General features: G+C 44.0%; 3 protein-coding genes and 2 long non-coding RNA genes across 7 annotated transcripts; 3 read left to right on the top strand and 2 right to left on the bottom strand.

Moving 5' to 3' along the window:
• Positions 1 to 29,626: 29,626 nt before the first annotated feature.
• Positions 29,627 to 55,749, top strand: LOC116972189 (myosin regulatory light chain 2, smooth muscle minor isoform). Its single transcript, XM_033019591.1, has 4 exons — positions 29,627 to 29,788; positions 48,978 to 49,180; positions 53,639 to 53,800; positions 54,795 to 55,749. The coding sequence occupies exons 2-4, from the start codon at positions 48,997 to 48,999 to the stop codon at positions 54,965 to 54,967; spliced, it is 519 nt and encodes a 172-aa protein (XP_032875482.1). The 5' UTR covers positions 29,627 to 29,788; positions 48,978 to 48,996; the 3' UTR covers positions 54,968 to 55,749.
• A 41,589-nt stretch (positions 55,750 to 97,338) lies between these two features.
• On the top strand, positions 97,339 to 117,591 carry tgif1 (TGFB induced factor homeobox 1). Of its 3 annotated transcripts, none has more exons than XM_033019589.1 (3): positions 97,339 to 97,753; positions 99,710 to 99,927; positions 113,918 to 117,591. In XM_033019589.1, exons 1-3 carry the CDS (start codon positions 97,738 to 97,740, stop codon positions 114,485 to 114,487), a joined length of 804 nt encoding a protein of 267 aa, XP_032875480.1. In that variant the 5' UTR covers positions 97,339 to 97,737; the 3' UTR covers positions 114,488 to 117,591. The 3 variants fall into 3 exon arrangements, with proteins under 3 accessions (XP_032875480.1, XP_032875479.1, XP_032875481.1); XM_033019588.1 differs by lacking the exon at positions 97,339 to 97,753 and adding an exon at positions 98,003 to 98,328; XM_033019590.1 differs by lacking the exon at positions 97,339 to 97,753 and adding an exon at positions 98,879 to 99,446.
• Positions 117,592 to 124,121: 6,530 nt separating this feature from the next.
• Positions 124,122 to 126,744, bottom strand: LOC116972188. The gene is made up of 3 exons (XR_004411733.1): positions 126,734 to 126,744; positions 124,368 to 124,371; positions 124,122 to 124,157 (listed from the first exon to the last, which is right to left on the bottom strand). It is a non-coding gene; the product is annotated as an uncharacterized LOC116972188 (long non-coding RNA).
• A 13,457-nt stretch (positions 126,745 to 140,201) lies between these two features.
• On the bottom strand, positions 140,202 to 479,124 carry dlgap1 (DLG associated protein 1). The gene is made up of 12 exons (XM_033019586.1): positions 479,033 to 479,124; positions 377,224 to 377,318; positions 299,058 to 300,082; positions 284,909 to 285,123; positions 278,689 to 278,866; positions 278,353 to 278,593; positions 184,729 to 185,093; positions 176,148 to 176,233; positions 170,148 to 170,560; positions 154,000 to 154,091; positions 153,296 to 153,448; positions 140,202 to 142,976 (listed from the first exon to the last, which is right to left on the bottom strand). The coding sequence occupies exons 3-12, from the start codon at positions 300,012 to 300,014 to the stop codon at positions 142,761 to 142,763; spliced, it is 2,916 nt and encodes a 971-aa protein (XP_032875477.1). The 5' UTR covers positions 300,015 to 300,082; positions 377,224 to 377,318; positions 479,033 to 479,124; the 3' UTR covers positions 140,202 to 142,760.
• LOC116972187 lies at positions 384,275 to 398,546 on the top strand. The gene is made up of 3 exons (XR_004411732.1): positions 384,275 to 384,286; positions 393,987 to 393,989; positions 398,509 to 398,546. It is a non-coding gene; the product is annotated as an uncharacterized LOC116972187 (long non-coding RNA).
• Positions 479,125 to 576,716: the final 97,592 nt, after the last annotated feature.

Genomic DNA, 576,716 nt, shown 5'->3' with positions numbered 1-576,716 from the left:
TTACTTACTTTCTCCCTTGGGGCCTCCACATCTCTGTTACACCAAGACTCCAAGGTTCTTCCACAATCTCTTGTCCATTCCCTGACCACCTTCGACCTGCACCTCTCAACACTACCCCTCTTCCTAACAAAAGCTATTGTGCCTCTGACCCAGCATTCCATTTTGAAGCCAAAATCCCAGCTCAGCCCCACTTTGCTGTTTGTCTGACTCTCTTAACACCTTGCAATTCTTCTGCTTACTACCTCTCTCCACCACAGTGCTCCAAGCTACTGGTCCTCCTCACTCCTGATCCTAACCACCTACAAACATATTCTCTAGTGAACACATTCCCCATTCCCCCTCGGATCACACATTGTGGGACCACAGGTCCATATATGCAATGATCATTGGCACCACAGGTATGCATACGTTTATAAGACATGTGAGCAGAATTAGGCCATTTGGCCCATGGAGTCACTCTGTCATTCAATCTAGGATGACCCATCTTTCCCTCGCAACCCCAGTCTCCTGCCTTCTCTCTATAGCATTTGACACCCTTACCAATCAAGAAATGCACTATTGTATTGCAACTTTATGAAGGCACGGGAGCTTCTATGCCTTAATAACAATTTAAAATTTATGGCTCCTTGTACTTTACAAGAATAGACCAGGTTTTGCTATTCAATCTATGCAAATTTGTAACAAATTAGAAAAACTCCATCAAATCGGGTCTTTGTTTTGATGGAAATAGTTCCCATAACTACATGTACCATTCCTTTATACCATCCCAATGCATCTACACTGCAGGCTCAATATGCTTTTATTTTTACCTTCATTAGAGGTCCACCCAGTTACAAAAATAGGTTTAGCATTAAACTAATCTGCTCAGTTTCAGTTTCAGATCAGCTGTCAAATGCATGTTCACTAATTAATGGAAAGGAAGACTGTCAAACTGTAAAAATTGGACTGTTGATCAGATCCCATCAGTTTATTATACATTAAAGCTGCATTAAATTTACCTCATAGGAATTGTACCTTAACCATTTCTTTGTAGACATTTACTGTAACCTCTTTAGTCTACCATTTAGTTTCCTACTTGAGAGGACTTCATAAAACAAAAGATTAGTGCCCACCAAGATATTGATTCCCTTCCAGTTCACTTGCAACCTACTCCTCTTGCATCTACGCCTGAGAAGAGATCCCAATTGTCTAGAAATCTGAATCCCTGCCACCTGTACCAACTCTTCAGCCACACATTCATCTCTCCTATCCTCCTTTTCCTACTGTCAAGAGTACCTGGCACTCGTGTTAAAGTTTGTTTCCCGTTAACAGACAACAACACAATCTTGTTAGTAAAGCAAAGACTTCTTTATTATGCAGTGGGAATGGGCAGCAGCTCTGGGGATGATAGATCACATTCTCAGAATTTCCCACTCAAATAAACAATGTACAAGCATCGTAATTATAGCATTATCTTATCAGTACATTCCAGTATAAACTCCCACCATGTCCATATGTGGTAAAACTAAACCTCTACAGCCTCTTCCGATATCAGCAGCTATGTCCATATACGGCTTATCCAATAAGGAGTCATTCCTTATCTCTACAATTTTGCACTGTTTCTACAGTTTCTCACTGTTTTGCTTCTTCCATCCTTGAAGGAATCAGCATGCATTCTACAAGGTTTTCATTTTGTATACTACTTTAAAAACAACAGCAGGGAGTGACTGAACTGTGAGTTCACCAGCCGTGACTGAACTGAGTCCAATAATCCAGTCTGCCCACAATGTCCATACTAGCCCTCTGGAAACCAGTCCCTTCGGCCCACAACACACATAAAAGTGCTCCTGAAAGCCCCCCCCCCCTGGTGGTGAGATGGAATATTGCGTTGGGGGACCAGCTCTCCCGTGTGATAATGGGACCCAACACGTCCCACTTAGTCTAGCCTATATTACTAAAAGTAAGAACTTGACCACTTCCTGTTTTTCTGTTTCATGATTTTAGAAAAAAAAGCTGCCACTTACGGCTGTGATTTTTGGCCATCTTACACAGAGTCCCCCTCCGCTGCGCGGGACAAGAGGATTTTTCCCATCTATGAAAAATAAAAAAGTTATTAATGTTTTTAAAATGTTGTCATTCTCTCTGCTGACCTGCTGTTGGGAGGGGGGAGGGACTATAAAACCCGGAAGTGTTGTGCCTCACTCAGTCTGTGCAAGATGGAGGAAGCATGAGGGTCATGTCTCTCTGAGCTGTGAATAACACTGAACACATGTCTACTCAACTATGAGTGCTCTTAATGTGGTTTGAAAATGAAAATGTGGTTGCTTTGAAATGCTGCACTGCAAATGGTTGTTGGTGGTGGTAATAGCTTTGAAATGCTGCACTGCAAATGGCTGTTGGTGGTGGTAACTGCTTTGAAATGCTGCACTGCAAATGGCTGTTGGTGGTGGTAACTGCTTTGAAATGCTGCACTGCAAATGGCTGTTGGTGGTGGTAACTGCTTTGAAATGCTGCACTGCAAATGGCTGTTGGTGGTGGTAACTGCTTTGAAATGCTGCACTGCTAAAGGCTGTTGGTGGTGGTAACTGCTTTGAAATGCTGCACTGCAAATGGCTGTTGGTGGTGGTAACTGCACAACTTCCTGTTTGCACTGTATATTGATTTTAGATAAAACGCTACCACTCACGGCTGTGATTTTTGGCCTTCTTACTCTGTCCCCCTCCGCTCATCAGATGCAGAGGATTCTTCCCATCAATGAAAAATCAAAGTGTTATTAGTGTTTAAAAAATGTTGAGAATCTCTCTCCTGTCAATCACGCATGAAGGCCACGCCCCTTCCAGTGGGGGGGGGGGGGGGGGGTGGGGATTATAAAACCCGGAAGTGTGGGTGTGGCTCAGTCTCTGCAAGATGAGGAAGGGAGAGGTCACGACTCTGTCTGAGTTGTGAATCAACTGAACACACTGAATGTCTACTGAACTGTGAGTGTGGTTTTATGGTGGTTTCACCCTGCTTGAAATGGTATGAAACTGCATTTGAATGTGGTGGCCTTGCACCCTGCATGAAATGGTATGAAACTGCATTTGAAATTGGTGGCCTTGCATCCTGCATGAAATGGTATGAAACTGCACTTGAATTCGGTGGCCTTGCACCCTGCTTGAAGTGGTAGGAAACTGCACTTGAATTTGGTTGTCATACACCCTGCTTGGTGGTATGAAACTGCACTTGAACTTGGTGGCCTTGCACCCTGCTTGAAATGGCAATAAACAGCACTAGCATTTGGTGGACTTGCACCCTGCTTGAAATGGTATGAAACTGCATTTCAATTTGGTTGTCTTGCACCCTGCTTGAAATGGCATGAAACTGCACTTGAGTTTGGTGGCCCTGCACCCTGCTTGAAGTGGTACAAAACTGCACTTGAATTCAGTGGCCTTGCACCCTGCTTGAAGTGGTCGGAAACTGCACTTGAATTCGGTGGCCTTGCACCCTGCTTGAAGTGGTAGGAAACTGCATTTGAATTTGGTGGCCTTGCACCCTGCTTGAAATGGAATTTCAAGGAATAGCTATGAGTCAACTGCTCGCCTACCAGCCGTGAGTGAGCTGCCAGCACATCAGGCTTGAGTGACTGAGCTGTCACACCAAGAATCCATTTGCCCCACAATGTCCATCCTAGCCCTCTGGAAAACAGTCCCTTCAGCCCACAATACCCATACTAGCGCTCCAGAAAGGGTGGCAAGAAGTGTAGTCTAGGTAGCCATGGGAGTCAGTGGGTTTATAGTGGATGTCGGTCAGAAGTCTATCACCTGGGATGGAGATAGTGAGGTCAAGAAATGGTGGGGAAGTGTCAGAAATGGTCCAGGTGTATTTGAGTGCCGGATGGAAGTTAGTGGTGAAGCGGATGAAGTCAGTCAGTTGTGTGTGGGTGCAGGAGGTAGCACCAAAGCAATCGTCGATATAGCAGAGGTAGAGGTCGGGGATGGGGCCCTGGTACGCCTTGAACAAGGATTGTTCGACGTACCCTACAAAGACGCAGGCATAGCTGGGGCCCATGCGCGTGCCCATAGCTACGCCCATAGCTATGCCTTGTATTTGGAGGAAATGGGAGGAGTCAAATGAGAAGTTATTGAGGGTAAGGACCAACTACGCTAGGCGGAGGAGAGTATCAGTGGACGGGTATTGGTTGGTTCTCCGGTCGAGGAAGAACCGGAGGGCTTTGAGACCCTCCTGGTGGGGGATGGAGGTGTAGAGTGCCTGGACATCCATGATGAAGATGAGGGGATGAGGGCCTAGAGAATGGAATGCCTGGAGACGACGGAGAGTGTCTGAGGTGTCTTGAACATAGGTAGGGAGGGATTTAACTAGGGGGGATAGGATGGAGTCAAGGTATGTGGAAATAAGTTCGTTAGGGCACGAACAGGCAGAGACAATGGGTCTACCAGGACAGTCAGGTTCGTGGATTTTGGGGATAAGGTAAAATCGGGCCGTGCGGGGCTGGGGAACGATGAGGTTGGAGGCTCGGGGGGGCAGGGAGCCGGAGTGGATGAAGTCAGTGATGGTGCTAGAGATAGTGGCCTGGTGTTCGGCTGTGGGGTTATGGTCCAGGGGTAAGTAGGAGGAGGTGTCCGAGAGTTGGCGCGTGGCCTCAGCTTTGTAGAGATCGACGTGGCAGACTACCATGGCACCTCACTTGTCGGCGGGTTTGATAACCCAGTCTGGATTGTTGCAGAGTGAGTCGATGGCTGTACGTTCAGGGGGGGAGAGATTGGAGTGAGACAGGGGAGTGGAGAAGTTGAGGCAGTTGATGTCCCGCCGGCAGTTTTGAATAAAAAGGTCTAAAGCCGGAAGGCCATAAGGGGGGGTCCACGAGGAGGGGGTCGGTTCGAGACGGGAAAGGGATCATCAATAGGGGGCGAGGACTCCTTCCCATGGAAGAAAGCTGTGAGGCAGAGGCGACGGTAGAAGAAGCTCCAAGTCGTGGTGGGCGCGGAACTCATTGAGGTGGGGACGGAAGTGGACAAAGGTAAGGCCTCTGCTGAGGACCCAGCAGACACTAGACCCACTTGCCTGCGCTTGGTCCATATCCCTCCAAACCTGTCCTATCCATGTACCTGTCTAACTGTCTGTTAGACGATGGGATAGTCCCAGCCTCAACTACCTCCTCTAGCAGATTCTTCCATACACCCACCATCCTTTGTGTGAAAAAGTTACCCCTCGGATTCCTATTAAATCTTTCCCCCTTCACCTTGAACCTATGCCCTCTGGTCCTCGATTCCCCTACTCTGGGCAAGAGACTCTGTGCATCTACCCGATCTATTCCTCTCATGATTTTGTACACCTCTATAACATCCACCCTCATCCTCTTACGCTCCATGGAATAGAGACCCAGCGTCAACCTCTCCCTATAGCTCACACCCTTTAGTCCTGGCAACATCCTCGTAAATCTTTTCTGAACGCTTTCAAGCTTGACAATATCTTTCCTATAAAATGGTGCCGAAAACTGAACATAATATTCCAAATGTGGTCTCACCAACGTCTTATACAACTGCAACATGACCTCCCAACGTCTATACTCAACTGATGAAGGGCAAAATGGCAGAAGCCTTTTTGACCACTTTATCTACCTGCAACTCGACCTTCCTAAGTGATTAGGAGTACAATTAGGTAATCGTCTACTCCGCAATTCAATCATGGCTGATCTATCTCTCCTAACCCTACTCTCCTGCCTTCTCCCCATAACCTTTAACTTTCCGGTTGCTCAATACTTTAACTCCCCCTCCCATTCCCACATTGACCTTTCAGTTCTGGGCCATTGTCAGAGTGAGGCCCAGTGCAAATTGGAGGAACAGCATCTCATATTTCGTTGAGGCAGCTTACACCCCAGCGGTATGAATATTGACTTTTCTGACTTCAAGTAACCCTTGCTTTCACCCTCTCTCTCCATCCCCTCCTCATCTATACACTTCCTTATTTATGTACCGACCACAAACCTGACATCAGTCTGAAGAAGGGTCTCAACCCAAAACGTCACCCATTCCTTCTCCCTGGAGATGCTCAAGTCAAGTCAAGAGAGTTTATCGTCATGTGTCCCAGATAGGACAATGAAATTCTTGCTTGCTGCAGCACAACAGAATATTGTAGGCATAAATACAGAACAGATTACTGTGTCCATATGCCATATAATATATATATACACACATAAATAAACAGATAAAGTGCAATAGGCTGTTATAGTTCAGAGTTTGTTTGAAGTTGTGTTTAATAGTCTGATGGCTGTGGGGAAAAAGCTGTTCCTGAACCTGGATGTACCAGATTTCAGGCTCCTGTACCTTCTACCTGATGGCAGCGGAGAGATGAGTGTGTGGCCAGGATGGTGTGGGTCCTTGGTGATGTTGGCAGCCTTTTTGAGGCAGCACCTGCGATAGATCCGCTCGATGGTAGGAAGGTCAGAGCCGATGATGGACTGGGCAGTGTTTACAACTTTTTGCAGCCTTTACCACTCCTGGACGCTCAAGTTGCCGTACCAAGCCACGATGCAACCGGTCAGCATGCTCTCTACTGTGCACCTGTTGAAGTTCGAGAGAGTCCTCCTTGACATACCGACTCTCCGTAATCTTCTCAGGAAGTAGAGGCGCTGATGTGCTTTCTTTATAATTGCATCAGTGTTCTGGGACCAGGAGAGATCTTTGGAAATATGCACGCCCAGGAATTTGTTCTTGATCTTTTCCACCATCGACCCTTTGATATAAACGGGACTGTGGGTCCCCATCCTACTCCTTCCAAAGTCCACAATCAGTTCCTTGGTTTTGCTGGTGTTGAGAGGCAGGTTATTATGCTGGCACCATTTGGTCAATCGGTCGATCTCACTTCTATACTCGACTCGTCCCCATCAGTGATACGTCCCACAACAGTGGTGTTGTTGGCGAACTTGATGATGGAGTTCGCACTATGTGGAGCTACGCAGCCTTGAGGTGCTCCCGTGCTGAGTGTTATCGAGGATGACACATTTCCACCAATACGGACAAACTGTGTCTGTGAATGAGGAAGTCGAGGATCCAATTGCAGAGGGATGTGCAGAGACCCAGTTCTGAGAGCTTGGTAACCAGCTTGGAGGGGATAATGGTATTAAATGCCGAGCTGTAGTCAATGAATAACAGCCTGACATATGAGGTTTTGTTGTCCAAGTGGTCCAGAGCGTAGTGGAGAGCCAGTAAGATCACATCCACCATTGATCTGTTGTGGCGGTAAGTGAACTGCAGTGGGTCCAGGTTTTTGTCGAGGTAGGAGTTGATTTGCGCCATGATCAGCCTCCATGATCAAACTCTGCCTGTCCCGCTGAGTTACTCCAGCATTTTGTATCTTCCTCTGACAACCTGTTATGTTTGCGTCATCAGGAACTGAACTGCACTGATATCAATGGACAATAGACAAGAGAGAATAGACAGTAGGTGCAGGAGTAGGCAATTCGGCCCGGACCCAGCACAGTCATCACTGTATCATGGCAGGTCAGGCATAATCAGTACCCCATTCCTGCCCATATCCCTTCAGTTCTCTCTCTTTAAGATATCTATCTAACTCTCTCTTGAAAGCCTCCGCGAATTGGCCTCCACTGCCTTCTGAGGCAGAGAATCCCGCAGATTCACAACTTTTAATCTCCTTTCTAAATGGCTTACCCCTTATTCTTAAGCTGTGGCCCCTGGTTCTGGACTCTCCCAACATCGGGAACATATATCCTGCCTCTAGCGTGTCAAATCCCTTAATAGTCTTATGTTTCAATAAGATAACCTCTCATCCTTTTAAATTCTAGAGTATACAAACCCAGCCGCTCCATTCTATCAACATATGACAGTCCCGCCATCCTGCAAATTAACCTCGTGAACCTATGCTGCACTCCTTCAATAGCAAGAATGTCCTTCCTCAAATTTGGAGACCAAAACTGCACACAATACTCCAGGTGTGGTCTCACTAGGGCCCTGTACAACTGCAGAAGGACCTCTTTGCTCCTATACTCAACTTCTCTTGTTATGAAGGCCAACATGCCATTCGCTTTTTACATTACCTGCTATACCTGCATGCTTACTTTCAATGACTGATGAACAAGGACCCCCAGATCTCACTGTACTTCCCCTCTTCCCAAAGTGACACCATTCAAATAATAATCTGCCTTCCTGTTTTTGCCACCAAAGTGGATAACCTCACATTTATCCACATTAATCTGCATCCTCCATGCATCTGTCTTCTCACCCAACCTGTCCAAGTCACCCTGCATCCTCATAGCATCCTCCTCAATGTACACCCTGCAACCCAGCTTTGTGTCATCTGCAAATTTGCTAATGTTATTTTTAATCCCTTCATCTAAATCATTAGTGTATATTATAAATAGCTGCAATCCAGCACCAAGCCTTGCGGTGCCCCACTAGTCACTGCCTGTCATTCTGAAAGGGACCCGTTTATCCCTACTCTTTGTTTCCTGTCTGCCAACCAATTTCATGTCAGTACCCTACCCCCAATACCATGTGCTCTAATTTTGCCTACTTATCTCCTACGTGGGACCTTATCAAATGCTTTCTGAAAGTCCACGTACACGACATTCCCTGGCTCTCCCTTGTCCATTTTCCTAGTTACATCCTCAAAAAATTCCAGAAGATTAGTCAAGCATGATTTCCACTTCGTAAATCCATGCTGACTCGGACTGATCCTTCTACTGCTATCCAAAAATGGCACTATTTCATCTTTTATAATTAACTCCAGCATCTTCCCCACTACCGATATCAGGCCAACTGGTCTATAATTCCCTGTTTTCTCTCTCCCGCCTTTCTTAAAATGTGGGTTAACATTAGCTACCCTCCAATCCACAGGAACTGATCCTGAATATATAGAATATTGGAAAATGATCACCAATGCGTTCACGATTTCTAGAGCCACTTCCTTAAATACCCTGAGATGCAGACCATCAGGTCTGGGGTTTTATCAGCCTTCAGTCCCATCAGTATGCCCAACACCATTTCCTGCCTAATGTGAATTTCCTTCATCTGTCTTCACTAAGGAAGGCACAAACAATCTCCCTGATGTACTAGTGGCCAGAGGATCTGGCCACTAGTACATCAGGGAGATTGTTTGTGCCTTCCTTAGTGAAGACAGATCCAAAGTACCTGTTCAGCTCGTCTGCCATTTCCTTGTTCCACATAATAAATTCACCTTTTTCAGTCTTCAAGGGTCCAACTTTGGTCTTAACTAATTTTTTCCTCTTCACTTACCTAAAGAAGCTTTTACTATCCTCCTTTATATTCTTGGCTAGCTTACCTTCATACCTCATCTTTTCTCCCCGTATTGCCTTTTCAGTTATCTACTGTTGCTCTTTAAAAGTTACCCAATCCTCTGGTTTCCTGCTCATCTTTGCTTTGTTATACTTCTATTTTATTTTTACACTGTCCCTGACTTCCCTTGTCAGCCACGGTCGCCCCTTACTCCCCTTGGAATCTTTCTTCCTCTTTAGAATGAACTGATTCTGCACCTTCTGTATTATTCCCAGAAATACCTGCCATCGTTGTTCCACTGTCAACCCTGCTAGGGTATCTTTCCAGTCAACTTTGGCCAGTTCCTTCCTCATGGCTCCATTGTCCCCTTTGTTCAACTGTAATATTGACACTTCTGATTTTTCCTTCTCCATCTCAAATTGTAGATTAAAACTTATCATATTATGGTCACTACCTATAAGGCTCCTTTACCTCGAGTTCCCTTATCAAATCTGGTTCATTACACAACACTAAATCCAGAATTGCCTTCTCCCTGGTAGGCTCCAGTACAAGCTGCTCTAAGAATCCATCACGGAGGCACTCCACAAACTCTCTTTCTTGGGGTCTGGTACCAACCTGATTTTCCCAGTCTACCTGCATGTTGAAATCTCCCATAACAACAGTAGCATTACCTTTACGACATGCCAATTTTAACTTTTGATTCAACCTGCACCCTAAGTAAGTAAGTAAGTAAGTAAGTAAGCAAGTAAGTAAGTAAGTTTATTGGCCAAGTATTCACATACAAGGAATTTGCCTTGGTGCTCCGCCCACATGACATACAGTGACAGTTATGAATGACTCAGAAAACATTAAACATTAATAATAATAAAACATTAATGATAAAACACCATTATACACCATATATCCAGGTTACTGTTTGGGGACCTGTAGATAACTCCCAGTAGGGTCTTATTACCCTTACAATTCCTCAGTTCTATTCATACTGACTCCACATCTCCTGATTCCATGTCACCCCTCGCAAGGGACTGAATTTCATTCCTCACCAACAGAGCTACCCCACCCCTTTGCCCACCTGTCTGTCTTTTCAATAGGACGTATACCCTTGAATATTCAGTTCCCAGCCTTGGTCCTCTTGCAGCCATGTCTCTGTAATTCCCACAACATCATACTTGCCAATTTCTAACTGAGCCTCAAGCTCATCCACTTTATACTTCGCGCATTCATATACAACACTTTAACTTTGGTATTCACCTCCCCTCTTGCACCCTGACCTTACTCTCTTATCCCTTCTCGAACTTTCCTTCCCATTAATTCGGGAGTCTTTTGTAACTTTACCTGTACTCACTTCCCCTTTAACTCCATCTTTATAATCCCAAATTATCAATCCCTCCTCCCACTATTTAGTTTAAACGCACACAGGTAGCACTAGCAAACTTGCCTGTCAGAATGTTGGTCCCCTCCAGTTAAGAGGTAACCTGTCCCTTTTGTACAGGTCACCCCTACCCCAGAAGAGATCCCAGTGGTCTATCAATCTAAACCCTTGCTCCCTGCACCAGCCCTCCAGCCACACATTCAGATCCCCTATCTCCCTGTGCCTGCCCTCACTAGCACGAGGTACTGGAAGCTATCCAGAGATAACCACCCTAGAAGTCCTACTTTTCAGTCTTCTTCCTCACTCTATAAACTCGTGTTGCAGAACCTCCTTCCTCTTCTTCCCGATGTTGTTTGAGCCCACATGCACAACTACTGCCGGATGTTCACCTTCCCTCTCGAGGATGTTCTGAATTCGGTGTGTGATATCTTGAACGCTGGCACCAGGGAGGCAACAGACCATCCTTGAGTCTCACCTGCCTCCACAGAATCTCCAGTCCGCACCTCGGACAATGGAGTCACCCACCACTATAGCTATGATTGGCGTCAAATTTGCAAATAAAATCATGGTAAACACTTGTATCGGGCTTTGGCCGTGCTTTTTAAAACTTCTTTTCCTCTGACTCACTGACTTCCAGCCAATACTAGCTCTTGCTGCTTATCACCATTTAACTTGTTAACCATTTCACTGAAAATACCTTTGAGGCCCTTTAAAAATTAAAGCAACAAAGAGTTCTTATAGTTCCACATGTATCTGTATTTTTTTTTCAATTTAGCCAAATATGCAAGGATTATTTTATTAAGTTGTTCATCAATAACTACTCAGTTTTTAATACTGGGTATATAATGCATCCCCGGGTCTGTAATCTCCTCCAGCAGTATACCCATTTCCCCCCAGTTTTGGTTTCCAACCTCTGAATGTAACCATTCTACTGCAGTCAGATTTGTGTTGTTGTTATGTTTCATTTAAGGCCTTTGTGTTACTCTACTATCCCAAGAATGCTATATAAATAGGTCTCTCCATGCTGCAGCCTTCTCCTGCCTTCTCAGCCGTTGTGGTGCTCCACCTACAGGCCAGCCGCCATCCTCCCCCTATTCCATTGCTAAGGTTTTATCCTAGAGCAGGGCTTTGCCAGGAACCTCGCCCTCTATCTGCCTACCTTGAGTGACCCTGCCAAGAGCATAGCTCCAGATGGTTTAGCTCACAGGATCTTAGGCACACACACGCTTCTCCACCATAATATGGTGGTGACCCTCAGAGGCCGTTGAAGAGTTCATATCGTTCGATTCAGGTCGATCTCTGTCAAGGGCTATGTGGTGGCTGTCCGTGCACCAGTCTCTGCTTCTTAAAAGGTATCATGCACTGGCATCCATCTGGAAGAATATAAAATCTATGGCTCCGGCGTTGGCCTCTTCAGCCATCTCAAGACCAACAAGGAGCCACCAAAGAACTATCATACTCGACTTCAAGTGATCCTTGATGAAGTAGGTTTTGCTATTGTGTACCTCATCTAATCATGTATTTAATATTTTGGTTTAAATGTTTTTAGCAAATAGCAGGGGTTTTGGTTTCTGTTTGATGGGACTGGGCAAGCTTGTGCCACCTTGATTAAATCAAGACGCATGTGAATGCAGATGTGAAGCCTTGCTCAAAACTGCTCCTTAGGTTTAGGTGATATTTTGGATCAGGACTCTTCTTCAGACTCCTATTGCACCAACCCAAAAAGTCACTTGTACATTTTCTCCAGAGATGCTACCTGACTACAACAAATTGTGTCCTTTTTTGTAAACTGCACCTGCAGTTCCTTGCTTGTACTTTAGGTTCAGATTTGTTATTCTCAGTGTACGGTGAAAAGCATTATTTTGCATGCTATCCAATCAGATCAGCTAATACGATACAAAAATACAATCAAGCCCAACTCAAGTCCATCACGGGTACTGACCTCCCCACCATCAAAAGGGTCTACAGGAGTCACTGCCTCAGAAAGGCAGCTAGCATCATCAGAAATCTACACCAGCCAGGACACACTCTCGTTTCACTCCTGCCATCCAGAAGTAGGTATCAGAGCCAGAAAACTATAACATCTAGGTTCAGGAGCAGCTTCTTCCCAACAGTCATCAGACTATTATACACTACAACCTCCAAATAAGCTCGGAGCTACATAGAGTTGGGGGGCATTGTTTTAACTTTGCACTATTATTATTTGTTTGTTCTTTATATACAGTATACTTAACATTTTTGGTGTTTATTATGGTGTTTACATATCTGTTGTGCTACTGCAGGTAATGATTTCATTGTTCCATTTTAACAATAAAACACTCTAGACTCCAATAGGTAGAGTGAAGACGTAGAGTGCACAGTATAGTTCTCAGCATTGACAATAGACAATAGGTGTAGGAGTAGGCCATTCGGGCATTTGAGCCAGCACTGTGATCACATTCAGTACCCCATTCCTGCCTTCTCACCATATATCCTGACCGCTATCTTTTAGAGCTCTATCTAAGTCTCTCTTGAAAGCATCCAGAGAATTGGCCTCCACTGTCTTCTTAGGCAGAGAATTCCACAGATTCACAACTCTCTGGGTGAAAAAGTTTGTCTTCATCTCCGTTCTAAATGGCCTACCCCTTATTCTTAAACTGTGGCCCCTGGTTCTGGACTCCACCAACAACGGGAACATGTTTCCTGCCTCTAGCATGTTCAATCCCTTAATAATCTTATATGTTTCAATAAGATTCCCTCTCATCCTTCTAAATTCCAGTGTATACAAGCCCAGCCGCTCCATTCTATCATAATATGACAGTCCCGCCATCCCGTGAATTAACCTTGTGAACCTACGCTGCACTCCCTCAATAGCAAGAATGTCCTTCCTCAAATTTGGAGACCTAAACTGCACACAATACTCCAGATGTGGTCTCACTAGGGCCCTGTACGATTGCAGAAGGACCTCTTTGCTCCTATACTCAACTACTCTTGTTATGAAGGCCAACATGCAATTTGCTTTCTACACTGCCTGCTGTACCTGCAGGCTTACTTTCAGTGACTGATGAACGAGGACCCCAAGAACTCGCTGTAGTTCCCCTTTTCCCAACTTGACACCATTCAGATAATAATCTGCCATCCTGTTTTTGCCACCAAAGTAGATAACCTCACATTTATCCACATTAAACTGCATCTGCCATGATTCTGCACACTCACCCAACCTGTCCAAGTCACCCAGCCTCCTCCTCACAGTTTACACTGCCACCCAGCTTTGTGTCATCTGCAAATTTGCTAATGTTACTTTTAATCCCTTCATCCTTCGTCCCGCCATCCCAGGAATTAACCTGGTGAACCTACGCTGCACTCCCTCAATAGCAATAATGACCTTCCTCAAATTACACACAATTCGCAAAATTGCACACAATACTCCAGGTGCGGTCTCACCAGGGACCTGTAGAACTGCAGTAGAACCTCCTTGCTCCTAAACTCAAGTCCTCTCGCAATGACATGCCATCAGACAGATAGACGCAAAACAGTGCAGTAACTCAGCAGGACAGGCAGCAACTCTGGAGAGAAGGAATGGGTGACGTTTGGGTTGAGATCCTTCTTCAGAGTCAGGGGAGAGGGAGATACAGAGATAAGGAAGCGTAAAGGTGTGAAAATTAGACAAAGGGAGTGATCAAGGAAAATGGAGAATAGATCATTGTTAGCTAGGAGAAGGTAACAATAATGCAAACAAAGATAAAATGTAAATGAGGACAGTCAGATTGGTCAGAAAACTGAGGATGGGGAGTGCTTCCACACCTCAAAAAAAAAATTCCTGATATAGAATCCCAAATTTCCTGGAATTTGATGGTATTTCCTGAAATTTTCAAAAATGCTTCCTGCATGTTATTTGTTGTTTTCCTTTCGCGGGCAGGTTATCAACCCAAAACAGATCTATGTAACTACACCATATCTGCCTGCTTCTGTTACTCACTTGTAGTGTTATGCAAGGCATTATGCACTGTGCACATATATGATGTAACCTAGCCTGCATGGTATGCATATTGTGTGTTCAGTGCAGTGTGTGCCTGGAATACAGTGTCACAAAGAATACAACAAGGGTCATTGACTATGTTCACTTTAGTCTCTTTACTGGTCTTTGGTTCAGACACTTTATGCAACATGTAGGTACTGTACATGTACAGTGAAATTAACTTTGGATTGTATGAAACATGAACTGAAAAAAATAATACATTTCATAACAACAATTTACTTGCGGAACTCAGCCATGAATTTCCTGCGAAGTTCAGCTGCCTCTGCATCATCTGCATCTTGGCATGTAGTTTGAGCATGTCCTTGCAATGATCCAACTGTGCAGCCTGCTGTTGCCCTTTCTTCTGAAATGTTAGTTTTGTTAACAGAAGTATCCAAGCAAGCTCTCTTGTGTTAGATTTGTCCTTTATCAGTTTGAGTTGGCTGAAAACCATTTCAACAGCAGCATTTGGGGAAAGAAATGACCCTTTCAACAGCAGCATTTGGGGAAAGAAATGATTATTTTGCTCAAATTGAAGTGCACTTGGTTTCCACAGGCATCTTTCTGTGTGAATACTCCTCTACTGACAAACTGCCATTCAAAGTGGGGTGCATGGAGTGTGTCCTCCATTCAGTGTCAACATCTTGAACTGATGCAACTTCCTTCAGGTATGGCAGTTTTTGGTACAATGGTGCCAAGGATGGTATAGTTAGATTGTATGCTACTGCTGGGTCTTGATATCTCAGGAAATCCAGTTCCTGAAGATTGCTGAATCTGTGCTGGATCTGTTTCACACATTCCATAAGAAACTGCTTGCAGTGATTCTGGAACAATGTAATGTCATGGTGGTCTGCCCCAACATTGTCACTGCTACTTTGAATTGTGCTTGAAGCCTTTACCCCAGGGTACACTTTACATAGTGCTATGTGATGTTCTTCATCATTCACATTGAGTTTTAAGAGGTCACACATTCTTACATGTGACAGCTCCATATAATGTGATGAAAGACCTACCAACAACTGTGAAATCTCATGTTTGAGAACATGCAGAAGAGCAACCTCACACTGGAAGAGTTTATTGAATGAAGTGAGTCTGCCAAGGTTATATGACATAAGGTATGCCAATGTGACCATCTTGGTCAGGCTATTCAGGATTGAGTCATTTGTATGTGTAGGATCTTCAATTGCAACTCCTTGGAAATAGAGTTTTAGAAACATAGAAACATAGAAATTAGGTGCAGGAGTAGGCCATTCGGCCCTTCGAGCCTGCACCGCCATTCAATATGATCATGGCTGATCATCCAACTCAGTATCCCGTACCTGCCTTCTCTCCATACCCTCTGATCCCCTTAGCCACAAGGGCCACATCTAACTCCCTCTTAAATATAGCCAATGAACTGGCCTCGACTACCCTCTGTGGCAGGGAGTTCCAGAGATTCACCACTCTCTGTGTGAAAAAAGTTCTTCTCATCTCGGTTTTAAAGGATTTCCCCCTTATCCTTAAGCTGTGACCCCTTGTCCTGGACTTCCCCAACATCGGGAGCAATCTTCCTGCATCTAGCCTGTCCAACCCCTTAAGAACCCCTTAAGTTTCTATAAGATCCCCTCTCAATCTCCTAAATTCTAGAGAGTATAAACCAAGTCTATCCAGTCTTTCTTCATAAGACAGTCCTGACATCCCAGGAATCAGTCTGGTGAACCTTCTCTGCACTCCCTCTATGGCAATAATGTCCTTCCTCAGATTTGGAGACCAAAACTGTACGCAATACTCCAGGTGTGGTCTCACCAAGACCCTGTACAACTGCAGTAGAACCTCCCTGCTCCTATACTCAAATCCTTTTGCTATGAAAGCTAACATACCATTCGCTTTGTTCACTGCCTGCTGCACCTGCATGCCCACTTTCAATGACTGGTGTACCATGACACCCAGGTCTCGCTGCATCTCCCCTTTTCCTAGTCGGCCACCATTTAGATAATAGTCTGCTTTCCTGTTTTTGCCACAAAATGGATAACCTCACATTTATCCACATTATACTGCATCTGCCAAACATTTGCCCACTCACCCAGCCTATCCAAGTCACCTTGCAGTCTCCTAGCATCCTCCTCACAGCTAACACTGCCCCCCAGCTTAGTGTCATCCGCAAACTTGGAGATATTGCCTTCAATTCCCTCATCCAGATCATTAATATATATTGTAAATAGCTGGGGTCCCAGCACTGAGCCTTGCGGTACCCCACTAGTCACTGCCTGCCATTGTGAAAAGGACCCGTTTACTCCTACTCTTTGCTTCCTGTTTGCCAGCCAGTTCTCTATCCACATCAATACTGAACCCCCAATGCCGTGTGCTTTAAGTTTGTAAACTAATCTCTTATGTGGGACCTTGTCGAAAGCCTTCTGGAAGTCCAGATACACCACATCCACTGGTTCTCCCCTATCCACGCTACTAGTTACATCCTCGAAGAATTCTATAAGATTCGTCAGACATGATTTACCTTTTGTAAATCCATGCTGACTTTGTCCAATGATTTCACCACTTTCCAAATGTGCTGCTATCCCATCTTTAATAACTGACTCTAGCAGTTTCCCCACTACCGATGTTCAAGTTCAAGTTCAAGTTCAAGTTAGTTTATTGTCATGTGTCCCTGTATAGGACAATGAAATTCTTGCTTTGCTTAAGCACACAGAAAATAGTAGGCATTTACTACCAAACAGATAAATGTGTCCATATACCATGATATAAATATATACACACATGAATAAATAAACTGATAGTGCAAATAACAGAAAGTGGTTGGTAATAATCAGAGTTTTGTCCGAGCCAGGTTTAATAGCCTGATGGCTGAGGGGAAGTAACTATTCCTGAACCTGGTTGTTGCAGTCTTCAGGCTCCTGTACCTTCTACCTGAAGGTAGCAGGGAGATGAGTGTGTGGCCAGGATGGTGTGGGTCTTTCATGATACTGCCAGCCTTTTTGAGGCAGCGACTGCGATAGATCCCCTCGATGGAAGGAAGGTCAGAGCCGATGATGGACTGGGCAGTGTTTACTACTTTTTGTAGTCTTTTCCTTTCCAGGGCGCTCAAATTGCCGAACCAAGCCACGATGCAACCGGTCAGCATGCTCTCGACTGTGCACCTGTAGAAGTTAGAGAGAGTCTTCCTTGACAATCCGACTCTCCGTAATCTTCTCAGGAAGTAGAGGCGCTGATGTGCTTTTTGATGATTGCATTAGTGTTCTCGGACCAGGAAAGATCTTCAGAGATGTGCACGCCCAGGAATTTGAAGCTCTTGACCCTTTCAACCATCGACCCGTTGATATAAATGGGGCTGTGGGTCCCCCTCCTACTCCTTCCAAAGTCCACAATCAGTTCCTTGGTTTTGCTGGTGTTGAGGGCCAGGTTATTGCGCTGGCACCATATGGACAGTTGCTCGATCTCTCTTCTGTACTCTGACTCATCCCCATCAGTGATACGCCCCACAATAGTGGTGTCGTCAGCGAACTTGATGATGGAGTTCGCACTGTGGTTCGCTACGCAGTCATGGGTATAGAGTGAGTACAGCAGGGGGCTGAGCACGCAGCCTTGAGGTGCTCCCGTGCTGATTGTTATTGAGGCTGACACATTTCCACCAATACGAACAGACTGTGGTCTGTGGACGAGGAAGTCGAGGATCCAGTTGCAGAGGGATGCGCAGAGACCCAGTTCTGCGAGTTTGGTAACCAGTTTGGAGGGGATGATTGTGTTAAATGCCGAGCTGTAATCAATGAATAACAGCCTGACATATGAGTTTTTGTTGTCCAAGTGGTCCAGTGCGGAGTGGAGGGCCAGCGAGATCGCATCCACCGTTGATCTGTTGTGGCGGTACGCGAACTGCAGTGGGTCCAGGTTTTTGTCGATGTAGGAGTTGATTTGCTCCATGATCAACCTCTCAAAGCACTTCATCACCACCGGCGTTAGTGCCACTGGTCGATAGTCATTGAGGCATGTCACCTTACTCTTCTTGGGCACCGGTATAATTGATGCCCTTTTAAAGCAGGTGGGGACCTCAGACCTCAGAAGTGAGAGATTGAAAATGTCCGTAAAAACTCCCGCCAGTTGGTCCGCACAGGTTTTTAGAACACGGCCGGGTATACCATCAGGACCAGGTGCTTTTCGGGGGTTAACTGGTCTGTAATTCCCCGTTTTCTCTCTCCCTCCCTTCTTAAAAAGTGGGGTTACGTTTGCTACCCGCCAATCCTCAGGAACTACTCCAGAATCTAAAGAGTTTTGAAAGATTATTACTAATGCATCCACTATTTCTGGAGCTACTTCCTTAAGTACTCTGGGATGCAGCCTATCTGGCCCTGGGGATTTATCGGCCTTTAATCCATTCAATTTACCCAACACCACTTCCCGGCTAACCTGGATTTCACTCAATTCCTCCAACTCCTTTGACCCACGGTCCCCTGCTATTTCCGGCAGATTATTTATGTCTTCCTTAGTGAAGACGGAACCAAAGTAGTTATTCAATTGGTCCGCCATATCCTTGTTCCCCATGATCAACTCACCTGTTTCTGACTGCAAGGGACCTACATTTGTTTTAACTAATCTCTTTCTTTTCACATATCTATAAAAACTTTTGCAGTCAGTTTTTATGTTCCCTGCCAGTTTTCTTTCATAATCTATTTTTCCTTTCCTAATTAAGCCCTTTGTCCTCCTCTGCTGGACTCTGAATTTCTCCCAGTCCTCCGGTATGCTGCTTTTTCTGGCTAATTTGTACGCATCATCCTTCGCTTTGATACTATCCCTGATTTCCCTTGTTATCCACGGATGCACTACCTTCCCTGATTTATTCTTTTGCCAAACTGGGATGAACAATTTTTGTAGTTCATCCATGAAGTCTTTAAATGTCTTCCATTGCATATCCACCGTCAACCCTTTTAGAATTAATTGCCAGTCAATCTTGGCCAATTCACGTCTCATACCCTCAAAGTTACCTTTCTTTAAGTTCAGAACCATTGTTTCTGAATTAACAATGTCACTCTCCATCCTAATGAAGAACTCAACCATATTATGGTCACTCTTGCCCAAGGGGGCACGTACAACAAGACTGCTAACTAACCCTTCCTCATTACTCAATACCCAGTCTAAAATAGCCTGCTCTCTCGTTAGTTCCTCTACATGTTGATTTAGATAACTATCCCGCATACATTCCAAAAAATCCTCTTCCTCAGCACCCCTGCCAATTTGATTCACCCAATCTATATGTAGATTGAAGTCACCCATTATAACGGTTTTGCCTTTGTCGCACGCATTTCTAATTTCCTGTTTGATACCATCTCCAACTTCACTACTACAGTTAGGTGGCCTGTACACAACACCCACCAGCGTTTTTTGCCCCTTAGTGTTTCGCAGCTCTACCCATACCGATTCCACATCCTGCAAACTAATGTCCTTCCTTTCCATTGCGTTAATCTCCTCTCTAATCAGCAACGCTACCCCACCTCCTTTTCCTTTCTCTCTATCCCTCCTGAATATTGAATATCCCTGGATGTTCAGCTCCCAGCCTTGGTCACCCTGGAGCCATGTCTCCGTGATCCCAACTATATCATAGTCATTAATAGCTATCTGCACATTCAACTCATCCACCTTATTACGAATGCTCCTTGCATTGAGACACAAAGCCTTCAGGCTTGTTTTTACAACACTCTTACCCCTTATACAATTTTGTTGAAAAGTGGCCCTTTTTGATTTTTGCCCTGGATTTTCCGGCCTGCCACTTTTACTTTTCACCTTGCTACCTATTGCTTCTACCCTCATTTTACACCCCTCTGTCTCTACGCTCACACATTTAAGAAACCCTTTCCCTTTAACTCCATCCTCCACTAGCCCATTCGACACCCCACCCCCCTTATTCAGTTTAAAACCACCCGTGTAGCAGTGGCAAACCTGCCTGCCAGAATGCTGGTCCCACACCTGTTAAGATGCAATCCGTCCCTTTTGTACAGTTCCCCCTTACCCCAAAACAGATCCCAGTGATCTAAGAATCTAAATCCCTGCCCCGTGCACCAGTTCCTCAGCCACACGTTCAGGTCCCGTATCTCCCTGTTCCTGCTCTCGCCAGCACGAGGAGCTGGAAGCAAACCGGAGATAACAACCCTGGAGGTCCTGCTTTTCAGCATTTTTCCGAGCTCTCTAAAGTCACGCTGCAGAATATTCATCACCTTCTTTCCGACATCGTTTGTGCCGACATGCACTACCACTTCCAGGTGTTCACCTTCGCCCTTGAGGATTTTCTGCACTCTGTCCGTGACATCCTGGATCCTGGCACCAGGAAGGCAGCACACCATCCTCGCATCCCGTCTGTTGCCGCAGAAACCCCTGTCCGTACCTCTCACAATGGAGTCTCCCACTACAATGGCGTTGCCTGCCTTAGGCCTTTTTGGTTTTGGCTCAACAGCCCTATTCGCATCACAAGCCAGTCCGTCGCCCAGTGTAAACACCTCTTCTGTCCCGACAGCTTCTAAGTGGGTGAACCTGTTCACAAGAGGTACAACACCCGGGGAAGTTGGCATTCCATGCTTCCCTCCCGTTCTCACTGTCTCCCACCTTCTCTCTTCCAGTACCTTAGGTGTAACAATCGTACTGTAGGACTTGTCGAGGAACGACTCCGTTTCTCGGACGAACTGGAGGTCATCCACTTGCTTCTCAAGTTCCCCAACACGGCCCTTCAGGAGCTCTACCTGGATGCACTTCTCGCATTTGTAGCAGCCAGAGGCACCGGCGGTGTCCTTGACCTCCCACATACTGCAAGCATCGCACTGAATCAGCTTGCCTGACATCTCCTTCTTTCGTCTCCTCTCCGAAGACTCTCGAGCCAAAGACTCACACTTTTCTCACAGGGCACTTCCCTCACAAGGCCGCTCACTCACTGCCGCTCGCTAAGAGCAGTCTTGCTTAAATTGACTGATAAATTGCCTGATTTACCAATTTACAAACCAAATTCCTCAGTTTTCAACTGTTTTCCCAGCATACTGCTTCATACTGTTCTAGTATTCGGTCTACCCAAATTTTAATTGAAAGCCACCTGGTTTGTCCTGCCCTGAGGATATGATAGTCTATGTCAAGGAAATCCTGGAATTCTCTGAAAGCATCACACCTCTGTGAGGCCATGCGGAAATGAGAGTAAATGTTCCTGCACGTCCTCCAGGGACTTTAGTAGCTTCAACGAAGCACGAGACAGACACAGATGAATTAAATGACAAGAGCATTTGATTGGCATGATCCAGGAATGATGTATACGAAGCAGCCGAGAAACTGAATGATGGACTCCAAACATAACATTGCAGGTGTCAGCACAAAATTCAATGACACTCTCCATTGGAATATGTTTTTCCTGCAAACACTGAATAACTGCATTGCAGATGGTTTCTGCCTTTCCTTGGCAGATCGATGAGTTCAATAAATACAGTATTCATTTTGAAGCTTTCTGCATCGAAGTATGTCCCAATTACACCCATTTGACTCTTTGTTGACTATCCGTTGTCTCATCGATGGTTAATGAAAATTTGTGACCTTTCAGTTGCTCAACTACCTCTTTCATGTAATGAAAGCTTAGCACCTGTCAAATTGTGTTGGTTGCTTTCTGTTTACCTAAATTAACATGCTTGAGAGTTTCACCAAAGGGAAATAAACTCCTCAGCAGTGCAAGCAGATCTTCTGAGAGAGATATTGGAAGATTGTTTTTAACCAAGAAACCACACATCTTTATTTCCATTTTAGAAACCAAACTTGCCGAGGACTGAAAGAACGTCTGGATAGCCAGATCCTCATTCATTTTGGATGTCTCTTTGTGCCTCATAATTGCACTTTTCCCCATAGCGATGTCCACTTTATAAATGCTACAAAACGGTACAAATTTCCCAGCACTCTTTCTTCTTCTGTACCCACTGTGAAAAAAGTAGGTTATGAAGCCACCCATCTGAAAACTTGGTTTCATACTTAGCTTTCTTCTTGGCAGACGAACACGACGGTACTGCTTCTGGTGCATCAGACTGTTCCCCATCCTTGCTTGAATGTGTATCACCGCGAGGTCCATCATGAATATGATCGTCATTGGAACTTTCATTAGATCCAATCCCTGTTAAATCACTTTCATCCACGGTCTTACACTTTGTAAAGCGATCCATTCCGCAACTGCTTGTCACAAATTTACTGAACGTTCAATACAATAGACAATAGTTTACGTTTAAGCGAGAATATTCGATAAAAATATAATGCAAACAGTTAACTGACTTCGATCCAATGACATCCAGTCAAAAGTACATACGTAATGATCATACGATACGTATAATCGTATATTGTATGTAAGTACAACAGCGACTGATACTGCAATAACTGCCGGCAGCAGACCTGCTCACTGGACGCTAGGCTGACCGGCGGCGAGGCTCTGACGCCGCGGATGGAGGCCATGGACCAGACGGGCAGACACTGCAGCCCCGGGCCCGAAGAGGCGGGCAGTCAATTTTTTCCCCCAATGCAGATTGGACCCCTTTTTGACACCCGATATAAAAGAAGCGTGCAGCCGTTGGGTCTGACTCCCCTTCCCTAACGCAATATTCCAGGGCCCCACTCACCCAGATACGAGGCGATGTAGTGAAAATGGTGATCTGATCCCGTGCGGGGACACGGCGTAATTTTGCGTCCCTACTGCGTCACCGGAGCCATTTTCAATTGTGACGCGGCTGACGGGCCTCCCCCAACTGCACAGGCGCGGATGGTCATAAATATACTTTTTTCCCCCAAATCCGGATGTGGAAATTTCCCGAAATTATTTAATTTCACTAAAATGACCCGAAGACAACCAGAATTTCCCAAATTTCGGGTAATTTCCTTCGAAGTGGAAACACTGGAGGGTTGGGACAGATAGAGAGGGAAAGCAAGGGTTACTTGAAGTTAGATAAGTCAATGTTCACACCGCTGGGGTGTGAGCTGCCCAAGCAAAATATGAGGTGCTGTTCCTCCAATTTGCGCTGGGCCTCACTCTGACAATGGTGGAGGCCCAGGACAGAAAGGTCAGTGTGGGAACGGGAGGGGGAGTTAGAAAGTGTTGAACAACCGGGAGAACAGGTAGGATTATGCGGACTGAAGCAAAAGGTAGAAGAGGGATAAGATAAACAAACCTGAAAGCTTTGTGCCTTAATGCGAGGAGCATTCGTAATAAGGTGGATGAATTGAATGTGCAGGTAGCAGATAAGGAATATGATATAGTTGGAATTATGGAGACATGGCTCCAGGGTGACCAAGGCTGGGAGCTAAACATGCAGGTGTATTCAATATTTAGGAAGGATATACAGAAAGGAAGAGGAGGTGGGCTGGCATTGCTGGTTAAAGAGATTAATGCAATAGCAAGGAGAGACATTAGCTTGGATGCTGTAGAATTGGTATGGGTAGAACTGCGAAATAGCGAATGGCAGAAAACATTTGTTGGAGTTGTATACAGACCACCAAGCAACCGTAGGGAGGTTGGGGATAGCATTAAGCAGGAAATTAGGGATGCGTGTTGCAAAGGTACAGCAGTTATCATGGGTGATTTTAATCTACATATAGATTGAGCAAATTGGTAGCAGCGCTGAGGAGGATTTCCTGGAATGTGTATGGGACGGTTTTTTAAACCAATATGTAGAAGAACTGACAAGAGTTCAGGCCATCCTAGACCGGATATTGTGTAATGAGGAAGGATTAGTTAGCAATCTTGTTAAGCAAAGCCCCTTGGGCACCAGTGACCATAATGTGGTGGAATTTTGCATAAGAATGGAAAGTGACAGGGTTAATTCAGACTAGGGTCCTGAACTAAAAGAACTATAAAGGTATGAGATGGGAATTGGCTAGGATAGACTGGCAAATTATACTGAAAGGGTTGACAGTGGAAATGCAATGGTAAAGATTTAAAGACCGCATGGATGAACTCCAGAAATAGTTCATCCCTGTCTGGCGAAAAAATAAAACGGGGGAGGCGGCTCAACCGTGGCTTACAAGTGAAATCAAGGATAGTTTTAAATCCAAGGAAAAGGCATATAAATTGACCAGAGGAAGCAGCAAACCTGAGGACTGAGAGAAATTTAGAACTCAACAGAGGAGGACAAAGGGGGGGAGAAAAAGCATAAAAGAAAGCTTGCGGGGAATATAAAAACTGACTGTAAAAGCTTCTTTAGAGAGTTAGATAGAGCTCTAGGGGCTGGTGGAGTCAAGGGATATGGGGAGAAGGCAGCCACGAGTTATTGATAGGGGACGATCAGCCATGATCACAATGAATGGCTCGAAGGGCCTCCTCCTGCACCTATTTTCTATGTTTCTATGTTACTTTGTAAAAAGATTGGTAAAAAGGAAAAGATTAGTGAAGATAAGTGTAGGTCCCTTACAGAGACAGGTGAATTTATAATGCAAACAAGGAAATGGCAGAACAGTTAAACAAGTACTTTGGTTCTGTCTTCACTAAGACACAAACGATCTCCCAGAAATACTAGGGGACCGAGGATCTAATGGGAGGGAGGAACTGAAGGGAATCCACATTAGTCAGGAAATGGTGTTATGCAAATTGTTGGGATTGAAGGCAGATAAATCCCCAGGGCCTAATGGTCTGCATCCCAGAGTACTCAAGGAGGTGGCCCTAGAAATCGTGAATGCATTGGTGATTATTTTCCAATGTTCTCTCGATTCTGGATCAGTTCCTGTGGACTGGAGGGTAACCAATGTAACCCCACTTTTTAAGAAAGGAGGGAGAGAGCAAATGGGGAATTATAGCCTTACAGTTAGCCTTACATAGGTAGACAATAGACAATAGGTGCAGGAGTAGGCCATTCGGTCCATCGAGCCAGCACCGCCATTCAATGTGATCATGGCTGATCATCCCCAATCAGTACCCCGTTCCTGCCTTCTCCCCATATCCCCTGACTCCACTATCTTTAAGATCCCTATCTAGCTCTCTCTTGAAAGTATCCAAAGAACCGGCCTCCACCGCCCTCTGAGGTAGAGAATTCTCTCACAACTCTATGCGAGAAAAAGTGTTTCCTCGTGTCCGTTCTAAATGGCTTACCCCTTATTCTTAACACTAAACTGTTGTCTCCCAACATCGGGAACATGTTTCCTGCCTCTAGCATGTCCAAACCCTTAATAATCTTAAATGTTTCAATAGGATCCCCTCTCATCCTTCAAACTCCAGAGTATACAAGCCCAGCAGCTCCATTCTTTCAGCATATGACAGTCCCGCCATCCCGGGAATTAACCTTGTAAACCTACGCTGCACTCCCTCAATAGCAAGGATGCCATTCCTCAAATTAGGGGACCAAAACTGCTCACAATACTCCAGGTGTGGTCTCACTAGGGCCCTATACAACTGCAGGACCTCTTTGCTCCTATACTCAACTCCTCGTGTTATAAAGGCCAACATGCCATTTGCTTTCTTCACTGCCTGCTGTACCCGCATGCTTACTTTCATTGACAGATGAACAAGGACCCCCAGATCCCATTGTACTTCCCCTTTTCCCAACTTGGTAGTGGGGAAGTTGCTTGAATCGATTGTTAAAGATGTTATAGCAGTGCATTTGGAAAGCAGTGACAGGATCGGTCAAAGTCAGCATGGATTTATGAAGGGGAAATCATGCCTCACTAATCTTCTGGAATATTTTGAGGATGTAACAAGTAGAATGGATAAGGGAGAGCCAGTGGATGTGGTGTATCTGGACTTTCAAAAAGCATTTGACAAGGTCCCACACAAGAGATTTGTGTGCAAAATTAGAGCACATGGTATTGGGGGTAGGGTATTGACATGGATAGAGAACTGGTTGGCAGACAGGAAGCAAAGAGTGGGAATTAACGGGTGCTTCACAGAATGGCAGGCAGTGACTAGTGGGGTGCCATAAGGCTCGGTGCTTCTTATCGAATCCACATCACAAGATTAGAAATTGTTCAGCCAGAGCTGGACACACTTCTCGGCATCTGCATACAATGGTGCCTTGCGCTTCTTGTGCTTAGTGGTGAAAAGACTGGTGGAAATAGGACCGCGACGTGAACGCTCTTTCCTTGATCATGGCTCGGTGTTGGGACCCAAGTTATTACAATATACATTAACGATTTAGATGATAAATATGACATCTCCAAGTCACTGAAAGTAAGCTTGCAGGTACAGCACGCTGTGAAAAAAGCTAATCTCATGTTGGCCTTCACTGTGAGAGGATTTGAGTTTAGGAGCAAGGAGGTTGCAGTTTTACAGGGCCCCGGTGAGACCGCATCTGGAGCACTGTGTGCAATTTGGTCTCCTAATTCGAGGAAGGACATTATTGCTATTGAGGGAGTGCAACGTAGGTTCACCAGGTCAATTCCCGGAATGGTGGGACTAACATATGATGAAAGAATGGGTCGACTGGGCTTATATTCACTAGATGAGAGGGGATCTTATAGAAACATATAAAATTCTTAAAGGATTGGTCAGGGTAGATGTAGGATAAATGTTCCCGATGTTGGGTGAGTCCAGAACCAGGGGTCACAGTTTAAGAATAAGAGGTAGGCCATTTAGGACTGAGATGAGGAAAAACTTCTTCACCCAGAGAGTTGTGAATCTGTGGAATTCTCTGCCACAAAAGTAAGGAAGTAAGTAAGTTTATTTGGCCAAGTATTCACATACTCCGCCCACAAGTAACAACATGACATAGTGACAGTTACGAATGACTCAGAAAACACTAAACATTAATAATAATAAAACATTAATGATGAAATTGATCAGGCATGTGAACCAACAAAACAAAATACCAGATCAAAGGGAGGCTACAGATTTTTGCCTGTTGAGTAGAGGAACTACTCGTGGATAACTGTTTTTATGTCTGGCTGTAGCAGCTTTGACAATCCGGAGTCGCCTTCCAGAGGGAAGTGATTCAAAGAGTTTGTGGCCAGGGTGAGAGGGGTCAGAGATGATCTTGCCCGCTCGTTTCGTGGCCCTTGCAGTGTACAGTTCATCTATGGAGGGAATGTTGCAGCTAATAACCTTCTCTGCTGATCGGACGATTCGCTGCAGCTCCCAGGTGTCGTGCTTGGTGGCTGAGCCAAACCAGACCATGATGGAGAAGGTGAGAACAGACTCGACGATGGCCGTGTAGAATTGGACCATCATTGCCTGTGGCTGATTGTGCTTCCTCAGCTGCCGTAGGAAATACATCCTCTGTTGTGCCTTTTTGACTGTGGAGTCGATGGTCGCCCCCCACTTAAGGTCCTTGGAGACGATGGTTCCCAGGAACTTAAAAGACTCCACAGATGTGACTGTGGTGATGTTGATGGTGAGTGAGGTGAGGGGAGGGGGAGCTCTCCTAAAGTCTACAATCAATTCCACTGTCTTAAGAGCATTGAGCTCTAGGTTGTTGCTACGGCACCACTACACCAGCTGTGACACTTCCTGTCTGTAGGCAGATTCCTCCCCATCCTGGATCAGTCCAATCAGGGTTGTGTCGTCCGCAAACTTGAGAAGCTTCATAGAGGTGTCTGTGGAGGTGCAGTCGTTGGTGTAGAGAGAGTAGAGGAGAGGAGAGAGTACGCAGCCTTGCGGTGCTCCTATGCTGACGTTTGCGGGTCCGAGATGTGCTTTCCCAGCCTCACATGCTGCTTCCCGTCTGTCAGGAAGTTGGTGATCCACTGACAGGGGTACAGGTACAGTCCACCCGGAATGTTTGGAGTGTAGTAGCTCTGGCACAATGGTGTTGAATGCAGAGCTAAAATCAACAAACAGGATCCTCGTTTAGGTCCCCTGGCAGTCTAGGTGCTGTAGGATGAAGTGCAGGCCCAGGTTGACTGCATCATCCACAGATCTATTGGCCCGATATTCAAACTGCAGAGGGTCCAGCAGGGAGATGGTGATATTTTTCAGCTTGGCCAGCACAAGCCTTTCGAGTGTCTTCATGACTACATAGGTCAGTGCGACAGGCCTGTAGTCCTTAAGACAAGTAATCCTTGCCTTTTTGGGTACAGGGACAATAGTGGAGACTTTGAAGCAGGCAGGGACAGGACATGTTTGCAGGGACTGGTTAAAAATGTCTGTATAGACCGGTGCCAGCTGTTTGGCACAGAGCTTAAGAGTAGAGGGGGAAACATTGTCAGGTCCTGGAGATTTCCGTCTCTTTTGGCCTCTGAAAAAGCCTCTCCACCTCCTCTATTTTTATTGTTGATATTGGATAAGTTATGTTGTGCAGCACAGAGGGTGTGGGTGATTGGGTGTGAAGTGGTGATTGGAGGGAGGGTGGGTGTAGAAAGGCCCAGTCTTTGCAGACTGAGGTCAGGCAGTGGGTGGGTGTGGAGGTCAATTCACTGGATGTTTTCAAGAGTTGGATTTAGCTTTTCGGGCTAAAGGAATCAAGGGATATGGAGAGAAAAGCAGGAACGTGGTACAGATTTTAGATGATCATATTGACTGAAGGTGTCTGACACGAAAGGCCGAACCGCCTACTCCTGCACCTATTTTCTATGTTTCTCTGACTGAGCGGAAGTGTTCAGCGAAACGATCGCTTGGTCTCGCCGATATATAGGAGTCCACAGTTGGAACAGCGGATACAGTATATGTGTGTTGCTGCCTGCGTATGTTCTTTGCGTTGCAGGAGGCCGCGCAGTGAAGTGAAGCACCCGCCGACCGACCGACTGACGGACGAACTGTCGCCTGCGGTGGCGCGAGCGCGAGCAACGATCCGCCCGCTCGCTCACTGGCTGGTCTTTGGGCGCGAGCTCGCTCTCTAGCGCGGGCACGCGCACGATAACCGCCGCTCCATCGCCTAATAAGGGCACGTCTCGAGCTGCTCCGCGCGCCGCTCCTGACGCCATCGGAATGTGGGGACCGGGCGGACGCGTCATCGGAACGCACCACCTCTCTCTGCGAGAGCGGGGGGGGGGGGGAAGGACCGCTATTGTTGGTCCACGTTAGAAATCGAAACCAGCCATGGGGAAAACCTGAAAGAAGAGCGTTTGTGATTAAATATTTAAAAATGTGGATGCCATCTGGTAAAGAGAGGCGGATGATGCTGCAGTCAGAGAGATGTTGTGGAAGCGACCCCCCTCCCCCCCCCTTGCTGCGTGTGTACCGGAAGCGGCGGCGGGCGTTTCCGGTGGTTGGGCCGGATCTTGGTGATCGGCGGAAGTGGGGCGGTGGCGGCGCTGATCGGCAGAAGGTTCACGCTTCGTCAGGTAAGAGGGTCCCGTTAACCGCCAGCTCAGTGGAGGCTGCGGGGGTCGGGGTGAGAGACATAGCGATGCAATGGCATAGGCGGGAGGGGAGGGGAGGGGAGGGGAGGCCTCGGGAAAGGATTGGCTGCGGAAAACGACGGGGCTGTCGGCCGAGCGACCTCCGCCCATCGCTCAGTTGCGGCCGCCGCCCGAGTCCGTGTTCAGCACCACCCGCGGGTAAACTAATGCTCAAAAACATCCGCGTATAAAGTAACGTTGCAAAATATGCGAGAATAAACTAATGCTCAAAGCATCCGCGAATGAACTAATGATCAAAGCATTCAAACTAATGCTGCAACTAAATGGATTCTGGAAATCTAAAATGCACTTTAAAAAAAAAAATGGAAATACTGTCCAGGTCTGGCAGCATTCGAAGTGTTATAGTTCAAGTGGGTGACTTGCTGCTAGACCTAGGATAAAATAGGTTAAAATACCATCTGTCCATTTCCCTCGACAAACGCTTTCTAACCCAAAGTTACTCCAGCAAGTTTACTTTCTTGTTGAAGATTCCAGCATCTACAGATTCTCAACATTTCCAGAAGTTCAATTGTCAACACCCATGAGACCATTTTCCGGAAAGTTGTTAGTAAAATATTTTCAGCTGAAATCTAACCCAGTATCAATGGAGGAAAGGTATAAGTAAAATTTAACATAGACTACTACAAATAATCTATATAAACAACCATATGAATGTATTACATCGCACGTTTCTTCTAACTGCTAAAATGTGGGTGTTTTTTTGTTCACCTCTTGCCATAGGTCTGAATGGTAGGAGGCATATTGCTGAAAAGTGGCAAAATTAGATGATGAATTGTTTATAATGCTGTTTCTGTGTGGCTGGTTACTACAGATAGACACAAAAAGCTGGAGTAACAACGGGACAGGCAGCATCTTTGGAGAGAAAAAATGGGTGACGTTTCGGGTCGAGGCCCTTCAGTTACTGCAACCTATCGTAGACAACATTGAATTTTAACTCTTGGTTTTAGTCCAGTTTGATTTCAATTAAACAGTAATTTACTAACAACCCTCAGAAAAACTCACTTGAGTGTTGTATTGAGCTTCTGTAAATTCTAAGAATCTGCCTTTTGTGAGAAGAGTGCAAAAAGAAAACTATGATCTGTACTTAAGGAGACGAGAGGCTCCAGATGCTGGAATCTTGAGAAAGAAAACAAACTGGTCGAGGGTGGGCCATGAAGTCTGGAGTAATTCAGTGGGTCGGGCAGCATCTCTGGAGGTCATGAAACGTCTGTTTATTTGAAGAAGGATCTCGACCCAAAATGTCTCGGAAGGGATTGTAGATGCTGGTTTATACCAAAAATAGACACGAAACGCTGGAGTAATGAGTCGGGCAGCATTTCTGCAGAAAAAAAATAGGTGACATTTCAGGTCAGAACTCTTCTTCAGACTGGAGTCCAAAACGTTGTCTGCCCATTTTCCTTGCACAGGTGCTACATGATCCTCTTAGTAATTCCAGTAGCTTATTTTGTTAATTTTTGTTTTTAATTCTGCATTGGAGGTAATTGATGACTTGTAGATTTGGTAAGGGAAGGTTCAATTGCCTGATAACAGCTGGGAAGAAAGTGTCCCTGAATCTGGTGGCATGTGTTTTTGCACTTTTGCACCTCTTGCTTGATGGGAGAGGGGAGAAGAGGGAGTGACCGGGGTGAGACTTATCCTTGATTACGTTGGTGGCCTTGCTGAGGTATCGTGAAGAGTAGATGGACTCAATGGCAGGGTGGTTGGTTTATGTGATGTGATGATATGGGTTGCGTCCACAACCCTCTACAATTTCTTGCTGTCTGAGATGGAGCTGTTTCAAAACCATGCTGTGTTGCATCCCGATAAAATTGGTGAGAATTGTTGAGGACATGCTGAATTTCCTAACCCTTCTAAGGAAGTAGAGGCATTGTTGTGCTTTCTTGGCCATAATAGGAACTCATGGGGAAGGACAAAGTCTTTAAAAGAATGAAATATGGAAGGATGTCTTGAGCTTGTTCTACAATAGCAAAATTCAATTTTGAAGAAGTTAACTTAAACTGTCTAATCTGAATGTATCTTTTTGAGGCTAAATGCAAAGTTGTGTTTCTGCTGGTTTCCGTATTTTAGATTACGCTTGATTAACTAGTGTTAATATTAAATAGTGTGAATTAATGTTGGCCTTTGCAGTAGCCACAATAGACTAATACATAAGAGTTCCAATTTTGACAATCACCAAGACCAGAAAAAGAGTTAGATCTGCAAACTATTGACATTAAGCCTGAAAGTATACTGATTTGCTTCAGAATGAATCTCGTGTTAATCCGTGATTAATAAGACTCCTGAAGGTGCAGTGTGTTTTTTGGAAGGGACGTTGTAATACTTTTTATCGAGGGGCCTGCAATGGTTTAAAAAGGTTGGTTTCACAGAAAGTATTTGGTGGCAAAGTGAAAACAATGCATTAAAGAGCACTAACAGACTAGAGAATTGTGTAAGAAAGAACTGCCTGAAGACATGAACGGAAAGCAAGATAATTATTTTGTGGAAATAGGACATGCACAGTGGGCAACATGATTGCCATTGCAGCAATAGTTTGAAGTTGGAATCACACACCAATTTCCTGAACATGAATAGAAATTTTGATGAGTTCTCGACACCATGTTTAGTTTTAATCTGTGCTCGGATTGCAGTTATAAAAAGACCAAACTGGATGCATATTTGCATCATGAGTGCGCTACACACTCATTCAGCTGGAATGTGCTGACAAGCATGTAAGGGCAAACAACTGGAGTGCAGAAGTTACAACATGCAGGAGTTTAAATATTCATGCGTTTGATCTTTGTTTCACCCCTGGACTTGATGTCAGATTCGGGAAAAGATCTAAATTGTTTTAATTTTATATCTGTAATCTTTGGTTTTCATACCTACTGAAGAAAACCACTTAGAACTCTCCATTTCTTCCGACATCTCATTTTATACAGTTCCATCAAATATCTCCTTGGCCTTCTCTCAGGAAACGAAGCTGGTCTCCTTGATCTAGCTTCGTAATTGTCATCTCAATCCCAGGCATCATTCTCGTTAAAAAAGAAATTGGGCTCTCTGTCGTGACATCCTTCCTATAATGTTGTAACTAGAATGAATAGTTGAGACTGCACTAGCATTTTATAAAGGTTTATCTTAACTTCCCTGTTTTTTGTGGTCTATGCCACATATGAGTTGAATAGAGAAGGAAGGGAGTTGGTAAATGGAGAAGTTGAGTTTTTACCTGATCTAACAGTTGTGAAAATTGAAGCACTTGATGTTAGGCAAGGTTACATTTCTGATATATTTTATGCATATAATGCTTTGCTACCAGATATTCTGATGTAGGTTAGTCATTAGTAATCTTGTTTTGATCAGTATAAGGAGGGAAATCGGTAATCTGGTTGAGTTGTGCCAGAACAGCTGTCTTGCTCTCAATGTTCGCAAGACCCAAGAAGTTGATTGGTGATTTCAGGAAGGTAAAATTGAAGGACTGTGCAGCTGTCTTCGTTTGCAGAATGAGAGTGAAGTGAGACAACAGCTTCAAGTTCCTATGCATAGACATCTATTGTATCCTGCACCCAAGGCATTGATACAATCACAAAGATAGCTTATCAATGTCTCTCCTTCTTGAGGAGGTTTGGCATATTTAGTTTAGAAATACAGCACAGAAACAGTGCCTTCAGCCCACCGAGCCTGCACCGACCAGCGATCCCTGCACATTAACACTATCGTACACACACTAGGGAAAATTAATAATTTTACCAAGCCAATTAACCTACATGCCTGTACATCTTTGGAGTGTGGGAGGAAACCGGAAGTCTCGGGGAAAGCCCACGCAAGTCACGGGGAGCTCCATACAGACAGCACCCGTATTCAGGTTTGAACCTGGGTCTCTGAAGCTATAAGGCAGCAGCTCTACTGCTCCATGCCACTGAATACTCTTAACAAACTTTAACGTGTGTGCAGTAGAGAGCATACTGGTTGGTTGCATCATTGCATGTTTTGTAAATTTGAATGTTCAAGAACAAAAGGGGCGACAGAAAGTGGTGGATGTTGCCTGGTCCATCGTGAATACTGGCCTTCCCATTGTCGAATTAATCTACGTGAAGTGCTGTCTGAAGAAGCAGCTAATATCAAAGGCCCATGCTGTCTTCTAGTTCTCTCCCGTTTCAAGAGGAGTTATTTCCCCTCAACTATCAGGTTTTTGAACCATCCTGCACAATCCTAACCACAACCCTGCCAAACTACTTTGGATTATTCTCATTGCTCTACCTACTTTAGTTTTTGAACTAACGTGGCCTATGCTTAGAATGACATAAGTTTGTTGTGTCTAATGTGCATGTAACGCTGCAGCAAGTAAGAATTTAATTGTTCCAGTTTGCATTTGGTGCATATCACAAATAAACGCTCTACATTGAATTTGAGGACAACCTACGTGGAGTGCAAATGTTAGAGCATATTGTTGGAGTTGTTGTGTTTCAAATGTGTTATTAAACTAAGGCCAGGGCTGTCTTCAGATGGATTTAGAGATGCTACTATATAATTTTAAAGAGAGGTCTACTAATTGAAAAGCCAATTGTTATCCATTCCTTGGTCAGCAGCACACAAGTATATCCGATCATTCATACATTGTGTATGTCGGTTTGAGCACATATTCAATGATATTTCTAATGTTAAGACTTTGACCACATTTTAAAAATACTTAATTTGTTAGGACTCATTTTTCAAACTTCAGGCTATGAGCATTTCTACATAAATGCAGTGTTTCTTTTGTAATCTGATTTCTTCTCTGTAAAGCACTTTGGCTTCAACGTGATTTGATTTAAAAGTGCTATATAAATAAAAAATTACTCACTTACTTTTTCACTTGCATTAATGTCTATTTCTAATGTATGAAAGTGGGTTGTTTTTAAAATCTTGTTCTGTTTTGAATTCCTCATGGGTTTGGTTGAAATTCGCGTAACATGACGTACACGAAAGTTAGTGTGATTTTTATCGCTTGATTGCTTCAGTTTCCACCTCTCTGTTGCAAAGTGTCATGTTGTGTAACTTCCGCTAATCTGTTTGTCATATAATTTGAACAATAGCTATGCCAGAACCATTTTTTAAAAAGCACTTGAAGTCACATTCTGATGATTTAAACTTCACTACTTTATCAGTGCCCTGCAAAAAAATGTATACAGAATCGTTTTGGTACTGGTTTCTGTGCTTGTTGAAAGAGTTAATCATATGAACCAGATGGGAGAATTTTCAAACTATAAATCTTTCCTCGCACAGTACGTGCTGAAGCATGCCTCTATGTAAAAAGTAATGAGTCACAGTCCAGAACTTGTATTGGAAAATTATTCCTGTGTTCTGAAATTGGAAACAGTGGAGTCAGAGATGTTGTTGTGTCTTTTTTGATCTTTGCAAATCATTAAGTAATTTAATCTGTAATGATATCTGAGAAATGTGCAGTTGTTCATCCTTGGTTAAGTCTTTTCACCCACAGAACAGAAAGTAAAGCCAGCAACTATAGATAGTGTTTAAGAAGGAACTGAAGATGCTGGAAAATCAAAGGTAGAAAAAAATGCTGGAGAAACTCAGCGGGTGAGGCAGCATCTATGGAGCGAAGGAAATAGGCAACGTTTCGGGTCGAAACCCTTCTTCAGACTCAACTATAGATTAGTGATGTGCCTAAGGTTTTATTACTTGCACTATGCTTTGCAATGCCCTGAAGTGGTTGCTTGCAAACAAAGTGTTTCTATTGGAGATTGGACCATTGGAAAATGCAATAATGTCTATGAATTTAATATGGCAAGTTTATTCCAAACTTATTTCTCATCAATTATGACATCTCTTGGTTGAAATCTTGCTATTGGTACTTGACCTTACAAGTCGTTTGTGTGCTGCTCTTTCTGATACTAAATCCGGCCTACTATCAAGCAAATAAAGATTTAATGGTATTGATTCAAATATTGCTGTCCTCCCTGACGTCAAGACTCATTTTTATTCCTCAAGCAACGTCTTATAAGGAACATTTCTGGTCATAGTCTCTTTGCCATTTGTAGGCATATGTTTTAACACGAGTTGACAATGATATTTGCCACATTGCAACAACTTAATAGCACTATGATTGCTCTGATATTATAAAATATAGTTGGCTGAAGCATTGTGGGAGGTTTGTTCATAAAAGGAATACAAATGCATGTTTCTATGCTGCAAACATTCTGTACATTTTCATTAAAGAATGAGATGAGGTATACAAAGCAATGGAGCTTTATCAGTGGTTAACTAGATGTATGGAATGCATATTTTTCTCTGCTGGTGGGAAATCAACTGCCTCAACATCCACTCCCCTTACTTAATCTAACTTCTTTTCCAGGCCTCCACTCCCTCATCTTTACTATGGATATCCAGTCACTCTACACCATCCGCCACCAGGAAGGTCATAAAGCCCCCCATTTCTTCCTCGACCGCAGGCCAGCCAATTTCCGTCTACTAATACTCCTCCGCCTAGCAGAGCTGGTCCTTACCCTCAACAACTTCAACCTCCCATTTCCTCCAAATCCAAGGTGTAGCTATGGACCCCAGCTATGCCTGCCTCTTTGTAGGGCACGTTGAACAATCACTGTTCCAGGCGTACACTGGCCCTATCCCTGAACTCTACCTTCACTACATTGTCGACTGCATCCGTGCTACCGCCTGCAACCATGCAGAACCCTCTGACTTCATCAACTTCACGACCAATTTCCATCCTGCACTCAAATTCACTTGGACCATCTCCGACATTTCCCTACCGTTTCTAGATCTCACCATCTCCATAGACAAACTATTGACCGACATCTATTACAAACCCACTGACTCCCATAGCTGTCTAGACTACACTTCTTCTCACCCTGTTTCCTGTAAAGACTCTATCCCCTACTCCCAATTCCTCCGTCTATGCCACATCTGCGCCAAGGATGCGGTGTTCCATACCAGTTCATCGGCGATGTCCTAATTCTTTAGGAAACGGGGATTCCCGTCTTCTATTATAGACGAGGCTCTCACTAGGGACACCTCAGTCTCCCACAGCTCCTCTCCTGCTCCCCCTCCCCCATTCGTAACAAGGACAGTCCCCCTTGTCCTCGCCTTCCAGCCCATCAGCCATCGCATACAGCATATAGGCCTCCAACATTTTCACCACCTTCAATGGGATCCCACTACTGGCCACATCTTCCCATCTGCACCCCTTTCTGCTTTCCGCAGAGATCATTCCCTCTGCAACTCCCTGGTCAACTCGTCCCTTCCCACCCAAACCACCCCAACCCGAGGTACTTTCCCCTGCAACCGCAGGAGATGCAACACCTATTCCTTTACCTCTCCCCTCGACTCCATCCAAGGACCCCAACAGCCTTTCCAGGTGAGGCAGAGGTCCACTTGCACCTCCTCCAACCTCATCTACTGTATCTGCTGTTCCATTAACCTACTTGATCTCCCGGTTGCTCTGCACTTTAACTCCCATTCCCAATCTGACCTTTCTGTTCTAGGCCTTTTCCATTTTCAGAGTGAGGCCCAGCGCAAATTGGAGGAACAGCACCTCATATTTTGTTACTGCATTTTCACTGTAGGTGTGAGGATCTAAGCATCCATTCCTCTTAAACTATTTAAGTTTATTTTTCTAGAATGGGAAGCGCAGGCAACATCGCACTTAGTGGGTGTTTCTAATTTCCCTAAAATATGGTGATAGGCTGTAGTGTCGAAATTTGAAGATACAGATGGCGGTCAATGTAATGTCGGATTGAGAAACTTCAAAATGGTGCTCTGTATGTAGAAATACTGATCCATGTTAAGATAATATGACCTTTGAATGTAAAAATGCTGTTTCACAAATTAATTGGGAGAGGTTGTATACCTGGGAGATACAATGAAAGGAGGCTTAGTGAGTTGTTCCAGCAGCCAAATTGTGCCGAGGGTGAATTAATTTTGTGACGGGCACAGATCATCCAGATGATTTGTACATTGCTTTGGGATTGCATCTGACTACATCCAGACAACTGGTGCATGTGTTCTATTTCAATGTTCAAAGCCACTGATCGGTCGAATTGACTCATCGCCATCCATGAACTTTGTTTATTGGCCAGCTGTCAAAGCAATAGTTTAGAAATGGTGCGAATGAATAAATTAAGGTGATGAGCTGATCTTGTTCATTGCCTGGTATTTGAGTCTTTGGTATCTGCCTTTTGCCAACCAATCCTAGATCGTTTTGGTTTGACATTCAGGTTCACATTGCGAATTCAGCCAAAGAATATACATTGGCCTGTTACGTAGCGAGAAGGTCATTTGAACAGGATAGTGTCCATAAAACCTGTTCAGCTAAGCAAGGAGCACATTTGTCCAAGGTTGATCAAGTTCCCCGATAGTGACTCGCTCACAAATTTGAACACAGTTGAAGGCAACTGAGGGCTTTGATCTACTGTTGTTCGGTACTGCTGAGACTTGCTGGGTTTGTGAGTATAGATTTGTGATCTGAATGGAAACATTGTGACCCATATATTAACTTCAAATTGTGTCCTTGTTTGGGTGAAGTAATGCATATCTATTCTATTCCTAGATCCTTGTCTGTTTCTTCAAGTATTTGGTTTTTCTCAGCTGCTAAATTAAGTTATGTTTTGACCTGTTTATTAAAGTTGCAATTTATTTGAAAGATGCCATATTTACTGCTGAAATGTCAGAAGTCAAATTGACTTGGACTCTTGAGTCTCAGCTGACAGCATCTAGTGTTGGCTGCGTTCTGACGTCCGACCCAAAGAGTAGACTTGTAAATGGAAATAGTGTAATCGTGGGGAAGATGTAATGGGGGGGAAATCTTTTTGGAATGTAAAGGAGATCTGATTAGGAGCAAACTTCTGATTAAGTTTTGTTTATAGTTGTGGAAGAGAGAGGAGAAAGTGAGGTTGCCTATAGTGTCTCACATAAATGAGCTCATCTGAAACTGTGCATGGACAAATATAGATTATTTGTGGATAATATCTCATAATTGATAGTAATTTCATTTGGGTGAGGAATAAATATTGACCAGCAGCTTGCCTGCTGTAACACAAGTAACTTCTTTAATGAGTCAAAGATAGACACAAAGCTGGAGAAAGGCAGCATCTCTGGAGGGAAGGAATGGGTGATGTTTCATGTCGAGACCCTTCAGACCATTGAGGTCTCATCCAAGAATGCCATGTTTTCTTCAAGTAGGACTGAAGTCAGATCAGTTCTAGACACTAAAAAATATATTGCTTCCTTTTTTTAAACTTTTCCTCCTCCTTTGTACTTGGGGCATAAGGAATAGATTGACAGCTCTCAAGAAATCAAGCTTTTAACAAATTGTTCGATAATGAATTATAGTAATTGTGCATGAGAAATAGGTGCATAAAGTAAGTATTTCTAACTTGTTTGTTATCCTGGATGGCTAAAGTTTTGAAATACAACAACTTGCTATTTTACTTTAGAATCAGAAATCCACTAAGATGTCATCATTATTCTGAAGTTGTAAATGAAATCAGCTATCATTTTGGTCCTTAAACAAAATGAATATTTTTGAAAATAATGGCAACTTCTGATAGCTTTGCCCAACACCTCTGCTCAGTTCGCACTAACCAACCTGATCTCCTAATTGCTCATCACATCAACTCCCTCTCCCATTCTGAATCTGGCCTTTCTGTCCTGGGCCTCCTCCATTGCCAGAGTGAGGCCCAGCGCAAATTGGAGGAACAGCTCCTCATATTTTGCTTGCGTTGTTTACACCCCAGCGGTATGAACATTGACTTCTCCAATTTCAGATAGGCGTTCCTTTCTCCCTCCTTTCCTTTCCCCTTCCCAGCTCTCCCACAAGCCTATTGTCTCCCACTCTCCCTTTCTTTTTCCCGAGAAGGGTCTCGACCCGAAACGTTGCCTATTCCTTCTCTCCATAGATGCTGCCTCACCTGCTGAGTTTCTCCAGCATTTTTGTCTACCTGCAACTTCTGATATGATCATTTACGTGTATCAATAGGGGAGGTTGCACGTAAGGTAATCGGGTCAAAGGGCATGAAGCACGGAGCAGCTCAATCCATGTGGAGGACATGACAGCCTACTGCATACACTGTTAATACACAAAACATACTTTCTTACCTGTTTAAAAACCGCCAAAATGGTCAATTTTTGCTCTGTAAATAATTGTGGAAATCAGGGTAACCGTGAGAGGCATTTATCCTACTTCAGAATTCCAAAAGTGAGGAGAAATGATGGTAGAGAGGTGACAACTGAAGGGACAACAACAGCTAAAGTGGTTGGCAAACATTGGCTGTGCAGATATCAAGATTGAACATATTGAGAATTATTGTGTTTGCTCACTGCATTTCATCAAGCTAAATTTATCATTAAAAAATCTCCAGACTTACGAGTGGTGTGTGGAAAAGTAAGTTTTCTATCATTATGCTATTGAGATGTATATTTTGGCAAGTAATAAAATGTTCTGACAGCTCAAACACCCACTCCCTTTCAAATATATTGTCAATTTGCTGAGGTTGATTATGTCCAATTAACAACTAACAATGATGCCACTCCTTGGCTCGCATCTGAGTAAAATGTAATTCAAAACCCACGTATGGTTTGCGATTTAAAAAAAAAAAAAATTATGATAAATTTAGCTTCAGAAGCGTTTTCTTTTTGCATGTAAAAACCCACTTGAGAATCATGGGCGATTTAAAAATTTTACAGCCAGATTGATCACTTCTGAAACTTTTTAGATACCAAAGGAATCAAGAAAAAACGCAATTAATGCCTTGCTGTTGATGAAATGCATTGAGCAACCACAATAATTCTGAACCAAATGTTCTAGCATCTTTGCTCTGAACCCGAGCAAGGTGTAAGCGGCCGAAAGTGCGCATCCCCCGGGGTCAGCGCTGTCCGGCCACGTCCACCCTCCGCCCCGTATCCCTCTGTGCGGCCGCTTTGTCACGCGCTGTGTGTGACACACCGAACTGACCCCCCCAACCGCGGGGACAGACGGCCCGGGGTCCGCGAGTGTGAAGTCCGGATGCTGGGACAGAAAAAGGGCCGGCTGTGCTGGCAGCCATAGTAAATGCTTACCTGACATTCAATGCGTGTACTCCAGTTGGCGTTGCGCGGCAACAGTACGGGTCACGGGTCGTGACCTCGACTGCCGTGCAACCTCCGTATTGCAAACTTTCTCTTTTTGTCTAACTTTAATGGAAGAAATTTGAAAAGTATCAAAAGAACCTGCAATGTGGTTTTGTTTGTCTTGTATATTCTGTTTCCTGTCTGCAATCTGATAAAATTATTCCTGGAATTCAAGTCACTTAAAATACATTAACATAACCTTTAATTGAATGCAATTTAAGCAACATATAGATATAATCTAATGTGATTTGACTAGCTAATTTTATTTTGAATCTCTTAGTACGCAGGTTTTTGCATTGGAGACGTAAGAGACTGTAAATGCTGAAATCTTGAGCAAAATTCCTGTTCCCGTGCTGTACTGTTCTATGATTAGATATTAGACCAAGTTATCTGTTCCCCTCTGAGGCAGAAATATTATTAAAACTTCAAAAGCATAGAAACATAGAAAATAGGTGCAGGAGGAGGCCATTTTCCCCTTCGAGCCAGCACCATTCATTGTGATCATGGCTAATCACCCACAACCAGTAACCCGTGCCTGGCTTCTCCCCATATCCCTCAATACGTCGTCACGCCGTGACTTTTTCGGTAACCTGATACGTCGGTCAATGATGCCGACAGTCGTCGAACAAAATCGCCAGGTGGGATAGGCTCTTAAGTAGTCTTTAGTTTTCATTTTCCAAACACTTGTTCAGGGTCTTGTTCTTTATTGTTCAATGTTTTAAAATGTGTATTGATATCAATGAAGCAACTGGCTACACAGTTTAATGTTTGGGCAATAATTTCCAAGATCTCCAAAAGCCACTTTGTTTTTGTACAGATATGTTCAATCCTGTTTGGCAATAACCCATTAGGCAGTAATTATTTTCTCAAGTATTGTTGTGAGCATGATCTTAACCTTGATAGATTGTGTGCTCTGATTTATGCCATTTGTTACGGAGAACCTCAATTCCTACTTCTGGTTTGGGCTTTGAAGATTCACTGAACTTGCTGACATGTTTTGTTTAAATCACCTAGGTATCTTAATGCTTGAACTACTGTAACCAAATGCCCTTTGCCATAGTGCTCAATTCTTACAAATATCAATCCCCTTCCTTATCATTCACTGTCACAAAACTGATGAATTACTTCTGAAGTAGTAGGATTTTCAGGGTTTTTTTGTGGTCGAGGTGTGGTGGGAAAAAAAGAGAGGCGTGAGGGGATGTCATTAGTATGTTTAAAACTGCATTGCTGCTTGTAATGGTTACACGGTTTATTTGTTCTGCCACTTTTTTTAGATGGTTCAAAATCCAATCTTGTGGCTGATAGACACATTACATTTAAGGCTGACAAGACCAAAGCTGCTTGTGTGGAGTACTGCTATTGAGTAATTAAGAATGCTTCTATTTCACTACCGAAACAGAATCAAGTGCCAATTCTTCTGATAGATGCTATCTCTAGTGATGTCCCTACTCTATCACTCTTAATTTTACATTAGTGTTATTAACTTTATAAAGGCAATGCATGAGAAACTATTTAAGTACACCTATCTATCTTCTATCTATATTACTAAAAGTCTGTTCTTGACCGGATTTGGCCATCTGTGCTGCGATTTCCGAGAGAACGCCGTCACCTACGGCCATCATTTTTGGCCACCTTGCTCAGAGCCCCCCTCCGCTGTATGTGTGCCGAGGATTTTTCCCGTCGATGAAAAATGACAAAGATATTAATGATTTTACAAAATCCCCTCCTCCCCCCCCCTCTCTCCCCTCCTCCCCCCCCTCTCTCCCCTCCTCCCCCCCCTCTCTCCCCTCCTCCCCCCCCCTCTCTCCCCTCCTCCCCCCCCCTCTCTCCCCTCCTCCCCCCCCTCTCTCCCCCTCCTCCCCTCTCCTCTCTCCCCCTCTCTCCTCCCCTCCGTCCCCTCCCCCCTCTCTGTCCCCTCCCCCACCCTCCCTCCGTCCCCTAACCCCCCTCCCCTCCACACCCCCTACCCTCTTCCCTCCGACCTGCTCCCCACCTCACCACCCCCTCATTCTCACCCTCTCTCTCTCCTCCCCCACCTTTCCCCCCACACCCACCCTCCCTCTTATCCTCTTCTCCACCCCCCCCCCCCCCCGTTATCCCTCTTGCCCCTCTCTCTGTGTCTCTGCCTCTGCCCCTTCTCTCTCTGCCCTCACTCTCTACCCCTCCCCCATCTCTAGATGTGACTGCAAGTTGGGGGCTATGCGTCAGTAGATAGGGTGGTTATGGGGTAAAAGGAGAAAATTAATAATATCAATATAATATCAAGGGGGTAATTAGCGTGAGTGCGGGGGGAGGATAGTCAGTGTGTGTGACGCTGCGTGCCGCCTCCCCCCCCCCCCCCCCCCCCCCCCCCCCCCCCGCCCCACAACCGCACGTTGGGGGAACAGACCCAACGGGTCTGCACTTGGTCTAGTATATATTACTAAATCTCTGTTCTTGACCGCTTTTGGCCTTCTGTGCTGCGATTTCCGAGAGAACGCCGCCACCTTTGGCCGTCATTTTTGGCCACCTCGCTCAGAGCCCCCCTCCGCCGCATGTGTGCCGAGGATTTTTCCCGTCAATGAATAATGACAGAGATATTAATGTTTTTACAAAATTCCCCATTCTCTCTGCTGCCCCCGCTGGCGGCAGGGGGGAGGGAGATGGTGTGCCTCAATTAATCTCTGCAAGATGGAGCTCTGTCAATTAGTCTCTGTCACTCTGAGCTGGTTAGAGGTAAAAAAGCACTGCCTGCAAATGGTCGTTTGGGTTGAAGTAAAAGGGCTCCCTCTCTCTCTCCCTCTCCCTCTCGATTACGTTTTTTCTTTGTGTCGGACGTACAATGTCGGACTTACAGTACTGTCGTGTCGGGCATACATGTGTGCATGTCTATTTGTTGCAGACATTTTGTTGATAATTAAGCCCTTATTACATCACTAACCACTTGACTTTGTCTTGCATGACAAATGAAACACACCATGGGTAACATTACTTATTGATAATATTAATGACATTTACAAAGCACTTAATGCAACACCTTATGTTTCTAAGCGCTGTGAACAACCAAATATTACAAATATCACAAAACTCAACAAAACTATATCAAACTTAAAGAAAAGAAACCTCATAAAACACAAAATAAAGGAAATAACTATTAACCATATACTTGATAACACTTCAACATTAAAATGGGTTTAATGTATTTGACAAATGTATTTTCATGTACAGTGTGCATTGGGATCATGTTATTAGATCTGGAACATCTTTTCCCTTCAGAATTATTAAATTGAAAATAAAGCTGCTCATAAATTTGAGATCTGGTATATAATTCTATATATTGGAGTACAATTTGAATACTGTTAATGCAACTGTAAAAGTAACATTTAATCCAACAACTTTAGACTTACTGAATTGTGCATGCCTTCAAACAATGGCAGAACATTCTCGCAAATTGATTATTTCGTTCCTCTCGCACATTGTACAAGTGGATATTGTTTTTATTTTAATGACTCAAAATTAGAAACAAAAACACTAAGGAACATGTGAAAAGATTATAACCAAGGTATTTTAATACTTTTTGTTTAGCTATCCTGTACATGCATGTTCACACAGAAAGGGGTGGAGGACCTTGGGGGGAAAAGGGTTTAGAAAGTAAAAATGTACTGTCCCCTGCTGCCAGCGACCACTGGTGGAGATATTTTTTTGATAACATCTTTCCTGAAATAGAAAATTTGATCTGGGTGTTGTGGCCATCTCCAGTGCCCACCTGCTTGATGCATAACATTGACTTTGAGCTCAGTGTTATTGGGACCAAATTCAATGACTTCACCAGGGAAAGTTTCCCCTTGATAGGCAACCAACACCCAGTCCCCAATATGTTTTTGTAATTCATCACTTTCATCATCAGATGATTCATCCATGCTGTCAATGGGCTCATTTAGATCCTCAACCACCTCTCTGATGCGAACCTGCCGGTACTCGCTACTGTTGGACACGTCACTGACAAACAAATGATGTTGTCCAACTGGTAGCACACTATGAATTTTGTGTGTGTTTGGTACAGGTATTGTGGTTTGCCAGAATGCCTCCAAATTCTTTTCTCTGCAATTGTCACACATGTACATGGCCAAAAAGTGTGTTCTGCTAAAGCTTGAAACACTTTTGGGCAGTTGCTCAATTTTGGTGAAGCAGTTTTATAGAACTAGTGACCTACAGTGTAGAATCCAAGACATAAATATCTTCAGGTCGCCTTGAAAGCGACACATTTAGCAGCTGGATAGTTTCAGAATCTTGAGAAGCCTGGATCACATCATGAGGCATGAAGGTCTATATGAATGCTTACCTGTTTGAACACACCACAGTAGGCAAGAACACCTCTTTTCCATCAGCTTCACACTATTGAAATTATGATCTTAGTAAACTTGTGTTGGAAACAAAGCTTTATTAATAATAGTGCTGCACACATAATTAGAGCCAGGATGTTTAGGCACTATAAATCTCTGAAATAGGCAGGCAAAAAGGCATTTAAAAAATTCCACAAAGGCACAAAAGGCATTTATTGACAAAAAAGGCATGAAAAGGCAATTATTTCCACCACTAAAATATGGTTAAAAATGATAATATAAAGGTATACTACATTAAATTACCAAAGTTGCCTGGTGGCACATAACTACTAGCATTTTAATCAAATTATCGGGTGTTAAACTATGCCGTCTGTCAGACAGAATATGCTTCAGTTGTGAAAAACTTATTTCTACCCCAGCTACTGGTGCATTCCTGAAACAAGGTACAAACTCTACGTTCATGTTTATCTTGTGCATTACAACTGCCTTTGAGAACTTTAGCTATGTTTTGTATTTCTTCAAGATATTTGTTAGCTAAAAAAGCCCTCTCACATTTTCCTTGTATGTCTTTACCTACATCGCCAGGATCGTTAAGTACAAAGTACAGCAAATGAAGATGTAAACAACTGATCAATAGTTGTGCTCTTTGACTTCTCCAATACTTCCGATGTCAAAAAATACTCCTTTGATGGTTGACCTGCCTCCAGTGTATCGATGACCACATTGGCAACATTTCTCCCCACGGCATCGGTTGACTCGTCTATTGAGATCCATATTTTGTTGCGTGTAACTTCATCTCTAATTTTCTGCACAACAATGTTGAAGTTTCTGTCAACATAATTTTTCCGTAATGATGACTCGCTCGGTATATGTTCCTCTGTATTTCCCTAAAAACCTCTGAGAGATTTGTTTTCCAATTTCCACAGAGGAATTCCAGCATCAATGAATGCTTTGCCCAGATCACTCAAACTCAGATTTGCGACTGGAGCCAGCAGGAAATGTTGAAACGTTGTGAGGAGACAAGCTTGCGTATTTCCTACCTTCAGTTTCTCTGCCGCCGACTTGTGTTTAGATGTCTGTACATGCTGGGAGACGAAATATTTCTTCTCATGATTCACTGCTTTCTCACATGCTTAGCAAAACGGCACATAGTTGTCTGTAGAAAATATATCACTCTCGTACACTCTCACCAAATCGTTCAGTTTTTTACAAGGCGTTGACTAGACTTTAGGTATTTTTACGCTTGCAGGGGTAGGTCCTACAGGAGCGGGGATGCAGACCTCTACAGGCAGGCCAAGTATAAGCTGAGAAGAGGAATCAGAGCTGTCAAGGAAAGGTACTCTGAGAAGTTGAGGAGCAAGTTCTCAGTGAATGACTCTTCAGTGTGGAAGGGCTTGCAAGAAATCCCAAGCTACAAGAGGAAACCACCACCCCTGCTCCTTGGACAACCCCCACTCCTTGGACAATCGTCAGCTGACCAACGACCTGAACGAGTTCTACTGCAGGTTTGATAAACAGAAACTTAACCCTGATATCCCCCACACACCATCCCCAACCAACACTTTACACCTACTCGAAGGTAGACAAAAGTGCTGGAGAAACTCAGCGGGTGCGGCAGCATCTATGGAGCGAAGGAAAAGGCAACGTTTCGGACCAAAACCCTTCTTCAGACTGATGTAGGGTGGGGTGGGCGGGGGAAGAAAGGGGAAAGGAAGAGGAGGAGCCAGAGGATTGAGGGAAAGCTGAGAAGGGGAGGAGACAGCAAGGGCTACCGGAAATTGAAGAAGTCAATGTTCATGTCGCGAGGGTGAAAACTGCCCAAGCAGAATATGAGGTGCTGTTCCTCAAATTTACGGTGGTGCTCACTCTGGCCATGGAGGAGGCCCAGGACTAAAGGTCGGATTCGGAAGGGGAGGGTGAGTTGAAGTGACAAAAGTGCTGGAGAAACTCAGCGGGTGCGGCAGCATCTATGGAGCGAAGGAAAAAGGCAATGTTTCGGGCCAAAACCCTTCTTCAGACTGATGTAGGGGGGAGGGGGGGGGCCTCATATTCTGCTTGGGCAGTTTGCACTCCAGCACTTTTGTCTACCTTCGATTTTCCAGCATCTGCAGTTCCTTCTTAAACACTTCACACCTACTCACAGCTTGACTCCAGTTTGAAAAGACTAGATCCTCCCCCACCTACTCCTCCACAATCGCCACTTCACACCTACTTGAAGCATGACTCCACTCTGCAAAGACTGGACCCTTTCCCATGCACCCCTCTCCAATCGCCACTTCACACCCACTTTTTCGCCACCGGTGGTGTAAATTTTCTTGTAAGTTACATTAAAATGGCAAAAAAGGCTGATTTAGGCACTCAATCGTGAAAGGCATTATCTTCGTGAAATCATCAAAAAAGGCATGAAAATGCACATGGCATTTATGGCAAAATCCTGGCTCTACGTATAATGATGCAGAGATATTGTGCTGTAATTACAAGGCCTTAAGGCATATTAATATTGCAAAACTCATTCATTATAAATGCCGTGTCAGACGTACATAAATATATGATGTCGGACTTACAAAAAAAGCGTACGTCCGACTGCTTTTTATCCTTAATTAGAGATAATTAAATAAATCGAATGTACAGTCTTTGCAGAGGATCTAAAACTTGCTTTGCATTGAGATCCTGCAGTTAATTGGGTTCTTTGTCTTTTTGTAAAAAAAAAATTTAAAAATTGTGTCGGACGTACATGACCAAAGTACATATAATATAAGTGATAAATCATAACTTTAAAAAATTTAACATTTTCTAATGTATGAGCATGGATACATTGGTTATACTCTTTATATCTATCATAGTGAGTGACATAATTCACTTCATTTTCTTTTAGAAAAAACATGAAATTAATTAATACATGCAAGTGGCAATATATTGGCTGTCGTTGAATACCTCCGTTGGAGCAGTCTGGTGACCTTGAACTTGGTCCAGTGTATCTGTAACTTACATATTTTGATAGTTCACATCTTTACCTTTAAAATGATATAACATTTGAACCAATTTGATTATTTTGAAATTTTGGCCTACTGGTTGACATATTTATGGAACTGCCCCAAAGCAAAGAGTAAATTGTTTGTCTTTGTAACAATAATTGAATATCAAGCAGTTTGTTTTTAAAGACTCGTATAAATCCTTTCAACTTATGTTGAGAATTATTTGAATACTGCACAGGCGTAACATCTTGTGACTTAGTGACAGGTCTGAATAATATCTTAATCTGCATAGGAACCAAGGTTGTCCAACTTTATTACTATTTGTTTTTGGAGTCTGGTATTTTTGAACTCTTGCTCATTAGCTCAAGTTACTTTGCTGATAGTTGTGGTAGCTTAGCTTGTGTGTTTGGAAATTGAAAATTGCTTATCAGATAGGAAAGTAATGTACTCAAGAATTTTATAATGAACAAGGTGAAATGTCATGTTACCTTTGTCACTAACTGGATTTGATTTGGGAATTTCTTGCACATATTATGTGAATCCCATGTTGAACTTAAAATACAAACCTACTGGTCAAAAATAAATCTAGATCGAATTGTTCGAAAAGAATCCATGTCTGAAATTTTACGGTTCTTGGAAATATTGGGGTTGTGCATTATCTTTGGAGAGATTTGTCGATGACCTTCAGAACTGTCTAATCTCAACTCCTTGTTCCCCCAGATAACAATATCTAGTCACCATGTCGAGCAAAAAAGCCAAGGGGAAGACCACCAAGAAGCGCCCTCAGCGCGCAACTTCCAATGTATTTGCGATGTTTGATCAGTCGCAGATCCAAGAATTTAAAGAGGCCTTCAACATGATTGATCAGAATCGTGATGGTTTTATCGATAAGGAGGATTTGCATGACATGTTGGCTTCACTTGGTGATTATCACATTTTCCTTTTACTTGTAATTGCTTTCTCTTTTCATGGTTACGGCTCACTTGAGATGCTGAATAATTGCTTCCAGCTTTGTTTTCTCATTAAAATTGTAATTGCCAAACTTTATCACATTATTCCACATCAAGAAGGGTGGCACAGTTGGGAGAGCTGCTGCTTCATTGCCAGAGACCCGTGTTCAATCCTGACCTCGAGTGCTGCCTTTGCGGAGTTTGCATGTTCTCCTTGCAACGCGTGGGTTTCCTCCCACATCCCAAAGATATGCGGGTGCGTAGATTATTGATCTATGTAAATTGCCCCTAATGCATGGGTGAGTGAATGACAAAGTGGGATGACAACTAGTGTAAATAGGTGATCAATGGTCGGCATGGACTCGGTGAGATGAAGGCCTATTTCCAAGCTGTTTCCTTCAATCAATTAATTTAAATAATTATTCCACATCATTCTTGTTTTGTAATTTATTTTGTTCTCACTCCTAACCACTTGTTAAGGTGTTACATCCAGTTTGTGCCCTGAACATTCATATAATCCAAAGCAGTACAGCACAGGAAGAGACCATTCGGCCTTCAATGCTTGTGCCGAATATGATTTCAAATTAAACTAATCCCCTCTGAATGCCTGTGATTCATATCCTTTCATTCTCTGCATATCCATGTAGACCATGGGCCGAGGTGATTTTTCGTTTCATTTCTTGACCCAAATCACGTAAATACCCGTATTTATAACATATTGTGTAAAAATATTATAGAAATCATACCCGAAACTCGTCAAGAACAAAACCTGCACATATTTTTAAAATATGAGAAAAACCTCCAATTTTCCTAGTAGTAATTGTCCAATCAAAGCACGTTTGACATTGAGTCGGACGCCAATTGACCAATCACGTGCTTTGTTTCATGCTGGCGAGGCAGCAAGCACCCTGGGATCATGGCTGCCTCCTAATAACATCAAAACAATAGCATGGTTTTGAATGAATAAAGGTAATGCTAACTTCGCTGATAATTTTGTTTTACAACTTATTTATCTTTGTGAAGTTATGATGTGGACTGTTAAATAAATATGACATCCAATTTACGGTCTCACCGATGTAGTGCAGCTGAGACCAAGCATAGGCTTGGCGATTGCTTCGTCCAACACCTCCGCTCGGTTCGCAATAACCAACCTGATCTCCCGGTGGCTCAGCACTTCAACTCCACCTCCCATTCCGAATCTGACCTTTCGGTCCTGGGCCTCCATGTCCAGAGTGAGGCCCACCGTAAATTGGAGGAACAGAACCTCATATTTCGCTTGGGTAGTTTACATCCCAGCGGTATGAACATTGACTTCTCCAATTTCAGGCAGTCCTTGCTTTCTCCTTCTTTCCCCCTTCCCAGCTCTCCCACAGCCCACTGTCTCCGCCTCTTCCTTTCTTCTTCCCGCCCCCAGCCCCACATCAGTTTGAAAAAGGGTCTCTGCCGAAAACGTCGCCTAATTCTTTCGCTCCATAGATGCTGCCTCACCCGCTGAGTTTCTCCGGAATTTTTGTCTACATTTGATTTTCCAGCATCTGCAGTTCCTTCTTAAACATTTCATTAAAAAATTCCTTCTTAGTTATATTTTATCTAGATCTGTGCCAAATTTCAAGTAGATATCACAAATGAATCACGAAAGTTAAATTCTAGACATTTTCGATGCTCGGCCCACGGCCTGATGTACCTATCTAAAAGTAATTTAAACACCACTTAGTTGGGTGCCACCACCACCCACCCTGGCAGTGCATTCCAGGTGCTCTACTGCCCTGCACATTTCCTCTCTGACTTTAAAGCTATTCTCGCAAGTTTTCAACATTTCCAATTTTTCCACTGTATCTTGGTACACATGACAATAATATACCAATACCCAGGATAAAAGTTTGGATAATCGACCGCATCTCTGCACATTATAATTTTAATAATAACACTTCTCTTGGGCCTCTTCTCAACCTCTGATGCCCAAGAGAAAACAATCCAAGTTTTTCCAGGCTCTCCTTGTATCTAGTGCCCACTAATCCAGCCAGTAATCTCTTCTACATTCTCCACAAAGCCTCCATATTTGTGTAATGGGGCAACCAGAACTGCACGTAATACTTCAAATGCGGCCTAACTAAAGTTTTATAAAGCTGCCATATGATTTGTCAACCCTTGTACTCAATGCCCCAATCAATGAAGGCAAGCATTCTCGTATGCATTCTTTACCACTCTTATCTATTTTTGTTACTGTATTCGGGGAGTTGTGGTCATAGACTCTTAAATCCCTCTGTACATCAACGCTGTTAAGGGTTTAGCTATTGACTCTATATTTTCCCCTTAAATTTGATATCTGAAAGTGCAACATTTCACATTTGCTTGGATTAAACTTGTCTGCTATTTTTGCTATCCCCATAAAAGCCTTCATCTGCTATTCTGTGACTTGCATGAGTAATCCAGTTCTAAATTCAAACAAAGTCGCTGCGGATCCCATGCAACAAGATGCCTAGCATGGGGGACTTTATTGACTGCTTTACAGAAATCCATGTAGACAACATCATTGCTCTACCCGCCAATCACCTTTATCACCTCCTCGGAAAACTCAGTCAAGTTATTAAAACATGACCTGCCTCAGATAAAGCCATTTGTATTTAAGAAGGAACTGCAGATGCTGGAAAATCGAAGGTACACAAAGGTCTGAATAAGGGCTTCGGCCCGAAACGTTGCCTATCTCCTTCGCTCCATAGATGCTGCTGCAACCGCTGAGTTTCTCCAGCATTTTTGTGTACCTCAGATAAAGCCATGCTGGCTGGCCCTAATTATCCTATTCCCTTTGAGAGATGGGTAAATCATATTGCAAAGAAGCCCCTCCAATAACTTTGCTCACACTAAAGTGAAGCTCACTAGCCTATAATGTCCTGAATAATCTCCACTCACAAACAGAGGAACAACAATGGTTACTCTCTGGAGCCTCACCTGTGTGGAGAGAGATGCAGAGATCTTCTTCAAGGCCCTTGCGATTTCCTCGTTAGACTCTCAATAACCTGGGTTAAATCCTATTAGAACTTATCCACTTTAATGCATTTCAAGAGATCCTTTTTGTTGAATCGCAAGATCTTAAATTCAATGCAGAAAGCTCAATTTTAATAGTTCCAGGAGTTTTAAGTTTAATCAGTCATTTACTGAGACGGGCTGTGGATTGATTCCATGTCTTCAGGTGTGATTCCAGGTGAAGAGCTGATAGCAAAACAATCTCTTTGCCAAATAAGTCTTTAGCAACATTACCTGAAAGGTCAATGCATCTGGTCTTGTTATACTCGCCTGTGATACAAAATCATTGATTTATATTAATGTGTCCTTATTGTAGCAATGTTACAAAATTTTGAGATTTATAAAATCAAGTCTGCAATTTATCCCATCAGATAAAGCATAAAAAGAAGTTTAATTTGACACCTAATTCACTTTCATATCTCAAGTATTAAAAAAGTTATGGCCATTTTCATACTCGGAAATTAGCATCTTGTTCCCTATTGATTTTCTATGGACATAACAAAAAAGCTGTGATCGTGGACAGTCAAAAGCCCAGAACTTTCTTAAAAATTAAGAGAACTGAATGAAATTTTCAGTTATCATAGATTGAAGCATTCTGAAACAAATATTAAATAATCTTACTTGGATGACTTGAAATTAAAGCATATAGTTAGTTAGTTAGTTACCCAATTGTAGCTAATTCCAAACTTCAATTACTAGATCTAAACATCTATCCATTTCTTAAGAAAAGATTAACATTTTTAAATAGCCTAAGTGTCCAAATAATATTCACAAAGAATTCACAATAAAACATGATTTTTAAATCTCATTTACATTAATTTATAGGCCAAATGGAAGGAATTTAGTGTTCAATTGCTGTAAATTAATGGCATTTGAATCCGCTTTCCCTGTGGAACGCACTGGTTTAGAACGTTCACATTGCGGTAGATTTGTGCCCCAAATGCCCAGAAAAATACTGCGGGATATAATGGGCCCCAAATTAGCTACTCGCAACATAAAATTTTGTATAAAGGGATCTTAAGCCCTTTTTAACGTAAAAATAAACAACCTACCTTCCGTTGTCCCCTGTTTGAGATCCGGCCCGTTGTCGCCGGTCGCGGGTTTAGAGGTTAATTTTTAACCTACTATAACAAGTAAATAAACCCCTTAAAACTAAAAATAGCTCAAGTGACGGAATCTTCCAGCAATTTTTCATTAATAATTAACTAGGCTGAACATCCTCGATTTGAACAGCCTAGGGAAAATCGCGTTTTAAACCCGCCCCCCTCTAAACGGCGCCAAAATCACGCACACAGGCTAGGACAGATTTTCAGCGATGCTTCAGGTACGTTTTACAACATACCTACTTATTGATGAGTTGCTATTTGTATTTCTAATTTAACTGTTGATTATCTGAATTTTTTGCAGGGAAGAACCCAACAGAAGACTACCTAGAGGCAATGATGAATGAAGCCCCGGGGCCCATTAACTTCACCATGTTCTTGACAATGTTTGGTGAAAAGTTGAATGGTACAGATCCTGAAGATGTAATCAGAAATGCCTTTGCATGCTTTGATGAAGAAGGAACAGGTAATGTCGTAATATCATAGAGGACTGTTACCATTGACTATTTGTATTCCTTTTTATAAATAGCAGAATTGTTGGTTCCCTATTGCTTCGCAGTTGGAAGTTCCCTTTGAAGTAGGAATATGCCAGAAACATCTGACCCCTATTTACAGCGGGTAGTAGATGGCCAGGTCTAAGAAAATGGTCCTTCACATCCCTGAACCATTTCCAGGCCTTTCCGGCATATAACTTTAATTGCTTGTCTCCTGATGCGTCAACTTTCAATGTTGGATGTGATTTGAGGCTTTTCATTCGGAACCAGATACAAGGGTAAATTTTAAAATATGCTTGCACTAGTAATTTAGTGCTTGCACTAGAAAATCTTCTCAATTCTTGCCACAGAAGGTGGCTTGATCCTGTTTAAAGACTGTCAGAGACAGTGCTATCTCCACTGAGTACAGAACTGTCAAAATATAATGCAGAGGTCAGAATTTTGATGTGATTTCAAACGTCACCAGCTGACTTTGTATTCAGAATAACCCATTGGAGCAAGTATGGGAAAAAATGTTGTTCTTGGAACAATACAGGCAAAACGGATTTTGCTTTGGTGGAAGGTGAGGGAGATGTCTAAAATATGGGAAGGTTACGAATGTCATAGTAAATACGAGGTAAACTTTTGTATTTTCCTTTCATAATTTCCTCGGACACTAGATATTATTTTGCGCCACCCCTTTTTAATATCTACATAGGGAAGAAGAAATGGGTGTAGATTTAGTGCAGTTTCCTATATCCAAACTTTACAAAGTTCAATGGTTTTATAATGTACAATCCAAAACAATTTGAATGCAGTCAGGTTTTTTACTTTCTCCTTTTTGAAGATCCTGATCCTTTATGTACTCAACGTTGCATCTGAGGTTAGTAGCTTTTGGGCACCGTTTGCAAGTTATTCTGCTAATGGTGTTCTGAGGGGTAAAAAGAAACTAATTTGATTTTTATTTCTGCAACTTTCTTTTTACAGGCTATATCCAGGAAGACTACTTGCGAGATCTGCTGACAACAATGGGGGATCGGTTTACTGAAGACGAAGTTGATGAACTTTTCCGTGAAGCACCAATAGATAGCAAGAGCAACTTCAACTATATTGAGTTTACCCGCATACTTAAACATGGTGCGAAGGACAAAGATGACTAAAGAAATGTAATCCTCCTTTTCTTTCTTTTACTTGGCAAAATGTACAACTATTGGAACATATTGCATGCTTTCCAAAATACTGCTTTTTTCATATTTATATTTTTCCAGTCATGTTGGCACACTTTGCACATATTTGGAGTAAGTGCAAAATAAGTGGCAGGGAACAAAGTATAGAAATAGATCACAAATGTAATGCCTTGTCTGAATTCCTGATACAGTTTGTTTTTTAAACTAAAATCTTTTTAAATTGCCATCTTAATGTGTGGCTTGCAGTACAATAGGAAGGAAAAATGTACCACACTCAGTATATAATCTGATCCAAATGTTCAGTTTAAAAATAATTACTCTTGGGCTAACGTAATAAGAGGACTGCTTTTGTACTGGAGATCGTGGTGATAGCACTCAATATGCAAGTTTGAATACGAATTGTCTTTTTGTTTGGATGTTTATTCTTGAAGCTAAATTTGCTGAAAAATATTCATCTAATCAGTCTGGTATTTTGCAATTGTTAATTACTGTAAAGGGTATAAAGAGTGGTAACTATATCTCTTGGTATTATGAAAAATTTATCCAAAGGACAATACTTCAATTGAATGTTTAGATTGTATTCATTTTTTTCTGTTCATTTTTTCTGTTCTATCTTAAGTAGCACCAAGTGTCCTGAGTGACTGCAGATTGGTGTGGAACTGTTCTGCCTTATTCTTGATTGTACTTCCAGTTCAGTTTTGAGTGTCCTTGTTGTTGAAAGTCTGACTTGAAAATAAAAGAGAAAAAGTACTAAATGTGAGTTTAAATTATTTAATTTGTGATAGCCTTAAAAGTTGGAGTCTGCCTTTAAACAAAATACCATCCAGGTGAAAGAAGGCATGGGCATATATTTGGTGTATTTCTGCTTTTCTCCGAACATTGACGTCTTTGGTGTAAATGTATGTGATGAGCCAACACAGTTAACACTCACATTTCTAAATTATGTGGGATTGGCTTGACCTCAGCCAGGATGTGATAAATGTCACAATTGATTCCACTGGCAAGCACTGGTAATGCAAAGCCACAAGTCCTTGCACGGTAATTATGACCGGGAACTGATTGCCTCTAAACATGGTTTTCAAGGAGGAATTGGAGAGGTGCCGAAAAAAATAATTTGAAAGCATAAGACTGATGAGGTTGCTCATTGCTAATCTTGGAACATGACAGGAGCCTGAATTGACACAAATTGACTACTGCTTTCTCATACGTTTTTATTTTAATTTTAAGCCATTGAATCATTTTTGAATTATGTCACCAATTCATGTGACTGCACTTTTTATATTTTCACCAAGTACAACACAATGATTTATCAGGAAAGGTGTGTAAATAGTGATGGAATAGCAGAATCACATTCCATTTGTATTTTATGCTGTCTAAGTGGACATCAGCAAAACAATTGTACATTTTTGATTTGATCTGTAGCTATGCTCCTGCAGAAATGTGACATTCTGGAGAGCAAAACTAAGATGCTTCCGAAAGCTTACAAATATGCCAAGCAATGCCCACGTGCAGATTATATAAAAAATAAAGGCTGGAGGGTTGAAAAGAGTCTGAAAAATATAAATCGGGTAATTCTGATGATAATTCTCAATCTGAAAAGTTAAGAAGATTTTGGTTGTAGATCATTTTAAAATTCTGACGTTTGATGTTAGAATTAAAATAATCACAAACTAAATTTGTTTGCTCTATTTTAGAACAGAGTTGGGGTGCAATAAATATTAAAATGACGTACAAAATGTGGGCGTGGCCTTTTAATATTTGCAGCAATATTTATGCCGCAAGCTATTTCATTGGACAGTGAAAAATTAGGGGGATAACAGCTTTTTGCAGTATCTTAGTTTGTAGGTTATAAAAACAGTGCATTCAAGTTTTTCTGCTAGCAATTCTCAAACCTATTAGTTCTACTGCGATGAAGCATGGAAGCAGTATTACTTGCAAACTTTCCAACAAACTGGATATTATGCTGTTGTAATGAAAAGGCTAGATTTCATTTGCTGGATTGAAGTGCTGTTGTGCAGGGCTGGGATTACATTCTCTGCCATGATTTCACCAGCTAGAAGATGACTCACTGCCACCGTCATGCATTATATGTTGATTCAGAGGGTGGGTGGGTGGGGGGGACCACACTGGTGAGAAATTGGTTTTAGTTCCTCTAGTTCATTCTGATGAAAACCAAGGAAGTACAACGCTGAAGGCTATTTGACACCCCCCTGCCCCGCCCACCCTCCCTCAGTTCATCAGAGGTGCAAAGGACTAGTGAGAGCACCATATAAAATAACCAAGTGCAGGGATTGTACAAAGTGGCTACACTGTATGTCAAGACCAGCAGAGCATACTTGAATGGCACAGTGATGGAGCTGCAGACCTTAACATTTGCATGGTTGACAAGAAACTGCTGTAATAGATGCCCTGTTTCAAGCTCTATTGCACTGAGAATGCAAGTGGAAGGAGAGATTCAAGGGTGTTCTCAGCACTGCCTTTCAGGGAAGGGGTGGGGGGAGTGCTTCATTTCTATGAACTACTGGGAATTTGTGGAGCATGACTACTCTTAAGAAGCGAAGCAACGTTTGGGATGGGGATTACATAAATTGTGAGAGGAATGAAACCCAAAGGTAAATAGTAATTGGAGCACAACACCACCCAAGCTACTTGGCCACCTGACCTTTCAGTTCTTTTTTGCCCTAAATGTGGGGGTAATGTGCCAGTTCCACGTTGGCTTCATCGATCGTCTCAAATCCCATAGAACCAGAGTAGAGGCGAATTCCAAGGATTGCCTGAGAAGGTGGGCAACGTTTTATTAAATTCCTATTTTATGCTATAAATGCAATTTAGTTTAGAGATACAGCAAAAAAAAAACAGGCCCTTTGGCCCACCGGGTCTGCGCCGACCAGCCATCCCCGCATATTAATATTATCCTACACCCACTAGGGACAATTTTTACATTTACCAAGCCAATTAACTTACAAACCTGTACGTCTTTGGAATGTGGGAGGAAACCGCAGATCTCGGAGAAACCCCACGCAGGTCACGGAGAGAACGTACAAACTCCGTACAGACAGCACCCGTAATCGGGATCGAGCACGAGTCTCTGGCGTTGCTTTCGCTGTAAGGCAGCAACTCTTACCGGTGCGCCACCGAGACTGCCCACTTTTACACAGTTTTTCAGGTAGATGAATGTGCAAAGATGTAGCCTGATGTTGCAATCTATGTTTGATTCCAATAATGCAAAATTAATTTATCTAAATCAAATTAGCTTGTTGGGGTGCTACAAAATAGGTTAACAAGGTGCGTGCAGTCTGCCGGGTTTACAGATGGAACAAGAAGTGGTTTACATTGTTGATTGCTGGCTTGGGAGATGGGATACCATTTCTGCTATTTATCCTGGGCTTCTGTGCATCTCCCAACATATGTGCTTAATTCTCTGTACCATCCCGAAAGCAACTGCTCCTTCTTGGGCAGTACTTGAAAATTGTGTCCATGAAAACGGGATCATGAACATTAGTGTCTCGGGTTAAATAGGCTATGAGCGTTCACTAGGCAGATTCATGCTCTAAATGTACACAGGGTACCAGTAGGATCAACTGTCCAAAGATAGAATTTTACACAAATGCGAATTAATTTGTTTTGATGGGTGTTTGAGATAAAGAACTGGAAAAATCGAAGGTAGAAAAAAATGCTGGAGAAACTCAGCGGGTGAGGCAGCATCTATGGAGCGAAGGAATATGTGAAGTTTTGGGTCGAGACCCTTCTTCAGACTGATGTGGGGGTAGGGGGGGACGGGAAGAAGAAAGGAAGAGGCTGTGAATGAATGAATGAATGAATGAATACGTTTATTGTCATTGCACAATACTGTGCAACGAAATTCCATTGCATCTCCTCCGGTTAAAAAATACAAACACGACAACCATTGACATATGTACACTTATTAGTAAAAATAATAAATAAGTATTTAAAAATAATTTTAAAAGAATGTTGCATTTCTTGGAATTACATTTTGCTTCCCCAGTATTCTCTGTTGGAATTAAGCTCTTTTATCGCACATGGGTAGAAACTATTTTTTAGTCTGCGAGCCTTCAGAGACCTGAATCGCCTCCCAGAGGGTAGCAGAGTGAAAAGGTGGTTGGCAGGGTGGGATGTGTCCTTGATGTTTGTGGCCCGGAGGAGGGCAGTTGAGCGTTTGTAATGCTCTGTGCAGTTTTTATAACTCTCTGCAGTGCCCTCCTCTCAGCCACAGTGCAGCTAGCAAACCACACCAGGATGCCATAGGAGAGGATACTTTCCACGGCGCATCGATAGCAGGACAGCAGCAGCGGCTGTGAGACGTTTGCTCTCCGCAGAGACCTCAGGAAATACAGCCGCTGCTGTGACTTCTTCATGAGAGTGACGGTGTTCATTTGCCATTTGAGGTCCTGGGAGATGTTTATTCCCAGGAACTTAAAACCAGTGACTCTCTCCACCATGTCTCCTTTGATGTATAAAGGAGCAGGTTCCTCTCTCCTCTTCCTCCTGAAGTCAACGACCAGTTCTTTTGTCTTTGATGGGTTGAGTACCAGGTTGTTTTTGGTACACCAGACAGTCAGTTTTTGGACTTCATCTCTGTAGGCAGACTCGTCGTTGTTGTTTATCAGTCCCACCACAGTCGTGTCGTCCGCAAACTTGATGATCCTGTTTGTACTGTGTGTTGGTGTACAATCATAAGTGTATATTGTATACAAGATGGGACTCAGCACACAACCTTGTGGCGCACCTGGGCTGAGCGTCAGGACTGGGGAGTAATTGGACCCCATCCTGACAGTCTGTGAGCGGTCTGTTAAAAAGTCCTTAATCCATCCGCATGTGCTTGCATTAACACCCAGATCAGACAGTTTGTCCACCATTCTGCTGGGGATGATGATATTAAATGCAGAACTAAAATCTACAAATAACATCCTCACATATGAGCCAGGGCGCTCCAGATGTGTCAGTGCAGAATGTAGAGCTATGTTGATGGCATCCTCCGTTGACCTATTAGCTCTATATGCAAACTGATGCTGATCCAGGGTGGATGGGAGTGAGGACTTAATGTGGGCCAGGACCAGCCGTTCAAAACACTTCATCACCGTTGAAGTGAGAGCAACAGGTCTATAGTCATTCAAGCTGGTAATAGATGTTTTTTTGGGTACAGGCACGATGGTAGCAGTCTTGAAGCATTTAGGGACAGTGCACGTTGACAGAGAGAGGTTAAAGATGTCGCTAAAAACCTCCGCTAACTGGTCTGCACAGTCCCGCAATACTCTCCCTGGGATGCCATCTGGGCCAGCAGCCTTCCTGGGGTTAACCCTGCAGAGTGCCCTTCTGACGTCCTCCGTACTGGGGAGCTGGGGAGGGGAAAGAGGGAGAAAGCAAGGACTACCTGAAATTGGAGAAGTCAATGTTCATACCGCTGGGGTGTAAACTACCCAAGTGAAATATGAGGTGCTGCTCCTCCAATTTGCGGTGGGACTCACTCTGGCCATGGAGGAGGCCCAGGACAGAAAGGTCGGATTCGGAATATGAGGGGGAGTTGAAGTGCTGAGCCACCGGGAGATCAGGTTGGTTACTGCGAAATGAGCGAGGTGTTGGACGAAGCGATCGCCAAGCCTACGCTTGGTCTCACCAATGTAGAGCAGCTGACACCGAGAGCAGTGGATGCAATAGATGAGGTTGGAGGATGTGCAGGTGAACCTCTGCCGCACCTGGAAAAACTGCTTAGGTCCTTGGATGGAGTCAAGGGGGGAGGTAAAGTGACAAGTGTAGCATTTCCTGCGGTTGCAAGGGAAAGTACCAGGGGAGGGGGTGGTTTGGGTGGGAAGGGACAAATTGATCAGGGAGTTACGGAAGGAGCGATCTCTGCGGAAAGTCGAAAGGGGAGGAGATGGGAAGATGTGTCCAGTGGTGGGATCTCATTGGAGGTGGCGAAAATGTCGGAGGTTATCTGTTGTATGTGACAGCTGGTAGGGTGGAAGGTGAGGACAAGGGGGACTCTGCCCTTGATACGAGTGGGGGGATGGGGAGTGAGAGCAGAGCTACGGGATATAGAAGAGACCCTGGTGAGAGCCTCATCTATAGTCGAAGAGGGGAACCCTTGTTTCCTAAAGAATGAGGACATTTCCGATGCCCTGGTTTGGAACACCTCATCCTGGGAGCAGATGCGACGTAGACAGAGGAATTGGGAGATGGGGATAGAGTCCTTACAGGAAACAGGGTAGGAAGAAGTGTAGTCCAGATAGCCATGGGAGTCAGTGGGTTTGTAGTTGATGTCGGTCAGTAGTCTATCCCCTGCGATGGAGATAGTGAGGTCTAGAAACGGTAGGGAGATGTTGGAAATGGTCCAGGTGAATTTGTGTGCCAGATGGAAATTAGTGGAGAAATGGATGAAGTTAGTGAGTCCTGCATGAGTGCAGGAGGTAGCACCAATACTGTCGTTGATGTAGCGGAGGTAGAGTTCGGGGATAGGGTCACGGTACGACTCGAACAAGGATTGTTCGACATACCTTACAAAGAGGCAGGCATAGCTTTGTAGTGTCGCGAAGATGGCTGAGCTTTATTGCCTTCCATCACAGTGAGAGATGTTGATTCCGCTGTGGAGGATGTTTATGTTAAACTTTATTTTATGTGCTGTGTGTATTTTTGCTTTTTTACTTAGTATGGTGTAACTCAAATTTCACTGTACCTTAATTGGCCCTTGTGATAATTAATTTGAATCGTGATATGAGGGCAGGTTGTACAGTGCGGGATTTGGTTGGTAGGTTTGTGAATGTTTTTGAAAGTATTTCGTAACCGTTCCAGCTCAGATTTGCATTTAGGTTTATTATTGTCATATGTACCAAGGTACAGTGAAAAGCTTTTATTTTGCATGCTATCCAATCAGATCAGGTAATACTGTACATAAATACAATCAAATACTGCACAGGGGAAGGTACTGAGTGCAGAATCTACTTCTCAGCATCGAAGTGCATCAGTTCCTTAGACAAAGTCCAATATCCGCAATGATGTAGAGGTTGATCAGACAGTACCCTAGCATATGGAAGGGCTGTTCAGAAGCCTGATAATGGGAAGTTTTTCATGAGATATTAATAATATCCAGTAATAATATGGAGACCCTTACTATAACTTGTACGTCATATTTCTGGCACTAGATGGCACTAAAGAAAGTAAATTAGCATCTTGTTCCTTGTTGCTTTTCCATTGACTTAAACCAAAAGCTGTGATCGAGGACAGTCAAATCCCATAACTTTCTTAAAAATTAAGAGAACTGAATGAAATTTTCAGTGATTGTAGATTGAAGCATTCTGAAACAAATATGAAACAATCTTACTTGGATGACCTGAAATTAAAGCATATAATTAGTTAATTACCTAATTGTAGCTAATTACAAAATTCAATTACTAGATCTAAACATCTATCCATTTCTTAAGAAAAGGTTAACATTTTTAAATAGCCTAAGTGTCCAAATAACATTCACACAAGAATTCACAATATAACATGATTTTTAGATCTCATTGTCATGAATTTATAGGCCAAATGGAAGGAATTTAGTGTTTAATTCCCGTAAATTAATGGCCATTTAAATCATCTTACGAGTGGGATTTTGTGGAACGCGATCATTTGGAACGTTGCGGTTTGCGGTGAATTTAAACCCCATATCGGCAGAAAAAACACTGCCGGTTCGTATGGGGCCTAAATCAACTTTTCGCAACGTAAAATTTGGATTAAAGTAGTCCTAAGAAGCAAGTTTATATGTAAAATGAACGGCTTACCTTTATTTGTCCCGTACGGGAGATCCGTCCCGTTGTCGGCGTTGACGGCATTAGAAGTCGATTTTTATTTTACTCCAGCCCTTAAATTGTCCAGCGATGTTTTTAAAAAACTTCAGAGAACGGATGTCGGAGCGATTTTTCTGCAGCAACTGAACAGGCTGAGAAAGATCGACTCCGACAGGCAGGGGAAAACGGCATTTTAATCCCGCCCCCCTCTCAAAGGCGCCAAAGTCGCGCACATGGCCAGTGGCAGAACTGCAGGGCCACTGAAGGTAAGTTTTGTAACATACCTACATAATTTTCCGTACCTTTCATCCACAGCACTTGTAACTCTTGAAGGTCTGTGCAGCCCACGTGCCGTCAGCGCTGCTTCGAGCCGTCAATTTCAAGCGGGGCTGAAGGCAGCTGAAATTCTGCCTTTGCAGCACTGCGCATGCGCAGCAGCCTACTACGCATGCGCAGCGCTGGTTTCTTGGCGGGGGGTTTCAAATATGGATTTGAAATATCAAATATGGCAGCTCTCCGTCTAAAAATCTCTCTCCTGCCGCTCGCTGGCCTCACTCATGTCAGCTGCTTCCCACAAATCCTTCAATTCCGACAGCGCGATTGAGTTTACTCGGCTGTGGGAATTTAAAGGTTTGCGGGAAGTGGCTGACATGAGCGAGGTCGGCGAGCGGCAGGTGAGAGATGTTCAGACGGAGAACACTGCCAGAGGTGAGCGGGCCGGCAGAAGGCGCTGAAGTGGCGGCCAGTTCTGTAGGTCGGGTCCCGGCGGCCGCTCGCAGCTACCCGAGCTGCTTCTATCCCTGGCTACAATGCGGTAGCGCCCGGAGCGCTGCGGCATCGGTGAGTAAGTTATTGGCATTATTCCCGACCCCATCCTTCTCAACACTCCTGCCCTCCCCGCAACTTTACCCCTGGCACAGACTCTCCACACGCTGTGAAAGGAACTCTCCCCCCAATTGGTCCCTTGAACAAGTGTTGTCATTCAATTAGATGACAACTGATTCAACTTTTCCCTGTACTCCCGTTTTTCCCACCGTCTCTCCACCTACCATCACCCTTCACCCCACCCATTCAGTAATTCGGAATAAAGGAGACTTGGAAGCCTTGGGCAAATTGAATTGTTACACTCTTTTTAATTTTTAATTTTACAGAGAGAACAATCTGTGCATGCGCAGTTTGACTTTTTTTTTAAGCCGACTGACTGCCTACCTTGAGTAATTACTCACGGCACGTGCCTGAGGTGAAGAGAGTCTTTTGATCGGCAGATGGTTGGACAAAGACCAGAGATGGAAGACGGATGCTACAGAAAGGAGTGTCAGTAGAAGGGGAGCGAGAGGGGAGAAATAGGTGCAACTCCAGGTGGGGCACTGGGGGGGAGGGCAAGGGGGGGGGTTATGTAGTTACCTAAAATTTGAGAATTCAATGGTCATATCGTTGGGATGTAAGCTGCCCAAGCGGAATATAAGGCGGTGTTCCTCCTGCCAATGGAGGAGGCCCAGGTCAGTAAGAGAATTGGAGGAGGAGTTAGCTACCGGGGACCCAGCAGGCAAGTGTTCAGCAAAACAGTTGCCAAGACTACGCATGGTCTCCAATTACATCTCCTCCCTAATACAAAGGAGGCCACATCAGGAACACTGGATGCAGTAGATGAGGTTAGAGGAGGTGCACGTGAACCTCTGTCGCATCTGGAAGGACTGCTGGGGTCTTTGGATGGAGATGGGGGAGGAGGTAAAGGCACCCTAGTAAGCAATAAGCATGCACCAAGTGCAGGTACTTGCTGAGGTTAAACATGTCTGATATTGCAAAGGATGCATCTAACCCTTTTACCATTCAGTATACCAGTCAGACGGACCTTGCCGCACCATCTATTATTTGTGGAAAAGTTCTTCAAAACATCATTGACCAAGTTCAAGTTCAAGTGAGTTTATTTTCATGTGTCCCTGATAGGACAATGAAATTCTTGCTTTGCTTCAGCACACAGAACATAGTAGGCATTTACTACAAAACAGATAAGTGTGTCCATATACCATAATATAAATATATACACACATGAATAAATAAACTGATAAAGTGCAAATAACAGATAATGGGTTATTAATAATCAGAGTTTTGTCCGAGCCAGGTTTAATAGCCTGATGGCTGTGGGGAAGTAGCTATTCCTGAACCTGGTTGTTGCAGTCTTCAGGCTCCTTCACCTTCGACCTGAAGGTAGCAGGGAGATGAGTGTGTGGCCAGGATGGTGTGGGTCTTTGATGATACTGCCAGCCTTTTTGAGGCAGTGACTGCGATAAATCCCCTCGATGGAAGGAAGGTCGGAGCCGATGATGGACTGGGCAGTGTTTACTACTTTTTGTAGTCTTTTCCTCTCCAGGGCGCTCAAATTGCCGAACCAAGCCACGATGCAACCGGTCAGCATGCTCCCTACTGTGCCCCTGTAGAAGTTAGAGAGCGTCCTCCTTGACAAACCGACTCTCCGTAATCTTCTCAGGAAGTAGAGGCGCTGATGAGCTTTCTTGATAATTGCATTAGTGTTCTCGGACCAGGAAAGATCTTCAGAGATGTGCACGCCCAGGAGTTTGAAGCTCTTGATCCTTTCAACCATCGATCCGTTGATATAAATGGGGCTGTGGGTCCCCCTCCTACTCCTTCCAAAGTCCACAATCAGTTCCTTGGTTTTGCTGGTGTTGAGGGCCAGGTTATTGCGCTGGCACCATATGGACAGTTGCTCGATCTCTCTTCTATACTCTGACTCATCCCCATCAGTGATACGTCCCACAACAGTGGTGTCGTCAGCGAACTTGATGTTGGAGTTCGCACTGTGACTGGCTACGCAGTCATGAGTATAGAGTGAGTACAGCAGGGAAGAGAGATCGACCAGAGATCCAACAGTGCAGAACATAGACTTGATGGATACCGCAGGGTTAGTTCCCTGAGCAACCATTGCAAATCATGTATCAGAATTTACCAACAACTACCAAGACCGTATTTGACCGTATATCACTCCCAAAACACATTGTCCTTGAAATAACTGTGATGGAGTGAAGATGGTCACCTATTTCTTTGCAGACTGTGGATTTGCCTAAACGGTCTGCAGAAGGATGCAATGGTCTGTGTCCTGATTCATCCCGAGCATCAGCGTAACAAAGGGCTATGAAATACGGACTGTACCCAATTATACCTGTAGAGATGGACATCGGCGAGTCATGTTGGAAGATAACCAACACGGTGAAGGACACGCTTGGGTCTGTCCGAAACCTGTTGGCTTGTCAGCACAGCGAGATGCTCATAAGGGAATGCTTTGCAGACTGCTAGAATATGTGCTGAGGGATGAATTAAAGGTCCTGTCCCACCAGCATGCGATTGCATGCGTCTAGTGCGACCAAACGTGGTAGCTTGAGGCGTAGGGCCGCGCGGGGCCGGTCCCAATTCGAACCGCGGAGGCGTATGGAGTATGGAGTTGTGCGGGGCTGGTCCCGACATCATACTCACCAATCAGCTGGGCCGGAGGTGGGCCGACTGAATTTGGACGTCGCACGGTGTCGGGCGGTGACGTCATCACGCAACAGCACGCCGGGCGGTGACATCATCGCGCAACACCACGCGCTAGTCGTACGCCGTCAAGATGCTGCGTACGCCCTCAATGCGCCTGTGGGCCGACAGGCCGTTGGCGCGCGGAATTTTCGGACTGCAGGATTTTCGGAGCCCCGCGCGATGTCGGGACCAACCCCGCACAACTCCATACGCCTCCGCGCTTTGAAGTGGGACCGGCCCCGCGCTGCCGTACGCCTCAAGCGACCACGTTTGGTCGCGCTAGACGCATGCAATCGCATGCTGGTGGGACAGGCCCTTAAGGCTTGGTTCAGCCAATGTAAATGCTCTGTGGGGAAGGAGCATTCTGGGGTCCTCATTCTACTGGGCATTGAGGAGCTGCTGTTCAAACAACGAAAGGATATATCACCAGGGTGCCTCATGAGTGGCTATGGCGCTATGTACTAAAATAGAGGTGCTAACACTATGTGTAGAACGAGCAACACTAAATGTTTAGACTGATCTACATAATGTAAACAGCTTTGCACTCTGATTGTTTTATTATGAATAGAGTTTATTTTTGATTTTTTTTTTAAACAGCTAAATGAGTGATTTAAAATAAAATAATGTTTAATTCTCAAGGCCAAGAATGAAAGATTGCTCTATAATGCTCAGCAAGAAATTATTTATTGTGTAATATAATATTGTGTAATAATTATACTCTGGTGATGTACTTTAAGATGTATCATAATGTTAATGATGTAATGTAAATGCAATTTTTTGTTTGCTGAATGACTCAGAAATTACAACATAGAAACAGGAAGTTCACCTCAACAAAGTCTGTGCTGCTGTTTATCCTTCATATCGGTAGTGATCCTAATCCCATGCAACAATATCCTTTTATCCTTCAGCTCCTATCTAATCTATTCTTAAATGTTGACAATCTGCTGCAATCACTAACTGCAGTTATGCATTCCACATCCTTTTGGGTAAAAAATGTTCCCCTTGCTTCCTGACTCACATTTAATCATATCTATGTTCTCTTACTTTAAATCCCTAAACATATCTGGAGCGAGCTGCCAGAAGAAGCTGTAAAAGGGATGACAAGAGTCACCAAGAATATATACTTGGAAGAAAATTGTGAAGAATAGAATAATGCAGTTAATTTTCTAAAGATGATTGTGGTCTTTTGTAGAGCTGATGAGGAAATAAGAATTTAAAGAGACACCACAATCTTTACAAAATGTGGTAACATTTTGAACATTCCTAATAAATGCCATATGTGCTTACAATATCATACATACAATTACATCATACTGTCACATGTATAATAACTTTTACAAATTTGTATACGAACATAATGTTCTACTTTTTCCGTAAGCTTTTTTTTTGCACTTTTAATTTCAAGTTTTATATGCCTTGTGTGTTGTGAATGTTGGCAGACCAACTTCCATCCGGGGATGAATAAAGTTTAATAGTATCGTATCATTTCACATGTGTGCAACAATTATAGGTTCAGTTTGTTGACTGTCATTTTCTGAAGTTTGACCATCTTAATTGTGTTTGGGTTTCCGGCTTCGTAGATGTTGATTTTTTTCTTGATCTGAAGAATGTGTGACATCCTGACTTAATTCACCACTGTGTAGGAAGGAACTGCAGATGCTGATTTAAACCAAAGATAGACACAAAAATCTGGAGTAACTCAGCGATAGGCAGCATCTCTGGAGAGAAGGAATGGGTGACGTTTCGGGTCGAGTCTGAAGAAGGGTCTCAATTTGAAACGTCACCCATTCCTTCTCTCCAGAGATGCTGCCTGAGTCGCTGAGTTACTCCAGCTCTTTGTGTCTAACTTTAATTCACCACTGACTGTGTTTCCTCTTCAATGATTGGTCTACTGTATGTCTACTTCTGGAATAAATTCATTATATATTTTTCCAATATTTTCTCGTTCGTTTCTAACTGCAAGCACATGGACAGCACGGATATTTCTGTCCTTTCCTCCGATTTGAACGTTGATATTTATGTGGTAAACATGCAATATCTCGAAATATGAGCGGCACGGTGGCGCAGCGGTAGAACTGCTGCCTCACATCGCCAAAGACCCAAGTTCAATCCTGATTACAGGTGCTGTCTATGCAGAGTTTACACATTCTCCCTGTGATTTTCTCCCGGTGCTTCGGTTTCCTCCAACATTGCACAGTAGGGTTGTAGGTAAATTGGCTTCTGTAAATTGCCGCCAGTGTGTAATATGCAAAAATGGGATAATCTGGAACTAGTCTACGGGTGTTTAATGGTCGGCATGGACTCGGGCTGAAGGGCCTGTTTCCTTGCCATCTCAGCTAAATATCTCACCGATATCCCACTTCAGCACATTGTGCTTGTTGCTCTTAATGATCTCACTTCCTTATATTGCTCCAACTACTTCCCTTTGCCTATTTCCAATGAGTTGCATTGATTTAGCTTTTAGACACATTATATATATATATTGACAGTAAATCCAATATACCTGTCCAGCAAACTAAGCTCTGACAATAACTTCCATACGTACAGTACATTGTCAGTATGTTGTACATGTAATTCACTATATTGTTTTCTCTGGTCTGGAGGTATTCATTGTATATCCTCTCTTGAGACATTATAAATCAAATGACAATTTAAATCTTCAATTATAAAATTGTTGCATTATCCACATTTCAATACTTACTGTATCTTAATCAATGCAATCTTTGAGAGTTTGCTCACAGAAGAGTTTCAGAAGAGCAATCTTTGGTGTTCAGTTTGACTGAAAAGTTGTCGTCCATAAATTCAAGCTAAAAAGTGCATTCTTGATATGTACTGTACGTCAGAATCATCATATTGCAGATTGTCCAGCATTTATGTTTGGAAGACTAAAAGCCAATTACATAGTTATATTCCAGAGCAGCCATAGAAGGATCACTTTATGGTTGCCATATGATTTACCTGCATTATGAGCTTTGTGTGATACAATGACTGGAATTTAGAGATACAGCATGGAAACAGGCCGTACACTAACACTATCCTACACACTATGGACAATTTGCCATATTTTACAGAAGCCAATTAACCTACAAACCTGTAGGTCATTGGAGTGTGGGAGGAAACAGGAGCACCCAGATAAAACTCACACAATCACAAGGAGAATGTATAAACTCTGTATAGACAGCACCTGTAGTCAGGATTGAACCCGGTCTCTAGCGCTGTAAGGCAGTAATCCCAATGAGCTGTCTCATTTTCGCTAGGACCCCATTCGTCATTATTTCATAGTTTACAGGAACAGAATTAGGCCATTCGGCCCAACAGGTCTACTTTGCCATTCAGTCATGGCTGATCTATCTTTCCCTCTCAATCTCATTCTGCTGCCTTCCCCCTATAACCCCTGATATCTGTACAGATCGTTCTTCTCCATCTTGTGCCTAATTCCTCTTACACCTGATTTTTTTGCAAATATTGCACCAGCTTAGATTGTACTGGATCGACACCAGACTTGTTAAAAATATGCTTTGATAGTCAGTAATTACAATATCTTTAAAGCATCTTTTTGTTTGCAAGTGCGGCCTTGCAGAATAAGGACATAAACTCTGAATATCTCTCCAAATGATCTCGTTTCCTTATTCAACCCTCCCCAAATAGCATTAGTTACTGAAGGTCTGAAGAGGGGTGTCGACCCAAAACGTCACCCACTCCTTCTCTCCAGAGATGCTGCCTGGTCCGCTGAGTTACTCCAGCATTTAGTATCTATCCTCAGCATTAGTTACTCTGTACATTTAGCTTGACTGTTCAATTCTAACCATTGACTATTATAAAAAGCAATACATTTTATTTGACATCAAGAACCTTCACTATATATGAGTATATTTCAACACAGTAATTGTTGTCAAAGTCATTTGGCTATATGTAAATTGTAGATATCTCTACCCTAAACAAAATCCTCTGCTCTTTCCATGTTCATCTCTATTTAAACTATGACATTTTACTGCTTCCTGCCATTAGCAAGACTGGGATAAATGCTGTGCAAATGTTGTTCTGCTACTAAATCAACTTCCAGGACTAATGTAAGATTCTGCATGCACAATACAATCTATTCCACAACGCATTATTTATTAATTCACTAGAGTATTAATACCCAGATGAATCATCTAATGTAGAGGTTCCCATCCTTTTTCGTCCCATTTACTCCCTGGCAACTTTTCAAAAGTAAATTTACCCCAAACCCTGTTTTGTTCAGTAATTTGAGTTGCCACTTCTACCATAATAAAGCAACCGACAAAGGGGACATTTAAAAATACTGTTTTTAACAAATCCAGAATCAACAAATTTACCCCCTGGGTAGGCGAAATTTGCCCCCTGGGGATAAATTCCCCCCTAGGGAAATATATTTGCCCCCTGGGGGTAAATTTAGCACAGGTTGGGAACCCTTGATCTAATGCAAAATTGTATTCACTATTTGTAACTTTCTGCTGCTTCAAATAATTATGAATATATGTTATCCTTCAATTTCTACACTATTTCGGTGTATAAATCAGCTTCAGCTTTTGGTGGGACTATCAGATTAATAAACAAACAATAGGTTTCAGAGCCAATGTCTGTCAATAGCAACAACTTTATGGTGCTCTCTTTAGTTTTTCGTCTTTAGCGATACAGAGCGGAAACAAGTCCTTCGACCCACCCAGTCCACGGCGACTAGCGATCACCCTTACACTACCACTATCCTACACTCTTGGGACAAGTTTTTTACCGAAGACAATTATCCTACAAACCTGTATGTCTTTGGAGTGTGGGTCCTGGAGTGTGGGTCCACCGGAGCACCCAGAGAAAACTCATGTGGTCACAGGGAGAATGTACAAATTTTGTACAAACAACACCCGTTGTCAGGATCGAACTCTGGTCTGGTGCTGTAAGGCAGCAACTCTACTGCTGCGCAACTGTGCCACCCCTCTTATGGCAATATTCTTTGTGATGCATTTTGAATAAGACCCTGTATCTCTGAAACATGATTAGTAATAAAGACCATTTAAACTTTCTCCATATATACTGTGAAATATATTGTCAGTTCTTCACTACTAGATTGCTCATATATCCTGCTACACTCAAGCAGCCATTTTGAACCTTTTCCTGTATAAAAAGGGAACAAGGCAACATTATAATTTGTTCAATTTCCTTGTGTTTAATTCTTTCATATCAATGACTCGGCCTCTCACGGGATAACTAACTATCATTGCTTTTGTTAATTGCCACTGCCCTGCATACAGGATTACTGACTTATCATGCTGCAATGAAACCTTCAATGTCTTGACTGTTTCTACTTCCCCCTTCTGAAAAGAATTGTCAGCTTTTGTCTTCAGTGCCATCAAACCACCAATGCTCAGCAGGTTTTATAAAGAGCTTCTTCAAAGATCATCATTTTTTTTTCTGGGTCCAATATGCATCAGTTGTTTTGCCTTTCCTTATCACCAGCTGAATTGGCAAGTGGTCTGTCAGCCATTCTTCTTGAGCGATTGATAACTAATTAATTCAATTCAAGGAAACATCAAGAACTGCAAAATATGTTAACTCTTTACAGAAGGCAAATACTGTACATCTACTTATATTGCACAGGCAGTTACATCACACTCAAATGTGACTTATTTACTTAGATATATACTGTATGGCTATGCTTATTACCAGCCCGAGGCTACACATATTTAGCTTCTTGAGAGAGCTTTATATTGGAGCAAAAAAGTGCAAAAACCAGCCATGTTTGGAGAGCTGATCATGTTATCAACATTTTTTTTGATTTGTGAATGTATTTTTGGGTTAAGACTGCTGGTACTAGTGAAGTAAACACAGGTACCACACCTCACATTGCTCAAAGGAATACATTGTGACAACCGAAGATAGACACAAATGCTGGAGTAACTCAGTGGGACAGGCAACATTTCTGGAGAGAAGGAATGGGTGTCGTTTCGGGTTGAGACCCTTCTTCAGACTCGACCCGAAAGGTCTCCCATTCCTTCTCTCCAGAAATGCTGCCTGTCCCACTGAGTTACTCCAGCATTTGGGGTCTATCTTTGGTTTAAACCAGCATCAGTTCCTAAATACGTTGTGACAGCCATCCAGGGCATGGGACAGAGAATTGAAATTGGAGACAACCAGAAGCTCATGGTTACACTTGCAGTGTGAACTAAGATCTTCAGCAAAGCAATCACCCAATCTGTAACCAGACAAAGAGACAGCATTAGGAACAGGGCACATTATGCAATATATTACATTGAATGAAGTAGAATTTAAAGAGGTTTTAACAAGGTGTGTTGAACCCTGCATGTAAGGAACAGAGAAAGTAAAAGGATCCCCTCTCTCTCAGTCCCTCCCATCCCTAGTCGTCATACTAGTTTCATTGATGGTATAACTCGTTATCACCCAGCTGCTGTGAAACTAGAAACAGGCATTGGAACAAAGTAATAAGGAAAGAAAGAAATGTATCTGACTTCAAATTCAGATAAAGAATTTACAGGCTTTTGCCTGTATAGCACATTTCTTTTGCCTACCTACCAATTGACCATCTGGTTACCTGGTCAAATTACATGCATTAAGCTTAAGTAATTCTATTCCAAAGGTTTGAATGCCCTCTGTAAGAATTACATGGAATCATAGAGTTATACAGCATGGAAACAGGCCCTCTGGCCCAACTTGCCCACAACAACATGTCCAATCTACACTAGTCTCACCTGCCTGTGTTTGGCTCATATCCTTCTAAACCTATCCTATCCATGTACCTGTCGAAATGTTTCTTAAATGCTGCGATAGTACCTAATACATCAGAACCATTTACTTAGTCTTCCTCTTTCAATCTACGTTCTCATGTTCATTATAAACAACACATAAACAAAAATGTTTTTAGTTTTTTAGTTTAGATACAGCGCGGAAACAGACCCTTCGTCCTCTCCGAGTCCACGCCAACTAGCGAACCCCGCACTTACCTGGCTGCAGAACAATGTCTCGGACATGGTGGTGATCAAAACAGGGGCCCCACAGGGACAGTCCTCGCTGCCTTCATGTTTACCATCTATATCTCGGACTTCATAAAAAACTCCTGCAACCGGCAGAAGTTTTCAGATGACTCTGCAACTGTTGGCTGCATCAGTGAGGGGAAGGAAGTTGAGTACAGAGGTGTAGTCAACGACTTTGTTGAGTGGTGTGGGCTGAATCACCTGCAGCTCAACATTTACAAGGCTATAGAGTTGGTGGTGGACTTTAGGAGAAGAGGAACACCCCTGTCCCCTGTCTCCATCAATGGTGTGGATGTGCAGTTTACAAGTACCTTGGAGTGTACCTGGACAGTAAACTGGACCGGTCCAGGAAAGCTGAAGCCCTGTACAAGAAGGGGCAGAGCCAGCTGTACATGTTGAGAAGGCTCCGCTCCTTCAACGTCTGCAGTAAGATGCTGCAGATGTTCTATCAATCTGTGGTAGCCAGTTCCATCTTCTTTGCTGCCATGTGCTGGGGCAGCAGGGCGAAGGATATCCAATAGGATCAACTAGCTCATCTGGGAGGCTGGATCCGTCCTAGGGGTGGAGTTGGATTCATGGGAGGTGGTCTTGGAGGGGAGGATGCTCCTCAAACTGCAGAGCATCCTGGACAATACAGCTCACCCCCTCCACGACACACTGGTCAACCTGAGGAGCATCTTCAGCAACAGACTGGTTCCACCAAGATGCAGCACAGAACGCCACCGGAGATCATTCTTCCTTGTGGCTATCAAACTGTACAACTCCTCCCCCTTCTGTCATGGCGTAGACTGAGACTGACTCCCCTCCCCCCAGATCATCCCCAATCAGTACCTCGTTCCTGCCTTCTCCCCATAACCCCAGACTCCGCTATCTTTAAGAGCCCTATCTATCTCTCTCTTGAAAGTATCCAGAGAACCAGCCTCCAGCACCCTCTGAGGCAGAGAATTCCACAGACTCACCACTCTCTGTGTGAAAAACTGTTTCCTCATCTCCATTCTAAATGGCTTACTCCTTATTCTTAAACTGTGGCCCCTGGTTCTGGACTCTCCCAACTAGCGTGTCCAAACCCTTAATAATCTTATATGTTTCAATAAGATACCCTCTCATCCTTCTAAACTCCAGAATATACAAGCCCAGCCGCTCAAGGGTGTCTTAAGGAAGATAAATATTTCCTGAGCCAGGAATCCAGTGGATTAAGGTTTCTGGATGTAACTTCTCCAACTGTAGAGTGGAATTGCACATTTTTGATATCTGCATCTTAGTTTAGTTTAGTTTAGTTTAGTTTAGAGATACAGCTCGGAAACACGCCCTTTGGCCCACTGAGTCCACGCCGACCAGCGATCACCTCGTACACTAGCACTGTCCTACATACTAGGGACAAGTTATAATCTTTATCGAAGCCAAACAACCTACAAACCTGTATGTCTTTGGAGTGTGAGAGGAAATCAGAGCACCCTGAGAAAACTTCCACCAAGGGAGAATATGCAAACTCCACACAGACAACACCCGAGGTCAGGATCGAACCCGAGTCTCTGGTGCTGTAAGGCAGCAACTCTACCACTGCACCACCGTGCCACCCATCTCAACCGGGAAAAAGAAAACTGAAGCATGTATGGAGTCTAAGTAATAGCCTGATAACCGCAAGGCCTGTAATCCCACAATATTTACACGTTCTATTTTGGTGTCCCTCCGTCCTATGCTGATTGACATTTCATCAGGTCCTAATTTGATAAGTCTGTTATTTTAAATATTTTACAGTTTACAGTCCTTCACCTTGTGCCAGTCGAGATGTGGTGTCTCGTTATTTGATGATTTTCAATCAGAAGGTCATGAATAAAAAAGCGTGTCTCATATACGAGAACAAGATATCCTGGCGCTTTGAAAACATTTTACGGGATGTGAGCAACAACACTTGTTTTCTGTTTGATAATTCCTTCAAAATGTGAACCGATTTGTAATCTGAAATGTGCTTATATTGATGTAGTCTGTTACTGAGTGGACACTGTCCTTTGGCCCACCGAGTCCACATCGAACACCCGTTCACACTAGTTCTATGTTATCCCATTTTCTCAGCCTCTTCCTGCACACTAGGGGCGATTTACATGGGGGTCAATTAACCTGTAAACCCACACGTCTTTAGGAAGTGGGAGGAAACCAGAGCACCTGAAGGAAACCCACGCAGTCACCGGGGAGAACATGCAAACTCCACGTAAAACAAAACCTGATGTCAGGATCAAATCCAGCGTCTCCGGCACTCTGAGGCAGTAGGGTCTACCAGTTGCGCCACTGTGCCTGTACATGAATTGTGAGACTAGAACTGGCAGTCTAACAATGTATTGTGTTGAACTGCAGCAAAATTCCAATACACGAGACAGTGTTCTTAGCCTGAATTGATTAATCATTAACTTTTCTTTCAAGAGCAATTTCAATGGAACAGACCATTGATGACAGAATCTTCAGCGATAGAATTGTTAACGTTATACTTCAGCAACAAACAGTTGTATTTTCTACAGAATTTTTGTCCAGTACTTGCATTCCATCTGAGCTGTAAACAATCTCTTCTCTGTAGCAGCCAACCATTTCAAGGGCAGCCTTCCATGTTTTGTAGGGGAGGTTCTTGGCTGTAAATAAATGATCGGACTTGAAGGGTACTCCTCGCCACGATGCCTTTTGTCCCGGCAGATGGCCAGACCTTTTGTCAGATTAGATGCCAGGTAATATTTGCCCTCCCTTTTCATGTGTGAGCCCAAAGTGCAAGAAAGTTGACAAGTATGTCAAGGAGGACTCTCTCGACCTTCTACAGTGCACAGTAGAGAGCATACTGACTGGTTGCATCGTGGCCTGGGACGGCAGCTTGAACGTCCAGGAGCGGAAAAGACTGCAGAAAGTTGTGACCACTGCCCAGTCCATCACCGGCTCTGACCTACCCACCATCGAAGGGATCTATTGCAGTCGCTGCCTCAAAAAGGCTGCCAACATCATCAAAGACTCACACCATCCTGGTCGCACACTCATCTCACCGTTGCCATCGGGAAGAAGGTACAGGAGCCTGAAAAGTGTAACGTCCAGGTTCAGGAACAGCTACTTCCCCACAGCCATCAGGCTATTAAACACAACATCAAATAAGCTCTGAACAATAACAGTCTGTTATTATTATTGCACTATATCTGTTTTTTATTTTTGTGTATATATGGTCGAAAGACACACTGAACTTTTATCTTCCGTTTTGTATTATGTTTACATATTCTGTTGTGCTGCAGCAAGTAAGAATTTCATTGCCCCATCTGGGACACATGACAATACAACTCTCTGGACAACCGTGTATGACATTTTAATTAAGATATTAATGATTTTTTGCTTTTTACTTCTAATTCATTCTGGGTGCGTTTTGCAGTTATTACATTTTTAAAGCAAATTCTGTTTTTTTCATTATTTAAAATAAAGGAAGTACGTCAACTTTTTTGGCTTCTATAATCAATTAGATCCAAATTGATAATGAGAAGGAGAGTCTCAAGAGTCAAGAGTGTTATATGCCCTGCAATCCTTACTTGCAGCATTGCAACAGATATGTAAACATTTTGTGAGACTCAAGAAGGGTCTGGACCCAAAACGTAATCTATCCCTTTTCTCCAGAGATGTTGCCTGACCTGTTGAGTTACTCCAGCATTTTGTGTCTATCTTCGGTGTAAACCAGCATCTGCAGTTCCTTTCTACACATAGTATTCTGTAAACACCATATACATCTTCCCATCTCCTCCCCTTTCAGCTTTCCGCAGAGACCGCTACCTCTGTAACTCCCTGGTCAATTCGTCCCTTCACACCCAAACCACACCCTCTCCTGGCACTTACCCTTGCAACCACAGAAATGCTCCACTTGACGCTTTGACTCCATCCAAGGACCCAAGCAGTCTTTCCAGGTGTGGCAGAGGTTCACCGGCACCTCCTCCAACCTCATCTATTGCATCCGCTGCTCTTGGTGTCAGCTGCTCTACATCGGTGAGACCAAGCGTAGGCTTGGCGATCGCTTCGCCCAATACCTCCGCTCGGTTCACAATGACCAACCAGATCTCCTGGTGGCTCAGCACTTCAACTCCCCCTCCCTTTCCGAATCCGACCTTTCTGTCCCGGGCCTCCTCCATGGCCAGAGTGAGGCCCACCGTAAATCGGAGGAGCAACACCTCATATTTTGCTTGGGTAGTTTACACCCCAGCGGTATGAACATTGACTTCTCCAATTTCAGGTAGTCCCTGCTTTCTCCCTCTTTCCCCTCCCCTTCCCAGCTCTCCCACAGCCCACTATCTTCGCCTCTTCCTTTCTTCTTCCCACCCCCCCTACCCCCACATCAGTCTGAAGAAGGGTCTCGACCCGAAACTTCGCCTATTTCCTTCGCTCCATAGATGCTGCCTCATCCGCTGAGTTTCTCCAGCATTTTAGTCTACCTATAATAAACAACAAAATCAGTTTATAAAATACAAATCAAACAATAATAGTGCAAAGACAAAAATAATGCCTCAAAATCTATGTAGTTCAGAGCTTATTTGGAGGTTGTAGTGTTCAATAGCCTGATGGTTGTAGGGATGAAGCTACTCCTGAACCTGGACGTAGCAGTTTTCAGGCTCCTACGCCTTCTTCCTGATGGCAGGAATGAAATGATAGGATGGCCAGCATTGTGTGGGTTTTTATTGAAGCAGGCTGCCTTTTTGAGGCAGCGACCTTTGTAGATCCCTCTCGATGGTGGGGAGGTCAGTATCTGTGATGGACCGGAGCATGTTCACCACTTTTTTGCAATCGTTTTCATTCCTGGGCATTCAAGTTGCCGAACCAGACCATGATGCAGCCCTTTTTATTCCAATTTTTTTTCCCTATGAATGACCCTAGTCAGGCCACTTCCGAGTATATTCTATTACGACATTGCAAAATATATTGCCAACACAGAGTTTAATCAGTGTGAAATATCTTAAATTTCTCAACTGATCTGCAGTGTGTCTTTTTCTGTCATTCCTGACCTCCAATACCAGCCAATCCACTGAGCAAGATATTGAAGATAGACACAAAAAGCTGCAGTCTCAGCGGATCAGACAGCATCTCAAGAGAAAAGGTGAAGTTTCGGGCTAAGACCCTTTTTCCTTAGAATAGTAATGATGAGGGTGGGGGTCCGGAAATCAGGTTATTAAAGCGATGAAGGGCATGTGAGGTATCTTGGACATAGGTCGGGAGGGATTGGACCAGGGGGGATAGGATGGAGTCAAGGTATGTGAACCTGAAACCATTATATTCTGCATAATATCTATCTATACTATCTATCTAAAACTCTGATCTTGTTATCTTCCGCCTTGCCCGTTTTTTCTATTTGCGCAAAAACGGTACGCGATAGCGCTACGATTTTTCGCCAGCTCACTCACAGTTCTCCTGTGCTGCTAAGTACAAGTTTCGTTCCGATTGATGGCATATTGTAAAAGTTAACAAGGTTTAAAAAATCTTTAAAAACACATGTGCGCAGATCGATCTCCTCTCCTGCCAGTCAGCACCGCGTGGATTATTCTCTTCTCCTGTCACCCTTTCCTGCGCCATCGCATCTTTACTGGAGCTAAGGGACGCTCTGGATGGCCAGCCGAGGTCTCCAACCAGACACAATTTTCGAAGGGACTGGAAGCAGCCCGGCCCAGGGCGGAGTCGGAGATGTCGCCGATGTCGCCAAACGGAAAGCGGAGACTCTGATCCCGGCGGAGGAGAACGACCAGCAAACAATGCCCGCTGTGAGTCCCCATCGCACTGCCAGCTCCAGCCCCTTCCCCTCTGGTCCCCCTCGCTGGCTCCTGCCACTACCCCGTGACACCCCCCTCTCCCCAGCCCCACAAGCCCCCACCCACATACCCCTCCCCCACCCACACACCCCTCCCCCGCCCACACGCCTCTCCCCCGCCCACACATCCTCCCCTGCCCACACACCCCTCCCCCCACAACCCCCCCACCCACATGCCCCTCTCCCCCACAACCCCCCCCCCCCTCGCCCACACAACCCTCCTCCCCCCACAACCCCCCTACTGCACATGGCAGGTTTTTCAAATATGGATTGTCATTATTTTAAGAGTATCTTAGGAAACAAAGAGTGAAGAATGGAGTTTGTGTACCAATAATGTGGTAAGTACATTTCTTGGTGCTTTATGTTATTAAATACCGTATTTCCCGGGGTGGGGGAAGCTCATTTCACAGTGTTTGGGGAGTCTGGCCCAGGGTAAAGTTGCGGGGAGGGCAGGAGCGTTGTGAAGGAGGGGATCGGGGCCAGTAACCCACTTGAGACGCTCCGGGCACGGAGCCACCGCATTGTGGCCAGGGAGTGAAGTAGCTTGGGTGCTGAGAGTGGCCGCCAGGACCGATCAGCCCCTTCTGCCGGTCCCCGCTCACCTCTGGCAGTGCTCTCCATCTGAGAAACTTCTCTCCTGCCGCTCGTTGGCCTCACTCATATCAGCCGCTTCCCACAAATCCTTAAATTCAGACAGCGCGCTCAAGGGACCAATTGAGGTTACTCGGTTGTCGGAATTTAATGATTTGAGGGAAGCGGCTGATATGAGTGAGGCCGGCGAGCAGCAGGTGAGAGGTGTTCAGACTGAGAGCACTGCCAGAGGTGAGCGGGCCGGCAGAAGGCACTGAAGTGGCAGCCGGTTCTGCTGTTGGGTCCCGGCGGCCGCTCGCAGTCACCCGAGCTGCTTCCCTCCCCGGATGTGGTGGCCAGTTCTGCTGTCCGTGCCCGGAGCGCTGCGGCAGCTGTGAGTCTGACATGATTTCCGACCCCCTCCTTCTCAACATTCCTGCCCTCCCCGCATCTTTAACCCCTGGCACAGACTCTCCACACGCTGTGAAAGGAACTCTCCCACCAATTGGTCCCTTGAATTAGTATTGTCATTCAATAAGATGACAACTGATTCAACTTGTCCCAGTGTGCTCCCGTTTTTCCCACCATCTCTCCACCTGTCTTCATCCTCCGTCCCCCACCCATTCAGTAATTAAAAAATGAAGGAGATTTAGAAGTCTTGGAAAAATTGAATTGTTACTTATTTTTATTTTTACGGAGAGAACAATCTGCGCATGTGCGGTTTAAGATTTTATTTTAAAAGCCGACTGACTGTTTACCTTGAGTAATTACTCACGGCACGTGCCTGGTAGACTCCCCATATAGAGTCATAGTCATAAAGCGTGGAACCAGGCCCTTCGGCCCGACTTGCCCAGGCCAACCAACATGCCCCATCTATATTAGTCTCACCTGCCTGCATTTGGCCCATATCCTTCCAAGCCGATCCTGTCCATGAACCTGTCCAAATGTTTCTTAAATATTGTGATAGTACCACCTACCACCTTCAGCTGCTCATTCCATATACCTACCACACTTTGTGTAAAATAGTTGCCCTCAGGTTCTTATTAAATCTTTCCCCCCTCAGATTAAACCTGTGCCCTCTGGTTGATATATCACTCAAATGTCATGCAGAAATGAGTGAACCAGGGAATTGGGGAGGAAATGGTCTCTGCAGAAAACAGAAAGAGGTGGAGATGGGAAGATGTGACTCGTGTTGGAGGTGGCAAATTTGTTGGAGGATTATGTGCTGTATGCAACGGCTGATGGGGTGAAAGATGAAGACTAGGGGGACTCAGTCCCTTTTGCGACTAGGGGGAGGGAATGCAAGAGCGGAGCTACTGGATACAGAGGAAAAATGTTCTTGCCAGATGGCACTATAATCTTACCCTTTAATTCCTGTTGAAGTTGAATTTCACCCTGTCTGCCATCAGAGAATGGAGAATGAAGATTATAAGTTGTAAGAAACTTATACATCCTTTCTTTGAAATGTTCAACTGGGAATCTATTTCTCTTTTCTGTTGCTTTGAGTGGCCTGAATAAATATATATATATTTTTTATTTTTTTTTATTTCAAAATATACTTTATTCGAGAAATAAATATATACAATACATGATCCTTACAAAACTCCATCCGACATTCTCTAAGGCTATACATACATTCAATACTGCTAACACAAATTACACAAATTTATCCCCCACCCTTGCCACTTATGTGGCCCCCTGGCATGGAATCCCTTCCCTTATTTTGAGGGGCATCTCCACCACACCCTGCCATAAAAATTACATCATTCATTTCAGGGAAGGGCCAAATGTTCTCACAGAGTCTTGGCAAACATTTTTGCCTTTAAATTAATTCCACCAAAGCAATCCAGGCTTGTTCAAATAATTTGCTGTTAGTGGACACATTTGCTTACAAAACAATACTGATTGCACTTTGAAGGCAAGTCACAGACTATGAAGCAATTTGGGATGCCCTGATAAAGGGTGCTATATTTACCCAAGCTGTAAGATCCTGCCGAATACAGAAGAGATAGCTCAGAGTTAATCTTATTGATGTCTCCCAAGAGATTAAAACAAATAGACAAGAAGATGATTGCACATGATTTAATTATCTAACCTGAGATCTAAAATAACTGGTGAAAATTGACTATGTCTATACATTCCTATGTTTTTACTTTCTTGCAAGTATTCCTTCTGGGATGTTTGATTATGTAGAAGTTACTGACATTTGTTATTTCAACGCCTAGTACTCACCTCCCAAGTGTCAGATAAATCTAATTTGATTCAGCCAAAGTAAATTTGACTTCATCTTTTCCAAGGTGTGACCTTGGAGTCAAGGTAAGGCAAATATCATTTAGTGTCCCATTTCAGCCCGGGCGCCATGTGAAGTGGAGAAAGATGGAGACCCAATCAGGATCTTATATTGTACTGTTTACATGAGTCAAGGACCTTTCTTTCCTCTGCAGTTGATACACAGCCAGAAATACCTCCACTCAGTCCGCACTGACCAACTTGAGCTCCCGGTTGCTCAGCACTTCATCTCCCCCTCCCATTCCCAATCTGACCTTTCTGTCCTGGGCCTCCTCCATTGCCAGAGTGAGGCCCAGCGCAAATTGGAGGGACAGCACCTCATATTTCGCTTACGTAGTTTACACCCCAATGGTATGAACATTGACTTCTCTTATTTTAGATAGCCCTTGCTTTCTCCCTCCTTCCCCTCCCCCTTCCCAGCTCTCCCACAAAGTCTACTGTCTCCGCCTCTTCCTTTCTTTTTCCCACTCCCCCCCCCCCACTGACATCAGTCTGAAGAAGGGTCTCGACCTGAAACATCGCCTATTCCTTCTCTACATAGATGTTGCCTCACCCACTGAGTTTCTCCAGCATTTTTTTGTCAACCAGAAATACAAGAGGTATTTTTCTATTTGGTATGAGCATTTTTACTGTCAGGAATAACTTGCCTAAGGACCAGTCCAGATGAAGGGCCCCAACATGATAGGTTGACTGTCCATTTCCCTCCACAGAATCTGCTTGACCACTGAATGCCTCCAGCAGCTCATTTGTGCCTAATAATTCCTGTTATGGAGTCATAGAGACATACAGCATGGAAACAGGCCCTTAGGCCCAACTCATTTATGCAATTCAAGATGCCCCATTTAAGCTAGTCCCATTTGCATGCTTTTTGCCCATGTACCTCTAAACCTTTCCTATCCATGTTCGTCCAAATGTCTTTTGAATGTTGTTATTGTACATGTCCCAACTACACCCTTCGATAAACTACCAGCCTTTGATAAGGTGCCACACATGAGGTTGCCAAACAAGATGAAAGCCCATGATATTAGAGGGAAGATACCAGCATGGATAGAAGTTTGGCTAAATGGCAGAAAAGTGGGAATAAAGGGGGTGTTTTCTGGTTCAAGTTCAAGTTCAAGTTCGTTATATTTATTATCACGTGCACCAATTGGTACAGTGAGATTTGAATTACCATACAGTTATACGAATAAAAAGAACACAATACACGATAGAATTTAACCTGCTTTTAACTATTTATACTGTTTCATCAGGGACTGGATTGTTTTTATTGTTATTATGTGTGAAATGTTTTAAGTTTCATGTGCGATGCTGCTTAAGCTCTGGCCGGTCTTCGGCAGGAAAGGCCGCGCCAATCCAGTTGGAAGGCCGTGGGGGGGGTTGGGTGAAGAAGCTCTGATAGTCTCTGAAAAGACGCATCTCTGTCCAGGCCAGTGACTGGAAACGGTTTCCCCCTATCATCCCCCCCCCCTCCGCCCCCCACATAAAAAAGACTAAGAAACCTTTAAAATAAACTTTTTGACATACTAAAAATAACAAAGAAAGGGTGAAAGGACGGATAGCTGCTGGTGAGACCGCCACCCGATGGATATGGTTGCCAGTGTTCCTTAGGTGTCGGCGTTGGGTACGCTACTATTCATATTGTATATTAATTACTTAGATAATGGAATTAATGACTTTGTGGCTAGGTTTGCAGATGATATGAAGATAGGTGGAAGGGCAGGTAGTGTAACAGAGAGTCTGCAGACGGACTTGAACAGGTTAGGAAAGTGGGCAAAGAAATGGCAGATGGAGTACAGTATAGCAAAGTGTGAAGCCATGCATTTTGGTAGTTGGAATAAAGGCATTGATTTTTTTCTAAATGGGGAGAGCATGCAGAAATCAGAGGTGCAAAGGGACTTGGGAGTGCGGGTGCAGGATTGCTAAAAGGTTAATTTGCAAGTTGAATTGGTAGTGAGGAAGGCGAACACAATGTTACATGAGCTGTGGAACTGGGAGGGGTTGGGGGGGGGGGCTGTAGCCCCCCCACTTTTTTGGCTACTGTACGGGGTGATCGCTAGTTGGTGCAGACTCGGTGGGCCGAAGGGCCTGTTGCCGCGCTGCATCTCTAATGTCTAAAGGGGTGTAGTCTAAAGACCAAAGCAGGCCGGAATGATATGTGTAGGAAAGAACTGCAAATGCAGGCTTAAATCGAAGGTAGACACAAAATGCTGGAATAACTCACCCTACAGGAAGGGTCTCGACCTGAAACGTCACCAGCTGGCTTCTCTTCAGAAATGCTGCTGTCCCGCTGAGTTACTCCAGCATTTTGTGTCTACCGGAGTGATGTCTATGTGGGTGATATTATAGGGAGGGTTTGATCAGACAAAAGTTCAGCTGATGCTGACCTTTGCAGCCGTCTAATCGCTACAAGTCCCGCCCCCCGGCAATGTCATGTCCGTTATTGGACGTTTCTGTTGAGCGGTAGTCGCTCCTTTGGCTTGTAAGCGACACTGCCATTCGGGTAGGTAGTGTTTTGACAGAGCGGCCATTTGGTAAGTTTGCTTTTACGCTATGCAGCTTTTCGATTCGTTGGCTTTTAGGCGTCCCGCCCTTTCGGTTAGTTTGCATTTAGGCGTCCCATCCTTTCGGTTAGTAGGCGTTTCGTCATCGTACTCTTACGGTTTATTGGCGTTTCGGCCTCGTTTTCATTCCATTCCTTGCTTTCGACTTCTTTGCTTCGGCTTCTTGTCTGTCGGCGCCACGTCCAGGTACCGTGCCGGCGCCAGACCCCCTTGTCGGCCAGGTGAGACGTTTGGTGACCCCCGCAGCAGTGGGGCGGTGAAGGCTGGATGCACACTTGTTGGCTGCGAATACGAACCCGGGACGCTGGGTGAGGGCAGGGCATCCCCCCCACACACACAAACACACACACGAGGTCGGTGATCAGTGATTGCTCAGCCCCCCCACTTTCAAAAACGCTCCACGGCCCCTGTGTTAGCGTTCGATTTGAGATGGCTAGAATATAAAAGCAAGAATGCAATGCCGATGCTTTATAAGGCACAGGTCAGACTGGTCAGTTTTAATATTGAGAGCAGTTTTGTGCCCCGTATCTAAGGCGGGATGCCCTGGCATTGGAGCGGTCCAATGGAGGTTTACGAGAATGATCCCAGGAATGATTGGGTTAACGTATGATGAGCGTTTGAAGCCACTGGGCATGTACTCGCTGGAGTTTAGATGAGAGGGGACCTCATTGAAACTTGCTGAATAATAAAAGGCCTTGATAGAGTGGATGTGGAGAGGATGAGACTAGGAGCAAGGAGCACAGCCTCAGAATAAAAAGAGGTAAGAAAGGAGATGAGCAGGAATTTGTGGAATTCTTTGCCACAGATGGCTATGAAGGCTGTCTTTGGGTATCTTTAAAGCAAAATTGACAGATTCTTGATTAGTACGGGTATCATGGGTATAAGGGAAAAGGCAGGAGAATGGGGTGAGGGGGAAAGATAGGTCAGTCATGATTGAATGGTGAAGTAGACTCAATGGGCTGAATGGCCTAATACGACTCCTATGACTAATGAGCCTTGCATAGGGAATGACGTTATGCCACGCATCACTGCAATTGTATCATGCAGGGCACAAGGATGACTCAGACCCAGAAGTGCCAGGTCACACACACTACTGCAGTGAGAAGAAACAATGGCTGCTATTGTGTTTCACTCCAGCCAAAAAAGGTCAATTTTTAGTTGTATAATGCGGATAAGAACAGTCTTGTGTAATTGAAATTCTAACCAGCTGAGTCACCTTTTCACGAATTGATGTATCTCTGACCGGGGCTTCATAACTGACAGCACTGGTGGTAACTAATTTGTAAACATAGGCACAGAATATGTACTGAATTTTGAATACAAAATTAAAACACTTTTACAACTTGAATTTTCCTTTTGGGTGGCAGAGTGGTAGAGCTGTTGCCTTCCCGTGCCAGAGACCCAGGTTTGATCCTGTATGGAGTTTGTACATTCTCCCTGTGACCGCGTGGGTTTTCTTCGTGTCATCTGGTTTCCTTCCACACACCAAAGACATGCAGGTTTGTAGGTTAATTCATAACTTAATAAGTTATAGGAGCAGAATTAGAACATTTGGCCCATCAAGTCTACTCCACCATAAAATCATGGCTGATCTATCTTTCCATCTCAACCCAGTTCTCCTGCCTTCTCCCCGTAACCCCTGACATCCTTACTAATCAAGAATCTATCAATCTCTGCCGTAAAAATATCCATTGATGGCCTCCACAACCTTCTGTGGCAATGAATTAAACAGATTCACCATCCTTGGTGTCTGTAAATTGTAAAATGTCCCTAGTATGTAGGACAGTGTTTGTGTACGGGGTGTTCACAGGTCGGCATGGACTCAGTGGGCTGAAGGGTCTGTTTCCACGCTGTATCTCTAAAGTAAAGTCTAAAGTAAAAGAAAAATATTTTAAGCTTCTGATTTTGCCTACACAAGTCAAGTCATAACTTGTCAAGTCAAGATAAGCCAACTTGCCCATGTCAACCCCAATGCCCCATCCACTCTAGTTCCACCTGCCCATGTTTTGGTCATTATCTATCTATCTATCTATCTTCTTCTATCTATATATTACTAAAACTCTCATCTTGACCACTTCCGGTCTGCGTTGTAATAAAATTTGTGCAAAAACGGCTTGTACATTCTGGAGTTTAGAAGGATGAGAGGGTATCTCATTGAAACATATAAGATTGTTAAGGGCTTAGACACGCTAGAGGCAGGAAACATGTTCCCGATGTTGGGGGAGTCCAAAACCAGGGGCCACAGTTTAAGAATAAGGAGTAAGCCATTTAGTACGGAGACGAGGAAACACTTTTTCCCACAGAGAGGGCAGTGGAGGTGGGTTCTCTGGATGCTAGATAGGGCTCTTAAAAATAGCGGTCAGGGGATATGGGGAGAAGGCAGGAACGGGGTACTGATTGGGGATGATCAGCCATGATCACATTGAATGGTGGTGCTCGCTCGAAGGGCCGAATGGCCTACTCCTGCACCTATTGTCAATTGTCTAAAAACCTGGAGTAACTCAGCGGGACAGGCAGCATCTCTGGAGCGAAGGGGTAGGTGACATTTCGGGTCGAGTCTGAAGAAGGGTCTCGACCCGAAACGTCACCTATTCCTTCTCTCCAGAGATGCTGCCTGTCCTGCTGAGTTACTCCAGCTTTTTGTGCCAGAGGAGGTAGTTGAGGCTGCGACTATTGCAACATTTAAGAATCAGTTAGGCAGGTACATTGATAGCACAGGTTTAGAGGGATATGGGCCAGTGGGACTTATGTGTAGTTGCAACATGTTGGTCGGTGTGGGCAAGTTGGGCCAAAGGACCTGTTTCCACTCTATGACTCTATGAGGTGATAGTTACGGTGAGAGGGAGAGTTATTAAGTGATAACCCATTGCAAGAATGGATTTGAAGAACGGACATAACCTAAATGAGTACACTCCAAACATGCAGAGTATTTGCAGGAGTTTTGCAGGTGATGTTCTCATATTGAAGATGTCCGCGAAAACTCCATCCAGCTTTTGAGAATAAGGCCAGCTACAACATTGGGGCCAAACGCTTTCTGAGGATTCACCCTCAGGAAAGATCCTCCAACATTGGGAAAGAGAAATGGGATGGAAGTGCATTGTTAAATTGAGGATTTATTTTAGTTCATGAGGGGATTAGTTAGGGTAAATGCACAGAATCTTTTATCCAGAGTATGGAAATCAAAAATCAGAGAACATAGGTGTAGGTGAGGGGGGCAAGATTTAATGGGGCCCCGAGGGGTAACTTTTTCACATAAAGAGTCATGGGTGTATGGAACAAGCTGCCAGAGGAGGTAGTGACACAGGTACTATCACAACATTTAAAAGACATTTGGACAGGTATAGGATAAGTCTAGGAGAATATGGGCCATACGCAGGCAGGTTTGATTAGTGTAGATGGGGCATGTTGGTTAGTGTGGGGAAGTTGGGTGGAAGGGCCTGTTTCCGCGCTGTATGACACTATGACTAAAATGTTATTTTGCTCTAGGAGCAAGAAATTATATGAGGCATTATAGAACGTCTAAGCTAGAAATTCAGAACGTGCCGTTGTCTTGAAAATAAAACAAATAACCAATGTTATATTTCTGGCGTCATCTCATTTCTCTTTGATCCTCAATGTTTGTTGATTGTTCAAGCAACTTTTGTGGGACTGGACGGTACAGCATATATGATGTCACTACATAACTTGCATACCGAAAGGTTTACTTAACTGATAATATCCATCCTCCTTCCTCCCACACATGGGAAAGTGAGTGGAGAAGTTTGTGTGTCACAGGCAAAAGTAAACTGGCTGAAGGACATAGGGAGTCATTGCATTCTCAAATGCCTGACAGATGGTTATACTATCTGCCTCCCTCAGACATTTGTGCCAATTCAATGTCTGCCACGCAATGACATGGAAGCCACAATCCTAACTAATGGGTCCAACACAGGCACAAACACAGTGTAGATTGGTGTTGAGCAAGGCTTTCATCCCTCAGAACCCTCTTCTCAATAATCTCTTACAATGCTCAGAATTAAGGATCAGAAGAAAAGTTATACTTTATCATTTACAAACTTATCTCCAAAGTTGTATTTTTAGTAAATTATTCCATTCTTCTTTATTATACTTTTTTCTTTTTTTATTTCTTTCTTATTTTTTATCTATATAAAAAAAAAATACTAGAAGCAGAGTTAATATCAATTGATAATATTAGTAATGTAGGAATGATATACATGAAATGTTTTTAATATGATATGTACCTGCCTCTAATAAAAAGATTATTAAAAAAAACCAATGCTCAGCTCACCGACAACAAGCTTTCCTCCTGACTGGAATTAATCAAGAATCATTAGTTTAGTTTAGAAACACATCCTGGAAACAGGCTCTTGGGCCCACCGAATCCACGCCAACTATGGTTATGCAGGGAATGGAGGGGTGTGGATCACGTGAAGGCAGATGGGATTAGTTTAGTTCGGCATCATGTTTATCACAGACATTGTGGGCAAAAGGCAATGTTCCTGTGCTGTAAATACTTTTCTATGACCTGTGCTCTATGTTACGCCAGACAGAATCTGTATGGCAAAAAATAGTTAACATTTCAGGTTGGTGATCTTTCATCGGGCTAGAAAATATTTGAATGCCTTAAATTGCAGAATTAGAGAAAACAAAGAGTAGAATCCAAGGAAGATTGTTGCAAATTTGAGTATAGGAGCAGGGAGGTTCTACTGCAGTTGTACAGGGTCTTGGTGAGACCATACCTGGAGTATTGCGTACAGTTTTGGTCTCCAAATCTGAGGAAGGACATTATTGCCATAGAGGGAGTGCAGAGAAGGTTCACCAGACTGTCTTATGAAGAAAGACTGGATAGACTTGGTTTATACTCTCTAGAATTTAGGAGATTGAGAGGGGATCTTATATAAACTTACAAAATTCCTGGGATGTCAGGACTGTCTTATGAAGAAAGACTGGATAGACTTGGTTTATACTCTCTAGAATTTAGGAGATTGAGAGGGGATCTTATAGAAACTTACAAAATTCTTAAGGGGTTGGACAGGCTAGATGCAGGAAGATTGTTCCTGCATGTTGGGGAAGTCCAGGACAAGGGGTCACAGCTTAAGGATAAGGGGGAAATCCTTTAAAACCGAGATGAGAAAAACTTTTTTCACACAGAGAGTGGTGAATCTCTGGAACTCTCTGCCACAGAGGGTAGTTGAGGCCAGTTCATTTGGCTATATTTAAGAGGGAGTTAGATGTGGCCCTTGTGGCTAAAGGGATCAGAGGGTATGGAGAGAAGGCAGGTACGGGATACTGAGATGGATAATCAGCCATGATCATATTGAATGGCGGTGCAGGCTCAAAGGGCCGAATGGCCTACTCCTGCACCTAATTTCTATGTTTCTAAATGTTGGAGGTGCCGTCTGAGAGAGGTCTGGTCTCCTTTTCTGGTCTCCTGATTTCATCCTCAAGTATGCTCCTGAAAACCCCCATTCTCCTTCAGTGATATACTTGATCCCACCTGACCCATGGCTCCTTCTTCTTCCTGACCAGAGCCTCAATTTTTCTCATCATCCAGTGTTCCTTATTTCTACCTGCCTTGCCCTTAACAGGAATATGCAGACTTTGAACTCTCAATAGCTTACTTTTAAAAACATCCTACTTTCTGAACATCCCTTTACCCACAATCAACCCAGTCCAATCAAGTTTAGCAAGTTCCTGTCTAATAACATTAAAGTTGGCCTTGCCCCAATTTAAAACTTTCACTTGTGGACCAGCCCTGTCTTTATCCATATCTATTTAAAATCTATTAGAACCATAGAGAGACTGGTTGTCCCTTGCACGTTGACACTTCAATCACTTGCCCTGCCCTATTTCTTAAGTGCAGGCCAAGCTTTGTCTTCTCCCTTGTAGGGCCCTCTACATATTGCCTAAGGAAACTTTCCTGAACACACTTGATAAATTCCACGCCATCAAAGTTCTTGACAGTATTAAAGTTAAAATCCCAGACTATGACAAACCCATTAGTCTTGCAGTTGTCTGCAATCTCCTGGCATATTTATTCTTCTAATTCCCGCTGACTATTTGGGGGCCTGTAGTACAAGGTAACCATTCGCTTTTTATTTCTTAGCTCCACCCATATAGCCTCGATCTTTCAGTAATGTCATCTGCTGTGATGTTCTCCTTAATTAATTAATCAAATCTCCCTCTTCTTTTACACTTTAAACTTCAGAAATACAGTGTGGAAACAGGCCCTTCAACCCACCGAGTCCACGCCGACCAGGGATCACCCCGTACACTAACACGATCCTACACACTAGGGACAATTTGCAATTTTACTGCTGCCAATTAACCTACAAACCTGTACTTCATTGGAGTGTGACAGCATAATGGAGCACCCGGGTAAAACCTATCCGGTCACAGGGTGAATATCCAAGCGCCGTCCAGAAAGCACCCATAGTCAGGATCAAACCGGGTCTCTGGCGCTGTAAGGAAGCAGCTCTACCGCCACACCACTGAGCTGCCCCATTTCTATCTCACCAGTAGCACCTGTGTCCCGGAACATTAAGCTACCAGTCCTGTCCATTCCTTGGCCAGCTTTCTGTAATGGCTATAATATCTACGCTGCATGTACCTATCCACATCCTGAGTTCATCTACCTTACCTGTCAGGACTCTAGGATTGAAATAAATTAAATTTAATGCCACCATCGTTCCTCACTCCCTGCCATGCTCCCACCTGTGCTGTCTACTGAACTTGTCAATCATCCCTGCGATCATTCTCGTAAACCTCCTCTCGAACCTGACCAATGTCACCACATTACTCCTCAGGTATGGGGCACAAAACTGCTCACAATACTCCAAATGTGGTCTGACTTGTGCCTTATAAAGCCTCAGCATTACATCCCAGCGTTTATATTCTCGTCCTCTCAAAATGAATGCTAACATTGCATTTGCTTTCCTTACTACCAATTCAACTTGCAAATTAACCTTTTGAGAATCCTACACCAGCACTCCCATATCTCTTTGCACCTCTGATTTCTAATTCTTCTCCTCATATAGAAAATAGTCTATGCCTCTATTCCTACTACCAAAGTACATGACTGCACACTGCTATGCTGTATTCCATCTGCCACTACTTTGCCCACTCTGCCAACTTGTCCAAGTCTTTCTGCAGACACCCTGCTTTCCCTACACTACCTACCCCGCCATCTATCTCCGTAACTTCCACAAACATAGCCCCAAAGCCATCAATTTCATTATCCAAATCATTAATATGCAATGTGAAAAGTAGCAGACACAATACCGACCCTTGCAAAACACCACTAGTCACCATCAGCCAACCAGCAAAAGCCCCTTTTGTACCAGCCTCCACTGAAATGGATTCTGTTGAAGATCCTTTGGGTAGGCTCACTCTGATGAAACAAACATCAATTTCTGTAGGCAGCCTAATTTGAGGGAGGTTTCCACATTCCCTGCTGATTGATGGAATCAAAGGCTCTGGTGGGTAGTGAACTAATGGAAAAAAATACAGCAAGAACTCTCAGAGTATTGGCACATGATGTGTGGAAATCACAAGTGCAATTTTTCATGGGTTTCTTTGTACTCATTAAAAGCCAAGAATGAAAGACGACTAAAAATATCATGCACCATCCCTTCAATAGTTTCACAATTCAGATTCATCTTCTAACATTTGCTAAATTCACAGCAAAGAATTTATTTGGTCAGAAGGTGGTGAATATGTGGAATTCATTGTCGGAGACAATGTGGAGACCAGGTCATTGGGCATTTTAAGGCGGAGATTGATGGATATTTGATTGGTAAGGAGATCAAGGGTTATGGGGAGAAAGCAGGAGAAAGCAGGTTGAGAGGAAAAGGTAGGTCAACCGTGAATGAATGGCAGGGTAGACTCGATGGGTCGAATAGCCTATTTCTGCTCCTATGACATGAACTTATGAACTATGAAAGTAAAACAGATCGTACACTGGTATTTCTTTCACTGGTTTCCTTTGGAGTTAGACAATAGACAATAGGTGCTGGAGTAGGCCATTCAGCCCTCTGAGCCAACACTGCCATTCAATGTGATCATGGCTGATCATCTACAATTGGTACACGTTCCTGCCTTCTCCCCATATCCCTTGACTCCGCTATCTTTAAGAGCTCTATCTAGCTCTCTCTTGAAAGCATCCAGAGAATGGGCCCCCACCACCCTCTGAGGCAGAGAATTCCACAAACTCACAACTCTCTGTGTGAAAAAGTTTCTCCTCATCGCCGTTCTAAATGGCTTACCTCTTAAACTGTGGTCCCCCGGTTCTGGACTCTCCCAAGTTAAATGCATATCAGGCAGGCTATGTGAAGTGAAGTCAAATCAAATTGTGATATGCACAGGTACAGTGAGGTATACATACAAAGAAAATGTTAATTGCAACAACATCATAGGCACGTACGCAAACAATACATAAAAAGCTTAATCATATACTTATTGAAACTCTGATCTTGTTAGTGTGTTTATCTGTGTGTATATGTGGTTGTCTTTACATCTTCGCGAAAAAACTACGTGGTAACGATAATTTTTACATATTGCGGTTGACATTTTTCTCGTCGAGGCCGGGAGCACCTTATGTGAACATTTAATGCTTTATTTCTCGACTTATTACTGATTAAAATTTAAAAACATCAAAAGACTTTGAAATTAAAAACACCAGGTTCAAATGATGATATCACAATGGCTCAGCTAGCTGAGACGAGCCTGAATGAAGATTTATTCCTATATTTAACACGTTATTCACGATTAAAGCTTTAAAGGATTAAAGCCTGCAGCTGTCCATCCTTTCACTCTTTTATTTTTTAGTATGTTAAAAGTTAATTTGGAGGTCTAATGTTTTTTATGTGGGGGGGGGGGGGGTGATGGGGGAAACTATTTTTCTTAATCCCTACCTAGTTGGAGATGCGGCTTTTATCCGGGCCGTGTCTTCGCCCCTTCTTCGCGACCTACTACCGGGACTGGAGCGGCGTTTCCTGCCGGGACCGGCCAGAACTTCGGCTTTGGCGGCGGCGCAGCGCTGGGGCGCCATCGCGGAGCAGGCGATGCCTTGCTCGGGTCGCCGTGTGGTAAGCTCCGGGGAAGTAATGTAGAAGAAATGTAATCTAGATAGCCATGTGAGTCAGTGGGTTTATAGTAAATGTCGGTCAGAAGTCTATCACCTGCAATGGAGAAGGCAGCATCACTGGAGAGATGGAATGGGTGACGATTTGGGTCGAGACCTTTCTTCAGGCCCAATGGGTCTCGATCTGAAACCATTCCTTCTCTCCAGAGATGCGTCCCCCTGAGCTACTCCAGCATTTTGTGTCTGTCTTCACTGTAAACCAGCATCTGCAGTTCCTTCCTACACATTAAGTTTGTCCAGTTTGGTTCAAGACCCTGAGAGTTGTATAATAGTCATAAAAAGCTGGGGTAACTCAACGGGTCGGACAGCATCTCTGGAGAAAAGAAATAGGTGATGTTTCGGGTCAAGAAAAGGGATTGTATAGGAAATACTTTTCTGAAGAAGGGTCTAGACCGGAAACGCCACCCATTCCTTCTCTCCAGAAATGCTGCTGCTGAGTTACTCCAGCATTTTGTGTCTATCTTCAAGAAAAGGGATTAGCCTGTCTGATGGGGATCCTTCAGGATAGATGACTCCTTCTTGAGAGAGCACCTTGTGTAGATGCCGCTGATGGTAGGGCAGACTGTGCTTGTGATGAACCAGACTGACTCCACCATTATCAGCCTCTTGCATTCATGTACAAATGATATTTATATTGTATAAGCCATCAGTGCGTTACGAACACCTGCAATATAAACACCCCTACATACGATCGAGATTGCATACTATTATTACATTCAAAAGTCCAACATATATACATATATTTGTTCTTACAAGTGACAGAACTAGTTTCCTCTCATTTCCACGTTTGCGGGGTTCGGTGAGCCGCGGGACTGTTGTGCCATCGCCCGGTGGGGAATCGCCTCAGCGCAGAGGGAGAAGAGGAGGGAAGAGACAGTAACCCTAAGATTTTTTTGCCTCCACCACAGTGAGGAGGTGCTTGGTGGATACACTGTGGTGGACGTTAATTTGTGTTTACTGTTGTTTATTATTGTATGATGTATGTATGACTGCAGGCATGAAATTTCGTTCAGACCGTAAGGTCTGAATGACAATAAAGGGATTCAATTCAATTCAATAATTGTTCCTTTTTATCAGTCTTGTGTGCCTTTGATACCATTAATTAAATTGCACGGAGGCAATTGTAGTTGTAGGTTGGTTTACATCACTTTGCCAAATAGATAGGTCTATTGATTGAGCAAGGAATTGGTGGATAGAATGTAATGGGGGGGAATTATCAGTTTATTCATTTTTGAAGGGTAACCTCACATAATCCAAGGCAGAGATTTAAAGTATAATAGATCCAAGGGATATAGGGAGAGAGTGAGAACATAGAACAGTACAGCCCAGGAACAGGCCCTTTGGCCCACAATATATGTGCTGAACGTGAATCCAACTCTCATCTGCCTGAACATAATCCACATCCACATTCACTGCACATGCATGTGCCTATCCAGAAATCTCTTAAATGCCACTATCATATTTGGCTCCACCACCATCACCCCTGACGTTCTAGGCACTCACCATTTTCCGTGTAAAAATGTTTTGCAACATTGTTCTGTCTGGGACATGGGACAATAAAACACTTGATTCTCGTTAAACTCGACCCCTCTCATGTTTAAAGCTCTGTCCTTGAGTATTTGATATGTCTAAAAGATAGACAAAAATTGCTGGAGTAACTCAGCGGGTCAGGCAGCATCTATGGAGAAAAATAATGGGTGATGTTTCAAATGGGAACACATCTATTGATTGAGCAAGGAATTGGTGGATAGAATGTAATGGGGGGGGGGGGGGGGGATTATCAGTTTATTCATTTTTGATGAATATACATCCTAGCAAAGAATATACATCCCAGCAAAAACAAAATTCTGACTGTTTACCATTTCTGTGGCTCTCATAATTGTATGTACTTCTATCAGGTATCCCCTCAACCCCTGGCTTTCCAAAGAAAACAATCCAAGTTTGCCCAACCTCTCGCTGTAGCTAATACCCCATAATTCAGGCATCAGTGAGAAAGCGGTGATGCCGAAATTGTATCAGTCTTGATTTAATGGTATGGAGAAGCAGGTTTGACGGGCCGATTAGATGAATCCTGCTTCTTTTGTTCTTTATTGAGGCTGTATTAAGGAACATGAACGAGCGTAGTGTTGTATTAGTTGTACCTACATACTCCTTTAAACACAACAACAAATTGTAAACAACCCAATCAAAATCATCTGATTTGAATTCGGGGATTTCTGATTTATGTAATTTATGCCATTATGCAATGGCCGAGATGCGCCCGCCTCTGTTGAAAACTTTGAACCGTTTGTCAGGGATGTTTTAAGTGAGCGACGCGTCGCTTGTGCGATGGGAGTAACACGAACGTGTCAATATCCTCATTCTGCTGCAGAGCTACTGACGAAGGTGTGACAATTGTTGAAAACAGCCTAATTTCCAGAGAACAATAGGATCAAGCACCCCCACTGCCGGCCTCTTTGTGGGCAATCTCAACTCTCACAACCGGTTTGTATGGGGGCAAGATAACGAGGAACTATCCACCAGCTATTCAATCACTAATGACACGGACTGGCAAAATGCAAATTGGGTTTTGTCCGCGTCAAACCGTTTGCAAGGACAGTTATGGTTACAATCCGATTTGCTTTTTACCAATTAATATTTCTCTCTCTCTCTCTCATCCACTTTGTAGTTTCTTTCATACAACGTGGGTGCATTCAAAGCCATACAAAGTAACAACAATGCGCCCTAGATTAAAATAAGTTCCAGGAAAACCCATGATATTCTGCTCTTGATTAACATCTGAAAGGAGACGATACACGAATTTCCCTGATTTTTTTTAAGTACACCGGATCCCAGAGCTGAACATGTGGACTGGGGGGGGGGGATATTTTAATGACAAACAGACGGATTCACCCCCTCGTTTCTATATGCGCGGCATGGGTCATTAGCACATTTCTAAACCCCCCATTTACTCCGAAAATTACGGCAACGTTTCTGAAACTACATCCGCTGTTGTTTTTACTTTAATGATCGGCCAAATGCTCCAGTTTTTTTTTTCTCCCAAAAAAAACTTTGGAAACGATTTTGATTTAGCTCGTGGCTTACTTAATAGACCACAAGGCACAACCTCCAGCCAGTGTAACATGTGGAAACAAAAGAGCAAACATGTGCGGAAGTGAAGCAAACATGTGCGATGTGAACTTTTAAAACATTTCCTTAAAAAAAATAAATTAAAAACACACACAATAGGAGCTGCCTTATCAAGGAACACCGACGGCGCTGCCAAGTTTAATATTTAACCTCATCCACTTAGAATAAAAATATATTTTCCCTACTCCATGGGGGAGTTTAGGCAACCGTCTCGCTAGACCGCTCTCACCGGATATTAACCAGCGAGGCACAAAGAAACAACAACCACTTCAATTATAAACAGTTTCATTTGATTTACTTGTAACGAGTATCAGAAACAAACCCCCCTCCTCTCTCTCTCTCTCTCTCGTTCTCTTCCTCCCTGTGTCAAAATACACACAAAAAACAACTTTTTTTCATACGAAAAGTACCCAAGAACAAATCTGGATTGGATTGCCTGGGTGTATGCAAATAAGGATTTTTTTTTGAATGGGCTTGATGTCAAAAGAGGAGAGTTGTTTCTCTCGCTTTGCACAGCCTGGGTTTTGTGGGCGGACCCACCAGAGCCGAGGCAGCAGCTGTCAGAGAGAGAGAGCTGTCAGCTCCTGTGGAGGCAGTCAGCGCTGAGAGGCGAGACGAGGCGAGCCGAGCTGAGCCGAGTGCTTCCGAGCGTCAGGTAGCAGCGATGTGTTTACCTTTTGTTTGACTCCTCCAGCGAGCAACACGCTGGGATAGAGCGAGCACCAAGCGCCCACCTCGATACTTACAAGAAGTTGGTTCCACTCGACAGCACCAAACACACAAAAAAAACCCGTGATATTATTTGTTTCTGCTGCCTCGCTCCCTACTTTCTAACTTGGAAACTTGTTGGAAAAAGAGACTTGTTTTGATTTAACGGCTGTTTCCTCCTCCCCACCCACTGGTTCGCCTGGAGACACGTTTGTGGAGAAGATGAAAGCGAAGAAAGGTAGGTGAACGCTGCTTTACTCTGTCCACGCTGCTGGCACGTTGTCAAGTCATGTTCATTTCCTTCAACTATTCCGTCGTCTACCCGTTTTGTTATTTAATTAAGTATTTTATATATTTTTTTGTTAGTGGAGTTTCTGGAGGGGGGCAATCCATCGTTTGCCAACGAGAGAATGAGCAAATGTACCTTTTTTTGGTTGAAAAAAAAAGGAGGGTGCCCAGAGAGTTTAAAGGCTTTGTTTGAGGTCTCTCACCTCGTGGAAAAAAAACTTTCTTCCTCCTGTGACAAACCTCGCGTTTCCAATGACGAGCTTCGCATTACGACGTTTAATCGCGTTTCCCCCTTTCTCTTTTTTTTTAAAAGATAAAAGTTTATAAGTCCCATGGTTGCCACGAGTTTCAAGTTTTGTAGGTGAGGGGGTTTTCCCAATGATAGAATATGCACAGTGAGATCATACAACATTGAGTGATGCATTTTTTTTCCTATCGAAATGAGTCGAAGGCCAAGCATTGAAACAACTTTTCAAAAATCCCTATTGTACGTGGGCGGTATCTGGGAAATGATTTACAAGGACGGTTAGTTTCTGTTAGTCTGCAAACCCTCCACTTATTAAACACTCAACCGTGCATAACGTACTTTTGTTTTCTCCTCCATTCACTCAATTAAAGTCACAGTACTTCGAATTTCAAAGGACTAGACTGGCAAATCCAGTCACCATTTTGTATAAAGTGTGTTTAGTGTTCGGGAGATGGGATTCAATCGCGGTAGATTTGTGCATTGGGTTCTGAAGGATTTTTAAAAAAGTTATCCTGTTGTGGAATATGTCGGAATGTAAAACTTTTCACTCCCTCCCCCCCTCCTTCTCTTGAACTGTAGCCAAGTAAAAGAATGTTTGTGACAGGTTCCGCAGTACACTGTCTTTGCCGTCTGTTTCAATGGTGTTTTGTAAACGAAATTATGTAATTAACGAGAGGACTTTAAGATTCTTTTAACATGGAAAGCTGAAAGTTTTCGTTTTTTCATGGGGAAATTATTTATTTTATTTTATTTTAATCATTTCCTACTCCAGTCGCCCAATACCGTTGGTCGTCTTGTGAACAATATTAGAATGAGTTTTAGTTACTATTCGAATTTGCTTTCATTTAGTGTAACATCGGTTAGCAACACGTGTCTGGCGAGGCCACAAGTTTCGACTTTGATTTTTCAAAGCAGATCATGTAGAATGTGTGAAATGGAACTCCTCAACTGTCCGAATAACACTTTTTTTTAAATCCACCGGTATTCCCTTCGGTCGGGACTCGCTGCTAAGGCAGAAGCACGAGTTGTTTGGGGAGATTTATGTTCTTTTGTTCTGCACCAAACAGCTAATGGCTACTGTTAAGCGCTGGGAGCGGGCATGTATCACTTTACAAACTGACAGTCCCGATCGGATTCGATTCAAACTCAGCCAACCAGACGTTTTTCTCCATGAACAAGGGGGCAGAGCTTTGGGAGAGCTTGTTGCTTGATTGGAAAGTCCTGTGCGACTCACGGGGTAGTCTGAGGACAGACAGGGCCCGCTAAACACTATGTTCTTAACCATTACCGACTCGACGCGTTGAAGTCTCCAAAGGACGCCTCCAGCCATTTGTTATTGTTTGCAGAAACTCGGATTTTCCTAACTGAAATGCGTTGAGTCAGATCCCTCCCCTCGGTGAGTAGCCGGAGCTACTTTGGGAGATTAAGTGGGGACAGATAAGTCATTTTTAGCCAACAAATCGAAGGAATTAAAAGGCGTTTTTTTTCTTCTTTAAAGTGCAACAACATTGCCAATTGAATTGGCCGTTTTGATTCCTTCTCTGGCCCGCACGAAATTGACAAGGAGGCAGTGAATGTGTTAAGGGCAGACGTGCCGGGACATTGCTGCAAGGCGGGTTTCTATTGATCTGGTTTCTCCCTTCATTCCATCCTCCACAGCTATGGGGCCGGTGTGCGGCAGCGAGACCGACGAGGACGACAGCCTGGAAATCCCCCTTGACCTCTCCCACTCGGGCAAGCGGCGGAGACGGGGCAACCTGCCGAAGGAGTCCGTGCGGATCCTGCGGGACTGGCTTTACGTGCACCGCTACAAGGCGTACCCGTCCGAACAGGAGAAGACCCAGCTGTCGAGGCAGGCGCAGCTCTCCGTACTGCAGGTGAGTCCGTTTATCTACCCACTCGCCCTCCCCGGGGCCCCGCGAGCAACGAGGGATATCACCCGGGATTAAATCGTCTGCAATATCCAGTAGTTTTGCAGTTTACCCCCCCCCCCCCCAGCGCTGGATCTGCCATTCTACAATTTGTTGAAGTCAGCTGGCGATTGTAGAATTGCTCTGTTCAATAATGCAGCCGGGCGCTGTGTTTGTATGCGTTTGAACACTTGGGGTATTTAGTGGCACAACTCGCACTGTTTTGCCTTATTTGTTTATTATCAACCTGGGCTTTCCCCCCCAAATATGTTTGTCGTCTTTTGGCTGATGTGTTGTATGCGAGCTGTTTAGTTATCATCTGGAAACAGGCCTTTCAGCCCAACTCATCCATGCCGACCCATATGCCCCTTCTGAGCTAGTTCCATGTTTGACCCAGTGCCTTTTAAATGCTATTATAGTATCTGTTTCAACTACCTCCTCTGGCAGCTCGTTCCATATAACCAGAGTGAAAAAAGTTACCCCTCAGGCTCCTATCTTCCCCCTCACCTTAAATCGATGTTCTCTTGTTCTTTATTCCCCCTGGGTAAAAAGATTAAATGAAATCACCCTATATTTTCCCCCTGATGAATTTATACATCACTTGTATAAGATCACCCCTCTGCCTCCTCTTTTGCTCCAAGGAATAAAGTCCTAGCCTGCCCAACCTCTCCTATAGCTCAGGCCCTCAAGTCTTGGCAACATCCTCTTCTTTGGGGCAAGCTTTACAAAATATGACATTTGCAGAAGATATACCTAAAGTGCTGGAGTAACGCAGCGGGTCAGGCAGCATCCACACAAAATGGATGGATTACTTTTCAGGTCAGAACATTTCGAGGGGTCTGAAGAACAGTTCGACCCAAAACGTCACCCATCCTTTTTCTCTAGAGATGCTGCCTGGCCCAGAGTTACTCCGGCACTTTGTGTCAATCTTTGACATAAACCCGTATCTGCAGTTCCTTCCTACACACGACATGTACACGGGATGAACTTTACAGAGCCCCTCAACTAAGTGTGGGTAGGGTAAGCGGATGGTAGACAGTAACCATGCAGGTGTGAATGTGTGTTTAAATGAAGTAACTGTGCCATCCGTTTTTTAACCAACTTTGTTCTTGCATTAATTGGTGAGTTGTTTTGTAAAAACTGGCATGAGCTGTCATAGAGGCTCTGTGTTTTGTGGTGATTGTGGGACCAGAGTGTCTGGTAAGGGTTCTTAAGACACTGATTCAGTGACTGCAATGTTGTATATCTCCACGTCAGTCTGGTGAGTGAAGGGGAGCCTGCTGGTTATGAATCCGTGACGTGGCTGCACTCGGGCTGTTGGTAGTGCAAGTCGCTAGGCTGGGAGATGCAGTCAAAGTGAGCATTGTAAGTTGCTGCAGTGACATTAGTGTCAGTGATGGAGTAAGTGGCTTCTGTCTCCACTGTTCATTAAGCAGACTTTCCTCCTGAATTATGTTCAGCATCTTATGAGCAGCTGCAATTACAACCAGATGCAACCTTCCTGACTTTGTTCTCCTTTGAGCCCTTTTTTCCCCTCCACACGTCCCTACAATATAAAAAGAGCAGAGGGATAGGTGACGTTTTAGGTGAAGACACTTCTTCAGACTGAGAGCCAGAGCTGTCAGCCTGAAAAAGGATCTCAACATGAATCGTCACCTATTCCTTTTTTCTCTAGAGATGCTGCCTGACCCGCTGAGTTACTCCAGTTGTTGTGCCTATCTTCAGTGTAAACCAGCAGCCGTAGTTCCATCCTACATATAAAAAGTGCACGTTGGCCCATTGCATCTAAGTTAATTCACAGAGTGCCCCTATTCCCTCATTAATTGTCCTGTTAATCTATCTCCCTGCATACCCATCAACTCCCCCCTCTTTTTAATCTATCAACCACCTCCACACTGGGAACAATTTCAGACAGGTAATTAACTTACCTAGATGCATGTCTTTGGAATGTGGGAGGAAACTGAAGAGCCCAGGGAAAACTAGTCACTGGGAGAATGTGCAGACTCCAGACAGCTAGCACCCAAGGCCAGAATCAAACCAGGTCTCTGGGGCTGAGGCATCCAGCAAAAGGGTTGTAGATGATGCAGAAGCATCGGTGTCTGTAACCTGAGGTGCCGACATTAAATACAATGTTAATTGAACAAAGCATGTCAATATTGAATTAATATGCTTTATTCACAAAATGGAGAGTCAATTGACTTGTGAAAGCTCAAATGAGAACCAAATCAGCAAGGTTGCATCTGGTTGTAATTGCAGCTGCTTATAAGATGCTCAACATCATTCAGGAAGAAAGTCTGCTTAATTGGCAGTCAGAGTGAGGCCACATGCAAATTGGAGGAACATCACCTCGTATTTCGCTTGGGCAGTTTACAACCCAGCGGAATGAATGTTGATTTCAAGAGTCAAGAGTGTTTTATTGTCGTATGTCCCGGACGAGACAATGAAATTCTTACTTGCTGCAGCACAACAGAACATGTGAATATGTAAACATTGTATATAATGGGGGGGAAAAAGAAAAAGTTCAATAAATAACAAATATAGTGCAAATAGCAAATACTAATATAGTCTTTTGCAGTTCATAGCTCATAGCTTATTCGTTGTGTTTAATAGCCTGGTTGCTGTGGGGAAGTAGCTGTTCCTGAACCTGGACATTACAAGGCCACTGCATTCCTTTCTCCCCCTCCCCCACACTAGTTATCCTACTGGTTCCACTCTTCATGTCCTTGTATCCCTGTCGTTAGCACATCTTCTCCAGCCAACAATGGGCAATTGTGGACTCCACCCTTCCTGAGGTCATCTATTACTGGCCTTGTTATGTTATGGCCTTTACTCACCTCCAGTCCTCTCACCACTTCTATCTTTCAGTCTGAAGAATGGCTCTGACCCGAAACATCACCTGTTTGTTTTCTCCAGAGATGCCGCCTGACCCGTTGAGTTACTCCAGCATTTTGTGTCTATTTTCGGTATAAACCAAACATAAACCTTCCTACACCATTGACTTCCATATTCACCGTGAATAGTAATGCCGAGGAAAATTAACAAATAAAGTGATGTTGAAGCTTAAGAAGGAACGTTTTCATCTTGTATAGTATAGCTTGGGGAAATAACTAGAATCACCATGCATGCCATTAAATCTTTGCTATTATTTTTGGACCAATCCAATACAATACAATACAATACCGTTTATTTGTCATTTGAACCTCACATGAAGTTCAAACGAAATTTGGTTTCTGCAGTCATACAAGAAAAGAACCAAGACACACACCAACACAATTTACACAAACATCCATCACAGTGAATCTGCTCCTCACTGTGATGGAAGGCAAAGTCTTGTCTCTCCCCTGCTCTCCATTCCTCTCCCGAAATCAAAGTCAAAGCCCCCGGCGGGCGCTAGCAAGTCCCACTTTCACTTAAAGCCGCGCCGGGCGATGTAAGGCCCTGCCCTGGGTCTTGATGTTGGAGCCCCCGGCGGGCGCTAGCAATTCCGCGACCATTTAAAGCCGCGCCGGGCGATGTAAGGCCCCGCTCCAGGTCACTCTCAACCCCACAATTCGAGCGGGAGAAGGCGCCGTTGCCGGTGCCCCGCAAAGCAGTCTCCCACCGGGGACCCGCGAGCTCCCGGTGTCACCATCCACCGGAGTCGGGTCGCAGCAGCGCGCCACCGCAGCTCTCCACGCTCCGAAGCTGGCCAGCTCCACGATGGTAGGTCTGCAGCTCCGCAGGCTCCGTGACTTGAGCTGTCGTTCCGGTTGGAGGCCGCTCCACGGTGCTAGGCCCCAACGGCAACGGAGACCCGACAGGGAAAAGGTCGGGTCCCCGTACAGGGAAGAGATCTAAAAGTTTCCCCCGCCCCCCACACATACACAGTCAAAAACCCACCACAAACTATACACTCAACAGGACAATAAAATAAAAAAAGGCAGACGGACTGCAGAGGCCGCTGCGACGTCGGTCGCGCCGCCAACCCACTTTACTGTGTCCAGTCAGTCCCATCCACTTCCTCTTTCTACATAACCCTGCAGATTATCTTCTTTCAAGTACTTTTGGGGGAAAAAGTATGTTTTTCTTATGTGCCCCATTTCATCATTCTTAAGATCAATAAGTTCCAGATCATGAGCAAAATAAAAAACATGCTGGATGGACTCAGCGGATCAGGCAGCACCTTTAGAGGGTTTCACGTTAGAACACTTCTTCAGACTCTAGTCTAGTGGACTGTTTGATTGTAATCATGAATAGTCTTCTGCTGACCGGGCAGCATGCGCCGAAAGGGTTTTCACTGTACCTCAGTACACCCAACAATAAACTAAACTAAATTGAAGACGGGTCTCAACCCGAAGTCTGTTCCTCTTGCTTTGCTCAATATTCCAGCATCTGCAGCTTCTTGCATCTTCAGCCCCAGAGCCCAGAACCTTTGATCTGGTATTTTGTTGGTTCACATGCTTGATCAATGGTGTTTTATCATTAATGTTTTATTATTATTATTAATGTTTAGTGTTTTCTGAGTCATTCGTAACTGTCACTGTATGTCATGTTGTTATTTGTGGGCGAAGCACCAAGGCAAATTCATTGGCCAATACTTGGCCAATAAACTTACTTACAATGACTGTTGAGCAAAAAAGTTTTTTTTTAAATATAATGTGTGTGTCACCCTGAGTCTGTTCCCTTGGTCGTTGAGGCATTGTCTAATGTGGGTCTCTTCTCTCTGTTTACAAATCTCTGTCAAATCACCAGATTCCAGCATTTAGTCTCTTGTGCCTTCTTTTAACTTTCTTTGTTTTTGAAAACAACCGTTTCAGTTTTTCCAGTCTGATGTAGCAGAAATCCACCAGTTGAGACATTTCTGTGCCTTTCCTATGACCCTGGAATCCTTCCTAAATTGTGGTTACTAGATTTGGACACGTGCTCTAGTTGTGGCCTAACCAGTTTTACGAGGTTTAATGCAACCTTCCTGCTTTTGTACAACAGACCTAGAAGCATTTGTGCATTACCACTTTCTTAAAATGTCCTGTCACTGTCACGTGTATGCATTTATATGGAGCGGCTATGGACCCGAGTTTGATCCTGACTATGAGTGCCTGTCTGGACGGAATTTGTTCCTTCTCCCCGTGACCTGCGTGGGTTTTCGCTGGGTGCTCTGGTTTCCTCCCACACTCCAAAAACTTACAGGGTTGTAGGTTAATTAGCTTGATATAGTTGTCAAATTGTCCCTAGTGTATGTAGGATAGTGTTAAGGTGTGGGGATTGCTGGTCAGCGTGGATCCGTTGGGCCGACGGGCCTGTTTCCGCGCTGTATCTCTAAACTAAACTAAATATTCCTTTAGAACGGTGTTACTTTGTGTTGTTTCTTATTCTATCGCCTGCCAAAATCTATTGGTTTACAATTCTCTCTTAAATTTAACCTACCATGTGTGGCCATTCGGCCCTCTGAATTCTATTACTGTCATCCTCATTACCTGCCATAACCCTTTTGAGGAAGTTTGCCAGTCCTTCTATCTATGTAACTCCAGAAGTTGCCGACTCTTTCAATGTCCTTTGAAATGACCCAGCAAGACACTCAGATTAGCAATCATTGAGGAAAGGACAGTAGATGTCTGCTTTTCCAGTAACAAAAATGACGTTACTTTGTGATCATTATATTTGAAGATGTATGCACCGAATGCAAATTCTTTGGTTGGCTATGAGAAATGCAGTGGAACTCTTGAAGAAAACGTATAGACAAAAAGTAAATGTTCTCTAATTTCTAGAGTTGGTCCATAAGTGATAGGAGCAGAATTAGGCCATTCAGCCCATCAAGTCTACTCTGCCATTCAATCATGGCTGATCTATCTCTCCCTCGGAACCTCATTCTCCTGCCTTCTCCCCATAAACCCTGACACACGTACTGATCAAGATAGGACAGGTTTGGAGGGATATGAGCCAAATGCAGGTAGGTGGATCGAGTGTAGGTGGGACATGTTGGACAGTGTGCGCAAGTTGGGCCAAAGGGCCTGCTTCCACGCTGTAAGACTCTATGACTAAGTGGGGATGGGAAAGACAATAATGAAAACTGAAAACAAGGATGAGAATTTTAATTTAGGATGGTACATTTCGCAGGGAAAAGGAGCACATTTGTTTGCACAACAATAAATAGTTTATTGTGATTTTTTAAAAAGAATCAGTACTGGTGATTGGTGTACTAGTGTGCAGAGAAATAAGGTAGCTAGTTTTAAACTGGTGTGGCAGATGATTATTGAGATGCAGGATGACTTTGTAACTGACTACTACAAGAATGGTGATCAACATGTCATTGTTACATGGTTATCAGTACATATTAAAATGATCTTCGGGATTAGTTAATCATTTGTTGTTTTATTGCATTAAGAATGTTTTGCACATCCTTTTATCAACACAGCAGTGGATTGCGAAAGGACACAAAGTGCTGGAGTAACTCAGCAGGTCTGGCAGCATCTCAGGAGAACATGGATAGGTGACATTTTGGGCTGGGACCCTTCTTCAGACCAAAACGTCATGTATCCATATTCTCCAGAAATGCTGATTGGCCTTTTGAGTCACGCCAGCACTTTGTGTCCTTTTGTGTATTAATCAGCATCGGTAGTTCTTGAGGATCTTTGTTGTGCAGATTTCTGTATATGCGTCATCCATTGAGCTCCATACTTGACAACTTGTAGGAGCAGTATTAGGCCATTCGGCCCATCAAATCTATTCCTCCGTTCAGTCATGGCTGTTCTATCTTTCCCTCTCAACCCCATTCTCCTGCCTTCTCCCCATAACCCCTGACACCCATACTAAATATAATGTGGTTCTCCACAGAAAAATCGGCACCCCTCTGACCTAGATCATGTGGAAACAATGTTCCTTCATATTTTCCATGTCTATCTTTGTAAACTTTAAACCTCGATGTAGAGTTCCTATTTGGTTGAAGTGAGTAAATTGGACACTCAAAAAAATTGTTTTGCAAACTTAATTCACTCTCCAATTACCAAGCAATCTCCATATTATAAATTGTGTGGTTGAGTGGTACATGTTGCGATTTTGTGTGGTTGAGTGGGACTTTAGAACACCCATTTCGCATTTAAATATTTTCAATATATTTCCATAACACTGATTTACTTTTATGTAGTGAGATAACATCCTAGGATGCACAGGAGGAGTGTAATCAAGTTTCAATGGTGACTAGAAGCTTGGTTAAATGAAGAAGACCTTGGGCCTCCCTTGGAAAGTGAGAGTTGGGAATAGGCTGGGGTAATTGTAAAGGATTTCCTATGGATAGGATATTAATCACACAAGATGTAAATTGGTCGTGGCACAGGTGTTGGGAGATGGGCGCACACAATGTCAAGACTTGGAAGAATATTTCTGTAAAGTTGCAGCTTAGTGGCTGTGAGAACGAGGAGGGCATAGCTATGAAGTTGATAATCAAAGACAATAAACTGAAACTGGAGTAGGTATGCAAAGCACAAAAAGAATGACACAATCTCTTCCCCCATTAGCAATACACATGATTCTGCCGGTACTTGAAATAGCACAAAGGTCTTTTTGCACAATGTTGAAAGAACTATGCTGGGTATTGAATGGCGGAACAGTAAAAGCAATTTTGACATTACGAGAAGTAGCAGTTATCCTGATGTGTGATTCAGCATTGTCGACTTCAATGGAGAAGGAATCTCATCTGGGAGATGAGATGAGCTGAGGTGGTTGAGCTTAGTATTACACTGGAGATAAGAGTGCGGGCTGTATATGAGAACACCAGCATTGAAATTGTATAAACAGACAGACACCTGTGGTGCCTGGCACTGTGGCAATTTGCTCTGTGTTTTATTAATAAAACAAAGAATAAATTCTTCCCAAAAATATGTCTTCACCACCTGTGTGCGACCGAATTTAAATCATTAAAAAAGCTATGCGGAGCCAAACCTGTCAAGGGAGTTTGTTTGATCTGGGTGTGATGGGTCGTATTTCATACTTGCCCCCCCCCCCCCCCCCCCCCCGTCTGTGTTTATTGAAAATGAGTTAACAAGTAGTCAATAGTTTTCTGTACTTGAAGTACATAATTAATCAAAAATGCGGAGCCATGATATTCTATATTAGAACATCAGAAATATTAACACAAGTAGATAATTTCACCCCTTTTGGTTATTTATGCCATTAAAATAAGATAATGGCTCCTGCTTAAACTCACCATCACTTTCCTGCACTAACCCTGTATCATTGATTTGTGATCCCTCTGACTGCTAATGTATTTCAATGTTGCCACCATTAAAATAAGAAAGGCTTTTTTAATAGTCTCCAACCACATTAGATGGTCTTGTATTTTTACATATTCAATTTGCCTTGTTCGTATCCCTTAACTCAATCTCTATTCCCCCATTAAATGTTGTTGTATTCTCCTCCCAACCTAAACTGTCGCTTAGCTTTGTATCATCATCAAACGTGGATGTATTATGTTCAATCCCCTGATGCAAATCAGTCATGTTGTTGTGACTATTTCTCTCTTCTCCCCCCTCCCGCCTTCCCACCCCACCCCTGGTACTGATCCGTGGGGGTGGTGGGGGGGTGGTGGTGGGACTCCCACTATCAATTCAAAATTGCCCTGCTCTTTCCAATTGTTTTCTGTTCGTTAGCCAGTCCTCAATTCTCTGGTTACTCTGTCCCCAATTACTGGTGGCGCAGCAGTAGAGTTGCTGCCTTACAGTGCCAGGGACCCTGGTTCGATCCCGACTACGGGTCCTGTCTCTACGGAGTTTGTATGTTCCCCCCATGACCGCATGGGTTTTTTTTTTAGTGCTCCAGTTTCCTACCACACTCCAAAGACATACAGGTTTACAGGTTAATTGGCTTTGATAAAATTGTCATAAGGTCATAAGCGACAGGAGCAGAATTAGGCCACTTGTAAATTGTTCCCAGTGTGTGTTAGTGTACGGGGTGGTTGTTGGTCGGCACGCACTCAGTGGGCCAAAGGGCCTGTTTCCATGCTGTATCTCTAAACTATCCTAAACTAAAACTGCAATTCCATGTGCTCTTGTGCAGAGCTATGAAAGTTTAAATGCACTGTATTTGTTGGTTCTCCCATGTCTCCATGTCTGTACTGTTAACAATAACTTAAAAGATCAATAGATTTGTCAAATATGAATACACTTGCATGATTCCATGTTGACTGTCCAATTTTGTAATTATTTTCAGTGGTCTGTTATCACTTATAACAAATCCATACATTTCCCGACTATCAGGCTAACTGATTTGTATGCATCTTATTTTCTCTCTCCAATCCTTTCTTACATAGTATGTTGACATTTATTTATTTGTGACATGCTACATACTCTAATGCTATGTGTGATTCAACATAAAATAGATATTTCCTGCAGAGTTTAACCATCAAGAGTACTCTGTGCCGCTTAGTTACTCCAGCTTTTTGTGTCTATCTTCTGCTTAACCAAGCTTGTCCCAATTGCCTGAACCTGGCCCAGAACTCTGCACAACATTTCCTGTTCATACACCTGTCCAATTGTCAATTGTCCAATTTAATGTGATTAACCCCACTCCTACTACATCCGCTGGCAATTTGTTCCACTTACGCACCACATTCTGTGTTTTAAAAAGTTGCCTTTCTGGTACTAAATCTTGTCCTCTTGTCTTAGACACATGCCTGGTAGTTTTGGACTCCCCTATGCTGGGGAAAAGACTCTGGCTCTTCTCCTTATCTATGCCCCAGATCACAACACTTTTGTTTTCACTTTATCTGAGTTGTGCTGCTTTCTCCACAACTGCAAACCACAAAATGAGGTTAGAATTTATACTCTGGGGTTGTGTTTCCCAGGTGGGTTATTCCTATGCACTTCCGTAGATGCTTAGTTACTTTTGATGACCATGACCAATTACTTTTATGTTTTAGCAGTTCTTTGTGTGAGCTTGGGAAAGGAGGAATGCATCAAATATTCCATTGTGAGGGGACATCAGAGCTGAAAACAAACTGCTGGAGTAACCCAGTGGGACAGGCAGCATCTCTGGGGAGAAGGAGCGGGTGATGTTTCTGGTTGAGCCCCTTCTTCAGACACAAACGTTACCCATTCCTTCTCTCCAGAGATGCTGCCTGGCCCGCTGAGTTCCTCCAGCATTTTGTGTCTATCTTCGTATAACCAGCATCTGCAGCTCCTTCCTACCCAGAACTGTAAACAATCCTATCTTTGCGTAATGTCCTTGTACAATATGTATAATCATTGGTCACAACAATAATAAATGAGGCTTGAGCTGATTTTTATCTGCCAGTTGCTGTGTTCAATTTAATAGCCTTGGTGTATGTGTTCCACCTGCATTGTTGAATATAATTGAATACTGGTTGTGCTCAGACTTTGATTCAAAGCTTGCAAAACCTTCCTCCTGTGATCGGTTTTCGACCAGGTATTATGCTTAACCTTTGAGTCAACGTGGAGATGCACCGTTAATGAATTTTCTTTTTATTTTGATGAATGGAGAGGTGAGGAATACCGATAATTACAAAAAAATATTTTTATCTAGGTTGAGGAATAGTTTGTTGCAAGCAATATTAGTGGCATAATACTAGTCCTGCTTTGTGGCATAATTGTGTCCAAGTGCAAAAGAGATTTAAACTACCCATCAGTCTGCAGAATACATTCCTTCTATCCAGAGATGCTGCCTGTCCCGCTGAGTTACTCCAGCATTTTGTGTCTATCTGCAGTTTAAACCAGCATCTGCAGTTTCCTCCTACACAACAGTCAACTTGTTTTCAAATTATTTTGTAATGACTGGACTGAAAAGATGTCTTGACTTTGGAGGCATTTTTGTGCTGAGTAATGTGCAGTGACTTCAATGAGGTTTGCTAGTGATGCTTTGAATGCAGCAGCAAAATTCTAATCGTAAGCATGTTGCTCACTGAATTACGAGGAGCATTTTGGGTTATCTATAGGCATTGCAACATTACTGCTGCATGGTCAAAGTGACAGCAGTGCTGCAGTGACTGCGGACCACGTTATAAATAAATAAGCACGTGCTTCCTGTTTTTAAAAGGTCCAATTAATAAGTTGTAGAAGGCAAAAACCTCTGACTTTAAGCATATTAATTCATTAAAGAGGGGCAGTTGATTCTCAAAAGTCAAAGATCTTTTGTTTGAGCATTCGTGTTATGCAGCAGATTCACTGTCCCATTATCCCTAAACCAAATACCAGGATACAGAGTACCTGAGTCCGAAGAAGGGTCTCAATTCAAAACATCTCCCATTCCTTCTCTCCAGAAATGCTGTCTGTCCCACTGAGTTACTCCAGAATTTTGTATCATAACAGGTTAAATGTGCCTCATGAAAAGAACACATAAAAGCAATTTGGATTTAATTGCTAAAGCTATCAAAGTAGACAAGAAGGAAAACAATTTTTAATCCTTTAATTTTTTTAGTTTAGAGATACAGCGTGGAAGCAGGCCCTTCAGCCCACTGAGCCCACGCCTGCCATCGATCACCCGTTCTGTCCTACACACTAGGGACAATTTACAGAAGCCACTTAACCTACAAACCTGTGGAATGTGTGAGGAAACCGGAGCACCCGAAGGAAACCCATGCGTGTCACAGGCAAAACATACAAACTCTGTACAGACAGAACCATAGTCAGGATCGATCCGGGTCTCTGGCACTAAGACAGCAACTCTACCAATGCACCACTGTGCTGCTTTTATGTCATTCTGAAACCTGGGTGTCAAACCAATTATGAATCTTATTATTGAGCATTTCATTAAATTTGTAGCTCCTAATACCTGCTTACAACTGTGCCCTGTAGCTCCGATGGGTTATATTGTGCAAGGAAACCAGTTCCATGGCAGTTTACAAAAAAACAGTATAGCGCATAAAGAGGCCCTTCGGCCCACAATGTCCGTGTCGAGCATGATGCCAAGTTAAACTCCTTTCCTGCACATTTTGCTTGTGTGTATACCTTTTAAGCATCCATGTATCATGTTATAATCAACATTAGACTTTGTATAATTCGGTATGCTAGTTGATGTAGAACGATTCCCTTCTGAGTTTCTGCACCAAGCATTTTACAGAGTCAGACAGCAATGAGCCCTTCAGCCCATTGAGTTCACACAGGCCATCATCATCATCATCATTGGGAAATGGAAATCCTGCAGTTTTAAGCATTAAAATCTTCCCTGGTCTAGTATATTGCATCAAACACAGATTGAAGCATGCTACAGCCACAGTATTTTTAGAGATACAGCCCTTTTGCCCACCTTGTCTGGAACGACCAGCGATATACACACATTAACATTATGCTCCACACACTAGAGACAATTTACACTTAACCTACAAATGTATGTCTGTGGAGTGTGGGAGGAAATCAAACATCTTGGAGAAAACCCAGACGGTCATGGGGAGAACGTACAAACTCCATACAGACAGCATCCGTAGTCGGGATCAAACCCGGGTCTCTGGCGTTGTAAGGCAGGAATTCTATTGCTGTGGGTTTGATCCTGACTATGGGTGTTTGTACATTCTCCCCGTGACTTGGTGAGTTTTCTCTGGTACCTGGCTTCCGCCCACACTCCAAAGACATACAGCTTTGTAGGTTAATTGGCTTTGTTAGAATTGTAAACTATCCCATCTGTGTGTAGGATAGTGTATCCCTAAACTAAATCAGAAAAAACACACCATTCATACTTACAGTTGTTCCAAATAACAGGCGTGGCCCTATGTTTCTGATAGTGAAGTTCCTCGATTTCCAAACGTTTTCACCAAGCAGCGTGTTCTGTCATAAGGCTGGGAGTTTGTCTATGAGGTCCGGTCACGCTGACAGGCTGGGACTGAAGATGGATGAGCATCTGAAATGGAGACTTCTATAGTTTGATTTTCCGTGTAAAACTTAATGCCTCTGGCTACTTCAGACAGTGCTGGCTCCTTGAAACACTGCTATATTACATTTGACGGCCGTATTGAGATTAAAGTTGTACTTCAGTTTATTTTCATAATGGATCAAGAAATAGTTGCATAGGAAAGAACTGCAGATGCTGGTTTAAATCGAAGATATACACAAAATGCTGGAGTAACTCAGGCAACATCTCTGGAGAGAAGGAATGAGTGACGTTTTGGGTCGAGACCTTTCTTCAGACTGATGTCACACATCAGTCCTGACATCAGTCTGAAGAAGGGTCTCGACCTGAAACGTCGCCCATTCTTTCTCTCCAGTGATGATGTCTGTCCCGCTGAGTTACTCCAGCATTTTGTGTCTATCAAACAAATAGTTGCACACGGTGGGCGGGGAAAGTTTCAAGAAATGAGCTTTGGTGGGTTGGATTAAAACATGTAATCCAGTTACAATAAGAAAATATCCTGGAAACATTTATCAGGCAGCACCCTTGGAAAGTAACAGTTATTGGTTTATTTGATGAGTGTTCCCAGCAATTTATATATTTATATCAGATTTCCAGCAACTGCAGATTATTAAATTTTTATGTGATCCTTTCCTCTGATTTAATTCCTTGCCAGTCTGGATTTCTCCAACATTACCTTTTGACATGCATTTATTTTTGCTTACATGGAAGTGGATTTACATATTTAAAATGTTTTGGTGCTGCCTGCAGCAATGTTTTCTTTCCATTATTTTTGTAGTAGATTTCAGGAATGGTGGTGCAGCGGTAGAGTTGCTGCCTTACAGCACCAGAGACCCGGGTTCAATCCTGACTACGGGTGCAGTCTTTATGGAGTTTGTACATTCTCCCCGTGACCTGAGTAGGTTTTCTACGGGTGCTCTGGTTTCCTCCCACACTCCAAAGACGTGCAGGCTTGTAGGTTAATTGGCTGTGGTTTTTTAAAAAAGGGTGAATTATCCCTAGTGTATGGGATAGCACGTGTGATTGCTAGTCGGCATGGGCTGAGGGGCCTGTTTCTGCACTGTGTCTCTATAAAATCTACAGTTAAGATGTACACAACCTGATTATCCTCTTGCCTACTGCCTTCCAGGTCTGTAATTGGTTCATTAATGCACGCCGCAGACTGCTACCAGACATGCTGAGGAAGGACGGTCAAGACCCCAATAACTTCACCATCTCACGTCGCGGGAGTAAGAGCATGGAGCACACCCCCGTTCAAACGTCATCAGCGTCCAGTAGCTTTGTCCCGGACCTCGACGAGAGATCATTCGGCTCCACCAGCTCCTGCCCCGACAGTGGGGAGGCATCTCCGCGTAGCACCTCTTCCGGGGGTGCCCTCGTGCCGAGACCTTCAGTCATATGCCACACTACCGTCTCGACGCCGAACGACGTGCCTTTACACTACTGCCCACCGACCAGCCTAGAGGGAATGTCTAAAATGGATCTTTTGTCAAGTGCGGGCCTAATGAATCTCACTCCTGGATGCTCCAAAGATGCTGTCCAAATGGGCTCCCATCCACCCCACCAGAGTGGACTATTTAACACTCCTCCGCCCACTCCTCCCGATCTCAACCAAGATTTCAGTGGGTTTCAGCTGCTGGTGGATGTTGCGTTGAAGCGAGCTGCGGAAATGGAATCGCAGTCCAAGCCTGTGGCTTAGACCCTACCCATGCTACCTGTCAAACTGACCTGAGGGAAGAACACTACAGGAAAAGCTTGTTCCGTTTGGGGCAGAGAAAACAAACAAAACAGATGCTTTATGCAGCATGATGCCTTCTTATTTGCACAAGGGAATCCCAAAACTTGGCTTCCTATCACAGAATTGTCTTAACAAAAAAATTGCTCACATGGAGACTGTTGAACTCATGACTACTATAGTTAGATGAATCTTTTTGTTTTTTGTAGTTGTTGATAATGTGAGAATTTCCCATGATTATGTGATTCTTTCCTTTCAGTCTGTGCAATATTTAGATATACAGAGCCTCCTTATCACTCTTTATCATTCCTGCATGGAAATATGCGGCTCGTGCATTGTTTAGAATAACAGTTTTTTTTATATATATATAATTATGTATTGTCACTGGGGCTTGTTTCTAAATTGAGTTTTCCTTATTGCATTCAGTCTTTATTTCAGTATAAGGCAATCGACCAAGGACCCGGGGGGCTGAAAGTTTTCGGTCTGCAGTAACTCCTTATGTGTAGTAGACTTTGCTGGGCTTTCAGGTTCCACATGCAGTAGCCACAGTAGAACCTGCACGCAAGCATTCCTGACTCCTCCCAACTCTGACTCCCGCTCTTTGGCGTGAAGCCATCTGAACCTAGTCATGCTTCCCCCAAACTGTAAGGCTGCATCAGCACAAGAAATGATGACCAATAGAGAGGGTGAGAGCAGAGCCAGCCCTGAATGTTTGGCTCTGATCGCTGATATTTTGTATTTTATGGCTGGGCTGGCATAAATCTCAATTTAGCACAAAAGTCTTGAATGTACATCCGCTGCCTCGTTGATACATATGGTTTTGGCTGAGCTTGTGCATTTACTGGCACTCAATCAGAAGTCTAGGTCATTCCTCCATTAGTGGTGCAGTTGCTGGCTTGTTGCCTTTAAAACTGGTGTTGTGAGGTCTGGGTGAGATAATGACAGAAGGTGTGTGTTGTCAGTTTGCCACCTTCCATTGTTATTGTCTTGCCGATATTTGAATGGAGGTCTGTCACGTTTGAAAGCCATCGACGATGGCCGTTCCGCTGTGCTTTCTCAATTTTCTAGCTTGTAACTCACGAAGTTGAGACCGACTTTTAAGTGAAGGACTAGAACCGCTGTTACATAATGAACGGAGCTTCCAAAAGGCTTTTTTCCTAAACTCCTGCGCTGTTTACACCATTCATGGGAGGGAAGTGCTCGGGTGGTATTTGCTTGAGTTAGGTGGGAGCACAGGTGAAGCTGTGTGGAACATCAGGAAAAGGTTTAAATGTATCACAAGGAAGCTTTGACACTAGTGAGTATATAAGTGTAGCCACCCAGTGCCGGTTTTGGTTCCTGTCAACCCGACAATGCACCTTATCCCAAAGACCAGGCCCTGTTTTATACACATCCCTCTTCTCTTTTTGCAGTACTACTAGATTCCTCAACATGAAGCTCTGCTGATAATATTACTAAATTTAAGGGAATTTTTTTTTTACTAAACTTAGCTGCTGATCCTTAGCTTAGCAGTCATTTGAGAAAATCCTTTTTTACTTCCGGGCAGAATCCCAGAAAAAAAGTTGTAATAATATACCCTGCACACCATTTATTTAGCATGAGATGTGAGTGAAAATACAATGGGACTTGAAAATTGTCACGGATTGTTATTTCAACAGTTAGTTTAAAAACAATTCACCGTTGAATCCTGGATGAAGGTATATGAGCTGTATCTTGTGATTTTCCTTCAGCTGAAGAGAGCTATTTAAACTCGTCATTTCCTTCTCCTAATATATATTCTATCGGGTTTATATACCTTCTATTTCTATTCGCCTTTCTGTTTTCCGAGCAGGAAAATGCGTAAATTATGATGCTTTCGATTTTTACCATCTCGTACACCTAAGAGCTAGCAAAATGGTAAGACTAATGTAAACTTTTTTTCCCAAGTAGTTCTGTGAATTGGAGAAAGGGTTATGATTTTTGCATCAGTCGCCGATTTCTCGTGCAAACCGCGGTTATGTAAATTGACTGCTGTTCTGCCTGTGACGCAACTTGATAGCAGATTGTGGGGGTGGGCTACAAGTGTCCTCTGGTTGCCCTGGGCATCCTGTTGTACTTTGGAGAGAGCTCGGTGGCGCCTCTTAACAGAAAGAGTAGCAATTGAGCTTTTCATTTCATTTATTCATTTGCCCATGGGCTGCTGCTGCTGTAATTCACAGCAAGAATCGGGTCCTTCACCCCCCTCTGACCACTGTAGAGCAGGAGTACAGATGTTGGAGTTGTACCCTACCTCTCGAGGATGCATCCTGCAGTTATATGATTTTGTGAGGTCCTAATTTGGTGGGTTGGATCTTGCCTCCTGATCAAGTCAAAGATCCAGCAGTAGATTCCGAAACTGACTTTAAAAAGGGAATCTGGTCTCCATGTCTGTACCACCTTGAAAATAATTGTGATCGGTATGTTGGGGATGAAGTCTGGTTCTGTGACCTTTTTTTTTCGCTCTGTATAATTTATTATCAGTGATGTTGAAGTCCTAACGTGCTGTTAATGAATGACTTTTGAAAGGCAGCTGAATTAACGCACTGTTAACGTGACGGTCTCTGAAGCAGTCCTAATTTGAATTTCATCACTGGTGTAAGTCATCTCGCATCTTTTTTATAGTTGGTCAACAATACTGTGTGGAAGTGTATTTCTTGATGAAAATTAATCATAAATCTGTAACTTTTTAAAAAAGAAAAGTAGAGTGTCCTACTTTTAAACTAGATGTTATTTTTAATCCTTCGACCTAGAAGGTATTTGTACAGTTTTCATCACTGTGATCATTTTGAAATTGTAAAGAATGAGTGTAGACTGTACTATATGAACCTGGTCCATTTTGCATTGATGTTTTGCCTTATCGATGAATCGGGATGCAAAGGCCTGTAAAGACTGACTAAAGCTGCAGTATTCCTCTTTGCCTTGCCACTGGATTCTGCAGGCAGGGTTCTTCTCACTTCCTAATACAAGGTGGGTGGGGGCATCAGAATGCAGTTTCACATTGTACCCAAGTTTGATTAAAAATAATAATAAATTACTTTATTCCTTCCTAATTGGTTGTTTCTTCTCTATGTGGGAGGACTATCTGCCTTTGGGCCAGGAAAGGGGTCTGAACAATAGTAACAGGGTTAACATAGAAAGATAGAAAATAGGTGCAGGAGTAGGCCATTTGGCCCCTCAAGCCAGCACCGCCATTCAATATGATCATGGCTGTCATCCAAAATCAGTACCTCGTTCTTCGCCTTGATTCTCTTACCCCTAAGAACTTAATCTAACTCTCTTGAAAACGTGAATGTAGGAAGGAACTTCAGATGCTGGTTTGCACCGAAGATATACACAATGCTGGAGTAACTCAGCGGGAAAGACAGCATCTCTGGATAGAAGGATTGGGTGATGTTTTGGGTCAAGACCCTTCTTCAATCTTCAGGGTTGAGGTTGGGTAATGTGGCCTGAGTTGGCAAGTGTAGCGCAGTGATCATATGTGTGAGGGGTGATCCTACTCTAATAGCGTGAAGTTGTAATGAGTGCGCATTGGAAATGGTCCAGTGAGTTGTGGCCAGCATCACATCTCATCAAACATCCCAATCGGGGGTGGCACTACTGGTAAAGCATCTACCTTGCAGCACCAGAAACCTGGGTTTGGTCCTGATCTCTGGTGCTGTTTGCTTGGAATAATAACCACCTGGTTGTGATGATCAGTGAGATAGAGAAAACTGAAACAGTAAATAAAAAAAGCAATTAAAGATAACTTGCTCCCTTCTCTGGCTTGTGAACTCTTCATCCCTAATATTAAAGCTTCCGCTAACTCCACAACTGTAGTCGTGCTGATTCACTGAACAGTGCATTGAATCATTAAACGACATCCCATGTCATGAATAAATTTTGGTTGACTCGTACCATTGTTGACAAATAATGTACCTGTTGGTCAAATGAATCTTAATCACATAAGTGATAGGACCAGAATTAGGCCGTTCGGCCCATCAAGTGTACGTGATTTAATCATGCCTGATCTATCTCTCTCTCCTAACCCCATTTCTCCTGCCTTCTACACATAACCCCTGACACCGTACTAATCAAGAATCTATCACTCCATTGACTTGGCCTCCACTGCCTTCTGAGGCAAAAAAAATCCACAGATTCACCACCCTCTGACTAAAGAAATTCCTCCTCATCTCCTTCCTAAAGGAATGTCCTTTAATTCTGAGCCTATCACCTCTGGTCCTAGACTCTCCCACTAGTGGAAACATCCTCTCCACATCCACTTTATCCAAGCCTCACTATTCGGTAAGTTTCAATGAGATCCCCCCCCCCCCCCTCATCCTAAACTCCAGCGAGTTCAAGCCCAGTGCTGTCAAATGTTCGTCATATGTTAACACACTCATTCCTGTGATCATTCTCGTAAACCTCTGGACCCTCTACCCCGCCACACCACTGGGTGCTGTTGATCGCACTGTAAAAGGATTAGCTTGTATATAATTAGGAATTTTATTGTTGACAGAAACTTTGCCCCAAAAGTGTATTCCAAGTCTTTAAAGTGTCTCGACTTGTAATGGTTCCATACTTGGAGTGCAATGCAGGATGTATTCTTAAAGTTGAATCAAATTGTTTTATTAGTAGAAAGTGCTGCCAATACATCATGAGGGTCAATGGACAGCAGCCAACTCAATCACAGGAGGCAAGATCTGACCCAGGTAAATATAAATGCTGCCTAACCTGCTGAATGGGGTTAGGAAGGAGAGATAGATCAGCCATGATTGAATGGCGGAGTAGACTTGATGGGCTGAATGGCCTAATTCTGCTCCTATCACTTATGAACGTACGAAGGGCCCGTTTCCATGCTGTATCTCGAAGTAAATTATTTTTCAGCAAACCCATGTAACAAGTCTATTTGAAAATAGGTGGACAGTCTGAAGAAGGGTCTCAACCCAAAACGTCGCCTATCTATGTTCATTGAAACATAGAAAATGTTCTCCAGAGACACTGCCTCATCTGCTGAATTACTCCAGCACTTTGTGTCCTTTAGTGATGGGCAGTAGTCTTCTTCATCGCAGCATTGAGATTGAGATTTCAGCACAAATATCAGGATAGTTAATGAAATGAGGTGTCCATTGGCAGAATGGGAACCAATGATCTTCTGAGCTGTCATAGAGTGTGCAGCGTGGAAACAGGCCCTTTGGCCCAAATTGCTCACACTGACCAACTATGCTAGTCCCATCTGCCTTTGGTCCAGATCCCTCTAAACCTGTACTGTCCATGTGGTTTCCAAATGTTGCGATAGTACCTGCCACAACTGCCGCTGTAGTTACAGCTGTAACTAAACTAAGGGCGGCACCTTGTATTTCACGCATGTTTGCTGTTTAAGACTTGACATCTCAGGAGGTACCAAAGTCGAGCATCGCTCACCCAATAATCACATACTCCTGGCAGGAGTTACCCTCAGTCTGAAGAGGGGTCCCGTCCTGAAACGTCACCTAATTTTTCAGAGATGCTGCTTGGCCCGCTAAATTACTCCAGCATTTTGTGTCTACAGATACTGAACAGAGTTCTGATGGGGGAAATCCTGGGTGCTTTTCCCCACCCTTCTCCCAGGGCACTGAGCTGGGATCAACTGATTTAGCACAGACTGCAGCAGCAGCAGCAGCGCTGGGACATTCTGATCTGTGTCATTCAGTTCAACATTTGATAAACACGAGAGAGAGAGAGTGGGAAAGTCAGTGCGTCAATTACTTTGCAGCCCATACAATTGTCAAGAATGTAACATCCGACTCTTCTGAATGAAGGAATTTATGTTAAAGCATCGTTCCACATATATCTTGCACTATCTTATCCCGAGTAGCCACTGTTCTCGAAAGTTGACAGAGCGTGAGCAGATACAGTCATATCCCTATTGTTTGGCACAAATGTATAAATGTTTGTCTATACAATATACCCTCAGATCAAGAACAAATGATCTGGCTGATAACCACAAGAGATAAAGTCTTGAGTAAATTGTATCCTGTTTCAATTCGTTGCAAGTTCGTGAAGTTACTTTATTTCAATCAATGGTTCAATGGTACTTTATTGTCACATATACTGAGGTACAGTGACATTCTTTTTTTGCATACAGTTCAGTATAAGTATTACTAAACATAAGCACTTGGATTCACTGCAATATACAAGAGTCAATAGACAATAGGTGCAGGAGTAGGCCAATCGGCCCATCGAGCCAGCACCGCCATTCACTGTGATCATGGCTGATCATCCACAATCAGTACCCCGTTCCTGCCTTCTCCCCATATCCCTTCACAACTCTGTTTTTAAGAGATCTATCTAATTCTCTCTTGAAAGCCGCCAGAGAATTGGCCTCCATTGCCTTCTGAATTGACCTCCACTGCCAGATGACCAACCTGAACAAGTTCTACTGCAGGTTCGATAAACAGAAACTTAACCTTAGTAACAATCCCCAATCACCACTTCACACCTACTTACAGCCCGACTCCAGTCTGCAAAGACTGGGCCATTCCCCACCTACCCCTCTCCAATCACCACTTAACACCCACTTACAGCCTGATTCCAGTCAGCAAAGACAGCCCCCCCCCTCCCCGTCCACTACCCGCCCCCTCCTTGCTGCCCAACATCAGTCTGGCCACTTCTCCATCACCAACAATAGAAATTGAGGAGATTATTCCGAAGACAGAAAAGCTGGAAATCTCCAATGTTTCTCCTTCTACCCTCCAGGTCTGTGCTGAACAACATGCATTTTCATCCAGTCCCTGCAAACCTGTACTGTCCCTGCCTGCTTCAAAATCTCTACTATTGTCCCTGTACCCAAAAAGACAAGGATTACTGGTCTTAATGACTACAGGCCTATCACACTGACCTCTGTAGTCATGAAGACCCTTGAAAGACTTGTGCTGGCCCAGCTGAAAAATATCACAAACCACCTGCTGGACCCTCTGCAGTTTGCTTACCGGGCCAATAGATCTGTGGATGATGCAGTCAACCTAGGTTTGCACTTCATCCTCCAGCACCTAGACTGCCAGGGGACCTATGCAAGGATTTTGTTTGTGGATTTTAGCTCTGCATTCAACACCATTGTGCCAGAGCTACTACACTCCAAACTCTCCAAGTTGACTGTGCCTGAACCCCTCTGTCAGTGGATCACCAACATCCTGGCAGACAGGAAGCACCATGTGAGGCTGGAAAAGTACATCTCGGACCCGCAGATCCTCAGCATAGCAGCAATAGACAATAGGTGCAGGAGTAGGCCATTTAGCCCTTCGAGCCAGCACCGCATTTCAATGTGATCATGGCTGATCTTCCACAATAAGTACCCCGTTCCTGCCTTCTCCCCATATCCCCTGACTCTGCTATCTTTAAGAGCCCCATCTTGCTCTCTCTTGAAAGTATTCCAGAGAACTGGCCTCCACCACCTTCTGAGGCAGAGAATTCCACAGCTTCCCAACTCTGTGTGAAAATGTGTTTCCTCATCTCCATTCTAAATGGCTTACCCCTTATTCTTAAACTGTGGCCCCTGGTTCTGGACTCTCCCAACATCAGGAACATGTTTCCTGCCTCCAGCGTGTCCAAACCCTTAATAATCGTATGTTTCAATAAGAATCCCTCTCATCTTTCTAAATTCCAGAGTATACAAGCCCAGCCGCTCCATTCTATCAACATATGACAATCCCGCCATCCCGGGAATTAATCTCGTGAACCTACGCTGCACTACCTCAATAGCAAGAATGCCCTTCCTCATATTTGGAGACCAAAACTGCACACAATACTCCAGGCATGGTCTCACTAGGGCCCTGTACAAATGCAGAAGAACCTCTTTGCTCCTATATTCAACTCTTCTTGTTATGAAGGCCAACATGCCATTCGCTTTCTTCACTGCCTGCTGTACCTGCATGCTTACTTTCAGTGACTGATGAACAAGGGACTCCAGATCTCGTTGTACTTCCCCTTTTCCCAACTTGACACCATTCAGATAATCTGCCTTCCTGTTTTTGCCACCAAAGTGGATAACCTCACATTTATCCACATTAAACTGCATCTGCCCACTCACCCAACCTGTCCAGGTCACCCTGCATCCTCATAGCATCCTCCTCACAGTTCACCCCACCGCCCAGCTTTGTGTCATCTGCAAATTTGTTAATGAGTCCAGGTTGGGTGCCATTTTCAAGTTGCAGTTGTAAGCGCAGAGTTCTTAACCCGGCCATGAAGGCCTGTTGCACTGGTGGCGTTGCTGGGTTGGTCTGACCAAGCCTAGCCGGTGGTGTCGTCCACTGCTCTGTGCGGCTGCAGCACATATCCGGCCCACACGCTTGGCCTCTTCGAGCGGTGCCTGATCCAGCCAAGCCCCAGGTTGCTGCAAGGCCTCCAGCGGCCCACTCCACCGTTGAGGTCCACCGCACCTTCTCCTGCTACCATTCGCAGCCCAGCTGCTTCCCATAGCTAGTCTCTTTCAAATTGAGTATTTTAAATGCTGCTTTATAGTTAGTTTATTGTCACGCGTACCGAGGTACAGTGAAAAGCTTTTGTTGCGTGTTAACCAGTCAGCGGAAAGACTGCATGATTACAATCCAGCCATCCACAGTGTACAGATAAATGATAAAGGGAGTAGCAGAGTTAAAGTTAGAAATGCTGCAGTTGGAGTGGAGATTTAAAAGAGCGGAGCGATTGTAATGCATGATTGTAGGTCCACTTTTGTGACCAATCACCTGGCTTGAACACTATCTTGGATCAGATTTAGGCTTCTCAATGTGCAATTATAATTTCAATTTAAAGGAAACACAAATGCATTTCCAATCTGAACACTAACTCAGACCTTAGAATTGTAAACAATAGCAGTCACATGTTTTATTTTTCAACCCATCTGTAGTTTGGAACCATAAACATTTATTACAGGCAGTCTTACATTTATTCCATTAAAAATGTTTGCAGATGAAGAGTGGTGATGAGAAAGGCACCTGAGATATCAATTGTATTCATTGATTTTATCTTAATCCCAGCACCATTAATATTACTTGAATTATAAAAAAGCAAGCTCCTTCAATTGACATTAGCATGATCCACAATGTGAAAGTGAAGCGTATAGAATCAGATCTGATGTCTGTTTTAGCTTGGTCTCAAGAAACAGTGGAAACAGGCCTTTTGTCCTACTGACTCCATGCCAACCATTGATCACCCGTTCACACTACTTCTATATATCCCACCTTTTCATCCACTCCTTACACATATAGTCATAGAGTCAAACAGAGTTGTGAGTCTGGAATTCTCTGCCTCAGAGGACGGTGGAGGCCGGTTCTCTGGAAACTTTCAAGAGAGAGCTAGATAGGGCTCTTGAAGATAGTGGAGTCAGGGGATATGGGGAGAAGGCAGGAACGGAGTACTGATTGTGAATGATCAGCCATGATCGCATTGAATGGCGGTGCTGGCTTGAGGGGCCGTATAGCCTACTCCTGCACCTATTGTCTATTGAAACAGGCCCTTCAGCCCAACTTGCCCATACCAACTAACATGTCCCTTCTACACTAGTCCCACATGCCTGCGTTTGGCCCATATTCTTCTAAGCATATCTTATCCATGTGTCCAAATATTTTAAACATTAGGGGCAATTGTACAGAGGACAATTAACCTACAGACCCACATGTGTTTGGGATGTGGGAGGAAACTGGATCACCTGGAGGAACTCCACGTGGTCATAGGGAGAATGTGCACACTCCACACATATAGCGACTGAGGTCAGGAACAAACCCGGGTCTCCGGCACTCAGCTCTACCAGCTGCACCTTAATTTTTTAAGCGTAGTTTTACCACTGATTGGGTCAAAGGGTTTTTCCCCTAACCTCACTTGGGTGCCGAAGCAGAGTTAAGTTAGGGAATACTATCCAGAGGCCTGGGTTATTGGGCTATCCAGAGATGCTGCTTGTCCTGCTGAGTTACTCCAGCATTTTGTGTCCATCTTATTGAACTTGAATCTCACCACAGCCACTGGGGGAATTTAGGTTGAGGTGGCTGCGGCTGTCACACTACTCAACAATGTACCTCGGTGACTGCCAATCACCCCCCCCCCGGACACTCCTCCCACAGGAAAATACACTATGTCTGTGTACATGTAAATAGATTTATTTATTGAAATCATATTCTATGTCTCTCTTCCAGGGAGATGCTAACTGCATTTCGTTGTCTCTGCATTGCACACTGACAATGACAATTAAAGTTGAATCTGAATCTGAATCTGAATCTGAATCTGATATGAATATGAATATGAATACTAATGAGGACCATGAAACCACTGTGACAACACATTAACAACACATTTGGTTCGCTGATATTCTTCACTGGCATTAATGAATTAAATCAGTCACAGCTAGATGTTCTTTATCATATTGTCCATATGTGGCAGAGTTGCTGATGGAGCTGCTGCCTCATGGGTTCGATCCTGACCTGGGGTGCTGTCTATGTGGAGTTTGCATGTTCTCCTGGTGTGTAGAGTCAATGAGGAAGTGGGAATGATATTGAATTGGTGTGAAGATAGACACAAAATGCTGGAGTAAATCAGCGGGTCAGGCGGCATCTCTGGAGAAAAGGAATCGGCGACGTTTCGGGTCAAGACCTTTCTTTAGACTGAGAGTCAGGGGAGAGGGGAAAGCGAGGTATGAAAAGGTACAGAACAAATCAGAGGCGGCACCGGTGATTCAGGAAAGGCGGAGCCCACAATGGTCCATTGTTGACTGTGGATTAGGTATTAACAAAGGGGTGCAAACGGTGAAATGAGCAAGACAGCGGGGGTGGGAGGGATGGGGTGGGAGGGGGTTGGAGGGATGGGGTGGGAGGGGGTGGGAGGGATGGGGTGGGATGGGGTGGGAGGGAGTGGGAGGGATGGGGAGGGAGGGAGGGAATGTAAGGGTAACTTGAAATTAGAGAAATCAATATTCAGAATTGGTGTGAATGGGCGATCAGTGGTCGAACATGGACTCGATGGGCTGAAGGGCCTGTTTCCATGCCGTATCTAAACTAAACTAAAGTCTATATGTATCTCCAGTTAAACACATAAACTTCCTCGGATGATCTAGAGGACTATGCAAGTCCAAGGGCAATTTGGTTTGGATAATAAAATAACATAAAGGAATCTAAGCACCGACCACAAGTGGGAACAGACACCAGTGACAATGAAAGCAGGAGAAAAAATATAACTGGAAGAATAATTAATACTACCAACTATGGAATGAGAAATATAAATCAATGAAGGGTCGATGATTACACTTCCATGTCTCTGACTCCCTCTCCCCTGACTCTCAGTCTGAAGAAGGGTCAACCAGAAACGTCGCCCATTCCTTCTCCCCATTGTTACTCCAACACTTTGTGTGTATCTATGGTTGAATGATATATCAAAGGGTTATATTGCACATTAATCGTGACAATGAAGAGTAACACTTTGCCATTGATTGCAACACACGCTACAGATAAGAGTTTATAATTGGTCAACCTTTCCACATCAGCGGCATACAACAACCTCAACCTGTGTACATTGGCAACGACAGACTTCAAATAAGTGGGAAGATGGGAGAAGCTGAGATAGTTATTATTAGACACAGAAAGATGGAGTAACTTAGCAGAGATATATATCCACTATCTTTTGATAGTTCTATATCAAAAGCTGGAGTAACTTCACTCTTCAGTCTGAAGAAGGGTCTCGACCCGAAACCCATTCCTTTTCTCCAGAGATGCTGCCTGTCCCGCTGAGTTACTTCAGCTTTTTGTGTCTATCTTTGGTTTAAACCAGCATCTGCAGTTCCTTCCCGCACATAGTTATTATTAGATTGGGGAAGGTTAAGGAGTGATTTGATTGCCGTGTTCAAATGATGGAGGATTTAATAAAGGGGAACATTTTGGTGCCAAAGTGCTTGGTAATCAAAGGGCACTGGTTTTATATTCCAAGGTGCCAGAAGTGAAATTGGATTTTTTTTTCATTTTATGTAGTGAGTTATCGTGACCTGCAATGTACTGCCTGAAAGAATCGAGGCAGGAGATTCAAAAGCAACTATGTAAAATTCATTAGTTTAGTTTAGTTTAGTTTAGTGATACAGTGCGGAACCAGGCCCATCGGCCCACTGAGTACGTCCGCGCCAACCTGCGATCCTCGCATATTAACACTACCCTACACACACTAGGGACAATTTTACAATTTTTACCAGGCTGATTAATCTACAAACCTGCACGCCTTTGGAATGTGGGAGGAAACCGGTGCACCTGGAGAAAACCCGCGCTTGGTGAAAAGCTTTGTTTTGCATGCTATGCAATCAGATCAGATAATACTATGCATAAATGCAATCAATTCAAACTCAAGAACAATAGGATAGAACAAAGGCAAAGATACAGAGTGCACAGTACAGTTCTCAGCATTGTCGCAAATCAGTTCCAAAGGCAAAGCCCAAGCCCAATGTCCGCAATGGAACAGAGGTGAATTGGACAGGACCCTAGCTTATGGGAGGACCATTCAGAAGCCTGACAACAGAGGGGAAGAAGCTGTTCCAGATGATGATAATACTTTCTTGAGTCTGGTGGTGTGCGCTTTCAAGCTTCTAACTTCTGCCTGGAGAAGAAGGAATGACCAGGGTGGGACAAGACTTTAAATATTTTGGCAGCTTTTCTGTGGCAGCGTAAAGTGCAGATGGAATCCATGGTGGTGAGTCTTGACTGGGTTACACCTGAGGTCAGATTTAAGGAAACGAGAGACACAAGGCACTGCATACGCTAGAATCTTGAGCATATAAATGGCTGCAGTAACTCAGGCAGCATCTGTGGAGGCAATGGACAGGTGACAATTTGGGTTCAGGATCCTCCGAATCGTCACCTGTCCATTCCCTCCACAGATACTGCCTGACCACAAGTTTGCTGATGACACTGTGGTGGTGGACCTAATCTCCGATAACAATGAGAAGTCCTACCGGGAGGAGGTGGCTGATCTGGCACTCTGGTGTCAGGATAACAGCCTCCTCTTGAATGTCACAAAAACTAAGGAGCTGATTGCACAACATCCGATGACGTACACGCCACTGGAGATAAATGGGACTACTGTGGATAGGGTGAGCTGCTTTAAATACCTGGGTGTCCACATCACAGAAGAACTGACATGGACAACACACAATGCTGCACTGGTGAGTAAGGCAAGGCAGCTGAGGAAATTTAGAGTCTCTCTGAGGATCCTTCAGTGCTTCAACTCTGGGGCTGTAGAAAGCATCTTGTCCGGCAACATCACAAACTGGTTTGGGAACAGCTCTGCCCAGGACAGGAAGGCTCTGCAGAGAGAAGTACTCGCCCCCCTGCAGGACCTATACACCATGAGGTGCAGATCCAGAGCCAGCAACATTATGGGGGACCCCTACCACACCAGCAATGGACTGTTCCAGCTGCTACGGTCAGGCAAACGCCTCTGCTGTCATGCTGTGAAAACAGAGAGGATGAGACGGAGTTTCTTCCCACAGGCCATCAGGACTGTAAACTCTTATCTCACCAGGGTCTAATTTACTGTTGTGTTGTGTTTTTGTAAAAAATTATTTTCTAATATGTAAATACTGATTCTGTTCTGTAGTTTTTGCACAATCCGCAGGCATTGCCACTTTCATTTCACTGCACATCTTGTATGTGTATGTGACAAATAATGTTGACTTGACTTGACTTGACCCACTGAGGTACCCCAACACTTTGTCTTTTGTTTAATGGACGGGGCCAAGATGAGAACATTCCTCCAAAATAACAACAAAAAATAGAAACACATTCACGTTATGGGTGTTTAGTATAGAATGTGTCATTTAATACACACAGTGCTTGGTATTTTGTTTAAAAATCTTGTCAACTTTAGCATCTCAGGGATATAATTTTCATAAATTCATGTTATAGGAGCAGGATTAGGCCATTCGGCCCATCAACACGCCATTCAGTCATGGCTGATCTATATTTCCTTCTCAACCCCATTCCCCTGCCTTCTCCTGATAATTCCTGACGTTCAAAATAATCAAGTTTCTGCTAATCTCCTTAAAAATATCCATTGACTTGGCCTCCACAGCCATCTGTAGCAATGGATCCCACAAATTCACCACCCTCTGACTAAAGACATTCCTCCTCATCTCCTTTCTCAAGATATGTCCTTTTATTCTGAGGCAGTGGCCTCTGGTCCTAGACTCTCCCACATCCACTCTATCCAGGCTTTTCACTATTCGGTAAGTTGCAAAGTTCCCCCCTCATCCATATATTTTAGATAATTAAAGAAAGATTTATAAAACATGCACCATCTTTATTGTTGAAGGTGGTTTTGAATTGGCCCTGTGAAAGGTTATTAATATCACATTGTAATGCTATGATGTTGTGTTACTTGAAACCTGTGTTTTTTTCCTCTGGAATTGTATCATTTTACAATGGCAAGTGCCACATTAAGATGTGAGCTCGTACACAATAATTTTTGGGTGGATTTCAGTGGGTTGGCAACGGTAAATCAGCAAAACATGAGAAGTTGCAATGAGATCTTGTTGTCATAGATTATGAGCTTCTACATTTTTGAGCAAGATAGATGCTTGGTTATAAAAAAAAAAGCAAAAGATGCTGCCAGACCTGTAAACAAACAAAATAATTTATTTTTACCTTGTGTCTTTCATGACATCGGAAAGTCCCCAAATTCTTTACAGCAAAGGTAATCACTTTTGCAACATAGATACTATTATATTGCAATATAGACACTTCTACTATATCCTTTCCTTTGCAGCGCCAGAGACTCGGGTTTGATCCTGACTACAGATGTTGATTGTACGGAGTTTGTCCGTTCTACCTGTGACCGCGTGGGTTTTCTCCAGGTACTCTAGTTTCATCCCACATTCCAAAGACGTGCAGGTTTTTAAGTTAGTTAGTAAATTACCCCTAGTGTGTAGGATGAGAGATTGGGAGGACATAGAACTAGAATACAGGTGATCGATGGTCAGCACGGACTGAAGGGCCTGTTTCCACGCTGTATCTCTAAACTAAACTAAATTAAACTAAACTACTGTGGAGAAATACATACGATGAAGGAACATGAGCTTAAATGTCGCCTGTCCATTCCCTCCACAGATGCTGCCTGACCCACTGAGTTCTTCCAGTACTCAGTTTCTTGCTCAAATTGCATCTACCAATTCACCTACAAAATGGTCCCACAGACAGCAAAGAGATCACAACCAGGAAATCTCATTGTGAGCACACTAATGCTTCTACTTCATTAGAAGGTTTAAGAAATTCGGCATGTGCTCAACAAAACTTTTACATTGAAAGTAGACACAAAATGCTGGAGTAACTTAGCATCTCCGGAGAGAAGGAATAGGTGATGTTTCGGGTCGAGACCCTTCTTCACCCATTCCTTCTCTCCAGAGATGCTGCCTGTCCCGCTGAGTTACTCCAGCATTTTGTGTCTACCTCTATTTAAACCAGCATCTGCAGTTCTTTCCTATAACTCTTATACATTCGTCTACAGATACATGTACAATTTCCACAGATGCGTGGCAGAAAGCATTTTATCGGGATGCATCACAAAATGGATTGGGAACAGCTCCATCCAAGAAATTGCAGAGAATTATGGACGCAGACCATCACACAAACCAACTCCCTTCCATTGACTCCATCTACACTTCATGCTGCCTCGACAAGGTCACCAGCATAATCAAAGATGTGTCTCACCCTGGTCCTTCTCCTCTCTCCCATTAGGCCACAGGTACAGATATGTGAAAACACACACCTAAAGATTCAGGGTCACGTTCTTCCCAGCTGTTATCAGGCAACTGAACTATGCTATTACCAACTAGAGCAGTCCTGACCTACCATCCACCTCGTTGAAGACCCTCGGACTATCTTTAATCGGACTCTACTGAACTTTATCTTGCACTATACATTATTCCATTTATCTTGTATCTTATCTTGTGTCGATTGTAATCATGTATAATCTTTCTGCTGACTGGATAGCACGCAACAAAAAGCTTTTCACTGTACTTTGGACATGTGACAATGAATTAAACTAAACTGATCAGATTCAACTGATTAGATGCATCCTTCTTCAAAGAACATCTTTATCTTGAGAGAATAATGAGGTTTTCTATCCAATGGGTTGAATGCTTCCTCCAAAATTGCAGCACACCCCAAATAACATACTGCAATTTGTGTGGAGGTCCCATGAGTGGGCTTGAACCTATGAATGAGTAGTGGCCGACAGTAATAACAAGGAACCGCAGACGCTGGTTCCAAAAAGAGGCACAATGTGCTGGAGTGACTCTGCGGATAATTGATGTTTTAGATTGGGACTCTTCTTGTGGTGGGGAGAAGGCTGGAGGATAGGAGGGGCACGCGGTCACAGGGTGGATGTACAAACTCCCGTGGTCAGGATTGAACCCCGGTCTCTGGCGCTGTAAGGAGGCAACACTACAGCTGTGCCACTGTGTCACCCACAGTTCTGCCCATTCACAAGCTATTAAACCAAAAAAAAACGAAAACACAATACTTTTGAATTTGTCAAATACACAAGAGCAACATTCTCAAAGGAGAATTAAAGGTCTTTAAGAAGCATTACTATGTGTGGTTTGAAAGACGAGAAAGAAATGGAACCGAAGAGAGACACAATATGCTGGAATAAATCAGTGGGACAGACAGCATCTCATGAGAGAAGGAATGGGTAATGTTTTGTGTCGGGACTCATCTTCAGACGGTGGGTCAGGGGAGAATGAAACAGGAGATATGGAAGGGTACAAAGACAATGTAAGGTGTACCTTTTGTACCCTTCCATATCTCCAGTTACCCTCTCCCCTGATTCTCAGTCTGATGAAGGGTCTCGACTCGCAACGTCACCCATTCTTTCTATCCAGAGATGGTGCCTGGCAGCTGAGTTACTCCAACACGTTGTGTCTATCTTCGGTGTAAACCAGCATCTTCAGTTCCTTCCTACAAAGTTGGACTTTGAATTCAGCCAGAAATTCCCATTGTCCTGCTGCGTTTCATAAATTACCAGAGGCTGGGTCAAATTGAGCAAATTCCCAGGATGAAATCACAATTTGTGATGCTGATAAACTGTGCAGCTTGAAGTTCATTTGGGCAGGTTTGTGGAATTAGAAAGAGAGCAGTCAAGTTCTACAGATCAGAAGGTCACAGATATAACCCCCTGGACTGTGACATGCTAACTAAACTCCACCATGACAACAGTCTATAATAGATGTTAGCAACACAAGTGTACATGGTGAACTTAAGTCAGCATTCACAGTGTTGGGAGCTAACCAATGTCTTTTCTAGATCTGTGATCTTGGTAACTGGGATACAACCATAAAATGTGTGAAATGCAACCATCTGAAAGAATGACCATAGATTGACTAATGGCCTTGAAATTGTATTCGAGAAAGAGCCAGCGCCTTCAGTGGAAAAGAGCAAGTGAAAGAATAAATAAATGGGGCAGAGAGAGAGAGAGAGAGACAGAGAGAGAGAGAGAGGGAGGGAGGGAGGGGAGAAGAGAGGATGAGGGAGAGAGAAAGAGTGGGAGTGAGGGAGTGGGAGAGAGAGATATATTTAAAATTAAAATAGACACAAAATGCTGGAGTAACTCAGCAGGTCAGGCAGCATCTGTGGAGAAAAGGAATAGGTGTTTCACTGGAGTTTAGAAGGATGAGGGGGATCTTATAGAAACATATAAAATTATAAAAGGGCTGGACAAGCTAGATGCAGGAAAAATGTTCCCAATGTTGGGCGAGTCCAGAACCAGGGGCCACCATCTTAGAATAAAGGGGAGGTCATTTAAGACTGAGGTGAGAACAAACTTTTCACCCAGAGAGTTGTGAATTTGTGCAATTCCCTGCCAGAGGGCAGCGGAGGCCAAGTCACTGGATGGACTTAAGAGAGAGTTAGATAGAGCTCTAGGGGCTAGTGGAATCAAGGGATATGGGGAGAAGGCAGGCACGGGTTATTGATAGGGGATGATCAGCCATGATCACAATGAATGGCGGTGCTGGCTCAAAATGTCGAATGGCCTCCTCCTGCACCTATTTTCTATGTTTCTATGTGTTGTTTTGGATTGGGGGCCCCTTCTTAAGACCGTTAAAATGTTGGTCTAGATTCATTTACTACGTCAACGGATCTTAATGACTCTGAATGCAGAACTGGAACATAAACAGGAAAGAACATACATAAAATTAAAAAAACCACAGAAGTTGTTAAAAAGGGATTAGCTCTAAAGTCAGGAGCATTCACATGTTGATACGTGCAGGAAACTGATAGAAAACCAATTACGAAGTATGGCATTTTAAATGTAGCTGTTAAAATCTGAACTGCATTATCATGGATAATATCCCAAACTTCAATGAAGTTTGCTTGGATGCAAAGCAAAAAAATATATAATCGATGTACTGAACAGTATATTTTGTGCTTCTTGTTTTTATTTCCAAGACCAAGGCTTTTGAAAATGTTATATTAATTTTTTTGTGACTTGGAGTAACTATTTAACTTTCTGAAATACTATTTAAAGAGTTGTATAAAAAGAGTGGTATCAAATACCAGTAAAACTGAAGTGCTTCATGGTTGGATAAAAATGTTTTGACAATTTTGTCCGCAAATGTGAATAGTCGCTACCTTGCCAAGGACAAGTGTGCATTTTCTGACCTGCACACCCAGAATAAGCTGTGCCAGGAATACTATAGTGCAAAGAGAGACACAAAAAGCTGGAGCAACTCAGCGGGCCACACAGCATTTCTGGAGAAAAGAAATAGATGACGATTCCTTTTCTCCAGAGATGCTCCTAAGATCAGAAGTGATAGGAGCAGAAATAGTCCATTCGGCTCATCAAGTCTGCTCCGCCATTCAATCATGGGTGATCTATCTCTCCCTCCTAACCCCATTCTCCTGCCTTATTCCCATCACCTCTGACGCCCTTATTAATCAAGAATCTATCTATCTCTGATATTCACTGATTTGGCATCCTGTGTGTCAGATGTTGCCTGGCCTTGCTGAGTTACTCCAGCTTTTTGTGTGTATTTTCGGTTTAAACCAGCATCTGCAGTTCCTTCCTACACAATGCTACAGAGCAGATTGTTTTTCAATGATATCTTGAGGCAGGAAAAACAAAAGGGGTGAAGAGTGCATTCTCTGTCCACATCTAAAATCACACCAGGTTTGGAACAAAGATCAATGGGCTCCTAAGTTTTTGCCTCCCTGTGTTCTGACAGCAAACCAGGTGAAAAGAATGTCCTTCAACCATTTTAATGAAACACTGACATCTCAGAAGTTACCACAACGTTGTAAAATCAAGGCTGTGTAATATTAGTCAGTGCTTGTAAACTTACAGATCCTCTGAAGTAGATAATGTGCCACTCGAGCCTCGTTAAAAAGTCCAAAAAAAAACTGGCTGTGGTGTGTGATTGAAAGTCAAAGATGATATAAAGATAGGCTAGAAACAAAACAGAAGGCTGGCCTGCCAAAGTCACTGACTATGCCCTGACCAAGAGCGCAGCAACCAGTCTGAAGAAGGGCCTCGACCCGAAACATCACCCATTCCGTCTCTCCAGAGATGCTGCAGGTCCCGCTGAGTTACTCCAGCATTTTGTGTCTATCTTCAGTGTAAACCAGCGTCAGCAGTTCCTTCCTACACTCTTAGCCGTAGTAATGCCACATAATTCAGTTTCTCAGCATTGATCTATCTTCAAAATGCGATAAAAGGTAAACTGACACTCCTGGTCGCTCTTATGTCATTACTATTATAAGCAAACGAATGCACAGATTAATCCAATGCCTGTGCAACTAATTGGATTCTGGAAAGGTGGAAGACAAGCAGAGAATGCTGCAAGTCCCCATTTGATCAGGCAGGACCTGTGGAAAGAGAAACAGAGTCAATGTCACAGGACAGATTGCACATCAGTGTCTTCTACATTCACTCTCCTTTAGTCCCCACTAACATTCCTTGCAATTGTTCCCAGTCAGTAATGCTGCTGCTTTCTATGATTTATATAAATATTTCACAGCAAGGAAGTGGGGGTGACACGGTGGCACAACGGTCGAGTTGCTGCCTTACAGCGCCAGAGACCCGGGTTCGGTCCGGGTGGTGTCTGTTATCCCCGTGACCTATGTGGGTTTTCTCCAGGTGCTCCAGTTTCCAAAGACGTACATGTTTGTAGGCTAATTGGCTCCGGTAAACTTATAAACTGTCCCTAGTGTGTGTAGGATAGTGTTAGTATGCAGGGATCGCTGGACGGCACGCCTCGGTGGGCTGAAGGGCCTGTTTCCATGCTGTATCTCTAAACTAAACTAAAACTAAATCTGACCCAGCGAGTGAGAGAGAAATGTACAAAGCAAATATCAATGATCAACAGCAAATTGCCCACCCAGGTCAATCCTGTACTAAATGTGCTTTCTTAATTTGGGTTTAAATGCTTTTCTGCTAGTGTCTGGCGATTATAATAGTGGACATTGGTGACTGTGTATAGCGACCGTATATCAACGAGACTGTGTCAGTACTCGGGGTCAATGGTGGATGGAGAGGATTATTTTACACCGTTTAGATGCCAGACCACGTTGATACAGAGCTTTTTTCTTTTTGTTTAGACCCTAATTGTTGAGTTGCAGCAAACATTTCTCTCCCCTTTGGCATCATTGGACATCTGTAAATTGGACTGGTTTTGAATCAATGTATTCCACAGCGGCCGTTTGTTCGTTTGGTTTGATTGAGATAAAGTGCCTCGGGCAGCTTAAGCCTAGAAAAAAACAACTAATTTAAAATGCAAAGAAACGAGCGAGCTCGGTGTGCTCTGAGGCCACATTCTCTGAATTCCAGTCGCTGCAAAGTGAAGGATGGGAGAACCATTGAGACTTGGCTCAGCTTTTAGCATCACAAAGGGGACGGAATAATGACAAAGAATCTTGTGGTTTTGCAGGTTTGCTGGTGAATAGACGGCAGTAATGTGAGCCTGGCACTGCTGGGTGCTGCCTTCAGCTAGTGCACCTATTGTTGAATACCACAAACTACACCTTCCGTATTCAATCTTTCTGTGGGATGAAGAGAAGCAGGTACACTTTACCCCTATAGATACAAGGAACTGCAGATCATAAGGAATAGGAGTATAATTAGGCCATTCGGCCCATCAAGTCGACTGCCATTCAATCATGGCTGATCTATCCCTCCTAGCCCCATTCTCCTGTCTTCTCCCCATAACCTCTGACACTTGTGATGCTGGTTTATACCGAAGGTAGACACATGGTAGACAGACACAAAATGCTGCAGTAACTCAGTGGGAATGGGTGATGTTTTGGGTACAGACCCTTCTCGACTGAAGAAGGGTCTCGACTGAAGAAGGGTCTCGACCCGAAACGTCACCCATTCATAGAAACATAGAAAATAGGTGCAGGAGTAGGGCATTCGGCCCTTCGAGCCTGCACCGCCATTCAATATGATCATGGCTGATCATCCAACTCAGTATCCTGTACCTGCCTTCTCTCCACACCCCCTGATCCCTTTAGCCACAAGAGCCACATCGAACTCTCTCTCTAGAGATGTTGCCTGTCTCTAACTCCCTCTCTAGAGATGCAGCGACTGGAATTGAGAGAATGCGGCCTTCTCTCTAGAGATGTTGCCTGTCCCGCTGAGTTACTCTAGCATTTTGTGTCCATCTTCGGTTTAAACCAGCATCTGCAGTTGCTTCCTACACATAGACATATGGTGTGTGCAGAGAGGAACTGCAGATGCTGGTTTATACCAAGGAATGAATTAATTAATAAGTTTATTGGCCAAGTATTCACATACAAGGAATTTGCCTTGGTGCTCCGCCCACAAGTGACAACATGACATAGTGACAGTTAGGAATGACACATAAAACATTAAACATTAATAATAAAACATTATTGATTGAACAACGTGAATTAAATAAAATACCAGAGCAAAAGATAGACATATACAAAGATCATACCAAAGATGACATGCTGGAGTAACTCAGCAGGTCATGCAGCATCTCTGAAGAAAAAGAATAGGTTCCCCTTTCCCCTGAGTCTGAAGGGTCGAGACCCTTCTTCAGACTCGGGAAGGGGAACAAGATATATAGACGGTATTTAGGAGAAATGAATGCAAGACTTGCAAAAAGCATAGTTAATCAAGGAAATGGGGTACACAATAGACCATTGTTGGGTGTGGGATAGGTGACAACGAGTAAACAGACAAAGGACCTTTACGCAGAGGAATTTCTTTGGTCAGTGAGTGGTGAATCTGTGGAATTCATTGCCATGGATGGCTGTGGAGGCCAAGTCAATGGACAGATTCTTGATTAGTACGGGTGTTAGAGGTTATAATAAGGTCATAAGTGATAGGAGCTAGACAGACCCTATCTATGTTTCCGTTTAAGAAAGAACTGCAGATGCTGGAAAAATCGAAGGTAGACAAAAATGCTGGAGAAACTCAGCGGGTGAGGCAGCATCTATGGAGAGAAGGAATAGGCGACGTTTCGGGTCAAGACCCTTCTTCCGTCTGAAGAAGGGTCTCGACCCGAGACGTCACCAATTCCTTCTCTCCTTAGATGCTGCCTCACCCGCTGAGTTTCTCCAGCATTTTTGTCTACTATCTATGCTTCCCATAATTTAATTTACATCGATCAGGTTGTCCCTCAGCCTCAGAAAATGCTAAAATACTCAGCGGGTCGGCAGTATCTGTGGAAAGGAGAGAAGTTTGCATTATGGGTTGATCATCCGCAGAGTGAAGAGGTCGATGATGTCCTGCAACTTAGTCTCCCAGTGTGAGCAATCACATCCTCTGCATATTGTAGCTTATCCAGGTGAAAAAAAAGACACAAATGCCGGAGTAACAGCAGGTCAGGCAGCATCTCTGAAGAAAAGTAAGTGTTCAGGTTAGGACCCTTCTTCAGACTGATTGCGGAGTGGGGGTGGGGTGGGGGAGAAAGCTGGAAGAGAGGAGATGCAGGCCAAATCCTGGTGAGTGATAGGTTCGATAGGCAGATGGCTGGACAAAAGACAACATACTTGTATGACTGACTTGGCAAATGAAATTCCTCGTATGTTGCAAAACATACTCGGCTAATAAAGTATTATTGTGATTGTGATTTCTACAGATGCGCCGTAGAAAGCATTTTATTGGGAGGCAACAGAGCATGGTTTAGGAACAGCTCCATCCAAGACCACAAGAAATTGTAGACACAGTCCAGAACATCAAGCAATCCAAACATCCCCTCCATTTACTCCATCTCCACTTAACGCTGCCTCGTCAAGGCCAGCAGCATAATCAAGGACGAGTCTCATCTGGTCACTCTCTTTACTCTCCTCTCCCATCAGGCAAGAATAAAATAAGTGTGAAAACACACACTTCAGATTCAGAGACGGTTTCTTCCTGGCTGTTATCAGGCAACTGAACCACCGACTAGAGAGTGGCCCCGACCTGCCATATACTTCATTACAGATCCTCGGACTATCTTTAATTGGATTACGTCTTGCACTAAACATTATTCCCTTCATCCTGTATCTGTACACTGTGGACGGCCTGATTATAATCATATATAGTCTTTCCACTGACTGCATAGCACATAACAGAAAAGCTTTTCAGGGTTCCTCGAAACACATGACAATAAACTAAAAAATTGTGAATTGTGAAGCCAGAGAGGGGAATATAGGTGGAAGATTGCATTGAGGGGGAGAGGAAAGGAGGGAAATGGGTGCAAACACAGGTGGGGCCCAGGGAAGAGAGTGGGTAGGGGAAGTGGCCGATTAGGAAAAGGGGAGATGCAACGAGACCTGGGTGTCATGGTACGTCAGTCATTAAAAGTAGGCATGCAGGTGCAGCAGGCAGTGAAGAAAGCGAATGGTATGTTCGCATTCATAGCAAAAGGATTTGAGTATAGGAGCAGGGAGGTTCTACTGCAGTTGTACAGGGTCTTGGTGAGACCACACCTGGAGTATTGCGTACAGTTTTGGTCTCCTAATCTGAGGAAAGACATTCTTGCCATAGAGGGAGTACAGAGAAGGTTCACCAGACTGATTCCTGTGATGGCAGGACTTTCATATGAAGAAAGACTGGATAGACTCGGCTTGTACTCGCTAGAATTTAGAAGATTGAGGGGGGATCTTATAGAAACTTACAAAATTCTTAAGGGGTTGGACAGGCTAGATGCAGGAAGATTGTTCCCGATGTTGGGGAAGTCCAGAACAAGGGGTCACAGTTTAAGGATAAGGGGGAAATCTTTTAGGACCGAGATGAGGAAAACATTTTTCAAGCAGAGAGTGGTGAATCTCTGGAATTCACTGCCACAAAAGGTAGTTGAGGCCAGTTCATTGGCTATATTTAAGAGGGAGTTATATGTGGCCCTTGTGGCTAAAGGGATCAGGGGGTATGGAGAGAAGGCAGGATACTGAGTTGGATGATCAGCCATGATCATATTGAATGGCGGTGCAGGCTCGAAGGGCCGAATGGCCTACTCCTGCACCTATTTTCTATGTTTCTAAGTGGAAGGGAGTGTTTGTGAGTAGTCACCTAAAATTGGAGAATTCAATGTTCATACCGTTAAGTTGTAAGCTACCCATGCGGAACACGAGGTGCTGTTATGCCAGTTATTTTCTGCTTGCCTGAAATTACCAGACAGGCTGTGTGACGAATTAGCGACAATTTCAATCAGCATTTTGAGGAGAATAATTTTAAACCTGTAAACATCTGTAGAATGGCGTCAGAGGGGGGAAAGTTGCTACTACTCTTTCTGATTGAGGAAAGGGAAAAGTAATCAGGGACCTTCATTGCTGAAATGATGCACAATTGTAACACTCCCTTTCTTGGCTGAGGAGAACTATGACATATAATTTCATAGATCATGCTGGAATTGTGCCCAATTTAGAGCGATACCAAAAATCACTTGCCACTATTGCAGCCGTTATCAGGAAACAATCACCAGTTCATACGTCAGTGGGATTTGAAAGCGCAAATTGTATATCAGAATGGTGGCATATGCTGCCTCACAGTGCCATAGACCCAGGTTTGATCCTGACTGTTCTATGTAGTTTCAGTTTTCTAGCATTATATGATTCTAAAAGATTAACATTTTGTGTCTCTTGGTGTCGATTTGCAAAACTGCAGTTTAAATCGATAGCAAGTGCGGCACGATGGCGCAGCGGAAGAGCTGCTGCCTTACAGCGTCAGAGACACAGATTCGATCCCGACTACAGGTGTTGTCTGTACGTAGTTTGTACGTTCTCCCCATGACCATGTGGTTTTTCTCCAGTTTTCTCCCACACTCCAAAGACATAGAGGCTTGTAGGTTAAATGGCTTGGTAAAATTATAAATTGTCCCAAGTGTGTGTAGAATAGTGTTAATGTGCAGGGATCGCTGGTCGGAGCTGGTTCGGCAGGCCGAAGGGCCTGTTTCCGCGCTGTATCTCTAAACTAAACTCTTCGTACCTTAATGGGTGGATAAAATTGAGTCCTTTAATTTCTTTCCGCATGGAAACAGGCCCTTCGGCCCAACCTGCCCACACCGACCTACACTAGTCCATGTTTGGCCCATATCCCTCTAAACCTGTTCTATCCATGTACTGGTCTAAATGAATGACATGTTGAAGGTTTTAAAGACCTTTCTTGCATTACACCCATGCAGAAGTATGCAGTTTCTATACATGCCATAAGATTAGAAAGGTAAAGAATTGCAGATGACACATTGCACAGAACTGTGATTTTAATTACATCTTTTTTATATAATGGCAAACATTCAGTTTATTTACAGAAACTTTATTTGAATAGGTAAACTTTCCTAATTCACCAACTATTTTGAAATTTGAGTGGGAATCCATATCAGGCTTCTGCAGAAATTGTCTTCTGTTTAAAATCCCGTCCATTAATGGGAAACGCATCTTACAGAGAAATCCCCTTTTGTCATTGATATGTTAACGGATTCCATTTACATTTAAATAATAAATACAAATGAGGTAACAAAAAGTTAACAACTTTCAAATAAACAATATAGTATAATCTAGCATCATATTACAACAATCATATTAAAATCTCATCAGTAACAGGTTACTTCTTCATAGGAATAGTTTTATTGGAACAACATTTTATTGATTTTTGCTAAACAGCCAGTTGCCACCAGGATTTGATCTAGATTGCACAAATAATTAACTTTGTTTTTCTTTTCACACTGTTTGGAAGTAACATTATTCACAGTTACTGACTATCACAAGCAGTCTATGTATTCCAGTAGAATAATTCCACAGGTACATAGGTACATAGTTGTATAAAAAGGAATGCAGGGTGACATCCACATTTAGCCCCGATCAGCTCAGGTGAATACAAAGGTGTGAGAGAGAGTGTAAAGCTTATCATCTTGGCCACAAGTATTGAGAACAGATGGATGCTGTTCACTTGTTCAAAGATATAGCAAGTACCATTTCCCAACAAAATGCTCAGGTTTGCTATCTGCTAAATTCACAGCAAAGGTTCACCATTGAAGAACATAACCTTTGAAATTTCAAATTAATATTTCCAGGTGCTTAAGTAGTGACATAGTACTTACTATGTGCATTTAAGGGATCGGAGATTGCACCCTTCATGTGGTCGACTGTTTCGACTAATGCAATCAACCCGACGTGCACAAACAAGATCAAACAGAACAAGTTGACCTACAACTTTAGGCTGTGCACGCCATACGCAAGAAGAAGATGTGCATTTAACAAACACTCTTTCACCCGTTATACTGAGTAAAGTTGTGCGGAAGTGGAGTTGGTGGTAGAGCGAACAAGGAGGACTGAGAAACATTTTACTGCCTCGACAAAAACGTACATATGCTTTGTTAAAAGCAATTCATTTTTATCAGACATGGTGTAGGCACAGATTAATGTATTTGGGCAAATGCACCAACAGCCCAGGTCTCCAACTCATTTGAAATCAACATATATAGAAAATGAAAGAGCTCAACTGACTGACAAATTACATCACCTGGAACCGATAATTTTACTCTCAACGGGACTTTATTAGACAAATCTTAATCAAAACATATACAATCAATAACAGTGTGTACAAAGAACATTAGGTATTGTGGATCAAAGGGAAATCGATAAAGGACGCAGCTAAAAAAGTCTCATTTGCTCTGACCAACTTGGCCTCAAGGTACAGCTTATCATTTCAACAAAAAATCACTAGCCCTTACCTGCTGAATTTCATAGGCAGATACTCCTCCTTAAATATGACTGGCTATATCTTTCAAAAGTTTGTATATTCACTACATTACCCTAATGGTTCAGATACAAAGACATCGTTTTCCATATTATTCCCAAATTCTTATCTATTAAAAAGTGGCAGTAAGGAGCAGTCCAGTGTCACAAGTGAATTTGCATGGAAACAGGGAACACAAAGATTCAAAAGCCCATTTTGCACATGCCTTTCATTTATTCTATCTACCTCTAGCGTTGCCTGCAACTATCGCTGGTCTTTCATGTTAAAAAGGTCCATTTCCAAAACTGTTACAAACGCAAGGATGATCCATGGGATTGCTTTAAATGTTCCCCTCAGTGGTTTCAATTTATGTTTGATGCATCATTGCAAACCCTTGAACATTGCAAACCTTTGAAGGTAATGCACTTCAATAGCAAAACAATGTCAGTGGGTTTTGCCTTTGATACACTGAGCTGTTAGCACGTATATGTCCACTGCTGTTAAAGTCCTGTTACAAAAGTGAGTGGTTGAGAGTTATGCATTCCATCTACTCTGAAATCAACAACCGTGATCCTAACATCTTAACATCTACAATCAGGTAGACATCAATGGCCTTTCATCAGTATTGAAGACCTGTTGTTTCTATTGCTGCACACATATTTATTTTTTTGTTTCCACTTCATTTACTTAAAACTACTGTCAGTATTGGTAACGCAACTACATATGTGGATGATTAAATGGAGCAAGAACACCAGAAAGGGGTTTCAATAAAGCACCTGCAACAACTATTAGAGTGAAGCCATGCAAGTGACATGGCAGTTAGCAAATATTTTACGGAGCTAAACATTAATGGTAGAATATGCTAAAACAGTTTACAAATTTTTTTTTAACCTGGGTTTATTAAGAATGCCACACCTGCTCATTATTGTCCTGATTGTGAAAGCTCCTTCAGAGGGTTAAAGGGATACAAGCACTAAGGTTGTATCTGTCATAAACCTGTAACATGAAGGTTACAAACAACCAGGTCTGTGTTTGGAAAGTTATCACCATTGCTCTCCAGTGTGGTTTATAGTCTGGTCTGGGCCTCTGGGATATAGATCTCGATACTGTCCGCGCTCTCGGTGGCCGAATTCTGTCTTACCGATGCAGCTCGTTTGGCAGCCATTAGACGTTTCCGTGCCTCCTGCCTTTGCTTCTCTGTGGCTTCAAGCGACTTTTCACGTTTCAGGGGTACCTGACCCTTTGGAGGTTTCTTTGGCACGGGAGGGGGTATTCTTTTCTCCTGCAGAAATAAACATGCCAGTCATTTAGAAGCCTTGCTCTTTCGGGTAGGTGTGACAAAGCACAGCCATACCGTTACACACAATTAGCAGATACATACAGCATCGAGGACCCGCACCGCGGGCTGGGAACTCACCTGGAGGCCCGGCTCGCCCGCCCAGAGTGGAAGGTGTTGGATGGAGGGCCAGTAAGCAGACCGGCTGCGGGATGGAGTGCGGTGCCTCGACGGTGGAGTGGGCCACTGGAGGCCCTGCAACAGCCTGGGGCTTGGCCGGACCAGGCACCGCTCCAAAAGGCTGAGCCTGTGGACCGCACGTGACCTACAGCGGCGGAGGACACCACGGCTACGCTTGGCCAGGCCGACCCAGCAACGCCTCCAGGACAACAAACCTTCATGGTCAGGTCAAGAACCTTGCACCTACAACAACCGGGACTTGAAAATGGTGCAAAACTGGCGACTCAAAACTGTCCCAGTTTACTACTGCTGTACACTTGCACTGTATCTGAGATGCTTATCTAAGATGTTTCTAAGTGCTTATGTATAGTGATACTTGTACTGAAATTAATCTCAATGCACCTCAGTACATGTGACAAATAAAGTATCAATACCATATCACAAAGTACCAATGCCATACCATAAAGTACAATACCATACCACAAATTATAATACCATACCACAAAGTACCAATACCATACAGTACAATACCATACCAATTGGCAACATTGTTGCTGTGATTTCTTAAGGAAACGCACCAAATGATTATGAAAATTACTCAAGCATTATAGAACAATTATGTACATAACCACATCTCCAATTCTCACGGCGATTATCTTTTTCTCTGATGTATTACATGCCAGCTACACAGTGTCAATGTGATATCTCGAGACTGGGAGGGAGAGTTACGATGGAATGTTCTTGTGATTCTGCTGGCTTCCACTCAACTCTGGGTTCCTGGGAAGCAATAGTTAAATTTAAAAAAATGTATTTTATTGATCGTACAGAGGTGATCTTATTGAAGTGTACAAAATCATGAAAGTAATAGATTGGATAGACGCACAAAGTCTCTTGCCCAGAGTTGGGGAATTGAGAACCAGAGGACATAGGTTTATGGTGAGGAGGGGAGGTACCTGAGGGGTAACTTTTTCACACAAAGGGTGACGAGTATATGGAACGAGTTGCCGGAGGAGGTAGTTGAGGCAGGTAATATCGCAATGTTTAAGAAACATTTAGACGGGTACATGGATAGGACAGGTTTAGAGGGATATTGGCCAAATGCAGGCAGGTTGGACTAGTGCAGATGGGACATGTTGGTCGGTGCGGGCAAGGTGGGCCGTAGGGCTTGTTTCCATGCTGTAGGACTCTATGACAAGATAAACAAATAACTCAAGTGTTATTCTAACGGACTATTTGTCTTGTTTTTCTCAGCATTTAAGGCATTATCCTTGACTCTGAGAGTCAGCTGTCTTGACTCTGAGTCAGTAATTTTTAGGAGCGGGAGAAGGGCTGCACTGTTGCTGATGACAAATTAAATCAAAGGCACAGAACCTGTAGCATTACTGGAAGAAGTGCAGGGTTCTCCTGATAATATACTCATATTTTACAGGCAAGATTTTCCGATGATTGTATTACTAAGGTTGCGTTGCCCGCAATACCTTTGTGGAGGATTGGAGTTTAGAAATAGGGAAATGTCATTAAAATTGTACAGGGCACTCATGAGGCCACACCTGGAATATAAACGATAGACAATAGACAATAGGTGCAGGAGTAGGCCATTCGGCCCTTCGAGCCAGCACCGCCATTCAATGTGATCATGGCTGATCATCTCCAATCAGTACCCCGTTCCTGCCTTATCCCCATATCCCCAGACTCCGATATCTTAAAGAGCCCTATCTAGCTCTCTCTTGAAAGTATCCAGAGAACCGGCCTCCACTGAGGCAGAAAATTCCACAGACTCACAACTCTCTTCATGGAAAGGAACTGCAGAACCTGGTTTCTACCAAAGATAGACACAAAATGCTGGGGTGCCTCAGCAGGTCAAGCAGTATCTCTGGAGAGCATTGGAAAGGTGAAGTTTAGGGTCGGGAGCCTTCTCCAGACTGTTTGTGAGGCGAAGGGGTGAGGGGGGGTGGGGGGTGGGGGGTGGTGGGAGTGGGAAGGGAAGATCTGGATGTTAGAAAAAAAACCAGGATGATATAGACTTTTTGTGGAGGAATGGGGGGAAGAGGGAGCGGAGGGCAAAGGGGAGTGTTTGTAAAAGTTAACTAAAATTAGAGAATTCAACATTCATACCGCTGGGATAAAAGCTACCCAAGCAAAATATGACGTTGTTCCTCCAATTTGCATGTGGCCTCACTTTAGGAATGGAGGAGGCCCAGGATAGAAAGGCCAGTATGGGAATGGGAAGGGGATTTAAAGTAGTTAAGTACTGGGAGATCTAGTAGGCCTTGGCAGACCGAGCGTAAGTGTTCAGTGAAACAGTCACCGAGTCTACGCTTTGTCTCGCCAATGTACAGACGCCCAAATTGGGAACACCGGATGAGGCTAGAGGAGGTACGTGAACTTCTGTCTCAACGGGAAGGACTGTCGGGGTCCCTGGAGGAGGTGTTGGAACAAGTGTTACATCTCCTGTGATTGCAGGGGAAAGTAGCTGGGGCGGAGGTGGTTTGGGTGGGAAGGGATGAGTGAACAAAGGAAGCAGTCTCTGAAGAAGGCGCAAAAGCATGGAGATGGAAAGATATGACAAGTGGTGCGATCATGGTGGAGGTGACGCGAATGTTGGAGGATGATGTGTTGGATATGGAGGCTGGTGGGTGACAGGTGAGATCCAGGGAAACTCTTTCCTTGTTGCATCAGGGGCAGAGGAATATTGTTAAAAATTCTGGGCCTTGTATTTAAGAATGGATTTAAAAAATAGAAAGCGGTGGAGTAAAGGGCCTGTCCCACGAGCATGCGGCTGCATGCGGCAAGCGCGATTAAACCGGACGCGGGGGCCGCGTGGAGGTCGAGTGATCCCCGTACAGGGCCTGTCCCACGAGCATGCGGCTGCATGCGGCAAGCGCGACCAAACCGGAAGCGGGGGCCGCGTGGAGGTCGAGTGATCCCCGTACAGGGCCTGTCCCACGAGCATGCGGCTGCATGCGGCAAGCGCGACCAAACCGGAAGCGGGGGCCGCGTGGAGGTCGAGTGATCCCCGTACAGGGCCTGTCCCACGAGCATGCGACTGCATGCGGCAAGCGCGATTAAACCGGAAGCGGGGGCCGCGTGGAGGTCGAGTGATCCCCGTACAGGGCCTGTCCCACGAGCATGCGACTGCATGCGGCAAGCGCGACCAAACCGGACGCGGGGGCCGCGTGGAGGTCGAGTGATCCCCGTACAGGGCCTGTCCCACGAGCATGCGACTGCATGCGGCAAGCGCGACCAAACCGGAAGCGGGGGCCGCGTGGAGGTCGAGTGATCCCCGTACAGGGCCTGTCCCACCAGCATGCGACTGCATGCGGCAAGCGCGACCAAACCGGAAGTGGGGGCCGCGCGGAGGTCGAGTGATCCCGTAAGTTGACGTGAAGTTTGAGTGAAGGCGTATGCCGTCAAGACGCTGCGCACGCCCGTTGAGGCGGTGCGTACGGCCTCAATGCGGCTGCGGGCCGGCAGGCCGTTGCCGCGCGGAATTTTTAGACACTGTCAGTTTTTCGGAGCCCCGCGCAATGTCGGGACCAGCTCCGACAACTCCATACGGCTCCGGTGATCGAAGTGGGACCACCCCGCGAGGCCGTACGGCTCAAGCGACCACATTAGGTCGCGCTTGCCGCATGCAGTCGCATGCTCGTGGGACAGGCCCTTAACACAGTGGGTCAGGCAGCATCTTTGGACAAAATGTCTTCCAGAGATGCTGCCTGGCCCACTGAGCTACTTCAGCACTTTGTGTTTTCTCTTTTACACCAGAATTTGCAGTTCTTTGTGTGCCTATAAGAAAAGATAAACTGGCAGTGGATGCAGTGTAAAATTGGTTCATTCGGGTATTTCCTGGTATGAGTGGGTTGTTCCATCTATAGACATGAGATCTATATTCTTTTGAGTTTAGAATGAGGTTGATCGTATTGAAACATTTGAGATTCTTGGCAGGATAGATGTCAAGATATTAGTTTAGATTTAATTTAGAGATACAGCATGGAAACAGGCCCTTTGGCTGACCGAGTCCATGCCAACCAGCAATCATCTATCCACGGTACACAAAATTGCTGGGGAAACTCAGCGGGTGCAGCAGCATCTATGGAGCGAAGGAAATAGGCGACGTTTCGGGCTGAAACCCTTCTTCAGATCATCTATCCACACTAGTTCTACGTTATTCAACTTCTCATCCACTCCCTACACACCAGGGAGAATTTACAGAGGCCAATTAGCCAAGAAACACGCACGTCTTTGGGATGTGGGAGGAGACCGGAGCACCCGGAAAAAGCCCCAGTGGCCATGGGGAGAACGTGCAAACTCTACACAGAGTCCATGAGTGGGAGAATCAGGGGGCAGAGTTACATGATTAGAGGGCAATCTTTTAAAAGTGAGGCAAGTACAAACGTCTTCTTGCAAACGCTGGTGAATCTCTGGAAGTAAAAGGAATCGATAGGTTGTGGAGGCTAGATAGCAAGTGTATTTAAAGAGGAAGTAGATATATTTTGCAAGTTCATGGAATTAAATGCAATGGAGAACTGATGCAGAATAAGAGATGAGCCCTGTAGATGTTCAGCTCAATCATTCAGAAGGGCAGGGCAGGCTTGAGGGGCCGAGTGGCCCACTCCTGTTAGTGTTATGTTCGTATGGCATCTTCAATTGTAGCATCTCACTAATTCCATAGCAAACTCAGCACAAATGAAGAGTGAAGCTGGGAACCTTTTGGCCTGCATGTTGCGCTATCACCCAAATTACATCAATTGCGGCAGTTAAATAGTTACATTTCCTGATATTTTGTACCTTTATGAAACATAGAACAACAAAAACTGCCAGAGTAATTGAACATCTCCATTGATATACTTCACTCGATTCGTGTTGAACAACAAAAGCCCAGTGCCTTGCAGAATTTGATTTAACCAGGAGATCACGCTATGGTACGGTGGTGCAGCGCTAGATCTACTGCCTCACAGCGCCAGGGACCCGGGTTCAATCCTAACTATGGGTGCTTGTCTGCACGGAGTCTGTACGTTCTCCACATGACTGCGTGGGTTATCTCCGAGAGTTCCGGTTTCCTCCCACATTCTAAAGACCTCCAGGTTTGTAGGTTAATTGGCTTTGGTGAAATTGTAAATTGTCCCTAGTGTGAAGGATAATTGTTGAATGATCAGACTCACACATAGATGTTAGAATTGATAGTCTTTATTGCAGTACAAGTGGAGGGAACACAACCTGCTTTCATCCCTGTGGTCCGCATCAAATCTAAAGAGAGAGAGTGATGCACCGGCTTATAGGACCGGCGTGCCCAGGGTAGGGATGAAGATCTAGACTGGACGACATAAGGAATGTGTAGCATGCACAATCTGTATGGTGATATATATATATATATATATAGTAAAGACATACTAATCCACATCCTTCCTCTTAAAGAATGAACTCCTAATAAAATAGATATGATAATCGCATGCAAAATACATCATTTTGCATACTGATTACATAAAGTACATATAGTATGTGTAAGTAAGCTGGAAGGAAGTTCAAACGTAACCCGGGTACTTTACAGTGGGCTTGCAGATATGACATGCACGCGTCCGGTACAGTCCTACATTTTCCCCCGTCACCAGAGATGTGATCGGTGGTAGAATTGGTGCAGGAGATTGAAACTGCATCCCCGCCGATGAAACAGGAGACCTTGGCAGGGGTGGAGGCGGCGTGGCCATATGCGTTATGACCGGACCAGGAGCGCATGGTAGTGGTGGTATGGTCGGGCCGATGCCGCTGGATGGGGATGGAAGTATACCTGTACGTTTAGGATAATACAGAGGTGGTGCTGGTTCGTTCACAGGCAGGATGTGCTGTCTATTACGTCTGTTGGTGCTGCTATCAGCATTGACCTAAATATGAACGTGGTTCGGAAGCAGTTCCAGAAATCACACCGAGGTGGTCGTGACCCTTGTCGGTTTGTAGACGGACCACCTGTCCCTTGGCTAGTGGTGGAAGTGGTCTGCTCGTCTTGTCATACCATCCTTTTTGAACATTATGCTTTTGTTGTAGCCTGGACTGGATTGCGGATGATGGGATCACATGCGGTGCTAGTGTCTGTTTCGCTACAGGCAGTGTGGCTCGGGTTTGCCTTGACATCAGTCGCTGGGCGGGTGAACCCAATATTGGGTCATGGGAGATGTTGCGCAGGTTGAGCAGGTCTAGGTATACGTGTGATCCTGCTCTGTGGGATCGTTCCATCACTTGTTTGGCACTCCTGACAGCATGTTCAGCCAGCCCATTTAACTGTGAGTATTCGGTGCTGCTGGTGATGTGACGAAAACCCCAGCGTGTAGCAAAGTCTTTGAAGTACTTGCTGGTAAATTGACTGCCATTGTCAGACAGTAGCTGATACGGAGATCCGTGAATAGTGACATGGCATGCCAGCTTCTGGACTACCCATGCAGAGGTGGGGCTACTGAGCAGATCGATTTCAAACCATCCAGAATACGAGTCGACTAGAACCAGGTATTGTTTGCCATGCCACTCAAAAATGTCAGTTGCCAACGTGGACCATGGGAGGTCGGGAACTGGGATGAAAGAAGTGGCTGCTTTTGTTGGTCTCCAATTGGGGGCGTGGCTTCGTATCGCACTTCTGACACCATGTTGAATGTCAGACTCACACATAGAGGTTAGAACTCATAGTCTTTATTGCAGTACAAGCGGAGGGAACACAACATGCTTTCATCCCCGTGGTCCGCATCAAATCTAAAGAGAGAGGGTGATACACCGGCTTATAGGACCGGCGTGCCCAGGGTAGGGATGAAGAACTGGACAGGACAGGAATGTGTAGCATGCATAATCTGTGATATATATATATAGTAAAGACATCCTAATCTACAATAGTGCTGGTGTTCGGGGATCGCTGAGCGACATGAACTTGGTGGGCCCAAAGGCCTGTTTCTGCGCTGTATCTCTAAACTAAACTAGTGATCATTACAAGAGTCAAGAATATTTTATTGTCATGTGTCCCAAAATGGAACAATGAAATTCTTACTTGCAGCAGCACACAGATATGTAAACCGATTACTCTGTAAAAACCCATAATAAACAATAACAAGTTCAGTATATATAAAAATATTTAGACAAATAAATATTTCTTGGTAACCACATCTAACACAGAATTTGACCAGGCATTTCATGTTGGCAATTCATGTTACTGTTCTGACATTTTACAGGCATTAGACCTGCAATCATTGCTATAATCTGCAGAATGTAATGTACTCTGCTCAAACACTTGCCAAGTTTCACAGATTTTGCTAAAACATAAGGAGTGTCTTTTTCCGGTGTTTAAGGAACATATTCATTCATAGGTTTCAAAGGCTTCAAAGGTATTTTATTGTAACGTGTACCAATTAAGGTACAGTGATATGCGAATTGCCATACAGCCATACTAAAAAAACAAGACACACAACTACATAAAAGTTAACATAACCATCCACCACAGTGGATTCCCCACATTCCTCACTATGATGGATGGCAATAAAGTCTAATCTTCTTCCTTTCTTCAATGAGTGTAGAAACAAGGAACTGCTGGTACAGGTTTGCAAAATAAGACACAGAGTGCTGGAGCAGCTCAGTGGATCAGGCAGCTTCTCAGGAGAACATTGATAAGCGACGTTTCGGGTCAGGACCTTTCTTCAGACTGAAGAAGGGTCCTGATCCAAAACGTTGCTTATCCATGTTCTCTGTGATGCTGCCTGACCCGCTGAGCTACTCCAGCACTCTGTGTCTTCTTAACTCAAAAGGTATCTCAGACGTAACTCCATTGATCGCACTCCATGACTAGAAATGATAGGTTGATGGCTGACCCCATATGGTGAGTAGAGGATCTCAGAGAATGATGCAAAGCCATGCCCATCTGTGAAGAGCAGATTCTCTGAAATCCCAATACGAAACAAGTGAACCTCTCGAGATTCCAGTAACCACCATCAAAATAGCACCTCAACAAACAGACAGGGAAGCTCAGAAGACACACAATCAAGCATCTGTCACATGCTACTCTGCGGGACAATCTTTACTACTTACACGACAAACGTGAATGGCAGCTTAACATGGGCAGCTGGGATTAAATTTGATGGGGTAATTTGGCCAGCATGGGCAAGTTGGGCCGAAAGACCCGTTTCCATGTTTGACACTATGATTCTATTCATCGTATTTATGGCCCTCACGATTGTATAGACCTCTGTAAGTTCACCCCTCAGTCTGCTATGCTCCAGTGAAAATGGCCCACCCTATCCAGTCTCTCCTTATAACTCAAACACACGAGACCCAGTAACATCCTTGTAAATATCTTTGTTCATCCTTTCCTGATCAAAGACATCCTTCCCATGCATTGTTTGAGTTGAATTTAATTTATTGTCACGTGTACTGCAGTACAGTGAAAAGCTTATGTTGCATGCTGACCAGTCAGCGGAAAGACTATGCATGATACAATTCAGCCATCCACCGTGTACAGACGCTTTGCACTCTGTTCTTCACAGTCTAATTTTAAAAGGAGTGCCCAACAAATGACACAAACGAACAGAACACTTTCTTTGACAGCTAAATGGCTCGACAAGTGGATCAACCCAACTTCGGCACCAGACTATGGTTTTCTTGTACTAGGATTTGCACCTCACCAGCAAAACTTAAAAAATAGGTGCAGGAGTAGGCCGTGCGGCCCATGGCTGATCATCCAAAATCAGTACTCCGTTCTTGCTTTCTCCCCATATCCCTTAATTCCTAGCCCTAAGAGCTATATCGAACTCTCTCTTGAATACATCCTGCGAATTGGCCTCCACTGCCTTCTGAGGCAGAGAATTCCACAGATCCACAACTCTCTGGCTGAAAATGTTTTTCCTCATCTCAGTCCTAAATGGCCTACCCCTTATTCTTAAACCGTGACCCCTGGTTCTGGTCTCCCCCAACATCAGGAATATTTTTTCTGCATCGACCCTGTCCAATCCCTTAAGAGCTGAACATGTCCATGGAGGAGAGGGCCTACAAGCATTAGATGAAACTAAAGAGATATGTGGTAATTGTGAGTGGTACGTAGTCCAGGAGCAATAAATGACAATGTTTTATTTAAATACTTGCTCTTTCTCATCACCTATCCCCCTTTAACATGTGGCTAATGAATAATGATAAATTCTCGACTTCAGTTCAATTTATTGTCACGTGTACCGAGACAGTGAAAAAGCTTTTTGTTGCGTGCCAAGCAGTCAGTAGAAAGGCAACACATAATAACAATCAATCCATTTACAGTGTACAGAGACATGATTAGGGAATTACATTTAGTGCAAGGTAAAGGCAGCAAAGTTCAGTCAAGGATAATCCGAGGGACATCAAAGAGGTAGACGGTAGTTCAGCACTGCTCTATGGTTGTGGTGGGATGACCTTACCTCATTGATTATAAATTAACTGAGTCTACCATTAATTTCCTTTCTCTTCGGTTTCCATTCAAATAGCCTGGTCCAGTTTAGTTAAATGATTTCACCCTGGGTAGCTTTGGGATAAGGCAAAGATCAGGCAACTGAATCACCCTACCGCAACGAGGCAACAGTCCTGAACTGATATCTACCTGATCGGAGACCCTTAGACTATCTTTGATCGGACGTTACTGGCTTTACCTTGCACTAAACGTTATTTCCTTATCATGTATCTGTACACTGTGAATGGCTCGATTGTAATCAATCATTGTCTTTCCGTTGTCTGGTTATCTTGCAACAAAAGCTTGTACATCGGTACACGTGACAATAAACTAAACTGAACTCATGTGGCTAATGAATATTGATAAATTCTTGACCTTACCACACTGTTAGTAATTTAACTGTTTACTGTTATTTTTCTTTCTCTTGGGTATCCATTGAAATAGCCTGGTCGAGTTTAATTAAATGATTTCACCCTGGGTAGCTTTAGGATGTCCAAAATATTTCATGAGGAAATGTAATTTATAGATGACCCTTGAGCTGCATTGAATCTCATGGAATTATTGGGAAGGGGTTTCCCACTATGATTCCTGTCACAAATTCCACACAGTGAAACCACAAAGCAAAAATATATTGAGCTTGAACAGCACTGCAAATTAGATAACTGCTATCTTTTTCCCGTCTCTCTGGAATATCTATCTGGAATACCTTCTTTTCAGGAAGTTCCACCTGCTTCCAACAGTTTGCCTTGAGTTGATGTAGCTCATCAAATTTCATGCTGACGTTCTCAATAGACAACTGTAGCATGTCCCAAAATCCTGCCAAGTCTTGGGAGGTCAGTCGAGGACATGCATTTGGATTCTGTGAGCAACGGGAAAATAATTTGTTAGCTTTGTATTTGTTTTCTTTTCAGAACACATGCACAGTGACGTAAGCACAATGAATAGATCTTTGTTTTCTCAGGTTTTCCGACCTTTGTTAAAATATATGGGGTGGCATGTTGGCGCAGTGGCAGAGTTGCTGCCTTACAGCGCCAGAGACCCGGGTTAGATCCTGATACGAGTGCTGCCTATACAGAGTCTGTACGCTCTCCCCGTGACCTGCGTGGATTTTCACACTCCAAAGACATACAGGTTTGTAGGTTAATTGGCTTTGGTAAAATTGTCCCTGGTCTGTAGGATAATACTAGTGTATGGGGATCGCTGGTCGGCACGGACTTGGAGGGCCGAAGGGCCTGTTTCTGCACTGTATGTCTAAACTGAACTAATCTAATACAGGGAATACACTTCAAAAGCAGAATGCTCAATTACGTGGTGGTGTTATTGTCCATGGATGTGACTTGGTGTTCTCGTGGTTGCAGTGACTTGGTCAAAGGATGTGAAGCATTGCAAACTGAATGAGCATTCACATACCATGTTTTCTTCACACAGCCCACTGAACTGTTGGAACTTCTGGGACATCAAGAGCTGAGCGCTTCCGACGGCACTTCGGATTTTGCCCAAAACTGTGGTAAAGGAATAGGGAGAGTAAGTGATGACCTGTGAACTTCAAACAAATTCCATTGCATCATGAGAATTTCACTTAATATGTAAGCCATTGAAGCCTGAGGTTCCTCTTTGGCAACCTATACAAACTTTCATTTAATTAAATGATTAAACGCTTTGGATTACTAAAAAGTATTGAAGTAACAATAAATAAATTGTTATATTTAATTTTTAGAATACAGGCCGTTCCCTGGTAATGAACAGTTTCTGTTTTTACAGACATTAGAGTTAAGTGTCATAGAACATTAGAAACAGGCCCTTTGGCCCACAGAGTCAGTGCTGGCTATCAACCACCCATCTATAATAATCATACATTTTATTCTCTCCTCAGATTCCACCCCTCACCCACACAGTGGGGGGAATTTACAGTGGCCAATTAACCCACCAACCAACGTGTCTTTGGGATGTGGGAGGAAACCGGGGCAGCGGGAGGTAAGTCCATGCGGTGACAAGGAGAACATGCAAACTCCAAACAGTCAGAGGCCAAGATCAGGTTTGAACCCGGGTCTCCAGGGCTGTGAGGCAGCAGCTCTGATGCAGGGCACCACTGTTTCAGCTCTTAACATTCATACGTTGTTTTTGTCTGTAAGTCAGAAAATACTTACAAATCACTCAATATACACACCATACATCCACCGAATTGGTCAAAGGCTTCAAAAGCACATAACACTGATGGGAAAGAACAATACAACTATCTTTCCCCCAATGTCGGGCAAGACAAAGGAGATTGTTATCGACTTCAGGACCCAAAGAGGTACAAATATCTGTGCCATGGGACTCCAAAAAAGAGATCAACATCAAGACGGAGATAAAGAGTCAATTAAAGCTAGTGAGTTGGATTCTCTGATTTCATGTTTCATGTTCCCAAACTGTGCAGCACAAATGGGCACAAGCTTATCACACAACAGGGACGGCACGGTGGTGCAGTGGCAGAGCTGCTGCCTTACAGAGCCAGAGACCCGGGTTCGATCCTGACTACGGGTGCTGTCTGTATGGAGTTTGGACGTTCTCCGTGCGACGGTATGGGTTTTCTCTGGGTGCTCCAGTTTCCTCCCACACTCCATGGACGTGTAGGTTTGTAGGTTAATTGGCTTCAGTAAAATTGTAAATTGTCTCTCATGTGTAGGATATTGCAGTGTCGGCACGTACTCGAGGATCGCTGAGATATTGAATTCAATAACTCTGGGTGCTATTGGGATTTAGTGGATCAGACTTTTCCAGCAGTGGAAGGCCATGCTGACCAAGATGTCCCCCTCTAAACCAGTGCCATTTGCCCGCATTTGGCCCATATCCCTCTAAACCTTTCCTATCCACATACCTGTCTAAGTGTCTTTTAGAAACATAGAAAATAGGTGCAGGAGGAGGCAATTCGGCCCTTCGAGCCAGCACCGCCATTCATTGTGATCATGGCTGATCATCCCCTATCAATAACCCGTGCCTGCCTTCTCCCCATATCCCTTGACTCCACAAGCCCCTGGAGCTCTATCTAACTCTCTCTTAAATCCATCCAGTGACTTGGCCTCCACTGCCCTCTGTGGCAGGGAGGCCTATACAACTGCAGAAGAACCTCTTTACTCCTACACTGAAATCCTCTTGTTATGAAGGCCAACGTTCCATTAGCTTTCTTCACTGCCTGCTGTACATGTAAGCCAACTTTCAATGACCAGTGTACAAGGACGCCCAGGTCTCACTGCTCCTCCCCCTTACCTAACCTAACCCCATTGAGATAATAATCTGCCCCCCTTGTTTTTGCCGTCAAAGTGGATAACCTCACATTTATCTATATTATACTGCATCTGCCACGCATCTGCTCACTCACTCAACCTGTCCAGGTCACCCTGCAACCTCCTAACATCCTCTTCACAGCTCACACTGCCACCCAGCTTTGTGTCATCCGCAAACTTGCTAGTGTTGCTCCTAATTCCCTCTTCCAAATCATTAATATATATGGTAAACAGTTGCGGCCCCAACACCGAGCCTTGCCGCACCCCACTCGCCACTGCCTGCCATTCTGAAAAGGTCCCGTTCACTCCTGCTCTTTGCTTGCGGTCTGCCAACCAGTTTTCTATCCATGTCAACACCCTACCCCCAATAACATGTGCTCTAATTTTAGGCACCAGTCTCCCGTGCGGGACCTTATCAAAGGCTTTCTGAAAGTCTAGATACACTACATCCACTGGCACCCCTTCATCCATTTTACTTGTCACATCCTCAAAAAATTCCAGAAGATTAGTCAAGCATGATTTCCCTTTCATAAATCCATGTTGACTTGGACTCATCCTTTTACTGCTATCCAAATGCCCCATTATTACCTCTTTAATAATTGATTCCAGCATCTTTCCCACCACCGAAGTCAGGCTAACGTCTGTAATTCCCCGTTTTCTCTCTCGCTCCTTTCTTGAAATGTGGGATAACATTAGCTATCCTCCAATCCACAGGAACTGATCCTGAATCTATTGAACATTGGACATTTTTAAATGCTGCTATAGTACCTGCCACCTCTGGCAACTCATTCCATACCCCCACCACCATCTGAGTATAAAGGTTGTCCCTCTCTTGCCCCTCTCACCTTCAACCTATGTCCCCTGGTTCTTGATTCTCCTACCCTGTGTAAAGGACTCCCTGCATCGTCTTCTTGATTAGCAATTTTCAGAAAAGTGTTTTGTGGATTTACAGCAGGTGTGCCTCTCGCCTGCTCAGACAGGCAGGTTGAAATTGTAGGCATTAGGATCGACGTGGGATGTTGGTAGTTGAATGTCACCAGAAATGTAACCATTTTTAATAAGCACTCCATCTGTGTCTGTGGATGGTTGCCTATTATACTGCGTAGTATTGTCTTAATATAAATGAACAGTGCTGATTTGTTTCTGCCAGTGGCACATGATACCCATGAACTCTTTAACCTGTAATATTCTCTTGTGTAGTCTGCCGGTATCTTTTTCCCACAAAAATGTCTCAGGGTCTGAAGGGTCCCAACCCAAAACATCATCCATGTTCTCCAGAGATACTGCTGACCCACTTTGTTATTCCAGTGTTTTGTGTCTTTCTTTTCCTCAACACACCTGGCTGGATTTACAGTCAGTTTTTCAGCAGAGCAGAAAGTAAATAACAATACATTTATTATTTTGTTAAGTGGCTATCCAACTTGGGCGACCTAATTGGCGAGTTTAGAAGAGTTTGAAAAAATGACATGTTGAAGACCTCCTTCGACCTCCTTCGACTATGTTGAAGACCAGCTTCGACTAGCTGCGACTAGCTATGACTAACTTCGGGAAAATTGGACACCGAATAGTGGAGAGTGAAGACGACCTCCTTCGATCTCCTTCGACCTCCCTTCGACTATGATGAAGACTATCTACGGCAGGCACGTGCCATCAGGGGAGGCAAGGTAGGCACTGCCTACCCTGACTAAAATTATAAAATGGTAATTATTAAATATAAATAGTAAAGGCATGGGAGAATTATGCCTACCTAAGAGATCGATCTGTTAGGTAGGCATAATTCTCCGTGCCTTTCATCCGCTATACTTGCAACATGCGAAGGTCTGTGCAGCCCATGTGCCGTCGGCGCTGCTTCAAGCCGTCAATGACAGGGAGAGCTGAAGGCAGCAGAAATTCTGCCTTTGCACCGTGGACTGTGTGCATGCGCAGGAGCCTACTGCGCATGCGCAGCGCAAGTTTCTTGGCGGATTTTTCAAACATGGATTGTCATTATCTTAAGAGTATCTTAGGAAACAAAGAAAGAAGAATGAAGTTCGTGTACCGATAATGTGGTAAGTGAATTTCTTGGTGCTATATGTTTTTAAATACCATGTTTCCCGGGGTGGGGGGGGGGGGGAAGAGTTCCTTTCACAGCGTGAGAGGAGTGGCCCAGGGTAAAGTTGCGGGGAGGGCAGGAGCGTTGTGAAGGAGGGGGTCGGAGATCATGCTCACTGGCCGCTCGCCGGCTTCGCACATGTCAGCCGCTTCCCGCAAATCCTTAAATTCCAACAATTCCTTCAAGGGACCAATTGAGGTTACTCGGCTGTGGGAAGTTAAGGATTTGCAGGAAGCAACTGACATGAGTGAAGCCGGTGAGCGGCAGGTGAGAGATGTTCAGACGGAGAGCACTGCCAGAGGTGTGCTGACCGGCAGAAGGCGCTGAAGTGGTGGCCAGTTCTGCTGTCGGGTCCCGGCGGCCACTCGCAGCCACCCAAGCTGCTTCCCTTCCCGGCCACAATGCGGTGGCTCCGCACCCGGAGCGCTGCGGCAGCAGTGACTGAGTGGGTTACTAGCGTGATCCCCAACCCCATCCTTCTCAGTGCTCCTGCCCTCCCCACAACTTTAACCCTGATCAGACTCTCCACACGCTGTGAAAGCTCTCCCCCAATTGGTCCCTTGAATTAGTATTAGTGTAAACTTATTCATACATTCATTCATTATTGTCATTCAATAAGATCACAACTGATTCAACCCGGTGTGCTCCCATTTATCCCACCATCCCTCCACCTGCCGTCACCCTCCACCCCCCACTCATTCAGTAATTCAGAATGAAGCAAATTTGGAAGCCTTGGGCAAATTGAATTGTTACTTTCTTTATTTTTATTTTTTATTTTTACGGAGAGGAGAACAATCTGCGCATGCGCGGTTTAAGATTTTATTTTTAAAGCCGACTGACTGACTACCCTGAATAATTACTGACGGCACGTGCCTGATCTACGACTACCTTCGACTACCCTCGATTACCTACGACTAACATGCCGAACTACTACGACTAAACCTAACGGTAAAAAAAGTTTTGATTTTTTCCACGGCGACCTTTCTTTACTCGCGGGCATTTTTTTAACATATTGAAAAAAATGCCGCGACCTAGCTGAGGCCTCGAGTACACGGAAACCACCCTCAAGCATGAAGGAGAGTTACGAAGACCTCCTACAACCTCGTGTCAACCATGCTGCGAGTATGAGTCGAGGGCAAACTCGCCAGAACTCGCGGATTAGGTTGCCCAAGTGGGACAGGCCCTTTAGGGTTACATTTGGTGATTTTCATTTGGCTACGATATTTTAAGATTCTTTGTTGATTACTCGTAAAGGAAGTTGTTCAAGAAATGGTTAAATTTCTCCACCATTTCATGTACTGGAATATCAGTTTAGATATGCACTGTTATACGTGTACTCATTTTTATTCTGTAAAACAAAATAGATTTGTTCTCACTCGGATGTAAAGGGCAACTTGTAGCTCCCACAGTGGATCAGCGAGTTTACCCATTATTTACGGAGCCTTGCAGAATCCCTGGTCTTGTATGAAGTGACGGAGCTAGGACAACTGTTGGGAGACAGCAGCTGCCGTTGGATTGCTGTGAATAAACTAATGCCTTCATCCCTGGTTGCAATTGAAGGAATACTGAAAAACATGTAGATATGTCATTGAATTTCGATAGGAAGTGGTTCTGCTGAGGCCTTCAATGGGACTTTTATCTTCCAAACGGATACAGCTGGTAAATCGAGGCAAATCCAGTGCAGATGTGGGGACCACCCAGGAATGCAGGACATGATTTTGTCTGCAGAACAAAGATTGGGCTCCTAAATTTATTTTTTACTTTCTAAGTCGATATAGCAGTTGCAATTTTCATGCCAAACCTTGCTATGTCTCGCCTTTGGTTGTCTTTTCCGCCACCTTCCCAATTCCTTCTTCGCTTGGTTTCGGGAGAGATCTCCAATGCGACTTGCCTCGTAACATAACTGTGCTTCTTTGAGACATGGGAAGAAGTGGGGGCAAATAAAGGGTCATGGGTGTATGGAGCGAGCTGCCAGAGGAGGTAATTGACGCAGGGACTGTTGCAACGTTAACAAACAATTAGACAGGTACATGGATCGGACAGGTTTAGAGGGATATGGGCCAAATATGGGCAGGTGGAACTTGTGTAGATGGGACATGTTGGTCGGTGTGGGAAAATTGGGCGCAAGGGCCTGTTTCTACGCTATTTGATCCTATGACACCTGGCAAAAGCCTCAAAGTCACGGAGAGAATCTCCAAACTTAGCACTGACGGTACCTTGAGTCAGGATTGAACTCAGGCCACTGCAAATGTGAGATGCAGCACTAACCGTTGTACTGCCATGCTGCTATGAGCGAATAAAATTATGTTTAGAATCTCCAATGCTTTGAACAGAAGATCAGTGGCCTCATGCCACACACCTCTGTACCTCTGATCACAGTTGATGTCAGATCAAAGTTCATAAGGGTGAAGATAGTGCTGGAGTAACTCAGCGGGACAGGCAGCATCTCTGGAGGAAAACGATGGGTGATATTTCAGCCGGGGACCCTTCTTCCTGAGAGCAAACCTGCGGAAAGCTACTGGGCTGGATGGAATCCCCAGTCTTGTCCTCAGAAGCTGCACGGACCAGCTGGTTGGAGTATCTGTGGACATCTTTAGCCCCTCCACACTCCATTCTGAAGTCCCCACCTGCTTGAAGATGACTATTATTGTCTTGATGCCAAAAAGCAAGGTAGCGTGCAGTTGGGCACATTGATGCAGCAGTAGAGTTGCTGTCTTACAGCGCCAGAGATCCAGGGTCGATCCTGACCATGTCTGTATGGAGTTTCTACGTTCACCCAGTGACCGTATGGGCTTTCCCCGGGTGCTCTTGATTCATCCCACATTCCAGTCGTGCATATTTGTCGGGTTATTTGGGTTCTGTACATTTTTCCTAGTGCGCAGGAAAGAACTAGGAGTAACTCAGCGGGTCAGGCAGCATTGACATAAGCAGGAATATCTCCCATTCATGTTCTCCAAAGATGCTGCCTGACCCACTGAGTTACTCCAGCACTTTGAGTCCCTCATTGTTAATGATGGAAACGGTTTTGTATTGAATTACAAATATCAGCTGAGGTAACAAATCATACAATCTATTGTACTTAACATGCACATTTAGTAATGGCTGTACATTTTTATGCTTCTTTGGTGTATTCAATTAAACCTATAAATCAAAGTCAAACCAGACTGGAAGAAATGGAAGATGAAAGCTTTCTCACCTCTTTGTTTACAACAGAATGGTGGCAACAAGGTAGGTACAATGAGCAAACAAGGAAATCTGATCTGGCAAGTGATCATTTAAGGGACAAAGGAGTAATAGAAAGTCATTCTCCATGGAGAAACAGGCAGCTATTATACTGTTGTTACTGAGCAGGTTTGGGATTGCTAGAACTCTTAAGGGTCTGTCCCACTTGGCCGTCATTTGCGCGCCATTTACGCAACCACCAAAAATGTGGGCGTTGGGTTATGACGCACGGGTAGCGCGTGATGGGCGCATGGAGAGGCGTGGAGGAGTGTGGAGTTGCGCGCAGTATTGCGCGGCACTCCAGGATTTCGTGCTGCACAAAATCCGTGCGCGCTACCTGCGAGACATATCACGTACGCACGCTGACGTATATTGGGTACGCACGCTGACGCATTGGCGTCCCGACGACTCACGTGTATCGCGTGGTTACGCATGGTTACGTCACCGTGCATAACCATGCGTCGCTGCGTGCCGCAGGGTATTCTAATGTCGTCACGCGCACCAGACGGCATGATGACGCGTGATTTGCGCGCGATGTCGCGCGTAACGTGGCATTGACATATTTTACATATGACGCGTAAATGAGACGCAAATGACAACCAAGTGGGACAGGCCCTTTAGTATCTTACAACTGATAACTCAGTCCAGGTATCTGAAGATGGTGAACATTCTAAATGTGTCACCCCTTCTTACAACATCGAAGGAGACCACTTGACACATCAAATAAATGCTGGCTCTGACAGCAATTTAATTTCCCCATTAATTTTCTGTGTATAGATGCACAATGCTGGAGTAACTCAGCGGGTCAGGCAGCATTGACATGACGTAAAGATCGCGCCTGCCTGCGCAAAACAATTTGCCAGCAGCTCAACAGAAGAGGATTAATAACAGCTACAATCAACTCACCTGGATCAGAAAAATAGCAGAAATCGGTGCCATAATGGACATGCTGTTAGTGCACTTGAAGGCACTAGCGATATCGCGATCTCCCACAGCTGCGGGAGCCCCCGACTGCAAGCGTTCCCTCAATCGCTGGAGAGCACCTGACCCGACTGGGGATCACATGTACTGTACCTGGAGATACCGGGAAGACCTCCGGAGCCGACGGGCAGGATCTCCCAGCAGCAACAGAGCTGGAGCTGCCGACTGTGAGGTAATCCCCGATCGCAACGGAGCTGGAGCTGCCGTCTGCGAGGGAATCCCCGTTCCAGCTCAGGTTCGCAGAACAGCAGGTACAGTAAACACAGTACCTGGAAACAACGGCGAGGCCTCCATTGTGTCCGGAAACGTGGCCGACGGGCAGGACTTCAGGTCAGACTGAAGCACAGGGGACTTCGGCCCCCTCTCCCTACTATCCTACTGGCCAACGTACAGTCCCTTGAAAATAAAGTGGAGGACTTAAGGTCAAGGCTGCTTTACCAAAGGGAGCTGAGGGAATGCTCTGTGTTCTGCTTCACAGAGGCATAGAAACTTAGACATAGAAACATAGACAATAGGTGCAGGAGGAGGCCATTCGGCCCTTCAAGCCAGCACCGCCATTCATTGTGATCATGGCTGATCGTCCCCTATCAATAACCCGTGCCTGCCTTCTCCCCATATCCCTTGATTCCACTAGCCCCTAGAGCTCTATCTAACTCTCTCTTAAATCCATCCAGTGACTTGGCCTCCGCTGCCCTCTGTGGCAGGGAATTCCACAAATTCACAACTCTCTGGGTGAAAAAGTTTTTTCTCACCTCAGTCTTAAATGGCCTCCCCTTTATTCTAAGACTGTGTGGCCCCTGATTCTGGACTCGCCCAACATTGGGAACATTTTTCCTGCATCTAGCTTGTCCAGTCCTTTTATAATTTTATCTGTTTCTATAAGATCCCCCTCATCCTTCTAAACTCCAGTGAACACAAGCCTAGTCTTTTCAATCTTCCCTCATATGACAGTCCCGCCATCCCAGGGATCAATCTCGTGAACCTCCGCTGCACTGCCTCAATCACAAGGATGTCCTTCCTCAAATTACACAACACAAAAACGCTGGACACTGCAGCAAAAACTCAAGAGATGTTTATGGTCGCTACCCTCCATAGTTCAATCTTCACTGCAATCTGTCTGAACCAGGGTCCCGACCTGAAACGTGACATGGCTCACCCTCAGCTCCCCAGACTCAGCAGTCCAGCCTGAATGTTTCTCCATCCATCGCATGGACCGTACACTGGCATCTGGGAAAGGGAGAGGAGGGGGCGTCTGCCTCATGGTCAACTCTGCATGGTGCTCAGACGTGGCAGTCCTATCCAACTCCTGCTCTCCACACCTGGAACACCTGGCTGTGAAGTGCCATCCCTTCTATCTACTGAGGGAATTCACCTCCATCATCCTGACCGCGGTCTACATCCCACCCCAGGCTGATGTCCATCTGGCACTGGGGTGCTGCACGCCGTGGTCAATAAGCACCAGACGGCTTACCCCGAGGCATTTACCACCATAGCCGGGGACTTCAACAAAGCCAACCAGAAGAAATCGCTTCCTAACTTCTACCAACATGTCTCCTGCAGCACCAGAGGATCAAACTCCCTTGACCACTGCTACACGACCATCAAAGACGCCTATCGCTCTAACCCTCGCCCTCACTTCGGTAAATCCGACCATACTGCGGTGCTGCTTCTTCCTGCCTACAGGCAGCAATTGAAGAAAGCACCCCCAGAGGTGAGGACTGTACAGAGCTGGTCGGGAGGGGCAGAGGAACAACTCCAGGACTGTTTGGAGTCTGTAGACTGGGCAATGTTCAAGGACTCGGCAACGGACCTGAACGAATACGCCACAGTCGTCACAGACTTCATTAAGAAATGTGTGGAGGACTGCATCCCAACAAAAACCTTCCGAGTGTTTCCTAACCAGAAGCCTTGGATGAATCATGAGATCCGCACTCTTCTGAAGTCCAGATCCCGGGCATTTAGGTCTGGAGATACAGAGACCTACAAAAAGTCCAGATATGACCTTGGTAAGGCCATCAAAAAGGCCAAAACGGACATCTGCTCCAAGCTGGAGGATGAGACGGATGTTCCGCCATCACCTCCCACAAGACGAAATCAGGAGGCAGCTCAAATGTTAGCAAAGCATCGCTCCTTGACGAGCTCAATGCGTTTTACCCACGCTTTGATAGGGAGAACACGCGAGCCCCCATTCGCCGTGATATTTCTGTCACAGTCACAGAGGACAACGTCAGAAGATCCTTCAGAGGGGTGAACCCTCGAAAAGTGCCTGGACCCAATGGTATACCCGGTCGTGTTCTAAAAACCTGTGCGGACCAACTGGCTGGAGTTTTTACAGACATTTTCAACCTCTCACTTCTGAGGTCAGAGGTTCCCACTTGCTTTAAAAGGGCATCAATTATACCGGTGCCCAAGAAGTGCAAGTTGACGTGCCTCAATGACTATCGACCATTGGCACTAACGTCTGTGGTGATGCGTTGAGAGGTTGATTATGGCGCATATCAACTCCTACCTCGACAAGAACCTCGACCCACTGCAGTTCGCTTACTGCCACAACAGATCAACGGTGGATGCGATCTCACAGGCCCTTCACTCCGCTCTGGACAACAAAAACTTATATGTCAGGCTGTTATTCATTGACTACAGCTCGGCATTTAATGCAATTACCCCGCCCAAAGCTGGTTACCAAGCTCAGATCTGGGTCTCTGCGCATCCCTCTGCAATTGGATCCTCGACTTCCTCACCCACAGACCAGTCTGTCCGTATTGGTGGAAATGTGTCATCCTCAATAACAATCAGCACGGGAGCACCTCAAGGCTGCGTGCTCAGCCCTCTGCTTTACTCATGACTGCGTAGCCGGACATAGTGCGAACTCCATCATCAATTTCGCTGACGACACCACTGTTGTGGGACGAATCACTGATGGAGACGAGTCAGAGTACAGAAGTGAGATCGACCGATTGACCAAATGGTGCCAGCACAATAACCTGGCTCTCAACACCAGCAAAACCAAGGAACTGATTGTGGACTTTGGAAGGGGTAGGATAGAGACCCACAATCCCGTTTATAATAACGGGATGATGGTGGAAAGGGCCAAGAACTTCAAATTCCTGGGCGTGCACATTTACGAAGATCTTTCCTGGTCCCAGCACACTGATGCAATTATAAAGAAAGCACATCAGCGCCTCTACTTCCTGAGAAGATTACGGAGAGTTTGTCGAAGAGGACTCTCTCGAACTTCTACAGGTGCACAGTAGAGAGCATGCTGACTGGTTGCATCGTGGCTTGGTTCGGCAACTTAATTGTCCAGGAGCAGAAAAGAATGCAGAAAGTTGTGATCACTGCCCAGTCCATCATCGGCTCTGACCTCCCCACCATCGAAGGGATCTATCACAGTCGCTGCCTCAGAAAGGCTGCCAGCATCATCAAGGACCCACACCATCCTGGCCACACACTCATCTCTCCGCTACCATCGGGTAGAAGGTACAGGAGCCTGAGATCTGTTACATCCAGGTTCAGGAACAGCTCCTTCCCCACAGCCATCAGGCTATTAAACTCACCAACAAACAGACTCTGAACTGTAACAGCCTATTGCACTTTATCTGTTTATTTATTTGTATATTGAATTGAACTGAACTGTTCTGTATTTATGCTTACAATATTCTATTGTGCTGCAGCAAGCAAGAATTTCATTGTCCTATATGGGACACATGACAATAAACTCTCTTGACTTGACTTGACTTGAACATTTCTGAAGAAGGGTCTTGACCTGACTCGAAACGTTACCTATTCCTTTTCCCCAGAGATGTTCCTTGACCTGCTAAGTCTATGTTCAGTTGAAACCAGCATCTGCAGTGACCTCCTACAAATTCTCTGCACAACCTATACTCATCAACTATTCCTGGATTCTACCATTTATCTACACAAATGGGTGCATAAAAGTGCATTCTAATATGGCAACAGCAATTATTTAAGTCAATGACCTCTGCTGAAAATCTTTGCCGTTTACTTTAGCAAATTTCTGCCAATGCAACTTTTTAATTTTAGTTTAGTTTAGTTTAGAAATACAGTGCGGAAACAGGCCCTTCGGCCCACCGGGTCCGCACCGACCAGCGATCCCCGCACATTGACACTATCCTGCACACACTAGAGACAATTTATATTTATACCAAGCCCCTGGACGTCTTTGGAGTGTGGGAGGAAACCAAAGATCTCGGAGGAAACCCACAGGGTCATGGGGACAACATACAAACTCCATACAGACAACCCCCGTAGCCGGGGTTGAACCTGGGTCTCTGGCGCGGTGAGCACTGTATGGCAGCAACTCTACCGCTGTGCCATTGTGGCACACTTGCTGTCTGTTTAAACTGCAATTTTGAAAATCGAACACAAAGAAACACAACATTTTCATCTTTTAGAATTATAGAATGCTAGAAAACAGAACGTAGAACAGTACAGCTCAGGAACAGGCCCCTCAGCCTACAAAGACTCTGCTGAACATGATCTCCTCTGCCTACCTGTGATCCATATCACTCTATTCCCTGCACATACATGCGCCTATCGGAAAGACTCTTAAACTCCACTATCAAATCTGCCTCCAGGCACCCATAACTCTGTGTGTAAAAAACTTCCCACACACATGTATACATAACTAAAACTCTGATCTTGTTATCTTCCGGTTTGGCGGTCATTCTATTTGCGCAAAAACGGTACGCGAGAGCGCTACGATTTTTCGCCAGCTTACTAACTGTTCTCCTGTGCTGCAATTGCACCAAGTTTCGTTCCCAGCCTGGCCCAACCCAACCCGGCCCAGCCCCAACTTAGCCCAGCTCAGCCCAGCCCAGAACGGAGTCGGAGATGTCGCCAAACGGAAAGCGGAGACTCTGATCCCAGTGGAGAAGAATGACAAGTGAAGCAACCGGTGGCCAGTGCGCGCTGTGAGTCCCCATCGCACCGCCAACCCCTTCCCCTCTGGTCCCCCTCGCTGGCTCCTGCCCCTCCCCCCCGTGGTACCGCACTCTCCCCCATGGCTCTTCCCCCGTCTTTCCTCCGAGCTCTCTCCCACCCTACCCCCACACCCCTCTCCCCGCCCACAAACCACTCCCTCCCACGACTCCTCCCCGCCCCCACACCCATCTCCTCCGCAACCCCCCCGCCCCCACACCCCTCCCCCCCACAATCCCCCCGCCCACACACCCCTCCCCCCCGCAATCCCCCCCTCCCACACACCTCCCCCAACCCCTCTGCCCACACATACCCCCCTCCCACACACCCCTCACAACCCTCCCCTGCCGACACATCCCGACAACGCCACACCCCCGCCCACACACCCCTCCCCTCTCCCCCCGCCCACACACCCCTCTCCCCGCCCACACACCCCTCCCCTCCATCCCCACCCACACACCCCTCTCCCCCGCAACCCCCCCCCCCGCAACCCCCACAACCCGTCCTCACCCTCACAAACTCCCCTCTACCCCACAACCCCCCGTTCCCCTCACAACCCCCTCCCTCCCCCACACCCATAGACTCATCCTCCACAACACCCCCTGCCTACAACCCCCGCCCACACACCCCCTCCCCTCAACAACCCCCTGCCCACAAACACCCCTCCCCCAAACCACCCCCTCCCACATCCTCCCTCCCCCACACACACCCTCCTCCCCCCACATCCCTCTCGCCCCCCCTCGCAAATCCCTCCAGCCCATATACACACCTCCCCTCCCACCCTGACACCCCCCCCCCCCCCCCCCCAACCACACACACCCTGTGGTGACTGGGATCCAATGCGTCCCACTTCGTCTAGTCTTCTTTAAACTTTGCCTCTCTCAACCCCTCATTTTTATCCTGCGGAAAAGATTAATACTGTCTACCCTATCTACGCCTCTCATAAAATGTTCATCTCATTTATGTGTGATTAATTCCTTCCTTCTTCATCCCAACAATGTTGATTAAATATATTTAAGCAGATCCCATGTGAATCAATTAAAATTTTAGAATTTGCGTAAAATTCCCTCCAATTTTGATTAAATGATCCTTTCCTTACAGTTTTTTAATGGACAAAAACAATAGTTGCTGGAGCTGTCATGAACTTCACGCTGAGGAGTGTCTGTCGCTGAGGAGTGAATGATACTTTCTGAATGAATGATACTCTATTGCCACATGTACCAAGGTACTGAGAAGGAAAAGATAACATTGGTACAGACACCTTATGCTTTGTGTGTTCTTGATTTACACGTTCATAGAATAACATACTTGTGTAATTCATAAGATCATAAGTGCTAGGAGCAGAATTAGGCCATTCAACCCATCAAGTCTACACTGCCATTAAATCATGGCTGATCTATTTCTTCCTCCTAACCCCATTCTCTTGCCATTTCCCCATAACCTCTGACACTCTCTTCACATCCACTCTATCCAAGCCAACCAAGTCATTTAGTGATTATTACCAAAGTTTAATTGACTTGGTTCTACTTTTGGGACTAACGCGCTCAAATTTAAGCCTGGCACTGCATGGCAGTTCTGTTGCCTGCGGTGCCTGGCCTATTTGATTTGCACCCTTTTTGATCTACTCGCTGCTGTTCAAGCACGCAACCCTGCGTGAAACACAAAGTGCCTGTATTACAGTTTGCAGCTGGAATTGCAGTAGTTATGGCTCTAAATTACATACACCAATAACCCTGCCTTAGGAATTGTTAAAGATGTCCTAATATCTGTCTGTCTTTGATGTGTAGGAAGGAACTGCAGATGCTGGTTTACACCGAAGATAGACAAAACATGCTGGAGTAACTCAGTGGGACAGGCAGCATCTCTGGAGAGAAGGTGATGTTTTGGGTCGAGACCCTTCTTCAGACTAGTGTCTGAAGACTGTCTGTCTTTAATGTGGAGATGTCTCAACCGACTGCGAACCGGGGTCAGGCGGTCAGGGGTGACAATGCATAAATGGGGCTACATCGAGGGTACAACAACCTGTGACTGTGGCACACAGACCCAGACAATGCAACACCTACTGCAATGCCCATTGCTGGATAATCCATGTACTACTGCAGACCTTGCACTAACACTCCAGTAGCGCAACGATGTGTACAGCAGTGGCATAAGGACACGAAAGAAGAAGACATATGTGTATAGCATAAGGCCACGAAAGAAGACGAATGTGATAGATTTTGAGCAGGAAATGCACACCTCTCTTATTCTCCACTTTCGGACAGTAGAAGGCCAAGTGGCATCTGAAAATGTTTGCGACATTGTTCAACCTAACTTTGAAAGTATCAACTGCTTTTGATGTTCTTTTCATGTCACAGGTACTATCGCAACGTTTAAGAAACATTTGGACAGATACACGGATAGTACAGGTCTAGAGGGATATGGGCCAAATGTAGGTGGGGGGGGGGGGGGGGCTAGTGTAGATGGGACATGTTGGTGAGCGTGGGCAAATTGGGCCTAAGGGCCTGTTTACACGCTGTATGGCTCTATGACACAATTTAGAAAAATGTTTTATATATCACCACTTTAAACAGAAATTTTATTTCACCCATCCAAATGAGCCCTACTCCCCCCATTTTTTCTTGCCTTAATTTTGGTAAAATTAGGCAGTGAACAATTAAACAAGCCAACCTTAGATGAATTTAGTTTAGTTTAGTTAGAGATACAGTGCAGAAACAGCCCGCTAAGACAAGTGATCCCTGCACACTAACTTGAACCTCCACCTGAGGGACAATTTACACTTTTACCAAAGCCAATTAACCTACAAACCTGTACTTCTTTGGAGTGTGGGACGCAGCACCCAGAGAAATCCCATGCGGGTAATGAGGAGAACGTACAAACTCCGTACAGATAGCAACCATAGCCAGGATTGAATCTGGGTCTCTGGCGCTGTAAGGCAGCAACTCTACTGCTACACCTCCGTGCCAGCCTGAATGTTATGTAACAAGTGGTTTTATGTTTGTTTCTTATGCAGGATAGAATTTGTTACCTGTTGTGGATTTTCTACATTCACTTACTTTCTTCAGAAAGGGCATTTTCTTGTTCTTCATTCTCCATCTGTTGGCACCAGGCATCCATGCGCTCCTTTTCAGCTTGAAGCAGTTTCATAAACCATCGACCGTCCCTTTGACACACTGACCTCTGACCTGCTTCTACTTCTGCCTCTGATGTAGAGTCAATCCAGGGTTCAGGAGGTGGCAGAAAAGAAGGATCAAAAATTGAGTCAAAGGCGTTTTCTTGTGCTCTGGCCTGCAAATGGTTGTCCTCGGATCCAAGAAAGCTAGCTGTACATGTGTCTTTGGAGAGCTGTCTTAGCAATGGATTTGAAACAACCACCTGGGGTTCCACTGTAATTTCTGAATGGTCTCTGGAATCCAGATCGGCCTGCACTGCTGTAGTCACACTGTTTGACCGTGTAAATCTTCGAAAACTACAAGAGAATAATAATTGTTAGAACATTTTAATGGAAATTCGTTCCACGTTTAAAATATTAAAAATGTACCATAGATGATATCAGTATTCTGGACCTGCATTGATCCAGTGGGTCTATGCAATGGCAGGTTTGAGCTACATAAAATAGGAACATCCCAGATTAATGGATTCTCAGTTGCAGAGGAAGGGCTATTGGTTTTATTGGTCTCACACCTGGCAGTTGCTAAATACAATTTTTAGACTTCTGCTTTAAAAACCATATTTCCTCCGAATTGTAGAGTAACAGACACAATGTGGAGAGAACAATGTGTACAAAGAAAAATAATATTGTTAGTTTGTTTTGTTTAGTTTAGGGATACGGAAACAGGCCATTCAGCCCACGCCGACCAGCGGTCCCCGCACACTAACACTATCCTACACACATTAGGGACAATTTACATTTATACCAAGCCAATTAACCTGCAATTAACCATCTTTAGCGTGTGGGAGGAAACCAAAGATCTCAGAGAAAACCCACACAAGTCACTGGGGGAACGTACAACCTCCATACAGACAAGCACCCGTGGTCAGGATCGAACCCGGGTCTCTGGTGCTGTAAGTCAGTAGTTCTACCGCTGCACCACCTACTGTGTGATGCTTACATCAGATATTTCTCATCTATAAATTTTTTATAAATATAAGTTACTAAAATCAAAAAATTTTAAGCATCAAATACAATTACATCAAATTATATTTTATGTTATAAATACATCTTATTGCACCAAGGCAAATTCCTTGTAGGTGAATACTTGGTCAATAAACTAATTCATTCATTCATCTTAAGTTGCAGAAATTATGACAGTTTTATTTACTATAATAACTGCCCCAAATCAATTTTAATCAGCATTAAAATAAAAATCTCAACATTAAAATGTATACCATTTAACTATTTAGGATGTTTCACAATAAAGAATGTAATAATGTTACATTTACAAATCAACTACATGCTCTTGAAAATAACTCAAAACATTTTGCAGAATTATATTAATATTGTTTACACAGATAAACCTGAAAATTCACAAAATATGCTCTGTCAAATGGGAACAAGTCAACTGTAACATCAAGACAATTTTCTGTTCCTCTGAACCCCATATAGACTTTTCACCTAACATAAATATTCTCCCTGGAATATTGCTTTATTTTGGTGGAGAACAGACTCCTGCAGACTGAAAAACTGAAAACATAGCACTTATATTTGTAATTATCTGTGGCGTAAATACAGGCGCTCCCGGAGTTTCAAATTACCTGACTTAATTAAGCTTTTGGGCCCCATATCGGAAGATGGATGTGCTGGTGCTGTGGGGAAGGTCCAGCGGAGGTTTACGAGAAGGAATGAGTGGGTTAACATATGATGTGCATTTGACGGCACAGGGCCTCTACCCGCTGGAGTTTAGAAGGATGGGGAGGTGGGGGGGGGGGGGACTTCCATGAAACTTACCGAATATGGGATAGAGTGGATGTGGAGAGGATGTTTCCACCAATGGAAGAGTCTAGGACCAGAGGTCACCAGACCTCAGAATTAAAGGATGTTACTTTAAGAAGGAGATGAGGAGGAATTTCTTTAGTCAGAGGGTTGTGAATCTGTGGAATTCATTGCCACAGAAGGCTGTGAAGGCTGCTTGAATACATGAGAGTTCCTCTAGGGACATAAATCATTCATTAAGGGCTCGGCTGGACTGTGCGCTGCTCCAAGAGGCTGAGATTATGGACTGAACGCGGCCAGCAACGGTGGAGGTCATGGCAGAAACGCTTGGCCAGGTCGACCACAGGATAACGGGCTTTCATGGTCAGGTCAAGAACGCCGTACTTGCAAATTGGGACTTGAAAATGGCAATTCTGTATTTTGCTGCACAACTGCTATACACTTGCGCTGTATCTGAGATGCTTATCTAAGATGTACCTAAGTGCTCATGTTGAAGGATACTTGTAGTGAACTGTATACAAATATGATTGTGGTAAAGTACAGAGATTGAATAAGATTTGTTTGCAGTATGTAGAAAACTTTTTCAAGATGTCTAACTTGCATTCACTGGTAGGGAAATAGGATGGTTTACAAATGCCAGTGTGTTCTGAAGGGCGTGCTGGATGGTTGAAGCAGTTGTGTGCCAATGATCATTATTCTGGAGTTCTGCAGTCATCAACAATGCTTCAAGACAATGAAACTGAAAGGACATTGTAACGTTACAAGGACAGGCAGGCAATGGCGAGTGGAGTACCGCAAGGCTCAGTGTTGGGGCCGCAACAATTTACCATATATATTAATGATTTGGAAGAAGGAATTAGGAGCAACACTAGCAAGTTTGCAGATGACACAAAGCTGGGTGGCAGTGTGAACTGTGAAGAGCATGTTCGGAGGTTGCAGGGTGACCTGGACAGGTTGAGTGAGTGGGTAGATGCGTGGCAGATGCAGTATAATATAGATAAATGTGAGGTTATCCACTTTGGCGGCAAAAACAAGGAGGCAGATTATTATCTCAATGGGGTTAGGTTAGGTAAGGGGAAGGTGCAAGCTGGGCGTCCTTGTACACCGGTCACTGAAAGTTGGCGTGCAGGTACAGCAGGCAGTGAAGAAAGCTAATGGAAAGTTGGGCTTCATAACAAGAGGATTTCAGTATAGGAGCAAGGTTCTTCTGTAGTTGTATAGGGCTCTGGTGACACCACATCTGGAGTATTGTGTACAGTTTTGTCTCCAAATTTGAGGAAGGACATCCTTGTGATTGAGGCAGTGCAGCGTAGGTTCACGAGATTGATCCCTGAGATGGCGGGACTGTCATATGAGGAAAGATTGAAAAGACTAGGCTTGTATTCACTGAAGATTAGAAGGAGTAGGGGGGATCTTATAGAAACATATGAAATTATAAAAGGACTGGACAAGCTAGATGCAGGATAAATGTTCCCAATGTGGGGCGAGTCCAGAACCAGAGGCCGGAGTCACAGAATAAAGGGGAGGTTATTTAAGACTGAGGTGAGAAAAAACATTTTCACTTTGAGAGTTGTGAATTTATGGAATTCCATGCCACATAGGGCAGTGGATGGATTTAAGAGAGAGTTAGATAGAGCTCTATGGGGCTAGTGGAGTCAAGGGATATGGAGAGAAGGCAGGCATGGGTCATTAACCATATAACAATTACAGCACGGAAACAGGCCATCTCGACCCCTCTAGTCCGTGCCGAACACATAATCTCCCCTAGTCCCATATACCTGCGCTCAGACCATAACCCTCCATTCCTTTCCCATCCATATAACTATCCAATTTATTTTTAAATGATAAAAACGAACCCGCCTCCACCACCTTCACTGGAAGCTCATTCCACACAGCTACCACTCTGAGTAAAGAAGTTCCCCCTCATGTTACCCCTAAACTTCAGTCCCTTAATTCTCAAGTCATGTCCCCTTGTTTGAATCTTCCCTACTCTCAGTGGGAAAAGCTTTTCCACGTCAACTCTGTCTATCCCTCTCATCATTTAAAAAACCTCTATCAAGTCCCCCCTTAACCTTCTGCGCTCCAAAGAATAAAGCCCTAACTTGTTCAACCTTTCTCTGTAACTTAGTTGCTGAAATTGATATTGATAGGGGGACAGGGGTCGATCAGCCATGATCACAATGAATGGCGGTGCTGGCTCGAAGGGCCGAATGGCCTCCTCCTGCACCTATTTTCTATGTTTCTATGACAGAATGGTAGGTACATGAAGTATAGATGATGGAGTCTTGAGCAAAAAGTGCTGGGGTAACTCAGTGGGTGAGGCAGCATCTCTGACGAATGTGGTTGGCAACGTTCTGGGTCAGGCTGATTGTAGTAAGGGGGAGGAGAATGTCAGAACAAAGCTGTCATGTGGAACTGAGGCTGAATCCAGAGATTCTGCGGGAGAGGGGAGGGGCGACGGGGAGATGGTGAGAATAGGAGGTTTGCTTAATAATAACTAACTGGGGAGCAGGGCTGATCAGAGAGAACAAGGGCTGAAGAAGGCCAGGTGTGGAGAGGGACATCGGTTCGCGGGACAACTGGAATGGAGGCGACGGCTGCAATGGGCCTTTGTGGCCAGCTGCAGCTGGGACTGTAAATTGGCACCAAAATAGCACCTCTTTAGCTGGGCACCAATCTAGCACTGTACAATAAAGGCCATGATTGTTATTTCCAATTTCTCCCATAATAGCTCAAAATGAGTGGTGCATGGAGAATGACATAAACTCAGATTAGATATGCATGAAGTTATTTCACACATACAAGTGTGAAACACACCCGGATCTGTCTGGTTGAATGTGGGAATGGCAGCGTATATATAACCAGGAGAGGGTCACTTCTGCGTTTCCCTCTGTGGTAAGTACATTTACAATCATTGTCTGTGGAAATAAACAGCGCCTGCTACGCCATCTAATTTCTAGGCATGTTTATTCTTAAAGTTTAATGTGTGAGAATTTACAACGAAAACTCGCCAGACTGGAAATGTTTCTTTGTAAAGAAATGTTGTTAATAAGCAACTGTGTGGCTGAGCACAAGAAGGTCACGATATCCATAATCATTCCCTCTGCAACTGAGCACATAATACGCAGCTGGATTTATTTTTCTTTCAACAGTTGGAACTGTTAGATTTAACATTGTTTGTTTCAAACCAAAAATGACATTGTTTGTTTCAAATCAAAAACTATGACAACGGAAATATGAAACTGCTGCAGTAATAGAAAGATTGAATAAGCTGAGAGACTAGGGCGGCACAGCTAGTGGAGCAGCGGTAGAGTTGCTACCTTACAGCGCCAGAGACCCGGGTTCGATCCCAACTACAGGTGCAGAGTTTGTACGTTCTCCCTGTGACCGCGTGGGTTTTCTCCGAGATCTTCGGTTTCCTCCCACACTCCAAAGACATACAGGTTTGAGAGGCTAATTGACTTGGTATAATTGTAAATTGTCCCTAGTGTGTGTAGGATAGTGTTAATGTGCGGGGATCGCTGGTCGGTGCAGACTCGGTGTGCCGAAGGGCTGTTTCCACGCTGCTCTAAACCAAACTAAACAATCAAGTGAAAAACAGTAATCGTACAGTTAAAATTCTTGTAGAACTAAAGAACTGTAGACCCACTGAGTTACTCCAGCACTTGTTCAGCTATTTTATTAAAGGGGCAACCAAACACAAAAGTGCTACAACATATCATAGTTAATTTAATGAAAACACATGAAATTTAATTGAAACAGTGGCAGTTTTGGAATGCTTTTCTCCTGTTTCAGGACTTCTATTTTGTTTTCAATCACTTTCATGTGTAGGTTACCACAAAGTGTTAGACGTTTCACAAAATGAATACAGATGAAATAGAGTGAAAGAGGAATACATTCTGAGATAATTTAACAAACAATTGGATGATGCAACGTGATGGATGGGCTGTGATTAATCAAATTACATTCTTTCATTCGGTTATAATTGGGCAGTAACTAAAAAAGTATGCACGCAGCTACAAAGGAGCATGTAGAGTTCAGAGATACATTTTGTAATCAAAAAGTTTGATTTCCACTATGTGATTTAAGTTCTGTGAGGGAGGTATCGCAGAAATTGACTTACCATTTCTCTGACTCCACTTGAATCCCCACAGACTGGAATTTGTGTGTGTGCATATCTGCTAAAGCTAGCTGTTCTGGCCCATCAACCTAGAAGGAGGAAAGAAAATGAGAAAGAGAAATGTTGTCTGTCATTCCAAATCAATTAAAGCAATAATGAAATGGACAAATGGGAAATGATGCACAGATTTGTGTGGCTAATTTTTACTTTATCTGAAAACAAAAAGGTGTTTGCATTGTTTAAGAAGGTGTGGCAACACTGCCAACATATGGAGGAGTACCTTCAGCAACGGACTGGTTCCACCAAGATGCAGTACACAACATAGAAACATAGAAAATAGGTGCAGGAGTAGGCCATTCGGCCCTTCGAGCCTGCACCACCATTCAATATGATCATGGCTGATCATCCAACTCAGTATCTTGTACCTGTCTTCTCTCCATACCCCCTGATCCCTTTAGCCACAAGGGCCACATCTAACTCGCTCTTAAATATAGCCAATGAACTGGCCTCAACTACCTTCTGTGGCAGAGAATTCCAGAGATTCACCACTCTCTGTGTGAAATTTTTTTTCCTCATCTCGGTCCTAAAAGATTTCCCCCTTATCCTTAAACTGTGACCCCTTGTTCTGGACTTCCCCAACATCGGGAACAATCTTCCTGCATCTAGCCAGTCCAACCCCTTAACAACGCCACAGGAGATCCTTTTTCCCCGTGGCTAGCAAACTGTACAACTCCTCCCCCTTCTGTCATGGTCTTGCTATCAAGGGAGTGCAGCGTAGGTTTACAAGGTTAATTCCCGGGATGCGGGTCTGTCATATGCTGAGAGAATGGAGCGGCTAGGCTTGTATACTCTGGAGTTTAGAAGGATGACTGGGCATCTTATTGAAACATATAAGATTATTAAGGGTTTGGATACGCTAGAGGCAGGAAACATGTTCCCGATGTTGGGGGAGTCCAGAATCAGGGGCCACAGTTTTAGAATAAGGGTAAGCCATTTAGAACAGAGATGAGGAAACACTTTTTCACACAGAGAGTTGTGAGTCTGTAGAATTCTCTGCCTCAGAGGGCGGTGGAGGCAGGTTCTCTGGATACTTTCAAGAGAGAGCTAGATAGGGCTCTTAAAGATAGCGGAGTCAGGGGATATGGGAAGAAGGCAGGAACAGGGTACTGATTGGGGATGATCAGCCATGATCACATTGAATGGTGGTGCTGGATCGAAGGGCCGAATGGCCTACTCCTGCACCTATTGTCTATTAACTGACCCCCCCCAAAAAAAAACTTTGCACATCCCCAATCCTTTCCACTTATCACTTTAATTTCATGCTTCTTGTTGGGATAAATAAAGTTCAATCATATCACATTGTATGGTACATAATATGCAAAGCAAGGCATCATTTACTTCAATGTTCAATTTATGTTAGTATTGATAAATAGACATCATCATTCTACACAAAAATGTAAAAGAATGCTTCATGAGGATGGTTTTATAAATCGTGAAATGCTAACCTTTTAAATAGTTTCAATGGAATAGTAGAATTATGTTTTAGGAATTCAACGTGGTGAGGGAAAACCAGGTTTAATTTATCACTCTGAACTTTGGCAAAGAATGTAACAATTAAGCCATGTACGTGAAACATGTAGAATTGATTAGGAACACCTTCAACAGTTAATTGCCTTGGAATGAATCCAGAATTGTGTACATGGAGACCTGAAGTCATTCTAAAATATCCAGACAGTAAAAAAAAGCTTACACTGGTGATGTAATATTTCAGATTGTTCATGCTCTATTTAACTGAACAAAGGACAGAACTTTGAATGTGTTGAATAGACCCCACTTAGCACATCTAAACATCTCCTTGGTCACTGATTATGAAAAATCATGGTTAACTTCCCGTTATCTACGTAAGCAAAACTAATCTCAAACAAAAGGGCTGAACTTGTACAAAAAGGTGCTGTGAATCTTCCATTAATGTGTAATTGTAGTTACTGTGATTCAAATGCTGAACTTTACATATCGTAGCAAAGCCTCAAATCACCGTGCTGTTTGTTTTAGAACATTGTTTAAAATATTAGGAGGATGTTGCCAGGACTCGAGGGTCTGAGCTTTTGGGAGAGGTTGGGAGAGGCTGGGACTATATTCATTGGAGCGCTGGAGGATGAGGGGTGATCTTATAGAGGAGTATAAAATCATGCTAGAGCGGGTAGATGCAAAGAGTCTCTCGCCTAGAGTAAGGGAATTGAAGACCAGAGGACATAGGTTTAAGGTGAAAGGGAAAAGATTAAATAGGAATCTGAAGGGTAACTTTTTTACACAAAGGGTTGTGGGTGTATGGAACGAGTTGCCAGAGGTGGTAGTTGAGGCAGGGACTATTGCAACGCTCAAGAAACAATTAGATACCGCAGGCACATGGATAGGACAGGTTTAGAAGGATATGGGCCAAACCCAGGCAGGTGTGAGTAGTGCAGCTGGGACATGTAGGCCGGTGTGGGCAAGTTGGGCCAAAGGGCCTGTTTCCATGCTGTATGACTATGACTTTATTAGCAGGTTGAAGAATGAAGAAGGGTAATGGATTAGAGGCTCAGTTAAGAATTAGTTAATGAATTGGCTCAGTTAAGAATTAGCACTAGCACAAAATCCTGAAATATCCCATTAAAGCACATTGTGTGGAGTAACCTATCTCCAGGTTTTCAATGAACAATCTACAAATTGCGAATACTTTAAAACTTTGTAAAAGCTAGACTGTCTGAACAGTTTACTTCTGTGTTAAAATTTCTACGATTTATATTTGAATAAAGTAAATTAATCAGATATGATTTAAATCAGTATAATGTAATTCACTATTTTGTAGCGGAACCTGAGAAACTGCCTTAGGATTTAACATCTCAACTGTACTGTATATAGGCTAGATTTTCTGCATGACTAGCTCTGAACTGATGAGTAATCTGGCCTGTATTTCCTCATTCCTCTGACTGGGTGATTAAAACCGTCACTGAGTTTCTCCGGAGATTTGTTGGGGTCTATGCCAGGTTTCAGGTTGATATTTGGTGGGTTTAGGCTTAGTTTAGGCTTTGTCACATGCACCAAGGTACAGTAAAAAGCTTTCTTTTGCATGCAATCCCAACAAATCAGATACTACTATACATAAATACAATCAAGCTAAACGCATGTACAATTGGTAGAACAAAGGGAAAGATACAGAGTGCAGAATATAGTTCTCAGCATTGGAAGGCACTCGCACTGGAGACAAAGCCCAATGCCCACAATGGGTTAGAGGTGAATTGAACAGCACCCCGGCTTATGGAAGGACCATTCAGAAGCTTGTTAACAGTGGGGAAGAAGCTGTTTCCGAGTCCACTTTCTAGTTTCTATATCTCCTGCTTGATGGAAGCAGGAAGAAAAAGGAATGACCTGGGTGGGTCAAGCCTTTGATTATGTTAGCTGCTTTTCTAAGTGAGAGTGAAGTGTAGATGGAAGTGTGGGGAGTGTGGTCTGTGTGATGAATTGGGTTACATCCACAACTCTGCAATTTCTTGCGGTCTTGGGCAGAGATATTCCAAAAACAAAATGGTAAGGGTGAGGGTGGGGGGGGGGGGGGGGGGGGGGTGTAGGGTGGTGTGATCATCTTCAAGAAAGGAGACAAATTCAAATGGAGTAGTTAGTGTTCAGAGCCGGGCAAGAATCCTCCTCAGCTAGCTCACCACAGTTGGTGAAGAGTTCCTCCCAGAATTACAATGCAGATTCTGCTAACCAATGGACATGATCTTCATCAACTACTGAAAAACCTCCTGTCGACCTTTCCAAATCCTTTGACTCCAGTGACTGAAAGAGATGGAATATCCCCCATATATTTGGTTGCCCCCACCAATCTTTGTCTGCTACACAATTACATAGGTGCTACGGGATCTTTAAAAAAACCGATGGAATGGTGTACAGGAAGGAGATGGGATGCTTAATAACATAGTGTAGATACAGCTTCTCCCTCAATGTTAGCAAAACAAGGGAGCTAGTCATTGACTTCAGAAAGTGTGTCGCTGCACACACTCCAGTCAGCATCAATGGTGTTAAGGTGGAGCTTTAAGTTCCAAGGCGTAAATATCACCAACAATTTGTTGTGGTCTAACCACAGTGATTCTGCAGCCAAGAAAACACACCAACACCCCTACTTCCTCAGAATACTAAGGAATGACTCTTACCAATTCCGATAAATACACAATAGAATGCATCACAACGTGCTTTGTCAACGGCTCTCTCCAGAGCGCAAGGTCAAATGGAATAGGAGTAGAATTAAGCCATCTGGCCCATCAAGTCTTCTCTGCCATTCAATCATGGCTGATCTATCTCTCCCACCTAACCCCATTCTCCTGCCTTCTCTCCATAACCTCTGACTCCTTTACTAATCAGGAATCTATCTACCTCTGCCTTAAAAATAGCCACTGACTTGGCCTCCACAGCCTTCTGCGGCAAACAATTCCACAGATTCACCACCCTCTGACTAAACAAATTTCTCATCTCCTTCCAAGAAATTGCAGAAAGTTGTAGATGCAGCCCAGTCACCAGGTGCAGTCCAGTCACCTGCCTCCACACCACCCCCCTTCCCCATCCTGTCCCAATCAACTCCATCTATATTTCCCGTGGCCTCGGGAAAGGAGCAAGGACCACTCCGGATGAGATCTGGCCTTCTCCGGCCTTCACGAAGGTGATCATCTGGGTGGTGGGGTGTGCTCGTCTGCAGCTGCTGATTCCCATGCTGATGGCTTCTGCAATGGGTTTAAGAACATGGTCGTGATGCCATGTGTACCGGCCCAGCCCAAGAGCCTTTGGGCAGCAGCTCATGATGTGTTCCAACGTCCCCTTGCCTGAGCATTGCGGGCAATCTGGAGATTCCGCTTTGCCCCAGATGAAGAGGTTCGATGGGCTGGGCAGAACATCATATACTGCCTGGACCAGGAACTTGATGCGCTGTGGTTCAGCCTGCCAGAGCTCAGTCCATGTGACTTTTCGGTCCATGGCCTGCTCCCACCTTGTCCAGGCTCCCTGCTGCCTCAATCCAACCGCTCTGGTACACCTCCCCTCCTCCACCACTGCCCTCACTTCCTCCTGGACCCGCCTGCGCCTCTCCTTCCCCTTGGCCTTGTCAAACTGGGGAGATGGGAAGATTCCCAGGCCAGCTCTTCCCCGAATCACTGCTCCCACCAGGACTCTGTGGCGTATCCGAGACTCCGTTTGCAGCACGGCTTCGCCGGCTCTCCACTTCCTCCCAGTTTTCACCTCCACCCCTGCCTGAGCCACCTTGGGGTCGCTGGTGTCCCTGTACAGCATCACCTCTCTGGCCCGAGTCACCTTAAACTCCTCCTTCAGGGGCAGCTGGAGCTTGGTGTTATATCCGGAAAGGGCGATGCTGCTAAGGCTCCTGGGCAGTCCCAGCCACCTTCTGAAAAAGCTGCTGACTTTCCTCTCCAATCTCTCTACGATGGATATTGGGACTTTGTAGACAAGCAGTGGCCAGAGTATCCTTGGCAGGATACCATGCTGGTAAATCCATGCCTTGAACTTGTCGGGAAGCCCCGACCGGTCCACTGCTCTCAACCAGCTCTCCAGCTCCTGACAGGTTGCCTGGACAGATACTGTATCCTTCCGGCTGCTGTTAAACACCTTGCCAGGACTGGCCTTTCGGAGACAGTTGGGATTGGTGTCCCTTCGATGCTGAAGCGGAACCTGTCCATGACTTTGCCCTTCTTCAGCACCAGTGACCTTGATTTTCCTGGCTTAAACCTCATCCTTGCCCATCCAATCAGTTTCTCCAACCCCTGCAGGATCCACCTGCCTCCTGGCACTGACTCAGTGGTGACAGTCAGGTCGTCCATGAAGGCTTTGATTGGTGGTTGGCGCATTCCTGACTTGGCCCGAGGGCCCCGGCACTCTGGCTCAGCAGACTTGACGATCATGTTCATCGCCAAGGCAAAAAGGATCACAGAGATGGTACAGCCTGTGATGATCCCAACCTCCAGTCTGTGCCACTCTGATGTTACTGACCCTGATGAGACTCATGCTGAACTGGTTGTAATAGTCCAGGATGATTCTGCCACTTGGCCCAGCACATGATGCTTGGCCATGACTGTCTGGATCAGCTTGTGCGGGATGGAGCCGTAGGCGTGGCCAGGTCAAGCCAGAGCACTATCAGGTTTCCCTTGTTCTCCCTGGCTTCTCTGATGAGCTGGGTCACCACTTCCGTGTGCTCTAGACACCCTGGCACTCCAGACAAGCCTCACTTTTGCACTGAGCTGTCGATGTAGCCATTGCTGGAGAGGAAGTTGGTCAGCCGCCTCGCTACTATGCTGAAGAAGATCTTGCCTTCAACGCTTAGCAAGGAGATAGAAACATAGAAATTAGGTGCAGGAGTAGGCCATTCGGCCCTTCGAGCCTGCACCGCCATTCAATATGATCATGGCTGATCATCCAACAGTATCCTTTACCTGCCTTCTCTCCATACCCCCTGATCCCTTTAGCCACAAGGGCCACATCTAACTCCCTCTTAAATATAGCCAATGAACTGGCCTCAACTACCTTCTGTGGCAGAGAATTCCAGAGATTCGCCACTCTCTGTGTGAAAAATGTTTTTCTCATCTCGGTCCTAAAAGATTTCCCCCTTATCCTTAAACTGTGACCCTTTGTTCTGGACTTCCCCAACATCGGGAACAATCTTCCTGCATCTAGCTTGTCCAACCCCTTAAGAATTTTGTACGTTTCTATAAGATCCCCCCTCAATCTTCTAAATTCTAGAGAGTACAAGCCGAGTCTATCCAGTCTTTCTTCATATGAAAGTCCTGACATCCCATGAATCAGTCTGGTGAACCTTCTCTGCGCTCCCTCTATGGCAAGAATGTATTTTCTCAGATTAGGAGACCAAAACTGTACGCAATACTCCAGGTGTGGTCTCACCAAGACCCTGTACAACTGCAGTAGAACCTCCCTGCTCCTATACTCAAATCCTCAAACCCTGAAGATGATCCTGAACTGATCGAACTTCTTGGAAATCTTCTTCCTTTGGGATCCAGACTCCTTCAGCGAATTACCACTGCTGCGCCACTTTCCCTCTCATCCAGATGACTTTCAGGATCTTCTACAGCCGTTTCAGTAACAAGGGGCAGTTCTTGTAGACCCTGTATGGGACTCTGCTCGGGCCAGGGGCTGAGCCAGCTCTTGCTCTCTTCACAACGTCCTGGACCTCTTTCAGGAATGGCTCTCTACTATCAAACTCCTTGATGGGTGGAGGTGGTTTTATCAGGATGTTGCACTGGCCCAGTTCCTGCTGCCTGACGGGGTCACTGTAGGTGGTCTGGATGTGCCGGTCGATCTCCTCCTTAGAGCAAGCCAAACTCCCACTGCGCTTCTGCCCTAGCAGTATCGTGCATTCATATAGTTGGGCAGGTTGTAAAAAGGGCATGCAACGCAAAGTTGTTTCATTTTCACTGGGCGGATTGGATTAACATTGGGGCCATTACATCCTAACCATGAATTCACATTCGGTAAAGACATTTTAACAGTGAAGTGGTGCTTTCTGCAGTTATCGCCCAAGAACTGCAATGCTCATTCCACACTAATAAAAAGCAAAAAACCTTCATAGCCTTTTACGCATCAGATCCTCACATTTTTGAGCGACTGAAAAAATAAGTTGCTTTTACATTGCCATGTAGCTTGTAAAATGTGTTCAGCATTGTATCAATCAATCAATCAATCAATCAATCACAGTCTCTGGCTTCCAATGTTCTTGCATGCAAAGCAGGCGGTTGGGAAGATGAAAGAGCCCAATTTAAAAGGTAAATGTACTTTACAACATGCTGATGGCACAATTTAGTGAACCCTGAAGGTTATGGAGATCAGTTCAACGATTTATTTTATTTGTCTTGGGACCACATGGCACATTAGTGGGATGTGGCAGTGTCGTGCATGGTTTGCTTTTCTGGGAGCCTCAACTTTAGGCGTTAGTAATCTGAGCTCTGAGGTAATCAACCACATTTTCCTGAGGTCCACTTCAACTATAAATTAGCGCACAAATTAAGAGAAGTAACATTATTTAATTACATATTTTTCTCACTGTGAACATAGTAAAAATTGTCACATACACTTATAATAAATTATTCTCTCTACTGTTTTAATGCTTAATGGATACAGTGGATGTGGGGAGGATGTTTCCACTAGTGGGAGACTCTAGGACCAGAAGCCATGGCCTCAGAATAAAAGGATGTGCATTTAAAAAGGAGATCAAGAGGAATTTCTTTAGTCAGAGGGTGGTGAACCTGTGGAATTATTTGCCTCAGAAGGCTGTGAAGGCCCAGTCAATTGATTTTTTTAAAGACGGAGATTGATAGATTCTTAATTAATGCGGGTGTCAGGGGTTATGGGAGCAGGCAGGAGAATGGGGTTCAGAGGGAGAGACAGATCATCCATGGCTGAATGGCAGAGTGGCCTTGATGTGCCGAATGGCCTAATTCTGTTCTTATAATTTATGAGTCTATGCTAATATATTGAAAATCAACACCAGCTTCTAGAGCATGATTAACACAAGCATGAATGGATACTCCACCTGTATTCCAACAGAAGAACATTTGCTTTTCCTCAAAACATCCCATTTGGGTTCCTCAACTGGAGGGATTCCCTTGTTGGTTGCTGGTGGGCTATCAATGTATTGTTGACTGTTAGATGGTCCATGGACCTGTGCATTTGCAGCTTCAATAGCAGCAGTTAAGGCTTTGACACTATCCAAACTCTCGGTGGAGTTACTCAATCCCGACCCGCTGTTTAGATCACCCCTCTGGGTATGGCCGTCCAAGTATGCATCTTGAGCAGATTCTGTGCTGCTCTGCGCAGTGATTGAGATGAACGGTTTAATTGTGGTCCGTGGTGGAACTGGAGGAGGATTTTTCTTGTATGTCGTAATACACGATGACACTGGTTAAAACAGACGAAAGCAAAATGTCAAACATTTCTTCAAAGATTCTTCAGTAAATGCAATAACCATTAATGTCTTTATCAAAAATTGGATGATTAAACAAATTATAATCCCTCTAGAGTGTTTAATTGTCATATGCACCAACAATGAAACAATGAAATTCTTACTTACTGCAGCTTTACAGGCCCATTAATGAAACAACAAAACAAATAAATACACAATGATCAATAATACAATAAATTAATAATCAGTAGTACTAGGTAACTAGACCATAATAATGCAAAATTGGTCCATTGTAGATCATAGTTGCTGAGGTATTGCGCAGTATTCAAGTGCCTTGAAGGTTGCTGGGAAGAAGCTGTTCCTGAAACTGGATGTTAGTTTTCAGACCTATACCTTATACCCAATGGCAGGAGCAAAATGAGAGCATGGCCAAGGTGGTGTGATTCTTGAGGATGCTGGCTGGCTGGCTGTTTGAGATATTGCTCCTATAGATCCCTTCTCCAAAACCTGGAAGGAGTGATCTAGGCCCAGCAGGCTGGAATAGAAACATAGGAGCAACAGTAGTGTTTGACTTTTCCATCATGCTCTGCCATTCAATATGGTTGATCATCTGTCTCAATACCACATTCCCCAAACTCCTTGATGTCTAGAATTGTATCTCCTTCTTAAAAATATGCGTTGACTCGCCTCTACAGAATTCTGAGGTAGTAAATTCCACAGATCTAACAGTTCAGAAGTGATAGGAGCAGAATTAGGCCAGTCGGTCCACCAAGTCTACTCCATCATTCAATCATGGCTGATCTATTCTCCAGCCTTCTCCCCATAACCAGTGTTTGTGTCTGTGAGTGAAGAAATTTCACCTCATCCCATCCTAAATCTCTCACCCTGTAACCTCAAATGATGAGCCCCCTTGTGCTAGTCAGGGGAAACATCATCCTGTATTCAGTCTGTCTAGCCCTGTCAGAATTTTGTATGCTTTCCTTAGATCCCCTCTCATTCTTTCAAGATTTAGTGTAGACCACACCAAATCTCATTGACCTAATCTGTACTGGGTGTTAGTTCAAGCTGGACAGCCTGGAATGTATATTAGGTCAAGGCTAGTGGGCTGTAATGGATATTGGGTAAAACTAAACAAGATAGGCAATGGACGAGATGCACGGACACTGTAGATTTAGTTTATATGGGCTGTGGTCTCAAACATGCTGAAGGTTCTGTATGTAAAACTGTAATCCCACTGCAACCCACTTCCCAAACTATGCCTGATTAAGATTCAAGATAGTGTGTAGTCTGCAGATGCTGGTTTATACCGAAGATAGGCACAATGTGCTGGAGTAACTCAGCAGGTCAGTCAGCATCGCTGGAGAAAAAGGATGGATGACTTTTCGGGTCAGAACCCCTCTTCAGACTGGGTTGACTCAGACAGAGTCATGTGATTTAGGATTCAAGCCAAGAGAGAGTGTTTAATTGTCATATGTACCGACCAATAACAGAACAAAATTCTTACCTGAAACAGCATAACAGGTCCGTAAACACAATATTCAACGGATAACATAATAATCTTTTTTTAAAAGTTCAATTAAAAAAAAACAAATATTAGTGCAAGACAAAACCCTAGTTCCCTAGTCCCTAGTCCAACCAAGACAGTTCGCAGTTTGTTCGCTCGTGTGTCAGACGACGTGTAGCTCGCTGTTGGCTTCCATCGTCGTCCAGCATGTTGACAGAATTGGTCACCCGATGCGTCACAGAGTGCATCGTGTCGTCGTTTCCGAGGATCGCCACGAGGAAGCTTCTGTCATGATCCCCAGTTCGTAGTTTGAAGTTTAGTTGGTGTTTGTGGTGTTCAATTGCCTGATGGGTTGTTGGGAAGTAGCTGTTCCTGAATCGGTTTTCATACTCCAGAAACGTCTTCCCAATGGCAGGAGTGAAATGAGAGCTTGGCCAGGGTGGTGAGTGTCCTTGATGATGCTCGATGTCTTTTTGAGGCAGCGCTTCCTATAGATCATTTCAATTGTGGGGAGTTCAGTACCCATGATGGAGCGAGCAGTATTTAAGGTTAACTAAGGTGATAACATAGTGTCACCTTAACATCCTGTCACCCCATTACTGCCAACCTACCATATGTGCAGGCAGGTCTAAAAATGTGCATAATTACTTGTTTTAAAGAGACTTTATTTATGGTGCTAAAAATTAAAAGCATACCCGATCACACTGGCCACACACAGATGTGTTGTGTGCTTTTCAGTAATGCATACAAAGCCTTAATTCTTTTCTTGGCCCTAGAGCTAGGTGGAACAGCTGCAGTCTGAGGCAAGTTATTACAGGTCTGTATTGTGTGAGCTGTTACTCCCTTCAGATAAGCAGCAAATTTGTAAACCACCCCAGGCTTTTGAAAACCAGAAACTATGAGGGCTGCCTCACCTGGCTCAAAACAAAGCTGCAGACATCGAAACCTGTCAAAATGCCCCCTATTCCCAGTGACAGCTAAGTCTAGTGTGCCTCATGTACACACACTTTTCCCGTCACTGAAAATGAATTAACCCATGAATTAACAAATGCAAAAAATACCAAGAAAAGCAAGAGACTGCAGATGTGGGAACGGAATAAAAACAGAAATTTAGTTTAGTTTAGAGATACAGAGTGGAAACAAGATCTTTGGCCTAACGAGTACGCGCCAACCAGCGATCACCGCGTACACTTACGTTATCCTACACACTAAGGAAAATGTACACTCTTTACTGAAGCCAATTAACCTACAAACCTGCACATCTAAGGACTGTGGGAGGAAACCGGAGCACCCAGGGAAAACCCACGTGGTCACGGGAAGAACGTACAAACACCGTACAGACAGCACCCGTGGTCAGGATCAAACCTGTGTCTCTGGCGCTGTAAGGCAGCAGCTCTACCACTGTGTCACCCTGCCACCCCTTATATGCTAGTGATATTCTGCATGTCAGAGAGAAAAATAGAGTCATACAGAATGGAAACAGGCGCTTGCACCAACTTGTTCATACCGACCAAGATCATTCTTAACGTAGAAATAAGGAACTCGGATACTGGCTTACTCAAAAGGATACAGTGCTGGTGTAACTGGGTCAAGCAGTATCTTTGGAAAACATGGATAGGTGACATTTTGGTTCAGGACAGGTCGGGAGACTTTTACAGACAAACTCACTGAAGCATGTGAGAGAATGGTTATTATACTAATTGTGCAAAACCGATAATCTACCAACTTGCCCCTGCTCTATAAATCGCCCTCTAACAATAAAGATGCATAACGACACCCAGGAAAATGTGGATGGATGATATTTCGGATCTGAACCCTTCTTTAGACTCCAGAACAAATCAGGGGCTGGCAACAGATGGCCATGGAATGGTGGACCCTATAATGGGCCATTGTTGTAGGTATGTTGCAAAGCCTACCTGAAGCGTCGCTGAAAATCTGTCGCTGCGGGTGTGCGCGATTTTGGCGCCGTTTAGAGGGGGCGGGTTTAAAACGCGATTTTCTCTAGGCTATTCAAATCGAAGATGTTCAGCCTAGTTAATTATTAACGAAAAATCGCTGAAAGACCCCGTCGCAAAAGCTATTATTAGTTTTAAAGGCCTCGTATAATAGTTATAGTAGTTTAAAAATCAATCTCTAAACCCGCGACCACCAGCAACCGCAGGGTCTCATAAAGCAAATAATAGAAGGTAAGCTGTATATTTTTACATTAAAAAGGGCTTCTAAAGATCCCTTTATACAAAGTTTAATATTGCGAGTAGCTCATTTTGGGCCTATTATATCCCGCAGTATTTTACTCGGCATTTGGGGCACAAATCTACCGCAATGTGAACGTTCTAAACCAGCGCGTTCCACAGGAACGCTGATTTAAATGGGCATTTATTTACAGCAATTGAAAACTAAATTCCTTCCATTTGGTCTATAAATTAATGTAAATGAGATTTAAAAATCATGTTTTATTGTGAATTATGTGTGAATATTATTTGGACATTTAGGCTATTTAAAAATGTTAATCATTTATTAAGAAATGGATAGATGTTTAGATCTAGTAATTGAAGTCTGAAATTAGCTACAATTAGGTAACTAACTAATTATATGATTTAATTTCAGGTCATCCAAGTAAGATTATTTTATATTTGTTTCAGAATGCTTCAATCTATGATAACTGAAAATTTCATTCAGTTCTCTTAATTTTTAAGAAAGTTATGGGCTTTTGATTGTTCACGATCACAGCTTTTTTGTTATGTCCATAGAAAATCAATAGGGAACAAGATGCTAATTTCCCAGTATGAAAATGGCCATAACTTTTTAAATACTTGAGATATGAAAGTGAATTAGGTGTCAAATTAAACTTATTTTTATGCTTTATCTGATGGGATAAATTGCAGACTTGATTTTTAAAATCTCAAAATTTTGTAACATTGCTAATTGTTGGCCAGGGACGAGGTGATAATGAGGGAATACAGGCCTGCAAACTGTGGTCTGTTGCTGGCCCTGATTTGCTCTGGTCTTTTCCTACCTCCAGTTCCCTCCCTTCTACTTTCAGTCTGACTTGAAAACAACACCCATCCTTTTTCTCCAGAGATGCTGCCTGACCCGTTCAGTTACTCCGACAATTTGTATCTATCTTCGGTACAAACCAGTATCTGCAGTTCCTTTCTACACATTTTGTCTGAGGTTGAGCGGACGTGTATGAAGAGCAAGACCTCACCTTTAGCATAAAAATTCTGGTCTACCAGGTAGCAAGCAATATTCTCGAACCCTCCTGTACAATTCAGAGACATGGATCCCTAAACACCAGGGGAGGGACCACCAAAGCTATCTAATCCTCCAAATGCACTGGAATGATAAACTAAGTTCAGTGCTCACTTCCAGTACTGAGGCCTTCATTACATTTAAGCGTCAAGAGTGTTTTATTGTCATATATCCCAGGAAGAACAATGAAATTCTTACTTGCAGCAGCAGAATATGTAAGCATAGTACCCTATAAACAATATAATAAACGAGAAAAAAAAAATATATGGCCCATTATTAGTCACGTGTGTGACCAAAAATGTTTTAAAAAAAGTGGAATACATTTCCTCTAATTCTGAAAGCAGTACAGGTATATTGTGTTGTACTATATATATGATTCGTATTTTTTTCTCGAAGTTTATCAAGTGAAATATTTATGTTACGCTGACAATGTTTGTTTAGGGTCAGAGGTCAAACATGACTGTCCACGTGTGTGACCTCATACGGAAGCATTTTTTTCACAAACATGTGAATTTTAAAAAGCTAGAATGTTCATATCTTTAGCAGACTTGCACTATAGTTCTGTAGGTAGGATAATAACAATGAATAAGATTAATCTCTTACCAGAATTTTTGAATGTATTAATTTATGTGCTGCCATTTGGTAACGTGTGTGACATTTTGGTTCACTTTCCAAAGAATGGCCCATTTATATATTCACACACACACACACACACACACACACACACACACACACACACACACATATAAATATATATATGTGTGTGTATATATGTATATGTCTGGACTTTGCAAAAAATCATTTAGTTTTTCACAGACAAAACCTGGGGTATAAGCAGATGAGTTTAGCAACAAGAATCCTCAGAGAAACCCATGCACATTCCAGTTTTGGACTTAAATGTTCTTAATTGAACCTACTGTATATATAGATGCACACATCATACATACAAATAAAAACAAACAAACAAAAATAGTGCAGAAACACAAAACCAATGGACTTGAGGCTATTTGGTCGGTGGGGGCGCTGCAAGCCGGCAGCCCTGTCAGCAGCGTGTTCGTTTTTTCAACTTTAAAAAAAAATTTTGAGTGTTTTAAAATATGTTTTTAATGTTTCTTTGTGTGTCATGTGTGGGGGGTGGTGTGGGAGGGGGTGAGGGGGAAACCGTTTTGGTCGCCTCGTCCACGGAGAGGCGACTTTTTCCAGGTCGCCTCCCCCGTGGCCTAACAACGAGAATTCATTTCACTTGCACTTTATGTGCAATGTGACGAATAAAACTGATTGTTGATTGTTGTTGTTGATTGTTGATGTAGTTAAGAGCTTACTTGGAGGTTGTCGTGTTTAATAGTCTAATGGCCGTATGGAAGAAGCTGTTTTATTCAGCTCTATTAGGTAAGCCGCAATTGTTCACAAGCTTGATACCAAACTCCTATGAAAGTCAGGCTTCTTTGTAAAACACCTGTCCTGCGGCTGCACTCTGTTGTTAAGTTGCAGCATTGCATCATATCATAGAATTGACATTGCACAATTTAACTTGCCTTTTCCTAACAGATGTTTAATTATGATAAAAGGATAAATTAGACAGCAAACCAAATAAACTACGTGGATGTCTGTGAGTTTACCACGCTATCCATCAGAGATCACATCTCTGGCGTGGCAAAATATTACTGGGGAGAAGAGGAAATGACTCGGGTATGCTATCAAACCGCCCTTGAAAATTGGACGTTCCTTGCTGACCAATGGAAATCTTCGGCTCATGAACACTCCAACTGGAAAAGGGTGCACCAGGGAACACACAAAATCTCAGTGCAAATCCCAGCAGGAGTGCGACTAAGAGGCGGCGGCCCAGTGGCTCAGCGGTAGCATTGCTGTCTTACAGCGCCAGAGACTAGGGTTCGATCCTGACCGCGGATGCTCATTGATGGGAATTTGTACGTTCTTCCTGTGACCGCATGGGTTTTCTCTCGATGCTCTGGTTTCCTCCCAAATTCCAACGATGTGCAGGTTTGTAGGTAAATTGGCTTCTGTAAATTTCCCCCCGTGTAGGGTAGGACTAATGTACGGGCGATTGCTGTTCGGTGCGGACTCGGGCTGAAGGGCCTGTTTCTAGGCTGTATCTCTAAACTAAAGCTAAACTAAACTCCCATTCGACCCATCGAGCACCTCTTGAAGCAGATCATGCCTCAGATAGACACAAAATGCTGGAGTAACTCAGCGGGACAGGCAGCATCTCTGGATAGAAGGAATGGATGACATTTTGGGTCGAGACCCTTCTTCAGTGTCTATCTTCGGTTTAAACCAGCTTCTGCAGTTCCTTCCTAGTCTCAATAACTAACTGAAAATTGGAGTATCGGCAAGTTATTCTTGACCCTGAGGGACTGCATAAGAGGATTACAGACATTGCTGGATATCCAAAATAACTCACAAACATCAGTTTGTAGGCTCCTCTTCTTGCTTAGGAAAGAAATGCAGATGCTGGTTTAAATCAAAAGTAGACACAAAATGCGGGCTCTCTGCTCTCTAAAGCCTCCAACTGTATCGTTCCCCAGCCCCGCATGGCCCAATTTTATCTTCTCCACAAAATCCACAAACAGAACTGTCCTGGCAGACCCCCTGCTTCTGCATGTTCAATTCCCACTGAATTAATTTCCACATACCTTGACTCCATCCTATCCCCCCTGGTCCAATCCCTCCCTACCTATGTCCAAGACACCTCACAAGCTCGTCATCTCTTCAATGACTTCCGTTTTCCAGGCCCCCCCTCCCTCATCTTCAGTCACTCAACACCTCCAACCCATTAAAGAACCTCCATTTCTTCCTCGACTGCAGAACCAGCCAATTTCCGTCTACTAATACTCTCCTCCACCTAGCAAAGCTGGCCCTAACCCTCAACAACATCTTCGACTCCTCCCATTTCCTCCAAATCCATGACGTAGTTATGGGCACTCGCATGGACCCCAGCTATGCCTGCCTCTTTGTAGGGTACGTCGAACAATCACTGTTCCAGGCGTACACTGGCCCTATCCCTGAACTCTACCTCCACTACATTGACGACTGCATCGGTGGTAACGCCTGCACCCATGCAGAACTCACTGACTTCATCAACTTCACGACCAATTTCAATTCTGCACTCAAATTCACTTGGACCATCTCCGACATCTCCCTACCATTACCCACTGACTCCCATAGCTATCTAGACTACACTTCTTCCCACCCTGCTTCCTGTAAAGACTACTCCCCATCTCCCAACTCCATCTAGTGCAGAGGGAGAAGAGGAGGGAAGAGACAGTAACCCTAAGATTTTTGCCTCCACCACAGTGAGGAGGTGCTTGCAGGATACACTGTGGTGGATGTTAATTTGTGTTTATTGTTGTTTTTTATTGTATGATTGTATGTATGACTGCAGGCACGAAATTTCGTTCAGACCGTAAGGTCTGAATGACAATAAAGGTATTCAATTCAATTCAATTCAATCTGCGCCCAGGATGAGGTTTTCCATACCAGGGCTGCGGAGATGTCCTCATTCTTTAGGAAACGGGGGTTCCCCTCTTCCATTATAGATGAGGCTCTCATAAGGGTCTCCTCGATATCTCGCAGCTCCACTTTTGCTCCCCCTTCCCCCATTCGTAACAAGGACAGAGTCCCCATTGTCCTCACCTTCTACCCCATCAGCCGTTGCATAAAGTAAATAATCCTCCAAAATTTTCACCACCTCCAATGGGATCCCACTACTGGACACATCTTCCCATCTCCCATCTGGGAAAAAGCTGGAACAGGGTGCTGATTTTGGATGATCAGCCATGATCATATTTAATGGCGGTATGGGCTTGAAGGGCCGAATGGCCTATTCCTGCAGCTATTTTCTATGTTTCTATCTCCACCCCTTTCTGCTTTACACAGACGATTCCCTCTGCAGCTCCCTGGTCAACTCGTCCCTTCCCATCCAAATCACCCCCTCCCCAGGTACTTTCCCCTGCAACTGCAGGAGATGCAACACCTGTCCCTTTATCTCTCCCCTAACTCCATTCAAGGACCCCGACAGTCTTTCCAAGTGAGGCAGAGGTCCACTTGCACCTCTTCCAACCTCATCTACTGTATCTGCTGCTCCAGGTGTCAACTCCTGTACATCGGCGAGACCAAGCGCAGGCTCGGCGATCGTTTTTCTGAACTCCTCCGCTCAGCACGCGTGAACCAACCTGATCTCCCGGTTGCTGTACACTTTAATTCTCCATCCCATTCATACGCAGACCTTGATGTCCTGGGACTCCTCCATTGTCAGAGTGAGGCTCAGTGCAAATTGGAGGAACAGCACCTCATATTTTGCTTGGGTAGCTCACACCCCAGCTGTATGAACATTGACTTTTCTAACCAAATAGCCCTTGCTTTCCCTCTTTCTCCATCCCCTCCCACTTCTCAATTCTCCCACCAGTCTTACTGTCTCTGACTACATTCTATCTCTGTCCCACCCACTCCCCTGACATCAGTCTGAAGAAGGGTCTCGACCCGAAACGTCACTCATTCCTTCTCTCCAGAGATGCTGCCTGCTGAGTTACTCCAGCATTTTGTATCTACATCCTCTTCTTTTTCAAGCAGTTCCTCCAGGAACCTTCTGGTTATAATAACTACCTTAACAACTATCGAAGAATCTTCCTGAGGATAATCTGAAACTGACCATCACTTTTCCTTTAACTGGACTTAGCAAAAATGGATGTATTTATTCGCAGATAAAACCGGCAGTATAACAAGATGAGTCCCAGGACGAATCGGTGGGCGGCGCGACTCTCGTCAGCAGCGGCCTCTGCAGTCCGTCTGTGTTTTATTATTTTGTGTCTCGTTTTTATGTAGTTTTTGTTATTTTTTTTGTTGGGGTATGTGTGTGGGGGGGTGGGGGTGGTGTGGGGGGGAGGGGGTAACTTTAAAATCTTTCCCCTGCACGGGAGACCCGACCTTTTCTTTGTCGGGTCTCCGTTGTCGTTGGGGCTGCAACGTGGAGAGGCCTCCAACAGGAACGACCTGGGGTTCCAGCTGCGGAGCTGCCGACTACTCACCGTGACGGGGCTGGCCGAGTCCGGAGCGGGTGGAGCTGTGGTGGAGCGCTGCTGCCACCCGACCCCCGGAGATTCGGAGGCTGCAACTGCGGGTTTGGCGGACGGCGGCACCGGGAGCCCGCGGTTCCCTGCTGGGAGACCGCTTTTCGGGGCTTCCGCAACGGCGACTTCTCCCGCCCGAGTTGCGGGGTTGAAGATTACCTGAGCGGGGCCTTACATCATCGCCCCGCGCGGCTTGGAATGGCCGCGGGACTTTGCGAGCGCCCGCCGGGGGCTCTAACACCAAGACCCGGTGCGTGACCTTGCATCACCCGGCGTGGCTTTAATGGCCACGGGACAATCGACATCGCCAGCCGGGGGCTTTGACTTTGATTCTGACTCTGACATCGGGGGGGGAGAGTGCAGTGGAGAGATAAGTTTTTTTTGCCTTCCATCACAACGATGTGATGGATGTTTGTGTAAATTGTGTTGTGTCTCGGGTCTTTTTGTTTTGTAACGTATGGCTGCAGAAACGACATTTCGTTTGGACCTCAAGGGGTCCAAATGACAATAAATTGAATTGTATTGTATTGTATGAGTCTGTCAACAAGAATGCTAATGGGCCTGTCCCACTTACGGGTCCTTGGCACGCTAATTACGCGACCTCATGGTCGCGTTGAGGCGCGACGGTCACGCGAAGGTCGCATGCGACGGTCACGCGAAGGTCGCATGCGACTTCGTGCATCCGCACAGCGGTCTGGAGCACGTGACGTCATTTGAAGATGGACACAGAATGCAGGAGTAACTCATCGGGACCAGCAGCATCTCTGGAGAGAAGGAATGGATGATGTTTCGGGTTGAGACTCTTCTTCAGTCTGAAAGAAGGGTCTCGACCTGAAACGTCATCCATTCCTTCTCTCCAGAGATGCTGCTGGTCCCACTGAGTTACTCCTGCATTTTGTGTCCATCTTCAATTTTCTTGGCCCCGCTCTGGGAGTAGAAGTGGGGGGGAATCCGGACCGCAACGGCCGTGAGCCCCAGGCTGAGTTCGATGATCATTTGCCTGCTTCTGCTGCTGTTGGAGGTGAGACGTTGCGTCGCGCCAGAGTCTTGGGCCTGTCCCACTTAGGCCGTCAGTTACGCGACAGGCCAGTGGCACGCAAAGATTTTGTTCGCTACAAAATTTCGGAGCTCCGCGCGAAACCACTGCAGCACCAGAGGACCTGCAGCACCAGAGGACCAAACACCCTCGACCACTGCTACACGACCATCAAGGATGCCTATCGCTCTATCCTTCGCCCTCACTTCGGTAAATCCGACCATAATGCGGTGCTGCTTCTTCCTGCCTACAAACAATTGTAGAGCGCACCCTCAGAGGTGAGGACTGCACAAAGCTGTTCGGGGGTGGGGGGGGCAGAGGAACAACTACAGGACTGCTTGGAGTCTGTAGACTGGGCAATGTTCAGGGACTCGGCAACGGACCTGAATGAATACGCACGCACAGTCGTTACAGACTTCATAAAGAAATGTGTGGAGGATTGCATCCCAACAAAAACCTTCCGAGTGTTTCCTAACCAGAAGCCTTGGATGAACCATATGATCCACATTCTTCTGAAGACCAGATCCCGGGCATTCAGGTTTGGAGATATAGAAGTCTACAAGAAGTCCAGATACGACCTTGGTAAGGCCATCAAAAAGGACAAAAGGGACTCTGCTCCAAGCTGGAGAATGAGACGGATGTTCGGCAACTGTGGCAGGGCTTGAATACCATCACCTCATACAAGGCAAAATCAGCCCCCTTTCGCCGTGATAGTATTTCAGTCACAGTCACATATGTCAGAAGATCCTTCAGGGGGGAGAACCTTCGGAAAGGGCCTGGACCTGATGGTATACCCAGTCGTGTTCTAAAAACCTTTGCAGACCAACATTTTACAGACATTTTCAACCTCTCACTTCTGAGGTATGAGGTTCCCACCTGGTTTAAAAGGGCATCAATAATGCCCAAGATGAACAAGGTGATGTGCCTCAATGACTATCGACCAGTGGCACTAACGTCTGTGGTGATGAAGTGCTTTGAGAGGTTGAGTATGGCACATATCAACTCCTACCTCGACCCACTGCAGTTCGCTTACCGCCACACAGGTCAATGGTGGATGCAATCTCACTGGCATTCCACTACGCTCTGGACCACTTGGATAACAAAAACTCATGTCAGGCTGTTATTCATACACTACTCGGCGTTTAATACCATCATCCCCTCCAAGCTGGTTACCAAGCTCTCAGATCTGGGTCTTTGCGCATCCCTCTGCAATTGGATCCTCGATTTCCTCATCCACAGACCAGTCTGTTCGTATTGGTGGAAATGTGTCATCCTCGATAACAATCAGCACGGGAGCACCTCAAGGCTACGTACTCAGCCCCCTGCTGTACTCACTCTATACTCATGACTGCGTAGCCGGACATAGTGCGAAATCCATCATCATGTTCGCCGACAACACCACTGTGGTTGGACGAATCACTGATGGTGATGAGTCAGGGTATAGAAGTGAGATCGACCGATTGACCAAATGGTGCCAGCACAATAACCTGGCTCTCAACACCAGCAAAACCAAGGGACTGATTGTGAACTTTGGACTTTATATCCACGGGACGATGGTGGAAAGGATCAAGAACCTCAAATTCCAGGGCGTGCATATTTCCGAAGATCTTTCCTGGTCCCAGCACACTTGTGCAATCATAAAGAAGGCACATCAGCATCTCTACTTCCTGAGAAGATTACGGAGAGTCGGTATGTCAAGGAGGAATCTCTTGAACTTCTACAGGTGCACAGTAGAGAGCATACTAATGCATCGTGGCTTGGTTCGGTAACTTGAACGTACAAGAGTGGAAAAGATTGCAGAAAGTTGTGACCACTGCCCAGTCCATCTTCGGCTCTGACCTCCCCACCATCGAAGGGTATCGCAGTTGCTGCCTCAAAAAGGCTGCCAACATCACCAAAGACCCACACCATCTTGGCCACACACTCCTGACCACACACTCATCTCGTCTTTGCCATCGGGAAGAAAGTACAGGAGCTTGAAATCTGGAACATCCAGGTTCAGGAACAGCTCCTTCCCCACAGCCATCAGGCTATTAAACTCGCTATCAAACAAACTGAACAGCAGCCTATTGCACTTTATCTGTTTATTTATTGTGTATATATATATGGTCTATGTTATCTAGACACACTGAACTTTTATCTCCTGTTCTGTATTATGTTTACATATTCTGTTGTGCTGCAGCAAGCAAGATATTCATTGTCCTATCTGGGACACATGACAATAAAACTCTCTTGACTTGCCTCTTGACTAGGGGTGACACAGTGACGCAGCAGTAGAGCTGCTGACTTAGAGCGCCAGAGACCCGGGTTCGATCCTGACTGCGGGTGCTGTCTGTTGGGAGTTTGTATGTTCCCTCTGTGACCGTGTGGGTTTTCACCGGGTGCTCTGGTTTCCTGCTGTTTAGTACTTTCCTTTGTTTATTGTTCTATTTATCATTACTGGGTGTGTCCTCTGTGTGCCACATGTGAGCAAGGAATTTCATTGCACCCTTATACATACAGTGCACTCCATAATGTTTGGGACAAAGACTCATCATTTATTTATTTACCTCTGTACTCCACAATTTGAGATTTGTAATAGAAAAAAACACATGTAGTTAAAGTGCACATTGTCAGATTATATTAAAGGGTATTTTTATACATTTTGGTTTCACCATGTAGAAATTACAGCTGTGTTTATACATAGTCCCCCCATTTCAGGCCATAATGTTTGGGACACATGGCTTCGCAGGCGTTGGTAATTGCTCGGATGTGTTTCATTGCCTACTAATACAGGTATAAGAGAGCTCTCAGCACCTAATCTTTCCTCCAGTCTTTCCATCACACTTGGAAACTTTTATTGCTGTTTATCAACATGAGGACCAAAGTTGTGCCAATGAAAGTCAAAGAAGCCATTATGAGACTGAGAAACAAGAATAAAACTGTGAGAGACATCAGCCAAACCTTCGGCTTACCACAATCAACTGTTTGGAACATCATTGAGAGGAAAGCGAGTACTGGTGAGCTTACTCATTGCAAAGGGACTGGCAGGCCAAGGAAGACTCCAAAGCTAAAGATAGAAGAATTCTCTATAAAAAAGAAAAATCCTCAAACACCTGTCCGACAGATCAGAAACACTCTTCAGAAATGGATTTGTCAATGACCATTGTCCCCAGAAGACATCATGAACAGAAATACAGAGGCTACATTGCAAGGTGCAAACCACTGGTTAGCTGCAAAAATAGGATGGCCAGGTTACAGTTTGTCAAGCAGTACTTAAAAGAGCAACCACAGTTCTGGAAAAAGGTCTTGTGGACAGACGAGATGAAGATTAACTTATGTCAGTGATGGCAAGAGGAAAGTATGGAGGAGAGAAGGAACTGCCCAAGATCCAAAGCATACCCCCTCATCTGTGAAACATGGTGTTGGGGCTGTTATGGCCTGGGCATGTATGGCTGCTAAAGGAACTGGCTCACCTATCTACATTGATGATACAACTGTTGATGGTAGTAGCATAATGAATTCTGAAGTGTATAGACACATCTTATCTGCTCAAGTTCAAACAAATGCCTCAAAACTAATTGGCCGGCGGTTCATTCTACAGCAAGACAATGATCCCAAACATACTGCTAATGCAACAAAGGAGTTTTTCAAAGCTAAAAAATGGTAAATTCTTGAGTGGTCAAGTCAGTCATCCGATCTGAACCTAATTGAGCATGCCTATTATATGTTGAAGAGAAAACTGAAGGGGACTAGCCCCCAAAACAAGCATAAGCTGAAGATGGCTGCAATACAGGCCTGGCAGAGCATCACCAGAGAAGATACCCAGCAACTGGTGATGTCCATGAATCGCAGACTTCAAGCAGTCATTGCATGCAAAGGATATGCAACAAAATACGAAACATGACTACTTTCATTTACATGACATTGCTGTGTCCCAAACATTATGGTGCCCTGAATTGGGGGGGGGGGGGGGGGGGGGGGGGGCTATGAATAAACACTGCTGTAATTTCTACATGGTGAAACCAAAATGTACAAAAATGGCCTTTATTAAAATCTGACAATGTGCACTTTAACCACATGCAATTTTTTCTATTACAAATCTCAAATTGTAATAGAAATAATTGTAATACAGAGGAAAATAAATAAATGATGGGTCTTTGTCCCAGACATATGGAGGGCACTATGACAATAAATTAATTTGAATCATACACTCAGAGTGTATGTGAAGTTTATTTATTTTGAACTCTTTCTCTTTTTATCTTACTGAAACATTTTGTTAGCAAGGCACTAAGCAAATTTTAGTGTCAGTCTATTAACCACTTTCAGTTTAGTTTAGATACAGTGTGGAAACAGGCCCGGCGGCCCACCGAGTCCGCGTCAACCAGCGATCCCCATTGAGTAGCAATGAAACAGGGTGCAGCCACAGGACAAGTATTTCAAGAATTTGACTCATGTAGCTCATCAGATGTGTAGAATTTGTATCAGTGAATTTTCAACAATGTGTTTCAGTTTGGTTTCTGCAAGTTGCACAATACAACTTTGAAACATCAATGACCCTAAACTTCCAGACAGCCTTGAAGGCAAACACCAAAGCTGACAAATAACACAAGAACGTATTAGCATTGCCACTCCCACCGTTAGTCAGAGTAGGAAATAACTCAGCGGCAGGAAGTCAGGATTTGTTTTCAAAAATCCTTGATGGATTTGCTGCCCACATGCAATCAGAAACACAGGTCATGAAAAAAATGTCCTGCTCCTGCATTGTACAGTAGTTTATAGCAGATGCTAGGCAGGATAACCATTGGCAACCCTGTCCCAGAATTTTCTTCCTTCCATGTTATCAGCTCACTTCTCTAATCTGCAGAAGGTTGTTAGTAGAACAAACATCAGTGGAGCCGCTGCTGGAGGATAAGTTATACAGCTGCTTTTGAAACATATCAATTACTCAGTCACTAGGCAAGGAAAAATCAGCTGCACTGCAATTAAAAATGGCAAACTAAAGGCGACTTAAAACCTGAACAAAATACTTGACTGCCTTTTGTTTTGACTCGTTGAAGAAAGCAGCAGAAAATCTCTCTAAATCATCGTGCACTGTAGAGTACAGACCTATATTAATAAAAAAATGTGAATGGATGTGCATTGTGCAGGATCAAGGAAATGTGGTAAGTGCCATACGTCGTTTCATTGACATCAAGCAAAACTCTTGTAAGCTAATGTTATTGATGATGGTATTATAAACTGTGAATCTTATCACTTTCATGCTGTTTCTCATTCATTTTATAGACTTATAATTCAACAAGTAGGAAGTCCTGTCCCCTCAATGCACGGCAGTACTCGGGGCATCAGGTAAGTCGGGACGTTTTTTCCAGCCTGATAAAAAATGTCCATGAGTAAAAAAAGTCGGGAGGATGCCCCGAGTACCTACGGCTGGCATAATGAGCCGCCACGATATATCTACGGACTCCTACGGCCTCCTACGGACCCGTTACGAACATTCTGTGAGTTTGAATCAAGGGGAAAACTTGGGAGAATTCGTGAATAACTCAGGAAAATTTGTGAATAACTCTGGAAAGTGGGACAGGCCCTTAAAACTACCTACGACTACCTCAACAACCTACAACTACATGGCGGCCCCACTACAACAGCACCTACTACTACAGGATTATCGATTATCTCCATGGCGACCAATATTTGGTCGCATAAAATTTTCAACGTGTTGAAAAATTTGCGGCGACCACACTGAGGCCGCGACTAGTTCCCAGAATGCGGGAACTCCTCGCGACCATGAAGGAGACTCATCAGAGACCACCAGCGAACATGAGGAAATATTATACAATAAAATTGCTCAAATGATCATTTCTGTGCGAGGAACTTATGTTAAGTTGCAAGAGAAGGGCTTGGAGCGGAGGTTTTCAAAAAATACATAGGCCACAAAGGAATAAAGAACACACACACACATAGGAGAACAGATGGCTTGTTATAACATGGAGATGATGATGTAAATAGGCATAGCTTTGTTTGCTCTGAAGCGGCTATAACTCTGTCAGAGGTTGTATTTGGTTTAGTTGGTGTTTAGAGTATTGGTTATTGATGGGTTTCTTCTCAAGACATGAACACCATGTGTCCTTTCTTTATGGCACATCTTTCAGCTCGGGTGTGTTATAAAGGGGATTTATGGTTGCCTATATTGGGTCGTGGGCACCAAGGCTAGATATTAGTCTGTGATCTGGTTTATGCTGTTTAAATGTATTTATGTTGAGATAAGAGATAAGGCATAGGTGATGGTTGTGTGACCTTTGTATAAGGGTGGTTTCTTATGTTTATAGAAAACTGAGAAAGTAACTCTGTTTTGATAATCTTCCATTTGCTGTGTGGAATGCTATTAGTGAGGAGGCCTTACATTCCTTTCGTCCAGAGATGGAAGGATGGAAGGGGGAGGTTGTAATTCAGAATGAAACTAGACCCGAGCTTGGGAAGATGCAATCAAGTGTGACAATTAGTGGCCTTTGTGTGGTTGGGGATTGTAGAAATAACTTGTTCTTACTACTTTGTAAGAATGGGGCAAAACTCATATTTAATCCATAAGTAACTGTATTTTAACTATGAAGTGGGGAAATTATTTGTGAAGTGTATTGTGTTTAATCAGGATTGTATTAGACTTTGTTTAAATCTGAAGTTTTAGAAATAACTTTATTTTCCAAAAGTGAAAATATATGCTTTGTGTGTATGTATTGTGTGATTGCTGTATGATGTGTATTTTATATTCTGAGAGGTGTTCTCTGAGAATTAGTTTTATATCTCTGTGGTTTTACTTCATTGAAATAAAAATGATTTTGAGCAAAGAGGTTAAAGAAAATCACAGAGGGGAAAAAGGTTGTAAAGGGGCCGGAAAAGGGAAAATCATGTGACTATACGTGTTGTCAATCACTGGAAAGGATTTAGTTGATTGGTTAATGCAAATAAGCTAAATGTATGGTAAACCATAATGATTGGTTAATAGTTTGCCACTCCTTTTGTATCATAATTGTCTAATACCTATATAATGTGTTACGTTTATACCAAAGTCAGTAGTTCTTTCGACCTGCCCCAGAGTTTTTAGCTCTGTGTTGGAAGGTTTAAAGAATTATCCAGCGCTGTCAGAATAAAGAATTGATTTTAGCAGCAATGGTTTGAATCAAGTTTTCTTGAATTAGACTGACAAAAGAACTTAGTTTAACAAACATGTGGCGACCATGTAGCGAGTGCAGAGTCTCCTGCACTCGCCTAAAAAGTCGGCTAAGTGGGACAGGCCCATTACAGATTAGGACTTGGAAATTCTTGTATCATAGCTCATGCATTGTACATCTTACAGATCAAAGCCTGGAGATTCTTCTGTGTTTAAACTTCATGTTACAGCAGGGTTGTTTGGAGGGGCGGTGGTGAGGGTGAAATATCAGTTTTATGTGTTGTATATTCCAAAATTCTACTGCTCTCAAGATCCAAGCTGTTGCATACAGAATAACAGCTTGTATAAGTCAACACGTTTGGACAAAGGTTTTGCAATCTCCCACCATTTCAAATATTGTAACATTGCAGAGGAAATGTGTTGGTATGCAGGTAGGGGAGTGGGGGAAAGACTGGAAAGGGGGTGAGATAAGGGGAATTCGGGAGAAGATACCAATGTGGAAAATGGGAAAACAATTAATGGAAACAATGACCTCGTGCCGTTTTTAATGACATTTCACGTAAGTGATATCAAATTATATTGTGATATTGTAGTAAATGCCTACTATTTTCTGTGTGCTTAAGCAAAGCAAGAATTTCATTGTCCTATACAGGGACACATGACAATAAACTCACTTGAACACTTGAACTTGAAGTGATTTAAAGGCTGTTTTACTCTGAATACCCATGCAATCTCCACAAAACCTACCGCATGGCCGGATCAATGTCACCATGTTCTCCTGTCATTGGGACCCTGATTAAATTCATTCATTTTAAGATGGGGATGTCAAAGTCCAGACATCCCCAAATCCAGATTTCTGAGAAAGACTCTCTAATCTTTGCTCTGCCACAAGTGATTTTCACGTAACATTCAAGGATATTCTTAAAGGCTTATTGAAAATATGTTACACCCCCAATGTAGAAACAAAGAACTGCAGATGCTGGTTCATATCAAAGATACTGGTTTATACCAAAGAGGGATATAAACCCTTCTTTACAAAAAGGGTCTGAAGAAAGGTACCGACTAAAAACATCACCCACCTTTTTCTCCAGAGATGCTGCCTGAACCGAAGTTGCACTTTGTCTATCTTTTTTAAAACCACCAATGATTTGTGCAAATCCTTGGCCAATGTCCTCTCTAATGACAGAGGCATTTTGAGATGGTTTTGCCAACTTTGAGTTCTTGTATTAACTGTGTGTGAAGAAGTTACCCACGAGGTCCCTATTAAATCTTTCCCCCCTCACCTTAAACCTATGACCTCTAGTTCTTGATTCTCCAAGTCTGGGTAAACACCAGAGTGTTTATTCACCCTATCTAACCCCCTCATGATTTTATACAAGGAAGGAAACACACAAATTATGTTTTAGGTTGGGACCCTTCATCAGCCTGTAGCAGGGTCCCGACCCAAAATGTCATCTGTCCATTTCCCTCCACATATGCTGACCTGGCCTTCTGAGTTTCTCCAGCATCTGCAGTCTCTTGTATCTCTGCAATAAAAAGATCAAAGCAAGGGGAAGGGACGAGATGTGTTAGAGTTTATGAGAAATGTTATGGGATAAAAACGTTGAAGGGAGTGCATGAGATAAGGGTTCTAAATTCAACATTTTGTTGTAGTTTCAATAAGGATAGGTCAGTAGGAGTGGTAGTAATGCGTGTATATAGAGCATAGTGCAGGACATAATATCAGCTGTAGAGATGTGTAGGAAGGAACTGCAATTGCTGGTTTACACTGAAGATAGACACAAAATGCTGGAGTAACTCAGAGGGACAGGCTGTATCTCTGGATAGAAGGAATGGGCGACGTTTTGGGTCGAGACCCTTCTCCAGTAGAGAGTTAGTTTACAGAGGGACGAGATATGAAAAACAATTAAAAACCACAGATGCTAGAAATCTGAAATAAAAACAAAATAGCAGATCACGCAGTAACATGACAGAGACACCTCCATCAGTCCAGGGTGCTAGAGCGTGGGATTCAGGTGATGGTCGGGGGGGAGGGGTGTAGATCCGATGGAGGGGCCTACGACATAAAATGTCAACTTTCTTCTCTTTCCAATGATTGCTGCCTGACCTGCTGAATATTTTCAGCATTTACTGGTTTAATTTATTTATACTCCAGTATTTGCACTGTTATTGATTTTCATCTGGGTATGGAATGTGTCAACATTCAAACAGGTATAACAGAGGGCAGAATTGGGTCAGTCTGCAGAAGAAAGATATACATTTCTGCCTTTGGAGGGTTAAGACACTTTCCCTTCCTGTGCCATTATATCTGTCCCCTTTCTCATCCTTTCAACGACGCATTATTATGGTATAATAATCCTGTCAAAATCTATACTATGATGGCCTTGAGAGTTACTCCAAATATTTACAGCAATTATTCACACAGAAATTAGATTCAATCACAATCCTTGCTGTGTTTCTCTATCAGTCATTGCTAAATTTGCTGATGCCTGCTGAAATTCTATACTTAACATTTGGTGTTCCTTGCACATCCGCAAGTTACTGCATTCACAGCATTTCTGTGGGAAAGAAGCGTTCTGAAAAGTGAACTGAAGCATTTCACATTTGTTATTGAAAGAGAGTAGAATAGTAATTTGGCTCAATTGGAGGTGTGCGTACAAACACTCATTTCACAATTGTAAATACATTATAGCTAAATGTTTGATCATCAGCCCATATCATTCCTGGAATGACTTGGTCGTACTCCTGCAGGATTCGTCATAAACTCATAAGTGATAGTAGTAGATCTGGGCGGCTTAAATATTCCCTATATCACGGCACTGAATCAATGGCTCAGCAACCTCCCAACCTGATCTTCCACCAATCTTTCCATTTCACTCACCCCTCCATTCCCAATCCCATCCGGCTACCTGATACTTGGAAGCACAATGCTGACTTCTTCCCTTCCAAGTCCTAGTTCCTTCCCCTGCTTGCTGATGACCCCCTACCTACTCTCATTGTGCCAGCAACTAACCTCTTCATCCCAGCCCGTTGCACTGAGGCTAGTGATGCACTATCATGGAAGATAAAGATGAGGGTACGAGTTTAACATTGGTTTAGGGATGCCGCACGGAAACAGGTGCTTCGGCGCATAGGGTCCACGTCAACCAGCCAACCTCGTGCATTACCGTTATCCTATACACATTAGGGACAATGTATAATTATACCAAGCCATTCAACCTACAAACCTGTAAGTCTTTGGAGTGTTGGAGGAAGCCAGAGATCCTGGAGAAAACCTACGCAGGTCATGGGGAGAACGTACAAATTCAATACAGACAGCACCGGTAGTCAGGATCGAACCCGGGTCTCTGACGCTGTAAAGGGCTTGTCCCTCTTGGGCATCATTTACGCGTCATTTACGTGACATCATCCACGCGTCATTTACGTGACATCATCCACGCGTCGTGACGCGCACGTGATGCCGCATGGTGCACATTTCGCGCGCAAGGTGTGCATTACGCGCGCATGGTGCGTGGTGACGGAGGCAGAGACGAGCAGTCGCATTCGACGCCCCAGGATTTTGGGATGTACAAAATCTTTGCGCGCCATCTGCGTGACACGCAAATGATACCCAAGTGGGACCGGCACTTAAGGCTGCAACTCTACCACCGCACCATCTGCAATTGTATTATATAACAAAGTGATATGGCTGGAAAATCAACATATAATCATCTGCCATAAACAGATTGGATAAGTGAATGGTGGGCGATGCTTGGCCCTTATTTCCTGAGGTTTGTACAACGACAACCAGCACACCAGGCCTACCATGACCTTTCAGGCGTTGGTCCAGAGAAGCAGCAGTAACTTGTGGATGTACAAGAAATAGGCTGAGTAAGTGAATGAAAACGATAACTACAATGCACATTGATATACTGTCAGAACTTCAACTCTACTGCAATCTTGTGCAATTCTAGACATCTTGGATTGTAGGTATTTTCGAGCACACTAAGCCCTGGCAATATTTGATGATCAGTAAACAGTAAAAAAGATAAAATTGACGACAATCACAATGGCATTTAGGCAAGTCAAACTTAAGTGTCATTTAATATGTCCCTCTGAACTGAGATGAGAAACTTGAAACCTTACTCAATGCTCCCTGCAATCCTCACAGGCTAATTAAGAAGTGTCTGATGAAAACTGGATATTAAATATCTCTGGAAATGACATGAAACAACATTTTTACTTTTGATAAATTGTTTTGAAACTGATGAAGGACTTGTCAATTACAATCATTTGACTGTCACCCAAGTCTACTAGAAGGTGGCTTTAGCTGTGGGAGTGCATTGACAAATCCTAGCTGACAGTTAACAAAATGATTAAAGATTAAGTGCTTGCCAAACAGATTTATGACAGGAAATGGTGTTTGTTTATCTGAAAAAGATCATTATCGTTTATTGGCCAAAATAGTGCATAACAAATTTACTTTAGCAGAGACAATCAATGTAAAAAGGATCAAAAGTAAATGTGAATCTGACTGAATATTGGTTTAATCAGAAGAGAAAGAAATATGTTGAAGCATCGTGCATATTACGTAGCTGCACATTGAAATTCTATTCGGACTGAAGATTATACAAAGAACATCAAACTCCATACATACAGCACCAGTATGGAGGATCGAGCCCAAGGATTCTGGCGCTGTAAGGCAACAACTCTACTGCTGCTGCATCCTTGTGCCCTCATTATAGCAAACCTTTATTTACCTCACAAATGCCTTTGATGCAATCAATCAAGAGGGAATACTTGCTTGCTCTGATGAAATCTGCTTTCATCCTGCTTCTCCGAAATGACCACACTGCCTATGATTTTACCCCATGGGTCCACAGCAGACTAAATTCAGTGCAGACTGAAGGCAAGTAAGGCTCTGTAAACCCAATCTTACTGCAGTGCTGAACCTCACCTCTAAAGGTCTCCTCGAACAAGTTCACAAGTTATAGAAGTAAAATTAGGCCTTTCAGCCCATCAAGCCTACTCCGCCATTCAATTATGGCTGATCTCTGCCTCCTAATTCCATTTTCCCGCCTTCTCCCCATAACCCTTGACACCCATTCTAATCAAGAATTTGTCTATCTCTGCCTTAAAAATATCCACATCCACTGACTTGACCTCCACAGCCCTCTGTGGCAATGAGTTCCACAGATTAACTGCCCTTCGACTAAAGAAATTCCTCCTCACCTCCTTTCTAAAAGAGTGCCCTTTAATTCTGAGGCTATGACCTCTGGTCCTTACCATCAGGATAACTAGGAAATGCTTCAATATATTTTGCCTCCAGTTCAGAACAAAGGTCATATTAAGAGATAATGCCTGTCCCGCTGGAGTAACTCAGCGGGACAGGCATCTCTGGAGAGAAGGAATGGGTGATGTTTCGGGTCAAGACCCTTCTTCAGACTGGTTAGGGATAAGGGAAACGAGAGATATAGACAGTGATGTGGAGAGATAAAGAACAATGAATGAAATATATGCAAAAAAGTAATGATGATAAAGGAAATAGGAGGCCATTGTAAGCTGTTTGTAGGGTGAAAATTAGAAGCTAGTGGGACTTGGGTGGAGGAGGGATAGAGAGAGGGAATGCTGGGGCTACCTGAAATGAGAGAAATCAATACTCATAACGATCGCCCAGTCTGCGTTTGGTCTTGCCGATGTACAAGAGTCCACATCTTGAACAACCCCTCGACTCTGTCCAGGGACCCCGACAGTCCTTTCAGGTTAGGCAGAGGTTCACTTGCACCTCCTCCAACCTCATCTACTGTGTCCGTTGTTCAAGATGTGGACTCTTATACGTCGGCGAGACAAAGCTCAGATTGGGCGATCGTTTCGCGGAATACCTTCGCTCAGCCCGCGTGAAGTAAGTAAGTTTATTGGCCAAGTATTCACATACAAGGAATTTGCCTTGGTGTTCCGCCCACAAGTAACAACATGACAACCCACCTGATCTCCCGGTTGCTGGACACTTTAATTCTCCTTCCCATTCCTACACAGACCTTTCTGTCCTCGGTCTCCTCCATTGTCAGTGAGGTTAAACGCAAATTGGAGGAACAGCATCTCATATTTTGCTTGGGCAGCTTACAGCCCAGTGGTATGAATATTGATATCTCTCACTTCAGTTAGCCCCGACATTCCCTCTCTCTCTATCCCTCCCCCACCCAAGTCGCACTAGCTTCTCATTTTCAACCCACAAACAGCTTACAATGGCCTGTTTCCTTTATCATCTTTCAAACACATATCTTTCATCCATTGTTCTCTCTACATCACCGTCTAGATCACTAGTTTCCCTTATCCCTAACCAGTTTGAAGAAGAGTCTCAACCCAAAACGTCACCCATTCCTTCTCCGACTGTTCCGCTGCAGACTGCAGGAGTATGTGCTGAGGGACGCACTGAAGTTTGGTGCCGCCAATGCCAAGGTTCGGTGGGGGAGGACCACACTCTATGGTCCTTCCGCTGCTGGACATGGGGGGGCAGGGTGTGGTGGAAACGCCCCTCAAAATAAGGGAAGGGATTTCATGCCAGTGGGCCACATGACAGGCAAGGGTGGGGGATAAATTTGTGAAATTTGAACATTGTATGTAAACAGTATGGAAAGCCTGTACTGCCTCTGAAAATGTCGGATGAATTTTTTGCACAGTTCATGTATTGTATATATTTATTACTTGAATAAAGTCTGTTTTGAAATTTAAAAAAAAATCCATCTTTCCAGAGATGTTGCCCATCCCGCTGAGTTACTCCAGCTTTTTGTGTCTATCTGCTGTTTAAACCAGCATTTGCAGATCCTTCTTACACATAAGGTCATATTAACCTCAGTTGCAGCTTGCATGTGTACCATGCTCGGAGGCTGAGGTCCGAGACATCACTGAGCTGTTCACACAGGAGAGAATGTGCCTTGCATTAAACATGTACAAAATAAAGGCCCAACTTGCCCCTGCTATATAACACATCCCCCAACAATAATAGTCTACAAGACCCTGGAAATCCTTGAAAGGGGCCCATTGTATAATTTAGCTTTGCAAACTGCAGCTACAATTGTCTCAAAGAATGTGGCAGGAGGTTAGACAGTTGGGGGTGATAAACAAGAGAGATATTCTCACAATTTCACAGACTGTACACTTATTATGAGAAGCAACATCTCCCACTCATACAACACAGCCAGGAATGACCATGGCATTTTATCAGTATTTAGTAGAGGCAAAATTTATGATTAACTAGAAATGCTATTAAATAAAATTCTTCTTCTTATGGATAATTTTGTGTGTGTGTGTGCGTTCATGTGTTCTGGTGAGGGTAGATTGGTCTTGGACTGAAGTGTAAATCATTAAGTTAATTGGAAAATAAATTTGGTTTGTTTGTCAAACAAGCTGCCAATTTATTGTTATCCATCTTATATAACGTATGTCCGGCATTGAAGACACACGTGCGTCAACGACGCACCCCCAATTTAAGTTGCTTAAATTGGGGGAGGGGGAGGGGGAGGGGGAGGGGGGAGGGGAGAGCGGGATGAGAGAAGAGAGCTTGAGAGAGAGAGAGAGAGATGGGGCGCGAGTAGCGAGAGAGCTCATGAGAGGCGAGTAGATCAGACATGGAGCGTCTTGCTTCTGACTTCGAGCGAGATCCTTTCTCGTCTTCTTACTCTACGCTCGTGCGCGCATTCGAGAGATCTGAGGTTCCCTGATCTCGTGCGAGAGGAGCCTTGCGGAGGAGAAGGCGTCTTCTTGGAGGCGTACTGCTCGCAGATATTGCGCGCGGCTCTCTCTCTCCTTCTCTCTTCGGCGCATGGCTCTGGCGCTGGAGAGAGAGGAGATAATTATATATCTATAGCGACCCGCCAACCACCACCTCCACTGGTTGCACCTCTGCCAAAAGACACCGTAGCTGGCTGGCGGCCCAGCCTGCAGAGGGCGCTGAGGTGGCGGCCGGTTCCACTGTCCGTTCCTGGCGGACGCTCACAGCCACCCGAGCTACTTCCCTCCCCGGCCACAATGCGGTGGCTCCGCGCACCGAGAGTGCCGCGGCAACGGTGAGTGAGAGAGTTGTTGGCATGATCCCCGACCCCCTCCTTCTTAACGCTCCTGCCCTCCCCACAACTTTACCCCTGGTGGCCCAGCCAACTTGTGCAGCCCGGGCCGTGCTGACCTGGGCCAGACTCCCCACATGCTGTGAAAGGAACTTTCCCCACCCTAACAGTAGACTACATGGCGACAGTACATTTCCGGTGCCATTTTGGATGATTTAAGTTGTTGAAAATATAGATTCTTAACTTGCCGTAAAGGCCTCTTGTCCTGTTTGATCCATATTCTGTGCACTACAATAATGTCAGTAATTTTGGATCATGAAGGGAATGCCAGGTCTTGATAACCATCTCATGGCTCTTGGTGAAGTCTCTAAGTGTGGACACAGCACATGGTTTTGCTTATGATAATCTCTCTTTATTTAAACAGTTGACTGACTTCAACCTGACAGAGTTTCCTAATATTTTTAGTTATGACATTCTTCAGAGAGATGTGTCTTTTCAGGCACTTTCCCTATTCTCGACTCTACTGTAATTATCAAGACTAAGTAAAAACCTATGCTGCAAAGTTCTTGCATCCCAGGGTCCGAAACCAGGAAGCAGGCTGCCAGAATGAAAAGCTGGGATCCAGGATATAATCACCCTCCATTTAGATTGTAAGTAGACGGCAAACATGCCAAAGTCATGTTTTTTGTAATCTACCCATTTTCACACCAAACAGAACATTTAAAAAAACTGGCACTTTCATTTGCTCTGTCTAAACAAAACAAAGTAGAACACAACTCCCCTCTCAGCAAACTATTATTTTAAAATCGTAGTATACCTGTGCAACTTAGCAGATATTTTTAATTAGATTGTCCAAGTTCCGATGGTAGGACTTTTGAGGTTACACCAACAAATCTTTATCTTCATGTCTAAACACCTTTTGCTAAGACCAGGAGCCTCAATAGAATAACACTAAGGCAGGCTTATTGAAAAGAATCAAAATGGGTCTAGTGTAGATGGGACATGTTGGTCGGTGTGGGCAAGTTGGGCCGAAGAGCCTGTTTCCACGCTGTATGACTCTAATATGTGGAAACATATTATATCTAATTTCACTCAAAACCATAAAACTTCTCAAAAATAAGGAATTAACTTATTTTTGCATAAAACAGGAAAAGTACTATTTCCAAGCATAACCCGGAAAGATGCCTTATTTCCTAGTAAACAAAAGTAGAAGGAGAACTTGCCAGTGATAATAAGGGCAAAGCAAATGGTAAAGGCAGGGCTAAAAACTCCTCAAATCATTAGTTTAGAGATACACTATAGAAACAGGCTCATCAGTCCTCTGAGACCATGCTGACCATCGATCACCATTCACACTAGTTCTATATGATCCTAGTTTCAGATCCACTTCCTACACACGGTTCAATTTTAGAGGCCAACCAGCCTACAAACCTGCACGTCTTTGGCATGATGGTGGAAACAAGAGCATCTGGAGGAAACGCACACAGCTACAGGGCAAATGTACAAACTCCACAAAGACAGCACCCGAGGTCAGGATCGAACCAGGGTCGCTGGCGCTGTGAGGCAGCAGCTCTACCAGCTGCTCCACTGTGTCAACAAGTAAAAATGAAAGGCGATTAAATTCACAGAAAAATAAAAACACAAGGAACTGCTGGAATCATGAGCAAAGTGCTGGAGTAACTCACTGGGTCAGGACAGCATCTGTGGAATGAATAGATAGGCAACGTTTCTTCAGACTGAAGAAGATTCCTCACTCGAATTGTTGCTTGTTCATTCCCTCCAGAGATGGTACCTGATCCGCTGACTTACTCTAGTATTTTGTGTTTTTCTCACTGATAAATAATTTGGGATTGTGCGAAAAATAGAACTCTATCTAAAATTACATTGAATTGTTTAAAAGAAACCTGCCACCTGGTGCACTGAAAGGAGAGTGTAAAGTTATATTTCATATCAGTATACATGACTAGGCAGCAGTTTAGAACTAAAGAAACATAACGCCACCACTGTGATCATGCAAGTAGTGTGAGAACAATCTAACATTGCATCCCACTACTCTGCTCCATCCTACTTGGATTTTTCTGATTTGAATATTTTACCATGGAAATTCAACATCACTTTTGTAATAGACTTAAATGATGTGATAAGATAATCATATCCTTAGTTTAGTTTAGTTTATTATAGTTACGTGTACCGAGGTGTAACTAAAAGCTTTTGTTGCATGCTACCCAGTCAATAGAAAGACAATGCATGATTACAATCATGCCATTTACAGTGTATAAGGGAATAACGTTTCGTGCATTTGGACTCCTCAGCTATATTTTTGATATAGATTGCAAATAGCTGATCCTGTATTGATACCGGCTGCACACCACTGCAAGTATTGATCTCGGCTGCACACCACTTGAAATAAACTGCCCTTCAGAAAATTATCCATTGGGTTCTAATATCAGTTTTGTGTCAGGTAATCAATTCTGAAGAGCTCGTTGATATATATATCCCATGAATTGCAGCAATTGCACTTTGTTGAATGCCTTCTGAAATCCAAAATTATTACACCCTAACCTGTTAGCTCCTCAAAAAAACCAGTTTTCCCCAAACACCCTTTCATAAAACCACCAATTCTGCCCATAGTTTGAAGTGTATTTTTTTTAGCTTAGAGATGCAGCGCGAAAACAGGGCCTTCGACCCACTGGGTCTGCACTATATTTTAAATTATTTTACTACACAATATTCACAGAAAAATAATAATGCAAGATCTTTTGCAATCGACAGACTATCAAAACATAGCTTTGCAACATATTAAATGTTGCATTTAACTTGTTTGGCTTTATATTCAGGAATCCCACAATATACTTTGTTTTCATGCTTCCTCTTTGGCATTCAGGTGGGGAATTAATTATCATAAATCCGGATACTGACATTTTTAGTTATCTCACATACAATAGTAAGTGCAAATTTTCCCAGTTCATTAGATCCAAGCTAATTGAATACATTTGTTGGAATACATTTGTCTTGGAATGGCAATTCTATTTAATTTGTGATAAACATGATAACAATATCACATTAATCCTTGTACAGTCTATGTACCAACACAATTATAAGTGAATTTCAATTACCTGATTTTTGATAACAGAGGTATGCCCATAATTAATTTATCCAAAAAAAAAAATCTTTGAAGTAATCTACAGCCCAAAATTAGTTCATATGGTTGATCACGAACAAAATTTAACGGAGTGGTTTATGGTTTATGGAGTGGTTTATGGCAGTCATGGTGGCGCAGCGGTAGAGTTGCTGCCTTGCAGCGAATGCAGCGGCGGAGACCCGGGTTCGATCCCGACTACGGGTGCTGTCTGTATGGAGTTTGTACGTTCTCCACGTGACCTGCGTGGGTTGTCTCAGAGATCTTCAGTTTCCAAAGACGTATAAGTTTGTAGGTTAATTGGCTTGGTAAATGTAATCCCTAGTGGGTGTAGGATGGTGTTAATGAGCAGGGATCGCTGGTCGGCGCGTACCCGGTGGGCCGAAGAGCCTGTTTCTGCGCTGTATCTCTAAACTAAACTAAAAATATTAAGACAGATATGCAAAGGCATGTTCAAAGAAAGTGCTGTTATTTCACTGGGAGTCACTGAAGAGAGGAGTGATGAGTGAATAGAGTCTTGGCCTGGAGAAAATAACAATGTTGGTTCATTTATTCTTCTGATGAATACTTGGAGGTTTTGTAAAGATACACTGGTAGTATTTTTCCAGTACCTTGAGCACAAAACCGACACTCTTTTCCAAGCTCCATCATGAGAAGAGATTACCAAACAGACAGATGAAATGATTAAAGAATATGTTGACAAGGAATATTAAGGGTTTGGTTCAGAAATGAAGGAGGCTTATGTCCGTCCGGTATAGACATCAGGGATCCAGTGAAGACATTCAATTATACTTTATTTCACATGTACCGAGGCACAGTGAAATGCTTTGTTTTACATGCAACACAGTAAAATCGTATAGCAGACCTCACTTGGGCAGTACACAAGAGTCGCCACGTTTCTGGTGCTGACAAAGTTACAATAGTTCACCGACCAGTCCTATCTTCTGCCTGCCTATGAACTGTGAAAGAAGGCAAGGGAATGGCAAATGGAATTTAACTCAGCCAAGTGTGGTCATAAGGTCATAATAGGAGTAGAATTAGGCCATTCAGCCCATCAAGTCTACTCCGCCATTCAATCATGGCTAATCTATCTTTCCCTCCTAACCCCATTCTCCTGCCTTCTCACCATAACCTCTGACACCTGTACTAATCAAGAATCTATCTATCTCTACCTTAAGAAATATCCACTGACTTGGCCTCCACAGCCTTCTGTGGCAAAGAATTCCACAGATTTACCACCCTCTGACTAAAGAGATCTCTAATCTCCTTCGTAAAATAACGTCCTTTAATTCTGAGGCTATGACCTCTAGTCCTAGACGCTCCCACAAACATCCTCTCCACTTCCACTCTATCCAAGCCTTTCACTATTCTGTATGTTTTAATTAGGTCCCACCTCATTCTTCAAATTTCTAGCGAGTACAGGCCCAGCTCATCATAGGTTATACTCGTTCCTGGGATCATTCTTGTAAACCAAAAATGATACATTTTGGGAGGTTAAACCTGGGCATTAAGCCTGGGAGGTTAATCATGTGCGGTGAAGGGCAGGGCTCTGGGGAGTGTTGTAGAATAGACAGAACTTGAGGTACAAGTGGTTAGTTCCCTGAAAATGGGACAAGAGATATGGTGAGGAACGCATATGGCGTGCTTACTTTCATCAGCCGAGGAACTGAGTTCAAGAGTTTGGATGTCATGTACAAAATGTTGGTTACACTGCATTTAGACTATTGTGTGCATTCTCATCCACCTACTAAAAAAAAGGCTGTGATTAAGCTAGAGAGGGTGCAGAAAAGATTCATAAGAATGTTGCCTGGAGTAGAGGGTTTGAGTTAGCAGGATAGATGGATAAACCAGGTCTTTTTTCCTGGAGCAATGAAGGCAGTGAGATGACATGAAAGAGATACCTAAAAGTACGAGGCATACATAGAATAAAGACCCAATATCTATTCCCCTTGGTCAGAGTGTTGAAAAGGGCATATATTTAAGGTGGGAGAGGGAAGTTTTAAAGGGGATCTAATGGGGGTTTTTTTCACACAAAGAGTATCTGGTATCTGGAATGAGCTATTAGAGGTGGTGGCAGAGGCAGGAAGAGTAACAATATTAAGAGCCCTCTTGACAGGTACTTGAATGGCAAAACTTACAAGGGATGTAGAATTATGCAGGCAGAATGGGATGAGTATAGAAAGACATAGGCATAAATATTATGGGCCAAAGAAACACCACAGTATGTAAATGTTCATCTTGCAGATTAATATATGCTAGAATACCACACACCTGAAGCTCCACCCTGGAAGGGCACAATTCTGCCTTCTATGTCGTTCAACTCATAACGCTTTAATGCTGTCAGTAACTAATAATTGGAGACAATCTAGGCATCCTATGAATGCTCTGATAGCCCAGCTATCACTTTGCTTATTAAACATAATTTATAATTTAATCTCATTAGAAGCTCAATCCATTTCTCTTCCATAAAAAAGTGAAGTATACTCATTCACCTCAGTTAATTAACTGGTCTTTAACTATCACATCATCTTTACATTGTAGTGCACAATGATATAATTTAACACATGCCTGGGCTACATTATTAATTCAACTGGAAGAGGAAATAAATGTTATTAATGCTGCACAGCACAATTTCAATCTCACACTCCATTCACAACTTTATGTTTGACAATAAGTAATTTAATGCATTAATGTGCTAAAGCAACACAAACAGTGACTGTGCTAAAAATATTTAATTGGATGTAAAATGCTTTGGGATTTTCTCAGGTCACGAACGGCACTGAGCGAGAAATTCTGTGTAACACTCAAATCTTTGCTCTCCAAGGTAAAATTTCATTGAAGCTCTGATAGTGAAAAGTTGTTGGGTTTTCAGTGTTTCCATAATGTGCTACCCAATGTGAATTGTTGTCTTCCATGGGTAAAATGCAGGATGCATTTGAATGAAATCAAACTGCATGACACACACAATTTCTGTTATGCTTGGGATTTGCTGCTGCTATAAACTACTGTATCCTCCTTTCATGTTAAGCTATGCCCTTCATTGGCATTTGGCATTTCTGGTTATCTAGACAGGAGACACAAGAAACTGCAGACACTACAATCTTGAGCAAAAGACAAACTGCTCGAGGAATTCAGGGGGTTAGTCAACAGTCTGTAGAAGGGTCCTGACCTGAAATGTTGCCTTCCCCAGATGCTGTCAGACTCATTGAGTTCCTCCAGCACTTTGTGTTTTACTCCATCTATCCTATCTATGACTTTCATAATTTTATAAACTTCCGCCTCAACCTCCGACTCTCCAGAAAAGTCTCCTTACAGCTATTACGCTGAAAGTCTCCTTATAGCTAATCTATTCAGCATCCAGCTGAACCTTTTCTAAATTCACTCCACAGCCTCTAGCTCCAATGCTTCCTGTAATGCACTGATCAGACGTGAATACAATATTCCAAAGGCAGCCTAGCCAAAGTTTTATACAGCTGCAACATGGCTTCCGGATTCTTATTACCCGTACTGATGAAGTCAAGTATACCATATATCTTTTTTAATCACTCTATTTACTTGTATTGCAACTTTCATGTAACCTGTAAACTAAAATGTCTCTGTGCATTAATGCGCCTAAGTCTCCAGTTATTTACTGTGTATTTGCTCTTTATATTTGACCTCTCAAAGTTCACCACCTCACACTTAACCGGATAAGCTGTCATCAAGCAACTGAACCATTCTATCAACAGTTTAGTTTAGTTTAGAGATACAATTAGAGAGCCATCCTGATCTATCATCGACATAATTGGAGATTATTGGACTATCTTTAATCGGACTTTGCTGGTATTTATCTTGCACTATACATTATTCCCTTTATCCTGGATCTGTACACTGTGGACGGCTCAATTGTAATCATGTATAGTCTTTCCGCTGACTGGATAGCACGCAACAAAAAACATTCTTCTCTGCGCCTCGGTACTTGTGTCAATAAACTAAACTAATCTAAACTCCATCTGCCATTTCTCTGCCCATATCTTCAACTGACCTATGTCCTGCTGTTATCTTTGACAGCCTTCTTCACAATGGAATGGAGGTTGGAGGGAGTGGAATTACAAGGCTTGATCCAACTAGGGTTGTTGGGTGAGTATCATGCTTGCCTTCCTTTGCAAACCCTCCAAGATTATTTCTACTCAAGCCGAGATAATCCTACAAGCCATTGCTCCTAACTGGTCAAAGAAGCAGAAACACATTTATCAATAGATATTTTTGTAAACCCCTGTCACAATTCCAGCAGTTACCTGGCATCCTTGAACGTGAGCTTTGCTAAACTTGCATCTCAGCTGTCTAGAATTAGGTACATTGTTGGCGATAGAAAATGTTCCACATATGGGAGGCAGAAGCCCTGTCTTCCTCAATTTTTCAGTAGCTTTGCCACGAGGCAGTTACATTTTTTTTGTGGAGCTTAAGCATTGACACACATGATATTCATAATTATAGGGATATGATTCAACCACAAAAGAAAATTTCCTTTATCCTCATCCTTTAACTTGCTGTTTGATATAGTTCAAGTTCATCCGTAAATGTAATGGTTTTCCTCAAACTGTCTTTGGTTTCACGAGGGCTATTATTGTCTAACGATGCAGCTAATACTAAAAAAGAGGAAGTGCTGGAAACAATCAGAACATCAAATGCATCTTTGGAATGGAAAACAGAGTTAATGTTTCAGATCAATCCTTTGTCAAACTCTGTTTTTCTTTCCAGTTTTTGTCTGAACTGTTGGAAGGTTTTCACCATTTTTCTGTTTTTATTTTAGATTCTAGAATCCAGAGTTTTTGATTTTTCAGGTACAATAACAATAAAAGACACTTGGATAGATACATGGATAGGAAAGGTTTGGAGGGATATTGAACAAATGCAGGCTGATGGGGCTAGCTTAGATGGGGCATCATGATGTCATGGACGAGTTGGGCCGAAGGGCCTGTTTCCGTGCTGTATGATTCTATGACTCTCCAAAACTAAAGTTCTCAGTGGAGGCGGTCTACAATTGGTGTTTTCATCGCTAGGATAAGACAACAATAGTCCAATTTCAGACAATAATATCTCTGGACTAAATGTTGATATTTAAACACAAAGTGCTATTTATTATGGAAATAAGACACAAAAAGCTGGAGTAACTCAGCGGATCGGGGCAGCATCTCTGGAGAAAAGGAATAGGTGATGTTTTGGGCCTTCTTTAGAATATTTTATTATGTCCCAGCCACTTCTCTCTCCATAAAAGCTGCTATCTTTCTTGATGATTTTCACCAATGTCTGTTTCTATTTCAGATTCTCAGCTTTGAATATTTTGTCTGTGTTACATTGTACATACATATTGTAGCTGCAAGATGGTGCCCTAGCCAGGCGACTCTTTGTGTGCTGCTCACAGAAGTGGATCTGCAAACATGCATAGTTTTATGGCAGAGATAGAGCGATTCTTGATTAGGACAGGTGTCAGAGGTTATGGGAAGAAGGCAGTAGAATGGGGTTCGGACGGAGAGATAGATCAGCCATGATTGAATGGCAGAGTAGACTTGATGGACCGAATGGCCTAATTCCACTCCTATTCCTTATGCCATTATAATCGCTCCACTCTTTGGAACCTTACTCCAACAGCAGCATTTCTTTCCCTTTATCCTCTATCTGCACACTGTGGACGGCTCGATTGCAATCATGTATTGTCATTCCGCCGACTGGTTAGCACGCAACAAAAGCTTTTGTCTGTACCTTGATTAATGTGACAATAAACTAAATAATCCTTCCAGTTAAGTAATTTGATGTATGTTTGTATGTGCAACAAGGTCTCACCGATTCTTCCAGATAATCCATCTTCTATACATATCTAAAACTCTCATCTTGTCCTCTTCCGGTTTGCTTTTTTTTTAACATTTGCACAAAAATGGTATCCGATAACGTTATGATTTTTCGACACCTTATTCGCCATTCTCCGGTGCTGCAAATGCACCAAGTTTCGTTCCGATCGGTGAAATATTACAAAGGTTATTAAGGTTTAAATACCATGCATGCGCAGATTGGTCTCCTCACTGTCAGCAGCTTGGTCTTCTCTCCTGTCATTCGCTGGGACGGCGACGACCCTTCCGGCGCCCGCTGTCAATTACCGGTGGCGAGGAGAATAAAACTGAAGGAGCGGAGTGAGCAGAGTGTGGAGAGCGGGTAGGGCTGAGTCTGCGGTGACCACCATGACTAGTTGGGAGCCGCTGAGTGGTGCCGGGAACCGCTGAGTGCAGCCGGGGCCGGGAGCCGCTGAGTGCGCCCATACCCACACTCCCCCACACACCGCTCGCCCCACACCCACATCCTCCTTCCCCCCTCACCCACACCCCCCCACATACCTCCTGCCCCCTCCCACATCCCTCCTCGCCCCCTCCTCCTCCTTCTTTATCCAAATAACACAAGGCAACAATATAGGCCTCCTATCTGGTGAAAACTGGCAACAGAAATGTCACGTTCAGCTCGTAGCTGGATGGCTGAAGTTGTTCCATGAGTGAATTTAATTATGTTTCCCATTTAAAATGCTAATGGGCAAACACATGGCTTGTTTCTTCAGTTCCAGACTGCACAGGCGAGGTTCACTTCAGAAAAAGTGCTTTTTAGAAAAATGAGATTAAATCACTGCCTTTTACCATAATGCCATTTAAAAAGAAAGAAGTCCGGAAGCTTTTTAATGCTAATAATCAAACAAATGAAAACAGAACGGTACTGTGCAAGCGGAAAGCATGCAAACAGGGCAAACTTCTTAAAAATAGCAAATATATCAAGTATCCTGCCTTGAACTCCAATTAAATACTCCTGGGCTTTTGATCATAAACAGCATCATGCAGCAATAAATGTTTAACAGCTCCTTTATTATAGCTTAGACAGTGCCAATGGCCAGTCTTGACATGTCTGTGCTTGTGTATTCCACAAACTGCACTTTGAAATTCCACTTTCTCCTCACTCACAAGAAGTCTGAGGATTGTTTGTTTAGAAGCTTATAAAAAGTATTTATGTGGCAAATACGATTAGAAACACTTACATTGACAAGTTCTCCAGGGAAGCTTGAGGCTAGATGCAACAGGTTTGCCTTAAGGTACCTGATGCCATTAAAGTGATGCCTCCCGGTGAGCCACGGAGTAGCCGAGTCCGGAGCCCTAGCTGTTTGGAGCACCCGGGGCCGATGGAGCCAGGGTCGGGAGAACCCGCGGCCGAGGTCGGATCCCGCGCGCCATGAGTCGACGGAGACCGCCGGAAGAACAAAGGGGGAACTGCCACGGGGGGGGGGGGGGGGGGGGGGGGGGGTGCAGAGGGATTTGTAACTTTATGGACAACTATTTGCATACCTTCGCAAGAATTTCACTGTGGCAATAAAGTATTCAATTCAACCCAGTACCATGAGGGAAAAATATTTGCTGCAGATTTCAAATGAGTTTTAGAGACTACAATGGTTCTTAAACAGTCTCAATTGTTGAGTCTTTCTTGTAGCTCACAGATAAAGATTCACTTCCAAAGTAGTAGGACCAGTAATTCAGTGTAAGTTTATTGACTAATACTCTTTGTGTCCATCACAGGAGACAGACTATCAACTCACTCTACTGCAAGCCCACTGGCTTCAACCGCTACCTTGACAACGCCTCTCACCCTGCTTAATGCAAGGACACCATCCCTTACTCTTAAAATATCTCCGTCCCTGTCACATCTGCTCCCAAAATGAGGCTGTCTACTCCAGGATATCTGAGATATCCTCTTTTTGATGTTGTAGATGGAGATGCCACCTATGTCTCCCCAGTGCCTTGGAGTTCTACTCTCGCTCCCCCTCCCCCCAGACGTAACAAGGATCGAGTTCCTCTGGTCCTCACCATTCACTCCACTCGCCTGCATATCCAACACACATCTTTCTCCAACATTTCTATCACCTTCAATGTGATCCCACAACCAGTCACATCTTCCCACCCCGGTTTTGTTACATTTTGTGTACCTTCGATCTTCCAGCATCTGCAGTTCCTTCTTGAACACATCTTCCCACCCCGCTGCTTTCCATAGAGACCATCCTCTCTACAACTACTTGGTTCGCTCATCACTCCCCCCCAATCTGTCCCCTCTATAGCCACTTTCACCTTCGACCCCAGAAGAGGTAACATCCGTCCCCACACCTCTTCTCCCACGTCCATCCAGGAACCACAGCAGTCTTTCCAGGTGAAACAGAGGTCCACGTGCAGCTCCTCCAAGATCCTGGTGAGGCCTCTTTTACATCGGTGAGACCAAGTGTAGACTAGGTGACCGTTGACACTTGGTGTGCACCAACTGCTTATGCTTCCGGTTGCTAACAATATTAAATCTCCTTCCCATTCTCATACTGACCTTTCTTTCCTGGGCCTCCATTGCCAGAGTGAGGCACAAGCAAACTGGAAGAACAGCATCTCATATTGCGTTTTTGGAGCTTACAACCCAACGGATTGACTATTGGATTCTCGTAATACCCTACAATCCCCACCCCCTCCTTTCCTCCCTCCACCCCCATGCACACATATTTCTCCCACCATCATTATCACCATCACCGTGCTCCTTTCCCCTCTTCTGTACACTCATCTCACATCCCCGGGTCCCGTATTTCCCTTTTATCCTCTTCACCATGTTTCCTTCCACCCTAAACCCTCTCTCCAGCATTACATTTCACTCTTCCCTTCCTTATCTGACTCCCATTTGTCTCCTTTTCATCTCTAACCTTTGTCACTTACTCAATCACTCCCCTCACCTGTATCCATCTATCATTTGCCAGGAAAAAAAGACAGAGGGGTGGAGTACCTAAGTGGGCCAGGCAACATCTCTGGAGAACATGGTTAGGTGTAAAAGGCTCCCTGCTCAAAATGTAACCTATCCAAGTTCTCCAGAGATGCTGCGTAACCCACTTAGTTACTCCAGCGTTTTGTGTCTTTTTGTAAATCAGCATCAGCAGTTCCTTGATTCTACATCTATCATTGCCAGGCTTTGTCCTGCCCTCTCCTCTCTTTTCCAGCTTTCTCCACCTACTCCACTCAGATTGAAGAAGGGTCCCAACCTGTTACATCTTCTGCCCATTTGCTCCATAAATGCCGCATGACTCATTGAGTTTATCCAGCACTGTAGTATTTTGCTTCAGATTCCAACATCAGCAATTTCTTGTGCCTTCATTTGAAGTTTTATACAACTACTAGCCTGCTTTTCATATTCTTTCTCTTGATATGCGTGCCATTGCTTTATTTGAGCTTTTATGGCCTTGGTAGGCTGAATGGCCTACTCCTGCACTTATTGTCTATTGTGTTAATTTCAATGATTTGCAAATATTTTTGTTAAACCCCTTCCTCCATGATAACAACTGGAGGCAGAAATTCATCCTTAGTTGCTTTGAGCCAAACAGGCACTGAACCATCATCTGTTCTTTGTACATCTTTCATGGTTGTACTACTTTCCACTGAAGTCAATTATCCCAAAAATTATTTAGTGAATTCAATGGCAGCTGACACTCCAGTGTCCATTTAGGATTCATAATCAAAGATTAATTTTTGTCCCAATCCAGATTCTTATTTCCTGAGCACTGTGTAGCCCCCTATTCATTCTCGTAAAAAAAGGCTCTTCTGACTTATCCATGTCCATCAGCTGTTATGAACAACTGTTTTCTTTGATTTAGTAATTGACAACTTGCTTATAAAGATGTGTAGGAAAGAACTGCAGATGCTGGTTTAAACCGAAGATGTACACAAAAAGAGTAACTATCCAGACTATCTGAAGAAGGGTCTCGACCCAAAATGTCACCTATTCCTTTTCTCCAGAGATGTTGCCTGACCCACTGAATTACTCCAGCTTTTGGTGTCGTTGCTTATATAGATACTTATTATTGTAAATTTCAAGAACAAATAATACCTTTTTAGCGATTGACTTTTTTTGGATTAGTGAAGAGCTGAATTTCTAACCTTCAATTGCAAAATGCAGAAATAACTTGTGTAGAACAATGTATTACAGCCTGTACATGTTTTGTACTGCTTCTGAAAACCCAGATGTTCCAATTGCACCCTCTGCTGTTAAAATTCATACTTAGCAAAATTTGCAAATCTTTCACATTCAAACAGAAAATTCAGGAATATTAGGCACAAAGAACGCAAAAACAGATCTCTCATCTTATTTGTTAAGACAGTCCTGATCTACAATTATCCAGTTGCAATCCAATGCTGAATGAGAATAGGACAGGGTCTGATAAAGACCTCACTTCAACTGTCATTGGAGGAGATGGAATGGGGAAGGGGTGAGTCGAGATAGCAATGAGCTAGTGGCAGCTGTGGAAGCCAAAGCAGTAATGTTGGGGGTGGGGATTGGGGGGTAAGGGAGTTGGGTGGATGGAAGATCCACTCCACCTCTGACCACTCAATTCTCTCTGAATGTGGAAACAAGGAACTGCAGGTGCTGGTTCACAAAAAAAATGAGCTAGAGACCTTGAGTATTGCAGCAGATCAAGCAGCATATCTGGAAAACATGGATAGAAGAAGTTTCCAGTTGGGAGCTTTCTTCTGATAGTCTTGTGCTGTAAGGATGCAACTCGAGAGTGGCACAGCGGTAAAGCTGCTGCTTTATAGTGCCAGAAACCTGGGCCCAATCCTGACTACAGATTCAGTCTGTACGGAGTTTGTACGTTCTCCCTGTGACCGTGTGGGTTTTCTCCAGGTGTTCCTCCAGTTTCCTCCCACACTCCAAGACATACAGGTTTGTAGGTTAATTGGCTTCTGTAAATTGTAAAAAAATTGTCCTTAGTGTGTAGGATAGTGCTAGAGCACGGGGTGATCGCTGGTCGGCGTGTACTTGGTAGCAATGTTACAAAATTTTGAGATTTTAAAAATCAAGTCTGCAATTTATCCCATCAGATAAAGCATAAAAATAAGTTTAATTTGACACCTAATTCACTTTCATATCTCAAGTATTAAAAAAGTTATGGCCCTTTTCATACTGGGAAATGAGCATCTTGTTCCCTATTGATTTTCTATGGACATAACAAAAAAGCTGTGATCGTGAACAGTCAAAAGCCCATAACTTTCTTAAAAATTAAGAGAACTGAATGAAATTTTCAGTTATCATAGATTGAAGCATTCTGAAACAAATATAAAATAATCTTACTTGGATGACCTGAAATTAAAGCATATAATTAGTTAGTTACCTAATTGTAGCTAATTTCAGACTTCAATTACTAGATCTAAACATCTATCCATTTCTTAATAAATGATTAACATTTTTAAATAGCCTAAATGTCCAAATAATATTCACAAATAATTCACAATAAAACATGATTTTTAAATCTCATTTACATTAATTTATAGACCAAATGGAAGGAATTTAGTGTTGAATTGCTGTAAATTAAAGTCCATTTTAAATCAGCTTTCCAGTGGGTCCCCGTGGAACGCGCTGGTTTAGAACGTTCACATTGCGGTAGATTTGTGCCCCAAATGCCCAGAAAAATACTGCGGGATATAATGGGGCCAAATTGAGCTACTCGCAATATTAAACTTTGTATAAAGGGATCTTTAGAAGCCCTTTTTAATGTAAAAATATACAACCTAACTTCAGATATTTGCTTTATGAGACCCTGCGGGTGCGGGTGTTTGCGGGTTCAGAGATTGATTTTTAAACTACTATAACTATTTTACGAGGCCTTTAAAACTAATAATAGCTTTTGCGACGGGGTCTTCCAGCGATTTTTCGTTAATAATTAACTAGGCTGAACATCTTCGATTTGAACAGCCTAGAGAAAATCGCGTTTTAAACCCGCCCCCTCTAAACGGCGCCAAAATCGCGCACAACCGCAGCGGCAGATATTCAACGACGCTTCAGGTAGGCTTTGCAACATACCTATACTTGGTGGCCGAAAGGCTTGTTTCCATGCTGTATCTCCAAAGTCTAAAAAAGTCTACAACCCCAACCTATCCACGTCACCTATCCATGTTCACCTGAAACTCAGCCTTCCCAGTGTTTGCTTTATATTTATGTTTTGTTTGTCAAATGCTGCCCAACCCACTGGGTTACTCCAACGCTTTGTGTCGTTTTCTCCATGAGATTCAGTTTACTCCTCTGCGCTGCAGTGCCCGATCAATCACTTGGTGTTACCAGTGCTGACAGAATCATTATTTTTGCCTGACCTTGACTGCTCGCTGTCAGGAATCGTGAGCACCCACTCCCACCAAGGCAGGTTGAAATATCATTGTCAGTAGACTGAGGGAATTAAACACCAATGTACAAAACTATTATAGCACCGCCTGGAACTGACTTGGTGAAGCCTTGTGCATTTACAGAGCCTTTCATGCCAGAAAGACTTCAACACAGTAGTGAGTGCAGAGGGGTTAAAACAAGCTATGCACATAAAACCTGCAAGAATGTGCCTTATATTTCATCTACTTTTATAACATAGAACATACAACACAGAACATAGAATAGTACAGCACTGATGCAGGCCATTTGGTCCACAATGTCTGTGCCGAACATAATGCCACAACCAACTCTTATCAGACTGCATATAATCCATATCGCACCATTTCCTACATATCAATGTACCTATCTAAATGTCTCTTTTACATAAGTAGATGGAGGCAGCTATATAAATAACGCATATCCGTGTTTTAAAAAAAAAAATCATTCTCTTTCCAATGTCACTTCCGTTGTTAAGGAACATGAAACTTACTCCTTCCAGTATTTTCTAATATATATTTCCATTCTTAAATTTACACTTTTAATAATTCCATCTACTTTCTGCTCTTTTGAGCTAAGATCATTACTCTGCTGCTGTTACGTGAAATTTTGATAAATATTCGATGAATAAGCAGAGAAAAATTACCTCTCTGCTTATGCATCAAATATTTATCGAAATGTCACGTAACAGCAGCAGAGTAATGATAAAAATTAGAATACTTGTTCAGTTATGCCTTTGTGCATCTTCACATAAAATTGAAGAGAAAAATGACATCTTCAATATTGTGTGAAGATGCACAAAAGCATAACTGAACAAGTGTTCTAATTTCTACAAATAAAGGCCCATTCTTTGGAAAGTGAACCAAAATGTCACACACGTGACCAGTCACATTTGACCTCTTACCTTAAACTAACTTGGTCAGCATCTATCTCTATAAGTTTAAAACTCTCATCTTGTATGTGTGTGCGTGTGTATGTGTGTGTCTTTATATGTTCGCCAAAACGTTACGCGGTAACGATAACATTTTTACATATTCTGCTCACATTTTCCCCCTCTAAGCAGTGATCACTTAAGATTTGATGCTATATTTCACAACTTATTGGTGATTAAAGTTTAAAAAAAAGACGAAACTGCCTTTTAAGCTTCAACTGATGACATCACAATGAGGTGGGTGGCCACGATGGCTCGGGTGACTCGTCGCCCGTTTCACACGTAGAATATTCCACTGGCTTCGAGTGACGTCAGGGGGAGGGCCACATTTAAATTAATGTTCCACTTTTTCCAACCCGGGCTTCTACCCGCGATGCCCCGGCTGGGGTTTTACCCAGCCATCAAGGAGGCATCGAGACCACAGCGGTGAGGCATTGTGACGGTGGGGCCTCGCGGCAGCAGTGGGGTTCGGGCCTGTCAGTTGGCCCGGCGGGAGTTGAGCTGCGGTTCCCGCTTTTTCTCCGTGCTGGCTGTGGCTCACCCCCCCCCCCCCCTCCTACACCCCTCCGCCCACACCCCCCCCCACTCCCCTCCTTCCACACATGAAGAGGAGGGGGAGGGAGTGCTGGGTGATGAGGGGAAATGAGCCACCCCTACACAGTTAGTGGTAGAAATTGCATTGGGGGAACAGGTTGCTTTGGGGGAACGGTGAGTGGTGAAATATAGCGTTGGGGAAAGGGTTGTGTTGGGGGACCAGGCCTCCCAAGGGGTCCCACTTAATCTAGCCACATATAAAATTTCATACATATGTATGTATGTATGTATGTATGTATGTATGTATGTATGTATGTATGTATGTATGTATGTGTATATATATATATATATATATATATATATATATATGTATATATATATACATACGGAGCTGTAAGTACTTGATTAAACCCATAACAATTAGCACATCGGTAAGTGCCAGAACAATTCACCATTCTTCTTGTACCTTTTCATTTGTCTCCTGCACTTCTCTTCCCTTCTTGTTCCCAAGGGTATGAGCCATAATTTTCCTTCATGAGGTTCAATCTTTCTGAATCATTACACCTGGTAATTCCATTTATTATTTCAAGCATCTTAATCACACCATCTTTAAACCAATTGTCAGAAAATATCACTCAAATTTACTCACATCGTAATTCAATGTTTCAATCTGCAATTAATGCATTATGATATTCAAGAATAATTTATTTCTGAGGCTGCGATACCCAAAGAAGATCTTACAAAAAAATAGATCAACATATCCATGTTCTACTACCTGGCAATATTGGAATATTAAAGTTACAATAGCAAACATGCACCTATTTACAAGATATAAATAAGAGTGGAAGACAACATTAATGTCACAGATGGCTGTGGAGGCCATCATTGGATATTTTAAAGGCAGAGATTGACAGATTTGTGATTAGTACAGGTGTCAGGGATTATGGGGAGAAGGCAGGAATGGGGTTGAGAGGGAAGGATAGATCAGCCATAATTGAATGGTGGAGTAGACTTGATGGGCCGAATGGTCTAATTCTGCTCCTATAATTTATGAACGTAAACGTTAAGGTCAAAATAATATTTTTATTTTTCTCTCCAAAATAATTTTATTGATGTCCACTGCTAGGTATATAGGTATGGATGTAATGTGTAAGAAGGAACTGCAGATGCTGATTTACACAGAAGAAAGACACAAAATTGTGGAGTAACTCAGTGGGCCAGGCGGCATCTCGGGAAGACATGTGCAGGTGATGTTTCGGGTTGGAAGCCTTCGGACTGATAGTAATAGGGGGAGAAAGCTGGAAGAGGGATGGGGCAGGACAAAGTGGCAAGTATAGATGGATAGAGGTGAGGGGGTTTTGATTGGAAGTTGGATGAAAAAAGGTTAGAAATGAAAAGGAGACAAAAGGGAGCAAAAATGGAGAAACAAGGATTTGCAGTTGCTGGTTAATCCTGACATCGAACATCACCTATCCATGTTCTCCAGAGATGTCACACCCGCTTAGTTACACTTTTGTGAAATAAAAAGGAGCCAAAATGGTGTCAGATCAGGAGAGTAGAGGAGTGAAAAGTAAAGCCCAAGAGAGGAATATAGGTGGAAAGCGATGAGAGGGGAGTGAGGCTAATGGGGGCAGGATAGTGGGAGAAATGGTGTATCTGGCATGACTACATGCTCGGTTCTATGCAAGATTCTAGTATCTGCGGTCCCTTGTGTCTCCTAGTACAGGGAATACTGTACACATGTATAAGTAAAAGGGTAATAGTAGTTTAAAAAAAAAAAAAATCACAAAAAGTGCTGTTTAGTACTTGAAAAGAAATATGCTCAAAATGTTCAGGAGCCACTGTGAAAACTTCCACTGGGTTTCTCTAATAGCCCTGTCCTACGGTACGAGTTCATTCCAAAAGCTCTCCCGAGTTTGCCCTGATTCGAACTCGAAGATTTACGTTAATGGCCACTCGTCGGTACTCGGGGCTCTCGTGGACATTTTTCAGCATGTTGAAAAATCTTCACGAGCCTTCCCGTGTTTACCTGCTGTTAGCGAATCTTCCCGAGTACCTGCCGTTAGCGTTATGAGCCGCTAAGAGACGTCCCCGAGTTCCAACGTACCCGCTACGTTCATTCTCCGTGCTTACCACAAGTTTGATTTTTTTTTAAACTCGGGATAACAGGCACCTTCTGGTAATTTGTGTTATCTTAGTGTTAATAGTAAGATTAAACGAGAACTTACCAGTTTGAAGTTTGATCTGTATTTTATGAGGAGTTACGATGAGGGATTACGTGAAGAAGCCCGCCAGGACGCATGCGTGTCATTCTTCAAAGCAGCGGTGTGAAATCACAGATAACTGTAATGACTAAAACATAGTAAGTTTAGAGAAGAGATACCAGTTGAGTATATGATCACGGGTGGGAGCGGAGGGCACGTAATCCCTCATCGTAACTCCTCATAAAATACAGATCAAACTTCAATCTGGTAAGTTCTCGTTTAATCTTACTATTTTACTTCGGAGTCACGTGAGTGACTACGTGAAGATTTTAAAGCTCTGTGATTTCATGCCGTGGAAACGAGTCCATGCATCACGTCTGCCTTGATGACTGTAGGAGGAATTGTGTTAACATAATTTGGACATGAATTCGACATTGAAATCATAAAATTTATTAACACAAAATTATAACCCCTTTTTATGGGTTTAAATTAATTTACAGAACTTAAAATTGTTTCTGCAAACGTTCCAGGTTTCATTACTGGTTTGTTGTAAAATAGTTGGAATGTTTTTTCCCCTGACCATCCTGCTGCCTTGAGGATTTGGTCCATTGGTACATCCAACTGTATCGCTGCCGATGTAGCTGCAGCCCTGGTGGAATGAGATTTAAAAATAGTAGTATCCACCCAAGTCTGTGTTAGCACCTGTTTCAGCCATCTTGAGATGGTCTGGACCGTCACTCTTTTGTGTGGTTGTTTGTGGCTGACCAGAAGTGCCTTCTCATTGCCTCTTATGATTTTAGTTTTCTCCATGTATAACGACAAATGTCTTACTATACAGAGACGGTCATCTGTTGGGTATGACCTAAATTGTATATTGAGGCCTGCTGATCCTGTCTGTTCTGCTTTACTAATTCATAGATATGAAACGTAATATTTTCAGTTGAGGAAGTCATATTGTCCAGTCTTAGTTTATGCAGTGACTGTACCCTCTGTGCCGTGACCAATGCCATTAGCATGACTGTTTTTAATGTCAGTCTGTGTAGGGACAGAGCTGTTGCTGGAGACCAATTCCTGAGTATCTTCAGGACAATACTTACATCCCATATTTGGGAGTACCTGGTTCTTGGGGGATTAGTATTAAAAATTCCCCTCATAAGTTTTGTTACCAGTGGGTGAGTCCCAACAGAGTAACGCTCTGTCCCCTGCCATAGGTAAGTCGATAGGGCACTTCTGGCGCAGTTGATGGCACTGTAACTGCGCCCCTCATCATAGTGGAGGCCTGCCAGATATTCCAGAACAGACGGGATGTTCATGTCTCTGTGGGTGATGTTGTTTTTGTGACACTGCATCTCCCACTTCCTGATATAGACCAGATACTGTTTTTTGGTTGACTGTCTTTGGGCCGCCGAGATCATGTTCACTGTTCGGTCCGTCAGTCCCAGTTGTAGTAGAGGTGTTTTTAAACTCTACAAATTAATAAGTTCAAATGGTTATGGGATGGGTGGCTATCCCTTGTTACGGGATGTAGCAATAAATCTGGTCTATGTGGGATGGTGATACATGGTTCTAATACCATGTTTAGTACCACTGGGAACCATGGTTGAGTAGGCCAATCGGGTACTACCAAAATACCAGACGCAGAGTCTTGTTGTATTTTCCTTAATACCCGACTGATGAGGCAGAAAGGAGGGAATGCGTAAATAAACAATTTCCCCCAATGCAGCGAAAATGCATCTGTCGCCGCTGCCCCAGGGTCTGGTTCCCATTAAACATAATTTGATAACTGGTGGTTAAGTCTGGATGCGAATAGATCGATATCTGGTGTTCCATATCTTGCTGTAATATCAGCAAATACTTTTTATTCAACATCCATTCGGTGTTTTCATTAAATTTGCGTGACCTGGTGTCTGCCACTAAATTTAGTCTTCCTGGTAGGTAAGTGGCTGATATCCAAATATCTCTCTGGATACACCATTGCCAAATTGTATTAGCCAGATTGTCACATGATGTCGATTTGTTTCCAACCATGTGGTTAATGTATGCTACCATGGTGGTATTGTCTATCTGTAGTCTAACATGCTGGTGATATGACCCAGTACAATATGACTTTAGGCCATGGAATGCACCCAACATTTCCAGGTAGTTTATGCCCAGTGTGAGTAATAATGATGCCTCCTGAGCAGTCCATCATCACCAGCTGTGGAGGTAGGTATTGGTGGCTCCCCACCCAAGTGCACTGGCATCAGTTTGTAGTACCATGGAAGGGTTACTGACAATGATTAGATTGGAACAAAGCCAGATGTTATCTATACACCATTTTAGTTCCATTTTAGCTTTGATTGGTAGTTTCATAGGTCTGTCAAAGTGACCTGCATTGATTTTGAGTGCTTGTATTTTTGCTCTCTGTAAGTTTTGGTAATGTAGAGGTCCAAATTGTGTGGCTGGAAAGGCAGCCACCATTTTGCCAATTACTTTTGCTACCAATCTGATGGATGGTTTGCTGATGTCAATGAGGTTATTGCAAGCCTCTATTAAATCTCTAGCCTTTCCCTTAGGCAGAGTCACCGACATGTGAACTGAGTCAATGGTGAACCCCAAATAGTCCATAGTAGTGGAAGGCGTTAGTTTAGATTTAACTGGATGGGTAATAAATCCCAGTTTTTCAAATAACTGTTTTGTGGCTGTTACGGTTTGTTTGGCCAATTCCAAAGTTTTGCCCACAATGAGTATGTCATCTAAATATGCCATGACCATGTGTTTTCGTTTCCGTAGAAACGCTAGGGCTGGTTTCAAAATTTTGTGAACAGCCTGGGGGCTGATGATAACCCATTTGGCAGTGCTTTATACTGCCAGTGTTGTCCCATCCAGTTGAATTTTAAGTAACATCTGTGGTCACCTCGTATAGGCACTGAATAGTAAGCATCTTTTAAATCGATGCTGGCCATGAAGTAACCTTTGGAAATTAATTGTTTAGCAGTAACAAAGGTTTCCATTTTGAAGTGAATATATTGTACAAATGTATTCAATTTTGTCAGATCTATGATGATGCGACAACCACCATCTTTTTTGTTTTTGGTAAATATATTGGACACGAATTCTAATGGTTCGTGTTGAGTTTGCTCAATTACACCTTTTACGTAAAGCCGCTCCAGTTCAGCTTGCGCTTCTGATTTTTCTTTATCAGAAAGCATGAACATTTGGTTCGGTATATGTTGAACTGGAGGGCTGTACTTGTGTATAATACAATACAATACAATACAATACAATTCAATTTATTGTCATTTGGACCCCTTGAGGTCCAAACGAAATGCCGTTTATTGTATATCCCTGGATAATGCTTAAGATGTAAGTATCGGTTGTTAACATGCTCCATGCATTCAGTAAAGAGTGTAATCTCCCACCAACCTCCATGCTCCCTGTATTTTGTAGGAAACCAGACCCACCTACCTCCATAGTTACCAGTGGCAGGTTTACTTCTTTTTGTAGGTTCTTCGCTGCTGTTGTTGCGCTCGTGTCTAGATTTGTGGTTTGGTTGGCGTTGGAGGTCCACGCATCTTCCAAGAAGGCCGGCCTGGGCCATGGCCTAAAAAAGACTCATGTTTTGAGTACCGGGCCTTCGAGCTTTCACCAGTCATTCTTGTTCTGCTGGTGAGTGCGTAGGGGTGCTAGGTGTCTTGATGTGGTGTCCAGTACAGCCTGTTCTTGTAACTGGTTTAGAGACATATAGTCTATACTGGCAGCTAGCTTTGGCTCCAGATTTTTACCAGTCTGGTCTGGCTGTATGAAATTGGACACCATGTCCAGTAGGTTCTTTCGTTCCTGCACCTCCTGCACACTTGTCTTTCCTTCTGCGGACCCCTCTTCCAGGTCAGCCCAGAACTGACCCGCAGTGCTCCCCTCTGATGAGGTAGAAGCACTGTGCAGCCCTTCAAGAGGTATTGCTGTGGGTTTATCATAGGGCCCACTGTGACCCGACTCCATCTCCCGGAGTCTGTCACGTTGGAGCAAATGCTCCACACACCGCTCCATCCGGCTCCAGCGCTCACGGTCGCTGGCCGCCCGCGGTTGTTCAAAGTCGGACTCCTCTGAGTCCACGACCTTGTTTGTTTTTTGTCTCGCCTTACCGCCCGGCCGCGGAGTGGATCTGGCCAGTGTGGAGGCGACATCGGGCACAGCTGATCCCATTATAGGTGATTCAAGTGCCGCTGGCCGCTGCTAGCCCACCAGCTTTGTCGCAGCCCGTTGGTTTCTCCACCTGTAATCAGCATGGGAAAACACAAAAAGACCGCAGCTCTTACCTGCAGGTCCTGGTTTAAATTGTCGCTACGGGGGAACGTCGTTCCACCCCGCCTCCTGCCGTTTTCGACTTGTCAAAGGTCGACGGCCCCATCTGAATAGACTCCCGCCCGGCCGTGGTGTTCTGGCCAGCGCGGGACCAAATGTCGGCACAGCTGATCCCTTACGGGGCTTGTGCCTTCAGCTGCTGCTGGCTCCCGCAACTTTGCGGTCCTCCGCAGCCAGCTTCAATCGCAGCACTTGTGGACACTATTTTGTCCAGCTTCCCCCCCTGTGTAAAAACAGCGCGGGGACAAAAACTACCGCAGAGTAAATCACTTACCTGCAGGTCGCGGTTTCAAACTTACCGCTGCGGGGGAACGCTCCACCCCGCCTGTCGTTTCGCAAGCGTGAAAGCGATATGACACGCATGCATCCTGGCGGGCTTCTTCACGTAGTCACTCACGTGACTCCGAAGTAAAATTAGGGAGACACCATGTCTGCCCTAGAATTCCATTGTAGGCTGCATGGGGTTGCCTGCAGTACACTTGGGTTTACCTCCTGCTCTTATTACCCATCTAGTGCTGAGCCTGGAAAGAAAAGGTCAGCTGTGTCTGTCTGTCAGCTAGTACTAAGGATCAAAATACTTTTATTCCACAAAAACTATTTCACAGTTCATTACAGAGATGTGTAACGTTTTACCATAGTGTTTACAAAGCACCGATCAACAACAACAAATATAATAGAAATATAGAAAATAGGTGCAGGAGTAGGCCATTCAGCCCATCGAGCCAGCACCACCATTCAATATGATCATGACTGATGATCTAAAATCAGTACCCCGTTCCTGCTTTCTCCCTATATCCCTCGAGTTCGTTAGCCCTAAGAGCCAAATCTAACTCTCTCATGGAAACATCCAGTAAATTGGCCTCCACTGCCTTTGATGGCAGAAAATTCCACAGATTCACAACTCTATGGGTTAAAACTGTTTCCTCATTTCAGTCCTAATTGGCCTACCCTTTATTCTTAAACTGTGACCCCTGGTTCTGTACTCCCACAACATCGGGAACATTTTTCCTGCATCTAGCCTGTCCAATCCCTTAAGAATTTTACATGTTTCTATAAGATCTCCTCTCATGCTTCTAAATTCCAGTGAATTCCAGTAAGCCCAGTCGATCAGTTCTTTGAATCAGTTCTCATATTTACCAATAACCAGTGTCAAGACAAATAACACTGCTTTGATTCATTAAAAAAAAAGTCAGAATTTTAATCTTGGCAAGAACTTTATCAAAAGTTCAAATCAATGTAGCCTTGACTACATAGAAACATAGAAATTAGGTGCAGGAGTAGGCCATTCGGCCCTTCGAGCCTGCACCGCCATTCAATATGATCATGGCTGATCATCCAACTCAGTATCCCGTACCTGCCTTCTCTCCATACCCTCTGATCCCCTTAGCCACAAGGGCCACATCTAACTCCCTCTTAAATATAGCCAATGAACTGGCCTCGACTACCCTCTGTGGCAGGGAGTTCCAGAGATTCACCACTCTCTGTGTGAAAAAAGTTCTTCTCATCTCGGTTTTAAAGGATTTCCCCCTTATCCTTAAGCTGTGACCCCTTGTCCTGGACTTCCCCAACATCGGGAGCAATCTTCCTGCATCTAGCCTGTCCAACCCCTTAAGAATTTTGTAAGTTTCTATAAGATCCCCTCTCAATCTCCTCAATTCTAGAGAGTATAAACCAAGTCTATCCAGTCTTTCTTCATAAGACAGTCCTGACATCCCAGGAATCAGTCTGGTGAACCTTCTCTGCACTCCCTCTATGGCAATAATGTCCTTCCTCAGATTTGGAGACCAAAACTGTACGCAATACTCCAGGTGTGGTCTCACCAAGACCCTGTACAACTACAGTAGAACCTCCCTGCTCCTATACTCAAATCCTTTTGCTATGAAAGCTAACATACCATTCGCTTTCTTCACTGCCTGCTGCACCTGCATGCCCACTTTCAATGACTGGTGTACCATGACACCCAGGTCTCGCTGCATCTCCCCTTTTCCTAGTCGGCCACCATTTAGATAATAGTCTGCTTTCCTGTTTTTGCCACCAAAATGGATAACCTCACAACCTGCTCGGTACCATCAGGCAGTGATTTGGATTCACTTCCTCTCAATAGAGTTATAACTTTCCTTGAGACAGACACAAAATGCTGGAGAGCACAGTGAATTTGTATGTGCCGTTGATGTGCTGAGGCGATATGTAAATTGAAATGGATCTGGGTCATTTGGAAGAGATGCGTCATTGCCACTTATGCTGTGCAATATTGCCTTATAGAAAGTGATAGTGTGCAAGTTCTGCCACAGCTGCCAAACATTCCTCCTCATCTTTGCATTATTTTGAAACTGTTCCCTCCAATTCTAGATACTCACTCGGGAAACATCCTCTCAGCATCCCTGTAAACACAGGTTGAAGCACAAGCATCTTTATTGTTCAGTTCATCATCGTTTAGGCAGTCCATCATACGTTCACTCTACTGCAGCTACTGAAGACAGTAGGCGAGTTCTTACACTATAAAGCATGCATTAGGCGGAGTTATAATTACTAAGCATTCTGATTGGCTAACATGCAATAGCCAATCTACAATCCCCCTGTCAACCACACTCCGATATATTTGATTAAGATTGCACATTTCTTCTAAGCTCTAACTGAGGGATATGCCCAACCTGCTTCATGTTTTTCCATGCATTAATCCTTTTAATCACGAAATCGAACAAGTGAACCGTCTCTGCACTACCACCAAGTTGCTTGGTGTAAATATCACCAACAATTTGAACTGATTAAGTTCAAATTCAAATTTATTTGTCACATGCACCATAAAGGGACTGTCCCACCAGCATGTGATTGCATGCGTCTAACGCGACCAAACATGGTGGCTGGAGGCGTACGGCCTCGCGGGGCCGGTCCCACTTCCAAGCGCGGAGGCGTATGGAGTTGTGCGGGGCTGGTCCCGACATCATACGCACCAATCAGCTGGGCAGGAGGCGGGCCGACTGAATTTGGACGTCGCACGGCGTTGGGCGGTTACGTCATCACGCAACGGCACGCCGGGCGGTGACGTCATCGCGCAATGCCATGCACTAGGCGTACGCCGTCAAGACGCTGCATACGGCGTCGAGACACTGCGTATGCCCGTCGAGGCGCTGCGTACGGCCTCAATGCGGCTGTGGACCGACAGGCTGTTGTCGCGGGGAATCTTTGGACAGTGTCAGTTTTTCGGAGCCCCGCGCGATGTCGGGACCAGCTTTGTACAACTCCATACGGCTCCAGCGATCGAAGTGGGACCGGCCATACGGCTCAAGCGACCACGTTAGGTCAGGCTAGCCGTATGCAGTCGCATGCTGGTGGGACAGGCCCTTAAGGTGCAGGGAAATGTAATTTACCATGCAGCGTTGCAATTAAAAAAGGACACAACACAGACATCCACCACAGCATTCTTCACTGTGCTGGAAGGCAATACAGTTCAGACAGTTCTCCTCCTCCTCCTCCCTTGTTTACCCGTGGTCGGGGCCCTGACCCTCTGTAGTCGCAGCTATGTTCAAGCCCTCTGGTTGGGATGGTCAGAACGCTGGCGTCGGGACAGGTCGAGCACATCCCGTGGCCCGGAGCTCCCAATCGGCCACCTCTGTACCGGAGACCACGGCTTCCAGATGTTTAGGCCGCAGGCTGGAGGTCGGAGCTCTTCTCCGGCGAGCCCCTGCGAGGGATTGCCAGCTCCACGATGGTAATGTAAAGTCTGCTCCACGTCTGCTGCCTGAAGCTCCACAGACCGAGGCTCCAAGATATTGTAGGCCGCAGGCCAGTGGTCGGATGCTACTCCGTCGACCCCCAGCAAGGGGGTCCATGATATTAAAGTCCCTGCTGCGCTGCCGCTGATGCTCTGGGCCCGCGATGTTAAAGTCCCCGCTGCTATGCCGCTGAAGCTCTGATCTCGACTCCAGGAAAGGCCGCACTAAACCAGCAGTAAGGCCGCAAGGAGGGGGGGCCAAGAAGCGACAAGGAAGAAAGTCGCCTCTCCATCGAGGTTGGTGCCTGAAAACAGTTTCTCCCTATTTCCCCCCACACAAAACTTACTGAGAAACACTAAAACATACCTTTGGACAAACTAAAATAAACAAAAAAAGTCGAAACAACGAACCCGCTGTAGGCGAGGCAGCCGACTCGCAGCGCCACTGGAACCGGTAGTTCTGACACAACCGCAACGACGATACAGCCAAGAAAGCACATCGATGCCTCTGCCTCCTCAGCAGTTTAACTCAGGACACTCAGCATCTCCTCAATGACATTTACGAATTTCTACAGATGCAACGTAGAAAGCATCCTACCATAATTGGCAGCTGCTCACCCCAAGATCACAAGAAACTGCAGTCGTAGAGATAGCCCAGTCCATCACACAAACCAGTCTCCCTCTCACCCGACACCCCCACCCCAATCGACTCCATCTACACTTTACACTATCTTGGGAAAAGAGTCAACATAAGCAAGGACCACTCATACCCATAACCATTCTCTCTTCTCTTCCATTACACAAAAGATTGAAAACCCTGAAAGCACGTGCCATAAAATTCAAGCTTCCATTCTGCTATTACCTGACCTTTGAATGAATTTCATATGTTAAGGATGTATCCCCAATATTCAAATCTAACTCATAAAATTATAAAGGGGAGGTCATTTAAGACTGAGGTGAGAAAAAACTTTTTCTCCCAGAGAGTTGTGAATTTATGGAATTCCCTGCCACAGAGGGCAGTGGAGGACAAATCACTGGATGGATTTAAGAGAGAGTTAGATAGAGCTCTAGGAGCTAGTGGAGTCAAGGGATATGGGGAGAAGGCAGGCACGGGTTATTGATAAGGGACGATCAGCCTTGGTCACAATGAATGGCGGTGCTGGCTCAAAGGGCCGAATAGCTTCCTCCTGCACCTATTTTCTAAGTTTCTATGTAACTTGTCACGATGCTCATGCTTTAAAAAATTACTTCCTCTGTGATTGTAACATTATATGTTCTGCACTCTGCTCATTTTCTCTTTTGCATTACCTCACGTATGGTATGATCTGACTGGATAGCATACAAAAACAAAGTTTTTCACTTTATTTCGGCATACATGACAATATTAAACCAATATGTAATGCAAGCTCACCTTTCTTTAAACTGCAGAAACAGTCTCATTAACACCCTGCAAATATGCATCAAAGCTCCCCAATTTTATGTGTAGGAAAGAACTGCCGCTTGCTGGTTTAAATCGAAGATAGACACAAAATGCTGGAGTAACTCAGCGGGACAGGCAGCAACCCTGGAGAGAAGAAATGGATGACGTTTCGGGTCGAGACCCTATTCCATTTTTTCCCCACTTCTTTAAGAATCTCCTTTTTCTTCCTTCCAATAATGTGGATTATCTCATAATTGTCCTCATTATCTTCCATCTGCCAAAGTCTTGCCCACTTACATAATTCCTTAGCAGGCTTTTCAGTCCTTTTCACAATTGGCAACCCCCATTTTGTCCCCCAATCATCATCATTTCGCAACAGTACACTTCATCCTTTCATCAATACAGATCAGAAATATATAGGAAGGAACTGCATTTGCTGGTTTAATCCGAAGATAGACACAAAAAGCTGGAGTAACTCAGCGGGACAAGCAGCATCACTGGTGCGAAGGAGTGGGCGACATTTTGGGTCGAGCTCCAGTGATGTTGCCTGTCCCGCGCTGAGTTACTTCAGCTTTTTGTGTCTATCTTCAGATCAGAAATTGTTGAATAATGGTTCCTGCGGCTCCTCGCCATTTACTCTTTTCCAATCCAAAAATATTCCAAAACACACTGTCTTCTGTTACTTGCCTACTCTCCAATCCATGCCAATGTAATGCACCCAAAACTGCCCTACTCTTGTGCAGAAAGCTTATAACGCAACAGTTCAAGAAACCGGTTTAACACAATGCATTCGGCAGTTCCTCTGTTCTGGAGAAACCAAATCCAAACTGGATGAACACTCAGCAGAACTTTTCAGTTCACTCAACAAGAATTAACTCCAGTTAATTCTAATTGACCATTGCAACGTCTCCATCTCATTCTGATTTTGGTTTCTTTACAGTTCCAACAAAGCCCAATGCATACTTGAGGGACAGAATCTCATATTCTGACATGCATATTATACATGCCTCCGGATTTCACCAGTCTATCCAACTCAATTATGTACCGACTGGACCTGCCATGCTTTCACTTCACAGTGCTTGCCTCCCTCACTTGATATCTATTTTCAGCAGTCACTATTTATATTTTACATTTATAAGCATCCATTGCTTTTACACGTTTTCTTCACTCTCTTTATCCTCTACCTTCCTGCATTAAACGTCGCCCTATAGTTTTCAATTCCTCTTCAGATGCTTGTCTTTTCAAGTATTGGAAAACTGGGATTTTCCAAAATTTCTGCCATTTTATTGTCTTTGTACCTGTATCGATTTTGTGCCTCCCTTTGTGATCTTTACCCTATTGGATTTTTCTGTCGTTCGTTACATGCATGTGGAATGTTCTACCTTGTTTTTGTTTAACTATTTTTGCTTCCCACGTTGTTTTATGTGTCTTCTTTCTTATTCATCGTATAATCATTTTTTTGTTGTCTTTCTATTGTCTGTGCACTTCGCGTATGCCGTCTCCTTGAGTTTCCGTTTCCTTATCTCTTTATTGCCTTGAACTCGTGTGAATTTGTCCTTTTTTTGGTAAGGAATATGTTTCCTTTGAACACGATTAAGCACATTTTAATATTTCCAATACTGCTCTGTTTCTTTGTCTCCTTTCACCAAGTTATCTTTCCTCAACCTATTGTCATCCTCCCAAGATAGCCTGTATTTGCCAGTCTTTGTATTACTTTCGCCTTTAACGATTATATTCAACCAGACTATGTTATTTTAAATGTTTAATTGAAACAATGAATAAACATGCTCGCCACTCCCCTGATTTACACCAGAAAGATTTATTCCAACATTTTATTCATTTTCTCCAAATGCTCTATTAAACGCACAGATCCGAATAAGGAATAGTCTTCGAATTTGGCTTTGTGTGCACCATTGCACTTAATTTTAATTTCAGTTAATTTTAATCAGTTTTGCGCCCAGATTCACAAGCATCCGTTTTATTTTTAGTCCGAAAACTAACCCGTCATTTTGTGTCTAGCTTCAGTGTAAACGAGCATCTTCAGTTCCTTCCAACACATTTAATTCAGTTCCGATTTCACTGAATGTTTGCAAATCCTTTAGGTCAATATATTTCCAGAAAGCCTGAAACATTGTTATAGTACAGTACTCACACAAAATCCATTACTATGTTTGATTCTCATCCAACCTCCGCCAGTACTTCTCACCCCCAGCCATAAATGCCCACGCGGTATCTTTTTACACTTCACTTAACATTTACTATCTCTGGTCATTTCATCTTTAAGAGCTATTCGCGACAAACAACAAGGGAATGCAAAAAGGTGCGCCGGATTCCCACCTGGATTAATAACTGTCGCCATCAGGGGAAGAGACGGACTGCAATGTGTGTGTGTGTTTTTTTTCCTCAGCGCCGGGGTAGGATTTTTTGTAAGAGAGGGGGGGGATGCAAGTCTGCACAGAGTTCCCAGGCGGGCGGGTCCCTGAAGGCGGGAGCAGCTCCAACACAGCCCGGACAATGTTCACTCCTCTCCCGCCCTGCGAGAGAGTGTTGCCCGGCGACCGTACAAGTCTGGCGCTAAGTAACGGCGTGGCGGGCTCACCTGGCAACCAGGGACAGCTGAAGGAGCGCTGAACAACACCCCTCATGTTTCACTCGGGGCGGGAAGGGGGGATATCTTCACAACCCAGTGGTATGAACATTGAAGATAGACTCACAATTGCTGGAGTAACTCAATGCTATGTGAAGCTAAGATAGACGCACAAAGCTGGAGTAACTGAGCGGGACAGGCAGCATCTCTGGATCGAATGAATGGGTGTCATTTCAGGTCGAAACCCTTCTTCAGACTGGTTAGGGATAAAGGAAACGAAAGATATGCATCATGTATGCTATGATGTAGAGAAATAAAGAACAATTAATGAAATATATGCAAACAAATATCTCTCTTGTAATGTTGAATGCCATTATATTTTATAACAGTTGTTTACCCAAAATAGGAGAATCAAGAACCAGAGGATACAGGTTTAAGGTGTGAAGACTTAATGGGAACCCAAGGGGTAGCTTTTTCACACAAAGGTCATAAGGTCATGTGATAAGAGCAGAATTAGGTCATCCGGCCCATTAAGTCTAATCCGCCATTCAATTATGGCTAATCTATCTCTCCCTCATTCTCCTGCCCCATTCTTCTGCCTCCTCCCCATAACCTCTGACACCCATCTATATCAAGAATCTATTGAACTCTACCTTCAAAATATTAATTGACGACCTCCATGGCCTTCTGTGGCAAAGAATTCCACAGATTCAGTACCCTCTGACTAAAGAAATTCCTTCTCATCTTCTGAAAGGAACGTCCTTTAATTCTGAGGCTATGACCTCTAGTCCCAGAGTATCTCACTAGTGGAAACATCATCTCCACATCCACTCGATCCAAGCCTTTCACTATTTGATAAGTTTCAATGAGATACCCTCTCATCCTTCTAAACTCCAGCGAGTACAGGCCCAGTGCCGTCAAACACTCATCATATATTAACCCACTCATTCCTGGGATCATTCTTATAAACCTCCTCTGGACCCTCTCCAGAGCCAGCACATCCTTCCTCAGATATGGTGCCCAAAATTGCTCCACAAGGATGGAGGATATATGGAACGAGATGCCTGAGGAGGCAGTTGAGGCTGGGACTATAACAACATTTAAAAGGCATTTGGACAGGTACATTAATAGGAGAGGTTTAGAGGGATATGTGCCAAATGCTGGCAGGTGGGACTAGTGCTGATGGAGCATCTTGGTTGGCACGGGGAAATTGGACCAAAGGACCTGTTTCCATGCTGTATGATGCTGTGCGAGGTATAAAGCCTGGTATATTATGGGATTGTGGGGCACCACATGTTCTGGTTTGCCATGGGTAGTGAGCATGAGCTGTAGCTTATCCATGGATGTTTATGTTGTTGCTGCACTGGTCTGACACAGTGATTTGGAATCTTTTGGAATCTTTTAAAACATTCTGTCTTTCAGGCGATAATCAATATGTACTAGCTGAAATGGTCTCATGGTTAAAGAGATGTACTCATGTACATAACATTGAATATCAATTTGGATTGGTAAATTGGAGCAGAAAGTAAAAGAGTAGATAATCAATGACAAATACAGAAATAATTCATAATTCATAAGTATATTTGTCAAAATGAATAAAATCATTGGAAAACTATGACCAGCAAGGGAAGTTAAAGGCTTTGTGGAGGAAGGAACTGCAGATGCTGGTTTAAACCAAAGATAGACACAAAATGCTGGAGTAACTCAGCGGGACAAGCAGGAAGAAGGGTCTTGACCAGAAACATCACCCATTCCTTCTCTCCAGAGATGCTGTCTGTCCCGCTGAATTACTCCAGCATTTTGTGTCTCTCGTTAAAGGTTTAGAAACATAGAAAAATAGGTGCAGGAGTAGGCCATTCGGCCCTTCGAGCCAGCACTGCCATTCAATATGATAATAATAATAATGATAATAATAATAATAATAATATATTTTATTGTCATTGCACATCAGCGCAACGAGATTTAGTATGCAGCTTCCAACCGATGTAAAAGAAAAGTAAAATAAATAAATAAGCTGTGTGACGTGACCATCCGAGGGAGACAGTCCAGGGGGGTGGGGGGCACTCAGCAGGGCTGGTTCAGAGCCGCTATAGCTCTGGGAATAAAGCTGTTTCTGAGTCTGGAGGTTCGGGCGTAGAAGGCCTTGTAACGTCTGCCGGAGGGAAGTAGTTCGAACAGTCCGTTACAAGGGTGTGAGGAGTCTTTATGGATGCTGACGACCTTCCTGAGGCATCGTGTGTGGTAGATGCCCTCTAAGGCTGGTAGCTGTGTCCCAATAATCCTCTGCGCTCTGTGGACGACGCGCTGAAGATCTCTCCTCTCCGCCTCCGTGCAGCTGAGATACCACACAGAGATGCCATACGTTAATATGCTCTCTGTGGTGCAGCGGTAGAACGTTGTCAGCAGCTGTTGGGGCAGACCAGTCTTTTTTAATGTCCTCAGGAAGAACAGTCGTTGCAGTGCCTTCTTGACCAGCGCAGCGGTGTTGGTGGACCATGTGAGGTCCTCTGAAATGTGAGTGCCCAGAAACTTAAAGCTGGACACTCTCTCCACACTTTCCCCGTAAATGGAGATTGGGGCGTATTCTCCATTATGGGACCTCCTGAAGTCAATAATCATAAGTATATTTGACCTTGATCTTGGAGGTGTTTAGTGACAAGTTGTTACGTGCGCACCAGTCCGCCAGGTTCTGCACCTCCGCTCTGTATTTTGTTTCATCACCATTGGTGATCAGCCAATCACTGTTGTGTCGTCTGCAAACTTCACGATGTCGAATGCAGGAACACAGTCATGAGTGAAGAGGGAGTAGAGCATGTGCCTTAGTACACAGCCCTGTGGTGTGCCGGTGTTCAGGGTGATAGTGGAGGACAGGTGCGGGTCCAGTCTCACTGCCTGCGGTCGCTCCGTTTAGGATCCAATCGCATATCGGCGAGCTGTGGCCTAGCTGGTGGAGTTTGGTGGTGAGCTTGGTGGGGATGACCGTATTGAATGCAGAGCTATAGTCAATGAAGAGCATCCTCACGTACGTGCCCTGTCTGTCCAGGTGAGTCAGGACAGTGTGAAAAGCCAGAGAGATGGCATCCTCTGTTGATCTATTTGCCCTGTATGCAAATTGATGAGAGTCCAGTGAGGCAGGGATGCTGGATTTGATGTGGGAGAGGACTAGCCTTTCGAAGTACTTCATTGGGATTGGAGTTAGGGCAACCGGGCGGTAGTCGTTCGGGTTGGTGACTTTAGACTTTTTCGGCACCAGCACTATGGTGGCTGTTTTCAGGCACTTGGGGACCGTTGCCAGAGATAGAGACAGATTAAAGATTCTCGTGAATACCTCCACCAGCTGTACAGCACAGTCCTTTAGTACCCTTCCCTGGACTCCATCCGGGGCTGCAGCCTTGCGTGGATTGATCCTATGCAGAGCGCACTGTACCTCCTGAGTGCTCAGTGTTAAGGCCTGTCCCTCCGCCATGGCCGGGGTTATTCCACTCCTGGTGGTGTTGCCAGTTTCGAAGCAGGCAAAGAAGGAGTTTAGTTCGTTGACCAGTGTGATATCACCGTGGGGGCAGGTGGGGCTGCTCTTGTAGTCAGTGATGTCCCTGACACCCTGCCACATGCTTCTGGTGTCAGCGGTATTGAAGTGGTCTTCCACCCTTTGCCTGTGGATGTCTTTGGCCTTTTTTATGCCTTTGTTCAGGTTCGACCTGGCCGCACTGTAGGCAGAGGTGTCCCTGGATTTAAAGGCATTGTTGCGTGCCCTTAGCAGATTCTGAACCTCCTTGTTCATCCAGGGTTTCCGGTTTGGGAACATCTTTATTTGCTTGTCCACTGTGACAGTCTCCACACAGCAGTTGATGTAGGAGAGCACAGTGGATGTGTACTCCTCCAAGTCTACCTCTGTACCACTGGTTGCCTGTTGTGCAAACAGGTCCCAGTCGGTGCGATCAAAACAGTCCTGGAGTTGTAGGGTGGCGTCCTCGGGTCATATTTTGACCGTCCTTATTGCAGGTTTGGTCTTGCGGATGAGGGGTTTGTATGCAGGCAGTAGAAACAGTGAGAGGTGATCGGATTGTCCCAGGGATGGGCAGGGGAGAGCTCTGTAAGCGTCCTTGATGTTGGTGTACACTTTATCCAGCGTGTTTGAGCCCCTGGTAGGGCACTGCACATGCAGATAAAATGGCCTACATTTAAGCAGTAGGTATTCCAGGTCTGGGGAACAGTAGCTCTCTACTGCAGTGTGGTTGGTGCACCAGTCATTGTTGATGTAGATGCAGAGCCCTCCACCCTTGCTCTTACCGGAGTCCTTTGTTCTATCAGCACGATGCAGTGACTGGTTGGTTAGGTCCAGCGCGCTGAGCCAGGTCTCTGTGAAGATCAGCACACAGCAGTCTTTCAGGGATCGCTGGGTGTTGATCCAGAGCCTTACCTCATCCAGCTTGTTGGTGAGTGACCGGACATTTGCGAGAAAGACGCTTGGGAGCGATGGTCTTTGTGGAGCCCTCCGTAGCCTGTCCTGCACCCCCGCTCGCTTTCCACATGGCTGATCATCTAAAATCAGTACCCCGTTCCTGCTTTTTCCAGTGTATTGGCCTTCTGTGGCAGAGAATTCCACAGATTCACAACTCTCTGGGTGAAGAAGCCTTTGTTCAGTTAAGGAGAGTGGTTTATAATGTTGTGTAAATGAGTAATAAGCCAAGGATTGGAAGGATTTTAGGCAAATGATCATTAGGAATTGACAAAGATAGCAAATAGAATTTAAGGTTAAATTTAGCAAAGCATAGGTTGAAAAAGCTTCTCTGAAAAATGGAAGTGATTGGAAGTAGCGAATGATTCCCCAGCAGGAAGAACTGAGAACATAATATAATGGGGAATAAGGTAATTATCCAAAATGCAAACATAAGTTATTTAAATTAATGACAGAAGACACAAAAACAATTTGTGATAAAAAAGGACAAAACAAATGATACCGATCTTTTAAAAAAGATGGGTATGGAATTATTGGATGCATTTGCTTTGACAATGGAGATAATATCCTCTTCTCTTCAAAATGATCCATCAACAACTATAGTTTTGTTGACCACTTCTTCGACATAGTATAAGAAACAGAAATTGGTGACAGGAAAAATGTTAATAGTTGTCATGGCTAAGGTCTTTCTAAGATTTAATTAAGTTTCATATTTAGCACAAGCTAAGGTCTTTCTAAGATTTAATTAAGTTTCATATTTAGCACAAGCTAAGGTCTTTCTAAGATTTAATTAAGTTTCATATTTAGCAGTCAACTTAACTTTAAACCTACCTTTTGGAGTTTCTTTCACAGTGTTAATGGTATGTCTATAACACCAAACAAATGTTGATTTCTTTAGCTTCAAGTAACCCCTACATTCCCTCTCTCTCTGCCTCTCCCCCACCCTTGTCATCCAGCCAGTTCCACTGTTTGCATCCCTTCGCACCTCTTCCACTGCCAACAGTGGACTGTTGTGGGCTCAACCTTTCCTTGGTCATTGGTGCCGACTCTGTTTTGTTCTGACCCTTTCATTCCTCTAGTTTCCTCGCTCCTGACTCTCAGTCTGAAGAAGGGTTTCATCACCTATTCATTTTCTCCAGAGATGCTGCCTGACCCGCTGAGTTCAGTTTAGTTTATTTAGTTTAGAGATAAAGTGTGCAAACCGGCATCTCCTCCCACCGAGTCCATGCCAACCAACGATCCCCGTACATTACCACAATCCTACACACACTGGGGACAATTTACATTCATACCAAGCCAATTAACTTGTACGTCTTTGGAGTGTGGAAAGAAACCAAAGATCTCAGAGAAAACCCACGTGGTCACTAGGAGAACGTACAAACTCCATACAGACAGCACCCATAGTCAGGATTGAACCCAGGTCTTTGGCTCTGTAAAGTAGCAACTCACCGCTGCGCCACCATGCCGGCCTGGAGTCACTCCAGTTTTTTGTGTCTATCTTTGGTGTAAACCGGCATCTGCAATTCCTTCCTACACATACTAAATGTGGAATTTGATGAGTGGGAGAGTTTGGTGAAGTGAGGAAACAGATACTGTTCTGGATATTTTAAAGCAAGGAATATTCTGAGAGAGATCGCAGGAAACAGAGACCACAGACCCAAAATCTTGAATCATTAATCAAAATATATGGATTAAATAACATCTGACTAGATTCTAAAACGAGGGAATAGTTTTGAAATAATAGGTGAGCAGCTGATAACTGTTGGGTACAATTCCTGCATCATGTGAGAACTTATGGACAGGCCATGTTTTCTGGTGAACCACTAGATGGTACTTTCAGCTGCTTTAAGTTGACCTCAAGATCCGGATTTTGAGGGACATTCAGAGTCACGGGGAGGCTGAAAGCTTCTTGGATCTAACATTCCAGGAAAAGCCACTCCACAGGCAGAGTAATGTAATTGGCATGTCCCTGTAGGCCAGATTATACCACATTACAAAGACACAAGGAACATGCAGAAGCTGGAACGATGAGCAAAACACTGGAATAACTCAGCAGGTCAGGCAGCATCTGTAGAGAGAATGTTTAGACCATGTTTCGGGTCAGGGCCCTTCAGACTTCGGATAGGTCTGAAGAAGTGTCTCAACCCTAAACGTCACCTATCCATTCCTACTGATGCTGCCTGACCAGCTGAATTTTGCTATACGACATCACACAGACCAAAGAACAATTGCAGCACATTTTGATTTGATTTGATTTGATTTGATTCCTTTATTGTCATTCAGACCTTTCGGTCTGAACGAAATTTCGTTGCCTGCAGTCATACACAATAATAATAAATAACAAAACATACAATAAACACAAATTAACATCCACCACAGTGAGTTCACCAAGCACCTCCTCACTGTGATGGAGGCAAAAGTCTTAGTCTCTGTCTCTTCCCTCCTTGTTCTCCCTCTGCGCTGAGGCGATCCAGGCCGAAGATGCCACCCTCCAGTCCAGCGGACCTCCGAAGTGATATCGCCGCTGCCAAAAGCCGGAACGCCGTCTCCGCTCCGAGTCGGCCCGCCACAGCCTCAGCTCCGAGTCGGGCCGCTGCCGAAAGCTGGAACGCCGCCTCAGCGAGTCGGGCCACCGCTGCCTCAGCTCCGAGTCCCGCTGCCTCAGCTCCGAGTCCTGCAGCCTCAGCACCGAGTCGGGCCGCTGCCGAAAGCTGGAATGCCGCATCAGCGAGTCGGGCCGCCGCCGCTGCCGCCTCAGCCCCGGTTGGCCAGCCTCACGTTGTAAGTCCTGGCTGGCTCTGCCTCCGAAGCCTCGAGGTCGGTCGCAGTTGGAGAACGCCAGCTCCGCCATTAGGCCTCAGCGCAGACGGAGGCAGAGAAGGGGGATACGACAAGAAAAAGTCGCATTCCCCCGAAGGAAGAGATAAAAAAACATGTTCCCCCCCCCCCCCACCCCCATAACACAACCTAATAAACTAAAATTTAACTAAAACAAGACAAAAAACAACAACAAAAAAGTAAAAACAGACGGACTGCAGGCGAGCCGCAACTGTTCAACAGCGCCGCCACTTCCGGAGATGACTAAGTAGGTTAATTTGTTTGAAACTATTCTTTAATTGTAATAATACTTCACTTGATCAGATAAATGTAATTGGCTCCCCTAGCTTTTCCACTAGCAAAACTTGCTTCTAACTTTCTTAGTTTTAATGAAGGGTCATGGAATATTGTGTCAGAATGAACTGCAGACCTGCAGTTTAAATCGTAGGTAGACACAAAATGCTGGAGTAACTCAGCGGGACTGGCAACATCTCTGGAGAGAAGGAATGGGTGACGTTTTGCGTCAAGATCCTTCTTCAGACATGGAATATTAATGGTTTCTCTTTCTGCAGGTATTGCCTGACTAACAATTTCTGTTTTTCTTTCAGAATTGTGGTCAGCTTTTCAGACCTGGCCTGTTCTGTTCCTCAAGACTTAGCGCAAGGAAATGCACAAAAGATTTGGATACTGGAAAATAAAATAAAATTTTAACATTTTCAGAGATTGGAGATTTGCGACATCAATCAACTGCAACATCTGATCCAGAAGCAGGCATGTAAAAGTAAAATGTAATGTCAATAGTGTGACATTCTAACATAATTTAGAGACCATTTTAACATAAGGGACAGTTGTATAGTTCTCAGTAATGTTAAACATTTATAAAAAATTAGTTGGGCCTTGTCATGACGATGAGTCATGATGATGATATGCAAATATCATGACCTTTGTGCCAGATGACGGAGGTCAGATCGCATGTGCACTGTGTAGGCCTAGGCAGGAGGTCATGGCTGAGTGAGATAATAAACACGGAGACCAAGGAATGTAACCTCTAAATATTGTGTCAGTATCGTTATTATTCCACATCTAAGGCCAGGATGTGACATTGACGACGAGGATATTTCAGATATTTTGGATTCTGAATCCGTGGCTTCGAGCTGGAAAGAGATTTTAAAAAAAAAATGGCAGTCACTGGAGTTGATTTCTTAGCACTTCGCGGAGTTCCACACTTGTGATCCGAGTACCGTCAGCGTGAGGTGGAATGCTTGGCTGGAGGAATTCGAAGCTAACGCCGACAGTCGATGGCTCTTTCTTGAGGAGAGTATGCTGGGGCAGAAGGCGCAGCGGAGAGCATTGCTTTTTTTCACCGTGGGGCCAGCAGTTCGAGAAATGTTTAAAACTCTCCCTGATACAGGAATGAAGGAAGACTATAAGAAAGTCGTTGATGCTTTGAACAGTCATTATGTGGCGGTGCCGAATGCTACATTTCAACACCATTTATTCCGTAAAACAATGGAGGAAGAGGGCAAGACTGTTGCTCAATTTGTGACGAGACTCAGATAGGTGGCTGTAGGGTGCAAATATGTGGCTGCTGATGTGGAAAACCAGATATTGGATCAGGTTGTCCAGCATTGCAGGCTAGACAAGCTCAGGAGAAGGCTGCTAGAAAAAGGGGGTGAGTTAAACCTTAATGATGCTTTGTCGATTGCAGCAGCACTGGATGCTGTTGAGGGACAATTTCACAGCATGAAATTGAAAGATTCCAAGACTGGGCAAGTTAACCAGCAGACAGAAGACCAAGAAGTATGCCTGAACATGAGATCGAGTGTTATAGGTGTGGCAACAAGGGTCACATAGGGAAAGATGCATGTTGTCCAGCAAAAGGTAGAACATGTAGGAAATGTGGTGATAAAGATCATATTGCAAAGAAATGTAAAAATAAGGCCAGGGACAAGACAACAAGAAAGGGAACTCCAGTGAGAAGATAGACAGACCTTGGCAGAAAAAGAAAGGTCATGTCCGTCACATAGAAGGTGATTTCGGAAGTGAGGAAGACAGTGATGAAGCTGGTGAGCATGCTGTTAAAAGGAATTATCAGTTTGCATTGAATGAGAGCCATCACGAGAAAGTTGCAGTGACCATCAGAGGTGTTATAGTGCCACTGATTGTAGATTCTGGTGGCAACAGCAACGTAATTGACAGATCACTTTGGGAATGTTTAAAACAGCAGAAAATCAAGTGCTCGTCGAGGAGGTGCAGTAGGAAGTTATATCCATACACTGCAATTAAACCATTGCAGACCATTGGATGCTTCACGGCTAAAGTAGAAGTCAGAGATAGAGAAACTGAAGCAGAATTCATGGTGATAAAGGAGAAGGGAGAACCTCTGCTGAGTAGAAATACAGCTCGAGAGCTGGGAGCGCTTCACATTGGAGTGCATGTCAATTCAGTGCAGTCATATAATGACAAGAGACAGGAATTTCATTCAGTATTCCAAGGGGTTGGAAAATTGAAAGGCCGGCAAATGAAGTTAGCCATTGATGAAAATGTCAACCCGATAGCTCAACCGGTGCAGAGAATGCCATTTGGACATCGTGGAAAAGTAGAAGCTAAAATCAAGGAGTTGATTGATCAGGACATTATTGAACCAGTTGAACGTTCGACACCATGGGTGAGTCCATTGTGATTGTGCCAAAACCCAATGATGACATTACACTGTGTGTTGACATGAGGCGAGCCAATGAGGCAATAATCAGAGAGACACCCAATTCCTGCGGTTGATGAGGTGCTACAAGAGTTATCAACCAGTAAAGTGTTTTCCAAAATTGATCTCAAGTGGGGATATCATCAGTTGGAATTACATCCAGAGTCAAGAGAGGTGACAACATTCGTCACTCACTGCGGATTGTACTGGTACAAAAGACTGATGTTTGGAATCAAAGCTGCCCCCGCGATCTATCAGTACGAAATCCACAGAGTGATTCAAGGTGTACCAGGTGTAGCAAACATATCAGATGACATCATGGTCCATGCATCAATTCGTGAAGAGCATGACAGGAGGTTGAAGCTAGTGCTGACTAATCTTCAAGAAGCAGGTCTCACTGTGAATGAAGACAAGTGCAAGTTTGGCGTCTACGATGGATTTCATGGGACACAGACTCACATGTGAAGGGCTGAACCCAGCCAAAGCTAAAGTGAAAGCTGTTGCAGATGCACGTTAACCTCAGAATGCAACCGAGATGAGGAGTTTTCTGGGACTGGTCAATTATTGTGCAAAATTTATTCCAAATTTTGCTACACTGGCAGATCCGCTGAGAAAGTTGACCAGGAAAGACTTACCATTCCAGTTTGGTAGTGAACAGAGACTGGCATTCAAATCACTGAAACAGAGTCTAATGAGTGCAGAAACCCTTGGATATTATGATCCAGCTGCACCAACATAAGTCATAGCAGATGCTAGTCCGGTCGGCTTAGGAGCAGTGTTGGTACAGACACATGCAGATGGGCCCAGAATCATAGCATATGCCAGTCGATCGTTAACCAGCGTGGAGAGAAGGTATTCTCAATCAGAGAAAGAAGCACTGGGACTAGCGTGGGCCTGTGTAAGGTTCCATGCATACATGTACGGCATTGAATTTAAACTTGTTACAGATCATAAGCCGCTGGAAGTGATCTATTCGACAAGGTCGAAGCCATGTGCCAGAATAGAACGTTGGGTTCTGAGACTCCAACAGTACAAGTACAAAGTAGTCCACATTGCTGGGAAAGCAAACATTGTGGTCCCGCTGTCGAGACTGTTGAAGGATGAACATCTGGAAGCAACATCCGCGCTAGAGATGGAAGCGGAGAACTTTGTGCGATTCGTCGCAATTCATTCAACACCAGGAGCCGTGGCAACGAGGGAAGTTGAAAAGGAATCAGAACATTATCCTGAACTCAAAGATATCAGAGAGCATATACACAGTGGGCAATGGAATCAATGCCCTTACAAAGTATATGTTCCCATAAAAGATACATTTTGTGTAATTGGTCAGTGTGTACTGAGAGGTAGCAGATTGGTGATCCCACAGGACCAAGGATCGTGTCATTAGCTCATGAAGGACATTTAGGCATCGTCGGAACTAAACAGAATTTGCGGAGCGTGGTGAGTGTGGTGGCCAGGTTGTGAGAAAGATGCCGGAAAATTTGTCAAGACATGTCACGGATGTCTTGACAAATCATACTAACAGTATCATAATCACAATTAAATCACAAGCAGGAGCAACCCACCAGAACCAATTAGAAGTACAATGTTGCCAACAGGACCATGGGTTGACATAGCTGTTTACTTTCTTGGACCACTTCCAACAGGTGAATCAATTATGGTAGTGCTAGACTACTATAGTAGGTACTATGAGTATGCAGTGATGAAGTCAACTACAGCAGAAAAGACTTTATAGGCATTAGCAGAGATCTTCGCCAGACACGGGTTGCCTGTTACATTATACTCCGACAATGGGCCAGTTTGTTTCTGAGACGTTTGCTGAATACATGAGAATCACAGCATCCATCATCATAAGATGATTCCGAATGGCCACAAGCTAACGGGGAATTAGAGAGACAAAACCAGTCCATAGAGAAGAGGATATGAATCTCCCATGCCAAAGGGAAAAACTGGAAGGAGGTACTGTTAGCATATGTGGCTGTATATCGGGCAATCACTCACTCACTCAACGACAGGGAAAAGTCCAGCAGAAGCTTTGTTTGGAAGGAAAATTTGCACTAAAATACCTGAAGTGTGAGAGATCTTGGAAGACCAGGAGCTGAGAGACTGTGATGCCGAAAAGAAAGATGCGGCAAAATGGTATGCTGACTTGAAACGAGGAGCCAGGCACACTGAAATAATTCCTGGGGATGATGTGCTTGTGAGGCGAGATGATTGCGGTAAGATAGACACTCCTTACCATTGCCAGCCATACAATGTTGTATTGAGGAGCGGCAACATGGTGCCAGTCAAATCTCCAGAAGGTGTTATCTACAAGAGAAATATATCGAGGGTCAAAAAGTACATGGCCAGAGACACTCAAAATGAGGTAGCACAAAATCCACCAAGAGCTACTGATTCAGAGGGGCCAGATGACATTTCCGAGGTGGAGACCAGAGTTCCAGAGGCAGCGCGCTGCAACCCAGGTGGTGAGCAGAGAAGGTGTCTGGGTGACAACACTTTGGCAGATTCAACAGACTCTGATGCTTCTGTTCCAACTGGTAGACCAAAACGTGAAAGGAGAGTCCCCAAGTGATACGACGATTTTGTGTTATAGATTATGATACTGTTAGTATGATACTGTTTATTATAATACTGTTTATTATGAGAAACGAGTTTATTAAGGTTACAAGAGTGTAAAAATTGCATTTGTTTTGTAGTTGTAATGCATCTGTTTCTTATTTATTCATATGTAAAGTAATAGATATGGGACAGAAATAGGTCTTTCAGCCCAACCTGCCGAGGCAGACCAAGATGTCTCATCTAAACTAGTCCCATTTGATGCTTAGCCCTCCAACCCTATCCTATCCTGTACCCGTCCAAATGTTTTGATGCCACCTGCCTCAACTTCTTCCTCTGGCAGCTATTTCCACATACCCTCCATCCTCTGTGTGAAAAAACTGCCCCTCAGGTTCCTATTAGATCTTTCCCCTCTCACCTTAAATCTGTGTCTTCTGGGGTTCTTGATTCCCCTACCATGAGAAAAAGACTCTGTGCATTCATCTTATCTGTTCCTCTCATAATTTTACACACCTCTACAAGATCACCCTCAGCCTCCTGCATTTCAAGGAATAAAGTCCTAGCCTACCCAACATCTCCTTATACAGTGCCCTCCATAATGTTTGGCACAAAAACCCATCATTTATTTATTTGCGTCTGTACTCCACAATTTGTGATTTGTAAAAGAAAAAAAATCACATTTGGTTAAAGTGCATAAAATAAAATGTTATTAAAGGCAATTTTTACACATTTTGGTTTCACCATGTTTATACATAGTCCCCCCATTTCAGGGCACCATAATGTTTGGGACACATAGAGGTTTGTAATTGCTCTGGTTTGTTTAAATGCCTCCTTAATGCAGGTATAAGAGAGCTCTCAGCACCTAGTCTTTCCTCCAGTATTTCCATCACCGTTGGAAACTTTTATTGCTGTTTATTAGCATGAGGACCAACGTTGTGCCAATGAAAGTCAAAAAAGCCATTATAAGACTGAGAAACAAGAATAAAACTGTTAGAGACATCAGCCAAACCGTAGGCTTACCCAAATCAACTGTTTGGAACATCATTAAGAAGAAAGAGAGCACTACTAATCGCAAAGGTACTGTCAGGCCAAGGAAGACCTCCACAGCTGATGACAGAAGAATTCTCTCTATAATAAAGAAAAATCCCCAAACACCTGTCCCACAGATCAGAAACACTCTTCAGGAGACAGGTGTGGATTTCTCAATGCCCACTGTCTGCAGAAGACTTCGTGAACAGAAACACAGAGGCTACACTGCAAGATGCAAACTACTGGTCAGCCGCAAAAATAGGATGGCCAGGTTACAGTTTGCCAAGAAGTATTTAAAAGAGCAACCACAGTTCTGAACAAAGGTCTTGTGGACAGATGAGACGAAGATGAACTTATCAGAGAGATGGCAAGAGCAAAGTATGGAGGAGAGAAGGAACTGCTCAAGATCCAAAGCATACCACCTCATCTGTGAAACACGGTTGTGGGGGTGTTATGGCCTGGGCATGTATGACTGCTGAAGGTACTGGCTCACTTATCTTCATTGATGATACAACTGCTGATGGTAGTAGCATAATGAAATCCAAAGTGTATAGACACATCCTATCTGCTCAAGTTCAAACAAATGCTTCAAAACTCATTGGCCGGCGGTTCATTCTACAGCAAGACAATGATCCCAAACATACTGCTAAAGCAACAAAGGAGTTTTTCAAAGCTAAAAAATTGTCAATTTTTGAGTGGCCAAGCCAATCACCCGATCTGAACCCAATTGAGCATGCCTTTTAAATGCTGAAGAGAAAACTAAAGGGGACTAGCCCTCAAAACACGCATAAGCTAAAGATGGCTGCAATACAGGCCTGGCAGAGCATCACCAGAGAAGATACCCAGCAACTGGTGATGTCATTGAATCGCAGACTTCAAGCAGTCATTGCATGCAAAGGATATGCAACAAAATACTAAACATGACTACTTTCATTTACATGACATTGCTGTGTCCCAAACAATGCTGTGTCCCAGGTGCCCTGAAATGGGGGGACTATGTATAAACACTGCTGTCATTTCTACATGGTGAAACCAAAATGTATAAAAATGGCCTTTATTAAAATCTGACAATGTGCACTTTAACCACATGTGATTTTTTTATATTACAAATCTCAAATTGTGGAGTACAGAGGCAAATAAATAAATGATGGTTCTTTGTCCCAAACATTATGGAGGGCACTGTATATGTGTACCGTGGAGAATGTTGGAGGAATTTTGTTTTATATATATTTTTTAGCCTGAATAAACTTTATTTTGAATGTTTTAAAAAAGATAAAGCCAACCATGCATTCGAGATCCCAGACATTCTGGGATCTAATAAGGCAGCTGGAGCCTCTTCACAATGCTACACACACTGCAGCACCTGAACAACTAGTACTTGCTAAACAAAAATGCATTACTAGATTCTTAATAATCAAACACTAAGTGTAAAGAAGGGTCCCATCTGGAAATGTTGCCCATTCATGTTCTCCAGAGATGCTGCCTGACCCGCTGTGTTATTCCAGCATTTTGTGTCTTTCTTTGCAAACCAGTATCTGCACTTCCTTTCCAAATTACCTACAGTAGAATCAAAATAATTTGCTCTCGAGTGGGGGCGCCGTCGAGTATGGCTGCCCTGCCTGCAGCTGTTCGGCCCTTCAACCTTTAAATTTTTTTTAGTGTGTTAGTGTGTTTTGTTTTGGAGGTCCTCTAGTCTTTTTATGTGTGTGGGGGGGGGGGGGGGGGGGGGGAAACTGTTTTTCTCAGTCCCTACCTGGTCGGAGATGCGTCTTTCCTCCGAGCCGCATCTTCCCTCCCTCCTCGCGGCCTACCAACAGGACCGGCCAGAACTTCAGCTTCGGCGGCACAACGCTACAGTACCAGGGCGGAGCGGGCGATGCCTTACCTGGGTCGACGTGTGGTAAGCTCCGGAGTGCTGTGACCGCCGACTCCTACATCGCGAAGCTGTCATTGCGGTGCGTCCAGTCGCGGGCGGCGCTGACTTTCAAACACCGCGGACCCTGGGATCTCTCGCCGAGATCATCAGTGTCGGATATCCGACCAGCGCAGCCTGTGGACTACGGGAGTCTCTGGCAGCAAGCGGCTGTTCCAGACACTCCAAGGCGCTGAGAGTGTTCCTCCGACGCCGGAGCTCCATCATCCGGTGAGAGGGCCTGAAACATCGGACCGCCGTCGCGGCCCACTGTGGAGGCATCAATAGGCCCAACCATGGGTGAACAAGAGGAAGAGGACTGGACTTTGCTGCCTTCCCTCACAGTGGGAGGATGTTATTATTTTTAATGTTAAATTCTTTAATGTTGTGTTTTATTTTTATTGGTGTGCTGCAATTTCACTACACCAATTGGTGTATGTGACAATAAATGTCCTTTGTCCTTTGTCCTTTGTCCTTGTCCTTTCTCCAATAGTCTCATTTGGCAGCATCATATTTCAGTCTGAAGAAGGGGCTCAACCTGAAAAGTCACCCATTCCTTCTCTCCAGAGATACTGCCTGTCCCGCTGAGTTACTCCAGCATTTTGTGGCTATCTATGGTGTGAACCAGCATCTGCAGTTCCTCCTTGCACTTCATATTACATGTTGTGTGGTGACTGAGCTCCAATGATGCAATGCATTTTTAAGTCTATTTACCAAAATCTTACTCAGTTCCCATTTGTCTTTATTCGGATTTGTCTTTCTGACCAAGTGGAGAGGATGCACTGGGATCTCAGTTAACACACAGCATGTTTTCTCCATGATCATTTGGGTTTGTTCCCATATCCCTAAATCATCTCCTATAAATCACCTTCCTATAAATCATCATTGAAATCTGAAGAAGGGTCTCGACCCTAAACATCACCCATTCCTTCTCTCCCGAAATGCTGCCTGTCCCACTGAGTTACTTCAACTTTATGTGTCTACCATTACCTCCTTATTATTCCTTAAGAAACCTTCTGTCAAAATTACTGCATTCAGCCTTCTTTTAGCTGGAGTCCCTATTGTTTCATGAGCCTGCATGTGTACATAGTGTTGTTCCAACTCACTGAAAGATACAACATGTTGGAGTATTTCAGTGGGTCAGGCAGCATCTCTGGAAATCATGGATATGTGATGTTTCGGGTCGGGACCTTTCTTCAGACTCAAGGGAATCTGAAGAAAGCCACTATCCATGTTCTGCAGGGATGCTGCCTGGCCCGTTGAGTTACTTCAACATTTGTGTCTTTCTTTGGTAAACCAGCATCTGCAGTTCCTTTTTTCCTAATTTTGGATGTTCCAATGGCTCATTGGTTCCTTTATTACCATGTGCAATTAAATTCTCATGCAGTTGCACTTCCTAAGTAATGGCCTTTGTTATCACTTACTGTATACATTACATTATACATTATACATTTGTTATACATTACATTATTTGAACCCACAATATCCTCTCTTGAGATTTTTCCTGACATTATGGATTCCAATAATGTACCAGGAGCATTTTCATAAAACTACAGGTGCTGCAGCACACAAACTATTAGTACATGCAACAAAATACATTTCTGCATTCTTAATGGTCAAATATCAAACTACTTGGGTCTCCTTGACCAGCATCAAATTACATGTTACACTGTAAGTAACTGAACACCAATGTCGTTCTCATTGGCCTATTATTTTTAGCAAAGTATTTCTTCTCTGGTCCAAAAGGTCTATGACGTACCAACACTCTGTAGGGTAGCACTAAGCAATGTACCAATGTACTTGAACAAATTGGCTGGATCCATATAGACATTTGGACCACAATGACATCATGACGGCTCGACAGCTATTTAGAGTAGAAGGGTCTCGACGGTGGAGTGGGCCTCTGGAGGCCCTGCAGCAGCCTGGGGCTTGGCTGGACCGGGGCCGCTCCAAGAGGCCAAGCACCTGGGTTAAACGTGACCCACGGCGGTGGAACAGCGGTGGAGGACACCACGGCTACACTTGGCCAGGCCGACCTTGCAAAGCCACCAGGAAAACAGACCTTCACAGTCAGGTCAAGATCCTTGAACTTAAAACAACAGGGTCAGGTCAAGATCCCTGCACTTACAAAAACTGGGACTTAAAAATGGCGCCAAATTGGTGACTCTGTATACTGTCTCAGCTGTCTCAGTGTACTACTGCTATACACTTATACTGCATCTGAGATGCATCCAAGTTAATTTAAATGTGAGGTGTTGCATTTTGGGAAGTCAAATCAGGTTAGGGCCTTCACAATGAATGGTAGTATCCTAGTAAGTATTGGGTAATGGGATCTAGAAGTACCCCAGGTATGCAGTTCCCTGAAAGTGTATCATGACAGGGCTTTTGGCACAATGGCCTTCATCAGTCAAGGAATTGAATATAGAAGTTAGGATGTTATGTTACGGTTGTACAAGGCGTTGGCGAGGCTGCATTTGGCGTATTGGAGTGTTTGGATTTGGTCACAATGCAATAGGAAAGAAGCCATTAAACTGGAAATAGTGCAGAGAGGATTTACAAGGATGTTGCCAGGACTCAAGCTTAGATGGGCTATTTTGATCGGCATGGATGTGTTGGGCTGAAGAGCCTGTTTCTGTGCTCTATGTCTCTATGGCTTTTGCTAAAGTTGCCGTTGATTATGAAATGCATTTAAAATCCAGTTTGATCATAAAATCCAGCTATCATAATTCATTTCATATTTTTGTAAACTATACTGAGGTCTGTTACTTTGAATTTTACTATGGATTCATTTTTATTAGACAAATATAGACACAAAGAGTCTGAAGTAGGGCCTCGACCTACTATGTTCTCCAGAGATAGACACAAAAAGCTGGGAGTAACTCAGTGGGTCAGGCAGCATCTCTGAAGAAAAGGAATAGGAATTCTCCATTGATGCAGCCTGTCCTATTGAGTTACTCCACCACTTTGTGTCCTTTCCTGATAGATGAATGTTGCCTGCCCTCTCTTGACTGTCTAAAATATTGCATGCAATGAAGATTGCCAAAGGATTTCAAAATAGAATCCTTTTCCATATATTTTCAGAATTCTCGTTGTTCTCATTGTTATATATTCTCATTGTTAGCTTTCATTTCTCAATTTATTATTTCTCCTGCTTACAGAATATGTACTATCTTTACATATTCTGTTTTGCTGTTGCAAGTAAGAATATCATTGTTCTGTCTGGGACATATGACAATAAAATACTCTTGACCATACTTCCCATTATTGACTCCATCTATGCTTCACGCTGCCTCGGAAAAACAGCCAACATAATCATAGATATGTCGCACTCTGGCCATTCCTTCTGCTCCCTGCTCCTGTCTGGCAGAAGGTACGTACTTGAAAGTAACTTGAAATGCTGCATTAACAGACATAGGAACAGGCTTCTTTCTCTCTGTTATCAGGTTTCTGAACGGTTCTTTCACAAACTAAGGTACAGCTCTATTCACCTTTACCCCATTGTGGACATTGCACTTCACAAATGCGAAACTTTCTTGGAGGCATCACTGAGTGGTGCTCAGTCGGTTATCCCTCCCACATAAAATCTATCCCCTCTCGCCTTTGCCATTTCCACCCTTGGAGAAAGACTCTGACTGTCTACACTATCTATGCCTCTCATAATGTTATCATCCATCAGATTTCACCTCAACCTCTGACAATTGAAGTTTGTCCAACTTCTCCTTATAATTAATACCCCTTAATCCAGGCAACATTCTGGTAAACCTCTTATGCGCCCTTTCCAAAGCATTCACGTCCTTCCTGCAATGGGGTGACCAGAATGGATGCAATAGGGCCTGCGATGTGGCCCAACCAAAATCCATTAATTTTTACTGTGATGATTAACCTAAAATGGGTCCTACAAATACTTTGTACACTGAGTTCAAACTAAATCCATCATAGTCAAACTAGTGCCTGAGAACCACCTGGTACCTATCTGAGCAGCTGGCAGAGCGTGGCAAAGGGGAGCCACTGTTTGAGCTTCTAGCACTTTGTGTCTTTCTTTACTATATACAGTATACACTTACTTATTTTGGTCACTGAATATTTCTATGTTGGTTTTTGCTTTACATGTCGCCATGTAGTTTTTGAAATATAACTCTGTCCCTCATCATTACTATACTCAGGCTAAACTCGCTGATTATAGAAACAATAGAATAGTAAGATTAAACGAGAACTTACCAGTTTGAAGTTTGATCTTTATTTTATGAGGAGCTACGATGAGGGATTACGTGAAGACCCCGCCAGCACGCATGCGCGACATTCTTCAAAGCAGCGGTGTGGAATCACAGAAAAACACAATAATTGAAATAAATATAGTAAAGATAAGGAGAACTAAGATACCAGTTGACCTTTATAATTGAGGGTGGGAGCGGAGGGCACGTAATCCCTCATCGTAACTCCTCATAAAATAAAGATCAAACTTCAAACTGGTAAGTTCTCGTTTAATCTTACTAATTTACTTCGGAGTCACGTGAGTGACTACGTGAAGATTTTAAAGCTCTGTGATTTCAAACCGTGGAACAGTCCATGCTTCACTCACTGCCAAAGTCATCCAAGGGAGCAAGAACGGAACTCACTATCAAAACATGGAGGGGATGGGGGACATAATTTTTTGGCGGCCACGCATGCATGCGCACACTCACACACACGCGCGAGGCTTCGGAGGCTCAATCCAGCGCTAAAAACGGCGATTTTAAAATCAGGAACACAAAAACTTGGGGGGGATGTCCCCCACCACTCAAAACATGGGGGGGACGTGTCCCCTCTGCCCCCCCCCCGGGTTTTCCGCCCCTGCAAGGGAGGAAGTATGTTATCGTAATTAAACATGAATCTGGTTTAAAACAATAACGATATTTATTTTAAAATAATAACAAAGAAAAATAACGCTCCCCCGGGCTTAAATTATATATTTGCAGAGTCTAAAATCCTCTCTGCAAATGACACAGGTTTTATAATCGGCTTATTGTAGAGCATTTGGAAGGTTCTTTCCGTGGACCATCCCGCTGTTGCCAGGATGTGGTCCAATGGTACGTCCATATTCTTAGCCGCCGATGTAGATGCTGCCCTGGTGGAGTGAGATGTGTAAATATCAGTATCCACCCCAGCAGCTCCCAATACCTGTCTGAGCCATCTAGAGATGGTTTGAACCGACACCCGACCATGTGGCTTTTTGTAGCTGACCCATAGTGCTTTTTCTCTCCCTCTGGGATCTTTGGTTGTGTTGAGGTATTGTAGTAGATGTGTCATAACACATAAACGGGGGTCAGGTGGGTATGCCCGGAATTCCATAATTAGTCCTGAGGTTCCTGGTCTGCTCTGTTTTACCAGCTCCCGGATAGTAAAAGCTACTTGGTCAGATGTTATGACCATGTTGTCCAGTCTGAGTAGGTGAAGGGACTGGACCCTTTGTGCTGAGACTAAAGCCATCAGCATTGCCGTTTTCAGGATAAGCTGTTCCAGAGTGAGGGATCTGGCTGGTGGCCATCCCCTTAGGTATGTCAGGACGACACTGACATCCCAGATCTGGGTGTACCTAGGTCTAGGGGGGTTGGTATTGTAGATGCCTTTCATTAATTTGGCCACCAGCGGATGAGACCCTATGGACTGTTGTCCTGGTGCCTGCCCCAAATAGGCTGACAGTGCACTCCTAGCACAATTGATTTTACTATAGCTCAGACCTTCATCGTGGTGAAGGCTGGTCAGGAACTCCAGTACGTTAGTTATGGTTGCTGTGCTGTATGTTGTCCCTGTTCTTGAACAGTATGCTTCCCATTTTCTGATGCTGGAGAGATATTGTTTCTTGGTGGAAAGTCGGTGAGATGCTGTCATCATGTCCATGGTCCTATTTGACAATCCCAGGTCCAATAATGGTCTTTTTAAAATCTGCAACCCAACAGAATTATTCTGTCATGGCATGGGTGACTCTCACCTGTGACAGGGTGGATCAATAGATCTGGTCTGCTGGGGATGGTCATGGGTGGTTCAGTGACCATGTCAAGGACCACTGGGAACCATGGCTGTGTAGGCCAGTCGGGTACTACCAAAATACCTGAAGCAGAGTCCATCTGTATTTTACGTAGTACCCGACTGATGAGGCAGAAGGGGGGAAAGGCATAGAAAAATAGATTTCCCCAGTTCAGCGAGAATGCGTCCATCGCCGCTGCCTCAGGGTCTGGTTCCCAGGCGACATATGTTGATACCTGGTGATTCAGTCGGGATGCAAAGAGATCGATATCTGGTGTTCCATATTGCTTTGTAATTTCAGCAAATGTTTTGGGGTTTAACATCCATTCGGTGTTGTCATTGAATTTGCGTGACCTGGTGTCTGCCACTGTATTTAGCTTACCTGGTAGGTAAGTTGCTGATAGCCAAATATGTCTGTCGACACATCATTACCAGATTGTGTTGACCAGGTTATCACATGATATCGATTTTATCTCGCCCATATGATTAATATAGGCCACCACTGTGGTATTGTCAATTTGTAAGCGGACATGCAAATGGTGCATAGTTGAACAGTAAACTTTTAACCCATAAAACGCACCCAACATTTCCAAATAGTTTATACCCAGTGTTTGTAGTAGTGATGATTCTTGAGTATTCCATCTACCACCAGTACTAGATATAGTATTAATTGCTCCCCAGCCTTGAGCACTAGCATCCGTTTGTATCGTGCACATTGGATTATTGATAATAATGGGACTGGAACTTTGCCAAATATTCTCTTTCCACCATTGTAACTCTGATATTGCTTTAGTTGGTAATTTCATGGTTCGGTCAAAATGACCTGCATGTTGTTTTAACGCTTGCACCTTTGCTCTTTGTAAGTTTTGGTAATGCAAAGGTCCAAGCTGGGTAGATGGAAATGCTGCTACTAATTTCCCAATTACTCTTGCCACTTGTCGAATAGTTGGTTGATTGGTAATCATTAATTTATTGCAGGCTTGTGCCAATTCTGCTGCTTTTTCTTTTGGCAATGTTACAGACATGTGGACTGAGTTAATTGTGAATCCCAGATAGTCCATTGTCGTGGATGGCGTCAACTTAGATTTATCTGGATGTATGACAAATCCCAACGTTTCAAATAAATGTTTAGTAGCTAATACTGCTGAATTAGCTAATTCCAGGGTTTTGCCTATTATCAAAATATCATCAAGATATGCCATGACAATATGTTTTTGTTTTCTTAGTATTGCCAGGGCTAGTTTTAATATCTTGGTAAACAGTCTTGGGGCTGATGTTAGACCATTAGGCAACGATTTGTACTGCCATTGTTGCCTCATCCAGTTAAACTTTAGGTATCTACGATGATCCTTATGAATGGGTACTGAATAGTATGCATCTTTTAAGTCGATGCATGCCATAAAGTATCCTTTGGAAATCAATTGTTTGGCAGTAACAAATGTTTCCATTTTGAAATGTATATACTTGACAAAAGTATTCAATGTCGTTAAGTCAATGATGATGCGACATCCACCATCTTTTTTAGTTTTAGTAAAGATATTTGATACGAATTCCAAATGGTCATGTTTTGATTTTTTCTATGATCCCCTTTGTATGTAGTCTCACCAGTTCTGCTTGTCCCTTTTTGTGAGAGGGTAAATTCCCTGTGGGGTGCATGCTGAACTGGTGGCATACTTTCTTGAATAAATTCAATTTTGTATCCTTGAATACTTCGTAGTATATAATTGTCAAGAGTGATAGTCCTCCATGCTTCCAAAAACAGGTGTAACCTCCCCCCTGTTAGTAACAGCCCTGCACCTTTTATGTTCTGTAAGGAACCAGACCCACCTACCTCCATTGTTACTGGTAGAATATTCATTTCTTGGGCTTCCGGTTCTTTGTTTGTCGAGGTGGTGCTGTGTGGGGGTGGTGCATCTTCCATGGGGTCCGCTCTGGGCCCTGTCCTAAAAAAGACTTCCGGGGATGATATGCGGGCCCCATGCGATGCCTACCTGGGTCGCCGTTTGGAGCTCCGGAGCGTTGGGCCGCTGCTCCAACATCGTGGAGCTCTGGTGCGGAGAGCTTCCAACGCGGGCGGCGCTGAACAACATCGTGGAGTCCTGGGGCGCCTTGCAGAGGGCCTACAGCAGCAGTCTCCACCCGGCGCGGCCTGCGGACTTTGGAAGCCACCGACTCCGGTAGGAGGGGGCCGACTCTAGTGTCCACGCCGCTGAGGATGTCCCGCAGCCCTGACGTCGGACTTGTATCACCCCGGCGAGCAGTCCTGGACATCGTGCCGCCCGTAGCTGCAACTGCGGAGGGCTTGGGGAGGCCCTGACCACGAGGAACAGTGGAGGAAGAGACTGACTTTGGTGCCTTCCCACACAGTGGGAAACTTTGATTCTGCTGTGTGGGGATGTTTTATGTCAAATTCTATAGTGTGTGTTCTTTATACCCTTTCTGGCTTAATCCCTCCCTTCACCACCTCCAGTTTAAATTCCAGTTGGAATATTTTGGAGGACCCAAGAACCAAGAACCAAATACCATGTTGTAGATGCCTACTGGTGGATGCGTAGGGGTACTGCCGTCTGGGTTGCGTGGTCTTGCTCGTTCCAGGGCCTGCCCTCATGAGTCCAAGTGCTTTGGACACCTCGTCCAGATCTTTTACTTGTTTTGGTAGATCTTTGCCAAATAGCAGGATTTGTGGTTGTGAGGTCGGCGTTTTGCACAGTCCTGCGAATTTGGGGTTGAGGACAGGTCTTATGGCTTCTTTCCGGAGATTATTGATTTCATATTGTGTGGTACACAGCAGAGCCAGGGTGTCTTGTTGGTTATTTGTCATATCGACCCCGTCCACGGAACGAGCGTATGAGGTTATAGCCGACGTCAGGAGCTTTAGTATTTACTGTAATTTTAGTTCTTGGGTTCGGATACCCAGCCCAATGTACCCCCAGATTTGTCTGTTGACAGCTGGTACATTGAGCGATATACAGTTTTTCTGGAGGCGTGTATAGTTCCATCTCCTCATTGACTACCTGTTCTCGAAGTGGATTAAAGGACAGGTAGTCAATGCTAGCCGCCAGTTTGGGCTGTAACGGCTGTCCTGTTCACGGTGTTGCGGTGTAGGGGTTTACCACTCCCAGCAGCTCTTCCTGTTCCTGCACCCCCAGCATGCTATCGTGTTCTTCGGCCACTGACCTCTGTTCTTGACCAGCCCAGCCCTGGTCACCAATGCTCCCCTCTGCTGAGGGTGATGCGATGGCCAGTGCTTGGTGGTGCACTCTAGCAGGAGTGCTTGTACTCCCTTGGCGGGCTTGTCCCATCTCCCTGAGCAAGTCCCGCTGGAGCATTTGCTCCATGAGCCGTTCCATGCGGCCCAAACGGTCACCTCTGCCGCTCTCGGGCGGTGAGTCTTCCGGGCCGGACTCATCAGAGTAAACCGGCCGGACCGACTTCTGTTTAGTCTTGCCTCCAGCCCGCTGCTGTTCGAGCTGTGCAGCTAGCAGCACTGGGCTCGGCTGTACAGAGATTTTGTCGGTGACTATGGACCGCAGCGAGTGCGGTCCAGGTGCCGCCAGTCGCCCCCCACTGCTGGGACCCTCCTGGGCCATCGCAGCCGGACGGGGTACGACCTTCTTTACTTGTCTTCCCTTGTTCATATTCTCTGTGAAGATAAAGCAGAACAAGGGTTCCAAAATACGACCTCAGAGTAAGTATTACTTACCTGGAGGTCCCGTTTTTAAACTTGTTGCGGGAGAGCTCGTGCTCCCGTCCGTCGCTGTTGCACTGCGTGAGACGCTATGTCACGCATGCGTGCTGGCGGGGTCTTCACGTAGTCACTCACGTGACTCCGAAGTAAAATCTCTGATAAGTGAGCTTTGATAATCTCCAAAACTGCAATTATATTTTCATCGACCGACACCTCTCACTGTAGGATGCTGGAGGATAGCCAACATATTAAATGAACAAAATGATTCATTAAACAAACGAACTCTGGCTGCACAGTACAGTTGCTGCCTGACAGTGCCAGAGACCTGGGTTTGATCCTGACTACAGGTGCTGTCGGTACGGAGTATGTATGTTCTCCCTGCGACCGTGGGTTGTCTCCAGGTGCTCCGGTCTCATTCCACACTCCAGACGTGCAGGTCTGTAGGTTAATAGGCTTCAGTAAAAATTGTAAATTGTCCCCAGTGTGTAGGTTAGCACTAGTGTACGGGGATCGCTGGTCAGCGCGGACTCGGTGGGCCGAAGGGCTTGTTTCCACATTGTATCTCTAAACAAAACAAAACTAAATTAAACTCACTAAGAGAGTCATGCCACTGTTTGTTATATGCCTGCTCTCACACAAGCAATGGGTTCACTATTCATACTGTAACAAAATACCTAGAGAGCAATTGGCCATCACATTCTTAAGGGAGCACACGTTACATCTAATAATACATGTCACATACATTACAGGGCATGTGCCAATCATAGAACTATTTTAGTTTTGATTCATATGTGTGCTATTAATGGGCACATAGTTACAACTTTATTCAGATTATATCTATAAAACGCAGTTAATGAAAGGTGCCAGATGGTTTGAAATTGCAGTGTATTTTGAGGCACAGATGAAGGAAACTAAAATATATAAATATTATATGCATCCCACTCGTTACAGAGCACCACACTGACATTCAAGTGCATTCTCAGTGCATTTAAATTCATTTGGTTTGGGTTTTTTAATTATTTTGTATTCTGGCATCTGGCAGGTGTGACTTTGTGGCATGAATATGTATGAATGGTGTAATTTGAAAGCTTTAACATTCTATGACTCATGCATATAAAGAGGCTCAATTTAGCTCAATCGAGAAACTTTGTGGGAACAATTGTACCATCCTGTTACGTAGATCAGAAGATAAGAATACCAACTCTGTTTAAAAGAAATAGAGAGAGCGTAGACACCAGAACTGGAATTCTTGTTTTATCTTTTGTTCCATGTTTCCTTTTCTGGTCTTTCCCGAACAGATTTTTTTTTTGGGCATAATATTTTGAAATTAAAAGTGTATTTCTTCATGACACAAAAGGACATCATTGGTTTAGTTTAGTTTAGTTTAGAGATACGATGCAGAAACAGGCCCTTCTGCCCATCGAGTCTGCACCGACCAGCGATCCCAGCACATTAACACTATTCTACACACACTAGGGACATTTTACATTTATACCAAGCTAATCAACCTATCAACTTGTATGTCTTTGGAGAAAACCAATGCTGTCACGGGGAGAACGTACAAACTCCGTACAGACAGCATCCACAGTCAGGTTCGAACCTGGGTCTCCTGCGCTGCAAGTGCTGCAATGCAGCAACTCTACTGTTGCGCCACCGTGCTACTGAGTATATGTTGGATCTCAGAGCACAGCAATCAATACCACTTATGAGAGACAAACAAAGCTGGCAACCCAAGTACATGCCTACAAACAGGGAATGATATCACTGGCATTTATGCATATAGTGCCAGGTGTTTTGACTACCTCCATCCATAACTCGAGCGCTTACATTATTTACAGGGATTAGTAATTTATTTTCAGTTTAAAATTGACAAGCATGCATAGAGTCATAGAGTGATACAGCAATAAATGCACTTCGGCCCATCTTGCACACACTGGCTAACATGTCCCAGCTACACTAGTCCCACCTGCCCGCGTTTGGTCCATATCTCTCCAAACCTGGCCTATCTATGTACCTGCCTAACTGGTTCTTAAATGTTGGGATACTCCCAGCCTCAACTACCACCTCTGGCAGCTTGTTCCATACACCCACCACCTTTTACGTGAAAAAGTTACCCTCAGATTCCTATAAAATCTTTTCCCCTTCACCATAAACCTATGTCCTCTAGTCCCCAATTCTTTTACTCTGGGCAAGAGACTTGTGCATCTACCTGATCAATTCCTCTCAAGATTTTATACACCTCTATAAGATCAATACTCATCCTCCTGCACTACAAGGAATAGAGTCCCAACCTACTCAACCTCTCCCTATAGCTCACACGCTCTAGTCCTGGCAACATCCTCGCAAATCTTCTCTGTACCCTTACCAGCTTGACAACATCGTTCCTATAACATGGTGCCCAGAACTGAACACAATATTCTAAATGTGGTCTCACCAACGTCTTATATAACTGCAATTTGACCTCCCAATTTCTATACTCAATACTCAGTCTGGCGAAGGGTGTTGACCCGAAACGTCGCCAATTCCTTCTCTCCATAGATGCTGCCTCACCCGCTGAGTTTCACCAGCATTTTGTGTCTACTCTGACTGCACATACACTTCATTATATTTAAAGAATCCATTCAGTGGAAATTGGACTTAAAATTTAAGATTAAAAAAATAATGTTCTCAAAAAGTAAATATTAGCATCAATGGTAGGTTTTTGATCCTAACAATGGAATTCCCTTGAAAGAAGGACCCGAAGAATTGTCCCAACCCAAAACACCACCTATCCGTGTTCTCCAGAGATGGTGCCTCCATTGAGTTAGTTACTCCAGCACCTTATCTTTCTTTTTGCAAACCAGCATCTGCAGTTCTTTGTGTCTACAATGGAATTCCTTCTTGTGAGTGTAATCCAGCTAATACTCCAGCACTTGTCCTTTATCTTCGAATTGCAACAATTAATCGGTGATTATATTACCCTCCAAACACAGGGTATGTACAGGGAGAGGCAGTAATTATTTTTAACAAGTGAAATACAAATAAACTTGTTATTTATTATTTCAATCAGGCATAGTAAATTTAGGCTAATGAACTATAACTATATTGGAGTCATGCACAAGAAGCACAATATGAGGTTTTATAATTACTTGCTGCTTAACAGTTGTCCTAAGGAATTAATTTAAAATCATGGTATCATTTTTCAGTGAAGATAGACACAAAATGCTGGAGTAACTCAGCAGGTCAGGCAAGGTCAGCAGGTCAGGTCTTGGGAAAAGGAATAGGTGACGTTTCAGGTCGAGACCCTTCTTCAGACTCATTCAATCTTTTAGACTTGTTCACTCATTCAGACCTTCAGTCTGCTCCGTAACGTTTTTCAGTATACACTTGATCAGAAATAAACTGGATGTGGATAGGTAGCAATTATCATGTCTGGCATGAGGAATGGGCTGTTTGATTTCAACCATCAGATTTGTACCCAAATCCATCCAACAAGTGGGAGCAGAATTCCTAATGCATGAAGGTGCTGTCAAGTAGTAGATTCCCTTATAGAAAATGCAGGAGAACCATTGCACCTTAATGAACTTCAAGGAAGTTATAAACAAGCCAAAAATGACTGAATTTTCTGGACCACCTCCACCCCAAATGTATTTGCCTCCAGGTTTTCTAATTGCTGCAACTTGAGAGATACATAAGTGGGGCAGATATTGTTACTTTGATGTACCAATCATGTTATTATACAGCAATTGTATTATTTCTAGCATTATCCCTATTGCATCTTATGTTTAGTTTAGTTTAGTTTAGTTTAGAGATACAATGTTGGAACAGGCCCTACGGCCCACCGAGTCCATGCTGACTAGTGCCCCGTACACGAACACTACCCTACTGACATTCGGGACAATTTACAATCTTACCAAGCCAATTAATCTACAAACCTGTATGTCATTGGAGTGTGGGAGGAAACCAGAGCTCCCGGTGAAAACCCACGCAGGTCACCCTGAGATGGGACAAACTCCATACAGATTGAACCTGGGTCTCTGGCGCTGTAAGGCAGTAACTCTACCGCTGTGCCACCTTGCTTTCCCCGCCTTAACAATGTGTGATTAAAATGGCAGCAGGCATAGATTCTTCAGAGTGCAGCATTAAGGGCCTGTCCCACTTACGTGACTTTTTCGGCGACTGCCAGCACCCGTCATAGGTCGTTACAGGTCGCCGAAAATTTTCAACATGTTGAAAATCCAGCGGCGACCAGAACAAGGTACGACTCTTTGGGCGACTACTCATGACCATACAGGCCTCACCCTGCGACATGTCGCCAGGGTGTCGCCTTTATGATCGTGAGTAGTCTACAAGTCACCCAAAGAGTTGTAGTGTCTTTCTGGCGCCGCTGAATTTTCAACATGTTGAACAATTTTGGTGACCTATGACGGGTGCCGGCAGTCACTGAAAAAGTCGCGTAAGTGGGACAGACCATTTAAGTACATTATTATTTGAATCAATAAATGTTCATTATATTGAGAAGACGACATAGATGTGGAGATCTAATTTTATTACCTGGAGAGATAATGCTTGATAAATGAAAGAACATAATGATAGGTTATAACATAATGACTCATCATTATCTTGTTTCTGCTGCTACTGAAAGCTAAAGTTGGCAACAACACAACTTTATTTGTCTGGTAGAGTTTGCAGAGAGCTTCGCATGGGGGCAAAATGGTTTTATTATTAGCAAGTAAAAAGGAAAATGGAACAATAAACATGATAGTCTGATTTAAAATATATAACGGTGATAAAGAAGGCTTTCGGTACATTGACCTTTGTCATTCAAAAACCTGATGACGCAGATGTTCTTGGCTACAGTATTCACATTATTCCCTTTATCGTGTATGACTCGATTGTAATGACGTATTTTCTTTCCACTACTGCTTAGCACGCAACAAAAAAGCTTTTCACTGTACCTCTGCACACGTGGCAATAAACTAAACCTAAACTCAATCTCAAACTCAGCTCCCTTCCATAGCAGTAACCTCATCAGCTTTTCACTGTACCTCTGTACACGTGACAATAAACTAAACTCAAACATCACTCATTTATCAAAACCCCACTAAAATGAGAAGGATTCTAAGCATGGTCATTGATTTAAAATTAATTCACTGATACAGAAGATAAATAGAATTGAGAAAATTGACCAGGAACTAACATTAAGTGGCCTCTTGCAGTTCATGAGATCATAACAGTACACTAGAGAGCGCTCTTTAGAAGCAGTGGCTACAGCTCCTGATGATATATTAACGGAGTTATACACAGCGAGCTTCAGCTGAGCCGAGGCATCTCAGAGGAGGAATTAAAGAGCTCACCAATTAAACATTTTTTTTTACAACATGCTCTTCTCTTACAAATACCCCCCCCAAAAACAAGGAAAGATACAAGATAAAAAGGAGATTTCATCCGCAGATCCATTCAGTCAGTTGGTTTGGTGCTGCACACCCACCAAATCACATTTGTGTCAGCTATTTATACACTGGAATACATTCTTTAAAGAACACACACCACATTGAATTTCAAAGTGTCCACTGAGTGCGGAATTGTAAAAGTGTTACAGTACCTTTTTCCACAAGATTATTCAGCACAATTGTTGCATGAAATTGTTTCTCTGGAGGTTAAAATAGATGTCAGGAAAAGTTACCAATGCTTCTACTCCACTAAATTCTCTCATGCAAACACAATTTAACACAGAGCAACTGCAACAAAAACTAAAATCGTATAGGTATATTCTAAGAGACTTAAGATGCTGGAATCTTGAGCAAAAAAAAACAAAGGCTGGAGGGACTCAGCGGGTCAGGCAGCATCTTTCGAGGGAAATGGACGGACGCGTTTATTTATTTCCCGCTACAGATGCTGCCTGGCTTGCTGAGTATATTGTTTGTTGTTTATATATATGTGTTGGACCTTTTTCAAAGCAAACTTTCCCAAGGCATTTCACAGTAGTATTGCCAAATAATGCACCACATAACGAGATATTGGGTTGGACATGCAGAAGCTTAGTCAAAGATTCAGATCTAAAGGAGAAACTTTAAAAGTGAGGAAGGTTTAGTGGATGACTTTAGTCTTTAGACTTCAGTGATACAGCACGGAAATAAGCCCTACGGCCCACCGAGTCTGCGCGGATCAGCGATCGTCATACACTAACGCTATCCTATAAACTAGGGATAATTTACAATCTTCACAGAAGCCAATTAACCTACAAACCTATACATCTTTGGAGAGCGGGAGGAAACTGGAGCAATCGGAGAAAACCCATGCGGTCACAGGGAGAAGGTACAAACTCCATAGAGACAGCACCCATAGTCAGGATCGAACCCAGGTATCTGGCTCTGCAAGACAGCAGCCCTACCGCTATGCCCCATTCCAGAGCTTAGGATACTAAAAGTATATCATCAATGGTGGAGGAATCAAATTGGGGGATGATCAGAAGGCCAGAATTGGAGAAATGCAGATATATTAAAGGAGATTACAGTGATAGTGAGCAGGCAGATTACAGAGACATTTGGATAGTTGGTTAACATATGAGGAGCGTTTGACGACACTGGGCTTGTATTCACTGGAGTTTAGATGAATGTGGGGGGACCTTATTGAAAAGTACCGAATAGCGAAAGGCTTGCAGAGAGTAGATGTAGAGAGGATGTTTCCGCTGGTGGGAGAGTCTAGGACTAGAGGTCATAGTCTCAGAATGAAAGGATGTTTGATTTGATTTGATTTGATTTGATTTGATCCCATCCCTTTATTGTCATTCAGACCTTTCGGTCTGAACAAAATTACGTTGCCTGCAGTCATACACAATAACAATAAATAACAAAACATACAATAAACACAAATTAACATCCACCACAGTGAGTTCACCAAGCACCTCCTCACTGTGATGGAGGCAAAAGTCTTAGTCTCCGTCTCTTCCCTCCTTGTTCTCCCTCTGCACTGCGGCGATCGATCCAGGCCGAAGATGCCGCTCTCCAGTCCAGCAGACCTCCGTGGTGATGTCGCCGCTGCCGAAAGCCGGAACGCGAGTCCCGCTGCATCAGCTCCGAGTCCCGCAGCCTCAGCTCCGAGTCCCGCTGCATCAGCTCCGAGTCCCGCTTCAACAGCTCCGAGTCCCGCAGCCTCAGCTTCGAGTCCCACAGCATCAGCTCCGAGTCCCGCTGCATCAGCTCCGAGTCCCGCTGCATCAGCTCCGAGTCCCGCTGCAACAGCTCCGAGTCCCGCAGCCCCAGCCTCGGGCCGCTGCATCAGCTCCGAGTCCCGCTGCAACAGCTCCGAGTCCCACAGTCTCAGCTCCAGGCCGCTGCCGAAAGCTGGGACGCCGCATCAGCGAGTCGGGCCACCGCTGCCTCAGCCCCGAAGTCGGCCAGCCTCGCGTTGGAAAGTCCTGGCTGGCTCTGCCTCCGGAGCCTCGAGGTCGGTCACAGGTTGGAGACCGCCAGCTCCGCCATTAGACAGAGAAGGGGGATACGACAAGAAAAAGTTGCATTCCCCTGAAGGGAGAGACAAAAAAAACATGTTTCACCACCCCCCCCCCCCATAACACAACCTAATAAACTAAAACTTAGCCAAAACAAGACAAAAAAAACAACAACAAAAAAAAGTAAAGACAGACGGACTGCAGGCAAGCCGCAGCTGTTAACAGCGCCACCACTTCCAGTCTTTAGGAAGGAGATGAAGAGAAATGTATTCAGTCAGAGGGTGGTGAATCTGTGGAATTCGTTCCAACAGAAGGCTGCAGAGGCCTAGTCAATGGATATTTTTAGGGCAGAGATAGATATATTCTTGATTAGTACGGGTGTCAGGGATTATGGGCGGAAGGCAGGAGAATGGGGTTAGGAGGGAGAGCTAGATCAGCCATGATTGAATGGCGGAGTAGACTTGGGCCAAATGGCCTAATTCTGCTCCTATCACTTATGACCTATGACAAGATAAGGTCAATGTAGGTTAGCATAGATGATGTGTGAATGGCACTTGATGGGAGATGGAATACTGTTGGCTCGAAGGGCCGAATGGCTTACTCCTGCACCTATTTTCTATGTTTCTAACACATACTTGAGGAAACAAAGTGCTGGAGTAGCTCAGCAGGTCAGGCAATCGATGGAGAACTCAGATGGGTGATGTTTGGGGTTGAGATCCTTCTTCAGGCCCAGCCATGTTCTCCAGAGATGCTGCCTGACTTGCTGAGTTACTCAAGCACTTTGTCGCCTTTTGTGTGTTAACCAGCCTCTGCAGTTCTTTGTTTCTACAACACATACTTGGATTGTTTGACTTTCAGAGTTCATAGAAAGAGGTTGTTAAATGGTTAAGAGTTCATTGGAATAATCCAGTCTGAAAGAAGCAGCATGTGGATACATGTTTCAGTAACAGGCAAACTGAAATCAGGGAAAACTACAATAATCGGGTACAGAGAATATTTACAAGGATGCTGCCAGGGCTAGAGGGTCTGAGCTATAGGGGGAGGTTGAGTAGGCTGGGACTCTATTCCTTGGAGCGTAGGAGGATGAGGGGTGATCTAATGAGGTGTATAAAATCATGAGAGGAATAGATTGGGTAGATGCAAAGAATGGGAATCGAGGACCAGAGTACATACTGTTGGTTTAAGATGAAGGGGAAAGGATTTAATAGGAATCTGAGGGGTAACCTTTTCACACAAAGGGTGGTGGGTGTATGGAAAAAGTTGCCAGAGGAGGTAGTTGAGGCTGGGACTATCCCAACATCTAAGAAACAGTTAGACAGGTACATGGATAGGACAAGTTTGGAGGGATATGGGCCAAACACAGGCAGGTGGACTGGTGTAGCTGGGACTTTTCGGCCGGTGTGGGCAAGTTGGGCCGAAGGGCCTGTTTCCACACTGTACCACTGTGCCTCTATGACTCTATATGAACAAATAGTTGTTCTCATTGATATCAGGGATACTTGATTTGAAACTCATCTTGGGTTCAAACAGGACACAAAATGATACATTCTGCAAAGGCAGGTATATGGGAGAGAACTGAGTATATACTGAGAGATAGACACAAAATGCTGGAGTAACTCAGTGGATCAGCCAATATCTCTGGAGAAAAAGATTAGGTGACGTTTTGGGTCGGAACCATATTCCCCAGTCAACAAAGGGCAGTTATGTACTCCACTCTTTCCGAGGTCATCTCTTGCTGGCCCCGTTTTGTTCTGGCCTTTTCTCGCCTCCAGTCTCCCCTCCTACCCCCACCTCTATCTTTCAATCTGAAGAAGGGTTCTGATCAGAAACTTCACCTATTCCTTTTCTACAGAGATGCTGCCTGACCCGCTGAATGACACCACCATTTTGTGTATATCTTCAGTATAAACCAGCATCGGCAGTTCCTTCCCATACATATAGTGAGTGCTGCTGTATTCTTGGCATGGAGTGTTACTAACTCAGAACACAGGTTAAAATATAGTCCTTAGCAGTACTGAACCATGTTCTAGTGCTTGAAGCTCCATTGCTGGGAATAGACATCATTGAATTTATTAGGGGAGAAGGAATGGGTGACATTTTGGGTTGAGACCCTTCTTCACAGCTTTTTGTGTCTACAGGTATCTTCAGTTTAAACCAGCATCTGCAGTTCCTTCCTACTCATTAATTTTATTCTTTGTATTATGAAACCTTTCATGACAGAATGTTGCCTATTTAATAATAATTAATGCAATCCCACACATATTTATAAATACTCTAGCTTAGTTATTACAATTTAATTTTATCTGTACTTCTTCCTTGCCTGATTAATGCAACAATAACAATATGGAAAGTCTCAAAGGTTGAAAAATTATTGAGCCAAACACATGATTCACCAGACAGTTCCAGAAATAAATACATGCGATAATTGCAATAGAATTAGTTTTTAGTTATAGTTCCAGTTTTAGAGATACAGAGCAGAAACAGGCCCTTCAGCCCACCGAGTCCACGCCGACCAGTGATCCCCACACTATCCTGCACCCAATTTTACTTAGGCCAATTAACCTACAAACCTGTACATCTTTGTAGTGTGGGAGCAAACCAGAGCACCCGGAGAAAACCCACGCAGGTCACGGGGAGAATGTACAAACTACACACTGACAGCACCCGTGGTCAGGGTCAAACCCATTTCTCTGGCACTGTGAGCCAGCAACTTTATCGCCATGCCACTGTGAATTTAAAATCTCAGGGCAAAATCACACACACGCACAAGTGATAGCATCTTTCTGAGAATGCGTGGCTTCAGTGAGGATCGAAACAATGGTATTTAGATATTGAATGGAGATTCCCATGAATCTTTAGATTAGAAGGGAGTAAGAATACAGACACCACCCTTTGTGTGGAAAAGTTATCCCTCAGATTCCTATGTGTGAAATGTTTTGAGGGATAGCCAAGAGCCATCCATGAATGTTCTGTAGCAAAAGCTTGAAAATTTGCTGCGTTTATGGAGTCCTATTCAAGTGAATAGTTGTAAAAGTAGACTAATTCCAAAAAAGAGCATGGGGATCCACAATTCTTTTCCTAAATTAAAAGTAAGAGAATACTGACATTTGTCCATATTTAGCAATCTACTACATTTTGAGAAAAAAATGGAACAGTGCATTTTATTTTAAGAGATTACATCGTATCATGGATTCCTAATTATGGAGATATACACTGAATTAATGAAGAAAAACATAGCATCATTTTGATTACTATTATTTCATTATTAAATTTCATTGTTAAACATAGTATCATTTTCATTATTATTTTTTCATTACTAAATTTCATTATTAAACATAGCTTCATTTTCATTATTATTATTTCATTATTAAACATAGCATCATTTTCATTATTCCCCACAGCCCAACATAGAGAGACAGTCAGAGAAACATGCAAACACACACCACATATTCTAGGGGTAATGCGATACGGTTGATGAGGGAGATTGCTCAAGAACGTACCAGTGCTGCTTTGGATAGTTCTCACGGTGGTGGTGGTTCGAGATGGTGACGCAGACCTAAGTGACAAACATTCATCATCCTGCGAGCATCCAGTCTCGATGGCCCGCACATAGCTGTGGCTTCGCATACGGAAACACCCCGGCATCGGTAGATCCAACGCCTCCACCGCCTTCGACTCCAGCTCGCTAAATACCGACTCGCAAACAGACTCGAATTGCCCATTAACTTCCACTTCACTCACCTGTGGAAGAGAGATCAACGCTAAGTGACCTTTAGTTCAGAGTAAGCCGGGTATCACAAAGCTTTTATTCTACAAAATCACCGTCTTTGGTCTACCTGGCTGATGGTGCTCATGGCTCTCATGTAACTCTCGTTGCGGGAGCGAAACTTAGGTGAGGCGAGAAGCACCGCCGGATCCAAACTATCCAAACTTCTGTTGATCGAAACGTCACTGACTGCCCGCAAGTAGCTGTGGCTTCGTATCTGAAGTTTGGGGGAGTGTTCGCTGGATATCCTCGGGGGGGGGGGAAAAAGAAGGGATGACTTTGCATTACGTGTGGGTGGGTGAAACAACAATCAACCAAGGTAATTATGAGCAGTACTCCACTGTAAAATTCATGTTTTTCTTTATAATTTATGAACACAGATATGAGTCAAATAGTCATACTGCGTGGAAGCAGGTCCTGCGGCCCCACGCCGCCCAACATGCCCCATCAAAACTAGTCCCATCTGCCTGCATTTGGCCCATATCCTGCTAAAGCTTCCCTATCCATGTACCCGTCCAACTGTCTTTTAAACGTTGCAATAGTACCTACCTCAACTACCTCCTTTTGCAGCTTGTTCCATACACCCACCATCCTTTGTGTAAAATAGTTACCTCTCAGGTTCTCATTAACACTTCCCCCCCCTTCAATTTAAACCTATGTCCTCTGGCTCTCGATTACCCTACTCTGTGTTTACCCGATCTATTCATAAGTTCATAAATTGTAGCACCAGTATCAGATCATTCGGCCCATCAAGTCCACACTGCTATTCAATCATGGCTGATCTCTTTCCCTCTCAGCCCCATTCTCCTGCCTTCTCCACATAACCCCTGATATCCTTACTAATCAAGAATCTGTCAATCTCCACATTAAAAATATTCATTGACTTGGCCTCCACAGCCGTCTGTGGCAATTAATTCTGCAGATTCACCACCCTCTGAGTAAAGAAATTCCTCCTCATCTCCTTTCTTTAGGTACATTCTTTTATTCAGAGGCTATGAGCTCTGGTCCTAGACTCTCCCACTAGTTGTAACATACTCTCCACTTTGCATGTGTGGGTGGGTGAAACACCAGTCAACTAAGATAACAATGAGTTACACTCTACTCAAAAATTAGTATTTTTCTTGATAATTTATGAAAGATTATTGTAGAGAATCGCAATTTTGCAATATTAGAATTGAAAAGCAATCCAGAAATGATCAAGTTCCTCCAGTGATATTCAGTCGCTCAAAATGCTTAATATTATTAATGTTTAATATTATGTCATTCCTAACTGTCACTGTATGTCATGTTGTCACTTGCGGTCGGAGCACAAAGGCAAATTCCTTGTATGTGAATACTTGCCAAAATAAACTTATTCATTCATTCATTCATTCATTCATTCATTCATTCATTTAAAAATACTTTAACGGGGTGCGGGGTAAGTTTTTCCCCACAAAGGGCAATGGGTGTCTGGAATGCGCTGCCAGGGTTGGTGGTGGAAGCCGATAAGATAGTGGTGTTTAAGAGGCTTTTAGATAGGCAGATGGATATGCAGGGAAAGGAGAGACACGGATTATGTGCAGGTACAAGGCGTTGGTTTAACTTGGCATCATGTTCAAGGGACCTTGTGGGCTGAAGGGCCTGTTTCCATGCAGTGACCTAATGACCAAGGAAGGTAGATTCATAAGAGCATATTCATCAGGTAATCCTATCGAAGGAAGGAATCAGAAAAAATATGAACTGCTGACTATGAAGAATAACAGTTTAGAAATTGGGTTTAAAATTCCAAAATGACTGAGTCTGCCAAACTGATTTTCTTGGAACTTGCTAAATCTTGAATGGAAATTATTTAAAAAGGGAAGACAAATTTAGAAACCATTTTTAAAAGAAAGAAATCATTTGGAAATGTTTAGATATTAAACTGAAGAATGCATTTGGAGGAATGGGTGAATGGCAATGATTTAGACTTCTTCAAGTTTGTTGATTTTGATTCATATTAAAAGCCCTGTCCCACTGTATGAGTTCATTCAAGAGTTCTCCCGAGTTTGCCCTGATTCGAACTCGGGGATTTACGGTAATGGCCGCTCGTAGGTACTCGGGGCTCTCGTGGACATTTTTCAATATGTTGAAAAATCTTCACGAGTCTTCCCGAGCTTACCGCGTTTCCCGAGTACCTGCCGTTAGCGTTATGAGCCGCTAAGAGACGGCCCCGAGCTCCGACGTACCCGCTACGTTCTTTCTATGTGCTTACCATGAATTTGATTTTTTTTAAACTAGGGAGAGCACTTGAATGAACTCGTACAGTGGGACAGGGCTTTTAGTTTAGTTTAGAGATACAGTGCGGAAACAGGCAATTTGGCCCGCCGAGTCTACACTGAACAGCGATCCCTGCACACTAAAACTACGCTACACACACTAGGAACAATTTTACATTTATACCTTTATACCAAGCCAATTAACCTACAAATCTGTACATCTTTGGAGTGTGGGAGGGAACTGAAGATCTCGGAGAAAACCCACACAGGTCACAGGAAGAATGTACAAACTCCGTACAGACAAGCACCCATAGTCAGGATCGGACCCGGGTCTCTGGCGCTGTAGGCAGTATACTGCTCTACCGCTACGCCACTGTTGCCGCCTTCATGTTATCAGAATAGTAAGTTGAGGTAAAAATATTTTTCTTTAAAAATGTATACTTAATGTCTTTATCTCTCTTTCATCGACTAATTATTTCTTTAAAAATCTGATACAATATGAATTTAAAAATATAATGAGAGCTGTACAATCTGTAGACAAACTGAAGCCATTCTTCTTCATCTAATCTCCTGACATAACCTATGTGAACAAGGATGATGAATAATAGATATTAGTAATTGCTAATTCAGTTTACAATCTACTGGCCACTAAAGCAGAGAGCTAATTCTCTGTTAATATTATCACAAATGACAAAATCTGTTTCGTTCATTCCCATCACAGTGGGAAAGCTGAGGGTTGCAGTTCTATGACTCAGATGCAGTGGGATGAAGAAGACTGGCAAGAAGCTAAAGGATGTAAAAGGCTCAAAAATAGTAAGACTGTTGTTAACAGGGAGCGAAAAAAATGTCACGTGGCTAACTTATTCTAGTTCATGGGCCACGGAACTGGGGGGGGGGGGGGGGCTGCAGCTCCTCCACTTTTTTGGCGAGACATGCTTCATAAGCCGGCCCGCAGGCATATTTTTCTCTTCTTCTGAGGATCTCCGACATCCAGAATCTCAGAACAAGCACACAGTGAGTGCGGCAAAACCAAAGATCATAGCGGAACCCCCCCCCACTTTCAAAAATGTTCCGCGGCCCCTATAGTTTGCATGCAGAAAGGAAGTTTGGCTTCCAACTTGACCTTAATGGCACAGTGGTGCAGTTGGTCGAGCTGCTGCTTGCCGCAAATATAGACACAAAAATGCTGGAGTAACTGGAGTGTGTCGGGCAGCATCTTGGGAGGAAAGGAATAGACAGTACCCGTAGTCAGGATCGAACCTGGGTCTCTGGAGGTATAAGGCAGCAGCTCTATCACTGAGCTGTCGTTCTAATTTTCTCGGGCTCAAATATATATCCAATAGATCTTCTATCTTTATATCCAATATAGATTCTATTATGCAACTCTACAGTAGCGCAGCGGTAGAGTTGCTGCCTTACAGTGCCAGAGACCCGGGTTCGATCCTGAGTATGGGTGCTGTCTGTACGGAGTTTGTACATTCTCCCTGTAACCACATGGGTTTTCACCGGGTTCCTCCCACATTTCAAAGACGTGCAGGTTTGTAAGTTAATTGCCATCTGCAAATTGCCCCTAGTGTGTAGGATGTGAAACTGGGATAACAGAATGAGTGTACAGGCAATTGTTGGTCGGCGTGGACTCAGTGGGCCGAAGGGCCAGTTATCATGCTTTATCTCTAAAACTAAACTGAATCTGCCTCAGCCTGTGCTTGGATCAAAACATTCCAGGTTTTAAAAATCTACATGTGCAAAGTAATCCTTAATAGGCTTTCTCCTCAAATTTCACATGAGATCCAAATTAACGTCCCTTCATCACCGATTCTCTGATTCAAACCATATTCCCTATTTTAATCAAAGTTCTTCATAACACGAAATGCAATAAAGTTTCAATGAGGCTTTCTTTGTTGACATGCAATTAATTAGCCTTGCAAGGCAGCCTCATCACTGTGGCTTTTTGATACTGGCAACATACTGGTGAATATATACCTCCAATGACTTTGATGTCTTTTCTACAATGAGGTTGCCAAAATTGAATGCAGTAACTGGAGAATAACATGAGTAGCTTATGTATTTTCTAACCAGAGACTGGAAATTGCAGTGGACTTTTATGAGACATTGATAATGGTTACATTTTTTATGTGTCTTGTAAAACTATTTTTAAGTTGCAGCATATGAAAAGAAAATGTATGGCCTTCTGTCTAGTGAAGCCACTAAGCTGATTCTCTGCTTCCACTAATCACCTAATCCTTTGTAAGCCCAGCACTAGTTCAAATGATGTGCGGAGAATTCTGGCTGATAAACAAATATGAAGAGTTTTACATTTAATCTTTTACTTGGTGACAGTGAATCCTTTCCATATTGAGTGTTTCTGAGTGATGGACTTTGTCTAAATTCCATGCATCCTTGATTCTGACCATGTTGACGTTCCCTTCTAACATCTAGGATTGCAATTAGAGTGGAGGGTTCAAAATGTTGTTATATGAATCTAGCACACTTAAAAAAAAATCTTTCATTTACGACTATTCCTCTAAACTGCCCTACTTTTGAGGTTTTTTTAAATAATACACCTATTCCCTGAGCTTACTTTTGCCTGCATTATAATTATGTATAATGTTCCCACTCATAAGCTTTGAAGGAGAAAGCAAACAAAAAAGAAAGCTGTTGTTTTCAAACACAATTGAGCTGTAATCGTTGCTTATAACTGAGTAGATAATAATATGAACTAAACTGAACAACTCTTTCGTGTGGAGAATGCCGAGACTTATATTCAGTTCTTATTACCCTAGAGTGAAAGAGTGCTCACAGTAATATGTTGTTGATTTGCCCCTTAAATCGAATTCCTGGTTTGTTGCAATAATATGAGAATGATCAGTTTGTCTCAGCATTACATACAGATCATTATTTTATACAAAATTGTTTAAATTCTGCGTTAGAGCCTCCTAGATTGGAAAATAAATCTAGTTAATGAGGGTCAGGAAATTAATGAGATTGCCAGAATTGCATGCAGTAACTGGAGAATTACAGGAGTAGTTTTTTGTGTATTGTAATGGTGCAGTGGTAGAGTTGCTGCCTTTTAAAATACACCGCCAGAGACCCGGGTTCGATCCTGACTGCGGGTGCTGTCTGTACGGAGTTTGTATGTTCTCCCCATGACATGCGTGGGTTTTCTCCGGGATCTCCGGGTTCCTCCCCCATTCTAAAGATGTACATGTTTGTAGGTTAATTGGCTCGGTATAAATGTAAATTGTCCCTAGTTTGTGTAGGATAGTGTTAATGTGCGGAGATCGCTGGTCGGCAGGGACTCGGTAGGCAGAAGGGTCTGTTTCTGCGCTGTATCTCTAAACTAAACTTTTGCACAAATTTGTTTACTTTCTGCGTAAGTGCCACCTGGATTGGAAAATAAATCTAGTTAATGGGGTCAGGAAATGAGATTGCCAAAATTGCATGCTGTAACTGGAGAATTACCACATTCACCTCACACCTCAAAAAGGCAGCGAGCATCATTAAGGACCCACACCACCTTGGCCACACTCTAATTTCACTCCTGCCATCGGGAAGAAGGTATAGCAGTCTGAAAACCGCGACCTCTGGGTTCAGGAACAGCTTCCCAACAGTTATCAGGCTCTTGACACTACAAACACCAACTAAACATTGATGTATGAACTGTCTTAGTTGCTCACAGGATTTCGGGCTTCTGTGTTTTTTTGCACTAACATTGCGTTTTCAAATTTATTAAACTTTGTTTTGTTAGTTTTTATTACATTCATAAGTTCATCAGTGATAAGAGCAGATTTAGGCCATTCAACCCATCAAGTCTACCCTGTCATTCAATCACGGGTAATCGATCTTTCCCTCTTAACACCATTCCCCTGCCTTCTCCCCATAATCCCTGACACCCGTGCTAATCAAACTCAATGATACATATTGAGTACTGTGTTTACACACCCGCTTTGCTGCTGCAAGTAAGAATTTCATTGTCCTGTTTTGTACATGTGACAATTAAACACTCTTGACCAGATAAAGGTGCCAATAACGTTGGTGTTTTAACCTGTTGCTTACTTGAGTGTGGTGAGCTCTGTGAGGGATGGCTGGGTGGCCTTGAGATAGCTCTCTCGTCGCGCGGCAATCTTTGGAGAAGGTTTGGGACTGGTGTCCGAGTCCCCACTGTCGTCATCGGCCATTGCTTTAATGTAGCTCCCGCTGCGCATTCGCCGACAAGGAATTTCATCTTCTTTCCCTTGTGGAGAATAGCCACTCCATTCATCTTGAGGAACCTAGTTAAATATCACACACAGAAGTGAGACATGTTGTTTCTTGGGGCTGGCAGACAAAGATGTGGAAATATTGTTTTGTTTAGTTTAGTTTAGTTTAGTTTAGCGTCGAAACTGACCCTTCGGCTCACTGAGTCCACGCCGACCAACGATCCCCGCACTATCCTACACACACAAGGGACAATTTACAATTTTACCAAGCCAATTAACTTACGAAACTGTATGTCTTTGGCGTGTGGGAGGAAACTAGAGCTCCTGGAGAAAATCCACGCAGGTCACGGGGAGAACGTCTCTGTACAGTCAGCACCCGTAGTCAGGATCAAACCCGGGTCACTGGCACTGTAAGGCAGCAACTCTACCGCTGCGTCACCGTTACAGGGCAATCAGTGATTCTATAAATCATTTTGACTACATTATGGTTCAAACAGACATTGAACAAAGAATGACACAAAGTACTGGAGTATCTCAGCAGATCAGGCAGCATCTCTGGAGAACATGGATAGATGACATTTTGGGTTGGGACCCTTCGTCAGACTGATTGTGGGGGGTGGGAAAGGTGGGGGGAGGGGGGAAGAAAACTGGAAGAGATGAGGAAAGAATGTACATCTTAACCTATTTGAGGTTACAATTTAAAACATAAGATTAGATAGCAGAATTTAAGGTAGCTCAGTGCCACAGTGGTAGGGCTGCTGCCTCACTGTCCCAGAGACCCGGGTTCGATCCCAACCTCAGGTGTTGTCTGTGTGGAGTTTGCACATTCTCTCTTTGAACGCCTGGGTGCTCCGGTTTCCTCCAACTTTCTAAAGACGTGCGGGTTTGAAGGCAAATTGCCCCTAGTGTGTAGGATGTGAAACTCGGGTAAGATCGAACTTGAGTACGGATGATCGATGGTCATTGTGGACGTGGTGGGCCAGAGAAGGCTGTGGAGGCCGAGTCAATAGATATTTTTAAGGCAGAGATAAATAGATTCTTGATTAGTATGGGTGTCAGGGGTTATGGGGAGGAGGCAGGAGAGGGAGAGATAGATCAGCCTTGATTGAATGGTGAAGTATACTTGATGGGCCAAATGGACTGATTTTGCTCCTATCACATGAACTTATGAAGGGTCTATCTCTAAACGAAACTATTTTACGTTGACAATCAATGTTTCTGACAAATATTTAATTAAACAATTATGCAGACACTAAAGACTGCAGATGCTGGAATCGGGAGCAACAACTATCAACCATTACTTTGTCGTTCATCTTAAAGGACTTTGGCGTCTTGAAGCCATGATGTTGATTTAACTTGCTGCTTCTGGCTTATGTTCAAAACTTGTGGTGGCATTCTTCGAGAAACATAGAACTGTAGATGCCAGTTTACCACAAAATGCTGGAGTAACTCAACGGGTCAGGCAGCATTCCTTGGAGAACATGGACAGGTGACGTTTCAGGTCAGGACCTTTCTTCAGACTGATTCATAAGGCATTCACCAGGCATGTTGCCATTTACCCATTGGTCAAAGTTTAGAATATGAAGTTTAAGAACTGAGTTGTTTTGATATTGGAGAAATGTGTCTAGTTGTCTAGTGTAATCAATATTGTAATATAGAATTTCCAGAGGCTAACCTGTGCAGGTCAAACTTCCACAGCAGCAATTTAAAATTGTTGAGATAATCTTCAAAACAGCTACATAGAATATTTTATATTCATCTTGGGAAATAGACAGGCCTTGAGTTTTATAGCCCATTCAAAGACCCATCACCATCAGTATAGACAAATCTGTACCAGTCTGCCATTTTATGATTCATTTCTCCCATCTCAAGAGCAGCATTTGAACTCACAATCTTTGACCTTGAGGTAAGAATATTCTCAACTGAGCCACAGCTGACAAGGAGCCATATAGAAGAAGAGTCTTGACCCAAAACGCTACCTATCTATGTTTTCCAGAGATGTTTCCTGACCTGCTGAGTTACTCCAACACTTTGTGTCATATATAAAAGTATTGGGCCAGAATTTGTAAGGGTTTCAAAGGTTTCAAAGGTCTTTTATTGTCACATGTACCAATTAAGGTGCAGTGATATGCAAATTACCATACAGCCATACGAAAACAAAAGCAACAAGACACACAAATACATAATAGTTAACATCAACATCCACCACAGCAGATTCCCCACATTCCTCACTGTGATGGAAGGCAAAAAAGTTCAAACTTCATCTTCTTTATTTCTCTCGCGGTCGGGGCAGTCGAACCATCCGTCAGGGCGATCAAAGCTACCGCAGCCTGCGGTCGAAGCCCCCACGTCTGGGCGGTCGAAACTCCCGCGGCTTGGAGTTCCCAATGTCGGTCTCTGATGTGAGAGAGGTTGGAGATCCGAGGTCGATCCCTGGCAAAGGGATCGCGGGCTCCGCGATGTTAAAGTCCCGTAGGCAACTGCGGTGGAGCTCCCAAAAATCTCCAGCAAAGGCCGCCAACTCCTCGATGTTAGGCGTGCACAGCCTAAAGTTGTAAGACAACTTGTTCTGTTTGATGGTACAAAAAAATGCTGGAGAGACTCATCGGGTGCAGCAGCATCTATGGAGCGAAGGAAATAGGCAACGTTTCGGGCCGAATCCCTTCTGTTTGATCTTCTGTTTGTGCACGCCAGGGTTGATTACATTTGTTGAAACAGGGTGGATCATGTGAAGGTTGCAATCTCCCACCCCCTCCCCCACATGAAACAAGCTAAAGAACACTAAAAACATACATTTAACATATACTATTTAAACACAAAGAAGGAAAGGGCAGACAGACTGTTGGCGAGACAGTCATTGCTGGCGCCACCCAGCAATGGGAAGAGCCAAGAGCATTTACTCTCATTATGAATCCGACCTTTCTGTCCTGGGCCTCCTCCATGGCCAGAGTGAGTCCCACTGCAAATTGGAGGAGCAGCACCTCATATTTTGCTTGGGTAGTTTACACCCCAGCAGTATGAACATTGACTTCTCCAATTTCAGGTAGTCCTTGCTTTCTCCCTCCTTCCCCTCCCCTTCCCAGCTCTCTCACAGCCCACTGTCTCCGCCTCTTCCTTTCTTCTTCTCGCCCCCCCCCCCCCAACCCCACATCAGCCTGAAGAAGGGTCTCGACCCGAAACATCACCTATTCCTTTGCTCCATAGATGCTGCCTCACCCGTTGAGTTTCTCCAGCATTTTTGTCTACCTTTGATTTTTCCAGCATCTGCAGTTCTTTCTTAAACAACTGTCATTATGGGGAACGTCTGATAGCAACCTCTGGAGCATTCATATGGAAATTGGAAATTTCAACGATGCAGTCAGTAATTCCTCTTCCACTGGATGTGCCAATGCTATGTAATTGCCTGGTCAAACTATTTTGATTGTTTCAGAGCTGAACTTTAAGAATTGAGATGCTGAAATTATTATGCATCAGTGAATAAAATATAAACAGATGTCTTATCTTAAGTTGCAATTACTGTTAACTCGTACATCTACAGCGTCCCAGCGCCAGAGACACAGTTTTGATCCTGACCTCGGGTGCTGACTGTGTGGAGGTTGCAAGTTCTCACTGTGTCCGCGTGAATTTTCTCTGGGCGTTCCGGTTTAGTGCGGATTTGTATGTTAAATGCCCTCTGTGAATTGTTCCTAGTGTGTAGGGAGTGGATGAGAAAGTAGGATAACATTTAACTAGTGTGATCAATGGTCGGCGCAGACTCGGTGGGACGTGGGGCTATTTCCACACTGTATCTCTAAACAAAACTAAGCTAACCTAAGCTCTCTGACCCTGACCCAATTTTATTCTGGTCAATATATTTATTGCTTAATATTTTATTTTCTTATGATATTTCAGCTACTACGTTTATCAAAATGCTTATGTCCCAATCTTTACTCTTTGTAAGACATGTTAATATTTGACATGTAAATATGAATAGCTTGATTGTGTTCATGTATAATATTTTCTGATTTAATTCTATGGCACACAAACAAAAGGAGGGGGGGGGGGGTGGAGGGAGGAGTACAGTGGCGCAGTGGTAGAGCTAGAACTAGATCAGTCTAGGTAGGCAGAGAGTTTTAAGGGCGGAACTTCAGAGCGTCGGGTCCCAGCAGTTGAAGATAAGGCTGTTGCTGGTGCAATATTTGAGATTAAGATGCTATGAAAGATGTTGTAAATTTACAGAACATTGATTTGTTGAATGATTTTAAGGCTTGAGGATTTAAAAATAACCCTCAGTGATATGAAATTTTCCAAACTGACAACATCTGTATCCACTTTGGGGTTGAAATTAATGCAATACTAATTAGAACACAATACTAATTAGAACAAAATAGAACACAAGAAGAAGTGCCTTTTCCACACCACAGTTATAAAGTACAGTTGTAGGGCGGCACAGTGGCACAGCGCTTGAGTTGCTGCCTTACAGAGCCAGAGCCCCGGGTTCGATCCTGACTCTGGTTCTGCCTGTACGAGGTTTGTACATTCACCCTGTGACCGCGTGGGTTTCCTCTGGGTGCTCTGGTTTCCTCCTACACTCCAGTCGTGTAGGTTTGAAGGTTAATTGTCTTCTGTAAATTGTCTCTACTGTGTGGGATAGAACTAGTGTATGGGTGATTGCTGGTCAGTGCAGACTCAGTGGGCCGAAGGGCCTGTTTCCATGCTGTATCTCTAAACCAAACTAACCTATCGAAAAATACTGAATGTGACATATGGCGCACAAGAATTATTGACAAAAAATTTGAATTATAATAATGGCAGCTGCATGGGCCATGGATATTACTGTTTTATTTATTTTGGCAGAGGTAGGTGCTAGCAGAAGCCTTATAACATTATTCTCCCTCAGATTATAGATCATCCATCACATCCCTGGCTACCGAACCTTCTATTTATCACAAGCAAGAAACAAAATTCTGCTAATATCTTTCTAAACTTGATTTCATGTCCTGCTGAATTTCTGGCAGTGACCTCAAGCAGACTACGGATGGAATGGGTGAGGGTTGAGTTTAGATTGAGTTTAGTTTATTGACACGTGTACCGAAGTACTGTGGAAAGCTTTGAACAGGAAGAAGGGGAGCGAGTGAATCACTGAAACAGTAGACACATAGAGAATCATAGAGACATACAGCGTGGAAACAGACCCTTCGGCCCACCTTGCTCATGCTGACCAAGATGCCCCATCTACATGGCCCACCTATCTGCATTTGGTCCATATCCGTCTAAACCTTTTCCATCCATGTACCTGTCCAACATGAAACTAGGCTCTTCGGCCCACTGAGTCTGCGCCGACCAAAGAACCCGTACACTAGCTCTATGTTATCACAGATTTGAATTCCACACACTAGGGGCAATTTACAGAAGCCAATTAACCTACAAACCTGCACCTCTTTGGGATGTGGGAGGAATCCAGAGTACTCGGGGTAAAGCCTACATGGTCAAAGGCAGAATGTACAAACTCTGCACAGACAGCGCCCGTAGTCGGGATTGAACCGGAATCTCTGGCACGGTAAGGTAGCAACTCTACTACTACTCACTGTGCTGCCCTGATTTGTCTTCTGAATGTTGTTATAGTACCTCCCTCAACTACCTCCTGTGGCAACTCCTTCCTTATACTCACCACCCTCTGTGTGATAATATTGCCCCTCAGCTAAATTGCACTTTCAGTATTTAAATGCAAGACTGATGCAAGACTGATGTACAGTATCATTCTGCCAGGGTGATAATTCCGCTTGGCAAATATGTTCCCTTGTAATAGCTGTAATTATAGTCCACATACAACAGGACTCTATATTTTTCATATTTTAACATTTAAAACAAGTAACCTCATGTTGACCTTTTCATTTCCACTGATGATGAAATACCCATTATCGGTTACAGAAATTCCACCTGCAGTCAGGCACCACAAAACTCGTTTGTATTCTTTATATATGCACACACTATTTTCCATTTGGAATGAATGGATAAGGCGATTCTAATATTTTGCCCCTGTTTTCCCGTTTAATGCAAGTCGGTGCCACACAGCCCAGTACTAGGGGAAAAATATCACAAGGGGAAAAATATAATATATATAAAGGGAAAAATATTATGAAACAAAACAAGAAAACCTAAGATTCGTCTCATAATTCCAGGAGCAATTGTAGAGATCAGCTGATATTCCCACTCAATAGCTTGCAGGTAATTTTCAAAACGCCTGATAAATTACGCATATAAGTTTCACTGATTGCTTTTTTTCCAACACAATCCAATGTAATAATTCTGTAGTATTTCATTTTATTTTTGATTTAGTTTAGTTTAGTTTAGAGATACAGTGCGGAAATAGGCCCTTCGGCCCACCAAGTCCGCACTGACCAGCGATCCCCACACATTAACAGTATTCTACACACGAAGGGCAGTTTATATTTATACCAAGCCAATTAGCCCACAAACCCGTACGTCTCTGAAGTGTGGGAGGACACTGGAACACCCGGAGAAAACCCATGCAGGGCACGGGGAGAAAGTACAAACTCCGTACAGACAGCACATGTGGTCAGGTTCAAACCCGGATCTCTGGTGATGTAAGGCAGCAACTCTACCACTGTGCCACTGTGCTGCCCCATGGTTTGTTGATGACCAAAGGGAAATATGAATGCAGTCATAGATAACAATAAACTCTTTAGACTGATGCCCTTGGAGTTATTATTTCTCCTTGGCATGTGGAGCAAATGTTCTTGCTATGCCGAACAATCTGATTTTATGAGATAACTGTGTGACTTACATTTTTATGGAGATCAGAATTAGGGTGCAAATGGGGGGATAAAATCCCCCCGCAGTGGTAGAGTTGCTGCCTTACAGCGCAGCGTTTACAGTGCCAGAGACCCGCGTTTGATCTCGACTACGGGTGCTGTCTGTACGGAGTGTGTACATACTTCCTGTGACCACGTAGGTTTTCTCTGAGATCTTCGGTTTCCTCCGACACGCCAAAGACATACAGGTTTGTAGGTCAATTAGCCTGGTATTAATGTAAAATTGTCCCTAGTGCATGTAGGATAGTATTAATGTGCGGGGATCGCTGGTTGGTGTTGATTCAGTGGGCCGAAGGGCCTGTTTCCGTGCTGTATCTCTAAACTAAATGAGGATAAACTTTACAGTGTTAACACTTGCTCACTCTTCATTCACATCACTTGGTCAGTAACAACCTACAAGGAACTGCAGTTGCTGGTTTACCAAGGCAAGACACAAAATGTTGGAGTAACTCAGTGGATCAGGTAGAATCCCTGAAGAACATGGATAGGGTACCGAAGAAGGGTCTGAAGAAGCGTCGCGACCTGAAATGTCACTTATCCATGTTCTCAAAGGTTTGTGCGTTTCCAGCAACCTGGTGTTTAATTTATTCAAAAAGAAAACGGCGGGCAGCACAGTGGCGCAGCAGTAGAGTTGCTGCCTTACAGCGCCAGAGACCCCGTGTTCGATCCAGACTACGGGTGCTGTATGTGTGGATTGTGCACATTCTCCCTGTGACCGTGTGGCTTTCCTCCAAGTGCTTCACTTTCCTCCTACGTCCCAAAGACATGCGGGTTTGTCGGTTAATTGGCCCTGAGTGTGAGAGAGTGAATACGAAAATGGGATAATATAGAATTATTGTGAATGGGTAATCAATGGTCGGTATGGACTCAGTGGGCCGAAAGGCCTGTTTCCGTCCTGTATCTTTCAATCAATCAATCAATTATTCATCATTATGGACTGATTGTACTTTCATCTACAATGTACATATAAATGCATTGTTTTTAACATAAGCAAAAGTTAGTTTTTCCATCAATACATTAGTTTTATACGCATGTTGTTATTTTAAGCTGAAGTGTTCACTATTGGTGGAATATAAATTGTGTTACCAGCATTCTTTAAAGATGTTATTGTGTAGGATGTCATGAATGCATTCACCGACATTGGAGCTGAAATGTCTGAATCTTAAGTATGCAATCAGAAGTGGAAAATGCAACAACATTCTCTCAAGAACTCAGAGTGAGTTACTGAAAAATAGACCGAGAGAAACAATAATGCAAAGCTCGTGAAATGCAGCACTGATGAGAAATTTGAGGTGTAATAATTCCTTTATGAGCATTAGTCTTCCATCGAAAGCCACAAAATTGAGGTTATTACTTCCTGAGGTATTGCTTGCATTTATAATTTCCTCTGCATTCAACCAAACTGAATTATGAAATTTGATTCACACTTCTAGTAATTCGTCAATCCTGATTCAGTTACTCATTTCGCTCCTGTTTCATTCTGAGTTGAGTTGAGTTTAGTTTAGTGTGCCGAGGTACAGTGAAAAGCTTTTGTTGTGTGCTAACTGGTGAGCGGAAAGGCAATACATGATTACAATCGAGCCATCCACAGTGTGCAGATACACGATAATGGGAATAATGGGAATAACGTTTAGTGCAAGATAGAGTTCTATCAAAAATAACTTGTGTAACTAACGTCAATTTGTTCAATTGATGAAAGCTGTAAGTATTTATAAATTAATCTTGTTGTGAACTACCATGAAAATGTTGAATTTTGTTTCAGGAGCACCAAGGGAGAATCCAGTGATGTACGGAGTCTCTAGCTATACAAAGCTATTTTAAAGTGCGTGGATGTATTTCCATCATCAGCATATCACAATATAATTGTTTTAAAACTCATAAAGCTACCTATGTCAGCTTTAAAAATATATAAGTATGATAATTCATATCCTTTATTAATTATTTGATGGTGATCCAATCTTCATTTATGTTCCGTAAAATGATTAAAAAGGTGATTTTGTGCTACAGCCAGCTGTTGGATGTCGAGGATGTTTCCAGGATTCGAGAGCCTGAGCTATTGGGAGAGGTTGGGCATATAAGCACTTTATTCTGTGGAGCTCAGGAGGACAAGGTGTGATCTTGTAGAGGTATATAAAATCATGAGAGGAATAGATGGGTTGAATGCAGTGTCTTCTACCCAGAGTATATGAATCAAGACCCAGAGGACATAGATTAACGGTGAGAGAGGAAATAACCTTTATTCAGAGGGTAGTGGGTATATGGAACGAGCTGCCAGAGGAAGTAGTTGTGGCAATACTCTAACAATATTGAAAAGACATCTCGAGAGGTACATGGATATGAAAGGTTTAGAAGGAGATGAGACAAACATGGACAGGTGTGACCACTATAGATGTGGTAATTTGGTCAGCGTGGGCAAGTTGGGTTGCAGAACCTGTTTCCATGCAGTATGGCTCTGATGGTTGAATCGCAGTGATCAGATTGATGTGACACAAAGCAGCAATCAATTCCAGAGGTTGCTAATTTTTGTTGCCTTTTTTGTTGCTTTCTTGGAAGTCTGCTGCAATGATTACAAAATCCATGCCAATACGAATGGGAAGCACATTTCTCCAATATCAAAACAACTAAGTTCTTAAACTTCATATTCTAAACTTTGACCAATGGATAAATGCCAACATGCCAGGTGAATGCCTTATAGAAACATCGAAACATAGAAAATAGGTGCAGGAGTAGGCCATTCGGCCCTTCGAGCCTGCACCGCCATTCAATATGATCATGGCTGATCATCCAACTCAGTATCCCATCCCTGCCTTCTCTCCATACCCCCTGATCCCTTTAGCCACAAGGGCCACATTTAACTCCCTCTTAAATATAGCCAATGAACTGGCCTCAACTACCTTCTGTGGCAGAGAGTTCCAGAGATTCACCACTCTCTGTGTGAAATTTTTATTTCTCATCTCGGTCCTAAAGGATTTCCCCTCTATCCTCAAACTGTGACCCCTTGTCCTGGACTTCCCCAACATCGGGAACAATCTTCCTGCATCTAGCCTGTCCAACCCCTTAAGAATTTTGTAAGTTTCTATAAGATCCTCCCTCAATCTCCTAAATTCTAGCGAGTACAAGCCGAGTCTATCCAGTCTTTCTTCATATGAAAGTCCTGACATCCCAGGAATCAGTCTGGTGAACCTTCTCTGTACTCCCTCTATGGCAAGAATGGCTTTCCTCAGATTTGGAGACCAAAACTGTACGCAATACTCCAGGTGTGGTCTCACCAAGACCCTGTACAACTGCAGTAGAACCTCCCTGCTCCTATACTCAAATCCTTTTGCTATGAATGTTAACATACCATTTTAGATGATTAAGATTTACTGATTTTAGATGATTAAGATTTTAGATGATCAGCCATGATCATATTGGATGGCAGTGCTGGCTCGAAGGGCTGAATGGCCTACTCCTGCACCTATTTTTCTATGTTTCTATGAAAAGCTTTAAAAGGCACCTAGGTGTACATTTTCTGTTGTTCATAATATTGAATCCTTTGTTACACTGCAAATTCTGTTGAAAAGATATTCGATGATTCATAAATATTAAGCAGATATAATTAGAGCAATTTAAACAAATTAAACAGATGGGCTTAGTGAAGGAAGTTAGATTTCAATGAAGATAAATGTAGGAAACATCTAATGAAGTGCACTATTGCAAGTGATTGGGTTAAATCCAACTCCATCTGGATATGACTAGCACTGTGATGCAATAGTAATTATAATTGTTCAGTTGCAATAATTTCCATCATTCTGAAACGGTTCTGGTACGTCAGAGGAAGTAAAATTTAAACACAACGAATGGACATTGTGGGTCAACGTGGTAGCGCAGGGGTAGAGTTGCTGCCTTACAGCACCAGTGATCCGGGTTCGATCCTGAGTATGGGTGCCCTCTGTTGGGAGTTCGTACTCTCTCCCCGTGACCACGTGGGTTTTCTCCGGGTGCTCCTGTTTCCTCCCGCACTCCAAAGTAGTTCAGATTTGTAGGTTAATTGGCTTTGGTAATATTGTAAATTGTCCCCAGGATAGTGCTAGTGTATGGGGATCGCTGGCTGACACGGACTCAATGGGCTGAAGGGCCTGTTTCCATGCTGTATCACTAAACTAAACATGCGAAAGAATGAATCACATGGAGGGTTGTGAATCTGTGGAATTCTCTGCCTGTGGAGGCTAATTCTCTGGATGCTTTCAAGAGAGAGTAAGTAAGAGCTCTCAGAGATAGCGGAGTCAGGAGATATGGCAAGATATAACGGGGTACTGATTGTGCATGATTAGCCATGGATTTAATAATGGAAATTCATGTTTGACTAATCATCAGGAATTTTTGGAGGATGTAACAAGTAGAATGGATAAGGGAGAGCCAGTGGATGTGGTGTATCTGGACGTTCAAAAAGCCTTTGACAAAGTCCCATACAAGAGATTAGTGTGCAAAATTAGAACACATGGTATTGGGGGTAGGGTATTGATATGGATAGAGAACTGGTTGGCAGACAGGAAGCAGAGAGTAGGAATTAACAGGTCCTTTTCAGAATGGCAGGCAGTGAATAGTGGGGTGCTGTAAGGTTCTGTGCTGGGACCCAGTTATTTACGATATATATTTACGATTTAAATTAGGGAATTAAATGTGACACCTCTAAATTATCGGATGACATAGCCTGGTGGCAGTGTGAGCTATGCTGAGGATGCTATGAGGCTGCAGGGTGACTTGTATAGGTTGGGTGAGTGGGCAAATGCATGACAGGTGCAGTATAATGTGGATAAATGTGAGGTTATCCACTTTGGTGGCAAGAACAGGAAGGCAGATTATAATCTGAATGGTGTCAGATTAGGAAAAGGGGAAGTACAACGAGACCTGGGTGAGCTTGTTCATTAGTCATTGAAAGTAAGCATGCAGGTGTAGCAGGCAGTGAAGAAAGCTAATGGCATGTTGGCCTTCATTGCATTTAGGAGCAAGGAGGTCCCACTGGGGTTGTACAGGGCCCTGGTGAGACCGTACCTGGAGTATTGTGTGTGATTTTGGCTTCCTCATCTGAGGAAGGACACTATTGTTATTGAGGGAGTGCAGCGTAGGTTCACCAGATTAATTCTCGGGTTGACGGGACTGACATATGATGAAAGAATAGGTCGACTGGGCTTGTATTCACTGGAATTTAGAAGGATGAGAGGGAATCCTATAGAAACATATAAAATTCTTAAAGGATTGGACAGGCTAGATGCAGGAAGAATGTTCCCTATGTTGGGGTAGTCCAGAACCAAGGACCACAGTTTAAGAATAAGGGTTAGGCCATTTTGGACTGAGATGAGTAAAAAGAATTTTCACCCAGAGAGTTGTGAATCTGTAGAATTCTCTGCCACAGTGGAGGCCAATTCTCTGGATGATTTCAAGCGAGAGTTAGATTTAGCTTTTAGGGCTAAAGGAATCAAGGAATAAGGGGGAAAAGCAGGAACGTGGTACTGATTTTAGATGATCAGCCATGATCATATTGAATGGCGCTGCTGGATCGAAGGGCCGAATAGCATACTCCTTCACCTATTTTTTGATGTCTCTATGTTTCTATCCCAGTTGCACTGTACCCATGCCATAAGCTCATCTGCCTTACCTGTCAGGTTCTTTGCATTAAAGTACGAGCAGTTAAACGAACCCTCCTTCCTCGCTACCTGCCTTTCTCCTGTCTATTCTGTCCTCCAACCTTTCTCTCACCACCCTCTATACCAACTTCTAAACTCTCACCTGCCTCTGTCCTGTATGAGATCCCACCCCCCTGCCCATCTAGTTTAAATCCACCCGTGAAGCATTAGCAAAAGTACTTATCTTGGAAAGTCTAAAATTTAGGATCTAAATAAGAAGTAATAATAATAATAATGGATGGGATTTATATAGCGCCTTTCTAATACTCAAGCCCCTTTTCTCTGGATTCTTGTATGAATTTGAATGTTGTTAATATGTTTAGTGAGCTATAGGCTGAAGATACCTGGGGGCAGTGTAAGCAGCAAAGAAATTTCCACAGCACAATATTTTATTGTAAACTTTGAGTAAATCAATTGCACGTAAATTGCCTTGAAAAAAGTAACTCCACACCGGGCGGCACAGTGGCGCAGCAGTGGAGTTGCTGCCTTATCACGCCAAAGACCCAGGTTCCATCCTGACTACAGGTGCTGTAGGATAGTGTTAGTGTACAGGGATCCCTGTTCGGCATGGACTCAGTGGGGCGAAGTGCCTGTTTCCATGCTGTATCTCTAAACTAAACTAAAATAAACTAAACTAATCTTTTGTTATAGTTGTCTCAAAGTTTTCAGGAACATTTATTGTACAGAGAATGTCTACCATTATCGATGATCTAAACTTATTAAAAAATGTGATATCCTAAAAAGAAGGAATTCACTTCAAGAGATTCAAAGAGAGGGATTGTAAATAAGTTTACATCCAGAATGCAATCGATCAATTCAAAAGTAAACTATATTTAATATGAAAAACTAAGTGAAGCTGAATAAGGATTTATTTATAGATCAGTTATATCCCTTCACCTAAATTTGTATAAATCTCCTAACCCTATATACCATGAAAGCCTTGAAATGAAATGAATGCCATGAAATTTCATGAAAGGAGCTAAGAAGTATTATCATGCAATTTATGCCAATGCGTTGTATTTGCAAACCAATAAAAAAAATCTAATTTCCAAGATATTTTATGAAATCAGTATCTCCTAAATTTGGGGCAGCACAGTGGCTCAGCAACAGGGTAGCTGCCTTACAGCGCCAGAGACCCAGGTTTGATCCTGACCACGGGTGCTGTCTATATGGAGTTTGCACGTTCTCCCTGTGACTGCCTGTAATTTCTCCAGGTGCTCCAGTTTCCTCCCACATTCCAAAGACGTACAGGTCTGTACGTTAATTGGCTTCAGTAAAATCATAAATTGTCCCTACTGTCTAGATAGTGCTAGTGTACGGGGTGATCACTGGTCGTTGAAGGGCCTGTTTCCACGCTGTATCTCTAAAGTCTAAATTAATAAAAACAAGTTGAATCTATACTGCTCTGCTAATGTTGGAGGCCAAAGTTCACAAAACACGACCCCTGCATTACAACCCTGTTGAATTAATAAATGAGGTTTGCAAATATTATATATCCTGACATTACATAGTATTGGATCCATACCTGTAGATACTGGCACGAACGCTCTTGCTGGCATGTTTCAGATTTCATGAGAGTTTTGTTGTCAAGATTCATGGAAGATTTCTGATAAACCTCATGGGCTCGGCTCACGGTTAAAGTCGACGACCACGAGCTTTTCTTCATGATTTGGGCATCAACGTTCAATGGGATATTTACACATGTCGTGCACTTCATGTCGTTATTGCCGCGGGCTGTTTTCATCGTCTGCTCATTGATGGTATTGTAAGCTTCCATGAAGTACTGGGACATCGAGCGGTCAGGGCATCGGCCCACGGTCATCACGTTCGTCGGCCCGTGATAAAGGCAAACGTCGCCGTCCAAGTTATCATCCGAGCTCCACCAACTTGACATGTTCGATTTGTTCTTCACCTCCGACTTCCTCTCTCTGCTCTTGCTGCGCTTCCCCCGCTTGGGAGCGTGCACCTCGTCGGGATTTGCTTTACCACCGTTCATGTGTCCCCTGGCGGGACCTTCCAGGGAGTGGGACTTGGTGAACAACTTCTGCACCGAGTGGACCAGGTGGCGTATCCTTCCCGGGCTCTCGCTGCGGTGCTCCAGGGCCGCCCGCTTGTACTGCAAGGTGTGGAAGCCATCGCGACGGATTGGGAGCTGCCTCTCAAACTGGTCCAGGAGGATGGGGGGAATGCGGTTGATTTTATTGGAAGTGGGCGCAACCGCCAGGGCGCACTCGTCCTTGAGATCGTGGTGCGAGCTGTAATGTCTCCTGGGGAAAGTGCTGCTGGACGTTTGGTCATTGAGTTGAACCGTGCAGTCCGAGTGAAACGAATTCCGCTGGGGATAATAGCCATGGTCCCCAGGGTGGGAGTCGACTGGGCTAATGAGGTATGGCTTCCTTTCCTGTTGATGGGAAAGTGGATCATATGAGAGGTCACAGTTAGCAGTATGGAGGTGGCCCCGGCTGCTTGATAACCCTTTCATTCTTGCACCTTAGACTGTCCCTCAGTCATTTAATAGCTGTAGTTATTATCAGATGTCTTGAGAAAGCCCTAAAAAATTACAAAGGGAAATGACCAGTCAGTAATGTGTTGGTTCTGCGATTTAAAAAAAAACTAGCATTAAATTTGTGAAAATATTTTCAATCTCCTCGATTCCCAAGCAAATGATTAGAGATGCAATTAAAAAAAACCTCCAGCTTATCTGTATTCAATCTCCTTTCCATTGCAAAGTTCACATTATTTTGTTAATCAGATTTCAGACATCAAGGTTTAAATTATGCGGAGATCAGTAGTTCATTGTTGCACATTTTAATAGTAACTCTTCATCATTGATGTGATTTAAAAAAAACATTAATTTTCCTGTGCATTAAAGTCCCCAAATTCATTAGAGTCACTTCAACATTTTACTATCACTCTAAATTGAGCGCTCATTGGTAAATTATGCTCTAGATTGTCAAAGAGAAAGTGTATTCTCCACATCCAAGATTGTTCAGGGTTTTCCATTCAATCATATCGTCTCTCTCTTCTAAACAGCGCTGCAGTTCCATTAGAGCTTCACTTAGTAACATTATAACTTATTTTCCCGTTTACTCCATTTACTCCAGCTTTCTATGGCAATGATTCACCAACGTCTGACTAAAGAAATTCCTCCTCATCTCCTTTCTACAAATATGTCCTTTTATTCTGAGGCCATGCCCTCTGGTCCTAGACTTTCCCACAGTGGAATTCATTGCCACAGACTGCTGTGGATGCCAAGTCAATGAATATTTTTAAGACGGAGATTGACAGATTCTTGATTATTATGGGTGTAAGGGTTATGGGCATGTCTGGAGTATTGGGTTGAGAGAGAAATGTAGATCAGCCATGAATGAATGATGGAGTAGATTTGATGGACTGAATGGCCTAATGCTGCTTCTATAACTTATGAACTTATGAACTTTTGAGTTACAGGCTTACATGAGCTAGCACATGGAACAACCATATTTCTATATTGTACTTAATATGGGTTTGTGCCAAAATGACTCGGACACTAAATTTTAAGTTTGAAGAGAGATGACAACATAAATCTTGTTACAAATAATGTAGTAATAGTTTGCCATTCTTGCCTGCATCTTCCATCAAGGCACTGTATGCAACATGAAATGAGCAAATGACACAACAGGGAATATTCTTTTGATGGTAGTTTCATGAGTATTGCCATGGTTACCGAATGGAACACAGTTGTTATTTCCAAGTGATGCCAGTTTCATGAACGCAGGGTTCTGTTATTAGTGATGCTTCATTATCTCAAGTCTGATTGGAAAACATTAAAGGAACAGCAACGTTATGAAACAGGTGTTATTTTCCTATTGCAGAGTCACGTATTATAGAGTACTTACAGCACTGTGATTAGCTACATCAATACCCTGCAACTTTGCAAAACATCAGGTCAGACGGTGCTCTTAAATCAAGACTTTTGTAGGAAAGGAAAAATAAGTTTAGTTTAGTTTAGCTCATTGTCACATGTACCAAGGGCACAGTGAAAAGCTTTTGTTGCGTGCTAACCAGTCAAAGAAAAGGCTATACATGATTACAATCAAGCTGTTCACAGTGTACAGATCAAAGATACGGGGTATAACATTTAGTGCACGATTAAGTCCGATAAAGTCCGATTAGAGATAGTTCAAAGCTCCGCTGAGGTTGATGGAAGGGTCAGGACCACAGTCAAGCTGGAGAGAGGATGGTCCAGTTGCTTGAATCTTGAGGTGTGCATTTTCAAACTTCTCTACCTCTAGAGGGGAGAAAAGGGAGTGTCTGGGGAGAGTACACAAAATTGCTGGGGAAACTCAGCGGGTGCAGCAGCATCTATGGAGCGAAGGAAATAGGCGACGTTTCGGGCCGAAACCCTTCTTCAGACTGGGGAGTGTCTGGGGAGAGACTTGTTTATGCTGCTGGTCTTGCTGAGGCAGCGTGAAGTGTAGATGGAGTCAAAGGGAGGTTGGTTTGCGTGATGGTCTGGGCTGTTTTAAGGATTTCTACTGACATCACCCGTTTAGACAGTAAATTCCAGATCCCCTTCACATTTCTTCATCAATTCACTTCAATCGTTGAACGTTATCTCTAAGCCAAGGCCGTTTTTGTCCATCTTTGCACAGCGCAATTAGATCCTTGTTTATAAAAGGCAATCTCAGTCTGATTAGACTCTCCTTGTAATGGATAATTCCCCAGCTCTAGCAACTTACTTGCAAATTTTCTCTCCACCCTCTCTAATGGTGTCAAATTCTTGCAGCAACTGGTAATAACTAAGGTTTCAATGCAATTCCCACATGAACTCCCTGCTCTTAATATGATTGATTAAGCCTAATATCCCATGTGTCTTTAATGTTGGTTACATCTCATTTTGGCTCAGTGGAGATGTACCCCAAAACCCTTCTGTTCACTCACACTTTCTATTACTTGGCAATTTATCTTTTGTTCCTTCAGTTTCTTTGCCCATTGGATATAATTATATTTGCTACTCTTGAACCACCTATCCAGTCCATTGATATCTTCTGCAGTATACGCAATGTATCTTTAAACATGGAACATGCTATTTTTGTTATATCTGTGAATCTGCTTTCAGTTTTGGATTACACTTTATTTTTACCAGAACGTCTAAACATTACCACTGAAAAATGTATGTGCCATATTCAGATTCAGATTCAGATTCAAACTTTATTGTCATTGTGCAGTGTACAGTACAGAGACAACGAACATATGACGAGCATATGAGGACAGATGCAGGCTTATCAGTGATAATTGTGAGGATTACTAGCATGCGATGTTTAGACAGGTTCAGTAATTAGAGATTGAATATAATTACTTGAAAATGTTGATATGAGAAAAATAGGTATGATTAAAATATTATCACATGTGTGCCTATTGCAACTTAGCACATGGAGCTAACATGGGCAGTCATGGTGGCGCAGCGGTAGAGTTGCTGCCTTACAGCGAATGCAGCGCCGGAGATCCGGGTTCGATCCTGACTACAGGCGTTGTCTGTACGGAGTTTATACGTTCTCCCCGTGACCTGCGTGGGTTTTCTCCGAGATCTTCTGTTTCCTGCCACGCTCCAAAGACGTACAGGTTTGTAGTTTAATTGGCTTGGTATAAAAATTGTCCCCAGTGGGTGTAGGATAGTGTGCGGGGATCGCAGGTCGGCGTGGACTCGTTAGGCCGAAGGGCCTGTTTCCGCACCGTATCTCTAAACTAAAATGTAGATCAGGGAACAACGAATCACATTAGCAACATCATAACATCTATTTTTCTTATTTTTAACTTCTGGGTGATTTTCTTTGTATTAACTCTAATTGATTGCTCCAATACATTTTTCAAGTCTCTTCATTCACTGTTACTGCTATCCCATTACAAGTCACCAGTCAGTTTTATTTATTGTCACGTGTACCAAGGTACAGTGAAAAGCTTTTGTTGTGTGCCAACCAGTCAGTGGAAAGACAATGCATGATTACAATCGAGCTGCCGACAGGGTAAAGGATAAAGGGAATAACATGAATAACATTCAGTGCAAGGTAAAGCCCAGTAAAGTCCGATCAAAGATATTCCGAGGGTCTACAGTTGCTCAGGACTAGGCTCTAGTTGTTGGAAGGAATGTTCAGTTGCCTGACAACAGCTGACAAAAGCTGTCACTGAATCAGGAGGTGTGCGTTTTCACACTTCTACACCTTTCGCCCGATGGGAGAGGGGAGAAGAGGGAGTGGCCGGGGAGTTGCTGGGGAATGTCAACAAATCATCTTAATTTTCTCCTTCTGAACCTTCTGTTAGTTTTCAATAAAGCAAAGCAAAGGACGGACATCATTCTTGGCAGATAGTTCAACTACACGAAAGCAAAACCTTTTGATGATGAAATCATTATTGTACTTTCATTATTAGTACACTGTGCAACTGAATCACCCTACCACTACCAGAGAGGAGTGCTGAACTACTATTTACTTCTTTGGTGACCCTTGGACTTTCCTTGATCTTTTACATTCTTTAACCACAACCCAGTAATCTTTCTATACCTGGCTTTACCTTGCGTAAGTTATTCCCTTATCAAACATTACTCCCTTACACTGTAGATGGCTCGATTGTAATCATGTCTTTTGTGCTGACTGGATATCACGCAACAAAAGCTTTTAGCTGTACCTCAGTACATGTGACAATAAACTAAACTGTACTTATTTATTGATTAGTTTTGACCTCCAATGTACAGATTTTCTCCACATGCTTGGCGTTTCACAAAAAAACATAGATAAAGCGAGTAGAGGATAAAGATAGACACAAAGTGCTGGAGTAACTCAGCGGGTCAGGCAGCATCTCTGGAGAAATGGATCGAGACCCTTCCTCAGACTGAGAGTCAGGGGAGAGGGGAAAGTAGAGGTATGAACAGGTTATGAAAGGTATAGAAAGATTACTGGGTTGTGGTTAAAGAATGTAAAAGATCCTATGGACTGAGCATTAAGAATGAAACCCCGGAGGTACAAAAGATTGCAGATGCTGGAATCGTGAAGAGAAAACCAGCTGTTGGAGGAACGTAGAAGATCAAGCAGAATCTATATAGGGAAATAGATGATGTTTTGGGTCAGGATCCTTCTTCAGACTGATGGAGTAGAGGGGAGAAAGCTGATAGATGTGAGGGGAAGGAATGGGACAAGTGATATGCAGAATTGGGTGAGGAGAGGCAGATAGGAGGAAGAAGAGGTGGAGGTAGTAACCAAGGCTGGAGGTGATGTGGAGAAGACAAAAGGGAATTGATGTGTAATCTGATAAGGAAGGAAGATAGGAAATGAAATGTAGATGGAGGGATAGTGGGTGGAATGGGGGTGAAGGGGGGTTAGTTGTGGGGAGAGGGTGGGAGGAATAGGGGATTCAGTGTAGGGAGGGGTAGAGGATGACTAGATGGTGGCAGGGAAAGGAACTTGGTGACTGGGTAAAGAGAAATGGAAGAAAGTGTGCATGGGGGTGGATGAAAAACTAGGTAGAGATGAAGGGGATGTGGGGGTGGGGGTTGGAGAAGTCAGTATATATGCCATTGGGGTGTAGGCTACCCTAGCGGAATATGTGGTGCTACTTCTTTTAGTTTTGTCTGTGGCCTTAATCTGGCAATGGAGGAGGCCAAGGACAGAAACATTGGCATGGGAATAGGAAGAAAAATTAAAATGTTTTTATTAGAATGAAACTTTATCAGTTCCTGTCATAAATAAGAAAGCGATGAAACACCAAGTCAAATCAAATGCTGCAAATGAGAATTACAAAGATATTTATCAGAATTTATTCTTAAGGTTACTTGACTGTGGTTTTGTCTGCAAATAAACTGTACTTATAAAAACCGTTGTCAACCGTAATATCCTTGCTGTATAAATGGTATCTTATTGTGAACATCCTCTCTTTTATGTATTAAAATGATCCAACTGATGATTTCATGAAGTATTAAAATAAGTACATTGCCAAGTATTAAAATTAGGAACTAATCTCTGGAAGTTGAGGATAATAATTCAAAGGGTGCTTTATTGGACTCTTTGGTTCGATAATCTACTGTTGATTTTTTAGTATATTGCACCGAATAAAAATGAAATGCATTAAAAAATTAAGCAATTTCATAGTTTTAATCTTGGTACCTCCAATGAATTAGACAGGGTTCCTTGCATTTTTGCAATCTTGTTATAGAGTTAATTAGATTGGTTTTACTGCTAATGGTGCGTCACCACAGAGCAGAAATGGTACATTTGTTTCTGTTCTATTTTAGTATTCAAAGTCTGACAGCATCCAGCTGTTAGAAAAAGGATGGCGTAGTGGAATCTGATAAGGGGAGTGAAATGTAGAACGGGAGGGAGGGATAGTGAGTGGAAGGGAATGGATCCCGATCGAACCCGGGTCTCTGGCCCTGTAGAGCAGCAACTCTACAGCTGCGCCACTGTGTCACCTTGACTCTATGACTCCACATGCAGAGATGTTCCCCTATCTTGTCACAGGCCCAAATACCCTGATTTAACATAGAAACATAGAAAATGGGTGCAGGTATAGGCCATTCGGCCCTTCGAGCCAGCACCGCCTTTCAATACGATCATGGCTGAGCATCCAAAATCAGTATCCCGTTCTGGCTTTTTCCCCATATCTCTTGATTCCCTTAACCCTCAGAGCTAAATCTAACTCGCTCTTGAAAATATCCAGTGAATTGGCCTCAACTTCCTTCTGTGATAGATAATTCCACAGATTCACAACTCTCTGGGTGTAAAGGTTTTTCCTCATCTCAGTCCTAAATGGCCTACCTATCCCTTATTCTTAAACTGTGACCCCTGGTTCTGGACTCCCCCAACATCGGGAACATTTTTCCTGCATCTACCCTGTCCAATCTTCTAAGAATTTTATACGTATCTATAAGATCCCCTCTCATCCTTCTAAATTCCAGCGAAATCAAGCCCAGTCGACCCATTCTTTCATCATATGTCAGTCCCGCCAACCTGGGATTTAACCTGGTGAACCTACGCTGCACTCCCTTAATAGCAATATTCTTCAAATTATGGGACCAAAATTACACACAATACTCCAGGTGCGGTTTCACCAGGGCCTTGTACAACTGCATTAGGACCTCCTTGCTCCTAATCTCAAAGCCTCTCGCAATGATGGCTAACATGCCATTAGCTTTCTTCACTGCCTGCTGGATTTGCATACCTGCATGCTTACTTCCATTTGAACACTACATGGTCCCGGCTTCAAGATTAGAACTGCTCGGGAGATAAACCAGTGACAGTGAGGGACTGATGTTGAAAGTATTTGCCCTGTTTGCAAATTCCAGGACAAGACAATATAATGTTACAGGTAGAGCTGATCCTTTCAGCAGTGATGTTAGGAAGCAATTCTACGTACAATGGAGAGTGTCAACTTGTACCTCTCCTCCACAATAAGACAACTATTGATTTTAACTGCAGATAGAAACAAATTGTTGGAGTAACTCAGCGGGACAGGCAGCATCTCCAGAGAGAAGGAATGTGTGACGTTTTGGGTCGAGACTTTCCGACACATATTAATTTTAACTCTTCTCTTGAGAATCTTCTGTGAATGGCCCCGCACAAAACCTTACATATAGAGTTCAGCTACAAATCAAGCACAATCTCGCTGAATGCAAAACAGTCTTGTTAGATTAAATGGCCCGCTCCTGTTGATATTATCCATTGATGTGGCGAATTTCTACTAACAGCAATATCATGGCCTGATAATCTCTTTTAAGCTCGGTTCAACTGGGGATAAATGTTATCCTGGATAGTGGGTTGCCTCCTCTTTTCTTTTCACTGGCAATATCATAGGATCTTTTACATCAATTCAGGAGAGTTGGTGCCACTGAAGGTCTAATCTGACAGATGACGTTTCTAGTGGCAAGACACTGTTTTTGGTACAACACGGAAATGCCAGCCTATCTTTGATTGGACTTTGCTGGCTTTACCTTGCACTAAACGCGATTCCCGTATCATGTATCTGTATACGCTCTAAATGGCTTGATTGTAATCATGTATTGTCTTTCTGCTGACTGGTTAGCACGCAACAAAAGCTTTTCATCGTACCTCGGTACACGTGACAATAAACTAAACTGAAACTGAAACTAGATTTTTGTATTCAAGTCTTTGAACTGGGATTTGATTCATAGAATATTTTTGACTCAAGAGGAGAGAGCGTAACCAACTGATGCGTAAAAAAGATAGAGAAACTATGCTAACATTAGAAACTGATGCCTCCTTGTGATCATGAACAATACAATACAATGATTCATAAAGATAATAGAGCACACGGTTCAAATCAAAGGTTGAAAAATGTAATCATGTAAGTATGAATCACTCCTTCAAAGATACCAGAAATAATATTTAATAGGCCTGATTTAATTTTCAGTGGACCATTCCTCAGTCTTCTGGATCCTTGAATGAATGGCTCACCCTAAGCTGACTGAATAATTTCCATACATCCTCATAGTTACTAAAATGTGAGCTAAGATGGTGGGTGTGCGAGTAATTTAAATTATCAAAGTTACACTCAATTTTCACCTCGCTGGATGTCAATACATTCCCTTTCAGGCAGATGTTGATGATATACAGAAAAGGAAGCCTGGTTGAAGAGATAACTTCTGACCCTGGTACAATTGGGGAAGTTGTCGAAAAATGCGTTAGAAATGACACTGTTGTGCTTCCAGGGTATCAGGGCTCTGTGAATACATAAGCAGTGAGAGCAGTGACACGTACAGAGAGAGACATGTGCTTGACATGCTTGGTTTATGATTGTCCACTGATCCATGGCACTCATGTTACTATTGCAAAATGAAAGCTTGCTCTGTGTTTTATCTTCAGACAATTTTAGCAATTGTGACATGAAGTGAGTTATCAGGGTTTATGAGGTGCACTGAAGTTGTTGAAGCTTTTATTCCCCATTGAAATGCATGAAGGATGTTTATACTGGAAACGTAAAGTAAAATGTATCCTATTATAACTACAGAAAGTGCTTTTAAGCACCTGGAATGTAAATTGTTAGATTGCCAGTGGATTGAGTCCTGAGACAGAGGGCAGCTCAGTGGTGCAGCGGTAGATTTGCTGTCTTACAGTGCCAGAGATCCGGGTTCGGTCCTGACTGCGGGTGTTGCCTGTGTGGAGTTTGTAAATTCTCCCCATGACCACGTGGGTTTTCTCCGGGTGCTCCGGTTTCTCTCCACACTCCAAAGATGTAATGGTTCGTAGGTTAATAGGCTTCGGTGAAAAAAATTGTAAATTGTCCCCAGTGTGTAGGATATGCTAGTGTATGGGGATCTCTGGTCATCGCGGACTCAGTGGGCCGAAGGGCCTGTTTCCATGCTGTTTCTCTAAATGAAACAAATTTCACTTAAGGGACGATTGTGACCCTTTGCGTAACTGCATTAACAATGCTAAAGTTAACTGATGATCGGTAGAAACAAGGAACTGCAGATGTTGGTTTACATAAAAGGACACAAGGTGCTGGTGTAAATCAGTGGGTGAGGCAGCATCTCTGGAGAACATGGTTAGTGGCTTTTTGGGTTAGGACCCATCCATCCCGACCTGAAATGTCACCTATCCATGTTCGCCAGAGATGCTGCCTGACCTGCTGAATTACTCCAGCAATTTGTGTCCTTAAATATAAATCAACCCTTTGCCACTAATAGATGACAATATTTATATTGTAGCATTACTGAATCATTACTCCAGGGTTAAGAAATAATTTAGAATTGACTGAGAATGTCACTGCCAATTATTTATTCGTTTTAATAATTTCTCTCAGAATAACCTTTCGTGGCAACAACAAATTCAGATTAAATTATTGATGATCATTACATGTTTTTCTTTGATTAATTTTAAATTGCTGGTGGGCCGAGAAAGGGGAAGGAAAATGACCTTCACCAAATTGTGCAGAGCTACCAAGAACAAAGTACTTCTATTTTTGTTTAAACAGTTAGGTTGAGAAGAGATTTGAGGGAGGCTCACGTGATCATTGTTGGTTTAGCTAAAGGAAGTAGGAAGTGAGAAGTTGTTCCCAAAGATTTGGTTGTATCTACGAACAAAGACCAGAGGGCAGGTATGTAAAATTGTGATCAAAGCTTAAAAGGGGATGTGAGGAAAACCTGTTCATGCTAATGATTTGCAACTCACTGTCTGTAGGGTGTGGTAGAAAACAGAATCCATCCAGGCCTCTAAACAGATTTGTTTCATTTTTAGTTTAGAGATGCAGCGTGGAAACAGGCCATTTGGCCCACCGGGTCCTCAACCACCAGCGATCCCCACACACTAACGCTATCCTACACACACTAGGGACAATTGACATTTATACCGTCAATTAACCTACCAACCTGTACATCTTTGGAGTGTGGGACGAAACTGAGAAAACCCACACAGGTCACGGGGAGAGCATACAAACTCCGTACAGACAGCACACATGATTATGATCGAACCAAGGACCCGGGTCTCTGGTGCTGTAAGGCAGTTACTCTACTGCTATGCCAAAGTCCAACAGATTTGAAAAGCACTGAAGAGAGAATCACTCTCTTTTTTACTGTACCCAGGGAAAGAGTAAGGCAGTGGACGTATTGCCTGGAACTACAAAGGTTTCAGTGGACTAAAGCCCTTCTTCCTGTACGAGAACGGTTCCACGATCCTAAATGTCAATTTTAAAATCTTGCAGGTAATCTGATTAGACTCCTTGTAATGTTACATTAGGGCAGCAATGGATTCATTAAAAAGAGGACAGACACAGAATGCTGGAGTATCTCAATGGGTCAGGCAACATCTCTGGAGAAAACAGATGACGTTTCAGGTCGGAACCCTTCTACAGACTTCAGGATTCCAACCCAAAATGTCACCTACACTTTTGCTCCAGAGCTGTTGCCTGACCAGCAGAATTCCTCCAGTATTTTGTCCCTATCTTCGGTATAAACCAGCATCTGCAGTTCCTTCCTACACGGCACAGTAGCACAGCGGTAGAGTTGCTGCTTTACAGTGGTTGACCTGGGTTCGATCCCGACTACGGGTAATGTCTTTACAAATTTTTTACGTTCTCTCCGTGGCCTGCGTGGGTTTTCTCTGAGATCTTCGGTTTCCTCCTACATTCCAAAGACGTACAGGTTTATAGGTTAATTGGCTTCGTATAAGTAAATTGTCCCTAGTGTGGACAAGGAAATGGCAGACAAGTTGAGTAGGAACTTCACTAAGGAAGACACAAACAATCTCCCAGATGTACTAGGGGACAGAAGACCCAGGGTGACAGAGGAACTGAAGGAAATTCACATTACTCAGGTAATGGTGTTGGGTAGACTCATGGGACTGAAGGCTGATAAATCCCCAGGGCCTGATGGTCTGCATCCCAGAGTACTCAAGGAGGTGGCTCTAGAAATCGTGGACGCATTGGTGATTATTTTCCAATGTTCTATAGATTCAGGATCAGTTGCTGTGGATTGGAGGGAACCTAATGTTATCCCACATTTCAAGAATGGAGGGAGAGAGAAAGCAGGGATTTTAGACCAGTTAGCCCGACATCAGTGGTGGGGAAAATGCTGGTGTCGATTATCAAAGATGTAATAGCGGTACATTTGGAAAGTAGTAACAGGATCGGTCCAAGTCAGCATGGATATTCGAAGGGGAAATCATGCTTGACAAATCTTCTGGAATTGTTTGAGGATGTAACAAGTAAAATGGACAAGGGAGAGCCAGTAGATGTAGTGCACGTGGACTTTCAGTAATAATAATAATAATACATTTTATTTATGGGCGCCTTTCAAGAGTCTCAAGGACACCTTACAAAAATTTAGCAGGTAAAGGAAAAACATGTAAGGGGAATGAAATAAATAGTAGAGACATGACTAGTACACAAAGTAATGACAGAATTCAATTCAAAACACAATATGAGGCAATTAATGCACAGATGAAAAGGGAGGGGGACGTGGGGCTAAGGATAGGCAGAGGTGAAGAGATGGGTCTTGAGGCGGGACTGGAAGATGGTGAGGGACACGGAATTGTGGATCAGTTGGGGGAGGGAGTTCCAGAGCCTGGGAGTTGCCCTGGAGAAGGCTCTGTCCCCAAAACTGCGGAGGTTGGACTTGTGGATGGAGAGGTGACCGGCTGATGTGGATCTGAGGGACCGTGAGGGTTGGTAGGGGGAGAGGAGGTCAGTGAGATATGGGGGGGCCAGATGGTGGAGGGCTTTGTAGGTGAGGATCAGGATTTTGTAGGTGATCCGGTGGGAGATGGGAAGCCAGTGAAGTTGTTTGAGGACTGGAGTGATGTGATGCCAGGATTTGGTGTGGGTGATGAGTCGGGCGGCTGCGTTCTGGACCAGTTGGAGTCGGTTGATGTAGGTGGAGCTGATGCCAAGGAGAAGTGAGTTGCAATAGTCCAGTCGGGAGGAGATGAAGGCATGGATGAGTCTTTCAGCAGCGGGAGGTGTGAGAGAGGGTCAGAGTTTGGCGATGTTGCGGAGATGAAAGAAGGAGGTTTTAATGACATGGCGGATGTGAGGCTCAAGGGAGAGGGTGGAATCAAAGATCACGCCAAGGTTGCGGGCCTGGGGAGATGGGGAGACAGTGGTGCCGTCGATGGTGAGAGTGGGGTTATTGATTTTGCTGAGTGTGGCTTTGGAGCCTATGAGGAGGAATTCCTGTCTTATCGCTGTGGAGTTGGAGGAAGTTATGTTGCATCCATGTTTTTATAGCTGACAAACAGGAGTTGATATGGGAGAGGGGGGGGTTATGGAGGGATTTGGTGCCGAGGTAGATCTGGGTGTCATCGGCGTAACAGTGGGAGTCCAGGTTGAAGTGACGGAGTATCTGACCAAGGGGGAGGATGTAGATGATGAAGAGGAGGGGGCCGAGTACGGAGCCTTGGGGAATGCCTTGAGTGACTGTGGCTGTAGCAGAGGTGTGGTTGTGGAGAGAGATGAAGTGGGATCTGTTGGAAAGGTAGGGATGGAGCCAGCTGAGTGCAGAGCCTTCAATGCCGAGGTCTTTGAGTCTGGTGAGCAGGATGTTATGGTTCACTGTATCGAAGGCTGCGCTCAGGTCGAGGAGGATGAGGATGTTGAGGGAACCAGTGTCAGCAGAGGTGAGGAGGTCATTGAGGACTTTGAGGAGAGAAGTTTCTGTGCTATGGAGGGGGCGAAAGCCAGATTGGAAGGGTTCAAGTAGGTTATACGCAAGGAGGTGGGAATGAAGTTGCGACGCAACGATACGCTCCAGGGTTTTTGAAAGAAAGGGGAGGTTTGAGATTGGGCGGTAGTTAATGAGAGAGGAGGGATCAAGACCAGGTTTCTTTAAGATTGGTGTGACAGCAGCAGTTTTGAAAGCGGAGGGGACAATTCCTTGGGACAATGAGGAGTTGAAGAGATTAGTAAGCCTTTGATGAGGTCCCACACAGGAAATTAGTGTGTAAAATTAGAGCACATGGGGGTAGAGTATTGACATAGATAGAAAATTGGTTGGCAGACAGGAAACAAAGAGTAGGGATTAACAGGTCCCTTTCAGAATGACAGGCAGTGACTAGTGGGGTGCCGTAAGACTCGGTGCTGGGACCTCAGCTATTTACAATATACATTAATGATTTAGATGAAGGAATTAAAAGTAACATTAGCAAATTTACAGATGACACAAAGCTGGGTGGCAGTGTGAACTGTGAGGATGCTATGAGGATGCAGAACGACTTGGACAGGTTGGGTGAGTGGGCAGATGCATGGCAGATGCAGTATAATGTGGATAAATGTGAGGTTATCCACTGGAGGCAAGAACGGAAAGGCAGATTATTATCTGAATGATATCAGGTTAGGAAAAGGGGAAAGACGAGACCTGGGTGTCCTAGTACATCAGTCACTGAAAGTAAGCATACAGGTTCAACAGGCAGTGAAGAAAGTTGGCCGTTCAGTATAGGAGCAAATAGGTCTTTCTGCAGTTGTACAGGGCCCTGATGAGACCACACCTGGAGTATTGTGTGGAGTTTTGGTCTCCTAATTTGAGGAAGGACATTCTTGCTATTGAGGGAGTGCAGCGTAGGTTCACCAGGCTATTTCCTGGGATGGTGGGACTGACATATGATGAAAGAATGGGTCGACTGGGCTTGTATTCACTGGTTATTTAGAAGGATGAGAGGGCATCTTATAGAAACATATAAAATTATTAAGGGATTGGACAATGATAAGAGACAATGGGATGTAATTCTCACCTTTCAGCATCCGAGGCGCACTCTCCCTTTTAATGAGATGACGATAACCAGATTTCACCGATATTTCATTATTTTTTAATGCCTGTACTTATGAATAACTAGACAAATGCCGATTATGTTAACAATGGATTTATCATTAATTACATTTGCAAGCATGGGTTCGGAAGTTTAACACTATCTGCTGGAGGAGCAGGTCATGCAGAACCTCTGGAGAAGATGGATGGGTGACATTTCTGATCGATTGTCAGGACCCGATGGGTCAGGCTGATTGTCTGACTTCCAAATGATTGAATGGCACTTTATTATCACATGTGACATGACACAGTGAGATTCTTTGTTTTTCATTTACAAGTATGTAGAGCCGCCACATACACGGCGCTGACAAAGTTACAAACTATTCCATTTGTTTAAGAAAGAACTGCAGATCCAGGAAAAATCGAAGGTAGACAAAAATGCTGGAGAAACACAGCAGGTGAGGTAGCATTTATGGAGAGAAGGAATAGGCGACGTTTCGCGTTGAGACCCTTCTTCAGACTGATGTGGGGGGGTGGGAAAAAGAAAGGAAGAGGCGGAGACAGTAGGTTTGTGGGAGAGCTGGGAAGGGGAGGGGAAGGAGGGAGAAAGCAGGGACTATCTGAAATTGGAGAAGTCAATGTTCATACCACTGGGGCGTAAACTACCCAAGCGAAATATGAGGTGCTGTTCCTCCAATTTGTACTAGGCCTCACTCTGGCCCTTTCAGAAGGCCCAGGACAGAAAGGTAGGATACGGAATGGGAGGGGGAGTTGAAGTGCTGAGCCACCAGGAGATCAGGTAGGTTATTGCGAACTGAGCGGAGGTGTTGGGCGAAACATTCGCCAAGCCTGCGCTTGGTCTCACAGATGTAGAGATGTTGACACCAGGAACAGCGAATGCAATAGATGAGGTTGGAGGAGGTGCAGGTGAACCTCTGCCTCACCTGGAAAGACTGCTTGGGTCCTTGGATGGAGTCGAGGGGGGAGGTAAAGTGACAAGTGTAGCGTTTCCTGTGGTTGCAAGGGAAAGTACCTGGGAAGGGGGTGGTTTGGGTGGGAAGGGACGAATTAACCAGGGAGTTACGGAGGGAACGGTCTCTGCGGAAAGCGTGGAGGAGATGGGAAGATGTGGCCAGTGGTGGGATCCTGTTGGAGGTACCGCAAAAATGTCGGAGGATTATAAATTGTATGCGACGGCTAGCAGGGCAGAAGGTGAAGACAAGGTGGACCCTGTCCTTGTTGCGAGTAATAGACAATAGACAATAGGTGCAGGATTAGGCTATTTGGCCCTTCGAGCCAGCCATTCGAAGTGATCATGGCTGATCATCCCCAATCAGTACCCCGTTCCTGCCTTCTCCCCATATCCTCTGTCTCCACTATCTTTAAGAGCCCTATCCAGCTCTCTCTTGAAAGTATCCAGAGAACTGGCATCCACCGCCCTCTGAGGCAGATAATTCCACAGACTCACAACTCTCTGTGAGAAAAAGTGTATCCTCATCTCCGTTCTAAATGGCTTACCCCTTATTCTTAAACTGTGGCCCCTGGTTCTGGACTCCCCCAACATCAGGAACATGTTCCTTGCAGTAGAGGGATGGGGACTGAGAGTGGAGCTGCTGGATGTAGAGGAGACCCTTGTGAGAGCCTCATCTATAATAGAAGAGGGGAACCCCCGTTCTCCAAAGAATAAGGACATCTCCGATGCCTTGGTATTCCATTTAGTCCCTAAAGGTCCCCCTATCTTCCCGGCAGCTAGCTCACGCCGGGTCCCCTTAGGTGTTACGGCTTTCTATATGTTGAATTTGATTTTGAGGCTCCAGCCAGTTTACTTTGCCGTTTCTCTTCTAATACCTCTAAACATTCAATCAAATATAAAATAAATTAAAAGGAATACAACACAAGTTTACTCAATTGATGGAAAAAGATCTTAAAGAAATGGAGAGAAGAGCGATCATGCTAACTCATGGCACCAAGCGGATGGGCCTGAAGATGGGTCCCAACCTGAAATGTCACCTGTTCACTCCACTCCACAGATGCTGCCTGACCCGTTGAGTTCCTTACCGTTGTTTTTGTGCTCCCTGAGGATGGTCAGAATTGTTTATCTATTCTAAAAGTCGCGTTGATGTTAATTGAAGAGAGAAACAATTGTATGGTTAAAACCACTTCAAGAGTAATTAACCACATGCTGAGAAATTATATAATCTCACTGGTCTAATGTCCTGGGCTTAATTGTAACAATGTTGTGTTGTGAATCTGTGGAATTCTCTGCCACAGAACGCAGTGGGGGCCAATTCACTGGATGTTTTAACGAGAGTTAGCTTTAGCTCTTAGGGCTAAAGGAATCAAGGGATATGGGGAAAAAGCAGGAACGGGTACTAATTTTGGATGATCAGCCATGATTATATTGAATGGCGATGCTGGCTCGAAGGGCCTAATGGCCCAGTGCGCCTATTTTCTATGTTTCTATGTAATAGAGAGCAAAATTTAAAGACATTTACACAGGAGGATTAGCAGCTCCATTGACATAGACATGATGTGTTGGAAGGAACTACAGATGCTGGTTTATACCGAAGATAGACACAAAATGCTGGAGTAACTAAACGGGTCAGGCAGCATCTCTAGAAAAAACGAGTAGGTGATGTTTCGGGTCGGGGCCCCTCTTCAGATGAAAGATAGAGTTGGGGGTTGGGGGGAGGGCGGGGAACTAGAGGCGAGGAAAGGCCAGGAAAATCACTCATTAGCATATCTTCCCCAACCAACAATTGGCCATTATGGACTCCACCCTTCCTGATGTAATCTGTTGCTGCCGCTTTTCCCCCCACCCCCCCCCCCCCCCCCCCACATTCCACCTCTGCTTTCAGTCTGAAGATGGGCTCCAACCCAAAACATCACCTATTCTTTTTCTCCAGAGATGCTGCCTGACCTGCTGAGTTACTCAATCATTTTGTGTCTATCTTCCACTGAAATGATCAGCTTAGCATATAAATAAGACATCACTCTTGTCAGTCTGTCAAGGAGAGTTATGCTGCACCAGAGTGAATGAGGTAGTGTCTTGGTCAGGAGACCCTCATCGATACATGACTAGTGGAACAGTTCACATTTCAGAGGTTACCACACTTCCTGCTCCATTATACCAGACCACCCAATCATTCTATCTTTGATATTTTTAAAATAATTCCAGCCCCTTTATATTCTGCTTGATCAACTTATTCTCCTCTGGTACCTATTTTTTGATTTCTCACTTGTGGCTTTATCACTGGATCTGTACTTGGTTAAGGACCGCCATGCCTGGAAATGCATCCCTGTTGGTGCTTATTGGACCATACGGTGGCAGTGGGCTGTTGGAATCATAATGTCATGCCTATATCGTGCAAAGGGCAGGAACTGTCTCACCTGGAAGGCTGCTGTGGACCCTGGATGGATGTGAGGGAGGAGATTTAGTTTATTTTAGTTTAGAGATACAGCACGGAAACAGGCCCATCAGCCCACCGAGTCCACACCGACCAGCGATCCCCGCACATCAATACTATCCTACACACACTAGGGATAATTTTACAATTTAACAAATCCAATTAATGTACAAACCTGTATGTCTTTGGAGTGTGGGAGAAAACCCACACGGTCACGGGCGAGAACGTACAAACTCCACACACCCGTAGTCAGGAACGAACTTGGGTCTCTGGCGCTGTAAGGCAGTAACTCTACCGCTGCGTCACCGGGCCATCTCCTGCAGTTGCAGGGGAATGCACCTAGGGATGAGGTAGTTTGGGTGGGAAGCGATGGGATAAGTGAACCAAGGAGGTCCGGAGTGAGCGGGCTCTATGGAAAGCAGAAGGGGTTGGCTATTGAAAGATGTGACTGGTGGTGGGATAGAGTCATAGATTTCACAGATTTACGAGGATGTTGCCAGGACTAGAGGGGGTGAACTATAGAGAGAGGTTTAGTAGGCTGTGTCTCTATTCCTTGGATCACAGGAGGATGAGGGGTGATCTTATAGAGGTGTACAAAATCATGAAAGGAATAGTTTGGGTAGATGCACAGAGTCTCTTGCCCAGAGTAGGCGAATCGAGGACCAGAGGACACAGGTTCAGGGTGAAGGAGGAAAGGAATCTGAGGGGTAACATTTTTACACAAATGGTGGTGAGTGTTTGGAACAAGGTGCCAGATGAGGTAGTTGAGGCTGGGACTATCCCAACATTTAAGAAACAGTTAGACAGGTACATGGATAGGACAGGTTTGGAGGGATATGGACCAAGCACAGGCAGATGGGACTAGTGTAGCTGGGACATGTTGGCCGGTGTGGGCAAGTTGGGCCGAAGGGCCTGTTTCCACACTGTATCACTCCATGACTCTAGACAAACCTGTCCTATCCATGTACATGTCTAACTGTTTCTCAAACGTTGGGATAATCCCAGCCTCAACTACCTCGTCTGGCAGCTTGTTTCATACACTCACCATCCTTTGTGTGAAAACGTTACCCCTAAATCTTTTCCTCTTCACCTTGAGCCTATGTCCTCTGGTCCTTGATTCCCCTACTCTGGGCAAGAGATTCTATGCATCTACCCGATCTATTCCTCTCACATTGAAGGTGGCATGTACAGTGGTTTGCAAAAGTTTTCATACCCCTTGAACTTTTCCACATTTTGTCACGTTACAACCACAAACGTAAATGTATTTTATTGGGATTTTATGTGATAGACCAACACAAAGTGGCGCCTAATTGTGAAGTGGAAGGAAAATGCATTTACGTTTGTGGTTGTAACGTGACAAAATGTGGAAAAGTTCAAGGGGTATGAATACTTTTGCAAGCCACTGTATGTCCTAGCTTTTGATTTCTAACATCCTCTATTGATAATGTCATAAGTGATAGGAGTAGAATTAGGTCATTCGGCCCATCAAGGCTACTCCGCCATTCACTCATGGCTGATCTATTTCTCTCTCCTAAACCAATTCTCCTTCGTTCTCCCCATATCCTCTAACTCCTGATCTAAGCTCAGCACAATGAAATGCGAAAAAATGTTCCTCTCCTCACCAGTGGTGCAAATGTTTTCCAACACTTTCTGTTTTTATTTAATGTGTTCTTTTGATACTTTTAAAATTTGTATTTGAAGGCTTGTAAAATGGTTCATCCTTTTGAGCAGATTCCGTTTTCTCTGTGATCCACTCCTGTAATAGTAATACTGCTGCTTTGCATAGCTTACCAATCCAGAAAACTGATTAGTGGGGTCAGGATGAAAGGATTTTACTGTTCAACATGGTGCATGAATTAAATTACTACCATGCCAATGCTCAAATAAATATCAAATAGATTGCAGATGCAATGACACAGTTCAGATGAAGTGTAATCCTGAAATTGAGGCGACTTGTTTTTTTTTCACTGAAAAACAAATCTGAAAATAAGCTGGGTATGATTTAACTTTGTTATTGAGAAGCTGTACATTGATCATTTCACCTGGCAGAGAACAAATAATGGCAGCAACATTTAATAAGGTTTAAATCTTGGAAGTTTTCAGCTAAATTTGCTTGACCCGGAAAACAGAAATGGGCATTGTACCGAAGACAGACACAAAAGCTGGAGTAACTCAGCAGGCCAGACAGCATCTCTGGAGAGAAGGCATAGGTGGTGTTTCAAGTCGAGACCCTTCTTCAGACAGTCAGGAGAAAGGGGAACTGGGAAATATGAAAAGTTACATAGAAAAAATTAATGAAAGATATGTAAAAAGACAGATCAAAGCTAGCAACAATTAGTCTTTTTGCATATTTTTCATTAATTTGTTCTATACCTTTCCATATCTCTTGGTTCCCACTTCCCTGACTCTCAGTCTGAAGAAGGGTCTCGACCCGAAACGGCACCTATTCCTTTTCTCCAGCAATGCTGTCTGACCCACTCAGTAACAATATACAATAAGTGCAGGATTAGGCCATTCGGCCCTTCGAGCCAGCACCGCCATTCAATCCACAATCAGTACCCCGTTCCTGCCTTCTCACCATATCCCTTGACTCCGCTATCTTTAAGAGACCTATCTAGCTCTTTCTTGAAAGTATCCAGAGAACTGGCCTCCACCACCCTCTGAGGCAGAGCATTCCACAGACTCACAACTCTCTGTGTGAAAAAGTGTTTCTTCATCTCCGTTCTAAATGGCTTACCCTTTATTCTTAAACTGTGGCCCCTGGTTGTGGACTCCCCCAACATCAGGAACATGTTTCCTGCCTCTAGCGTGTCCAAACCGTTAATAATCTTATATGTTTCAATAAGATCCCGTCATCCTTCTAAATTCCAGATTTTACAAGCCCAGCTGCTCAATTCTCTCAGCATATGACAGTCCCGCCATCCTGTTAATTAACCTAGTGAACCTACACTGCACTGCCTCAATAGCAAGAATGTCCTTCCTCACATTTGGAGACTAATACTGCACACAATACTCCAGGTGTGGTCTCACTAGGGCCCTGTACAACTGCAGAAGGACCTCTTCGCTCCTATACTCAACTCCTCTTGTTATGAAGGCCAATATGTCATTCACTTTCTTCACTGCCTGCTGTGCCTGCATGCTTACTTTCAGTGAATGGTGAACAAGGATCCCAAGATTCCGTTGTACTTCCCCTTTTCCCAACTTGACACCATTTAGATAATAATCTGCCTTCATGTTTTTGCCACCAAAGTGGATAACCTCACATTTATCCACATTAAACTGCATCTGCCATGCATCTGCCCACTCACCCAACCTGTGCAAGTTACCCTGCATTCTCATAGCATCCTCCACCCAGTTCACACTGCCACCCAGCTTTGTGTCATCTGCAAATTTGCTAATGTTACTTGTAATCCCTTCATCCAAATCATTAATATAAATTTTAAATAGCTGCTGTCCCAGCACCAAGTCTTGCAGTACCCCACTAGTCACTGCCTGCCATTCTGAAAGGACCCGTTAATCCCTACTCTTTGTTTCCTGTCTGCCAACCAATTTTCTATCCATGTCAGCACCCAACCCGCAATACCATGTGCTCTTATTTTGCCCACTAATCTCCTATGTGGGACCTTATCAAACGCTTTCTGAAAGTCCAGGTACATTGCATCCCCTGGCTCTCCCTTGTCCATTTTCCTAGTTACATCCTCAAAAAATTCCAGAAGTTTAGTCGAGCATGATTTCCCCTTCGTAAATCCATGCTGACTCAGAAAGATTCTGCTACTGCTATCCAAATGTGCCACTATTTCATCTTTTATAATTGACTCCAGCAGCTTCTCCACCACCAATGGGACGACAGATGGCACAATGGGCTCAGTGTTCGGCTGGCAACCGGAAGGTAGCTGGTTCGAATCCCGCTTGGAGTGCATACTGTCGTTGTGTCCTTGGGCAAGACACTTCACCCACCTTTGCCTGTGTGTGTCCTTGGGCAAGACACTTCACCCACCTTTGCCTGTGTGTGTGGATGTAATTATGTGAAGCACTTTGGGGTCAATGCAAGTTGACTAAAAATGTGCTATATAAATAAAGAAAACAAAAAACCAATGTCAGGCTAACTAGTCTATAATTCCCTGTTTTCTCTACTCCCTGTTTCCTTCTATCCAGAGATGCTACCTGACCCATTGAATTACTCCAGCACTTTGTGTCTTTTTCTGTACAAGTGTATGGTGCTTTCTCGAGTCAGTGAAGGAATTTATTTTTTAGATTTTTCAGACATCTGGAAAAATGTTTATTTTCAGGCACAAACACAACAGAAGGCAAATTTCTTCTTGATTGGAAAAATGAGCAGTGGGCACACAGAACAGGAAAATAAGAGGAAGGAGAGAAGTGTGTGTGGAGAAATAAGGAACTGAAGATGCTGGAATCTTGAACACAACGCAAAGTGCTGGAGGAACTCAGTTGGTCAGGCAGCATCTACAGTGGGAATGAACAGATAATGTTTCAGATAGGTATGCTTAGACGGGGTCTCAACCTGAAACGTCACCTACAGTATTCCTTTTCTCCAGAGGTGCTGCCTGACCTGCTGAATCAGTCTGGCCTTTTGTGTCTGCTTCTACAGACTTGTGTGCGTGTGCATGTGTGTTTGGGCGAGGGTAGATTGGTTTGTGGGAGGGAGAGAGGGTTCACAGTAAAGGGCGATATCCAAAGTGTGCTCAGGGACCAATGCTTTTCATGGAATCTTAGTAAGGAGCACTGTGTACACTGTGGCACTGATTGTAGATACAGCACTTTGTACTGGAACCAGTGTGAATTATATCCTCCCAGCAGAGAGCTGGTGTGGGGCAATAAGTGGCACTTCATGGGGTTCAATACTCAGTGCCCTGGTCGAGGTCAGGGTGCTCTCATTCTGTAGCAGTTCACAGTGTCATCTGCACTTGAGTCATAACAATATGGGTATATAATATATAACAACAAAATGATAATATGGGTTAAATGTCCATATGGAGTCTGTACGTTCTCCCCGTGACCACGTGAGTTTTTCCTGGGTGCCCTGGTTTCCTCTCACACTCTGAAGACGTCCAGGATTTTAGGTTAATTGGCTTTGGTAAAAATTGTAAATTGGCCCTAGGGTAGGGCTAGTGTACGGGGATCACTGGTCGGTGCAGACTCGGTAGAGCTGTATCTCTAAACTGTACTCAACTAAACCAATCTAATTAATCAAAACTAATTGGACATCACATGACTCATGAATCCAGCGTGTGATCAATGGTTAGTTTTATTAGTTTGGAGATATGGCATGAAACCAGATCCTTCTGCCCACCAAGTCCACATCGACCTTCAATCACCTGTTCACACTAGTTCTATGTAATTCCATTTACCCAACCATTCCCGACACATTAGGGGGCAGCATTAGGGAGGCTACAAACCTGCATGTCTTTGTATAAATTTGAAGATAATAATAAAACTTACTGATGAAGCACAGTGCATGATTGCATTTCATAGGTGAGACATTCAAACTCCCAAAAGGGTTAATTAATGCTGGTACATGGAATAGACACTAATCAGTATCTGTGTTAAGTTGTTACCTTGCATCATCATATTCACAGAAAACATTCACAATAAAGATTACATTTTCACCTACAACGAAAAGCATTCCATTTACGGTTGGCTACGGCAATGCTTGTGAATAATTTTGTAAACTCAACTATTATGCGATTTTACAGCCAAGCTGTGTATCAGCATGTACAGTCTTGAAATGGGAATATCTGACGAGGTGTTTTTTTTTCCTTTAGGAGAACGGAAAACAGAGCTTCAGTCATACAGTACTCACTTTTAGGTAATTCCTAGTTTTGTCATATTATGTTTGATGCAATAATAATCTAAATGGGAAGTCATTTTTCATTCATGAAAGAACATCCATTATACAGAGCTAACCTAAATTCTCAACATTTAAGAATAATGCCAAATTTACTTTAAAAAAAACTTGAAACTTGGGCGGCATGGTGGCATAACGATAGAGCTACTGCCTTCCAGCGCCAGAGACCTAGGTTCGATCCTGATTGAGGGTGCTTGTCTGTACGGAGTTTGTACGTTCTCCCCGTGACCTGTGTAGGTTTTCTCCGAGATATTTGGTTTCCTCCCACACTCCAAAGGCGTACAGGTTTGTAGGTTAATTGACTTGGTGTAAATGTAAGATTGTCCCTAGTGTGTGTAGGATAGTGTTAATGTGCTGGGATCGCTGGTCAGTGCAGACATGGTGGGTCGAACGGCCTGTTTTCGCGCTGTATATATAAACTAAACAAAGCATATAACACTCCAGCTACTCCTAGGGTTCTTGAGCAAATGAATGAATAAAACATGGATTGAAATTTTCCTCGTAAACATTCAGAAAATGATGATTTAGAGGAAATACATACAGATTAAATATTAAAGAAAAACAGTCGACATTTATCAACAGCACATTGTCGTTGTTGATAATATAACAGCTGTAGAAATATGAGTTGTCAGCTAATGTGATATTAAAAAGTGATTTGTCATATATAGGCAATGTCTGCTTTGTTCATTTACTTTCTCTTTAGGAAAGCACTACCAACACTAGAAATATTTGCAGTTAATCATCAGTCTGCATTTCCTGTAAAGTTTTCAATATGAGTTGTATTTGGCATCTTATATTACACAATTAATAACAACATAGATGGTCACGACAATTGAACCCACTTTTAAATTGCATCACTTCAAGGTACATGTATCCCAGAACACAACTTACAGAATTTGGCTAATGTACATTGCATCAGGCTATATTCACTTAGTCAATGTATTATCACCTCTCTGCCCCATCCCCCCCCCCCCTCCCCCAACCACCATTGCTTGGTCCACCTATCACTTGCCAGGCTTTGTCCCATCTCTACCTCATGAACAGACCACAGTCTGTATGAATTGGCAGCAACACTTCTTCCTTGATAACGATAAGTTGGGAGAACCTCTAGGCTGCATGCTCAGCCTCCTGCTCTACTAATTCTATACTCATGACTGTGTAGCTGGACACAGTATGAACTCCATCTTCAAGTTCACTGACGACACCACCATGGTTGGACGAATTACAGCTGATGATGAATCATGATCAGCCATGATCATATTGAATGGCGGTGCCGGCTTGAAGGGCCGAATGTCCTACTCCTGCACCTATTTTCTATGCTTCTATGTTTCTATGAGTCAGTATGAGTATAGCATCGTGAACAGTGAGATCGACCGACTGACCAAATGGTGCCAGCACAACAACCTGGCTCTCAACGTCAGTAAGACTAAGGAACTATTTGTGGACTTTGGAAGAGGAAGCACGGGGACCCCCAAACATTGACGTGACGATGGTGGAGAGAGTCAAAAGCTTCATATTCCGGAGAGTGCATTTCTCTGAAGATCTTTCCTGAAAAACTTCTTCAGACTGGTACTCTAATAAGGTTGAGGGCAGGAAATCTGCCATCTTTATCTCATCCAGACTGACTCGAGACATAATGTTGCAATCTACTTTCGAACTGTTTACCAAGCAATTCAGTTTAAGGGAATTAGTGATAAGCAATAAATAATAGTGTTGTCAACCACACTTCATCCTGGAAAATGAATTAAAAAAAGGTATCCGAGAGGACTCTTCAAAAGATGGAAAGAGAAGCATAGAAATGTCTGTACGGAGTTTGTACGTTCTCCCCATGACCTGCGTGGATTTTCTCCGAGATCTTCCTTTTTCTTCCCACACTCCAAAGGCGTACATGTTTGTAGGTTAGTTGGCTTAGAATAAATGTAATATTGTCCCGAGTGTGTGTAGGGCAGTGTTAATGTGTGGCGATCGCTGGTCGGCGTGGACTCGATGGGCCGAAGGGCCTGTTTCTGCTCTGTATCCCTAAACTAAACTAAATCACCAAACAATGGTCCAAATGAAGTGGCAGTATAAAAATAGATAGATGTAGCAATAGCTTGGAGGTTCAGAATGCTTAAAGCTTTTTATAGAATGTCAAATGAATAATTATTATCTTAACAATAAAAATATTTAAATAGTCTTTGCATCTTATTTGTCTCATTTCTATCTCATAGGTTTCGAGTTTTTTCCTCTCAATAAAATAAAGAATTATGAACCATAATTCATAAACAAGATTCTAAGGAAATGCCAAGTTACAGAAATATTACTTTCATTATTTAATGTGTATTTGTTCTCACCCTTGCCTGCAGCAGTGTCACATTAAAAAAGAGAAATGTATCTTCTTTGAGGTTACAAAGAGTAATGCGGCGTACTTAATATTCGGAGATATTTGCATAGCCGTGAAAGAAATGTAGAATGTTAGAGATTACCAGGAATCGATTTCTTCACTCAATTTGGCAGCAGGTTATAAGACTGAACAGTACAAGGGAAGAGTGTGATAAATTATCGTTACAATCCAATAAACTGTGAACAGAAGACAAAGTCCCGAGTCTTCATTGAGCTGTTAATCACGCTGTTGGAAACAGAATGCTGACACTTCATGAATACTCTTTCAGTTTCAAGAAGACCTTCAGAAGGTTTGATTTTAATGGTAGATTTTATGTCACTTTCCAGATGAGAATTAGCCAGCTCGTGATGAAAGGAAGCTGGTGATGTTGATCATATTTTACAAAACTCTACTGAGCTCTATTTTAATGGAGATTGCATTTCCTCCTCCCTCTCTCTTTACTGCAGCTCTTTCCAACTCATGAGTTTTTTCTTTCTCTTGCATAGAAAATAAATAATGACCAAAAATAGTTATCTCAATTTCTGTACCTTGCAAAAATGCTATTTATAAGATCAACTTTCTTTCCAGATGTTATGTAGGCCAATGATGAAAGGGGAAAGATTTTCAATACATTTTATTTCAAATGTTACCACATTAATGTGACAGCTAAGAAGTAGCAACAAAGCCTCTATTACCTTAGGAAATTGAGAAAATTCGGCATGAATCCAAAGACTCACACAAACCTCTACAGATGCACCATAGAATGATTACTGTCGGGTTATGTTGCAGCTTAGTTTGGGAACAGCTCTGCCCAAGACTGCAAGAAATTGCAGAGAGTTGAGGATTGCAACAGTCCATCACACAGACCAGACTCCCCACCCTTTGGTTTAGGGGGGTTTGGTTTTTTCCTTTTTTCTTTTTCTTTTTGTCTTTTTATCTTTGTGTTTTTTTGTGTACATTTATAAGTTTCCTCTTAAAGATTTAACTATATTTACATGGAGGTCTATATTCATTGTGTATTTTGACACTGGTCTCATATTAGGTTATACCTGTTATTAATGTAATCCTGATCCCTATGTATCAATACCATTGTTATGTTTATCATTATTCTTTTTGCTCTGTTTTTTATGTTTTATTTTTGTTTTGTTTTTGGAAAAAAAAACAATAAAAATATTTTTTTTTAAAAAGGAACATTGAAATTTTGTTTATGGGACCGATGCTTTCCAATGCTGAGAATTATAGTATATTCTGCACTCTGGATCTTGCTCCACATTGCTCCACCTATTATACTTGACTTTGACCTGAATGTACTTATGTGTGGAATTCTCTCATCTGATTGTATAATATGAAAAACAAAGCTTTTCACCATGCATTGATACACACGACAATAATAAACCTGAAGCTAATTTTAAGATACCGACGTCTGTTATTGGGGTTAATGCTACACAGTGAGTCTCATGTCGTACTCTCTGCTAGAAACTGTTACGGCTCACGTCACCAACTACCTTACAACTGTTATTCAAACATTTTGAGTTGTCATTGAAGGTTAAATAGCGCAGCACAAGTAAAATGTTGTTGGCGGCTCATGTGGAGTAAATAAGCATGAAACCGAAAGAGGAAGGAAGGAAATCTAGACCACAGTTGGATAGAAATTGTGAGAGGGGAATACATGTAATTAATCTGTCTGATCACAGTGCACAATCTATGATTTCTTCGCTGTTTTATTTTAAATAAAACATCGCAAATAAGTGAGCATAATATAAATTTTACTTTGGAGTCATGTGAGTGACTACGTGAAGAGCCCGCTCAGCATGCAGTGCAACAGCGGCCGCATCGGGAGTCAGGCGCTCCCGCTACAGGGTGAAAGAACGGACCGTCAGGTAAGTACCTTGAGGTCGGTTTTCTTTCACAGGAGAGCCTTCTGCTTTGTTTCACAGGCAGAGAACACAGGCTCTTGAACAAACCTGTCCCCCGCTCGACTCCAACGGAGGAGCGTTCCATCTGGGGGGGGCAGCAACAGGCGGTAGGACCGCTTACCGGGCGTCCGCCATTCCCGACACCGTGCCGAGCCCAGTCCCGCTAGCGCCTGAGCAGCGGGCTGAATGTAAAGCTACCGAAGAAGCGTCCGGCCGGTGGCTTCCGACTTGTCGGACGGGGACGTCTCTCCACCCGCACGGGGGAGAGACAGCTGCCTGAGCCGCATGGAGCGGCTCCTGGAGCAGGTGCTCCAGCGAGACGCGCTGCGTGAGGGGCGCTCTCGCAGGGGGAGTTCAGGCATTCCCTCCACAGTGCCTTGTGCACTGGCCATCACTTCCTCCTTACCCGAGGGTAGCTTTGGTGACCAGGACTGGGCTGGTCAGGAAGAGGGGACGCTGGCTGAAGAAGTCGGGAGTATGCAAGGGGTGCAGGACCAGGAAGAGCTGCTGGGTGTGGTGGACCGCTACATGGCAGCCCCACGTGCAGGAAGGCCATTAGAGCCTAAACTAGCGGCCAGCATCAACCACCTCTCCAACAGGCCCCTACAGGAGCAGGTGGTTAATGAGGCATTAAAAATGTACACAGCTCCAGAAAATTGTGAGTCCCTCAAAGTGCCGGCTGTCAACAGCCAAATCTGGGGGCACGTCGGGACAAATATTCAGAACCAGGAGCTGATACTGCAGCGGATCCTCAGGCTCCTGACGTCAGCCATCACATCATTGCTCGTTCTGTGGACAATACGGAGATGACCACAAAACAACAAGACACTCTCGCACTGTTGTACAAACACGCAGTTCGAGATAAATAATCTCCGTAAATAAATCATAAGACCTGCCCTAAATCCAAAATTCGCCGGGTTGTGCAAAACCCCAGCCACTGAGCCAGACACACTGCTCTTTGGCAAAAACCTCACGAAAAAAGTAAAAAATATGGAAGAGGCCTCTAAAACTTTTGATCTCATGAGGGCAGGCCCCGGGACGAGCAAACCCAAAACAACAATACCCAAGCAGCAGCACCCCATCGCATCCACCAGTCGACGTCTACCATATGGGACTGGTGAAAGCTCGGGGTCCGCATTTTATCACCCAAAATCTTTTTTAGACCAAGGCCCAGAGCGGACCCCATGGAAAATGCGCCACCCCCCAACATCACCGCCACGTCAGACAATGCGCAAGACTCGCTGGTCTGGGAAGAGACAGAAGAAACACCCATAACCATGGAGATAGGTGGGTCTGGTTCCTACCAGCATATAGAAAATAGGGGCGCAATACTAACAGGGGGGAAGTTACACCTGTTTAAGGAACCATGGGAGTCTATCACGAGTGACAAGTATATACTCAATAGCATTAGTGAATACAAAATACAATTTATACTAGAATAATTGCCACCAGTTCAACGTTCACCCCAGAGAGTCTTTTCCCTCTCAGTTAAAGAGAAACGAGAGGGACAAGCTGAACTGGTGAGACTAATCACTAAGGGTATCATGGGAAAAAACAAAACATGAACCCTTGGAATTTGTGTCAAATATATTCACTAAAACTAAAAAAGATGGTGGGTGTCGCATCATCATTGACTTAACTTCACTAAATACGTTTTGTTAAGTATGTACATTTCAAAATGGAAACGTTTGTTACTGCCAAACAACTGATTTCCAAAGGATACTTCATGGCAAGCATTGACCTCAAAGATGCTTACTATTCAGTACCCATTCACAAGGATCATCGCAGATACCTGAAATTTACCTGGATGAGGCAGCAATGGCAGTTTAAAGCATTACCCGATGGTTTAACATCAGCCCCAAGATTATTCACCAAGATACTAAAACCAGCCCTGGCAATATTAATAAGACAAAAACATATGGTCATGGCATATCTTGATGATATCTTAATAGTAGGCAAGACCATGGAATTGGCATGTCAGCTGTGTCAGCTACCAAACAGTTGTTCGAAAACTTGGGATTTGTCTTACATCCAGATAAATCTAAGTTGAAGCCATCCACAACCATGGACTACTTGGGCATCACAATTAACTCAGCCCACATGTCTGTGACTTTGCCAAAAGACAAAACAACTGAATTGGCACAATCATGCAACAATTTAATGGTCAACGAGCGACCAACTATTCGACAAGTAGCAAGAGTAATTGGGGAAATGGTAGCAGCATTTCCGGCTACACAATTTGGACCTTTGCACTATCAAAACTTACAAAGAGCAAAGGTACAGGCACTAAACAACATGCAGGTCATGACCGGATCATGAAATTACCCACTGAAGCAATATCAGAACTACAGTGGTGGGCAGAAAATGTTTGGCATAGTTTCAGCCCTATCATCATCATTAACCCTACTTTAGCTATCCAAACAGATGCCAGTACTCAAGGCTGGGGAGCGACTAACTCCATATCCAGCACAGGTGGTAGATGGACTTACCTAGAGTCATCATTACTACTTACACTGGGCATTAACTATCTAGAGATGTTGGGTGCCTTTTATGGTTTTAAAAGCATATGCATCGAATATGCATCACTTGCATGTACGGTTACAAATAGACAATACTACGGTGGTGGCCTACTTTAACCATATGGGCGGCATAAAATCGATATCATGCATCAAATTGGTCAACACAATTTGGCAATGGTGTGATGAAAGACATATTTGGCTATCAGCAACTTACCTGCCAGGTAAGCTAAATACAGTGGCAGACACCAGGTCACGCAAATTTAATGACAACACCGAATGGATGTTAAACCCCAAAGTGTTTGTAAAGATTAATAAAAAATAAATAAATAAATAAATAAATAAATAAATGGCACGCCAGATATCGACTTATTTGCAGTTAAGGCTAAATCACCAGGTACCTATGTATGTCACTTGGGAACCAGACCCTGAGGCAGCAGCAGTAGATGCGTTCGCGCTGGATTGGGGAAATTTCTTCTTCAATGCATTTCTTCCCTTCTGCCTCATCAGCCGTGTACTACACACAATAAAAATGGACTCTGCTTCAGGTATTTTGATAGTACCCGATTGGCCTACACAGCCATGGTTCCCATCACTCCACGACATCCCTCCGAACATCCACAAGAAAACAGTACTTGTCCAGCATCAAAAAATGGGAGAAGTACTGCTTGGATACAGGGACCACCTACTCAACCGCTACAGTTACCAAAGTACTGGAATTCCTGGCGAACCTTCACCACGATGAAGGACTCAGCTACAGAGCCATCAACACAGCTAGAAGTGCCCTGCCTGTCTATTTAAAACCAGCTCCAGGACAACAGGCCATGGGGTTCCACCCGCTGGTGGTCAAACTAATGAAGGGTATTTACAACTCTAACTCCCTAGACCAAGGTACACCAATATATGGGATGTCAGTGTGGTCCTGACATACCTCAGGGGATGGCCACCAGCCAGATCCCTCAACCTGGAACAATCTATGCTCAAAACACTCATGTTGATGGCACTTGTATCTGCACAGAGGCTCCAGTCACTACACCTATTGTGACTGGACAGCATGCTCACAGCTCCAGACCAGATCTCTGTCGTTATCCAGGGACTGATCAAACAGAGCAGACCAGGAACACCTAATCCAGTCGTGGAATTCCGGGCTTACCCGCCAGAACCACGGTTATGTGCCATGACCCACCTACTATCCTACATAGACACAACCAAAAATATTCGAGGGAGATGAAAAGCCTTGTGGGTCAGTCATAAAAAACCTTATGGTCGGGTGACGAGCCAAACCATTTCGAGATGGCTCAAACAGGTGCTAAAAGCTGCTGGGATAAACACTAACATGCACAAATCTCACTCCACCAGGGCAGCATCCACGTCGACGGCTAAAAGAATGGACATGCCTATAGACCACATCCTGGCTACAGCAGGATGGTCGGGGGAAAGACCGTTCAGAAATTTTATAATAAGCCGTTGGCAAAACCTGTTTTATTTGCAGAAAAGATTTTACAGACAGCAAATATTTAATTTAAGCCCAGGGGAGCAGTTTAATTCTTGTTGTTATTGTTAACAAATACCTTTGTGTTTTTCTACAAACAGATTAATTGGTTGATTACGATAACACACTTCCTCCCTCAAGGACTTCGACAGTGAGTGAAGTAATAACTGTTACACGGTTTGAAATCACAGAGCTTTAAAATCTTCACGTAGTCACTCACGTGACTCCGAAGTAAAATAGTAAGTTTAACGAGAACTTACCAGTTTGAAGTTTGATCTGTATTTTATGAGGAGTTACGATGAGGGATTACGTGCCCTCCGCTCCCACCCTCAATAATATGGGTCAAACTGATAACTGATGTCTCCTTTTCTTTACTATGTTTATTTCAATAACTGTGTCTATGTGATTCCAAACTGCTGCTTTGAAGTATGCCGCGCATGCGTGCTGAGCGGGCTCTTCACGTAATCCCTCATCGTAACTCCTCATAAAATACAGATCAAACTTCAAACTGGTAAGTTCTCGTTTAATCTTACTATTTTTACTCCAGTAAAACGTATTTTCAAAGATTGCCATAAAATGTGCTACAATTTCAGCTACTGCTGTAATTGAACAATCATAGCTGTAGGTCTTGTCTGCTATGGACAGGAACCCACTCTGAAGTCCCAGCTCACCCGCTGCGGATCAAGAACCCACGGAAACCCACCTGGAGAGCCGGTAAACAGACCAACTGTGGGAGTGAGTGCAGATCCTCGACGGCCAATGGATTGCAATTGTTGCAAAAGCTAGGAATTGGGAAAGTTTCAAGCAGTCAGATTTAGCTCTTAGGGCTAAAGGAATCAAGGGATATGGGGAAAAAGCAGGAACGGGGTACTGATCGTGGATGGTCAGCCATGATCATATTGAATGGCGGTGCTGCTCGAAGGGGCGAATGACCTACTCTTCTATATTCTATGTTTCTATGTTTCTAAGGTAATAGGCAGACTGACCAGAACAAGTGGGGAAGTTTATTCATTCTAAAACAAATTAATCATAAAGGATATCATTAAGCTGGAAAGGGTAGGGAAAATATTCAGAAGGATGTTACTGGGACTAGTGGGCTTGAGTGATAAGGAGAGACTGGATTGGAACACAGGAAGCCAAGGGGCAACTTTATCGATAGACCCAAATTGCTGGAATAACTCAGCGGGTCAGGCAGCATGTCTGGAGAAAAGGAATATGTGACGTTTCGGGTCGAGACACTTCTGACTGAGAGCCAGGGAGAGAGAAACAAGAGGAGAGGCAAACTGTCTTTATAGAGGTACATTCAATACGAGGGCATGGATAAGGTGTATGATCACAGTCTTTTTTCAGGGGAGGGGAGTCTAAAAATAGAGGACAACGATTCAAGATGAGAAGGGAAAAATGTTAGGGACTTCAGATGCAACATTTCACACAGCGGTGTGAAAAAATATTTAATTAGGTATATGGGCAGGAAAGGAAATCGGCCAAATGCGGGAAAATGGGATTAGCTCAGATAGTTACCTAGGTTGGCATAGATGAGTTAATTGTATAACTCTATAACCATGTGAGCAAGTGTCCACTGAACTCTCCCAAGCACAATTGATGATAAATACGATGTGGCTGAAATAAGCAACAAGAGTGATTGTTTTCTACAGTCAAAACATAAATTGAACATATTGCACCTTATTTAAACGGAAGCTGATTTAAAAGGGGCATTTGAATCCCTAAAATAGCTCTTGGGGCCTGATGAATATTAGCTGAATCTAATGTGAGTTAGCTCTCTTAAGGATAGAGAAACGCAAAATCTTAATGAGGCCTGAAGAAGGGTCTCAACCCGAAACATCACCCATTGAGTCTGAAGAAGGGTCTCGACCCGAAATGTCACCCATTCCTTCTCTCCTGAGATGCTGCCTGTGAGTTACTCCAGCTTTTTGTGTCTATCTTTGGTTTAAACCCACATCTGCAGTTCTTTCCTACACATCTTTATAAGGATTATGTCAGGACTCAAGGGCTTGAGCTGTAGGGAAAGGTTGAGCAGGCTGCAATTTTATTTCCTTGGAGTTCAGTCAGGGAGAGACCTACAATGATTTTAAGAAGCCATGAATAGAAAACTTTTTGTAGGCCTTTTGTGGAGCTGATAATAGTTGCACAAGATTTGGCAAGGGTAGGCAGAGACAATTTACAAATTTTTCCACCGAAGCCAATTAACCTACAAACCTGCACGTCTTTGGAGCGTGGTAGGAAACCGAAGCACTCGGAGAAAACCCACATGGTCACTGGGAGAACGTACAAACTCCCTACGGACAGCACCCGTATTCAGGATTGAAACTGGGTCTCTGGTGCTGTAAGGCAGCAGCTCTACCACAGTGCCACTGTGTTGCCGCTTGTTGTTATCAACACAGAGAAAATAAAATACTCGCTAGAATTTAGGAGATTGAGAGGGGATCTTATAGAAACGTACAAAACTCTTATGGGGTTGGACAGGCTAGATGCAGGAAGATTGTTCCGAATGTTGGGGAAGTCCAGGACAAGGGGTCACAGCTTAAGGATAAGGGGGAAATCCTTTAGGACCGAGATGAGAAGAAACTTTTTCACACAGAAAGTGGTGAATCTCTGGAACTCTCTGCCACAGAAGGTAGTTGAGGCCAGTTCATTGGCTATATTTAAGAGGGAGTTAGATGTGGCCCTTGTGGCTAAAGGGATCAGGGGGTATGGAGAGAAGGCAGGTAGGGGATACTGAGTTGGATGATCAGCCATGATCATATTGAATGGCGGTGCAGGCTCGAAGTGCCGAATGGCCTACTCCTGCACCTAATTTCTATGTATCTATGTAAAAGGAACTAATTTAATCAAAACCCAGAATACTTATGTAGATTCAGAAAGACCTTTAAACTCTGTATTGGCTGATTTATCTACCAGTATCAGAGAATGAAAGAAAATTTGGAGTTTGGTCTTTGGTTGCACTTCACGTCCCACCCGTCATCACCTCTGCCAAATAGGTTCTGTTGTAGACCTTGCAAATAGAGCTGTTTATCATTAAGAATGTCCTCTAGAGGCCTCCTTCACTCCAATTTGGAGCAAGTATGTCTAAATTCCCAGTGCCTCAGAGGCTACCTTGAAGTAGGCCATTTTAACGACTGTTATAACTACATTTGGCTTTCCTTGCTGGAACTCCAAAGCCTATTTCTTTTCCTTTTGGCAGACTCTTCCATGCTGTTGAGCTGAAATGACTCTGACTCTGTGTGTGAATGTCATGGTTTAATTAAAACTCAGCTTTACAGGGCACGATCCTCACTTAAAATAAATGGACTGGAAACGGCACAGCTAATAAATATGGGAAACTGAGCAATAATGAGTATGAAAGGGCCTATTTTTTACCCCTGGGTTCCGTGTAGAGGGCTGTGATTGACCTATAGTTGACTTTAGCAATTTTGGATGAAGGTTAAAAAAAAAATCTGACATGTTTTCTGACACTTTTACGAGAATGTTAGTTTAGTTTAGCCTAGTTGAGTTTCGAGATACAGTGCGGAAACAAGCCCTTCGGCCCACTGAGTCTCCACTGACCGGCAATCCCCGCACATTTATACTATCCTACACACACTAGGGACAATTTACATTCATACCAAGCCAATTAACCTACAAACCTGTACGTCTTTGGAGCGTGGGAGGAAACTGAAGATCTCGGAGAAAACCAACGCTGGTCACGGGGAGAAGGCACAAACTCCGTACAGACCATGGGCGGAAATCCCGGGGGGGGGGTGGGGGCATGTCCCCCCCATGTTTTGTAATCCGGATTTTGAAATTCGGTGACAAAAAATCTATTTAAATCTCCGCTTTCCACGAGAGAGTGGGAGTGTCACTGTGAAGTGTGTGGCTTAAAACCAAACTGCTGCATTGAGGCGATCAAGGCTCCCGATGTTGAAGTGTCCGCCGGCCGATTTTAAGCCACCCCGGCCGATGAAAGGCCCCGCGATTCAGGATGGATGAAGCTGCTGTTGCTGGAGTTCGGAGTCGGTCACCAACCAGGTCAGCTCCCGATGTTACCGTCCTCAGGGCCCACGGCCGAAGCCTTGCGCGTGTGTGTGTGTGTGTGCACGTGTGTGTGCGCATGGCCACCAATAAATTGTGTCCCCCCCCCCCATGTTTTGATAGTGATAGCGACAGACAGCACCCGTAGTCAGGATCGAACCCGGGTCTCTGCCGCTGTAAAGCAACAACTTTACCGCTGCGCCACTGTTGCCAGTGCTCGAGGGCCTGAGCTATAGGGAAAGGTTGAGCAGGCTAGAATTTTATTCTTTTGAATGCTGGAGGCTGAGAGGTGATTTTCTGGAGGTACATAAAATCATAAGGGGAATAGATAGGGTGAATGCACAGAGTCTTTTACCCAGGGCAGGGGAATCAAGACCCAGAGGGCATTTAGTTTTAAGGTGAGAAGGGTTTAATAATTAAGGTTTAATGGGAACCTGAGAGGCAACTTCTTCACACAGAGGGTGGTGGTTATGTGGGACGGGCTGCCAGGGGAGGTAGTTGATGCAAGTACTATAACAGCATTTAAAAGACATCTGGACAGGTACATGGATAGGAAAGGTTTAGAGGGATACAGGTCAAACCTGGGCAAATGGGACAAGGTTAAATGGGACACATTGGTCGGCATGGATGAGTTAGGCTGAGGGGCCTATTTCTGCGATGCACAGTTCTATGACTCTCTGACCACCGGCCATAGAGTGAAGAGTGGAATGAGTGCATTTACGATGTGGTGCTGTATTTAGCTCAGCTGTCTCTGGGGCATGGATGTCAATATGATCTTGGGTGCTGTCTATGAATTGTTTGTGTGCTCTCTCGTGCTTGATGGATTTATACCAGATGTGCTGGTTCCTTGTCACACTGCAACGGCACATTGAGAGGTTAATTGGCTGCTGTAACTTACCCCTCAGTGTAGATACATGGCAGAAGAATAAAAGGGGAATTCAAGGCACATGTGACACAAAACCTGTTGCAGAGCTACAGGAAAATAAGGAGAGGAACAGTGATAACACTCCTATGAGCTAGTATCGACAGGCAGGGCTGAATGGCCACCTTCGTCATAACAGGTAAGTAAGCCCCTTGTTACATATGGAACCTAACTCCATGCAAGCTGGCTGCTGTATTTCCCAACGATGCAAGCATGTTTGTAATTCAGAAGTACTTAGGCTAAAAAGGGCTTTGGGTTATCCTGAAGTCATGTAAGCCAAGATATAAATGTAAGCTCTTTCTTTCCTAATGAAATAACCTGCCAACCTTTACTATTTAAATTTATACCGCTAAATGCCAGTTGGGAGACGTATGGGAGAGAAGCCAGTGGATTTCAGATTTCAAATTTTTATGCCAGGATATATCTGTGGTGGTAAAATTGGTTTTAGATAGCAGCAGCGAACAGCCATCAACCATTTGCCATCCAGTTTTATAACCAGCTGGTCTTCCATCTCCCTAAAACCTGTGAGAGAAGACAAATGTGCCACCATGCTGAGAACTATATTATGTTTAGTTTAGTTTAGAGATCACATGGAAACAGGCCCTTTGGCCCACCGCGTCCATGCCAACTAGCAATCACCGCGTATGCTTACATATCCAGCATACTAGGGCCAATTTACAATTTCCTGCAGAGATGCTGCCTAACCCACTGAGTTACTCCAGCACTATGTGTCCTTCTATGTAAACCATCATCTGCAGTTCCTTGTTTCTATTGATTGACAGTTCAACTTTAGCATAGTTAGTGCAGTAACGTAAACTTGTTGCAATCACCACTAAGTGAATTTAGTGTTGTTTAGAGTGCGGAAACAGGCCCTTCGGCCCACCCAATCTGCACCAACCAGCAATACCCGTACACTTACACTGCCCTACATACACTGAGGTCAATTTACAATTTCACCAAGCCAATTAACCTACAAGCCTGTAAGTCTTTGAAGTGTGGGAGGAAACCGGAGCCCCCGGAGAAAACCCATGTGGTCACGGGGTGAACATACAAACTCCATACAGACAGCACTATTCTGCACTCTGTTTCTTCCCCTTTGCTCTATCTATTGTACTTTGACTTTGACGATTTTATTGATGTACAGTATTATCTGGTCAATTTGGATAGCCTGCAAAACAAAGCTTTTTACTGTGCATGTGATAATAATAGACTTAAACCTAAACCTGGAAAATTGTGCATAGGGAGGGATGAATTTGCAAAGTAACAGTACACCTTTTCAGCTAAGAAAGGCACAAAATACTGGAGTAAATCAATGGGATAGGCAGCATCCCTAGAGAGAAGGAATGGGTTTTGGATCGAGACCCTTCTTCAGACTCAGGGGAGAGGGAGTCTAGAGAAATAGAAGAGTAAGGCGTGAAAACGACAGATCAAATCAATTGTTGGATCTGACGGTTCAGCTGACGCTTTGTGGACCAGAGGGCCTGAGTCACAGACCATTGGGTTTATGTTTCATTCTGGTCGGTGCTGTTGTAGATTCCACAAATGAGATCTTAAATGTAGTCGGTCATTTCAGCAAGACTTGAAAGGTCCCATGGTAAAATTTCAAAGAAGGGCAAGGGAATTATCTTCAATGTTCAGGTCAATGTTCATCCCTCAACCAGCATTGCTAAAACTGTTCATTATTGTTAGCTGTTTGTGGGCCCAATTGGGAACAATTTTGGTGAGCCCCAGGTTCCCAGCAAAGGTCTGTCAGTCCAGTTATTCAAGAGCGGAACTCGCTATCAAAACATGGAGAAAACCGGGGGACACAATTTTTTGGCGGTCACGTGCGCGTGCGCACACTCACACACACACGGGCGAGGCTTCGGAGGCTCAATTCAGCGCTAAATGCAGCTCAACTCTGCATGTCTCACCGGGTTAACTACAGTCCTGTCTGGACTGATGGGATACCAGTGCTGCTTCTCCACGCTGGCCATATTTCCCGCAAGTCCAGGAAGGGCTGTAGGCTCACCTGGTGGGACAGGCAGAGTTGAGCTGGGTTACGCGCTGTTTCTCTGCGCTGGCTGTGGGCCTGGGGGCACCGCGCCCGTCTGACTCCCAACCAAAGATCCTATAGCGGAGGATCTTTGCTGCCGACCTCTCTGGCCACCCACGAGGGACGGGGGGTACTCGGGAGGGGACGGGACAGTGCCGAAGAGCCGGCTGGGATCGATCCTGGCTGCGGATGAGGCGCAGGTCTGTGCCACGTCTCCCTCCTCCAATCACCGCACTCTATCCTCAGTCCCAACCCCCCCCCCCACTCCTCCCTCCTCCAATCATCGCGCTGAATCATCATGTCCCGCCCCCATTGCCTGCGGACAGACGTCTCTCTCGTCCAATCAGCGCCCTCGATCATCAGTCCCACCCCCACTGTCTCGCAGAAAGCAGAGATTTCACCGGGTTTTAAAATCCAGATTACAAAAACATGGGGGGACGTGTCCCCTCTGGCCCCCCCGGGTTTTCCGCCCCTGGTGCTATTTAGTATGCATTATGAAATTGTACACTAAGGTGCCATTGATTATACACTGTCTTAATCTCTCCTGCTCCCGTCTGACTGTCAGTAGCTCCACTGACTTCCAACCTTTACCGTAGCTGCTAATTAAACTGCATTATGTGATTGGACACAATGCCCATGGAGACAGCGGCTGATTGGACGGGAGGAGTCCGATTTATTGATTGGACGGGAATATTAAGGGAAGCTGGTCGGTGATTGGACGCAACCCCCTTAGAGACAGAGGTTGATTGGCCGTCAAATAATCGGGCACAAAAATGGACAAATTCCTATTTAAATCTGATAAAAGGTACATAGGGTGGATATCAACTAATTCTAGATAACAGATTAAAAAAAATAATCTAACCCCATTAATTCACTCAAGGTGGATTATGATGTGTTCTACAGTATGAAGTGTACAACAAAGCTTGCACTTCCAGAGTGGTCTATCGTGTTGTTTCTTCAGCGGACCACAGATTTATTTTAAGAGCAAAACATAAAATGCTGGAGAACTCAGCAGGTCAGGCTGGATGTATGGAGAGTCCGAAGAAGGGTCTCGACCCAAAACTTCACAAATTCCTTCTCTCCAGAGATGCGGCCTGATCCGCTGAGTTACTCCAACATTTTGTTTCTATCTATGGAGGGAATGGCTAGGCGATGTTTTTCAAAATTCTATATTTTGAAAATGGGCAATGCAAAAAGTAGCATGTTCTCTAGAAAGACTTATCCTAAAAAAATTGATCGGAATGGTGTGATTTTCAGTCAGGACGTCTGTATCATTCAGTCAGTGAGCTCGCGGTCCGGAGCCCTTCTCTATTACCCCTCTACATAAAAACAAAGTGTCAATGCCTCTTCAAGGTCCACTAATCCACCCGTAGCTTCAGTTGCAGGTACAGCTGAAGGGATTTAGCGCTCGGGTAACGCTATGAATTTATATGAATTAAAAAAATCCGATACATTTAAATCGTTCAAAAGCTGCAACCACAACGTGATAAATAACACTAAATAAAACTGAAGCAAATAAAGGCAAATAGAAGAACTAACCTTGAAGGAGACAGAGAAAACAACACACATAAACTTATTTAAAAAAAAATTCATATAACATCCCTAAGTGTACAAATGACTAAATAACGTGGGTGGACAAAAATGCTGGAGAAACTCAGCGGGTGAGATGCTGCCTCACCAGCTGAGTTTCTCCAGCGTTTTTGTCTACCTTCGATTGTTCCAGCATTTGCAGTTCCTTCTTAAAATAATGTGGGTGAATGACTGTACCTGCACAGAAGAAGCCCGTGCTCACGGTCTGGAGCCCTTAATGACAGTAAGTTTTAAGACGTTCTGCCATGAATTTTATTCAAAGGAACGTGGCTTCATTAATACTTGGTCAAAACACAATTATATTGTCTAAGGAATGCAGCACAACAGAATATATAAACATAGTACCCTGTAAACAATATAATAAACGAGAAAAAAAAGCTGTGTGGGTATATATACATATACACATATTTACAGATATACACATATATATATATACACACACACACACACACACACACACACACACACACACACACACACACACACCCACACACACACACATGTACACATGAGAAACAAACAATAATAGTGCAATAATAACAATAATAGCCTATGTAGTTCAGACCTTATTTGCGGTTGTAGTGTTTAATAGTCTCTTGGTTGTAGGGAAGGTGCTGTTCCTGAACCTGAATGTTACAGTTTTCAGCCTCCTGTACCTTCTTCCCGATGGCAGGGGTAAAACCTTATTACTGACTGATTTACGATATCAAGTGTGAGCTGCCATTGTCAGCACAATGATACGCATTCACAAATGGTTTCTACAGTTTTTGTTGTGAGGCATAATCTGCCATGCATCCACTAACTTCTTGTTGTCTGAGGTAAACAACTACTATTAATTATAAAGTACACAAAAATGCTGGAGAAACTCAGCGGGTGCAGCAGCATCTATGGAGCGAAGGAAATAGGCGACGTTTCGGGCCGAAACCCTTCTTCAGACTGATGGGGGGTGGGGGGGAGAAGGAAGGAAAAAGGGAGGAGGAGGGGCCCGAGGGCAGGGGGATGGGAGGAGACAGCTCGAGGGTTAAGGAAGGGGAGGAGACAGCAAGGGGTAGCAAAACTGGGAGAATTCAACGTTCATGCCATCCGGACGCAAGCAACCCAGGCGGAATATGAGGTGCTGTTCCTCCAATTTCCGGTGTTGCTCACTCTGGCAATGGAGGAGACCCAGGACAGAGAGGTCGGATTGGGAATGGGAGGGGGAGTTGAAGTGCTGAGCCACCGGGAGTTCAGGTAGGTTATTGCGGACTGAGCGGAGGTGTTCGGCGAAACGATCGCCCAACCTCCGCTAGTCTCCCCGATGTAAATCAGCTGACATCTAGAGCAGTGGATGCAGTAGATGAGGTTGGAGGAGATACAGGTGAACCTTTGTCGCACCTGGAACGACTGCTTGGGTCCTTGAATGGAGTCGAGGGGGGAGGTGAAGGGACAGGTGTTGCATTTCTTGCGGTTGCAACGGAAAGTGTCCGGGGAGGGGGTGGTACGGGAGGGAAGGGAAGAATTGACAAGGGAGTTGCGGAGGGAGCGGTCTTTGCGGAAGGCAGACATAGGGGGAGATGGGAAGATGTGGCGAGTTGTGGGGTCACATTGGAGGTGGCGGAAATGGCGGAGGATTATTTGTTGTATTTGCCGGCTGGTGGGATGAAAGGTTAGGACTAGGGGGACTCTGCCCTTGTTGTGAGTGTGGGGATGGGGAGAGAGAGCAGTGTTGCGGGGTATGGATGAGACCCTGGTGCGAGCCTCATCTATGGTGGCGCAGGGGAATCCCCGTTCCCTGAAGAACGAGGACATTTCCGATGCCCTGGTGTGGAAAGTCTCATCCTGGGAGCAGATGCGGCGTAGGCGGAGGAATTGGGAGTAGGGGATGGAGTCTTTACAGGGGGCAGGGCGGGAAGACGTGTAGTTACAGGGGGCAGGGTGGGAAGACGTGTAGTTACAGGGAGCAGGGTGGGAAGACGTATAGTTACAGGGGGCAGGGTGGGAATTATAATGCCTGATTAATGTTTTGCTCAGTTAAGTGGTGTGTTATTGACTAAAACACATACATTCAAGTTTAAAAAAAATCTCATTGTACCCCCATGTTCCAATAACTATCTTACAAAATCATAATGAAATGGAAACACACAGATTTGACCATTTCAAATGAAGAAGCTACATTTATTTGAGTTTATTATAGAGATACAGCATGGTAACAGACCCTTCGACACACCGAGTATGCATTGACCAGCGATCCCCGTACCCTAACACTATCCTACACATACTAGGGACAATTTATTACAATTATACCAAACCAATTAACCTACAAACCTCTACATCATAAGTAAGTAAATGAATGGAGTAGAATTAGGCAACACCTGCATGGCAGTTTTTTTTTAGGGCTGTGCTCTCCCCCTGCGCTGCTGCCTTTTTGGTGCCATCTCTAAAACACAAGTCTCCTCTCCAAAAAACTCTCCAGCTATGAATGAACATGCCTTGGAGTGAAATAGGTGACGTTCTGCTGTTTAAATTACCTTTTTTTTTCCACTGACCAGAGCTATTACCTTTGACTATCTTCGACCACCTTCGACTACCTACGACTAGCATCACGACCTACAACGACCGGCTTCGACTGGACTTACGACTAAAAAAATATCGATTTTTCCAACGGCAACCTATTTTTAGTCGCGGTCAATTTTTTTACATTTTGAAAAATACGCCGCGACCTAGCTGAAGCCTCAACTACGCGGAGACCACTCTCGACCATGAAGGAGAGTGACGAAGACCTCCTACGACCTCGTGGTGACCTTGCCGCGATTATGGGTCGCGGGCAAACTCGCCAGAGGTCGCGTTGGAGGTCACCCAAGTGGGACAGGGGCTTAACTCTGTACACTTTATAATAAACTAAACTAATCTAAATCAGGTCCTTGATGTAGGTATGTTGCAAAGCCTACCTGAAGCGTCTTTGAAAATCTGCCGCTACGGGTGTGCGCGATTTTGGCGCCGTTTAGAGGGGGCGGGTTTAAAACGCGATTTTCTCTAGGCTGGTCAAATCGAAGATGTTCAGCCTAGTTAATTATTAACGAAAAATCGCTGGAAGACCCCGTCGCAAAAGCTATTATTAGTTTTAAAGGCCTCGTAAAATAGTTATAGTAGTTTAAAAATCAATCTCTAAACCCGTGACCGCCAGCAACCGCAGAGTCTCATAAAGCAAACAGCTGAAGTTAGGCTGTATATATTTACATTAAAAAGGGCTTCTAAAGAACCCTTTATACAAAGTTTAATATTGCGAGTAGCTCAATTTGGGCCCATTATATCGCGCAGTATTTTTCTGGGCATTTGGGGCACAAATCTACCGCAATGTGAACGTTCTAAACCAGCGCGTTCCACAGGGACCCACTAGAAAGCTGATTTAAATGGGCATTTATTTACAGCAATTGAACACTAAATTCCTTCCATTTGGCCTATAAATTAATGTAAATGAGATTTAAAAATCATGTTTTATTGTGAATTATTTGTGAATATTATTTGGACATTTAGGCTATTTAAAAATGTTAATCATTTATTAAGAAATGGATAGATGTTTAGATCTAGTAATTGAAGTCTGAAATTAGCTACAATTAGGTAACTAACTAATTATATGCTTTAATTTCAGGTCATCCAAGTAAGATTATTTTATATTTGTTTCAGAATGCTTCAATCTATGATAACTGAAAATTTCATTCAGTTTTCTTAATTTTTAAGAAAGTTATGGGCTTTTGACTGTTCAAGATCACAGCTTTTTTGTTATGTCCATAGAAAATCAATAGGGAACAAGATGCTCATTTCCGAGTATGAAAATGGCCATAACTTTTTAAATACTTGAGATATGAAAGTGAATTAGGTGTCAAATTAAACTTATTTTTATGCTTTATCTGATGGGATAAATTACAGACTTGATTTTTAAAATCTCAAAATTTTGTAACATTGCTACTTGATGCATGAAATATATATATTTTGTAAGAATTAGATAGCACTTTCTAAAATCTTGTTTATAAACATGGTATCTGAATTTCAATGAAAGATACCATTACCTTATAATATTTTTTTTAAATCCTTAGAAAATAAAGCAAAAAATTAAAGTTTCTTTTCTGTGAAGTAAAATAGTAAGATTAAATGAGAACTTACCAGTTTGAAGTTTGATCTTTATTTTATGAGGAGTTACGATGAGCGATTACGTGAAGAAGTCCCGCCAGTCCGCATGCATGTCAATCTTCAAAGCAGCGGTGTGAAATCACAGATATCAATAGTTGAAGTGACATAGTAAGATTAGAGAAGATTAGAACTTCCATATGGCCTTTATGATACGAAGGTTGGGAGCGGAGGGCACGTAATCGCTCATCGTAACTCCTCATAAAATAAAGATCAAACTTCAAACTGGTAAGTCTAATTTAATCTTACTATTTTACTTCGGAGTCACATGAGTGATTCCATGAAGATTTCAAAGCTCTGTGATTTCATGCCATGGATACGAGTCCATGCGACACACAGCCTCGGTTGACACAGGATGAGTAATAACAAATAATGCATTCAAACATGATACAGACTTAAACACGTTGATGCTTTAATTAACAAAAAAGGAAAACAACAGCGACCCCTCTCTCCCAGGGGGAAGCTACAAAGCAGAATTTAAAATGGAGTGGCCAAATACCCCCGGTGTGGCAAGAGGTTTATGATAGAACCTTTGAAACGTCAGTTCATTGGACCATCCTGCGGCCGCGAGGATTTGGTCGAGAGGGACATCCAGTGCCCTCACTGCTGACGTTGATGCCGCACTGGTGTAGTGAGATTTAAAAACATCAGTGTCCACTCCGGCACAAACCAGAACCTGTTTCAGCAATCTTGAGATGGTCTGTACTGACACCTTCTTATGAGGCTTTTTGTGACTGATGAATATCGCTAATTCGGAACCTCTTAGGCTCTTGGTGACCTTGGTATACTGCAGTAAGTGCGTAACTATACATAGGCAAAGGTCTATGGGATACATAAATTAAGTTTAAGCCCTGACGTCCCTGGCCTGCTCTGCTTAAATAAATCATAAACATAAAATGTTATGTTATTTACAGATGAAACCATCCTGTCCAGTCGCAGCTTCTGCAACGTCTGGTCGCGTTGTGCTGAAACCAGCGCCATGAGCATGACCACTTAAGAATGAGTCTGGGCAAAGACAGGGATGTTGCTGGAGCCTATTGGCGAAGCAGCGTGAGAACCATACTCACATCCCAGATCTCCGTGTACCTGGGCCTAGGGGGATTACAGTTAAAATACCTTTCATGAACCGGGATATTAAAGGGTGAGACCCATGGAGTGTTGTCCCGATCCCTGCTACAGGTAGGACGAGAAAGCACTCCTGGCACTGTTGATGGCACTATAGCTCAGTCGCTCATCAAAATATAGAGTGGAAAGGAATTCCAACACATCCGGTATGCTTGCCGTGTAATATGATATGTTCGACTGCAAGCAGAACACCTCCCATTTTTTGATATGAGAAATGTATTGTTTTTTAGTACTATCCCTCCAGGCCGCAGTAATCACATCCACTGTACGACCTGATAGTCCGAGCCCCAGGAACGGTCTCATCAGAATCTGCAAATCAACAGATTAATACAATCATGTAGTGGATGGTTTTCCCCAGTCACAGGGTGAACCAGCAGGTTACTGCACTTGGGGACAGCCATAAAAGGCTGTGTTATTAGTCTCAGAATGAGTGGGAACCATGGCTGTGTAGGCCAGTCGGGGACTACCAAAACGCCTGAGGCGGAGTCCTGCTCGATCTTACGCAAGCACTGACTGATGAGGCAAAATGGGAAAATGCATATAAAAACATTCCACCCCAGTGTAGCGAGAATGCATCTACCGCTACTCCCCCTGGATCTGGTTCCCATGAAATACTTTGGTATCTGGTGATGTAATCTGGATGCAAACAAATCAATATCTGGTACGCCATACCGAGCGACAACATCATTAAATATTTCAGGATTCAGCATCCATTCTGTGTTGTCATTGAATTTCCGTGACCTGGTGTCCGCCACCATGTTAAATCTACCTGGTAAGTAGATAGCTGAAATCCAGATGTTTTTTGTAATACACCAATGCCAAATAAGGCTAACCAATTCATCACATGATACCGACTTGATTCCACCCATGTGATTAACGTATGCTACTGCTGTAGTGTTGTCAATCTGAAGCTGAACATGTAAGTCATGCATACTAGTACAATATGCCTTTAAGCCATAGAATGCTCCCAACAACTCTAAATAGTTAATGCCATGTGATTGAAGGATTAATGCCTCATGCATATTCCATCTGCCACCGCAGCTAGAGATGGTATCAGTGGCTCCTCATCCCAGAGCACTAACATCAGTTTGTAAGATTGATCAATCAGAATTTTACTGGAGCAATGTGAAATATTTGTTATCCACTACTGTAACTCAGCAATGGCTTCAGCTGGTAACCGCAAGGGTCTATTGAAATGACCTGCATGTGTTTTGAGTGCCTGCTCCTTTGCACATTGTAAATTTTGATAATGTAAAGGTCCAAACTGTGCACCTGGGAAAGCAGCCACAAATGTGCCAATTATACTAGCCACCTGTCGAATGGAAGATTGTTGCTCCTCAACAAGATTGTTACAAGCTTCTATTAACTCTAATCTCTTGCCTCTAGGCAGAGTCACAGACATGTGAATTGAATTAATGGTGAATCCCAAATAATCAATGATTCTAGATGGTATCAATTTGGATTTAACTGGATTGATGAGAAACCCCAATCTCTCAAACATGAGTTTGGTAGCTGAAACCGATAATTCAGCTGATTCCTGAGTCTTGCCTATGATTAGGACATCATCCAAATAGGTCATTACAATATGATTCTGAGCCTGGAGTAGACCCAACACCGGTTTTAACAACTTTGTAAATAGTCCAGGAGCCAAAGTTAAACCATTAGGCAATGCTTTAAACTGCCATTGTTGCCTCATCCAACTAAATTTCAAATATCTCCGGTGATTGTAATGAATGGGTACTGAATAGTATGCATCTTTAAGATCTATGCATGCCATATAGCCTCCTTTGGAAACCAGTTGTTTAGCAGTAACAAAAGTTTCCATTTTGAAATGTTTATACTGCACCATTCATTGAAAAACAAATGTAATCTCCCACCAACTTGTAATTGATCCATACATGACATGTTCTGGAAAGAACCAGACCCACCTACCTCCATGGATGTTGGTGGAAACTTCTGCCTCCAAGATCTGGAGGGGAAGAATGTTGGAGTGCGCCAATTGCGCATGGATGGCAAAGCCCGGCTTGGTCCTTGTCCTGAACCAGCTTCAGCGAACCGTTTGTAGGGGTGCTGCCGCCGAAATGGAATTTTGCTAGTCGGCTGGGCTTTTATGAGGCCGACCGTTTTCGCCTCGTCGTCCAATTCTCTGACCCTTTTTGATAGATCATCACCGAACAGCAGATTCGGCGGTGGCACATTGCTTGATTTACATAGTGCCGCAAACTTGGGGTTCATAGTCGGACAGATAGCATTCTTTCTGAGGCAGTTTATTTCAAAATGTGCATTGCACATTAGGGCCAGACCATCCTGCTGCAACTCAGACAGGGGCCCCCCATCGACCGACCTAGCGAAAGCTGTAATGCCTGAAGCGAGCAGCTTTAGTATCTTCTGGAGCCTCACTATCTGGGCTCTGATACCCACACCCATGTGACCCCAGATTGCATGGTTCACAGTTGGCACTTTGAACGAGACACAATTGGCGGGTGTCTCGTATTTTTTGGACGTTTCTTCCATTGTGAGGTCTTGCAGCTGGTGTGAGGCCATGTAGTTTATAGTCATGGCCAGGTCAACATCCAGCGGTTCCCCAGTTCCGGTCGGTATGGCAAATCTTGATGCCATGCTTGGCACCCCTGGTTCGCGGCCTTCATGCCTTGGAGTATGCTCACTGGCTATTCCTCCAACCTAGGAGTGAGAACAAAACTGCCCCTATATGCTCTCCTCCTCACGAGAGGGAGACATTATGCAGCCCTTCAACAGGTGCCGCTGCCACGGGCCACCGAGGAGACCCGCGGATATAAAGCTCCTCTTGCTGGAGCATATTGTGATGGAGCCACCTCTCCATCAGGAGCTCCTTCCTAGACAGCCCTTCAACAGGTGCTGCTGCCACGGGCCCCTGAGGAGACCCGCGGATATAAAGCTCCTCTTGCTAGAGCATTTCGTGCTGGAGTATCCTCTCCATCAGGTGCTCCATTCTAGACAGACTTCCGCAGACGCTAACCACTGTGGGGGGGGGGGGAACCCTCCTGGCCCGACTCATCCGAGTCCACGGCCTTACCGACTTCTTAGTGGCTTTCCGGCCCACCGGAGTAGCCATGGTGCTTTCCACCGGCACCAAGTCAGAAACATAGAAACATAGACATAGAAAATAGGTGCAGGAGTAGGCCATTCGGCCCTTCGAGCCTGCACCGGCATTCAATATGATCATGGCTGATCATCCAACTCAGTATCCTGTACCTGCCGTCTCCCCATACATAGAAACATAGAACATAGAAACATAGAAATTAGGTGCAGGAGTAGGCCATTCGGCCCTTCGAGCCTGCACCGCCATTCAATATGATCATGGCTGATCATCCAACTCAGTATCCCGTACCTGCCTTCTCTCCATACCCTCTGATCCCCTTAGCCACAAGGGCCACATCTAACTCCCTCTTAAATATAGCCAATGAACTGGCCTCGACTACCCTCGGTGGCAGAGAGTTCCAGAGATTCACCACTCTCTGTGTGAAAAATGTTCTTCTCATCTCGGTTTTAAAGGATTTCCCCCTTATCCTTAAGCTGTGACCCCTTGTCCTGGACTTCCCCAACATCGGGAGCAATCTTCCTGCATCTAGCCTGTCCAACCCCTTAAGAATTTTATAAGTTTCTATAAGATCCTCTCTCAATCTCCTAAATTCTAGAGAGTATAAACCAAGTCTACCCAGTCTTTCTTCATAAGACAGTCCTGGCATCCCAGGAATCAGTCTGGTGAACCTTCTCTGCACTCCCTCTATGGCAATAATGTCCTTCCTCAGATTTGGAGACCAAAACTGTACGCAATACTCCAGGTGTGGTCTCACCAAGACCCTGTACAACTGCAATAGAACCTCCCTGCTCCTATACTCAAATCCTTTTGCTATGAAAGCTAACATACCATTCGCTTTCTTCACTGCCTGCTGCACCTGCATGCCTACTTTCAATGACTGGTGTACCATGACACCCAGGTCTCGCTGCATCTCCCCTTTTCCTAGTCGGCCACCATTTAGATAATAGTCTGCTTTCCTGTTTTTGCCACCAAAATGGATAACCTCACATTTATCCACATTATACTGCATCTGCCAAACATTTGCCCACTCACCCAGCCTATCCAAGTCACCTTGCAGTCTCCTAGCATCCTCCTCACAGCTAACACTGCCCCCCAGCTTAGTGTCATCCGCAAACTTGGAGATATTGCCTTCAATTCCCTCATCCAGATCATTAATATATATTGTAAATAGCTGGGGTCCCAGCACTGAGCCTTGCGGTACCCCACTAGTCACTGCCTGCCATTGTGAAAAGGACCCGTTTACTCCTACTCTTTGCTTCCTGTTTGCCAGCCAGTTCTCTATCCACATCAATACTGAACCCCCAATGCCGTGTGCCGCCAGCGACTCTGAAGGCGAGATGGATGGCCGCCCGCTACCCGCACTCCCGCGGTCTTCTGTAGCTGCTCTCCCAGCGGATCGCCTCGACCTTCCCTTAATCATCTTCTCCATGGCCGACTTGTTCCTGCAACAAGATTTACCGACCGCAGAAAATGACCTCAGCTAAGTTTAAAACTTACCTCAGGGTTTTTAACTTACCGCTGGTGGAGCTACACGCCTGCCAGCCCGTCGGTGCGCCATGTGTCAGACGTAATGACGCGAATGCGGACAGGCAGGACTTCTTCACAGAATCACTCACGTGACTCCGAAGTAAAATTTATTTTAACATTGACATAACCAGCTTTGACATAACCAACAAATTAATCTTGTCCAATTATTTAGACAAGTGAATGAAATATGTGCAATGCAGCAACCTACGGCAACTGCAGTCCAGAACTACTACCTCCCTCATTGGAGACCCTTGGACTACCTTTGATCGGACTTTATTGGCTTCGTCTTGCACTAAACGATAATCATTTTATTCCCTTGATATATCTGTAACACTGTGGATGGCTCGATTGTAATCATGTATTGTCTTTCTGCTGACTGGTTAGCACACAATAAAAGCTTTTCACTGTACCTCAGTACACGTGGCAATAAACTAAACTATACTAAACTAATCTAAAATGAATAGTAAATATACAACAGATATACCCAGATCTTTTTCCATTACCTGAAAATAAGGTCATAATATAATATAATATAATATAATATAATATAATATAATATAATATAATATAATATAATATAATATAATATAATATAATATAATAATATAAAATAAAGGTAAATTCTTAGCCTCATCATCGATGCATACAGCACATAGTGTGTGATAGCTGGTCGGCGCGGATGCAGTGGGCCGATGGGCCCGTGTCCACGTTGTATCTTTAAACTAAACTAAACTAAACTAAACTAAACTAAACTAAACTAAACTAAACTCACAGTCCCAATCATCTTTGAGGTGCTACATTTCTGTTCCATCAAGCTGAACCATATTCAGTACTCTTCATTTCTCCTTAACAAAACAGAAGATAATTGTGTCTTCAATTTAAAAAAAACAGAACGACATGATGGGAGGTTGATTCAGTGCTCTCTGACAAGGTTAAAATGATCACAAAGAGTTAATTCAACCTACAGTATTTGTCCTTGAATCAAGGGATGACACAACAGGACAATCCTGGTCTCCCACCAGAGCTGCAAGCACATTGCCATGGTAACAATACACATGTTTTCAAACACCACGGAATGAAGAAATCATTTACAATGACACAGGGTAGAAATTCAACTGTGCATGAATTCACATGTTAAATGGCTGCAGCACAGGAGAAGTGAACCAATCTGTCTTTGCAATGCTTGCACAAGGTCTTTTTGCATGTCTCTTGTAAAGATTATGTTCGCAGAGAAACTAATATAAAATTATTAGAGGCATAGATAGGGTAGACAGTCAGAGCCTTTTTCCCAGGGTGTAAATGTCCAGCACTAGAGGGCATTAGGGGAAGGCGAGAAAGTTTAATGAAGATGTGCGGGGCAAATTTTATACGCAGAGTGGTGGGGGCCTTGAATGCACTGCCATGGGTGATGGTGGAAGCAGATATGATAGTGCCGTTTAAGAGGTTTTTGGATAGACACATGGAAGTGCTGAGATACCGAACATATACAGTCATCCTACCACAACTAGAGAGCAGTGCTGAACTACTATCTACCTCAGCGATCGCTTGGCGATTGCTTCGCCGAACACCTCCACTCGGTAAACAATAACCAACCTGATCTCCCTGTGGCTCAGCACTTTAACTCCCCCTCCCATTCCGAATCCGACCTTTCTGTCCTCGGCCTCCTCCATGGCCAAAGTGAGGACCACCGTAAATTGGAGGAGCAGCAACTCATATTTTGCTTGGGCAGTTTGCACCCCAGTGGTATGAACATTGACCTCCATCACCCCTCATCCTCCTGTGCTCAAAGGAAAAAAGTCCTAGCCTGCACTATTGCTCAGGCCCTCAAGTCCTGGCAACATCTTCGTAAAACATCTCCGTACTTTCTAGCGTAACAACATATTTCCTATGTGCAGGAATGAACTGCAGATGCTGGTTTACACTGAAGATAGCTTTCCTACAGCAGGGTGACTAAAACTGAACACAATACTACAAATACTTATGTGTGCATTGAATCTATTCAATATTGAAAAGATATTGCAATAACTTGAATCACTAAATTTAAGAAATTCAGTCTTGAATCTTTTTGCTTTGTTAAGGAGAAAGCTTCTACAAATTGTTGCTACCTATTTTGTATAAACACTGGACGGTGGTGAAAGTTCAAGGTGATTGATGGGGCTGTTAAATGCAGCAGGTTGTTTGTGCATATGGAATAATGAGTCTTCTGAACGGTTCACAATGAGAAAAGTAGGGAACGTTATTTAACATTATTTAGCCACAGAGCAATATGGCGATCCTGACTCATGCTCTGTCGATGATGGATGATGTGAGTCCTGCCAAAGCAATCTCGCGGAGAGTGCCTGGAACAGGCCCATTCTTGGACAGCTCTGCCTTCGGAGGCAAAGACCAGTGCAGCCTTAAACTTTTTTGGCTTTGGATCCTATCAAGCTTTTGCAGCTGAAGTGCTTAACTCCTCACAGGGGAAATCATTGTCCTCTCTCTCCTTAATCAGAAACAGCAGGCAAACGCACACAAGAATCTGCACACAATAGTGGCAACACCATTTGCAAATGCGTATATATATCTATATCTTGTAAATCCCTTCTGTCGGGCACATCAATGATGCCTTGCACGCATGAAGAAAAATCCAACAATGTCATAGGTGACTTGATTAATCCACTGCAGATATTTGCGGTTTGCTCGGATATATCTGACAATATTAAAATGTAGAGGGGTTTCGACCCGAAACATCACCCATTCATTCTCTCCAGAGGTGGATGCTGCCTGTCCCACTGAGTTGCTCCAGTTTTTTGTGTCTACCTTCGGTTTGAACCAGCCTCTGCAATTCATTCCTATGCAATATGTTGGCGGCACTATACAGGGCGACACGGTGGCGTGACGGTGAACTTACTGCCTTACAGCTCTTGCAGCGCCGGAGATCCAGGTTCGATCCCGACCACGGGTGCTGTCTGTACAGAGTTTGTACGTTCGCCCCGTGACTGCGTGGGTTTTCTCCGAGATCTTCGGTTTCCTCCCATATTACAAAGACGTACAGGTTTGTAGGTTAATTGGCTTTGTTTACGGTAAATTGTTCCTAGTGTGTGTAGGAAAGTGTTGATCAGCGGGGATCGCTGTTCGGTGCGGACTTGATGGGCTGAACAGCCTGTTTCTGCACTGTATCTCTAAACTAAATTAAACTAATCAATATTAAAATGTAAGGTACACAAAAATGCTGGAGAAACTCAGCGGGTGCAGCAGCATCTATGGAGCGAAGGAAATAGGTGACGTTTCGGCCCGAAACCCTTCTTCAGATGCTGAAGAAGGGTTTCGGCCCGAAACGTCACCTATTTCCTTTGCTCCATAGATGCTGCTGCACCCGCTGAGTTTCTCCAGCATTTTTGTGTACCTTCGATCTTCCAGCATCTGCAGTTCCTTCTTGAACAATATTAAAATGTAGTTGTGTTGTTGCACATACAATCGCTGACATGACCATACTCCTAATTTAAAGAGACTGGTTCTGGTCCAAACAGATGGCATAACTCATTCACTGTTGCCTTTGGAGGAAATCCACATTTTATCTCTTGGGTCTTGGGCATTGCCATTTCTTCTCTGGTCTGCATTGTCCTCATCTTTCACAAATTGTAGTAATGCAATTACCAAAGATAAATCCATTGACTTTTTTGAATGCCATTCCTAATGTAAATTCCTTGGCAACAATATAATTTTTTTAAAATCCTAATGGTGTAACATTGTGATTTACTTGAAGTCAATACTGCAAGAAGCTTGGATTCAGTGACATTTATCCATCTGGGAGGTGAAATTGAGGCACTGTGGATTTACTAAAGGAAAATAGCAGACTTCATATTTTGGAATGAATAATCAGCAACAAAATTTAATATTTTATAAGGCGGTAGTTGCTGCCTCACAACGCCAGAGGCCTGGGTTCGATCCAAACTAAGGGTGCTGTCTGTACAGAGCTTGTACGTTCTCCCTCTGACTGCGTGGGGTTTCACCGGGTGCTCTGGTTTCCTCCTGCACTCCAAAAATGTACAGCTTTGTAGGTAATTGGCATTGGTAAAATTGTAAATTGTCCCTAGTGTGTAGGATAGTGTTAGTGTACGGGGTAATCGCTGGTCAGCGAGTATTTGGTGGGCCGAAGGGCCTGCTTCCGTGCTGCATCTCTAAAGTCTTAAGTCTAAAGGGTTTAATGGCTCATTTATTATCACAAGCACCGAGGTACAGCGAAATTTCTTGTTGCATACAGTTCAGTAAATTATTACCATACATAAATACAATCCCAGATTATAGTGTATAGAAATAGCCCACTGAGACCATATGCAAGAGTCACTAAGTTTTAGCATCATGTATGAAGTCCAAGTTGCAGTTGGCCATAAATGCCCGTTGTCCTGGTGGTGTTTCAGGGTCGGCCTGGCCAAGCAAAGTTGTAGGCGTCCTCCACTGCTCTGTCCCACTGCAGGCTGCGTCCAGTCCGTGCGCTCGGTCTGCTGGAACGGCACCCGATCCAGGTGAGCCCCAGGCTGCTGCAGGGCCTCCAGCTGTCGCCTCCGTCCGGATCGTCCAGCGAACCGTCGTCCCTCTCCTCGCCCGGCCACCGTTCAGCCTTTGTGCCCTGGGGGCGTCTCCCACAGCCGACCTTGGGGGCATGGAAGGTAAGACCTCTCACCAGCCCCTTGTTCTTAATCATCTGATTTTTTCTTGGAAAATCTTTGAAGTTGAAATGGAAATTCAGACCTAAGCATTAATGCTGCTGGCTGTTCAATGTTCAAAGGGAGAACTTCCTCCAATTTCTCCTGAACTCATGCCGTGATCTTGACTGAAAAGTCCCAGCGAACTTATAGAAATGAGTGTTTCCCCGTTTTTGTGGCAGCTCACCTAATCTTCTGCTGACACATGTTATGTTATTCACTTTATACTGTTTCTGTACAGTGAGGATGGCTCGATTATAATCGTATATTGTCTTTCCGTTGACTGGATAGCATGCAACAGGCTAGGCTGCCAGGAAGAAGCCCTAGACAGCCAATACCTCTACTGAGGCAAAAACTGAGTGGCCGCGCAAAGCCTGGGTCTCCAGGATAAGCCTGAGACCGCCAACGCTTCCTCTTCATTCCCCAAAGCTGAGCCGCCATGTGGCCCTGGCCTTTCTTGTCATTATAAATAAAACATATCACGTTAGTTCACCCCAGCGCGAGGGGAGAGAGAGATGTACACTCTCTCTCCCCTCTCCCTCTTCTTTCTTCTTTCTTCCTCTTCTCCATCCTCTTCCTCTTCCCCTTCCTCTTCCACTTCCTCTTTCTCTTTCTCTTTCTCTCTTCCTCTCTTTCTCTTTCTCTCTTCCTCTCTTTCTCTTTCTCTCTTTCTTTTTCTCTTTCTCTTTCTCTTTCTTTCACTTTCTTTTTCTCTTTCACTTTCTCTTTCTCTTTCTTTCTCTCCTTCACTTTCTCACTATCTCTTTCTTTTTCTCTCCTGCTTTTCTCACCCTCTCTCATCCCCCCTCTATCTGGAATGCCTGGGTTTTATAAGACGTAGGATAACTGAGGTCCAGGTGGACCAATCTGGTATCAGTTAGTTGGGCCCATCAAGATGCACAGACTTTCTTCCAGCTGTTATCACATAACTGAACCATTCTATCAACAACGAGAGACCAGTCCTGAGCAACTATCTACCTCATTGAAGACCCTCGGACTATCTTTAATTGGACAGTACTGGACTTTGTTTTGCACTAAACATTATTTTCTTAATCATGTATCTGTACACTGTGGATGGCTCGATGGTAATCACGTACAGTCTTTCCGCTGACTCGTTAGTACGCTACAAAAGCTCCCAAAAGCTCAGCTTTAAAGAAGTTTGGCACAATTAGCTCTTTTCCAGTCCATGCCCTTGTAAGTTGGGCTGCTTCAACTATTCATCAGGTTCTTCACAAAATGTAATCTTGGTCACTGTATCCATTAGGCTGCCATGGAGTGAGTATTAGACCCGTTTAGTTTAAAGATACAGTGTGGGAACAGGCCCTTTGTTTCACCGAGTACACTCTGAACAGCAATCATTCCGTACACTAATTCCAGGTACAACTTACAATTTTACTGAAGCCAATAAACCTACACGTCTTTGGAATGTGTGAGGAAACCGGGGCAACCAGAGAAAACTCACGCAGTCACACGGAGAACGTACAAACTCTGTACAGACAGACCCCTAGTCAGGATCGAACCCGGGTCTCTGGCGCTGTAAGGCAGCAACTCTACCGCTGCGCCATTGTGTCACTGTACTCTTGACTGATTGTTATTTTAAACCATGGCCCTAGTTATTGACCTCTCAGTCGAGAGAAATAGGACTTTCCTTTTCACCCCGTCTTACTTTGTAGACTACAATTAAACTGCCTTCGGTACTTGTTCCAAAGAGAACAGCACAGTACGATTAGTCTTCCTCATAATTAAAATCTTGCAACCCTGGCAACATTCTTGTACATCTCTTTTGCATCTTCTCTTAAGCAATCACATTGTCCCTGGACTCTGATGATCGTAACCATATTCAGTGCTCTGGCTTTTATACGTTTCCAGCATGAACTCCCTGATCTTATGTTCAGTAGCGATGTTGATAAAGTCTCATGGATTTTATGCCTTTTTAAGCAATCTATCTACCTGTGGGGGCGTCACGTTGGCACAGTGGTAGAGTTGCTGCCTACAGCCCCAGAGTCCCTGGTTCGATCCTGACTGTGGACGCTGTCTATACGGAGTTTGTACGTTCTCCCTGTGACCTGCGTGGGTTTTCTCTGGGTTTCTACCCACACTCCAAAGACATTCCGGTTTGTAGGTTAATTGACTTTGACAAAATTGTAAATTGTCCCAAAGGTTCAAGCTTCAAGGTTCAAGGTCAGTCTATTGTCACATGTACCAATTAACGTACAGTGACATTCGAATTACCAGTGTATAGGAGAGTGCTAGCATACATGGTGATCGCTGGTCAGTGCAGACCCGGTGAGATGCAGGGCCTGTTTCCGTGCTGAATCTCTAAAGTCTGCAGTCTAACTCTAAAGTCTACCTTCCGGGGTCTATGGATATGCAGTTTCCACAATTTTTCACGATAAGTTCATGCACTTCCACTGCTCATGATTATTGAGTAAGTGGGTTGTTCAACTTGGATAATGAATGAAGGGCCAGAGAACAGCCTTACAACAGGGCTGCATGGTGGCACAGTGGTAGAGTTGCAGATTTTACAGCGCTTTCAGCACCAGAGATGCGGGTTCAATCCCGACTACAGGTGCTGTCTGTATGGAGTTTGTATGTTCTCCCTGAGATCACGTGGGTTTTCTCCCCACACTCCAAAGATGTGCAGGTTTGTAGGTTAATTGGCTCGGTATATATGTAAATTGTCCTGACACCTATTCCCACCCAGCTTCCAGCAAAGACTCTATCTCCTACTCCCAATTCTTACGCCGCATCTGCGTCCAAGATGAGGTCTTCCGTGCCAGGACATCCGAGATGTTCTCATTCATTAGGGAACAGGGATTCCCCTCTCCCATCATAGATGAGGCCCTCACAAGTGCCTCCTCGGTACCTCACAGAACTGCCCTTGCTCCCCACCCCTCCCCCTAGTTGCAACAGGGACAGAGACCCCCTAGTTATTTCACCCCATCAGCCATCGCATACAACACATAATCCACCTCCAACGGGATCCCACCACTGTTCACATCTTCCCATCTCCACCCCTTTCAGCTTTCCGCAGAAACCATTCCCTCTGCAACTTTCTGGTTAACTCATCTCTTCCCATCCAAACCAACCCCTCCCTAGGTACCTTCCCCTGCAACCGCAGAAGATGCAACACCTGTCGCTATACCTCCTCCCTCCACTCTGTCTAGGCTCCCCGACAGTCCTTTAAGGTTAGGCAGAGGTTCATTTGCACCCCCTCCAACCTCATCTACTGTAGCCGTTGTTCAAGATGTGGACTCTTATACATCAGCGAGACCAAACACAGATTGTGCGATCGTTTTGCTGAACACCTTCGCCTGAATCTACCTGATCTCCCGGTTGCTAAACACTTTAATTCTCCTTCCCATTCCCACACTGACCTTTCTGTCCTTAGCTTCCTCCATTGTCAGAATGAGGCTAAATGCAAATTGGAGGAACAGACTCTCATATTTTGCTTGGGCAGCTTACAACACAGAAATTTCTCTCTTCAAGTACCCCTGCATTCCCTCTCTCTCCATTCCTCCCCCACCCAAATCACACCAGCTTCTCATTCTCACTGAACAAACAGCTAACAATGGGCTGTTTCCTTTATCATTGTTAATTTTCAGCATAATTTAATTCATTGTTCTTTATCTCTCTACATCATCGTCTATATCTCTCGTTTTCCTGTCCCGTGACTTTCAGTCTGAAGAAGGGTCTCGACACAAAATGTCATCCATTCCTTCTCTCCAGAGATGCTGCCAGTCCCACAGTGTACAGACAGACACAGGATAAAGGCAATAACATTTAGTGCAAGATAAAGTCCAGTAAAGATAGATAAGGGTCTCCAATGAGGTGGAGGGTAGGCCTGGGAAGCAACTGAACTTGGGAAGCTGGGAAGAAACTCTCTCTGAATCTCGAGGTATGCGTTTTCACTCTTCTGTCCCTCTTGCCTGATGGGAGAGGGGAGAAGAGGGAATGTCAAGGATGAGAGTCATCCTTGATTATGCTGGTAGTCTTGCAGAGGCAGCATGACGTGTAGATGGAGTCAGTGGAAGGGAGGTTTGCATGATGATCTGGGCTGCCTCCAGAATTCTCTGCAATTTCTTGTGTGGATGGAGCTGTTCCCAAGGCACGCAGTAAAATGCTTTCTAAGGCGCATCTGTAGAAGTTGGTGAGAGTCGCTGTGGACTCGCTGAACTCCTGAGCACTTTTAAGGAAGTAGATGCGCTGGTGTGCTTTCTTGAGCATTGCTTGGTTATAGCTGGTCCAGGATAAGCTGCTGATGATATTTACTCCTATGAACTTGGACTCAATTTGAACAGCTATTGATTTAACAAGCTATTGATTTGAACAGCTATTGATTTGAACTGCTATTGATTTGAACAGCAATTTATTTGAACTGCTATTGATTTGAACAACTTTCTCCATTGCATAGTGGACATGAGGAAATGGTTCCCGTTTTTCCTATTACACTCAGCAACATGACTGCACTATTCTAAAAAGAAATCGCAGTCTGCTTGATTTGCTGGAAGCAGGTAGATCACAGCTGCAGTGTAACAAATAATTGTCAACTGCGAGTCTAATTATACGTATACAAAAACAAATGACAAGGATGCCATTAACATTCATCAGTGCTTTACAGATATTTTCATTGCAAACCTTCCCATAAATTGAAGCTATCCCATTGGATTTGTCAATGATGATTGAAAATTCATGGCATTTCTTTGTGATAGAAATGTGCTCTCTTCCGAATTTAGCATTGGCACAATGGAAACATTTCAATGTGTCGGAAGGAACTGCAGTAGCCGATTTAAACCAAAGATAGACACAAAAAGCTGGAGTAACTCAGTTGGTCAGACAGCATCTCTGGAGAAAAGGAGTAGGAATAGGTGACATTTCTGGTCAAGAACCTTCTTCAGACATATATTTACACAGTTAAAAGGGAGCGGGTTCCTTGAGAAAAAGGGAAGCCACAAAGGAGCATTCCAGCTGTTGCTATCGACAGTCAGATCTCAACACCAGGATCTTAAACAGAAAGAACAAGAAGTAGAAAACGTAAAAGCAGAAATCGCTAAGTTATGAGAGCACACGGTGATTATCATAGAGTCATAGGGTCATAGAGTGATACAGTGTGGAAACAGGCCCTTTGGCTCAACTTGCCCACACCGACGAACATGTCCCAGCGACACCTATCCCACCTGCCTGCGCTTGGTCCATATCCCTCTAAAATATGTCCTATCCATGTACCTGTTTAACTGTTTCTTAAATGATGGGATAGGCCCAGCCTCAACTACCTCCTCTGGCAGCTTGTTCCATGCACCCACCACCCTTTGTTTGAAAATGTTACCCCTCGGATTCCTATCAAATCTTTTCCGCTTCACCTTAAACCTACGTTATCAGGTCCTCGATTTTCCTACTCTGGGCAAGAGACTCTGTGCATCTACCTGATCTATTCCTCGCATGATTTTGTATATTTCTATAAAATCGCCCCTCATCCTCCTGCTCTCCTACTCAACCTCTCCCTATAGCTCACACCCTCTAGTCCTGGCAACATCCTTGTAAATCTTTTCTGAACCCTTTGAAACTTGACAATATCGTTCCTATAACATTGTTCCCAGAACTGAACACAATATTCTAAATGAGGTCTCATCAACGTTTTATACAACGGCAACATGACTTCTACCTACAACTTCCACATATAACTTCTATACTCAATACTCTGACTGATGAAGGCCATTGTGCCGAAAACCTTTTTAACCACCTTATCTACCTGTGACTTGACCTTCAAGGAACTATGCACATATAGTCATACATCACTCTGCTCTACAACACTCTCCAGAGCCTTACCATGCACTGTGTAGGTCCTGCCCTTGTTAGACGTCCCAAAATGCAACACCTCACACTTCTCTGTATTAAATTCCATCAACCATTCCTCCGCCTATCTGGCCAATCGATTCAGATCCTGCTGCAATCTTTCACAACCATCTTCACTATCTGCAAAACCACTCACTTTTGTATCATCAGCAAACTTGTTAATCTTGCCCTGTATGCTCTTATCCAAATCATTAATGTAGATGACAAACAGTAACGGGCCCAGAACCAAGCGCTGAGGCACACCACTAGTCACAGACCTCCACTCCGAGAAGCAACCTTCCGCCATCACCCTCTGCTTCCTTCCATGGAGCCAATTTTCTATCTCTCCTTGGATCCCATGCGATCTAACATTCCAGGTCAGCCTCCCAGGTGGCCGATTACAAAAAGGGGAGATGCAACGAGACCTGGGTGTCATGGTACACCAGTCATTGAAAGTAGGCATGCAGGTGCACCAGGCAGTGAAGAAAGCCAATGGTATGTTAGCATTCATAGCAAAAGGATTTGAGTATAGGAGCAGGGAGGTTCTACTGCAGTTGTACAGGTTCTTGGTGAGACCACACCTGGAGTATTGCCTACAGTTTTAGTCTCCTAATCTGAGGAAAGACATTCTTGCCATAGAGGGAGTACAGAGAAGGTTCACCAGACTGATTCCTGGGATGTCAGGACTTCCATATGAAGAAAGACTGGATAGACTTGGCTTGTACTCACTAGAATTTAGAAGATTGAGGGGGGATCTTATAGAACCTTACAAAATTCTTAAGGGGTTGGACAGGCTAGATGCAGGAAGATTGTTCTCGATGTTGGGGAAGTCCAAAACAAGGGGTCACAGTTTAAGGGTAAGGGGGAAATCGTTTAGGACCGAGATGAGAAAAACATTTTTCACACAGAGAGTGGTGAATCTCTGGAATTCTCTGCCACAGAAGGTAGTTGAGGCCAGTTCATTGGCTATATTTAAGAGGGAGTTAGATGTGGCCCTTGTGGCTAAAGGGATCAAGGGGTATGGAGAGAAGGCAGGTACAGGATACTGAGTTGGATGATCAGCCATGATCATATTGAATGGCGGTGCAGGCTCGAAGGGCCGAATGGCCTACTCCTGCACCTATTTTCTATGTTTCTATGTTTCTAATACAAAGTAGATGGATTTGTATGGACAGGATTTCATTTTTAAATTAGGGACTGAGAATAGAAAAAAGGTGAGGAGCTATAGTGTAACTAATACTATAACTACTGTTAGATTACAACAAAATGTGGAATTTACACCAAATTCCGTTTGTACCTACTGTTCAAAAATACATCTATTCTTTCCGGATTAAGTGAATTTTATTGTCATAATTTTTGTACAGAACAATGAAATTCTCACTTGCAGCAGCACAACAGATATGGAAACTTAATACTCTGCAAACACCATAATAAACAACAAAAGTTCAATACATAAAAAACAAACAATAATAGTGCAAAGACAATGACAATGCCTCCAAGTCTATGTAGCTCGTCCATGTGGTTAGGTGGAGGTTGTAGTGTTTAATAGCCTGGTGGTTGTTCGGAAGAAACTGCTCCTGAACCTGGACGTTACAGTTTTCAGGGTCCTCTACCTTCTTCTTGACCGCAGGAGTGAATTGATTGTGTGGCCAGGGTGGGGTTGGTCTCTGACGATGCTGGCTGCAGTTTTGAGGCAGCTTCTCATGAAGATCCCTTCGATGGTGGGGCGGTTAGTACCCGTGATGGACAGGGCAGTGTTCACCACTTTTTTGCCATCTTCTTCATTCCTGGGCATTCAAGTTGCTGATCCAGGCCGTAATGCAACCAGTCAGTATTCTCTCTAATGTACATCTAGATTGGAAAATCTAAATATCAATGACCCATAGATTGGGAAATAAATATATTTCAATGCAAGCAGCATCGGGCATTTTTGATGGGGTCAGGAAGCAGATCAGATATAACTTCTTCCGCAATTGATTAGCTTTCTAAAATTATACATTATCTCCACAATACTTTATTGAAAATGAATATATGCTCTTGTCAGAGTACTAGAATTACATACTAGTGAAAACCATATTTTTTTCCCAGCGTATCCAGGTAATTTTCAACATGTTCCAGTCAACATTTAACAACATTGATTTGTGGCAGGCAAATTACTGGAAAATGGATCATATTCTTCAAACTTTTTTTATGATATCAGGCCAAAAATGATTAGACAGAAAAGTACCATTTCAAAATTAATGGGATACCAATTGATACAGGAAAACTATACTTGAGGTTACAAGAATCTGTGTTTTTTTTTCTTAAAATTAAGAGCTAAATTATTTTTGAGTTGAATTGGGAAGTATTCCCTTGTAAAAGATAGTGGAAATCACACACTAACTCCAAAACTGGCTGGAGTAGCCATAGACTCATGCAGTGAAACAGCCTGGAAACAGGCCCTTCGCCGAACTTGCCCACACTGACCGACATGTCCCACCTACATTAGTCCCACCTGCCTGCATTTGGCCCGTATCCCCCTAAACCAGTCCTATCCTAATAATACTCATAATATTTTGATAGTCATGGTGACCAAGGGATTTCAATCAATACCGGGGAAGTAGACCTGAGACACATGGGGTCTAATTGAATGGTGATGCAGAATGGACAAGTTGAATGGCCAACTCTCATTTTAGCTTCCTTGTGCCACTCATCTCAGAAGGTGGCATAGGACGCATCATTAGATCCATCTTACATCTGGAAATATAAGGTCACAATCATTTGTAGAAAAAATATATCGACGCAAAATATCATGGTTAAATTATGAATAGGATGAGCCGCAGCAGTACTTGCTGCGTTACAGTTCGATCCTGACTATGGGTACTGTCTGACTATGGAAGTTTGAATGTTCTCCCTGTGACCGTGTGAGTTATCCCTGGGTGCTCCAGTTTCCTCCCACACACCAAAGACGTACAGGGTGATAAGTTAATTGGTTTTGGTAAAAATTATAAAATGATCCCTAGTGTGTAGAATAGTGCTAGTGTACGGGGATCGCAGGTCAGCATGGAATCAGTGGGCCGAAGGGACTATTTCCATGCTGTATCTCTAAACTAAAACCAGAGGAACTAAATATATACACAGTACATGGGTAAAAATTTGGGAAAATAACAAAATCTGAAATGTTTTCAGTATTTATCAGTAAGTGCTTAGAAACTGAAGATAATTAATATGATGATTCCTTAGACCTCCTGATGGTATGTATTCATGCCAAGAGCTGAAAAGAATAAAAATGTTTTGGGTTATAATAAGAAAAATCTTGAAAATTTGTACTGGATTAATAAATATTCAAGTGAACCATAGGGGTAGAAAATGTATTTTTCTGCAACATTTTGCAGATGTGACAAAGTTCAAAGAGGGGCGGCAGGTGGAGCAGCTGTAGAGTTTCTGCCTTACAGCGCCAGAGACCCGGGTTCCATCCTGACTACGGGCTATGTGTTTGTAAAGAGTTTGTATGTTCTCCCCGTGATTGTGTGGGAAATCCTTAGCTGCTGCAGTTTTCTTCCACACTCCAAAGATGTACAGGTTTGTTGACTAATTGGCTTCACTAACAAAAAATGTCAATTTTCCCTAGAGTGTAGGATGCTGTTAGTGTACAGGGTGATTGCTGGTAGGCGCAGACCCGGTGGGCCGAAGGGCCTGATTCTGTGCTGTATCTCTAAAGTCTAAATATATATTTTAATGATAAAGTGATATGGGGAATATGAACAGGATACTGGAGTGATGGCTGCCTACAGTCTGCCTGTTTTTCAATCTCTTTGTTATTTTTAGTCTGTTTAAAAAAGTATGTTTTGGATGTTTCTTAGTATTTTTATGTGGGGGAGGTGGGGAGGGTAAGGGGGAAACCATTTCTCAGTCACTTCCTGGCGAGGATGCGACTATTCTCCGAGTCGCGTCTTCGCCCCCCCCCCGCACCCGCGGCCTAGCAACTGGATTGGCGCGGCCTTTCCTGCCGGAGACCAACCAGAGTTTAAGCGGCGGCGCCTCCCGAGCCCTCTGCAGTCGCCACTATGGGTGGCCGGATGTTCAGGCCCTCTCGTCAGAACGGAAGAACATTTTCAGCGGCTTGGACTTCCGAATTGGCCACTTCTTACCGGGACCGCGGCTCCCGAAGTCCACAGGCCGAGCTGGGCGGAGATTCACACTGGCAGCCCTCGGCAAAGGGATCCCAGGACCTCGCGATGTTGAAGTCAGCGCCGCCCGTGGCTGGAAGCTCCACGATGTTGAAGTAGCAGGCCCAACACTCCGGAGCTTCAAACGGCGATCTCTGGTAAGGCATCGCCCGCTCCGCGATGAATCCAGTGCTGCGCCGCCGCTTAATCTCTGGTTGGTCTCCGGCAGGAAAGTCTGCGCCAACGACTCGGAGAATAGTTGCATCCTCTCCAGGAATTGACTGAGAAACGGTTTCCCCCTTACCCTCCCCACCTCCCCCACATAAAAATACTAAGAAACCTCCAAAACATACTTTTTTAAACAGACTAAAAATAACAAAAAGATTGAAAAACAGGCAGACTGTAGGCAGAGGCTGCCATCACTCCAGTATCCTGTTCATATTCCCCATATCACTTTATCATTAAAATATATATTTAGACTTTAGAGATACAGCACAGAATCAGGCCCTTCGGCCCACTGGGTCTGCGCCTACCAGCAATCACCCTGTACACTAACAGCATCCTACACTCGAGGGAAAATTGACATTTTTTGTTAGTGAAGCCAATTAGTCAACAAACCTGTACATCTTTGGAGTGTGGAAGAAAACTGCAGCAGCCAAGTATTTCCCACACAATCACGGGGAGAACATACAAACTCTTTACAAACACATAGCCCGTAGTCAAGATGGAACCCGGGTCTCTGGCGCTGTAAGGCAGAAACTCTACGGCTGTTCCACCTGCCGCCCCTCTTTGAACTTTGTCACATCTGCAAAATGTTGCAGAAAAATAAATTTTCTACCCCTATGGTTCACTTGAGTATTTATTAATCCAGTACAAATTTTTAAGATTTTTCTTATTATAACCCAAAACATTTTTATTCTTTTCAGCTCTTGGCATGAATACATACCATCAGGAGGTCTAAGGAATCATCATATTAATTATCTTCAGTTTCTAAGCACTTACTGATAAATACTGAAAACATTTCAGATTTTGTTATTTTCCCAAATGTTTACCCATGTACTGTGTATATATTTAGTTCCTCTGGTTTTAGTTTAGAGGTCAGCATGGAAATAGTCCCTTCGGCCCACTGATTCCATGCCGACCTGCGATCCCCGTACACTAGCACTATTCTACACACTAGGGATAATTTTATAATTTTTACCAAAACCAATTAACTTATCAACCTGTACGTCTTTGGTGTGTGGGAGGAAACTGGAGCACCCAGGGATAACTCACACGGTCACAGGGAGAACATTCAAACTTCCATAGTCAGACAGTACCCATAGTCAGGATCAAACTGTAACGCAGCAAGTACTGCTGCGGCACATCCTATTCATAATTTAACCATGATATTTTGCGTCGATATATTATTTCTACAAATGATTGTGACCTTATATTTCCAGATGTAATGATGCGTCCTATGCCACCTTCTGAGATGAGTGGCACAAGGAAGCTAAAATGAGAGTTGGCCATTCAACTTGTCCATTCTGCATCACCATTCAATTAGACCCCATGTGTCTCAGTTCCACTTACCTGGTATTGATTGAAATCCCTTGGTCACCATGACTATCAAAATATTATGAGTATTATTAGGATAGGACTGGTTTAGGGGGATATGGGCCAAATGCAGGCAGGTGGGACTAATGTAGGTGGGACATGTCGGTCAGTGTGGGCAAGTTCGGCGAAGGGCCTGTTTCCAGGCTGTTTCACTCCATGAGTCTATGGCTACTCCAGCCAGTTTTGGAGTTAGTGTGTGATTTCCACTATCTTTTACAAGGGAAATACTTCCAAATTCAACTCAAAAATAATATAGCTCTTAATTTTAAGAAAAAAAAACACATAGATTCTTGTAACCTCAAGTATAGTTTTCCTGTATCAATTGGTATCCCATTAATTTTGAAATGGTACTTTTCTGTCTAATTATTTTTGGCCTGATATCATAAAAAAAGTTTGAAGAATATGATCCATTTTCCAGTAATTTGCCTGCCGCAAATCAATGTTGTTAAATGTTGACTGGAACATGTTGAAAATTACCTGGATACCCTGGGAAAAAATATGGTTTTCACTAGTATGTAATTCTAGTACTCTGACAAGAGCATATATTCATTTTCAATAAAGTATTGTGGAGATAATGTATAATTTTAGAAAGCTAATCAATTGCGGAAGAAGTTATATCTGATCTGCTTCCTGACCCCATCAAAAATGCCCGATGCTGCTTGCATTGAAATATATTTATTTCCCAATCTATGGGTCATTGAAATTTAGATTTTTCAATCTAGATGTACATTAGAGAGAATACTGACTGGTTGCATTATGGCCTGGATCAGTAACTTGAATGCCCAGGAATGAAGAAGATGGCAAAAAAGTGGTGAACACTGCCCTGTCCATCACGGGTACTAACCGCCCCACCATCGAAGGGATCTTCATGAGAAGCTGCCTCAAAACTGCAGCCAGCATCGTCAGAGACCAACCCCACCCTGGCCACACAATCAATTCACTCCTGCGGTCAAGAAGAAGGTAGAGGACCCTGAAAACTGTAACGTCCAGGTTCAGGAGCAGTTTCTTCCGAACAACCACCAGGCTATTAAACACTACAACCTCCACCTAACCACATGGACGAGCTACATAGACTTGGAGGCATTGTCATTGTCTTTGCACTATTATTGTTTGTTTTTTATGTATTGAACTTTTGTTGTTTATTATGGTGTTTGCAGAGTATTAAGTTTCCATATCTGTTGTGCTGCTGCAAGTGAGAATTTCATTGATCTGTACAAAAATTATGACAATAAAATTCACTTAATCCGGAAAGAATAGATGTATTTTTGAACAGTAGGTATAAACGGAATTTGGTGTAAAATCCACATTTTGTTGTAATCTAACAGTAATTAAAGTATTAGTTACACTATAGCTCCTCACCTTTTTTCTATTCTCAGTCCCTAATTTTAAAATGAAATCCTGTCCATACAAATCCATCTACTTTGTATTAGAAACATAGAAACATAGAAAATAGGTGCAGGAGTAGGCCATTCGGCCCTTCGAGCCTGCACCGTCATTCAATATGATCATGGCTGATCATCCAACTCAGTATCCTGTACCTGCCTTCTCTCCATACCCCCTGATCCCTTTAGCCACAAGGGCCACATCTAACTCCCTCTTAAATATAGCCAATGAACTGGCCTCAACTACTTTCTGTGGCAGAGAATTCCAGAGATTCACCACTCTCTGTGTGAAAAATGTTTTTCTCATCTCGGTCCTAAACGATTTCCCCCTTACCCTTAAACGGTGACCTCTTGTTCTGGACTTCCCCAACATCGGGAACAATCTTCCTGCCTCTAGCCTGTCCAGCCCCTTAAGAATTTTGTAAGTTTCTATAAGATCCCCCCTCAATCTTCTAAATTCTAGTGAGTACAAGCCAAGTCTATCCAGTCTTTCTTCATATGGAAGTCCTGACATCCCAGGAATCAGTCTGGTGAACCTTCTCTGTACTCCCTCTATGGCAAGAATGTCTTTCCTCAAATTAGGAGACTAAAACTGTATGCAATACTCCAGGTGTGGTCTCACCAAGAACCTGTACAACTGCAGTAGAACCTCCCTGCTCCTATACTCAAATCCTTTTGCTATGAATGCTAACATACCATTGGCTTTCTTCACTGCCTGGTGCACCTACATGCCTACTTTCAATGACTGGTGTACCATGACACCCAGGTCTCGTTGCATCTCCCCTTTTCCTAATCGGCCACCATTCAGATAATCCTTCAGATAACCCGGATAAAAGGTATTCTTTTTATTATTTCATTTTATCGTTTGTTTTAATTGTATCAGGTAGACAAATTGAATTGAATTTAATTGAATTGCATAGAAACAGGGTCTTCAGCTTAGTGAGTCCACACTACCCATTGATCAAAGGTAGACACAATATGCTGGTGTAACTCAGTGGCAGCCGCATCTCTGGAGAGATGTTGCCTGTCCCGCTGAGTTACTCCAGCATTTTTTGTCTACCTTCAATTTAAACCAGCATCTGCAGTAATTTCCTATTACCCATTGATCATCTGTTCACATAGGTTCTATGTTTTTCCATTTTTGCTTCTGCACCTTACACACTAGGCGTAATTTACAGAGGCCAATTAACTTAAAAACCTTTCTGGGATGTGGGTGGAAACCGGGGCACCCGGAAGAAATCCTTGTGGTCACGGGTAGAATGTGCAAATTTCATACAAATAGCATCTGAGGTCAGGATCAGACCTGAGTTCCTGGTGTCATGAGGCAGCCGTTTTACCAGCAGCGCCACCAAACCTCCCTTTATAATTGTTTGTAATCTTCACGTGGCACAGTGGTGCTTCGAGGGCAGCACCGTGGCGTAGCGGTAGATTTGTTGCCTTACAGCTTCAGAGACTCGGGTTCGATCCTGACTATGGGTGCTGTCTGTACGAAGTTTGTACGTTCAACCTGTGACTGCGTGGGTTTTCCCCGGTCCTCTTGTTTCCTCTCACATTCCAAAGACGTACAGGTTTGTAGGTTAATTGGCTTCTGCAAATTGTCCCTAGTGTGTGTAACATAGAACTAGTGTGCAGGTGATCCCTGGTCGGTGTGGACTTGGTGGGCCGAAGGTCCTATTTCCATACTGTATCTCTAAACTAAACTAAAATCTTTTGTGTTCTTCTCTCCCTATTCAGAAAACAGCCATCAATGAACAAAAGAACAATCTTTATTCCTGCTCTGTTGAGCACCTCCTTCCTGTTTGTTTCTTCAAACTTGTCACTTATGCTGACTGCCATGGTGCAATAAGCTGTGATGCTGTCACTCGACACACAGGGCTAGTCAAATTCTCCTTTGCAAGCTCACTCTATTCAGACAGTAACTGTTTTCATTTGGGTCCTCCTTTGTTCTCTAGTCAGAACCAAGCAGATGGGATGTGGTTCACTGAGCAACATTTGGCAACAGCTCAAGACTTGATTACTGATACATTTCTCATTTATTATTCCCTCATTAATTTTGAATTCTTCTCCGCCCATCCTGTTATCATTTTTTGCCTCTCCTTCAACTTTAATTCTCACTGCCCCATTTTCACCCTCCTCTCAGTCTGAAGGAGGGTCCCCAACCCGAAATGTTACCCATCCTTTATCTCCAGAGATACCACCTCAGTAAATAGACAATAGACAATAGACAATAGGTGCAGGAGAAGGCCATTCGGCCCTTCGAGCCAGCACCGCCATTCAATGTGATCATGACTGATCATCCCCAATCAGTACCCTGTCCCTGCCTTCTCCTCATATCCCCTGAATCTGCTATCTTTAAGTGCCCTATCTAGCTCTCTCTTGAAAGTATCCAAAGAACCGGCCTCCACCGCTCTCTGAGGCAGAGAATTCTACAGACTCACAACTCTCTGTGTGAAAAAGTGTTTCCTCATCTCCATTCTAAATGGCTTACCCCTTATTCTTAAACTGTGGCCACTGGTTTTGGACTCCATCAAGATCCCGCTCTAGCGTGTCCAAACCCTTAATAATCTTATATGTTTCAATAAGATATCCTCTCATCCTTCTAAACTCCAGAGTATACAAGCCCAGCCGCTCAATTCTCTCAGCATATGACAGTACCGCCATCCCGGGAATTAACCTTGTAAACCTACGCTGCACTCCCTCAATAGCAAGAATGTCCTTCCTCAAATTAGGGGACCAAAACTGCACACAATACTCCAAGTGTGGTCTCACTAGGGCCCCATACAACTGCAGAAGGACCTCTTTGCTCCTATACTCAACTCCTCTTGTCATGAAGGCCAACATGCCATTCGCTTTCTTCACTGCCTGCTGGACCTGCATGCTTACTTTCATTGACTGATGAACAAGGACCCCCAGATCCCATTGTACTTCCCCTTTTCTCAACTTGACACCATTTAGATAATAATTTGCCTTCCTGTTTTTCCCACCAAAGTGGACTCCAGCACTTTGTATCTAGTCCCATTTTTGAAATATCAGTCACTTTACTAGCTTCTCTTTACTAGCATTGGATTCGTGAATAACACAAAACACATCATCACACCAGTGTTAGAAATTCTTGGCATCATTTCACTTCAAACATACGACTGATTTTATCTGCAATCTATAAAATAGGCAAATATTTATCAGCAGTTTAAAAGTGGTAAAACCCTCAAACATAAACTCCTTGAGTAGTTCTGAGCAGTCATTTCTCTGTGTCTGATCCAAATGATGCCAGTATGCTATTACTGAAGCTGCAGGAAATATACATCATTCTATCACATTTAAGGAGAACAAAAAACAAAATAACGTGAATTATCTGTAACGGTGGCAGATTTTGCAAGTTTGTAAAGGATTTGAATATTTGCATTGACTGTGCTAGTTGAAAAAAACATGCTCTTTTTTTCTGATTTCACAAATGTACATTTTCCAGAACAATTACATGCCAAGGATATGCACAGAATGGAGAAATATGGAACATGTGCAGGCAGATTGATTGCTTTAGCTCGGCATCATGTTCAACACAGACATTGTGGGCTGAAGGGACTGTTCCTGTACTGTATTGTTCTATGTTCAACCACCCTTTGGTCAGAGGGTAGTTAATCTGTGGAACTCATTGCCACAGAGGGCTGTGGAGGCCAAGTCAGTGGATATTTTTAAGGAAGAGATAGACAAATTCTTGATGAGAACGCGTGTCAAGTGTTATGGGGAGAAGGCAGGGAACTGGGATTAGGAGGCAGAGATCAGCCATGATTGAATGGCGGAGTGGACTCGATGGGCCGAATGGGCTAATGACACACGTGAACTTGTACACACTTCTTTTCATCTTTTTTATCAAAAATTTGTCCCAAAGAAATTAAAATTACCTTTGCAATACAATCTGAATCTAATTATGGAAAGACCATGATCCATGATGGTGCATTGAGCTACTTCTTTGCTAATCTGAAATGCAATTAGCCAGTTACTGGCTGATGTTCGGGAACTAGTCTAATCCTTGTCATGCTCTGCTATGCACAGGTTACAAATTAGAGGGTGTAGACTGGCAAAGCTAACCAAAATAAAACTGTTTCTGTAAAATGTTCCCTTAGAAACAGAAACAGAAAATAGATGCAGGAGGAGGCCATATGGCCCTTCGAGCCAGCACCGCCATTCATTGTGATCATGGCTAATTGTCCACAATCAGTAACCCGTGCCTGCCTTCTACCCATGTCTCTTGATTCTGCTAGACCCTAAAGCTCTATCTAACTCTCTTTTAAATTAATCCAGTGAATTGGCCTCTACTGCCTTCTGTGGCAGAGAATTATCCTTTACAAGGATTATTACTTTTCTGTTATATATTGTACAGGCAGACAAACTTAAAATGTAAGATTCTCCCTGTGGTATCCATCCTTTACAGCCAGTGGCCCAGAATTTCATTTGGTAGGCCTGTTTGCTTCGTCATCGGTGATGTTAGATGGATGTGAGGAGAGGAACTAGGGTATTACCTCTCGCGCCTTCAAGATCGGCTCAGGAGGCACCCACGGGACACAGCGGCGGGTGGCAGAGGAGAAGGGTGTTGTGTTGGGCTTACGTAGGTTTACCTGGATCAGGGGCGCTCCACAACTTTCAACACAGGTTCCAACACAGGTTCTGACACGGGAGTCAGAGGTTATAGGGAAAAGACAAGAGAATGGGGTTAGGAGGGAGAGATAGATCAGCCATGATTGAATGGGCTGAATGATGGGCCGAATGGCCTCCTTCTACTCCTATCACATAATCTTATGATTTTATGATCACGTGGGCTGGACATTGGACTGTTTGTGTTTTCTGTTTTTTTCTTTTTTCTTTTGGTGGGTGTATGGAACAAGCTGCCAGAGGAGGTAGTTGAGGCAGGGACCATCCCAACATTTAAGAAACAGTTAGACGGGTACATGGATAGGACGGGTTTGGAGGGATATGGGCCAAATGCAGGCAGGTGGGACTAGTGTAGCTGGGACATGTTGGCCGGTGTGGGCAAGTTGGGCCGAAGGGCCTGTTTCCACAGTGTATGACTCAATAAATAGCGCCAAAACTGTGGCAACAGTGCAGTTGTGGGTTGAATCATTGATTCCTCCCTAAAGATTGACTGGGTGTGGCCTCTGGCAAATAGCCTTTCTTCCCTTCTTCACACTTCTGCAGCTTCCAGCCTTGTGTCCTGCTCTATACAACCCTTCTTCAATCCCCTACAGAGGAAAGTGAACCAAACCACCTGCATCTGGTAGAAGCTCAATAAAGCACATTGTTTATAATGAATGTAAAATTAATTCAGCAATTATGATGAGGCATCTTGCCTATTTTTTTGGCAAGCAAGCAAGTGTCCATTAGAAAGGGTGTTAAAGGTTATGGGGAGAAGGCAGAAGAATGGGATTGAGATAGATCAGCCATGACTGAATGGCAGAGCAGACTTGATGGGCCGAATGGCTTAATTTTGCTCCTATAACTTATGAACTTATGAAGAATTTTCTGATGATGAATCCCATGCCTTAGAGAGGCAGCAACGATGGAGAGTTTGCACCACATGGCCCTTCTCCTTTCATGGGGGTTGAAAGATACAGGATAACATAAGAAAGTGTTTATGAAAATGGGCCTTCTCAATCAATCAATCAATCAAAGACTTTATTGTCATTCAAAAATACACCAACAAATGCAGGTCTGAACGAAATTTTGTTGCATCTGGCTCACCGTGCAACATAAAATAACAAAAGGATAAAATAGATAAAAAGGTAAAATAGATAAAAAGATAAAATAGATAATAGTGGCGGCACATTATATGGAATTCAAGAGTCTGATGGCTTGGGGGAAGAAGGTGTTGCAAAACCTGGCCGTTCTGCTCCTGATATTTCCGCAGCAATAGTTATAATTTTAATTTTAGTTTTAGGGATACAGCATGAGAACAGGCCCTTTGGTCCACCAAATCCACATTGACCAGCGATCACCCGTACACACTAGTTCTATGTTATCCCACTTTTCCGTCCACTCCCTACACACTAGCGGCAATTTACAGAGGCCAATTAACCTACAAACCCGCACATATTTGGGATGTGGTGGGAAACTGGAGCATCCGGAAGAAATCCTCACAGTCACAGGGTGAACGTACAAACTCAAGACAGACAGCCAAACTCAGGATTGAACACGGGTCTCTGGCGCTGTGACACAGTAGCTCTCCCAGCTGCGCCCACTGTGCTGGCCCTTGGCAGGACCACATTGATTAAATCAAATTATTGTGTGCAGGAGATGAGCCTTTAAGCCGTTGGCTTCCGTTTGCTCCACAGCAATGTGTTGGCAGCTGCATTCAACTGAACCCAGTCAAATTGGGAACTGTGCAAGTCCTGTTTTAGTCTTGGATCAGGCTGTAAAGGACTCCATCACATGTCAACTTTGCTTTTGGGTTGGTGTATATGACTAATAACATTATATGATATATAATATCATAACTTTTTCACTTTTATCTTATCTTGTTTTAATCTTATTTTTATCCTTGTAATATCATTGCTGAGGTGACCCGTTGTCTTGTCAAACACATTTCATTGTACCTGTGTTAACCTACATATGACAAATAAAACTGAACTGAACTGAACTAATAATATAAAATAATATGACTGATAAATTATTCTGAATCTGAATCTGAGACTAGCGTTGCTGATCTCTGCCACCTCACAATAGCCCAAGCACCTCTCCAAGGAATAGAACCCCAGTCTTCTCAACCTCACCCAACAGCTCAGACCCTCTAGTCCTGGCAACATCCTCATCAGTTTTCTCCGTACCATTTCCAGCTTGACAACATCTTTCCTCTAACATGGTGCTTGGAACAGAACACAGTAACGCTAACGCTGTCTGCTTTGAACACACAAAGAGGGAGAACGTCCGTTGTGTGGTCCACTGACGAGGGTCGACAGAGCTCCTGTCATAACTGGGTTGAAACATGGTTGGTTTCAGCTGCAGTTTCTCAGTGTGCTATCTACATCTACTCTTCCCCACAGCCATTCGGAAAGAACTGCAGGTGCTGGTTTAAATCGAAGGTAGACACAAAATGCTGGAGTAACTCAGCGGGACAGGCAGCAACCCTGGAGACAAGGAATGGGTAGTGGGCGGTACAGAGATACAATGTAGTCCTTTGTAGACCTGTAGGACTACATTTTATCTCTGTATCGTCCACTGCCCTGAAGTCTGAAGAAGGGTCTTGACCCGAAACATCACCCATTCCTTCTCTCCAGAGACGCTGCCTGTCCCGCTGAGTTACTCCAGCATTTTGTATCTACCTATGATCTACATATATGTGTATTTGTGTGTATATATACACACAGTGAACTTTTTTTTCCCTCTCGTTTATTATATTGTTTAGAGTGTACTATGTTTATATATTCTGATGTGCTGCTGCAAGTAAGAATGTCATTGTTCTATCTGGGACATATGACAATAAAACACTCTTGACTCTTGACTCTCTTGACAATCTCTCCAGTGAAGACTCAAAATGAACAAGGAGAGCATCACTCCTGCCATCCTGGGGCAGTTGAGGCAGGGACTATCCCAATGTTAGACAGGTACATGGATAGGGCAGGTTTGGAGGAATATGGACCAGACACAGACAGGTGGGACATGTAGCTGGGACATGTTGGTTGGTGTGGGCAAGTTGGACCGAAGGGCCTGTTTCCACACTGTTTCACTCTATGACTGGCTTAAGTCCCATAAATCCACACCATCAAGTAATTGTCTTGGCCTCCGTCTGGTGATTTGGTCTAGATCTGCCGTGAATAATGTCTGAGTTGGCTCCATGCACAAGCTGCACTTACAGTGAAAAGCTATTGTTTTTCTATTCTGTCAAGTGGAAAATGAATCATTTGGGATGATTAAAGCTTTGATGCAATTCAGTGCACTGTGAATGCAAAGCCATGTGTTCAGCAACTTTCTATTAGACAGTAATAGAAGAAGGAAATGCAGCAGAGAGCAGAAATGTGAAAGAATTCTGAGCATTCTTATGGGATAGGGAGTAATTAATTAATAAACAGATAATTAATTTGATGGCACCTCTGATGGCACTAATAAAAGTTCTGAACTACATTGAATGGACATCTGCAGATTTACCATGAGCATCTAGTGCTTAACAAGCTTACAAGCAGATTGCTGTTGGTGTAGTGGGAATGTGAAGCTCAGCTTTGCCTTTGCCAAACCCGACATTGGTTCATAAATAAAATAAAATTTTGAGAGGCATTGATTGGGTAGACAGTTAGAACCATTGTCCCAGGGTAGATGTTGCATAAACCTTGCACTAATTCCATTTTATTCTCCCCACATCCTCTCCCTCCACTCTCTTACTTCCCTCCCAAGATTCTACTATTCATTTGTACAATAGAGGCAAATTACTGTGGTCAGTTAACCATCTAACATATCTTTGGGACATGGGAGAAGAATGAAACATCTAGGTGGGGAAAGGAGGATATATATAGTCACACGGAGAATATGCAAACTCCAGAGAGTGATGGAGGTTGGGATTTGAGTCACCTGAGTAATGAGGCGGCACGTCTGCTAGCTATGATGGACATGAAAAGCTGGAGTAACTTAGTGGGTCAGGGGGGCATCTCTGGATGCAAAAAGATAGGTGAAGTTTTGGGTCAGAACCCTTCTTTAGACTGCACCTATTCCTTCTCTCCAGGGATGCTGCCTGACCCGCTGAGTTACTCCAGCATTTTGAATGAACCAGCATCTGCAGTTTCTTCCTACACACTGCTGGCTATGATGCTATGTGGAAGAGGAACAAAAATAATACACTCATCATCCAACAAAAATCAACATTGCAATATTTATTTTGAAGTAAGGCTGCCCCTTTGAGAATGGAAGTAGGGTGTCAACCCAAAATGTCACCCTTCCATGTTCTCTTGGTGCAGCCGTCTAACCTGCTGAGTTACTGCAGCACTTTGGTCCTTTAAGGACCATTGTGCTTCAATTTGAAAACCTTGTGGTATGGTTTCCATTGGAATGAGAAAGAGAGAGAGACAAGCAATGAGGAATAGCAGGCTTATCAACACAATATGAATGGAGCACATGGCAGGGAGTAAAGACCTCCCATTGAAGATAGACACAAATGCCGGAGTAACTCAGCAGGGCAGGCAACATCTCTGGATAGAAGGAATGGGTGATGTTTCGGGTCAAGACCCTTCTTCAGAAGAAGGGTCCGAAGAATGGTCTCGACCTAAAACTTCACCCATTCCTTCTATCCAGAGAGTCTGAAGAAGGGTCACGACCCGAAACATCACCCATTCTTTCTACCCAGAGATGTTGCCTGAGTTACTCCAGCATTTTGTGTCTATCGATGTAAACCAGCATCTGCAGTTCCTTCCTACACAAAGACCTCCCATTGTCTGAGCAAAGATTTCCTTTCTAAAGCTTTATCTAAGTGCAAACAATTGCATTACAAGTTAACATGCTTTGCAGTATCTCTAATCTGTACAAGAGATGCGCTACATTTATTTCATTCATGCAGCACGGCTAGACTGATTATGTGATTATACTGTTCTTTGGTTGTAAAATACTTCATCTTTGGGAAGAATATTATTATATTAATAGGTTGTTTTAGCCAATGACCCATCATAGTAATTTTGCTATTTCCTAAGTTCAAGCTTTTATTCACATTTAGATTTTTACATCTGAATTACATTTTCAGCAACATTTTCAGTTAATTTCAACCTATTAACACATTTTTCGTTTTATAATCTATCTCTCCTTCTAGTAATGAAAACTTAATTACCTTTTTTGGGGTTCCCTGACTCCTTGTTCTTTCCTGCTCCTTCCTGATTGTTTTCTTCCCATGTGCTCTTGCCAAGTTGATGAATAAATATTTAGCTGAAAAACAAAATGAAACAAGGTAATGAATAGAGTTAAAAACCCCCCACAAAGTGCTAGAGTAACTCAGTGGGTCAGGATGGAATGGCATGGCTGTGGTGTAATGCACCACAAACAAATTTAGCCAGTAGCGCTAACCAAACGATCTTAATGTACAAACAAATAGAAACATAGAAAATTGGTGCAGGAGTAGGCCATTCTGCCCTTCAAGCCAGCACCGCCATACAATATGATCACGGCTGATCATCCAGAATCAGTACCTTGTTCCTGCTTTCTCCCCATGTCCTTTGATTCTATTAGCCCTAAGAGCTGTATCCAACTCTCTCTTGAATACATCCAGTGAATTGGTCTCCACTGCCTTCTATGGCAGAGAATTACACGGATTCAGGGAAATAGGTACATCTTAAGTGGTTGGACAGGCTAGATGCAGGAAGATTGTTCCTGATGTTGGGGAAGTCCAGGACAAGGGGTCACAGCTTAAGGATATGGGGGAAATCCTTTAAGACCGAGATGAGAAAAACATTTTTCACACAGAGAGTGGTGAATTTCTGGAACTCTCTGCCACACAGGGTAGTTGAGGCCAGTTCATTGGCTATATTTAAGAGGGAGTTAGAAGTGGCCCTTGTGGCTAAAGGGATCAGGGGGTATGGAGAGAAGGCAGGTACGGGATACTGAGTTGGATGATCAGCCATGATCATATTGAATGGCGGTGCAGGCTCGAAGGGCCGAATGGCCTACTCCTGCACCTATTTTCTATATATCTATGTATCTACATTTTGTATTAAAATATACACTAGTTTACCTCCACACACTTCCATATCTTTGCAGTTAAATTATATATGAAAGAATAAAATGCTGGAGAGTATTTTGAGAAGCAGCACATGCGGAAACCTTTTTTTAGATTGAATTTGAGAGATAGACAATAGATAATAGACAATAGGTACAGGAGTAGGCCATTTGGCCCTTCGAGCCAGCATCGCCATTCAATGTGATAATAGCAGATCATCCACAATCAGTACCCAGTTCCTGCCTTCTCCCCATATCCCCTGACTTCACTTTCTTTAAGAGCCCCATCTAGCTCTCTCTTGAAAGTATTCCAGAGAACCGGACCTTACTAATTTTACTAAAACTTTGATAAGAAAAACCATTCTACTTGATTTTTGCTGATTCTCCGTTTGAGATTTGTCATATGTTGGTAATTTGAGGGGCAAGAGAGAGAGAGAGAGATGGAGAGAGCGAGAGAGAGAGGAGAGGAGGAAAAGAGAGATAGGGAGAGAAGGAAAGAGTGGGAGGAGAGTGGGAGAGGGCAAGGGAGGGGAGAGGGAGAGGGGAAGGGATGGGGAGAGAGAGCACGAGAGACTTTATGAATATTTAGAAAATCAATATTCCATCTGCCTTTACAGGTTATGTACAATGATTGAAAACTAGGAGATATATCATAGGAAAAGATCAGCACAACCAATTTCACTCAATGATACATACTGTTTAATTACAAAGCCATATTACTGTTTAATGGATCCAAGTGTGGAATGGTTATTTTTCAGATGCGTGTGGCTAGACCAGATGTGAATTCATGCTAGATATACAAATTATTTGTAGCAATCTCAACTGTTGATGAAATGATAAGAGATAATAATTGTAAACTAGGAGCAGGTACATCCAATGTTTGGACTCTTTAATGTTGTGTCTAGCTCAGGATCAAATATGAACAGTGTGCTCGAACAAACAGTGTATCTTTTTTGATTGCTGTACAATGCAATCCACATCATATGTTAATATATCCTCATGTACTGTATATATATATATCCTCGTAATATATCCTTGCACTAAACATTATTCCCATGTCATGTATCTGTATACTTTGAATGGCTCGATTGTAATCGTGTCTTTCCGCTGACTGGTTAGCACGCAACAAAAGCCTTTCACTGTACCGTGACAATAAACTAAAATTCCTCGTCTTTTACTGCATTGAGGTTCAGAAGTGTCAAGTAAACCAGCACTGTAATTGTTAATAGGGACAACAAACAAATGTAAATAAGGTACTGGAAATGCATTAGATTTTATCATTAAATATTCACGCTAAAGGCCCATTTCAATAATGTGCAAGTAGATTAATTGGTCGGATGTCAGTTATAAAAGTGAGATAAGGTTGATTAATTATTATATTCCAATCCTACTCAAGACAAAATTAATCTATTTACTTGTTGATTTTCTATTTTATATATATATATATATATATATATATAATTAAAAGTCTAAACTTGACCACTTCCTGTTTGCACTGTATATTGATTTTGGAAAAAATGCTACCACTTATGGCTGTGATTTTTGGCCGTCTTACTCAGAGTCCCCCTCCAGCTGTCAGGGCCAGAGGATTTTTCCCATCGATGAAAAATAGAAGACTTATTAATGTTTAAAAAATGTTGAGATTCTCTCTCCTGTCAATCACGCCATGAAGGCCATGGTGGGATGGGGGAGGAACTATAAAACAAGTGTGGATGTGCCTCAGTCTCTGCAAGATGGGGAGGGAGGGGTCATGAATTTCAGTCTGAGCTGTGAATAACACTGAACACATGTCTACTAAACTGTGAGTGTGGTTTTACTGACCTGTGAGTGCCCTTAATGTGGTTTGAAAATGAAGTTTGAAATTTAAAATGTGGTTTGAAAATGACGTTTGAAAATGAAAATGTGGTTGGTTTGAAAATGTGGTTGGTTTGAAAATATCGTTGATTTGAAAATGTGGTTGGTTTGAAAATGTTGTTGGTTGAAAATGAGGTTGGTTCGAAAATGAAAAGGTGATTGGTTTGAAAATGAAAATGTGGTTGGTTTGAAAATGAAAATGTGGTTGGTTGGAAAATGAGGTTTGAAAATGAAAATGTGGTTGGTTTGAAAATTAAGTTTGAAAATGAAAATGTGGTTTGAAAATGACGTTTGAAAATGAAAATGTGGTTGGTTTGAAAACGTGGTTGGCTGAAAATGAGGTTGGTTTGAAAATGAAAAGGTGGTTTGAAAATCTATATAATTAAAAGTCTAATCTTGACCACTTCCTGTTTGCGCTGTATATTGATTTTAGAAAAAACACAACCACGTACGGCTGTGATTTTTGGCCATCTTACTCAGTGTCCCCCTCCGCTCACCAGGTGCCGAAGAGTTTTCCCACCAATTAAAAATAAAAGAGTTATTAGTGTTTTAAAAATGTTGAGATTCTCTCTCCTGTCAATCATGCCATGCTGGCCACGCCCCTTCCAGTGGGAGGGGGAGGGACCATAAAACCCGGAGGGAGAGGTCACGACTTTCTGTCTTTGGTGGCCTTGCACCCTGCTTGAAATGGTATGAAACTGCAATTGAATTTGGTGGTCTTACACCCATGCTTGAAATGGTATGAAACTGCACTTGAATCTGGTGGCCTTGCACCCTGCTTGAAATGGTATGAAATAGCACTTGAATTTGGTGGCCTTGCACCCTGCTTGAAATGGCATGAAACTGTAATTAAATTTGGTGGCCTTGCACCCTGCTTGAAATGGTATGAAACTGCACTTGAATTTGGTGGTAGACAAAAGTGCTGGAGAAACTCAGCGGGTGCAGCAGTATCTATGGAGCGAAGGAAATAGGCAACGTTTCAGGCCAAAACTCTTCTTCAGACTGATGTAGGGTGGGGAAGCGGGGAGAAGAAAGGAGAAAGGAAGAGGAGGAGCCAGAGAGCTGAGGGAGACCTGAGAAGGGGAGGAGATAGCAAGGGCTACCGGAAATTGGGGAAGACAATGTTTATGCCGCTAGGGTGCAAACTGCTCAAGCGGAATATGAGGTGCTGCTCCTCCAATTTCCGGTGGTGCTCACTCTGGCCATGGAGGAGGCCAAAGACAGAAAGGTCGGATTTGGAATGGGAGGGGGAGTTGAAGTGCTGAGCCACAGGGAGATCAGGTTGGTTATTGCGGACCGAGCGGAGGTGTTCGGCCAAACGATCGCCAAGCCTACGCTTGGTCTCACCGATGTAGATCAGCTGACATCTAGAGCAGCAGATGCAATAGATGAGGTTGGAGGAGATGCAGGTGAACCTCTGTCGCACCTGGAAAGACTGCTTGGGTCCTTGAATGGAGTCGAGGGGGGAGGTAAAGTAACAAGTGTAGCATCTCTTGTGGTTGCAAGGGAAAGTGCCCGGGAAGGGGTTGGTGTGGGAGGGAAGGGAACAATTGACCAGGGAGTTACAGAGGGAGCGGTCTTTGTGGAAAGCAGACAGGGGGGAGATGGGAAGATGTGGCAAGTGGTGGGGTCACGTTGGAGGTGGCGAAAATGACGGAGGACTATTTGTTGTATGTGACGGCCAGTGGGGTGAAAGGTGAGGACTAGGGGGACTATGCCCTTGTTACGGGTGGAGGGATGGGGAGAGAGAGCAGTGTTACGGGTTATTGAAGAGACCCTGGTGAGAGCCTCATTTATAGTGGGGGAGGTGAACCCCCGTTCCCTGAAGAATGAGGACATTTCCGATGCCCTGGTTGGGAACACTTCATCCTGGGAGCAGATGCGGCGTAGACGGAGGAATTGGGAGAAGGGGATGGAGTTCTTACAGGAAGCAAGGTGGGAAGTGTAGTCTAGATAGCCATGGGAGTCAGTGGGTTTATAGTGGATGTCGGCCAGAAGTCTATCACCTGCGATGGAGATAGTGAGGTCAAGAAATGGTAGGGAAGTGTCGGAAATGGTCCAGGTGTATTTGAGTGCCGGATGGAAGTTAGTGGTGAAGCGGATGAAGTCAGTCAGTTGTGTGTGGGTGCAGGAGGTAGCACCAAAGCAATCGTCGATGTAGCGGAGGTAGAGGTCGGGGATGGGGCCCTAGTACGCCTCGAACAAGGATTGTTCGACGTACCCTACAAAGAGGCAGGCGTAGCTGGGGCCCATGCGCGTGCCCATAGCTACGCCTTGTGTTTGGAGGAAATGTGAGGCGTCAAATGAGAAGTTATTAAGGGTAAAGACCAGCTCCGTTAGGCGGAAGAGAGTATCTGTAGATGGGGATTGGTTGGTTCTCCAGTCGAGGAAGAACCGGAGGACCTTGAGACCCTCCTGGTGGGGGATAGAGGTGTAGAGTGACTGAACGTCCATGGTGAAGATGAGGGGATGAGGGCCTAGAGAACGGAATGCCCAGAGATGACGGAGAGGGTCTGAGGTGTCTTGAACATAGGTAGGGTGGGATTTAACCAAGGGGGATAGGATGGAGTCAAGGTATGTGGAAATAGGTTTGGTAGGGCACGAACAGGCAGAGACAATGGGTCTACCAAGACAGTCAGATTTGTGGATTTTGGGGAGAAGGTAAAATCGGGCCGTGCAGGGCTGGGGAACGATGAGGTTGGAGGCTCGGGAGGGCAGGGAGCCGGAGTGGATGAAGTCAGTGATGGTGCTAGAGATAGTGGCCTGGTGCTCGTCTGTGGGGGTCATGGTCCAGGGGTAATAGGAGGAGGTGTCCAAGAGTTGGCGCGTGGCCTCAGCTTTGTAGAGATCGACGCGCCAGCCTACCACGGCACCTCCCTTGTCGGCGGGTTTGATCACCCAGTCTGGGTTGTTGCGGAGTGAGTTGATGGCTGTACATTCGGGGGGGAGAGATTGGAGTGAGACAGGGGAGTGGAGAAGTTGAGGCAGTTGATGGCCCGCCAGCAGTTTTGAATAAAATGGTCTAAAGCTGGAAGGCCATGAGGGGGGGTTCCAAGAGGAGGGGGTCCATTGGAGACGGGAAAAGGGATCATCAGTGGTTGGCGAGGACTTCTTCCCATTGAAGAACGCTGTGAGGCGGAGGCGACGGTAGAAGAGCTCCATGTCGTGATGGGCGCGGAACTCATTAAGGTGGGGACGGAGGGGGACAAAGGTAAGGCCTCTGCTGAGGACAGACCGTTCGGTGTCGGAGAGGGGGAGGTCAGGGGGGTTGGTGAACACACGGCAGGGATGGGGGTTGGGGCCGGAGGAAGGTGTGTGTGTATGTGTGTGTGTGTGTGAGTGTATGTGTGTGTGAGTGTATGGGAGTATGTATGTGTGTTTGTGTATGTGTGTTTGTGTGTGTGTGTGTGAGTGTGCGTGTGTGTGTGAGTGTACGTGTGTGTGTGTGTGTGAGTGTGTGTGTGTGTGTATGTGTGTGTGCATGTATGTGTGTATGTGTGAGAGTGTGTGTGTGTGTGTGAGAGTGTGTGAGTGTGTGTGTGAGAGTGTGTGAATGTGTGAGTGAGTGTGTGAGTGTGTGAGTGTGTGAGTGAGTGTGTGAGTGAGTGAGTGTATGTGTGAGTTATGTGTGCGTGTGAGTGTATGTGTGTTTGTGGTTGAGTGTATGTGTGTGTGTGAGCTGGAAGGTGTATGTGTGTGTGTGTGTGTGTGTGTGTGTGTGTGTGTGTGTGTGTGTGTGTGTGTGTGTGTGTGTGTGTGTGTGTGTGTGTGTGTGTATGTGTGTGTGTGTGTGTGTGTGTGTGTGTATTAGAATTGGTGGAGAGGTGGAATATTGCATTGGGGGACCAGCCCTCCCATGTGAAGCTGGGTCTCAATGGGTCCCACTTAGTCTAGTATCTTCATAGAGACCAAGCAAATATTGTCAAGCATGATTCGAGAATATCAAGTTAATTTTGCTTGATTGAATTACTAAGTATTTTGGCACAAAGCAGACAAATGTAGTGACTCTTTTTTTAAAGTCTTCTGTGCATGGATTGTTTTGGGAATGAAGAGCATCACTTTGGAGTTACCAGGGGACCTTTGCTGCTTTATTTGTACTAATACTCTACCAAACAGAAAATGGAAATCATTCAATTGGAATCATAAAATGAAAATGAATTGCTAATATTCCTGGTTATTACATGCAAGCATTTTTTGTGACCTCTTTAATTTGCCTAATTCTCCGTGGAATGTTGCCATATCCTATTAGGCTTGCTGAAAGGAAGGGCAGCTGTATCCCATGTATCTGATCTGGGCCTATTTGGGTTAAGTAGGCATTTCTTTCAATGGTTGAATAGAATTTCAAAGGAGCAAGAAGCAAAAACAGAAATACTGGAAGAACTCAACGTGTTAAATGGCATTAGTTAATGTCCAAGTCAGTGTTTTTAGTTTCAGAGACACAGCGCGGAAACAGGCCCGATCACACAGCCACCTTTGTTCTCTGTTAACACCCACTCTCATTCTCATTCATTCCCTACACACTTGGGGCAATTTACAGAGATGAATTAACCTATAAACCTGAACGTTTTGAGGTTATGGGAAGAAAACGGAGCACCCGGAGGAAACCCAAGGACAAGATGCAAACTCCGCACAGACCTATACCCAGGATCAGGAACACACCTCTGTTTCTGGTGCGGTGAGGTAGCAGCTCTACCAGATGTGCCACTGTGTTGTTTTATTTGTTTTCCTTGGAAGGAGTGGGGTTTAGGTATTGGATACACTGACCATTGATCCATTTCATCAAGGTGTAATTAATAGGTTTGCATATGGCACTGTAGGTGGTATCATAGACAGTGAAGATGGTTATCAAAAAATAACAGGCAGGATAAAAAATTACAGCAAATTAGAAAAGTTGCATCATTATTAAATTTGCAAAAATCACATCAGAATTACAGCAAAAATTACTACAATCGCTGAGCAAGTGGGCTGAAGAATGGCTAATGGAGTTCAATACAGATAAGTGTGAGGTGTTGCAATTTGGAAATCAAACCCCTTCACAATGAATAACAGAGCCCTGGGGAGTGTTATGGAGGGATCTCGGGATACAGATACACAGTTCCCTGAACCCCCACTCCCTCCTTTTCACCATGGAAGTCCAGTCACTCTACGCCTCCATCCCCCACCAGGAGGGTCTTAAAGCCCTCCATTTCTTACTCGACCGCAGAACCAACCAATCTCTGTCTACTGAAACTCTCCTCCGCCTAGCGGAGCTGGTCCTTATGCTCAACAACTTTTCCTTTGACTCCTCCCATTTCCTCCAAATACAAGGAGTAGCTATGGGCATGCGCATGGGCCCCGGCTATGCCTGCCTCTTTGTAAGGTATGTCGAACAATCCTTGTTCAAGGCGTACCGTGGCCCTATCCCAGAACTCTGCTACATTGACGACTGCATTGGTGCTACCTCCTGCACCCATGCAGAACTCACTGACTTCATCCATTTCACCACTAACTTCCACCCGGCACTCAAATTCACCTGGACCATTTCCGACATCTCCCTACCGTTTCTAGACCTCACTATCTCCATCGCAGGTAACAGACTAATGACCGACATCTACTACAAACCCACTGACGGCCATGGCTATCTGGACTTCACTTCTTCCCACTCTGCTTCCTGTAAGGACTCTATCCCCTACTCCCAATTACTCCGCCTACGCCGCATCTGCACCCGGGATGAGGTGTTCCAAACCAGGGCATCAGAGATGACCTCACGGGGGTTTCCCTCTTCGACTATAGATGCGGCTCTCACCAGGGTCTCTCTATATCCCGTAGCTCCGCTCTCACATTCCGTCCCCCCACTCGTAACAAGGACAGTCCCCCTTGTCCTCACCTTCCACCCTACCAGTCGTCACATACAACAGATAATCCTCCGACATTTTCGACACCTCCAACAGGAGCCCACCACTGACCACATCTTCCCATCTCCTCCCCTTTCGTCTTTCCGCAGAGACCTCTGTAACTCCCCAATCAATTTGTCACTTCCCACCCAAACCACCTCCTCCCCTGGTACTATCCCTTGCAACTGCAGGAAATGCTACACTTGTCGCTTTACCTTCCTCCCTCGACTCCACCCAAGGACCCAAGCAGTCTTTCCAGGTGAGCAAAGGTTCACCTGCACCTCCTCCAACCTCATCTATTGCATCCGCTGTTCTAGGTGCCAATTGCTCTACATTGGTGAGACCAAGAGCAGGCTTGGTGATTGCTTCGCCCAACACCTCCACTTAGTTTGCATTAACCAACCAGATCTCCCAGTGGCTCTACACTCAACTCCCCCTCCCATTCCGAATCCGACCTTTCTGTCCATGGCCAGTGTGAGTCCCACTGCAAATTAGAGGAGCAGCACTTCATATTTCGCTTGGGTAGTTTACACCCCAGTGGTATGAACATTGACTTCTCCAATTTCAGGTCGTCCTTGCTTTCTCCCTCCTTCCCCTGCCATTCCCAGCTCTTCCACAGCCCACTTTCTCCGCGTCTTCCTTTCTTCTTCCCGTCCCCCCCACCCCCACAGTCTGAAGAAGGGTCTTGACCCGAAACGTCGCCTATTCCTTCGCTCCATAGATGCTGCCTCACCCGCTGAGTTTCTCCAGCATTTTTGTCTACCCACAGTTCCCTGAAAGTGGCACCACAGGTAGATAGGGGGTAGGGATGTATGGAAGGCTTATGGTACATTTGCCTTGATCAGTCAGGGTATTAAGTATAGAAATTGTAACATTATGTTACAGTTGTAAAAGATTTTGGTGAGATGACATTTCAAGTATTGTATTCAGTTTTGCTCATGGAACATAGGCAGGTGTCATTAAGCTCGAAAGAGTGCAGATGAGATTTATGAAGATGTTGCCAGGGAAAGATTGTTGCAGAGGGAAAGATTGGGAAAGCTAGGATTTTATTTCTTGGTGATCTTACGGTGTATCACGGGGTAAGATCACGGGGTGACCTTACGGTTTATGAAATCATGAGAATGTTTGACGGCACTGGGCCTATTTCAGAATCAGAATCAATCAGAATCACACTTTATTCACCAAATATGTTTTGCAACATACGAGGAATTTCATTGGCCAGGTCAGTCATACAATTAAAAGTAACAGATCACTTCAAAAACACATTTTAACATGAACATCCACCACAGTGACTCCTACACATTCCTCACTGTGATGGAAGGCGAAATAAAGTTCAAGTCCTTCCCCTTAGTTCTTCCTTGGGCCTCGAGACCTCGTTGACGAGATGATCTTAACTCCCGTAGCCGGCGGCGTTCGGGCCCTCCGCGTCGAGGTGATCAGCTCCTGCATCGGGGGATGTCAGCTCTCCCGCGTTGGACGATCGAACCTCGCGTCGGGGCTGGTGAACCTTCCGCGACGTTGGAGTTCCCGATTCAGCCTCTACTGACTGCGAGCTTGATGGTAAGTGCAGGCTGCGATGGAAGCGATCCCAGGCAAGGGATCAGCTCCGATGTTAAGGCGATAGGGCTCAAAGTCAGTCCGAGGAGGCTTCCAGCTCCATCGGTGGTAGACTGCAGAGCCCGGAGAATGTGATCTGAAAATGTGATCACATCTCCGGGAAGGTAACTAAAAAGACAATACGGGGAGAAAAGATGAGGTACGAAGGTAAGCTAGCCAAGAATATAAAGCAGGATAGTAAAAGCTTTAGGTATGTGAAGAGAAAAAAATTAGTTAAGACCAAAGTTGGACTCTTGAAGACCGAAAAAGGTGAATTTATTATGGGGAACAAGGAAATGGCAGATGAGTTGAACAGGTACTTTGGATCTGTCTTCACTAAGGAGGACACAAACAATCTTCCTGATATAGTAGTTGCCAGTGGATCTGGGGTGACAGAGGAACAGAAGGAAATCCACATTAAACCCCCGTCTCACGGTGCGAGTTGACACACGAGGTACCCCGAGTTAAAACTCGTGGTAATAACGTAGATTAACGTAGCTGTAACGTCGGAACTCGTGGACGCAACTTAGAGACTCGTGGCGCTAACGGCAGGTACCCGTGAAACTTCTCAACTCTTGAAAAATATCAAACATGTTTAAAGTTTTCCACGAGTCAAATTTACTCTTGTGGTTAAGAATTGAAACATTTTAACCCGTTGTAAGAACGTAGTGGCCTGTGCGTTTACCTTAGTGTATCGTGAGTCTACCGTGGGAACTCAGCGGGCAGGCAGCAGTTGATTGTCGCTCCCTTCAGTTTCCCAGGGGATCGGGACGGGACTGGAGTTGGGAGGGAAAGGTGGGGGGGGGGGGAGGGAGGAGAGAGGGTGGAGACAGATGGGGGTGTCTTCATTCACTGGCTGCGGGTGCCTGTCACTGAAACAGGCAGGTGAGATTTCACATCCACCTTGTGTGTGTGTCTCTCTCTCTCCCTCCTTCCCTCTCACACAGGCTGAGAGACTCTGCCTCTGTGAGTGTACGTCACTTTCTCCCCCTCTCCCACACACAGTAAGACCGAGGTATGTGCTCAGTCAATCTGTGTCTCCCACATACACAGTAAAACTCTGCTTTGTGTGTGTATATACGTCTCCCCCATTTCTCTCTTTCTCCCCCCCCACCTCTCTCTTTCTCCCCCCACCTCTCTCTTTCTCCCCCCACACACAATAAGACCGATGTATTCTGCTTAGTCTCTCTTCCCTCCTACACACACAGTGCCTTCACACAGAGAGTGGTGAATCTCTGGAATTCTCTGCCACAGAAGGTAATTGAGGCCAGTTCATTGGCTATATTTAAGAGGGAGTAATGGGGGTAGAGTGCTGACATGGATAGAGAAGTGGTTGGCAGACAGGAAACAAAGAGTAGGGATTAACGGGTCCCTTTCAGAATGGCAGGCAGTGACTAGTGGGGTACCGCAAGGTTCGGTGCTGGGACCGCAGCTATTTACAATATACATCAATGATTTGGATGAAGGGATTCAAAGTAACATTAGCAAATTTGCAGATGACACAAAGCTGGGTGGCAGTGTGAACTGTGAGGAGGATGCTATGAGAATGCAGGGTGACTTGGACAGGTTGGGGGAGTGGGCACATGCATGGCAGATGACGTTTAATGCGGATAAATGTGAGGTTATCCACTTTGGTAGCAAAAACAGGAAGGCAGATTACTATCTAAATGGCGTCGTTGGGAAAAGGGGAAGTACAACGGGGTCTGGGGGTCCTTGTACATCAGTCTATGAAAGTAAGCATGCAGGGACAGCAGGCAGTGAAGAAAGCGAATGGCATGTTGGTCTTTATAACACGAGGAATCGAATATAGGAGCAAAGAGGCCCTTCTGCAGTTGTACAGAGCTCTAGTAAGACCACACCTGGAGTATTGTCTGCAGTTTTGGTCCCCTAATTTGAGGAAGGACATTCTTGCTATTGAGGGAGTGCAGTGTAGGCTTACAAGAATTCCCGGGATGGCGGGACTGTCAAATGCTGAGAGAATGGAGCTTGTACACTGGAGTTTAGAAGGATGGGGGGGATCTCATTGAAACATATAAGATTGTTAAGGGTTTGGACACGCTAGAGGCAGGAAACATGTTCCCGATGTTGGGGGAGTCCAGAACCAGGGGCCACAGTTTAATAATAAGGAGTAAGCCATTTGGAACAGAGACGAGGAAACACCTTTTCTCACAGAGAGTGGTGAGTGTGGAATTCTCTGCCTCAGAGGGCGGTGGAGTCAGGTTCTCTGGATGTTTTCAAGAGAGAGCTAGATAGGGCTCTTAAAAATTGCGGAGTCAGGGGATATGGGGAGAAGGCAGGAACGGGGTACTGATTGGGGATGATCAGCCATGATCACATTGAATAGCGGTGCTGGCTCAAAGGGCCAAATGGCCTACTCCTGCACGTATTGTCTATTGTCTATTTTCTATTGACAAAGGCTTAAGGTGAAAGGGGAATGATTTAATAGCAATCTAAAGGACAACATTTTCACACATAAGATGGTGGGTATATGGAATGGGCTGCTAGAGGAGGTAGATGAGGCAGGTACAATAACAATATTTAAAAGACAGATGGACAGTTACATGGATATGAAAGGTTTAGAGAGAAGATAGACACAAAAATCTGGAGTAACTCAGCGGATTTGACACCATGCCTGGAGTAAAGGAATAGGTGACGTTTTGGATAGCCTAGATGGGGCATCTTGGTTGGCATGGACAAGTTGGGCCGAAGGGCCTGTCTCCATGCTGTATAACTCTATGACCTTCTGCTGGGCACTCAGACTTTAAGAGAGCTTATTCAACCAGATTTAACCGTGATATGAAAGCAGTAGGAATGATTCAAGTACTTTACAACACTGATCTCTGTACAGTGACAGGGATTGCTACATTTTTCACTTACTACGTCCAATTTTGTGTTTCTGTCAGTTCTTATAGTCCATGATCACAGCAGCTGAGAGACAGACTTTGCTGTCATCCCGGTTCCGTGAACCAACAAGAAAGTAAATCACTTCAATCATTGTCTATATCAAAACTAAAAGGAAGCAAAAGGACAGTTACTGAATACTCTGATAGTGTATTATAAAAGATAGCAGACACAGTAATGTTAATCTAAACTAGTCTGAAGAAGGGTCTCGACCCGAAACGTCACCCATTCCTTCTCTCCAGTGATGCCGCCTGTCCCGCTGAGTTACTCCAGCATTTTGTGTCTATCTTTAATGTTAATCTAATATTTTGACAACAGACAATAGACAAAAGACAATAGGTGCAGGAGTAGGCCATTCGGCCCTTCGAGCCAGCACTGCCATTCACTGTGATCATGGCTGAATCACAGTATGATCAGCCATGATCACATCATGGCTGATCATACCATTCCTGCCTCCTTCCCATATCCCTTGACTCCAGTATCTTTAAGAGTTCTACCTAACTCTCTCTCGAAAGCATCCAAAGCCTTCTAATTACTGCCAAGGAATGGGTGATGTTTCCAGATGTCCCAGCATCTGCAGTTCTTTCTTAAACACAAAGGGTCCCCTGGCTTGGGTGCCATTTTGGACCTCTTGATGATTGACAGGGTCCAATGCACCAATTTCTAGGCACAAAGTTTCCTCAGCTCAGTCGTTCAACCAACTCATCCATCTATAATTAAAATATCTCTGGCACCCTGTTCAAAAATTGTACTGTGTCAGCCATTCTGCGGCACCTACCCCCAACTCACTGGCTAAAGTGCTTTAAAACAGCTCCAGAGTACCGTGAGTAACTAATTGCTGGAAGGCAGCTAGCTCACAAGTTATCAGCAGGGCATTTTGTTTTGAACCACATGACTGTGGAAGAAATAGAGCATGACATTGTTGAGTAGGAGTGCTGGATTTTATCACTGACATGCAAGCAAAGGAGAAAGAAAAATCAGCTGTAAATCAACTCGATTTACTCATTCTTAATGACTATTATCCAAATAGATGCAAAGATTACACAAATCACCCCCTTAATGGATTCTGAGACATATCATTTGAGAGCAGAATCCTGAATATTTTATCGGTTAAAATCTCAAGACAGTAGTGCCCCTCTTAGTAATTATTAACGGAAAGCTTATTTCACCTCGCATTGAAATGTAAAAGAGTCCAAATGCATTATATTTTAAGTATCACATTGTGGCTGTTTTCCAGACTTTAACAATAAAGTAAATCAATCATTTATATACCATCCTGTGAGTTTCTCCAGGGTTGCTCCTGTTACCAGCCGTAGAGACCAAGTTTCCTATGAATCGATGTCAGTGGAGAGATTAGTGCCAAGGAAGTGCCCAAACTAATGGGAATTGATGAGCGTGTCCACTAATAAAATGACAGGATGAGATTATTCACTAATTAATTGGACAGATGATAAGGTGGCACACATCACTGCAATAAATAAGGTTGGAAATTACATCTGTCGTCACGCATATAAATCTTTAGCATCCATCTCAAAGATTAAAATTACTGCAACTGGTTCCGTGCCACAGAAGATTATGCACAGTGGGACATAATGTGTAATGTGTGTACTTTCCCACCTCCCACCACTGCATGAGACTCACGGCACTGCCTTCAATGGATTGGACCTTTCAACACTTCACGCCCACTAATGCCACTCAACCATCTATTCTTCCATTTGCCTTGAGGCCCAGTAAGTCGTGGGTGTCTGGGTGGCCTTTGCAGTTAATCAAAGCCCAAAGAGGGCTTGGTAATCAACCACTGCAAATGGCTTACATAGACACAAAATGCTGGAGTAGGACAGGCAGCATCTCTGGAGAGAAAGAATGGGTGACGTTTCAGGTCGAGACCCTTCTCCAGACTGACGTCATGTGGGAGGGTGATGGGGAAGTTATAGATAAGGAAGTGTGAAGGTGCGAGAACAGGGCAATGGGAATAGAGATCAAGGAAAATGTAGAATAGCTCATTGTTAACTAGGAAAATGGTAACGACAAAGCAAACAGAGATAAAATGTAGTCGGAGACAGGAAGACTGGTCGGAGAACATGGAAGGGGGGGGGGAGGGTGGAGAGCGAGGGAACGCAAGGGTTACTTGAAGTTAGAGAAGTCAATGTTCATACCATTGGGGTGTAAGCTGTTCCCATTCCTTCATCCAAATGTCACCCATTCCTTCTTTCCAGAGATGCTGCCTGTCCCGCTAAATTACTCCAGCATTTTGTGTCTATCTTCGTTTTAAATCAGCATCTGCAGTACTTTCATACACTGTAAATGGCTTGATTGTAATCATGTATAGTCTTTCCACTGACTGATTAACACGCAACAAAAGTTATTTACTGTACCCCAGTCCACGTGACAATAAACTAAACTGAACTGAACTGAGGGGGGAGGAGTGGTTGGATCTTGGATCTTGAACATCATTGAACGGTTGTGATTTGCAATCTGAACTTTGAAGGTTAGCTTGGAGAATGATGTGCAGGTACGTGGAAGAAGTTGTAAACATTTGACAAAGGGAGGCCAGCATCACGTGTGAGTGACTGGGTGGGGTGATCACTATTACAGTCGATGTAGGGCTCAGAATTGGGGTTCCTCATGGAAGAAGATAGCCATGGTCATGGCATCTCTAAGGTTTCCTGATATATTGTAACATAAGCTCTTCATCACAATATACCAGGAGATCGCAGAGATGCCATTTCAAGGCCATCTTCATCCCTCGACAATCCCCAATGCAGAGCCAATGGATCGACTGTAATAATGACCACCCACCCAATCACTTAAACATGACCCCAACCTCCTCTTTCAGATGTATATGACTACTTCCCACACCTGCACACAATTCCCCAAGCTAACCTTCAAGGTTCAAATTGCATATGGCAACCACTCAATTACGCCTATGCTGAAGAATAGTGGACATCTCCTTTCCTGAAGATGGTCATGATCATGGCACATCTGAGGTCCCCTGGTACACTTCATCGCAATATACCAGGGACCCCAAAGATGCATTGATTGTGACCATCTTCAAGAAAGGAAATGTTCATAATGGTGACTATAGAGGAGTTTCTCTACCATCTACCACCGCTGAATTTTCATGGACAGTAGAATTTAAGGAGCGTGTTCACAGACCTTTTCCAGTTGATGGAGCCAATGGCTTTAATGAGGGCATGAAAACCGTGTATAGTAGTTGATGTTGCTCCCTGCATTTCTGTTTGAGTGTTCAGTGAAGGCCTTGTCTAGTTTGCCTCTCGATGGATGGTCCACATTATGATTCAAGGTGTAGGTTTGCAGCCATTTGGGAAAGGATCCTGGTCATTCTCATCAAACTACTTTCATGCTCAACAGAAACATAGAAAGTAGGTGCAGGTGTTAATATTAGCCAAATTAGAGGTGTTATAAAATGGAGGATCTTTGCATTTGCAGGGCCTGCTTGGCCTCTTTCTGTGAAAAGTTACAAGTTGTGAGCTGGCGCCATAAAGTCTGGACTCCAGTTTGATAAGGTGAGGTCCAGATGTCCTTTCCTTTGTTAAAATTCATGAAGACTTTGCAGAAGAGCTCAGAGGTGTTGCCAATGCATAGTCAGGATTGGCCAAATAAGGGGGAGTTGTAAATACTGTTAATAATGTTGCAGGGTGTTTGTACTGCTGTTTGATGATTGGCTGAAGTGTGAAACTTTGTTTGAATTGTTTATACAACCTGGGAAAATGTTGCATTACCTTGGTGAACTGGCTTCCTTCCAGAAGCTTCTGTAGAAACATTGTAATGGGGTACATTGTAATTGGGTTAGGGAACTGTCAATAACAGTATAATGTAATCGATATCTGTGATTGGTTTGTAGAGGCTTCTACCCCCACAGGGTCCGATGACCTATAATGAGTGGTACCCAGGAGGATCAGAGTCGATCTTCTGGAGGGGCGCTCTGGACTGCGTTACCTTTTGGAGGTGTCTGCTTGCACGAGGCTGAAGGGCTTGAATGAGCAGAGACAAGGATCGGACCCGCGGTGGTTAGGTATTGTAAAGGGAGTTTGTTATTGTTGGAAAGAATAAAGAATAGTGATCCGGTGCTTGACAGTGTTTTATTGAACTATACTAAGGGGGGGGGGGATCTAGGAGCATAATTACACACGAGCTAGCACCGCCATTCAATATGATTATGGCTGATCATCCAGAAGCAGTACCCTGTTCGTGCTTTCTCCCCATATCCCTTGATTCTGTTAGACCCAAGACCTATATCTATCTCTCTCCTGAATATATCCAGTGAAGTGGCCTCCACGGACTACTGTAGCAGAGAATTCCACAGATTCAGAACTCTCTGGCTGAAAAGGGTTTTCCTCATCTCAGTCCTAAATGGTCTACCCCTTATTCTTAAACTGTGACCCCTGGTTCTGGACTCCCCGAACATCGGGAACATTTTTCCTGCATCCAGCCTGTACAATCCTTTAAGAATTTTACGTTTCTATAAGATCTAAATTCCAGTGAATGTAAGCCCAGTCGATCCATTATTTCATCATATGTCAGTCCTGCCATCCTGGGAATTAACCTACGCCCTACGCTGCACTCCCTCAATAGTAAGAATGTCCTTCCTCAAATTAGAAGACCAAAACTGCACACAATACTCCAGGTGCAATCTCACCAGGGCCCTCCACAGCAGGAAGAAAGTATAAATGAATATGTGGTCAATGATATTATGCTTCAAGTATGGGCACTATTGGATTCTCTTCCAGGGCAGATGAGATCTGTACAAGAAGGACAGGTTGCATCTAAAGTGGACGGACACCAATATTGTTGCAAAGAGGTTTGCTAGTGCTCTTGGGTCCGTTTAAACTAGTATGGTGGGGGTAGGAGGTTGTGGGAAATAGAGCAGTATAGCACATGGAGGGATTGAGGGGAAGGTAGGGTTATGTCAACTAAGACTGATTGATGAACACGATGGGACTGATGAGACAGTTTGGGTAGGAAGGGATGAGTAAATCAAGGGGTTGTGGAACGAGTGGTCTCTATGGGGAAGTGGAATTCATTGTCACAGAAGGTTGTGGAGGCAATGGATATTTTTAAGGCAGAGATAGATAGATTCTTGATTGGTATTGGTGTCAGGGGTTATGGGGAGTAGGCAGGAGAACGGGGTAAGGAGAGAAAGATAGATCAGCCATGACTGACTGGTGGAGTCGACCTGATGGGCCGAATGGCCTAACTGCTCCTATCACTTACGAATGTATGAACTTATGAAGCGGAGAAGGGGTGGCAACAGGAAGATGTGACTGGCGGTCGGATCACTGTTGATGGTGACAGAAATGTTGGAGAATGATGTGTTGTATGCAGAGGCTGCTAGGGTGAAAGGTGAGGAGCAGGGGAACTGGCTCCATCTGGGGAGAGAGGGAATGAGGGTAGAAATGCAGGACATGGATAATTGTGACAGATGCTAAATTATCATATAAAAAGAAAAACAGAGAAAAGAAATGTGGTTGTGTGCTCATCTGAGAAAGGCACTAAGGTGTACAGTTTGGTAACATAATCAGATGCCTTATTTGTAGCTGCTTGCTTTCACAATGCAGCTGTTGTAGAATGGAAACATGTATACATTTAGCACTCTAGGCTATTTGAGCAATTAAATATGCACACACGACAGATTAGTAATTTGATATTCCTTTTAAAATGAATTTGAGTTGAAATTAACAAAGGTGGATATGTGAACACTTTGATAACATTTATTCAAGGGAAAGTATGTTAGATGGTTAGAGATACCTAAACTTTATTTAATTAACATAGGTTTTTTTAGAAATTCAAAGAACTCTCACATTGGAGATGCTTTAAATCACAAGATAAGGGTTTGAAGGTAGACAAAATTGCTAGAGAAACTCAGCGGGTGAAGCAGCATCTATGGAGCGAAGGAATAGGTGACGTTTCGGGTCGAGACCCTTCTTCAGATAAGGTTTTGAATTTATTTTTAATTTGGTAATACACCATGAGGTTAGATTAGATTAGTGATACTGCAAGATATTAGATTAGTTGATTGTCATATATAATGCCAGGATGCAATGAAATTCCTTATTCACTTTACTCTACTTTAGAATTTAGAGATACTGGGTGGGAACAGGCCCTTCGGCCCACTGAGTCCCTGCCGACCAGCGATCACCGAATCACCCGATCAAAGTTATTTCAGATTCTTGAACATTTGGATTAAAAACTTAAGAAATAATGCATGAAATTTTCAGATTAGGCAATCTTTTACTTCACGGCATAAATCTCTATCGGAATATGTAAAGATGTCGCCGTTAGCGCGTCGTTTTTTGGAGAAAATGTGATCACACACAAACAAATAAATACACCCACACACCCATCCAAGATCAGAGTTTTATAGTTATATAAGGATAGATGGGCCAAATGCAGGCGAGTGGGACTAGTGTAGATGGGACTAGTGTAGTTGGGATATGTTGGCTGGTGTGGGCAAGTTGGGCCGAAGGGCCTGTTTCCACACTGTATGAATCTATGACTCTACCTCAGTGCTTGATTCCAGAACACTTGCTTTCATCATTGACATTCTGTAATTTTAACTGTCTTCTTCGCATAATTGCACTTCCATTAGAACGTAATGACAGAGCTAATTTGATTTATGCGGAAAACATTGATTTTGAATGCTGTCCAACATAATTAACAACAAAAAATGGCCTCTATCCATATCAAGGGTATGTTTCACTGTTGTTTAGTGGTGTGTATATATGGGAAATGTTTGAACCATCTAGTTGAGCTACAATGATTTAATTACTTACAGTTCACACGTATAATTCAGAATTGGGTATCAAAATCACAATGTCATTAAATTTGGCGTTGAGGTACTTAAACCAGAGGAAGACTGCAACAACTTATGGATAAGACAGAAATAAACTTACAGAAATATATGTAATTAATGGATTAACTCACCATACCTAAATGTGCGGAAGAGCAGTTTGATTAAGAAATATACGGAAGGCATACATTTAATATGCTGATAATTGTTGATAGAATGGAGCGGCTGGGCTTGTATACTCTGGGATTTAGAAGGATGGGAGGGAATCTTATTGAACCGTATAAGATTATTAAGGGTTTGGACGCGTTAGAGGCAGGAAACATGTTCCCGATGTTGGGAGAGTCCAGAACCAGGAGCAACAGTTTAAGAATAAGGGGTAAGCCATTTAGAACGGAAATGAGGAAAACTTTTTCACACAGAGAGTTGTGAATCTGTGGAATTCTCTGCCTCAGAAGGCAGTGGAGGCCAATTCTATGGAAGCTTTCAAGAGAGAGTTAGATAGATCTCTTAAAGATGGCGGAGTGAAGGGATATGGGGAGAAGGCAGGAATGGGGTACTGATTGTGGATGATCACAGTGAATGGTGGTGCTGGCTTGAAGGGCTGAATGGCCTACTCCTGCACCTATTGTCTATTGTCTATTGTCTAAAAATAAAAATTTAATTGAGTTAGAGAAAATGGGGAATCGAAGATTAAAATTGTACAAATGACTACAAGCAACAGAAAGGGGAAATGAGGCCAAATCCAAGGTCAATAATAGCAAACTAATATTTAGATTTATTTCTAGAGGGATAGATTGAAAAGGTTGAAAGGTCATGCTAAATATCTGGACAGGTACAATGACGGCGCAGCAGTAGAGTTGCTGCCTTAAAGCACCAGAGACCTGACTATGGGTGCTGTCCGTACAGAGTTTGTACGTTCACCCAGTGACCACGTTGGTTTTCTCCGGGTGCTCTGGTTTCCTCTCACACTCCAAAGACGTACAGGCTTGTAGTCTAATTGGCTTGGTATAAATGTAAATTGTCCCTAGTGTGTGTAGGATAGTGATAGTGTGCGTGGGTTGCTGGTTGGCGCAGACTCGATGGACCAAAGGGCCTGTTTCCGTGCTGTATCTCTGAACTAAACTAAGAAAGATTTAGAGAGATATGGACCAAATGCTGCGCTGTTCTTTTTTATTATGCCCTATGAAGTAAAGAAACAATCATGACATATACAGGTTGAGCAAATAACAATAGTTTTTATGCAATAGAATAAAATGGATGAAACTACGTCGAAAGCTAGTTGCATTTTCCTTTAAATATAGAAGCCTGTGATAGTTCCTCTATCACACTCATTGTACCATTACACAAAATCAAATGCTAGGCACTAGAGCAGAGGTTCCCAACCTTTCTCCTCCCGTTTACCCCCTGGCAACTTTTCGAAAGTAAATTTACCCCCAACCCTGTTTTGTTCAGTAATTTGAGTTGACACTTCTACCATAATAAAGCAACCGACAAAGGGGACATTTTAAAATACTGTTTTTAACAAATCCAGAATCAACAAATTTACCCCTGGGTAGGTGAAATTTAGCCCCTGGGGGTAAATTTATTCCAGGTTGGGAACCCTTGCACTAGAGAGATCAGAATAATTTGCATGTGTAAAACCTGCAGCTTTATCCTGTGAATCAGCATGCAGTCTTGCAGCCAGGTTCCGATGCATTGGAAGGAACTGCAGATGCTGGTTTAAACCGAAGATAGACACAAAAAGCTGGAGTAACTCAGCGGGCCAGGCAGTATCTCTGGAGAGAAGGAATGGGTGACATTTCGGGTCCGGACATGAAATGTCATCCATTCCTTCTCTCCAGAGATGCTGCCTGTCCCCGCTGAGTTACTCCAGCTTTTTGTGTCTATCTTTGCATTACAATGCATCTGCGTGTCAGGATTATTGAATAAATCAGCATGCCATGCCGTTTAATTGTTGGGAACCGCTTGAACACATGGCATGCTCGACTTTACGAGGGCTTGAGGCAGAGAATGTGACATTATTTCACAGGGAATACTTTTAGACATGCTGTTAAGTTTCTGAGATTTTACTTTAAATATTTCTTTGAGTTTATTGGCTTCCAGCACTAAATTATGGCTTGTTTAACAGAAAGGTACTGATCAGAGATCAGGGACTTAATTTATATCTATGGGGCATAATTCCTGCTTTATTTTATCACCAGGGAGAAATGAACCATGTTCCATACAACATGCTTTAATTTGATTCTTAGGTAATTTCAAAGATATCAAAGAACAGTGGTGCAGCTGGTAGAGCTGCTGCGTCACAGTGCCAGATACCCAGGTTCAATCTTGAGCCCAGAAGCTGGCTGTGTGGAGTTTGCACGTTCTCCCTGTAACCACATGGATTTCCTTTGTGTTCTCCAGTTTCCTCCCACTTGCCAAAGACGCGCTGGGGGCACTTGCCAAAGACATACAAGGGGCAATTTTCAGAGGCTAATTAACCTATGGGACAGGGAGCATCTCTGGAGAGACGGAATGGGTGATGTTTCGGGTCGGGAATGTAACAGAGGATGTAACCGAGACCCTCGACCCGAAACGTCACCCGTTCATTCTCTCCAGATATGCTGCATGTCCCGCTGAGTTACTCAAGCATTTTGTGTCTATCTTGGGTTTAAACCAGCATCTGAAGTTCCAAAGGCTTCCTATGTTACATTCATGTTTTTTTAAATTCATTAATTCAGGTCCTCTTTAAATCTTTCCCCTCTCGTCTTAAACCACTGTGCTCCATTTTCAGGGGACACATGGAATTGCAGCTGCTGGTTTATCAAACATGATACAAGGTGCTGGAACAACTCGGCAGATCAGGCAGCTTTTCTAGAGACATGGATGGGTGACCTTTCTGGTCGGGACACTTCTTCAGACTGTTTGTGGTGCTGGGGGTGAAAGAAAGCTGGAAGAGAGGGTGGGGGCAGCACAAAGCCTGACAAGTGATAGGTGGATACAGCTGAGGGGGTCCTTTGATACTGTCCTCCTGTTTTAAAGTCCTCTACCCTGGAATAAAGGCTCTGACCATTCATCTTATCTGTGGCCTTCATGAATTTACATGCTTCTTGGCCTCTTACGCTCCAGGGACAAAAAAAAGCCCCAGCCCCTTCGAGGCTCTTCTTATAACTCAAACCCTCCAGTTCCAGTATATTCTTTGCAAATCTTTTCTACACCTTTCTGGCTGATTGATATTGTTCCCATAGCTAGGTGGCCAGAAGTGCACACAATACTCCAAGTGTGATTTCACCAGAGTAATGTATAGTTAACGCAGAACAAAGAACAGTAGAGTACAGGAACAGGCCCTTTGGCCCACAATGTCTGCCTTAAACATGACGCCAAGCACATAAAACAATAAGCTTTTCATTGTATCTCAGTACACAAGACTGTAACAAATCCAATATCAATGCTATACCTCTTCTGCACCATTTCCAAGGCCTTCACATTCTTCCTACAAGGCAGCAATGTGAATTGGACACAATACTCCAAATGTAGATTGAGTAAATGTAAACTAAGCTTAATGCAACTCAATGGTTCAATGGTATTTATTATTGGCACATGTACTCAGGTACAGTGCAATTCTGTTTTTGCATGCAGTTCAATGAAAGTATTACTATAAGCACATCTTAGATTCAGTACAAGTGTATAGGCAGAGTGTACGTACAAGAGTTGGCAGGTTTGGTACCATTTTCAAGTCGCAGTCATAATCTGTGGAATTCTCTGCCACAGAAGGCAGTGGGGGCCAATTCACTGGATGTTTTCAAGAGAGAGTTAGAAAGAGCTCTAAGGCTAACGGAATCAAGGGATATGGGGAAAAAGTAGGAACGGGGTACTGATTTTGGATGATCAGCCATGATCATATTGTATGGCGGTGATGGCCGAATGGCCTACTTCTGCACCTATTTTCTATGTTTCTATGTTATACATGTAGAGTTCGTAACCTGACCGTGAAGGCCCATTGCCCTGGTGGCGTTGCAGGGTCGGCCTAGCCAAGCGTAGTTGTTGGTGTTCTCCACTGTTGTGCCATGTAGCCGTAGGTTGCGTTCAGTCCGTGCTCTCGGCGTCTTGGAGCAGCGCCCGATCCAGCCGAGCCCCAAGTTGTTGCAGGGCCTCCAGTGGCCCCCGCACCCAGTGAGGTGCCCTGAACTGCTTCCCACAGCCGATCCGTTGACCAGCCCTCTGTTCCTTGTGTCCGCCCACCACCGCTGCCATCTTGGATCTCTTCACCCTCCTCTCTGGCAATCGGGGCCAGGCAGGGTAAGGCGGCTCGTCTCTTGGGGATGAGTTTCCCGGTTCCGTGGCAGGCGAGCCAGGCCTGCTTCCAGAGGATACACGCGGCACCACGGCTACAGCATGGCTTGCCAACTCCTACACTCCATGACATGACCAATAATGCAAGCATGGTGTTTGTCTTCTTTATCACCCTATTGGCATTTTCAGGAACTTTGGACGTCAACATCCCTCTGTGCATCCTGAAGGTCCTGCCATTTACTGTCTACTTTCCTCTTATACTTAATACCTTAAAATACACTACCTCACACTTCTCTTCATTATGCTCCATCTGCCATTTGTCTTCTGAATTTCCAAATGATCTGTCCTGCTATAATCTTTGACCTTTCTCACTCACCACAATGTCACCAGTTTTTATGTCTTCTGCAAACTTGTTAATCAGACCGCTAACATTTTTGTCCAAATCATTTATATATATATTGTAAGTGAATAGTGAAAAGACTGGATAGAGTGGTTGTGGAGAGAATGTTTCCACTAGTCGGATAGTCTAGGACCAGAGGCCATAGCCCCAGAATAAAATGACGTACATTTAGAAAGAAGATGAGGATAGATTTCATTAGTCAGAGGGTGGTGAATCTGTGGAAATCATTGCCACAAAAAGCAGTGGACGTCAAGTCAATGGATATTTTTAAGGCTGGGATTAACAGATTCTTAATTAGTTCGGGTATCAAGGTTTAGGGGGAGAAGGCAGGAGAATCGGGTTGAGAGGGAACGATAGATGAGACAAGATTGAATGGCGGAGTAGACTTGATGGGCCGAATGACCTAATTCTGCTCCTATAAACTATGAACTCATGAATTTATAAGTAACACTTTCCATGAAGCTGATATTACCATTACAAATCATTTGAACAATTAAGAGCTAAGTTGGCGTTAACCATTTACTCTAGTAATAATTTGTTTTTCAGGCTGTATGATTTGCTCTCCAATTAAAAATGTTGTGCATTACATGTCTGAAGGAACTTGCACCTTTTCCTTTTCAGTATGCTCTGCATTTTGCTTCCTGCATATTCTTCACATTGTGTATTAGCAGCAGGCACAATCAATTCATGTGTTTAGCAATACATCAAAGCATCCACAGAAGCATGTAATGGGATAATAGCCTTATGACATTCCAAACTGTGCCAGAAATCAAGAGCCTTTGTCTGCTCAGGAATGGTCTCAGTGGCTCGAGTTGCTCTAATTGTTTCCTTTAGCCTCTTGCAGATCATGCACAGATTGAATCAACATGAAATGGAAGCCTCTGCAGTTAGAGCTGTCACCTTAAATCCACCTCCCACCTATAATGCTGTGTCGGATGCAGTAATCGGATTTGACCCTTGAATTAATTGCTCATAACCACAGAGTAATGGAACCGTGAAGATTTAGCATCTGACGGTCTTATTTACAATGATGTAGTTGTTTTTCATGAGTAACACATGCTGCAAGTATTTGAGACAGCGCCATTTCAAACAACGCTACATCATAATAAATTGGATCTGTTTTAGTTACTTCATAAAACTTTATTGAGAGCAAGAACATAGCCATTTTTTCAAAATAAAATGACAATTTTATTAGCATCATTATTGGTATCAAGCTACTTTTATGCATCATATGCAATTTATTAGCACGGTGAAAATATTTTATTCCTGCCTATGTTTTCAGTCTGTTTTATGTTAAAACGAAATTTACTTCCCATCTTCCAAGGATCTAAGCACTTCTTCCAGATGAAGGAGTAATTTATTTGTGTTGCTTCACATTTTGTGTATGCGTATACTCAGAACGTGATCTCTGTTGTATTCGGGGAACTAAAGATAAATTTGAGTGACCACTTTGGAGTATACAACCGTTAAAGGGCCTGTCCCACTTAGGGAATTTTTTCGGTGACTGCCGGCGACTCTCACAGTCGTAGCAGGTCACCGAAAAAGCGGCGACTGGACCCCCCCCCCCCCCCATGACAATGTCTACGACAAGCTGCCACCTAGTCGACGTCAAGCTACGGCAAGCTACCGACAACCGGCGACACAATCGTCGGGAGATAGGATGTCCACCAATGAACACATCTACGACAAACTACGACCACACAAGCGACAACCTATGACAATCGGAGTCAACCAACGTCCACCCGCGACAAGCTACGACAAGCAATGACCCTGTCGGCGACAACTGAAGACAACTGAAGACAATTCAGCTACCGTTACCTGTCGCCGGTTGACGTAGGTTGACGTAGGTAGTCGCCGATGGAATTCACCGGTCAGCACCCGACAACCAACGTCACCTAGCGACAACATGCGTCATCCTTGGCGACAACCTACGACAGCACCTCGGACACTAGAAGACAGGCCACGTCAAGCCCACAGTTGCCGAAAAGTTTTGAACATTTCAAAATCCAGCGGCGACCAGAAAAATGTTCCGACTCTTTAGGCAACTTGAGGAGACAACTCATGACCATACTGGCGTCACCCCGCGACCATGTGAAAATAGCCTAGTTGCCTGTAGTTACCAAAAAATCGCCTAAGTGGGACAGGCCCTTTAGTTTACATTGGTGTTCCCGAGCTTCCTATCACTTTGACCTTTCATCGATTTCACTATCTTGGTTGCTTCTACTATTGACGGCATGGACCAATCCACCGGCAATAAGGAGATCAGTGAGGATGAGCTGGTTTGCTCACCACCTGCCACAGATGAAACCCATCAGGTATGGCCTTCAGCACTTGGCAAGCAGTGACGATTACAGCTTTGACACAAGGATGCAAAGTAGCACTTCAGTACACACACACTAGGTGGCGCTTTTTGTAGGAAGGAACTGCAGATGCTGGTTTAAACCAAAAACAGACAGAAAATGCTGGAGTAACTCAGTGGGATAGGCAGCATCTTTGGAGAGAAGGAATGGATGACGTTTCGGGTCGAGACCCTTCTTCAGACTCAGACGAGTTACTCCAGCATTTTGTGTCTATCTAGGTGGCTCTTGGTTTTGCTCATTCGGAAACCTATAAGATCATTATAGAAAGCTGACATATCAGACATATTCTTTCCTTTAGCAGGGTGACCAAAACAGATCACAATACCCTAAATGCAGCCTCACCAACATCTTCAGTTCAGTTCAGTTCAGTTTAGTTTATTGTCACGTGTACCGAGGTACAGTGAAAAGCTTTACATCTTGTAGAACAGTATCCCCAATTCTATACTCAGTATAGATACAAAGAACTGCAGATAATGGTTTATACGAAAGATAGACACAAAGTGCTGGAGTAACTCAGCGAGTCAGCCAGCATCTCTGGAGAATAAGGATGGGTAACGTTACAGAATCAAGACCATTCTCCAGACGACTTTCCTCCACCCCTCTCCCCCGCCCCCTTCCCCACAACCCAATTTCAGTCTGAAGAAGGTTCCTGACCTGCAACGTCACCCATTCGTTTTTCTCCGGAGATGCTGCCTGAGTTACTCCAGCTCTTTGTGTCTATCTTTCTATACTTAAGACCCTGACTGGTGAAGACCAATGTGCCACAAGTTTCTTTACCACTCTATATACCTGTGACACCACTCTCAGGGAACTATGTATCTGTACTCCTAGATCCCACTGTTCCACAACACTGCCTAGGGCCCTACCGCTCGCTCTGAAGGTTCTGCCATGGTTTAAATTCACAAAATGCAACATCTCATACTTATCTCCGTTAAAGCCGTGGGCGGCATGGTGGTGCAGCGGTAGAGTTGCAGTGCCGGAGACAGGGATTCGATCCCGACTTCCGGTGCTGTCTGTACGCCGTTTGTACGTTCTCTCCATGAGCTGTGTGCGTTTTCTCTGAGATCGATTTCATCCCACACTCCAATGACGTACAGGTTTGTAGATTAATTGGCTTGGTGTATGCGTAAATTGTTCCTAGTTTCCCTTGCTCTATAGATGCTGCCTCACCTGCTGAGTTTCTCCAGCATTTTTGTCTACCTTCGATTTTCCAGCATCTGCTGTTCCTTCTTAAACATAAGACCTTAACGCAATCTGCAAACGTACTAATCATGCCATCAAATATTGAGTTACAGTCACATAATAAGATGGTTCATGGAGTAATTCTAATTCTTATATTGGAGACGAGGGCTTCAACCGCAGTGGTAAATCCAGTGCCAAGTTGGTGCCTGACCACTGTATAGGAAGTAGCACACAATGCAAGTTTTTTCAGCCTCATAGCACCAGAGACCTGGGTTTGATCCTGACTACGGATGATATCTGTATGAAGTTTATACGTTCTCCCTGTGACCCCGTGGGTTTTCTCCGGGTGCTCTGGTTTCCTCCAACATCCCAAAGACCTGCAAGTTTATGTTATTTGGCTGCTGTAAATTGCACCTGGTGTGTAGGAGTGACAGTGTGTATGGGTGATCGATGATCCGAAGGGCCTGTTTCCATGCTGTATCTCTAAACTAAACAAATTTGTCAGTTCACAGCACATTTCATCATACAGCAGGGTCCTGTTGCGGGGTTCACTGCTCTTCTACTATCTTGCTCTTCAGGGAGTTAACAGCAGCACTGCCCAAATCTCTCCCATCCAACGATCTGTTGGCCTGATTTAGTGCAACTTTCACTTAAAAATTAAAAAAATGGAGCTGGTGTTTGGATGCGTTAAATTGAATGATGGTACTTTTTCATCTACACTCTGCATCCTCAGTGAATATAATACTTCACTCCTCACTCTTCATCCTCCCTCGTTTATTTTAGAGAAACAGCACGGAAACAGGCCCTTCGGCTCACCGAGTCCGAGTTGACAATGGTCACCTGCGCACTAGTTCTATCTTACGCACTAGGGAAATTCTCAAAAGCCAATCAACCTGCAAACCTGCACGCTTTTGGAATGTGGGAAACTGGAGCATCCGGAGAAAACCCACATGGTCACGGGGAGAGCGTACAAACTCCGCACAGACCGCACCCATAGTCAGCATCGAACACAGGTCTTTAGCGCTGTAAGGCAGCAACTCTACCACTGCGCCACTGTGGTTAGACCAGCAACTATTGAAGGAACAATGATATTACTGATTGTAAATTAGCAGAGTAACAGAAGAACATTTAATGAAGTTTCAGTAAAAAGCCCTTGAGAGAATTTCTCCCTATTATGCTAAGAAATCCTTTATATTCTGCTGCCCCCAAATGTAGAACAGTCTACTCTGATGCTGGTAGCATTCAATTATGAATCAATTACGTTGCTCAAGGTTAAATGCAGTTGTTTTTAGGGTGAATCATTAAACATAATTTAATTTAATATTATCATAAGGTCACAAGGTCGTTAGTGATCGGAGCAGAATTAGGCCATTCGGCCCATCGTCTACTCTGCTGTTCAATTGTGGCTGATCTATCTCTTCCTCTCAACCTCATTTTCCTGCCTTCTCCCCACAACCCCTGATGCCCATATTTATCAAGAATCTATCTGTCTCTGCCTTAAAAATATCCTCGGCCTCCACAGCCTTCTGTGGCAAAGAATACCACAGAGTTACGAAATAAATTCCTCCTCATCTCCTTCGAAAAGGAACATCCTTTAATTCTCAGGCTTCCAGAACCTATAAACTTCCTCTCCACATCCACTCTTATCAAGCCTTTCACTATTCGGTAAGTTTCAATGAGCTTCCCCCTCATTCTTCTAAACTCCAGCGAATATAGGCCCAGTGCCGTCAAACGCTCATCATATGTAAACCCACTCATTCCTGGAATCATTCTTCTAACCCTCTCCAGAACCAGCACATCCTTCATCAGATATGGTGCCCAAAATTGCTCACAATATTCCAAATGCGGCCTGACCAGCTATGGGCTTTAGATATTATGCCAGATGTAATGTTAAGAGAAAATATATTGTCATGTGGTCCACAGGTTTTTGATTTCACTGAATGCCCATCAGACAAAGCTGGGTCAGTTTATACCATAACACCATCCGAAGAGATGACATTAGAGCATGCTGACACTTAGAGTGCTGGAGCCAGAAGATAATCTACTTTCATCCATTGCAATCGTTCCGCTCTTATTTATCATCTCCACCACTATCATGTATTGTAGTTGATATACCTTGATTGTACTCATGCGGAATATGATCTGAAGAAGGAAACAAAATGCTGGAGGAACTCAGTGGGTTAGGCAGTATCTCTGGATTACATTGATAGGTAACATTTCATGTCAGGGCCATTCTTCAGACTGATTCACGTTTAGGGTCGGAACCTCCTTCAAACTGATTCGACCCAATCCGAAACATCAACAATTCCAGAGAATGGTCCTCACCTCCCATCTACTTCACTGGTGACCCCTGGACTATCTTTAATCGGACTTTACTGGGATGTATCTTGCACCAAATGTTATTCCCTTTCTCCTGTATCTATCCACTATGGACTGCTTGGTTATAATCATGTATAGTCTTTCTGCTGACTGGATAGCAGGCAACAAAAATGCTTTTCACTGTATCTCGGTACACGTGATAATAATAAACTAAACTGAACTATTCATATTCTCCTCGGATGCTGCCTGAGCGGCTGAGTTACTCCAGCACTTGTGTCCTTCTTTGTAAACTAGCATCTGCAGTTCCTTGTTTTTGTTGTTGTTTTTTTAAATATATTTTTTTTCTTTATTGTTTATTGTTTCTTTACCTCTATGATATGATCTGGCTGGATAGTATGTAAAGTTTTTCATTGTACAGTTTTTTCAAAGTTTCCATGATAATACTACTAATAATAATAATAATCAATAACAATACGAATACCATGTCAATAGGTACTATGTTTATGATGAATGTTTGATAACATATGATGAGCGTTTGACGGTACTGGGCCTATATTCGCTGGAGTTTTGAAGAATGAGGGGGGACCTCATTGAAACATACAGAATAGTGAAAGGCTTGGATAGAGTGGATGTGGAGAGGATGTTTCCACTCGTGGGAGAGTTTAGAACTAGAGGTCATAGCCTTAGAATTAAAGGACTTTCTTTTAGGAAGGAGATGAGGAGGAATTTCTTTCGTCAGAGAGTGGTGAATCTGTGGAATTCTTTGCCACAAAAGGGTGTGGAGGCAAAGTCAGTGGATATATTTAAGGCAGCGAAAGATGGATTCTAGATTAGTACGGGAGTCAGAGTTTATGGGGAGAAGGCAGGAGAAAGGGTGATAGGAGGGAGAGATAGATCAGCCATGATTGAATGGCGGAGTAGACTTGATGGGCCAAATGGTCTAATTCTACTCCTATCATGCAGGATTTTATGATCTTATGATCTATTCAATGTTCCAAGGTGCACCCTATTAAGTGACATCAAATCTTCACTTCCATTATACTCTGTTTTCCATATTGAGAAGGGCAACATTCCAACAGCCTCTCTAATTACTTGGCATCCAAATTTGAGTTTGTTAAATTTGAGTTTCCTAAATCAGAACTAAGATCTCTTCATTCCACATTTTCTAATCTCACTCCATTGAAGTGCGAATTTTCTCTTTTATTATTTCTCGATTTGTAATGGCAAAGCCAATTCTTAGCTCTACGAGTGCACCAACCACCCTGGGCAATGTTATGGGCCTGTCCCACTTAGGTGATTTTTTAGGCGACTACAGGTGTCTGCCGAAATAGGGCAGATGCATGGCAGATGCAGTATAATGTGGATAAATGTTAGGTTATCCACTAGCGGCAAGAACAAGGAGGCAGATTATTATCTCAATGGTGTCAGAATAGGAAAAAGGGAGATGTAACGAGATCTGGGTGTCCTTGTATACCAGTCACTGAAAGCAAACATGCAGGTACAGCAGGCAGTGAAGAAAGCTAATGGCATGTTGGCATAACAAGAGGATTTGAGGTGGGAGATTGCAACCTTCACGTGGTCCACCCTGTCTCGACGAATGCAATCCACCTGACGTGCACAATCAAATAAGATCAAATAGAACAAGTTGTCCTACAACTTTAGGCTGAGCACGCCATACACAAGAAGAAAAAGACAAGAGGATTTGAGTATCGGAGTAAATAGGTCCATCTGCAGTTGTACAGGGCCCTGGTGAGACCACATCTGGAGTATTGTGTGCAGTTTTGATCTCCTAATTTGAGGAAAGACATCCTTGCTATTGAGGGTGTGCAGCGTAGGTTCACGAGGTTAATTCCCGGGAGGGCGGGACTGTCATATGCGGAAAGATTGCAAAGACTGGGCTTGTATTCACTGGTTATTTAGAAGGATGAAAGGACTGGACAGGCTAGTTGCAGGAAAAATGTTCCCAATGTTGGGGGAGTCAAGAATAAAGGGGAGGCAATTTAAAACTGAGATGAGAAAAAAAGTTTTCACCCAGAGAGTTATGAATTTATGGAATTCTCTCCCACAGAAGGCAGTGGAGGCCAATTCGCTGGATGAATTTAAAAGCGTTAAATAGAGCTCTTGGGGCTAGCAGAATCAGTGGGGTATGAGGAGAAGGCAGGCATGGATTACTGATTGTGGATGATCAGACATGATCACAATGAATGGCAGTGCTGGCTCGAAGGGCCGAATGGCCTACTCCTGCACCTATTTTCTATGTTTCTATGTATCGTTCGATTGTTTTCTCCTTGAAAATCATTGTCTTCAGTTTTACCAGGACCCTTTGGTTACACATTTAGCCAAGGGCAGTGATTCTCAGCTTGCCTTTAATTCAGCACTTTGACCTACATTTGCACCAAGGCTGTGCAGAAGTCTGCAGCCAAAACTATGCTTCGGGGAGCAGATTAATCATGAATTAGTGCTGTTTGCTTCCAGTCGTAATTGCAGATTGAGAATAGACTACTCGGGCAGTAGTTAACCAGAATGGATTTGTGAACGAGCACCCAATTCTCTACATGGCAGGTAGATGCCAAGGGTGCAACCAAGCTAGAGTTGCAGCGAGTTCAGGAGTGTAGATCTTTGGTAAATAAATTGGGATGCTCTGCTCCCGTGACATTTGTTATTTCCAATCCACTCAGCCATTTCCTGGAGAATGAATCAAAATCATGTGAAAACTATCGTCTTTAATGATGCAGATGTCCGGAGGAAGCTGAGATGAATCATACATTAAGCGCTTCCAGCTGAAAGTAGGTGCACATGCATCTGCCTTGTCTCGTATATTCACATGTTGCGTCCTGCCATCATTGAGAGTGAGGATCAGTTTGGATAACTGTACACCGCCATCCATGGCTAAATGCAACCGGGATTTGATCTGATCTTTGGGATGTGAGATTGTGCACCTCTGTCCATTGCAAGCTTCTTAAAGATGACTGTTACAATCTTGCAATCAAGGTTGAGCAATTGCAATTCCCTCAATGTAGCTTGTTTTGTACAGTGCTCTGTTTTTTGCTGTGGCCTGTTGGGGAGATGGCGCCCGTATAGCGGATAAAAACAGACTGGACAAGCTAATCAGGAAGGCCGGCTCAGTGGTCGGGGCTGAGCAACGAACAGTCCAGCAGGTGTCAGAGGCCAGAACTCTGAACAAACTAGGTTCTATAATGACCAACCCCACTCACCCACTCCATGCCCTGAAGGTGATCAAGAGCAGCATCTTCAGTCAGAGGCTGATTGCACCAATGTGCAAAACTGAGAGACATAGGAAGTCCTGTTTACCAGCTGCTATAAGGTTATATAATGCGCATAAATAACTGCACTTTTTTTTTAATTAATTGTATTTTAACTTGTATTTTAACTTGTATTTTAACTTGTTAAGTATGGAAGCCATTTGAGGAAATGTGTGGTGTTATGTCTGTCTTGAAGCTGTCGTGGCACTGTAATTTCCTGTAAAGGATTATTAAAGGTATAATCAATCAATTAATCTAATGGGCCTTTCCCACTTAGGCGATTTTTTAGGTGAATGCCAGCGCCTAGGACAATGGAATTCACCTAAAGTCAGCACCGGCGACAACCTACGTTAACTTGGCGACAACCTACGCTAATTTGGCGTCAACCTGCGACAGCACCCATGACAACCTAAAACCGACAGCCCAAATTGTCGCCACTGTCATGTTGAAAATATCCATTTTACTTGTCACATCGTCAAAAAATGTGAGAAGATTAGTCAAGTAGGATTTTTCCTTCAAAAATAAATCACAATATTCCATTACATACCTATGTTTTTACTAACCAGTGTTGACACTTTCAATTATGCACATCTTCATATCATAATTTCTCTAACCAACTAGACCCTTTCAAGGAGCACCTGACCTTATTTTTCTCCTGGTAAATATACTTCACATTTATACTCTGAATTTAATTTGCTGACTGCATGCCCATTCTAAATGACTATTACTCCACTATTTTGATGTTGCCCTTAATATTAACTTTTTTTTAAATCACATTTAGGAGCTATCTACAAATTTTGAAATTGCATTTCTAATCCAGAGTTCACAATATGTGTGCAAATAATGACAACAGCAATTCCAGCAGCAATTACAGAACATGCTTCACTACTATTTTCAAAATACAACTATTAGGCCCTGTGAAAATTAAAAAAAAAACACAGATGCTGGAAATCTGAAATTAAAGTGGAAAATACAGGAAACATTCAGTTGGTCAGGCAGCACTTGTGGAAAGACAAATAATGAACACTCAGATCAAGGACTCATGAATGAATGAATGAATAAGTTTATTGGCCAAGTATGTTCACATACAAGGAATTTGCCTTGGTGCTCCGCTCGCAAGTGACAACATGACATACAGTGACAATTAAGAATGACACATAAAACATTAAACATTAATAATAAAACATTATCAATTAAACATGTGAATTAAATAAAATACCAGAACAAAAGGAGGCTACAGATTTTTGGTTATTGAGTAGAGCTACTACTGGAAAAAAAGCTGTTTTTGTGTCTGGCTGTGGCAGCTTTGACAATCCGGAGTCGCCTTCCAGAGGGAAGTGATTCAAAGAATTTGTGGCCAGGGTGAGAGGGGTCAGAGATGATCTTACCCGCACGCTTCCTGGCCCTTGCAGTGTACAGTTCGTCAATGGAGGGAAGGTTGCAGCCAACAACCTTCTCAGCTGATTGGACGATTCGGTGTAGCCTCCGGGTGTCGTGCTTAGTGGCTGAGCCAAACCAGACCATGATGGAGAATGTGAGGACAGACTTTACGATGGCAGCATAGAATTGGACCATCATTGCCTGTGGCAGATTGTGCTTCCTCAGCTGCCGCAGGAAGTACATTCTCTGTTGTGCCTTTTTGACTGTGGAGTCGATGGTAGCCCCCCACTTAAGGTCCTTGGAGATGATGGTTCCCAGGAACTTTAAAGACTCCACAGATGTGATAGTAGTGTTGTTGATAGTGAGTGGGGAGAGGGGAGGCGGAGCTCCGAACTGAACTGAGAAAGAGAAAATAAGTCAGTTTTAAATTGATAATATGGGAGAGAAAATGGATAGGATAATGAGAATCTCTCTATTAAGGTAGTGCCAGGGTTGCCATGGGTTAAGTTATGGATATCATCCAGTTAAAGGGTTAAGAGGAACAGTTGGGGACAAAAAAGGAACAAGAACTATGAGATGAGGGCAGATGGTACGATACGATACAATAAAACTTCATTCATCCCCTGAGGGAAATTGGTCTGCCGACAGTCACAACACTCAAGCTGCGCAAAAACTTGAAATTAAAAGTGAAAACAAAAAGAAAAAGAAAAACAGAACGACAAGACCAAGGAATTATGTCATGGTTGCAGGAAGTCAACCATCCAGTACAGGACATCACTGCAGGAGTTCTTCAGGGCAGTGCAGGGGGCAGGGATTTAGATTCTTAGATCACTGGGATCTGTTTTGGAGTAAGGGGGAAGTGTACAAAAGAGACGGATTGCATCTTAATTGGTGGGGGACCAGCATTCTGGCAGGCAGGTTTGCAACTGCTACACGGGTGGTTTTAATCTGAATAAGCGGGGTGGGGTGTCAAATGGGATAGTCGAGGATGGAGTTAAAGGGAAAGAGAGTAAAGGGATGGTTAATTAACGGGAAAGGAAGCTCACAAAGGGTAAGGAGAGTATGGCCAAGCGTAATAGGGATCGATGTGAAGGGTGAGATGCGTAAGGAATTAAAAGTATTGTATATGAATGCGCGAAGTATAAGAAGTAAAGTAGATGAGCTTGAGGCTCAGTTAGAGGTTGGTAGATATGACATTATGGTGATTACTGAGACTTGGCTGCGGGAGGATCGGGCCTGGGAACTTAATATTCAGGGTTATACATCCTATAGAAAGGACAGGCAGGTGGGCAGAGGAGGGGGGCTAGCTCTGCTGATGAGGGATGGAATTCAGTCGGAAGGAAGACATAGGGACTGATGAGGTAGAGTCACCGTGGATTGTGTTGAGGAATTGAAAATGCAAGAAGACACTAATTGGTGTTATTTGCAGACTCCCAAATAGTAGCCCGGATGTAGGGTGTAAGTTGCAGCAGGAGTTAAAACTGGCATGTAACAAAGGTAATGCCACTGTGGTGATGGGGGATTTCAATATGCAGGTAGACTGGGAAAATCAGGTTGGTTCAGGACCCCAGGGTTTTTAGAATGCCTCCGAGATGGATTCTTAGAGCAGCATGTAATGGAGCCGACCAGAGAAAGGCAATTCTGGATTTAGTGTTGTCCAATGAACCAGATATGAGAACTCGAGGTAAAGGAACCGCTTGGAGGTAGTGATCATAATATGATTAGTTTTAATCTGCAATTTGAGAAGGAGAACATTAAATCGGAAGTGGCAGTGATGCAGTTGAACAAAGGGGACTATGAAGGCATGAGAGGGGAGCTGGCCAAGGTAGACTGGAAAGGGATCCTAGCAGGAATGACAGTGGAACAGCAATGGCAGGAATTTCTGGGCATAATCCGGGAGGCGCAGGATCATTTCATTCCAAAAAGGAAGAAAGATTCTAAGGGGAGTAGGAGGCAACCGTGGCTGACAAGAGAAGTTAGGGATAGAATAAAACTAAAAGAAAAGATGTATAACACAGCAAAAAGTAGCCGGAAGCCAGAGGATTGGGAAACTTTCATAGGACAACAGAAGGAAACAAAACGGGTGATATGGGCTGAAAAGATGAAGTACGAGGGGAAGCTGGCCAGGAATATAAAGAAGGACAGTAAAAGCTTCTTTAGATATGTTAAGGGGAAAAGAGTAGCAAAGTCAAATGTGGGTCCCTTGAAGGCAGACACAGGTGAAATTATTATGGGCAACAAGGAAATGGCAGAAGAGTTGAATAGGTACTTCGGATCTGTCTTCACTAAGGAAGACACAAACAATCTCCCAGATGTACTGGAGGACAGAGGATCTAAGGGGGTAGAGGAACTGAAAGAAAATTTCATTAGGCAAGAAATAGTATTGGGTAGGCTAATGGGACTGAAGGATGATAAATCCCCTGGGCCTGATGGTCTGCATCCCAGGGCCGCCAGGGAGGTGGCTCTAGAAATAGCATTGGTGAGCATTTTCCAATGTTCAATAGATTCAGGATCAGTTTCTGTGGATTGAAGGATAGCTAATGTTATCCCACTTTTCAAGAAAGGAGCGAGAGAGAAAACGGGGAATTACAGACCAGTTAGCCTGGCTTCAGTGCTGGGAAAGATGCTGAAGTTTAGGGGTAACATGAGGGGGAACTTCTTTACTCAGAGAGTGGTAGCTGTGTGGAATGAGCTTCCAGTGAAGGTGGTGGAGGCAGGTTCGTTTTTATCATTTAAAAATAAATTGGATAGTTATATGGATGGGAAAGGAATGGAGGGTTATGGTCTGAGCGCAGGTATATGGGACTAGGGGAGATTATGTGTTCGGCACGGACTAGAGGGGTCGAGATGGCCTGTTTCCGTGCTGTAATTGTTATATGGTTATATGGTTATATGGTTATTAAAGAGGTAATAATGGGGCATTTTGATAGCAGTAAAAGGATTAGTCCAAGTCAACATGGATTTATGAAAAGGAAATCATGCTTGACTAATCTTCTGAAAAATGTTGAGGATGTGACAAGTAAAATGGATGAAGGGGTGCCAGTGGATGCAGTGTATCTAGACTTTCAGAAAGCCTTTGATAAGGTCCCGCATGGGAGACTGGTGACTAAAATTAGAGCACATGGTATTGGGGGTATGGTGTTGACATGGATAGAAAATTGGTTGGCAGACCAGAAGCAAAGAGTAGGAGTGAACGGGTCCTTTTCAGAATGGCAGGCATTGGCGAGTGGAGTGTCGCAAGGCTCGATGTTGGGGCCGCAACTGTTTACCATATATATTAATGATTTGGAAGAGGGAATTAGGAGCAACACCCGCAAGTTTGCGGATGACACAAAGCTGGGTGGCAGTGTGAACTGTGAAGAGGATGTTAGGAGGTTGCAGGGTGACCTGGACATGTTGAGTGAGTGGACAGATGCGTGGCAGGTGCAGTATAATATAGATAAATGTGAGGTTATCCACTTTGGCGGCAAAAACAAGGGGGTAGATTATTATCTCAATGGGGTTAGGTTAGGTAAGGGGGAGGTACAGCGAGACCTGGGTGTCCTTGTACACCGGTCACTGAAAGTTGGCGTGCAGGTACAGCAGGCAGTGAAGAAAGCTAATGGAATGTTGGCCTTCATAACAAGAGGATTTCAGTATAGGAGTAAAGAGGTTCTTCTGCAGTTGTATAGGGCTCTGGTGAGACCACATCTGGAGCATTGTGCACAGTTTTGGTCTCCTAATTTGAGGAAGGACATCCTTGTGATTGAGGCAATGCAGCGTAGGTTCACGAGATTGATTCCTGGGATGGAGGGACTGTCATATGAGGAAAGATTGAAAAGACTATGCTTGTATTCACTGGAGTTTAGAGGATGAGAGGTTATCTTATAGAAACATATAAAATTATAAAAGGACTGGACAAGCTAGATGCAGGAAAAATGTTCCCAATGTTGGCGAGTCCAGAACCAGGGGCCACAGTTTTATAATAAAGGGGAGGTCATTTAAGACTGAGGTGAGAAAAAACTTTTTCACTCAGAGTTGTGAATTTATGGAATTCCCTGCCACAGAGGGCAGTGGAGACCAAATCACTGGATGGATTTAAGTGAGAGTCAGATAGAGCACTAGGGGCTAGTGGAGCCAAGGGATATAGGGAGAAGGCAGGCACAGGTTATTGATAGGGAACGATCAGCCATGATAACAATGAATGGCGGTGCTGGCTCGAAGGGCCGAATGGCCTCCTCCTGCACCTATTTTCTATGTTTCTATGTGTTGGAGACTCACTGTCATCAACTACTTCTTCAATAAGGGTAGCATGGTGGCGCAGTGGTAGAGTTGCTGCCTTATAGCGCCAGAGACCCGGGTTTGATCCTGACCACGGGTGCTGTCTGTACGGAGTTTGAACGTTCTCCCTGTGACCTGCGTGGGCTTTCTCCAGGTGCGCCGGATTCCTCCTACACCTCAAAGTCGTGCAGGTTTGTAGGTTAATTGGCTTTGGTAAAATAATAAATTGTCCCTAGTGCGTGTAAGATAATGTTAGTGTACAGGATCACCGGTCGGCATGGATTCAGTGGGTTGAAGGGCCTGTTTTCCACGCTGCATCTCTAAACTAAACTAAGTTTCCCTCCAACATAAAGTCCGAATTGGGATATTTGTTGATTATTGGACAATGTCCAAACTCATTTGCAATTCCTTAGCAAATGAAGCAATCTACACTGCATGCCATAAGCGCATGCCACAACACTCAAACATGTGCCATAAAGAAGATGGCAAGTGCCATTAAAATGACCACAAAATGCAAAGTGCCACAAACTGATTAAGGTCATAAGGAATAGGAGTAGAATTAGGCCATTCGGCCCATCAATTCTACGCCGTCATTCAATCATGACTGATCTATCTCTCTCTCATAACCCCATTCTCCTGCCATCTCCCCATAACTTCTGACACCTGTCAGATTGGGACAAAAGCAGCCACTTGCCTTAAACATTCATTCCCTCTGGTACACATGGGCTTCAGTAACTAAACATAATAAGAGGATCTTGCCATTGCTGCTCTGCAATCATCTCCCAAAGCTGTCATCTCTACCACTAAGATGTACAATGAGCTCAGCCACATGGATACACCACCATTTGCATACTCATCTTCAATTCACAAAGCATTTTCTCACGGAAATATATTGCCAGTCTTTTTCTAGGTCTAAATGCTGTAGATGCAATCCTCTCAGCCATTTCTAGGAGAGTGAATCACCTGGTATAAGGTAACGACTGCAGAAATCCAAAAAAGGATTTCACCACCACTTTCTCAAGGGCAATTACAGATGGACAATAAATTCTGGCCTTGCTAGTGACGCCAGAATGGACAAGGCAGTTGGGCACATGGGGACTCCACCACTTGCACGCTCATCTCCAATTCCATGAATAAAAGGAAAAGATACTGAATAGATACAGAAAATAGAGTGACAACGGATTTGAGTTCTTATTTGTGAAACAAATATAAATCACGCGTAATCTGTTGAAATATCCACTCTGGTGTAAATAATTTTTAAAAGGAAACTCATTCAACTTGTGTTAAGCACACTTAGGCAAACATCTACATCTTTCTGTTGACATGCCTGCATGTATTATGGCCATGCAAAATTGCAGAACATTAGCATAAAAATTCCAAGAGCACAATTGTCTGAGTCGTTAAGATTGCATCTATTTGAAGCAATGTAAGAGAAGCATGAAATCCTCTTTCTTTCTGCTTTAAGACTATTCGGTATTCGAGATGAAACACAATTCACAAGCAAATGTGGAAATTCAAAACAGCAATTCTCTTTAATTCCTCACAATTCGTAAGGTTATTACAACAGGCTCAGTAATTACAGAAGATGGGGTTAGATAGCGGGGTTTCGGAATAACTGAACAATACACATATCTCCGAGGAGCGCCCTGGGGGGCGACACAGTTGTGCAGCGGTAGAGTTGCTGCCTTACAGCGCCAGAGACCCGAGTTCAATCCTGACTACAGATGCTGTCGGTATGGATTTTGCACGTTCTCCCTGTGACCATGTCGGTTTTCTCCAGGTGCTCCGGCTCCCTCCCACATTCCAAAGAAGTGCAGGTTTGTAGGATAATTGGCATCTATAAAATTGTCCCTAGTGTGGGATAGAACTAATGCATACGTGATCATTGGTCGGCGTGGATTCAGCGGGCCGAAGGGCCTGTTTCCATTCTGTCTAAACTAAACTACACTAATACCAAGTAATGCAAAGGTTGTGGAGGTTCTGCTAAATTTAATATTGATATTATTATATTTCCATTTCCTACCTTGCAGCTAAACAAGCCAACTGGTTGACAGGCTGCTAGGGAGAAAATGGGCATTTGGTCAATTGAAAATATTGACAAAGGAAAGCAGCAATAAATAGGAACGGGTTATGGCCAAATGTAGGCAAATGGGTTTAACAGAGATGGAGCATTTTGGTCGGCATGGACAAGTTGGGACAAAGGGCCTGTTTCCGTGCTGTCATAAGGTCATAAAGTCATAATGAATAGGAGTAGAATTAGGCCATTCGGCCCATCAAGTCTACTCCGCCATTCAATCATGGCTGATCTATCTCTCCCTCTTAACCCCATTCTCCTGCCTTCTCCCCATAACCTCCCACACATACAAAGTGGTATGACTCTAGGACTAATAGATAGGGTGTGAGTGAGCGGAAGACTGTTTGCCACACAGAAGGGAGAGAGCAAGAGATCATGAAAATGCAGAGGTGGTGTGGATAATTGCATTCCCCATGGATGAGGGCAGAATGCTGGAAGAAAGAAGCCATTATTGACGGGAGGGGAGGATGAAGGCTTCTTTGAGGGCCCAGTCAGAGCTTTCCTTCTTGATCTGGCAGGTCAGGCCTCCCATTTATGGTCAGGTTTCATAGAAACATAGAAACATAGAAAATAGGTGCAGGAGGAGGCCAGTCGGCCCTTCGAGCCAGCACCGCCATTCATTGTGATCATAGCTGATCGTCCCCTATCAATCTACCCGTGCCTGCCTTCTCCCCATATCCCTTGACTCCACTAGCTCCTAGAGCTCTATCTAACTCTCTCTTAAATCCATCCAGTGACTTAAATCCATCCATCCAGCCTCCACTGTACTCTGTGGCAGGGAATTCCATAAATTCACAACTCTTTGGGTGAAAAAGTTTTTTCTCACCTCAGTCTTAAATGACCTCCCCTTTATTCTAAGACTGTGGCCCCTGGTTCTGGACTCGCGCAATATTGGGAACATTTTTCCTGCATCGAACTTGTCCAGTCCTTTTATAATTTTATATGTTTCTATAAGATCTCCCCTCATCCTTCTAAACTACAGTGAATACAATTCTATAAGATCTCCCCTCATCCTTCTAAACTACAGTGAATACAAACCTAATCTTTTCAACCTTTCCTCATGGGATCAATCTCGTGAACCTACACTGCACTGCCTCAATCACAAGGATGTCCTTCCTCAAATTAGGAGACCAAAACTGTACACAATACTCCAGATGTGTTCCCGCTAGTGCCCTATACAACTGCAGAAGAACCTCTTTACTCCTATACTGAAATCCTCTTGTTATGAAGGCCAACATTCCATTAGCTTTCTTCACTGCCTGCTGTACCTGTAAGCCAACTTTCAGTGACCGGTGTACAAGGACGCCCAGGTCTCGCTGCACCTCCCCCTTACCTAACCTAACCCCATTGAGATAATAATCTGCCCCCTTGTTTTTCCCGCCAAAGTGGATAACCTCACATTTATCTATATTATACTGCATCTGCCACGCATCTGCCCACTCACTCAACCTGTCCAGGTCACCCTGCAATGTCCTAACATCCTCTTCACAGCTCACACTGCCGCCTAGCTTTGTGTCAACCGCAAACTTGCTAGTGTTGCTCCTAATTCCCTCTTCCAAATCATTAATATATATGGTGAACAGTTGCGGCCCTAACACCGAGCCTTGCGGCACTCCACTCGCCACTGCCTGCCATTCTGAAAAGGACCTGTTCACTCCTACTCTTTGCTTCAGGTCTGCCAACCAATTGTCTATCCATGTCAACACCATACCCCCAATACCATGTGCTCTAATTTTAGTCACCAGTCTCCCATGCGGGACCTTTTCAAAGGTTTTCTGAAAGTCTAGATACACTCCATCCACTGGCACCCCTTCATCCATTTTACTTGTCACATCCTCAAAAAATTCCAGAAGATTAGTCAAGCATGATTTCCCTTTCATAAATCCATGTTGACGGACTAATCCTTTTACTGCTATCCAAATGCCCCATTATTACCTCTTTAATAATTGACTCCAGCATCTTTCCCACCACCGAAGTCAGGCTAACTGGTCTGTAATTCCCCGTTTTCTCTCTTGCTCCTTTCTTGAAAAGTGGGATAACATTAGCTATCCTCCAATCCACAGGAACTGATCCTGAATCTATTGAACATTGGAAAATAATCACCAATGCGTCCACTATTTCTAGAGCCACCTCTCTGAGGACCCTGGGATGCAGACCATCAGGTCCAGGGGGTTTATCATCCTTCAGTCCAATTCGCCTACCAATACTATTTTTCGACTAATGAAAATTTATTTCAGTTCCTCTACCCCCTTAGATCCTCTGTCCTCCAGTACATCTGGGAGATGTACCTTGTCCATAGTAACGGAAATACTATCCGGCCACTGTTAAATTTGAATCGGGTTCAGAATTACATTCTGAGAAAAATACAACATGAAACTCAGAAGACAGAAGAATGCAACATGAAACAACACAAGACAGAAACAGGCCTATATTCGGTACGTTGAGATACATTTCCAGTGTTCCAATTTAAACTCTTACCTCATCTCCAATCTCACTCCCACCCCCACCTGCTAATATTTGTATGTAAATAGATTCACGCATAGCTCACAGCTAGAAAGCTTGGAGTGAGAAAGTTATGTTCATAATTTCATAAGTGATAAGAGCAGTATTAGGCCATTCGGCCCATCTAGTCTACTCCGCCATTCAATCATGGCTGATCTATCTCTCCCTCCTAACCCCATTCTCCTGCCTTCTCCCCATTACTCTTGAAGAAGTTAATGGAGTTTCAAATACAATGGCATTAGAACAAACTTGATATTTAATTCCTTTATCTTCATCTTCATGTCACTGGACACTGAATAAGTATTCAGTAAATCAGAGCATTCACTCTTGGTAAAGCCATACAAATACATCACTTGAAACAAATACATATTAGGTAGAGGTTCTAATTATCAGCTCCTATTTCAAGAAGATTGTTTTCACAATAATTAATGTTCTGCTTTCAATTTTATTCCCACAGCTATTACATCTGAGCAAAATAGCTAAAGGGAAATTTGTCCAAAGAAAATAAATTAATACAGCATACAAGCATTTAAGATTGTTTCAGGCACCTAATTTGTTTTTCGTGATTAAAGAGCCCAAGTTACAAACAAATGCTGACATATCATTTAGTTGCAATTTAAACGGATGATTGATGCAGTGGGCCAAAAGGCCTGTTGCATCTCGAAACTAAATGTGGAGCGGCACGGTGGCGCAGCGGTAGAATTGCTGCCTTACAGCGTCAGAGTCATGGGTTCGCTCCTGACTACGGGTGCTGTCTATTGGGAGTTTGTATGTTCTCCCCGTGACCTGCACACTCCAAAGACGTACAGGTTTGCAGGTTCATAGGCTTCGGCAAAATTGTAAATTGTCCATAGAGTGTGTTAGTGTGGGGGGATCGCTGGTCGGCACAAACCCGGTGGGCCAAATGGCCTGTTTCCACGCTGCATCTCTTAACTAAACTAAACTAAACAATGACATATAACATGATTCTCACATAAGCGCATTTTATAAGTAATTTTGGTTGATTTTTTTAAGGAACTGAAGTCAATGTTGCTGAATAGATTTTCAAAAAATAATCAAATTGGACACTTAAAGAAAGCATGAGTAATATATTGCATTTTATGTTGTTCTTTTCAACAAAAACTGTCAACAATGGATTATAGTGGATTAGAATGTTGCCTGGCTTTCTGTTCAGGTGAAGTTGATGGTGTGTACAAACACATGACTTTGCCCTGAGGCTATGATTAGTTGAAGGAAAATAAACACATTTGTAGTGAAAAGGAGTTGATCTTTGACATTAATCTGGAACCATTCTACCAAAGTAGAAAATAATGATGAGATTTCTCTTGTAAAATCTTTCTCTGACTGTCATATCTATAAGCATGAGATCCAATCATGTTTATCTGGCAGTTGATTCATTAGGTATTAAAGGTCTTTCTGGTTGTAAAAGGTCAAATGTTTTTTTGCAAACTAGTGGCTCATTATCCACACCAAGACTGTGTAACTTCTAATAAGATGAAAATAGTTATTTCCTGTCCTGGTTTATTGATCTCTGTCAATCAACTGTTCCAGAGGAGATAAAGCATTCTCCATCTTTCAAGAGTCATGCTGTGGTCTGAGCATTAAAAAGGTGAACAACACACATTAGTGCTGCCCAATCTAAAGAATGACTGCAGCCTTAAAAATAATATATTTTGACAACTTGATGTTCAAGGTTTGGCATAGAAACTGTCTGCAAAGGCTGTTAGAAACCTTACCAGAAAGAAACAACACAATCTTTTGCATCTTCAATATCATTTCCATTATATGAAACATAAAAACGACAGACTATTTTGCATTGTAATTTTTGGAAAAATAAAATTCCACATACACGCATCACCCTCCAGCATGTCACTTTTCTAAAATCTACTGTAATCTTAAAATATTTACTATCTGCACTATTGCAATTCTGGGCACTCGAGCATCCCCAAATTGAAATAGTTTTGTTTTAGCTCAGAGATACAATACGGACACAGGCCCTTCGGCCCATTGAGTCCATGCCACCCAACGATCCCTGCACTCTAACACCATCCTACACACAATAGGGATAATTTACATTTATCCCAAGCCAATTAACCTACAAACCTGTACGTCTTTGGAGTGTGGGAAGAAACTGAAGATCTCTGAGAAAACCCACGCAGATCACGGGGAGAACGTACAAACTCCGTACAGACAAGCACCTATAGTCAGGATCGAACCCGGGTCTCTGGTGCTATAAGGCAGGAGCTCTACTGCTGCACCACTGTGCCGCCATGGTTCATCATCGCCGCCCTGTCGTAATCTGAAAATCCAGGGTTCTGGAATGCCTCTTGCTTCATTAACTTCTTCCTCAAAACAAATTTCTTTTGATTATTGACCTTCGGTAGCTTGGTATTTTTGGTATTTTTGTTTTACGGGAGACCTTGGGTGATTTTTGTTTTGTTTAATGATGATACCTAGATGTAAGTTAGTCATAGAGTCATACAGCATGGAAACAGGCCCATTGGCCCTACTTGCCCAAACCGACCATCTGCACTTGTCCCACCCACCAATGTTTGGCCCACATCCCTCCTCCATCCCACATCCATTGCTCCATCAAAATAATCCTATTCATAAGTTGTTGTTTTTGTTGAAACTGCTGTCAAAATCAGTGACCATTCAGATAAACCTAAGGATGTTAAATTATTTGGCCGTGAGATTGATTTACATGTTGGCTTGTTAACGAGAAATACAATTATCAGGTGCGGGGATTACACTATATGCAATCATGGAGTCATACTGTGGAAACAGGCCCGTCTAATTCAGCTATCTCTCCTTGGATCCTGTGCGATCCAACCCACCAGAGCAGCCTACCATGCGGAATCTTGTTGAATATAATTAGCACATAGATTGAGAAGCAGCCAGCAGACCAGTTTTATATTGGCATCTTAATTTGCATAATTTCTCCATCTATTTGTATTTTATCCACCCAGGCAGCACTCAATATGCTGTTGACTAGTTGGATGTGTCAGCAAAAAGTCAATATCATGTTCTTTGACCAGAAGTACGAGTTTGATTTCTCTTTCCACCCATTGAATATTTCCTGCATTTTCTGTTTTTATTTCAATATCAGAAGTGACTAATCGCAATTAAATCTATTGGGTCCAACTATTCAACTTTGTTCAAAGTTCAACTTTGGGGCGGCACGGTGGCACAGCGGTAGAGTTGCTGTCTTACAGCACCAGAGACCCGGGTTTGATCCTGACAACGGGGGCTGTTTGTACGGAGTTTGTACCTTCTCCACGTGGGTTTTCTCCGGGTGCTCAGGTTTCCTCCCACACTTAAAAGACGTGCAGCTTTGTAGGTTACTTGGCTTCAGTAACATTGTAAATTGTCCCTAGTGTGTAGGATAGTGCTAGTGTACAGGGTGATCCAGACTCAGTGGGCTGAACGACCATTTTCCATGCTGTTTCTCGAAAAGGTCTTGCCAAAGGAGAGGTGTGCAGTGACTTAAATTATCACTGAGAGCTATTCAACAGTTGGGATAATTTGAAGAAAGGCACAACATGAAGCAGACAATGCTGTAATATTTTCCAAATGCTCTTTGGTGAGACTTTGGTGGCAGATCATAAGATCATAAGTGATAGGAGTAGAATTAGCCATTCAATAGACAATAGATAATAGGTGCAGGAGTGGGGCATTTGGTCCTTCAAGCCAGCACCGCCATTCAATGTAATCATGGCTGATCATCCACAATCAGTACCTCGTTCCTGCCTTCTCCCCATATCCCCTGACTCCACTATCTTCAAGAGCCCTATCTATCTAGCTCTCTCTTGAAAGTATCCAGAGAACTGGCCTCCACCACCCTCTGAGGCAGAGAATTCCACAGACTCACAACTCTCTGTGTGAAAAAGTGTTTCCTCATCTCCGTTCTAATTGGCTTTCCCCTTATTCTTAAACTGTGGCCCTGGTTCTGTACACCCCATCAGCCCATCAAGTCTACTCTGCCATTCAATCATGGCTGATCTATCTCCAGCTCCTAACCCCATTCATCTGCCTTCTCCCCTTAACCTATGACCCCTGCACTAATCAAGAAGTACTAACCCGAAATAATGTCAAATTGCGGGCAGGAGTCCAACCTCTGAAGGCAGTGGGAGTAGATTACCATGGTGGTTAATATCAGGAATTAGACACAATGACCCGAATGCTGCAAGAAACTCTCATGGGCCATGCAAGTGAATGCCCTGCATACAGATCCCTAATCACTGCACTAGTTGCCATAGATTCAGCTCAGTTAGTAACTATCAACCATCTAGATCAACTGGGCTCGTAGTTAATAATAACTTGCACCACTGCCCCCTCACATACTCGTCCCCTGCACACATCAGCAGCCATTCAGTTATGATAAGCCATACATTGAAAATATTTTGCCTACCATCCACACTCTCCAAGGAGGCAAACGATCAGAGACTGCATGTGGTAACCAGAGGGCATGGACACATCCACAAAATAGCCATGGTGCTGCAGCTGTGGTCGCTGGCAAGGCTGAATCCATTGATGATGAAAATTATTTCTCTATCACACTTTCCTCTCACCCTCATAAGTTCGTAAGTCATTGGAGCTGAATTAGGCTATTCGGCGCATCGAATCTATTCAGCCATTTGATCACGTCTGATCTATCTTTCCCTCTCAACTCGACTTCTCCTGCCTTCTCCCCATAATCATAGATAACCTTATTAATCAAGAACCTGTCAAACTCCACTTTAGAAGTACCCAATGTCTTGGCTTCCACAGCCGTCTGGGGCAATGAATTCCACAGATTCACCACTCTCAGGCTAATGTAATTCATTCTCACATTTATAAAGGGAGGTCCTTTTAATTCTGAGGCTGCACCCTCTGGTCCTAGACTCTTCCACTAACCTGCTCCACTCTTCCATTGTTTCCATGGAAACATCTCTCCATATCCACTCTATCCAGGCCTTTCACTATTTGGTAAGTTTCAATGAGATTCTCCTTGAAATCTTCTAAACTCCAGCGACGGACTGCCTTTAATGTGGAAGGTGCAAGCCTGAACTATATATTTAATTCCAGTTTCTGGTCTCCCACTCATTACACGGCAGCGAAACCTTGTGCTATTTTCAATTCAATCACCTAGCAACTGCGAACAGCCAGCCAGACAGTGGAGGAACAGAATGCAAACAATATGATGGCAACATAATTAAAGCAAAAATTATACCCAATAGGTCCATGGAGAGGAAAAGAGATAACATTTCAGGTGAATTAACTTTTACCAAAAGTAATTGACAGATGTTAAATGCTGGAGTAATTCAACGGAGGCAGCATCTCTGGAGAACGAGGTTTGTCACCATCCGCAGTTTAGTTTATTGTGTTTAGTTTAGTTTAGTTTATTGTCACATGTAACAAGGTACAGTGAAAAGCTTTTGTTGCATGCTAACCAGCCATCAGGAATACTTTCAAGAGAGAGCTAGATAAGGCTCTTAAAGATAGCGGAGTCAGGGGATATGGGGAGAAAGCAGAAATGGGGTACTGATTGGGGATGATCAGCCATGATCACATTGAATGGCGGTGCTGGCTCGAAAGGTCGAATGGACTACTCCTGCACCTATTGTCTATTGACAGTACAGGATTACAATCGAGCCATGATAAAGGGAAAAACGTGAATAACATTTTGTGCAAGCGAAATTCCGAGGGTCTCCAATGAGGTAGATAGTATTTCAAGACTGCTCTCTAGTTGTTGGTAGGATGGTTCAGTTTCTTGATAACAGCTGGGAAGAAACTGTCCCTGAATCTGGAGGTGTGCGTCTTCACACTTCTATACCTTTTTGCCCGATGGGAGAGGGGAGAAAAGGTAGTGGTCAGGGTGCGACAGGTCCTTGATTATGCTGTTGGCCTTTCTACAGTTTACAGATGCTGCCCGATCATCTGCGTATTTCTGCCAGATTTGATTATATTTCAGACTTTCAGAATTTGGAGAATTTTGCTTTTTGAAAGATGAAGATTCACTCGCTTTTATTGTTCCCATCTATCAGCTTACACGCAGAGATTACTGAATATAACGTTTAAAAAAGGTGATATAAACTAATCAACACCAAAGAGAATAAAATTTCTGATCTGCATAAATTACATTCGCATAGTTTTAAAAAAATGAACTAGAAAAGAGATAACTGACACATTATTACATTTATTTAGTATCTCACTCTGAAAATTTTTTGTGCATTCAGTGCTCCCAATATTTGACGGCACTGGGCTGGAGTTTAGAAGGATGAGTGGGTACCTCAGTGAAACTTACCAAATAGTGAAAGGCCTGGATAGAGTGGATGTGGAGAGGATGTTTCCACTGGTGGGAGAATCTTAGACCAGAGGTCGTAGCCTCAGATTTAAAGGACGTTCCTTTAGGAAGGAGATGAGGAGGAATTTCTTTAGTCAGAGAGTGGTGAATCTGTGGAATTCAATGCCACAGAAGGTTGTGGGGGCCAACTCAATGGATATTTTTAAGGCAGATAGATAGATTCTTAATTAGTATGGGTGTCAGGGGTTATGGGGAGAAGGCAGGAGAATGGGGTTAGGAGGGAGATATAGATCAGCCATGATTGAATGGCAGAATAGACTTGAAGGGCTAAATGGCCTAATTCTGCTCCTATCACTAATGAACATGAACTTATGAATATGGCCTCTTCTACGTAAGTGAGACAAGGTGTAGACAAGATGACTAATTCCCTAAACATTTGTGCTCCGTTTGCCAACACCTGCTGGAGATTCAGATTGCTAACTGTTTTAATTCCCCATTACCATTCCCCATTTGGCCCCTCCATTGCCAGAGTTAGATCACACACAAACTGGAAGAACCGCACCTCATGTTTGGTTTGCGTAGCTCACAAATGAATGGTATCGGCATTGACTTCGCCAATTTCAATTAAAATTTTCCTCACCGAATGATTATTACTATCATTGACATATTAAGCAGTTAGAATGTACATTAATAATATACAGCAGAATTGTCTCAGGGCAGTTTAGTCATACATAAACCTCATGAAAAACAGAGGAGGATAAAATTTAGTCATATTTGAATGAGATCTCATTGTTTCCAGCATTCACTCTGGAGGAGAATCAATTAAAACATTTCCACTCATTTTTCAGTGAGACTTCCATTAAAGTTGGAAAAAAGACTGGGGAACTCTCATGAACTTCTATGTTATTCATTTAGATTTCATTGGAAACAGTTTCTACCGGAAATCATGGACACTACAAAAATTGTTTGCACTGGCAACTGAAATAAAAAATACAAATAATACATACTGGATTAATATTATATAGAGTCATAGAGTCCTACAGCATGGAAACAGGCCCTTCAGCCCTTCAGCCTGTTCAGCCCACACTGACCAACATGCCCCATCTATTCTAGTCCCACCTGCCTGCGTCTGGCATATATTCCTCGAAATTTATGTGTAGGAAGGAACTGTAGATGCTGGTTTACACGAAAGATAGACACAAAATGCTGGAGTAACTCAGCGGGTCAGGCAACATATCTGGAGAGAAGGAATGGGTGATGTTTTCAGGGTCGAGACCTTTCTTCAGACTGAGTGTCAGAGGAGAGATGCACAAAATTTGACATTTCTAAAATCAATATGGCTATGACCTTTCGATCTGCTCATTTCTAGTGAGAAATTGCCCCATTCCATACTGCACCAATCTGATTTAGATCAGAAGATTTCAGCATCTTAGTATCATATTGATCTCTGCAGATTCATAAAGCATTACACTGGCTGTGACCTACGAGCGCTTGGCTGTAAGTCTCAAGTATAAAATAGATATTCTCCATTTGTCTGTATGAATGAAGCTCACAACAATTCATTTTTGGATATGAAGTTTCTTAAGTCTGAATCACCCTCTAGACTGTATCTACCCACAAACAAAAAGGAAATCTCCAGAAGGAAAAGCATATTTCTATTAGGAACTTGACATTATCTCCTTTATTTCATGCCATTTTTGATTCCTTATTTACATAATTATCTATCTTTTAAAACCTTAGATAGTTCAGCCATGATTGAATGGTGGAGTAGACTTGATGGGCCAAATGGTTAAATTCTGCCCCTAGAACTTATGAACACGATTAATATAACTTCTGATCATGTTATAGATTTCAAAATCGTATATTAAGTTAATTTACTAACATGAACAGCAGCAGTTAAAAATGTGGAACTTCATTTCAATGGTCATTCATGTTATTCCAGAAGTGGGGAGATACTGTATGTAGAAACAAGGAACTTCAAATACTGATGTACGAGAAAAAAAGACACAAAGTGCTGGAATAACTCAGCGGGTCATGCAGCGTCTCTGGATAGGTGACATTTTGGGTCGGGACCCTTCTTCAGAGTGGGAAGATATTGAAGATTTTCAACTGAGGATGTCATCATGATTTCTGATTGTCATGAATACAAATGGGGATAAAAATACTGTACATGTTTACCATGTAGAAACAAAGAACTGCAGATGCTGGTTAATGTGCAAAAGGACACAAAGTGCTGGAGTAACTCAACAGGTCAGGCAGCATTTCTGGAGAACATGGATAAGCAATGTTTCGGACTTCTTCAGACACAAATTCGGAATTGTCAGCATGAAAATATGTTTTAATGAAAAACACTTTCCATTTTGAATTTTTTTTAAAGTACGTACTGTATTTCTTGCACTGATATATCATATTTGTTTATTTCTTAATTTAATGCAGAAGCATTATTTTATTTTCATCAATATTACAATACAACTAGAGTTTTTTCTAAATCATTGCGATTTCAAACAACCAAAGTAACTTGTCTTTTGTAATTGAAAAAAATATATTAATGTGATAATTAGTTGCTAACTTTCAGAATATACAGATGCTTCTTCTTGGTTTTGCTTGCAGATATATTGGAGTGTGCAGCTATTAATTTATGCACATCATTACACACAAGTTTTTATATCTTCAACTATTATTTATGCGCTTTTCTAATAACCTGCTTTCCATTAACAAAGAAGAAAATAAAATAATTACAGGGTAAAATGCTATATTGGCGACAAATAAAATATTTCTTTTTTTAGTTTACTTTAGAGATACAGCGCGGAAACAGGCCCTTCGGCCCACCTTGTCCGCACCGACCAGCGAAGCCTGCACATTAACATTACTATACACTACACGCACTAGGGACAATTTTGCATTTATACATTCATACCAAGCCAATTTTACTTCGGAGTCACGTAAGTGACTACGTGAAGACCCCGTCCAGTACGCATGCATGTCATATCGTCTATCACATTGCGTTACGACTGGCAGGATGGACGTGATTCTCCTGCCAGCAACAGACCTGAGGTAAGTTTTTTTTTAAACTTTCAGGTTAAATCTTCTTGCAGGAACCTCTACTTAGAGGTCCTGCTAAAAGTCCGGGGCTAAGTCGGGACGGAGGGGAAATCCCAGTCTCGAACTTCAGGGAACCCCGGTCACGGGGAATCCCGCCCACGGACCTAGGCGCTCGGAACCGCGGAATGCGGGTAGCGAGCGACGGCAAATTCACCTTTGAGCCGCTGGCAGTAGAACCAGCGGCTTCATATTGGTGGAGAACCTGCTCGGGAGACCGCGGGAAGCGGGGAGCGGACGGCGGTGGATTTACTTTCGAGCCGCTGGCAGTGGTGCCAACGGCTTCATATTGGTGCCAGGGACACCTGGACAGCCGCTCCGGAGACCGCGGGAAGCGGGGAGCGACCTGAGAACACGCTCCGTAGACTGCGGGATGCGAGGAGCGGACGGCAGTAAGTACTGTGCCGCTGGCAATTAAACCAGTGGCTTCATATACCCCCCCCCCCCCCCCCCGAAGCAGGATACCCCCCACCCCCCCCCCCCCCCCGACTTTGTAAATTGCGGCTATCCCTTTGATAGGGACCGCGGGGATATCCCGGCTGCAGTTACTGCGGGGATACCCAGATCGGGGGGGGGGGGGGGGGGGGGGGGAAAAAAAGCCCCGACTGGAGAACACAGTGGAGAAGCCCTGTTATAAGGGACCGCGGAGAAAAAGCTCAGGGGAGAAATAACCCGCAATGGAAGTGTTTCTACAAGGACCACAGAGGAACCCCAGCTGTAACAAACCACGACCACAAGACCAGGCTCGGGAGGAACGTTGCCCCACAGCAGAAGGTTTAAAAAGGACATGCAGGTAACTTCCTTACTCGAAGGTCATTTTGTGCTATTTTGTGAGAATATGTTACAGGAATGGACGACTCGGACGAGTCAGGCTGTGAAGACTCACCGCCGGCGGGAGCAACTGTGATCGCATATCCCGCATGGAGCGGTTGATGGATCAGAAGCTCCAATGTGACATGCTCCGGTATATGGAGCCTAGTCACCACGGGGTCCTGGGACGCCCATGGCAGCACCTTATTGAGGGCTGCATAATGCATCTCCATCGACAGAGGGGAGCATTAGGAGTCACTTCTGGGCTGACTCTGAAGACAGGGGTTTGGCTGAAGAAACCACAAGTGTGCAGGGGGTGCAGGAACAACACTACCAGCAGCAGGAGCTCGACGAGTGGCCATCGGGTTCAGGAAGGCCACATCATCACACAAGACCTCACATCTTCGACGGCAGCACCCCTACGCACCCACCAGCAAACCACGATGAACTGAAGCTGGTAAAAGCTTGAAGGCCGTACAACCAGGACAAAGGTCTTTTTTAGGCCACTGCCCAGAATGGCCTTCCTGGAAGATGCGCCAACCTCGTACTCGAGCTCCTCTACCTCCCAGGAGCAGATGTAAAATCATGCACACATGTTTGAGGCAGCTCCTGGGTCGGGTTGCATAAGTCCTCCCATTCGGATAAAGGTATGGAACCTCATTGATGATGTCTCCTGTCACGGATACAAGTTGGTAATATTAAACTGGTTTGAATATTTACACTGGTTTGGGATAACACTAGATTAGTTTATACTGCACACAGGTATGGTTGGAGTTGCCTTTCAAGACAAGGCTCACAAGAATGGAATGTGGACTGATCATTGTCAACAGCCTCAACCCGCATGTGCAGTATAGACTTTTCTGAATAACTTCCATGTGATCATTTCCGCTCACAGGGTTGAAGATATTTGAAATTTAACTGGCTGAGGCAATGATACACTCAGTAGCGTTACAAAATGGGCTAACTCGAGTTTCCAGATTATTTACCAAATCACTACTATCAGTGCTTCGGCTGCACAGAGCTAACAAATAAGTAGCATGGCCAATCTGGAGGATATTGAACATACTGTATTTTACTAAAATAGCCTTATCAGCCACATAGGTATATTTGAGGAATTGGTTCTCACCCGTCCAGTTAAATTTAAATTAAGTTGATACCAACTGAAACTATTGATTGTTGGGATACAATCATCCATTTATTGGTCTGGGATCAGCTCTGAGACAAAAAATTAGACCTCTGCTATTTTTAGCTGAAACAATCAAAGTCACAATGATGGACAGCTTTGCTCCACTAAAACCTCTTATCCGTAAATCTTCAGTCATTTCCAAACTGATGCTATTGCCCAAAGATGGGTAATTTACTAATACCATCTCTAGTTACGGAGGCAGATGGGATCAGTTAGAGTGGTGGCGCGACTCACTGTTGCAGCAGCCCCTACAGCCTGTCTGTCTTTTTTTTTTTTTTTTGTCTAGTTAAATGTAGTTAAATGTATTTTTTAATAGTGTTTTTGACTGTGTATATGTGGGGGGCGGGGGGGGGGGGGGGGGGGGAACTTTGTAAAAATCCCTTCCCTGTACGGGAGACCCGACCTTTCCCCTGTCGGGTCTCCGTTGTCGTTGGGGCCTAGCACCGGGGAGCGGCCTCCAGCCTGAACCACCTGGAGGCTCCAGTCACGAAGCCTGCGGAGCTGCGGACTTACCAGCATCGGAGCGTGGGGAGCGGTGGTGACTCGCTGCTGCGGCCCGACCACGTAGCTCGGAGGCTCCAGCTGCAGTCGCAGGTGCGGTGGACTGTCGGGACATCGGGAGCTCGCGGGTGGAGAGACCGCTTTCCGGAGCTCCCGCAATGCGACTTCTCTAGCCCGTGTCGCGGGGTTGGAACGACCCGGAGCGGGGCCGTACATCGCCCAGCGCGGCTTCATGGCCGTGGGACATTCGAACGCCTGCCAGGGGCTCCAACTTTGTGACATTTAGACCGGGAGCGGGGCCATACATCGCCCCGCGCAGCCTAAAAATGGCCATGGGACTTACCATCGCCCGCCTGGGGCTTGGGCATCGGGAGAGAAATGAGAACAGGGGAGAGAAAAGACTTTGCCTTCCATCACAGTGGGTTCACTGTGATGGATGTTTTTGTAAATTGAATTGTGTGTATGTCTGTAGGAAATTGTCTTTGCTTGTATGGCTGTGGAAACGGAGTTTCGTTTGAGCCTCATTGAGGTTCAAATTACATGTAATATATATTGATTGATTGATTGATTGATTGATTAGCATGCGTTATCAAGTGTTCAGTCATGGTATCAACTGCCAATGGACACCAGGTGCATTCTGTGCATTAAAGGGTGTGTGGATATGCATATACGGCATGCACAAGTCCAAGGTGATACACTTTGGTGATGGTATATGTTAATCACAAAGATACGATCAAATCAAAGTATCCGGTGATAGTTTTACCAAACCGCATTTAGCACTGGTGTATTATTATGCAAAATCAATGACAACACCGAATGAATGTGTGATCACAAAGTATTTAATGACAATGTGGATTGATAGAACACTAACTATTGAGTTGCTTGCATCCAGTTTCAATCAACAGTGAACGAGGCATACAGTGGCGAAGGGTGCATTCTCGCTACACTAGGAAGGAATGTTCTTTTATGTCTTCCTCCATTTGACTTCAATAGACGGGTCTTGCAAAATTCAGCAAGATTCCCGCTTCCAGGTTTTCATAGTGCCTGCCTGTGTTATACACCTATGGCTCCTGCTGTGGCGAAGAATGAACATAAAACCTTACATGGTTAATTCCAGATAAAAAGATGCTGGTTCAGTTGTGATATTGAAACCATCCTCTGCATGATATAATCAATCATAGACTTACAGACTCTGAGAGATCGTTTCTGCGGCTCTGGTTGTCAAACCATAAGCGTTAAGAGTGCTCAGTACAGATTGCAGGGATAGCACCAAATAGCAGCAATCTGCATAGGAGATGGGAAGCATTGTTTATGCTTCCTTACGTTTAACTCGGCGCGGATGACTGACACATTAAAATTCAGTTTTATGGGACTATAACATTAAGTTACTATTCCATTACTGTGCCTTAAGTACCTCCTAATCATTTGGCTGATGAGTACATAAACCACTCTGTCCGGTCTCACCCTCTGATATCCAGAGAATGAAGGTATCGTCAGCTTAAAACCTCCCAGGTTTAGGGACGCAGAGATATGGGTTAACATTGTACTACGTCACTTCACCGATGGGCACCAGCAACACCCCTGTCCATGGTCATACCCACGTACTAATGATTACGCCATGGCACTGACTACAGCGCTATGGGTCCAGTCATTGCAACACTGGATAGGATGATCATATCTGCGGGCTATAATAATATGTTTTGTTTATGATTAATCAAGCAGATTAGACAGGGACACAAGACCAAACTAGAGTTGCATATCCCATGGACCTTGGGTTGCGTGTGATCACGCATTTACACCAGTATGTCAAGGTTCCTAAGAGCCTTATAGACTGACAGCAATATTAATAGTTACATAAAATCTTGTTAGAAGGAATCACTATGAACCTTCTCCAGATGGTTATATGGGTCTGGCATATACAGGAGTGTACATTGACATTGAGTCTCACTCCACCAGGACCGCTATACCTCAGCAGCAGGGATGGACCACATCCTAGCGGTTGCAGGATGGTCAAACTATTGATCTGTCCAAATATTCAGAATAAACCTATTGCCAGATCAGGAGTATTTGCCAACTCTATGTTAGGTATGGTTCATACTTCCTCCAGGTTGAGGGAGGTTAATATTGCCACTATTATTCATTAATAGCATCAACATGTCTATATCTATGTCATGTCTGAATGCATTCTTAATGCTCACTCATCATTGGCCTACTGATGCAGTGTATGACGCCTGGACTCGGTTCCACGGCATGAAATCACAGCTTTAAAATCTTCACGTAGTCACTCACGTGACTCCGAAGTAAAATAGTAAGATTAAACGAGCTTACCAGTTTGAAGTTTGATCTTTATTTTATGAGGAGTAACGTTGAGGGATTACGTGCCCTCCGCTCCCAGCCCTCTATCATAAAGTTCAACTGGTATTATGGTTCACTTATCTTACTATGTTCAGTTCAACAACTGTTATCTGTGATTTCACACCGCTGCTTTGAAGATTGACACGCATGCGTACTGGATGTGGTCTTCACGTAATCCCTCAACGTTACTCCTCATAAAATAAAGATCAAACTTCAAACTGGTAAGTTCTCGTTTAATCGTACTATTAACCTACAAACTTGTACATCTTTGGAGTGTGAGGGGAAAGCAAAAATCTCAGTGAAAACCCATGCAGGCCACGGGGAGAACGCACAAATTCCGTACATGCAGCACCCGTAGTCAGGATCGAACCTGGGTCTCTGGCGCTGTGAGGCAGTAGCTCTACCACTGCGCCACCGTGCTGCACATTAAATCTTCTATATTACTAAAAGTCTGATCTTGACCACTTCCTGTTTTTTTGTTTCATGATTTTAGAAAAAACGCTGCCACTTACGGCTGTGATTTTTGGCCATCTTACTCAGAGTCGCTGCGCAGGACAAGAGGATTTTTTCCCATCGATGAAAAATAAAAGATTTATTAATGTTTAAAAAGTGTTGAGATTCTCTCTGCTGCCCCTGCTGGTGGGAGGAGGGAGGGACTATTAAACCCAGAAGTGTTGTGCCTCAGTCAGTCTCTGCAAGATGGAGGAAGCAAGAGGGTCATGTCCCTCTGAGCTGTGAATAACACTGAACACATGTCTACTCAACTGTGAGTGCCCTTAATGTGATTCTAAAATGCTTGCAGAAAGTGTTTTGGTTCTAAAATGTTTGCAAAAGTGTTTTGGTTCTAAAAGGTTTGCAAAAAGTGTTATGGTTCTAAAATGTTTGCAAAAAGTGTATTTCTTGCTTCTAAAATGTTTGCGAAAAGTGTATTTCTTGCTTCTAAAATGTTTGCAGAAAGTGTTTTGGTTCTAAAATGTTTGCAACAATTTTGTGAGGAAAAAGCATGAATAAACGTTTTATTAGATCAGGACTGTGTTTAATGGCAAAATTGCTGCTCATTCCGTGACTTCCGCTTAATGGAGAGGTGGCGCTGATTGCGTAATTCCCGGTGAGTGGAAAGATGGTGCTGAGTGCAGAAGAATAATTCAAGGGAGCTTACTACTATGTATATGGTGAGTGTGTTTGTTGAAAGTTATTTAAAGCACGTATTTGCTTTAGCAGCAGCTGTAGAGGAGGCTTTAAACGTTTGAATCATTCGGTTTAGACACTATGTTTACCACTTTCTGAAGTTACTTGGCATTTTAGTATTGGTGCTGTGTATGTGTGTGTGTGTGTGACTGTGTGTGTGTGTGTGTGTGTGTGTGTGTGTGTGTGTGTGTGTGTGTGTGTGTGTGTGTGTGTGTGTGTGTGTGTGTGTGTGGTGGAGGGTGTGTGTGATCAACAAATAGTACAAATAATATAGTATTTCAAAGTTCGGAGCTTATTCTTTATGTTTAATAGCCTGATGGCTGTCAGGAAGAAGCTGTTCCTCAATGTGGATGTTACAGTTTTCAGTTTACAAAAGTCGGATGTGACTCCAGAAGTCGGGCATAAGTCAGTCAGTCCACAAGCCGTCAGTCAGTCAGTCAGTCCAGAGGCCATGGGTGAGTGAGTCAGTCAGTCCTGAGGCCATGAGTTAGTCCCAAAGCAGTGAGTGAGTCCAGAGGCCATGAGTAGGCTGCTCACCGCCACTGAGATCCCCCACCTCAAGACGCTGCCCTCCGCCTGGCTATAGGACGCTCCCTCTCCTGCCCCATACTGAAGCTACCCCATCCCCCGCTGCAGGACACCCCCCTCCCTCATCAGCCCACGACAGCCACCGCCTGAAGCCGTCCCCCTCGGCTGCAGGACGTTTTCCACCCCCCACCCCACCCCGACAGCCCCCACCTCAAAAAAATGTTTTGCACAAATTCTTCAGTGAGTCCAGAGGATTGAGAATTACAACAAAACAATGGAATTCTTTAATTTGCCACAACCAAGAAATGGACCTTGATGATGATAATCCAGAATTGCTGCAGGAATTGCAATACGATTGAACTGAACAACAGCAGTTTGTTGAGGAGAATGAGCCTCTGCTGAATGCTGAGCAGAGAGCAGTGTATGACCAGGTGTGCAACTCCTTGAAAAGGAATCTCCCTTCAATGTTTTTCATTGATGCACCAGGAGGAACAGGAAAAACATTTATCACCAATTTGATCCTCTCCAAAGTTAGAGGTCAAGGTGATGTGGCTATTGCTGTAGTATCCTCTGGGATAGCAGCTACATTAATGCCTGGTGGAAGAACTGCACATTCTCGATTCAAGATACCCATCCAAGTGGCCGAGGATACATTCTGCCCATCGAGAAGAATTCTAAGATGGCACATTTCATGAGGCAAGTGAAACTCATTGTTTGGGATGAATGTCCAATGATTAGGCGAGAAAGCTTTGAAGCGGTGGACAGAACTCTTCAAGATGTCCGCAGCAACACTAAGCCTTTTGGCGGCATTCTTATCGTTTGTTGTGGCGATTTTCGACAACTCCTTCCTGTGGTGAAAAGGGGAAATGACGCTGATGTTGAAAATGCCTGCATCAAGAAATCCTACTTGTGGAGACTTTTCACCAAGTTTCAATTGCACACAAATATGCGATTGACAGAGGGAGAAGGCGACTATTCTCAATTTTTGTTGAAAGTTGGAGAAGACGAGATTTTAAAGAATGAAGATGATGAAATTGAAATCCCACAAGACATGCTTCTATCAGCAGACAACACTGGAGGATTGTATTGATTTCATCTATCCCACATTTGACAATCCTGCAGAATTATTCTCCAACAATTGTATCTTGGTTCCTCACAATGATACCATGAGAAGCATCAATTCTACACGCATCAGATGCTTCCCTGGAATCGTTAAGGAGTACTTTTCTTTCAATGCTGCCACTGACGGAATTCATGATACTCACTTCCCAACAGAATTCCTCGATTCACTCGAGCTCTCTGGATTACCATCACACAAATTGGAGTTGAATAAAGGATCTCCAATCATATTAATGACAAAATTGGAACCGCCAAAGCTATGCAATGGAACAAGGATGATTGTTGAAAAGCTACACAATAATCTGATCATTGCAATAATCAACATGGGAGCCTTCAAAGATGACTGTTCTCATTCCTAGGATAGCACTCAATTTAACAGAAGGTGAAGACATTCCCCTTCAGCGGACTTAATTCCTCATTCAATCAAGTTTTGCTATGATGATCCATAAAGCACAAGGACAAACAATGCAGAAGGTGTTGATGTACCTCGACAAACCAGTATTTCAGCTTGGACATGTGGCTCTTAGCCGAGGAAAGATGAAAGAAAATGTCAAAGTTTTCCTGAAGGTTGGAACATCGACCAAGAATGTTGTCATTAAAAGTGTGCTTCGTTGAATGATTTCTGAGGTAAATTCTCAGATTTTCTTTGTTAAAATTTGACCACTCAATCTCTCTATATTAAAATTGTCTCTTTTTTTTATCAATAGCAAATAGACATCAAGAGGCAGTGAGCAGCAGAACACAACAAGAGACACAACGAGAAATAACTTAACAATTCTCATCTTTAACATTTAAATTGTTCTTATATTTTAAGAATCAAGTTTTAAGAATCAAACTTTAATAAATCCTTTTTCCATTTTTCATGCCTGCTTGTTCTTCATCACAATGAGAACCTAATAGGCAGGAATGGCTCTGTGGGAAAGCCACTAAGAGTGCATGGGGTGAGGTTGTGGGGAGATGGACTCTCGGGAAGGGGAATGGCAAGAAGCAGAATGGGGGGGAATGTGAAGGGAGGAGGGATGACTGAGTGAACTGCCAGCATACCAGGCGTGTTTGACTGCACTGCCAGCCCACCAGCCGTGAGTGACTGCACTGCCAGCCCACCAGCCACGAGTAAGTGAACTGCCAGCTCACCGGCCATGACTCTCCCCCTTCTCTCTCACAGAGTCTGTCACCTGTTTTGGGCTGAATTTCTGGCAGTTGCTCAGCTGCCAGCCTGCCAGGTCTGAGTGACTGCACTGCTAGGCCTCAGTGACTGAGCTGCCTGGCCTGAGTGACTGAGCTGCCAGCCCAAGAATCCATTCGGCCCACAATGTCCATACTAGCCCTCTGGAAACCTGTCCCTTTGACCCACAACACACATACTAGTGCTCCAGAAAGCCCCCCCCACTGGCCAGCAATATTGGAATTGGTGGAGAGGTGGAATATTGCATTGGGAGACCAACCCTCCCGTGTGAAGCTGGGACCCAACGGGTCCCACGTAGTCTAGTACTTTTATAAAATTTAGTGGGACTAGGAACTTGAACGATGAAATGACGCTAAACATGGCACCAAAATGAATTTCACTCTGTAATGTTTAATTGCATTTGTGACAATAAATATCTATTGAACCATTGAAGTAATGTCTGGGCTGATACTTTATGCTTCACAATGACAAAAAAAATCCTTGAACACATTTTCAGACTGCCCAGGCATGATTTATGAGGAAGACAGCAACCACAGAAATGATTGCAAACCCATGCTGTTGTATGTAATTGTAATTTATTGTAACATTTCTGTGATTCTCCAGAACCCCTGGGAACCAGGATTGTATTTTAATACATTGTTCAAATTTCTTTATGTTATCATTATTACAGTGATTATTGCATCTTTCAACTTTTGTATTATCAAATCTACCATGGGTTGGTGCATCAGCATTCTGTAGCGCAGGTCAGTGGAAGGCTAACTGTGGGAGGGAAGATATCATTGCAAAGTAGGTTCGAAAGAGGTCAAGTCACTTTGCTGTGTCTTGAACATAACTAAAAATTGCTATATTTACTACATAAATCAAGCGACAACAGCCAGAGAGCACTGCTAACTGTGTGCAGTTGGGCAGCATGGTGGCTGAAGGATCTGTTCCTTTGCTCTACTGTTTTATGTTCTGTTGTATGTTGCCAAAAGCACAAATCTTCTTGCTTCATTCGAGAGTTAGATGCTTAGGGCTACCGGAATCTAGGGATATGGGGAAAAAGCAAGGGTACTGATTGTGATCATATTGAATGGCGGTACTGGCTCGAAGGGCCGAATGGCCTACTCCTGCACCTACTTTCTATGTTCTATGTATCTAGGCTTCTATTAGTGTTTTCAATCACGGAAAACCTGCATCGAGTGGTGAAATTACTCAGGTGAGATGGGCCGGTGGTGGGAGCCGCTGGTCGATCGAGGATGGACTGGCGAGAACAAAGAGGGGCCAAGCATTGGGGGGGGGGGGGGGTGGAGGGAAAATAGAGGGACCCGACATAAGGGAAGGGGCGCCGAGAGGACAAGAAGATTCTGCCTGGCGTGTTGGGGCCCCCGAGAGAACAAGAGGAATCCGGTGTGGGGGGAAGCCGCCAAAAACAGAGAGGGATCATTGGGGACTACATTGAACGTTTATAACTTTGACAGAGCCCTAAACGTGGTGACTCTTTGCATAGTTCGCGTACGGTAATGCAGAACAAAGAATTTCACTGCGACATGTCACATGTCCTTAGAACCAGTGCCACCATTCAAAATGATCATGGCTGATCATCCAGAATCAGTACCCCTTTCCTGTTTTCTCCCCATATCCCTTGATTCTGTTAGCCCTAAGAGCTGTATCTAATAGGCCTGTCCCACTTAGGCAATTTTTCAGGCAACTGCCGGCGACTGTCAAATTGCTGGCAGTCGCCTGAAAAACCAGCAACTGGAACAGCGACTGTCAGAGTGGAACACACACACGCATCACTTCCTTCACCAGCCCGTTATGCAGGCGGGGGACAGGGCAAGCGGGGGGAGCGCTGTCTGAGTGAAATTCACACGATGCAAAGCCAATGTGATGCAGACACACACCGCGATGAACAAGAAGGTTGGCGCCGTAATTAAGACGGTGAAAGCACAGTGTAAGGTAAGTCCTTTAAAAGAGGGGGAAGAGAGGGGAGGAGGGGGGGGTGGGGGACAGGGGGAGAAGGTAAGACCATTTTTTCACCCAGTTTTATTCCACCAGGGAGGTCTTACCTTCCACTACCTGCAACCTCCGGCAACCACCTTCAACTAGCACCGCAACCGGCTTAGACTAAAAAATTACCGATTTTTAAAATGGCAACCTATTTTTAGTCGCGGCCGGTTTTGAATTTTTTTAAATAATCGCCGGAACATAGAAGAAGCGGTAACCACTTTCGACCATTAGGGAGACTGACAAAAACCTCCGGGAATCTCCGGGAACCTCCAGAGGTTTCCGTTCATGTTTCCTATGTGGGACAGGGGCATAAGAGAGGATGATCCGATCTTTAAAGATATTCCTCCCTGTTATGTTGAGGATAAAAAAGGCAGGATGTAAGTCACATATTGAACAGGCAATTTCGAAAAGTATCATAATCATAATCATACTTATTAGACAAGTATGTTTTGCAACGTACGAGGAATTTGATTTGCCATACGGTCAACCAATAAAAAGCAACAAAACACACAGAATACATTTTGACATAAACATCCACCACAGAGACTCCTCCACATTCCTCACTGTGATTCAAGGCAAAAAAAGTTCAATCTCCTCCCTTCTTTGTTCGCCTGAGGTCGGTGGCCTCGAGCCTTCCATTGACGAGACAATCTTGGCTCCCGTAGCCGGCGGACGGACCCTCCGCATCGGGGCGATCAAGCTCCTGCATCGGGGGGATATCAGCTCCCCGCGCTGGGCGATCTGACCCCGGGTCAGGGCTGGTCAAACCTTCTGCGACTTTGGAGCTTCCCGACATCGGTCTCAACATGAGACCGCGAGCTCCTCAATGGTGAAATCCACAGGCCGCAGTTGACTCATCGATCCCAGGCAAGGGATCGGCTCTGATGGTAAGTCCATGGCCCCGCGGTGGGCCTCAAAGTCAATCTTGAGCAAGGCCTCCAGCTCCATGATGTTAGGCCACAGAGTGACTGGAGATACGATCCGGAAAACAATCGCATCTCCGACAAGGTAAGAGATTGAAAAAAAGTTTCCCCCAACCCCCTCCCCCACCCCCCACATAAAACAAACCATAGAACATTAACACAAACTTTCAAACACATTAGAAATAACAAAAAAGACAAAATGTATATGTGCAGTTGGCCACCATGTATCAGACAGTTCCATACTCTATCCTTTCTTTCCTCACTGCCAAGAGCAGTAATGGAAATGGGGGGGTACACACGGGGATGGCGTTCCCCTAGTTTTCAGTTTCCAGTTTCCATCCTGTGAGTGAATTCGCAGCTTTATCCTGCGCTACTTAATCCAAGGGCGAGCGAACAAGCGGACAGATGGACGAAAGCAACGATCATAGAGCGGCATAGGTGACATTCAGGTCGAGACCCTTCTTCTGAGACAGGGGAAAGAGGAACAAGTGATATAGACGGTACTAAGGACAAATGAATGGAAGATATGCCTATATCTCCCATTTCCCTTTCCCTTGACTGAAGAAGGGTCTCGACCCGAAATGTCACCTATTCCGCTCTATGACCGTTGCTTTCATCTGTCTGTCCATGTGTTCACTCGCTCTTGGTGCCGGCGCTTCTTCCCTCAGACTCCGCCAAACAAACACACACCCATGCACACAGAACACACACACAGCATATCCGTCAGCGGGCCGAGACCAGGAGCAGGGCGAAGGATGACATCAAACGAGTCATGGCAGCTATCGAAAAAGTACAGACATGGGAAGGGGGAAATAAAAAAACAACACCCGAAGGAAACAGATGTTTCACAAAAAAAAGGGGGCCGGCGATCGCTCCGTGTCCATGTCGGAGTGGGGGGGGGGGGGGGGGGGGCCAGGGCCGGTCTTAAGCCGATTGGACCAATTGCTCCAAATTGGGCCCCACGCCAGAGTAATCTACTCTCGGCACAGGTAGATCTACCCTGGGTGGAGGGGGGAGAGAGGGGTAGAGGGAGAATAGAGGGGTGGAGGGGGAAGAATGGGGTAGAAGGGGAGGGGGTGTAAGGGGGAATGGAGAAGGGGGAGGTGGGTCGTTACCTCACGGTCCCGGGGCAGTGCTCCCGCCCCTCCAGTCGCCGTGCTTCACGCATACAGCCCCGGCTCCCCCACCTCTCTTTCCCCGGGAAGACGCAGTGAACAATACAGGGAGGGCCGGGCCGGGGGTTGGAGCAAGGTTTACAAACCTTGGCCTCAGCTCACACCCGTCCGCCGGGACCCCGGGAACCTCTCCTGCCACCGGCCCTTTCCTTCCCTTCTCTCCTCCCCTATCCCTCCCTTCCCTTCTTCCCTCCCTCCTTCGTCCTCATCCCCTCCTCTCTCTTTCCCTTTCTCCTAACTCCCTCCCCTTTCTCTACTACTCTTCTCTTTTCCTTTCTCTCCTTCACTCCCTCCCTTCTTTCTCTCCTTCCCTCCCTCCTTTCTCTACTTCCCTCACTCCCTTCTCTCCTTCCTCCCTTCTCTCCCACCCTCCCTTCTCTCCTTCCCTCCCACACACACACACACACATAACACACAGGCCACTAACACACACACCTAAGTTAGGATGGGGTAGAAGCCCAAAGGGTAGGATGGGGCTTAAGCCCAAAGTTTAATGACTGTACTGGTTTTTCACCAATAGTTATTGGTTTTCCAGGATCTAGATAATTTTTTTTTTTTCATTTCACAGTCACTAAAACAAGTGGCATTGTAACTATGTACTTTTCAGAGGTGATCTACATATTTTGTTTGTTACTTGTAGGCTTACATGTATGCAATTTTATATTAAAATGTAGCTTAGATCTGTTTGGTCCATTACTCGCAGGCACGTTTTAAGCGCACATTTTGATTACTTTCCATTCTACCATATAGATATAGTCTATAATAGACTTTATTTGTATTTCTATGATTCTACAGACTTTGGCTGGGAACCTGGGGCTCACCATAATTGCTCCCAATTGTGCCCGATTATTTGATGGTCAATCAACCGCTGTCTCTAAGGGGGTTGCGTCCAATCACCGACCAGTTTCCCTAAAATTCCCGTCCAATCAACAAATCGGTCTCGTCCCGTCCAATCAGCCGCTGTATCCAAGGGAATTGTGTCCAATCACATAATGCGCTGGTGACTCGGCGGCCAATCAGACACAGTCTCCTGGGGGCCGTTTGATCAATCATCGACCTGCTTCCCTCACCGAAGCAGATAATGGCTGCAGCCATCAGAGAGAGAGAGAGAGAGAGAGAGAGAGTTCAAGTTCAAGTGCGTTTATTGTCATGTGTCCCTGTATAGGACAATGAAATTCTTGCTTTGCTTAAGCACACAGAACATAGTAGGCATTTACTACAAAACAGATAAATGTGTCCATATACCATGATATAAATATATACACACATGAATAAATAAACTGGTAAAGTGCAAATAACAGAAAGTGGTTATTAATAATCAGAGTTTTGTCCGAGCCAGGTTTAATAGCCTGATGGCTGTGGGGAAGTAGCTATTCCTGAACCTGGTTGTTGCAGTCTTCAGGCTCCTGTACCTTCTACCTGAAGGTAGCAGGGAGATGAGTGTGTGGCCAGGATGGTGTGGGTCTTTGATGATACTGCCAGCCTTTTTGAGGTAGCGACTGCGATAAATCCCCTCGATGGAAGGAAGGTCAGAGCCGATGATGGACTGGGCAGTGTTTACTATTTTTGTAGTCTTTTCCTCTCCAGGGCGCTCAAATTGCCGAACCAAGCCACGATGCAACCGGTCAGCATGCGCTCGACTGTGCACCTGTAGAAGTTAGAGAGTCTTCCTTGACAATCCGACTCTCCGTAATCTTCTCAGGAAGTAGAGGCGCTGATGAGCTTTTTTGATAATAGCGTTAGAGAGAGATACTAGCCAAGAGAGAGAAAGAGAGAGAGAGACTCAGCCTCATGGACCATAGAGTACCCCTAGTACCTAAAACCCATTTCCATCATTAGCCAAGAGTATACATCAAAAAGGCTGGCAGCATCAAGGACCCACACCATCCTGGCCATACACTCATCTCTCCGCTGCCATCAGGTAGACGGTACAGGAGCCTGAAATCTGCAACATCCAGGTCCAGGAACAGCTTCTCCCCCACAGCCATCAGACTATTATACATAACTTCAAACAAACTCTGAACTATAACAGCCTATTGCACTTTATCTGTTTATTGATGTGTGTATACATATATTCTATGGTAAATGGACACACTGATCCGATCTGTATTTATGACTACAATATCCTGTTGTGCTGCAGCAATGCAAGAATTTCATTGTCCTATCTGGGACACATGACAATAAACTCTCTTGACTTGACTTGACCCCTCACCTCACCTTCAAATCACTTTTGTGGCCCCTGTAATGAAGATAATGAAGTGTATTGAGGAATGGAGCTGAGGAGAGGTGAGCTGATTAAATCACAGCCCATTACATCCATCACTTTCAGATGACTGATCTTGGAATAATTGGGGAATGAGAGTGGAGGGCTCTGGAGGATAGGATTTAGTAAGGGAAGGTTTTCAGTAAATGGTTGGTTTGAATTTGTCCAGCCTTTTGTGAATAGAACATACCTGGGCCAATTGTCAGGCAGATGCCTATGTTGTAACTGTACTGCAGCACCTAATCTAAAGGCATAACTAGATCTAGAGCATAAGTCTTCAGCATTACAAAACAGTCGTTGTCAGTGTCCATGGCCTTTGCTGTATTATTGCACAAAGCTATTTCCAGGCAGAACATGAAATTGAGTAAAGATTGATTTCTATGAAGGCCAGGACCTCAGAATTTGGATTTTCCAACGAAATAGCAAACAATATTGCCTTATTCATGAAGCAACAAAAAGTACTACAACTATTTGGGATTCTGCAGCATGGCTGAATACTCTATTTTGAAAATACTCATCATTAGAATAGAATTACGACGTTTGTTCCTCTCCGATTTAAAATCTAAATTGAAACCAAATTAGATACACTGGTCAGAACAATATGCAGATATTATATGTAGGAAGGAACTGCAGATGCTGGTTTAAACCGAAGATAGACACAAAATGCTGGAGTAACTCAGCGTGATAGGCAGCATCTGTGGAGAGAAGGAATGGGTGACGTTTCCTAGGCGGACCAATGTTTCATTGTCTGTATGTTGTATGCCTGTCTCGCTGAGATACTCCAGCACTTTGTGTCTATCTTCGATGTCAACCTAACATTTCTTTCTCTTCACTTCCATTACTGGAGGCTTCGGTACATTGTTGACAAATTCTCTTATGATACCAATGCTCAGGTAATCATGTGCCAGGATATACTTTTTGCATAAAACCACCGTCAATTCTGGCAGCACAAAGCACCTCTATTTAGAAAGATTCAGACAAAATGTTATGAATATGAAATAGCTTTTACGTTGTCCCTCTAGTGAGGCTGCCGCCAGAACGAATTTTGAACAAATCACTCTCATAAAAGAGGAGGAATTTTATGTATTTGCATGAATACATCCCTAAGAGTTGATGAGATGTAGCAAGGCTGCGATTGGAGGCAAGGGAGGTGATTGCTGAGTCTGACAAATTTTCATAACATCTCTAGCAAATTGGAACTTTATCCCTTGGAGTGCAGGAGTAATCTTATACAGGTTTATAAAATCTTGCGGGGAAAAGTTAGAGTATAGTTTTTTTACCCAGGGTAGCAGAATCAAGAGCCAGAGGACATAGGTTTAAGGTGAGATGAGGACATAGGTTTAAGGTGAGATGGGAAAGATTTAATAGGAATTTGAGGAGCAACTTTTTCACACAGAGGGTGACGGGTATATGGAACTACCAGAGGAGATAGTTGAGGCAGGTACAATAACAGCATTTAAAAGACACTTGGACAGGCACACAGATAGAAAACATTTGGAGGGATATGGCCAAACACGGCAAACTGCAACTAGCTTAGATGGAGTGTCTTGGTTGGTGCTGTGACTCTAGCCATAGAAGAAGTGCCTGCTGAATGAATGACAGGACATGTAGTATCTTCCGTAGTCTCATATTTATGGCACAGTGGTGCAACTCATAGAGCTGCTGCCTTATAGCAGCAGAGACACGGGTCGATTTTGTCCTTGGGTGCTGACTGGGTGGAGTTTACACATTCTTCCTGAAACTGTGTGGGTTTCTTCCAGGTGCTCCATTTTCCTCCTACGTCCCAAAGATGTGCGGATTTGTAAGTTAATTGTCCTCTGTAAAATAGCCGCAGTGCGCAGCGAGTGGAAGTGAAGGTAAGATATCATAGAAATAGTGTGGGCGGGTGATCGATGGTCGGCATTGATAACAATCACAATCACAATCACAATAATACTTTATTAGCCAAGTATGTTTTGCAACATACGAGGAATTTCATTTGCCAAGCCAGTCACACAAATAAAAAGTAACGGAACACACAAAATACATTTTAACATAAACATCCACCACAGTGACTCCTCCACATTCCTCACTGTGATGGAAGGTGAAAAAAAAGTTCAAATCTCTTTCCTTCATTGCTCTCCCGTGGTTGGGGGCCTCAAGCCTTCTGTTGACGGGACAATCTTGACTCCCGTAGCCGGCGGCGTTTTGGCCCTGCGCATCGCAGCGATCAGCTCCTGCATCAGGGAGATGTCAGCTCCCCCGCGCCAGCTGATCAAACCCCGCGTCGGGGCTGGTCGAACCTCTGTGTTGCTGGAGCTCCCGACTAGCCTCTCCCGAGACTGCGAGCTCTCGATGTAAAGTCCACAGGTCGCGGTTGGAGTGATCCCAGGCAAGGGATCGACTCCAATGTTAAGTCCACGCCCTGCAATGGGGCTCAAAGTCAGTCTGAGGAGGCCTCCAGCTCCATGATGTTAGGCCGCAGAGCGATCAGAGATGCGATCCGGAAAACAATCGCATCTCCGGCAAGATAAGAAACTGAAAATAAGTTTCCCACTCCCCCCACCCCTCACATTCACACAGACTTTTAAAACTCACTAAAAATAATAATAAAAAGACGAAAAAACAGACAGACTGCTGGCAGGGCTGCCAATTGTGCGGCGCCCCTGGTGGTGGGTTGAAGTGCCTGTTTCCATGCTGTACCCTTCATATCAATGATTTTTGTTGTTGTTAATAGGTAGCAGGGTTATCTTTGACTACAGAATGATATTTGATACAGAATGATATTGATGAGATAGTAGGTTGGGTAGAAAAATGTGACTTGGTGAGTTGTTCCAGCAGAATATTGTAGCAGATGGAATTTAGATAGACGGAAAGTTGGTTTATTGATTAAGGCGAACATCAAGGCAGTAGTCCATGATGGCATTATTGAAGGATTGTCCAGTGAGGCTATATGGGTGGATCTGAGAAATAAAAATAGGCGGCACAGTGGCGCAGCGGTAGAGTTGCTGCCTTACAGCACTTATAGCATCGGAGAGTCAGGTTCAATCATGACTACGGGAGCTGTCTGTACGGAGTTTGTACGTTCTCCCCGTGACTGCGTGGGTTTTCTCCAAAATCTTTGGTTTCCTCCTACACTCCAAAGACGTACAGGTTTGTAGGTAAATTAGCTTGACAGAATAGTAAATTGGCCCTAGTGTGTGTAGGATAGTGTTAGTGTGCGGGAATCGTTGGTCAGCGTGGACTCGGTGGGTCGAAGGGCCTGTTTCCACGCTGTATCTCTAAAAAACTAAAAAAGGGGATGATCACCTTGTTGGGATTTTACTATAGGCCCCAAGATAGTTAATGAGAATTAGAGGAGACTTGGAGTGAACATGGGCACAACATCCGAGGACGTATACGCCACTGGAGATAAATGGGGCTACTGTGGATAAGGTGAGCTGCTTTAAATACCTGCGAGTCCACATCACAGAGGATCTGACATGGACATCACACGCTGCCGCAATGGTGAGTAAAGGGCCTGTCCCACCAGCATGCGATTGCATGCGTCTAGCGCGACCAAACGTGGTGGCTTGAGGCGTACGGCCTCGCGGGGCCGGTTCCACTTCCAACCGCGGAGCCATCTGGAGTTGTGCGGGGCTGGTCCCGACATCATACTCACCAATCAGCTGGGCAGGAGGCGGGCCGACTGAATTTGGACGTCGGGCTGTTACGTCATCACGCAATGGCACGCCGGGCGGTGACGTCATCGCGCAATGCCACGCACTAGGCGTACGCCGTCAAGACGCTGCGTACAGTATCCAGACGCTGCGTACGGCACCAAGACGTTGCGTACGGCGTCGAGGCACTGCGTACGGCCTCAATGCGGCTGCGGGCCAACGCGGGATTTTTGGACAGTGTCAGTTTTTCGGAGCCCCGCGCGATGTCGGGACCAGCCCCGCACAACTCCATACGGCTCCAGCGATCGAAGTGGGACCGGCCCCGCGAGGCCGTACGGCTCAAGCGACCACGTTAGGTCGTGCTCGCCGCATGCAGTCACATGCTGGTGGGATAGGCCCTTAAGGCAAGGCAGCGCCTTTACCACCTCAGGCAGCTGAGGAAATTCAGAGTCCCTCTGAGGATCCTTCAGTGCTTCTACTCTGGGGCTGTAGAAAGCATCTTGTCCGGCAACATCACAAACTGGTTTGGGAACAGCTCTGCCCAGGACAAGAAGGCTATGCAGAGAGTAGTGCGTTCGGCCGAACGCACAATGGGAACTACACTCGTCTCCCCTGCAGGAACTATACACCAGGAGGTGCAGATCCAGAGCCAACAACATTATGGGGAACCCCTACCACCCCAGGAACGGACTGTTCCAGCTGCTACAGTCAGGCAAACGCCTCCGCTGTCATGCTGTGAAAACAGAGAGGATGAGACGGAGTTTCTTCCCACAGGCCATCAGGACTGTAAACTGTTATCTCACCAGAGTAATTTACTGTACTAATTTACTTTTGTGTTGTGTCTTTTTTAAATTGTTGGGGGTTTTCTATTATGCAAATACTGATTCTGTTCTGTAGTTTTTTGCACAATCCGCAGGCATTGCCACTTTCATTTCACTGCACAACTTGTATGTATGTGATAAATAAAGTTGACTTGAGTTGACTTGAGTATTGAGTTCAGCTTTGATCACCGTGCCATAGGTAAGATACTATCAAGCCGATACTATCAAGCCAGAAAGAGTTCTGAGAAGATTTACGAGGATGTTGCCAGGATTCGATGGCTGAGCTATAAGAAGAGTTGGGCACTGAATGACTTTACTCCTTCGAGTGCTGGTGGCATGGGTATAGATAGGGTAAATGTTCATAGTCCTTTACCCATGGTAAAGAATCAAGAACTATTGGGCATAGACTTAAGGTGAGAAGGAAAAGTCTTAATAGGAGGGGTAACTTTATCACACAGTGGGTGGTGTGTGTATGGAACAAGCTGCTGGATGAAGTAGTTGAGTCAGATACAATAATAACATTCAAATACATTTGAACAGGCACATGGTAAAAAAAATGTATAGAGAGATATGGACCAAACGCAGGCAAAAGGTACTAGCTTAGATGGGTTAGCATGGATGCGTTGGGCCAAAGGTCCTGCTTCTGTGCTGTATGACTCTGGTCCTGCAGCATGTGTGGTAATGCACTTTGGCAGGAGTAATAAGTAAGTACAGAGGAGCTGAAGGTGTCTGTGGTGTTTATATCCAAGAATTTAAGGTGAGGTGGGGGGGGGGGGGGGAGATTTAATCGGAACCTGTGGGGCAACCTTCTTACCCAAAGATTGCCAGGTACATGGAACGAGCTGCCAGAAGCAGTAGTTGAGACAGATACCATTATAACGTTTAACTAACATTTGGACAGGTATGCGATTAGGATAGATGCTTAATGGCCAACGTGGACATGATGCGCTGAAGGGCCTGTTTCAACACTCTAGGACTCTGTGACTTTCAAATCCTTGGTACATCACAAAGCACTGTGTTATTCCTGGCGTAAATTATTTTATAACACATACAGCAGACGATTCTGCAAGAAAGCATGCATTTGCACAGTATTACTGTACCTTGGTGAGTTCCCAAAATAATTCAGAACTAATGAGGTACTTCTTGGAGTGTAGTCACGGTTATAAAAAAGGGAACAAAGCAGTCCATTTCTGCTCAACAACCTCTGACAAATGGCAACATGTTAATGATCAGGCAACTTATTTCAGTGATGTCGACCAAGGGAATACATTCCAGGCGTAACTTGCCTGCTCCTCTTCGGAGTGGTGTTGCGGGAGATCACCCGAGAGAGAACATGTGGGCCTTGTTTTAACGTTGTCTTCAAAAAGGTGGCACCGTCACCGCGAAGCACTCTCACACGAATGCAGTGGATGTCAACTTCAATTTTAACTCAAGTCTCCGGAGTGGGATTAGAAAAACACAACCTTCTTTTGCAGAGACAATATCCTCACTGACTGTGCTGCATCCTGCAAAAGTAGGTCCCTTAAGTGGTAACAATATAAATGAACAATCAGTCTATTTTTATATAATTCCTGAGAAATAAAGTTCAGCTACGAACAAGAATCATTTCAGCGACTGCCCGAGTTATCAAAACAGCCACCTTCAAAATATTTTTACACGCATCTAAAAGAGCTTCTCAGTGCCATATCAATAAATGTATTAATTGGTGCGTTATTCTGTCTCTACCATTTATTTTTCCAGCTGAAGGCAATTATCAACCATTTTATATGAAGATGGATTATTCCCAAGATGTGGATATTGTTCATGTATGTAATAAACCAATTCAGTGGATGATTAAATTGGACCAGACCTTGCCCATATGGTGTTCATTTTAACCCAGTAAAAGGAAGGGTAAACCTTTCTTCTCTGGACTGATACTTGGAATGACAAACACCGTGTTCCTTCTGTGCATTGTGACAGCTGCACTAACGTTTCACTTCTGATAAGAAACCTTATTAGCCATGACGGAGAATGGTGAAGTGACAATAACAGCTCTTATTGTGAATGTTATAATAGTTGCAGTGACCTTTTTATGTAATTTAATCAACACCAAATAAGGAATACATTATATGTGTTCTGTTGCAAATATTTGGCATTGCTGCAATCCTCGCTGACACCCACCGCGAGCATTGTGCACACGTTTACCAGCTTCATGAAACAATCACACTCATAGTCATACAGCACAGAAACAGGCCCTTCAACCCACTTTGCCCATGTTGACCAAGATGCCGCATCCAAGCTAGTCCCATTTGCCCATGTTTGGCCCATATCCCTCTAAACCTTTCCTATCCATGTGCCTGGCCAAGCGTCTTTTAAATGGTGTTATGGTATCTGCCTAAACTAGCTTCCCTGGTAGCTCATTCCATAACCCAGACACCCTCACCATGGCACGTCATTCACCCAGAGACATTGACAAAATATCTTCCCTTTTTACAGTGTTAATGGATTGAAAGTTAACTTTACCCAGAGTAAAATGAAGATAATTTCAGTGTTGATTTGTAACTCTGAAATTTTAATTGGGGCGGCACAGTGGCGCAGCGGTAGAGTTGCTGTCTTACAGGGCCAGAGACCTAGGTTCGACTACGGGTGCTGTCTACACGGGGTTTGTACGTTCTCCCCGTGACCGTGTGGGCCTTCTCCGGGTGCTTCAGTTTTCTCCCATACTCCAAAGTCATACAGGCGTGTAGATAATTTGGCTTTGATAAAATTGTAAAATTGTCCCTGGTGTGTGTAGGATAGTGTTGGTGTGCGGGGATCGCAGGTCGGCACGTATTCGGTGGGCCAAAGAGCCTCCTTCCGCACTGTATCTCTAAACTATACGAAGCTAAACTAACCCACATGCAGTGATTCATCCTTGTGCATCTGGTGCAGTTCCTCATCAGTTACACATTATATTTATCCCTTGGCAACTCAGCATAAAATTCTTAAAAGTTTGGATAGGCTAGAAGCAGGAGAAATTTTCCCAGTGTTGGAGGAGTCCAGAACCAGGGGTCACAGTTTAAGAATAAGGGGTAGTTCCCGCCCCCTTCCCAGTTCTCCCACCAGTCCTACTGTCTCCGACTACATTCTATCTTTATCCCGCCCACTCCCCTGACATCAGCCTGAAGAAGGGTCTTGACCCAAAACGTCACCTATTCCTTCTCTCCAGAGATGCTGCCTGTCCCACTGAGTTACACCAGCATTTTGTGTCTACCTTCGATTTAAACCAGCATCTGCAGTTCTTTCCTACACAAAGGAATTGCAGATGCTGGTTTACACCGAAGAAAGACACAAACTGCCAGAGTAGCTCAGCAGGTCCAGTCTGAAGAAGGGTCTCGACCCGAAACGTCACCTATGTTTTTTTCTCCGGAGATGCTGCCTGACCCCCCGAGTTACTCCAGCATTTTAAATAGATTTGGGTGCATTGGAATATCTAGGTCGCTCAGTGAACAGGGGGCAGCAAAAACTAACTAAAGGAAGACATGTTTGCATGTCCACACCTACAAGGAGTAGATAAAGTCATAGAATCATAGGCCCTTGGTCCAAGCTTGACAATGCCGACCAACATGCCCCATTTAAACTAGTCCCACCTTGCGTTTGGCCAAAATCCTTCAAAACCTATCCTATCCATGTGCCTGTCCAATTGTTCCAATAGTACCTGCCTCAACTATGTCCTCTGGCAGCTCGTTCCATGCACCCACCATCCTTTGTGTAAAAATGTTACCACTCATATTTCTATTAAATCTTCCTCCCCTCACCTTAAATCTATGTCCTCTGGTTCTCGATTCCTCAAAAGACGGTGCATTTACCTAATCTATTCCTCTCATGATTTTGTACAGCCCTATAAAATCACCCCTCATCCTCCTGCACTCCAAGGAATAAAGTCCTAGCCTGCGCAACCTCACCCTATGGCTCAGGCCATCAAGGTGTTGGTTATATTGTAATACATTTTGTTCTAACTGGTCTGGTAGCTCATTCCTAATCCTGACATCCTAACTTGCTCACACGCCACCTTCTCTTTTAATTTACAGGCTTCTGATGGGTGAAGTACACACTCTTATTTCCTCTCACTACCCACACTACCATACTTCACTTTGGTCCAGCCATAAGTTCTGCCCTATCTTCAACTCCTTTGCTGATGCAGTGCAACTTTTTGATGAAATATATCCCCACAAGAGCAATATGAGTGCTGACTATTGATCATGAACTTCAAAGCACATTAATATACGAGGTTAAGCGAGATTTCTTGACGCTTTTACTAAACTGGGAGACTATCTTTAATATTTTCTGCGGTGTTCAGACCCATTACTTCTGTGTTTTAAAGCTGTCAATGGTCTACTGCCTTTACAACTTTTCTTGTGGACTGGATTAGGATTCTCAATGTTTACTAGTGGGCTGAGCACTAAATCTTCTCCTGAGTGTTCTGTATCTCTGTGACTCCAATATGTGTTTTGTCTTGTTGCTTTTTGCCACGTTGTTGATGTCAAAACAATGTCCATTTAACTCGCACTCATCAAATAACTTCTCGGGGGCTTTCACCAAAATTGACAGTAAACCACGTGAACAGGTATTTAACCGGTTCCTTTTCATGAATTTTGCATAGATAATTTGCTACAGGGACTTGCTTTGTGGATTTCTAATTAGAGCAAGAACACAAAGTGCTGATGTAACTCGGCAGGTCAGGCAGCATCTCTGGAGTTCATGGATAGGTGGTTTTAGGGGTTGATCATAACACATAGGTGCAGACTTAGGCCATTTGGCCCATCAAATCTGCTCTGACATTCACTCATGGCAGATCTATTTTTCCCTCTCTAATCCATTCTCTTGCATTCTTGAACAGATACATGGATAGGAACATTTTAGAGGGAGATGGGCCAAATGCAGGCAAATAGGATTAACTTAGACAGGGCTCCCTGGTCGGCATGGGCAAGTTGGGCCAAAGGGCCTTTTTCTATGCTGTATGACTCTATGACTAGCACTATTCATGCTTATCACATTTTGCTTTGTTCAGGCATTTAATGTGCACTATGATTTTTACCAATTTCTTTGCCTGGAAGCTAAATATTAATTCTGACTGTCTGGAATATGGCTGTTATAGAAATGGCACATCTTACTTGAGACGGCATTCTGATCTTTCCTTACAGTCAGCAAATATAAGAGCACTAAAAAAATTTCAATTAAACCTTCCTCTCAACCTCAGAAATGTGTTTGCTCAAGTAGTTGTTACTTTAGCTGAAAGCGTACTGTAGTACATCAGGAGAAAATTGTCAAGAATAGAAGAGACATTTGTCACTTGTTGGCGTATACAAATTGGCTTCAAACATTGCAGCAGTTTTTCTTTTGCCAATTTGATATATGCTACAGTTGTAGCAATGACAGTGACATATAGTGAATGATGAGAGATAGCAAGATGCCATCAGTTATATGCCTGTGAGCCAGCAATTCTCTGAATATCTAATTGATTGTGCAAATTCTGATTTGCAAATTGCTCTGGTGCTAACAGATGGAAGACAACAGCATTTAGGACAGCCTCTTCATCTCAAAAGTGTATTTTTGTACTGTGGAACTGCTTCCAGTGTAAGCACTTACAGAGGCAATGTGTTGGTGCTTATTATTTTCTCCATTCTGCATAGTGAGTTCATAAGTTCATACGTTATAGGAGCAGAATTAAGCCATTCAGCCCATCAGGTCTACTCCGCCATTCAATCATGGCTGATCTATCTTTCCCTCTCAACCCCATTCTCCTGCCTTCTCCCCATAACCCGTGACACCCATGCCAATCAAGAATCTGACAATCTCCGCCTTAAAATATCTATCGGCTTGGCCTCCACAGCCATCTGTGGCAATAAATTCAACAGATTTACCACCCTCTGACTAAATATATTCTTCCTCCTCTCCTTTCTAAAGGTATGTCCTTTTAATCTGAGGCTATGGCCTCAGGTCCCGAGGTAGTGTAACTCTCACTGAAGATGATGAAAGGAAAATCAGCCGACCAAGCTGATATCACCAATGTTACCACACTCAACCCTCCATCCTACCATTAGCTCTGCACAAATTCTCAGTAACAGTGCTGATTGAAACAGCCACAACTGCAAAGTTCAAAGTGATGCAAGCACAGCTAGTTTGATAATTTGCATTATATCAGCAACTTTTTAAATACCCTGCAAGGTACAGTTTTGGAATTAATTGTATCATTAGGGAATTGTTCCACAAATGGCAATAGCTTTTTTTTTACCAGAAATAGGACAGGCTTTTTTTAACTTGCGCGTAAATATCTTTCAATCAAATTGACCGAACAACCCAGAGGAGGCAGAAGTGAGTGAAGAAGAGAAACACTGGATTCTAAGGAATGTACTGCAAACATTCCGAGAGGTAGGAATGGTGGGGTGTGATACATTGGTGGTTCTGGGAGTGAGACGTGGATGTTGTCGACAAAACACTAAAAAAAGGCTTTGAATTTTTATTTTTCCGTTGTTGTACAACATAGAAGAAGAGCATTTCGGCCCATTGCTCGTTGTCGGCACGAAAATGAATTCCACTCCTCTATGCGTTTTCCATGTAACTTATTCTACATACTTTCCCGTCCATGTCACCCAGATTCTATCACTTACCTACAGTTGAGGGATAATTTACTGAAGTCACTTAAGCTACCAATCATATTTCTGAGGAATGTAAAAGGAAACTAACGTGCAAGGGGAAAAGCCACCTGGTCATAGTTAGTATGTGCAAACTCATGAGGGCATCACTTTGAGAGCAGCACGGTGGCGCGGCGGTAGAGTTGCTGCCTTACCCAGGGCTAGAGACCCAGGCTTGACCCTGGCTGCCTGTACGGAGTTTGTACGTTTTCCCTATGACCGAGTGGGTTTTCTCTGGGTGGTCCGGTTTCCTCCGACACTCCAAAGACGTGCAGGTTTGTAGGTTAATTGGCTTTGGTAAAATTGTAAATTGTCCCTCGTGTGCAGGTTAGTGCTCGTGTACGGTGTGATCGCTAGTCGGTGCAGGCTCGGTGGGCCAAAGGGCTTGTTTCTGCTCTGTATCTCTCAAGTCTAAAGGCTAAAACATATATTTCGGCTGATTGCGCCCAAGCTGACCATCATCCCATTTACACTATTCCTATCTTAATCATGTTTATCTTTTCACAAGTTCACGTTATAGGAGTAGGATTAGGCCACTCGGCCCAACGTGTCTATTCCGCCATTCAATCATGGCTGATCTGCCTCCTAATTCCATTGGCCTACCTTCTCCCCTTAACCATTGACATCCATTCTAATCAATAACTTGTCTATCTCTGCCTTAAAATCCACTGACTTAGCCTCCACAGTTGTGAGTTCCTCAGATTAACTACCCTCTGACTATCTATTCCCCCCTTATTCTTATTAACTCCCTCTAGATTTTACCCCTCATCTTCACGCTAGAGGCCATTTACTGAGGACAAATAAGCTACCAATCGGCACATGTGATGAGGGAGGAAAATCAGAGCATCCAGATAAAGCACATGGTCTTAAAACTTGCTCTGCCATTCAGTATGGGTAACGTTCTACCTCAAATCTACTTTGCTCTTCCTGATCCTTCAAGCTTCTGATTTCCTGAGTGTCCAATCTTGTATAAATTTCAGCCTTGAACATACTCAGCCATTAAGAATCCCCAGCGTGGAGTGGCACAACAGCACTGCGGTAAAGTTGCTGTCTCACCGAGCCAGTGAACCGGGTTCAATCCTGACCTCGGGTGTTGTCTGTACAGATTTTTCCCTCTCCCTGTGACCGTGTAGGTTTCCTCTGGGAGTTCAGGTTTTCTCCCACACCACAAAGACGTGCAAGTTTGTAGGTTAATCGGCTTCTGTAAATTGTTGCCAGTGTGTAGGGAGTGGATGACAAAGTGGGATAACATAGAACTAGTGTGAATGCTGGACCGATGGTCGGCATTGACTCATTGGGTCAAAGGACCTGTTTCGCTCCTGTATCTCGAAACTAAGCTTAATTAAAGTTCTCTGGGGTAGAGAATAACCCAGTGTGTTGCTTCCCTGATGCCAGAATACAAGACGTCACAGACTAACTTCAGAACATTCTCAAGAGGGAAGGTGAGCAGCCGGAAGTAGTTATGTATGTAGGCACAATGACGTAGGTAAGAAGAGGAAGGAGGTTCTGCAACGTTAAGGGCCTGTACCACTTGGGCGTCATTTGCGCGTATCTCGTCAGGGGAAGGGGTGGCCAATACAAAAGGGACGGGTTGCACCTTAATTGGAAGGGGACCTACATTCTGGCAGGCAGGTTTGCTAGTGCTACACAGGTGGGTTTAAACTAAATAGTGGGGGGGTGGAGTCAACAACGTGGAAGTGTGTGTGTGCAGTTAACGGGAAAGAGAGTGTAGGAAAGGTCACGTTTAAACTAACACGGCAGGTGGATGGACCCAATACAAGGAGACTGAGGGCCATTAAAGGAGGACGGAAGCAAAAGGTAGAAGGGAGATAAGAAAAACAAACCTGAAAGCTTTGTGCCTTAATGCGAGGAGCATTTGTAATAAGGTGGATGAATTGAATGTGCAGGTAGTATTTAAGGAATATGATATAGTTGGAATTACGGAGACATGGCTCCAGCGTGACCAAGGCTGGGAGCTAAACATGCAGGGGTATTCAATATTCAGGAAGGATAGACAGAAAGGAAGATGAGATGGGGTGGCATTGCTGGTTAAAGAGGAGATTAATGCAATAGCAAGGAGAGACATTAGCTTGGATGCTGTAGAATTGGTATGGGTAGAACTGCGAAATAGCCAAGGGCAGAAAACGCTTGTTGGAGTTGTATACAGACCACCAAGTAGCAGCAGAGAGGTTGAGGATAGCATCAAGCAGGAAATTAGAGATACGTGTAGCAAAGGTACCACAGTTATCATGGGTGACTTTAATCTACATATGGATTGGGCCAACCAAGTTGGTAGCAGCGCTGAGGAGGAGGATTTTCTGGAATGTATACAGGATGGTTTTTTAAACCAATATGTAGAAGAATCGACTAGAGGGCAGGCCATCCTAGACTGGGTATTGTGTAATGAGGAAGGATTAGTTAGTGATCTTGGAGTGCAAGGCCCCTTGGGCAACAGTATGGTGGAATTCTGCATTAGGATGGAGAGTGACGGTTAATTCAGAGACTAGGGTCCTGAAAGGAGACCTTGAAGGTATGAGATGAGAACTGGCTAGGATAGACTTAAAGGGTTGACGGTGGAGATGCAATGACAAAGATTTAAAGACTGCATGGATGAACTCCAAAAATTGTTCATCCCTGTCTGCCGAAAAAATAAAACGAGGAAGGTGGCTCAACCGTAGTACTGTAGTACTGTAGTAGTAGTAGTAAATGCCTACTATGTTCTGGGTGCTGAAGCAAAGCAAGAATTTCATTGTCTTATCAGGGACACATGACAATAAACTCACTTGAACTTGAACTTGAACCGTGGCTAACGAAGGAAATCAAGGATATTGTTAAATCCAAGGAAAAGGCATATAAATTGGCCAGAGGAATAATTAAGAGGAGGAAAAAAAGAGCATAAAAGAAAGCTTGCGGGGAATATAAAAACTGACTCTAAAAGCTTCTTTAGATATGTAAAAAGGAAAAGATTAGTGGACAAATGTAGGTCCCTTACAATCAGAGACAGGTGACTTTATAATGGGAAACAAGGAAATGGCAAAACAGTTAAACGAGTACTTTGGTTCTGTCTTCACTATGGAACACACAAACAATCTCCCAGAAATACTAGGGGATCGAGGATCTAGTGGGAGGGAGGAACTGAAGGGAATCCACATTAGTCAGGAAATGGTGTTAGGTAAACTGTTGGGACTGAAGGCAGATAAATCCCCAGGGCCTGATGGTCTGCATCCCAGAGTACTCAAGGAGGTGGCCTTTCAAAAAGCCTTTGACAAGGTCCCACACTAGAGATTAATGAGCAAAATTAGAGCACATGGTATTGGGGTAGGGTATTGACATGGATAGAAAACTGGTTGGCAGACAGGAAGCAAAGAGTAGGAATTAATGGGTCCTTTTCAGAATAGCAGGTAATGACTAGTGGGTTACCGAAAGGCTCGGTCCTGGGACCTCAGTTATTTACATTATATATTAACAATTTAGACGAGGGAATTAAATATGACATCTCCAAGTTTGCGGATGACACAAAGCTGGGTGGCAGTGTGGGCTGCAATGAGGATGCTATGAGGCTGTAGGGTGACTTGGATAAGATGGGTGAGTGGGCAAATGCCTGGCAGATGCAGTATAATGTGTATACATTTGAGATTATCCACATTGGTGGCAAAAACAGGAAAGCAGATTATTATCTGCATGGTGTCAGATTTGGAAAAGAGAAGGTGCAAAGAGACCTGAGTGTGCTTGTACATCTGTCACTGAAAGTAAGCATGCAGGTACAGCAGGCAGTGAAGAAAGATAATGGCATGTTGGACTTCATTGCGAGAGGATTTGAGTTTAGAAGCAAAGAGTTCCTACTGCAGTTGTACAGGGCCCTGGTGAGACCGCACCTGCAGTATTGTGTCCAATTCTGGTCTCCTAATTTGAGGAAGGACATTATTGCTATTGAGGGAGTGTAGCGTAGGTTCACCAGTTCCCGGGATGGCGGACTGACATATGATGAAAGAATGGGTTGACTGCGCTTGTATTCACTGGAATTTAGATGGATGAGAGGGGGTCTTATAGAAACATATAAAATTCTTAAGGGATTGGACAGGCTAGATGCAGAAAAAATGTTCCTGATATTGGGGGAGTCCAGAACCAGGTGTCACAGTTTAAGAATAAGCGGTAGGTGATTTAGGGCTGAGATGAGGTAAAATAAATTCATCTAGAGAGTTGTGAATCTGTGGAATTATCTGCCACAGATGACAGTGAAGGCCAATTCACTGGATGTTTTCAAGAGAGAGTTAGATTTAGGTCTAAAGGAATCAAGGAATATGGGGGGAAAGCAGGAACAGGGTACTAACTTTAGATGATCAGCCTTGATCATATTGAATGGTGGTGCTGGCTCGAAGAGCCAAATGGCCTACTCCTGCACCTATTTTTCTATGTTTCTAATTCAAAGAATTGGTTACTCACTGAGTCTAGAAATTGATCCTTTTCTCTGTCTTCAACAAACTACTCCTTACCCTGGGACATTACCTCTTAGTTTTAGATTCACCAGTGAGATGGGACAGCGTTTCAGTATCTGTCCTTCATGCATATTCAGAACTTTACATGCAACAACGAGTTCATCTTTAATGAGTCAGAACTGCCTCCGTTGATATCACTTGTACCTCTGAGTCAGAAGAAAGTGCATTCAGGAACCGCTCCAAAGATTTCAACATAAATATCCAGGCTGCTACTTCTCCAGTCCAATCCTGAAGGAATATAGCACTCTTGGTAGTACCATCTTTTGGAAAAGATGTGAAACCAAGATATGAAACCAAGCTCTCTGGTGAATGTAAAAGATCCTGGGGCACTATTTCAGCGAAGAACAATGAAATTACTCCCATTGATAGAACTAATACAAGCAATATTATATTTCTGCTTATGGGAGTCTGCTGAGCACTACCTGGCTGTTTTATTTCTTAGATTGCACCAGTAACAGTATTTCGATAGCTTCTCACTGGGTGTGAGGTGTAGAGATTGTGAAAGGCGCTTGGATGAATATTCTTACGCAATGCAACATTTTTATTTGCACTGCACCAGTGAATTAAATCTAAAGCCCAACTGAATTTCTGTGCTGATCATCCACTTCACAGTATATACGAGACATATAAACGTGAAGGACATTGAGCATGTACATCAATGTCAAAAACATGTTGGCATATCCTGAAGAATTTTCATTCCTATGTGGTCCTAACTAGTACGTTATTGCCAATATTATTTGGCCTGTGCAAACATGTTTCTGACACCTAGCACCCAAGTCCATCAGATTCTAGCGCTTTCTAATCACACCTTTCTCACCCTGGGCTGAGGGTTTTTCTGACCCACTCCAATACTCAAGTGACTTTGTGGTCTCCACTCTCCACATGGAACTACGCCTTATGCCCTAACCCTCATCCTTTCAAATTTATGCAGACAACTAACACAGGTCATGTTGTATGATTCAACTTGTCTTTATTGATGCTAAATTATTCTTTTGACTTGAGTCTTTAGCGATACAGGGTGAAAACAGGTCCTTCAGCTCACCGAGTCCGCGGTCACCCTGTGCACTAACACTAACCTATACACTAGGAACCATTTTTACAAAAGCTAATAACCTACAAGCCTGTAAGTTTTTGGAGTGTGGGAGGAAACTGGAGCACCTAGAGAAACCCCACATTAAATTAAATTAAATTTCTTTATTTATATAGCACATTTTTAGTCAACTTGCATTGACCCCAAAGTGCTTCACATAATTACATTCACACACACAGGCAAAGGTGGGTGAAGTGTCTTGCCCAAGGACACAACGACAGTATGCACTCCAAGCGGGATTCGAACCAGCTACCTTCCGGTTGCCAGCCGAACACTTAGCCCATTGTGCCATCTGTCGTCCACATGGTCACAGGGAGAACGTACAAACTCCATCCAGACAGCATCGAACCTGGGTCTCTGGCACTAAAGGCAGCAACTCTACTGCTGGGCCACCGTGCTGCCACAAATTAAATAATCCAAGAAATATGCACGATCAACTAATTTTTATTCAAGATCACTACTCATCCTTGTAAACTCCAATGACTGGTGGCTCATTTGATTCCATCTCTCTTTAATGGAACAATCTAGACAGGAATCAAGTCTATGCATCTATGCATTTATTCCCTTAGGAACAGAGCCCAAAACTCTAGGATTGGTCACACTAAACACCTATAAAATAGAAATACGATTTTCTTATTCTTACGTTTCATCCCTCTTGCAATTAAAAGCAAGAACTAATTCTCCTTTTTATTCTGCAGATTTGGCACATTCATTTTCTGCTTTTCCCTTTATAAAGACACACAGGGAAACACAAACATCTATCATTTATTAACTATAGAAAAAAAAAGTTTATATTCTTCTGATCACAATGAATAACAGTTATTTCCTCAATTTATATCCCATCTGCCATCTTCTGGTCCATTGCCTTGACTTGCTACATGTTCTTTAAAAATAGATTCCAACATTTTCACAACAAATCAAGTTAGGTGAACTGATTTCAGTTTCCTTAGTTCTCTTTCTTCCTTTCAATGTACTGGCACTGTTTTAAAATATTGGGAGTTTTAGAAGGTTATAAATACTTCATCCAATCTCACTGCAATCACCTCTTCTAAAACTCCAAGATGCAAGATATCATGCCCAGCCAATCTGCTGATATAAACCCATTAATCTCTGCAGCACAATTGTGAATAAGTTCAATGCATTTATAGTTTCCCGTTATTTCTGGAATTATTATATTTTTTAACTGTAAATACAATATTGTTTAAAGCCATTGCTTTCTTCTTCATTCAAGGCCTAGATGGAGTCAACGTGGAGAAGGTGTTTCCAGTAGTGGGATAGTCCAGGACCAAAGGGCGCAGCCGCAGAATAAAAGGATGTACCTTTAGAATGGAGTTGCGGGGGAATTTATTTAGCCAGAGGGTGGTGAATCTGTGGAGTTCAGTGGCCACAGACGGCTGTGGAGGCCAAGTCATTGGGTATTTTTTAAATGGAGAATGATAGGTTCTTGATTAGTAAGGGCATCATAGGTTATGAGGAGAAGGCAGGAGAATGAGGTAGAGAGGGAAAAATCGATCAGCCAGGTTTGAATGGTGGAGCAGGCTCCACCATAATTCTGCTCCTATGTCTGATGATTTTATGATAAAGATTTCCCCTTATTCAAAGTCAAATATAGCAGCTCCCAGTCTTCCCTTTCCATGTTTTCATTTTCTCCCCATGCATTCACTTAATACCTCATCAAACATCTGTCTCACTGTCTCCATCTGAGAATACACTGAACATGCGGGGAGAAAACATGGTTCAATTACTCACAGGGTTTTTAGTTTAGTTTACTTTAGTTTAGAGATACAGCCCGAAAACAGGCCCTTCAGCCCACCGGGTTGGCGATGACCAGCGAACCCTGTACACTAGCACTGTCCTACACACTAGGGACAATTTACAATTTTGCCAAGACAATTAGCCTACAAACCTCTATGTCTTTGGAGTGTGAGAGGAAACTGGGGCTCCTGGAGAAAACCCACAGAGGTCACAGGGTTAACATACAAACTCAGTACAGACAGCACCCGCAGTCAGGATCAAACCCAGGTCTCTGGTACTGTAAGGTAACAACTCTACCGCTGCACCACCGTGCCTCCTTATTACCAGCCCTGAGGAGAAAATGTAAAGGAGGAACTGGATGAGCGATGGACTGTCAAAAAGCAGTCGGCTCACAGATTAAGAGCAGTAAGCGCTGGAAATGTAACAGATCTGCATCTCCCTCGATCAGAAATGGAGAGGTTGGGAAATTATCTGCGACAGGATGCTATTTAATTCCATTGAAGTCACCTTGTTGCCATGCATTAAAGATGTCCCATGTTGTGATAATTACCAACCTGTCTGTCCGAATGCCCTCCAATCTGGTGAGCATGCAACACAAGTGAATATAGACACAAAAAGCTGGAGTAACTCAGCGGGACAGGCAGCATCCCTGGAAAGCTTTTTGTGTCTGTCTTCGATTTAAATCAGCATCTGCAGTTCCTTCCGACACAACACAAGTGAATGCTTGACCTAGAAGTGGTCACATTACAACTGGTTGCAATTTAGTGTAAACTTCTTATGTAACCTCACATCAGCCACAATTGGTTTTTCAAATGGTCCTCATTTGAATTGAGCAGCCGTTGTAATGAAATTTGATGACAATAATTTTGACTGGATGTTTTTCTGTAACGAGTTAGTGATCTGCTTGATAAGGTAATTGCATTGACAGTGAAGAGACCTCACCCCGTTTGCCTGCTGGTGAACCTTTTTGTTTCTCTTTTTATTGCTTATGAACGTTTCGAAGCTCATTCTTAATATTTGTTGGAAGTGCTATTTTGGGGGCTACAATAACATAAAATATAAAATATTATTCAATTACACTCCCAAAGCTTGATTTTTGTATGGCTTGAATAAGGAGGAGAGACATATAGAACTATTTAGATCAAAGTCCTTTACCATTTGCAAGACACGATTCCATTATCAAGAGATAACAGGTCGACCACATTATGTATTATTAGAGCATATAATCCGACAGCTGTACAGCACACACACAGGCCTTTCTGCAAAATTGGTTCATGCTGACCATGTTGTACAACAAAGCTAGTCCATTTGCCAGTGTCTAGACCATATTGCTCCAACATTTTAGATCCATGTACCGGTCGAGGTGTCTTAAATGTCCTAAATGTACCTGCCTCAGGTAGCTCATTTCATGTATGCACTACTCCCTAGGTCGCTTAAGTCTTCCACTTTTCATCTTAAACCTCTGCTCTCTAGTTTTAGACTCTTCTGCCCTGAGGAAAGAACTGTGGCTACTCACCTTCTCCATACCCCTAACGATTGAATATGCCTCGACAAAGTCATCCCTCAGCCTCCTAAGGTCCAGGGAAAAAAGTCCGAACCTATCCAGCCTCCTTATAATTCAAACCTTCCAGATCTGGTAATATCCTTGCAGATCTGTTTTTTGACCTCTCCATTTTAATGACATCCTTCCTATAGCAGAGCGATCAGAACTGTACACAACGCACCAAATGTGGCCTTAACAATACACAGTTGTAACATGATGTCCTGAACTTCAGTACTCAGAACTATGACCAATGAAAGCAAGCATGCAAAATGCCTTCTTCACACCCTGTCTCTCTATGTTGCCACTTTTATGCCCCTGTCCCACTTAGGTGATTTTTTAGGCGACTACATGGTCATGTAGGTCATGAGTAGTCTCCTCAGTCGCCCAAAGAATCATAGCGTTTTTCTGGTCGCTGCTGGAATTTGAAATGTCCAAAACTTTTCGGCAACAGTCGGTGACAGTTGGCTTGTTGTAGGTTGTCGCCAGGATGACTGGTTGTCGCCAGTGCTGACTTCGGTGAATTCCATTGGCGACTACCTACGTCAACCTGCGACAGGTACTGGCGACTGAATTGTCTTAAGATGTCTTCAGTTGTCGCCGACAGGGTCGTACTTTGTCGTAGCTTGTCGCGGGTGGACGTAGGTTGTCGTAGGTGTTATCGTAGGTGGACGTCCTAATGGGTTGCTGGCTGTCAGTAGCTTGCCTTAACTTGACCGACTAGGTGGTAGGTGGTTGTAGACTTTGTCGTAGACAGTGTCGTAGGGGGGGTCCAGTCGCCGTTTTTTTGGCGACCCGCTACAACTATGACAGTCGCCGGCAGTCTCCAAAAAAATCACCTAAGTGGGACAGGCCCATTAGGGAACTATGTACCTGTGGCCCTAGGTCTTCAGCCCATTGGCTCGGTGGATTAAAACCCTGTTGTAATCTTTGATAACCTTCTTCAATGTCCACTATATAACACCATAAGACATAGGAGCAGAATCTGACCAATCGGCCCTTTGATCATGGTTGATCTATTTCTCTGTCTCAACCCCATTCTCCTGCTTTCTCCCTTAACCTTAATATCATAGTCATACAGGGTGGAAACAGGCCATTTGGCCCAACTTACCCACGCTGACCAAGATGCCCCATCTACACTGGTCCCACCCACCTGCTTTTGGCCCATATCCCTCTAAACCTATCCTATCCATGTACCTGTCTAAATATTTTTTTAACGTTGTGATAGTACTTGCCTCAACTACCTCGGGCAGCAGCTCATTCCATATGTGTAAAATAGTGGCCCTGTTCCTATTAAATATTTTTCCCCTCACGATAAACCTGTATCCTTTGGTTCTTGATTCCTCTATTCTGGGTAAAAGATTCTGTGCATTTACCCTATCCATTCTACCCCACACATTTACACTATCCTATGCGCACTTGGGACAATTTACATTTATACCAAGCCAATTACCTACAAATCTGTACGTCTTTGGAGTGTGGGAGGAAACCGGAGATCTCGGAGAAAATCCACGCTGTCACATGGAGAACGTACAAACTCCGTACAGACAGCACCCATAGTCGGGATCGAACGTGGTTCTCTGGCGCTGTAAGGCAGCAACTCTAACCGCTGTGCCACCGTGCCGTCTACCTTAATTCCCCAGTGTGTTTGATGGCAGATTTAAAGATTGCTAGACCAAGTGCAGACCCGTTGGGTCTGTTTCCCCAACGACGTTTGCGGGCGGGGGGGGGGGGGGTGAGAAGAGGGGAGGGAGGGGAGAGGGGGAGGAGGAAACGGGACAGATTTGGGAGGGAAAGGAGAGCGGGGTAGGGGCTGAGAGAGGGGGATGGGGAGAGAGATGTGGGGGAGGGGGGGATGGGGAGGGAGGGGAGGAGGGAGGGAGGGGGAGAGGGGTGGGGGAGAGAGGGGAAAGAGTGGGGAGGGAGAGTGGAGGGGGAAGGGGGGAGAGGTGGAAGAGTGGGGAGGGAGGAGGAGAGGGGTAGGGGGAGTGATGGAAGAGGGACAGAGGGATAGGAGGAAGGGGCGGGTGGAGAGAGGGAAGGGGGTGGGGTAGAGAGGGAAGGGGGGTGGGGGAGAGAGGGATGGGTGGGAGAGGGAGAGGGGTGAGGAGAGGGAAACATAGAAACATAGAAATTAAGTGCAGGAGTCGGCCATTCGGCCCCTCGAGCCTGCACCACCATTCAATATGATCATGGCTGATCATCCAACTCAGTATCCTGTACCTGCCTTCTCTCCACACCCCCTGATCCCTTTAGCCACAAGGGCCACATCTAACTCCCTCTTAAATATAGCCAATGAACTGGCCTCAACTACCTTCTGTGCCAGTGAATTCCAGAGATTCACCACTCTCTGTGTGAAAAATGTGAAAAACTCCCTCTATGGCAAGAATGTCTTTGAGCATTGGGCATTGTGACATCACACAATGGAACGTTCACCATGGGCTTGGGCTCCTGCAAAGGCATATGTAAATGGATCCATTCCGATTGGACATCTGTGAGCATCGGCCATTGTGACATCACACGATGGAACGTTCACCAGGGGCTGGGGCTGGGGCTTCTTCTATGGGTGAGAAGCCAGTTTTTTTTTATTTTGGGGGGGGGGGGGGGGGGAGAAGGATTTGATTAAAAATATGTACATAAACACGACGAAATGTAATCAGGAGTGAATACTTAGAAAGAAAAGTGTAATCTCTACCGAAATGGAAAAGATCTCGGCGATTTTGCGTCTGGTTTCGGCGTAGCAAGGAATCAAAGGAAGAAATGCAGCCGGCAGCCGGACGAACGGACGGATTTAGTTGATTATAAAAAAAATATACGGAATAGCTAAGCGTTCTGCCAACTCAAGGGCACCTTCCCAAGTGTGATGAATAACTGAAAGTTTACAAGGAGACGGGATATAAATAAACATTATCAACTGATGGCAATATAAGAGCTTCCATACCTTAGCTTTTGACCTGCAGAGATCGTTGAAGAATGTAGCCTTCCTTAGCATGCAGATACTATAGACAATACACAATAGACAATAGACAATAAATGCAGTAGGCCATTCAGCCCTTTGAGCCAGAACCGCCATTCACTGTGATCATGGCAGATCATCCAAAATCGGTACCCCATTCCTGCCTTCTCCCCATATCCCCTGACTCCACTATCTTTAAGAGCTCTATCTAACTCTCTCTTGAAAGCATTCAGAGAAATGGCCTCCACTGCCTTCTGAGGCAGAGAATTCCACAAATTCACAACCCTCTGTGTGAAAAGGTTTTTCCTCATCTCCGTTCTAAATGGCTTACCCCTTATTCTGATGTTTCTTTGCCAGTGACAAGATTGGTTTAGTCTGGGATTTCTAAGGGCAATTTTAATAATTAATGTCAAGCTGAATTTTATCACCAACAATATGTGCTTTGCTTTTTCTTGACAATCTCTTTTGCATACTCTGAAAAATAATATAACTTAACTATCCATTGCCCCTTATTCTTAAACTGTGGCCCCCAGTTCTCGACTGCCCCAACATTGGGAACATGTTTTCTGCCTCTAGCATGTCCAAATCCTTAATAATCTTCTATGTTCCAATAAGATAACCTCTCATCCTTCTAAATTCCGGAGTATACAAGCCCAGCTGCTCCATTCTATCTACATATGACAGTCCCATCATCCCGGGAATTAACCTTGTGAACGTGTCCGTTTGCTGCCAGGAGGAAAGGCGGGAATTTTAACTCCCTTCATCCACCAGAAACAACAGTAAAACCGAAGTTAGACACAAAAAGCTGGAGTAGGGTCAGACAGCATCTCTGGAGAAAAGGAATATGTGACAGAGACCAGAGGCAGCACCGGAGACCCGGGTTCAACCCCAACTCTGGGTGCTATCTGTATGGGGTATGTACGCTCTCCCCGTGACCGTATGTTTTTTCTCTGAAATCTTCAGTTTCCTCCCACACTCCAAGGACTTACAGGTTTGTAGGTTAATTGGCTTGGGTTTGAATACTTGGTATAAGTGTAAATTACCCCTAGTGCGTGTAGGCTTGTGTTAATGTGTTGGGATCGCTGGTCGGCGTGGACTCAATGGGTTGAAGGGCCTGTTTCCGTGCTGTATCTCTAAACTAAACTAAATTAAGCATTTCGGGTGAAGACCCTTCTTCAGACTGTGAAGAAGAATCATATGTAGTGCACAGCTGGAGTATAGACAGATACACCATTCATTTATTGAATTTGTGTTTGTTGAATTATCTATGCACATTACACTGCTGCAGATAGGAATTACATTGTTTTCTTGTTGGTACATATAACAATCTGGACTCTTGAATATATTTTGTGTTTTATGCACCGTGGTGTATGTGGCTCATTTACAATTTAATTTTGTTGATATAACAGTAAAATGGTAAGCATGACTACAGTTTCGTACGAGATGCTTAAAAAATGCTTAAAAAAACCCCAAAAACTTTCTCTGACAGGCAGTTATAGAAATGCAATGCAGTTCATGCAAATGCGTGATAGAAATGAAGATAAATTAATAGTTAATACTAGTTTAGTTTAGTTTAGTTTCATTTAGTTTAGGTTAGGGATACAGCACAGAAACAGGCCTTTCGGCCCACCGAGTCCATGCCGAGCAGTGAGCCTCATACACGAGCACTATCTTAGGCACCATTGACAATTTTACAATTTTTACCGAAGCCAATTAACCTACAAACCTGTACGTCTTTGGAATGTGGGAGGAAAGTGGAGCTCCTGAAGAAACCCACATGGTTATGGGAAGAACGTACAAACTCTTTACAGACAGCACCCGTAGTCAGAATCGAAACAGGGTCTCTGGTGTTGTAAGGCAGCAACTCTACAGCCACGGCACCATGCAACTCTTATAATAATTACCTTTTGGTCCCCAGTCACTTCCAGAGATATCAGGAGTTGGCTTTTCTATCCAATTATGATGCATTTGCTGCCATTTAGGCATTCCACTGGGCCAATTACAGCATTCACAATATTAGCCTGGCCGCAAATATTTACTTCAAGATACAGTATGAACAACCTTGAGATTGGGTTTTAATGTGGTCAGTAAATGTCTTTGTTTTAGAAACTTAATATATCCTTCCAACAACCATAACAACTTGCACTTGACAACAAACCATGAAAAAAGGTATTAGGGCAGGGTGATACATTTGAAGTACTGTCAATAGTCAAGTGTGTTATATTGTCCCAGATGGAGCAATGAAATTCTTACTTGCAGCAGCACAACAGAATATATAAACATAATACCCTGTAAACAATATATTTGATGATAAAAAATTCTCATGTGTGTGTATACAGTATATGCATATACGCACATATATATACATGAGAACACACACACATATACTGTATGTATGTACACATGTAGGTATATGTAAACAATAATAGTGGAAAAAGACAATACCAATGCCCCCAAATCTATGTGGTGCTGATTTTAAAGGAGTAAGGTAGCAATTTAATGATTATGAAAACCCTACCTTGCCAGCAGAAGGCAGAATGGGCAATGGATAGTTAAGTTATATTATTTTTCAGAGTATGCAAAAGAGATCGTCAAGAAAAAGCAAAGCACATATTGTTGGTGATAAAATTCAGCTTGACATTAATTATTAAAATTGCCCTTAGAAATCCCAGACTAAACCAATCTGGTCACTGGCAAAGAAACATCAGCCGGGAACCGGGAAGGTGATGAAAATGGGAGAAGGGGGACTCGGAAAGAGGACAGTTATGGGATAATGTGTTAGGATAGGATGGAGAGCAAGAGAAAGGGTGGAGGAACAATGGTTATCTCCCCACACCAGGAGTGGCCTAATTCATGCATTGACAACATTTCATGATTTGTCCTGAATTATATCATCAAGAAAAATACTCAAAGTATTAAATCTAATCAAAGCATAGTTCAAAAACCAAATGAAGCTCTTCAGAAAGAATAATAAATTTAAAACATACCTTGTTGCCTTTAGATGAGTCAATCAATTATCATAACAAATTATTTATTGTCATTCTGCATTATTATATTGGATTTACGACCAATATAATAATACTATTGTTATGTGGAACAATGGTAGATATTTTACTGATCTGTTGTAGCAGGTCAAACAAGGTGGTTAATCCATATGCATACTTATGCATTTACCATGGCCTTACAGGAAAACATTAATTTAATGTAAAGGCACAAGAGACTGCAGATGTTGGAATCTTGAACAAAAAGCAAACAAAAGAAGGACAGGGTGGCATAGTGGTGCAGCGGTGGAGTTGCTGCCTTACAGCACCAGAGACCCAGGTTCAATCCTGACTATGGGCGTTGGCTGTATGGAGTTTGTACGTTCTCCCTGTGACTGAGTGGGTTTTCTCTGGGTGCTCCGGTTTCCTCCCACATTTCAAAGACGTACAGGTTAATTGGCTTTGGTAAAATTGTAAATTGCCCCTGGCATGTAGGATAGTGCAAATTTGCAGGGTGGTCGCTGGTCGGCGCAGACTGGGTGGGTCGAAGGGCCTGCTTCCATGCTGCATCTCTAAAGACTAAAGTCTAAAGGAATTCAGCAGGTCATGCAGCATCTGTGGAAGGAAATGGAGAGGTGGCATTTTGGGTGTGGACGATTCTTCAGATAGTTGGTAGAGGGGAAGGCTATATGGAGAAATAGGTAAGGGGTAGGGCTGGGGCAAGAAATGACAAGTTATAACTTGATCCAGCTATGGAGGGTTTGTGGCAGGTGTCAGATGGGGGCAAGATTGGTTGAGATGGTAGCCAAGGCTGGAGGTGACACAAGGTCGAAATGGTGGAATTGGATAAGAAAGGGAAGGCAGAGAGTGAAATGCAGACCATATGGAGAGATGGTATGTAGATCGCAAGATGTAACTGGTGGTGGGATCACATTGAAGTATGGTGAAAGATCATTGTTTTCGCAATTCAAAGGAATCCCATGACAAGTCACATATTCCCCTTGGCACCCATTCTGCAGAGCCCTTGTGGCTCATTGGTTTGCTCATTCCTCCACACTTACCTCTTTCCCTCTCCTGGATCAGGAGTGCGATACCTGTTGCTCTACCTCCTAACTCACCTCCATTCTGAGACAGAGCCAAATTGGAAGAACAGCACATTATATTCTGCTTGGAAATCCAAAAACCCAACGTCTTGGACATAGAATTCTCCAAATTCTGATGAACCTGCCCCCTCCATCTCCCCCTCTGATCTGCCCAGTTCCCCTCCCCCTCTCCCTCTCATCTGCTCAGTTCCTCTCCGGCTCCCAGCCATACACACACCTTTGTATTCACTCCTCCTTCTCTTCTACCCACCATCAATTCCTCTGGTTTTGCATTTCACTCCCCACCTTCCTTAACAAATTCCACCATTTGCACCCGTTTGTTGTCCTCACCTATCTCCTCCCGCCTTGGTTGCCATCTCCACCCATCTCTCTCCCAACCAACTCATCTGCTAAACTAACCCATCCTTATCTCCATCCACCTATCACTTCCAAACCTTTCCCCTCGCCTTTTTCTACCAACTTTCGCCCCTCTACACCATCGGTCTGAAGAAGGATCTCGACGCAAAATGGCATCCGAACATTTGCATTCACAGATGTTGCCATCTCAAGCAGTTTATTCATTAAATTTAACCTTGGTAACATGTTAAAATGTAGATAAATACAACGGAGTCTCTAACACAACAGGATTTCGCAAACAATATATACGTTGATATAATGTCACAATGGCCCTCAATGGGAGAGGACATACTGGTGGGTTCATCCACGGAAGCCATACATAAGAAAGATGTAATCACTCTGATGGGATTTATACGTTAGGCCGCACAATAACCATTGGGAGATTGGGGAGCAAATATGTAGACAGGTTATAGAAAGATATAGAAGCAACAGGATTCTTACAGTGCCTTACTTCTATTTCCACCAAATTGACTGGAAGTTTCCAGGTGCAAGAACTTTAGATGGGGCATCATTTGTTAGGTTTATTCAAGAGGGTTCCTTGAAACAGTATATTGGTAGTCCAACTCTAAGATGGGCCAACCTAGACCTTGTATTGGGAAATGGGTTTGGCCAGGTGATTGTCATTTCAGTTGGAGGATGTGGGTCCTGGAGATGTATTTACCTTCATACACTTTAAGATGCCCAACACATTTTTTACTTTAATATAGACTCTCCTAGGACATCTCAGTTCCCTAACTACCTCATGACTCAATTTTTACCCTCCCAACTTCTTTTTTAATAATACTCTGCATCCCCTACACTCCTCCAGGGTTTAACTTGATCCTAGCTACCTGTACCTGTCCCATGACTCCTTCTTTCTCCTGCCAGCCTGGCCCATCACTCTAACAGGAACATGCAGAGTCCCTTGAGCTCTCACTATCTCACTTTTAAATCAACCTTCTTATCAGCTGATATTTTTCAAATTCATTGTAAGACCTTCTGAGGTTTCGACGGCTCTTTAAGAAATCTATCCATAGAAATGTTTGTAATGTCATTGAATACCAGCATGGAAACAGGCTCTTCGGCCCATCAAGTCCGTGCCGACCGACAATCACCTATACTAGTACCGCACATACTGTATTAGTTCTGCACATAAGGGACAATCTACAGAAGCCAATTTACAGAAGCCTCCATGGAGCCCGGAATCGTGGCCCCATCCGATGAGCAGGACTCCCAGCAGCAACAGAGCTCGAGCTGCCGACTGTGAGGGAATCCCCGATCGCAACGGAGCAGAATCCCCATAGTCAGGTTCGAATCTGGGTCCCCGGCGCTGTAAAGCCCCTGTCCCACTTAGGAGACCCAAACAGCAACTTCTGGTGAACTTGCCCACCACCCAAAAAAAAATCACGTTCGAAGTGACCTGCAACCACCTACCACCTCCCACGCATATGTTGAAAACCTTCCTCGACTATGAAGAATACTGGCTTCGACTAGACCTGCAACTAAAAAATTATCGATTTTTAAAACGGCAACCTATTTTTAGTCGAGGCCGGTTTTAATCATGATGAAAAAATAGCAGCAACCTAGATGAAGCCTCGACCACACGGAAACCACTCTCCCATTAGGGAGAGTGACCAAAACCTCCGGTGACCTCATGGAAACCTTGGGTGGTGGGCAAGGTCACCAGAGGTTGCTGTTTAGGTCTCCTAAGTGGGACAGGGGCTTAAGGCAGCAGCTCTACCATGATTAGTGTTTTCGAAGAATTTTTGTAATCAGCAGAGCTAGGATTCATCGGCTCATCACAAGAATTGATTCAGATGCTTTGTTTGCTGTACCCAACCTCAGTGAACATTTTGGAGCTTCCATCATAGTTATCAACTCAAGAATCTGCCACTGGTCCCTGGAAGGAAGATTGACAGATATCCCATTTACTAACATCCACTGCAGAAAAGTATGTGAATTAAAAACTCCTACAGTAACTTGAGAGCACAATTCATGCTGACTCTGCAAATGCTCTGCAGTGTAGGATGGGAGCCATTTCAGATCAGATTTAATACTCAGGCTCTGTCTGAGCTCTTGAGTGAATGTAAAACACCTGGTGACACCATTTGAAGAAGAGCAGGTAAGTTTTCAGACTTGTGAGACTGTTTCCCTCGCATAAAACCATGCTAACTATCCCGAATCAGTCGCTGCCTGTCTAAATGCTAGTCCTTTCCCTATCTCTGCAATGACCTCCAAACAAGCCTCTCGATCACCCCACAAATTCAGAGGATGGACTTGATCAGGCCCTGAGGATTTATAACCATCAATATCTCTTGTAGACATAAAATGCTGGAGTAACTCAGTGGGTGAGGCAGCATCTCTGGAGAGAAGGAATGGGCCATTCATTCTCTCCAGAGATGCTGCCTGTCCCGCTGAGTTACTCCAGCATTTTGTGTGTACCTTCAAATTAAACCAGCTTCTGCAGTTCATTCCGACATATCAGTACCTCTTCTTTGGTCATTCGTGTATGATTTAAGATGTCTTAATTCCTTTGTTCCTTAGTTTTCATGATCTTCTCCTCAGTAAAAACGAATGAGAAATATTCATTTAATATCTCCCCATCTCTTGTGGCTCTACACAAGGACGGGTGGAGTGATCTTTAAGGAGGCCTATTCTTTCTCTGGACATTCTCTGTACTCTTGATATACCTGTAGGATCTCAGGTTTTTTCCTTTACCTTGCCTGCCAAATCCACTGAATGTCCTCTTTTTGTCCTACTGATTGCCTTCTTAAGTGTACTCCTACTTTGAATGGCACGGTGGCACAGCGGTAGAGTGCTGCCTTACAGTACCAAGACCCGAGTTCGATCCTCACTGTCTGTACAGAATGTATATGTTCTCCCTGTGACCGTGTGGGGTTCTTCCGGGTGCATTAGGGTTAAGATTTCCTCCCACATTCAAAAGACGTACAGGTAAACTGGCTTCGGTAAACTGTAAATTGTCCCAAGTGAGCAGGATAGTGCTAGTGTATGAGGATCACTGGTCGACACAGACTCTGTGGGCCAAAAGGCCTGTTTCCCAGCAGTATCTCCAAAGTCAAGGAAAAAGGCTGGGTCTCTATTCCTTGGAGTGCAGGAAGATGAGGGATGATCTTATTGAGGTGTATAAAATCATGAGAGGAATAAATCGGGTAGATGCACAGAATCTCTTGCCCAGAGTAGGGGAATCGAGAACCAGAGGACACAGGTTCAAGGTGAAAGGGAAAAGATTTAATAGGAATCTGAGGGGTAACTTTTTCACACAAAGCATGGTGTGTGTATGGAACAAGCTGCCGGCTTGTTGAGGCTGGGACTATCTCAATTTTTAAGAAACAGTTAGACAGTTACATGATAGGACAAGTTTGGAGAGATTTGGACCAAGCGCAGGCAGGTGGGACTAGTGTAGCTGGGACATGTTGGCCGGTGTGGGCAGGTTGGGCTGAAGGGCCTGCTTTTACACTGTTTCACTCTATGACTATGACTATATGACTCTAAAGTTTACTATTCTTATACTCATGGAGGGATTTGATTAATGCTGACTGCCTATGACATATGCCTCCTTTTTTTTCCTGACCAGAGCCTCAACATTTCACATCAACTAGGGCTTCCTGAACTTGCCAGACCCTTCATCCTCACAGGAACATGAGTCCGTGCATTCTTGCTATCTCACTTTTGAGAGCCTCCCACTTGCCAGCCATCCCGTTACCTGCAAACAGACTCTCCCTATTGATCTCAGCAAGGTCCAGCCTAATGTCTGCAAAATCGGCCTTGCCCCAATTTCAGACCTTAACTTGAGGGCCAGTCCTATCCTTGTCCATAACTGATAGAGTTATGGTCATTGGTCCCAACCTGCACTCCTGTTGACTCTTCTGTCACTTGCATTACATTGTTCCCTGAAAGGTGGTCCAGTGTTGCATCTCTCTAGTAGGGCCTTCTATACATTGATGAAGGAAGCTTTGTTGAATTAATTTTACCAATTCCATCCTTTCCATGTACTTTACACTATAGACAACCCAGTGAATATTAGGGAAGGTGAAATCTCCCATTATTACCACCCTATTATTTTACTTCATTGGATGTAAAGCATTTTGACACATCTTGATAAAGTGAACAACCCTTATTTTCCCCTCTTTGAGTTTCTCTCATAATTATAGTGGTAGACTGGAAAGGGAACTCTGAAAGGTTTTTCCACTCGTTTTGATATTGGTTTATTATTGTCATGTGTACCAAGATATAGTGTAAAGCTTTCAAAAGGGAACTGTAGATGCTGGAATATCGAAGGTACACAAAATTGCTGGGGAAACTCAGCGGGTGCAGCAGCATCTATGGAGCGAAGGAAATAGGTGACGTTTCGGGCCGAAACCCTTCTTCAGACTGATGGGGGGGTGGGAGAAAGAAGTAAAAGGGGAGGAGGGGGAGGAGCCCGAGGGCGGGCGGATGGGAGGGTGGGAGGAGACAGCTAGAGGGTTAAGGAAGGGGAGGAGACAGCAAGGGCTAGCAAAATTGGGAGAATTCAATGTTAATGCCATATGGACGCAAGGTCCCCAGACGGAATATGAGGTGCTGTTCCTCCAATTTCCGCTGTTGCTCACTCTGGCAATGGAGGAGACCCAGGACAGAGAGGTCGGATTGGGAATGGGAGGGGGAGTTGAAGTGTAAAGCTTTGTTGTGTTCTATTCAATTAACTCAGATAATACTGTATATGCGTACAGCCAATCACCCCACCTCCGTTAAAAGAATTTATAAAGAAGAACATAAATAGGTCGACAAGAGCAGCATCCAGGGGTGATTGTGTTGTCCCGTTTAAGAAAAGTGTATTTGGCCAGACAGTATTTTCCTATAGAGCGTCGCATACCTGGAACACGATCCCCTGCTTCATACGGGATCTGCCAACCATCACCACATTTACAAAACAACTCAAAAAATGGTTACTGGAAAATCAAACCTGTATTCATAATCAACCGTAATATAATCATCTGGCAGTCTTTTATTGTTACTTTTTAACTTTATTGTCTGTTTTGTTATGTTTTTTGTTTGTCTTTTGTTTTGTTTTGATTCTTTTCTTATGGATTGAATGTGTTGTGATGTGTTAACCTGGTTTACCAGAGGGACTACAGATGGAAATTATCCTATAGCTATAATCTTGCGTATTGCATGCAAATGTTTATAAATATGCACTGTCCTTAATAAAAACATCTAAATAAGAAAAAAAAAAAAAAAAAAAAAAAATGTACAATCAAGTCATAGATAAGTTACAGGTAGAGCGAAGAAAAATATATGAGAGTACAGAATATAGTTTTCAACATTGAAATGTTGCAGTTCAGAGAAAAGGTTGGAAGATTGGGATTACACCCTGGCCTATGAGAAGATCGTTCAGAAGTCGAATAACAGAGAGGAAGATGCTGCTCCTGAGTCTGGTGGTATGAGCTTTCCACTTTTTGTACCTTCTGTCTGCTTTTCACTGTACCTCGGTACACTTGACAATAAACTAAACTAAACTGAATCGGAGGGAAATAAAAATTGAAGACAAATAAATAAACGAAGCCATTCTCAGCAGGTTCATTGTGATTATTTAATGGAAGCTGTTGAAATAGTGGGAATAACTAATCTGCCTGGTCTCCTGGCTGGGCAATGGTGTATTGCTCAAGGGAGAAAAGCAACATTAAAAATTAAAAATGAATTAAATCATACAAGAATTTTGTTTAATAACGACGGTCTCCTTCAATCAGTGTACAATTTCTTTTAATAGAATAACGTTGTCCTCAGGCTGCAAAATATTCCAATAAATATACGTTTCACAAGAGAAAGACAGAAAAAAAGAGGAATTAATTGGAAAAGGTTGCCTACCTCATTTATTTTTCCTTATCAGCTCCTCGCAGACAAGGCTTGAGCAACTAGATGTTCTTTGTGAAAGCAGGCGAGGCATGTGCAATAATGCTGTATTAAAATATAACGGGAAGATATTAGGTCAGATTACCATTGAATTACCATTGATTTTCAGCTCCAGTGTTATTAACATAAATGCCAAGCATTACCTGAAATTCATTACAGTAACATTCACAAATGAGTTTGTGCATTAACATCTGATCTTTTTTGTTCTAAAGTCATATTCCCCGTCATGATTTTTATTATGGTTGCCATAAAATATCTACTGATCTGTTCCCTTCTTATGATCCATCATCACTATTGATGATTGCCAGTAATTAAAATGTACAAAAGTTAAGCAGAACAATGTTCGGCAGTGCAAAAAATAAAAGACCATACATGAAATTGAAAAGAAGGAAGTTGAGTAATTACACAAAGAGTACTGGATAAATGGAATTATATTAGAGTAGACAGATAGGGTTACAGTTTAGCAAAGCGAACGACTTCGGTTCTATTGTGATGGTAAATTTTGGAAAAAAAATGAAACAGGAACCCAATCTGACTCAAACCCTACTTATGGCCTTAACCTAGGCAGATAGACAGATTAATGGTTTATTTAGTCCATAGATCCATAGAGGCGACTTGGTTATTGAAACGTCTGATGAGGTTGCATTCCTCTGTTCTAACTGCCTGTTGCCACTTGCGATGAAATTTGCGGTCACTGTTCGGTGAAATTTTGCCACTTTGTCGGCGCCGAAACATGGCGACTCTTGTGTACTGCCTGGGTGAGGTCTGCTGTATGATTTTACTGGGTTGTATGCAAAGCAAAGCATTTCACTGTATCTGGGTACATGTGACATGAAAGTGTCATTCAATCATTGAGTCATTGAATCACTTAATCATTGACATAATATCTAACACAAGTAGCAAACGCTGGCGATACTTGGAATTTAGTTTAGTTTGGAGATACAGCATGGAAACAGGTTTGTCAGCCCGCCGAGTCCGCACCGACCAGCGATCCCTGCACATTAACACTACCCTAACACTAGGGACAATTTACATTTATACCACGCCAATTAACCTACAAACCTGTACGTCTTTGGAATGTGGGAGGAAACCGAAGATCTCGGAGAAAACCATCACAGGTCATGTGGGGAACGTACAAACTCTGTACAGACAAGCACCGGTAGTCGGGATCGAACCCAGGTCTCTGGCGCTGCAAGTGCTGTAAGGCAGCAACTCTACCGTTGCGCCACTGTGCCTTCAGAAACGGCCAGAGTTCTATGCCATCTTTATATCACTGTTTGTGTTAGTTCTTGTTGGTGTTCCATCCTGAGAGGCTCTGATGAAAGGCGAGCCGCCTGAATTCTTAACTCTAGTTTTTCTCTCTACTGATGCACTGTGACTCACCATGAAACTCCAGCATATTCCCTTTTTACCTCAGATTTCAAACGTCCATGCTTTTGTTTGCTTTTTAGACTTCTATTTTTAACCACAGCCAGCTGTGTTTCTGGGGCTTCAGAAACATAGCAAGTGAAAAACAACAAGGCTGGATTCATCTGGCAAATGTTTTTTTACAGCAGTACTTGTGTATCAGATGGAGTGCAGATCCTAATGCCCCTGTCCCACTTAGGAAACCTGAACGGAAATCTCTGGAGACTTTGTGCCCCACCCAAGGGTTCCGTGCGGTTTCAGGAGGTTCCCGGAGGTTTTTGTCAGTCTCCCTACCTGCTTCCACTACCTGCAACCTCCGGCAACCACCTGCAACCTCTGGGAACCGCACGGAAACCTTGGGTGGGGCGCAAAGTCTCCAGAGGTTTCCGTTCAGGTTTCCTAAGTGGGACAGGGGCATTAGAATCACAACACAGAACAGCCCTTCAGCCCAACTAGTCCATACTGACCAAGATGCCCATCCAGTCTAGTCTTATTTCTACAACTAATCTCTGCGACTGGATCCTCGACTTCCTGACCAACAGACCCCAGTCAGTGAGGATAGAGGACAAATCATCCTCCACGATAATCCTCAACACTGGGGCTCTGCAAGGATGTGTTCTCAGCCCCTTCTTTGCTCCTTGTACACCCACGACTGTGCAGCCATGTATAAATCTAATTCAATTTACAAATTCACAGGTGATACCACCATTGTGGGCCGGATATCAAATAATGATGAGATGGAGTACAGGAATGGAGATTGAGAAGCTCATGTCCTGTTGTCGAGACAACAATCTTTCTCTCAATGTCAGCTAGACAAAGAAGATAGTGATCAACTTCTGGAAGTGAAGCGGTACACATACCTCAGTTTGCATTGATGTGCCGATGTAGAGATGGTTGAAAACGTAAAATTCCCAGGAGCCAATATCATCAACAACTTCTCCTGGACCACCCATATTGAAGCAACGACCAAGAAAGCACACCAACGCCTCTACATCCTTAGAAGGCGTAGGAAGTTTGTCATGTCTCCTACAACTCTCACCAACTTCTACAGATGCACCATAGAAAGCATTTTATCAGGATGCATCACAGCTTAGTCATAGTGATACAGTGTGGAAACAGGCCCTTCGGCCCAACTCGCCCGCAGCGGCCAACAATATCCCAGCTACACCAGTCCCTCTTGCCTTTGTTTGGTTCATATCCATCCAAACCTGTCCTATCCATGTACCTGTCTGACTATTTCTTCGGTGGGCGGCGCGACTCTCGTCAGCAGCGGCCTCTGCAGTCCGTCTGTGTTTTTATTAAATTTATTAATTTTGTCTTGTTTTTATGTAGTTGTTATTATTTTTTTTGTTGGGGTATGTGTGTGGGGGGGGTGGGGGTGGGGGGGGGGGGGGGGGGGTAACTTTAAAATCTTTCCCCTGCACGGGAGACCCGACTTTTTCTTTGTCGGGTCTCCGTTGTCGTTGGGGCTGCAACGTGGAGCGGCCTCCAACAGGAACGACCTGGGGTACCAGCTACGGAGCTGCCGACTACTCACCATCACGGAGCTGGCCGAGTCCGGAGCGGGTGGAGCTGTGGTGGACGCTGCTGCCACCCGACCCCCGGGGATTCGGAGGCTGCAACTGTGGGTCTGGCGGACAGTGGCACCGGGAGCCCGCGGGTCCCTGCTGGGTGACCGCTTTTCGGGGCTTCCGCAACGGCGACTTCTCCCGCCCGAGTTGCGGGGTTGAAGAGCACCTGGAGCGTGGCCTTATACCATCGCCCCGCGCGGCTTGGAATGGCCGCGGGACTTTGCGAGCGCGCGCCGGGGGCTCTAACAACTAGACCCGGTGCGCGACCTTGCATCACCCGGCGTGGCTTTAATGGCCGCGGGACAATCGCCATCGCCAGCTTTGACTTTGACTCTGACCCAGCCTACACAACTCCCTATAGCTCCCACCCTCTGGTCCCAGCAACATGCTCGTAAATCTTCTCTGAACCCTTTCAAGCTTGACAATATCTTTCCTATAACATGGTGCGCAGAACTGAACACAATATTCTAAATGTCTTCTCACCAACGTCTTATACAACTGCAACACGACCTCCCATCTTTTATACTCAATACTCTGACTGATGAAGGCCAAAGTGCCAAAAGTCTTTTTGACCACCTTATCTACCTGCGACTCGACCTTCAAGGAACCATGCACCTGCATTCCTAGATTCCTCTGCTCTACAACACTATCCAGAGGCCTACCATTTACTGTGTAGGTCCTGCCCTTGTTCGGCATCCCAAAATGTTTGGTTTGGGAACAGCTCCATCCAAGACTGCAAGAAATTGCAGTGAATTGTGGACGCAGCCCAGACCATCACACAAACCAACCTCCCTTCTGTTGACTCTTTCTATATCCTACTCTGCCCCGGCAAGGTCACTAGCATAATCAAGAATGAGTCGCACCCTGGCCACTCCCTCTTCTACCCTTTCTCATCGGGCACATGTTATAAAAGTATGAAAACACACACCACAAGATTTAGGGACATTTTCTTCCCAACTGTTATCAGGCAACTGCATCATCCTACCACAGCAGAGAGCAAAGCTGAGCTACTATCTACCTCTTGGGTGACCTCCATACTATCCTTGAATGGTCATGGCTGGCTTTACCTTGCACTAAACGTTATTCCCTTATCATGTATCTATACACTGTAAATACTGTAGATCTATTGTAATCATGTACTGTCTTTCTGTTGACTGGTTAGCACGCAACAAAAGCTTTTCATTGTACCTCTGTACACGTGACAATAAACTAAACCGAAACAATCAAACTGAAACAGTAATTTGCCCATGTTTGACTCACATCCCTCTAATCCTTTCCTATTCATGTACCTGTCCAAAATCCTTTTAAGTGTTGAAACTGTACCTGCGTCAGTCTGAAGAAGGGTCCCAACTGAAATGTCCAATCCATGTTCTTCAGAAATGCTGCCTGACTCGCTGGGTTACTCCAGCATTTTGTGTCAACTTCAGCATTTTTTCTGAGCTCAACTGTCTCGTCTTTGACCTTATATCTCTAAAGACATCAAACATGCAATCTTTTAAGTCAGTCATTGACAGCACTACCCACAGAGACACAGCTGACACTATTGGAAAAGTTGACACCATCATAATGCTGGCTTGATGTTAGTGAAAAGGACAGATGACACATGCACACCAGCTGAATCAGGAGCTGATGTAGGCCAGCGTGCAGACTGTAAAGGTGCAGTTGAAATAGATCAGAAATAGTCCTAGTTTCGATTAGTTTAGAGATACAATGCGGAAACAGGCCCTTCGGTCCACCGAGACTGTGCATAAAGCCCAGGCAGGTCACGGGGAGAACGTACAAACTCCGTACAAACAGCACCCATTGTCAGGATCGAACCTGGGTCTCTGGCGCTGAAAGTGCTGGAAAGCAGCAATTCCACTGCTGTGCCACTATGCCGCCCTAGTCATAGTCATAGAGTGATACAGTGTGGAAACAGGCCCTTCGGCCCTACTTGCTGTTACAAGGGAACAGGTTCAAGGATTAGTAGAACAGAAAAGAGACTCGTCTGTTAAGTTGCAAATCAGTTTTATTGGCAAGAGAGGACTAAAATAATACTTGGCTTGGTATGTGCGGGGTCCAGTTTTACAGCAGCACACGTCTCTCTCTCTCTCTCCCTCTATCTCTCTCTCTCTCTCTCTCCCACCATCTCTCTCTCTCTCCCTCTCTCTCTCTCTCTCTCTCTCTCCTTCTCTTTCTCCTCTCTCTCTCTCTCTCTCTCTCTCTCTCACTCTCTCTCTCACTGTCTCTTTCTCACTCTTTCTCTCTCTGCCTCTGCCATCCGCGGAGCTGATCGCGACTCAGCCCGTCGATGAACCCCTCTCGTACATAAACTCGAACCACCTTCTGGCTTACTGGAGCCTGCCTTGAGACAGGTAAGAAATCAGATATTGAAATAACGACCGGTTAGTCCTGGCCAATAGCGCTGCTCCCAAATTGAAAACTGCACCTAATGGCAGGGGGCTGCATCCGAGCAAGCCCCCCCACCTTTGGAAACAAAGTGCTATTAGTTGCAGACTGGCGTATAAAGAAATACACAATGTTACAGACTTGGGGTAAAGGCAATACACACAGTGCAACAGACTTGGCTCATAAAGCATACAGACTTGGGGTGAATACACACAGCGCTGCCGGTTTAGCACGCAAAGGTTTAAACAGAGCGTTGTCGGCTTAGCGCGTGGGAATTTTAACAAAGCGCTACCGGCCACAGCGCTATGGGTCACAGACTGCTCGGGCAAAATTCTTGTATAACACTTGCCCACACCGGCCAACATGTCCCAGCTACACTAGTCCCACATGCTTGCGTTTGGTCCATATCCCTCCAAACCTGTCCTATCCATGTACCTGTCTTGTTTCTTAATCATCGGGATCGACTACCTCCTCTGGCAGCTTGTTCCATACACCCACCACCCTTTGTGTGCAAAAGTTATCCCTCAGATTCCCATTAAATCTTTGCCCCTTCACCATAAACCTATGTCCTCTGGTCCTGAATTCACCACCCTCTGTGTGAAAAAGTTGCCTCTCAGGTTCCTTTGACATGTATATTTTTGACACACTTCTTGAATCAGATTTCCCTTGCAAAAATTCCAGTAGCCACAATTATCAGTATTTATAAACTTTTCGTTTTGATATTCACTATAGAGTCATAGTCATAGTCATACAGCATAGAAACAGGACCTTCAGTCCAACTTACCCACACCAACCACCATGTCCCATCCACACTAGTCCCACATGCCTGCATTTCACCCATATCCCTCCAAACCTGTCCTATCCATGTATTTGTCTAATTGTTTCTTAAACATTGCAAAAGTCCCTACCTCCTCTGGTAGCTCGTTCCATACACCCACCACCCTTAGTGTAAAAAGTTACCCCTCAGATTCCTATTAAATCTTTTACCCTTCACCTTAAACCTATGTCCTCTGGTCCTAAATTTACCTACTCCGGGCAAGAGACTGTGCATCTACCTGATCTATTCCTCTCTGGAAAAAAACCTCATTCATCTGGAGTTTTCATAGCCTCTTCAAATGGGACAGAATATCTAGGTGCTCTTGCTTATTATTGCAATTGCTATTCATGCAATCATGAACCTTTTGCCAAATTAATTCTGATCATCGATGAATATAACCTTTCAGACATCCATCACATCAGTAGGCATTAATTATAGTGCTTTGATGAAAGAAGCATTAGCTCTCATTTTGTTCGTTTTAAAGTAGATATTTTTGTTTTCTAAATTTAGTGTAAATTTTTCCAAAGTTATTTTGTTTACTTCGTTCATGTCAATTCAACCAGATGGTTCATTGTTCTAATATGCTCTTCTCTTTGCAATATGTTTGCTTAACGTGATTATTTTCTCCATAAAATTAGTTTAAAATTCAATTGTTTCTTATCGCTGTGAAATATTTCTTAAAACCTTCCTCACACTTTTTGCATGTTGTTCCTCAAACTTAGAAATAAGTTGACTCTATCTAATCATTCTAAAAATGGAGTGCTGGGCTCCGTTAATTCAGAAATTTTGCTCATAATGTCTTGTACACCTTCTTAGCCAGATGTTCTTGGCAAAATTAAAAAAAAAATAGCCAGGTTCCCTCGTTCATTTTCATCATAATATTGTGACAGCACCCACTCCCTTGGATGCCACTCCGATTCCTATCACTGGCCGACAGGCAAGAGAGGCCAACCCCCAGCATCACTGGTAATAGTTGGGTCCAAGTAGCTAATATTGGTTTGGTCAGCCTACTCCTTATAAATACCCAGGCATTCCAGCCAGAGAGGAGGGGAATAGAGAGAAAGAAAAGGGAGAGATAAAAGAGAGAGAAAAGAGTGAGAAAAGGGAGAGAAAGAGAAGAGAAGAGAAGAGAGAGAGAGAGAGAGAGAGAGATCGAAGATCCTCTAGAGAGAGAGCGCGAGCTATCGCTCTCTAGAGAGATCTATCTCTAGCTCGCGTTCTAGAGCTCGAGCTCTCTACTCGCTCTCTCGCGCTCGATCTCGGCTCTCTCCGCTCGCTCGCTTCTCCTCGCTCGCGCGTCCTTGCGATGAGAGAGAGAGAGGCTGTGTCTTTCTCAGCTCCAGTGGCTGAGAAGTTTTAAGCAGCCTTTCAAGGATTCTGTCGATGGGAAAGGAACAGAGGCAGAGGGGCTTCATAGTTTCACTTATTGTTGGACTGTTGAAACTTTCCATTGCTTTAAAAATTCCTCCACAAGTGTGAAAATCCCTGCGACTTCTCTACATTGTCGAGGGAGCAGGGAGCGGCTGTCATTGGCGGACTGCTAAGAGTGCCTGAATATCGAGGGTTTGAAGTTTTTCGGTGCCTTTTTCGTGTTTTGGCACTGTTTCTCTGCCCTAAAGTCATTTTGCACAGTGCGGCTGCCTGGCTTAATGTGAAGAAGGTGCTTTTGCGTTCGGCAAGACAGGGTGAGCTGTTTTCGGATGTGGATGAGCTTGGGAACTTACCTTCTTCAGCTGGAGGACTTTGCTTTTTGAGGATTGCTTTGGACTGTGACTGTCCCAGGGAATTAATTTGCTGAGCTGCTGGGGTGCCGGGAGCTGGTTTGTGCCTCTGTCCGGATGGCGATGGCGGAGGCTCAGCCGAAGGAGAGGAGCTACGCAGCAGTGACATCAGCAGCGGAAGCGAGGCCATCTGAATATGAGCCTCATGTTGACTTGGACTGGGACAGTTTTGGTATCTCAGTTCAAACTGGGCCCCAGATGTCCAGGGGAATAATTACGAAGGCTATGAATGCCCTTCTTGGGAGGGGGGCTATTGTCTCTTCCGAGCTCGAGAGGGGAAAGGTTGAGATGATATTGAAGACCCGGGAGGATGTGGCCACAGTGTTGGAGAGGGGGATTTCAGTGGGGGTGGTCCATATACAGTTGGACCCATGGGTATCCAGGGTGAGACCGGTTCTCCTGCGGAGTTGCCCTACATGTATTCCGGATGCGACACTCATTCCGTACCTGTCTCAGATTGGGGAGGTGCGGTCTAAGTGCTTTAGGCTCATGCACCCTGGGGGAGACCCGGAGGAAAAAGGGATTCTCAGTTTCAAGAGGAGGGTGTTTGTGAAGGTGGGGTGGGGGAAGGCGATGAGGGGAGCTTCGAGGTGGAGTGTAGGGGTTTCCCTAGAACCGTGCGTTGGAGTTGGGGAAAGGCACGGTGTCATGCGTGCGGTGGTTATGGACATCTCCATAGGGAATGTCCTAATCACGGGGTCGCTGCTAGAACTACTAGCGCAGCGGCCCAGGAATGCACTGCTGGCCCATCAGGGGTTGCTCGTCATGCCTTGGTGGGGCGGGGTGGAATTGCTGACCTGGCTGGAGCTGCCGCCCCTGCCTCGGTGATCCGGGGCGGCGGAGATAGCCCTTCTGGGTCTGCAAGTTCCGCCTTGGGGACCCGGGGCAGCGAGGGCCCCCCCCCCCTACATCCTGAACCTGTGGGGGTGGCTGAAGGTGAGGCACAGGGGGAGGGTGGAGAGAAATGGGAGCAGCAGAAGAAGAAGAAGAATAAACAGAAAAAGAACACCCAAGCGAGTCAAAAGCAGGTGGGTGTGCAACTGCTGAGTGCGGAGATCACCCAAGGGGCGCCTGTCAGCTCCAGTGAGGTCCAGAGTGCAACTGCCGTGGCCCAGCAAGGAGCTGAGGTGGCTCTGACGGGGGTAGGGAAGGTAAAACGTGCGGGTGGTAAAGTGGCTGGGGGTAGTGTGGAGGAGGAAGACCCTTTCCTTATGGAGGTCACCACACCGCCGCTTGCTAGTGGGACAAAAAGGAGGATTGGGCCTGGCGAGGAAGAGCAAGGACGTGGGTCCAAAGTTAGGGGGGTGTATTTTTCCAGACCTTCCACCACCGATGTGGTTGGAGGTCAGGAACTGACATCTTCTGGGTTGGAGGTTGAGCCTCCACTTCAGGGATCTCCCGAGGGTACCACAAGATCAGGTTATAGGGTAGACCCCTCTGGAGCTGTGTCCTCTGGGCGGGGGGGATGTCCTTTCGTCTCAGGGGCCCTCCGAGGGAGTTATCTCATCGCGTGTTGAGCTTAGCTCCCCTGGGGGTGTGTCCTCTAGGTCAGAGGAGGTCCCCTCGTTTCAGAGGCCTACTGAGGGTGTTGGCACGCTAGAGGGTGGGGTAAGCTCCCCTGGTAGTGTGGACCCTGAGACGGGGATGAGCAGAGTCAGTCCAAGGGGGATGGATCGGGGGGAATGGTGTACCAATCTGTGCAATATTAGAGCCAATGGAGGTGCTGAGGTGTGTATTGTACTGCCGGCTGAGTTGGAAGGGGAGAGTAAAAAAGCAAGTGGAGAGCCTCTGGGTGTTGCCAGTGGAGGGGGTGCTTTAGGTGCTGTGGAGGTCGGAGCTATTCAGGCAGCGATCCTCTTTCAGATTCTGGGGGTGCCAGTTTACCACAGACCCTGGGGGTGCCTCTTGTTTTTTCTTCCCCAGGCCCAGATGTAGAGGGTGAGGGCAGAGTGCAGGAGCCCAGCCAGTCAGTGGGCTGCGTGATGCGGATAGGGGCTTCGGGATCCTTCCCCGGCATTGATCCTGGGGGTGGTGTCATGCCGGAGGAGGGGGAGAGTGATGGGGCCAGTTTGTGTGGAGGGGTTAGCGAAATTCCAGAGAGCACTGGTCTTTCGACTTCTGAAAATGACCTTGGTGATGCTGAGCGTGTTGTGTCAGGTGCGAGTAACTTGGCCAATAGCCCAGGATCCAAGGACGAGTCTCATGCAATTGTTATCTGTGAAGTTCTAAAAACAAGCCATACCAGCAGGACAAAGATTGAGGCTGCTAAGAGACGGTGGGCTGATCTGCCGGCTGTAGTTAAAACTCTCGTGGCTATCCTTGCCACCAAGGATAGTGATCATCTGACTCTGAGCAGTGCCAGTTTAGGGACTTTTTGGAGTTCCTAAGAGAGAGGGCTACAGAGCCCACGAGGAGAAGTGTGAGGGTTTCAATTTAGTGTGCCTGTGCATTCACAGTAGCTACATTAAACTTAAACGGGAGTAGAGCGAGTTTTCGCAGATTCCAGCTTTTATCGGTCCTTAGGGAGGGGAAATTTGCAGTGTGTTTTCTGCAGGAGACGCATACTGTTGTCAGTGATGAACCCACCTGGAGATTGGAGTGGGAAGGTGAGGTCTATATGAGTCATCTTAGCTCAAATTCGAGTGGGGTGGCCTTTCTGTTGGCTCAGAATTTCCTGACAAATGTTATAAAAGTGCAAGAAGTTGTGCCAGAACATTTGCTCCATCTGGCCGTGAGCCTGGACGGCATGCCATTGCATTTCATTAACGTGTATGCCCCCAGCTCCGGCACGATTCAGGCCAGCCTACTTCAGGAGGTGACTGCTCTGTTGAGCACTATTGATAGGGGAGAGTGTGTCTTCCTTGGGGGTGACTTTAACTGCACACTTGAGGTGCGAGATCGTTCTGGTACTCAGTGTGCCCCTGCTGTAGCGAAGAAGATGAGAGGGTTGATTGATTCTTTTGCGTTGGTTGATGCGTGGCGGGACCTCAACCCAGATTCCACTGCTTTTTCGCGGAGGTCTGAGGGCGGTGGTTCCCGCATTGATTGAATATATATCTCCCGAGCATTTGTTTCCCGTGTCTCAGCGGCCTCAATGCAGCTGGTGCCATGCTCGGACCACTGTCTGGTGCGTGTGGATTTTAATCCAGCGCGCGCTCGGGCCGGGTCTGCGTACTGGCACTTTAACAACCGGCTGCTGGAGGATCGGTGTTTCCGGGAGTCATTCAGTCGCCTAAGGCAGTGGTGGGATGTGGGGAAAGCTCACATCCTTTTTTTTTGTAAGGAATACACGTGGGGGTCGACCGGGCGGCGGGACTCAGCGGTCGAGAGGCTTGAGAGGGAGCTGATGCTTGAGCGGTCCCGAGACGCAGAGTCTCGCCTGGGTCAGGTTGGAGGTGACTCTTGCGAATGGGGTGTGTTTCAGGAGAAGAAGGAAGCCTTGAGGAACCTGCAACTTGAGCGGTCCCGAGGCGCTTACGTGAGGGCGCGGGTCCAGATGCTGCACGATCTGGATCGAGCTTCGCCTTTCTTTTTCTCTCTGGAGAAGGGACGGGGAGCCCGCAAGCAGCTCGTAGAGCTGCTCGCAGATGATGGCTCCTCTGTCACGGATCCAGAGAGGATTAGTGCCTTGGTCAGGTCCTTTTATGGATCCCTGTTCTCCGCAGGTGGATTCAGCGGGGAAGCTCAGCAGGACCTGTGGGAGGGTCTACCGATTGTAGATAGGGAGGTGGCCGATCTTCTTGATGGCCCTTTATCTTTGGAGGAGTTGACTCGTGCATTGCATCAGCTCAAGAGGGGTAAGTCCCCTGGGCTGGATGGGCTGATGGTAGAGTTTGTAAGAGCCTTCTGGGGTATCCTGGGGGGTGATTACATGTTGGTTCTGGGGGAGAGCCTGGCGACCGGGGAGATGCCCCTCTCGTGGCGTAGAGCAGTTGTTGTCCTGCTGCCCAAGAAGGGGGAACTCCGCTTGTTGAAAAACTGGCGCCCGGTCTCTCTCCTATGCACAGAGTATAAAGTTTTTGCATGGGCAATGGCAAATCGCCTGGGCTCCGTGCTGTCTCAATTGATTCACCATGACCAGTCCTATACAGTCCCTGGCCGGTCCATCCAGGATAACATCCACCTGGTTAGGGACCTGATTCATCTAGCACAGGATACTGGTCAGTCAGCTGCTTTTCTGTCTCTTGATCAGGAGAAGGCTTTTGATAGGGTAGAGCATGAATACCTTTTCGGGACGTTGCAAGCGTTCGGATTTGGACCGCATTTTGTGGCCCGGGTCCGCCTCTTGTATGCTGCAGTGGAGTGCCTTGTGAAGGTTAATGGTGCCTTGTTGGCTCCCTTTCATTTTGGGAGGGGGGTCCGTCAGGGGTGCCCCATGTCAGGTCAGTTGTACTCGGTCTGTGTGGAGCCGTTCCTGTGTCTTCTTCGGAGGAGGTTGACAGGCCTGACCCTACCTGGCCCGGGGGTGGAGGTGGTTCTTTCGGCGTATGCCGATGATGTACTCCTTATGTTCACCGATCCTGGTGACCTGCGGAGGATGCGTGATTGCCAGAAGATATTCTCGGCTGCATCTTCTGCCAGGATTAATTGGAGCAAGTGCTCTGGACTTTTAGTGGGTCAGTGGCAGGTGGACTCCCTGCCAGAGGAGATGGCAATGTTTGCGTGGAGCACCACGCACCTCCTCTATCTGGGAGTGTACCTGAGTCCCACTGAGGATGCTTGACCGGCAAACTGGCAGGAGTTGGAGACGAAAGTGGTTGCCAGGCTGGGGCGCTGGTCAGGCCTGCTTGGAGTTCTTTCTTTTCAGGGGAGGGTGTTGGTCATAAACCAGCTGGTGGCCTCCATGTTATGGTACCGGCTGGCTACTCTTGTCCCGCCTTCCATTTTTGTAAATGCTTTACAGAAGAAACTGGTGGACTTCTTGTGGGGAAATAGGAAGCACTGGGTTTCCGCAGCGGTCCTGAGTCTCCCGTTAGAGGAGGGCGGCCAGTCCTTGGTATGCATGCGTACCCAGGTGGCGGCTCTCCGCCTCAGGACTCTGAGGAGGTATATGTATATAGAGAACCCCCCCAGATGGCACGCTTTGGCCACGTATTTTTTCCGACGGGGTCGTTGTCTAAGGGGGGTCTCGCGGCTCCCGGTGGCAGGCATCAGTCGACCCGCCCTAAGGGGCTTGCCTGTTTTCTACCGGAATGTGTTAAGAGTAAGGAATCTGGTTGTTTTCAGCCAGCGTGTTGCTCCACGAGGGGAGGGGGATGTTGCGGCTGCGGGAGTGGCCGGTCCTCACCCAGTCATGGCGGGTGTCGAGGAGAGGCGTGCGCCTAGAGTGGTTTTGAATGAGCTCTTACCCGCTCCGTCAGATCTGCTCATCGGGCCTCGGTTCCGGGATATATCTCGGGCACCGGCTCCACACAACCTGAGCCGCCTTTCTGAGATGATTAGCGTGCCGTTTCGTGACGCGAAGAGACGCTCACTGTATAGAATGTTCCTGCACATTCTGCACCTCCTTGCCTACGTTTCCCGTCCCGACACACCATGGCGGACGGTGTTACCACCTGAAGGCGGGGAAGGTCCCCAGTGGGGGTCCCTCTACAAGGGAGTTGTCCCCCTTTACATTGGGGACCTGGGGTGGAGAGTGCTGCACAGAGCGGTGGCATGTAACAAACTTTTGAGTCGGTTCACGGGCTCGTCCGCTGCCTGTATTTTCTGTGGCGAGGAAGAGACCGTGTTCCACGTTTATATGGAGTGTGAGAGGCTACTGCCCCTGTACCAATATCTGAAGGGGTTGTTCCTAAAGTTCTGGTTGCATTTTAGTCCTTTGATTCTTGTGTTTGGACACAAGGCAGGGTGTGGGGAGAGCCAAGTGGGGGGGTGAAACTTACCTGTCGGTTTACTCCTGGGCCTGGCCAAGATGGCCATACGCGGGTCCAGGCGGCAGGCGGTTGATGGTCAGGCTAGAATCAGCTGCCTGCCCCTCTTTCGGGCCTACGTCCGTGCACGTGTGTCCCTGGAGAGGGAACACGCGGTGTTCACGGGGACTTTGGAGGTTTTCCGTGGGCGCTGGTCACCGCGTGGGGTTGAGAGTATTGTGAACAATGATTGTAATGTTGTATTATAATGACGCTTGATATAATGTAATTTCTTTTTTGTTTATGACTTGATCTGTTGTATCATTTGTTGTGTCGAATAAAGTCTTGGAATTGAAAAAAAAAAAAGAGAGAGAGCGAGAGAGAGAGAGAGAGAGAGAGAGAGAGAGAGAGAGAGAGAGAGAGAGAGAAGAGAGGGGAGAGGGGAGAGGGGAGAGGGAGAGAGGGAAGAGAGATGTGCCTCCCTGCCATCTGTGTCCCTTGTTGTAGGTTCAAGGATAACTAAGCCAATGGGACAAACCTGAGACCATCAGTGCTATCATGTGGTCAAGACTGAGCTGCCGGAGAGAAGTTATCCTAGACAGCCAGCGCCTCGAGTGGGCTTAAGACAGAGTGGCTTGAGACGCTAGTGCCTCTTCCTGCTCACGGACAATGAGGGACTGCGCCGGACACAGGGGCAAAGTCTAAGTCACCAGGATAATCCAGACATCGTCAGTGTCACAGATAATCCAGACATCACAGCTGAGCCAATAGGTTAAACCTGAGCCTGCCAGCGCCTCCTCTTGAGGCAAGGGTGAGCTGCAGGGAGAAGCCAGAGATCACCATGCCAGCTCCTTGGGGAGCACGACTGAGCTGCCGGGACAAGACTGAGATCGCCAGTGCTAACGTACATACACACTAACGATGAGAGACAGCACCCACATGCAGTCCCAGACTTTCTTACCACTGTAAATTAAATATATCACGAGAGTTCACCATACTGCAGTCACTGCCGAATCTGGCTTCATCCTTGACGCCACAGTATATACGTATGTTTTGCAACTTTTCTGGATGTATCTAAGTGCTTACGAAAGAGTCATTCTTGTACTGAACTGTCTACACAAATGAATTTCACTGTACCTTAGTACACGTGAGAAATAAAGTGCCAGACCATAGACCACAGTGCCTGAGGCTTCTAGTTACTTTTGGGTGTTAATAGTTTGCAATTGCACATCAGCAAAGTCAGGTATAGATTCCACAATGTTCTTGCATTGATGACAAGGTACACATTAAGGTCATCAGATGCTTTATTCACCGTCCTTGTAACCACATGAGGTTATCTTGTGATCTCTCATTGCCCTCTTGATATCCCACTTACGTGTAATCCTGCACCCCTACACTCCTCAAGGGAGTCATTTCACCCCAGCTGCCTGTACCTTGCCCATGTCTCCTTTTTCTTAATCAGAGCTTCAATATCTCGTGTCATCCAAGGTTTCCCACACCTGCTAGCTTTGCCGTTCACTCCAACAGGACATGCTTGTCCTGAAGACTCCCTCTCAAATTTAAAAACCTACCACTTACTGACTATCCTTGAACGAGCAGACAGACTTCCCCAATCAACTTTTCCATGGTCCTGACCATCAAAATTGGCCGTGTCGAAATTTAGGACTTCACAGTGGCGCAACGGTAGAGTTGCTGCCTTACAGCGAATGCTGCGCCGGAGACCCAGGTTCGATCCCGACTATGATTGCTGTCTGTACGGAGTTTGTACGTTCTCCCCGTGACCTGCATGGGTTTTCTCCGAGATCTTCGGTTTCCTCCCACACTCCAAAGACGTACAGGTTTGTAGGTTAATTGGCTTAGTAAATGTAAAAACTGTCCCTAGTGGGTGTGGGATAGTGTTAATGTGCGGGGATCGCTGGTCGGCACGGACCCGGTGGGCTGAAGGGCCTGTTTCCGCGCTGTCTCGCTAAACTAAACTAAACTAAACTATTGCAGAACATAGAACTAGTTTAAACTCTCCCCAGTAGTTTGAGCATATGTCAGCCTGAAGAAGGGTCCCAACCAAAAATAGTACCTGTCCATGTTCTCCAGAGATGCTGCCTGACCGTTGAATTATTTCAGCACTTTGTGTTTTTTGGTCAAATTATTTCTACCTTATATCAAGAATACTGTATGTAAAACCAGCATTCCCCATAATGAAGAGCTAGTGATCACCTAACATATGACTTCCTGGCCACATCACATTTTGCATTCAGTCCTTTTGGGGGAGAGTGAAGGATGACTGGTTGTATCTTAATTGTAGAGAATTATGGACACAGCCCAGACTATCACCCAAACCAACCTCCATTCTATTTGCTCCAACTAAACTTCACACTGCCATTGCAAGGCCAGCAGCATAATCAAGGAAGAGTCTCACCCTGGACACTCCTCTTCTCCCCTCTCCTATCAGGCACGAGGTACAGAAGTGTGAAAATGCACACCTCCGGATTCAGGGTTAGTTTCTTCCCAGTTGTTATCAGGCAACTGAACCATCCTATCACCTACTAGAGAGTAGTCCTGAGCTTCCATCAACCTCATTGGAGACCCCCGGACTATCTTTAATCAGACTTTACTGGACATTATCTCGCACTAAACATTATTCCCTTTATCATGTATCTACTGTATACACTGTGGACAACTTGATCGTAATCATTGATTGCTGACTGGATAGTACGCAACATAAAAGCTTTTCACTGTACCTTGGCAACACGTGACAATAAACTAAACTAAACTAACGTTGATTTTTTAAAACGTGTTTTTTAAAAAGGTTGACATTTGCCCATTTCACATAAGGACCTTGCTTTTAATGAATGTACAGAGAATTTTCAGAGGAGATTACAATATTGTTCATCGTTATATATTTTATTAGAGTCTTTAAGGTTTGCTATCTAACATCCTCTGACTATAATCAGTTCTTTTTAATGTGGACACAGGATCTGAATGCTGCCATGTGATTGAAAACAAGTTTCCAAACTGATACTAGACAGTGTAGGGTGAAATTTTTAATTTCACACATGGCTGAATCAGACAACAGACTTATTGAAGAAATTGTATCTGCATTTCCTGCTATAACATACATAAGAATTTGATTTGAATAAATAAAAACCTGCAGCAAACGGTCTTTTATCTGAATTGACATTTACAGGGGTAGACTGAGTGTATAGGACCATTCTGATTATAGACTTTAGTCTAACCTTCCTCATAATTTTCTGACAATTATTATGTTCAATGGCATAAAAAGCTATTTTGTCTCATTTCAAACCTAACCTAGTTACTTATTGTGCCCAGGGTGATGAGTAAAATGTAATTGTGGGCTTTAGTAAAGAAAGGGTCAATTATTGTGAATCTTCACCATTGAAAGAATATATTGTTCTCAGGGGAATGTGATCCTGCATGTCGTCATGTAACCTAACATTATTCATCTTTATAAACTAGCAGTTACTCATCAATGGGTACTATTTATAATGATAACTCCATACATCTCATGTTAACGGAGCAGAATAAGTAGATTTTGGTGCCGAGAAATAACAACTCAATCGGAGAAGGAAAAGAGGCAATTACATTGGCAGCATCAGAACAAATGTATGCAACATTTTCAGCAGTCCTTTCTTTTGGGAAAGGTACCAGGCAATGGTCCTCTCATCAGCCAGAATGCGGTCCTGACCTCCCACCTATCACATTGGAGACCTGTGAACTCTCTTTAATCAGACTTTAATATTATACCTTCACACTAAAGGTTGTACCCTTTATCCTTAAGCTGTGGACGGCTTGATTGGATTCATGTTTAGCTTATTTTTGTCTGGATAGCAAACAAAAGCTTTTCAATATATACTTTCAGCATATGATTATAAAAACTAAACTGTTGTCAGAATTTATTTCTGTGTCCAGGGTTGTTTGGAAGAAAGCCCTTTAATTTTCTACCTCTCCATTTTATTACCAGCGTGGACTTTTGTTAAAATATATTATTTGGATAACTATTGATTTAGGAGCCACAGATAAATGTTTTGCAGGTGTCAAAAAGAGTATGATAGGTCAAAGACGTATAATGTAAGTTTGTTGCAGAAATGTGAAAAATATTTAATATTTCTCTGATTTGATTTTTTCTAATTTGCTGCTGCTTCTGCAAATATTAAAGCTTCTGTTAGATATTGCAGAGGCTATTTCTGATTAATTTTATATTTGGCACCATATGATGAACGCCTCCAGATCCAGGGACAGTTTCTTCCCAGCTGTTATCAGACAACTGAATAATCCTACCACAACCAGAGAGCAGTCGTGAACTGCTATCTACCTCATTGGTGACACTCGGACTATCCTTGATCGGAACTTGCTGTCTTTACCTTGCACTAAACGTTATTCCCTTATCATGTATTTACACACTGTAATTGGCTCGATTGTAATCATATATTGTCTTTCCGCTGACTGGATAGCACGCAACAACCTCACTGTACCTCGGTACACATGACTATAAACTAAACTGTAACTGTAATCATGTATAGCAAAGTAACAATAGAGAAGCAGAAAATGGCATTGTGATTCTCATATATGTTGATATCACAGCTTTTTCACAATGATTTAGTCTGTAATAATTCACATTTTCTCAGTTTTAAAGATCTCCATTTCCCCAGGGATCTGAGAGGTTTATGTCGCACTTACAGTGGCTTGCAAAAGTATTCATACCCCTTGATCTTTTCCACATTTTGTCACGTTACAACCACAAACGTAAATGTATTTTATTGGGATTTTATGTGATAGACCAACACAAAGTGGCGCATAATTGTGAAGTGGAAGGAAAATGATACATGGTTTTCAAATTTTTTTACAAATAAAAAACTGAAAAGTGTGGCGTGCAAAAGTATTCAGCCCCCTTTACTCTGATACCCCTAAATAAAATCCAGTGCAACCAATTGCCTTCAGAAGTCACCTAATTAGTAAATAGAGTCCACTTGTGTGTAATCTAATCTCAGTATAAATACAGCTATTCTGTGAAGGCCTCAGAGGTTTGTTAGAGAACATTAGTGAACAACTAGCATCATGAAGCCCAAGGAACACACCAGACAGGTCAGGGATAAAGTTGTGGAGAAGTTTAAAGCAGGGTTAGGTTATAAAAAAATATCCCAAGCTTTGAACATCTCACGCAGCACTGTTCAATCCATCATCCGAAAATGGAAAGAGTATGGCACAACTGCAAACCTACCAAAACATGGCCGTCCACCTAAACTGACAGGCCGGGCAAGGAGAGCATTGATCAGAGAAGCAGCCAAGAGGCCCATGGTAACTCTGGAGGAGCTGCAGAGATCCATAGCTCAGGTGGGAGAATCTGTCCACAGGACAACTATTAGTCGTGCACTCCACAAATCGGGCCTTTATGGAAGAGTGGCAAGAAGAAAGCCATTGTTGAAAAAAAGCCATAAGAAGTCCCGTTTGCAGTTTTCCACAAGCCATGTGGGGGACACAGCAAACATGTGGAGGAAGGTGCTCTGGTCAGATGAGACCAAAATTGAAGTTTTTAGCCTAAATGCAAAACGCTATGTGTGGCGGAAAACTAACATTGCACATCACCCTGAACACACCATCCCCACTGTGAAACATGGTGGTGGCAGCATCATGCTGTGGGGATGCTTTTCTTCAGCAGGGACAGGGAAGCTGGTCAGAGTTGATGGGAAGATGGATGGAGCCAAATACAGGGCAATCTTGGAAGAAAACCTGTTAGAGTCTGCAAAATACTTGAGACTCGGGCGGAGGTTCACCTTCCTGCAGGACAACGACCCTAAACATACAGCCAGAGCTACAATGGAATGGTTTAGATCAAAGCATATTCATGTGTTAGAATGGCCCAGTCAAAGTCCTGACCTAAATCCAATTGAGAATCTCTGGCAAGACTTGAAAATTGCTGTTCACAGACGCTCTCCATCCAATCTGACTGAGCTTGAGCTATTTTGCAAAGAAGAATGGGCAAAAATTTCAGTCTCTAGATGTGCAAAGCTGGTAGAGACATAACCCAAAAGACTTGCAGCTGTAATTGCAGCGAAAGGTGGTTCTACAAAGTATTGACTCAGGGGGGCTGAATACTTTTGCACACCACACTTTTCAGTTTTTTATTTGTAAAAAAATTTGAAAACCATGTATCATTTTCCTTCCACTTCACAATTATGCGCCACTTTGTGTTGGTCTATCACATAAAATCCCAATAAAATACATTTACGTTTGTGGTTGTAACGTGACAAAATGTGGAAAAGTTCAAGGGGTATGAATACTTTTGCAAGCCACTGTATGTGCTACTTTTACATTTTATCAGAACAAAAGTTCCACTTGCTAAAAATCTGAAGTAAAAATATGTCTTGCCGGAAATGTTCAGCAAATCAGGCATTGTTGGAGAAAGAAATATAGTTGACATTTCAAGTTAATGACCTTGCAAAAAAAAATAGTGATAAACAGGAAGGAATAGATCACAGGGGAGATTACATGGGACAAGCAAAGAGCTAAGGTTGATCTAGAAGAGATTCTTTACTTTGTGTTATCATTTGCTCTGTTTGAATGTGTCTCCTTTTCTACATTTTGCTTTGTAAAGAAGATTCTCTAAAGAACAGATAGTTTTCCTGATTTTTTCTCATCAGACCCACAAGAAGAGAGATTCCTTGAGTTAAATGAACATTCGGTGAATGCCCACGATTATCATGAATCCCAAGGTGCCTGATGGGAGAGTTGAGAGAATCAGACCTTTGGGAGTGTCTAGGACTAGAGGTCATAGCCTCAGAATTAAAGGACGTTTCTTCAGGAAGGAGATGTGGAGGAATTTCTTTAATCCGAGGGTTGTGAATCTGTGGAATTTTACTTCGGAGTCACGTGAGTGACTACGTGAAGAACCCCGCCAGGACGCATGCGTGTCATATCGCTACACGCATTGCAACGAGTCACAGCAGGGGGAACGACGTTCCCCTTAGCGGCAGAATTTGAAAGCCGGGAACAGCCGGTAAGGAGACTCTGCGTTCCTTCCACTTACCTTACAGGTGGAGACATGGTCCAGATCCACGAAAGCTGCGAAAAAGCTGGCGGGGGAGAACCGCGGCGTTGCGGGCAGCCGGCAGCAGCAGCCAACGGCACGCCAATCTCCCGTAATGGGAACAGCTGTGCCCGACTTCGCTCCGCACCAGCCACGGCCGGGCGGTAGAGCGAAGCAAAAAACTAACAGAGTCGTTGACTCCGATGAGTCTGACTCTGAATAGCCGCGAGCGGCCAGTGCCCGTGAGCATTGGGGCCGGTTGGAGCGGCTTCAGGAGCAGCCGCGAGCGGCCAGTGCCCGAGAGCATTGGAGCCAGTTGGAGCGGCTGGGAGTGGGGAACAAGAGCAGCCGCGACGGCCAGTGCCCGTGCGCATTGGAGCGGCTGGGAGCGGGGAACAAGAGCAGCCGCAACGGCCAGTGCCCGTGAGCATTGGAGCCGGTTGGAGCGGCTGCAGGAACTGGAGCAGGAGCGACTTCAGGAGCAGCCGCGACGACCAGTGCCCGTGAGCATTGGAGCCGGTTGGAGCGGCTGCAGGAACTGGAGCAGGAGCGACTTCAGGAGCAGCCGCGACGGCCAGTGCCCGTGAGCATTGGAGCCGGTTGGAGCGGCTGCAGGAACTGGAGCAGCCGCGAGTGGCCAGTGCCCGAGAGCATTGGAGCCAGTTGGAGCGGCTGTTGGAGCAAGTACTCCAAAGTGACAGGCTCCGGGAGATGGAGACTAGTCACAGTGGGCAGCTAGTAAGTCCTACAGCAGTACCTCTTGTAGGGCTGCACAGTGTTTCTCCCTCATCAGAGGGGAGTACAGGGGGTCAATTCTGGGCTGACCCTGAAGAGGGGTGCAGAACATACCCCTAGTGCACATGGGGTGCAAGAAAACCTATTGGATATGGTGTCCCAGTTTATTCAACCCAACCAAACTGGCCAAAATCTGGAACCTAAAATAGCTGCAGGTATCAACTACTTGTCATTCAACCAGCTATAAGGACAGGCATTATTGGACACCACAGCGACACTTACCACCAGGGAACTGCAAAACACTGAATGTTCCCAGTGTCAACCAGTGTATTTGAAAACATGTCGGAGCCTCAATCAGAGCCAGGGACTTGAAACTACAGAAAGTTCTGAAAGTCCTAACGCGGGAATTACGGTTTCGCCCGCAGAATAAACAAAAAAGACATGACACAAGATCACCAGGATGCACTGGCTTTATTTTGCAACCACCAATAAGAGTAAACAGCATTAGGAAGAAATGCCATCCAACCGACTTTAGACCCTAATTTGCAGGCCTATGCAAAACTGGAACCTCCAAACCACCAATATTACTATTTGGAGGCAACTTATCAAAGCAGATAAAAGAACTTGACGAAGAGGGTAAAACCCTGGGGCTCATTAAAGCAACGTCTAAAAACTACTTCGGCCAGAAAAAGCACCCCTATGCACCACCAGTTGGCCAAGACAAACTGGTGAAAGCTCAAAGGCCAGGAACACTCAACATCGGTCTTTTTAGGCCATGGCCCAGACCGGCCTTCCTGGGGAATGCGCTAACCCTCAACACTGACCCAACTACAGATCCAGACACCGGCGACTCAACGTCCACGGAGGATGCCGAAAAAGTAACAAACCTACCAATAGTAACCATGGAGGTAGGTGGGTCTGGTTCCTTACGAGGTTGGTGGGAGATTACAATTCTATCTGGATGCATGGAATAAGTTAACTACCGACACTTATATTTTCAGAAGTATAGGGTTATACCATAGAATTTATACAAAAACATAATCCTCCAGTTCAGCATGTACCGAACCGAATGTTCGTGCTTACAGGCAAAGGAAAATCAAAAGCGCATGCTGAACTACAGTGGCCATATAAAAAAGGAGTAATGGAGGAAACCCAACACGTATCAAGAAGGCTCAGCAGCGGCTGCACTTCCTGAGGGTCCTCAGGAAGCACAACCTGGACTCCAACCTGCTGCTGACCTTCTACCGCTCGTCCATTGAGAGCCTGCTGACATACTGCATTACAGCATGGTACGGCAGCTGCACCATGGCAGTCAGGGAGAGGCTTCAGAGGGTAGTTAGGGCAGCACAGAACATCATTGGCTGCCCTCTCCCCTCCCTGATGGACATTTACACCTCCCGCTGCCTCAGCAGGGCGAAGAACATCATCAAGGACAGCTCCCATCCTGCATTTGGCCTGTTCGACCTGCTGCCCTCAGGGAGGCGCTATAGGTGCATCAGAACAAGGACAAACAGACTCAAGAACAGTTGCTTTCCAAAAGCCATAACCTCCCTGAACTCACACATGTACTGACTTCACAGCCTAACCCCCGGACTTCCATCTATCCACCTACTGTAATTTGTACTGTAACTGTAATTTTTTTAATATGTGCAATAACCCATACTGTATATAGGAATCCTATTTATTCACTCTATTCATCCATTGTCTTTTTATAGATATGTATATAGTGCCGCAGAACTGTGCACCTTATCCCCCCCCCCCCCCCCCCCCTGTTTTGTTTTTTGTTTTTTGCACTAATTACATGTCTGCACTGAGTAGGAGCTGCTTTTAATCTCATTGTACATGTGTATAGTGACAATAAAATGGCATTCTATTCTATTCTATTCTATCACAGGAATTCGTGTCCAAAATCTTTATCGTAAACAAGATGGTGGTTGCCGCATCATCATATATTTGACTACTTTGAATACTTTCGTACTATATATTCATTACTAGATGGAAACCTTTGTTACTGCTAAGCAATTGATTTCCTAGGTTACTACATGGCAAGCATCATTTTAAAAGATGCTTACTATACAGTACCATTAGAGGTGACCACAGATGCTATTTAACACAATGGATCATCTGGGGTTCACCCTTAACTCAGTTCACATGTCAGTGACTTTGCCGAAAGAAAAGGTTACAGCCTTAATGGAGGCTTGCAGCAAAATCATTGACATCACAAAACCATCCATCAGACTGGTAGCAAGAATAATTGGCATAATAGTGGCTGCGTTTCCAGCCACACAAATCGGACCTTTACATTATCAAAAATTACAGAGGGCTAAAATACGAGCACTCAAAAATTATGGTGGTCATTTTGACAGACCAATGAAGCTACCAACAGAGGCCATAATGGAACTAAAATGGTGGAAAGATAACATTAGGCATTGTTCCTATCCAAACATTATCAGCTACCCGTCTATGGAACTACAAACTGATGCCAGTGCACTTGGATGGGGTGCTACCAATTCCATCTCCAGCTGTGGGGGAGATGGAATGCACAGGATACATCATTATTACAAACACTGGGCATAAACTAGCTGGGAATGTTAAGTGCATTCCATGGCCTTAAGTCATATTGTTCTGGGTTATATCACCAGCATGTTAGACTACAAATTGACAACACCACCGTGGTAGCATATATCAACCATATGGGTGGAAACAAATCGACATTATGTGACAATCTGGCCAACACAATTTGGCAATAGTGTATCCAGAGAGAGATATTTGGATATAGCTACCTACTTACCAGGTAAACTAAATTTAGTGGCAGACAACAGGTCACGCAAATTCAATGAAAACACTGAATGGATGTTGGATAAAAATGTATTTGCTGAAATTACAGCATGGTATGGAACACCAGATATCGACCTATTCGCATCCAGGCTCACACCAGCTATCGAATTATGTTCATGAGAACCAGAACCTGGGGCAGTAGCAACAGATGCATTTTTGCTGCATTGGGGGATTGTTTATTTATGCATTCCCTCCTTTCTGCCTCATCAGTCGGGTATTTAGGAATATACAGCAAGACTCCGCGTCTGGTATTTTGATAGTACCCGATTGGCCTACTCAACTATGGGTCCCGGTGATACTCGACATGGTATTAGAACCATGCATCACCATCCATCATAGACCTAATTTACTGGTTCATCCCGCAACAAGGGGAAGTTACCCATGTCATAATTATATAAACCTATTAATTTGTAGAGTTTGAAAGCACCTCTACTACACCTGGGACTGACGGACCGAACAGTGGATATTATTTCAGCGGCCCACAGACAGTCCACCAAAAAACAGTACTTGGTGTCATCAAGAAATGGGAAGTACTGTCATAACAATAAACATCACCCACAGATCTATGAACATCCCGTCTGTTCTGGAATTCCTGGCAAGCCTCCATTACGATGAGAGGCTCAGTCATAGTGCCATCAACTGCGCCAGAAGTGCTCTGTCAACATACCTGTGGCAAGGAACAGAGCGGCATTCTGTTGGGACACACCCTGGTAACCAAACTCATGAGGGGCATTTTAATGTTAATCCCCCAAGGACCAGGTACTCCCAAATATGGGATGTGAGCATTGTACTGACCATGTTAAGAAACTGGTCTCCAGCTACAGCTCTGTCCCTACAGAAACTGACTATGAAAACAGTCATGCTGATGGACTTGGTCACGGCACAATGGGTCCAGTCACTACAGAAACTAAGGCTGGACAACATGACTATTTCATCTGGAAATTTAACTTTTCACATCAATGAATTAGTCAAACAGAACAGACAGGGGTCAGCAGGCCTAAAAACAGAATTCAGGGCATGCCCGACAGATGATCGTCTCTGTATTGTAACACACTTACTATTATATATGGAGTATACTAAGATCATCAGAGGGAAAGAAATGTCACTTTTAATCAGCTACGAACAGCCACTCAAAACAGTGACAGTCCAGACCATCTCTAGATGGCTAAAACAGGTCCTAATAAGGCTGGAGTAGACACTAGCATTTTAAATCTCACTCCACCAGGGCTGCAGCTACATCGGCAGCTATGAAGTTGGATGTTCCTATGGACCAAATCCTCTAGACAGCAGGATGGTCAATGGAGAAAACTTTCCAACGATTTTATAACAAACCAGTCATTGAACCTGGAACATTTGCAGAAACAATTTTAAGTTCTGTAATATAATTTACCCCATAAATAGGGGCTATGATTTGGTGTTAATATATTTATCGTTGGGTTTTCAATATCGTATTGATGTCTAATGATGTTAACACTATTCTCCCCATAATCAAGGCAGATGTGATGCATGGACTCGTTTCCACGGCATGAAATCACAGAGCTTTAAAATCTTCACGTAGTCACTCACGTGACTCCGAAGTAAAATAGTAAGATTAAACGAGAACTTACCAGTTTGAAGTTTGATCGTTATTTTATGAGGAGTAACGTTGAGGGATTACGTGCCCTCCGCTTCCACCCTTGATCATATACTCAACTGGTATCTCTTCTCTAATCTTACTATGTTTAGTCATTACAGTTATCTGTGATTTCACACCGCTGCTTTGAAGAATGACACGCATGCGTCCTGGCGGGGTTCTTCACGTAATCCCTCAACGTTACTCCTCATAAAATAACGATCAAACTTCAAACTGGTAAGTTCTCGTTTAATCTTACTATTCTTTGCCACAGAAGGCTATGGAGGCCAAGTCAATGGATATTTTTAAGGCAGAGATAGATTTTCGATTAGTACAGGTGTCAGAGGTTATGGGAAGAAGGCAGGAGAATGGGGTTAGGAAGGAGAGATAGATCAGCCATGAATGAATGGCGGAGTAGACTTGGTAGGCCGAATGGCCTAATTCTGCTCCTATCACATGAACTTACGACCTTATAGAATGGAAACTAAAATCTGATCTGATTGTTTAGGATAGTAAACATGGGCATTTGATTGAAGCTATCCATTTTCTTCCCTGTGCAGCCTCATCTTTCTCTGGAACTAATAGGCAGATAATGGGAAGTTTATGATATCAGGATCTCATTGGTATTAACTGGGCATAAAATAATGGCTCATGTCACCATAATGCTATGCCAGTAATCTACAACTGGCATCCTTAAGCGTCAGCTGTCAGCTTTCTTTGTTGAAGCCATGAGCAACAATGCAGAAAAATGTGAAGTATTACATTTTTGTGGGATAAATGAGATGAGGCCATTTAAACTTGAAGACTTGTCAGAGGGTGGTGAATCTGTGGTATTCTTTGCCACTAAAGGCCGTGGAGGTCAAGTCGGTGGATATTTTTAAGGCAGAGATAGATAGATTCTTGATTAGTACAGGTGTTATAGGTTATGGGGAGAAGGCAACAGAATGGGGTTAGGAGAGAGAGAGATAGATCAGCCATGATTGAATGGCAGAGTAGACTTGATGGACCGAATGGCCTAATTCTATTCCTATTCCTTATCACCTTATGACCTTATGACTTGAAGGCATACTTCTAAATTGTGTACAGGAACAGATATGACATATTTATGCGTAAGACATTGAAAATTAAAGGAGAGTTTGAGAGATTGGTTAAAAAGATATGTGAATTCTGGGTTACATAAGCAGAGGCAAGGGAGTTATGTGTAGGAAGAAACAGCAGATGCTGGTTTACACCGAAGATAGACATAAAATGCTAGAACAACTCAATGGAACAGGCAGCATCAGGGAGAAGGAATGGGCGACCATTGTTTAGACTGAGTCAGTGGAGAGGGAGACATAGAAACATAGAATATAGGTGCAGGAGTAGGCCGTTTGGCCCTTCGAGCCAACACCGCCATTCAATATGATCATGATTGATCATCCAAAATCAGTACCCCTACTTTCCTGCTTTCTCCCCATATCTCTTGATTCCATTAGTCCGAAGAGCTATATCTAACCCTCTCTTGAATACTTCGACATTAGAGACATAGAGATATAGAAGGGAAAGTGTGAAAACGAGAGATCAAAGGGGACGATGTTCAAGGAAATGTTGAATGGTTCATTGTTAGCTGAGGGGAAGGTGACAATGATGCATGCAATCAGTAGAATTTAATCAGGAGGACAGTGAAACTAGTGGGAGACCTAGGATGGGGGAGGTACGGAGGGAGAGGGAAAGCAAGGGTTACTTGAAGTGTGAAAAATCAATATTCATACCACCAGGTTTTAAAATGCTCAAGCGAAATATGAGGTGTTGTCTCCCTCTCCCCTGACTCTCAGTCTGAAGAAGGGTCTTGGCCCAAATCGTTACCCATTGCTCCTCTCCTGAGATGCTGCCTGTCCCACTGAGTTACTCCAACATTTTGTCTCTGACTTCAGTCTAAACCAGCATCTGCAGTTCCTTCATACACAAATGATTGATTAATTGATACTTTATTCATGTATCTGATACAGTGGAATGTTTTGTGTTACATACAGTACACAAGTATTCAAAGAGTCGCCATGTAAAAGACGCTGACAAAGTTACAAAGAGTATTTAATATAGTCCCGATGACCCCTCTTCCTTCTCGTCCCACCCCCACCCCCACAGAATCCCTCTTTGTTCTCGGCGGCCCAATGCTGGTCTGAAGAAGAGCCCTAAACTGAAACGTCACCCGTCCAAGTTCTCCAGAGATGTTGCCTGACCTACTCCAGCACTGTGTCTTTTGAAATCAAGTTGAACTTTTTCTAAGCGACTGGTCTGGCAACAATGTAAGTGTGGTATCGGATTTTGGGCAACATGCTTTAAAGAAGATGTCATGGCCTTAGGTAGACTCAAAAAACTCAGTGGGTCAGGCAGCATCTCTGGACAAAAGGAATATGTGATGTTACAGATCGAGACCCCTCTTCAGACAATCTTAGAGTGGGTACAGGAGCAATTTACTAGAATGGTTTCCAGGGATGATGTTAGGAATTTAGTTACATAGACAAACTGGAACACCTAGGGTTATTCTCCTTCCATCAGTGGAGGTTGAGAAGAGATTTAGGACAAGCATTTAAAATCATGAGAATAGATTACAGAATCTATTCCTAGTTGTACAAGACATAGGAGAGGACAAGCCAATTGGCCCATCTAATCTTCTCTACTATGTGATTGTAACTGATCTAGTATCAACCTCACTCTCCTCCCTCTCAACCCCATTCTCCTGCCTTCTCCATGCAATCTTTGACACCATTAACTAATTAAGAACCTGCCAATCTCCGCTTTAGAAATACCAAATGACTGGCCTCCACAGCCATCGATGACAATGAATTCCACAGATTTGCCTCCCTCTGGCAAAAGAAATTCCTCCTCATCTGCAATATAAGTTCAGTTAATACAATACTGAGAAGTGAAAACTATACACCACATAGGTGTGGCTGGTTGCTTATTATATTATTATAATTATATTATAGTATTATTATAATACTTTATATGCATCAAAAAAATGTTAGGGATGTAATACTACTGTAGTCTAGTTATACATAGTTCATACCCATTGATGTGGAGACTACAATTCAAAACCAACAGGGAAATTTAAATTCAATTATTCTGGAATAAAATTTGTGTGACAATGTTGGAAACCAAGTTAACATAAAGGCCTGGAGACACGAGAGACTGCAGATGCTTGAATCTGAACCAATAAACAAACTGCTGCAGGTGGAAAAATGAACTGCAGGTACTGGTTTACAAGAAAAGACACAAATCGCTGGGGTAATTCAGCAGATTGGAATCAGTCTGAAGAAGGGTGTCGAACCGGAATGTTACTCATCTATGTCCTCCTGAGATGCTGCCTGACCCGCTGAGTTACTCCAGCACTTTGTATCTGCTCAAGATTTTGCGTGCTCTCCAATCAAATCAGATAATACTATACATAAATTCAATCGTCAAACTCAAGTACAATAGTTAGACCAAGATACAGAGTGCAGAATAGATACACAGTGCAGAATATAGTTCTCGGCATTGTAGCGCGCCAGTTCCATTACAAAGTCCAATGTCTGGGGTAGAGGCGAATCGGAGGGGAAGAATCTGTTCCTGCGGGTGCCTAACCTAAGGCTCATCATTCTTGTTCGAACATCATTCTCAAGTGATAGTCATAGTCATACAGCGTGGAAACAGGGCCTTCAGACCAACTTGCCCACACCGACCGACATGTCCCATCTACACTAGTACTACCTGCCTGCGTTAGGTCCATAACCTGTCCTGTCCATCGACTATGACTCAGATACAAGTGGCATTGGTTCCCTGCACAGACCTGCTTCATCGGGTGTTTTTAAATATTAAAGCATTTCCAAGACAAATGTTAAAATATTTCTAAGCCATATGTTCATACTCAGGAACAGTTGGAGGACACTCTGCCCTGCAAGGCTCTTTCACCGAGCAATTTGATCACAGCAGATTTGTGCCTCAATTCTATTTTCCAACCTTTCAACCTTGCCTGATATTTTTATTTCATAAAAGTCTCCGGATCTCAGTCATGAATGTTTCAAAATGATTTTAGTTCAATTCTCTGCTTTCTGAGCATCACAATGTTTTTTTTTTGCTTATGAATCACTTTTGAAATGGGAAGTGAAGATAAACCAAACATCGAGACATTCTGAAAGACCAAATGGGCTACAGGGGGGTTTATTTAGTTTTCAAGAGAAATTTCAGTAATCTAATTTTACTTATCACTTTTTTTATTATTTCAAAACGGTTTAATAAATAGCATTTTGTGGAGATAAAAAAGTTTGGTTTAGTCTAGTTTAGTGTAGATATACAGCGCGGAAACAGGCCCTTCAGCCCACCGAGTCCGCACCAATCAGTGATCTCCACACACTAACAACTACCCTTCACACTAGGGACAATTTTACAATTATAGCAAGCCAATTAACCTACAAACCTGTATGTCTTTGAAGTGTGGAAGGAAACCGAAGATCTCGGAATAAACCCACGCAGGTCACGGGGAGAATGTACAACCTCTGTACTGACAGAACCCGTAGTCAGGATCGAACCCGGGTCTCGGGCGCTGTGGATGACACAAAGCTGGGTGGCAGTGTGAGCTGCAAGGAGGATGCTATGAGGCAGGAACAGGAAGGCAGATTATTACTTGAATGATGTCAGATTAGGAAAAGGGGAGGTGCAACGAGACCTGGGTGTGCTTGTAAATCAGTCACTGAAAGTAAGCATGTAGGTACAGCAGGCAGTGAAAAAAGCTAATGGCATGTTGGCTTTCATTGCGAGAGGATTTGAGTTTAGGAGCAAAGAGGTCCTACTGCAGGGCCATGGTGAGATTGCACCTGGAATATTGTGTGCAATTTTGGTCTCCTAATTTGAGGAAGGACATTATTGCTACTGAGGGAGTGCAGCATAGGTTCACCAGGTTATTTCCCGGGATAGCGGGACTGACATATGATGACATCGGGAGAAGAATAAAGTACAGGGGAGAGACAAGACTTTGCCTTCCATCACAGTGAGGAGGTGTTTGGAGATTCACTGTGATGGATGTCTGTGTAAATTGTGTTAATTGTGAGTCTTGTTTTTTTTTCTTATTCGTATGATTGCAGAAGCGAAATTTTGTTTGAATTTAGGTTCAAATGACAATAAACGGTATTGTATTGTATTGTATTGTATTGAAAGAATTGGTCGACTGTATTCACTGGGATTTAGAGGGATGAGAGGGAATCTTATAGAAACATATAAAATTCTTAAAGGATTTTGTTTTATGTAGTTTGTGCATTCTCGCCGTGACCAGCGTGGGTTTTCTCCTGTTTCCTTCCATACTGCAATGAAGTACAGGTGTGTCTGCTTGGTATAATTATAAGTTGCCCCTAGTGTAGGATAGCGATAGTTTGCGGGGATCATTCGTCGGCATAGAGTTGGTGGGCAGAACGGCTTGTTTCCACGCTGTATCTCTAAAACTAAAAACTAAAGTAATGCCTCAAGATTCATATTCAAAATGATGGGAGATGAAAGAAGAATGCCCTTACAGTTGAGGTAGATTTGAAACTCTTTTACTCTTTGTGTATTGTTTGGAAGGCAGGAGTGATGTGCCGCGCGGCTGGAAGGCAGGAACGGCCTTTAGAGGGAGCCACCAAGCTGGCCCCTGCTCATACCCCGAGGACGGGAGAACTGGGCGGAGGATTGAGCGAGTTGGCGATGGTGAACGCATGGAGCAAGGGCCGGTAAGAGAGTGAACCGGGGTCTTGCTTCTGCAGATCAAGTCCGCCAGCGGGAGGCGCCCCAGAGGCGGCACAAAGGCTGAAGGTGGCCGGGCGGGTAGAGGACAGTTCGTTGGACGATCCGGATGGAGGCGATGGCTGGAGGCCTTGCAGTAGCCTGGGGTCCACCTGGATCAGGCACCGCTCTATAAGACTGGGCATGTGGACTGGACTGGAATTTGAAAATGGCGCCAAAACCTGGCGACTCTTGCACGCAGTCAGAGTGGAATATTTCTATATACCTTGTACTGTTCAAGAATAAGTGGTAAGCCATTTAGTAAGGAGATGAGGAAACACTTTTTCACATGGAGAGTTGTGAGTCTGTGGAATTCTCTGCCTCAGAGGGCGGTGGAGGCCGGTTCTCTGGATACTTTCAAGAGAGAGCTAGATAGGGCTCTTAAAGTTAGCGGAGTCAGGGGATATGGGGAGAAGGCAGGAACAGAGTACTGATTGGGGATGATCACATTGATCTGCCATGATCACATTGAATGGCAGTGCTGGCTCGAAGGCCACTACTCCTGCACCTATTGTCTTTTGTCTATTGTACTAATCGAGGATTGTGCTTAGGTATGGCAAGACTATACTGAATTGTATGTAAAAAAGAATTTCACTGTACATCTGTACATCTGTACATGTGATAATAAAGAATCATTCAACAATTGACTTTTCATACACTATGCAATCTACTTTTCATATACTGTACTCTAGTGGCATGGGTGGCAGAGCGGGAGAGTTGCTGCCTGCACTTACAGCACCAGAGACCCGGGTTCAATCCTGGCTACGGGTGGCTGTCGGTACAGCTTGTCTCCCCGTGACCTGCGTGGGTTTTCTCCTAAAAACTTTGGTTTCGTCCCACACTTCTGAGACGTAGGTTTGTAGGTTAATCGGCTTGGTATAAATGTAAAAGTTGTCCCTCATGTAGGATAATGTTAATGTGCGGGGATCGCTGGTCGATGCGGACAGTGAGCCAAAGGGCCTGTTTCCGCGCTGTACCTCTAATCCAAACTATAATTGTTGGACTTTTTGTACTTATGTTTGATTGTGCCTATGTACGGTTTTACTGAATTGTATTGGTTTTACTGAATTGCAATGAAGTTCACCGTATCTAAGTACATGTGACAATAAAATATCATAAACCATTGAACATTTGTGACATCTGCTGCAATGCTGATTATGAATGCTGTGTCCTTTTGGCCTTGGCATGTCTATCTGTCAATGACAAACGACAACTGTGTCTATGGGTGCTAGGTCAGCACAGAGCCTCAGGCAGAGCCTTACCGTATGCTGTAAGTATGTCAGTACCAAGCTTGCATACCTCATACTTCATACAGTGAATTGTGGAAGCAGCCCAGACCATCACACAAACCAACCTCCCTTCCATTGATTCCACTTATACCGCACCCTGCCTCGTCAAGTCAAGTCAGATTTATTCGTCACGTGCACAATAAATTGCAGTGAAATGAATTTGCCAGCAGCGATACAATAAAAAAAAAGAACACACAATACACAATGAAAATTTAACACAAACATCCACCACAGCATTCATCACTGTGGTGGAAGGTACAAAGTTTGGTCAGTCCTCCTCCATTTTCCCCCGTGGTCGGGACCACAACCCTCCGCAGTCGCCACTGCGGGCGGCCAGATGTGCAGCCAAAGTAAGTCCGGAATCGGTGCTTTCCTACCGGAGACCGCGGCTTCAAGATGGTGTAGGCCGCAGGCCGGCGGTCGAAGATCTAAAGTCCCCGCCGCTCCGCGGTTAGAAGTAGGCCGCGGGCCAGCGGTCAGAGCTCTTCTCCTCCGGGGTCTCTAACGAGGGATCCCAGACTCCGTACGCCACGCCAGCTGGAGCTCCGCAGACAGCGGCTTCAGGCTGCCGCTGGCCAGCGAACGGAGCACTCCCTTCCGCCAACCCCCGGTGAGGGCTCGCCCGCTCCTCGATGAAAAAGTCTACGCTGCGCCCGCTGCTGAAGCCGAAGCCCCGGGTGCGTCTCCGGGAAAGGCCGCACTGATCCTTTGTGTTAGGCCGCGAGGGAGGCGACTTGGAAGAAGTCACCTCTCCGTGAAGGAGGCGACCGAAGCAGTTTCCCCCTTACCCCCCCCCCCCCACACCATCTACCACATAAGACACACCGAGAAACATTAAAAAAACACATTGGGACATACGGAAAAACAAAAAAAGTAGAAAAAACTAACACGCTGCTGGCAGTGCAGCCAACTCGCAGTGCCCCCACTGTCAAGGCCAGCAACATAATCAAGGACGAGTCGCACCATGGCCACTCCCTCTTCTCCCCTCTCCCATCAGGCAAAAGTTAGAGAAGTGAGAAAAAGCACACCTCCAGATTCGGGGACAGCTTCTTCTCAGCTGTTATCAGGCAAATTAACCATCCTACCACAACCAGAGAGCAGTCCTGAACTACTATCTAACTCATTGTGACCCTCGGACTATCCTTGCTCAGACTTTGCTGGCCTTACCTTGCACTAAATGTGATTGATAAGGGAATAACATTTAGTGCAAGGTAAGGCCAGCAAAGTCCAAACAAGGATCCGAACAAGATACTTGATATCTTTACACTGTAAATGGATCGATTGTAATCATGTATTGTCTTCCCACTGACTGGATGGCACGCAACAAAGAACGTTTCACTGTACCTAGATACATGTGACAATAAACTAAACTGAACTGAACTGAGTACTGTCCTTTTGGTCATGTCTATCTGTCACTGGCAAATGACAACTTTCTCTGTGGGTATTAGGTCAGCACAGAGCCCAAAGGGCATGTCCCACTTAGGCAATTTTTCTGTGACTGCTGGCGACTGTCACAGTCGTAGCAGGTCACCGAAAAAGCGGTGACTGAACCCGCCCCTACGGCAATGTCTACGACAAGCTACGACAACCTACCACCTAGTCGACGTCAAGCTCCGGCAAGCTACCGACAATCGGTGACCCATTAGGACGTTCACCTACGACCACACCTACGACAACCTACGACCACACAGGCGACAACCTACGACAACCGAAGTCAAACTATGTCCACCCGTGACAAGCTACGACAAGTAACGTCCCTGTCGGCGACAACTGAAGACAACTGAAGACAATTCAGTCGCAGGTACTTGTCACCGGTCAACGTAGGTTGTCGCCAATGGAATTCGCCGAAGTCAGGACCCGGCGACAACCAATCTCACCAGGCGACAACCTGCATCATCCTGGCGACAGCCTACAACAGCACCTACGACAGGAGAAGACAAACACCCCCCCTCTACATTGGGGACCTGGGGTGGAGGGTATTGCACCGAGGTGTTCCCTGCAACCTGTTTCTCTCGCGGTTCACAGACTCGCCAGCCGCCTGCCACTTTTGCGGGCTGGAAGAGTCTGTGTACCACGTGTACATGGAGTGCGTGAGGCTGCAGCCACTGTTTGAATATCTAAAGGGGCTGCTCCTTGCCTTCTGGCTGCATTTTTCACCCACCATCCTCATCTTTGGACACCCTGTGCGTAGGGGAGAGGGTAGGGCTGAAGATGTCCTGGTTGGGTTGCTCCTGGGCCTGGCCAAGTTGGCCATCCGCGAGTCACGGCGCCAGACGGTGGAGGGCTCTACCCGAGCCGGCTGCCTGCCCCTTTTCCGGGGTTACGTCCGTGCCCGGGTGGGGTTAGAAAGGGAATACGCCCTGTCTACGGGCACCCTGAGGGAGTTCCGGGACCGCTGGGCTCCGCAGGGTGTTGAATGTATCCTCAATAAGGATTGTATCATAGTTGTATAGTAGGTTATTACATGTTTGTATTGTATTATGGTGGTGGGTTCTGGCTTGTTTTATTGTAATGTAAATATTATTTTTAATAATTGAATAAATTTTTTGTAAAAAAAAAAAAAGAAAAAAAAAGGAGAAGACAAACAATGTCAAGCTACGTCAAGCCCACAGTCGCTGAAAAGTTTTGAACATTTCAAAATCCAGCGGTGACCAGAAAAACGTTACGACTCTTTAGGCGACTTGAGGAGACTACTCACAACCATACAGGCATCACCCCACGACCATGTGGCGACAGCCTAGTCGTCTGTAGTCGCCGAAAAAAATCACCTGTGGGACAGGGGCTTAAGGCAGAGCCTTACCGTATGCTGCAAGTATGTCAGTATCAAGCTTGCATTCCTCAGGCTTCATGCACAAGCCTTATTTCATGTTCATTGAAACATTGGAAGGAAGGGTGCCCTGTTGTGCTGACAAGGCAATCATAAGATCATAAGTGATAGGAGTAGTATTAGGCCATTTGGCCCATCAAGTCTACTCCGCCATTCAATCATGGCTGATCTATCTCTCCTTCTTAACCCCATTCTCCCCATAACCTCTGACACCTGGCAAATTATGAATTTGTCTATCCCTGCATCTGCGTAATGTTTGTACATAGAAGAGCTGATGTTTGCATCAAAAACTATTAGCCAGTTAATTTACAGATTATGATTATTTCCAATTATTCACCTATCTCAAAAACTTGAGATTGACTTGAGATTGTTTCCTTTGAAAGTGAAGACATGCACCTGAGTCATTGAATAGAGTGGATGCACATTGAAACTTACCAAATAGTGAAAGGCCTGGATAGAGTGGATATGGAGAGGCTGTTTCCACTAGTGGGAGTTGGACTAGAGGTCGTAGCCTCAGAAATAAAGAACATTCCATTGGGAAGGAGATGAGGAGGAATTTCTTTGGTCAGAGGGTGGTGAGTATGTGGAATTTATTACATTTTCTTTAAATGCTGCTTGTATAAGAAAAGAAAAAGGTAAAGCTAATAGCAGGATACCTTTTATTTAACAAATAAACAAGCTGCTGGAGGAACTCAATGGGCCCAGCACCCTTCATTCTCATCTGGACCCAAAACGTCATCTGTCCACTTCCCTTCACATATGCTACCTGACCCGCTGAGTTCCTCCAGCATTTCATTTTTTGTTCAGGTTTCCAGTATCTACAGTCTCTTCTGTCTCTCTTTTATTTATGCCAGTAAATATCAACTAACCAGCAGTGCCCGGCATAAAAATGGATGCGCTATATCTCGGGTTTCATTGGCATCAGAATATTATTGCCCAGGTGCCTTACACAAAATTGACGCTGTTCCTCCATTGTCACGTGGCCTTCCGTTTCACATGTTCATGAGTGGTTGATAGGAGCAGAATTAGGCCATTTGGCCCATCACGTCTACTCCGCCATTCAATCGTGGCTGCTCTATCTCTCCCTCCTAACCCCATTCTCCTGCCTTCTTCCCATAACGCCTAACACCCGTACTAATCAAGAATCCATTTACCTCTGCCTTAAAAATATCCATTGGCTTGGCCTCCACAGCCTTCTGTGGCAATGAATTCCACGGATTCACCACCCTCTGACTAAAGAAACCCCTCCTCATCTCCTTCCTAAATGACTATACTTTAATTTTGAGGCTATGTCCTCCAGTCCTTGACTTTCCCACTAGTGGAAACATCCTCTCCATATCCACTCTATCCAGGCCTTTCACTATTTGGTAAGTTCAATGTGCATTCATGCTATTTAATGTTTCAGGTGCATAACTTCACTTTTAAATAGTGCAATGTCAAGTCATAGGGTTTTTGAGATAGGTGAACAAATGGAAATAATCACACTCTGTAAATGAACAAATGCCACAATTATCTCTGGCTAATTGTTTTCGATGCAAACATCAGCTCCTCTAAGTACAAACATTAAGCAATTTGACAGCTATAAAGAGTGCTCAAAAGCTGTTGATAGGATCACAATCCAAAGTAAGAAGATGAAAGGAATTCTACAGTACCCTTTCATGAAACCTTAGTATCTCCCATGACAGAACAGGAAAAGTAATTTAGTTTCTTTCCTGCACAGTAATTGATTCTGCTTTCAAATATGATGCGGACATTAAATCTATAATGTTATAGCAAATAAGGGAAAGGAGCATTGAAGGATATGTTTATCTTGCTAACAAATGTTTACAGCAAATCTCAAACATGAAAGGTTGATAACGTAATGATGGTGTAAATCCACTGGGAGATGCCAATAAGGTCATGAGCAAATGACGATTTCAAAATATGTTTTTACACAAAGGGTAGTGGGTGTATGGAACAAGCTGCCGGAGTAGCTAGTTGAGGCAGGGACTATCCCAACATTTAAGAAACAGTTAGACAGGTACATGGATAGGACAGGTTTGGAGGGATGTGGACCAGATGCTGGCAGGTGGGACTAGTGTAGCTGCGACATGTTGGTCAGTGTGGGCAAGTTAAGGGCCTGTCCCACCAGCATGCGATTGCATGTGTCTAGCGCGACCAAACGTGGTGGCTTGAGGTGTACGGTCTCGCGGGGCCGGTCCCACTTCCAACCGCGGAGCCGTCTGGGTTGTGCGGGGCTGGTCCCGACATCATGTTCACCAATCAGCTGGGCAGGAGGCGGGTCGACTGAATTTGGACGTTGCACGGCGTCGGGCGGTGACGTCATCACGCAACAGCACGCCGGGTGGTGACGTCATCATGCAACGCCACGTGCTAGGCTAACACCGTCAAGACGCTGCATACGGCGTCCAGACGCTGCGTACGGCGTCGAGACGCTGCGTACGGCCTCAATGCGGCTGTGGGCCAACAGGCCGTTGCCGCGCGAGAATTTTGGACAGTGTCAGTTTTTCGGAGCCCCGCGCGATGTCGGGACCAGCCCCGCACAAGCTCCGGCGATCGAAGTGGGACCGGCCTCGCGAGGCCGTATGGCCCTGTTTCTACATTGTATGACGCTATGACTCTAATTTGTTAAAAGGTCACTGTTGCTTAAAGGCAGTAAGTGAAACTGGATTGCAGGGATTTACGAGCTTATTTACAGCGAATACTTCACCCAGTGAATCTCCTGTCGGCTTCTGACAGAGTGGAAGCAAACTGAATGTTGAACAAGATAACTCATTCTGTGCTGAAATTGCTCTAGTTAGTTGATTTAATTATGTTAGTCATCCATTACAAAATGTTATTACTTCTTGATTGATTGCACTCTAGCCCACTGGGACCACAAATCATGAAACCAAGGACACGCTATTCATGATTTTCCATCCATTAAAATGGAAGAAAAATTGTTGGAATCCCACCCCTTTTCTAAATTACAGTTCTAGTTAAAGAGGGTTACTTTAGTTTACTTTGGAGATACAACGCGGAAACAGACCCTTCATCCCACCGAGTCCGCACCGACTAACAATCCCCGTACACTAGCACTATCCTACACACACTAGGGACAATTTACAATTTTCTGAAGCCATTAACATACAAACCTGTATGTTGTTGGAATGGGGGAGGAAAACAGAAAACCCACAAGGTCACAGGGAGAACGTACAAACTCCGTACAGCCAGCACCCGTGGTCAGGATCGAACCTGGGTCTCCGGCGCTGTAAGGCAGCAACTCTACCGCTGCACCACTCTGCCACCCCTAGTTTAGTAACGTTCCGAGAAGCAGTTCTAAAGAAATCCATTTGAATTTTTGTTTGCTTTCTAGGGTTGAGGGTATGGAACAATTTAATTCAGTACTACAGTATTTCAACTCTGTCACACGTTCAAGACCTCACGGAACGAAGCATTTCGTAAACATGCGAAGGGTGTTCAGTTGAGGAAACACATGTAATGTAACACATTACATCCCAATGAAGTATGAAGGAACTGAGGCATCATTAGAGTTTCTCCAGCATTTTTGTCTACCATCATTAGAGACAGCATTCTTTAAAAAGATGTCAAACCAACAGCTAATGTTTTACTCTAAGGAGAGCTGAGTTTTTCCAAATATCGTACCATTTATCTCTTTCACCAATATAATTTAAAACTACCAAAAAAACAAAAAACAATCATGGATGTTGGAATTTAGATATAAAAAACAAACAAAATAGATCATAAGATCATAAAATATAGGAATAGAATTCGGCCATCGAGTCTGCTCTCGCTTTTGAACGTGGCTGCTCTATTTTTTCCTTTCAACCTCATTCTCATGCCTTCTTCCATAACCTTTGACACCCTTACTAATTAAGTACCTCTGCTTTAAAAATACCCAATGACTTGACCTCCACATCTGCCTGTGGCAATGAATTCACCACCTTCTGGCTACAGATTCACCACCCTATGGCTAAAGAATTTCCTCCTCATCTCTAATCTAAAGGTATGTCCTTTTAACATCCTCGGCACATCCACTTTATTAGTCCTTTCATATTCGGAAGGTTTCAGTGAGGTACCCTTCATCATTCTAACGAGCCATCAAACGTTCCATAAACGTTATCCCAATCATCCCTGCGATTGTTCCCTTACACCTCCTCTGGACCTTCTCCAACGCCAGCACATCCTTCCTCAGATATTGGGCCTAAAACTGCTCACAATACCCCAAATGTGGTCAGATCAGCGCTTTTCAAACCTCAGCATCAGGAAATATTCATCAGTCTGGCCATGATCTGGGGAGTGAGATACTGTTAACATTTCAGGTTGACGTCTAGACATCCTCAGATGTTGCCTGACTTTGTGGAGTGTTCCAGAATGTTATGTTTTCATTTCATATTTTAATAAAACCAAACAGCTGGTTGTTTGGGGATCTTCATGTTTATCTGCTTTACAATATTCCTTTTCAAGACAATTTATAAGATGTGAACTGCAATGAGAACTTCTTAGTTTAGTTTAGTTTAGTTAAGTTTAGAGATACAGCGCGGAAGCAGGCCCTTCGGCCCATCGAGTACGCACCGACCAGCGGTCCCCGCACATCAACACCACCCTACACATATCATGAACAATTTCACATTTACACCAAGCCTATTAACATACAAACCCGTACGTCTTTGGAACGTGTGACGAAACCAAAGATCTCAGATAAAACCCACGCAGGTCATAGGAAGAACGTACAATCTCCGAACAGACAAGCACCCATAGTCAGGATTGAACCCAGGTCTCTGGTGCTATAAGGCAATAACTCTAACGTTATGCCACCGTGCCGCCCATCAAAGGTGTAATATAGTTAAGCTCTAATAGCTATTGGACAGTTATCCAAGTCCTTCGACCTGTTCAAGAGCCAATTCCACTCTTGACACACCTACTGAGAGTATTCAAATAAAAAGACACAAAGTGTTGGATTAACTCAGTGGGTCAGGCAACATCTCTGGAGAACATGGATTAGTGACGTTTCGAGTTGGAATACTTCTTCAGAAGAAGGGTCCTGACCCGAACCTATTCATGTTCTTCAGAGATGCATCCTGACTTGCTGAGTTACTCCGACGCTTTGTATCTTTTTGTGTGAATCAGCATCTGCAGTTCCTTCTTTCCGGGGATGTTCCAATGTGGCGTGGTCCGAATAATTTACACGAGATGTGAGTGATTATCAAATTATAGCTACTTTATTCGCAATAACCCCTCGGACAAGGAGAACAGTCAAGCAAGAGACTGCTCTCCAGATTCAATGCCTGCAGTATTTTTTATGTCATTTTTGAAAGCATAAAAGCAAGGTTAGTCACGTACACTAGTTTACAGGGTCAACTACTGTGTTTCAGCATTCGGTAACTTTCCACTGAAAAACATGCCTTTTTATCCATGTAGGATTTGGGTGTCTAAGTGTACCTTGAGTTCACAAGTTGTTCCCAGTGTTTCACAGACTTGTGTTTGACTCTAAGGGCCACTGGCACCAGATATGTTTAGCCAAGCTCTGAAGGGTACATTCACTGGAGTCAAGTTCCCACAGAATGAAGTGCTGCCCATGTTGAAAGGCAAAATGGAAGGCCAGCTCAGTTCTTCCCACAGTGTTTAGGTAGAAGTGGCCCTATAATAGAGACACACACTTACAGCGTGGAAACAGGCCCTTCGGACCAACTTGCCCACACCGTCCAACATGTCTTATCTACACTAGTCCAATCTGCCTGCATTTGGCCCATATCCCTCTAAATTTGCCCTATCCATGTACCTGTCTAAATGTTTCTTAAATGGTGTAATAGTACCTGCACCAAATACTTCCATTGGCTGCTTGTTCCATACACCACCACCCTTTGTGTGACAAAGTTACCCCTCAGGTTATTATTAAATCTTTTTCTCCTCACCTTAAACCTATGCCCCCTGGTTCTCGATTCCCATACTCTGGGCAAGAGATGGTAGAGTTGCTGCCTTACAGAAAAATGCAGCACCGGAGACCCGGATTCGATCCCGACTAAGGGCGCTATTTGTACTGAGTTTGTACGTTCTTCCGGTGACCTGCGTGAGTTTGCTCCGAGATCTTCGTTTTCCTCCCACATTTCAAAGACGTACAGGTTTGTAAGTTAATTGGTTTGATAAATGTAAAAATTGTCCAGTATAAATTGTCCAACCCAGTATATTCCCTGGTGGACTCTTCAGAAGTGATGACCACAAGGTACACAAGGTACAAGGTCTACCCAATCTATTCCTCTCATTATTTTGTACACCTCTATAAAATCACCCCTTATTCTCCTGCGCTCCATGGAATAGAGTCCCAGCCTGCTCAACCTCTCCCTATAGATCAGGCCCTCGAGTCCTGGTAACATTGTTGTTACTCTTCTCTGCACCCATTCCAGTTTGACAACAACTTTCCCATAAACTTTCCCATGGTGCCCAAAACTAACACAGTACTCTAAATGTGGTTGAGTTCCTTATTCTGAAATGTTGTGTTTTTGACACGGTGATATACAAATGACTACACTTGTGTAAAAGACTGGTTACAATTGTTTAAAGTGTCAATCAGATGTTTTATACATTTTAGAAGTTTTCACTAGGCAGTAAATTAAACGTCTGAGAAGTCATAGAAACATAGAAACATAGAAAATAGGTGCAAGAGTAGGCCATTCGGCCCTTCGAGCCATTCAATATGATCATGGCTGATCATCCAACTCAGTATCCTGTACCTGCCTTCTCCCCATACCCCCTGATCCCTTTAGCCACAAGGGCCACATCTAACTCCCTCTTAAATATAGCCAATGAACTGGCCTCAACTACCTTCTGTGGCAGAGAATTCCAGAGATTCACCACTCTCTGTGTGAAAAAGTCATGTTCAGGGTCTATCTTCTCTGGTTCTGGTCTGGAGGGTTTCCCTTTATTTGCACACAAAGCAGACACAATGTTATTGTCTCAAAGGAAACTTGCAAACATTTTCAGTTGGCTTTACATTTAGTAAAGAATTAGGTCATTGAGTCTAGTCTGCCTTTTGATCAACGCTAATCTATTTTTCCCTCTCAGCCCCATTCTCCTGCTTTTTCCCCTTAACCTTTGACACCCTTACTAATTAAAAACCCATCAATCTCTGCTTTAAAAATACATAATGACTTGACCTCCACAGCCGCCTGTGTCAATGAATTCCACAGATTCACCACCCTCTGGCTAAAGAAATCCCTCCTCATCTGGCACGGTGGCACAGTGGTAGAGTTGCTGCCTTACAGCGCTTGCAGCATGCAGTGCTGGAGACCCAGGTTCAATTCTGACTACAGGTGCTGTCTGTACGGAGTTTGTACATTCTCCCTGTGATCGCGTGGGCTTTCTCCGAGGGAATAACACTGGGGCCAATTTACAATTTTACAATTCGGTTGTCTCCTACACTCGAAAGACGTACAGGCTTGTAGGTTAATTGGCTAGGGTTTGTATACTTGGTATAAGTGTAAATTATCCCTAGTGTGTGTAGGCTTGTGTTTTAATGTGCGGGGATTGCTGGTCGGTGCGGACTCGGTGGGCTGAAGGACATGTCTCCCCGCTGTATCTCTGAACTTAACTAAACTAAATCTCCAATCTAGAGGTACGCCCTTTTAACTTCCTCTCTGCATCCACTCTATCTGGGCCTTTCAATATTCAGCAGGCTTGACAGGATCTGGGGAGTGAGATACTGTGATATCTCATTTAGTTAGCGCTTTCCATTACCTCAGGGTGTCCAAAAACAACTTAGAGCTAATGAGGAAATGTTGAAGTCAATGTCATAATGTGGGCAGTGCAGCAGTCAATTTGCACTCAGCATGGTTCCACAAAGAGTAGTATTAGAAGCCAGATAAGAGACATGCTCAGGAGTTAAGGTAGACCTTCATCTCAGATTTTCAGCCTGCGCAGATTATTTTCATTTTCAGATCATAGACTAGTCCACGTGGGTTTTCTCTCCAGTTTCCTTCAAAGGCATGCAGGTTTGTAGGTTAATTGGCTTTGATAAAATTGTGAATTGTCCCTAGTTTGTGGAATGGTGCTAGCATATGGGATGATCGCTGGTCGGCATGGTTTCAGTGGGCCGAAGGGCCTGTTTCCGTGCTGTATCTCTAAAGTCTAAAGTAAAGACTATACATGATTAAAATCAACCCATCTAGTGTTCAGATAAAGGATAAAAGATACAATGTTTACTGTAAGATAAAGTCCGATTAAAGATACTGTAGTACAAAGGCCTCTGATGAGGTAGATGGAAGGTCAGGACTGCACTCGAGCTGGTGAGAGTATGTTTCAGTTGCCTGATAGAAAGCTGGGAAGAAACTGTCCCTGAATCTGGAGGTGTGCGTTTTCAAACTTCTGTACCTCTTGCCTGATGGGTGAGGGGAGAAGAGGGAGGGACCGGGGTGAGACTGGTCCGTGATTCTGCTGGCAGTCTTGCCAAGACAGCGTGAAGTGTGGATGGTCTGTGACGAGAAATCGGCAAGTACCAACAGGACTGAGCCAGTAGGTTTGAGAGTTGCATGTTCATGTGGGAATTCTGAAACTTATCAACACTTAGATTGAAAAATGAAGGCAGCGCTAAATTTAACTGCCAGCAGAACCCAGAGAAGTGTGGGCCAAAATGCTTTTAGATGTTGCTTCAAGGATAAATATTAATCCAACACCCGTGGGAACTATCCAACACTTTGAAATATACCATGAAATCTTTAAACTGCCACATGAGTGAGTTTAAAGCCTGAACCAAGGGACATAACTTGCATCAGTGCAGCACTACCTTGCTATGTAGCATGCATCTGAACGTCAGAACTAAAAATATCAAGAGGTTTTGTGCAGTAATGAAAATTTGCAACATCCTTCTCATGATGAAAAGACTTCAATGTCTACAATAAAAGAGAGGTTGGACAAACTTGAATTGTCTTCTCTGGAGCGTCAGAGGCTAAGGAATAGCTACTTCCCCACAGCCATCAGGCTATTAAACTTGGCTCGGACAAAACTCTGAACATTAATAGCCCATTATCTGTTTATTTGAACTTTATCAGTTTATTTATTCATGTGTGTATATATTTATATAATGGTATATGGACACACTGATCTGTAGTCATGCCTACTATGTTCTGTTGTGCTGAAGCAAAGCAAGAATTTTATTGTTCTATCAGGGACACATGACAATAAACTCTCTTGACTTGTCTTGAAGGGAAGACCTGATAGAACTATGTACAATTATGAGAGGTAAAGATAAGGTAGACTGTCAGAACCTTTATTCTAGAGTGGAGATGTCACAGATTAGAGGTCATAGTCAGAGAGGGAAAGAGACGGAAGATTTAAGGAGATGTGGTGGGCAAGCATTTTAGACAGAGTGTGGTAGGTGCCTATAAGGTGCTCAAAGGTGGTGGTCAAAGAATAGTGTAGGAAAGAATTGCAGATGCTGGTTTACACCAAAGAGAGGCTCAAAATACTGCCATAACTCGGCGGGTCAGGTAGCATCTCTGGAGAAAAGGAATAGGTGACATTTCAGGTTGAGACCCTTCTTCAAACTGCGAGTCATGGAAAAGGGAAACAAGAGGTACGAAAAGGTACAGGACAAATCGGAGCCAGCATCGATGGCCAAATAGCTCATAATAGTCCATTATTGGCTGTGGAGGAGGTGATAACAAAGGGATATGAACAGTAAAACTAGCAGGATGACTAGGTGGGGGAGGGATGAAGAGAGAGGGAATGCAAAGGGTACTTGAAATCAGAGAAATCAATATTCATACACAAAATGCTGGAGTAATTCAGCGGGTCAGGTAGCATTTCTGGAGAGAAGGAATGAGTGACGTTTCAGGTCGTGACCCTTCTTCAGACTGATCATTCAATTCAATATTCAGACCGCTGGGTTGTAAGCTGCCCAAGCAATAGTGGTGCTTAAGAGACTTTAAAATAGGCACATGGTTATGGAGGGAATGGAGGCATATGTATCACAAAGGAGATTTGTTTAACTTGGCATCATGTTTGGTCCAGACATTGTTTGCTGCACTGTTGTGTATTTGTTCAATGTTGCAAGCGGCATAGTTTAAATGACCCGCTTCTTGAAATCTCCTGAAGGGAGGTAAAACTCTGTCCCGGAGTTTTACCTTGTGCAAAATTAAGAAACCTTTAATAGTTTATATGCTCTGATATTCAGAGACATGTAAAAAAAGGCAACATTGTAATACAAAAATTAAAATTATGAATCAAATTACTTGAAATACATATAACGTGAAGTATTAAACAATATTAAAATAAAAGCACGATAACTATAATGAAATAAAACTTAAATTCCCCTTTGCCTTAGAATATAGAACATAGAACAGTAAGGCACAGGAAGAAACCCTTTGGCCCACCATGTCCGTGCCGAACTTTATGCCAAGACCATCTCTCATCTGCCTGTACTTAATCCATATCCTTCCATTCCCTGCATATCCATACACCTATCTAAAAGTTTTTTTTAAATGCCACTATCATATCTATCTCAACCAACACACTTGGCAGCATGTTCCAGGCACTCATCACCCTCTGTGTAAAAAAAATAGCCCCTCTCATCTTAAAGCGATGGCCTTGTATTCCAAAGGCCACAGATTCCCAATGAAACTAAATGGGTTTTGGATTTCATGCCAGGTGTTACCTGGTACAATACCTGAGGGTGGTGTAGACTTGATGAGCCTAAAGACCTAATTCTGCTCCTATTACTTACGAGAGTATAATGCTGCAAAACTGGGCTATGTTGTTACCTTCTCCCAACTAACAATGATATATGTGTATTAAAGAACTGCAGATGCTGGTTCAAATCGAAGGTAGACACAAAATGCTGGAGTAACTCAGCGGGTGGGGCAGCATCTCTGGAGAGAAGAAATGGGCGACGTTTCGGATCGAGACCCTTCTTCAGACTTCTTCTTCGGGTCTGAAGAAGGGTACTGACCTGAAACGTAACCTATCCATTTTCTCTAGGGATGCCATCTGACCGGCTGAGTTACTCCAGCAATTTGTCTCAACCTTTGGAATAAACCAACATCTGCAGTTCCTTTATATGGCATTTTGACTTCCCCACCTGGACTCTGTCAGTAAGTTCCAGATACAGACCACATGCAGGTAAATACAGGACTTGAATTTGAATGACTGAGTGCTGGCAGTTTCATTTGAAACAATTGGCTACAGCTGGTGCCATTTGGCCCATTGTGTTTCATACGTATAGCTCTGATTCTCCAGTTTATTTATTTTTTCTCATTGCTGTTAGGGGCAGCACGATGGCGCAGCAATAGATATGCCGCCTTACAGCGCTAGAGGCCCTGGTTCGATCCCGACTACTGGCGCTGTCTGAATGGAGTTTGTACATCTCCCCGTGACCTACGTGGGTTTTTTACGACTGCTCTGGTTTCCTCTCGCACTCCAAAGGCGTACAGGTTTGTAGGTGAATTGGCTTGTAAAATCGTAAATTGTCCCTAGTGTGTGTAGGAGAGTGTTAGTGTGCAGGGATCATTGGATGGCGCGGGCTCGGTGGGCCAAAGGGCTTGTTTCCGTGCTGATTCTCTAAATTAAATTAAAACTTCTTCCCATCCACATTTTTTATATGAAGAGCCATGACATTATGTGATTTTGTTCTTGAGTCACGAGCACCAGCTGCATACAAAGTAACCAGCTCAGCTTTATTCTAATAACTTTTTACATGGACTCTCCCTGAGATCTCCTGTTGCAATACATAGGAAAAGGTCTTTCATAGAGTCAAAGAGTCAAAATGTTAGACAGTGTGGAAACAGTTCCTTCAGCCCAACTTGCCCACACCAGTCAACATATGTCAGCTACAGTCGTCCCACATGCCCGTGTGTGGCCCATATCTCTCCAAACCTGTCCTATCCATGTACCTGTCCAACTGTTTTTTAACGTTGGGATAGTCCCAGCCTCAACAACCTCCTCTGGCAGCTTGTTCCACACACCCACTACCCTTTGTGTGAAAAAGTCACCCCTCAGGTTCCTATTAAGTATTTTCCCCTTAAACCTATGTCCTCAGGACTCCCCTACTCTGGGCGAGAGACTGTGCATCTACCCGATCTATTCCTCTCATGAATTTATATCTATCTATCTCTACTATTACTAAAACTCTCATCTTGACCACTTCCAGTCTGCGTTGTAATTAAATCTGTGCAAAAATGCTACTCTATTGCTAGGATTTTTTTACCATCTTACTCACCATTCTCATCTGCTCCTAGCACCACAGGTTTTGTTCAGATCGGTGAAATAATAGAAAAGTTATGAAGGTTTAAAAATTCATGAGATCAACAGATTGGTCTTCTTGCCTGTCAGTCACCATGAAGGTAACGCCCCTTCCGAGGGTGAGGACAATAAAGCCCCGGAGGCGGGGCATGAGTCAGTCAGCCCGGAAGCCGTAGGTGAGAGTTGAGTCCAGAACTGTGAGTCTACATGCCGTGCTGAGTGAATTGTGCGTATACAAGCCGTGAGTGAGAGTTGAGTCCAGAACTGTGAGTCTACAAGCCGTGGCTCAGTCCAGAGGTCGCGCTCAGTCCAGAGGTCACACTCATTCCAGAAGTCACGCTCAGTCCAGAGGTCGCGCTCAGTCCAGAGGTCACTCTCAGTCCAGAGGTCACTCTCAGTCCAGAGGTCGCGCTCAGTCCAGAGGTCGCGCTCAGTCCAGAGGTCGCGCTCAGTCCAGAGGTCGTGCTCATTCCGGAAGTCAGACCTGAGTCCAGAGGTTGGACCTGAGTCCAGAGGTTGGACCTGAGTCCAGAAGTCCGGAAGTCAGTATAGTCAAGAGAGTTTTACTGTCATACATCCCAGATGTGTGTGTGTGATGGAGGCTGTGGGTGTGTGTGTGTGTGTGTGTGTGTGTGTGTGTGTGTGTGTGTGTGTTTGAGTTTGTGTTTGAGTGTTTGTGTTTGTGTTGTGTGTTGTGTGTTTGTTTGTGTGTTTGTGTGTGTGTTTGTGGTTGTGTGTGTGTGTGTGTGTGTGTGTGTGTGTGTGTGTGTGTGTGTGTGTGTGTTTGTGTGTGTGTGTGTGTGTGTGTGTGTGTGTGTGTGTGTGTGTGTGTGTGTGTGTGTGTGTGTGTGTGTGTGTGTGGTGGAGGGTGTGTGTGTGTGTGTGTGTGTGTGTGTGTGTGTGTGTGTGTGTGGTGGAGGGTGTGTGTGTGTGTGAGATGGAGGGTGTGTGTGTGAAAGAGAGATGGAAGGTGTGTGTGTGTGAGGTGGAAGGTGTGTGTGTGTGTGTGAGGGGGAGAGTGTGTGTATGTGGTGGAGGGTGTGTGTGGGTGTGTGTGTGTGTGTGTGTATGTGTGTGTGTGGTAGAGGGTGTGTGTGTGTGTGCGGGTGTGTGCGTGTGTGTGTGTATGTATGTGTGTGTGTGTGTGTGTGTGTGTGTGAAAGAGAAAGATGGAGGGTGTGGGGTGTGTGTGTGTGTGAGATGGAGGTTGTGTGTGATGGAGGGTGTGTGTGTGATGGGGGTGTGTGTGTGATGGAGAGTGTGTGCGTGTGATGGAGGGGGTGTGTGTGTGTGTGTGTGTGAGCCCACCAGCCATGTGAGTGAACTGCAAGCTCACCAGCCGTGAGTGAGTGAACTGCGAGCCCACCAGCCATGAGTGAGTGAACTGCGAGCCCACCAGCCATGAGTGAGTGAACTGTGAGTCCACCAGCCGTGAGTGACTGAACTGTGAGTCCACCAGCTGTGAGTGATTGAACTGTGAGTCCATCAGCCGTGAGTGACTTATCTGTGAGTCCACAAGCCGTGAGTGACTGAACTGTGAGTCCACCAGCCGTGAGTGACTGAACTGTGAGTCCACCCGTCATGAGTGACTGAACTGTGAGTCCACCAGCCGTGAATGACTGAACTGTGAGTCCACCAGCCGTGATTGACTGAACTGTGTCCAAGAATCCATTTGGCCCACAATATCCATACTATCCCTCTTGTAACCAGTCCCTTTGGCCCATAACACCCCTACTAGCACTCTATAAAGCCCCCCCCCCCCCACCACCCCCCCCCCCCCCACTGGCCACCAATATTGGAATTGGTGGAGAGGTGGAATATTGCATTGGGAGACCAGCCCTCGCATGTGAGAATGGGACCCAATGGGTCCCACTTAGACTAGTGCCTCAATAAGATCACCCCTCATCCTCCTGTGCTCCAATGAATAGAGTCCCAGCCTACTCAACCTCTACCTATAGTTCACATCCTTTAGACCTGGCAGCATCCTCGTAAATCTTCTCTGTGCCCTTTCCAGCTTAACAACATCTCTCCTATAACATGGTGCCCAGAACTGAACACAATACTCACCAACTGAATGCAGTCTCACCAACGTCTTGTACGACTGCAACATGACCAATATGCCAAAAGCCTTTTTGAACACCCTATCTGTCTATCTATTTACTTTCCTTCCACTGCTTCACAATTCCCCTCTTAGATTAGGATAATTGCAGCCTGTGACGTTAGCCCAAGTTCACGGTGGATGGTACCATTGGCTTATTTTATGCCCATTGCTTTGATGCGTCATCTGAACCATGAGATCTATGCCAGTACTCCAAACATTCCTCCCACGCTGAAGTGTCAGCCTAGAATATGTACATAAATCCACAGAACAGAATATTCTGACTCAGAGAGAAATGAACTGTGCAGACTCATGTGAAGGAAACTTATCAAACAGCGAAAAGCCTGGATTGAGTGGATGTGGAGAGGATGATTCTGCTAGTGGGAGAGTCTGGGAACAGAGGCCACAGCCTCAAAAAAGAAGGACGAACCTTTAGAAAGGAGATGAGGAGGAATTTCTTTAGTCAGAGGGTGGTGAATCTGTGGAATTCATTGCCATAGTTGGCTGTGGAGGCCAAGAATTAATATTTTAAAGGCAGAGATTGATAAATTCTTAATCAGTACGGGTGTCAGGGGTTATGAGGCGAAGGCAGGAGAATGAGGCTGAGATGGGGAGATAGATCAGCCATGATTGAATGGCAAAGTAGACTTGACTTATTCAGCACCTATCACATGAACTTATGAACTTGTGAAGGTAGATTGTTAGAATTCTATGTGCATTTGCCACGAGTGCTGAAGATTAACCAGACCGCATGCGCCTACAGTGGCGGAGGAGCGGCAGAGGACACCAACCACCATGCTTGGCCAGGCCAATCCCTAAACGCCACCAGGGTAACTGGCCTTCATGGTCAGGGCAAGAACCATGCACATACAACAACTGGGCTTGAAAATAGAAAGATTAAACGAGAATTTACCGTTTGAAGTTTGATCTTTATTTTATGAGAAGTTGAAGTGAGGGATTATGTGAAGACCCCGCCAGTCCACACGCATGTCAAACTTTAGAGCAGCTGTATGAAACCACAGAATAGTTGCTGACTTACTCTATAGGAAGATTAACGAGCTTAGAACTACCAAATGATCTTTATGATCAGCCATGATCATATTGAATGGCGGTGCAGGCTCGAAGGGCCGAATGGCCTACTCCTACACCTATTTTCTATGTTTCTATGGTTCTATGAGAAGTAGAGTTGGGAGTGGAGGGCACGTAATCCCTCATTTCAACCTCATAAAATAAAGATCAAACTTCAAACGGTAAGTTTAATCTTTCTATTTTATTTCGAAGTCACGTGAGTGACTACGTGAAGACTTCAAAGCTCTGTGGTTTCATGCAGTAACCCAATCTGTGTGTGAAACACTTAAACAGATAAACCATTAATGGTAGAAACCCCCCCCCCCCCATGGGTTGTTAATATCATGATGCTAACTTGCATACATGGCCATTGTTCTTAACCGGACCGTAGTCCCAATAGACTGTTGAGTTAGACAATCAGGAATACTGGTATTGAGAGCCTATGGATTATTATAAATACATTGTTGATTCACAACATGAACCTGCAGGTCAGATAAAAATTATATTATATGCCAGACCAGCTTCCTGCTGGTAACTCCCTATCCCAGAGAGGATGGCAATGACGATTCCAATGAATCAGCAACTCTATTAACTGAGGAGAAATAAACCATATGTTGAGGAAGACTTCAACTACTTCATTCTACTGAGCAGTCTGATAACCTCAATCACAGATGATGAAGCAGTGCTTCCCTGGTCAATATGACCCCTATGGCCAACCAGTTCCATGAAGGTCTACCCTGAACCAGGGTAACCAAACTGTTCCTACTTGGCACTTACAGAGATTACTATGCAAGGCACCCTGCCAATGTCTCTACATCAACTTGATCTATCCCAGAGACAGTGAAAACCACTAGACATCCCATGCTGCCAGTAAACCCAAACCTGGGCTGACAGACTGCTCCATGTCGGAGTTTACAGAGGTTAATAACGAGACCTTACTTGCCAGCGTCTCTGACCCCGGGTCAATTTGCTTGTTGGAGCTTCAGCGAGGTTCCATTTGCAGGCCCTGTCTGTCATGCTCGTCATTTCTGTTAGATAGCTGATGCTGCTGGCCAACTCCTCTTGTAGTGGCTTGTCCGTCCCCGAGGGAACAGCAAATTTAGAGGCAAGAGCAGCTAGCTCTTCCTTATGCGACTCTCGCACATCATGCATTAAAGCATAGGATTCAGGCACATAGTCATGTTCGGAGTCATGTTCGGAGTCAGTTCCATACTGATCTCTGACACTCCCTTCGAGTGGGAGAAATATTCCAACCCTGAACCAGGAGTAGCTACAGGCATATGACTTGAACTGCCTGTGCATGCTTTCGTAATACGGAGCATATTATTTGGCTCCATTTCCATCGCTTCTTTCATCCGAGTGGGAGGAATATTGCAACCCTGAACCAGGAGCTGCCTCAGGCATATGTGCATATACTTTGGCACCATCTCCACCACTCCCTTCATCTGAGTGGGAGGAATATTGCAACCCTGAACCAGGAGCTGCTGCCTGACATGCTTTTGTAACATGGAGCATTTCTCGTGCCACCATCTGATTCATCAGATGTTCTAATTGAGACAAACTCCCAATCACATCTGCCATAGATGTGGGGACAGAATCCCCTTGACCCAAATCATCCGACAGGACTTGTCCCACAGACTTGGCTATGACTTTGCCCCGACTCGGGGTTGTCAAGCTGCTCCCTCTAGGAGCCGAACCGGGACTAGCTGTGCAGATCGGTGCTCTGTCGGTAAAATCATTATACTTACCAGACAGGTTGCACCTGCTAGTGACTCCGTCCTTGCTCCCTTCTGGAGCACCAACGGACTATTTCAGGGAGGAAATGGAGTGCCTCTGGCCCCCATATGACTCGGATGAGCCGGCATTATAATCGGAGTCACCTTTTCCCAATAGTCCGCCAGACAGAGTGGGTGAAATACTGCAACCCTGCCAGGCGTTGTCCCAGTTCATAGGATTTATACAGAAGCATAGCTCCATTGGATCAAAGATTCGAGTGTTTTGTTGATATCCACATGGTTGGGGTCTCTTATGAAAGATCTCCAACAGTCCCCTCAACTGAGCGGAAATTTTCATGATGCAACCCTGCACTAGATATTGCTCCACAGATGTCTAATAGACACAGCTGAGAAAAGGCTTCCCAAGCCAGGAGCTCTTTTCTGGAGCCTCAATGGAGTTCCTCCGCACAGCCGCTCCAGTGGAGCCCCATTCTGTGCCGTAATGGCAAGTCAAATTTTTACTACACCATATGGTGTATGAAATAAATGTCCTATCTGCACAGATAGTCACAAACGTGACCGAACAGCAACCGCTGTTAAAACTGCCAGCTCTATTTTACCTTAATCTTCAGATATTGACTTCAATTAAAGAACTATGTGTAATATAACGAAAATGCCCTTACGAATAGAGCACACACTATATGCTGGTTTCCAGCATATGCTGCCTCAGCAGCATTTCTATGTTTAAAAATGTATAGACGCTAAGGCAGCTGAGGCTACCTAGCGTCCCAGGCCGCGGCTAACACCGGCCGCTGTAACTTTCACAGCGATATGAAACCTAGCCGCGGCTATAATGAAATAATAAACACTGTCTGCTACTATTTTTAGGAATGAGCTCCCTAGCCGCCTGGCAGCCCCAACTCCTAATGGAGTTCCCATGGTAGCTTAAAAACCGGCCGCCTACTCCCGTATAGAGCGAGCTCCCTAGCCGCACCTGCCCAAAGCTGGCAGGCAATAACGAACCCGAGCTCCTAAGGAGCTTCCAGGCGGCCCCCCAAATCGGCTCCCGAAATCGGCCGCCTCCTCCCGTTTGGAGCTCCAATGGTGGCAGCCGCCAAGAGCGGCCGCCTCCATCAGCTACTCCGGCACCGCTGTCACAGCGGCCTGATGAAAGTAAAAATCACTTATCCTACAGAGCATTTGCGAACTGTTCCGATCCGACGCATTGCGTCTCGCGAATTGACCCGCATGCGGAAATGGCGGGGTCTTTACTTAGTCACTCACGTGACTTCGAAATAAAATGGCACCAAACTGGCAACGCTGTATGCAGTTTCAATGTACTACTGCTATACATTTGTACTGCATCTGAGATGCTTATTTAAGGTGTATCTAAGTGCTTATGGATAGCGATACTTGTACTGACCTGTACACAGAAATGAATTTCCGTGTACCTCGGCACCTGTGACAAATAATATCATTGAACCATTCAAAGGTTAAAAAATAATCCTTAAATAATGAACAGTGTCCTGCATTTCTGGACAAATCCTTCTCCCAGGTTTCTCATATCGAGCAAGCTGGAGTAACGATGATAAGCGTATGGTACAGATTGCAATGAAGAAACTTGAAAACAAGAAGGTATCATTTTTGACATTTCAGAATCCAATGTAACACTGATACAGATTTTTCCACAATTAGCAGTCTACAATTACTATTACATCAGTCTGAAGAAGGGTTTCGACCCGAAACGTTGCCTATTTAGTTCGCTCCATAGATGCTTCCTCTCTCGCTGAGTTTCTCCAGCATTTTTGTCTACCTACTATTACTTGAATTTGTCTTTGCACCTTTGAAAAAAAAGTTTAAACAAATGGGAAACATGGTGAGGAGACTCGGATCTGGGTCTTGACAGTGAACGGCTCATGATTGATGGAGTGAAAATCTGTCCTGTTACTTATGTCGAACATACAATATGGCAGCAGCTTCACATTATAATCCACTTCTGTTTCCATTGATTTCTCAGGCCCACACATTTTGCAGAAGCAACAACTGAAAGAAACTCCACTTTCTCAGCTAAGGCGGATAAAAATAAAATTGGAAAATAAACAGCATAAAGAATGAGGTAAGAAGATTAGAGTGGTTGAATTGAATGTCAACTCGGGTGCAGAAAGATAACCAAAGTGGAAGAAAGATCTGTTAAATTAAGAGCGAGTAAAGAGACTGAAAGGAAAAATAAAGTAAAACATTAAATATTAATGTATTTAAAAAAATGCTTTTACATTACCATTCTGGATTTTGATCCCATGCTTTCTATGCTCGCTTCGAGCAGAAGGCCAACAGGGCGGTGACACCTGGCCCTTCAGGCGCCAATGTGCTTCTCCCCAGGGTAACTGTAGCAGTGGTTAGATCAGCATTCCTGAGGGTAAATCTACGAAAAGCCACCAGCCTATACAGAGTTCCTGGCCGTGTCCTTAGTAGCTGCATGGACCAGCTAGTGGGGGTATTTGTGGACATCTTTAATCTCTCCCTACTGCATTCTGAGGTACCCACCTGCTTCAAGAAGACCACCATCGTACCAGTGCCAAAGAAATGTAAGATCTCTTGCCTAAACGACTACCATCCAGTGGATTTGTCATCCACCATCATGGAATGTTTTGAGAGGCTAGTTATGGAACACATTAAGTCCAGTCCACCAAGCAGCCTTGACTCACTGCAGTTAACCCACAGGCACAACAGGTCCACGGACAACGCTATCACCCCAGCCCTGCACTCATCCCTGGACCATCTGGATAAGCGAGACACCTACATCAGACTCCTATTCATGGATTACAGCTCTACCTTTAACACCATTACACCATCCAAGCTTATCACCAAACTCTTGGAGTCAGCACTTGGAACAGCTTCATCCAAGACCACAAGAAATTGCAACAAATTGTGGACGCAGCCCAGACCATCACACATCAGACAATAAACTAATCTGAACCGAAACTGAACTGAACTGAACACTTTAATGTATTCACCTTTAGTGCCAAAGAAGTTGTTTTGTTTTCATTAACACATGACATCACTAAAATAATATTTTTGTTTATAATTATTAATCCTATTCGTCGACAGTGAGTTTAGTTGGTTGCAATCCCACAAGTGCAACAAATTCACTGTGTTCATTGTGGGTTGGAGAATGTTGCAAACAGCAAAATGATAGGTTTTGCAAAGCTTATGTGCAGTGGAACAATTTGAACAGCGACATTTGGATATTTGCACCTAACCACACATCTGCTCCTTGCCTGAAGTTGTGGTACCATTCATGCACGAATGGATGCAAGCACCATTAGCCTCACTGCTATTTTGACAGCTATATCTGGACCAAAATGTTCTTCCATCTGCTCAGTGTAGGAGGCAAATCAACTCGTTTTATGAAGAGATTAAAGGAGGCATTCAAAAGAAAAAACCTGGTGAAATTTGAAAATATATTAAAACATCCTCTTAATGAGATGGATTGAAACGTTACTCATGCTTACTTATTGTTACCTCAGTTACACTAAACAAGGACATATCACCAAGACAGGACAATGTCTAGTTTGGAATGTGATGTTACAGAAATAAACCAAACCACTTATTACTGTCATTTAAAAATCTCTGGCAAGAACACTCTAATCTAAGTGAAGAGTCATGAGGATGCGAGAACTGGTTAGGAATGTACTTCTGAACGTGTGACTCTGCAAAGTGGATGTGAGAAGACACATTAGGAAATTAGGTGTTGGTGGCTCCCTGTAATTGTTGGTTGAACAGTTGGCTGAAGTTCCTGGGTCGGAGTAATTTTGTAAATAGTTGAAGATATAAGTTCATAAATTCATGTTGAAGGAGCAGAATTAGGCCATTCAGCCCATCAAGTCTACTCTGCCATTCAACCATAGCTGATCTCTCTTTCCCCCTCAACCCTATTCTCCTGCCTTCTCCCCAAAACCCCTGACACTATTACTGTGGTGTCATGACACACATGTCATAAAAAAATCATCAAATATCTGTTTAACATCTAGTGGTTTAGTTTAATTTAGTTTACTTTAGAGATACAGCGTGGAAACAGCCCCCTCGTCACTGAGTCCGTAACGACCAGCAATCCCCGCGCATTAACACTATCCTACATGCATTAGGGACAATTTTACATTTAAACCAAACCAATGAATGTACAAACCTGTACGTGTTTGGAGTGTGGGAGGGAACCCAGGATCTGGGTGAAATCCCACGAAGTCATGGGGAGAATATACAAACTCCATACAGACAGCACCCATAGTCTGGATTGAACCCGTGTCTCTGGCGCTGTAAGGCAGCAACTCTGCCACTGCGCCACCGTGCCGTCCTGTGGTGTTGGAAAACAAAACTTAAAAGTTTGAAAAATCTGACTTATAAGCAATGTTCCCTCTAAGCTGTGCGCGTGTGCGTGCGTACACACGTTTAGCAACTAGCGCACAAAGAAAATGGATGTGCAGCCCGATCTGGCACCGGGGGCAGCTGCAGCCCGCTCTGGCATCATGCAGTTGTGCCGGCTGTGCAGCCTGGAAGGGGCCAAAGAAGCAATGTGGGCGGGGGTGGCGGTAAGTTCGGCCTTTAAGCAGCTGGGGTGGCGGTGCGGGCTGGCATCAGCAACATGGCCTGGAAGCAGCAGGGGTTACAGTGCGATCCGGGGTTAGCGTCGGCAGCCTGGCCTGGAAGTGGTCAGAGACTCGCTGCGAGCCAGGCATGGCGTAGGTAGCTTGGCCTGGCGGTGGTTGGTAGGCCCATCTGCAATCACCAAAATCCGCTATAATGAGGTCCATAAAAACGAGGATTTGCAATATTGTATATCTTGATTTTCTCATTAAAACAATATAATCCACTGGTATCAGTTTTCAAAGTTTTCTATTAACAATTGCCATTTCACTGAGGTATATGAGGTATTGTGGATAAATGTGAGGTAGCAAAAACAGGAAAGTAGACTATTATCTGAATGGTGGCCGATTAGGAAAAGGGGAGATGCAACGAGACCTGGGTGTCATGGTACACCAGTCATTGAAAGTAGGCATGCAGGTGCAGCAGGCAGTGAAGAAAGCGAATGGTATGTTGGCATTCATAGCAAAAGGATTTGAGTATAGGAGCAGGGAGGTTCTACTGCAGTTGTACAGGGTCAGGGTCACTTGAACATGAACTTGAACGAGACCACACCTGGAGTATTGCGTACAGTTTTGGTCTCCTAATCTGAGGAAAGCCATTCTTGCCATAGAGGGAGTACAGTGAAGGTTCACCAGACTGATTCCTGGGATGTCAGGACTTTCATATGAAGAAAGACTGGATAGACTCGGCTTGTACTAGCTAGAATTTAGAAGATTGAGGGGGGATCTTATAGAAACTTACAAAATTCTTAAGGGGTTGAGCAGGCTAGATGCAGGAAGATTGTTCCCAATGTTGGGGAAGTCCAGAACAAGGGGTCACAGTTTAAGGATAAAGGGGAAATATTTTAGGACCGAGATGAGAAAAACATTTTTCACACAGAGTGGTGAATCTCTGGAATTCTCTGCCACAGAAGGTAGTTGAGGCCAGTTCATTGGCTATATTTAAGAGGGAGTTAGATGTGGCCCTTGTGGCTAAAGGGATCAGGGGGTATGGAGAGAAGGCAGGTACAGGATACTGAGTTGGATGATCAGCCATGATCATATTGAATGGCGGTGCAGGCTCGAAGGGCCGAATAGCCTACTCCTGCACCTATTTTCTATGTTTCTATGAATGGGCTCTCGTTAAACCATACCCACTGAAGTCTTTGTTAATTTAGAGGTGCAGGATATTGCTTCCCTGTCCAATATTTATCGAATATCACTCATAGCCCTTGAGAAGACTGTGATTAACCAACTTCTTGAGCCACTGGTCCTCCCAGTGAAGATACTCCTGCAATGATGTTGATTGGCTGCTTGCTGCAGTCTAAAACTCAATGTTTAAAGAGTTTAATGCAGAAATGCAAGTAGTTTGTAATGTTTTATAGGGTTCACAAAGTACAAAGTCAGCATTTGGATACAATGCTCTTCCTCTTTAGTTACTGCTGGGACATCAGGAAGAGATACCTGCAATCTCCTCCCCCCTACTTTATTTCGGCATTGTATTACATAAAAATAACAAATACTCATTGGTATTTTATTTAATGGAACAACAAACTGAACAAAGTAGTTCAAGCTTCAAAGTATAGGATAAAATCCTCTGAATACATAACTTCATAAATTGCATTCATATTTCTACAAATTATGATATTTGTATTATAGTAAAACACGGCAATGTAGTTTTATTAGCCATGAGAGAGAAGCTATGGCAAAAATATCGTGAAACAATTTCAGGTTTATATTTGCACAAGAATTCAGTGCACACACACATTTGTAACAGCATTAAAAATTGCACAATACAAGATTTCTGCGCACACGAACTACTAAAAATTAGAGGGAACATTGCTTGTAAGATATCTGAAGAATTAAGGGAATGGTCCAGAATGCATGGGACTGAGTCCACACTTACACATTCTGATCGGCCCTTCAATTCATCAGACATGTCGAATCTGTCAGTCGGTTCCACTGCCAGACTTCGTGTCCTGACTAAGCCCATTCTTACTTGGACTCAACAGCATTCAGTGGATCCTGTGCCAGAGCAAACTCAGCATAGGATCCAAGAACACATTCATTTCAAAGAGAATTGTGATGCAAAGAGTTGGGAGGTAAAAGGGAAAATAAAGTCCCTCTCCTAATTATTTTGCTTTTAATTTTTTTATTTGGATATTTCTGTCTTGCTAGTCCTTTTTTTAAATATGTACCAATTTTCAATTAGTAGCAGTGTCAGAAGTATTGACAAACTCTTAAAATCAATTACAGCTTTTGCAGATGGCAAAGCGAGACTCATAGTCATACAGCGTGGAAACAGGCCCTTCGGCCATTCTTGCCCATGCCGACCAATGTCCCATCTACACTAGTCCAACCTGCCTACATTTGGTCCATATCCCTCTAAACCTAACCTATCCATGTACCTGTCTAAATATTTCTTAAATGTGTTGCAATAGTACCTGCCTCAAATATCTCATCTGGCAGCTCGTTCCATACACCCACCACCCTTTGTGTAAAAAAGTTACCCCTCAGGTTCATATTATTTTCCCTCCCTTCACCTTAAACCTCTGTCCTCTGGTTCTCGATTCCCCCACTCGGGAAAGGAGACCCTGTGCATTTATTCAATCTATTCCTTTCATGATTTTGTGCACCTCTATAAGATCACACCACATCCTCCTGAGCCCCAAGGTATGGAGTGCTAGCTTGCTCAACCCTGTTGACTCCTTGTGTTACAGAACAAAAGGAGGCCTTTGCGTCTGTCTTCTCCAAGTTGGCTCTCAACTACAGTGGCTTTCTAGTTCCACTCACCATCCTTCTCCCCATATACTTGAAAATTGTTCTCCACTACGTTTATCCAATTCCCTCAGGAAAGTCATAATGGAACCACATATGAAGATTGTACATTCCTGATTCCAAACACATATTGCATTAAAAATATTTGGATACAAGGAACTGCAGATACTGGTTTACAAAAAAAGTCACAAAGGTCAGCGAGTTAGGCAGCATCTCTGGAGAACATGGATAGGAGATTTCAGGTTGAGACTCATAAAAATCTTTCCTCATTTAATTCTTAATTCACTTCTCTCTTTTTGACATCAAGTCTTTGACACTCTTATGAGAGGGTGCAATCTCCCACTACTCATAGTCATACAGTCTTAGAGACATAGAGTCAGGGTCATACAGTGGAGAAACAGGCCCTTCAGCCCAGCTTGCCCATGCCGACTAGCATTCCCCAGCTACACTAGTCCCACCTGCCTGCATATGGTCTATATCCTTCTAAAATATCTTATTCATGTACCTAAATGTTTCTTAAACACTGTGATAATACCTGATTCAATCACCTCCTCCTACACTCCATATATCTACCACCCTATGGGTACTCCTATGTCATCATTTTCTATCCTCCAAGCCTTCGCCTCTAAAACCAACAGAGATCCATACTTTCTTGTCTTTTCTTGCAATTATAGTCTTTCATCCAAGAAACCATGCTAGTAAATCTTTACTGGACCCTCTAATGATGTGATATTTTTCAATGATGAGGAGATCAGAAATGAACACTATTGAGGCTGGATCTGTATTTTAGAGAATTTAGCATTATTTCCCTAAATTATTTCCCTAAGCTAGAATTATATATGATTTATTAAGCACTTTCACAGCCACTTCCAATAAATTTTTCTCTTCTTTCTTGGTTCTTGGTCCTCCAAAATTTTCCAAATGGAATTTAAACTGGAGGTGGTGGAGGGTGGACAAGCAAAAAATGGTTCTTGGAGAAGAAGAGCTAGCTTAAATTTAGTTGCGTCTCGTTGGGTAACTATGGTAGGGTGAAGACTATTTAATGCTGATGGTAGATGATCAGCCATGATCACATTGAATGGCGATGCTGGCTCGAAGGGCCGAATAGCCTCCCCCTGTACCAATTATCTATTGTCTATTGATGCTTTAATTGCACGAGGGAAGAATGAATTTCTATACACATCTGTCTTGGTAGCTGGTATCTCAAATTGGATCAAATGCCCTTGTCTGCTCCTAATAGGCTTGGGTTTGGTGTAGGTTTGGTAATCTATGTCGAGCTGACCATTTAACATTTTGTAAAAACAGGTCAAACGGTGAGCTTTACTTCTGTCTTGGAGAGGGTTCCACCCCAGTGAATTCAGAAGTTTGGTAACACTCGCTTTTCTCTCATAGGTATTTGTAACAAATCGAGCTGCCTGTCTTGGGACATGTTCGATGGAAGAAATTTTTCTATTTGTGTATGGATCCCATGCTGCAACTGCGTAGTCCAAATGTGGTCTAACGAGGGTGAAGTATAACACACATCCCCAGGGGCCTTTCTTCGTGCATTCCTTTTAACACAGCTTCCTTATTTTATATTGCCTCACCTCGTTATTCTACAAAACGCGTCACCTCCCGTTTTTGTACATTAAACTCCATCTGCTATGTGTCTGCCTCGTACAGTCTGTTTACACACTGCTGCAGTTTAACACCTTTAGGCCGACCATGGTGACACAACGATAGAGCTGCTGCCTTAGGATAATTGGTTTGGTGGATGTGTAAAACTGGCCCCAGTGTGTGTGGTATAGTGTTAATGTGCGGGGATTGCTGGTCGGTGTGGACTCGGTGGGCCGAAGGGCCTGTTTCTGCATTATATCTCTAAACTAAAACTAAACTCATCTAAACCTTTCTTGTCACAGTTCACAATGTTGCCAAATTTGATAGCACCTGCAAATTTAGAAATTATCAGTGAATCTGTATTCCAAAACCCAGATTAAAAAAAAAAAAAAAACCTCATAACCAATCTTAGGGGAATGCCAACACTTGTCTTCGTCCAGTCTGCAACTCTGACTGTAACTAAACTGCTGTTTTATAAGTTTTTCAATCACCATCATTCCATAAATCAATATAATAATTGCACTGTGTAGGAACTGTAGATGCCGGTTTAAACCAAAGATAGACACAAAATGCTGTAGTAACTTAGCGGGACAGGCAGCATCTCTGGAGTGATGGAATGGATGCTGTTTCAGGTTGGGACCCTTCTTCAGACTTCCGCAAGACTGAAGAAGAGACTCGACCCTAAACGTCACCCATTCCTTCTCTCCAGGGATGCTGCCTGTCCAATAATTGCACTGATTCATTGTTGCCTTTCAGTTTTGATTTCAAGCATCATCAGCTGTGAATAGTGAATTTCAAATAATTACGGCCAGCACGGTGGCACAGCGGTAGAGTTGCTGCCTTACAGGGCTTGCAGCGCCAGTGACCCGGGTTCGATCCCGACTATGGGTGCTGTCTGTATGGAGTTCCATCAGGGCCAGCCACACAATTGAACTCAGGCAGGGTGGTATCTGGTAAGCCTATCGTTGGCTACAGAAGGTGTGATCTCAAGAGAAAAACAGCAGGAAAACTGTGGAGCTGGTAAAAAGATGAGGATGGAAGAAGGGGGCAAGGGGGGAGCGACACTCTATGTAAAGATATTTTGTTGAAACTGTATACAACTGTGGTATATAGTGGAACTGTTTACAGGCTGCAGACTCAGTACTGTGCACTGCACATTTATACAGCAGTTGCAATTGTATAAGAGAGGGTACACAGGAATTCACAATTGTCCTGCATTACTGGAAAATTTGAGCTGGGGTGAAGAGACTGGGTTCACCCTCTTTAGAACAGAGAAGATTGAAGAATGTTAAAAGCTGTAATGCTTGAAATACTCAGTGGTTTGGCGGCGTTAATGGGGTGGCATAGTACTGCTGGCAAGTTTATACAATTATGAGAGGCATAAAAAGGAAATATAATCAGAGGGCAAAGATGTCTAGAGCTAGATGGGGCAGTCTTATGTGCAAGAGGAGAAATTCGAGAGAATCTGAATGGAATTTCATCCGGATGGTGTGGAATATCTGGAATACTCTACCAGGGCGGCTCAGTGGTGCAGTGTAGAGTTGCTGCTTTACAGTGTAAGAGACCTGGGTTCAATCCTGATCTCTGGTGCTGTCTGTGTGGAGTTTGTATGTCCACCCTGTGACTGAGTGGGTTTTCTCCAAGAGCTTTGGTTTCCTTCCATGTTCCAAAGATTGCAGGTTTGTAGGTTAATTGGCTTCTGTAAATTGTCCCTGGTGTGCAGGTCAGACTCAGTGAACCGAAGGGCCTGTTTCCATGCTGTATCTCTAAACTAAACAATCTGGCTGATGAAGTGATCGAGGCAGATGCAATCACAAGGCATTTGACAAGAGCCTTGAATAGGAAGGCGTAGAGGGACATGGAGTTAATGCAGGCAAATGGGTTTAGTGCCGATGAGCAACATGGTTGATGAGGGCAAGTTGGGCTAAAAGAGCTTTTTTTGTGCCGTATGGTTCTGATTAAATTATATATCTGTAAAACAAGTGTTTAGTTTAGTTTAGTGATACAGTGCGTAAACAGGCCATTCGGCCCACCGTGTCCGTACCGACCAGCAATCCCCGCACATTGACATAGATAATAGACAATAGACAATAGGTGCAGGAGTAGGCCATTCAGCCCTTTGAGCCAGCCCATCAATGTGATCATGGCTGATCATCCCCAATCAGTACCCCGTTCCTGCCTTCTCCCCATATCCCCTGACTCCGTTATCTTTAAGAGCCCTATCTAGCTCTCTCTTGAAAGTATCCAGAGAACCAGCCTCCATCGCCCTCTGAGGCAGAGAATTCCACACTCACAACTCTGTGAGAAAAAGTGTTTCCTTGTCTCCGTTCTAAATGGCTTACCCCTTATTCTTAAACTGTGGCCCCTGGTTCTGGACTCCCCCCGGGAACATGTTTCCTGCCCCTAGCGTGTCCAACCCCTTAACAATCTTATATGTTTCAATGAGATACCCTCTCATCCTTCTAAACTGCAGAGTGTACAAGCCCAGCCGCTCCATTCTCTCAGTATATGACAGTCCTGCCATCCCGGGAATTAACCTTGTAAACCTACGCTGCACTCCCTCAATAGCAAGAATGTCCTTCCTCAAATTAGAGGACCAAAACTGCACACAATACTCCAGGTGTGGTCTCACTAGGGCTCTGTACAACTGCAGAAGGACACTATCCTACACACACTAGGGACAATTTTTTTAACATTTTATACCAAGCCAATTAACCTAAAAACCTGTACGTCTTTGGAGTGTGGGAGGAAACCGAAGATCTCGGTGAAAACTCACGCAGGCCACGGGGAAAACGTCCAAACTCAGTACAGACAAGCACCCGTAGTCAGGATTGAACCCGGGACTCTGGCTCTGTAAAGGCAGCAACCTACCACTGCGCCGCCCCAAGTGCAGTGCATTCAAAACTAGTCTAAATTCTTCACCAATATTTTCTATTTGAGGTAGCAATAATAAAATGTCTTGATTAGTCTACAGATTGACATTTAGCATTTGTCGTTCAGCCTTGCTTTGTTAGCGGCGTAATCACTAAATGGTCTGCAGCTGCAATTTACGCTGCAGAAGCACTGGAGCAAAATGACTCTGAGTTTCAAATCTGAGCCAAATCTTTCATAAACCTTTTGTTTGCAGACCACACCATTAATTTCTAATTAGCGGAAGAATGATTGTGTGGTCAATGATCGCGTCTTCCCCGAAGATATATATATATATATATTTTATTTGTGGTCACCTTTATTAAAAGAAGTGTGGTTGAACAGAATTGGAGCAATCCTCACTCAAACAGCAGATCTGTGTAATCCCGAGGGAAAGACATAGCGGAAGTCTTTAATGACATGAGACAGCCCCAGCATTAGAGAAGCAGGCATGATAAATCTTTTTTTAGTCACTGTGTATGGATGAATTGCTGACAACGAGATATAAAATAAAAAAGAAACAAATGTTAATGGAGGATCCACAATTCCAGATGCCAAAAATACGGCTTGAACGTTGGGAATTTACAAATACTGTTTAGCATTCATCAATTCAAAGCAAGTTAAAAATAAACGTATGTCAAGTATCCGCTTTTTTCTCCTTTTTTTCCAAGCTTGTCAACACTCACGCATGATTATTTGAACATCATTCATCACAACACCATTTCCCCCCGAGTGTATTTTAAATGCCAGGCAAACCCAATAGTAAGATTGAACCAATGGATAGGACAGGTTTGGAGTGATATGATGGAAAGGTCAGGTTTGGAGGGATATGGACCAAGCGCCGCGGGTGGGACTGATGTATCTGGGACATGTTGGCCGGTGTGGGCAAGTTGGGCCGAAGTTGGGCCTGTTTCCACACTATAACACTCTATGACTCTATATCTTTAACCACGGGCCAATATTACTGGAGTCAAATGGGAGGAAGGTACTGCCTTTTTAGGTGTTGACTCTCTGATGAAGTGCTTTCATGTCCTCATTCCAGGAGTCTACGCACTGTCCCATTGTTGAAAAAGTCTGAATCCCATAAATGGCATTTATCTCCTAGTGGTGATAAATGTCTGCCGAATAATGAAAGGCCTGGATAGAGTGGACGTGGAAAGGATGTTTCCAACAATGGGATAGTCTAGAACCAGAGGACACAGACTCAGAATAAAAGGACCTACCTTCAAAATGGAGATGAGGAGGAATTTCTTTAGTCAGAGAGTGACGAATATGTGGAATTCACTGCCATAGACAGCTTTGGAGGCCAAGTCATTGGGTATATTTGAAGTAGTGATTGATAGATTCTTGAATAGTAAGGGGAGTGAGGTCAAAGGTTGTGGGGAGCAGCTAGGAGAATGGGTAAAGAGGGAGAAAGAGATCAGCCATGATCGAATGGTGCAGCAGACTCGAAGGGCCAAATGGTCTAATTCTGCTTCAATGTCTTATGATGAGCCAAGGAATGGACTATCCGTAGGGGCTGGTTTCTATCCTTGATACCTTTTGAGCTGACCACCTGCTTGATGTGATCAATGGGAGGCCCAGCTGATTTTAGAGGTTGAATCAATCTCATGTAACACAGCAAACATGTAGGCAACACCATTGGCAGTTTGGGCTTCGGATGTTTGTTTAAACTTGGGAAGCAGAAGATTTGGGAGTGAAATTGGCAGAAAGTTTCTTGCAGCAGGCAAATGAGTAGTGTGTTAAACTGGCAGAAATACTGCATTGTCCCTCCCTGAATCTTTCTAAATATCATTGCTCCTTCCAGGTCTGTAATGATCCCAAGATTTGGGCACTGGTTGACAAAATGATATATAATGGAATAAGGGCATTGGGTGTCAATAGACAATAGACAATAGGTGCAGGAGTAGGCCATTCGGCCTTTCAATTCAGCACCACCATTCAATGTGATCATGGCTGATCATCCACAATCAGTACCTGACAATGTCAATTAGCCCCTTATAATATTAACTTTGATTCTTGGCCTGATTCTATATTATTTATTTTATTTTTTCAGGATGTGGGCATGTTTAACAGAGATAGAATTTCCCATGCCTAATCACCCCTGTGAATATGATAGTGAGGTGACTTTATGAATCACTGCAGTTCTTCTGATCAAGATTCACCCACAATTATTTACTGTTCTGGCTACTGTGTGCAGTTCTGGTTACCCCAAAACAGGAAGGTTGTGGAGGCTTTGGAGTGGGTGCAGAACAGGTTTAGTTTAGTTTGTTTGTTTGGAGATACAGCATGGAAACAGGCCCTTTGGCCCACTGACTAGCAATCCCCACACATTATTCAATTCAATTCAATTCAATTCAACTTTAATGTCATTGCACAAATACTGAGTATCGGTACAACGAAATGCAGTTTTGCATCAGTCCGTAGTAGTGCAATATATAAATTTAAAAAAAAAAAAAAAAAAAAAAAAAAATCCCCACACATTAACACTTATCCTACACATACTAGGGCCAGTTTACATTTATGCCAAGCCAATAAACCTACAAACCTCAAAGTGTGGATCTCGGAGAAAACCAACACAGGTCACAGGAGAACGTACAAACTCCGTACAGACAGCACCCATTGTCAGGATCGAGCCTGGGTCTCTGGCGCTGTAAGGCAGCAACTCTACCGCTTCGACACTGCTACCTGGATTAGAGGGTATTACCTCTAAGGCGAGTTTGGACAAGCTGAATTTGAATTACTAATTTGCCCTCGTGTTGATTAAACTATTCCTCTGGGAATATTCATCATAAAACTGCCACAAATGTAACGTAGCTTTAAGTTCTGACAGATCCTTGCAGGAATCGAAAACTGGAATAAACATTGATGCAAATGTCAGCTACCTGCAATCCATAAGGTTCAATTTGGAGGGAGAAGAGAAATGAATGTATATAAAGTGACATATGTTGTTCTCACAATTACTTATCGAAGTTAAAAAAGTTATTTTTAATGCAATCTCAGAACATTTAATCATTGGTTGGATGAATGGATGGATTGGTTGAAAAGTGCAGCATGAAAATAGGCCCTTTGGCCTACTGAGTCCAAGCTGACCATTGATGACCCGTTCTCACTAATTCTACGTTTTGTCACTTCATAGTCACTCCCTGCACACTGGGGGCAATTTACAGAGGCTAAATAACCTGGAATTCACTGGAATTTAGAAGGCTGAGAGGGGATCTTATAGAAACATATATCATTCTTAAAGGATTGGACAAGTTAGATGCGGGAAAAATGTTCCCGATGTTTGGTGAGTCCAGAATCAGAGGTCAGAATTTAAGAATAAGGGGTAGGCCATTTAGGACTCAGATGAGGAAAAACATTTTCACCCAGAGAGTTGGGAATCTGTGAAATTTTCTGCCACAGAAAGCAGTGCAGGCCAATTCACTGGATGCTTTTAAGAGAGAGTCAGATTTAACTCTTAGGGCTAAAGGAATCAAGGGATATGGGGGAAAAGCAGGAACAGGGTACTGATTTTACTTCGGAGTCACGTGTGATTCCGTGATGAGCCCGCTCAGCACGCATGCGCGGCATTACGTTCAGCAGAGCAACAGCGGCACATCGGGAGTCAGGCGCTCCCGTTACGGAGGTGAAAGAACGGACCGTCAGGTAAGCTGAGGTCGGGTTTTTCTTTCACAGGGAGCCTTCTGCTTTCAGGCAGAGAAGAAAGGCTCTAGAACAAACCTGTCCCCCACTCGACTCCACGGAGGAGCGTTCCATCTGGGGGGGGGCAGCAACAGAACAAACCTGTCCCCCGCTCGACTCCACGGAGGAGCGTTCCATCTGGGGGGGGCAGCAACAGAACAAACCTGTCCCCCCGCTCGACTCCACGGAGGAGCGTTCCATCTGGGGGGGGGGGGGCAGCATCAAGGCGGTAGGACCGCTTACCCGGCGCTCCGCTATCCCGACACCGTGCCAAGCCCAGCCCCGCTAGCGCCTGAGCAGCGGGCTGCAAGTAACGGGGGGAAAGACAGCCGCCTGAACAGACCTGCCCCCCGCTCGACTCCACGGAGGAGCGTTCCATCTCGCGGGGGCAGCAACAAGGCGATAGGACCGCTTACCGGGCGCTCCGTTATACCCCGACACCGTGCCGAGCCCAGCCCGCTAGCGCCTGAGCAGCAGGCTGGAAGTAAAGCCACGGAAGGGGCGTCCGGCCGGTGGCTCCGACTTGTCGGACGGGGACGTCTCTCCACCCGCACGGGGAGGGGAGACAACCGCCTGAGCCGCATGGAGCGGCTCTTGGAGCATGAGCTCCAGCGAGACGCGCTTCGTGAGGGGCGCTCTCGCAGGGGGAGTTCAGGCACTCCCTCCACAGTGCCTTGTGCACTGTCCATTGCTTCCTCCTTACCCGAGGGTAGCTTTGGTGACCAGGACTGGGCTGGTCAAGAACAGGGGACAATGGCTGAAGATCTCGGGAGTATGCAAGGGGTGCAGGAACAGGAAGAGCTGCTAGGTGTGGTGGACCACTACATGGCAACCCCACGTGCAGGAGGCCGTTAAAAGCCTGACGTCAGCCATCACATCGTTTTTCCTCGTTCCGTGGACAAATACGGAGATGACCACAACCTTCGTAAACAAATCATAAGACCTGCCATAAAAATCCTACATTTGCGGGGTTGTGCATACCCCAGCCACTGAGCCAGACCCACTGCTCTTTGGCAAAAACCTCACAAAGCATATGAAGGACATGAAAGAGGTTTTACAAAACTTTCGGTCTCATGAGGGCAGGGCCGGGACGAGCAAACCAAAAACAATAATTCCTACGCAGCAGCACCCCATCGCGTCCATCAGTCGACGTCTACCATATGGGACTGATGAAAGCTCGGGGTCCGCATTCTAGCACCGAAAGTCTTCTTTAGACCAGGGCCCAGAGCGGACCCCATGGAAAATGTGCCACGCCCCAACGTCACCGCCACGTCAGACGACGTGCAACACTCGTTGGACCGGCAGGAAACAGAAGAATACCCATAACCATGGAGGTAGGTGGGTCTGGTTCCTACCAGTATATAGAGTAATACTAACACATGGGAGTCTATCACGAGTGATCAGTATATACTCAATGGCATTAGTGGATACAAATACAATTCATACTAGAAAAATTGCCACCAGGTCAACATTCACCCCAGAGGGTATTTTTCCCCTCTCCGTTAAAGAAACGAGAGGGACAAGCTGAACTGGTGAGACTAATTACAAAGGGTATCATGGGAAAACCTGAACCCTTGCAATTCGTATCAAATATATTCACTAAACCCAAAAAAGATGGTGGATGTCGCATCATCATTGACTTAACTTCACTAAATATGTTTGTTAAGTATATACATTTCAAAATGGAACCGGTTGTTACTGCCAAACAACTAAATTCCAAAGGATACTTCATGGCAAGCATTCATCTTAAAGATGTTTACTATTTAGTACCATTCACAAGGATCATCGCAGATACCTGAAATTTACCTGGATGGGGCAGCTATAGCAGTTTAAAGCGTTACCCAATGGGTTCACATCAGCCCAAGATTGTTCACCGAGGCACTAAATCCAGCTCTGGCAATATTCAAAAGACAAAAACATATTGCCATGGCATATCTTGATGATATCTTAAATGGTAGGCAAGACCATGAAATTGACTATGTTAGCTGTTCAGCTACCAAACAGTTATTCGAAACCCTGGGATTGTCTTACATCCAGATAAATCTAAGTTGAAGCCATCCACTATCATGGACTACTTGGGCTTCACAATTAATTCAGTCTACGTGACTGTAACATTGCCAAGAGACAAAATAGTTGAATTGGCACAATCATGCAACAATTTAATGGTCAACATACTACCAACTACTCGACAAGTAACAGAGTAATTGGGAAAATGGTAGCACCATTTCCGGCTACATAATTCGGACCTTTGCACCAAAAACGACATACAGGTCATTATGATTGTGTCATGAAGTTACCCACTGAAGCAATATCAGAACTACAGTGGTGGGCATAGTTTCAGCCTATTATCATCACTAACCCTACGTCAGTTATCCACACAGATGCCAGTGCTCAAGGCTGGGGAGCAACTAACTCTATATCCAGCACAAGTAGGAGATGGACTAACCCAGAGTCATCGTTACCACTTACACTGGGCATTAATTATCTAGAGATGTTGGGTGACTTTTAAAAGCATATGCATAAATATGCATCACTTGCATGTACGGTTACAAATAGATAATACTACGGTGGTGGCCTACATTAACCATATGGGCGGCATAAAATCGGTATCATGCGACAAGTTGGTCAACACAATTTGGCAATGGTGTGTCCAAAGACATATTTGGCTATCAGTAACTTACCTACCAGGTAAGCTAAATACAGTGGCAGACACCAGGTCACGTAAATTTAATGACAACATCGAATGGAAGTTAAAACCCCCAAAAAAAAATTCGCAAAAGTTATCAAGCAATATGGCACGCCAGATATCGATTTATTTGCATCAAGGCTAAATCACCAGGTACCTATGTATGTCGCTTGGGAACCAGACCCTGAGGCAGCAGCGGTAGATGCGTTCGCGCTGGATTGGGGAAATTCTTCTTCTATGCATTTCCTCCCTTCTGCCTCATCAGTCGGGGACTACGCACAATACAAATGGACTCTGCTTCAGGTATTTTGATAGTACCCGACTGGCCTACACAGCCATGGTTCCCAATACTCCATGACATGGTTGTTGAAACTCCGATGGTATTCCCCAGTGACCCAGAGTTATTAACACCCAGTGTCGGGCACAAGCCACCCGTGCCATGAAAAAATCAAACTCCTGGGTTGCAGATTCTGCACAAACCACTTCTGGGACTGGGATTATCATAACAAACCGTCGACACCATGTCAGCATCCCTCCGAACATCCACTAAAAAACAGCACTTGTCCAGCATCAAAAAATGGGAGAAGTACTGCTTGGATACAGGGACCACCTACTCAACCGCTACAGTTACCAACGTACTGGAATTCCTGGCGAACCTTCACCACGAGGAAGGACTCAGCTACAGAGCCATCAACACAGCTAGAAGTGCCCTGCCTGTCTATTTAAAACCAGCTCCAGGACACCAGGCCATGGGGTCCCACCCGCTGGTGGTCAAACTAATGAAGGGTATTTACAACTCTAACCCCCTAGACCAAGGTACACCCATACATGGGATGTCAGTGTGGTCCTGACATACCTCAGGGGATGGCCACCAGCCAGATCCCTCAACCTGGAACAATCTATGCTCAAAACACTCATGTTGATGGCACTTGTATCTGCACAGAGGGTCCAGTCACTACACCTATTGCGACTGGACAGCATGCTCACAGCTCCAGACCAGATCTCTGTCGTTATCCAGGGACTGATCAAACAGAGCAGACCAGGAACACCTAATCCAGTCGTGGAATTCCGGGCTTACCCGCCAGAACCACAGTTATGTGCCATGACCCACCTACTATCCTACATAGACACAACCAAAATATTCGAGGGAGATGAAAAGCCTTGTGGGTCAGTCACAAAAAACCTTATGGTCGGGTGACGAGCCAAACCATTGCGAGATGGCTCAAGCAGGTGCTAAAAACTGCTGGGATAAACACTAACATGTACAAATTTTATTCCACCAGGGCAGCATCCACGTCGACGGCTAAAAGAATGGACGTGCCTATAGACCACATCCTGGCTACAGCAGGATGGTCGGGGGAAAGACCGTTCAGAAATTTTATAATAAGCCGTTGGCAAAACCTGTTTTATTTGCAGGAAAGATTTTACAGACTGCAAATATTTAATTTAAGCCCAGGGGAGCAATTTAATTTCTTTGTTGTTATTGTTAAAAAATACCATTGTGTTTTTCTACAAACAGATTCATTGGTTGATTACGATAACACACTTCCTCCCTCAAGGACTTCGGCAGTGCGTGAAATAATAACTGTTACACGGTTTGAAATCACAGAGCTTTGAAGTCTTCACGGAATCACTCACGTGACTCCGAAGTAAAATAGTAAGATTAAACGAGAACTTACCAGTTTGAAGTTTGATCTGTATTTTACGAGGAGTTACGATGAGGGATTACGTGCCCTCCGCTCCCACCCTCAATAATATGGATCAAACTGATAAACTGATGTCTCCTTGTCTTTACTATGTTTACTTCAATAACTGTGTCTATCTGTGATTCCACACCGCTGCTTTGAAGTATGCCGCGCATGCGTGCTGAGCGGGCTCTTCACGTAATCCCTCATCGTAACTCCTCGTAAAATACAGATCAAACTTCAAACTGGTAAGTTCTCGTTTAATCTTACTATTTTAGATGATCAGCCATGATCATATCGAAGGCAGTGCTGGCTCAAAGGGCCGAATGGCCTACTCCTGCACCTATTTTTCTATGTAGTTATGTTTCTATGTTTCAAATCCGTATGTCTTAAGGATGTGGGAGAAAACTGGAGGTTACCCACATGGGTCACAGGGAGAACATGCAAACTCCACACAGGCAGCACCTGAGGTCAGAATCGAACCTGGGTCTCTGACGCTGTGAGGCAGCAGCTCCACCAGCTGTGCCACTGTTTTGCCCACTGAATCTAAACTATTGCTCTGAGCAGTTATGATGCAGTTGGACTGTGATCAAATCTTCCTCCAGCCATTTTAAGTGAATGTTTTGAATATTGAATGAAGCAGGTATAAATAAAAGAAGATAGACAGAAAAAGATGGAGCAACTCTGCGGGACAAGCAGCATCTCTGGAGAGAAGGAATGGGTGACGTTTCGGGTCGAGACCCTTCTTCAGATAAGATTGCCTTCCCCATTTATTCTTCTTCTTCTACTGAAACATTGGACCAGTCAGGCAAAGCTTGCCTGCTCAGTTATCCAAATTCTATTTTTTCATCTCTTTTTTTTTCTGATTCCTTTAAATAACAACAGATTTATTAATCAGCATGCAAATTCAGAATATTTGAACATTAGGGTTGGGCTTTAGACCTTAAAGTTCCTCAAAACATTCAAGTTAATTGTGGTCAATTGGTACCTCATCCTCATTCACTTGCTTTGTTCCATAGGTATTGCATATACAGCATGGAAAGTCATAGAGTCTACAGCATGTAAACAGGCCCTCAGCCCAACAAAATCTATTTATATCATTCTTGAATTTTATACATCCAGAAGATTCTGAACAGTGCTTATGAATGTGACCGTCTTTCTCTCCATTCTTATTATTTTATCAGCATTAAGAATTTTTTCAAATGTTTCTTCCTAACAATAACAGTGTAGGTTATATAGATATTGCCTATTCACCAGGATGCACTATTATTCACAAAGTCCATTTCAATGGTTAAATTTTTCCACAGAGTAGAGGTACATTAACTAGTTAAGAAGGGCCCTGACCTGAAACATCACCTATATATGTTCTCCAGATATGCTGCCTGACCCACTGAGTTACTCCAGCACTTTGCGCCTCTTACTTTGTAAACCAGCATCTGCAGTTCATTTTCCGACATTCAATTGTGATTACGTATTTATTTTCCTTTGATTTATCAGTCACAACTATTCACGGAATAAACATGATGGAATATTTTTTGGTTGTATATTTTAACAATTTCTGTCAGATATTGCTGTAAGCACTAGATTGAATGTCTGATATTTTTTGATGTTATACTTTAGCACTCAAAAAAGGATACCGTCCCTAATGGTAGTCAACTTGCTGATTTTCTCAACTGGGAATTTAAGCCACTGTGGCTTTTACATGCACTTCATTGCAAGTGGCACAACAGTGTGCAACCCCGTATGGAAAATAGGCTCTCAGAGAAATAGGTAGGCTACTACAAATGTACCTACTGACTAATGACTCATAGTTCTTTAAACAAATTAAATTAACTCACATACTAATAATAGTTTTGATTATTCTGTTGCTGAGAATAATTTCCATTCTGTGTTGAACACATCCACAGAATAGCAAATTAAAAAGTTTCATGTTTACTTTCGGCGATAATCTGCACTTGATTAATGCAAGAAGTGTCATAATGTTGAAAGTAGGCTTCTCTACCATTTTTGTTAGCATTTCTAAGGAGTTAACATCATCTTTAGTTATAGAATTTCATTTAATTAAATGCAACCCCTGTGTAAAACTATTTCTTGATTTTTTTTGTATTATTCTTCTTGAAAATATGATTCTTCTGTTATTCCATGCAAATATCCATTCGCTTTACATTCAATTCAATTCAATATTTATTACGTCATTTGAACCTCAGTGAGGCTCAAACAAAACTCCGTTTCCACAGCCATACAAACAAAGACAATATCCTACAGACATACACACAATTCCATTTACAAAAACATCCATCACAGTGAACCCACTGTGATGGAAGGCAAAGTATTTTCTCTCCCCTGTTCTCCACTTCTCTCCCGATGTCCAAGCCCCAGGCGGGCGATGATAAGTCCCACGGCTATTTTAGGCCGTGCCGGGCGATTTACGGCCCCGCTCCCGATCTAAATGTCACAAAGTTGGAGCCCCCAGCGGGCGCTGAAATGTCCCACGGCCATTAAGCCGCGCCGGGCGATGTACGGCCCCGCTCTGGGTCGTTCCAACCCCGCGACACGGGCTAGAGAAGTCGCGTTGCGGCAGCTCCGGAAAGCGGTCTCTCCACCCGGACCCGCGAGCTCCCAATGTCCCAGTCCACCGGACCTGCGGCTGCAGCTGGAGCCTCCAAGCTACGTGGTCGGGCCGCAGCAGCGAGTCACCACCGCTCCCCACGCTCCGATGCCGGCCAGCCCCACGATGGTAGTCCGCAGCTCCGCAGGCTCCGTAACTGGAGCCCCCGGGTCATTCAGGCTGGAGGCCGCTCCACGGTGTTAGGCCCCAATGACAACGGAGACCCGACAAGGAAAAGGTCGGGTCTCACGTACAGGGAAGAGATTTTAAAAAGTTTCCCCCCTTCCCCCCCCCCCCGCCCCCCACATATACACAGTTAAAAACACTATTAAAAAACACAAACAACTACATTTAACTAGACAAAAATAAAAAAATTAAATAAAAAGACAGGCTGTAGGGGCCGCTGCAACAGTGAGTCGCGCCTCCACAGCTGAGCTATGTTTCAATTGGAATTCCCACAGAGACCTTTGGCACTTTGCAGGGTCATATTCACCTTTTACTGAGTACAAAATGTTATATTTTGCACACATTTATAAAACTTATCCTGTCTATTGCATGTAATTTTGTCTTCTTAACTGCTTAACAGAAACTCATCAGATGCTGAGATCAGTTAAAAACTGATAATCAAACCTTTCTTAAATTATTTAATAATGATCACCATGAGTAAATGGGTTATAACGTCTAATGTTAATAAAGGTCTCTAACATTATACAGCTTGCAATTTTCTCTTACATTTGAGGTAAGCCATTCTAATTCATCCAAAAGTAACAAAGATATCTTGCTGTTAGATTAGAAACTTTAGTGTGGAAACTATGTCCCTCGATATGTCACAATCTCCATCTACGGGGACAGTGTGGAGAGAGTGTCCAGCTTTAAGTTTCTGGGCACTCATATTTCAGAGGACCTCACATGATCCACCAACACTGCTGCGCTGGTCAAGAAGGCACAGCAACGACTGTTCTTCCTGAGGACATTAAAAAAGACTGGTCTGCCCCAACAGCTGCTGACAACATTCTACCGCTGCACCACAGAGAGCATATTAACGTATGGCATCTCTGTGTGGTATCTCAGCTGCATGGATGCGGAGAGGAGAGCTCTTCAGCGCGTCGTCCACAGATCGCAGAAGATTATTGGGACACAGCTACCAGCCTTGGAGGGCATCTACCACACACGGTGCCTCAGGAAGGCCGTCAGCATCCATAAAGACTCCTCACACCCTTATAATGGACTGTTCGAATTACTTCCCTCCGGCAGGCGTTACAAGGCCTTCTACTCCCGAACCTCCAGACTCAGGAACAGCTTCATTCCTAGAGCTGTCATGATGTCAGATGTGGGAGGTCATGGAGTCTGAGTGCCCTCCAGACGTTCACATCTGCGCCAGGTGTGTCGAGATGGGGCTCCTAAGGGACCATGTTAGGAACCTGGAGCAGCAACTCAATGACCTCTGTCTGCTCAGGGAGAGCGAGGAGGTCATAGAAAGGAGTTACAGGGAGGTGGTCACTCCAAGACCACGGGAGACAGAAAACTGGGTCACAGTTAGGAAGGGCAATGGGCAGAGGCAGGGACTGGTGAGTACTCCGGTGGCTGTACACCTTGAAAATAAGTACTCATGTTTGGTGGGGGAGACAGCCTACCTGGGGGCAGCGACAGCGGCCGGGCCTCTGGCACAAAGACCGGTCCTGTTGATCAGAAGGGTAAGGAAAAGAAGAGGAGGGCAATCTATAGTCAGGGGGTCGGATAGGCGATTCTGTGGACGCAGACAGGAGACCCGGATGGTAGTTTGCCTCCCTGGTGCCAGGGTCAGGGATGTGTCTGAACGTGTCCAAGAAATCCTGAAATGGGAGGGAGAGGAGCCTGAGGTTGTGGTACATATAGGTATCAACGACATAGGTAAAAAAAGAGAAGAGGTCCTGAAAGAAGAATTTAGGGAGTTAGGTAGAGAGTTAAGGAGAAGGACTGCAAAGATAACAACCTCAGGATTACTGCCTGTGCCACGCGACAGTGAGAGTAGGAATGGAGCGAGGTGGAGGATAAATGAGTGGATGAGGGACTGGTGCAGTGGGTATGGATTCAAGTTTCTGGATCATTGGGACCTCTTTTGGGGAAGGTGCGACCTGTACAGAAAGGACGGGTTGCACTTGAACTCGAGGGGGACCAATATCCTGGCGGGGAGATTTGCAAAGGCTACTGGGGAGACTTTAAACTAGTATGGTTGGGGGGAGGGACTCAAATTGGGAAAGCTAGCAGTCAGTGTGTGAGGCAGGAGGCAGAGAATGGTAGCACTCTGACCCAAAATGTAGGGGAGAGAGAAGAAAAAGACAATAAACAGAGAATAAGAGAGGGTGGGTTTCTTAAATGTGTATATTTTAATGCTAGGAGCATTGTAAGAAAGGTGGATGAACTTAGAGCCTGGATTGACACCTGGAAGTATGATGTTGTGGCGATCAGTGAAACATGGTTGCAGGAGGGCTGTGATTGGAAACTAAATATTCCAGGATTTCGTTGCTTCAGGTTTGATAGAATTGGAGGGGCAAGAGGTGGAGGTGTTGCATTGCTTATCAGGGAAGATATTACAGCAGTGCTTTGGCAGGATAGATTAGAGGGCTCGTCTAGGGAGACTATTTGGGTGGAACTGAGAAATGGGAAAGGGGTAGCAACTTATAGGGGTGTATTATAGACCGCCAAATGGGGAGCGAGAATTGGAAGAGCAACTATGTAAGGAGATTGCAGATATTAGTAGTAAGCACAAGGTAGTGATTGTGGGAGATTTCAATTTTCCACACATAGACTGGGAAACACATTCTGTAAATGGGCTGGATGGGTTGGAGTTTGTAAAATGTGTGCAGGATAGTTTTTTGCAGCAATACATAGAAGTACCTACTAGAGAAGGGGCGGTGCTGGACCTCCTGTTAGGAAATGAGACGGGTCAGGTGGCAGAGGTATTCGTTGGGGAACAGTTCGGGACCAGTGATCACAATACCATTAGTTTCAATATAATTATGGAGAGGGTCAGAACTGGACCTAGGGTTGAGATTTTTGATTGGAGAAAGGCTAACTTTGAGGAGATGCGAAAGGATTTAAAAGGAGTAAATTGGGACAGTTTGTTTTATGGGAAAGATGTGGAAGAGAAATGGAGGACATTTAAAGGTGAAATTTTAAGAGTACAGAATCTTTATGTCCCTGTTCGGTTGAAAGGAAATAGTAAAAATTGGAAAGAGCCATGGTTTTCAAGGGAAATTGGACACTTGGTTCGGAAAAAGAGAGAGATCTACAATAATTATAGGCAGCATGGAGTAAATGAGGTGCTTGAGGAGTATAAAGAATGTAAAAAGAATCTTAAGAAAGAAATTAGAAAAGCTAAAAGAAGATATGAGGTTGCTTTGGCAAGTAAGGTGAAAGTAAATCCAAAGGGTTTCCACAGCTATATTAATAGCAAAAGGATAACGAGGGATAAAATTGGTCCATTAGAGAGTCAGAGTGGACAGCTATCTGCAGAGCCAAAAGAGATGGGGAAGATATTGAACAATTTCTTTTCTTCGGTATTCACCAAGGAGAAGGATATTGAATTATGTGAGGTAAGGGAAACAAGTAGAGTAGCTATGGAAACTATGAGATTCAAAGAAGAGGAAGTACTGACACTTTTGAGAAATATAAAAGTGGATAAATCTCCAGGTCTGGACAGGATATTCCCTAGGACATTGAGGGAAGTTAGTGTAGAAATAGCAGGGGCTATGACAGAAATATTTCAATTGTCATTAGAAACGGGAATAGTACTGGAGGATTGGCGTACTGCGCATGTTGTTCCATTGTTTAAAAAGGGGTCTAAGAGTAAACCTAGCAATTATAGACCTGTTAGTTTGACGTCAGTGGTGGGCAAATTAATGGAAAGGATACTTAGAGATAATATATATAAGTATCTGGATAAACAGGGTCTGATTAGGAACAGTCAACATGGATTTGTGCCTGGAAGGTCATGTTTGACTAATCTTCTTGAATATTTTGAAGAGGTTACTCGGGAAATTGATGAGGGTAAAGCAGTGGATGTTGTATATATGGACTTCAGTAAGGCCTTTGACAAGGTTCCTCACGGAAGGTTGGTTAAGAAGGTTCAATGGTTGGGTATTAATGGTGGAGTAGCAAGATGGATTCAACAGTGGCTGAATGGGAGATGCCAGAGAGTAATGCTGGATTGTTGTTTGTCAGGTTGGAGGCCAGTGACTAGTGGGGTGCCACAGGGATCTGTGTTGGGTCCACTGTTGTTTGTCATGTACATCAATGATCTGGATGATGGTGTGGTAAATTGGATTAGTAAGTATGCAGATGATACTAAGATAGGTGGGGTTGTGGATAATGAAGTAGATTTTCAAAGTCTACAGAGAGTTTTATGCCAGTTGGAAGAGTGGGCTGAAAGATGGCAGATGGAGTTTAATGCTGATAAGTGAGAGGTGCTACATCTTGGCAGGACAAATCAAAATAGGACGCACATGGTAAATGGTAGGGAATTGAAGAATGCAGGTGAACAGAGGGATCTTGGAATAACTGTGCACAGTTCCCTGAAAGTGGAATCTCATGTAGATAGGGTGGTAAAGAAAGCTTTTGGTGTGCTGGCCTTTATAAATCAGAGCATTGAGTATAGAAGTTGGGATGTAATGTTAAAATTGTACAAGGCATTGGTGAGGCCAATTCTGGAGTATGGTGTACAATTTTGGTCGCCTAATTATAGGAAGGATGTCAACAAAATAGAGAGAGTACAGAGGAGATTTACTAGAATGTTGCCTGGGTTTCAGCAACTGAGTTACAGAGAAAGGTTGAACCAAGATGGCTGCCATGAAGGGAGAGTGGACGCTGGCGCGCTTTGGCTGCCGCTGCTCTCTCTTCACACTGTGTTTTTGATTTTCTGTTTTTGGATTGAATTCTGTTTTTAATTTGTGTCTCAGTGATGTCTTTTTTACCTGTTCTATTCCGATTATATGTTTTTATTCCGATTACTATGTAAGGTGTCCTTGAGATGTCTGAAAGGCGCCCATTAAATAAAATTTATTATTATTATTATTAAGTTAGGGCTTTATTCTTTGGAGCGCAGAAGGTTAAGGGGGGACTTGATAGAGGTCTTTAAAATGATGAGAGGGATAGACAGAGTTGACGTGGATAAGCTTTTCCCACTGAGAGTAGGGAAGATTCAAACAAGGGGACATGACTTGAGAATTAAGGGACAGAAGTTTAGGGCTAACATGAGGGGGAACTTCTTTACTCAGAGAGTGGTGGCTGTGTGGAATGAGCTTCCAGTGAAGGTGGTGGAGGCAGGTTCGTTTTTATCATTTAAAAATAAATTGGATAGTTATATGGACGGGAAAGGAATGGAGGGTTATGTGCTGAGCGCAGGTATATGGGACTAGGGGAGAATACATGTTCGGCACGGACTAGAAGGGTCGAGATGGCCTGTTTCCGTGCTGTAATTGTTATATGGTTATATGGTTAGAGCTATAGTGGCTCTGAACCGGCCCTGCTGAGTGCCCCCCACCTCCCATGGACTGTCTCCCTCGGATGGTCACGTCACACAGACACATCTGCACTTTAGTCTGTTTGAACTGTTTTGACTATTTCACTGTTCTTTTTAAAATCCATGTTCTCAGAGTATCTAATTCAACATTTTATTAGTTATTTATGTTATGACATCGGATGGAAGCTGCATACCAAATCTCGTTGCGCTTATGTGCAATGACAATAAAATATATTATTATTATTATTATTATTATATAATTTAGTTTAGCTTAGTTTAGTTTAGTTTAGAGATACAGCGCAGAAATAGGCCCTTCGGTCCACCGAGTCCACTCTGACTAACGATCACCACACACTAACACTATCCTACACACTAGGGACAATTTGCAATTATACTAAGCCAATTAGCCTACAAACCTGTACGTCTTTGGAATATGGGAGGAAACCGGTGCACCCGGAGAAAACCCACGGAGGTCACAGGTAGTGTAGGAAGGAACTGCAGATATTAGTTTAAACCGAAGATAGAAAATGCTGGAGTAACTCAGTGGGACAGGCAGCATCTCTGGAGAGAAGGAATGAATGATGTTTCGGGTCAGGATCCGTCCAACAATGCTGCCTGTCCCACTGAGTTACTCCAACATTTTGTGTCAGGTCACAGGTAGAACGTATGAACTCCGTACAGACAACACCCATAGTCAGGATTGAACCCGGGTCTCTGGCGCTGTAAGGCAGCAGCTCTACCGCTGCGCCATTGAGCATAATCAAAGAAAAGAATGCCTGCTAAACGAAAAAAGGAAGTTACTTGTGAGCACGACATTTTCCATCCTGTACTACCCCCACCATTCCATCCATTCCTGAATATAATTTTTTTTGGACCTATATGAAGATGTTTATCACCACAATTCTATCTGGGGAAGAAAAGTGACGAATTTCCTGCTATTACCTTTCATTAATTGAACCCACACTCTGTGACAGCCAGTGATTAAAATTGTTTGGAAATCTATTACAGACAAGTTCACTCCAATTTACCAGACAAGACTTGACACTGACATGGCCACTGTCGATCGACTTTCTTCCATATTTCTTCCTCAAAATCAATCAATTATTTTCTTTCTGTTGGCAGCTTTCATTCCGCTTCACTAAATCTTATTGCTAGTTTCTCACTTTAACTGGCAAGAGATCAACTCTGGATTCCCATTTAAAGGTGCAGGTGCAGGACCCTAACCCCAGGTTCAGAACCTGGCGGACAAGTGCGCACGTAACAACTTGTCACTAAACACCTCCAAGACCAAGGAGCTGATTATTGACTTCAGGAGGTCCCATAATGGAGAATACGCCCCAATCTCCATCTACGGGGACAATGTGGAGAGAGTGTCCAGCTTTAAGTTTCTGGGCACTCACATATCAGAGGACCTCACATGGTCCACCAACACCGCTGCGCTGGTCAAAAAGGCACAGCAACGACTGTTCTTCCTGAGGACATTAAAAAAGACTGGTCTGCCCCAACAGCTGCTGACAACGTTCTACCGCTGCACCACAGAGAGCATATTAACGTATGGCATCTCTGTGTGGTATCTCAGCTGCACGGAGGCAGAGAGGAGAGCTCTTCAGCGCGTCGTCCACAGAGCGCAGAAGATTATTGGGACACAGCTACCAGCCTTGGAGGGCATCTACCACACACGGTGCCTCAGGAAGGCCGTCAGCATTCACAAAGACTCCTCACACCCTTGTAAGGGACTGTTCGAACTACTTCCCTCCGGCAGGCGTTACAAGGCCTTCTACGCCCGAACCTCCAGACTCAGGAACAGCTTCATTCCCAGAGCTATAGCGGCTCTGAACCGGCAGGAGCCTGAGTGCCCCCCACCCCCCCTGGACTGTCTCCCTTGGATGGTCACGTCGCACAGACACATCTGCACTTTAGTCTGTTTGAACTGTCTTGAGTATTTTACTGTTCTTTTACAAACCATGTTCTCGGGGTGTCTAAATCTAAATTTTATTAGTTATTTATGTTATGACATCGGATGGAAGCTGCATACCAAATGTCGTTGTGCTCATGTGCAATGACAATAAAATATATTATTATTATTATTATTATTATTATTATTATTATTAACTGAGCCCACACACACGCACACACACACACACACACATGTGATAAGGGATCGGAACTAAATGAATGTATATATCCACACATATATATGTGTATATGTGTATATATATATATATATATATATATATATATATATTTCATACCAATATACATACATATACTGTATATACTCCAGATATATACACAATACTCCAAATGCGGTCTGACCATTGCCTTATAAAGCCTTAGCATTATATCCTTGTTATAGAAGTTACCTATTTTCACCAACTCATTTTAGCCCTTTTAAAAATTAGATAGGTTTAGGTTTATTATTGTCACATGTGTGAAGGGGAAAGTGAAAAGCTTTGTTTTTCATGCTATCCAAACAGCTCAGCTATTCCATGCATAGATACAATCATTTAATACTCAAGCAAAACAGATAGAGCAAAAGGGAAGAGTTTCATGCATCTTTAACAAGTTCATGAATCTTTAACGAGTTCATGAATCTCTAAAACTCACTTCTCCAAAAGACGGTGGATGCAGAGTCTTTGAATCTTTTAAAGGCAGATGTTGATAGATACCTGATAAGCAAATGGAGTTTGAGAAGTCATTGGGAAATTGGAAGGTTGAGTTTAGGATGAGATGAGCCATAATCTTATTGAATGTTGAAGCAAGCTTGTGGGCTGAATGGCCTACCCTTGCTACTAATTGGCTTGTCCCAGACACCTGGGTTCGATCCTGACTAGGTGCTGTCTGTACAGATTTGTATGTTCTCCCCTTGACCGCGTGGGTTTCTCAGAAATCTTCGGTTTCCTTCCACACTCCAAAAACATACAGGTTTTGTAGGTTAATTTACCTAGTATAATTGTGAATTGTCCTGAGTGTGTGTAGGATAGTGTTAATGTGCGGGGATCGCTGGTTGGTGTGGACTTGATGGTACAAAGGTCCTGTTTCCACACTGTGTCTCCATACTGACCTAAACTAAACTAATAGACTAGTTCCTCTGTGAGTATCAGATCATCACCATTCATCTTGACTATACCAAGGCTATGGAAATGTAGCAATATTTATTTCAGCACTACATGCTTGAAAATATATTTTTAAATGTATTTTTAATGTGGTAGTAAGTATTTATGTGTAGGAAGGAATTGCAGATGCTGGTTTACACTGAAAGACACAAAATGCTTGAGTAACTCAGCGGGTCAGGCAGCATCTCTGGGGAGAGTTTTACACATCCTCGCTCTGACGAGAGTTCTCACTCGCTGCTACCATTCCATATCTCTGGTCTCCCTCTCCCCTGACTCTCAGTCTGGAGATAGGTCTCGAACCAAAATGTCATCATTCCTTCTCTCCAGAGTTGCTGCCTGTCCCGCTGAGTTACTCAAGCATTTTGCAAGTATTTATGACTTGTTTAATGCAACTCCAGACATTTGAAATATCCAGCTGTGGTCTGCTTTTGCTCATCTGCCATGATTTCTGCATCAGCAGCAAACAAAATCGCATAATTTCCAGTTGAATAGCACTGGAGAAAGTTAAACCAAATTGTTCTAGAGTGAACTTTATGGGCCTGTCCCACTGAGGCGATTTTTTCGGTGACCCCTCCCAAATGACAATGTCTATGACAAGCTACGACAACCTACCACCTAGACGACGTCAAGCTACGGCAAGCTACCGTCAACCGGCGACCCATTAGGATGTCCACCTACGACCACACCATTGTAGACAACTAAAGACCACACCACTGAAGACAACTGAAGATAACCCTGTCACAGGTTGACGTAGGTTGTTGCCAATGGAATTCACCAAAGTCAGCACCCGGTGCCAACCAACGTCGTCTGGCGACAACCTGCGTCATCCTGGCGACAATCAACGACAGCACCTACGACAGGATAAGATAAGCTACGACAAGCTCGCAGTCGCAGAAAGTTTTGAACATTTCAAAATCCTGCGGCGACCAGAAAAACATTATGACTCTTTAGGCGACTTGAGGAGACGCCTCACGACCATACAGGTGTCACCCCGCGACCATGTGGCAACAGCCTAGTCGCCTGTAGTTGCCGAAAAATCGCCTAAGTGGGACAGGGGCTTTAGTGTTCATCAAAGGACCATTCAGTCCACCTATTGTAATCTTCCCAGGTTGGCAACATCAAATACTAGAGGGCACAGCTTTAAGGTGAGAGGGGCAAAGTTTAAAGTTTAGTTTACCAAGGTCCAATGAAAAGCTTTTGTTGCGTACTATCCAGTCAGCGGAAAGATAATACAAGATTACAATCGAGCCGTCCACATTGTACAAATATGTGATAAAGGGAATAACGTGAATAACGTTTCGTGCAAGATAAAGTCCAGTGAAGTTTGATGAAAGATAGTCCGATGATCTACAATGACGTAGATAGTAGGTTAGGAGTGTGTCGGAAACAACTGCAGATGCTGGTTTGCACCGAAGACACAACATACTGTAATGCCAGAGCTCAGGACTGCTCTCTAGTTGTTGGTAGGATGGTTCAGTTCCCTGATAAAAAAGGTAAATAAAAGGTAAAGGCCTAATAAAGGATGTGCGGGGCAAGTATTTTTTTGCAGAGGGCCAGGAACACTCTGCCTGGGGGTGGTTGTTGAAGCACCTATGTTAGCGGCATTTAAAAAACATGGATATGTGTTTGGATATGCAGGGAATAAGGTTCATGTAGAATAGAATAGAATGCTATTTATTGTCATTCAAACCTAGGTTTGAACGAAATATCATTTCTACAGTTTTTTACATTACAAAACAATCCAAGACCCGCACTTAACACAGTTTACATAAACATCCATCACAGTGAGTCTCCAACATCTCCTCACTGTGATGGAAGGCAAAGTCTTTATCTCTTCCCTTTGTTCCTTCTCCCACGGTCCAGCAGTCCAACTGCAGTGTCGAGGTGAACTGGGGCTCCGATGTTAAAGCCCCCGGCGGGCGATGGTAAGTCCTGAGGCCGTTTAAGCTACGCCGGGCGATGTTAGGTCCCGGCTCCATGTCCTTTAAACCCGCGGTTCCAGCGGGAGAAGTCGCCGTTTGCGGAGCTCGGAAAAGCGGTCTCCCACCAGGGACCTGCGAGCTCCCGATATTCCTGTCCACCGGGTCTGCGGCCGGTGCCTCCGAACTCCAAAAGTCGAGTCGCAGCCGCACGCCACCACAGCTCTTCCCGCTCCGAAGTTGGCCAGCTCCGCGATCTCAGTTCCGCAGGCTCTGCAACTGGAGCCCTCAGGTTAGTCCTGGCCGGAGGTCGCCGCCGGCTCCACGATGTTAGGCCCAACGACATCCAAGACCTGACAGGGAATAGTCGGGTTCCCGCACAGGGAAGAGATTTAAAACGGTTTCCCCCACAGCACCCCCACCACCCCCCACATACACACAGCTAAAAAATAATAATAAAAACTAACTCAAGATATAAATTTAACAAGACAAAAATAAGAAAAGACAGACGACTGTAGTCGAGCCGCTGCCGTTAGGCGCCACCACTCCCATGTGCATGGTGATCAATGTTGATCTTGGCATCATGTTCAGCTCAGCCATTGTGGGCTGAGGGGCCTGTTCTTGTGCTGCACTGTTCCATGTTCTGTTAGGATGAACTATCATTTCTTATCCGTTGTACATCTGATCTATATTTTCTTGTTTTAAAACAGGCCTACAGAGGTAGAGATGACTGTGAAGAATCCATGTTTGGAAATTTATTTAAATATACTTCCAATGATTCATTGAAACACAATGGTCCAGAATGTGTTGGTGGGTAGCTAATGACCGTCGTTATGTTCACAAATATACTTTGCTGAGCTGGGAGAGGTTATATCCCTCATAACCTCATAAGTTCATATGTTCATAAATTCATAAGTTCCAGGAGCAGAATTATGCCGTTCGGCCCATCAAGTCTACTCCGCCATTCAATCATGGCTGATCTATCACTCCCCTCTCAACCCCATTCTCCTGCCTTCTCCCCATAACCCATGACACCCGTACTAATCACCCTCAGCTTACAGCTTGTGACTTCTAGAGTGTCTAGCCTGGATCTGTTCATTTGAATGGGATGGGATGGAAAGTATGGCTTTTGTTTACTTTTCCTTTTAAAAAATATATAATTTATGTATAAAACTAATTAATAGAAGACTTGTGCGTGGTTAATTGTATTATAACCTGTCAACATTTATTTATCCCCAAACTTCCCCCATGGACACAGAAATCGTAACAAGGCTTTGATAGCATGAGATTTCCGAGGGTTATCAGGATGTTTCTGGGATGGTGTTTTCATTCCTGCCTTCAACTGTAGCCTCGTTGCAACTCACTGCACCTTATGTAGTGACCGAGGTAGCTTTATCTGAAGCACCCTGAGATCTGCTTGTCTGACCCACTAAGTTTAATTTAGTTTAGAGATACAGCAGAGAAACAGGCTCTTTGGCCCACCGAGTCCACGCTGTCTATTGGTCACCCATTTACATTAGTACGATATTATCCCACTTTCTCATCAACTCCCTGCACACTAAAGGCAAAGAGGCCAATTAACCTACAAACCTGCAGGTCTTTGGGTCGGAGAAGGAAACCAGAACACCCGTAGGAAACTCACGTGATCACAGGGAGAACGTGCAGACTCCACATAGACAGCACCCGAGGGGAAGATCGAACCTGAGCCATTAGCACGTTGAGGCAGTTGCTCAACTGTGCCGCCATATTATTCCAGCACTGTGTCTTCTTTTGTTATATAGCTCTTTAGATCTCATGGAGGTATTTTAAGATCAATTGTAACAAGGCTGCAAAATTTAATTGATGGGTCAGATTTCCTAGGAAACTAACTGGGGAACATTAGGCAAGTTTGAGCAGCAGATCAAGTGAGAATTTAAACCTGTCTGTGTCTCAACAGAGTAAAGGCTCACTTACTGCAGCTGCTGTCTTTATTCCCCCTGGGAAATGTTTGTAAATAGTGCTTGTGTGAACACTACGGTTTCTTCAACGTGAAGAAGTGAATAACAGTGGGAAATCGATAATCTGACCAAGCACAGTTACTGCTGCCACAAGTTAGGAAGATTCTTCTTTTGAATTCTCTGTCAGAAGAAGGGCCCCGACCCGAAACATCACCTATTCCTTCTCTTCAGAGATGCTGCCTGTCCCACTGAGTTACTCCAGCATTTTGTGATATATCTTAGGAAGGTTCCCTTGTTGTGGAACATGACATCACCCTGGTCACTCTTTCTGCTCCCCTCTCCCATCAGGCAAGAGATACAGAAATGTGAAAACGCATACCTCCAGATTTAGAAATAGCCTCTTTCCAGCTGCAATCAGGCAGATGAACCATCTTCTCTAGAGAGTAGACACAAAATGCTGGAGTAACTCAGCGGGACAGGCAGCATCTCAGGAGAGAAGGAATGGGTAACGTTTTGGGTCGAGACCCTTCTTCAGGCTGAGAATCCAAAAGTAGAACCATCCTATCATGTGGCAGTCTGAAGAAGGGTCTCAACCCGAAACGTCACCCATTCCTTCTCTCCAGAGATGCCGCCTGTCCCGCTGAGTTACTTCAGCATTTTGTGTCGAACATCGATTTAAACCAGCATCTGCAGTTCTTTCCAACACATCTTCTCTAGAGAGTAGTCTTGACCTGCCATCTACCTCATTGAAGATCTTTGAACTATCTTTAATCGGACTTATCTGGACTCTATCTTGCACTAACAATTATTCCTTTTATCCTGCATCTGTACACTGTGGACGGCTTGATTGTAATTATGTAGAGTGTTTTTGCTGATCGGATAGCATGCAACAAATGTGCTTTTTACTGTATCTTGGTACACGTGACAATAATAAACTAAACTAAATTTGGAGAAACAATGAGCTGTAAATTTACAATAAAAAAGGACACAAAGTGCTGGAGTAACTTGGCAGGTCAGGCAGCATCCCTGGAGAACATGGATTGGTGATGTTTCGGGTCAGGACCCATCTTAACTCCACCAGTCTGAAGAAGGGTCCCGACCTGAAACATCATCTATCCATGTTCTCCAGAGATGTTGCCTGACCTGCTGAGTTTCCTGACTTTGTGCCCGTTTTAAAAACAAAATTTGGACCTTGACGCACACTCGGTGAAGATATCAAGAAGAAACATCATTCGCTTTCCATTAGATTTGCGTGTGAGTTAATAATGGATAAATGAACAAAGTGCTGACAAAGGAAAAATGAAGTGGAAAAGCTGGAAGTGATGAAAGTTGACACAAAATGCTGGAGTAACTAAGCAGGTCTCTAGTGAAAAGGAATAGGTCGAGACCCTTCATCTGAAACATTACCTATTTATTTTCTCCAAAGACGCTGCCTGACTCACTCAGGTACTCCAGCATTTTGTGTCTATCTTCGGTGTAAATGAGCATCTGCAGTTCCCTCCTACACAGTGATGAAAGTTGTGTTTTTGAGAAGGGAATTGGTTCAAAAACAGAACATGGTTGAAACAGCAGAAGTGATAACTTTTTATAACTGGGTTAATAAAATTCCTTATCTATTGACTATATAACTGTTTCTGTTCCTCCTCTTCAAAAGTGCTTCCTGATGGGAACTCTACTTGGCAAACCTGCAAACTCTTTCAGTGAGGAGAACAAACACATTTGATGCATAACAGTACCATCAATTCCAAGCTCCCCTCTAAATCACAAGGCATCCTGATGTGGCAGAATACCGCCATTCCATGATCAACCCCCTGCAACTTCAACACATAGAAAATAGGTGCAGGAGGAGGCCATTTGGCACTTTGAGCCAGCACCACCATTCATTGTGATCATGGCTGATCATCCACAATCAGTAACCTGTGCCTGCCTTCTCCCCATATCGCTATCCCTTGAGCTCTATCTGATCCTCTGAATTAATCTGAATTAATCCAGTGAATTGGCCTCTACTGCCTTCTGTGGCAGAGAATTCCACAAATTCACAACTCTCTGGGTGAAAAAGTTTTTTTCTCATCTCAGTTTTAAATGGCCTCCCCTTTATTCTTAAACTGTGGCCCCTGGTTCTGGACTCCCCCAACATTGGGAACACTTTTTCTGCATCTAGCTTGTCCAGTCCTTTTATCGTTTTAGACGTTTCTATAAAATCCCCTCTCATCCTTCTAAATTCCAGTGAATACCATCCCAGTCTGTCCAATCTTTCCTCATATGACAGTCCCACCATCCCGGGGATTAATCTCGTGAACCTATGCTGCACTGCCTCAATGGCAAGGATGTCCTTCCTCAAATTAGGAGACCAAAACTGCACACAATACTCCAGATGTGGTCTCACCAGGGCCCTGTACAACTGCAGAAGGACCTCTTTAATCCTACTCAAATCTCCTCGTTATGAAGGCCAACATGCCATTTGCTTTCTTCACTGCCTGCTGTATCTGCATGCTTACTTTCAGTGACTGATGAACAAGGATGCCCAGATCTCGTTGCACTTCCCTTTTTCCTAATCTGACTGCATTGATATCAATCTACCTCCTTGTTCTTGCCACCAAAGTGGATAACCTCACATTATGCTGCTTCTGCCATGCATCTGCCCACTCACTCAACCTGTCCAAGTCACCCTGCAACCTCCTAGCATCCACTTTGCAGTTCACACTGCCACCCAGCTTTGTGTCATCTGTAAATTTGCTAGTTTTACTTTTAATTCCATCATCTAAATCATTAATATATATTGTAAATAGTTGCGGCCCCAACAATGACTCTTGCGACACTCCACTCGCCATTTCCTGTCATTCAGACAGGTACCAGTTTATTCCTACTCTTTGTTTCCTGTCTGCCAACCAATTCTCTAACCTTTCCACTACCCTACCCTCAATACCATGTGCTCTAATTTTGCCAACTAATCTTCTGTTTGGGACCTTATCAAACGCTTTCCGAAAGTCCATGAATCAGAGCAATGGCATGTCATCATTTCCTTGGGGCAATAGAGAATAGGTGACCCTTTGAGTTACTCCAACATGTCTGGAGAAAAGGAATAGGTGACGTTTTGGGTCGAGACCCTTCTTCGGACTGAGAGACCTTGTGAACTCACTTTCAGAAAGGCTGAATATGGAAACATGCCCTTCGGCCCACTGAGTCCACACCGAACGTCAATCACCCATAAACTAGTCCTATGTGATCACACTTTCGCAGCCAACACACTAGGGGCAATTTACAGAGACCGATTAATCTACACACCCTTACGTCTTTGGAATGTGGGAAGAAACTGGTGAACCCGGAGAAAACCCTAGTAGTCACTGGGAGAACATACAAAATCTGCGCATACTGCACCCATAGTCAGGATCAAACCCAGGTCTCTGGCACTGTGAGGCAGCAGCTCTACCACTGTGCCACCATGCCGCGAAATGTTACCGATGGACAGATCTTACCATTTCACGTGATCTCACAATTTTCAATATAATCACATTTGGTTAATGCTGAACAATGAACAATTAAATTTCTGGGACGATGCTGGAATGACCTTTCCCATTCACACAGCGAGGAATGTTGAATTAATTTGCATAATTCCCAAGATAAATTTAAATATTGTCACATATCTAACATACAAATTTGTTTGATGATTTATGTCTCCAGATCACTTGTTTATGTTTCTTTCTCAGGAGAGTTACGGCTGCAGATTAACTGAGAGTGTGGATTGTGTTTCTTAGGCCCAAGGGATAATGTTGCCGTGCAAATAAATTAGTGTGATCCAAGCTTAAACATTACAGACTTCTGATATATTACAGTGATTGCTCTAATCCTGTAATGTGGTAGGTTAACTTCTGAATACGGTCAGCTGCAACAAACTGTTGGCACATTACTCAGGCATCTACTCGTTCGGGAGCTTGAATTATAAATATTGTAATAAATGTTAGAATAACTATTGTGAAACAAATTAAACACAGGTTATGCAGGTGTCAGAGGTTATGGGGAGAAGGCAGGAGAATGGGGTTAGGAGGGAGAAATAGATCAGCCATGATTTAATGGCGGAGTAGACTTGATGGGTCGAATGGCCTAATTCTACTCCTATCATTTATGACCTTATGACCTAATACAACATTCAAAAGGTATATTCTATATGTCTCACAACATTGAGCTTTAACCCGATAGTCAACTTGCTTGGAAATCTTATCCTTTTTGAAAGAATACCTGTCATAAAATATTGTAGACTAAAACCTCCACTCTCCACTGTTGATGAGGGGTAGCAAAGAATGACTGCCATTAAAAGTGATAAGGTTGTTACTGACATCGATTGACCATATGTGTTTGTCATAAGAGAGAGTCTGTGAAACTCACAATTAATTGTGACATTTCTGAGATACGGACACAAGGCCAAATAAAATGTGTTGCATGCAATATTCAGTGCGGATAAACACGCTGGCCGCTTTTAGATGTTAGATGACATTAGAGATGCAGCAACGAAACAAGCCCTTCGACCCACCGAGTCCACACTGACCAGCGATCACCCTGTGCACTAGCACCATCCCACACACACTGGAGACAATTTATAATTTACAGAAGCTAATTAATTCACACACTCCTAAGATTAGTGTGGGGAAACCGGAGCACCTGGAGAAAACCCATGCGGTCAAGGGGAGTATGTACAAACTGCGCACAAACACCTGTAGTCAGGATTGAACCCAGGTCTCTGGCGCTGTAAGGCAGCAACTCTACCGCTGCACCACTGTGCTGAGTAATTGTTGAAGCAGTACATAGTGCAAAATGGCAGGCCAGTCACAAACATGCTATGTCAGAAATGTCAGTGATTATAACATGGCACAGGCGTCCTTCAGTCCATACAGTCAAAGGGCGGTAATGTTTTCTCCAAACACACTTTATTGATATCTAAGCTAGAGTAAAGATTAATGAGGCCATACATGAATACCAGATGATCCTTGTGGTAGAAATAGTGCCAGAGACTCATGGACATAATGGGATGAGGCTGAGTGATGATCTTATTTATAGAGGTTGGGGGCAACAGTTCGGGACAACAGTTTAGGGCATCACAGTGGCACAGAGGTAGAGCTGCTGCCTTACCGTGCCACAGACCCTGTTTGACCCTGACTACCAAAGGGAGGGGGGAGTGAGGGGGAGATTGTGTTTGGATTGTGCATGTTCTCCCTGTGACCGTATGTGTTCCCTCCGGATCCTCCAGTTTACTTCCACATTCATTGGGAATGGATGTGAAAGTGGGTAACAAAGAACTAGGGACTCGTGTGAACGGGCGTGGACTCAACGAGCTGAACGGCCTGTTTCCATGAATCAGTGACATTGAAGAACACACGTTAAATACCACACAGGCCACTGGTTGCAATCAACAATCAAATCATCAATATGAATATTGGCACAGCCAAAAACTGCTCCATCATAGATAGGGAAACAAGCAATCACAACTTAGTTAGGAGCCATTAGCCAGACAAGTGAAAAATGCGAATGTATTAGTTTAGTTTAGCTATGCAGCATGGAAACAGACCCTTTGGCCCACCCAGTCCGCACCGACACTACCCTACACACCCTAGTGACAGGTTTACGTTTACATTAAGCCAATTAGCCTACAAACCTGAACGCCTTTGGAGTGTGGGCGGAAGCCGAAGATCTCAGAGAAAACCCACGCAGGTCACGGGGAGAACGTACAGACTCTGTACAGACAGCACCCGTAGTCAGGATCGAACCCGGGTCTCTGGCGCTGTAAGGCAGTAGCTCTACCGCTGCGCCACCGTACCGTATTCTGGAGAGAACCTAAGAATGTTAGAACAAATGGAATGTGCCATCCTCTGCAATAACTGAAAGATTATCCAGCTCTCGGCTGCAAAGAAAAGATTCATGTCAACTGCTCTCAACTGCAACGAAAAGATCCATGTGAAGACTTGAGAATGGATTGAAAAAGATCTATCCACTGTGAACACCTCACATCCATATTTAAGTGACCTCCCCATTAGTACAAAAGGATGTTTTAGAATGCAATGCATGGGTAACAAAAGTCAAAATATCTCATACATAAAAGCAAACGCCAAGCTGGTCCTCCATAAAACAATGCCAGTTCCATACACATTGATGACCCAACAAAAGGTTAATGCAGATTCAGAGCTGTTCATGGCTTGCGAATGGGAATTAGGCGTTAGAAAAAATGTAATATTCAGGGTCTGAAGGAAAGAACAGGGTGATGGGTCGGTGTAGGAAGAAACTGTAGATGCTGGTTTAAACCGAAGATGGACACAAAAAGCTGGGAATGGGTCTGATTAATTGTTCCAAATTAAGATAGCAATAATAATAATAATGATGGATGGGATTTATATAGCGCCTTTCTAATACTCAAGGCGCTTTACATCGCATTATTCATTCACTCCTCAGTCACACTCGGTGGTGGTAAGCTACTTCTGTAGCCACAGCTGCCCTGGGGCAGACTGACGGAAGCGTGGCTGCCAATCTGCGCCTACGGCCCCTCCGACCACCACCAATCACTCACACACATTCACACACAGGCAAAGGTGGGTGAAGTGTCTTGCCCAAGGACACAACGACAGTATGCACTCCAAGCGGGATTCGAACCGGCTACCTTCCGGTTGCCAGCCGAACACTTAGCCCATTGTGCCATCTGTCGTCCCAATGACTTAATCAATGACTTAAAGGGGTTAAATGTGCTATAATGGTTAATTGAGACTATCGTTCCATGATGCTTTGCTCAGGCCTCATGAAATATTCCTGTGGTCTAAATAATTCACAAGGCATTTAAATAGCATTTAGTGTTCCAAAGCGACCCTTAAAATACCAGGTGGAATATTTTGATTTTGATTCTCAGATAATTGGATCTTATTGTACTTGACCCAGCACATACTTAGCAATTGGAACTTCTCCACCCCTCTGCCCATTATTCCCACAGCTGCCTTAACTTTCAAAGCCTTCATGCTCCAGCTGAATGCCTGACCTTATTACTACCCTGGGAAACAGAGCAATTCACGAGCAACAATTAAAGCTCAGATGGCAGGACCTAAGGCTCCTGACTTGTCCCACCCCAGTCATTCCTTCTCCTCCCCGCTCCTGTCAGGAAGAGGTTACAGAAGCTTGAAAACGTTTCAGGCAGAGATGGATAGATTCTTATTAGTACGGGTTTCAGGGATTATGGGGAGAAGGCAGGAGTTTGGGGATAGGAGGGAGAGATAGATCAGCCAAAGTTAGATAAAAAAAAGCTTGAGTAACTCAGCAAGATCAGCCAGGATTGAATGGCTGAGTAGACATGATGGGCCAAATGACCTAATTCTGCTCCTATCACTTGTAAACTTATGAACATATGAACGTGCACAGCCAGACTCGGGAACAGCATCTTCCCCTCCATTATCAGGAAGTTCCTTCCGAACGGTGCTTCTGAATGGTAAGCTAGGGTATTGACCAATTCATCTCTAGCACATCACGGACATTGGATTTTGTCTATGGAACTAGTGCGCTACAATATTGAATACTATATTCTGCACTCTGTAACTTCTCCTTTGCTCTACCTATTGTACTTGAGTTTGATTGTATTAAAGTAAAGTAAATTATCTGATCTAGGCACAAAGCCCTGGAGCAGGTCTGGCAGCATCTCTGGAGAAAAAGGATGCGTGACGTTTCAGGTCGGGACCCTTCTTCAGTCTGAAGTCAAATGTGTTCAGAGAGCTTTCCTTAGCCAACATATAGAGGGCCCTACAAGGAAGAGGGCAACATTTGACGTACTGGGAGGAAATTGGGAAAGGCAAGTGACTGAAGTGTTTTTAATAGTGGAGAATGAATGGGTAGAACAAAATGAATATATCTGACAGGGTGACTCTAAAAGGGCTAATGGGGTACACCTAACAAATATATTTGCATATTGAAACCACATACCTCCAGATTCAGGAACAGTTTCTTCCCAGTGTTATCAGGCAATGAACCATCCTAACAACAATTAGAGAGCGCTCCTGAGCTCCCATCTACCTCATTAGAGACCCTTAGACTTTCTTTAATCAGACTATACCTGACTTTATCTTGCACTAAACGCTATGTCCCATTATTTTGTATCTGTACACTGCGGCCAGTTTGATTGTAACCATGCATAGTCTGTCCGCTGACTGGATAGAAAGTAACAAAAAAAGCTTTTTTAAAACGTGACAATAAACTAAACTAAATTAGTCTGAAGAAGGGTCTCGACCCGAAACGTCACCCAGTCCTTCTCTCCAGAGATGCTGCTTGTCCCGCTGAGTTAGTCCAGCATTTTGTGTCTACCTTCGATTTAAACCAGCACCTACAGTTCTTTCTTATACATAAATGAATATTCCGTTTGTTCCCTCACCTTTTCCGTTTCTGAAAATGAACTTTCCTGGTCCTGACAATTGGTCCCAGATTTGGAACATTCATTGTTTCTCCTTTCACAGATGCTGCTTAACCTGCTGAATGTTTCCAGCAGTTCTTGTTTTTATCTCAGATTTCCAGCATCTGTAGTTTTCTGTAATTTTTAAGAACTCTTTTTCTCTCCCTAGATGTGAATGATCTGCTGAGTATTTGAAACATTTGTTTTTTTTTGGGTTTGCATCATTTGCAAATCATTAAAGGTGGTCCTTAAAACTAACTAAAGCGAGAGAAGAATAATGGGCCTGTCGCACTTAAGTGATTTTTTAGGCGACTGCAGGAGACTACGCGTGGGTGGTTGCCGGGTAGTCGCTTTCATGGTCGTGAGGAGTTCCCGCATTCTGGGAACGAGCCGCGGCCTCATTATGGTCACCGTTAATTTTGAAAAATTAGATGCGACCAGAATGAAGCCGCCATGGAGAGTTGCAAGAATTCTCGTGCCGTAGGTGGGTCACCAAGAGTTCCTAGTGGGTTGCCAGAAGGTCAAAGGATGTCGTAGATTCTTGTAGGTTGTAGCCGGTGCTGACCGGTGAATTTCATTGGCTCATTGGGAAAAATAACGTAATCGGTAGTTTTCAGAACCAAGGATAACTGACCGGTAATGCTACAATTACAATTACAATACTGTTTATTGTCATTTGAACCTTAAATGAAGTTCAAACGAAATTTGGTTTCTGCAGTCATACAACAAGAAAAGAACCAAGACACACACCAACACAATTTACACAAACATCCATCACAGTGAATCTCCTCCTCACTCTGATGGAAGGCAAAGTCTTGTTTCTCCCCTGCTCTCCATTCTTCTCCCGATGTCAAAGCCCTCGGTGGGTGATGTAAGGCATGGTCAGTCCCGCAGCCATTAAGGCCGCACCGGGCGATGGAAGGCCCTGCTCCAGAACTTGATGTTGGAGCCCCTGGCGGGCGCTGGCAAGTCCCGCGGCCGTTAAAGCCGCGCCAGGCGATGTAAGGCCCCGCTCTGGGTCGTTTTCAACCTCGCAATTCGGGCAGGAGAAGTTGCCATTGCGGGAGCTCCGAAAAGCGGTCTCCCACCAGGGACCAGCGAGCTCCCGATGTCACCGTCCACTGGACCTGCGGCTGGAGCCTCCGAAGCTCCGGAGT

The sequence above is a fragment of the Amblyraja radiata genome, chromosome 4, assembly GCF_010909765.2.
Source record: "Amblyraja radiata isolate CabotCenter1 chromosome 4, sAmbRad1.1.pri, whole genome shotgun sequence".
NCBI lineage: Eukaryota > Metazoa > Chordata > Chondrichthyes > Rajiformes > Rajidae > Amblyraja > Amblyraja radiata.
Note: the sequence above shows the minus strand (reverse complement) of the source record. Positions and strands in the feature narration are given on the sequence as shown.

Coding starts and splice junctions, on each gene's coding strand:
- LOC116972189 (XM_033019591.1), top strand. CDS start 48,997: ATGTCGAGCAAAAAAGCCAAGGGGAAGACCACCAAGAAGCGCCCTCAG. Junction 49,181..53,638: donor TGACATGTTGGCTTCACTTG/GTGATTATCACA, acceptor AATTTTTTGCAG/GGAAGAACCCAACAGAAGAC. Junction 53,801..54,794: donor CTTTGATGAAGAAGGAACAG/GTAATGTCGTAA, acceptor TTCTTTTTACAG/GCTATATCCAGGAAGACTAC.
- dlgap1 (XM_033019586.1), bottom strand. CDS start 300,014: ATGAAAGGGTTATCAAGCAGCCGGGGCCACCTCCATACTGCTAACTGT. Junction 278,867..284,908: donor ACAGAGCTCACCACACTCAA/GTAAGCAACAGG, acceptor CCCCCCCCCGAG/GATATCCAGCGAACACTCCC. Junction 153,449..153,999: donor GGCTGTGTGAAGAAAACATG/GTATGTGAATGC, acceptor CGTTGCTCACAG/AATCCAAATGCATGTCCTCG.
- tgif1 (XM_033019588.1), top strand. CDS start 98,244: ATGAGTCGAAGGCCAAGCATTGAAACAACTTTTCAAAAATCCCTATTG. Junction 98,329..99,709: donor GGAAATGATTTACAAGGACG/GTTAGTTTCTGT, acceptor CATCCTCCACAG/CTATGGGGCCGGTGTGCGGC. Junction 99,928..113,917: donor CGCAGCTCTCCGTACTGCAG/GTGAGTCCGTTT, acceptor ACTGCCTTCCAG/GTCTGTAATTGGTTCATTAA.